The sequence below is a fragment of the Mauremys reevesii genome, linkage group 8, assembly GCF_016161935.1.
Source record: "Mauremys reevesii isolate NIE-2019 linkage group 8, ASM1616193v1, whole genome shotgun sequence".
NCBI lineage: Eukaryota > Metazoa > Chordata > Testudines > Geoemydidae > Mauremys > Mauremys reevesii.
The window spans coordinates 57,016,731-57,593,446 of NC_052630.1; the positions used below are offsets into that span (position 1 = coordinate 57,016,731).

The following is a 576,716-nucleotide window of genomic DNA, read 5'->3' on the forward strand; positions in this document are numbered from 1 at the left end:
ATATCCCTTTCAAAATCCCTGTTTTTAAAATCCTTGCTACACCAAAACTGGATGTTTCTGTTATCCATATAAGTGTCCACTCGTTTTTGGAATCCTGCTATGCTCTTGGCCTATATGACAGCAAATTTGACTCCACAGTGAGGACTGTTGTTTCAGCTGTGTCTGAGGTACCCTGAGATGGTACAGTCATGTAAAATAATAGAATGTCAGGTGACGAGTGCTGGTGGGAAGGTTGTATTGGTATGAGGGTGATCCTTTCATTTAAATGTCAAAACCATTAGTTACACAGTTAATTCCAAACAAGTACCACTAACGCCTCCCAAATAAGTGCCAATTAGTACCACCATTCATCATTAGAGCTGATTGCAAAAAAACATTTTAAAGGAAAATTTTCAATATAAAAAGCATTTCAACTAAATGGAAAATTTCTGGGTTTTGTAAACTTTAGGTGTTTAGTTTGTTTTATTTTTTTAACAAACCCGGTTACAGCAACACTGAATACAACAATGAAGGTAATGAATTTTGCCAGCTAAATGGAACTCCAAAGGAGGAAGAAAAGAAGCAAAATTTAATGGCAGCATCTACTTCCTGAGCAAATGCAAGAAACAAAATATCATCCTCACAGGTCTCACTATCTATAACGTTCTGACCACTACAAATGTGATGAACAGATTTGCAGAAGGACTTTAGAAAAACTGAGGAACCCACTTACTGCACCTCACATACTCAAGAAGAGACCAGCTCAAACAAGAAATCATCACATGTTCCCACACACTGGAAGAGAAAGATTAGGCAACTTATCTGGAAATCATGCAAGATACCCAAAACAACTATCAAAAAATATCTGATGACAGCCCTCCAACACAAAAACAAAAAGTGGAACCACTACAACAGTTCCACAATGCACAGAACACCACCTTTGAGAGAAACCATGGCACCACGACCCATCACTTGGACTTTACATGACACCCCAACATCATAAATTTATCAAGACCACCCTAACCAGAGGTGAATTATTTATACTCCTCAAGGGATTGAACTTCTGCCCCAACCTAAAACCACAAAGAATTCTTTCACAACAATGATGACACCACCCACAATTACCACATCCTTACTGACAATCATAAGAAAAAAGAATCATCTGTCTGGACGCCCTAGAGCAGATGAAACCACACTCTTCATCATTATATTGATTGCTTCAGAAAAAGATTGACTGTGAAATCCTTAACAAACATCACATCTACCACGATCTCTCCACTGCCCTGACATGCAACTACCAGATAGTGATCAAACAAGCAGACAAATGGAGTGCCATCATAGGCTTCAACCATGATGATTATGTTAACAAGGTCAACTGACAATTCTCTGACACCACTTACTATAAAGAACTCAGAGAAGACCCCACACCACAAATTACCCAGGAATTTAACAATAGGAGCAAATCCTTCCCCAAGAACTTCAAGAGAAACTCTACAACCTCATCCCCTCACGAACTCACCCCAGGGACCTTCCACATGCTTCCCAGGATACACAAACAAAGGAACCCAAGCAGACCTATCATATCTGGCCACTGCACATGACATCGTGACCACCACACATGAGTATCAGGACTCATAGAAAACATCTCAAATCACTCACCACACAATGTGCCAACTTCCTCCAGAAACTCAACAACATTAACAATGTCCCTTAGAACACCTTCTTGCCACCATGGATGTCACCTCCCTACACATTAACATTCTTTCCAATGATGGCATTGCCTGTCTTAATTATCTACAAGACAATGTACAACACTCAGATATCCACCCAAAACTCATCACTCAACTCATGCATTTCATCCTCACACATAACAATTTTACATCCAACAACAAATACTTTGTCCAAACCATTGGATCAGCCTTGGCTACTAGGATGATTCCCCAATATGCCAATCTCTTCCTGGGCTGCCTTGAGAAAGAATTTCTTGACAAACACACCAGAAAATCAATGATATACATTGATGATGTTTTTGTCGTCTGGACAGATGACCTAAACTCCCTTTCAGATTTCCACTGCAACTTCAACAACTTACCACTCATCCACTAAACTCTGTCTAGAACACTCCCACACTAGCATCAACTTCCTGGACACCACAATCAACTTCAGCAATGGAACCCTACAGGCAAGAATGTACAAGAAACCCACGGATCACCACACCTACCTTCACAGATCCAGTAACCACCCCAAACTCACCAAGAAATCTGATATCTACAGCCAGGCACTCAGATACCAAAGAATATGCTCCAAGGAGAAAGTCCATGGTTATACACCTTAACACACTTAGAACAGCCTTCACCAAACAAGGACACTTCACCAGAGAAGTAGATCACACCACGGAATAGGCCACCTAAATACCTGAAAGAATCTGCTTCAATACAGAAATAAAACTCCCTCTGACTACACACCCCTTGTTGTCACATACCACCCCATACTGGAATCCATACTGGGTATCATTATACAATTACAACCCATACTCAAAGGGGACCACATCCTGAAATAAATCTTTCCTGAACCCCCTCTTCTGGCCTTCAAACAACCCCCCCAAACCTCTCCAAGCTCATCATCAGAAGCAAACTTCCCACAGTCCAGGACACATCAACTCAAAGTGACACAGGACCCTGCCAGAACAACAGATGCAAAACCTGCAGATATATCTCCACTGCTATGATGATCAGCTCTCCCACAGCCCACCTTTCAAGGTCTAGAGGTCCTACACATGCCTATCACAACGTATGGTGTACCTCATCCAGGGTACTAAATGACCCAAAAACAACTGCGTGGGTGGATGCTGTGGGGACAGGGAGGAGAAATCCTCCCCACAGGCCATGGAGCAGCAGCAGAAACAGTACATGATCACTGCTTCAGCACTGAGGTTGGATCTACTGCAATGGCCCTTACACCTCTCCTCTGCATGGAACAGTGGCTATTGCTTCTGTCACCAGTGGTCAACCATCCCCTATCTTCAGGGCCATCCCTAGGGAGATGTGGGGCCTGGGGCAGAAGTGACGAATCCATCACTTCCGGGACCGACCTGTCACTTCCGGGACTGATCGTGCTGGCCAATCACACTGGCCTGCAGGGCCCCCCAAAGCGCAGGGCCTGGAGCGGTCACCCTGATTCGCCATACCCAAGGGATGGCTCTGCCTATCTTGCCCCCCAAGGGGTCCCAATGAAGAGACCTAGCATAGACCTAAATTCCAAAGGGTATTATGCACCCAGTGTGTGGACAACTAAAATCTGATTTTCTCCTCCCCTCCCAATACAGCAGAACCACTAGATTACTCTGTGTCTGAGACCTTTTGCACCCAATGACAAAATAGGAGGGAGGATACACTTCTTAGTGCTGCCATTAGTATCATAACTTCCAGTGGGCCTGCTCCAAAACCTATTGATGTCATGGGAGCTTTTCCATTGAATTCTATGGGCTTTGGATTAGACTCATCTACAAGGTGCTGAGCAAGCTTACGTGCTTAAAGCTGAGATGTGCTTGAATGCTTTGCTGACTCATGGAGAGAGTGCTCAGCCCATACAGGATCCATCCTGTAGTTACTACCATGACAACTATGACAACTTACAGGGGGCTGTTAACTCATTATTTTACTTGCTGTAGTGGCTAGTAAAACTTCAAGCTTTTTAGCAAGAGACCAATGACAAAATAAATAAATACATATTATATGACTCAAAACCACATGAGCCATATTTTCAAATAGGGACGCTCCAAGTCAGTACTGAATTGCACATGCATTTCCTATTGTGCATGCATGTATTATTATCATAATTACATATGCAAATAGTATTTAGTAAGGTAAGGTTAACAATTTCGGACCTGGGTGACTAATGATCTACTCCTACCTGTGTGATATTCCAAGGTACAGACCACCTGCAGCTTCCATCGACTTCAGTGACAATCAGACCACTTATATTTAGGAGCCTAAATATGCATTTAGTAGCCTAACTTCAGGAACTCAGGTTTGGAAACATTGCCCTAAATACTCATTTCTGTATTAACTACAAGTGAAATGCATTCATGTGAGGCATGAAATTGCATGTGCTTTTTTTGTACACACAAATAGCCCAAACTATAATCATGTTCATACAGAATGTAGTCTGCAGACCACCACATCTAAAAAATGTTGCAAAATGCAGTGGCGCAGGAGTTTTTGCCAGATTAAAGAAATGGTCATGTCGCAGGAAGAAAATAAATAAACCTGGATGGGCTGACGTAGAAAGCTGTCATCTTCACTACAGATCACTGGGGTGATGAGAGGGTTAGTGGATTATTCAGTCTATCCGGTTTAGAAGAGTTATGTAATTCCTCATATGGTGAGATGGAAACATTTTAAATAGATGCAGTTCAAAGTTTCACTGATCCTTAAAGCTTTGTCAAGTCAATTTAAGCACTTTGTTGAGTGACAATGTTAGACTTCCAGGGATTCTACTAGGTAAAAAAATCAGATAATTAAAAAAAAAATCTTTATCTGTGGTACTCTTACACCTTTAGGACCAAACTTTCAAAACTTGGCCTATAATTATGCACACAAAATTGTGTGTGCATTGTCATGTGCATATACATATTTGATCATTTGCCTGTGCAGTATAAAGTCTAATTCGGTCTTCACTATTTATGTATGTGTACTTTCTGCATTTCGCTCAGTTTGAAAAGTTAAACTAGCTGGAGATTTTATCAGTCAGTTTAACTTTCTGGAAATCATGTCCTGGAACAATGCTGTTGTTTGGGTTGTGCACCTAGAACAGAATGTTGATGTTTAAAAATACTTGTTTTATCTCCGAGAAACATTTTGGTTAATAGGGATGTTTTTAATCTTGATTTAATAAAACCACATGCTGTGCATTAAACGGTGTCTGTTGAAATTAAAGGAGTTACATTTTGGAGACCAGGGCTCCAATATAATGTTTGTTACCATGGTGGTGATATATTAATTTATTCTGATCCATTATTCTTTCAGGAAATCTAGTTTTTATTTATCAGCTCCTTACTCTGAACTGATTTTATTTGCATTTTTTTAAAAAGCTGTGGCTGTACTGGGAGAACATATGGTTGGAGGTCAGAAACTATTTGTTGCAAAAGGAGAATGCCCAAAAGTTTCAAATTTAGGTGTTTAAAGACAGGAACCAAAATCCATATTTAACCTAAATACCTGGCTTGATTTTCAGATGTGTTGAGGCACTTGCCACTTCAGGGAAGTGCTCTGAAAATCAGGCCAAACTTTTCTGTAGATGACTAAATATGAGTTTATTTGCTTAACTTTAGGCAGTCAAGTTGGAAAAATATGTTCAGAACTCTTAACTTACCCTCTCCAGAGCACTGTCTGCTTTCCTCTGTTCAGGTTGTCCAGCAGAGTGTTGGCGAGGGCATCAGGAAAGGAATATCCCCCTGCACTTGCTGGGAATGACCAATCCAGCAGAAATCAATCATCTTTAAAATATATAGTTTTTAAAGAAGATGACTGATTTCTGCAATGGACTGTTTGTGCAACAGTTGTATATTTTGTGTTTGAGTCAAGAGACACAGCTAGCCATTGCTAACTAGGCTTAAGTAGTCCTGGAATCAATCAGCATATACAACAAGAACAAGGGGGAAAAGGGGAATCTCCTTTGTTGACCTTTCAAGCTGCCAACAGCTGCCATCTGCATGTCCTTATAACAAAACATTTCTAGTAACTTTTTGCTGCATTAGAGCAACATGGCACAGAAATAAATGATCAAATTACAGACATGTAAGTTACATTCTGTGCTACAACAGCCCCTCAAGCTTCCTCCCTGGTGTCTGCTACATGGAGTGGCTTCTTCCCTCTCTTTGCATTGGTTGGGTCCTGGCTTGGGTTCCTTTGTGTGATGCCTGCTGCTGCCACCCAAGGTAACTCCTCACTGTGCCTGGGACACATGGGGTGCTGTCCCTTTGGAAAATGAATAATGCTACCCAGGCTGAAAAGGATTATAAAACTCAGTACACAAGAAATAATAAAGTACATCAACACAAACTGCAGCAACAAAATTACACATCCCAAAATAACAATTTGACAAAGGTGGGGTTTATTGGGAGCAAGAAAATAAGATCTGGGGAATTAAAGGGTTAGGTTTAACTAATAGGCATTAAATATTAACAAATCAACAAACTTCCCACCTCCCAACACTCACAACTCATCCTCATCAGACCATTTGCCTGGCAGAGAGCTGGGAGTTAGGAAGAGTTTAGAGATGAATGCTCCAGCACTGTGAATGTTAGCTGGCTTAAACAAAAGAAAGGGGTCCTCTTACTAAGTCTTTGACCCTGACTGGGGGAGGTTCCTCTCCTGGCTCCCTGGTCTGGAGTCTCTGCCATTTTGGTTGCTGCTTTCCTCAGGGTTGGAACTACCTGATCCATGCACTAGATCCCACAGCAATTCAAAGACTCCCTTTGTGGGGAGAGTGAGTTAATCAAAGACTCCCTGACCTGTTCCAGTTCTCTCTCAACTCCCAAACTCAATGCTTAAAACTGAACCTAGTGTTTTTGTTTCTGGGTGAGGCTGTGCCCTCCCACTGAAGGTATGTCTAAACAGTATCTTGGAGCAAGCCTCTCAGTACATGTCGACAGACATAGGCTAGCAAGACATGCACTAGCACTTTAAAAATAGCTGTATAGACAGTGCTTTGAGGTTAAGTATCAGAGGGGTAGCCGTGTTAGTCTGGATCTGTAAAAAGCAACAAAGAGTCCTGTGGCACCTTAAAGACTAACAGATGTATTGGAGCATGAGCTTTTGTGGGTGAATGCCCACTTCGTCAGACGCATGTGTCTGATGAAGTGGGCATTCACCCACGAAAGCTTATGCTCCAATACATCTGTTAGTCTTTAAGGTGCCACAGGACTCTTTGTTGCTTTGAAGTTGTGACTTGGGCTCTGAAGCTTAGGAAGGAGTGCAGGCTTCAGAGCCTGAGCTTCATTCTGACTCATCATTGGCCCAGCAAACTACTTGTCCAGATCATCCCATGCAAAAGCCTCCCTATTGGCCTCCACAGGAGTTTCAAGTCCATTCTTTTCCACCCTTGATTCCAAGCATACTGGGAAATGGTGTCAGAGGTATCTGGTAGCTATTCTTGTTATAGTCATAGGGTAGGATCTGCTAGAGGCTCAGTTCAGAGTTCCAGGAGCTGACAGACTTCAAGTAGGGGTTACCGTACCTTCACAACATTCCTTTATCAGGGGTCTCAGGGTGTGGGCCACATCTGAGTACACCTCCCACATGCAATAGGAGAAATCACCTTCTTTTCCATTTATGATCACTTGACATCCCTGTGGCCACCACAACAACTGCTTACAAGGAAATGTAACATTGGGAAGGTATTTAATATATTTCTAGCTTCTTATAATGTGACTTTGAAGCTGGAAACATAGAAGAGAGTCAGTACCATGTGATTGGCCAGCTCGCTGCAGACCACCAACAAATGATACATGGACTACCAACAAAACATGAGTTTGGAACCATTGGCCTATCTCACAGGTAATAATTCTAGGCTTTCTACCCCTTTTGGGTGGTCAAGATTTTCAAAAATAGGTGCCTAAACATTAAGCTCCTAAATCCATAGTCAAACATCTAAATAAGTGGCCAGATTTTCAAAAGTATAGCTGCTCATCCAAAAGCCCATTGCAGCAAATGGGTGTCCTTCTATTGACTTCAATGGGCTTTGGATCAGATCTGGCCCTTAATGAACAAAAGATAATAGTCATGACAAAGAATTCAGTCTCTTGAAATCCCACAGTCACATCCTAGGGAGGATGCTGAACTCACTATGAGGAAAACCTCAGGTGCTTCTGAATCAATTCTTCTGTATTATAGAGTTCGTGAAGCTGCTCCATTGTTAAGGTTGCAACTGAATTTCTATCGTAAGCATGTTGCTCCATTTAAAGCTCCACCCCAAAAAAACCCAGAAACCCTCAATATTAAAGTTGCACCTCAGCTCCACTTCTGTCTGTTCAATTTTGTTGATTAAAATTAATGCAAAACATTGTCAACTGGAAATGGCCCCTGATCTCCCTCTCTGCAGATGCAGTTATCACCGATTCTCATCTGCCTCCTTCTGTGGACCTCCTGTTTTCAGCAGTGGGATTTCTCCTTGATGAGCCACAGGCAGTTCATTGCACAGAGTAAGCAGTGGCTTTCCCTGGTTTCTCCTGCTGTACTTCAGAGCGGTTCTTGAGTGCCTCATCCTAAATGGGTTCCATCTATCACTGATAGCCCCTCATATCCCCAGTAAAGTCTGTCTGCTTTTGCCCCTCCAACTACCACTCTCCAGTGACCGGTCTTCCCCATGACTCCCCCTCTAGAGGCTCAATTATTTTGGAGAGCTGAAGAACAGCTGTGCTAGAGCACAGGTGCAAGAGAAGAAGGCAGAAAAGAAACACTAGTGCTTCTCTCCCTTCTTTATCCAGCAAACCCCACTTTTGAAACTTTCAATGACTCTATGTAGTTCCTAGTACAGAGGAGCAGCTAAAATGTTAGTTTTCTAGTGAGTGTTAAAAGTTCTCATGAACTCTGCTCTTAAGGAAGGAAAAAACTATAGATACTAATTTTGAGTTTGCTTCCCTTTAAGTAAGAGAAAAAGGCAGTGGCGTGAATAAGTGCCTTCCCACCGTGCTACAAAACTCACCCCATTCCTGCAACTGGACTTTGTTTACAAAGAAACCATTCACAAGAGAACACCAATTCCAGGCAAGTCTTTTCCCCAGGATTGTCTCTTTTTAGATCTCCTCCTAGAGGACTGTTCAGTCCAGAGCCTTTCAAGCTGGTGAACCATTTCTAACACCCTTATATCCTGGTGGGAGTCAATAAATAATATACCTCTTAATGGGCCACTCCTGCTACAGTGAATTAGCAGGAATCCATCAGTATCCTCCCCCCACTCTGTGAACAGGAGGGAGGTCAAGAGAAGGGGCTTGACACCTTGTTATGGAATGCTAGCAGGTGAAGACTGTTTACCCTATTCTTTCTTAAGCTAAGTGAGGAGGAAAAGAAAGGAACACAGGAAAGGGGTGGGGTGGGGAAAGAGAAGGTCTCTACATTCTTACTGTGAGTGTCTGTGGGGATGGGTCATTTCATTCTCTCCGATGTGGCACACCAATACAATAGACACTAGTACTTAGATGTGAATTTCCTTTTAGTCACTGATTTTTGAACAAACCTCAAAGTAGATTATTAGTGTAATCAGCACAATGTAAGGATAAACAATATAACTACATTGCAGGAACAACCCTGGGCAACATCCCAAGGCCTCTTGATTCCTGAGGCACTGACCTCTGAGATCAACTAAAAAATTTCATGGCATTATAAGATTTAGTGAGGCACACTCATGTTTCTAGTGAACATACTAAATGAATGAAACTTCCGGATAAAATGTCATCCACTGGGAACTTCTGATTTGGAACATTTACCCAGGCATCTTATGCTACCTCAGAAAATTAAATTCCCATCAGAATGTAGTATTGCTGCAATAGAGACATCACAGGATCTTGCTCCAGAATTTGGCTCCCTTCTCTTGGGTGCTAGGATTGGAAAAAGGCAGTTTTGTCTCCTCCTCTTATTGGCTGATCTGGCGGGAGTGCGGAGCACTACTTTCTGCTGGTTACAGGGGCATGTCTGTTTCCTCCCTTCTCTCCTTTGCTCTCTCCCAAACCATGTGTTCCAGAGGCAACAGAGATGTTTTCAGAGGCAGCAGAGCTGGTTTCAGTGACTTTTCTGCCCTCCACTAGTCGATAAGAGGGGTTGGCAGATAATATCACTGAGCCATGCAGCAGAGAGTAGTGCACTGTGTTGGTCCAGCACTCACCATAGTCCATTGTTACACCTGGCCATGTGAGAGTTCAGGGGAGATTTCAGCAGCTGAGTTTGAGCCATTGATATTGCAGTAAGTTTTGCAGCTGTAGAATTGTGGCAGTCATGGGACCTGATTATAGAATGTATCAGTGTGTTGTATTTATCAAGAAAAACGTTATTGATAGAAACAGGGACAAAGGGCCCAATCCTGCAGCATGAGAAGCACCTTGAAGCTCCCACTTAAGTTAATGGTAACTGTGGGTGCTGACTTTCTCTCAGGATTAGAATAGTGTAGGTAGTTTTCACATCAGGGTAAAGTTCACTCCAGTGCTGAGGGCCAGCATGAGGTCTATGTGCCACTTAAATGCGACCTAAATGGTGTACAGTCGTGTGCTGGCCCTCTGCCCAGGAGTGATTTTTACCCATCATTGTGTGACAGAAGTACATGACTAATGTAATTAATAGAACTGGTTGAAATTTTTTTGTAGAAACTTTTGTTTGATGGAAAATTGGGTTTTTGATTAAACATAATTTTAAAGGTTTGTGTGTTTCTTGAAAGGTTTTTATTTGTAATTGAAAAACAACAAAAACTTGAACACCGAAACTTGGTTTTTTTGATGAAAAGTTGAAGATTTTGTGGAGTAGGAAAAAAATTCCAACTAACGTTACTATTTAATATGTCTGATTTATTGAATTTTTATTGACCAGCTCTAGTATTCAGTATGCCTGAATTATAAAGATAATACATATAGCAATGCTAAGATCAAAAGATAGCCACAAGTAATTATTCAGTCACAAGCTAAACTTCTGGACACAGGGCTTTTTGGATATATATTTTGTCACAGAGTCAAATGGAAACACCAAACATGCAACTACAGTATAATTATAGGTTTCAGAGTAGCAGCCGTGTTAGTCTGTCTCTAAGGTGCCACAAGTACTCCTGTTCTTTTTGAGTATAATTACAGTGTACCTGCACTCTGAAATATGTTCAGATTCTGATTTCAGTTACATACATACAGTAGGCATATATCCAGAGTAACCAACTGCATGTTTAAATCTCTGTTAAATTCAATACATGGTTAATCATCATCAACAAAAAAGCATCAGACTTACTTGTTCAATAGGAAGAAAATTGAAAGTTAAGACTAACCATATTTGATATTTATATACCATCTTTTATGGTCCTCACTAGGATTTCTTGACTAAAAAGCTGAGGAGTACTGGGTAGTGAAGAAAGGATCAATATCTTTCAGTGCTCAGATCTCAGATTAATTTTATAATATGTGCACATCCAGTGGAACCTATTTAGAGTGAAACTGTTTTCTGGTGAAGTAGAATGAAAGTCACAAATTATTTCAATGCATACGTAATGTGAAAATGGTGCTACCTCTTTGCTTAGAATAAAGTTCAGTGAGAACAGACTCTACTATAAGAGGTCTCCATGGGAAACCAAGCACGTACTAGATCATTCAATTCTCTGTATGGACCATTTAAGTGGAACAATGAGGAGAACAAAATTGAGCCCTGGCAGGTTAATCTATGAAGAAGAATCCTTTAATAAATCCACTTGGAAGGATTGTCCAGCACTAGAGGTCAGTCCTTGTTAATAGCATCTATTAAGACATTTATTGTACAGGTTATAATTTATACATATGTATGCGTGTAATATATATATTATGTATGTATTTTAAATAGACAAGGTGGGTGAGGTAATATCTTTTATTGGACCAACTTCTGTTGGTGAGAGAGACCAGCTCTTGAGCTAAGCTCTGTGTAAGCTCAAAAGTTTGTCTTTCTCACCAACAGAAGTTGGTCCAATAAAAGATATTACCTCACCCACCTTTTCTCTCTAATACCCTGGGACCAACATGGCTACAACAACACTCAGTTTATAAAAGACAACCAAACTGCATCAACCCAAATGTAAAAACAAGAACAATAAATTTCCAAAGACTTTATATTTTCCACTTATTCATATTTTCATATATTGTAGAATAAAAGTGTATCTGATTCACAGTATTTTCATATTTTGCAGACATTTTTAATCATTATCACTTCAATCATTCAATTTTACTTGGTCATATGAACTACTCTATTGGGAAGGTTAACATTCTGGACAATCAAACATGGAGCTAATATGTAACAGTTTAATTGTGTGTTTGTTTAAATAAGACCCTTAAAAGGTATCAAGTGTGACGTCATGTAACAGTTTAAATAATACACAAATCACTGGGAATGAGACTTGGAACTGGTAAGGATGAGGTTAATCTACAGATTAGTAACTTTAAATTGACCACACACTTAAGCATTGTATTGCAGGATAGTTCTTAAATGATAGACATCTGCTTTCGTACCACATCAGATGATTTAATGAGGAATATTGTTATTAAAAGGAAATACAAAATAAAGTTATTAGTGACTAATGGTCAGTTAATTTATTTTAAATCATTATCCTAATTTTTATTTTTAGAATGACCTATATTTTGATTTTTATATATGAGTTTCAAGGAAAAGCCTATTACTGTCTAATACAGATTATGTCCAAAGGCTGAAGTTCATGGACATTTCTGACTACACAACTGTTTGTAGTCACTGGCTCTTCGAAATTATGACCTGAGGCCCTGGAAAAAAATATACAGGGTTGTATGGCACTATGATCCTGTGCACCAGCTTTTAATGCTGGGTAAGTGTAGGGTGGACTCACTCTCCAGCCCACCACCAATGACCCTTTGCCTTTCTGTTGCAAAATTATGCTCCACCGCTGGAGCCACTGAAGAACTACTACCAACTACAGCTGAAAATCATGAACATATCAACAAAATCCTGTGATCAATTATATCAAAATTTGTTCAAAGATTTAAAATATTATAACAGGCATTTTATCATTGTGCATAGCTTGTAAAAGAGCAAACACCACATCAAGTGTGTGACCTACAACTGATTTATTTGAAGTCAAGAAAATATGAGAACTCTGTAAACTGCTACAACCTTCCCCGTGAAGGACACATTAGCTAATCTCAACTACTGGTAGGCCTAGTCTTCTCTACTGACCTTCACCAGACAGGAAGGACAGGGATCCAACTGATAACTTGTGGTTAGAAGCACTCATGCCTCCAGGACCTCAATGAATGACACTTTCTGAAAGTCAAGCAGTGAGGACTTGGTACTATCTTGAAAGGACAAATACTATGTCTCATCGGAGGCAGGAAGTTGACTAGATAAAAAGAAAAGTAATGAAAATTCTTCACAAGAAGACTAAATCTACTCTGTGACCAAGTGTAGGGAACCTGTATTAAACATGCTATTGACCACCCCGAACAACTCCACCCAACCTAGTGCAAGATTTATTAGGAACAGATCTTGCATTTAGCATCATGAAGTGAAGAGACGGATCTTTGTGTGTCCTCCATTCCTGGAACAAAATATACATTTTCTAACTTTGCTGAGCTCTCATCTCCCCAGCACACTACATGCCAAACCAGCTGTCATCCAACATCAAAACAATCTGGACCCACAGAATATCATGATTTCAAGTCCTACCCAATTTTCAAGTGGGACAAAATAAAAAGAGGCAGGAGAAAAAGGGATATAGACAAGTAATTCACGTTGCTACTCAGATTGCACTAAAAAACATAGTTACAGTTGTCTGTTCATAGAAGCTAACTTGATTGTTATAAAAATCTGAGGGTGGTTTGAGGATTTTTTTTATGCCTTCTCAATACCACTGACCATCTGTAAATAGTCTGAGCGGACCATTTGCCTAAAAGACAGGGAGGAAAGTGAAAAACCATTTTTTTTCATGCAGTATTCCTCTGTCTTCCAGGTCTTGAGGTGGACACCATCTTGAGATCTGACAGTAAATCCAGCAGTGTCCTTCGGACAAATGAATCACAATCTTCTATAATGTTAGTTATATGGACAAGCAAATGGACCTGTCTGTGTAGTTGTTGGCACAATTGGTATTGAAAACTACCCTACTACAGAGATGGGCCATGCAGGTAACGACTAACTTTTTTTCTTAACAGGATGTCAATTTTTTTTAATAGTGCAGTTCAGCCTTCAGGACAGGAAAACCCTTATGGCACAGATGAAGATAAAAATAAACCAGGATTTCTAAGATGTGACGCGCTGTCAGCACTCTGTAAATATATATATATATATATATATATATATATATATATAAAATAAATGTATTCAGTCCTGTACCAGTGATAAAAACAATATTGTCAGGCAGAGGAAACAGTGATGATTTCAAGATCCATTGCAGCTAGAGATGAATGCTGTATATGACTGGAAACCAGGGAATGACATATGCTGCTATACAGCAATCATCTTTAGTCATAGCAATTTACCTTTAAACCACATCATTCATTTACCACTCCATTCTTTCATTCAGCACTCTATTTCAGAATATTAGCAGTGGATTTATAGAAGTGGAAATTAATACTTTATAACATATGAAATCAGCGTAACATCCCAGTTTTGAAATGGAAGGAAGGATTAATCTATAACTCTAGCAGGGTGTGAGCAATTAGCTGCTAATAGTTGACAATTGAAGTGGGTGGAAAAAATTCAAGATGGTAACTGACGTGATTTTAAGTTCTGATCTTGTTCAACCTGTCCAACTAGAAAACTCTGCACAAATACTTTTAGGAGCAGTAAACATTTCAAAGCACTTGATTGCAAGGTTCTTGATAAGAAAGATTACTATCGCTGTTGCTGATGCATGAAAGAGAATAAACTGAGCATAACGAAGCAAATATTCTAACAGGTACATTTACCTCCAAATTTCCTGGCTCATAGGAGTATTTGGAATAATCTGATTATTCTTTCATGGAATGGAATTCATAGTCTAGGGAATTATACTATGTAGAAAACTCTATTGCAAAGGAATCTTTATATAGTCTAATTTTCTTTGATTGCTTTCTGACATAATAACTAATATTTTTACTTGGGGTTAACATTTTTATGCACATTTTCTGTTTATGTTTTTACTTTATGTCCATCACCATCACTTTCCTTACCAAGTTTATCAATACTAATGAGTTGTGTATCGAGAAATATAAATTTTCTTTCCATTGGCAAGACAAAACTTTGAATGCATCACTGATCTTGTAACTTCATTCAAATTCTCTTACTCTTTTCCCACCAAACTTCAGCAGGCAGAGGAATTACATTTCAAATTGTGCTTTGGGAATGCTACGGCAAAGCAGTAAGTTCCATAATGTGTGCTGAATGCAAGGATTGTGGTTATCCAAAGCTCTTGTGGAAAGAAGTTCCATTGACCTGCAATTGTGCTTCTGCTTAGAACAAGAGCTTTGGGTTTTACATGTCAGTTCTGTGTGAGAAGATTCCTTTTCTCTCTGTTCACACCCCACACCTGACTCAAGAATGGATTTGACTGTACTGATTTAAAGGGGCTGTGTATGTCCTTTGTATGCAGACTCAATAGATACTGCTTGATATCTAAGTTATTTTGATTGTGGGTAGAAATTCCCACAGTGGTCTACATAAATTAAAAAACTTGTGAAGTTTGTATATTTTATGTGGATACTGCATTGTCAAAAGTTGCACATTAAGGAGAAAAACAACAATGCTATATCGGATTACATCTTTGTGAAACAACAGTACACAATGTTAATAATTAGTTACACGTCAATTAGAAAAGGCAGATTTGTACTTTACATACATCTAGAGAGACATTAGAAAATGATGAATTGTACAGCAATGGAGCCATACAATATATGGGCCAGATGCTGTTCTCACAGGAGTCAATGGCAAAACTCCCATTGACATGTGCAGGAGCATGTACTTAATCTGAGACATGTTCTTTATCATTATGTACAATGGCTTATATGCTTTAGTTACACTCTCATAGCCCCATTAATGTTAATGGCGTAGCAGGGGGTGTGCTTGAGAGCAAAATTTAGCCCCATGTGTTTTGTCTGTCATGAGTTTACAGCAAAATAAAACAAGAATAATTAATGTTACTAAATTGCGAGCACAGGACCCACACTTTCAAACCTGGATGCCTAAAGTTAAATGCCTAAATTTGTATTTAGGCACCTAAATAGAAATGACCTAATTTGCAGTCATGTGAGCTGCAGGTGCTCAGACCTAAGACAAGGATTTAGGAGCCTAACTTTCAGACCCAGGTTTGAAAATTTTGGTCTGAAAACATTCTGGGGGCAAAAACAAAGAGCTCCCCCCCCAAACAGAAGAGCCCCTAAAGGATCATGGCGTTATATATACATGCGGGTAAAAGAATGACATGTATTCACTCTTCTGTAGCTCATTTTAAAGTAGTGTGGAGTTAAGGTCAGTCAAATACAATGGGTGGAATCCTAGTCATACAGAAGTCAGTGTCAAAACTCCCATTGACTTCAATAGGGCCAGGATTTCACTCCGGGAATATAAAAGCTATTAAAAAACAGGGAGACATAGGAGTCAATCCTGCTCCCACTGATAGATGCACAGCTATTCCCAGGACATAGCTGGCACCTCACAGAGTCAGGCGTCTAATAGATGTATTCCTTGCTAAAACTGTTCCATCTAGAACTTATCCTGAACAATTTGTCACAGACCATGCTGTAAGCAAGGCCAATGCTTGTTCACTGCACAACTTGTGACAGTCTATACTATACAACAAGCTTGTATACTGTACATTCAGTGAATGAAAAAAACCTGGTAATTGAATAAGTAAAAGGCTAGTATTACTTTTGATATCAGTAGCTTTACCTTCCTCTGATACCTAATAAACTTTTTCTGAGTAACCAAGTTCTATAGCAATTATCTTTTGCAAAATGTTTAGCATAATGTTAATACACCACTACAGCTACTGCAAAGTATTGTAAAATCATATTTTGCTCCCCTGTTAACATTATCTCTAAAAAATATCAACACGTAAAAGACTTCACCTGATAAGATCAGCTGCTCAGCTTCACTTTTCCAATGTGACCAGTGTCCTTGATAGCTTGTAGCGAAGAAGAATATGACTTACTGGTGGGATTGCACTTGAGGATAGATAGATCTGGAGTCAGATTTAGGCTTCTGGATAATGATGACCCTTGTAGAAATAGCTCTTGACAGGTAATAGGATTACCATAAGGGAATTAGCAAATTCTGCTCATTAGACCGGGCCAATGAAATTGCAGGCTTGAGATGGATTTAAAGGTTTTAGTATATAGATATAATTGGGAAGGAAAAAACAACCCAGGCTAAAGAAGAGCTACAGATGGCAGTTTGATACTGCCATGATAGGTATATTATAAAGGTCTAATGCAGACATATTGATGATAGACACTGTATGGGGTACAATACCAACAGCTTCTATCACAACAATGATTAGGTTTCAAATAAGTTTGAATTATTATCTGAACCCTGTTCATAAATAAGATAAAACCATCTGCAGAAGTCATGCTATAGTAATACAGACGTAGATGTTAATTTTTAAAAAACAGAGAACTCCAAGTCTGAAAGAGACATTTTACATTATGCAAAATGAAGTAGCATCTCTTATGTGGTATAAATGAAAAGTGAAGTGTAAGAATAACTTTCACTGAAAATCTAGACTGTGGTACTTATTAAAGAGCAGGGACCTTACTTGGTGCGTGGGGGTGGATAGGAGGTATCCCAAAAAGACCCTCTTCCCACATGTGACCCATGTAAGGGTCAGCCACAATTGCAGACTTTGTGCTTAGGGGCTGTCTCTGTGTAACCTAAAGGGAGGAGGCAGGGCCATAGCTTATTCTCCGCTTCATACAGGCCACTGGGAGCTCAGTCCCCGCACAAGGTCCCTTGTGGTTCTGACCCCAATACAGGGCTGTGCCTTAACAACATGGGCCACCAGTGGGGTTTTTTGTGGCCATGACAGCCTCCAAAGCATGGGCAGATATTGGGGTGGGGAGAAAGCAGCGGCTTCTCCCTGAAGCATCCAGCTGTTGCGCCTGAATAAATGTTACCAAAGGCAGCAAGATGTGCTGCCTCCATGTTTGCACTGGTGCCGCTAGCAGGGATTGGCACCCTGCACCGTGCAGCCTCCTCGGGAGCTCTGGGCAGCACCTCTGGAGATACGTGGGGCTGGTGTGCATGCCGCTGCAGGCGGTTCTTATCAGTGGAGGCGGTTGCAGCGTTTGGTCTCTGGGGCACTCCACTAAGCAGCTCCCATGCTCCCACCTGGCCAGGGCACGGAGAGCCTGGGACTCTGCATGCATCTAGTGAGTTCCCAACCCACTTTCCCTGGGGCAGGCTCTCACTGAAGGGGAGCAGGGAGAGAGACAGATTTGTCAGAGCTGCCACCAGCAAGAGTTGTGAAGGCCACCAAAAATCTGTTGTGAAAACCCATTCCCTCATCTCATTTTTTATTGTGTAGTTCAGGAGATGGCATATTTAAAAACACTCTGGAGAAATCTAGATAGGTTTCTATTTAGCCAGAAAAAATGGTTTCTTGAGGGCAAGTCACTACCATGTGTGCAGGGGCGGCTCTAGGCACCAGCAAAGCAAGCAGCTACTTGGGGCAGCCCATTTGCAAGGGCGGCAGCTAGCAGGGCTCGAGCCTGGGAGCTGAGAACCAACAGGGGGCCCTGGAAGCTGTAGTTCCTTGGTTAGCTCCCTGCCTATAGAACCAGCCCTGAAGCAGGGAAAGAACTACATTTCCCAGCATTCCCTTGGCCACTACCAACAGGAAACGGGGGGAGGGAGTATGGTAAGTGAAACCTCATGCCACGGCCGCCCAGAGGGGGGGGAAAGAGGGACAATTTGCCCCAGGCCCCGCGCCCCACGGGAGCCCCCACCAGAGTTTTTCGGGGCCCCTGAAGCAGGGTCCCTCACTCGCTCCAGGGTGCCCGGCAAACTCTTGCGGGGCCGGGCGCAGGAGCTTCTTCGCTCCCGGTCTTCGCCGGCGGGGGATCCTTCCGCTCTGGGGCGGAAGGACCCCCCGCTGGCGAATTACTGCCGAAGACGGAGCGGGACCCGCCGCCGAAGTTCAGCTCGGTCTTCGGCGGTAATTCGGCGGCGGGGGGCCCTTCCCTTCCGGGACCCGCCGCCGAAGTGCCCCGAAGACCCGCGGCGGGGCCCCCCTCCACCGAATTACCGCCGAAGACCGGGCTGCGCTTCGGCGGCGGGTCCTGCTCCGGCGGTAATTCGGCGGCGGGGGGGCCCCCGCCGCGGGTCTTCGGGGCACTTCGGCGGCGGGTCCCGGAACGGAAGGGCCCCCCGCCGCCGAAGACCCCGGGCCCCCGGAATCCTCTGGGCGGCCCTGCCTCATGCTGCTGCTTGAGCTCATTGCTAGAGCGGGGTGGCACTGTGAATGGGGAACAAGTGTGCCCAAGGAGTAGAAGGCTTTGCCCCAGATATCCCCTTCAGAAGACATCCCCAGACTGGCTTAGGGATACTGGTGTGACCTCACCTTGCAGCCCCCAAAGAAGGAATAGGGTGGACTAAATGGACAGAGCCCTTCTCTATCTGAAGCCTAGCAAGGGAGGTACGTGGATCCCACTAGAATTTAAAATGAAAAGTAAGGGAAGGGAGGCTGTATTGGACCTGAGCAGCTTTAGATACAGTACCAGGCACTTAGGAGGATTTCCACTTCTGAGCCATGGAAGCAGAAATTGACTTTTCCTTTCCAGATTTAGTTAATATTCAGAAAGGGAATCTAGCACCTGCCTTCCAGATTTGAACACCTCAAAATTCAGGAGTGCTCAGGGTCAATTTGGGCAGCTGTTACTTCATTTCTCCCAAATCAAATATACTGATCCACTGTAACTTGCTTTAGAAAAAGTAGATAAAATTGAGCAAGAAATGCTTAACAGTGGTTATTAGGACTGGAATTGCTATTTTCAACAGCCATTGCCTTTTTTTTATTATTAAGTTGTTTAAAAGGAAGACAGTGATATTGCACTGGCAATTTACCCATAGAAACAAAGAGTGGAACAAAAGAATAATAAAGGCACCTTGACTTTTCCTCATTTATGGAGGACAGTCTTATAATATGCATCCAGATATCCTCCAATCACACAAGCTGAAAATTGTTCCACTTTACTCAGTTCTGTAACCATATGGGAACCAATCCTGTCTGTGTTCTGGGCACATCCAAAATTCCTGCTGAATGACCCGCCCTGGGAGCAAGTCACCAGTGACCCAGGGCTGGAGCAGAAGGAGGGTGCAGGTGGGGGTGGGGGAGGAAGAGCCCAGGGCTGGGGCAGCAGGGGTGGGGAAGAGGGGTGTCCAGAGCTGGTGCAGCACGGGGTGTGTGTGAGCCCAGGCCTGGGGTGCCAGGGGTGTGGGTTGGGGGAGAGCCCAGGGCTGGGGTGGCAGGGGTGTGTGGGAAGGGGGAGGCCCAGAGCTGGGGGTGCAGGTGCGGGGAGGGAGAGCCCAGGGCTGGGTCAGCAAGGGGGTTCGGGGGGGGGAGCCCAGGGCTGGGGTGGGGGCAGCCAAATTTTATTTTGCTTGGGGCAGCAAAAAACCTAGAGCTGGCCCTGCATGTGTGAAATTAATTCATGGGCTGTCTCTTTTACAAAACATATTGTGGTATCCTGCTTTAAAAGTCCAAAACACTGGGACTAGATTTTAATGGGACTGGTACCTGGGTAAGGACTGCAATACCATGCCTTTTAGAAACACTATTGTAAGATGCAGCATTTTGAAGCATTACTGTAAAAGACTTAACAGCTCTTTGTTTGTATGGGATTGCCTAAGGTGCACATATGAGTAGGGCAGGACCTAAAACTCTGCCTGTTTGGCTGTATGGTACTTCTGAGTGTCACTTGCAGGGCATAAAGATGGTCCAACACAGTTTACCATGTTTGCTGATGTCCATATCCACTGAGAACAGGGGGAGCTGTTCGGTGCTGAGCTTTTTGGAAAATCTGGTTGGTGTCTTATTTAGAGAATGCTTATGGAGTGCTTTGTAAATGTTGGTTGCTCCCTTTCTTCTCTTCTGTTCTCTCTATGTGTACTTCACAAAACTGGGCAACAAAATGGTGGATGAAATTCAGCATTGCTAAGTGCAAAGTAATGCAGATTGGAAAAAATAATCCCAACTATAATATACAATGAAGGGTTCTAAATTAGTTGTTACCACCCAAGATAGAGATCTTGGAGTCACCATGGATAGTTCTCTGAAATGTGCAGCAGAGGTCAAAAAGGCTAACAGTACGTGAGGAACTATTAGGAAAGGAATAGAAAATAAGAAAGAAAACATCATAATGCCACTATATAAATTCATGGTGTGCCCAAACCTTGAATACTGTGTCCAGTTCTGGTTCATCTTAGAAAAGAGACAACTCAGAGGGAATATGCTAGAGGTCTATAAAATCATGAATGGCGTGGAATAAGTGAATGGAGAAGAGTTATTTACCACTTCACATGATACAAACACTAGGGGTCACTTGAGGAAATCGATAGGCAGCGGATTTACCACAAATAGGAGGAAGTACTTTTTCACACAATGCGCAACTAATGTATGGAATTCATTGCTCTGAGATGTCGTGATGGCCAAAAATAGAACTGGGTTCAAAAAAAGATCTGGATAAATTCATGGAGGACTAGTCCATCAATGACTACTAGCCAAGCTGCTCAGGGATGCAACCCTATGCTTAGGGCAACCCCAAACTTCTGATTACCAGAAGCCTGGAGTGGAAGACGGGTCTGGATTGCTTCATAATTGCTTTGTTCTGTACACTCCCCCTGAAACTCTGATATGGGCCACTGTCAGAAGACAGGATACTGGGCAAGATGGACCATGGTCTGACCTAGGCCTGGTCTACACTAAGCGTTTAAACCGGTTTTAGGAGCGTAAAACCGATTTAACGCCACACCCGTCCACACTGAGAGGCCCTTTATATCGATATAAAGGGCTCTTTAAATCGATTTCTGTACTCCTCCCTAACGAGAGGAGTAGCGCTAGTATCGGAATTACCATATCGGATTAGGGTTAGTGTGGCCGCAGATCGACGGTATTGGCCTCCGGGTGGTATCCCACAGTGCACCACTGACCGCTCTGGACAGCAATCTGAACTCAGATGCAGTGGCCAGGTAGACAGGAAAAGCCCCGCGAACTTTTGAATATTTCCTGTTTGCCCAGCGTGGAGCTCCGATCAGCATGTGTGGCGATGCAGTTAAAAATCAAAATAAAGAAAGCGCTCCAGCATGGACCATGCGGATGTGATTGCTGTAAGGGCAGGCAAATCTGTTCTATCAGCGCTCCGTTACAGAGGACGAAATTCAAAATCATTTTTTAAAAATCTTCAGACAGACGCCATAGCAGGGACTCAGCGCACTGCTGCGTGACAAACGTAACGGAAAGCCAAAGAATCAAATGGATGCTCATGGACTGGAGGACTCAAGCTATCCCACAGTTCCTGTAGTCTCCGAAAAGCATTTGCATTCTTGGCTGAGCTCCATTATCTTCTAGGGTCAAACACAGTGTCCGTGGTGGGTCAGGGCATAGCTAGGCAATTTACGCAGCCCCCCACCCACCCCCAGAAGTGAAAGGGAAAACAATCCTCTCTTGACTCTTTTACATGTCACCCTATCTTTACTGAATGCTGCAGATAGACGCGATGCTGCAGCACTCAACACCAACATCCTTGCTCCCCCCCCCCCGCCATGGGTGGCTGATGGTACAATATGGCTGATATCCATCGTCATCATCAGCCTATTGGCACATGGGGCAGTGCAAAAGGACTGGTAACCATGCCGACTAGCATCAGTGAGGTCGATCAAGGGCGCCTGCTCCTAATTTTTCCTGGTAGATGGTGCAGTATGGCTGGTAACCGTCTTCATCATAGCAACAGGGGGCTGAGCTCCATCAGCCCCCACCCTTCATGTGTAAAGAAAAGATTCAATTGCCCCTGGACTAGCAGCGGGATGCTGGGCTCCTCTCCTCCACACTGCTTAATGTCCTGTCTGGACTATCATAGCAGCTGGAGGCTGCCTTCCACTCATTTCTCACTAACAAGTCACTGTGTCTTATTCCTGCATTCTTTATTACTTCATCACACAAGTGGGGGGACAATGCTACGGTAGCCCAGGAAGGCTGGGGGAAGAATGGAATCAACAGGTGGGGTTGTTGCAGGAGCACCCCCTGTGAATAGCATACAGCTCATAATTTCTGCAGGATCTGACACAGAGCAGCTGTGCTCTCTGGTTCTATGATACAGTGGTTCTCTAGTACACTTGCCCATATTCTAGGCAGGACTGATTCTATTTTTAGATACCAAAAAGGAGGGAGTCATTCCCAATTTTGGCTTTTGCGCCCCTGGCTGATCTCAGCCAGGGGCACTTATGACAGCAGCAAATGGTGCAGTGCAAAAGGACTGGTAACCATGACCATCTTATTACCAATTTATGGTATGGTAGATGGTACAGTATGGCTGGTAACCATCTCTGCTGTCATGCAAAAGCAAAAGCATGCTGCTGTGTAGCGCTGCTGAATCGCCTCTGTCAGCGGCATCTAGTACACATACGGTGACAGTCACAAAAGGCAAAACAGGCTCCATGATTGCCATGCTATGGCATCTGCCAGGGCAATCCAGGGAAAAAAGGCGCGAAATGCTTGTCTGCCGTTGCTTTCCCAGAGGAAGGAGTGACTGACAACATTTACCCAGAACCACCCGCGACAATGATTTTTGCCCCATCAGGCACTGGGATCTCAACCCGGAAATTCCAAGGGGCGGGGGAGGCTGCGGGAACTATGGGATAGCTACGGGATAGCTACCCACAGTGCAACGCTCCAGAAATTGACGCTAGCCTCGGACCGTGGACGCAGACCACCGATTTAGTGTTTAGTGTGGCTGCGCGCACTCGATTTTATACAATCTGTTTTGCTAAACTGGTTTATGTAAATTCGGAATAATCCCGTAGTGTAGACGTACCCCTAGTATGGCTATTCTTATGTTCTTACCCTGACATAGAGGGGTGTCACTATGTAAAATCACTATGTAATTTTACTAATGTCTGCCCAGATTAAAGTGACCGAAATAATTAATGCAAACTGAATTAGTTTTACAGTAAGATCAGTTTAATTCTATTGTTCCAGGTTAAATCTTTAGGCGTAGCACACCCAAACTACTACTTTGCACTGTCAGAATCTTTCTCTGACATTTGCAATTTCAGCCCCAGTCACTCCTGTGCTTTCCCTCACTGCTCTTCTTTCTCCTTCCTCTCTCTCTATTCCCAGTCTGTCCTCTTTTTCTTTAAAGGCACAGAGTCATAAATTATCACTCTGTGGCACTAACAACTATGTGTAGGCCCCAGCACAAACAACTGGTTTCCTCATCTCCTGCAGCAGTGGCTTCTGGTGACCCCAACATGCCACTCCACACTTATAACTTATAAGTTTGAGGGGCCCCCAAGAATCATCCCACAGTCTGTGCTCTATATCTTGAAGTTGGTCCTGTGTGATAATGATGGACAGGAATCAGTTAAAATTGGGGAAGTCCTGTACAGTTGTTCCACAGGCTAACCCCAGAGTACCAACGTTGAGTTAGTGGGACAAACTGGTTTAAACATTTAAGCCCTCTGCCCACATGGTGGTAAAATAATCCCCTAGAGAATGTTAATGTGTCTGGGGTTACAAGGAATTGCATGCTTTGTTAGCTAGTAGGGGTTAGGCTCAGTCTTAATGTACTTATTCCTCCTAGAGATATCATTGTAATTATTTTAGCATTGCATTACTTTCTTTGTGTGGGCTGTAGCATTGCATTATTTTCTTTGTATGGGTTGTAGTGTGGAAAATATCACCTGCTCTGGTTTCTCTATAATTCTGTGTTTTCAGGAAAATTCAGAAGTGCTGCAACCATGTCCTGTTGTTCCTTCCCAGATGCCCAGAAAGACTCCAGATGCTTCATTTATTCTACTTTTTTGGTGAGAGATTTTACTTCTGTGGGACAGTTATTGAACTTAAATGGAAGATCATTTTAGAAAGCAGAGGAACAGAAACATTACTAGACCAGTTCCAAAGGCAAAAGCAAGACAAACAACACAGTAAATAAAGAGGCAGTTCTTCTACCTGATGAACTACTTTCAGCCTCTGTTCAATGCAACATACATATAGACACTTAATTTGGAGGACAAACACTTAATATTACTGAAGAATATGACTTCTCCCTTATTCCATAACATAAAAAAAAAATCACCCATATATTCATTCTGTTGTTGTTCCAAAATTATTACTGAATAGAAAGCCAGGCAATTTCTGGGCTGCTTAATAACCTTAATGTTGCAACTTTTTTTGAGCTCTGTCAGGCAGTCAGGTCTTAATCCATTTAATATGTTCTTTATTAATATGAGACAGCATGTTATTTTTTCAATCAAAATTAGAGCTGGGCAATTTTTTTCAGATGAATAGTTTATTTGCCAAAAAATGCAATTTCAGTCATTCTGAAATGATTTGCAAATTTTACCTGATTAGTTTCAGCCAGGGAAAATTTTCAGGTCCAGATTTAGAAAATGGCGTGCTTTAGTATAGGGCCTTTGCTTGAGGGACCGAAGGTGGAATCCCCATTGTGGAGGAGGAACTGGAACTCAGCACTTCCCCACTACAAGGGGAGGGCCTTAACCCTCATGCTACAAGTTATTTTCAGTCATGGCTGTTGAAACTGTTTCACATTGTATAAATTCTTAAATAGTCATTGGAGCATGACCTTGAACTCAGGTCTCCTGCCACATGCAGACAAGCCTCTTGGCCAGGAGGTTATAAGCTATTCTGTTCTTATGGTCTGCTCTTGAAGTTGCTGCACTTTGTATCAGTACTTAGTTATTCACTAGGCCGAAGAAAGCATCCAAGCACAAGAATGACTCTATAGCCTGACAATTAAGGCCCTTACAATCCTTTTGCTGACTCACAGAGATGCCACCCTGTGGTTTTCTGAAGCAGACCTGAAATTGATTTTTCCCATTTGTTGACAAATTATAAACATTTTCCGAACTGAACCAAATATTTTCCCTGATTTTCTGTTTTGCTGGCCAAACAGACAAACAAAAATTTCCAGCACTAATCAAAAAGTTGTGTGGCATTAAGTCAAGTGCCTTACACAAACTTAACTATACGACATCTACACTGTTACCTTTATCAACCACATCAGTAACCTCATCAAAAAACGAAATCAGGTTGGTAAAACCATATGTTGTTTGCTATTAATTTTAATCCTCCCCAGGAATTCATTACCAATTGAATCCCAAAGCACCATTACACTTATCCAAATACATTTCTGCCTACAAAAGGAAATTGAAAGGAAAACTTTAGCAGAGTAGAAATGTAGTTTCAAGGTGGCACACAGTAGATATGAGTTGATTTTTTATTTACCTGGGTTGTTTTTAACTGTCAAGGCTAAGCACATCTTCACTGCAATCACAGAGTGCAATTGCAGCTAGACATATCTGAGCTAGCTCAGGTACTAGCAGAGTGATGTTGTGACAACACAGGCTTCAGCATGGCGTAGCTGTCCTAGCAATTACCTTCCGTTCTGGGCCTGTTTGTACAGCTCATGCTGCTGCATCTCACCTTCTAGAGCAGACCTGGAAATGAAAGAGGTGGAGAAGACAGCGTAAAGAGAGGGTAGCCTGGGATTTTGGGAAGCAAGAAGCTGGTCCAGAACCTTGCCCTCTTCTTTCCCATTAGAGAGATCAGGACTGGGCAGGACCTTTCCTCTCCCCCAAGAAAAACTAGGACCTCTACCCCCCTCCCCTCTACTCCCACTAGAGAGACTTAGACTGTGAATTTGTAGTAACATCAGTCTATGGCTAAGTGGGGTGGGGCTGGACCCTCTGAGAACATCCCCCGCCCCCCTTTGTTGCACCTCTGGTGTAGGGATCTGCCCACCCAGTTTGAGGATCAAGGCCTAACTAGGTTTTCAATGGCAGTAAAACCAAGATTAGCTCAACCTGTGGTTAATTATTTTGGTCAAAACCAAAAGGGATTTGTGTACAACATCAGAAAACAACAAAATAAAACTTCAGGCTGGTTTTGTCAAGCAGAAGTTTGGGGGAAGGTAGTTGCAACCCTTCTGAGTTTTATAGCACAGCGGTACATGGAGATTTAAACAGATACTTCCCAATTTAAAACCATACTTTTAAAAAAGCAATTGTCTTCACTAGTATTACTAAAACACTTGAAGCTGGACACATTTTTAATATAAAATGTACTTGTGTTAATTTATTTTTTGATTTTTACTTATCTTGGGCAAGGGAAATAAGCTAGTTACTTTTACTTTGTGGTGTAATAATTAGTGCTGGTAACTAACTGAAAACTGCAGCCACAAAATGAGAAACTGGGCTAAGACCCTTTTAACACAGAAGCCATACACAACAGGAGCACCTTCTTTAGTAATTACTTACTTCATACTAACTCTCCTTAGGGAAGGATTGGCATCTTATAAGAACTTTTTTTCCCTGCATGCTTTTCTGTGGCTGGTGCTTTAAATTTGGCATAATGAAGCAGCTGTAGCCCTAAAGAGGCTATTTTGTAGGCTACAGCTCACTACCTCTTTGCTAGCTGGTAAGTACTCTTAATTCCTCAAGTGTTTTATCTAGTTTGACCTTTCTTATTACTGAGGAGACTGCAATATTTCTGATAAAGGACAGTCTTAATATCAATCAGTCTATTAATGTGTATGGCTAGCAATGTGGAGTATGTTTGGCACACTCACAGATAAATGCTTATTACAAGAACTGATCTCAGGCTGTGCTTTTTAATGGATGTTTTCCTTCTTATGATGAGATAGTCACTACTTGTAAGAACACTTTGAAAACTGTAGCTGTCTATCTTTAGCCCAGATAGTCCTTTGTTTCAATAAGGGTGGATTGAAGCTTGTCAGAGAAGCTGACATTGAGCCAACCAGGAAAGTTCAGTCTGTTCTGGTCTTTGTCATTTGGATAAAAATGAGGAACAAACAGAACAAAGTTGCTTACATGTCTGATTTCATCACAGTGTTGCACCACAGCACAGTGCTGCCTCAGATGGACAACTAGCTTTAGAAGTTTTGGTGGGTCTCTGAAGCAATTTCACTCAAGTTGATAGACTTCCCACAGTGGTGATGGTGGTACTGTAAACATCACCTGCCCTTCTGAGGAGTTCAGTATCTCCTGTGGTAAAGAGGGGTGCAATTTACTGGCACAAGCAAATCAAATGCACTAGTTTTTTTTTTAACATCACTGCCTCTGAGTACTGCCAGTTCTTTTCAGACTGAAATACCTCTGATTGTAATCAAACCCATTGCAGTGAGATACACTTCTGCTGCTGCTAAAGTTTCCAAAATGCTGCTGAGCATGTTTGATTTTGATGGCTCTTGTCTTCAGATTTGAACAGATGATTATACAAAGTATATTTTTGTCTCCTAGGATGTGTATTAGCCATTATATGCTGTAATTTTACACATATAAACCTATTGTCTACAGAGGTCAGTGTTTGTCTTTAAAATGGACAATTCAGGAACACTGTAGTCATGTGACTCCCAGGGAGTGTAATGTACATTTCAGAATATTTTATTTGTTTTCATATCCCCTTCTGCTGACTTCTTATTTAAATTATGTTGATCAAATTTTCAAAGTTCTACAAAAGTGACTCCACAAAAAATGTGGGACTTTGTTGTTGACAAATGATTTGGTTCTGATTTTTATGATCTTTAAAATATCAAACCTACCTTTTTAATTTTGGAAAAAAAGACTCTAAAATTGAAATGCAATGCATGGAATTCTTCTTGATCACCATACTTTTCTAAAGAGGAATGCAAAGTATTACATTGTATAAGTAGTATAAATACCTATAGTATAAGTGCTTATAATACTATAGTGGATACAGCATTGGATTGGGACTCAGGGGGAGACCTATATTCTAGTCCCAGCTCTGCCACTGGATTGCTGGTCATGTCACTCTCTGTGCCTCAGTTTCCCCATTTGTAAAACTGGGAGGGAATGATACTTGCTTCCGTTGTAAAGTTCTTTGATATCTACTGATGACAGTGCTCTACAAGAGCTCGCTACTATAAGTAGCGTAAATACTTGTCAGTGATTTTCGAAGATGCTTTAAGAAAATAAAATTCTTATACACTTGGCATTTGTTTTGACAATGTGCTTGATTTGATTGTCCCGGAAGTGGTATTAGCAATCACTCCAGGCTGTTAAGAAAAGAGAATATAAACTATATATATTCTAAGAGTCCCTCTCAAGTGTCTTTTAAATGATGTTTGAAATGAACGATGGCTGGCCTGACCTGAACACAGTTTTAGTACTAAGAAATAAGTTTTTTTTATTAAGGTTATTTCCAGTTATTCTTCTGCAGTAAGTGACATCAGAACCTTGTGGATTCCCGTCCTTCAAACCTCACCCAAATGGGTTTTTAAATCATCAGTCACTGATGCCTATAGCAGTTCAGCTAATCATCTAAAATGATTTTAAACTGAAATTTGAAGTGCATATAGCACTCGGATGAAGCGCTACATTCAGGGGTGAAAGTAACTTACAGGACTTACCGCTACTGCTGGAGTCCTCAGGGGGCATGGCCTCATTCAGAAGGGGCGTGGTCTCATCTGGAAGGGGCGTGGCCTCTCAAGATTTAAAGGCCTTTAAATCAACCAGGGGCTCCTAGCTGAAGAGGTGGCTGGGAGCCCACCATGGCTCAGGGGCAAATTAAAGGGCCTGGGGCTCCGGCCGCCGGGGGGAACCCCGAGCTTTGCGGGGCTGGGGCAGGGATTTAAAGGGCCCAGAGCTCCTGCCACTGAGGGGAGCCCAGAGCCCTTTAAATCATGGCCCCAGCCCAGCCGCCAGAGCCACGGCCGGGATTTAAAAGGCTCTGGGCTGCCTGCAGCCGTGGGGAGCTCTGAGCCCTTTAAATCCCAGCTGCCGCCGGGATTCAAAGGGCTCTGGGCTGCCCACAGCCGCGGGGAGCTTTGAGCCCTTTAAATCCCGGCCCCTGTCCAGCTGCCGGAGACGCGGCCGGGATTCAAAGGGCTCTGGGCTGCCGGCAGTGGCGGGGAGCTCTGAGCCCTTTAAATCTCAGCCGCAGCTGGGATTTAAAGGGCTCTGGGCTGCCCGCAGCGGTGGGAGCTCTAAGCCTTTTAAATCCCGGCCCCAGTCCGGCCGCCGGAGCCGTGGCCAGGATTTAAAGGGCTCTGGGCTGCCTGCAGCCGCGGGGAGCTTTGAGCCCATTAAATCCCGGCCCCTGCCCAGCCACCGGAGCCGCTGCGGGCAGCCCAGAGCCCTTTCAATCCCCACCACGGAAGCCGGTGCGGTTCAGCACGGCGTACTGGCTCTTGCCGGTACGCCAGACCGGACTGGACTGGCTTACTTTCACCTCTGGCTACATTATCACCTCTGGCTATATTATCAGTTCTGAAGCCATCTGGTTAACACAACGGCAATAGCTCACTCAAACATGGTGTTTGACATCATTCTATGCAGCATAGCTGGTTACAGTGTAGTGTGAGATGTCATGCTGAAGGGTTAAACCCCTGAAAATAGGGTATGTCAATACTGCAATTAAACATACGTAGCTGGCCCATGCCCGCTGAAATGGTGTCATAGGGCTCAGGCTGTGGGGCTGTAAAATTTGGTGTAGAGTCTACACTGTAGACAATTGAGCTCAGATTGGAGCCTGGGCTCAGATTGGAGCCTAAGCTCTGGGACCCTGGGCTCCAGCCCAAGCTTGAATGTCTACATTGCAATTTTATGGCCCTGTAGCCCAAGCTCTGAAAGCCTGAGTCCGCTGACATGGGCCAGTTGCGGGTGTTTAATTGCAGTGTAGACATACTCCATAACGGTTGGCTTCTGCCCTGGGACAATTCTGAAGTCATTGGCCCAAGGTCTGTTGATAAAATGAAAACTTTTCCAGTAATATCTGAATGGGCATTGGGAGTTGGCTGAATCCCACCCAAAAATATTCATGAAAATTTTAAAATAAAAGCTGTGAACTTGCTTTGAAGATATTTTCATTAATTTCCTCTGAATTTTCTATGAATGACCATTTGTTCCATAAGAATGTTTGCAGAAAGCAGAGTGCACTAAATGCTTTTGGAGAAGTATTAGTGGGAAAGTTCACATCAGAAGTGCTTGTGCAGCCATCTCTATATCTTTTATTTCCCTCCTTTATTTATAGATGTTTCAGCATTCCAATCAGATAACAGGAACAAAATATGATTTAAGTGACCAGTCACACAGCACTAAATGAATAGTTAATAGGCAAAGAAATAGTGGACATGAAAGATCGCAAACCATCCATAGGATGAAATCTGTTCACATAAAATAGTCAAATGATTTAAAATAATAAATAAATCAATGAAAAACAAAGTCTACTAAACATTTTCACAAACAGAAAAAGTATTAAAAACATTTTTTTCCTGTGAATAGTTGACCCTTGTAAACCTTTTGCACATATACAAAATATGTGCACAGGGGAGATTTAGATAAGTTTTGATGTCTGGACATATGGCACCTCGTTCACTTCAATTTTTTTTTTCATTCAGCTTTATTAGTTGTAAGGGGGCAGTCTTACTAAGATGTATTGACTTTTTCTTAATTTGTTACATAGTCTTCTACTGACCTCTGTAATTGGTAGCAAATCTATGGTTCACTTTGGTCCTCATAAACTGGCACCAGGTTATTTCCTGACAGTGGGCAAGAGTGAAGCCCTGTAACCTTTATGACACAATCATAGTCTCTCTACAATGTCCAAGTATTAAAAATCACTGCCCTTCACATGAACAATGAGGGAGTGTTGTCTAGGAGTTAGAGCAGGGAACTAGGAATTAGATTCCTAAGTCTACTCTGACCTCTGCTAGTGATTTACTGTATCCACTTAGCCAAATCAGTCATCATCTCTGTCCCTAACTTTATTCATCCTCAGATGGCAGGTACTTAGATATTATGGTGATGGATGCATCATAAACAGGTTAGATAGGTGTATTATGAGGCTTAATATCTGTAAAATGCTTTGAGATCCTTGAATAAATAATGCTATATAAGTACAAGGGACAGTATTATTGTTGGACCAAAGATGCTGGCAATGCAGCTAGATCGATACAATTTTCATTAATCTCCCAAGTGCTATCAGCCTAGCATTTACAGTATATGCACCATAAACTAGATTTAAACAATGAATTACCAAAGCCAGCTGTGCAATTGTGGGTGAGAAAAAACACTTTCTTTTAGAGATATTCCTAGACAAAGGAAAAAGGTTCTTTTTAAAACTGAGTTAGCTCAATAACTAGCTTCACTGTATCATGATTCAGAAGCCTGCTGGTAACTATTTACACCTTTTTTCATCATGTATACAGAGACTAGGTGGCATTTCAAGCAGGGCTGGGTGAAGAGTTCAGAAGCAAATCTGAACCAATTCTTTCTGAACCTTCTCAGCAGAACTCAAACAATGCAGGGAGTTTTCAGTAGACTTTAAAATCATGATGTACACATAGATTTATTACATTGATTGTTATAATTGTAGGTGCTGAATGGATGAATGAGCACAGGATGATATCGTCCCCGGCCCAAAGATCTTACAAAGAAAGAATAATTATATTAAGGAAAGAACAATTAAATCAAAGGTGGTAACTTGTAAAGGGGATGTAATGCAACATGGGTTTACCAAAGGTAGTTCATGCCAGTCTAACCTGTGCATTAGATCTAATATACTTGGACTTCAGTAAAGCATTTGACACCATGCCATAGTTCAGTTAAGGAAGATGAGGATCAGTACAAGAATTGTAAGGTGGATAAGAAACTAGCTAAAGGGGAGAAGGCAAAGGGTTGTGCTGAAAGGTGAATTATCAGACTGGAGGGAGGTTACCAGTGGAGTTACTCCAACGTCGGTCTTGGGACCAATCTTATTCAGTGTTTTTATTAATGACCTTGGCCCAAAAAGTAGGAATGTGTGCTAATGAAATTTGCTGATAATGCAAAGTTGGGAGGCATCGTCAATTCAGAGAAAGATCAGAACATTATACAGAAAGATCTGGACCATCTTGAAGACTGGGATGACAGAAATGAGATGAAATTCAATAGCACACAGTGCAAGGTCTTGCACTTAGGGTCTAGTTATACACATTTCTGCTACAATCTGGAGGCTCATCAGTTGGAAGTGACAGATGAGGAGAGAGATCTGAGGGTGTGGGTTGATCACAGGATGACCAAGCCACCAAAGCCGTGTGGTGGTTAAAAAGGCAAATGTGACCAGAGGATATATCAGGAGAGGCATTTCCAGTAGATATAGAGAAATATTAACACCATTGTACAAGGCACTGGGAATATTATGTACAATTCTGGTCACCAATGTTCAAAAAGATGAATTCAACTCGAACAGGTGAAGAGAAGAGCCACTAGGATGATCAGGGGAATAGTGGGCTCATCTTATGAGAGGAGATAGGAAGAACTTGGCTTGTTTAGTCTAACAAAAAGGTGGAGAGGGGATATGGTTGCTTTAAATACATTTTTGGGGGGAATAAACACCAGGGAGGGTGATGAGCTATTTAAATTAAAGGATAATGTTGACACAACAACAAATATTACGTACACTGGCCACGAACAAATTCAGGTTAGAAATTAAAAGAAGGTTTCTATCCATCAGAGGGCTGAGGTTCTGGAACAGCTTCCCAATAAGAGTCGTTGAGGCAAACAACTTAATTAGTTTTAAGAGAGATCTGGAAAAATGTATGAGTGCAGTTGTATGATGGGGCTGCTTGTGATGGCAAAGGGCAGGGCTCAACAGCCCTGGGCTCACTTCTGGTTTATGTTATATGTTCCTAAAAGCTCGTGCTTCAGGGTTTCAGCCGACCACCTGCAGGGGTCAGGACAGGATGTTTCCTTCCCAATATATTCTGTTTGTTCGTTTTGTTTTTTTTCCCTCCTTCCTCTGAAGCATCACGGATGGCCCTGGCTAGAGATGGGATATTGGATGGGAAGGGCCAGGGCTCTGAGGTGACTCCGAGCATTCTCTTTCTCAGGTGTTGGTTCTTGCTCACATGCTCACGGTTTAACTGACTAGCCTATGTGGGGTCGGGAAGGAACTATGCCTCAGGTCAGATTGGCAGCGGCTTTGGAGGATTTTTGCCTTCATCTGCAGCAGGTCATTTGCCAGGATTATCTAGGTGTATCTTGCTTAATCATTCCCCTGCCACTGGGGTGAGCGGGGAGGGGGAGAAGGAGGATGGGACTCAGGCACTGGTGCACTTCAGTCCTTCTGTGGTCCATACTATCTAGTCTCCTGTGAGCTGTAATGTTTTGGTCTAGTTTCAGTTGTTGGGTTTAGTGTGTGAGAGTTGGATGATGTTGGCAGCCGGTGATATGCAGGAGATCAGACTAGATGACCTGGGAGTCTCTTTTTGCCTTAAACTCTATGACAAGTAACTGGAAACAAGACAGCAGTGAGTGTAGCAAAAAATAGGTAGGAAGGGATGATGAGAATAATACGATTATGTGGTTGCACAGGTTGGTTGTGTGCACAACTTGGTTTCAGATCATTTGAGAACTTTTTTTCTTTTGCAAATAATGAATAAAATTAACTACCTGTGATTGCTGCACCACATAGCTTTCACTGGGTTGGCTGATGTCTCTAAGGTGTCACAACAGAAATGGATCTTACAGATTGATTCAGGGAGAGTCATGTCTGTTGTAATAATTGTCCAATTTTTAAGTATTGTCTTCAGTTACCAGACATCTTTGAGATTTTCTTATCTGCTGTATTTTCTAATCAGCTCATTCGTGCTGATTCTTGGATTTTGCATGAATGATGCTCTTTACAGATTGATTTTTAATGATTGGGCATTATAGACAGTGGAAAAAAAGTGGCTGAGGAAAAAAAGTATAAATGACTGAGGTTTAGATACGGACATTAAAGGAATAGTTATGCATAGCTTATGATTTGGTGGTGTATGTCATAATGTGATTCAGATCCAAGTCTGCTAGGAGGATTTTGAACGCAAATGGGAAAAAACTGGCAATACACACAGATATCTTTAAATATATAATCACAGACTCATTTCCATAGGAAGGAAATCCTAACGGGTCAACAAGTCTATCCCCTTGTATCATGGAATGTTTTCATATCCTTAAGTTGCTGCTTTTCAAAACACAAAATACCATGAGGTTCTCCCACCCCGAAAACACAGGAGAAGTAGCACACAGAGGAAGTAGCAAACTCTTTGGAGCTGGGACAATTTCTTCATACCTAACCTTAAAATATAGCTGCTTTTTAAAAGAAAATTCAAGGACTTCTTTTAGTTTTTTCTCAAACTTTTTCAGTTTGGGGATTTCTGTTTCTTTTCAACAAAGTCTTGGGCACATCACAATCTGTGTTTCAGGGCTTGCCTATGCTTTGCATCAATATGCACGAGGTGGGGTGTAAATTCTAGTGCACACCAGCATGTCACGCACTAACTGGCTATGGGGACTCTGCTGTACACACTAAAAGTTCCCTAGGGTCCTTTGATGTCAATGTTCACTAACAAAATTTAGTGTGTGCCAGTGGGGGCCATGTGACCACTTAGTGCATGACATGCTTGTGCACTAGAATTTACACCCTACTTGGTGCGCACTAATGCACTGTGTACAGAAGCCCTCTCTTTCCCCATCTGTACAATGGGAATGACAGTATAGTATTTACCTATCTCACTGGTGTTGAAGCTAAAATTCATTGTTTAAGATGAGCCATGGGGTCTTTGGATGGAAGTTGTTGTATAAATGCAAAATGTGTGTGTCCTGTACAAGACTCAAGAGGGACAGTCAGGATCCACAGACAAGCATGCTGCTGTCTGAGCCAAAAAGGTGCAATAGCTGAGATAAACCCGTCATAGAAGTGGGTTCCTTTCTTCATGTTGTATGTGTCTTGCAAAGGATACAGTCCATTTTTGTCAGCAAAGCAGATTAAAAAAAATAGGGCAAGAAGTACTTTATGTTATCGACAAAATATATATGAAAATAAAGGACAAGACTCCCAGCTAGTGTAAATTGGTGTAGCTCGCCAACTTAGACCAGCTGAGAATGTGGCTGTAATGACATGGCCAGCCCCTTTTAAAGGCCAGGTGGCCTGGGGGGCAATCAGCCCTGTTCTGCTACACCCGTGCTAAGTAGTGGTAGTGGACTTGAGAAGAGGTAAGCCCAGCAGTTAAAGGTTGACTGAGGAGGACAGTGGACAGAATGCTCCTACCTGGTTGAGGGCCAGGAGCTGTCTGAGGACTATGGCTGGCCAGGGCCGTTTATAAAAGGGTGGGCATGGACTGGACTGTTGGGTAGACCTAAGCCCAGGTGCCTGTTGGTGGGTGTTGACGCAGGCTGTTGCAGCTGGGGCCAGCATATAAGGAAGGGGGCTGGATGCTAAGACAGGCTGGGATGAAGATTAATTTGTTTTGTGGTTTTTGGTTATCCACGTACTCTGTTGCCATGGAAGAAGCTGAACTCTTTAAAGTGGGTTGGCCAGAAAGCTGAGTCATAGGTATGGTTGGAGTAGGTCAAAGAGCTTGGTGGGGAAGCTGAGGTAGAATGGCTGCAATGCCACAGTATACCCTGATGGGGGTGCTCTAGGATGGTGAGTTTTGTACAGTGGCCTAATGTTTTTCACTGAAAAGTTATTTCTGAGCCCTATTCTGGTGGCAGCCATCTAAAAAGTGACTTTGCTTGTGACTCCTTCAGTATGAGAACTCAGTCTCTAAGACTGTGTAAACTCTTTCCCGTGTTGTTTTTAGGATGGTTTTAATATGAGGAGAAAGAATTTTGTTGTGTAAACACTAAGCATAGCAGAACAGGAATCTTTCTATATAAATGATTAAACCTGAAGCCACATGAGAAAGGGATAAAAGCTTTCGCTGCAGCATTAGATTGAATTTCTCATCAATTCAGTTCACAACTGAATTTCAAGTCGTCTGACTTTGAATCAAAAACATTGCTTATGAAATAGCAGTGTTGTATTGTATAATAGGATCCTAACAGCCATACAATGTTCTAAATTATCACTAGGATTACATGAGTCAATCATTTTAATCTTAGCAATTAGTTAAATTACTGAGTAATATTATCAATGCCAATACTAATCCCTTGGTCATAATTATAGGGTGGTATTAAAATAAGACTTTTTCCCAGAGGAAGAACATTCTATATTTAGACTTTGATTCTGCAGTCAATCTACTAGCATAGACACCCCTGAACCTAGAATGAAGCCCATTGTTTCAAATGAGTCTTTATGCAGATGCAAGGGGCCAGTGCTACTAGATTCTACTGCAGGTCTGGGGACCTAAAAACTAGATGTGGCTCAACAGGTGATGTTAGCAAACAATAGGGAGGGGTGGAAATAGGAGAAAGGAAGGACCAGTGAACAATAAAAGATAGTACGGTTACTCTAGGTTTGTCAGGTGAATGTCATCTGAACGTTCACAGTATAAACACAAGCTTTACATAATTCTCTCATTTCTTTATATTCCTTTTTTCTCCTCCTACTAGCTCATTTGTATCTAAATTCCCATCCTTCCCCAGCCACTGACCACCTCCTATTTTTATGTTTATATAATTTTGTTACATTTTAATATTTCATTTTTTTGAAAAAATTGTTTCAGCAAATGATTTTCTTTGTAGTTAAATGCCCTAAATTTCTTCTTCTGTTTTCCCTCCAACTCACTTTTCCTCTCCACCTATGGTGGCAGCCAGACAATATTCTAGGGTTCTTATTTTCCTTCCCAAGTCTACATCTGTGCAGCTCATGGTAGAGTGACATGAAAGCATGAAGACATGATAGCGCATCTCTGGCAGCAGACCTGAGTGTCTCTGCTTAACCATGGCTCAGGCTTTACCTCTGGAGTTATGGCTCCTGGGCTGGGACTTGGGATGGTGGGGCTACATACAACTCTCCCTGCACTCCTCACAGTACTAGTTAGTCGTTAGTCCAGGGACTGGCATGTGGGGGTGTGTGGGGAGGAGGAGAGGTGGAAGATAGTCCTCAGGCTAACCTACTTCCTCTCTAGTATTGCTGTTTCTCCAGCAGAGGCCTCTTGCATTCTTCTAAGGCTCAGGCTGGGGGTGATGGCTGGGCTGCGGTGGTTCCTGTCTATCTGGATTTGGGGCCCTGGAAACATTCTCTGCTGTGCAATTGGGGCCCAGGAAAATGGGGTGGTGAGCCTAGCACAACCCTCTGCTACTGCAGCAGCATCTCCAGCCTATAAAACGCATTTTCTCTCTTGAGAAAGACCTTTCATTTTAGTCATTGCAGTATAAATCAATTTCTTTCTTAGAGCAAAAGTGCTTGTGCTCTTTTCTAATGTGGATCACATCTTATTTTTGCACTTTTCAGTTTGTCCTGTATCATTACTTATAACTAAGGCTAAGATTTTGTCATGGTTATTTTTAGTAAAGTCATGGACAGGTCACAGGCAATAAGCAAAAATTCAGGGAAGCCGTGACCTGTCTGTGACTTTTGCTGCTGTGGCTCCGTGGTTTCTCCCACCACCGTGGTGGCTGGGAGCTGTGGGGTTCCCACTCTGCCCGCGGCAGCTGGAAGCTGGGGGTGGAGCGCTCTCCATCCATGATGTCTGGGAACTGGAGGCTCACTGTATTTCCCAAAGAGAGAACAGGACACCCACAGATGATCGCCCAAGGTGCCCCTGACCCCATCCTTCCTGAACCCTGAGGAGGCCCCCTGAGGAGGCTGTCGCCTGTTGCTGGAACCTTGCAGGGGACTCCATGAGGAGGCTGTTGCCTGTCGCTGGAACCATGATGGGACCCTGCTGGCTGCCAGCCCCAGTTCCTCGGCCCCTGAGGCTGAAGCAGAGAATGTCACCGAGGTCTCTGGAAGTCATGGATTCCGTGAGTTCCATGACCTCTGTGACATAAACGTAACCTTGCTTATAATAAAATGGCATAAGGGTGTCCGGTTCTTAGCAAGCATTCTCTGAGTCATCTGACCCCACTGAAGATATTTCAGGACTTCTTCCAAAACAAAAACTATGATAAACCACCATCTGGTATTGGAATAAATGAACCATTACCATGTTCCAATGTTTTAATTGTGAACCCTCTCCAGCAGTGTGTTTTGGTTTCTACTTGTTTTCTTGCTGTGGTAGGGAGAGATTAAAGAAGTGGAATTGGTTATCATCTCCAGTTGCAAGGTTTTTAGTGTATACACTTACATTTCAGCAGGTTATTTCAATATAAATATTTAAAGGATAAGAAAAACTTCCCAAACTGATTGTATGGCTATTTTCAAAGAAGCCACTTCACAACTCGCGGAACTTCTGTGTAATGAAAACTCCCAGCTGTGAAGCGTTGGAGTACAGCATGCTATCAAAAGATAATTGCTAGGCAAAATAATCAAATGGACTAGTGCCATGTCTTCTGTTCTGTCTTTGTTAGATTGCTGCATGGCTCGGCAGAAATCTTCTAAACCATTCTCTCCCTTCCCTGCTCCCCAAAATGTCAAATGTTGGACATACTTTTCTTTGGGATTTTCTTGTGCTGCATGCACTGACCTTTATTTTAAAGAGTGAGTGCAGAGAGCACCTCATTGTACAGTCATGTCTATGTGGCTTGTCTGTCTCCAAATGATGTATCATTCTGCAGTTACTAATTGAAGATGTGTGGACTAACAAAAGAGCAGGCCACGTCGGCACAATATTCCTCCTTGCAGCTTTTGTGTCTAGCAGGGATTTTAACTTGTTTAACTATTGCAAACCCTGTGCAGACAGTAAGACTTCCAGTTTTAGAAAGAAGCCCCTTCTAATTGTTCTATAATGCTTATGTATGAATGTTGAACAACCAGGGGCGGCTCTAGACATTTCACCGCCCCAAGCATGGCGTCAGGCCGCGGGGGGCGCTCTGCCGCTTGCTGGTCCCGCGGCTTCGGTGGACCTCCTGCAGGCATGCCCGCGGCTTCGGTGGACCTCCTGCAGGATGCCTGCGGAGGGTCCTCTGGTCCATGGCTCCGGTGAACCTCCCGCAGGCGTGCCTGCAGAGGATCCTCTGGTCCCGCGGCTTCGCTGGAGCCACGGGACCAGTGGACCCTCCGCAGGCATGCAGCCCGGCAGAGCGCCCTCCGCAGCATGCAGCCCCAAGCACGTGCTTGGCGTGCTGAGGCCTGGAGCTGTCCCTGTGAACAACACAAAGAAGCACCATGTAATATATTGAGTAAAATTCTTTGATGTGACTCTCTAGTTGTAAATGGGGTCACCTCCAATAAAGACACTCTTCTCTCTGCTAGTTAAGAAAAGTGGCGTCATTATATTAGCTTTGAAATTCAATATATGGAAAATAACAATGTCTATTTCTACGTTTGTCTGTACTTGCTAGCCTACTATGACTTTGGTCTGTGAAATAAGAGAAACATTTAAATGCTTTGAAAACCTAACGGTTACACCTTTTTTCTTTTTGCCTAGCATGAGTACTCTTCTAGCTCTATTCTTTAGTTAGCTTTTTAGACTGGGAGTCAGATTCTCAGATTTGTAAATTAACATAGCTTCAATGAAGTCAAGACAGCTATGACAATTTATCCCAGCTGAGAATCTAGCCCTGAATAGCTAAATGATTTCTTGAATAAATACTATGAACATTTGAGCACTTAGTTTAAGAAGACAACTTTTCCCTCTTATAATCGGACATCTTGAGCTCTTGTATATTAAAATCAGAGAGTTGCAATTGTTTTTGGAGGAAAAATGTGTGCTGATCCTTGACCCCTGTTTTAATTTGCTCCAGGACTTGCTTGTTCGATATGTGAACTGTGCAGGATCGTTCTGTATTGACTTTTTTTTTTTAATTGTCTGGTTTATTGCCTGTGGCTTGTTTGATTTTTTTTTTTTTTTTGGCAAAGAAGCATTTGATTGTTTGGGATTAAGGGCTTCCGCCTTCTTTGTTGTACTGTTACACAAGCAACGGTAAGAGCAGGCAAAGAGAGGCTTAGGGGTAGACATAGGGCTTAGGGATCCTGCAGGGTAGAATTTCATTATAGTGTGCCAGCCATGTACACTATGTCTTCAAAGGTTGTGATGTATGGTTTAAATGGAGCATCTGGCCCTCTAAACTGTTAGTGTGCATGTTAACATATGCAACACGTAGCCAGAAACTGCAGAAGCAGGGAAAACTCCATCTGGCAGCATGTCCCATGTTCTGGTTTCATTGCTGTGTATCTGCTACTTTCACCCTCCAGGCAGTGCTGGATTGGACCCTAGACCTCCACAGCAAGTTAACAATTGAAACCATCCATTGGTTACACAGAAGAATCAACTTCTGCTGTTCATATGTGCTTCATGATCTGGCAATTGAAAGAGAACAGAACAACATGTCAGGATATGAATGTCACTTCATCTTTGTCCGTTCAGCACAATCTGTTTAATTGAAGTGACATCTGGTCAGATTCAATCTTTTAGGTGCATTTCACTATGGACATTTCATCTTGTCCTATCCCAATTATTATACCCGGGCCTTGAGTTTGTGAGATTGTATCGTCAGACACCTATGTAAAATATTAATGGGCTTATTGGCAATATGTATCTTTAAAAAATCTACTTTTATCATACAAAGCCATTTTGGGGAATTATAACAGCGGGGGAGATGTTAAATTGCCATTTAGTTTAGTTTTTGATAACTTTAACAGCCAAGCTGATTTTTTTTAGCACAATTATAAATCCTGACTTCTTTTTTAATGGAAAAAACCAGTCCTAGTGCTCAAATTTCAATGTGGACCATGCATCTGACGAAACGGGTATTCGCCCACGAAAGCTTATGCTCCAATACTTCTGTTAGTCTATAAGGTGCCACAGGATTCTTTGTCGCTTTTTACAGATCCAGACTAACACGGCTACCCCTCTGAATGTGGACCATTGTTTGTCTAGTGGTTAGAACAGGGGAATGCATTTCCAGGTACACAGATTGTTTCTGGCTCTGTCATTGCCTTATGGTGTCACTCATCCTTGCTGCACTTCTGTTTTAACTATCAGTAAAATGGGGATAATACTTACTTCCCTCATACTTTGTGTGAGGCTTAATTAACTTTAATTTTAAATGCAACCTTTTGTATACCCAGTGGTCATGGTTATATTGTGGTTATATAGATAGTTTGATTACTTTTTTTTTTTAAAAAAGGTATCAAATATCTTACATTTGTACACTTTTAGTGACGAAAATTGAAATAAATTTGGAAGTTCGTCATAAATTTACAGTTTTCTGAATGTAAAGATTAGCTTCTGCTACTTGTAATATATGATTTAGGGTTTTTTTTATCTTAAAGTAGATTGGATCTTTGTGTTCTACTAGAGTTTACTGATAGACACAGTTCATTTAAGGGTATAAGCAACTGAAAAAGGCAACATCCTACACTTTTCAATTAACACCTGAAGAACTCCAGAGTATATAGGTACGTTGGACTGCATGACATTTTGTTGTTGTTATGTAGAGGTAAAAATCCTAAGGCCATCCTGGATCCTTTAAAGGACAAGTCCCCTCCTCATTCTGAATTTGGCGCCTTTTTATGTTTAGGCGGGAAAAGATGGTTACAGTCATCAGCTAATCTGCCCAGCAACCCTGTGCCTATATAAGGGTGCTGCTCAGATTAGATCAGCACTCCCCGCCAGAATGGCAGAGTCTTGTTGCTGTCTGAGGCAGAGCAAGTGGCTGAGGGTTAATAGGGTAGGCCATTCACCCCACAAGGGACATCTTAAAGAGGGAATATACTTACCTACATGCACCTAATCCATCTCTTATAGTGATCACTTGTCCCACGCACGATGACGCAGGTAAAGGGAGGGGGAGGGACTTAATTACCTGAATACTCTCATGTTACCTATGAAGGTGCTCATCTGGTTCTGTCTTGAGATCCTGTCTCCATCTGAGGGATCTGGCCATCCTATCGTGCTGCATCTATCTTGAAGAGGAGAAGACACCATCAAATCAAACTGCCAGGGATGGTAGTGTCATTGTTGTTTTGATCCCCATGTATAGATCCCTATTGATATAGCCTCCCTTGTTTTAGTATCTGTCTCACCTTGTTACCTGGGGAGTCCTTGCCACCCCATTAATAAATGTTGTTGTACCTTTATCCTTTCTGAGTCATATCTGGGAGCACAAACCCCTGGTGATAGATATGGGAAGGGAGGCGAACCAGAGACCGAAACTCCTGACCTCTTGTTTCGGTTAACAGTTACAATTACATGTTTTTCCTAGCTAAGATATAGTAATGTTGCATCTTGCTTTCAAGAGCCCTGGAATATCTGTGGAGCAAATATTATAGACTCAATTCACTTTTTAAGGGTGCATCTGTTGAGGATAGCTAAAAAATTCACAGCTAGCCTAGGCTTATAGCATGAAAAGCTTGTCTAGATAGTTATAATGCTAGACAATGTTCTGAGGTACAGGTCAAATTCAGACCTATTGTAAGCAAGTATAATTTTGGTGAGTTCAGTGGAGTTGTCCCTATTTACATCACAACTGACTTGGGCACAGACACTCAAATGAAGGCCTTCCCTGCTACAGCCCAATACTTAAAATGGGTCCTTCGGGTCATAAAAATACCCCCACCAGCAACCCTGAAGATATTTACTGAACACACATTGAATGATGAGTACTGTGGGTAGCTCAGCCATTTTTGCAAGAATTCACAGCAGACCATGACTACTTTGTTCCTAATACGGTAATGGTGGAATCCTTGTCCACCATTACTGTCCTTTCATCATAAAAATATTCATCCAGATTCCACAGATGTACAAGCAGACACTGAATTTACCTTGATGATGGCAAACTTGGGTGCTTGGTAAACTCAGAAATGGTGAAGCCATTGCATGTTAGCAGGGATTTGTTGTTGCTGATGGTATAAATGATTTTTTGTACAGTAGCACTTTTCTTTATGTTCCCTATCTATTCGCTGCCCCAGGGACAGCTCCACACCAGAGGTAGCAATGGCATGAGTGCTAGTGTAGCCTGGAAGAGCAGCCCTTTCATTTCAGGGATGGGTCTCCTCAGGTGGCTATGCAATTCCTCCATCCGGCGCATCTCTTTATGTCCCATGACAAGTCAGTGCATAGCTGCAGCTCCCCTTTTAGGCTAAGCTGTCCATTTACCTGGGTGTTCCAAATGGCACCCCACAAAATCTCTATGCCCAATACCTGGGTTTAATGGTTAATGTGATCCTGAAGGGAGAAGACTAGGTGTCTGAATTTCTAGAAAAAAGATTTGTGGCCAAGAGGTGACTTCTCCAGCAACTATTTCTATTACATTATCCTTTTCTTCTTCAAGTTTTCCTACCACACTCATTGCCCTGGTGTCTGAGCACTTCTGTGGAATAATGGAACTCAGAGCCTCGATGGATGTGTCACAGTCTCTCATTGCAACAAATGTTTTTGACATAAAACTAACATAAACCTTCACAGCTCATTTTAGTGAGCTAAAACATACCAAATGATGAATTTTATGAGTCTCTTATTCTGACTGGGCAATACTCTTCATCATACTGTGCACTTTATAATGGCTTTAAATAAACAGTGCCACTTAGTAACGTAAGCTGTGAATCACAACCTATTGTAGTATATTTTCAGACTTATTGGTCATTTTCCATAAAACTGATTAATTCCTCCAGGATACATTTCCTGTTGAAATTCAAGGTGTAAAAACTTCCATACCGAGAACTTCGTGTTTGACTATCTTGGCTGACGTGATTTCCTTTCTAAAATATTTTGACTGGAAACAATTTTAGTGGGTTTAATGTTAAGACGACTTGTTTCCATGGATTGTGTAAAGGAGGTTTTATTTCAAATTACTGTACTGGTGGTCTGATGTGATAAAGTAATATTGGCAATGGTTTTATATAAGCAAACCGGAGGGTGGTCACATCCTTATGAAAAGGTGTGGAACAGAAGAGCCTTGAACTTTGTTACTTCAGGGTAATAGTGTGGCCAGAGTCTGGAGACCCCATACTAAGTGAATGGATCTTCACTTGGTGGTAACTAATAACATAAAATAAGAGTAGAGCTGAGTGAAACTGTTTGACCAAAACATTTTTCAGTACAAAATGCAGATTTGGTGACACTGAAATATTTTGTGAATTTGTATTGCTTTTGGAAAATTGTTTCCGCTAACCCCCAAAACCACAACAAAATCAGAAAAAAAATTGAAATGTTTTCTTTCAACATTTTTGAAACAGTGTTCTGATTTATTTATTTATTTTTGGTTCAAAACAATTTTTTGTTTAGAAATTTCTGTCAGTTTTATTTAAAATTTCAAAAATGTTTAAAAAATGTTTGAAAACAAAACATTTAGAGGAGGCTTGAATGGAACTTTTGCTTCAATCCAAAATGAATTTTTTGTACTTTGATTTTCCAAAATTAAAAAAAAAATTGGTTTGTGATTTGTCCCAAAGCAATTTTCTTCCCATTTTCTGGGATTGACAGTGAACTGAAAAATTCATTCTTCACACAGCTGTAGTTAAGAGCTCATGCAACTGTGGACGTTTACATGCAGACCATTCTCTCTAATTTGTATTCCTTTGCTCCTCTCCTCACTTTGTGGTACAAAAGAGCATTTGGTTTTTGTTGGGGGATTGCCTCAGAAAATCAATAAAATGCTGACCTGGCTTCTGTAAATCATTCACTCCTATTTAAGATTATAGGACACCTTTCAAAGGGTCTCTTTTAAAGCAAGAGGAAAGTTGATAAGGTGGCAGGGTCTTTCTGGGCACAAACCCCAATTTTAAAAGTTGTTTTAACAAGTTGTTTGAAGTGATTCAATTTAACTCAATGGCCACCCTTAGATTTTTACTTCTACTCTTTGAACAGCCTTAATTAAGACTTCAGTAGTTTAAATCGTTATCCAATATCAAGTCCTTGCTGGCTAAACTGTTAGTCAGAAAGGTTGGGAACCACCAATATAGAAAATAGCTGTCTCTTTAGTCATTCCTTTTATGCAGCCTAATGGGTGTTTGACTCTTGGCACAGGACTATTAATTATAAGCCTTAATTGATAGTAAAACAGCCAATTAATGCATGTAGGGGGTGGAAGATGGAAATTCCCATATCTTCCTCAGACTTCATTATTACAAAATCCATAATTAAACATCGTGTTCTTAAACTACTTTTTTATTAGCAATTCAGTACTTCCATTTCAATAATTGCATTGAAGGCACTTTTAGTTTATTAACTCATTCAACCCCCGTCCCACCCACCCATTTATCAAATACAACTACCTGTTTCCTTTGACCAAACATTTTTCTGTTTATCTCATAACTAGGTAACAACAAGGAGTTTTCGCTTGCCCTGACAACCACTTTCCCCCTGACAAGACACTCCTTTGCATTTTTTAATCTTTGCGTAAATTTATTTTATGCATTCCAAGTTTGGGGTACGGCTTCCTGAAATGAGTCATATCAAGATTGTCAGATGTATCCAAACACAAAATACTAGTCAGACTGCACACCATCTCCACGTTATCACCGATTACTTAAGGATAACCCCTGCAAAACACAATTCAATGATAATTGAGCATCATTGTCAGCTTGTAAGTTTCTGACTTGCGTAGCATTCTATACAGGGAGAAGTGACCTGAAAACCTCTCCTGTTAGACTTTATTTCCTGAGCCCTGAACCAACCAAACTGAACTCTGCCCTGTGAGGGTCATCCGAACCCCATTTTCCAGCCTACTTATTTACTTATGCCCACGACTGTCTATAACCTGTACGTATGAGTGATGTACCCTCACTGCTTACTGACTGTACCCTGAACTCACCCACCGTATACTCCGCATTGGGGACATTACAGACTGTATATGTTATATGCCGTCCAATTCCAAAATACTAAAATCGCCCTATACTATGTATGTCACCCCCAATGACCAAATATCTGACGATACACTATAACAGGCAACGGTTCTCAGAGAACCTCAGGGGAGTCACTAAAGCCAGCAAGCACCAGCATTCACGTTTTGGGAGTTTGGAATCCACAAACTGGCAGCGCTTTCATTTCATCCACCCGACTCTTGTGAATCTGGAAGGCAGGAGTTACCCAGCGGCCACACGAACACTGTTCACCACGCCAACTGAAGGAGCCCAACTTCGAAGTGCATTTGGGGCACAGAAGCTGTCCTTCCATCACTCCTAACAATACTGGCTCCATCCACTGTACAGGCTCAATGAAATAAGAGGTACATTTAACTTGACTGTCGTTACGAAGCTGAGCAGGATCTGTAATCCTCTTGTGAGCAAAGGCTGCTGGTCCACTTCCTTCAGCATGGGATAAAATGCTCGAACTACGAAATAGGGAACGTCTGCATTTTCTACACCTGTAGAGAACTTCACTGTTCAGAGTTTGACAAATGCTGGTTGGGTCAACTGCAAAGACTTCTTGTGGCAAGTCTTGCAGCTCAGGATATTTCTCTAACTTTTTGCAAGCGATACTGTTTGTAAATGGCACTGCTCACATCAACTTTACAGCCCATTGCTTCATAGAGTTTCAGCTGGCACTCAAAGCCTTCGTTCATTTTGGCATCTGATTTGATGGCTTTGATAGTGGCATAAGCCTCTTCGAAGGTGAGATTGTTGGTTTTCATTAAATACGCCGTCACTACAGCAACACTTCGACTGACTCCAGCATGGCATCGCACCAGGGCGGCGCCGCCCCCGGCCCGGGCTGCGCTGAGGAAGGCGGCGCAGGAGTCGAGGTGGCTCAGCAGTTCGGTGCCGGGCTCGTCCCGCGCTGGGACATGCAGGGTCCGGATCCCCGCCACTGGGGGTGGCTCCTCCGCCTCCACCGAGAGCAGCGCCACCACCCCCGCCACCTGCAGGGTCCCGGCCGCCGCCCCAGCCGCCGCGCCGCCCACGAACAGGCCAGGCCAGGCAGCACTGGCACCATCCGGCCCCGCTGCCAGGCATGAGTCTTTGCTACTTGAGCTAGAGAATCAGTTTAACTGTATCAGACTCCTAAACCTCTGTGTGACTTAGCTACTAGAAGGGGAGAGAGCCACACAGCTAGTATGGGTTGACATGTCCAGTAATGACAACTCAAAAGGTATGTCTATGCTTTGAGCTGGAGGTGTAATTTCCAACTTGATTAGACACATGCGCTAGCTTTGATTGAGCTAGTGCGCTAAAAATAGAAGTGTAGCTCTGGTCGAATGGGCTAGCTGCTCTGAGAATATGCCTAGGGTCCCAGGCAGGATTATACCTGGGGTCTAGCTCATCCTGCTGCTTGTGCTGCTACAGCCTACGCTTCTAATTCCAGTGTGCTAGCTTGATCAAAGTTAGTGTAGGTATGTCCACCTGAGCTGGAAATTATGCCTCCAGCTCAAAGTGCAGACATACCCTTAGTTGTGTAGTGTAAAGGACAATCAAGGCAATGCCACATTTGTGAAACTTGGATTTTGACTCAGTGCAATTTTTACATTTCATCCTCTGCCTGAGAGTGCTAGCCTGGGTATACTCAGGCTGGTCCTGGGGGCGGGCGAGCAGGACACTAACTTCCAGATGGCATTGGGGCTGAAAATGTTTTCCAGCATGGCTGGCAAAATTACCAGGGCTGTTCCTGGAACTCGCCAGTCTGTGTTTCATTAAATTCAGAATTTTGTTCCTCATTGTCACTCTTATGTGTCAAATGAACAATACTAGGGTTTGGGGAAACAGTATCTTCCTACTAGGCATTCTGCTGGTGGAAATGGCTTGTCATAGGGTTCTATTGGGTTAGGTCTTTCCCAACAGCTCTTGGATCTTCTGTGTGCCTAAGCACCCCAATAAATTATCAAGTTTTAATTTTTAGAATGAGAGTTTTCAAGAGAACCAAGTCTATTTACCATTGCTTTGTTAGCCCATCTAAAACCTTGTCTACACTGTTTTTGTTTTTGTTAGCCACTCATGTAGCTACCCGAGATGTAGCTGTACACTGGTCTAAACTGACTTGGTGCATTGCTTTTCCTTCCAGTTTGAAATTGGGGAAACTGCACTGGTACTGGTCATAGGTACTACAGATAGAGAAGGCCTATATCCAGAAAGTGAACTTTTTAGATCATTTTATGCCTTTTGATTTTTCTTAGCACCCCTTGTAGTGCCTGGGTTGATTGTGCAGCATGTTAAACTCTGAGTGGCCACTGGCATGAAATGTGTAAACTGCTACTCAGTCTGTCTAAGGAGGAAATTGGCTCCCATTAGTCTTTGTTTCTCAGTGTGCATGTTTTAAATGCCCTCAGAGGCCTTTGATTTGTCCTTCCTTGAGTGTCTGCCAGAGGCATTTCCCTTTTTTCTGTCCCAGTCTGAAATAATTCCTCCTCAAACTTTCCGTTTTCCTTAACTTCAGTCTACAATCTCCTTTTAGACCTAACTGCAAAGCTTGGCTCTTGATCCAAATTCAAGAGTGCTTGAGTTTGGGGTTTTGGTTCAAAATCCTTTTTAAATCTTAGCACAGTCTTTGGCAAATAGGGATATGGGAGTTTCTCCAGGAGACTGCAGCAAAGCAATTATGAATAATACCTGTGAAGGAGGAAATGGACTAGTCAGAACAAGAAAACTTCAGTTGAATAGTAATAAAGAAAAAAATTCAAGATCACATGAACTTTAATTGCATGGGTGGAGTCAACTCAGACTCTCTGAATAACACTTTTCTCATTTTGAATGTTTGTTTAAAGTATAGAACGTGTCATGTCAAACAACACTTAGATTCTTTTGATGAAAGTGTCACAATTGCAGTTATTTGTACTTGAATTAAAAATGGGTGGGGGAAAAATCTTCTGAATTAAAATATTCAGTAACTTCTAAGTTACCTAAACAAAATATAAGCATATACATATACATTCTGTTTCGACTACTGCAGTCTGTATTCGCACGAACTTCCCCTTCATGTAGACATCTTACTTAACACAGTGACACTTTTCATTAAGTAAGGACTGAATTTAAAATTGTTCCTCTCATTAGGTTTATGAGAATGTTACATTATAGCAATCTTATCAGTGACAGTTCTCTTCTAATATATTCATGAATTCTGCTACAGCTACTGTTTACATCAAGTAGGAAGTTATGTATATTTATTTACCCTCCCCCCCAAAAAAGGCAAAGGAAAAGCTGTAATTCTATGACATACAAAGTGATGACTGCAGTTTTTTAATTATGCAGAGTATCTAGTACACAAACCTAGTCTAGTATCAGAGGGGTAGTCGTGTTAGTCTGGTTCTGTAGAAGCAGCAAAGAATCCTATGGCACCTTATAGACTAACAGATGTTTTGCAGCATGAGCTTTTGTGGGTGAATACCCTATTCACCCACGAAAGCTCATGCTGCAAAACATCTGTTAGTCTATAAGGTGCCACAGGATTCTTTGCTGCTTCTACAAACCTAGTCTACTGGAATTTAGGAGACCTAGTTTCTGTTCCTGAATCTGCTATAGACTTTCTGTGTGACCTCAGGCAAATCTCTTCTCATCCCTGTACCTCATTTCCCCATTTGTAAAATGGGGATCATGTTTAAACATCTTTGTGCAGTATGAGTTTCTGATGAAAAGCAAAGCTGCAGAGATTATATAGGAACAAGTTTAGAAACCCCTTCTCAAGAACAGTGAGGTTAACTAGAAATTCTCAATAACTTCACAAAGGGTTTTGACATAAATGCCTTCATGTCAATCTGTTTTTTAAATGGGAATTCAGACAATTTCTTAATAATTATTGCAAAAATCTACATTTTTTTCAAACCCTTTTATTCTGACCTGTTTCAGTTCCCCAGAACCAGCAAAGGCATAGAGAAGGTCTTGTATCAGCTAGAATTGGCCAGAAGTGAAAGTAGCTGACAAAAGGATTAGACAAATTACAGGAATACCATTTCTCCGACTAGAACAGAATGTATGGAATTTAAAGGGGCAATAGCAAGGTTAACAGCTAAAATGTCTTTCCTGATACTGAAACATATGCCAGATCTTCAGGACAAGGCTACATTGCCGTTAAAGTCATAGTTTATCAGCAAGGTGAACCACCAAAAGCAAGTACAGGGATTTCACATGTGTCTATGAACATCAAGCCATTCTTGCTGTCTCTCGCCCTGCCTGCCCCACAGTTGCTAAAGGTCCCCAGGCCTGAAAATAACGCACACCCTGATTATTTTTTTTAAGTAGTTATTGAATAGACACGGGCCCAGGGAAATTACACACTCATCAGTTTTTGACCCCTCTTTCCTAAATGAGCTATATAAGTAACTCTGCATATGAATGAACACTTGCCAATACATGAAGGATGCACTTCTTAGAGTGAATATGAATATAATACAGCCCAGTTTATAGAAAAGTGGTGTTTTCTGATGAAAAACACCACTTCTGTTAAAACCAAAATGTTTTAGAAAATATAGCTATTTTGATGAACATTCCCACAGAAAAAATAATAAACAAAGCAAACAAAAACTTTGAAATGAAAAAAACGGTTTCATTACAACACACTGGAGATACTTTGATCTAGAAAAAAAATTTGTTGATCTAGAAAAGATGTTAAAAACAGTTAATTTTTTTCAACTGAAATTTTTTTTACTGTTTTTTTTTGACCAGCTCAATTTTTTTGTAACATTTCTGTCAGAGCTATAACATATCAGTGGAAAACTAAATTTTATAGCTTTGTTGCTGACAGGTTAAGTGAAGTTAGGGTGACCAGACAGCAAATGTGAAAAATTGGGTTGGGGTGGGGGGTTTAATAGGAACCTATATAAGAAAAAGACCCCAAAATTGGGACTGTCCCTATAAAATCGGGACATGTGGTCACCCTAAGTGAAGTTATCAGATGTGTTTATTTTAAAACCCTTTCCACTTGCAGATTTGTAGTAAATGGAAGTTTTCCATTGACTTTGGAAGCAGAGTTGAGCACTTTGGAAAATCTCACCTTACATTCTGCCATATATTTCATGTTATAGCCATCTCAGATGATGACCCAGCACATGTTGTTCATTTTAAGAACACTTTCACTGCAGATTTGACAAAATGCAAAGAAGGTACCAATGTGAAATTTCTAAAGATAGCTATAGCACTCGACCCAAGGTTTAAGAATCTGAAGTACCTTCCAAAATTTGAGAGGGATGAAGTGCGGAGCATGCTTTCAGAAGTCTTAAAAGCACAACACTTTGATGCGGAAACTACAGAATCTGAACCACCAAAAAGGAAAATAAACCCTTTGCTGGTGGCATCTGACTATGATGATGAAAATGAACCTGCGTTGGTCTGCACTACTTTGGATCATTATCTAGCAGAACCCGTCATCAGCATGGACGCATGTTCTCTGGAATGGCAGTTGAAGCATGAAGGGACATATGAATCTTTAGCATATCTGGCATGTAAATATCTTGCAGCACCGGCTATAATAGTAATTGTAATTGAAACCAAAATATTTGAAAATGTAGAAAGCATCCAAAATTTGTAAATAGTTTTCTATTATTGCTTAACAGTGTGATTAATCATGATCTACAACCTATCCTAAAGGACGATCCATCACTTTCACAGATTTTGGGAGACAGGCTAGTCCTTGCTTACAGACAACCCCCAAACCTGAAGCAAATACTCACCAGCAACCACACAACAAAAACACTAACTCAGGAACCTCTCCTTGCAACAAAGCTTGTTGCCAACTCTGTCCACATATCTATTCATAGGACCTAATCACATCAGCCACGCCCTCAGGGGCTCGTTCACCTGCACGTCTACCAATGTGACATATGCCATCATGTGCCAGCAATGCCCCTCTGCCATGTACATTGGCCAGACCGGACACAAATCAAACGTCAAGAATTATAACATTCACAAACCAGTTGGAGAACACTTCAATTACAGACCTAAAAGTCGCAATATTAAAACAAAAAACTTCAAAAACAGACTCCAACGAGAGACTTCTGAATTGGAATTAATTTGCAAATTTTACACCATCAAACTAGGCTTGAATAAAGACTGGGAGTGGATGGGCCATTACACAAAGTAAATCTATTTCCCTATGCTTATTTCTCCCTCCCCCAGTTCCTTACATCTCCTTGTCAACTGCTGGAAATGGGCCATTTTCATTACCACTACAAACAGTTCTTTTTCTCTCCTGTTGATAATAGCGCACCTTAACTGATCACTCTCCTTACAGTGTGTATGGTAACACCCATTGTTTCATGTTCTCTGTGTGTGTGTGTGTGTGTGTGTGTGTGTATGTATATATCTCTTCCTACTGTATTTTCCACTACATGCATCTGATAAAGTGGGCTGGTAGCCCACGAAAGCTTATGCTCTAATAAATTCATTAGTCTCTAAGGTGTCACAAGTACTCCTGTTCTTTCTGCGGATACAGACTAACACAGCTGCTACTCTGAAAGATGAGAATTGTTTTTATTCATATATGAAAATGGAGCCCATACAAAAAAAATTCCTGGGAAGATTTCATAATTTCTTTCAGATTATTTTGCATCTAAATGGTTTCATAATAAGGACTCCACATAAAAAAAAAATTACATGATTTGGTCTCATTTTATTTTAATGCATCTTTTACAGTTGTGTAGAGAAAACTTTAAAAATATGCCAATCTCCTATAGAAACATCTTTGTTTATTTTTTCTGAATTTTTACAAAAGAAATTTCAAATTTTAAAATAAAATTATGTAATAGTCACAAAGCAATATCACTCTCTCTGACAGTGATAACTACATATGAACTCACAACAGGAGCTCTAGCTCTGTACAAATGAAAACAGAGAGTAAAGAAGATTAAAATTATATTCCATATGTTAAGGTTAAGAGTACGTAGCAGTATTATGGGATAAAATACATTACAGATATATTATCTCCAAAACAAACATTATAGACTCAGAGTTAAGATTAACTTTAAAAGAATCCTAACATTTTAAGGTATAGAAACACAAAGTTTAGGCATCCAAACAACTTTAATTCTGCCCTAAAATAACCATTCAATCATGATTGAAGCATAAAAGTGTGTGTTTTAGATCCAGATTAGATTAAATTAATTTATAAAGACAATTATATTTTCCACATTTTTCCCTTTGTGGTATTATTGCAGGGCAGAGTTAAGGTTGTTTTGCCAACTTGGCTTCATGCCCATTAGGAACAATAGGAGATGATGACTATTGTGACAAAGGAAAATCTCTTCATTGAACTGTCTGTGAAATAACATTAGCTCTCCTTCTTCAGCAGATGTTACACTTCCAGTTATTAAGCATAATATTTAAAAGGATCATTAAGCAAAAACAAAAAATGTTTTCATGTGTAGCCAATGCCAAAGATAGCTATGAATTTTATCTCAAAAGAAAATTTGAAGTGTTGTTTTGTAATTTGGGCAAAAAAATAGTCTAACATAGAGTGCTAGATTTCTTAAATAACCCATATTTTAAATTAATTTAACTCAAAGTAATTCATGGATTTTCTTTACATTTGCAGGAAATACATTTGGTACTCAAAAAGTGCTGTACATTGTTTCATGTTCTGTGTGTATGTGTATGTGTATGTATGTATGTATATATATATATATATATATATAATATGTATATGTGTGTATTTATATCTATATCTATATCTTCCTACTGTATTTTTCACTACATGCATCCGATGAAGTGGGCTGTAGCCCACAAAAACTTATGCTCTAATGAATTTGTTAGTCTCTAAGGTGCCACAATTCTTATCTGACTGATAATATAGGAATATGGCAGGAAGAGTTATGTGCCAGAACAGTAATTATGAGAGATGCTGAGTAAGAATGCTTTAAAGTTGGTTTCCTGGGGTTCACAGAACTAAAGAAATGATAATGTTGATGAATAACTAAACTACATGAATTAAAAGGACTTTAATTATGAATCTTTGACTTCTGGTTCCTTGACCACTGTATCTATTGGGTTTCCGGGAAACGGGGCGGGCAAAGCCCGCCCCATGCTAACGGATCCCCCCCAGCCTAAGGGGAGGTTCCACAGGGCCTCAGAAACCCACTAATTGCGGGGGACAACTAATAAAAGAACAGGGACAGGAGTGCGGTCAAAGGGTCATAAGAAGGGAGCCTGACGGGGACACCAAGCAGAGAACCCCGGACAGCGCCCACTGCTCCTTGAAGGCGTCAAGGGAGCCAGCGGACGCCGCCCAGAGGAACTCCGCCCGGAGACGCGAACGGACTAAGGATCGGAAACAAGCCCCACAGTCGCAGGAGTCTCCATTGGCCAACCGCCTATCCCTGGTCACGTAGATGGCCATTTTTGCCAGGGCGAGGAGGAGGTTGACCAGGAGGTCTCGCAACTTCGTGGGGCCACGGATAGGGAGTGCATGGAGAAGGAGGTGGGGGGAAAAGTGCAGCCAGAAACGCAATAGGAGATTGGTGAGGAGCCGGCATAGGGGCTGCAACCTGGCGCACTCTACGTAAACGTGTGCCAGGGTCTCCCTCACGCCGCAGAAAAGGCAGGTGTCTGGGACGGGTGAACCGCGCCAGTACACGCCCGTGCTCATGGCCCCGTGAAGGAGCCGCCAGCTGATATCCCTGGCGGGCCTCGGGACCAGGGTGGAGTACAGGCTGGCCCACCGGGGCTCCTCACCCGCCACAGGTGGCAAGAGGTCCCTCCACTTGGTGTCGGGGCAGGACACGAGGGTGAGGAAGTGAACGGTATGGAGCACGAGCGCGTAGAGTTGTTTCCTTGGCGCGGTTTGAAAACGGACCGGCTGCAGATCGTGCAGCTGGCTTGCGGAGAAGGGGCGGGGGGGCCGGTCGGGTCCACGGGGCAGGGGCCCGATGAAGAGGTCCAGAGGGCTCGGGGTGTGGGCTGGGCGGAGCGTGCCCTCACACAGGACTCGATCGAGGTAAGCCCGAGCAGCGGGCGGCAAAGCGGCCTTCAAAGCGGCAAAGCGGCATGTCAGCTGAGCCCCATACGCTGAGCGAGCGTCAGGGGATCCAGCCAGTCTCCTCGGTCGTAGTCCAGGAGGTCTCCAACCCTGGTGGCTTCCACCAGGACCAACCTCTGGCGCACCGCGGGGGACTCCGCCACCTGCACACGGAGCTGGGGGTTGTGTAGCAGGGGCTCCGCGAGGAGGTCCGCCCCCTCGGTGGCCGCTCCTTGACCACTGTATCTATTGGGTTTCCAGGAAACGGGGCGGGCTAAGCCCGCCCCATGCTAACGGAACCCCCCCCAGCCTAAGGGGAGGTACCACAGGGCCTCAGAAACCCACTAATTGTGGGGGACAACTAATAAAAGAACAGGGACAGGAGTGTGGTCAAAGGGTCATAAGAAGGGATCCTGACGGGGACACCGAGCAGAGAACCCAGGACAGCGCCCACTGCTCCTCGAAGGCGTCAAGGGAGCCAGCGGACGCCGCCCAGAGGAACTCCGCCCGGAGACGTGAGCGGACGAGGGACCGGAAACAAGCCCCACAGTCGCAGGAGTCTCCGTCGGCCAACCTCCTCTCCTGGTCGCGTGGATGGCCTTTTAGCCAGGGCGAGGAGGAGGTTGACCAGGAGGTCCCGCGACTTTGTGGGGCCACGGATAGGGAGTGCATGGATAAGGAGGTGAGGGGAAAAGTGCAGCCAGAAACGTAACAGAATGTCGGTGAGGAGCCGGTATAGGGGCTGCAACCTGGAGCACTCTAGGTAAACATGCGCCAGGGTCTACCTCACGCCGCAGAAGGGGCAGGTGTCCGGGACAGGGGTGAACCGCGCCAAGTACACGCCCGTGCTCACGGCCCCGTGAAGGAGCCGCCAGCTGATATCCCCGGCGGGCCTCGGGACCAGGGTGGAGTACAGGCTGGCCCACCGGGGCTCCTCACCCTCCACAGGTGGCAAGAGGTCCCGCCACTTGGTGTCGGGCGGGACACGAGGTGAGGAAGTGAACGGTATGGCGCACGAGCGCGTAGAGAGGTTGCCTGGGCGCGGTTTGGAAATGGACCGGCTGCAGATCGTGCAGCCGGCTGGCGGAGAAGGGGCGGGGGGGCCGGTCGGGTCCACGGGGCAGGGGCCCGATGAAGAGGTCCGCAGGGCTCGGGGTGGGGGGTGGGCGGGGCGTGCCCTCACGCAGGACCCGGTCGAGGTAAGCCCGAGCAGCGGGCAGCAAAGCGGCCTTCACCTCCTGTAGTACGCGCCGGGGAGTACAAGGTCTGGAGAGCCCCATCCGCCGAGCGAGCGTCAGGGGATCCAGCCAGTCTCCCCGGTCGTAGTCCAGGAGGTCTCCGACCCTGGTGGCTTCTGCCAGGACCAACCTCTGGCGCACCGCGGGGGACTCCGCCACCTGCACACGGAGCTGAGGGTTGTGTAGCAGGGGCTCCGCGAGGAGGTCTGCCCCCTCGGTGGCCGCTCCTTGACCACTGTACTATTGGGTTATCTGGGAGAGGGGGCGGGCGGAAGCCAGCCCCATGCTAACGGATCCCCCCCCAGCCTAAGGGGAGGATCCACAGGGCCACGGAAACCCACTAAGTGCGGGGGACAACTAATAAAAGAACAGGGACAGGAGTGAGGTCAAAGGGTCATAAGGAGGGAGCCTGATGGGGACACCGAGCAGAGAACCCCGGACAGCGCCCACTGCTCCTCGAAGGCGTCAAGGGAGCCAGCGGACGCCGCCCAGAGGAACTCTGCCCGGAGACGGGAACGGACTAAGGACCGGAAACAAGCCCCACAGTCGCAGGAGTCTCCGTCGGCCAACCTCCTCTCCCTAGTCGCGTGGATGGCCTTTTTGGCCAAAGCGAGGAGGAGGTTGACCAGGAGGTCCCGCGACTTTGTGGGGCCACGGATAGGGAGTGCATGGATAAGGAGGTGAGGGGAAAAGTGCAGCCAGAAACGTAACAGAATGTCGGTGAGGAGCCGGTATAGGGGCTGCAACCTGGCGCACTCTAGGTAAACATGCGCCAGGGTCTCCCTCACGCCGCAGAAGGGGCAGGTGTCTGGGACAGGGGTGAAGCACGCCAAGTACACGCCCGTGCTCACGGCCCCGTGAAGGAGCCGCCAGCTGATATCCCCGGCGGGCCTCGGGACCAGGGTGGAGTACAGGCTGGCCCACCGGGGCTCCTCACCCTCCACAGGTGGCAAGAGGTCCCGCCACTTGGTGTCGGGGCGGGACACGAGGTGAGGAAGTGAACGGTATGGAGCACGGCGCGTAGAGTTGTTTCCGTGGCGCGGGGTGGAGACGGACCGGCTGCGGAGCGTGCAGCCGGCTGGCGGAGGGGGGGCGGGGGGGCCGGTCGGGTCGACGGGGCCGGGGCCCGATGAAGAGGTCCGGAGGGCTCGGGGTGGGGGGTGGGCGGGGCGTGCCTTCACGCAGGACCCGGTCGAGGTAAGCCCGAGCAGCGGGCGGCAAAGCGGCCTTCACCTCCTGTAGTACGCGCCGGGGAGTACACGGTCTGGAGAGCCCCATCCGCCGAGCGCGGCGTCAGGGGATCCAGCCAGTCTCCCCGGTCGTAGTCCAGGAGGTCTCCGACCCTGGTGGCTTCTGCCAGGACCAACCTCTGGCGCACCGCGGGGGACTCCGCCACCTGCACACGGAGCTGAGGGTTGTGTAGCAGGGGCTCCGCGAGGAGGTCTGCCCCCTCGGTGGCCGCTCCTTGACCACTGTACTATTGGGTTATCCGGGAGAGGGGGCAGGCGGAAGCCCGCCCCATGCTAACGGATCCCCCCCCGAACCTAAGGGGAGGATCCACAGGGCCACGGAAACTCACTAAGTGCGGGGGACAACTAATAAAAGAACAGGGACAGGAGTGAGGTTAAAGGGTCATAAGGAGGGAGCCTGATGGGGACACCGAGCAGAGAACCCCGGACAGCGCCCACTGCTCCTCGAAGGCGTCAAGGGAGCCAGCGGACGCCGCCCAGAGGAACTCTGCCCGGAGACGGGAACGGACTAAGGACCGGAAACAAGCCCCACAGTCGCAGGAGTCTCCGTCGGCCAACCTCCTCTCCCTGGTCGCGTGGATGGCCTTTTTAGCCAGGGCGAGGAGGAGGTTGACCAGGAGGTCCCGCGACTTTGTGGGGCCACGGATAGGGAGTGCATGGATAAGGAGGTGAGGGGAAAAGTGCAGCCAGAAACGTAACAGAATGTCGGTGAGGAGTCGGTATAGGGGCTGCAACCTGGCGCACTCTAGGTAAGCATGCGCCAGGGTCTCCCTCACGCCGCAGAAGGGGCAGGTGTCCGGGACAGGGGTGAACCGCGCCAAGTACACGCCCGTGCTCACGGCCCCGTGAAGGAGCCGCCAGCTGATATCCCCGGCGGGCCTCGGGACCAGGGTGGAGTACAGGCTGGCCCACCGGGGCTCCTCACCCTCCACAGGTGGCAAGAGGTCCCGCCACTTGGTGTCGGGGCGGGACACGAGGGTGAGGAAGTGAACGGTATGGAGCACGAGCGCGTAGAGTTGTTTCCTTGGTGCGGTTTGTAAACGGACCGGCTGCAGATCGTGCAGCCGGCTGGCGGAGAAGGAGCGGGGGGGCCGGTCGGGTCCACGGGGCAGGGGCCCGATGAAGAGGTCCGGAGGGCTCGGGGTGGGGTGGGCGGGCGTGCCCTCACGCAGGACCCGGTCGAGGTAGGCCCGAGCAGCGGCGCAAAGCGGCCTTCACCTCCTGTAGTACGCGCCGGGGAGTACAAGGTCTGGAGAGCCCCATCCGCCGAGCGAGCGTCAGGGGATCCAGCCAGTCTCCCCGGTCGTAGTCCAGGAGGTCTCCGACCCAGGTGGCTTCTGCCAGGACCAACCTCTGACGCACCGCGGGGGACTCCGCCACCTGCACACGGAGCTGAGGGTTGTGTAGCAGGGGCTCCGCGAGGAGGTCTGCCCCCTCGGTGGCCGCTCCTTGACCACTGTACTATTGGGTTATCCGGGAGAGGGGGCGGGCGGAAGCCCGCCCCATGCTAACGGACCCCCCCCAGCCTAAGGGGAGGATCCACAGGGCCACGGAAACCCACTAAGTGCGGGGGACAACTAATAAAAGAACAGGGACAGGAGTGAGGTCAAAGGGTCATAAGGAGGGAGCCTGATGGGGACACCGAGCAGAGAACCCCGGACAGCGCCCACTGCTCCTCGAAGGCGTCAAGGGAGCCAGCGGACGCCGCCCAGAGGAACTCCGCCCGGAGACGTGAGCGGACGAGGGACCGGAAACAAGCCCACAGTCGCAGGAGTCTCCGTCGGCCAACCTCCTCTCCCTGGTCGCGTGGATGGCCTTTTTGGCCAGAGCGAGGAGGAGGTTGACCAGGAGGTCCCGCGACTTTGTGGGGCCACGGATAGGGAGTGCATGGATAAGGAGGTGAGGGGAAAAGTGCAGCCAGAAACGTAACAGGATGTCGGTGAGGAGCCGGTGTAGGGGCTGCAACCTGGCGCACTCTAGGTAAACATGCGCCAGGGTCTCCCTCACGCCGCAGAAGGGGCAGGTGTCCGGGACAGGGGTGAACCGCGCCAAGTACACGCCCGTGCTCACGGCCCCGTGAAGGAGCCGCCAGCTGATATCCCCGGCGGGCCTCGGGACCAGGGTGGAGTACAGGCTGGCCCACCGGGGCTCCTCACCCTCCACAGGTGGCAAGAGGTCCCGCCACTTGGTGTCGGGGCGGGACACGAGGGTGAGGAAGTGAACGGTATGGAGCACGAGCGCGTAGAGTTGTTTCCTTGGCGCGGTTTGGAAACGGACCGGCTGCAGATCGTGCAGCCGGCTGGCGGAGAAGGGGCGGGGGGGCCGGTCGGGTCCACGGGGCAGGGGCCCGATGAAGAGGTCCGGAGGGCTCGGGGTGGGGGGTGGGCGGGGCGTGCCCTCACGCAGGACCCGGTCGAGGTAAGCCCGAGCAGCGGGCGGCAAAGCGGCCTTCACCTCCTGTAGTACGCGCTGGGGAGTACAAGGTCTGGAGAGCCCCATCCGCCGAGCGAGCGTCAGGGGATCCAGCCAGTCTCCCCGGTCGTAGTCCAGGAGGTCTCCGACCCTGGTGGCTTCTGCCAGGACCAACCTCTGGCGCACCGCGGGGGACTCCGCCACCTGCACACGGAGCTGAGGGTTGTGTAGCAGGGGCTCCGCGAGGAGGTCTGCCCCCTCGGTGGCCGCTCCTTGACCACTGTACTATTGGGTTATCCGGGAGAGGGGGCGGGCGGAAGCCCGCCCCATGCTAACGGATCCCCCCCCAGCCTAAGGGGAGGATCCACAGGGCCATGGAAACCCACTAAGTGCGGGGGACAACTAATAAAAGAACAGGGACAGGAGTGAGGTCAAAGGGTCATAAGGAGGGAGCCTGATGGGGACACCGAGCAGAGAACCCCGGACAGTGCCCACTGCTCCTCGAAGGCGTCAAGGGAGCCAGCGGACGCCGCCCAGAGGAACTCCGCCCGGAGACGTGAGCGGACGAGGGACCGGAAACAAGCCCCACAGTCGCAGGAGTCTCCGTCGGCCAACCTCCTCTCCCTGGTCGCGTGGATGGCCTTTTTAGCCAGGGCGAGGAGGAGGTTGACCAGGAGGTCCCGCGACTTTGTGGGGCCACGGATAGGGAGTGCATGGATAAGGAGGTGAGGGGAAAAGTGCAGCCAGAAACGTAACAGGATGTCGGTGAGGAGCCGGTGTAGGGGCTGCAACCTGGCGCACTCTAGGTAAACATGCGCCAGGGTCTCCCTCACGCCGCAGAAGGGGCAGGTGTCCGGGACAGGGGTTAACCGCGCCAAGTACACGCCCGTGCTCACGGCCCCGTGAAGGAGCCGCCAGCTGATATCCCGGCGGGCCTCGGGACCAGGGTGGAGTACAGGCTGGCCCACGGGCTCCTCACCCTCCACAGGTGGCAAGAGGTCCCGCCACTTGGTGTCGGGCGGGACACGAGGGTGTGGTAGTGAACGGTATGGTGCACGGGCGCGTAGTGTTGGTTGCTTGGCGCGTTTGAAACGGACCGGCTGCAGATCGTGCAGCCGACTGGCGAAGAAGGGGCGGGGGGTCCGGTCGGGTCCACGGGGCAGGGGCCCGATGAAGAGGTCCGGAGGGCTCGGGGTGGGGTGGGCGGGCGTGCCTCACGCAGGACCCGGTCGAGGTAAGCCCGAGCAGCGGCGGCAAGCGGCCTTCACCTCCTGTAGTACGCGCCGGGGAGTACAAGGTCTGGAGAGCCCCATCCGCCGAGCGAGCGTCAGGGGATCCAGCCAGTCTCCCCGGTCGTAGTCCAGGAGGTCTCCGACCCTGGTGGCTTCTGCCAGGACCAACCTCTGGCGCACCGCGGGGGACTCCGCCACCTGCACACGGAGCTGAGGGTTGTGTAGCAGGGGCTCCGCGAGGAGGTCTGCCCCCTCGGTGGCCGCCTCTTGACCACTGTACTATTGGGTTATCCGGGAGAGGGGGCGGGCGGAAGCCCGCCCCATGCTAACGGATCCCCCCCCCAGCCTAAGGGGAGGATCCACAGGGCCACGGAAACCCACTAAGTGCGGGGGACAACTAATAAAAGAACAGGGACAGGAGTGAGGTCAAAGGGTCATAAGGAGGGAGCCTGATGGGGACACCGAGCAGAGAACCCCGGACAGCGCCCACTGCTCCTCGAAGGCGTCAAGGGAGCCAGCGGACGCCGCCCAGAGGAACTCCGCCCGGAGACGTGAGCGGACGAGGGATCGGAACAAGCCCCACAGTCGCAGGAGTCTCTGTCGGCCAACCTCCTCTCCCTGGTCGCGTGGATGGCCTTTTTAGCCAGGGCGAGGAGGAGGTTGACCAGGAGGTCCCGCGACTTTGTGGGGCCACGGATAGGGAGTGCATGGATAAGGAGGTGAGGGGAAAAGTGCAGCCAGAAACGTAACAGAATGTCGGTGAGGAGCCGGTATAGGGGCTGCAACCTGGCGCACTCTAGGTAAACATGCGCCAGGGTCTCCTCACGCCGCAGAAGGGGCAGGTGTCCGGGACAGGGGTGAACCGCGCCAAGTACACGCCCGTGCTCACGGCCCCGGGCAGGAGCCGCCAGATGATATCCCCGGCGGGCCGCCGGACCCGGGAGGAGAACAGGCTGGCCCACCGCGCTCGTCACCCTCCTCCGGGGGCCAGAGGTCCCGCCACTTGGTGTCGGGCGGGACACGAGGTGAGGAAGTGAACGGTATGGAGCACGAGCGCGTAGAGTTGTTTCCTTGGCGCGTTTGGAAACGGACCGCTGCAGATCGTGCAGCCGGCTGGCGGAGAAGGGGCGGGGGCGGTCGGGTCCACGGGCAGAGGCCCGATGAAGAGGTCCGGAGGGCTCGGGTGGGGGGGGCGGGCCCTCACGCAGGACCCGGTCGAGGTAAGCCCGAGCAGCGGGCGGCAAAGCGGCCTTCACCTCCTGTAGTACGCGCCGGGGAGTACAAGGTCTGAGAGCCCCATCCGCCGAGCGAAGGCCAGGATCCAGCCAGTCTCCCGGTCGTAGTCCAGGAGGTCTCCGACCCTGGTGGCTTCTGCCAGGACCAACCTCTGGCGCACCGTGGGGGACTCCGCCACCTGCACACGGAGCTGAGGGTTGTGTAGCAGGGGCTCCGCGAGGAGGTCTGCCCCCTCGGTGGCCGCCTCTTGACCACTGTACTATTGGGTAATCCGGGAGAGGGGGCGGGCGGAAGCCCGCCCCATGCTAACGGATCCCCCCCCCAGCCTAAGGGGAGGATCCACAGGGCCACGGAAACCCACTAAGTGCGGGGGACAACTAATAAAAGAACAGGGACAGGAGTGAGGTCAAAGGGTCAGAAGGAGGGAGCCTGATGGGGACACCGAGCAGAGAACCCGGACAGCGCCCACTGCTCCTCGGGCGTCAAGGGAGCCAGCGGACGCCGCCAGAGGAACTCCGCCCGAGACGTGAGCGGACGAGGGACCGAAACAAGCCCCACAGTCGCAGGAGTCTCCGTCGGCCAACCTCCTCTCCTGGTCGCGTGGATGGCCTTTTTAGCCAGGGCGAGGAGGAGGTTGACCAGGAGGTCCCGCGACTTTGTGGGGCCACGGATAGGGAGTGCATGGATAAGGAGGTGGGGGGAAAAGTGCAACCAGAAACGCAAGAGGATATTAGTGAGGAGCCGGTATAGGGGCTGCAACCTGGGGCACTCTAGGTAAACATGCGCCAGGGTCTCCTCACGCCGCAGAAGGGCAGGCGTCCGGGACAGGGGTGAACCGCGCCAAGTACACGCCCGTGCTCACGGCCCCATGAAGGAGCCGCCAGCTGATGTCCCCGGCGGGCCTCGGGACCAGGGTGGAGTACAGGCTGGCCCACCGGGGCTCCTCACCCTCTACAGGTGGCAAGAGGTCCCGCCACTTGGTGTCGGGGCGGGACACGAGGTGAGGAAGTGAACGGTATGGAGCACGAGCGTAGAGTTGTTTCCTTGGCGCGGTTTGAAACGGACCGGCTGCAGATCGTGCAGCCGGCTGGCGGAGAAGGGGCGGGGGCCAGTCGGGTCCACGGGGCAGAGGCCCGATGAAGAGGTCCGGAGGGCTCGGGTGGGGGTGGGCGGGCGTGCCTCACGCAGGACCCGGTCGAGGTAAGCCCGAGCAGCGGGCGGCAAAGCGGCCTTCACCTCCTGTAGTACGCGCCGGGGAGTACAAGGTCTGAGAGCCCCATCCGCCGAGCGGCGTCAGGATCCAGCCAGTCTCCCGGTCGTAGTCCAGGAGGTCTCCGACCCTGGTGGCTTCTGCCAGGACCAACCTCTGGCGCACGTGGGGACTCCGCCACCTGCACACGGAGCTGAGGGTTGTAGCAGGGGCTCCGCGAGGAGGTCTGCCCCTCGGTGGCCGCCTCTTGACCACTGTACTATTGGGTAATCCGGGAGAGGGGGCGGGAAGCCCGCCCATGCTAACGGATCCCCCCCCCAGCCTAAGGGGAGGATCCACAGGGCCACGGAAACCCACTAAGTGCGGGGGACAACTAATAAAAGAACAGGGGCAGGAGTGAGGTCAAAGGGTCAGAAGGAGGGAGCCTGATGGGGACACCGAGCAGAGAACCCCGGACAGCGCCCACTGCTCCTCGAAGGCGTCAAGGGAGCCAGCGGACGCCGCCCAGAGGAACTCCGCCCGGAGACGTGAGCGGACAAGGGACCGGAAACAAGCCCCACAGTCGCAGGAGTCTCCGTCGGCCAACCTCCTCTCCTGGTCGCGTGGATGGCCTTTTAGCCAGGGCGAGGAGGAGGTTGACCAGGAGGTCCCGCGACTTTGTGGGGCCACGGATAGGAGTGCATGGATAAGGAGGTGGGGGGAAAAGTGCAACCAGAAACGCAAGAGGATATTAGTGAGGAGCCGGTATAGGGGCTGCAACCTGGCGCACTCTAGGTAAACATGCGCCAGGGTCTCCCTCACGCCGCAGAAGGGGCAGGCGTCCGGGACAGGGGTGAACCGCGCCAAGTACACGCCCGTGCTCACGGCCCCATGAAGGAGCCGCCAGCTGATGTCCCCGGCGGGCCTCGGGACCAGGGTGGAGTACAGGCTGGCCCACCGGGGCTCCTCACCCTCCACAGGTGGCAAGAGGTCCCGCCACTTGGTGTCGGGGCGGGACACGAGGGTGAGGAAGTGAACGGTATGGAGCACGAGCGCGTAGAGTTGTTTCCTTGGCGCGGTTTGGAAACGGACCGGCTGCAGATCGTGCAGCCGGCTGGCGGAGAAGGGGCGGGGGGGCCGGTCGGGTCCACGGGGCAGAGGCCCGATGAAGAGGTCCGGAGGGCTCGGGTGGGGTGGGCGGGCGTGCCTCACGCAGGACCCGGTCGAGTTAGGCTCGCGCATCGGGCGGCAAAGCGGCCTTCACCTCCTGTAGTACGCGCCGGGGAGTACAAGGTCTGAGAGCCCCATCCGCCGAGCGAGCGTCAGGGGATCCAGCCAGTCTCCCCGGTCGTAGTCCAGGAGGTCTCCGACCCTGGTGGCTTCTGCCAGGACCAACCTCTGGCGCACCGCGGGGGACTCCGCCACCTGCACACGGAGCTGAGGGTTGTGTAGCAGGGGCTCCGCGAGGAGGTCTGCCCCCTCGGTGGCCGCCTCTTGACCACTGTACTATTGGGTTATCCGGGAGAGGGGGCGGGCGGAAGCCCGCCCCATGCTAACGGATCCCCCCCCAGCCTAAGGGGAGGATCCACAGGGCCACGGAAACCCACTAAGTGCGGGGGACAACTAATAAAAGAACAGGGACAGGAGTGAGGTCAAAGGGTCATAAGGAGGGAGCCTGATGGGGACACCGAGCAGAGAACCCCGGACAGCGCCCACTGCTCCTCGAAGGCGTCAAGGGAGCCAGCAGACGCCGCCCAGAGGAACTCCGCCCGGAGACATGAGTGGACGAGGGATCGGAAACAAGCCCCACAGTCGCAGGAGTCTCCGTCGGCCAACCTCCTCTCCCTGGTCGCGTGGATGGCCTTTTTAGCCAGGGCGAGGAGGAGATTGACCAGGAGGTCCCGCGACTTTGTGGGGCCACGGATAGGGAGTGCATGGATAAGGAGGTGAGGGGAAAAGTGCAGCCAGAAACGTAACAGAATGTCGGTGAGGAGCCGGTAGAGGGGCTGCAACCTGGCGCACTCTAGGTAAACATGCGCCAGGGTCTCCCTCACGCCGCAGAAGGGGCAGGTGTCCGGGACAGGGGTGAACCGCGCCAAGTACACGCCCGTGCTCACGGCCCCGTGAAGGAGCCGCCAGCTGATATCCCCGGCGGGCCTCGGGACCAGGGTGGAGTACAGGCTGGCCCACCGGGGCTCCTCACCCTCCACAGGTGGCAAGAGGTCCCGCCACTTGGTGTCGGGCGGGACACGAGGTGAGGAAGTGAACGGTATGGAGCACGAGCGCCAGAGTTGTTTCCTTGGCGCGGTTTGAAGCGGACCGGCTGCAAATCGTGCAGCTGGCTGGCGGAGAAGGGGCGGGGGCCGGTCGGGTCCACGGGCAGGGGCCCGATGAAGAGGTCCGGAGGGCTCGGGTGGGGTGGGCGGGCGTGCCTCACGCAGGACCCGGTCGAGGTAAGCCCGAGCAGCGGGCGGCAAAGCGGCCTTCACCTCCTGTAGTACGCGCCGGGGAGTACAAGGTCTGGAGAGCCCCATCCGCCGAGCGAGCGTCAGGGGATCCAGCCAGTCTCCCCGGTCGTAGTCCAGGAGGTCTCCGACCCTGGTGGCTTCTGCCAGGACCAACCTCTGGCGCACCGCGGGGGACTCCGCCACCTGCACACGGAGCTGAGGGTTGTGTAGCAGGGGCTCCGCGAGGAGGTCTGCCCCCTCGGTGGCCGCCTCTTGACCACTGTACTATTGGGTTATCCGGGAGAGGGGGCGGGCGGAAGCCCGCCCCATGCTAACGGATCTCCCCCCAGCCTAAGGGGAGGATCCACAGGGCCACGGAAACCCACTAATTGCGGGGGACAACTAATAAAAGAACAGGGACAGGAGTGAGGTCAAAGGGTCATAAGGAGGGAGCCTGATGGGGACACCGAGCAGAGAACCCCGGACAGCGCCCACTGCTCCTCGAAGGCGTCAAGGGAGCCAGCGGACGCCGCCCAGAGGAACTCCGCCCGGAGACGTGAGCGGACGAGGGATCGGAAACAAGCCCCACAGTCGCAGGAGTCTCCGTCGGCCAACCTCCTCTCCCTGGTCGCGTGGATGGCCTTTTTAGCCAGGGCGAGGAGGAGGTTGACCAGGAGGTCCCGCGACTTTGTGGGGCCACGGATAGGGAGTGCATGGATAAGGAGGTGAGGGGAAAAGTGCAGCCAGAAACGTAACAGAATGTCGGTGAGGAGCCGGTATAGGGGCTGCAACCTGGCGCACTCTAGGTAAACATGCGCCAGGGTCTCCCTCACGCCGCAGAAGGGGCAGGCGTCCGGGACAGGGGTGAACCGCGCCAAGTACACGCCCGTGCTCACGGCCCCATGAAGGAGCCGCCAGCTGATGTCCCCGGCGGGCCTCGGGACCAGGGTGGAGTACAGGCTGGCCCACCGGGGCTCCTCACCCTCCACAGGTGGCAAGAGGTCCCGCCACTTGGTGTCGGGGCGGGACACGAGGGTGAGGAAGTGAACGGTATGGAGCACGAGCGCGTAGAGTTGTTTCCTTGGCGCGGTTGAAAGCGGACCGCTGCAGATCGTGCAGCCGGCTGGCGGAGAAGGGGCGGGGGCCGGTCGGGTCCACGGGCAGAGGCCCGATGAAGAGGTCCGGAGGGCTCGGGTGGGGTGGGCGGGCGGGCCCTCACGCAGGACCCGGTCGAGGTAAGCCCGAGCAGCGGGCGGCAAAGCGGCCTTCACCTTCTGTAGTACGCGCCGGGGAGTACAAGGTCTGGAGAGCCCCATCCGCCGGCGGCGTCAGGATCCAGCCAGTCTCCCGGTCGTAGTCCAGGAGGTCTCCGACCCTGGTGGCTTCTGCCAGGACCAACCTCTGGCGCACCGCGGGGGACTCCGCCAGCTGCACACGGAGCTGAGGGTTGTGTAGCAGGGGCTCCGCGAGGAGGTCTGCCCCCTCGGTGGCCGCCTCTTGACCACTGTACTATTGGGTAATCCGGGAGAGGGGCGGGCGAAGCCCGCCCATGCTAACGGATCCCCAGCCTAAGGAGGATCCACAGGGCCATGGAAACCCACTAAGTGCGGGGGACAACTAATAAAAGAACAGGGGCAGGAGTGAGGTCAAAGGGTCAGAAGGAGGGAGCCTGATGGGGACACCGGACAGCGCCCACTGCTCCTCGAAGGCGTCAAGGGAGCCAGCGGACGCCGCCCAGAGGAACTCCGCCCGGAGACGTGAGCGGACAAGGGACCGGAAACAAGCCCCACAGTCGCAGGAGTCTCCGTCGGCCAACCTCCTCTCCCTGGTCGCGTGGATGGCCTTTTTAGCCAGGGCGAGGAGGAGGTTGACCAGGAGGTCCCGCGACTTTGTGGGGCCACGGATAGGAGTGCATGGATAAGGAGGTGGGGAAAAGTGCAGCCAGAAACGCAAGAGGATATTAGTGAGGAGCCGGTATAGGGGCTGCAACCTGGCGCACTCTAGGTAAACATGCGCCAGGGTCTCCCTCACGCCGCAGAAGGGGCAGGTGTCCGGGACAGGGGTGAACCGCGCCAAGTACACGCCCGTGCTCAGGGCCCCGTGAAGGAGCCGCCAGCTGATATCCCCGGCGGGCCTCGGGATCAGGGTGGAGTACAGGCTGGCCCACCGGGGCTCCTCACCCTCCACAGGTGGCAAGAGGTCCCGCCACTTGGTGTCGGGGCGACACGAGGTGAGGAAGTGAACGGTATGGAGCACGAGCGTAGAGTTGTTTCCTTGGCGCGGTTTGAAACGGACCGGCTGCAGATTGTGCAGCCGGCTGGCGGAGAAGGGGCGGGGGCCGGTCGGGTCCACGGGCAGGGGCCCGATGAAGAGGTCCGGAGGGCTCGGGTGGGGTGGGCGGGCGTGCCTCACGCAGGACCCGGTCGAGGTAAGCCCGAGCAGCGGGCGGCAAAGCGGCCTTCACCTCCTGTAGTACGCGCCGGGGAGTACAAGGTCTGGAGAGCCCCATCCGCCGAGCGAGCGTCAGGGGATCCAGCCAGTCTCCCCGGTCGTAGTCCAGGAGGTCTCCGACCCTGGTGGCTTCTGCCAGGACCAACCTCTGGCGCACCGCGGGGGACTCCGCCACCTGCACACGGAGCTGAGGGTTGTGTAGCAGGGGCTCCGCGAGGAGGTCTGCCCCCTCGGTGGCCGCCTCTTGACCACTGTACTATTGGGTTATCCGGGAGAGGGGGCGGGCGGAAGCCCGCCCCATGCTAACGGATCCCCCCCCCCAGCCTAAGGGGAGGATCCACAGGGCCACGGAAACCCACTAAGTGCGGGGGACAACTAATAAAAGAACAGGGGCAGGAGTGAGGTCAAAGGGTCAGAAGGAGGGAGCCTGATGGGGACACCGAGCAGAGAACCCCGGACAGCGCCCACTGCTCCTCGAAGGCGTTAAGGGAGCCAGCGGACGCCGCCCAGAGGAACTCCGCCAGGAGACGTGAGCGGACAAGGGACCGGAAACAAGCCCCACAGTCGCAGGAGTCTCCGTCGGCCAACCTCCTCTCCCTGGTCGCGTGGATGGCCTTTTTAGCCAGGGCGAGGAGGAGGTTGACCAGGAGGTCCCGCGACTTTGTGGGGCCACGGATAGGGAGTGCATGGATAAGGAGGTGGGGGGAAAAGTGCAACCAGAAACGCAAGAGGATATTAGTGAGGAGCCGGTATAGGGGCTGCAACCTGGCGCACTCTAGGTAAACATGCGCCAGGGTCTCCCTCACGCCGCAGAAGGGGCAGGTGTCCGGGACAGGGGTGAACCGCGCCAAGTACACGCCCGTGCTCAGGGCCCCGTGAAGGAGCCGCCAGCTGATATCCCCGGCGGGCCTCGGGATCAGGGTGGAGTACAGGCTGGCCCACCGGGGCTCCTCACCCTCCACAGGTGGCAAGAGGTCCCGCCACTTGGTGTCGGGGCGGGACACGAGGGTGAGGAAGTGAACGGTATGGAGCACGAGCGCGTAGAGTTGTTTCCTTGGCGCGGTTTGGAAACGGACCGGCTGCAGATTGTGCAGCCGGCTGGCGGAGAAGGGGCGGGGGGGTCGGGTCCACGGGCAGGGGCCCGATGAAGAGGTCCGGAGGGCTCGGGGTGGGGTGGGCGGGCGTGCCCTCACGCAGGACCCGGTCGAGGTAAGCCCGAGCAGCGGGCGGCAAAGCGGCCTTCACCTCCTGTAGTACGCGCCGGGGAGTACAAGGTCTGGAGAGCCCCATCCGCCGAGCGAGCGTCAGGGGATCCAGCCAGTCTCCCCGGTCGTAGTCCAGGAGGTCTCCGACCCTGGTGGCTTCTGCCAGGACCAACCTCTGGCGCACCGCGGGGGACTCCGCCACCTGCACACGGAGCTGAGGGTTGTGTAGCAGGGGCTCCGCGAGGAGGTCTGCCCCCTCGGTGGCCGCTCCTTGACCACTGTACTATTGGGTTATCCGGGAGAGGGGGCGGGCGGAAGCCCGCCCCATGCGAACGGATCCCCAGCCTAAGGGAGGATCCACAGGGCCACGGAAACCCACTAAGTGCGGGGGACAACTAATAAAAGAACAGGGGCAGGAGTGAGGTCAAAGGGTCAGAAGGAGGGAGCCTGATGGGGACACCGAGCAGAGAACCCCGGACAGCGCCCACTGCTCCTCGAAGGCGTCAAGGGAGCCAGCGGACGCCGCCCAGAGGAACTCCGCCCGGAGACGTGAGCGGACGAGGGACCGGAAACAAGCCCACAGTCGCAGGAGTCTCCGTCGGCCAACCTCCTCTCCCTGGTCGCGTGGATGGCCTTTTTGGCCAGAGCGAGGAGGAGGTTGACCAGGAGGTCCCGCGACTTTGTGGGGCCACGGATAGGGAGTGCATGGATAAGGAGGTGGGGAAAAGTGCAGCCAGAAACGCAAGAGGATAGTAGTGAGGAGCGGTATAGGGGCTGCAACCTGGCGCACTCTAGGTAAACATGCGCCAGGGTCTCCTCACGCCGCAGAAGGGCAGGTGTCCGGGACAGGGGTGAACCGCGCCAAGTACACGCCCGTGCTCAGGGCCCCGTGAAGGAGCCGCCAGCTGATATCCCGGCGGGCCTCGGGATCAGGGTGGAGTACAGGCTGGCCCACGGGGGCTCCTCGCCCTCCCCAGGTGGCTCGAGGTCCCGCCACTTGGGGTCGGGGCGGGACACGAGGTGAGGAAGTGAACGGTATGGAGCACGCAGCGCCAGAGTTGTTTCCTTGGCGCGTTTGAAACGGACCGGCTGCCGAATGAGCAGCCGGCTGGCGGAGAAGGGGCGGGGGGGCCGGTCGGGTCCACGGGGCAGGGGCCCGATGAAGAGGTCCGGAGGGCTCGGGGTGGGGGGTGGGCGGGGCGTGCCCTCACGCAGGACCCGGTCGAGGTAAGCCCGAGCAGCGGGCGGCAAAGCGGCCTTCACCTCCTGTAGTACGCGCCGGGGAGTACAAGGTCTGGAGAGCCCCATCCGCCGAGCGAGCGTCAGGGGATCCAGCCAGTCTCCCCGGTCGTAGTCCAGGAGGTCTCCGACCCTGGTGGCTTCTGCCAGGACCAACCTCTGGCGCACCGCGGGGGACTCCGCCACCTGCACACGGAGCTGAGGGTTGTGTAGCAGGGGCTCCGCGAGGAGGTCTGCCCCCTCGGTGGCCGCCTCTTGACCACTGTACTATTGGGTTATCCGGGAGAGGGGGCGGGCGGAAGCCCGCCCCATGCTAACGGATCCCCCCCCCAGCCTAAGGGGAGGATCCACAGGGCCACGGAAACCCACTAAGTGCGGGGGACAACTAATAAAAGAACAGGGGCAGGAGTGAGGTCAAAGGGTCAGAAGGAGGGAGCCTGATGGGGACACCGAGCAGAGAACCCCGGACAGCGCCCACTGCTCCTCGAAGGCGTCAAGGGAGCCAGCGGACGCCGCCCAGAGGAACTCCGCCCGGAGACGTGAGCGGACAAGGGACCGGAAACAAGCCCCACAGTCGCAGGAGTCTCCGTCGGCCAACCTCCTCTCCCTGGTCGCGTGGATGGCCTTTTTAGCCAGGGCGAGGAGGAGGTTGACCAGGAGGTCCCGCGACTTTGTGGGGCCACGGATAGGGAGTGCATGGATAAGGAGGTGGGGGGAAAAGTGCAACCAGAAACGCAAGAGGATAGTAGTGAGGAGCCGGTATAGGGGCTGCAACCTGGCGCACTCTAGGTAAACATGCGCCAGGGTCTCCCTCACGCCGCAGAAGGGGCAGGTGTCCGGGACAGGGGTGAACCGCGCAAGTACACGCCCGTGCTCAGGCCCCGTGAAGGAGCCGCCAGCTGATATCCCGGCGGGCCTCGGGATCAGGGTGGAGTACAGGCTGGCCCACCGGGGCTCCTCACCCTCCACAGGTGGCAAGAGGCCCCGCCACTTGGTGTCGGGGCGGGACACGAGGGTGAGGAAGTGAACGGTATGGAGCACGAGCGCGTAGAGTTGTTTCCTTGGCGCGGTTTGGAAACGGACCGGCTGCAGATTGTGCAGCCGGCTGGCGGAGAAGGGGCGGGGGGGCCGGTCGGGTCCACGGGCAGGGGCCCGATGAAGAGGTCCGGAGGGCTCGGGTGGGGTGGGCGGGGCGTGCCTCACGCAGGACCCGGTCGAGGTAAGCCCGAGCAGCGGGCGGCAAGCGGCCTTCACCTCCTGTAGTACGCCGGGAGTACAAGGTCTGAGAGCCCCATCCGCCGAGCGAAGGCCAGGGGATCCAGCCAGTCTCCCGGTCGTAGTCCAGGAGGTCTCCGACCCTGGTGGCTTCTGCCAGGACCAACCTCTGGCGCACCGCGGGGGACTCCGCCACCTGCACACGGAGCTGAGGGTTGTGTAGCAGGGGCTCCGCGAGGAGGTCTGCCCCTCGGTGGCCGCCTCTGACCACTGTACTATTGGGTTATCCGGGAGAGGGGGCGGGCGGAAGCCCGCCCCATGCTAACGGATCCCCCCCCCAGCCTAAGGGGAGGATCCACAGGGCCACGGAAACCCACTAAGTGCGGGGGACAACTAATAAAAGAACAGGGACAGGAGTGAGGTCAAAGGGTCAGAAGGAGGAGCCTGATGGGGACACTGAGCAGAGAACCCCGGACAGCGCCCACTGCTCCTCGGGCGTCAAGGAGCCAGCGGACGCCGCCCAGAGGAACTCCGCCGGAGACGTGAGCGGACAAGGGACCGAAACAAGCCCCACAGTCGCAGGAGTCTCCGTCGGCCAACCTCCTCTCCTGGTCGCGTGGATGGCCTTTTTAGCCAGGGCGAGGAGGAGGTTGACCAGGAGGTCCCGCGACTTTGTGGGGCCACGGATAGGGAGTGCATGGATAAGGAGGTGAGGGGAAAAGTGCAGCCAGAAACGCGAGAGGATATTAGTGAGGAGCCGGTATAGGGGCTGCAACCTGGCGCACTCTAGGTAAACATGCGCCAGGGTCTCCCTCACGCCGCAGCAGGGGCAGGTGGCCGGGCCGGGGGTGACCCGCGCCAAGTACACGCGCGGGCTCACGGCCCCGTGGAGGAGCCGCCGGCTGAGGTCCCGGGCGGGCCGCGGAACCAGGGTGGAGTTCGGGCAGGGCCACCGGGGCTCCTCACGCTCCGCAGGTGGCAAGAGGTCCCGCCCCGTGGTGTCGGGGCGGGACCCGAGGGGGAGGAAGTGACCGGTATGGGGCCCGAGCGCCAGAGCTGTTTCCTTGGCGCGGTTTGAAACGGACCGCTGCAGATCGTGCCGCCGGCGGGCGGAGGAGGGGCGGGGGGGCCGGTCGGGGCCACGGGGCGGGGGCCCGGGGCGGCGGTCCGGAGGGCGCGGGGTGGGGTGGGCGGGGCGTGCCCTCACGCAGGACCCGGTCGAGGTAAGCCCGAGCAGCGGGCGGCAAAGCGGCCTTCACCTCCTGTAGTACGCGCCGGGGAGTACAAGGTCTGGAGAGCCCCATCCGCCGAGCGAGCGTCAGGGGATCCAGCCAGTCTCCCCGGTCGTAGTCCAGGAGGTCTCCGACCCTGGTGGCATCTGCCAGGACCAACCTCTGGCGCACCGCGGGGGACTCCGCCACCTGCACACGGAGCTGAGGGTTGTGTAGCAGGGGCTCCGCGAGGAGGTCTGCCCCCTCGGTGGCCGCTCCTTGACCACTGTACTATTGGGTTATCCGGGAGAGGGGGCGGGCGGAAGCCCGCCCCATGCTAACGGATCCCCCCCCCAGCCTAAGGGGAGGATCCACAGGGCCACGGAAACCCACTAAGTGCGGGGGACAACTAATAAAAGAACAGGGGCAGGAGTGAGGTCAAAGGGTCAGAAGGAGGGAGCCTGATGGGGACACCGAGCAGAGAACCCCGGACAGCGCCCACTGCTCCTCGAAGGCGTCAAGGGAGCCAGCGGACGCCGCCCAGAGGAACTCCGCCCGGAGACGTGAGCGGACGAGGGACCGGAAACAAGCCCCACAGTCGCAGGAGTCTCCGTCGGCCAACCTCCTCTCCCTGGTCGCGTGGATGGCCTTTATAGCCAGGGTGAGGAGGGAGGTTGACCAGGAGGTCCCGCGACTTTGTGGGGCCACAGATAGGGAGTGCATGGATAAGGAGGTGGGGGGAAAAGTGCAACCAGAAACGCAAGAGGATATTAGTGAGGAGCCGGTATAGGGGCTGCAACCTGGCGCACTCTAGGTAAACATGCGCCAGGGTCTCCCTCACGCCGCAGAAGGGGCAGGTGTCCGGGACAGGGGTGAACCGCGCCAAGTACACGCCCGTGCTCACGGCCCCGTGAAGGAGCCGCCAGCTGATATCCCCGGCGGGCCTCGGGACCAGGGTGGAGTACAGGCTGGCTCACCGGGCCTCACCCTCCACAGGTGGCAAGAGGTCCCGCCACTTGGTGTCGGGCGGGACACGAGGGTGAGGAAGTGAACGGTATGGAGCACGAGCGCAGAGTTGTTTCCTTGGCGCGTTTGAAACGGACCGGCTGCAGATCGTGCAGCCGGCTGGCGGAGAAGGGGCGGGGGGTCGGGTCCACGGGCAGGGGCCCGATGAAGAGGTCCGGAGGGCTCGGGGTGGGGTGGGCGGGCGTGCCTCACGCAGGACCCGGTCGAGGTAAGCCCGAGCAGCGGGCGGCAAAGCGGCCTTCACCTCCTGTAGTACGCACCGGGGAGTACAAGGTCTGGAGAGCCCCATCTGCCGAGCGAGCGTCAGGGGATCCAGCCAGTCTCCCCGGTCGTAGTCCAGGAGGTCTCCGACCCTGGTGGCTTCTGCCAGGACCAACCTCTGGCGCATCTGGGGACTCCGCCACCTGCACACGGAGCTGAGGGTTGTGTAGCAGGGGCTCGCGAGGAGGTCTGCCCCTCGGTGGCCGCCTCTGACCACTGTACTATTGGGTTATCCGGGAGAGGGGCGGGCGGAAGCCCGCCCATGCTAACGGATCCCCAGCCTAAGGGAGGATCCACAGGGCCACGGAAACCCACTAAGCGGGGGACAACTAATAAAAGAACAGGGGCAGGAGTGAGGTCAAAGGGTCAGAAGGAGGGAGCCTGATGGGGACACCGAGCAGAGAACCCCGGACAGCGCCCACTGCTCCTCGAAGGCGTCAAGGGAGCCAGCGGACGCCGCCCAGAGGAACTCCGCCCGGAGACGTGAGCGGACAAGGGACCGGAAACAAGCCCCACAGTCGCAGGAGTCTCCGTCGGCCAACCTCCTCTCCCTGGTCGCGTGGATGGCCTTTTTAGCCAGGGCGAGGAGGAGGTTGACCAGGAGGTCCCGCGACTTTGTGGGGCCACGGATAGGGAGTGCATGGATAAGGAGGTGGGGGGAAAAGTGCAACCAGAAACGCAAGAGGATATTAGTGAGGAGCCGGTATAGGGGCTGCAACCTGGCGCACTCTAGGTAAACATGCGCCAGGGTCTCCCTCACGCCGCAGAAGGGGCAGGTGTCCGGGACAGGGGTGAACCGCGCCAAGTACACGCCCGTGCTCACGGCCCCGTGAAGGAGCCGCCAGCTGATATCCCCGGCGGGCCTCGGGACCAGGGTGGAGTACAGGCTGGCCCACCGGGGCTCCTCACCCTCCACAGGTGGCAAGAGGTCCCGCCACTTGGTGTCGGGGCGGGACACGAGGGTGAGGAAGTGAACGGTATGGAGCACGATAGCGTAGAGTTTTTTCCTTGGCGCGGTTTGAAATGGACCGCTGCAGATCGTGCAGCCGGCTGGCGGAGAAGGGGCGGGGGCCGGTCGGGTCCACGGGCAGGGGCCCGGCGAAGAGGTCCGGAGGGCTCGGGGTGGGGTGGGCGGGCGTGCCTCACGCAGGACCCGGTCGAGGTAAGCCCGAGCAGCGGGCGGCAAAGCGGCCTTCACCTCCTGTAGTACGCGCCGGGGAGTACAAGGTCTGGAGAGCCCCATCCGCCGAGCGAGCGTCAGGGGATCCAGCCAGTCTCCCCGGTCGTAGTCCAGGAGGTCTCCGACCCTGGTGGCTTCTGCCAGGACCAACCTCTGGCGCACCGCGGGGGACTCCGCCACCTGCACACGGAGCTGAGGGTTGTGTAGCAGGGGCTCCGCGAGGAGGTCTGCCCCCTCGGTGGCCGCCTCTTGACCACTGTAGCAGGGCAGTTGCCCAGCTCCCTGGCTAAGAAGGGTTAAAAACAGCCCTGGAGAGGGCTGCAGCTGAGAAAGGTAGGCTGATTGGGGAAACAGCCACACCTGGGGCCATGCCCCAATCAGGCCACAGCTGGCCCTATAAAAGCGCTGTGAGGCAGTAGCTTAGACTCTCTCTCCAGCCTTGGAGGGAGAAGGACCAGGCTATCTGGGAGCTCAGGACACAGGGAATGAAGCAGAGCTGGGGAACTCCAGCCTGGCAACTCCCCAGGCTGCAGGCCTTGTGCAAGGCCAAAACTGGTACAGGGGGTTGCGGAGGTGCAGCCCGGGCTTAGGCAAAGGCAGCAGTCCAAACTCCCCTTGCCAATGATGAGTGGCTTTTACAGACTGCAGTCTGCCCCAGTGAGTGGGGGCTAGATGGTGACTGGCAGTAGCCACTGAGGTGAGGTGGGGATAGAGGGTTGGAGGTTCCCCTGGGTGGGGAGACCCAGAGAGTGAGAGTACTGCCAGGGGGAAGCACCCAAGGTAAAGGGGCACTGGGTTCTGGGAGGTACATGGGGGCCAGCGGCAAGCAGGACATCGGTCAGCAGAGGGTGATCTGGAGGTGTCCTAATTCCCAGGACACAGCAGGAGGCGTTGCACCGGTGAGTCATTGCTTTGCTACACCACAAAAGAAGAGGTTTCGTAGAAAAGAAATCTTGCGTGCTGAAGAAATATCTTAAGCTGCTTATAGTATAAATGCAATACCTGCCCCAAAGCACACAAGTGTTTCACGTTGCTGTTTTTAGATGTTGGTTTAACCAAGCTCAGGTGAATATATCAGTAGTGATATAACAGAAGATGCACACTGCTTTAAAGAAAGTGTTCCCTTCTTATCTCCTACTTAAGGTGTGGTTTGGGCTAACAGCAAATATAGCAATATTATTTGTGTTTTTTCTCATTAAATCCAAATAATTGAAATAGACATAAAATATCTTGGGCAGATCACTTTGCAAAATGAAAGGTTATTCTCATTGGATTTTCCTGATGAAGTAAAGGTTTCATCAGTATTAATTTGTATTTTAAAAACACAAAATAGCCTATATATTTTTTTTATAATGTTCTGGTCATGGCATTGATTTATTCCTCTGCTGATCAGTTCTAAGTCTATCTCATTCTCAACATAAATCAGCATGTAAAAACAATAGGTAGCTCAGAGTGTTGATAGTGAATTATGGTATAATTATTTTAATTAGCCAGTTCAAATGTAGCTCACATGTATAGTGATGAAAAATCATTACCCTTGTTGGCATTTTTCTGGCCTATGTGAAATAAATTCACAGTCCATTTACTAAAGGATAAAGGTCCACAGTACGAAATCTACCACCAAAAGATGCTGCTTGCTGGTCACGGAGGACCAAGGATTGAATGGAGATGGAGAATGAGCTGAAAAGGAGTGGTCTGCTTAGGTCAGTGTGTGGGTTGTTTGAACTATTCTCACTCTGTAGAAGTTCATAGGATAAACAAAACTTTGGGGTGGGATTAACAAGGGGTGACAAATTGATGTGAAAGTCAGTAGGAGTTGGGTGTCTAACTCCTTTGCCTCTCTGAAGATCCCAGCCTTAATTTTCAGTACAGTAACTCCTCGCTTAACATTGTAGTTATGTTCTTGGAAAAATGCTACTTTAAGTGAAATGATGTTAAGTGAATCCAATTTCCCCAGGAGAATTAATTAATGTAAATGGGAGGGGGAGATTAGGTTCCAGGGAATTTTTTTCACCAGACAAAATACTAATTAATAGATATATAGATATTTTGTAAATAGACATACACATAGATATTTGTGAGTGACTCTCTGTCTGTATACGATGACCCCTATCTTGCATTTTGTACCACTGACGTGATTAGGACTCTGCACAGATGCTAGAGTCCACCCACATATTGTAAATTACAGGATCAGGACTCGTATGTATATGTTGTTTTTTTTCTCATGCTCCTATCCTGTCTTTGTAATAACATCCTCATGTGGTTCAAATGTGGTATCTTCAGTACTGCAGTCTGATTCATGAGCTAAAGGAGTGGCTCCATTACCGGGTACCTCTAGTGGACCAGCCAGTTAGATAGAGGCAAGGGAGATGCAACAGCAAGGGCACAGAGCATTGTTGGGTGGATCATCCTGAACGCTCCCTAGATGGGGCCAGCAGGAAGAAGCACGCTCCCTGGCAGATTCTTCTCCATGGGAAGAACAGGGGTCTCAGTGCTGCAGGCCTGAGAGTAGGGGCCAAAGGGAGATGGACCAGGGAGAGGAGGCAGAACTCTGGCTATATGTGATCCCAACTTGCCCTCTTGGGAATGGGAACCATGGGTTCTCAAATGAGCCCCTTCTTTCTCCCAGCTAATTCTTTCTCCTCAGTCTCCCCCTTCTCAACTAGTCCTCACCTCTTTCTCCATACTGTGCCTTCTCCTCAGCCCATATCCTTCTCTTCCCCCGCTAATCACTAGAGAGCAATGTGACACACTTTACAGTGTGTTGCCATCTTCTCTCATCAGTAGAAAAGGGTCTGCATGAACATTTCAGGCAAAAGTGAGGCTATTTGTGTGGTATTACATCATAAAATATTTGCAAAGATTTCCTGGCAATGCAAAACACTACAAAAATATGAAAAGAACAGCAAATTATTGTGGGTAAAACTTCATTCTCCTCCCGCCACACACAAAAATCCTTAATTGTGTTTTAATGACCAAATTCTGCCTTGACTTGTATCCTATGCAGGTACGTTTGAAGTTAATGACATTTCAAGGAATGTAAGTCTAGGAAGAATTTGCTCCTGTATTTTAAGATAAAATTTAGTTAAGGATCCAACTTTAGACATTTTCAGATAATGGAGTTTCTAATTAATGTCATCTTATTAACACTGATTGTCTAAGAACTATACATGTTTTTGTTACCCCACATCACCCCAGCCCACTTGTCTTGCCTTGTACAGTGTTTGTAAGTTTCTTGAGGGCAGGGAATGTCATTTTCTATTTTTATACATATAACACGTTTATAAGTCGGCAATATATATACCAATACTACTGAGGTACCAAACTGTTTCCTTTCATGTGAATTCTCTCACACTTTAGTGACTTCTTTCATAACACCTATCAGTATGGTGTATGCAAGTAAACACCCGCATCTGGTTCATGTCAGCTGACTTGGGCTCAGGCTATGGGGCTATAAAATTGCGGTGTAGATGTTTTGGCTCAAACGGGAGCCCACGCTCTGGGACCCTGTTTAATTGCAGTGTAGATATACCCTCAGAGTTCTTAAATGTGATGATTATTCCTCTCTTACACCAACAGATGGTGCTGACTGCCCATTGCATTTTACTCAGTCAAATACTGGATGTATCTACCCAGACTTCTATGCAAAATGTGTGGAATATCCTTTATATTCTATTCCATGAGGCCATTAAATAATTACCGATGGTAGAAACTAGGACAAAATGCCAGAGAAATTATTGATAGTTTATTCAGTGCTAATGGATCCCACAGACAGAAGACAGTCTCATAATATTGATTCCTTTTTGAATGTAGTGATTGAATATGAGAATCTGGATCCTACTGTAGAGTCCAGTCTAGAATCCAGAGTAAATGGATCTGGGAGCCAAGAATGGAGAAGGCATGCTGCTGTTCTTCCAGGTCGTGGCTTAAAGTACTGTGATTCAGGCAACATTTTATTGTACTATGTACAATCTGAATTGCTTTGTTTCATTACTTGTGCTTTGGCATGTATCAATTCTAGTGAAAACAAGAATTCATATGTGGCTTATCAAGTAGGGATAAGTTATGCCAGAGTGGAAGAGGATGCAAGAATTTTCTCTTTTCTCCACAACTTGGAGCCTCTGCACAATGTTGCTGGCTCCTTTAAGTGATGGCACTATGCCCTAGGAAAGGAGGTAGGTGGGCCTATGGTACCTTCCTCTCATTCTGCTTCAGCCAGCAATGTTGGCTAGGTAAGGATGGGAGTGCAACTGCTCTGGTAGTATGCCCTCCCATAGAGCTCCAAAGAGGATTCTAGCTGAGTCAGCCAAAATTCCTGAGAGGGGCTCCCACTTCAGTACAGCCTCTTCTAACTCATTCCCCACAAGCAAGTGTATAATAATTCATACCAGGCATGCAGCAATCCCTAATCTTGGATTGGGCAGTCATTAAAAACCAAATTCTGAACGTCATTTTATGTGAAGCTTCAGCATGTTGGCTCCTTTCCGGTAGTTGCTTTGTCTCAATCAGCTTGTGTGCAAAAATGATCATCCATATATACTATAGTAAAGATAGGTCACTAAAATGCTTAGAACTATTTTTCACCATATCAATCAATCCTTCCAAATTCTCTCCTTGGATGCATGCATATACAAGCCCCATCGATTTCAATTGGAGTCCTGAATGCAAATTCAGACAGTCTAGTGTTCAGTGTTACAGTAATAATTTTATCTAAGTGGGGGAAAAGAGCATTTCCGTTACAAGAACTATGTGTACTGTACGAAGAGGAGTACAATTTTGCTGGGGGACTACTGTACAGTTATTTCTGTTTCACTTCAATCAATTCAACTACTAGAACTTTCTGATTGTGTTTGAGTTAGAGGGGAGACCTATTCCTTCTGTTTGTTTAAATTATATAGTTGGAGGAGTACAAGACTGGCAAGCATGGAATTCAGTCCTCCGTTTATATGAAGAACAGATGAAACATGGAGAGTAGCCCTGTAAGTTTCCCAACTTGCGCTTGCCAATATGCTTTACCCCTGATTTGGAGTAGATTCATCTCCCAAGGCCAGTCAATCCTTGACCTTTCTACTGAGAGTGTTAATAAGCATGCTGATTGTGATGGCATTTTTGGTAATGTGCATATACTAGTCTGAGATCACCAGTTCATTCAATGTAGATCACCAAATGAACGGTAGATAACTTTTGGTTACTTCCAACTTGGGCTAAGTCAGAGGAAAAGTATTTAGAAGAGAAAAGGTTGGAAAAAAATGGAGGTTTTGGAGAAAATATTGTCCCTTTTTCTTAAATAATGAAAATCAATTTTTGAACAGTTCTAAAATAAAAGATTCATGCTTCAGTAGCCCACAACTTGAGTCACCCAGTCTTTCTCCCCTAGTCATTTCAATTCATCATATACATTTCTTTAATAGGTAAATTATATGGGAAGTCTTTCTCTTATTGCTGAAGCTGCAAAGCAAAGGCAGCAATGGACATGTTGACTCACTTATCCCAAAAGGCTGTTTCTTCAAATGCCATTGAGTTTGAAGTAAAGCTTTGCTAAACTGCCAGGTTTAGTCCAGTTGATTGTGAAGTTAGAACAGTTTCCTAAAATGTAGTTCATTTTGACAGAATAAAAGAACATGAGCTCCTAGAGAGATGCTGTAGCTAAGAGGGTGAATGTGATCCTTAGATGTATTAGCAGCGGAATATCAAACAGGAGTTAGGGAAGTGGGTATTAACTCTGTATACAGCATTAGTGAAGCAGTTACTGTAATACTGTCCAGTTCTGGTGTTCATTGTTCTAAAAGGGTGTTAACAAATTGGAAAGCATTCAGAAAAGAAGTACAAGAATTATTCAAGGTCTGGAAAAACATGCCTTTACAATGAAACACTTAATCTCAGTCTCTGTAGTTTATCCATGAGAAGGTCAGAGGAGACTTGAACATGCTCTACACATCTGTAAGGGAAAGAGTTATCTGATTGTTTTCTTCTGCTAAGAGTCATCTAAGAGATTCAGTGGCTGGAAGCTGAGGCTAGACAAATTTAGACTAGAAATATTTTTGGTCAGTGAGGTTAATTATCCACTGGAACAGTTTACTTGGGGATGTGGTGGATCCTCCATTGCTTGAAGTCTTTAAATCAAGGTTGGATATCTTTCTAAAAGGCCTGTTACAGGTCATACAGCAGTCATGAGCTTCAGGCAGAGTTACTGTGTGAGGTTCTTTGGCCTGCAGGAGACCACACTAGATGATCAAAACAGTGGATCTTTCTGCCTTAAAATCTATGAATCTCAGGCTCCCCAAAACTTCACACAATTTTCCAGCAAAAAGTTCAAAAATTATCATTTCAGGGATGAAGAGGGAAAAATGCAATTGCAGAGAAGATGGTTGGCTTCAAGTGTATTATTCTTGAACAGTGGGTCTCAAACTTTGAGATGGAAAGCAACAAAATAATGGTACCATTAAGCTGTCTATATATAAAGTAACTATTCTTTTCTTCATGTATCGGTGGAAAGTTGCAAGTAGAGCTGGTCAAGAGTATTTCAGCAAAACGTTTTATTGGAAAATACATGTTCATTGAAACCAAAACTTTTTGAATAAGTGTATCAGTTTAGCTGAAACTTTTTTTCATCTGGAAGGTTGCTCAGGTCCAGGATGGAATTTCTTGTCAAAACACAAGACAGAGACAGACACCCAATCCAGAATAGCCAATTGGGTAGAGCAGGAATGAACTCGGTTCTCCCACATCTCAGGTGAGTGCCTGAACCACCAGGCGATTGGCTATACTGGAGTAGGTGTCTGTCAAATTTTTGTGTGTGTTTGTGGTAAATTTCGAAAGGTTATGATTTTGTGCCATGTCGAAATGAAAACAAATTTGGAAACCTCAAAATCTTTCACAAAATGGAAATGATGTTTTCTAATCAGCCATTCTTGCAACATCATGGTGTTGCAAAACCGAGTCAAACTGGGATTTTTATATTGTCTCAGAATGGGTGCAGAGACTATTTGGGTTTGCTGCTTCTTGACTTCCTGTGATCTGCTGCCCAGTTGAGCAATCCCCAAAGCAGTGATATTAAGCTAACTGAAATCTTTCTTAGCCCCAAATTCAGCCAGATATTTAGAAAGCACAGTGGCTTCCAGGAGTCCAGGCAGCTATTTGTATACACAGGAGGAAATTTACAAAGCAGAAAGGTTGCAGAAACAATTTTTCCTCCTTATACATAAAAGATGCGTGATCTCCTGTTGTCTCTCACTCCTACAGAGACCTCCATGGAATAACTGTGTCCTGTGTCAGTGACACTTTCCTCTTCCTTGAGAAGCTGACACACTGATTGCTGAAGGGTAGAATACTTGATGCACCCAAGGCACTGAGCTAGTTCTGCCAGAGTATAGACATTAAATGATGCAAAGAAAATATTTGGGGTTGAGTTTATGCAATGAAGCATTTTCACTAATGAATGGATAACAGAAGGGTGAAGATCATGGCACTTCAGCCAAAAATAATGCCAAAGTGTGTGTGTGTGTGTGAGAGAGAGAGAGATGTGACATTTGGGAGGCAGTAGCTGTCACTAGGTGCAATTGCACTTCCATTGTTGTTTGCTGGGTCCATATACCTAGTTAGAGAGGTCGAAACAGTATGTGGTGAATGAATGTGCCTTATAAAAACAGCAAGTTGAGCATAACACAGCTTAATAAAGACCAGTGAGGAGCAAGACCACATTTTATGGAATTAAAGCATTTAGGATTGGGGAAAAGGGAGGCTGGTAGGAGGAAGTTGTCAGTGGGGCTTTTGCAAATATGATACCAGGCTGAGTGAAGTCAGTATTAAAACAAAAAATTAATTCCCAAAATCCATAGCATAAAAACCCTGTAAACATATATTGTTGGGGAAGGGCACTTCAAAAGGGGAGAGAGAAACCACAGCTGGGACACATTTCAAACACATATCTAAAACTTGGCAACAAGCTCCCTTTGCTGGGATATGAAGAATTAAAATTAGTGTGGTTTATCAAGCTGATCTTTCAGAGGTTTGATTTCTACCCCCTAATCCAGCTCCCATTAAAGTCCATGGGAGCTGCAGGTGCTCAGCACCTTTGAAAATCAGCTCCACACGGGTGAAGCAAAATTAAAATCCCATGTGAAGAATTGTTACTACACTGTCATCCATGAAATAAATGGATTCTATTATAAGGGATGAAAAGTTTTGCTCAGGTAGTATCTAAGCCTGGGATTCCCACTGTTGACATATTAGTCTGCTTGCCTAGTATTCATGTTTTTCTTCTGAGTGTTTTGGCAGTCCATTTCCTGTTTTATACAGGATGCTTCTATGATGCTGCTAGTGACAACACTGGTGATGGGGCGGGGGTGGGGGAGACTGAAGAATGTCTATGAATTTAAAAAAAAGCCCTGACCTAAGCCTCTCTTTCCTACGTAATTGTCTCTAAGCCAGTAGACAAGATGTTAGCCAGCTTGAATGACAATGCAGTCTTAGATTTGGCTTCCAGTGCTAGGTGAGATTGCTACACTTAACAATTTGACTGCCGGTTCTCCAAGTTACATGCTCTGCTACTTGTCTCCCCTGAATATTCCACTGACACCCAGTGAGAGCTGGGAGTCTGGGACATACCTGGTAAAGGGGGTTCAAAGTCAGCCAAATGCATTTTCAAAGTCATAAGGTTAAAGTGGATGCAACCCTGCCCCTCTCCACTTTTTTTTTTTTAAGGAAACAAAACACCTTTGGAGTTTTATATGCTTTTCATGATTGTGAAATTGCTCTATAGCAGATGATACCAGAAAAAGGAGTTGCAAGAGGAAATATTCTCTTAAAAAAAATATTGCATTTGAGAAAAGTGATTGTGTGCTGGGATATGAAGGAAGCAGTGAAGAGACAAAATAAATTTTGAGTTGATGTACTGTGGGTGCATTGGCCCTTTTACTGCAGGTGTAAAGGGAATGAAGAATTCCTAAAAGCTCTGAATCCAGCTGGAGGAGGATTTCCACAGTGGAAGACAGCCTTAGGCTGACCCTCTGAGGCCTCCTCACAAGTCCCTGTGTAGGGGGCAGGAGAGGCACCTCAGGGACAGGGCCTCAGCACCCAGGGCTGTGGCATTTCCAGGCAGTGCTGCAGCCTGGGAGGATGTAGTAACATAGATAGGCCAAGTTATGGTAAGAGCCAGAGCAGCCCAGGACTGAGAGGTTGTGAGGGGAGCTCAAAGGCATGTTAGTTCTCCCCTTCCCCAGGGCTGCAAGTTCTGTGCTCTTAGGATATGTCTGCACTGTGCTCTATGGCCGGGCTCTGACTCAGGCTTGGGACCAAGCCTCCTTTCCATCCACACACAAGTCATTCCAGCCCAGGTCAGCAAGCACTCAGGACATGGGTCGGAGTCCAAGTCCTGCTGAGACTCTGTTCCAAGCCCTGTCATTGTGCAGTGTGGATGCAGGTCAAGCCACAGACTTGAGTCCGAAGTTCCGTGCAGTGTGGACAGCTGTGGATGCACTGATATGGATGCATAGTATGGATGCATTGGCATGGCTGAAAGACTCAGGGCTGGTCTACACTTGGGGGGGGAATCGATCTAAGGCCTGGTCTACACTACGGGGGTGTGTGTCAAACTAAGGTACGTGAATAGCGTAGCTGAAGTCGAACTACCTTAGTTCGACTGACTTACCCGTCCAGACGCGGCGGGGTTGAACTCCGCGGCTCCAAGGTCGACTCCGCCACCGCCGTTCACGGTGGTGGAGTTCCGGAGTTGACCGGAGCGCGTGGGGAGTTCGAACTATCGCGTCTTGATTAGACGCGATAGTTCGAACTCCGAGAAGTTGAACTCACCGCGTCGACCCGCGCGGTAAGTATAGACCTACCCTAAGATACTTCAACTTTGGCTACGCTATTCACGTAGCTGAAGTTGCGTATCTCAGATTGATTTACCTTGGGTCCTCACGGCATGGGATCGACGTCCGCAGTTCCCCCGTCGACTCTGCTACCGCCGTTCGTGCTGGTGGAGTTCCGGAGTCGACGGGAGCGCATTAGGGGATCAATATATCGTGTCTAGATGAATTGCGATATATTGATCCCCAAGAAATCGATCACTACCCGCAGATAAGGCGGGTAATCTGGACGTACCCTCAGATTTACAATGCACAGGGCCGGCTCCAGACCACAGCGCGCCAAGCGCGCGCTTGGGGCGGCATTTTGCCTGCAGGGCGGCAGGCGGCTCCGGCGGACCTCCCGCAGGCATGACTGCGGAGGGTCCGCTGGTCCCGCAGCCCTGGTGGACCATCCGCAGACACGTCTGCAAGAGGTCCCCCGGAGCCGCGGGACCGGCGACCGGCAGCGCGCACCCCGCGGCGTGCTGCCCTGCTTGGGGCGGCGGAATTGCTAGAGCCGCCCCTGACAATGCACTGTGGACACTCAAGCATGGACTTGGAAACACCAAGTCCACAAGTTCAGGTCCCAGAGATCCTTAGGATAAACCTATGCCAATAGCCGTGTCGGCACTTGTAGTGCACGTGTAGTCTCAGTGAAAAGCAAGCGGTGTACAGATTGCAGTGTGTAGCTACACCTACACGTGTCTGTGAAAGACTCCAGCAGAGGGAAAGGTTCAGCAGTTTCCTGCTGCTGCAGTCTTTTGTTGCCATGAGGAAAGGCTCTGGCAGGGGGACACAGCAGGGAATAACCTGTACCAGCACTTTCCCCATTGCTGAAGTCTTTCTTTGCTATGGGGAAGTGCTCCAGCATTGGGAAGCTGGCAGAACCTTGCCCCGCTGCCTTCCCTTTCCCCACACTGCTGGAGTCTTTTCCTGTGGAGGGGAGAAGCTCCAGAGGCAGGGAGGCAATGGAACACTAAACTGCTAAAAATAGAGGTGCGGCTTGGGCAAGTAGAGAGCCTCTAAGGTATGTATTTGTGTATGTACCCATGCCCTTCAGGCGTGTCCTTAATCACCTCCCCAGCTACGCTGCTATTTATACCTGTGCTGGGGGGCCACGTGGGTGTGTACACTACATGTTGCTGAAAGACGCGTACCCTTAGGGTACGTCTGCACAGTGAGTGGCAGCCTGCAGTAGAGAGTCTTGGGAGCATGGGTTGGCAGACTCAGTCTTGTGAGGTTTGGGCTATTGCACTAATAGCTGTGCAGACATTGCGGCTCAGGCTCTGAAGTCTAGGGAAGGGGATAATTCATTCCAGTGACTCAGGCCAAAGCTCGTATGAGGAAAAACTGATGGAGTTAGCCAGACCACTAAATTTGTTCAGTTTTTGAAAGTCCATTTTCTCCATTGCTAATAAACAATAGGTATAAACGCCTTCACGTTCCTTTTTTCAGTGTCAGGTCATAAGATAAGACAAGGTGTGGAAGTATACACACATACAAATTCTACCTAATGCTCTGGTTGCTTTGTGTTGCTCTCCAGTAGTGCAAAGCAGCTGTCAATACAACTTAGCTAGCTGCCTGAGGATTCAGCCTGTGGCTGGGAAACTTTGAGTAGTGTAGACCTGATGTAGCAGGTCCTGTCACCTGCTTCCCAGCTGGTATATGAATGCTGAGTCAGAGCAGGAGGGGAAGGTCTTGTGACCAGAGCACAGGACTGGGAGACATGTCATCTGGGTTCTCTGCCACAGACTTCTGTTATAACCTCATCAAGTTGCTTAAGATCTTTGTGTTCCAACTTCCTCTTCTGTCAAAGAGGGAACATGTACCTCACAGCAGAGTTCAGACATTGCTTGTCACTGACAATCCATTATGAGCTGGGTGAAACCTTCTTATGGGCTGAGTTAAAACCTCATTCAAACTGATGTATAAGTTTGAATTTACCCCCATTTAAGACAGTTGTAAGAGAAGTTAAGGAACCTCACCTAAAACAAAGCCTAATAGTCTGTCCAGAAACTCACACCAGGTTGGTGGAGGTTTTGACTGGGTATTGCGACTTGGGGTGCTTGTTTGTGTTTTGGATGGAGTGGGGTGAGAGAGAAGACACAGAAACTGAAAATATACAAAAGCAGCAAAGAGTCTTGTGGCACCTTATAGACTAACAGACGTTTTGGAGCATGAGCTCCAAAGAATGATGCATCTGACGAAGTGGGTATTCACCCACGAAAGCTCATGCTCCAAAACGTCTGTTAGTCTATAAGGTGCCACAAGACTCTTTGCTGCTTTTACAGATCCAGACTAACACGGCTACCCCTCTGATACTTGAAAATATACAGAGACAGCCAGTACCAGGTTTGCCATGGCGCTGGGCCCAGAGTCAGAAGGGTCCACAGGCAGCCCGATCCCTGGCCGGCCTGCCCCTGCTCTGCCCCTGCCCCACCTCTTCCCACCCCTGCTGTGCCCCAGACTGCCCTCATTCTACCCCTTCCCCTCCCTAAAGTCCCTCCCCTGAGCTACGTGTCCTGGGGAACTGCAGCAGGGGTTGGGCCTGCCCTACGCTCACTGGGCAGCGGGAAGTGGAGTGAGCCAGCCCCAGCCTGCTCTGTGCCACCGGTGAGTGCTGGGGGGAGGTTCCCTCCCTCCCCCAAAGTCTGGGAGCCAGGGGAGCAGAGCAGAGCAGGCTGGGGCTGGCTCACTCCACTTCCCGTCGCCCCCTTAGTGCGGGGTTGGACGTGCCTTGCAATCACCGGGCGGCAGGAAGTGGAGTGACCTGGCCCCAACCCGCTTCACCGACTCGTGCTGGGGGCCGGTTTCCACCCTGCTTCCCAAGCCTAGGGAGGAGATGGAGCAGTGGGGAAGAGGCATGGGATGGGGAGGAGAAGGGGGAAAGAGGCAGTGAGGAAGGAAGGGGTGGGATGGGGAGGAGATGAAGCGGTGGGGAAGGGGCATGGGATGGGGATAGGGAAAGCGGGGGCAGGGGCTGGAGCCCAGCATGCACCATCCCTTTGGGAGAAACTGGGGCTCCCCTGTTAAGCAGGCCTATTGACCCCTCACACTGACAAGCCCTACCTCTCCTGCATCTGTACCACCCCGATGAGCCCCCCCAGACACCCTCCCCACTGATCCCCAACCATCTGGACCCCCACCCAAATGAACCCCACCTCCCCTGCACCTAGACCCCTCCACTGAGCCCCAAACGCCTTCACCTGGATTCCCTGCAGAGTCCCATTGCCCCTGCACCTGGAACCCTGCAATGAGCTTCTGTGCATCCAGATCTCCCACTGAGCCACCCGCAGCCAGATTGCCCCACAGTGAACTTTTACCCCCACCTGGATCCCCCCACACTAAGTCCCTCTGCACTTGGATCCTGCTGCTGGGCTGAGCCTGCTCATCCACACTTGGTGCGCCTGGCACAGGCGGGCAGGGCCCCAGGGTGTTTCTGGGGCAGGCCTGGCCCTTGTACTGTGTCAGGGTTGGGTGCAGCCTCACTGCTGAGTCCCTGTCCTGGGGTGGGAATGGGCGAGGCTGCAGGGTGATCGCCTACCTCCATGCAACCAGTGGCCTGTGCTCCCACTGCCATGCTGGAGCCTCCACATTTATTTGTTGACAAATACCATTTGCAAAATTTTAAAATATTGTGCACAGAATTTTTAATGTTTTGGTGCAGAATCCCCTCAGGAATATGGGGTGCTGTGCAGCTGTGATGGTGGGACTGTGAGAGAGATGATGGGCAGTGGGGAGGTCTATGGGCAGGGGGCACTGGGCGAGTGGTGTGGTGTGCAGGGTGCTGTGCAGTTGTGGTGGGAGGCCAGCGGGGGAGATCTCTGGGAGGGGTGGGGGTTTGGGCATAGCGATCTGTGGTGGAGGTCTCTGGGCGAGGGCGCACTGGGCATAAGGGTGGGGCACTGGGAAAGGGGGGCGGTGTGGTGAGGGCTCACTCTCAAGGGGAAGGGGCATGCTGGCAGCACAGGGCTGGGCAGGCCAGTGTGCATCTGGCAGCTGCAGGTTTGTAAACAGTGCCCTCCTGCTGGGCTGCGTGGAGTGGGGCTGTTCCCACCACGCTGTGCCTCATTGCCCCCAGCCAGCCTTTCACTCTGGAGACTGACCATCCCGCCCCCCTGCACCTTGCTCCATGGGGGCCCACAAATGTGTTTGGCCCCGGGCCCACAAAAAGTTAATCTGGCCCGGGCCAGACAGCCTGAAGGAGCAGCTGAAAGCAGTTTGGCTGACTCTGGAAGAAACCTGGGAGGAGGTTTTTAGATTGGGGGTACAGGCTGAAAAGGGTGCTCCTGGTGTGATCAGTAGAGGTTGTTTCCTGCTATTTGATTTCTTCTGCATTCAGAGAGCCTGGGCTTTGTATGTTCTTTGTTTAAAAAATAAAAAAAAAATAAAAAATGCATCAAAGAGTACTTGACTATCACCAATTTCTACTCCTAACAGGGCCCCAAACTTTGACTAGCTGCTCGGGTCAAAAAGGGGCAGCAGTACTTTGAGATCTTTAGGACAAGGCACTACCTATGTGCCAAGTGTTATTACTGATACACACTCTTTGTTCAATGATAATCTTCTCTTGGGGGAAAACATATCAAAAAATTCTTGTAGTCAGTATTAGAGCTAATTGAAATTTTCTGATATTGAAATTCTGACAATTTTTTTGAATTTTTATGTAAAGCTAATTTTTCACATGTTCAGTTTTTTATTCACATTCTCCAACCAGCTCCTGTACATATGCATACCCTCTGCAGTCTATGGGGTCCAGGTATGGGTAGCGCTGACATTGCCACTTTAAAGTATTGAGGAAGGTGGCTGCCTATGATTAGAGCTTGCTGGAAATTTTTTTGATGAAATGCAAATGTGCTGAACCTGAAATGTTGCTTGGAAATCTCTGGTTGATAAACTTTTGGTGAAACCAAGGCAGGGTTCCAGTGGATCCCCGCCAGCTTGCTGGGCTGCTAGGGAGCCTGGTGTTCCAGGGTCCATGGGTCTGGGGTAGCTCTGCTGTGCGGGCTGGCTTGAGACCAGGACCCCAGAATACCAGGCTCTGTGGCTTTAGGGCAGCCCTACCATGCCAGGGCTTCCAGGCTCCCTGCCATGGAGAGAGAGCCTGGGAGCTCTGGCTCTAATGGGGCTCAGCTCCTGACTCCACAGCAGGTAGCCTGGAAGTGCTGGGAAGCTAAATGGTTGGTTTATGAGGTGTAGAGTAAAATTCATCAGTGTAAGGAAGGTCCTGTGCATAATTATGCTCCATTAAGGACTGAAATGGGACTGAAATGATGCAAAGGACTTTGTGCTGGGCTTCTGCTCTGGACAGACCCTTTAGTGAGTGTTCCTCACATTTCCTTGCACACACACAGTATCACACACTGCATGGTATAAAATACTGTGCTGTAAAATGTCCTGTGACTTTTTGTGAAGAACACTATAAATATAGGCCTAGATGTTAGACAGTGGTGCAAGTAGACATTGTTAGGTAAAAAGCAAGTCCTTACTCACCTCTCCAGCACCCGAGTTTGTGCGGAGTTGGTATGGGGCTCACAAATCTGTCAGAGACCAGACAACAATTCGTTGATCAACGGGCTCACACTATCCTTAGCTTAAAGGCTTCGGAGTAAGTGTGGCAAGTTTATTAGGGTTGAGCATCAATATTTATACACAGAAGTAAACAAAGTGATTAACAGATCATAATGGTCATGCATAATCAATCAAGATTCTACAGGATAAAACAGGTTAAAATGTAAATTAGAAAAGACAAAGGAGGAGATGGCTACTTATTGGGAGGGGGGGTGTCATGAGTAGTTCGCAGGTCAGAGCTTTGATTAAAAGTTTCAGATAGAGACATCAAGTCTGGGTTAAGTTTAAACTCATGAAAAGTTCAGACTCAACATTCCTCCATTTGTAGCTTTGGGATAACTATTTACCAAAAGCTACACCCCATTTTAAGGAGCCAAGGGCCGCTTGGCAATTTCAGCCTGGGCCAACTCGAAGAGAGTAAGGCCTTTGGCTGAAGTAGGAAAAGAATAAACTGACCCACATGAGTTTATGAGGGAGGGGACACACTGAATACAGCAACACAGTATTATAAGGATTACTATGGCCCCAACAATACCCACCAAGAGTTTTTTAACCCACCCAAATCCAGGCAGCCAATTCCATAAGGCTCCCCACCAATCATAAGGTGGCTGGCCAGAGGAGTAGTTCTTAGCCATTTCCCTTAGATGTTTGGTACGTTGAAAACTGTCAGGGTAGGTGTCGTTTACAAAAACACAGCATTCTTCATTTATGAGGGCGCAAGTTCCTCCTTGGGCTGCTAACATTATGTCTAAAGCCATTTGGTTTTGCAAAGCTAACTGGCGCAGCTGGGACATTTTCCCGGCCTGATTCTCAAATAGGGTCGCAGTTTCATTGGTTAAAGATTCTAGTAGTCCCTGTAGACGGATGACACCACCCCTCAAGCTAATAAGACCAGCCCACCGCTGCCACGACAAACCATCACGGATATTAATATCTCTGAAGGTTTCACGGATGTTACGAACGTGGGGAAAATGGGGGGGGGTGAGGGAGATGCGAGAAGGCGGTGTGAGCCACACTAAATAACATGACCCTGCCCAATCAGGGGAGAGAAAGTAATAAGCTTTGGGCCCGCACACCAAGTATGTTCCATACATTGCGTTTTGGGTATTCCAACTCTCAAAGTAGGAGGTAACCCACCACCCGTTGAACCACTGTTCCCCTGGTAACGCAGAGGGGTCGTTGTGCGAACCGCAGAGGCACAATTTGGTAGTGGTGTTTTCAAAGTGCAGTGTAGTACTGCTTGAGCAGTTGTAGAAGGCAATCGTATATCCCTTAACAATTAGTTGGACACCCTCGTGATCTGAGCAGGGTTTCTTAAAAGCTGACTCTGAAGGCTTGTGAGGGATCCACATATGGGATAAGTGGGATGCGCAAGGTTTGAAGCCAAGATTTTTACTAAAGGCGGTGCCATTAAAATACATGTTGCATTTACTTGTTCCCACAAAAGTTGACCCCTTTTCTTTAACAAAACACAGTGATCCTGTCTGATTGGTTACCCTGAGATATCTGTTAATTGGCACTCCTGTTTTGTCCCATGTAAGATTGTGTTGGACTGGATCTTTTACTCTAGCCGGTGGCATCCAAGTCATATTAGCAGTGGTCAGGGGAATGGGTGTGAAGGGGAGTCCCTGTTCTGCATTTACTGGAAATTGAGTACATACCCAGCAATTACTTCTATTTCCTAAAATACGAGTTTTAACCTCGTGGGAATATCTAATAAAAGCATTATCTTCATAAGCAGAAAATAAACTAAAAAGGCATGATAAAAAACATACAGTTGTCAGAATAAAAGGTCCTCTCATTTTTTTCAAGTCAATTTAAGTCTGATGTCTGAAAGAGGTAAGCTGGTCCACTGGTCAGAGGCAGTGTCCTCAGTGGTGGCAAGAGCTGCTGGTCTGTCACTGTGGTCCACTACGGCTGGCTTGACGTGGGAGTGGTGGATCCAGGATTTGCGTCCTTCCAGGAACACTGCAGTCTGGGTTGTTAAAAGAACCTGGTGGGGTCCAGTAAACCTCGGCTGGAGGGCGTCGCCACGAACGAACGTTTTGGCCCAGACGAAGTCCCCTGGTTGGAACGGGTGGATCTGTTCTTCTAGTGGCACGGTCTGGGAAAACTGCGAGGCTTTCCAAAGGGTACGGAGGCGAGCCTGTAGGGAGAGAAACTGGCACGCGGTCATATGATCCCCTCCCAATAGTGAAACATCAGCACGTGGTAGCGCCCCGCCTTTGAAAGGGGGGTGTCCATAGAGCAGTTCAAAGGGGGATAATCCCAATACACGGGTTGGGCGAGTACGAAGGTGAAACAGGACCAAGGGAAGTACCTGAGGCCACTTTCACCCTGTTTCCTGACAGTATTTAGCCAATGTAAGCTTAAGCTCCCTATTCATACGCTCAACTTTCCCGCTAGACTGGGGGTGGTAGGGTGTATGAAAGGAGTGTGAAATGCCCAGTCCTTGTTCTAAACGGCCAAGGACATTACCAGTAAAGTGGGGTCCGCGATCTGAATCAAGTATGAGAGGGATGCCAAAACGGGGTACAATGTCTCTAAGGAGGATCTTCGCCACTGTGGCAGCAGTACAATTAGCAGTAGGAAAAGCTTCGACCCATGAAGTCAGAGGGCAAACCAAAACAAGGAGGTGCTTTTTCCCAAAAGCCTTTGGCATATCTGCAAAGTCAATTTGAAGATGTTGAAATGGAGCAGCAGGCGGAGGTCTTCCACCCTTAATTTTGCTAAGGGGCGGAGTAGGTCCATTACGCTGACATGTGCTGCATGCTTTCACTATTGACAGGCAGTAGGGTTGAATGCCTGGAGCATACCAAAAGCGAGCGATGGTGTCCACAAGGGCGTGCGTGCCGTAGTGACCCCCCTTATCATGGTGCCAGCGAACTGCCACGGGGTATGTGGAGCGAGGGAGGCAGGCTCGGCCATCCGGCATAAGCCAGGTCCCTTTGACCAGAGTGGCTCCGAGGCTCTCCCACGACTGTAGTTCAGCAGCGGGTACCGGTACGGGGTGCGGTGGAGTAAAGGGGGAGGTTACAATAGCCAACGTGGGCATGGCTAAGGGTAAGACGGCAGCCGCCTTGGCGGAGGCGTCAGCCAGGGCATTCCCACGGGTGATGGGGCTATCATCTTTAGTATGGGCCCGGCAGTGAACTACAGCCAGGACCGAGGGTTCTTGGAGGGCATCCAAAAGCTTGTGGATGAGGGGGAGGTGCTGAATGGGTTTACCGGCAACTGTCTGGAAACCTCGAAACTTCCAGAGGTGGATGTGACAATGCACAAGTCCAAAAGCATACTTGCTATCAGTAAAAATGGTAACGGTCTTACCAGCGGCCAACTGGCAAGCTCGGGCCAGGGCATAGAGTTCGGCGGCTTGGGCTCCCCAGTTGCCTGGCAGTGAGGCGGCCTCTTGAATGTCCCATTCAGAGTTGACTGCATAACCGGTGAAACGCTTGCCATCAACATAGAAGGAGCTTCCGTCCGAGAAGAGGATGCAATCAGGGTTGTCCAGTGGCACGTCAAACAGGTTGTTCCTTATCTGTAAGATGCTATGAACTACTTCCACACAGTCGTGCTGATCCTGGAGGACTGGCAGGTCAGGAAGCAAGGTAGCTGGATTAAGGGGACCACACCTTTCAAAAATTAGGTTAGTGTCTTCTAAGAGTTCGGCCTCTAGCTGCTGCTGACGATGGGCCGAAAAGACTTGGGTCGTGCCCTTACGCAAAAGGGCTGACAAGGCATGAGAGGTCCAGACCGTGGTAAAATGACCCAGGGTCAGGCTCTTTGCCTTTGTGATCAGCAGGGCAGCTGCTGCCAGAGTCCGGGTGCAGGATGGGGTTCCCTGAGCGACAGGGTTGATCTGCTGGGAGTAAAAAGCAAGCGGGAAATGGTGGGGCCCACTCAGCTGGGTAAGGACGCCACTAGCAATTCCGCCCCTCTCGTGGACAAAAAGGTGAAAGGGTTTGCTGTAATTGGGGGGGGGGGCGGAGAGACATGGAGGAGGCCACACTGTCCTTGAGTAACTGAAAGGCTTGGATCATGTCTGGGGACCACTGCAAAGGGTCAGGAGCAAGGTTAGCAGTGAGTCGGTGGAGCGGTTCGCTTAACTCCCCGCAGGACGTCAACCAGGGGCGACAGAAGCCAATTAATCCTAAGAAACCTCGAAGTTGTTTCTTGGTATTTGGCAGAGGGCAGTTTTGGATAGTCTTTATGCGGACCGGGTCCATTTGTCTCCCCTCTGGGGTTAACAGGAAGCCCAGATATCTGACCTTCTGTGAGACCCACTGAATCTTGTTAGGGTCTACCTTGTGGCCTCTGGTGTGTAGGTATAATAAAAGTGCCTTACCATCGATGCGGAGGGCGGCTTCTTCGCGGTTACCTAGTAGGATGTCATCTACGTATAGGACTAACGTGGATCCCTGCGGACTGGTGAAGCCTTCCAAGTCGTGGCGGAGGCATTGGCTGAAAATCGTGGGGCTGTCTCTGTAGCCTTGAGGAAGTTGTTGCCAGACATAACTTTGTCCCTCCCAGGTGAAACCAAAGAGATATTGAGAGTCTGGGTGCACAGGAATGCTGAAAAAGGCTGATTTTAAGTCAATAACAGTGAACCACTCAGCATCCCAGGGGATTTGGCTGATCGCTGATGATAGTAGCTGGATCAGGAACTACTGCATGAAGAGGGACCACATACTGATTAATAACCCGTAGATCCTGTACAAAGCGCCAACGAATAGGGTCTCCGTCCTTTTTAGGAGGCTTTTTGACAGGCAGTATAGGGGTATTACAGGGAGTGCGCTGAGGGCGGACTAGCTTTTGTGCAATGAATCCCTCGACAATGGGGCGGATGCCCTCCCGGGCTTCCAGCGACAGGGGGTATTGGGAGACTGACGGGGGGGCTAAGGAGGGCTTCACTTGAATCCTTACTGGCTCTGCTGAAAGGAGCAGGCCAACATCAGTGTCAGAAATTCCCCAGAGGGTTGAAGGCAAGTCAGTGAGGTCAGGGGAGAGAGAGAGGGGGGGTTCCCAATTACCCTGAGTTGGGGCCGAATCTCCTAACACTGTCATCAATAATCCTACCCCTTCAGGAGTGCAGGTTAAAGTAGCCTCAAGCTTACAGAGTAAATCCCGGCCCATCAAAGGGATTGGACAAGCTGGGGAAAAAAGAAAACGGTGAGAAAAACATTTATCAGCATAAATAACATTTAGAGGCAAAGTGAGTCCCAGAGACTGTCGGTTGCCTTTCACCCCAGTTGCAGTTTTAACCTCAGAGGATAGCCAGGGAGAGGGGGCATGATTTAAAAGCGAGAAAGTAGCTCCAGTATCAATGAGGAAAGAGACAGGCAGTCCTTGGACTGAAAGGGTTAGACGAGGCTCTTTGCTGGGAGGGGAGAAAGTGAGGAAGGAGCCGGCTAAAGACATTAAGGAAATAAGACCATCACATTGTTTGCCTTTGCCCCCGGGGTACCTTCATTGAGAAGGCTGAGTTTGCTGCAGCTGCTGCTGTTGCCCATAGTTGATCCAGGCCTGAGGAACGGGCTGGGCTGGTGGTGCAGGGGTGTATTCGTCCCTGGTGTAAGTATCTGCGGATGCGACCGGACCCTCTGGGCGTCCCCAGGGGCATTCACGTTTAAAGTGACCGGGCTGTCCGCACTGAAAACAATTTCCTGGTGGCTGGGGTTGCCAGGACCCTCTTCCCCGAGCACCCTGAAATCCCCTGCCACGGCCACGGCTTCTGCCTCGAATACCACCGCGAAAAGCTTCCTTTTTCTCTTTCTTTTTACTACTTTCCCTTTCTTTCTCCCATGCAAAATCAGCTACGTCCAACACTGACGTGACTGACTCACCTCCCCAACCAGGGCGAAACCTTAAGAAATAATCCCTTACAGGGGGTACTGACTGATTCACAAAAAACGAAATAAGAGTAGTATGCATCCTGCTGCATCTGCTTGATCTTTTGCCTAGTAATTACTCCTCCCGAGGTGTGCCCTTCCATTTCCTCCTTATCCCTCTGCAGAGATTCCGATCTGGAGTCCTGCAGATTCCCCTCTGCGCTCTGGAGAGAGCCCCCCTGCGGAGGAATAGGGGCAGGTGCAGTGGGGACCAACTGACGAGTCAAAACACGCCGTGGTTTACACCCTTCATCGAAATAACATGGAAGGGGTTCACTCTCGGGAGAATACCCGACTGCCATAATTTTTAAAGATTTCCACAGCTCTGCTGCTGTGTCCCAACAAAACCAGTAACATAACTGTCCCGGATGGTCTTTTTCGATCTGGCTCCTTACTCCTCTTAAGGCAGCCTGTTCGAAAGAGCCATACGAAGGCCACCTCATCTCCAGGTCGGCCAATACCGCGGTATACCCAGTCCAATTCCTTACACACAGTGTGTACAACTTCCTCCTAGACATTCCTGTCTGTACTGGGAGTTTCCCTTCATTCCATAACTTATTTACAATCCCCAGCGGACTCTCAAGAGGCACGCTAGTCCCTTGACCCATGGTGTCTGACAAGAGCCCTCCAACTGGCGTTTATCCTGCTGTCCAGTACACGACCCCTCAATATTGAATTGGCTGGGAGAAATCTCCCGTGGCACCTGCCAATTCGTATATGAGTGGTCTGGCCACTGGACAGAGGCACCGCACCAGAAGGAATCCCGGACGAGCCCCCAAATTGTTAGGTAAAAAGCAAGTCCTTACTCACCTCTCCAGCACCCGAGTTTGTGCGGAGTTGGTATGGGGCTCACAAATCTGTCAGAGACCAGACAACAATTCGTTGATCAACGGGCTCACACTATCCTTAGCTTAAAGGCTTCGGAGTAAGTGTGGCAAGTTTATTAGGGTTGAGCATCAATATTTATACACAGAAGTAAACAAAGTGATTAACAGATCATAATGGTCATGCATAATCAATCAAGATTCTACAGGATAAAACAGGTTAAAATGTAAATTAGAAAAGACAAAGGAGGAGATGGCTACTTATTGGGAGGGGGGGTGTCATGAGTAGTTCGCAGGTCAGAGCTTTGATTAAAAGTTTCAGATAGAGACATCAAGTCTGGGTTAAGTTTAAACTCATGAAAAGTTCAGACTCAACAACATCATTTCTTGCTGGTACTGCACTCATGGGAGGGACACAAGGGAGGACATGTGATGTGATGACCCTCCATGTGACTCTGACCTGCCCCCAGCCTGGGCCCCCCATGCTCTCCTCATCCCCTCCGACGCTCCCCTTACCTGTCTAAAATTTAAACAGACGCAATTGCAAAATGATGCTTTGGGCCCCTGGTGCCACCTGTACTTCCAGGTGTCACTGAGGATCCAGCAGCACCCCAAATTGTCCTTCCTATCTTTCCTCCATTTGAGAAGTTTTCAATCACCCCACTTTCCCTTCACACACTATCAGTGTATACCTTATGTCCAAACTAAGCTTCGGCCAGCTTGCCTTTATCTAAGTATTGCTCTCCACCAGGCACTAGGAAAGCAAAGATGCTGCGCCATCTGGGTTTGATGGAAAAGAGGCATAGAACTGTGTGGGCCATGTATGTCTTGATAGAACTACAGCCCAAATTGTTTTATTATTTTTCCTCAGCATGACATACAGGAGGGGCAATCAAAATCAGCCTGGCAGAACATGCATGAGAACTGTCTCTGGGCAGATAAGCAGTTGATCAGAATCACATTCTCTGATCTCTTGGGGCTACATGCTGTTCCCATTGAAATCAAAAGGAGTTTTGCTATTGAGTTCAATGGGAACAGGCTTTGACATTTGGGGAGGAAAGAACAAAACCACTCAAGCAAGGGCTTATACCATAGGTATCAAAGGCTGCTGACTCATGTGAGAAAGTCAGCAGACATCTGATCTTTGTCCATTGCAAGGGAGAAATCAGCAATCAATGAGGCTAGAACAGTGTCTGTACCATATCCAACTCATAAGTCCACATGCAAAGGATCAAAGAAATATGAAGGCTCCAGATTACCTTAAAGTCCCCAGTCCCTTGATTAGAATGCTCCCATTAGTATATGTTCATAGTTCAGAGACTGGAGCAGGAAAGAGGCAAAATGGAGATGTTTCCAGGCCAGGGCCTTTTAGCTTCTGCCAAGTAAAGGGAAATCTTTCTCCCTGTGAAAGATGGTGTTTGGAGTCACATGGGCAAGTTATATGTCCATCACCCCCACCCATATTCTAGTTAGAATGTTCACAAAAAATCCATTATGTGTAGACAGGCATTTTACAGGGTCCATTGTGAGTGAATGGGCTATACCTGGAACCAGCTAGAGCGAATGGCCCAGGATAGAAGACTATGGAGATCTGTTGTTGGCGGCCCATACCCCGGTTGGGGTGACGGGCATGAATGAATGAATGAATGAATTGTGAGTGAAGTGTTCCTTAATGGGCCATTCAGCTTGACTTGTCTCTTCACGTGCTGGCTAAATACCTTGTGGGCGTTACCACAGGAGCAAACATGTAGTAAGCATAGCTAATATTTATAACTTCAGATACCAAGATGAATATACATGCATAAAAATAGCTTAATTATAAGTACCAGCTATTTTACCTCATGACTATTCCCAAAAGAGATTCTGAAAAATCACACCATCTACCTGAGACCCTATGTGTTAGCACCATGCCCCACTGGAGTTTTGTTATCTGTTATGTAACAACAGAGATGGAGCCAGTGACATGACTCTGTTTAGCCTAAAAGGGCAAGGTTAATTTTTAGCTGTTCAGGTGTTACTGCACCTTTTAGTCAGTGAGGGTATAATGACCAGCACACATTCAGGTTAATGGGCTTCAGCGTTCCTTTGCAGTTAACTTTTTAATGTTCATAAACCTCATATGTGCTGAGGTGGTTTAAAGCATAACACAGGTTTTTAGGTTGTGAACCTCTGCCTCTTTGAGATGAATGTCATAGATAATTCAGACCAATGGGGAGAAACAGAATCAAAAACACTGTTTAAACACCTTCCTTCCTCCCCCCCAACCCCTCCCCTCTTGAGGACTCCTGACCAGCTTAACAGCACAATACAGATGCTAACAAACTTTAAAAAGGCCTTTGTTTAAGTTTGTTAGCATATGTATTGTGCTGTTAAAGCCATATAAAGAATGAATGCCCTCCCTATTAGTGTTCTGCTCCTTTAAGAAGCAGAGTGCATTTCCCCCCCTTCCCCCCCAGATGGGGGTGCTAGCCCCAAGTCTTTCTGGTACCCTGTACCAGCTAAAAATCTCTTGCTGGTACTGTGTACTGGAGAGTACCACCCTACTTGCACTAGTGATGTTAGAGTACACGGTATCCAATGAATACACCAATATACTAGTCCTGTTTAGAAAATCTGATACATTTAAAATTATTTAAAAACAAAATTAGAACTTTCACTCAGTTAACTTAATCGGGTGATTAAGTGTAAACAGAGTGATTTTTTTTTCTAACAGCTTGCAGAGTAATATGTCACCTTTGAAAAGGGCTGGGTCTTTATCTGAAAGCTATTTATTTCCTCTGGCGTGAGAGAGCCTCAAGTAGTATGAGTAACTGGTAGTATGAGGTGCAAGTAGTATGATTAGTGAATGGATGGCTTACACTGTCATACGTGATCAGACACTACACTACACTACATGCTGTAGAAAATGTTCCATAATAGAAACTGAATCTAACATTCGGATTCCCTGTTGTGTCACTGTGCCAAGTGAATTCAGTTGCTGTAAATGCACTCTAGCACATTAGCAGAATGACACAGAGAACTGTTAGTTAAGTATTCAACAGGAAATAAGGTCATATGGAGTCTTAGACATCTGTTCTCTATTTCTTAGCTTTCCTTAATTGAAAAAAAATGTTTGGTCAAGGAGGGTTCAGTTATATAAACAGAAGGTTACTTACTACTCACACTGGCTTTCCCTTGGACTTTTTAATTTTATGTAAGATTCTGTTTATTTTGTCTCAACTTGAATGATTCAGGACATGTCTGTTTTTTTTTTTTTTTTTTTTGGGATTGTTAGAATGTTGAAATGAATCCAGGGAGCAGGCTGTATGAATAGTGTCTGATACTTCCTACAAAAAGGATAATAGATTCCACATTTTAATGTCCAACTGAATGTGCTTTAATTGAGCTTTCTCCTCTTAGTACAGCACCAAATTAGGACTGTGAGCTCTCTGTTCTGAACTCTTTTAGACAACGGTGGTCTCGAGAGCTAGCTGTAATACCAGTACGCAGAATAACATAAAACAGAAGTGGGGTGGGGGGAGGTAGATAAAGAGCCTCAAATCTCTGAAACAGGAGTGGGGGGAAAGGAATTTATCTATTGGTTCTAAATTATCAAATCTCCATATATAAATATCACTACATTATGCCTTCTTTTATACAAACAATAATTTTGGGACATGAAAGTATAGGTCTCGGGAGGATTAGATTCTCACCTGAGACACTGAGGCTGGGTTGCAAGGTTCTCTGCCACAGTGAATCCAGTGGCCTGCATAGAGCTCATTGCAGGAACAGGACCATAGTGTGGTACTACTATATATTTCTGAAGAACTCCTCTAAAATCCTCTAAGGCTGTCGCTGATGTTCAAAAATAGGTAGGGATGAATACCTGATTGTATCAGGTTAGGATCCAGTTCATTCTCTTCCTAGGGACTTATAAAAAGCCATCACTACTCGGAAGGTCCATCTGTTGACTATTTCCTGAAGTATGAAGACTTTGCAGTCTACTGACAACTTTCAGCTGGACTGGATGAGCTGCTTTAATAATCTCTGATAATATGCAATTTATGTTGGGTTCTAAAATGTTTTTGGTATAATTCTTTATTGAGATGGTGGGACCAGAACTGAAGAGAGCACTTGAAGTGAGAGCAACCATTGGTCTATATAACAAATTGTAATATTTTCATTAATACTTCCCCCCCCCATTCTCTATACATCTGAATAACATTTTGGTTTGCATTTTTTGACGGCTGCTGCATGTTGACTAGAAGTTTTAATTAACTGTCTACAGTAAAGGCCAGATCCTTTTCCTGAGTGGTTTCAGTTAATTTAGAACTCAGAAATGTGGTTCCATAGACTAGTTACCTGCCCAACTGAGTTAAAGTTTTCTAATAAAGTACGTATCAGCAATCCCCACTGGCCAGCTACCTTCTCATAGTGTATTAGCCATATAATTAGCCTTAGTATGTTTATCACTTTAATGCAGAAAGTTACACAAAGCTGGACTAAATAATTGGAGCTTCAGTCATGTGACGTATAAGAGCTTTGCAGGACTGAACTACCACCCCCTCCCCCCCCTCCCATATATTGATTCTATGGGGCTGCTAACCTACAGAAAGCTAGAGCTTCAATTATACAGAACACAGGAGTTTCACAAAACCAAATCTCCAGCCCTATGGAGTTTTAAACCACCACAGGAGGGAAATTCTAGCTGTCTAGTTCTTAGAAGCTCTTTGGAGTCAGAATTACAGAGGCAAATAGCCTTTGGGTAGCTGATTGGCACTGAGATGTATGCTCAGAATCATTTAAACTTGTACACACTTAAAAGTCTGAGGAGAATCACCTAATAATCGGAATCTTCTGAGATCTTCAGACAAGCAAGGTTGTACTACATTAATTTTTTCAGTCTATAAAACAGCTTCCACCACAGATTTTTCTCTAACTTATCTCTTGGGTGCCTTTCTTAACAGTCCACTCAAGTTCATTCTTGTATTAGTAAGCAAGTCTTTCTTTTACTAGTCTTTCATTTAGGATTAGAGATTTCCACATTCAGTTGGACAAAAACAATTAAATAGGAATAGGTGAATCTGTTTGGATAAATTTAAAAACCAACCAAAACCGGATCTGAAACCAAATAGAATCTTTTCAGCCATTTAGACAAATGTGTTTACTTCTGTTTTTAAATGGGAGTTACATTTCCATTTTTCACACACCTCTGTACTTCCTGATTGTTGCCAGGATTGCAAGTGGAAGTAACAAAATAATATGAGAAATGTTATTCTTTTGATATTTTCTGTCTGTCAGAAAATGGAAAATGCCAGGATATCTCTCAAGGAAAGTCTTTTCCTGCTAGATTTCTTGGTTGAGTAAAGCCAAGTAACTTAATAGTTTTATCTGTTTATTTTTTCACAAGCCTTCCCCCCCCCCCCCACCCTTAAGGGAGCCATTTGAATAACACTTGAAATAACACTACCCTGTTCCAGGGTTTCTGGTTGAGCTACTTGTGGGAGAGGGAATGTGGTCGGCTGAGGGAGAGGAAGTGGTCTCAGAGGCCAGTGAGAGTTTGGGGGGGAAAACAGAGACTGCTCTGGGCCTGAGTCTAGATTTCCAAGATCCAGGGTGGTCTGGAACTCTCTTCTCCCCTCAGTGACTGCACTTCCACCCCCATGCTGGTTCTCTCAGGGTGAGATGCCAGTGCTCAACAGAACCCTGATCCCTGAAGCCACAATAGGGGAAAAGACTTGCTAAAAATACAAACAGTAGACTTGATGAGAACTTCACAGCATGCTTCTTATAGGCCTGATTCTGTAACCCTTACTCAAGTGTAGTACTTACTCTCAAACACAGTGGGGCTGCTTGTCTGGGTAAGGTTTGCAGAAACAGGCCCTGAGTAATTGAAAATAATTGCTTGTCTGTGTCTCTGCTCTCTTTCCTGGCTGCTGGCTCTGACTCTTTGCTTTCTGGTTTCCTAATCTCCTGGCACCACTGCTGACTATGTTATGACATCTTCCAAGTTTTAGCTGCAGGCAGGAGGGATATGTGTGTGAGGCTAGTTGAAGATGAGGACTTCTTATGAGTGTATCAATTATGCAAAGCTATTGGTCAGTATGTTGATGTCCGCATGCTGAATGTCATCAGTTGGAAAGTATAGAGTCATAGAACTGGAAGGGACCCCAAGAGGTCATCTAGTTCAGTCCCCTGCCCTCTTGGAAGGACTAATTATCTAGACCATTCCTGTCTAACCTGCTTTTAAAAGTCTCCAAGGATGGAGATTCCACAACCTCCCTAGGCAATTTATTCCAGTGCTTAACCACTGTGACACTCTACTTTGGGGAACACCCTACACTCTATCTTCATCTTTATAAAATTATTGTGTGATATCCAATGGAAAGTCTCTCATGTTGGGTGTCTTCGGAAGGCTCACGATGCACTGAGCATTGTTATAGTGATGTCATAGTAATTGTTACAATAATGTTATAGTAAGTTTATAGGTTATAATTTCATGTATATAGTTATAAAGCTGAAATTGAATCCTAATGGCTTAAAGCAAACCCAAGCAAAAACTATCCAAGAGCAGAGAGGCAGTTCACACCTCATCAGGGCAGGTATGGGACAAACCCAGCCCAGCCTCACAGGAACAAAGGACGCTGGCCTAGGCAGCAACAAAAGAATCTGTTAGACTCTCAAGGGAATCACCCCCCTTCCTTTGGTCAGTTTGGAACAGCGATGAGGTAATGCTCACCTGACTCTGAAGGAGGGGCCAAAGCCAAGAGGGAAGAAAGGACATGATAAAAGGAAGAGACGTTTGCCATGCTCTTCCTCTCTCTTACACCTACATCTACAGACACCATGACTGAAGCGCTGATCAAAGGGGAGAGCCTGGTTTAAGGGCAGCCAGCCAGCCTGTGGTGAGAAGCATCTAAGTTTGTAAGGGCATTGAAAGTGTTAAGATCAGCTTAGAATGTGTTTTTGCTTTTATTTCATTTGAGTAAATCTGACTTGTTATGCTTTGACTTATAATCACCTAGAATCTATCTTTCATAGTTAATAAATTTGTTTGTTTATTCTACCTGAAGCAGTGAGTTTGGTTTGAAGTGTGTCAGAGGCTCCCCTGGGGATAACAAGCCTGGTGCATATACATTTCTTCATTAAATTGATGAACTCCTATAAACTTGCAGCGTCCAGCAGGCATAACTTGAGACTGCAAGACAGAGGTTGTGTCTGGGACTTGAGATACTGGCTAGTGTCATTAGGTCGCACAATCCAAGGAGCAGCTTACATGCCAGAGGCTGTACATGAACAGCCCAGGAGTGGGGGTTCTCACAGAAGAGCAGGTAAGGCTGGCTCCCAAAGTCAAGGATTGGAGTGACTTAGCAGATCACCAGTCCAGATAACACCAGAGGGGAATGTCACAACCACCCTGATGGGAAGTTTTTCCTAATGTCCAACCTAAACCTCCTTTGCTGCAATTTAAGCCCATTGCCTCTTGTCCTATCCTCAGAGGTTGAGAAATATTTTTTCTTCCTCCTCTTTTTTGCATACTTGAAAATTATCATGTCCCCTCTCAGTTGTCTCTTTTGCAGACTAAACAAAACCACATTTTCAATCTTCTCTCATAGGTCATGTTTTCTAGATCTTTAATCGTGTTTGCTGCTTGTTACTGGACTCTCTCTAATTTGTCCACATCCTTCCTGAAATGTGGCATCCAGCACTGGACACAATACTCCAGTTGAGGCCTAATCAGAATAGAGATGAAGAATTACTTCTCGTGTCTTGCTTACAACACTCCTGCTAATACATCCCAGAATGATGTCTGCTTTTTTTGCCACAGCGTTACACTGTTGACTCTCATTTGAGCTTGTGGTCCACAATGACCCCCAGATCCCTTTCTGCAGTGCTCCTTCCTAGGCAGTCATTTCCCATTTTGTATGTGATGATTAGGGGGCTGGAGCACATGACTTATGAGGAGAGGCTGAGGGAACTGGGATTATTTAGCCTGCAGAAGAGAAGAATGATGAGGGATTTGATAGCTGCTTTCAACTACCTGAAAGGGGGTTCCAAAGAGGATGGATTTAGACTGTTCTCAGTGGTAGAAGATGACAGAACAAGGAGTAATGGTCTCAAGTTGCAGAGGGGGAGGTTTAGGTTGTACATTAGGAAAAACTTTTTCACTAGTAGGGTGGTGAAGAACTGGAATGGGTTACCTAGGGCGGTGGTGGAATCTCCTTCCTTAGAGGTTTTTAAGGTCAGGCTTGACAAAGCCCTGGCTGGGATGATTTAGTTGGGTTTGGTCCTGCTTTGAGCAGGGGGTTGGACTAGATGACCTCCTGAGGTCCCTTCCAACCCTGGGATTCTATGATTCTATGTGTGCAACTGATTGTTCCTTCCTAAGTGGAGTACTTTGCATTTGTCTTTATTGAATTTCATCCTATTTACTTCAAATAGGAAACTTAAGTTTCTTGTTTTTTATGTACATCAACGTTTCTAAAATTTGAAATTTTGTTGGTGCGAATGTTAGCAAAATCCAGTAGATGGCTCACTAACTGAGGTTAGTTTAATAAAAAAAACTAAATTTTGTTTTGGAATGAAAGAAAACTTGCTTTTGGCAGAAGTGGAAATAAGTTTATAAAGATTAGATCATCAGATCAGGGAACAGAAACAAATGACATATAACTAGTGTAAAAGAAAAGACTAGAAAAACATATTCCAAGTATTGAATGTTTGAGGGAATATGCAATATAAGCAGTTCACAAATAATATATGGCCCAAATGCTATTGACTGTTGAACAAATTTGATAAATAACAAGTTAAATAAGGTATTTGTATAGATACTTCACGAACAGAAAAAGGGTAAATTTCATCTAATGTGTTGTTGTTGCAGGCCAGTAAGCCTCACTTCAGTACTGGGCAAATTGGTTGAAACTATTGTAAAGAACAAAATTGTCAGATGAACATAATTTGGGAAATAGTCAACATGGTTTTTGTAAAGGGAAATCCTGCCTCACCAATCTAATAGAATTCTTTGGGGTCAACAAGCACGCGGACAAAGGAGATCCAGTGGATATAGTGTATTTAGATTTTCAGAAAGCCTTTGACAAGATCCCTCACCAAAGGCTCTTTAGCAAAATAAGCAGTCATGGGATAAGAGAGAAGGTTCTCTCATCGATTGGTTACTGGTTAAAAGAGAGGAAACAAAGGGTAGGAATAAATGGTCAGTTTTCAGAATGGAGAGAGGTAAATAGTGCTGGGCCCAGTCCTATTTAACATATTCATAAATGATCTGGAAAAAGGGGTAAACAGTGAGGTGGCAAAATTTGCAGATGTTACAAAACTACTCAAGATAGTTAAGTCCTAGGCAGATTGCAAAACACTATAAAAGGATCTCTCAAAACTGGGTGACTGGGCAACAAAATAGCAGATGGAATTTAATGTTGATAAATGCAAAGTAATGCACATTTGAAAACATAATCCTAGCTATACATATACAATGATGGGGTCTAAATTAGCTGTTACCACTCAAGAAAGAGATCTTGGAGTCATTGTGGATAGTTCTCCAAAATCATCCACTCAATGTGCAGCGGCAGTCAAAAAAGCAAACAATGTTGGGAATCATCAAGAAAGGGATAGATAATAAGATAGAAAATATCATATTGCCTCTATATAAATCCATGGTATGCCCACACCTTGAATACTGAGTGCAGATGTTGTTGCCCCATCTCAAAAAGATGTATTGGACTTGGAAAAGGTTCAGAAAAGGGCAACAAAAATGATTAGGGGTATAGAACAGCTTCCGTGTGAGGAGAGATTAATAAGACTGGGACTTTTCAGCTATTAGCCAGGATGGGCAGGAATGGTGTCTCTAGCCTCTGTTTGCCAGAAGCTGGGATTGGGTTACAGGGCATTGATCACTTGATGATAACCTGTCTGTTCATTCCCTTTGGGGCACAAACCAGACCCCCAGAGATAAAAGGCTATCAACACCTCAGCTAGGTGTCAACAAAATCAAATGGACTATCACCTGGTTGAGTGGCCAGTCTTTGGCAGGAAAAAAGATATGAGTGAAGATTTACAATTTGACAAAGAAACAGCTGGGGATTTCCATCCACACAGACTTTGTCTCCTGAACCTCAGCTGGAGATGATTCTCAAAAAAGGAAAAATATAAGATGGAAAGCGCAAAGGCTCCAAATTATGTTGCCTTCCCTTTTTCTCTATCCATGGCATCCACAACACCAGAAGAACAAAGAAAATAGCTTTGGACTGGGGGAGGGATCCTGACTGAAAGAATGAGCCACTAAGACTGCTAAAATGTGGTGAGAGAGACCTTTGCTTTGAATTCACTCTAGCTTGTTAAATTAGGCATTACGTTTTGTAACCAATTCTGATTTTTATGCTTTATTACTTGTAATTGCTTAAAATCTATCTTTTGTAGTTAATAAACTTGTTTTTTGTTTAATCTAATCCAGTATGTTTGGATTGAAGTGTTTGGGGAGCTCCATTTGGGATAACAGAATCTGTGCATATCATTTTCTATTAATAAAATGACAGACTTCATATGAGCTTATATTGATCAGGAGAGAGCTGGGCAGTACAAAATGTACATTTCTGGGGGACTGTCTGGGACTAGGAATTTGTTGGTGTTGCTCTGAAGTGTAATTCAAAGGTGCTGGCTGTAGCACTCTTGCAGTATATTTGGGAGTCATTTAAGTGCTGGGGGCTGTGTGTGAACAGAGCAGGAGGGGTTACTTTCTCAGAAAAGCAGTGTAAAAAGCATCCCAGGTTGGAGAATTGAGGGGGAACAGCTGTGAATTGGTCCAGACTGTACCCTGGGTAATGTCTCATCCGCATTTAGTGCTGAGTGGTAAATCCAATCCTTGGTTTTCCACAACAAGCAGGCCCATTAGTGCTTGTTGTGATGATGTTCTGGTGACATTGGCACCATACCACTAAGAACTGAACTGAGATTGCCAATTTGCTTCACTTAGATTAGTGGTTCTCAACCAGGGGTACATATACCTGTAGGATTACGCCAAGGTCTTCCATGAGGTACTCAACTCCTCTAGATCAGTGGTTCTCAACCTCGCATTATGGGACAGGTTTTATGGGGATCACAAATGCAGGCCTGGCATTATGGGGTGGAAAGCAGGGCAGTTGCCTCTTACCCAAAGCCACAGGGGTCTCCATGAAGCCAAGTTACGTGCTTCAGCCCTGCTGCTTGGGACTTGGGCTTCAGACGAGGCTCACAAGTGAAAAATAGGCTCAAGTATCACACTGAAATGTAAATACAATATTTATATTTTGATCAATTTATTTTATAATTACATGGTAAAAATAAGAAAGTAAGCAATTTTTCAGTAATAGCGTGCTATGACACTCCTGTATTTTTATGTCTGATTTTGTAAGCAAGTAGATTTTTAGTGAGGTGAAACTTAATGTATGCAAGACAAATCAGACTCCTGAGAGCGGGAGGGGTATAGTAGTCCGGAAAGATTGAGAATCACTGACCTAGGGCCTTGAACACCTGACAGATGGTAAATGACTTTCTGTCAAAATTGAACTAACGACCTTCCATATTGGTGGAAGGCTCCATATTTCCTGTATGTTTATGGAGAGATGTTTGTTCCAAAATCTCTCCTAAACTTGAGGGCGGTTGCAGTCATCTCCATTTAGTGAAATTAAGTACCACTATCTGGACTCTGGAAGTTGCCAGTGCAGCCTTTGGCTGGGCAAATGGTTTTGTTAGATGTCATAGCATCCTATGCCGACGAACTCATCAGGGGCAGCTCTAGGTATTTTGCCGCCCCAAGCACGGCAGGCAGGCTGCCTTCGGCGGCTTGCCTGCGGGAGGTCCCCGGTCCCGCGGATTCAGCGGCACGCCTGCGGGAGGTCTGCCGAATCCGCGGGACCAGCGGACCCTCCGCAGGCATGCCGCCGAAGGCAACCTGCCTGCCGCCCTCACGGCGACTGGCAGAGCGCCCCCCATGGCTTGCCGCCCCAGGCACGCACTTGGCGTGCTGGTGCCTGGAGCCGCCCCTGGACCTCACCCTTCTACGTAACTATATTTCTGCATAATATGGTTCAGGCAATGTGGCAAGCTAAACTTGTAGTTTAAACTAGTTAAAAATATACTTCACTTCCTCAGAACTCCTGCCAGTTTTTATTTAAGCAGTCCTTTGTGGGCAAATCTGTCATTTGTTGTCATAAAGTGTGTTTTAATATAGCTTAGACTGCAGCCAAGTGCCCTGGGATGATACTCCATTTCTCAGTACTGCTGCCAGTACTTTCTCTAAAAGGGGTCATGAGTTCTTTCTGAGGCTAGTTTAAGTGTTCAGGAATCTTTTCTGGCTCTGATTATATAGTTTTATGATTACTCAAGGGATGTTGGCATCTTGGAAGCATTAATCAAGGAACTGAAAGAAAAAGTATTCTGTGTAAAGAAAAAATTAGACCCATGAAAATGTGAGAGAGGGGTGAAAAAACTGGAAAGCCACAATAATGGTGAACTTGATGGTTATTAAAATATTTCCTATGCATGCATCTCCATATACTTCATAAATAAGATTACAAACATACTATAGCTACAGTTCAGTAAAGACTTTTTTGGGCAAACTTCAGGTGCCTCTGTACACAGCGACTGGCCATCAGGCCCGTGAGTTAGGGTATCTTACAACCCAGTCACTTTACGTTATATCCATTTTATAGATAGGGAACCTGAGTGACAGAGAAGGGGAGTGACTTACCTGAATAGAGATCAAGTTTCCTGTGTTGTAGTTCAGTGCTCAGTCAACTTGACCCGTACTTATAGATGAAGTGAACCTGGATGTCTCTTTCAAACTGCTGAAGATAGGTAGCAAGAAGTCTTTTCAGTGCTTGGTGCTGCTTGAACCAAGGCAGAGGACCTCTCACAGACGATTAGGATGAATGTGATATGGAGACCTCGGCCCCACAACTGAATAACTTTTACTGTACCCAGTATTGGATGAGCTTCAGAATGTTCAGATAATACCAGAAAGCTTGGCTGCCCTTCAAATTTATTATAACCTCTTCTGGAGTACAACACTTGACCAGAAATCTTTCCAAGACAGGCTGGAAGTTTTTCCAAGGCAAGCTTTTTCCATGAGATTTCTCTTTTTCAGCTTTATGAATGGGCAAATGGATTTGGAAACTAACTTCCACTACCACATCACTAACCACCACTCCATATTCACACCAGCTGCATGGGTTCCACTTTCTCTTTCTGCATTGTTTCCTGTGGGCTTAGCAATTTTCAGATGTAAACTTAACTTTACACTGTTTTTGTGTCCCCAGTTCTGAATCTGGCCGAATTTAAATGGGAAGTTGTATTATGCTCCACCAGTCAGTCATAATGTCAAATTTCTCAACCACCCTGAATGTCTGCAAGTGACTAGCTTCCTCTTTTTCTCTAACACTCAGATCATTTTAGTGAGGATTGACTTGTAGAGCTTCCGTGATGTTTGCTTTGTTATACTTCACTATAGCTAATGCCTCTCTCTTTAGGAAACAACAGAGATAATGTTCTTCAAGGGCTTGTTTAGTTTATCTCATGGTAAAGAAGGCTTTTTGTTACTTGGTATATCAAAGCAATACCAGAATTTAAGATTAGTGGTTAAGAATTTTTTTAAACATTGAGAATGTGCCCATTTTTGCTACTTAAGGATATATAAAGAGGACCTGATTTTTATTTTCCCTCCATTTTTTTTTGTTAGAAATATCACACAAATTCTGGTTTTCCTTGGTTTTGCTGGAGGGATCTACTGGATTTCTTGGATCATCTATGTTGTGATTCCTCAGACTTTTAATTGTAGAGGTGTGTGTGATGCATCTTTAAGACAGACTTCATTTCTCCACAATATTAATTAGTAACTGAAGTTCATTAAGTGTTTACACAAACAAACTAAAACCCAAGGGCTTTTAAAAGTAAGAATTAAGAATCTCCAGGTTTGATTCTCTTTAATTATGATGTCATTGATTTATTAGTTCTCCATTCAGCAGTATCTTCCATGGTAGACCGGTACCTGAATTTCTAATATAAAAATAAGCAAGGGAACAAATCCTCTATAATATTTTAAAAACAAACCAACCATCCCTCCTTGTCTTTTTATATTCACAAATAGCTAAAACTGTCAGATGCAAATGCTGCTACATTTATCCATACCTTCATCATTTCAAAATTAGGAATGCAGGGATGCATGCTAGCTTTTTCTTTTTCACTATTTAATTTTTATTTGCATTATTTGATTATGTTGGAGACTATCCCATTTTAACACTGTAATGGTGTTCAGAGTATAAGATGGGTGCCTGTTGTTTGTACTGTGGTAGCACTTAGTGGTCCCAGTCAGGGATCAGGGCCACATTGTCTGAGGCATTGTGAAAAAGTCAAATGTGGTGGTGGGTTAGGGATAGGGAAGCATTAGTGCCACAATGGCAAGACATCATTTGGAATATGATGTATGATTCTGGTCACCCATGCTTCAGAAAGATGAATTCAAACTGGAGCAGATGCAGAGAACGGTGGCTAGGATGATCAGTGGACTGGAGAGGCTATTTTGTGAGAGGAGACTAGAGAGCTTGGCTAGACAAGCCTAGCAGAAAGAAGGCTGAGAAGGGATCTTATTGCCCTCTATAAATACATCAGAGGCTAAGCACCAGCTTGTCTGAAGAGCTATTTTAAATTAAAAGAAAATGTTGGCACAAGAACAAATAAGTATAAAATGGCCATGAATAAATTTAGGCTGGAAATTAGAAAATGGTTTCGAACCATCAGAGGAGAAAGTAGCAGCTGTGGGAACAAATAACCTAATTATCTTTAAGATAGAGCTTGATAAATTTATGAGTGGGATTGTATGACATGACTGCCTCCTATGGAAGTGAGCTGGGATCAGTGGCCCAAAGGGTCCATTTTGGTCCTATGTTTTATGTTCTAAATGTCATGCTTCAGCTGGTATCCCACGGGGGTTAGGAAGGAACCCCCTCCCCTCAACATATTTCCTTTATTTTCTCTTCCACTGAAGCATCAGCGATGGTTACAGCTGGAGCAGGGACACTGAATGGGGTTGGCCAGTGCTCTGAGGTGGTACTGAGAATTCTTTCTCAGCTGCTCAAATGCCCAGGGTCTATCACCAGATTCAAGGTTGGGAAGGAATTTCCCCCCCAGGTCAGATTGGCAGGGACTTTTCACCTTCCTTTGCAGCCTGGGGCATGGGTCACTTGCTAGGATCATCTGGGTGAATATCTCACAAAATAAATTCTCTGCCATGGCAGGGGCCTCTGCCATTGGTATACTTAACTGATGCCTATTCTCTGTTTGTGGCACACAATAGTTGACTTTTTAGAGGACTGAAATTCTTTAGATTAATCAGGGTTATTGGGCTCAATGCAGTGGTAACTAGGAGGGTTTAGTGGCTTGTAATTTACAGGAGGTCAAACTAGATGTTCTGGTGATCTCTTCTGGCCTTAAGCTCTAGTATTACTGCCCAAACAAACTTGTGGCAGCACAAAGGATGCTGTAACATAATCCTTAGCACCATAATGCTTTACTATGAAACATTACAGATTTGTCCCAGAAAAATTCCATTAATGGTGGAATTTACCTAGAGGCATGAAAAGACAATTGAGAGTGGGGAGGATGACACATGTTGTTAACAAAATATTTTGCTGTTACCCTGGAATAAATTCTGCCTTTAGTATTGAAGCTGCTCAAACTACAGAGATCCTTTGAAATATCTTTTGCAGTAGATGTTGTGCAGTTAAGGATGAAAAATTCTATCGGACATTCTTGAATCTTGTGGTGTGGGAAGGGGGCTGGATGAAACAATTTCTAATTAACATGTGAAAGGGTGCTTTGGAGGAAAATTCCCCATATTACAGGTTTCCTTGTTGCATCACCCACACTTGTAATATAAGATTGGCACACCCACTGAGTGTGCATGATCTAGCTATGTATAATTCAAAGCAAGCTGGGAGCTTCTACGTGCTCTCTATCCTGCTTCATAACCTTCTGACATCAACAGAACTAGTCCCATGAGTAGAGCACGCAGGATCTAGCCAGTCTTACAACAAGCTGACGCTGGGTTTATTTGTTTATTTGAAGGAGGGAGTTGATAAATGGGGGTTTCTCTCCTCTCATATTTCTTAAACAGGGGCATGTAGCCCATTATGTTCATTTCAGTCTAGACAATGTGAGAATGAGGCAGAGAAAACCCTTGTGACGTTTCAGAGATAACCGGCAATATCCAGTCCAGTAACGGCAGCTCTGAACTCTACGCCACCTATTTGAAATGCCTGCCAGTAAATATTGTTTTCAGCAAAACACTTTATTTAAAAAAGAGAGAGAGAAAAGAGCAGAATGTACCCATAATCAGGGGTGGGGAGAAGGAAATGGCCTGGGGAGGAGAGTCGCTGAAGAAGATATTTTGAAAAGAAAACAAAAAAATGGTCAAACATCAGTGTGAATGTTTGTTTGTGGAAACTTTTTTTAAAGAAAAACAGAGTCGTTGTTTGAGCAAACACTGGGATAAAGTGGTGATAAAGTTGAGAGAGTCTGAATAACTGAATATTTCAGAGCTACAGCACCACAGTTGGCCTAAAATTAGTTTTCTTCAAATTAGTTCCAGAGCCAAGTTATTCCCTGTGTCAGGCTATTTTCCTTGTCATTTCATTAGTAATTCAAATCATGCTTCACTTTTCTCTTTTTGGGGGGGAGGAGAAAATGACAAAGGGGTGGAAAACTAGTAAATATTGCTCACAGCTCAGAATATTGTTGATTGTCACCTGGATAGGGTTGCCAACTCTCTAACAACACAAAACCAAACACCTTTGCCCCGCCCCATGCCCCACCCCTTCCCAGAGGCCGCACCCATGCCCAGCCCCTTCTCTGAGGCCCTGCCCCTGCTCGCACCATTCCCCCCCCTCCATTGCTCGCTCTCCCCCGCCCTCACTCACTTTCACTGGGCTGGGGCAGAGGGTTGGGATGTTGGGGGGTGCAAGGGCTCCAGATGAGGGTGCAGGCTCTGGTGTGGGGCTGGGGATGAGGGGTGTTGGGTGCGGGAGAGGGCTCTGTGCTGGGGTAGGGGGTTGGGGTGTGTGTGTGTGTGTGTGTGACTCCCAGGAAGTGGTTGCCAGGTCCTTGCTGCCCCTATTCGCATGGGCAGCCAGGGAGGCTCCTGGTGCCACGTGCTGCCCTCAGGCACTGCCCCCAAAGCTCCTATTGGTCATGGTTCCCAGCCAATGGGAGCTGTGGACCCGGCACTCGGGAGGAGCAGCCCATGGAGCCTCCCTGCACCTAGGGGCCACCGGGATCTGGCGGCCACTTCCAGGATCCATGTGGAACCAAGGCATGTAGGAAGCTTGCCTTAGCCCCAGACCCTCTCTGTGCCATTGACCAGGGCCGCCCAGAGGATTCAGGGGGCCTGGGGCAAAGCAATTTTGGGGGCCCCTTCCATAAAAAAAGTTGCAATACTATAGAATACTGTATTCTCGTGGGGGCCCCTGTGGGGCCCGGGGAAAATTGCCCCACTTGCCCTCCCCCGCCCCGAGGTGGCCCTTGGAAAAATAAACATTTAAAAATAAACATTGAAATTTCTTTTCAAGCCACCTTTACAAGGTATCACTGGTTCTCAGCATCAGCTAGTGCTAAAAGGCACTAAAGCTCATTAAAAAGGTTGGACAAATATTTTCCGTCAAAACTTTTTTGGATCGAAAACTAGGGGTTTTTAAAAAGCAGAAAAAATCAAGGACAATGTCTGCTTTCCTTCAAAATTTGTTGTGGTTTTTTTTAATTGAAAAGCTGAAATAAGTCTGCCAAAACTTGAACACGATTTGGGGTTTCAGAAGTGTGTGGCCAAATATTTACTGCTTGCTGTGTTTGATTGTTTGTTTAAAGAAACAATAAAAAAATTCTGCTTAAAAAAAATCCAAAACTTTTGAATTGTAATGGAGTTAGATGGCTTGCTTCTTTGATCTGCTCTGGCAAAAGCACACACAACAACAGACAAAGATTTTCCTCCCTCCCAGATTTGAAAGTATCTTGTCTCCTTATTGGTCCTGTTGGTCAGGTGTCAGCTAGGTTATGTGATCTTCTTAACCCTTTACAGGCAAAAGAGGAATTAGCCCTTAACTGTATGTTTATGACACTCTAAAAGCCCATCAGATGTCACTGCTCAATCTGACGGGGGCCCTAGTAAGCCAAAGTTCTTCCAGCCCTTCTGGCAGGGTTGCGTCTTTGGCCAGAAGGACTTGTCTGCTTGCTGAATCAAAAGAAGGTCCTGAGTCAGTTTAAATGTAGACTTTTTATGCCAAACATCCTTTCTTAGTCAGTTGGTCTCTGGAAAACCTAGTTTGAACCGGTTTATGCAAGCGTCCCCAGGCATGGTACCTCTCTGGAGGTCTTTACAACCTGAGTGATTCATCTTAAATCACCATCCACTGCTTTTAGTTCCTGGAGGAGCTGTGGTATCATTCCCCCTCACTCTCCTCCACTGCCCCAAGTTGCATACAGTCCCTGGCCCACAGTGATACATAAACCATTTATAAGCTTAATACAGTATGTATCCCCAGAGATACTGCACAAGGTTGCAACATATGTCATAACAACCTAGTATATTAGTCTCTTTTGTAGCTGCATCATATTGTTGACTCATTCACTTTGTGATCCCCAGATCCTTTCCAGCAGTACTATTGCCTAGCTAGTTATTCCCCATTTTGTAGTTATGCATTTGATTTTTCATTCCTAAGTGTAGTACTTTGCACTTGTTTTTATTGAATTTCATCTGCTGATTTCAGACCAATCCTCCAATTTATCAAGGGCATTTCAAATTCTAATCCTGTCCTTCAAAGTGCTTTCAACCCCTCCCAGCCTGGTGAGATCTGCAAATTGCATAAGTGAACTTTTGACTCCATTATCCAATTGATTTATGAAAATATTGAATAGTACTGGACCCCTGTGGGACCTGCTGGCCACATTTACCCAGTTTGAAAGTGCATCATTGATAACCATTCCTTGATTACTGTCCTTCAACCAGTTTTTCACCCACTGTTTCACCTACCTGCACATGACTGAGCCATAGAAGGCAGGCCAAGCACATACTCGGCTAAAATAATGTAGAACTATCTTGTGCTTAATCTGAAGAGCAGAAATACACTATTTTTTTTCTTTGCCCAAGGAATTACTCAGTTATAGGTCAGGAGGAGGAATGTGCTCATGCCATCCAGCAAAAGTAACAGTTTCAGCCAGATATCTAGGCACTGAGACAGAGGCTGGGTGAGAAGCTGAGAGTTAAGGTAAGCAAGCCATATTTAGCAGGTGCCCCCTATGAGACTGAACTCAGGCCAGTGGGCCATTCAGGATAGGCATAAGGAGCATACAGAAGCCTGTGCGGTTACAACTAAAGAGGGGTGATTTTTTTGTTCAATCAAAACAACATTTAAGAAAAAATGTGTAGAAAAATGTTTCATTCAACTTTTGTTTTCCACTTAAATTTAAGTCTTTAAAAATGGCTTTCATTGAGCTTTTCCTCTCTTGGGCTTTCCTTCTCCTCGCCTCCTTTTCCCTCTTGGGGCGGGGAGAGAAAAAGGTAAAGAGGGAGAAAAAGGAGGCAGGGTAGAGGGGTAACAACAAATTGAAAACCTTGGAGGCTTTTGTGGTTCTTGTTTCACCAAGAAGCAGAAAAAACAAACAAACAAATAAAAACCCTGCTAAACATTTCAAATGAAATGAGAATTTTTCAGAATCCCTGACCCATCCTGCTCCTTGTCCTCTGACGCCCCCCGAGACCCCCCTAATCCAACTCCCCCTTCCCTGTCCCCTGACTTGCCCCCCCAGAACCTCTGCCCCATCCAACCCCCGCTCCCTGTCCCCTGACTGTCCCTGGGACTCCCTGCCCCTTATCTAACCTCCCCAGCCCCGGCTGCTTACCCGCTCCTCCCAGCGCCTCAGCGCGCGTGTCGAGAAGTGGCCCTGAACAGTGCTGCAGCCACGTGGCTGGGGGGGGCCTGAGCCCCTCACCGCTCAGAGCCGCGTGGTAAGGGGAGGAACCACTCGGCCTGGAGCTCACAGCCCCGCCCCCTTACCACGCGGCTCTGAGCAGGGTGGAGCTCAGGCCCCCACCCCCCGTAGCTACGTGGCTGAGGCGCCAGGGGATGGCGGGGGCAAGCCTCAGCCATTCTCGTGGGGGTCCCTGCGGGGCCCGGGGCAAATTGCCCCACTTGCCCCTCCCTCTGGGCGGCCCTGCCACTGGCTGGAGCCACCAGGATCTGTTTTCGACCGGGCGTTCTGGCTGAAAACCAGACACCTGGCAACCCTACTGATGCAAACCCCAGTTACTGGTTTTCACACAAATGGGCCATTTCCTTGTGTGGACTAAAAATAGGTGTTTATTCCAAGTTTTTTAGTGAGTTAATTGAAACAGTTCCCACGTATAGACCATATTCCGCTACCTTACTCTGTATGTTACTCTGTGAATTGTCCCCAGGAGGCAGAGTCTGACCCATGGATTTTAGAGGTCAAAATCAGTGGGCACCTATGAAATATGGTTGCTATAAAGAGAGATAAATCTGTATCAAAAGGGATTGGATCAATCCAAGTTGTTGGGAGTACATTTGTCCCAACTCAATAATATTCAGACCTAAGACCTTGGATTTGAACAGTCCTGCAGACTGGGATGTTTCAAATCTAGAGCCCAACTCTGTAAGGAGTCAAACTAAACTCCTGGATCGAAACATAACTGGACACTTGGAAAAATTTGGATCTCGATCCAACTCTTGACTATGCAACACAAGCTCATTGCTAGTGATAATCAGGTTTAATATAATTGTCCACATCACAAGCTGCCATTTATAAGATGGCATGCAGCAGACGGTCTGCCCCTTTAAGGATATGTGGTGCCAGGAGCAGCAAGTCCTGGCCAAAGGAGAAACCCAGCAGGTAGATGTTGGGAATCAGCAAATCCAACTAAGCAGCAGCTAATGATTGGCTCTGATTCCCAGATGAAAGATAGAAATGAGGACCCAGTCTGTAAGAGGAGGAGGTACAGGAGAGACAAACACTTCCCTAAGCAGCAGCAGGCTGAAACAGGACAGGGAGGACCTTGAGCTCCTGGGGAGCAGAGGACCCTGCAGTAGCAGTCCAGTTCAGGACTATCATTTTTGTTACTTTTCCATACTTTTTGTTTTTGGGCTATGGCTACACTTGCAAATTTGCAGCGCTGCAGCAGGGTGTGAAAAAACACCCTCTGCAGCGCTGCAAATTGCGGCGCTACAAAGCGCCAGTGTAGTCAAAGCCCCAGCGCTGGGAGCGCGGCTCCCATCGCTGTACGTTATTCCCCACAGGGAGGTGGAGTACGGACAGCGCTGGGAGAGTTTTCTCCCAGCGCTGGGGCTTTGACTACACTTAGCGCTTCAAAGCGCTGCCGCGGCAGCGCTTTGAAGCGCTAATGTAGCCATAGCCTAAGAGAAGAATAAAAGATCCTTCCTTGAATGCTAAAATGGAGTTGGGTGTGGTTGATTGTGTTGTCCCCAAGCTGGTGGACAGACCCACCAAACTATGTGGAGTTCGCTGGCAGTTGTGCAAGGAGTCTCAGGAGAGATGTAAAGAGAATGAATGACCCCTCATTTGGAGAAGTGGTCATTTTGGAGCAGGGTGAAGTTATACTGGTAGGGCAGAGAGTGAGGAAGCTTGCCCTGTCATACCCAAGTTGTCCTGCATTTAGCTATAAAACATGTACATCAGATAGTGCTCTCATTGTGGAAGAGAGTTTGTTTTTTGGTGGGGAAGGATTCACCTGTTTATTCTCTAGGAATCCTCCATTTTTAAAGGTAGCAGCCATTCCTGTTGACCGCTGCATTAATAGAATTATCAGCAGCTTTTGATACTATTGGTCTCAAGCTTCTACTGACTTGCCTGCAGGATTTTGGAGGAGTGGATGGGACAGAGGTGAAATGGTTTAATTTAGGGCTGTCAAGCGATTAAAAACATTAATCATGTGATTAATTGTGCTGCTAAACAATAATAGAATACAATTTATTTAAATATTTTTGGATGTTTTCTCCATTTTCAAATATATTGATTTCAATTACAACACAGAATACAAAGTGTACAGTACTCAGTTTATATTTATTTATTACAAATATTTGCACTGTAAACAACAAAAGAAATAGTTTTTTCAATTCACCTAATACAAATATTGTAGTGCAATCTTTTTCATTAAAGTTGAACATACAAATGTAGAATTATGTACAAAAAAACCTCTGCATTCAAAAATAAAACAATGTTAAACTTTAGAGCCTACAAGTCCACTCAGTCCTACTTCTTATTCAGACAATTGCCTAGACAAACAAGTTTGTTTACATTTGCAGAAGATAATGCTGCCTGCTTCTTGTTTACAATGTCACCTGAAAGTGAGAACAGGTGTTGTAGTTTGTGTTGCAAGATATTGACCTGCCAGATGCGCTAAAGATTCATATGTCCTTTGATGCTTCAACCAACATTCCAGAGGTTGTGTGTTCATGCTGATGATGGGTTCTGCGTGGTAACGATCCAAAGCCGTGCAGACCAACACATGTTCATTTTCATCATCTGAGTCAGATGTCACCAGCAAAAGGTTGATTTTCTTTTATGGTGGTTTGGGTTCTGTAGTTTCTGCATCAGAGTCTTGCTCTTTTAAGATTTCTGAAAGCATGCTCCACACCTCGTCCCTCTCAGATTTTGGAAGGCACTTCAGATTCTTAAACCTTGGGTAGGGGGTTGTAGCTATCTTAAACATTTCACATTAGTATCTTTGCATTTTGTCAAATTTGCAGTGAAAGTGTTCTTAAAACGAACATGTGCTGAGTCATCATTCGAGACTGCTATAACATTAAATATATGGCAGAATGCAGGTAAAACAGCAGGGGACATGCAATTCTCCCCCAAGGAGTTCAGTCACATTTAATTAACACATTTTTTTTTAATGAGCATCATCAGCATGGAAGTATGTCCTCTGGAACAATGGCTGAAGCATGAAGGGACATATGAATCTTTAGCACATGTGGCACGTAAATATCTTGCGACGCCAGCTACAACATTGCCATGCGAACACCTGTTCTCACTTTCAGGTGATATTGTAATTAAGAAGTGGGCAGCATTATCTTCTGCAAATGTAAACAAACTTGTTCCACCACTTGTGCAAGGAAAGACCCTGGCGGACCGGGCCAGTTTGTTTACCTGCTGCATCAACAGGTTCAGCTGATCGCGGCTCCCAGTGGTCACGGTTTGCTGCTCCAGGCCAATAGGAGTTGCTGGAAGCAGTGTCCAGTACGTCCCTCAGTCCGCGCCGCTTCCAGCAGCTCCCATTGCCCTGGAGCAGCGAACTGCCGAACCTGCAGATGCAGCAGGTAAACAAACTGGCCCAGCCCACCAGGCAGCAGCAGAACAAGTTTGGGAACCACTGATCTAAGTGATTGGCTGAACAAGAAGTAGGACTGAGTGGACTTGTAGGCTCTAAAGTTTCACATTGTTTTATTTTTTAATGCAGGGGGGTTTTGTACATAATTCTACATTTGTATGTTCAACTTTCATGAAAAAGAGCTTGCACTACAGTACTTGTATTAGGTGAATTGAAAAATGATTTCTTTTGTTTATGATTTTACAGTGCAAATATTTGTAATAAAAATAAACATAAAGTGAGCACTGTACACTTTGTATTCTGTGTTGTAATTGAAATCAATATGTTTGAAAATGTAGAAAACATCCAAAAATTTAATAAATTTCACCTGGTATTCTATTGCTTAACAGTGCAATTAATCACGATTAATTTTTTAATCTCAATTTTTTTGAGTTAATCGCATGAGTTAACTGTGATTAATCAACAGCCCTAGTTTATTTCCTTTCTCACTGTGACTCCAAAGGAGGGCTATTTACCGTTTAGCCCTAAAACTGCTTTTAACCCATGGTTCCTTCATGGTCCCCTCCCCACTTCTGCTCAGTGTATTCAAATTCAATGCTCTGGCAGAGGAGAGTGTGTGTAAAATTATAAATTTCATGTGTGTGCCCGTGTACATGGTTCTCCATCTTAGAGGACCTATTAGATAGCTCTTACAAAAACAAACTCTTTAATGAAGCAAAATGCTTGGGGAAGTCCCTACCTGGTGCACAAGAAGTGTAGGGAGGGAATAGTAAATGGCTGGGTAAATGTAAAAGAAGAAGACATCAGCTGTTTTGACTGTACAGATAATAGTAAACATATTACTGTATTTACCTGTAATAGCTGTGAGAACATTGTACCTTTTCTCATTGGTGGTGGGGCCAGAGGTTTGGACCACTTATCTGATGTTGATATCACTGTAGTAATTGGCACTTCTGTAACCACAAGCCAAATTACTACTCTGCTTGACCCTTTTGATGGAAAAAAAATCTGGGTGCTGCAGAATGCAGGGGCTTGAGTGGGATGGACGATCATGACCATGGAATACAAGTGGTCCATGCTCTGCGATGGCTACTTCTTTCCTTCCATAGAAACTTAAGAATTACCATTCTGGATCATTCCATCTAGGCAAATACCCTTTCTCCAACAGTGCTCTGTACCAGATGCTGCACAGGAAGGTGCAAGAATCTCGATAATGGGCAATGACCGAGTAACTGGCACCCAGGAGAGATTCCTTCTTAATCCCGGATACTCTGCACAGATTTACATCTATTTGTTCAGGAGTCCAACTTGACCTGACAGGCACTTTCATGGGAACATATGCAGATTTGTGTAAGTCTCTGTGAACCTATATTTTTATTCACTTTTAAATTAAATGTCCTTTACCACAGTTCTATTACTACTACATTACATGGGTAACCCAACTCATTCATATATGGTTATAAATGGGTATTTACTATGGACTAATTACTGTATCCTAATTAAATTATATTATAAGAATGATGATTTAAAGGGCTACTAAAAATAATCAACCTGTTTTGGAGAATCAAAATTCAAACTGTCTGAAACGAAATGTATTGTAGCTTAGCAAATAATAGAAGGGAAATTTGGTACATCCTTCAGAAACCAGTAGGAAAAGCTACTTCACTGGAATAAAGAATACACTGTCTAAATGGAAGGGAGATTTGTTAATACACAGTAATAATGATGAAAAGCTTATCTAAGTCTGTAAATGTGTTGCACAGTATTTGCATAGGAGAGGCAGGCACACGATAGTAAACACGTACCCTAGTTTAAAAAAAAACAAAACAACCTAACAAGTATTCTACATATATATGGCTTACCAATGCAAATCTAACCACCTGGGGGATGCCTGCTACACTTTCTGTTCACATTTAATGTGTTGTCATTGTGTTCAGGCTGTGTTACAAAATGTGTTACAAAATAAGGCCCCAGTCCTGCAAGTTGTTCTGTGTAGGTGGATCCCTACACCTGTGAGAAGCCCCTTTGACTTACAGTAGGTTCTGCCCATGGAAAACAACTTGTAGGATGAGGACCTGAATTTCAAAAGTCTGATTCTCATTTCCATTAAGGCTACTTTTCATAGCTTGTCAGGGTAGTGGGGTAAATGTCCAGGTCTTTTAAAGAAAAACCAACTCTGAAATATGCTTGATTTACCTTGTTCCATGAGCCAGAGTTGGCAGGGTAGACCCATAGAGGTGTATGATTGGCACAACTTTTACAAACTGGCTAGCTAGGTTTGATGTTCTTGGTTTGAAATCAGAATTTTCCATCTCCTCGGTGGACTGTCTGCCATGGCTGACTAGTCCCACTTGCTTGATAGAAGCACAAAGAAGTGAAATGACTTGCCCAAGGTCATCCTGCACATCAGTAGTAGAGCCAGGACAAAACCTAGGTCTCCTGAGTCACAGTCCCCTCCCTCCCTCCACTGCATTACACTGCCTCCCCTAATCAAAAACTAAATCTTTAAAATAAAAAAAGATTAGTGCATTATCAAGTAACACTGTAGTTACGCAAAGTGGAAGTGTGGCGGTGTCATGGAGTGTGGGGGAATCATGGCCCGGCCCCCCGCCCCCACTTCCTGCGATTCACCGTGACTGTCAGCCAGCCAGTAAAACAGAAGGTTTCTGAGACGACAGGAACACAGTCCAAAGCAGAGCTTGTAGGTACAGACAACAGGACCCCCTCAGTCAGGTCCATCTTGGGGGCAGGGAGCTTAGACCCCAGACTTGGGGTTCCTTCCGTTTTCCCCAGCCAGCTCCAAACTGAAACTCTCTAGTCCCTCCTCTGGCCTTTGTCTCTTTCCCGGGCCAGGAGGCCACCTGATCTCTTTGTTCTCCAACACCTTCAGTTGGCACCTTTGCAGGGGAGGGGCCCAGGCCATCAGTTGCCAGGAGACAGGGCGACGGCCATTCACTGTGTAGACACCATCACACTGGCCCTCTAGGGCTTTGCTACAGCCACACACCCTTAGCCTGCCTCCTAGATACTTAAGAAATGCATAGGGGAAACTGAGGCACTCACACAGTATTCAGAGAAAACATTAAGAACATTCCCACTTTGTCACAGGAGATAACAGTTTATTAATGCTTTCACAAGAATGCAAACAAATAGAAAAAATTGACAACTGTTCTTTACAAAGAAGTGTGTACATATGCCCTTCCCCTATACATGCTACATTTAATCCTTTATCCTCAGACTACGAGGTGACTCACAGGAAACAAAACATATAATTAGCATGGCATAAGTAGAGGATTTGACTGAAAAAATAAATTCTTCCCCTTCAAAGACACTCCCTTCCTTCTGAGTGAGGACTTGGAGCCTGGCTCAAAAATACATGCAAGTTAATGAAAAATTCCCATTGACTTAATAGATCAGGTCTTGAGTTCCTCTGCATTTGGTGACCATCAGTGCTATTCCTGGGTCAGTCAGAGGCAATGTTTGAGTGTGACGTGCCATTCTTCCCATGGCTTTCTTAGATTATGTCAACACTACAGAGCCTATACTAGCATAGCAGTGCCAGCATAACCCTTTGCATAGATGAAATGTACACAGCCAGAAGGAGCTTTTCTGGCAGTGCAGGAACACCATCTTGCTGAGTGCCGTTAGCTAAGTTGACACAAGACCTCTTCTGTTGCCATAGCTGTGTTTACATTGGGGTTTTGTTAGCATAGCTAAGCCACTTGTGGGTGGCGGGTTGGGGAGTGGCAGTCACACCCCTGACTGATATAACTATACTGGTATAAGTTTTAAGTTCAGACCAAGACTCAGTAGTACCCTCATCTAGAACTGTGTGTGTGCCTGATCCATTTTATTCATGTGAACCTACTTTAGGGACTCTTTACACTGCCAGTGCAACATAAAGAAACTTAAAGGTAAATGAGAATAAGGGCCTAGTTGTCCAGAGAGTATACCAACTGGTTAAAGCCAATTTCTGTTTTGAAGTTGGCCATTTGTGCACCATATGCCATTTTGCTCCACTGGGTTAGTGGTGCTTGTTAAAGTTTTAGGTCTAGAAAAATGATACACTTTATTATCTAAATAATTGGTTTCAACCACTTTTGGCATGCAAATCTATGTGAGCTTTAAGTATTAGAGGTATACAGAAGAGACATTTTAAGGTATTATATGTTTAATTGAAAAGGGGAGAGGAAAAGACAGGGACTCAATGAGAATGAAGTTGATAATGTTTTATATTTCTTCCTACAGATGAAGAAAGTTTGACCTAATATTATCAAATAATATAGTCAGTATCTGTAATATTCTTTCCCTTTTATCTTGATTCAAAATGTACAGGAAAAACTGAAAAAATGGAACAGAAATGTACTTTTCTTATAACTTTGCAGGTGCAGCGTTTCTTGACCCTGTTAGCTAATGTTTTAGCTTAATCATCTGTGAGTCAGACATAGTCAGGCATTGATCTGATGGAGTGTTGCAACTTGGGGTTTGACTACACTTGCAGCTGTACAGTGCTGGGAGTTAAAGCTGTCTACAGCTGTGTAGGGAAAGCGCTGCAGTGTGGCCACACTGACAGCTACCAGCACTGCAGTGTGGCCACATTTGCAGCGGTGTTGGGAGTGGTGCATTATGGGCAGCTATCCCACAGAGCACCTCTTCTCATTTTGGCGCCGTTTGTTGTGGGAAGGGGGCGGAGGGGGCGGGTCATTCTGGTTCCTGTCCCAACGCCCCGTGATGCATTGCTTCACATCCCAGCAATCCCTGTGTTTCCGTCCACATTTGGTGCCATCTTTACACGGTTTCTGTGCAGCGCGATTCTGTGTTCCGTTTTGGTCTGTGGGAAATGGAGCCCGAACTGCTGAGGAGTATGCTGACGAGTCTCGCCAGCACATCACGTTTGGCAGTTGAGCTATTCCTTAAGATCCAAAGTGACAGTGAGGAGTCCGACAATGATAGCGAGTCGCGTAATGCGTATGACACAAAATTGCTTGTGGCATTCACAGACATGTTCAGCACCATGGAACGCCGCTTTTGAGCTCAGGAAACGAGCACTGAGTGGTGGGATCACATCGTCATGGAAGTCTGGGATGACGAGCAGTGGCTGCAGAACTTTCGGATGAGAAAAGCCACTTTCATGGTAATGTGTGAGGAGCTCGCCCCCACCCTGTGGCGCAAGGACATGCGATTGAGAGCTGCCCTGCCGGTGGAGAAGCCGGTGGCTATTGCAATCTGGAAGCTGGCAACTCCAGACAGCTACCGATCGGTCGGGAACCAGTTTGGAGTGGGAAAGTCGACCGTTGGAATCGTGTTGATGCAAGTTTGCAGGGCCATTAATCACATCCTGCTAAGAAGAACCGTGACTCTGGGGAACGTGCAGGACATTGTGGATGGCTTTGCACAAATGGGTTTCCCTAACTGTGGAGGGGCAATAGATGGGATGCATATTCCTATTCTGGCACCACCCCACCTAGCATCCGAGTACGTTAATCGGAAGGGGTATTTCTCTATGGTTCTCCAGGCGCTTGTGGATCACCGTGGGCGTTTCATTGACATTAACACAGGCTGGCCCGGAAAGGTGCATGACGCACGCATCTTTCGGAACAGTGGCCTGTTCAGGAAGCTGCAGGCAGGGACTTTTTTCCCAGACCGGAAGATCACATTAGGGGACATCGAAATGCCCATTGTGATCCTTGGAGACCCCGCTTATCCGTTAATGCCATGGCTCATGAAACCGTACACAGGGAGCCTTGACAGCAGCAAGGAACGGTTCAACTACAGGCTGAGCCGGTGCCGAATGACTGTGGAGTGTGCTTTTAGCCGTTTAAAGGGGCGCTGGCGATCTCTATATGGGAAGCAGGACTTGGGGGAAAGCAGCATCCCCGCGGTTATATCCGCGTGCTGTACCCTCCATAATATTTGTGAAGGGAAGGGTGAAAGATTCAGTCAGGCATGGACCTCCGAAGTTCAACGCCTGGAGGCTGAATTTGCACAGCCAGAGAGCAGGGCTACTAGAGAGGCCCAGTACAGGGCTGCAAGGATTAGGGATGCCTTGAGGGAGGAATTTGAGGCTGAAAACCAACAGTAATGTTTGTTGCCTTGCATGGGTGTGAAGTGCAGTGGTTACAATGTTAGTAGGAATCTGTGTTTGCTAAGCTGATTTGCAGTGCCTGTTTCTTTCCTGGGCTAAGGTATCTTTAACTTTATGCAATAATAAAGACTGTTTTCAAAGCCAAAAATTCATTTATTGAAAAGAAAATTACTTTATTGAAAGACACAACTTTTTTTGAATCTGAAAGGGCAAGGGGGTGGGGTGGGGAACTGTACAATCACAGATTTGCATATGTCCTGTCTGGAGTGCTGTGCAATGAGTGCTGCACTTCAGAATGGCTATACTGCATGGTGATGGGGATTGAGTGCAGAGGGTAAGGGTCATAGTTCTCAGGACTGGTTGGTGAACGTACAGGTGTTGGAGGCAGCTGGGGTGGTAAGAACCCGGATGCTGGGGACAGGGGTGTGGAGCTAACATGGGGGCACAAAGGAAAGAGCTTTGGGACAAGGGCGGCAGGGCGGGGGCGGTAGTGCTCTGTCTGCATGGCTACTAGCGCCTGGAAAGAGTCCGCTTGGCGCTCCAGGATGCTTATCAGCCGCTCCGTGCATTGCTTCCTTTGTGCTGCATTTTCCTTGCGGATCCTGCTTTCCCTCTCCCTCCACTCCTGCGCTTTTTGATTCTCTGTGACAGATTGGTGCATCACTTCTTGCAGCATGTCTTCTTTGCTTTTTCGCGGCCTCTTCCGGAGGTTTTGTAGTCTCTCAGCTGGTGATAACATGGACAGCCGAGATCTCAAGGTTGCATCTGTAAAGGCAAAATGCAACACTTAACAGAGGCAGCATTGTTTATACCAGACAGAGTAATTCCCCCGCAGTTAAGGAGGGCACATTAACAGTCTTCACAATAGCATAATTTTCCCATCCCAAAGAGAGCGCACATAACCCACGGGAGCCCCGAAATGGTGAGTAAGGGGGACTGATTGTTTCAGGGCTGTACTGTCCTCTGGGTTTCTGTGTGTTGGGGAAAGCAAACACCTGCAGGGAACCCTGCACTGCAGCGCATCCCGGTCATGGCCCCTTTCCAGCATGGCCTTTGATACCTGGCCAAAGGTATCATAATTCCTACGGCTGGAGCGCAGCTGGGACTGCACAGCTTCCTCCCCCCAAACACTGATGAGGTCCAGCAACTCGCCATTGCTCCATGCTGGGGCTCGTTTGCCACATGGAGGCATGGTCACCTGGAAAGATTCACTGATTGCAGTCCACACCTGGCTGAGCAAACAGGAAGGGGATTTTTAAGATTCCCGGGGCATTTAAAGGGCGGGTCTGACGGTTGGTCACCTGAGGCCACGGCAGTAGAGGTCGAACTGATGAGCAGAGTGGCTAGAACAGGCATTCTGAGATTCCTCTGAATACTTCTGGAGGCCAATAACAGCGCTTTTGGTGGCCACACTGGCTGGGCAGCGCTGCATCAGCAGCGCTATAGTCTTTATTCCCCTTGTCAAGGTGGAGTACAACCAGCGCTGTAGCCAGGGAGATACAGCACTGTATGTGCCTTGCAAGTGTGGACGGTGATTCAGTTGCAGCGCTGTAAAGCCACCGCCAGCGCTGCAACTCTCCAGTGTAGCCAAGCCCTTGCAAACCAGAGCTGTTTAAAAAAGGCAAGAAAAAAGTCGATTGGTTTTGCTGCTTTTTAAAAGAAAAGAAATAGAATAGCTTTTCAAGAGAGCTGCATGTTACTTTCTCAGCAATGGTGAAAACAATTTGCATTTGTGCTCTGATAGTGAAAATGAAAATTGCTTTTTTTTGCGAAGTAAAATCTTCAGTTTTTCACTCAGCAATGGGCCTTGTATCCTCTGCTTGTATGCTTAAGTCTCTGTTGTGACTTATACAACCAGAGCCAGCTGGGGCAAGGGTTCAGAGTATGTTCCTTCCTGAAATGTGACAGTTCCCAGGGGCGTTCTAGTTGGCACAGTGGGAATGAGTCCAGGAGTATGTGGGGGAGGGCATGCCACAGTGGAGCTGTGACATTCTTTGAAAGTGTATGCTCCCTCAGATCTTGGCCATGCTCTGCTGGTGGTGTTACACACTTGTAGCCTAAGGTTGGAAATTTTTTTATCAAAACTTTTTATCAACAGAAATTTGGGGTTTTGATTAAATGATTTTTTATTTCTTTTTGCTTCCGTTCCCTCTTTTTCTGCTTCCATGTGGAAGGTATCTGCTTTCCTTGACATTTTTTATCTTAAATGTTCAGGGTTGGTGGTGGGGTTTTTTTTTTGTTTTTTGTTTTTAGTTTTTAATGGTGTTCAACTACTGTGTTTTCAGTTTTTAACTGAAAAGGACAGTGGTAATAGGTAGCCCACTTTCTGGCCACTTCTTTCCTCAACCTTATCTGCTAGAGATGCAACCTGGGCTAGTTCAGGCACCTCTGGGATCCTCTGCAAAGACAATCAGTTGAGTCTTCTGACTGCAAAGTGCAATACTGAGCATACAGCTTTCTCCCTACTATCTTCAACTCTTATTCCAGGCCATCAGGGTCTGGGGGATACCAGTCTCATTGGAGGGGGTAGGGGAGTTTTTTGGGAACTGGAGTGTGCATTTGTGGAGGACGTTAGAGAAATAGTGGATGGTGGCTCTTTGTTGAACAGAATAGGCAGAAATCTGTGATGTGTCCCAATCCATAGACCTGCTAAAGGGGGTTGTGGAGGTGTCTTGATTCCCCTGAGGGCTTGAGAACTGTCAGGCATCCTCCCATCATATGCCATATCGTGCTTGAATGCACGCAGCAAATATCCCACTATAATTTCAATCTGTGCTGGGTGGGGTGAGCAGACAAGATATGAGAAGGAAAAGGTGGGCTGCATTGGCAGAACTGCAGATTTTGAGATCTCCACATAAGAGACACATAATTTTCTTTGTCTCTAATGTTTCTCTTCTCTCTCAGGTTATGTGATCTTCATAGTGAGGCATTAGACAGAAATGACTGGTGGCAGCAGCCACTTGCACAGAATCCCAAGAAGGAGAGGCATGAGAGGGAGGGTTTCTTGTGTTCTTTCTTTACATGCCCGCATGGGCTAATCCCAATCTACACTCTGGAGCTGTGAAATCAGCAATAAAGACTTGTTTGCTGAAATTTACCATTCTGTCTCATTTAATTAAATCTGTGTAAGCAGAGTCAGGATGAGATCTACCCTGACATCTGGTGGTACATTATGAGGAGTGGGCAAAGGAATTTTAGGAATGTGTATTTGCATTGGTAAACCCACTCCACTTAGCATAACACACAGCAGCATGGGATGGTTATTTTCACACGGTGGAATCCCCAATTTCTTTGTTATTGGGGCAGGAAAGAGAAAAAAGTGCTGTCACCTTAATTATGTGAATGAGGAACTATGAGACTGCTTTATGACAGAAATGACTCAACCTACATTAAATAGTACTTGCTAGACAAGGGACATGGGTTCCAAAACCCAGTGAAGGGAGAGAGGCTGGGGACTGGTGTGTGTACCTGATGGTATGGGCCCCTTTTGAGGGCCTGGAACACCAATTGCACATCCTCCTCTCTCCACTGTTAAAGAGCAGAGCTAATTTTGAATCCTTTAGGAGTCCATCTGGAGACTGCTGACCTGAATTCATGTTGGGCCAAGGTGGCACTGGGGCTCAAGTTGAAACCACTAAGAGCTGAAATCACTAAAAGAGCTAAGTTTACTGAGCTGAGATCACTGAGTGGGGGAGCCTGAAGATTGATCGCTAAGCAGCTGGCAGAGCAGAGCAGTCTGCAGCACGTTGGTGCAGCCTGTGGAACAGTGAGCAGTGTGGAGCGGTTCGCGGGGACGGCTGATGCGGTTCACAGGTTGGCTGGAGGAGCAGCACAGCTGATGGAGTGGAGCCAGTCGTGGTGAAGGCTGCAGCAGAACTCCACGGAGAAGCGGGGCAGTCGGCCCTGGCCCACGTAAGGTGTCCTTTAACACCCTGTGTGTGTCCCCCCCCATTTCCACCCAGGCTGGGGGGGTAAAACTCTGCATATAAACTTTTGAACTCTGGGGTGGCACTGGCCAGAGACAGAGACTCTTGGGTTTTTGGACTTTGGGGTGATTGGACTTAAGACCCTAAGGGGGAAAGGACAGTGCCAAATGTACTTGGAGGTGGGGGTTTTTTTGCTTATGGTTTGTGTATAGTCCTGTTTGTGGTGTCTCTCCAACGTGATGCCGCATTGTTTCCCTCCTTTATTAAAAGGAGTTTGCTACACTCGGACTCTGTGCTTGTGAGTGGGGAAGTATTGCCTCCTAGAGGCTCCCGGGGGGGTGGTAGGTAATTGTCCCAGGTCACTGGGTGGGGGCTCGAGCCGGTTTTGCATTGTGTTATTGAAACTGAACCCCTGGATACTGAACCCGGCCCTTGTTGCTGCCAACTCAGAGGGGCAGAAGGGTTACATCTGTCTGATATCTCACTATGGAGATCACATGATGGGAGAGAGGGGATATAAGAGGAGAGAGTAGGAAAACTTCAGAGACTTAGGGAAAATAATTACTCAACTTCTTATATGGAGAGCTCCCAGAAAACTAGAAACCCTGGAACAATGCTATAGACTACATAGCTGGCAGTATCCATGGAAGAGAATGAGCAAGACTGTTAGTAGGAGTTCTATTGCATACTACTGGGAAGATGCCACTGGGGCATTCCATACATTTTATTTGCACTGGTGTTGATCGTGAAATCCCTGAGGATATAAGTAAAGTGATTACAAAATGTTAATAGATGCTACAACTCAATATGGTGTTTCTGGGCTATAGGGTTGCTGTCCTCAGAGATTATGTAGGCTTCAAAGGAATTAGGTGGTTTACACAGATAACCAGTTAGTACTTAGGCAGATGATCTGTTCTTTGTTTCCCACCATTTCCTTTCCAAACCGTGTTTGTTAAAGCTACTCTGGAGATTTGTTCTTTGTCAGGTTATAAAATCAAGTTGTCTCCCTATCCAAGGAGGGTAGTACTGAAATGAAGGACAAGCTGACATATCTGATCCCTTCCCAATGGACAGATCTTTCTATCAGCCTGAAAAGTTAATATCTTGAGTTATTGCTCAAGTAAATGCAGTCTGAGTAAGAGCTGTCTGTGTAAATTGGCATTGCTGCTTAAACTAATATTGTTGGACGCCTCCAATGAATATGGAAGCTTCCCCCCAGCACGCAGGCATAGAGTATTACTAAGACAGGGTCACAATGAGTTTGAGTGGGGAAGAAGGAATTGCACTATGAAGAAAATTGTTAGGGGATTGGGGAACATTTCCTGATTTATGCTGTATTATCTGACAGCAATTAAGAAATGTCATTATTTGCATGTAAGAACTACTCTTGTAATGAAGGTTTTCAGGATCTACTATCACATTGGTACATGATCCCTAAATGTCTGAATGCTTTAGTCCAAAGACATTCAGATCTTAGCGTAGGAATTCATTTAAAGGATTTCAGATGCACAGTCTTGTATCCTGCAAGCCTGTACCCTGGAAGATGACTAACCATTGAGGACTCCACCTAAGCTAATACATTATCTGGGCTTCTTCTGTCTGGCAGTATTAGTGTTGCTGTACATTTTGTTCTTCCAGAGTTTTATAGTCACCAAGGACAGTGATTTCAAAGTTGAGTTGCCTTGAGGCTTTTTTGATAAAGGATTGAACTTAAAAGCCTGGTATAACCAGATACGTACTGGCCAAGATTCTGCCTGCACATGTAAGTGTGGGGGTGTAAGAGCCCCCATCTCCACATGTGGGCTACCTCCATTGCTCGTTTGTGCACAGGGTGCACCGTAGGTTCTGCAGGTTACTTTTATTCCTCTTGCCCATGCAGGTTAGGGGGCGTGAGGGAGAAGGATGGCAATGGGTGGAACCATGACTCCACCTGATAATGTACCTCCAGCAGAGCTGGCCTGGTTTGGAAGGGGGAAGTAAATGGCTTTTGGATGGGCCAATAGCAGATGACTTCTGCCCAACCCTGCAACAAGTGGGTTGCACCAGGGCGTGCCTTTGCTCCTGTCTTTGTGCTCCAAAGAGCTGCACAGACTCCAATGACTGCACATTCACAGGGCTATGTATTTAAATTCCATACACTGACACCACTATGATCCCTGTGCACCAGTCTATTTACTATATCACTTATGCTTCAGGCCCTCTCCTCAGGACCTGAGAGGTGCAGAGGTCACCCACCTGTGAGGCCTCTTTAAGATTGGGCTCAGCTAGTCCTGAACCTCTCCCTGCATTTCTTTCTTGTGCTCCTTTTTCTATACTTGCAGTTAACAGGCTAATTGGCTCCTTAGCTCTCCTTCATCCAGGACGATCTAATAATTAGCCTGTCCTTCCCTCAACTAATTGTAAATCCAATGCCCAGCGTGTTGGTTCAGCTGTTGGTTCTCAGCACTCTATAACCAGGGAACCAGTCGTAACTCTGGGAGCCAATTTCTTCTCTGATCTGCTACGGAGGTCATGAAGCTGGAGCTAGGAGCAATCTCTCAATCCAGACGTCTCTTCTAGCAGAGTTCTTGAGTGCTATGGGGTGGCACGCTTAGTAGCTTGTGTAGGCTGAGCTCATAGCACACGTCAGGGACTCCTTGCATCCTTCCATTCCACTTCACAAGCTCTCTGAGTGCCACCCTCCAATTCCCTTTATTTCAGGGACTCCCCCACCTTCCCTGCCAAGGGTCCTATGTGCCTCCCATACCTCCTTCTGTCCATACCAGGGTCTTCTATTCTCCCCCCATGTCAGCAGCTCTGTATGCTCCTCTTCCCGTTGGCAGGGTTCTTCAATTTTCCTCCTTCAAGGGTTCTTTGTGCCTACCTCTTTCCATTATTTGTCTGGGGGCTAAATCATTCAGGGTGTAAAATGTAGTGGGAAGATGAGCAGGGGTGTTGTTATGCTGGAAGGTGTTATGGGTGCTATCAGTTGCTCAATCCATGCACAATTGCAGAGGTGCTTGAGGCTGTGCTAAACAAATGGCAGGGGTTCCATGTGTCCCTCAGTGCCTCCTTTTGTTTGTCTGATTTCCTTCCCCGCCCCCCCAAAAAAAGGGAGTCTAGCCATTGATGTCTAGAACATTTTTTGAAATCTTGGCGTTGATCAGATGTGGCATTTAGAAGTTATGTTACAGACACACTGTCAAGTTGAGTGTTAGGCGTTTGCAAGCCCGGCCAATTATATGGTTGATAAATTTATTACCTATGTTGAGTCCCCTGAAAAATTAATGTGGTACAGCTTTTTGTTTTTATTGCTTCAGCATCTATAATTTATGCTATGAAGTATTCTAGGATATCGCAGAGGACAGAGTTACCAGGATAAGAACAAGAACTTCCCTAAATTTAAAAAAACCCTTTCTTTTGTGCCTAAACTTGCTACTTCTGTCAGCAACGAACTAGTTGAAACTGACTGAGATCAACTGTTACCATCCAAGCAAAACATTTCCCTTAATACACTTTGTGTTGCTAACTATCAGCCTCTTTTTGCATGTGTGTCCTAAGCTTGGATTTGATCAAACAATTCCACAAACTAGAACAATTCACAAACATGAGCAAACATCTTCTCTATAATAACAATATGCAGTGAGGCAAAACTTCCTTTTCACTAGAGAATTGATTTTGATGCTACATTACCTAAGAAACGCACACTAATTGCTTATAAACAAGCACACCTTCCTTTAGTACTGTGATCTCCTTTAAAAGCTCCCTCTTTCTTTTCTCTCCTCCAAACGTAAATTATAAAACAAATCTTCCCCCATTACCAGCTATATCTTTATAAAACATGCAAAAAGTGTATCTTCAAAATGGCAGAGTTTTAGCCTTGTGGCAAAAGAATATTTTTCTGTTACACTTGGAGATGCAGGTTTTCCATGAACTGTGATTAGAAAAAGATTGAATACAAATTCTTTGGCTCCTGGCCCGTGTTCCCTCTAATTTTTCTCACACATGTGCGGAATGAATTTTATGTGCACCAATATGGAGGTGATGTGTAACACATCACCTCCATGCACATACATTACCATAATTCCTCCACCTCTTCCCCCAGAGTCTGCCACGTTCCTACTCCTCCCCCGTGCCCGGAGCATGCTGTTTGGTGGTGGCTGGGTGGGAAACCCTGGGAGGTAGGCAGAGGAGTGGGGATGCGGTGCGCTGGCTCAGGGGTGGAGGGAGCAGGTAGGGTGAGGGGAGCTTGTCTGCCAGTGGGTGCAGAGCACCCATTAATTTTTCCCCATGGGTGCTCCAGCCCTGGAACACCCATGGAGTCGGTGCCTATGCTTAGTCCATTCTGAAATCTGATCCTCTTTCTCCAGTTCCAGTCTTTATGCCAGGAGCCATACCTTGCTTTTATCTTTGCTTTCCATTGCAGTAGTAAAATGCAATAGACCAGGGGTTCTCACACTTCATTGCACCGCGACCCCCTTCTGACAACAAAAATTACTACAGGATCCCAGGAGGGGGGACCGAAGCCTGAGCCTGTCCAAGCCCCACCACCCCGTGGGGAGGGGGTGGGGAGATGAAGGGGGCTGCAAAGCCAAAGCCTAAGGGCTTCAGCCTGAGGCAGGGGGCCTGTAACCTGAGCCCTGCCATGGAGAGCTGAAGCCCTCGGGCTTGGGCTTTGGCACTGGACCCCAGAAAGTTTAAGCTAGTCCTAACGACCATTAAAATGGGGGTAATGACCCACTTGGGGTCCTGACCCACAGTTTGAGAACCACTGCAATAGACCCTCGCTATAATGCCCTTTGCAATAGTGACCCTATAGTGAACGCGGTCCCTGGATCCCACCTCCAGCCCCATCTGATGTGATGGGAGAGCTGAGAGCTCATCTGGCCCTGGGGAGCCGAGAGCTCCTCTGGCCCCACTGTGGCCAGGGCAGAGGGCTCCTCTGCAGCACTGGGGCTGTTGCGGCTGGGGCAGAGGCCTCCTCTGCAGAGGAGCACTGTCTGCGGCGGCCCCGGGGATGTGGAGGAGCACTCTGCCCCAGCCATGGCCTGGGGCTGGAGGATCTGCCCCCTGCCTCTGCTGTAACAAACACCTGGCTATACTGAACCAAATGGCTTGGATCCTCAGGGGTTTGTTATAGCGAGGGTATACTGGAATGTTCAACTGTATTATACTGCTCAGGTACTAGGTGGCACGGTATGTAAAATACCTCATTGAAAATAATCTCAGCCATACTTGGCAGAACATTAAAGGGCCTTATGATGAACACATCTGGTGTGTAACTTGCTGAGAAGGAAGCTCTGTAGTCAATCCATATCTGGTACAGGAACATGACATGGTGTGAGAAGTAAACTAAGAACAAAAGCAGAACGCGCAAAAACACAAAGGATGCAGACAGAAGGAACAAAGCAACAAAGGCTGTAAAATCTCATCACTATGGTACTCTTCAGTGCTCCAGAGAACTTCAGCTTTGACGCACCTTCAGAATGGACAGACTAGAAGCAGCATTTTGCAAAATTTTGCATTGCAAGCAAGCGCCACAAAGAAACAGGAAAATACAGAAATCTTCTTTAATTTATGCTGTGGGGAAGCAAACAGAGCATATCTTTAAATACTCTGCCTTTACTGAAAGTCACAAAGACAACTATGAAAGGGTTCTGGCTATGTTTGATGAATACTTTATACCTCATAGAAATGTGGTTTATGAAAGTGCATGTTGTCACCAGAGAATTCAAGAACCAGGGGAAAATACTGACTGTTTTGTAGGAGCTCTGCATGCATTGGCTGAAAACAGTGTTTTTTGGGGGGGAATGCAAAACCTGAAAATATCAGAGAGAGGCTCATTATTGAGTTAACAGGTAAAAACATCTCACAGCTACAGGATAATGCACATAACTAATGTATGTTAGCTAGCCCACTGGAAAAACGTAGTGGAGACAAGGAATGTGAGTTTTACAGTGAGGTCAACTAGGTGAGATCAACCATGGATGGGAGGGAGTGCTGACCTCGTCTCACCAAATGCCCTGTCTCCACTTAGGATTTGACAGCGAGGTAACTATCATGTGTTATCTCACTCGTGTGAGAGGGAAACCCAACAAAAAACAATCAACTGATACCACCTTTAGGTTAGTGATGACAAAGCTGCAGACTTGGGTACATTGTGGTAGGGGCGATGAAAGCTAGAGCAACAGCAGTTGCTTCTAAAGGCCACTGTCCCAATAAAACAAGGCAAAGTGAGCGAGATGGCTTGCCTGCCTCAGTTTGTAGGCATATTGGGCAGAAAGAACCCCCCGGCCATGATTAAAAATGTCAGGGGACTGAGGAAGAGCACCCACAGCCCTTGTCCCTCCCAGGGATCTGAACCTGTCTGGGAATGGATGGAGAAAATATAGGATAAACCATTCGGGGGTAGAGCTCACTGGAAAATGGATTTTTGAACCCTTGAGAATTGTTGAGGTTTTTTTAAAAATAAAAGGGTCTCTAATAGGGATGAAAGCCAATATTTCAAAAGTTTTTGTGCAATGAAATTCTGAAAAAAAGTCTTTGTGGGTCAATGAAAATGGTTCCTTTTCATTTCAACCATATTTTATATACAATTTCAAAATAGTCATTTTGAAAGGAAAAACCAAACTTTCCATTTTGAAAGTCTCCTCCCCCCACAACTCCCAGAGGAGGTGCATTTTTGACCCTCCATCCACTCCCAATGGGAATCTGAGTTCTGCCCAGGGCTGCCCATGGACCCCCATTGAAGTCAGTGAGTGCTGTGTGATTTGGTGGACAGACCTTAATATTGATGGCAAAAATAATAATAAAATTATTAACTTTTAAAAAAATACTAAATCATTACAAACTTTTTTCCTCTTTACTGAATATTAATATATAGCTACAAGGAAGCTATAGCCAGGATCCCTGAAAATACGATGCATATATTTAGCTAGTTATAATACAAAATATTAAAGCTAATCGAAGAAATTCCAGGAGGTTTCTGTTTCTATTTTCCAAGGACAAGCAAATATCAAGAAGATAACCTCCTTGGCCATAAAACCATGTAAAACATTCATGTTTTGGGAAGTCAAGTATCAGAGGGGTAGCCGTGTTAGTCTGGATCTGTAAAAGCAGCAAAGAGTCCTGTGGCACCTTATAGACTAACAGATGAATTGGAGCATGAGCTTTCGTGGATGAATACCCACTTCGTCAGATGCATCAGTACATAAGCAAACCTTCACCCAAATCAGGAACACAAGAATGTTATCATTCCAAAAATTGTCATGTAGAATAAACACTTTCAGCTAGATGCTTTCTAAGAGCTATTTAATTTTAAGACTATTTTGAGAGCTAAAAACTGATATAGAAAACAGGACCGTTTGGGGCTTTTGAAAACAGAATTTCATTTTCTGTTGAACTTTGATAAAAATTAAAGGAATATCCCAGAGAATGGACTGAATAAAAAGAAAAAGTTAACCACTAATTTTAGAAACGCTAACTGGGATTTTTCCATCAAGGAAGAACAAAGGCAATTAAAATGTTGCATATTCATTAAACAGACTACATATTCAAAAGCAGAAGGTGTCACCTAAGCCAGTCTCCAATGGAGCCAACAAATAGATGCCAGCAACTAACCCAAATATAAAAAAGTCTGAAGGAGGTTTATGTATCATTTGCATTCTGTCATTTGTGTTGTGGTATTTGATGTTGTCTTTTCCTCTCTCTTTAATACATTGGCCATGGTTAATAATTTTGATTAATTAGCTTGGTCATAATCAGGGTGTCCCCTAAGGTATGTAAAAGAACCTCTGTGACTAAAATAGTAGGAGTCACACGCCTGAGTTGGCAAGAAGAGAAACAATAAGAGCTGTCCTCCCATTTCTTGTTTCTCTAAACTCAATATTTTTAGTAATTTTTAAAATAAAATTTCTTGGTGTCCAACAATTGAAATGACCCCTTTCTACCTCACAGTGATGACTGGCTAGGTAAAAGGGCCAGTATGCTTTAGCCCAGAAACTGGAGAAAATAGCCCAGAAAGTGTAGGAAACCTGCTTCAAAGACTACTTTTAAGAACTGCAGAGTGCCAGCTTCCTGATACTACAGTTTGTACTGTACTTATTGACTGTTTGGTTCTGTGATGTAACATAACTCTTGAGATACTCAGTGGCAGCAGGTGTATCACAACTTGGAGGCAAGCATTAAAGGGTGCTTCAATTGTTAGGCCTTGTAAGTGCTAGCCTTGGTGAGTCCCAGTAGCCCAGGGTTTCTCAAACAGGGGTCGCCGCTTCTGTAGGGAAAGCCCCCGGCGGGCCAGGCCAGTGTGTTTATCTGCCCCGTCCACAGGTCTGGCCGATCGCGGCTCCCACTGGCCGCGGATCGCTGCTCCGGGCCAATGGGAGCTTCTGGAAGCAGGGCGGGCCAAGGGACTTACTGGCCACCACTTCCAGCAACTCTCAACACTAGGATTTCTTGTGTTTTTGATTTCATGAACTAAGTAAGTTTAAAAAGCTGATCGTTGTATGTAATACAAAGAGGCAATAAAAATCTTTGTAGTAGGCAGGACTGCTGTATTTATTGGATCATGTAGTAAATAGAAACACAGTTGCCATGATAGTCATTGATGCATTTGATACAACATTAAATGAGCTCTGAATGGGCGTACTTTTATAAATTGGAAGAAATCATCTAGTCTACCATCTACACTGTCCACTCCAGAGTTTAAATAGCCCCAGGTAAGCAAAGAGAGAGGGCCAAATTGAAATCTAGTGGAAATTAGTCAGAATTCAGGTCTAGGATATTTTTCAGCAATATTTCTATTTTAATCTGTCTCCCCCTATATATGACCCTTCCCAATCCTTTTTTAATGTTGCCACAATAATTGATTTTTATCTTTAATATTGTTTGACTAATTATATTGGGCTCCACCTTCCTATTAGTACCGGTATAACACCACTGATTTCAAAGGAGTTACTCTTGATTTACAACTCTAGAGGTGAATGGAGGATAAAGACCATTGTATTTTAAATTGTCCTGCTGCAATTAATTGGGTGTATATGGATGCCTCATGATCAAAGTTATTTATATGAAAATAAATATTATGGAAGGATCTCCCTGCATCTTGAAGTTTAGGAATGAATCCTTCCACTAATTTTACTGAAGAGCACTATCTAAAGTTGCTGTGAAGGACTAACTGAATAATGTAGTGTGATTTATGAAACACTTCCATTGTATCTTATCAAAGATTCTGACATGAAAACATGTCCAATGGTAGTTTTTGGAACAGTGTGTTCATAAGAGAGAAAATACTTATAATTTTTCACTAAAACAATATGAAAGGAAGTACAGCATCAGCGTTATGATTCAAACTAGAATAATTTGTAGCTGTTGTAGCTGTGTTCATCCCAGGACATTAGACAGACAAGGTGGATGGGGTTACATCTTTTAGTGGACCAGTTTCTGTTGGTGAGAGAGACAAGCTTTTGAGCTTATACCTAAATAACTCTGTGTAAGCCCAAAAGCTTGTCTCTCACCAACAGAAGTGGGTCCAAAGTTAGACATTTAAATAAAGATTAGACACTGATTGTTCAAAGATTCTGAGCTTCTGGTGCCCCCATTGACTTCAGAGTACAGAGATTTCAGTGGGAGCTCTGGGTTGTCCACACCTCTGAAAGACAGGCCACTTATTTAGGTGCCTAAATATAGATTTAGTGTGCTGGATGGAAGTATTCTACCTTTACTATATATAATATATATATAAAGTGGCAAATTGCCAGCACTACTATGATGGTCTCACACATTCTCTTCTTGGGGGGCGCGGGTTCAAGGTGCCACTTCTTGCCCCTGAACTTGGATATTAACTGCCCCACTAGTGTCCTAGAGGAGGGGAGTGGAGAGGGAGGGACCCAGGCCCACCCTCTACTCCAGGTCCCAGCCCAGGGGCCCTAGGGATAGCGATAAACCACTTGAACTAGCAGTTCCTTCCCCTGGGCTACTTCCCTCTCCTGCCCTTCAGCTTGTGCGGGCTGTCTGCCCTCCCTCTGCACAAGCCAGGTGTCCCTTTACCTAGGGTCTTGGTCATCTTGGCCCACTGCAGCACTTCTCCAAACTTTCCTCTGCTTCCCTTCAAACTGTTCTCTGCTCCAACACCAATACACTCTGCTCCAACTGCTCCCCATGTCTGATTGATAAACCCCCTCTGCTTCTCAGGTGACTGGCTTCAGGTGCTCTAATTGGCTTCAGATGCTTTAATTAATCTGTAGCGAACTTTCTTCCCTCTACAGGGAACAAGGCTCCCTTCTAACCCTCTCCTGCTGCCCTCTGGCCATGCTGTATCACAATATATATACATAGGCGGCAGGTTATATATTTGTGCGGTGCCCGGGCTCCAGGAATATTCAGGGCCGGGTGCCCTGCTCCAGCAATAGTTGGAGCTGGGTCTCTCCCACGGCCCTGCCTGGATCGGGCCCCGGGCCCCGCAGGTCTCCCCCCGCCGCCGCGACCCTGCCTGGAGCAGGTCTCAGCCCCTGCCTGCCACCCCCTCGCGTGTCCCCCCACCCACCTCCGCCGCGTCGCGTCGCGTCCCTGCCTGCTCTGTGCTGCCGGAGGGCTCCCAGCAGAACTGCTGTCTGCTGCTGCAGGGTCCTAGTGCCTGCCCTCCACTAATGGCAAGGCAGGCTGCCCTTACCCTGAGCCTCTCCAACGCCCCCAGGGCCGGCTCCAGACCCCAGCATGCCAAGTGCGCGCGTGGGGCAGCATTTTAACGGGAGGGCGGCAGGCGGGTCCGGTGGACCTTCCGCAGTCATGCCTGTGGGAGGTCCAATGGAGCCGCGGGACGACCAGACCTCCCACAGGCATGCCTGCAGAAGCTCCACCGTAGGCGCGGGACCAGCGGCACGTCTGCGGGCGGTCCCGTGGAGGCGCGGGACCGGCGCCCGGCAGCGTGAGCGGCACAGCGCGCCGCCCTGCTTGGGGTGGCGGAATTCGTAGAGCCGCCCCTGAACGCCCCAAACCCTCAGCCCCAGCCAGAGCCCTCAGCCCCCCCGCACCCTAATCCTCAGCCCCAGCCCTGAGTGTCCCCGCATCATGAACCTCTCATCCCCCTGCACCCTAATCCTCAGCCCCAGCCAGAGCCCTCAGCCCCCCGAACTCTAATCCTCTGCCCCAGTCCTGAACCTCCCCCCACAGCATGAACCCCTCATCCCCAGCCAGAACCCTCATCCCCCTGCACCCTAATCCTCAGCCCCAGCCCTGAGCACCCCCGCATCATGAAACCCTCATCCCCCTGCACCCTAATCCTCAGCCCCAGCCAGAGCCCTCATCCCCCCACACCCTAATCCTCAACCCCAGCCCTGAGCCCCCCCACAGCATGAACCCCTCATCCTCAGCCCCAACCCTCATCCCTCTGCACCCTAATCCTCTGCCCCAGCCCTGAGCCCCCCGCAGCATGAACCCCACATCCCCAGCCAGAACCCTCATCCCCTCACACCCTAATCCTCTGCCCCAGCCCTGAGCCACCACATCATGAACCCCTCATCCTCAGCCTCACCCCACACCCCAAACCTCTGCCCTAGCCCTGAGCCCCTCCTGCATCATGAACCCCTCAGCCCCAGCCAGAGGCCTCATCCCCCCACACCCTAATCCTCTGCCCAGCCCTGAGCCCCCCCGCAGCATGAACCCCCCACCCCCAGCCCCACAGCCCTCACCCCACAGCCCCACCCACCTCCCTAGCCCTGAGTCCCCCCGCATCATGAACCCCTCATCCACAGCCCTCACCCCACAGCCCAACCCTCTTCCCTAGCCCTTAGCCCCCTCCTGCATCATGAACCCCTCATCCTCAGCCCCACAGCCCTCACCCTGCACTCCCTCCTATCCCCAAACTCCCTCCCCCTTCCCACACACCCCTTCCCAACCCCAAACTCCATCCCAAAGCCTGCACCCTTCACCCCCTCCTGCACACCCACCCCCTGCCCCAGCCCAGAGCCTGCACCCAGCACCCAAACTCCATCCCAAAGCTTGCACCCTGCACCTCTCCTGCACCCTAATCCCCAGCCCAGGATCTGCACCCCAGACCTCCCCCGTTGAGTCCCCTCCCAGAGCCTTAGGCAGGTGGGGGCGGAGTTTGGGGGGGCGGGTTCTGGGCACCACCAAAATTTTTACAAACTTGCCACCCATGTATATTATTCTTCTCTTATGCTGATAATGGTGAAAACAGATGAATGATTAATGTAATACTAAGCACTGTGAGATCAAAAATAAAGCATTTAGCATTGTAATGTAGGATTAATGAATGCAAACAATGATCAATATTTTGTAGTGGGAAAGCACAATACATGTAGTAATGGTAGCATTTCATTCCTGAAAAATAACTGTTTATAGTGACTAAGTGTGCAATATTAAACCATGGATTGTGTAACTATGACAAATTTTTGTGTGTGGTTTATTAGATAGAACAGAGTTCCTGGATTATGTCTTAGGAACAATGACTTCTGATCAAGTGATTATTTTTGTCATGATAAAGAATAGTGGAAAAAACCTTGTAGATTGTGCACAGGGTCATTGACACAATATCATAGCAAAAGTGTGCCACCCCTGCAACATTATTAGCAGGCTGGAACTTTCAAAGGGAATTAAGGTGAATTCAGTGGGATTTGTGTGTCTAACTCCTTGAGGCGCCTTCGAAAATCCTTGCCTTAAGTACTGCAACACACTAAAAATATGTGGATGCCAATCTCTGCTCACCCTTCTCACATGAATAGTCCCACTGAGTTCAATGAGACAAATTATGGAAGGTGGATACATGGCATTATTTTATCATCAGTTTCTAAGCTGCTGTCTTAATTGATGTCAATAGGGCCCTGTGTTCAAAATGTATAGTGTGACTTGGCCCAAGATTTGGCTTCCAGTCCACTGTCTTCTGTCTGCTAGCCACTTGTGCTAGATTCTTCAGAGAGGCATAAAACTTTATAATGTATCTAAATGTTCAATAATACACAATTAGGGAGAATGACTTCCTGAACCCAGCTGCGGATCAGTTTTGTTCTGAATCCAGGGCAATTGATAAAACGTAAGTGCGACTCTAGATGCTATTCTTCTTCATATCCATGTCTAGTAGTTATTTGCATTATGATGGCTACAGCTCTGATTACACAGTTCTTGCTCCAAAGAGCTTACCATATAAATAGACAAGAAAGAAAGTGTGGGTAAAAAGAAAGCATTATCCACATTTTACAGGTGGGAAACTGAGGCACAATAATTACTTGACATGCCCAAGGCCACACAGGGAGTATGTGGCAGAGCGCAGAGCTGAACCTAGGTATCCTAGGTTTCAGTCCAGTGCCTTGGCAACAAGATCACCCTCTTCTTTCTTTGGATCTTTGATGGTTCCTACAAGGACATTCAAAAATAGAAGGTCTGTGGAGAAAGATAGGTGTTTGGGGGAATTGCAAAAAAGAAGGGAATTTAGCGAAGTCAGTGGGGCTATATGTGAGTGCAAGGATCTGAATTCAGGACTGAGGCCTAAGAAATCAGCTGCATATGAAGGTATTTCACAACAAGCTTCTGGTATAAAATATTGCATGGTAGCATGTATATTCAGAAATTGCCATTTTATGTCTTTTTTGTGATGAAAAATATTCAATAATCTTTCTCCAATTTTACCTTGTTTTTATCTTTTTTAAAAACTTTTTATTAAAGCAAAGTTACACTAAAATGTTAACATACTACGTCATACAGTACTTATTACTTATTTAGGCTCAGGTCAATATTCAAAGAACCTGGCTAAAGATTCTGCCTTGCTGGCTAGGGAGTTGTCCTCCACTGAGTATAGTAAAAAGAATGACCAAATTTCTAAGTGCCTATTCTCCTTTTGGCACTTTTCTTGTGTAAATATTGGGTATGAAAGCTTGTCTGTTACAAGAACAGTCCATATTTTACTAAACCACGGTTTCATAGGAGGAGGAATCTCATTATTCTACTAATGTGTTGTACAAAGTCTAGCTGCTAAAACAATAAAAAATAAATTAATTCGTTTCTCTGCTTAAAATGCAGATCTTTCACTGGATCATTAAGTAAAAAGCAGTCTGGATGAAAACATAGGAGAGGAATTTGGACAAAGAAATTGATCTGGGTGAGTGGGGTCTCTATATAGGAAAGGAAATACACATACTGGAGATGTGTAACTCATAAAGGGAATTTTTTAAAAATTACTGTATAGTAAGTCAAGAGCCATTGCATTTTTGTTACTAGGAAGGTGAGCTGCTTAAGGAATTGCAGGGAAAGGGGGAAACATATTTACTTCTCTTTTTAATAGTGTAGTTATATAATAGATGTATTAAACACTTGAAATCATACATAAACTATTCATAAATTTAATACAGTGGCCCCAAAAGATACTGCATGGGATTGTAATATCTATCACACTTACAACTTGTGATCATTAAGATACCATGGCACGTCTTGCAAGAGTAGTGCTGTTCAGCCAGGTTTGATCTCAGAGCAACCAAGATATGCCTCTTGTCATATCTACCAGAATAATAATAGCAATTTAGGTTAAAACGCTTTAGCCCATGGCAATGTTTTGCTTCTGGATCCATGTGTCTGCACACTTTCTTCTCCCATTTCAGTGTGAGAGGGGGAAATAAAGAAACTACATGTGAAAATCTTGGAAGTGTCTTCTGAGTTCAAGGAAGCCATTAGTCAGGACAGAAGTATTTGTGGTCCTGGTACATAAAAGTTCTAAGTTAAATGTGTGCTTCTGAATGAATTCAGAATTCAAACTAGAGTGGTAAATTGGAGAAGCTCTCAAAAGGAGAAAAGGATAATTCAATTTACTTAAATACAACTGGGAGGACTGATGACCCCCATTAAGAACCATTCCCTGTATCTGTGGTCCCCAGAAGGTCTTTGGATATTATGGGTGAGATTTTCAAAAGCACTCAGTATTGGCCAAACTTTGCTCCCATTGAAGGAAACAACTGATGTCCAATTGACTTATTTAATAGATGTAGGCCTACTCTGAGTGCTCTTGAAATCATACCTTGTATAAAGGAATCCAGCCAGAAGTTAATATTATCATTATTTGTGTGTGTGTGTGTGTGTGCACGCGCGCACATGCGTGTCCTCACATATATGTATCTATACAATGGTAGTACTCAAAGACCCTAATTGGAATGTGGCCCTATTGTGCTGGGTGTTGTACAAATGGAAAAAGAGAGATCCTTGCCCTGAGAGAGTTGCAATCTAAGGTAATTAGTGGTAGAACCAGTGGTAAGGGGGCCAAAGGGAAGTACTTTTTTATACACTGCATAAATTTTTGCCAAGATTAGGCTGATGTTGGTTAGATCCAAAGGGGTCAGGTAGAAGTAAAATTGAGATCTTGTTGATAAGACCATGTTGGAGACAGAATTTTATTTGAGGTAGCCTGTTGTGAGTAACTGGTGAAAAGACAACTTTTGCCTTAAATGACTTTGAAAATAAAGTGACTACATGAAAAGGGCTATGAGTAAAGTCCCATCCATTTTGTTCCACTTTATTGTTGAACTCCATAGAGCTAAATGAGGTTAAGTAGCTCTGTGTGAGTAGGGGAGATTTCTGCTGTTGCGTATTGTTGTTGTGTTTGTAATGTAATAAGCACATGTTGCAAAATGTACCTGTGATGCTGGTAGGCCAGATGTCAGTTCTTGCCCAGGCTGCAGGTATAAGCTAAGAACTGACAAACTCATAGCTGGAGACCAGACCAGTTCACCTGCATGTTAGTTTTGCTCAAAATAAATGTTGGTTTCTTATAAGAATATACTTAGTGTTTCGACTCCATGAAGTGCTCATGAGTTGCTGCATGCATTAATCTCACTTGCAATGTCTGTGATCCACGCTATAAGAAAATATGTGAACTCAGGCATGGGAATTGTCCCCTCTCTCTGCCCATCCAGAAGGACTATCAAAATCAGATTGGGCCATCAGGGAACATCTCAATACAAAGAATTGGTTAATGGCGCTATCAGACCTGTGAAATGCTACATTGCAAGGAAGCTCATCCTATAGACTTGGAAGCTGAATGAAGAAAATAAAAACAGTCACAGGAAGATTTTCCATCTCTCTCTTTGCTGTTTTGAACTCTGCCAGGGCCAGAGACTAAACTGCGACAAAGATCCTCAGGTGTTACCCCTGGGTCTGCCCTGAAAGACACTTTGAGTTGACAGATCACTACAACTGTGTCACTCTTTGGATTTAGATGGTAAGTTTGCTTGCTGTCTTATTCCTTTTTTCCTGGTTAATAAGCCTTTAGATAGTTTGTTACAGGATTGGCTACAGGTGTTGTCTTTGGTGTAAGATCTAGAGTACCAATTGACCTGAGGTAATTGACCGGTCTCTTGGGACTGGAAATAACCTGAATGTTATGTGATTTTTGGTGTAAGTGACCATTTATCACTAAGTCAATTTTGTTTGGGTGGCAAGCTAGAATTTGGAGAGTCGAAGGGGACAGTCTGTGACTCCATGGTAAGACTGGTACAGTGGCTTGATGAAATCTAATTATACAACACTCCACCAGTTTGGGTGTCTGCCTTGTTTTTGACAGTCTGCCCTGATGTAGGCATTCATGGTCATGAGCCATTCCAGACTGCGTGACAGTACCTATTTAAGAAATATGTATATTTCCATGCTGAATATCATTGCATGGTTTTGTTTCATGTTGACTGCTCCATAAGTATTTTTACAACATTAAAATCATTTCCCTGAGTTTAAGAATCCCATTGACAGTTGTGAAATGATTATGTTGTATACATACCATGAGACACTCACATCTTTAGAAAAATAGTCATGAAGAGTAGGCAAGAAAGAAAGAAAAATACCATCTCTCAAGAGGCTGATTAGTGAAGAACCTAAAATAATTGTCATTAACCAAAATAATTACATTGCCAAGAGAGATCCTTGCCCTGAGAGAGTTGCAATCTAAGGGTTATGGTTGTATAGTGCATGCCTTATATCAGCTTTGTCCAGTCATTGGCTTTTCCTTCCTCCAATAGAATATTTCACTATTACTGTTGCATAGAATTATACAGGCTAGTGGTAGAAGTCCTGTTATATGATCTAATTCCTTCCCCTGACCCAGCCCGGTAGTCCCCACCCTGTAGCCTCTATTGTTTTATTGATTTAGTCAGAAATTCTCTGTGGCTTAACCGTTAATCACCCATTTTCTACTCTAACTTGTCTTGGTCCTAGAGTAAAATTTTCCAAAGGCCCTAAATGACGTTGGAGCGTAAAGGCTTGCCTACGTGTCAGTGTAATGCACTTTGTGTGTGTTTGTCTGTGTGTGTGATTTCTCAAGTGCACGAATAAGTTTTACATTTTATTACTCCATGTAGACTCTGCTGGTGCACACTAAAGGTTCCCTAATGTGCTTTAACATAGAGCTGTTTGAAACAGTATGATGTTAAAGTGCACTAGGGAACCTTAAGTGTGCACCCACAGGTCTACACAGACCAATTAACGTATAACATAGTAGTGTGCTTTAGAAATCGTACCTCCATAGAGTTCAGTACTCCTCTGTGTAGACAAGTCCAAAGTCCCATATTCAAAAGTGATTTAGGTGCTTAGTTTTAGCCCTAGAAAGTTGTTGAGATTTAGGCTCCTAAGTGCCAAGTCACTTTGGAGGGAGAGAGGCTCCTATGTCTCTTGGGTGCTTATGAAAATGTAACCCTTTGCTTTTTTTGTTGAGTACTTTACCTGTAGAGGATTATGTGGTTTGGGATATGGTTGTCTGAGACAAACTATCTGTTCATATGACATCTCCACAATTGTCATCAGCAGAGTTGCTACAACATCCCAGTTTAATTCACAGTGGGCTGCTGGCAGGGCATTTCCCAAGAGATTCTTGAACTCGTACTCTTGGTCCATCAAATTGGTATTTGTTGACCTTTGAAGCATGCTGCAAGACTCATCTGTTTTGTTTGACTTTGTTTGAATGTGTGGGTTGAAGGATGTGATCATTGTTTTAAGGATCTTTATCCCTGAGTTTTGCATATTTTTATGTTTGTAAACTAGATTACAACCTTGAGTAGGATTTTCTGATATAAACTAGAATAATTTGGTACCATCAGACATTTCAGACTCAGTCTAAATAGAACTGAATGTAATGATGGAAAGCATTGTTATGGCAGGCTTTACCTGTGACACTGTTACATGCAGTCTTCCAAAATCTTTTTCCTACCATGCAAGCAAGATTTGATTACTGGGAAGACATGCTGGGTTGTGTCAGGAATCAGGGCCTGCAGCACAGCTAGTCTTGAGGCAGCCACATAAGTATAGCTGGCCTGCAGCAGGTAACCTGACTGGCTGCAGAGGCCAGCAGACTGGCTTTTCAGCCAGCCATCAGCAGCAGCAGCTTGTTGGCTCCACAGTGCTCATGCCCACCACTGTGCCTGCTCCTCTGTTACCTTGTTCATGATGCTCCAGCCTTGCATCCAGCCTCACCCCTGTCCTGCCCCTGTCTTGAACCCCCTCCTTGCTCTCTACCCTGTTTGCTCCAGTTCCTCACCTCTGGTTTGACCTTTGGCTCTGGCTCCTGACTATGGACCCCAGGTCAACCCTAGCCTCTGGTAGCCAGTTTCTGCCTTCTGGTTTTACCTTTGGCTTAGGCTCTCGATGACTGACTATGGCACCGACCCCAGCTACTAGGCCTGCTGTTGGTTGGTTTTAGGTTATGCAAGGCTTTTATGTGGAGGCAGTTTCGGGTGAGAGGGAGCTGTGTGAGCAGCAGGAGAGTCTTGGGCTCTGATTAGAGTAAATTCTTGAGGTAAATTCCCTTGGAAACACTCATGGGTTGAGATTCCTGAAAGAAGGATTGTCCTGGATGCCATTTGACCATCTCATTTCAGGACTGCTATATATGTATAGGTAAAGCGTGTTACAATTAAAGTATACTCAGTCACTTCTTTGCTCTGAAGTCAACCTAAAAGGACCTGGACAGCTACTACTGCTTGGCAGCAGGGCCACAGTGGTATTCAGAATGAGACTCTGGTGTCAGAAGAATGGGTAACAATATTAACCAGATTGGAAAAGGAAACACGCTCCAGTCTGTGACAACGGGAAGGAAAGCCTGTGCCAATGGAAAGAGGAATACCATTTTGTGTGTATGTGTAATGCTGACAGACCCCGGTTGTTGGCGGGTGGGCTCGAACCTGGGACCTCTGAAGCTTAGTGCATGAGCTAAAAGCCACATGGCTCTTAGCTAAGGCTGTAGCAGACTCATTAATCTCTAAGTGGTCTCAGTGCCACAAGAGGGGGACAGAACACACCCACAAGGTATGTGGGTTACATATGCTTCCCACTTCTTCCCAGCCCATGTAAGCCCAACCCTGGGAGCAAAGTAAGATTCCAATTACATAAAGGTGGGAAGCGATGGGTAGGGAGAGAAGGCTAGGCTCATCTGGATTCTTTCCTTCTTCCTACTACCCAAACGAATGAGGGAAAGCAATGCATGTGATTGCAATCAGGCTGTATTAGCCTGTGTTGCTTCTCCTTCCATATTATGAAACCACTGCTTTAAAAGCTGGGGGCGGGGGGAGGGAATTGTGGTGGCAGGATCCCTGGAAATACTACTCCTCTGCTTGCATGAAGATGCTAGTATCCTGCAGATCTTCTGAGAACCTTAAATCTCAGAGGAGCCTCATATTAAATAGGCCAGACCCCCAGCTTCTTCCCTCTTAGAGCAAACCAGGCTTATTCTCCCGATGAAAGGATTCAAAGAAAACTCCTTGAGTTTCAGACTGGTGGAGTTTCCCTCCCCTTTGTGGGTTATTTACCTGTAGGGGAGAATGGAACCCTAAGATTATGAAAACAAGACAAGTTGTAGTACTTAATTTTTTTTTGTTACAGACTAATTGTTACATTGCATAGTGTTTTCAATAAACATCCAGCAAATTAAAAAAAAATCAGTGTATGTATGTTTGTTTGCATGGAAAATTTAGATTAGTCTTTTTATATAATTGTATAATTTTGCTGTAAAAATAAAGCAATTTGTAGTAGCTACTGTTAAGAGGAAGTAATTAAGTATATAGAGAACCATGTTGCAAAGATATGGAATGCAAAAGTAAAATTTCTTCTCAGCTATTGCAGCATTTTGTTGATGATGTATTGCTCAAGCAGATTGTGAAAGAGCTGTTTAATGAAGTTCCCAGTAACGCTGATGATCCAGTGATAATTCACTGAAACTATTAAAATTCTACAATGCGGAATAAGATCTTATTTTCTGAAGAGAAGTGTATTTAAATTGGTGCAACCTTTTAAAATAGCCAGAAAGGAGTGTGGGACAGTTTTGCCAACTTCCTTTCTCTCCTACAAAAAAGTTCTTTTCAGTATTTTAAAATGTTTCACATGCTTTTTAGAACAAGATGTTTCCACTGAATGTGTGATTATTAGCCTCTTAATAGCCATCTGACCCTCCATTCCCTCCCCTGCCCCACAGAATTAGAGTTATTTGAGAATGTGGGCCCAGATCCATAGCTGGTGAAAAGCAGATGACCTGGCCTGTAATCTAATGCTGAGAGAAGGAAACTGAATCGGAAATTCATTGTTCTATATGGAACTCTGCTACATAATCACCATTGCCTTAAGTAACTCCACCAACATCTGTCCCTAAGTCTGCTAGTCTATAAATAGAACTTACCTACCTGCCAAGACTGCGAGAATGGATGTTTTGGAAAGCACTTTAAGCAGGGATGCTGGAACAATTTATATAGTGGGGGTGCTGCCGTTAACCCAAACTGTAAACCTTGCATATGATGGAAACCACTTCAAGCTGGGGGTACAGCAGAACCCCCAACACCCTAGTTCCAGCACCTATGCTTTTAAGATCATTAGATGAGGTACAGTATAATGATTTGTTTGCAGGTTTAACATTTTGTTCACAAGCTGTCTTCATTCTATGGTACATCCAGATTGATTTGAAGTCTAATAATAAAAATATTTAGCTATACTGAAGCTCAGTTTTGTTTCCCAAGGCACTGCTGAACTTTTGGAATTCCAAATTCAGAGTGCACTGAAGGATCATCATCCATTTTTTCCCCTACAACTGCATGGCTATAGAGGATGTTGCTAACTTGTATTGAGGGAGAGGGTATAGTTCAGGTTTCCACCCTAACTATATTTCAGATTGAAAGGGTGTTAACAATCACTACACTTAGCACATAGCTACATAGTTTTAAATTCCTTATTATATTATACATATTCTAATAAAACAGGCTACGATTTTCAAAGGTGACCTTAGGTGGCTTGATTTTCAGAAAGTGTCGAGTGCTAACTACTGCCCAAAGTACTGTGGGGATGGGTGGGTGTGTGTCTTCTTTACTGTTCATATAAACCTGGTTGGTTTATCATGCATGTGTTTTCCCAAATTAATGCCATGTTCCTTTTCCCCTTAACAGAATTTTCTTTGTTATACACACAGATTCAAGGCTTGTGAGAGGGGAACTGTTGCCCATGGTGGGTGCCCAGGGAAGGTATTTAGTTTTTCCCAGGCATCTGGGTTGGGACTTGAGCTGGTAGTTGTTAATTTTAAAAGGAACCACTAGACATTGGAAACAGGTCTTTTGGGCTGTCAACAGCACCTGGCAGAAATCAGGCTCTTCAAAGTGACTCAAGTTGGGTCCTCAAGTTGAAGCTCCTCAAATCACTAGTTGCTTCTGAAAATCTTGGTCAAATTCTGGTAATCTGCAGTTAAGGCTTCTAATTTTAGGTTTTAACTGATAAAACACTGATGAAAATACCTCGAATTCAAAAAAATCACTGTTTATCCAATAAGTGCTGGAAATAGCTGCTTGTATCTCAGGGCTTGTTTATACGGAGCAGTAATGTGGACTACAGGGCTACATTTTCTAAAGCGCATAAACATATTGGGCATTAATTGGTTCATGTAGACTCTGTTGGTATGCCCTAAAGGTTCCCTAGTGTGATATCTGTAGTGCTGTTTGAAACAATGCTATGTTAAAATGCACAAGAGAACATTACAACATGATTACTCATTACAGTATATACAAAGAGAGCCCTGAAAAACTTCAGTTTTTGGATAGTGACATCAAAATTGCTAAAAAATTGCTTAAAATAAATTCTGAAAACAGAAGCCCTATCTTTAGTTAAGAGATCCACCAATTCCACACTGCCCAGCTGATTTTGTTTGATTTTATTCAGCTGAGATCTTGCATAGCTGTGAATAAATATGCTGTTCAAGAAGCAGGAGAGGAGACACCTGGTAAATGGCTGTGGTTCGTGTAGTGCGGAGGTGGGTTCAGGGCATAGAAATGTGGGAGGCTGGCTGTGTTTCTGTGAGCTGGACATTTCCCTGTGTAGCTAATCAGTATGGTGGAAGAGGGTGTTGATGTACGGTGAGATCTCACCGTGCATTGAGTGATCTCCAGGAAAGTTTCCAGGAGGTACTCAGTAATCCTTTGCCGAAGGTTCCTTGGCAGAGCAGCTCTGTTCCTTCCCCCATTGTAGGAAACTTTCCCATGCCGTTTGGTACTCACTTGCGCAGGGACCAAAGTGGAACATAGGCAAGCAGCATAGGGAGCTGGGTGGAAGCCACAAGCATGTATTAGACATACCCTTGTTTCCCTGCTTAACCTTAGCAGTGAGATATCTGCTAGCATGACTCTCTGCCTGTGGAAAAGTGTGGGCGAGTTTTAGAATTTTTTCCCTAGGTGACTGTGTAGTAGGAAGAGAACCTGAGACATAAGCCCTTATATTAGAGGCCTTGTATTAGAGGCAAGACTTGCTCACACAATCTGTTAAGAACGGGGCTGATATTGCAGAAATACACATTCCAAAGAAGTGCTAAGCACAGAGTACTCACGCAAACACATCCCGATATCAAGTGGTACCAGAACATCCCGATATCAAGGATGGTACAAAAACATTCCCCAAAGATAACAGGAACACAATGACACCTCCTAAAAGATAAGGTCAGGATGACAGTACATAATAGGAATGTTTTAATCAAACCAACATGTACAAGACAACTAGCCATGTCAGGGGGCAGTAACTAACTATGTCAGAGGCAGTGCTAACTTGTTTGTATCACGGTATAAAGATGTATCTCAGAGGGAGTATCTTTGTCCAGCTGAGGAGGGAATGGAAAGTCCTACTATTCACTGAGCTGCGTCGATTGTCATGGGCTTAGTATCCTTGTAGAGTCTGCCAGGTGCGATTACCCTGCTTTGTCAACAATAAACCTGGTCTGGTGCCTTCGTACCTTAATGGATCTTGCCTGGAGGTACTGAGCTCCTCCAATGCAGAGAAAAGAGAACGCGAGGATTGGTGCAAAGCCGAAAGGCAGGGCAGAATAGAAAATCAGGAGTTTGTTAAGGATGCTACTGAGCAGATGATAAAAGTAATGGAGGAGCAAATGCAGATGTTGAAGTCCTTAATAATGCTGCAGACTGAGCAGATCCATGCCCGCCCCCCCTGCAGCACAGTCAGAACTCTTCTCCATGAACTCTTCTCACCCCAACTCTGCCCACACAGTCCTTTCCACTTTCCAGGACTTCTCGGTTTCCCCTCCACTCCACCCCCTTGGATAACTTTCATAATGATAGCTGGACCTGGGAAATGTGCATGAAATAGTGGACAGCTTTGCAGAAATGGGTTTCCCTAACTGTGGAGGGGCTGAGTTGGTGCCATCTCACCCATACCCTTATGTTCTCAGGGAGGCCATGTAAAAACCGTATTAGGATGAGTGTGTCTATGATCTCCCCCACTGTCTGGGAGTCAGGTCTCAGCCATTGGGTGGTCCAGTCCATTAACTTCTGGGCAAACGAGCAGGGCTGCAAACCCCCTGTCTACCTTGCCGCCCGGAACCTCTGGCGGTACTTCTCGGCAGACAGCCCCATCCAATCTAAGATGGCTGCCTTTATTATCTCATAGCTCCTGGCCTGTTGCTCACTCAGAGCCATATAGGTTGCTTGGGCTTCGCCGACCAGATAGGGAGCCAGCTGCAGGGGCTAGGTTGTCCTATCTCATTATGCCCCCATGGCTACCCTCTCAAAAATGCCTAAGAAGGCATTGGGGTCATAGAATCATAGAATATCAGGATTGGAAGGGACCTCAGGAGGTCATCTAGTCCAACTCCCTGCTTAAAGCAGGACCAATCCCCAACTAAATCATCCCAGCCAGGGCTTTGTCAAGCGTGACCTTAAAAACCTCTAAGGAAGGGGATTCCACCACCTCCCTAGATAACCCATTCCAGTGCTTAACCACCCTCCTAGATTCATCCTTGTGAAAAAGTTTTTCCTAATATCCAACCTAAACCTCCCCCACTGCAACTTGAGACCATTACTCCTTGTTCTGTCCTCTGGTACCACTGAGAACAGTCTAGATCAATCCTCCTTGGAACCCCCTTTCAGGTAGTTGAAAACAGCTATCATATCCCCCCTCATTCTTCTCTTCTGCAGACTAAATAATCCCAGTTCCCTCAGACTCTCCTCATAAATCATGTGCTCCAGCCCCCTAATCATTTTTGTTGCCTTCCGCTGGACTCTTTCCAATTTTTCCACATCCTTCTTGCAGTGTGGGGCCCAAAACTGGACACAGTACTCCTGATGAGGCCTCACCAATGTCGAATAGAGGGGAATGATCACGTCCCTCGATCTTCTGGCAGTGCCCCTACTTATACAGCCCAAAATGCCGTTAGCCTTCTTGGCAAGAAGGGCACATTGTTGGCTAATATTGAGCTTCTCATCCACTGTAACTCTTAGATCCTTTTCTACAGAATTGCTGCCTAGCCGCTCCGTCCCTAGTCTGTAGCAGTGCATGGGATTCTTCCGTCCTAAGTGCAGGACTCTGCACTTGGCCTTGTTGAACTTCATCAGATTTCTTTTGGCCCAATCCTCTAATTTGTCTAGGTACCTCTGTATCCTATCCCTACCCTCCAGCATATCTACCACTCCTCCCAGTTTAGTGTCATCTGCAAACTTGCTGAGGGTGCAATCGACGCCATCCTCCAGATCATTAATGAAGATATTGAACAAAACCAGCCCTTGGGACACTCTGCTTGATACCAGCTGCCAACTAGACATGGAGCCATTGATCCCTACCCGATGAGCCCAATGGTCTAGCCAGCTTTCTATCCACTGGGTAGTCCATTCATCCGGTCCATACTTCTTTAACTTGCTGGCAAGAATACTGTGGGAGACCGTATCAAAAGCTTTGCTAAAGTCAAGTAATAACATGTCCACTGCTTTCCCCTCATCCACAGAGCCAGTTGTCTCCTCACAGAAGGCAATTAGGTTAGTCAGGCATGACTTGCCCATGGTGAATCCATGCTGACTTTTCCTGATCACTTTCCTCTCCTCTAAGTGCTTCAAAATTGATTCCTTGAGGATCTGCTCCATAATTTTTCCAGGGATTCAGGTGAGGCTGAATGGCCCATAGCTTCCCAGATCCTCCTTCTTCCCTTTTTTTAAAGATGGGCACTACATTAGCCTTTTTCCAGTCATCCAGGACCTCCCCTCATTGACATGAGTTTTCAAAGATAATGGCCAATGGCTCTGCAATCACATCCGCCAACTCCTTTAGCACCCTCAGATGCAGTGCATCTGGCCTCATGGACTTGTGCTCATCCATCTTTTCTAAATAGTCCTGAACCACTTCTTTCTCCACATACTGTGTTGCCCAGTGCAGCAGTCTGGGAGCTGACCTTGTTCACAAAGACAGAAGCAAAAAAAGCATTGAGTACGTTAGCTTTTTCCACATCCTCTGTCCACTAGTTTGCCTCCCCCATTCATTAAGGGGCCCACACTTTCCCTGACCACCTTCTTGTTGCTAACATACCTGTAGAAGCCCTTCTTGTTACTCTTAACATCTCTGGCTAGCTGCAACTCCAAGTGTGATTTGGCCTTCCTGATTTCACTCCTGCATGCCTGAGCAATATTTGTATACTCCTCCCTGGTCATTTGTCCAATCTTCCACTTCATGTAAGCTTCTTTTTTGTGTTTAAGATCAGCAAGGATTTCACTGTTAAGCCAAGCTGGTCACCTGCCACATTTACTATTCTCTCTACACATTGGAATAGCTTGTTCCTGCAACCTAAATAAGGATTCTTGAAAATACAGCCAGGTCTCCTGGACTCCTTTCCCCCTCATGTTATTCTCCCAGGGGATCCTGCCCATCAGTTCCCTGAGGGAGTCAAAGTCTGCTTTTCTGAAGTTCTGGGTCTTCTGCTGCTCACTTGCCAGCTAAGCAAGGCCTGCCTCTCCAGCTGGTGGGACTGCTGAAAGGTTTGCATAGCTTTTTGTACCTCTTCCTGCTGCTTTACCAGCCACTGCAGGGTCTCCATCTCCAGGCTGCCAAACTCTTGCTCTGGCACAAGATCCCAGAGGAGCCCCAAGGTGTAGCAGGGTGCTGCAAGGCCCTCTTGGATCCTGCCCCTGCTATGCTGAGAAAGTCACTTGGAGACTCTGGGGTTCAGTAACCACTGATGCCGTTTATTTACAGGTTGTGCTCCCACCACCTTTTTAACATACACAGCTTGAGTTTAAGTGTCTGCAGCCAGGAGGGAAGAGCTATTGGTCAGCTTCTACTCCCTCGCTCCCTCCCTTCAATTCCTTACTCCAGCCTTTTATATAGCCCTGGGCTAATTGGGCGGGCAGCTGTCTCTCTTTCCCCAGTTAGGCACAGGATTTCTCTAGCTAGCTCCAATTTCCTTCCCTTAATGGGAGCTGGCGTGACAGAGGGCCAAGTCAGCAGTTCTTGCCCAGCACACTGTCACAAGAACATAGAAGAGCAGTGCTGGATCTGTCCTTTCTCACAAAGATGCTGGGGTGCACAGCAAAAAAGGGCCATTGAAAAATGCCACGAAAGGAAGCTGGAAGCCCGTGGAGTGCTGGGACAGAAAGCAATTCAACATGGGACATTGAGTCTGGTTCCAAGATGCATCACCATCCGCTTCGCCTTCCCACAACACCTACTGACAGAAGGTGTTGAGCTGGACTGTCATAGGTACCCACAGTGCATTGCTCACACTGTCGATGATAGTGCCCCAACTGTGGACGCACTCTACCGACAGAGGGAGCAAGTGTGAACATGACCTTCTGATTTTTATTATGCTGATTTTTGAGTGTTGACAAAACTTTGTAGTGTAAACAAGGGCTTAGTTCTGGCCTTCTCAACTGGTTTTGTACCATACATGGAATTTGTGCTGCAGCAGAATTTCAGTGGTGTTTTAGAGACAGTCCACTATGTCAGTGTGGGCAGCCACAAACCATGACACAAATGTTGAGGACTGTAAAATGACTCCACTTCCTAGAGGCCTTCATGCCTTGAAAATTGTTGATAAGAATGCTGTTGGCTTGGCTTGACCGGATTGCATATGGGAAATAAATATAGTTCTTGAAGGTTTATATGGACAAAGTTAAGGATGAAGAGGTGACAGAAACAGATTCATAGTGAATGGTCATTTATTACCCGGTGGTGGGAAATTAGCTGGATCCCTTAATTATGATTGGAAAGTTTAAAAATGTTTTGGGTGAAATCCTATCCCTACTGAAATCAATAGCAAAACTCTCATTGACTTCAAGAGGGCCAGGATTTCACCTTTGCTTGGGTTAAGCTGTGTAAGTGCCCTTCAGCCTTCACGGAAGTGTGCCTGCCTGTCTGCATGTCTGTCCATAATAGATTGAACTATGGAACATCCTGGAACTCTTTCAAACTTTGAAGCTTAGATTCATCCCTTTAAATCACCATAGCTGCGGAAGCTTTTTCCAGGCAGTGACAGAAGTGCAATTGTGAGAAAGAACTAAATTGTCAATGGCTGAGTGGAAGGAAATCTAAACTTAAAAGCAATTGAAAAATCTATAAATCCTCCTTACTTATAACACTGGAAGTGCCTAAAGCTTTTAAATTGAGATTCTCCCTTGGATATTAGCCCAATATATCCAAAAGAACATTAGGACACTTGATAATCTGAAAGCAGGAACTGCACAGAGTTTATTCCAGGCACTGATGTTTACAAAAATGAAGAGTCAGAGGAAACTCAACCTAACATATGAACAAAACTGAAAATGTTTAAAAATTAAGTGCATGTTTACTGCAAAAGACCCACAACATCCTCTCATGTGACTGCATGATGATCATATTCATCAGGCCTAGGTAGATCTGTGGATATTTTCTTCATGGTCACAATGACCTTCGACTACTGTGGTCAGTGGCAAATTAGAGCAAAAAACTAGTATTTGCATTTACTTTTGGTGGGTTGGGATTAATCCGTGTTTACATGTCTGGGTCATTCGAGTTACAATTTTTCACTGGATAAGTGCTGAAATCCCCAAAGGACAGGATGTTGCCAGACGCCTTATAATGGTTGTTAATAATTGTATTGATTGCCAATTGATCAGAAGGTAATAAGGTTCTTTTCCCAGAATCAGGTTTGCAGGGACCAGCAAGGTATGTGCAGGGGTGCCATTTCAGATCTTGGGGGGAGGGGCAACTTTAACCGTGATTCCAAAGGCTACTTGGGCACCTGTAAACTTCCTTGGTTTTTTTGCAGATAACTTAGGTACAGTGCTCCTGTCAGATAATAATTTCTAATTCCTATATAAAAAATAAAATAAACTAAATATTAGACCCACTCAGCTCTAATACTTGTTCTGACATCTTGTGTCAATTCACTTAAGGGACACTGGTTAGTTTTAAAAAATGAATGTATATTCTTACTTTGTTACTAATGCTTGAATACAGCAACTGAAACAATTATAGAAAAACCTAGATTACTTTCTATCACTCCCCCCACCCCCCCAGTTCATCAAGCTTGGAATAGATCATTTAACTTTTGGAAACACCCTATTAGGGCAAGGCCCCGTGGTTTATACTGTACCTGCCTGGGGTTCTAGGGGTCTTACCCCACTACAAATAATAGACTAGAAAATAACTTTAAACAGGAGTGAAACTGACACTTTCAAGTCACTTTCATAGTATTGCCAAACCCAAATGTTCAAAAATCAAGAATCTGGGTCACAAAAATCAGGAGATGGACTTTAAAATAATGAGATTATGTAAAAATAATAGATTTGGTGTTATTTTTATTTACATTCTGCTTTTTGAACCTTGAGGGTGCACTGGGGTCACATTTTGAAGCTTTCTCCACAGCCTGAAGGGCTAAAACCTTTTTTTTTTTTTAAGAATGAAGGTTGAAATAATCACATATCACTTGACTCCAGGAGCTGGGGCTTAAGGAAAACAATGATTATTATGAGACTCATGACAAAATCATGAGTTGGCAACACTGCACTTCTGTTTAAAGGCTAGTTACTTTCCAGAAGGCTCTTAAACACAACACTGCAGTGACTGAGTTCCAGTTTTCACAGGAGAATATTTTAAATCCAACACCAAAAACATTCAATGTTTTAAAGTTGGGGAAAAAATTGAGACTTCTGAGGTATATCAGGGCCACTGCAGACAGGAAAGTCAAATAAACAAGTACAGGAGCCTGGGCAGCTGTTCCTCTTGAATGAAAGCTGGAGGGTCAAATCTTCTAGTCCTTAATCAAGTAAAACATCTATTGACATCAGTGCCTCCACTCAAAGATATAAACATCACAGTGAACATGTGATAACGTGTGGTCAATATGTTATACCAATATAATAAAAACCAGCAGGATCTTATTAAGAGGGATAAGGCAAAGATGCCACATTTATTGTAAATACCATAACAAAACAAAAAACAATGTTTTTCTATTTGTTTCTATTACTACTTATTCCTTATACACACACACACATATTTATTCACACAATCATTCATTTAGGTTCTGTATAGATGTTATAGTTACCAGCCTAGATGTTGCTCATGCCAAGTTACTGGCCAGGTATCTTGGTCATGAGGATGGAGCCGAGTCTGTGTCAGATGCATCTGATGCTCCTGGAGGTTGGTATCAGAACCATAGACTCAAAGTCCTCAGTCTTTAGAGTCCAGTTTTATAGGAATTTATTCCTATGTCAGTTCATGAGAGTTGCTTCATTTTGCTGTTGCTAAATCAATCAGCAGATGGCTGGCTCCATGTTAATAGGTGTTTTGTTTTTCCTTCCTTTGAGGTGTGGTGGGTGGATTCCAGTTTGCCCTCCGGGGGTCATCTGGTTGATCCCACTTGACACCTTCTTCAGCCGACACTGAATTCTTCAGGCTGGTGACTCCCTAACCATTCAGTCACATACATTTTCTATCTTAATCACATCTATTTCACTGTCTCTTTACTTTTTGGGGTGTTACCAATTTATGTGAGACTCCCTGTCTTTTAACAAGCAAAGATAAAGTGAGATGAAAACTTACAGAGGGTGGGGGTCTCTATCTATACACTATAACAGCTACTGTTTTGGCTTACTTAGAGATAATTAATGTTTAACAAGTTTTATACAAAGTATTTCTTTGAGCTTAACAAGTTTTATACCAAGTATCTCTTTGAGCAGGCTTCACACAGACACAGCTGGTGGCTTGCAGGTTAGAGGCTAAATGCTGGGAATCACAAATTTACTTCTAACATAAATCTTAAGTTATAAAGTATCAATTAACAATAAATTATTTCTAACAATAAATCATTTTTCATATAAACCATGTTCATTTTTCATATAAACCATGCTCAATATAAACCTTCTTTAATATCCCTACAAATAGCTATACACTCCATACATAAATATCTGAGCCAGATATTTATCCAGAGTTACACATCTTATATGCATTGGCTCAGGGACTACATTTTCTGGCATATTCTGAACAGTGCTGAGCACACACATCATGCCCAGTGAATAACACAAATCATGACAATAATGGTCAACTTTATGGACTCTGTGGATGCAATTTCTATTCTTTGTTCTGGAATTTGCCTGAATACAGCTGAAACCCTAATAATTTGATATATAATCACATCTGATACTAATACAACACTTTCTCATTCCTTCCTCTTCTCAAACTCAGAACAAAAAAATAACAAAACAAAATGGTTTTCAGTTAAAATCTAAAATCGCACAGCAGGCATTGCTCTGCAACCCAGCCTGGGGCAGAACCTGCCACCCATTGGGGGTTAAGTGCTCTCCTCTCATCTGACTCTCATTCTTTTTCTTTCTTCATCTTTCCTGACCTATGTGCTGCTTTTCTTGGTTTTGCTCCCATCCATCAGAGGCCTCTCTTTTACAACATGCAGCAGAGAGAAAGGCTGGTCCAGTGATTAGGGAGCTAGCCCTGAGAGACCTGGGTTCTATTCCCCCCCCCCCCCCCGGACTTCCTGAATGACCTCAGGTCAGTGCCTTAAGGACAGAGTTTCTAAGGTTTTTATGCACCCGAAGATGTAGCTAGGCATCTAGTGGGGTTTACAAAACACCTAACCTTCTGGGCATTTTTGAAAATCCCACTAGGTACCTAAATACCTTTGAAAATCTGGCTGTTACTCTCTCTGTGCCCCTGTGCCCCATCTGTACAGTGGGGATAACAGATACTACAGTGATGAGGCCACATAAGTACCACAGGTAGAGTGGGAACTTTTCTATACCACTGCTATCCCTTCCCTGGGTTTTGGCCCCTTCTTTTCACTTGTGCTGCTCACATCTTCCACTTTTCTGAATGTAACCTTGGCTCAGAAGGCTTGGCTGTATTTCTTCTGAGTTCCCTGTGTTCTCTCTTTAACACCCCTCTCTGCCCCCACATAGAGATTCCTGTTTTACAGGTTCATCTAAGTACTTCCAGATCCTTGATTTAATTACCAGCCTTTTCTCATTTTAATCACCCTGCCTCTGTTTGTAAACAAAACACCGACTCCCTGCCCCAGGGACACACTGGGAGAAGCACCTTTCTGCAGAACTCACATTCCACACTCATGCTGAGCAGTTAAGAGCTCCACCTGGGAGCACACCTCATGTATGAAACTTGGCGGGGGGGGGGCAGTCCCCCTCTGCCCTAATTGGCACCCTTGGGTGTGTGGCAAGGACACTCACACTGAGGACAAAGTACAGCTTTAGAGATTTTTATTAAAACAAAGAATAAAGTAAAAATAAAAAAATAAAGCTCCGAGCTACATAAAAAGACAGGAGTAGTACAGTATTGGGGATATCTGTGGTATCATCCTTTGCATAAGCTCTTAAATCTGCATACTTACACCCTTCCTTGAGGACCTGGTGGTAAGAGACAAAGGGCCAGCCCTGGCTCTGGCTTGCCAAATGGGTCTGACGGTCCAGGTTCTTCAAAGCCCAAGATTTGATGGCAGAGCTGAAAGGTCAAATGATGGAAAAACTAACAATGATGGAAAGCAGCTCTAAGCTAAAACTAAAAATTAACTCTCCACATGGTGATTTGCCCTATCATAGGGCCTGAGCACCATCATGAATATTAATGCAAATACTCAGCCTTCCGTGCCCAAATCTAACTTCCTCACCCACATAATATTGAGATGTACTTATTCTATAGGTTAACATATTAATAAATATGAATACCACTTAGGTCATTCATATCCATCAGTTCTTGCTTAAACCAGTTTACAGTTATTCCATGTTCCTGCAGTTGCTGTTTACTGCTAAGTTCCGACTCCTGCCACTGAGCAAGCTACTTTGAATTCCCCAAAACTAAGGGTAACTGTCAGATTATCTATCTAGGCCAAAGGTTACAAGCCTATTATACTTGACTATAGTCATGCTAACTTGCTTAAGCTAATGTCTTACAGGATACAGGCCTATAGGCTCCTTGAATTACAGCTGAATATAATAAAAGTTAAGCTAGTCCTTTGGGCTACAAGGAAGATGCTCTGCTAATGGTACATGACTTTAGAATTTCCCACCACTCAAGGTGAAACTGTGTAAATCTCTGGTTTATTTCCAGTCGGCATGACACATTTTTATTTCTATTGTAGATGGGGGTTTGCGTGCGTGTGTGTGTGTGTGTGTGTGTGTGTGTGAGAGAGAGAGAGAAGTGTTCTAGGTTTATACAGATTCAAGAATGTTCTGTGCTCTACTACCTTAATTTTTGTATCTATCTTGGGGGCGGGAGGGTTATATTTTGTTCAGTCCTTCGAGATCTTTGTGATCTATGGGTGCCCATATATTAAAACTTAATAATACATTTTCTTGTAGAACTTTAATATTCCTCTAAGATCTTAAGCCATTTCTGCTGGCCTTTGATACATCTACATCATACCTAATTTCTGAACTGCATGTACATAGCAGTGTATGAAGTCCTCCAAGTAAATTAGATCTTTTAGCTAGTTTAGCTATCTCTTATGAAGATCTGTCAACCGTTAATCTGAACCTATGCAAGAGGAAGATTCTAAACTGAAGCTGTATAGTGAGAAATGAGAGTGAGCGAGCATATAGCTAAAAGATAAAGTTCTTTGATCAGTGTGAGAAGATTCTTTCCCACTGTCATGTTAATGTCTCTGAACTGATGACTATTTCCATGTGACTTACAGCCTCCCCTAACCGGCCCTCCATACAATTTTGGAAACCAGATGTGGCTCTCAGGCCAAAAAGTTTGCCTGCCCCTGCTGTACACTGAAATGTAAGCACAATATTTATATCCCAATATTTATATTGTAAAAATGAGAAAGTAAGACAGCAATAGTGTGCTTCTCACAGTTTTGTATTTTTGTCTGATTTTGTAGGCAAGTTGTTTTTAGTGAGGTGAAACTTGGGATACACAAGACAAATCAGAATCCTGGAAGAGGTACAGTAGTCTGGAGAGGTTGAGAGCCACTCCTCACCCATAGCAAATAATATTCAAATAATATTTATATTAATCTTAAACAATTTAGGCATAAGCTTCTCCTAAAATTCTACATCATCTGGATTTTCCATTCCTGTTGGAATCTCACACCCCAAATACATATCTCCTAGGAGAGTTATTGTTTTATTTTTTTAAAGAAACACTTCTCTGCAGTGTATTGCATTTAATCAGGTCTCTATTCTGAGTAGAACTATGTAACATTTTTTGAACAAAAGTTTTTCAGCAAAAAAATAGAAATTCAGCAGCACTGAAACATTTCACAAATTTCTGTAAATTTTGCTGAAATGGTTGGAACCCTGCACTTCCCCCTCCCCCCAAAAAATCCCTAACAATGAAAATGTTTCATTTTGAAGTTTTGAAAGGAAATGTTTTGATTTTTTTTAATTTGAAACTTTTTGAAATTTCCTTCACCTATACCTGGCTTTCAGAACAGCCATCCACGGTTACTCATCAAATCTGGGCAGCACACATACTGCTCTAACCTATGCTGGGTAAGGAATGAGCTCCTCCTCAGCCCAATACAGAAGAGACACAAAACTGGTAAAATACTAACTTTGCCCTGTCCTTCTCTCCCTTCCCTGATTCTTGAGTCTCAAGCTAGGTTCCCTGTAAACTGTGTGACCACGTGACTACGCAGGTCCCCTGGCCTGACTGAGTCCAGCCCCTCCAGATCTGCCAGAGACAGGAGCCCGTCGCTCAGCCCAGCCCAGGCCAGCCAGAACTGCTGCGGCCAGGGAGAGGCGCCCCTCCCACCCAGCCCAGGTGCAGCTTGCGGAGAGAAAACTGGGAGTAATCATCTCTCCCTGTTGTAGCCCCGGGTCAGCCTGCACCTCCAAACCCCTCATCCTTTGCCCTACCCCAGAGCCCGCACCCCCAGCCAGAGCCCTCACCCCCAACACACCCCAACTCTCTTCCCTGCCCCTGAGCCCCCTCCTGCACCCCAAACCCCTCCTCCATGGCCCCACCACAGAGTCTGAGCTCCCTCCCACACCCCCATCCCCTCATCCCTGACTTCACCCCAGAGCCCACACCCACATCCAGAGCTCTCACCCCCCACATACCCCAACCCTTTGCCCTAGCCCTGAGCCCCCTTCCACACTTCCTGCACTCCAACCCTCTGCCCCCCTGAGCCCCCTCCTGCACCCCAATCCCCTCATCTCTGACCCCATCCCATAGCCCTCACCCCCAACCAGGGCCCTCATCCCCCTGCACCCCAACTCTCTGCCCCATCCCGAGCCCCTCATCCCCAGCCCCACCCCAGAGCCTGCACCCCCAGCTGGAGCCCTCACCCACCAGCCCTGAGCCCCCTCCCATACTCCAAACCCCTCGGCCCCATCCTACCACATGAATTGTGTTATGTGCATCAATATGGAGGTGATGTGTGACACATCACAAAATTAATTCCACACATGGGTAGGAAAAATTAGAGGGAACACTGGTCAAGTCAAGCTCAGCTTTGGCACAGAGATGAACTAGGTCCTGAAAGCTTAGCATTCACAGGAAGCAGATGTGATGCAACCTTATTGAGTGTGGGTTGAAGGAGACCAGTGGCTTCCCCAGGAATTGAAATTAGTGGGGGTGTTCGAATTTACAGGGTGTGTGTGTCAGGGCCGATGAGGGGTGAGACTGTGAGGGTGAAGGTGGGCTGTATGGCACCATAATAAAAACTGAAAAATGTTTCATGACCATTTTATTAGATTTAACTCATGTTTTTAAATCATCACACAAATTAAAGTTGGCTACTCAAGCCTTCTATGAAGCACTACGTCTACATCCTTCTTGGTTTCTTGTTATAATTTTGCACAACTCTGTTAATGAACTTCTTGAATGCAATGCGTTCATCTTTGGTGGCTTCTTGTGTGTCCGGTACTTCCATTCCTTCAATTGATATGCTCGTTAGTTCATTCACATGATCAGGCAGAAGGTGACGTCTTTCAGAACATAAAATTTTATTCAATGAGGCAAAAGAACGCTCAACTGTAGCTGTTGTGACTGGGAGTAGCAAGAGATTAATTCCTACTTCTTTCATCCCAGGAACAGAACACAAAGATCGGGTTGAGCCACTAATGATGATAAAAAAGAAGTTGAAGTCAAATCTTCATTCATTCGTCGTATGATATTCCACTCTGTGCTCAAATTCTCTATTCTGTCCTGAGCACATGGCAGCCCCACTGCTGGTAGTGCCTCACTCCACTCCACTGTTGGTGTTATATAGGACAGGCATCTGTAAAAGCTACGTAGAGGTTGAGTAGAATCTAGAAGTCGCTGTTGTAGATTTTTAAGAATCAAGTCTGTGTACTTTTTCAGTTGTCTTAAACACTTCTTGTCTTCTTCACTTAAGGATTCAATACAAATACCTTCATTAGTCAACTTCTGGACTGAAATCTTTGCTTCTTCCAGTACTTTGTCAATGGATAGCTCTCTAATTGATCCAAATGTAGCTTCTATTGCCGGACAAAGATCTACTACTGTTGTAGCAGATGCCTGGATGGCATTGTTTAATGACCCAAGTGGTTTCAACAGTAGACTTATGAGAGAGAGAATGGCAATCGTCTTCTCTGAACGTAGTAGTAGTAGTAAAAGTAATCCACCAGCCTCACTACCTAGATCTATCCCATCTTGGTAGATACTTTCCAAAGCCAGTAATAATGGCTGGAGTAATTTTAAGACAACAGCCAAGGATCGCTCATGAGAAAGCCAGTGGGTTTTCCCAAGTTGGACTAATTTGAACTTCAGTCTGAGTGTATCTTCTATATTTTCCAAGATATTCAGTCTTTTTGGACTCTTGCTGAAAAAAAGAATATAATGAAGACATTAAATTTATAGCTTTTTTAATGTCTCTTGAAGATTCTGCAGCTTGTACTAGTGCTAGTTGGAGTAGATAGCCTCCGCAGTGTGTATAGGAGAAATTAGGGTTACACTTTTCTCTGAGCAAAGTTTGTACTCCACCATGTCTTCCAGAAAAGTTTGCAGCTTCATCAGATGCACAAGCAGCCATCTGTCTGGGGTCAATTGACAAGCCTTTAACTCTTCTAAGATGTGGGTTGTCACAGATGCAGCCGATGTGTCTTCTATAATTTGAACATTTAGAAATGCATTTACTGGCCTACCCCTGACATCAGGATAATGTACACAATGACTTAATACTTGATGCCCATTTGCATCGGTGCATTTATACAATTTTTTTGAATGTGGTGAGAGAGTTCTTCACTTTTTCAACTGTTGAGTCTTTCACCGTTGCGCCACATGTTTCTAGCCAGTCAGCTGAGTTTCTTGCAAAAAGATAGTGAGCATTTGCTGGTCTTGTTCAGAAGCAGTGTTCAACTTGAGGATGAACAAGTGACAATGCATTTAACATTGGCCTCCAGTTTGTAGTGGTATCTCTTGCTTAAATAGAAAGTAAATGTAGTGGTATTTCATGCTTAAATAGAAAGTAGGATGCCACAGCCATATTGGTTCACATGAACTGTGTTGTCTCCAGCATTCTTAACAGCCTCATTAAGTATTTCTAAAATTGGCTTTGAAAGTGGGCTTATAAGGCTTTCTGTATGTTGATGCACTCCAGAGGCCTGGTGTTTTGCAGCCTTTTCACGTACACCTCTACCTCGATATAACGCTGTCCTTTGGAGCCAAAAAATCTTACTGCGTTATAGGTGAAACCGTGTTGTATTGAACTTGCTTTGATCCACCGGAGTTCGCAGCCCCGCCCCCCTGAGCACTGCTTTACTGCATTATATCCAAATTCATGTTATATCGGGTGGCGTTATATCGAGGTAGCGGTGTAGTTTGTCAGCATTGGCTTTGCTGATTGGTTTGACAAACTAAGCTCCTCCACTTTTACCAATTATAGCATTGGGAAGCTTTCCTTCTTCATAAGCTTTTTTGCAAGAAGTGCACCAGTAGCCATCTTTTGTAACTTCAATAAATGGGAACACTGTGACCGACAAACATCGGGAACTGCCTTTAGGTTTTGGAGACACTGTTTCTTCAGTAGCTAGCTGTATTTGTGCTTTGGGCTGGTCGGATGTAGATATACCACTCGAACCTTCAGATGACATGTTGATATAGTCTTGGTTCTTGATGTGTTCTTCACCTTGGTTAGTTTTTGAGGCCTTTGAGTGGAAAAATTGTTGTATTGTTTTTGGTCTTTTCATTTTCACTTTGACCTGCAACATATAAAAGAGATATGAATAAAGTAAATGTTTTGTTAGGATATTGCAAATTTAACATAAGGATAATGCAAGTTACACCAAAACACATAACAGGTCTAGATTTCTAAAAAATATATAATCTTTTTTAAAAAATGTGTTTAATTTAAATTGACTTTTGAAAAGTAAGCCATCATGGGATAAGAGGGAAGTCCTCTCATGGATCAATAACTGGTTAAAAGATGGGAAACAAAGGGTAGGAATAAATTATCAGTTTTCAGAATGGAGAGAGATAAATAGTGGTATTCCTGAGGGGTCAGTACTGGGACCATTACTGTTCAACATATTCATAAATGATCTGGAAAAATGGGTAAACAGTGAGGTGGCAAAATTTGCAGATGATACAAAACTATTCAGGATAGTTAAGTCCCAGGCAGATTGCGAAGAGTTACAAAGAGCTCTCACAAAACTGGGTGACTGGGCAACAAAATGACAGATGAAATTCAGTGTTGATAAATGCAAAGTAATGCACATTAGAAAACAATCTCAACTATACATACAAAATGATGGAGTCTGAATTAGCTGTTACCACTCAAGAAAGAGATCTTGGAGTCATTGTGGATAGTTCTCTGAAAACATCCACTCAATGTGCAGCGGCAGTCAAAAAAGCAAACGGAATGTTGGGAATCATTAAGAAAGGGATAGATAATAAGACATAAAATATCATATTGCATCTATATAGATCCATGGTACATGCACACATTGAATACTGTGTGAAGATCTAGTCACCCCATCCCAAAAAAGATATATTGGAATTGGAAAAGGTACAGAGATGGGCAACTAAAATGATTAGGGGTATGAAACAGGAGGAGAGATTAAAATGACTGGAAATTTTCACCTTAGAAAAGAGACGACTAAGGGGGGGGATATAATAGAGGTCTATAAAATCTTGACTGGTGTGAAGAAAGTGAATAAGGAAATGTTATTTAATCCTTCACATAACACAAGAACTAGCAGTCACCCAATAAAATTAATAGGCAGCAGGTTTTAAAAAAACAAAAGGAAGTACAGTAACTCCTCACTTAACGTTGCAGTTATGTTCCTGAAAAATGTAGGAGAGGGGCAAGTCAAATAGTTACTTGTGACTCAGGCAGACGATCAAGCAAAACACCTCCACCAGTCTATGTTCATACTTCTCAAATCTATTATGCTTTTTCAGATACACATATTTTATCATACACTGTATATGCTTTTAAAGTGTGTATTAATGTTTCAATTTCAATTCAAATTTCCAAACAGTCACTAAATTGGCTTGTAACTAGTTCTAGTTCACAAAACTGGGGGAGGGGGGAATTCAGGGAGGGGTGTAGGGAAATCACTGAAGGAGACTCATGCTTATCTTCAGTGATAGGGGCAGGCTCCTTAGAAATGTGGGGCTTCTGATTCTGTCACTACTTGGAAAATCATTGCTAACTTGTCTGGCAAAGGCCTTCACATTCAATCTCTCCTATTTAAGTCTAAATTGGCACATTGGTCGCTCATGGAAGGAGAAACTTCTTTAATAAAAAGACCAGGCTGTTCTGTTATGCTGAAAAGAATGAGTGAAACGGGGGATGGAGTCCGGGTGGGGAGGAAGAAAAGTGTGGAATGGAAATTGAGAGAAACAAGGGAAAGGGAAGAGAAAAAAAGAAAGCGATTCAAAACCAGACAAGAATAGGGATGAAATAGATGTGAAAACAAAGTGAATGGGGTAAGAAGAAGAGTAGGTGAATAATGATATTTAAAGGGGGGAGGCAGCAGATATCAAGGGTAACGGTTCCCAAAACCACTGTAATTTTAGCACACAAATATCTCAAGTGAACCAATGTGTTCCAATCATCATCTTTCATGACAACATAGAGAGAGGCCTCTGCCCTCTTCCCCTCAAACACACACAACCCTTCAGAGCCCTTAGACATGTGTTAAACAATTTGAATTTCACAGTTTGAAAGCTGGACTTTTTCTGTCTACTGATTGCTTAGTTGTTTGCGCCTGGCTTCTTCTCCCTACTGTTCACTCTACTCTTCCTCCTTTGTTTATCCCCACCTCCTTCACAGTCCTTCCATAGCAGGCCTCACTCTCCCACTTCTTTCCTTTTCCCATCTTCCCTTTTCTTCCTCCCTTCTTAATGTCTCTCTTTATCATACTCCCTCCCAGTCCCTGCCTCCTCTTTACTCCTATCTCCTGCCATTCCCCCTCATTCTATCCCTGGCCCTGTAATAGAAAAAAGAAATTGATAAATAAAAGAGAAGTGAAACTAGCCAGACCATGACTCGCTCCCAACATTGCCCTGCCCTTCATGCTTGGAAACTTCACCCCTTCTCCACCTTGTCTTTTTAGAGGGTAAGCTGTTCAGGGCAGGGATGGTCTTTCACCCTGTGCTTGTACAGCATGCTATGCTAGGAGATCTTGTTCCTGCCTCAGGCCTCTGGGCACTATGATACTATCAATAATAATTAATGAAGCGCTACACGTACGGAAGAGGCAGGCGGGTTGACGACTGGACTGACATTTGGGAACATATATGGCCGTTAATAAAAGGCTGTTACAGAGATTTCTACTGTTATTGCGTAAGGCATTAGCTGCTTAAGACTGCCATTAAATTCCATGAGTTACACATTAACATATGAGAAATGATCAGAGCTGCATGTATTTGACTGTTGGAGAATTCTACGCGTAAGTGAGTTTAATGAATGGTAGCTGTAGATTGAAGTAAACACCTTGGGCCAGATCCTCAGAGAGTGTAAATTGCTACAGCTCTGATGTTAGTGGAGCTATGCCAATTTACATGAGCTGAGGAGTTTGCTCATAGTACAGTGTGGTACCTCCTAGAAATTCTTATACAAAAATGTCAAGGCTGGAGTACAGGGGTATTTTGGGGTCTCCTCAGTGTTTTAAAATGTCACGTTTAGCCATCATTATTAAATGGTGCTTTTTAAAAAAGAACAAGTTGTATAGGAGAGCGATAACTAACAGAAACAAGGGGTGAAGACTGACACCAGTGTATACTTCCATAGCTTTTGTAGGGGAAACCTTTTCTATTTTCCACAGCCATGGAGAACTTCAGACACACCACAATGGGCTGAGGAGAGATTTGGGAGACACAGTATTGTGGGGTTTCTCTCGGCATCCTTGAAGAATGGGGTTTGGGTAGGAAAGCCAGAGAAGTGAGGGCAGAGCTAGTGGATCTGTCATACAATAGAATATTTGTGTTCCACACCTTGCTGTGACAGGAGGAGGTTGAGTGAGCTCACTTGGCTCACTCCCACACTGCAGAAACTTGCCAAAGAGCCCTCCAGCTATGGCTAATTAGGAACAGGAAATAAAAGGAAGTGACAAGGTTAGCTACAGATCTGTCTTAGGAACACCTAAGTAGCCACATGGCTTCACTGCTATTGTTGTTCAAGCTAGCAAGATCAAAGCTAGTTGGGGTATGCCTACATGTACTGCATTCAGACCTTTGATTGCAGTGTATACATACCCTATGAGGAAGTGAAGACACTCATTCACACTGAGAGTAATGAAACAGAGACAGACAGATGCAAAATGGCTACCAGCTGAAGGCAGCTGTGACTTCCATCTCATTGAGAACAATGAGAGTTAGCATCCATTTTGAAAGAGGCATTTTTTGTGTGGAATTCTTTGTAGTAAACCATTGTATCTAATGCAAAAACATCTTTCAGTTATGAAGCATAATTGGAAAGAATTACCATTAATTCTTTAAAAAAAAAAAGTGTATCCTACCTACAAGACTTCAGTGAGTTTTAACTGTATGGGAACTTTGAAGAAAATGTTGTTCTGTTACTGAGATCATTAAAGGCAGAAAAAGTTGGGCAGTAAGTTTCTTAAATGACCCATTTGTAATTAATTGTAATTATTAAATTAACAAATTTAAATTTTTCAAAGAGTAAATGCTGGGATTTTGGGGAGGATATGCTGGATTTTTTCATACATAACAGAGGTTGGAATCCCTGCTCTGAGTGCAAAACTCAACACCACCTTAACTGTAGAGGTGTTATTGCTACCTCCATAATGTTTATCATCTTAGAATCATAGAATATCAGGGTTGGAAGGGACCTCAGGAGGTCATCTAGTCCAACCCCCTGCTCAAAGCAAGACCAATTCCCAACCAAATCATCCCAGACAGGGCTTTGTCAAGCGTGATCTTAAAAATCTCTAAGGAAGGAGATTCCACCACCTCCCTAGGTAACCCATTCCAGTTCTTCACCACCCTCCTAGTGAAAAAGTTTTTCCTAATATCCAACTTAAACCTCCCCCACTGCAACTTGAGACCATTACTCCTTGTTCTGTCATCTGGTACCCACTGAGAACAGTCTAGATCCATCCTCTTTGGAACCCCCTTTCAGGTAGTTGAAAGCAGCTATCAAATCTCCCCTCATTCTTCTCTTCTGCAGACTAAACAATCCCAGTTCCCTCAGCCTCTCCTCATAAGTCATGTGCTCCAGCCCCCTAATCATTTTTGTTGCCCTCCGCTGGACTCTTTCCAATTTTTCCACATCCTTCTTGTAGTGTAGGGCCCAAAACTGGACACAGTACTCCAGATGAGGCCTCACCAATGTTGAATAGAGGGGAATGATCACGTCCTTCGATCTGCTTTTCTCCTTTCCTCTTTTAATCTTAAAAACTGTATTTGAAAGTTGAGATTTTGAGTTAATTGGCCTGAGTCATACCTGGTCACCAGATAGCTTGGCACACCATCCCAAATAGTTTTGAGACAGCAGCAATCTCTCACCATATATGGCATAGACAATATCTTTGTAACATTGCTAGTGCTTGTTCAGAATTTCATGTTTCATAATGCAACTTTAAAATGATACCATTCTGGTTAATCACTGCCAAAAAAGTACCTGTAAACCACAAAAATGCTATGGCAAGTGTTTGCACTTACAGTAAAATATTAACAGGTATCCTGTAAAACAACAGCAACAAAACACTTTAAAAAAGTATTGGATTTTCTGTCATGCTAAATTTGTTTATTTCTTTGAATAATAAAAATATGCCTATACAATGTTCTAGGTACCCTAGAACTACTAATATTACAACAAAACTTGAGTGGCATTCTTCTTATTCTTTGATTTCCTGTCATTCAGCTCAACAGTGACAATGAGGCTGAATGAAGTCTTTCCACCACATTTTATCTTGTTCCAGCTTTGTGACTTTGTTCTTCTTTTAATGTTCTTCACTGCATCTATCCTATGCATCCTTGGTCTTCCTCTGTTTCTAGTTTCTTTAGTATCGCCATGTATGGTATCCTTCCTGGGTCTATTCTTGACACGTGACCAATCCATCTCAGTCATTTTTCAGCACATTTGCTGCATTTGCAGCGCTGTTGGGAGTGGTGCATTATGGACAGCTATCCCAGCGTTCAAGTGGCAGCAACGTGCTTTTCAAAAGAGGGGGGTGGGGTGGAGTGTGACAGGGAGTGGGGGAGAGAGAGAGAGAGTGGATTTTTGGAGCCGACACTGTGTGTCAGCTCCCTGCCTTGCAAAATCTGAACATTTCCTCGACCCCTCATTCACTGTTAACTGCAAACAGCCTGCAGACCAGATAAGCAGCTGCTCCAATGGACTCCCTTTCTCCCACCCTCCCCCCTCCCGTTTCTCTCCTCAAGCAAACACTAAGCTGTAGACATTCATCCCCCTGCCTGCCTCATTCACAGCAAGGTAGTGGGTTATCTCAATTGATTGTTCACAGTCAGTTACAGATTGATCACAGCAAACAAGAGCTGTGTTTGTTTTTTAGATAAGCAGCTCCCGGAGCCCCGAGTTCACAACAAAACAAAGAGAGGCATCATAACAAAACAAAGAGAGAGTTAGTTAAAAGCATTCTGGGATATCTCCTAATACCCTGGAGGCCAGTAACAGCACTGGTGTGTGGCCACACTTGACGAGCAGCGCTGCATCACCAGCGCTGCACCTTTTATACCCCAAGCAGACCAGGTGTACAGCCAGCGCTGCAGCCAGGGACTTGCAGCGCTGGATGTGCCTTGCAGGTGTGGACAGTTACTAAGTTGCAGCGCTGCAACTCTCCAGTGTAGCCAAGCCCTCAATATTCCTCTCAGCCAGTTCATTTATTCAGTCAGATCTTTCATTCATCAGCTTTCCTCTACCTCAGCATTCCGACCCATATAGCAGTATCGGCATGACAGTTGTCTCATATTTGCTGATTTTTGTTTTTATCAAACTGACTTTAGTCTTTTAGTCATTTAGCAGCATTAAAATCTTCAAAAAGAACTCTGCCAGCCTGTTCCTTTTCACCCCTTTCTCACTGTGCAGAAGCCCTCTCCCAAACCCCTGTCTTTTGAAATGTGCTCAGAAGGCCCCCTCTTTGGTCTCATTGAGACTGGGGAGAAGGTAGGGAAGGGGAAGAAGTTTCAGAATCTGAACCCTCACAGATAATTGTCTGCCAGCCATTCCCCTCTTTTAGATGAAGGGGAAATCCAGCTCAAAGGCCTTTGCTGACTACAGCTGTGGCAGTGTGGCATGGGAAGAGAGGTGATCTCTGGGGTAGGCCATGTATAGGTGATAACCGACATGTTAAACTCCACCAATGGGCAGTCAGTGCAGATCTCAGCGCACTGGTGTTAGACGTTCCCAGGGAGGTGCTCCGGTGAGTAACAAAGCCACTGAATTCTGTACTAGCTTCAGTTTCTGTTTTAAGATGTAGCCCCATGCAGAGTGCATGAAAACAATCTGATCTGGTGGTAACAAAGGCATGGATAACCGTGGCAAGGACCACATCTGAAAGGAAAAGGTAGCATGTTCCTAGCCAATTAGTAGATCCTGGGTGGGATTTTCTAAAAAGGAAAGTGTTTATAAAATACGTGTTTTTTACAATTTACTTTTCAATTGTATATGCATTTCAATAACACTCATCATGTTAGTATCTGAGTTCTCAGGGTCATATTTACAGAGAATTGGGAGTAAGAGCTCTGGGAGGACGGATGCGTTCTTATTAAAGCACGGAGAACTTGTATTTAACAATTAAATTATTTGTATTTAAACATTAGAAAACACAGCAACGAGAGTCTGACCAATGGCTAGAAGGTACAATCCATAGCAACAGTAGACTCTTCTATTTACATGTTATAACTGGCTTTGTGCCTTATCTAACAAATCTAGACTAGCTTAAACTCCTGATGATAGATTGCTCTCTCAAAGAATTATTCAAGTGGATACTGTTATGACAATCTAATTTGAAATGCAAATATCTTATTTATAATCTCACATTCCACCTATCTCATTCATGCTACTGAATTATAGTAATTATCTAAGGGAATATGCTACCGTTGTAGCCTGAACTAGAAATAAACAAGTGAGCAATTGTATTAGTTACTGATTTCTTATGCAAAAAATGCAACCCTCTCTTTTATTTCCCAGATCTCTTCCCAATAAACTTTGTAATTCCAACATTATGCACATTGGAAAACTTAATCCTAACTATACATACAAAATGATGGTGTCTAAATTAGCTGTTTTTATCAAACTGACTTTAGTCTTTTAGTCATTTAGCAGCATTAAAGTTGTCAAAAAGAACTCTGCCAGCCTGTTCCTTTTCACCCCTTTCTTGCTGTGAGGGAGCCCTCTCCAAAACCCCTGTCTTTTGAAGTTAGGGTGACCAGATGTCCTGATTTTATAGGGACAGTCCCAATTTTTGGGTCTTTTTCTTATATAGGCTCCTATTACACCCCACCCCCTGTCCTGATTTTTCACACTTGCTGTCTGGTCACCCTATTTGAAGTGATCTTGTAATCATCATGGATAGATCTCTGAAAACATCTGCTCAATGTGCAGCAGCAGCCAAAAAAGCTAAATATGTTAGGAACTATTAGGAAAGGGATAGTTAATAAGATAGAAAATATCATAATGCCACTATAGAAATCCATGGTACACCCACACCTTAAGTACTATGTGCAGTTCTGGTCACTTCATCTAAAAAAAAAAATATAGAATTAGAAAAGGTATAGAGAAGGGCAACAGAGATGCGTAGGGGGTTTGGAACAGCTTCCATATGAGGAGAGATTAAAAGACTGGGACTGTTCATCTTGGAAAAATTACGACTAAGAGGGGATATGATAGAGGTCTATAAAATCATGAATTGTGTGGAGAAAGTGAATAGGGAAGTGTTATTTACTCCTTCATGTAACATATGAATCAAGGGTCACACAATGAAATTAGTTTTAAACCTGCTGTCTATTAACAATGGGAAAGTACTTCTTCACACAATGGATGGTCAACCTGTGGAACTTCTGTGGCTAAGGGATATTGTGAAGGCCAAAAGTATAACTGGGTTGAAAAAGAAATTAGATAAATTTGTGGATTATAGGTTTATCAATGGCAATTAGCCAAGATGGTCAGTGATGGAACCCCATGCTCTGGGTGTCCCTAAACTTCTGATTACCAGAAGCTGGCACTGGATGACAGAGGAGGGATCACTTGATAATTGCCCTGATCTGTTCATTCCCTAGTAAGCATCTGGCAGTGGCCCCTATTGAAAGACAGGATACTGGTTAGATGGACCATTGGTCTGATCCACTATGGCCTGTCTTATGTTCTTATTTAGGTGGTTAGGGATGGGCCAATGAGATTGGGGTGAGAGATAAACACATTCTATATCTTTCTCTCAAAACTTGGCCTATTTCTTCAACTGTTGGAGACATATGCACATCCTTTTTCTGAATTCTGGTTTCCATTCTCAGAGTGAAGCTGAAGCATCAAAACTCAGGGAGGCTATTTTTGTGGTGTTTCTGGTTTGTGACGGTAAGCAGAAGTGCCAGAAATCTTATGTGAGCATTTTCTTGTGAGTATTTCAGCCCACGTGTGCAGAGTTCAAATAAGCTTTGACTAAGCATCTAACCCTTTTGATATGCAATGATATAAAATAATTTGAAACTGTTGAGACCCCAATAAGGCTAAATGGTGATTGGTGCTTAATGATGCCTGTTGATTTTTATGTCCCTTAACAACTCATGTAAGGAAATGGCTTTCTCCCATTTTCCATTCTGCTCCACTGCACTTTGAGCCTGGAATGCGCTGTGTGGTATATGCTCGGAGTTTCTAGGAAGGGACATGGAACTTTACAAATGGTGGTGTTTTCAGTTGAGCAACTCCAGTTTAAAAAAAAAAATAGTAGCAATTTCAAAGACTTAACGTGGACACAATAGAACTGCAGACCTTATTGTATGAACAAGCATTTTCCAAGAAGACACTGGTAAAGGTTCTTACTATGCACAATAATATTTATAGCAGGGTTAAATTAAACTATGGAAAATATCTACATGCATCTACATAAATATCTACAAATAAGTATGTTCAGTCCCTAATTCTTAAGAGGAAATTGTCTTACTTCCTAGAAAAAGGAAGCTGGGGGATGTTATCAGTTTATTCATAAGGTTTTTTTTCGGAGAACTGAGTAGCTTGATTACTTTTTGTTTTGTTTTAATGCTTTTCCATAAGACTCCAGTTCTCCTGTGTCTCCATATGTCTTCATTGGCTGCCCCTATTTTTACATATCTTATTTAAGGTGCTGTTCTAATCTGAAAAGTGACATTGTAACAATGGCACCAGCTGACTTGAGTTATACCCACTGCATGTGGGTGCACAATCCAATCTGTTGACTTTAATGACAAATACGATATGTGGGGTGATATTTTCAAAAGTGCCTAACACTTAGGAACACAAGATGCGTTGACTTGTGCTCTTAAGTACTTAGGCACTTTTGAAAATCCCACCTTATCACCATTTCTTCTATTAGCTTTGCAGATATGGGAAAGAGTATCTTCAAATTTCACAGGGGCCCTCTGCTTTTGGGTGAATTTGACCCATAATAAGGCCAATGTGCTTTATGCAAAATGGAAAAGATTAATGAAGAATATAAATTAAAGCTGCAATAAGGCACTCTGGTAGAGTGTTTAAAAAATAAACTTTTTACGTCCAAGTGACTCATCACAAATACAGGTTCCTGACATGCAGGACAATTACCTTCAAAGTCCAATTCCATCATTCACTCTCTTAGCTAGCAGAAACTGGCTACATCATTAAAAGTGAGGTCAGGCAGGGAAGACAGTGTCTGGTCCATGAGCAGTTTATGGAGAATCTGCTGTGTCAGATGCATGCCTTATCCCCTCCAGGCACAGTGAAGGAGTGGAGAGAGAGGGAGACAAATAGGTGGAGGAGAAAATACAGATTAAAATAAAAATGTGTATAAAGTTTATGATAAGATAAATACTTGCGGTCTCTCTGGTCATTCACAGTTTTATTGAAAAAAGAACAGGAGTACTTGTGGCACCTTAGAGACTAACAAATTTATTTGAGCATAAGCTTTCGTGGGCTACAGCTCACTTCTTCGGATGCAAGTTACTAAACCAAATGCTTCATGCAATAGGCCATTAAGGTCAGGTACACACACAAGCCTATTTGTGATATTTTGGTGGAAAACAGCTGTTCTTGTGTGAAAGTTATTCGCAGCCAGTGGCTAATTGCAACAAAACTCACTACCATATTTGGTTCTTCTACTGGGAATTTTGGGCATAGTTTATGGGATGTAAGGACAGGAAAGAAGACCTATCTTCTCATCCACACTGATGGCATGATATGACCTAATCCTTGTACAAAGGCCAGAGAGCAACATGGCTTAATATACTTTGTCTGAGGACACTGATTACAAACTCCTACTCCCTCTGGGCTTCTCAGTGTTCTTGCTTAGGTGAGGTTAAAAGGTTGTTTTGTTCTGGAGATATTGTAATTGTTATGACATGTCCCCATAGCTGTTTAGCATTCTTCTGCTTACATTTTTTTTTTAGTATAATTAAACAGCTTTTGTTTTCTGTCTGTTTTGTCTCCTGAAGGTTTTTGGGATAACCCATTTCTGCATTGGACAGGTTAGCATGACAGTGTCAGCCTACAGTATATTCCCAAGGAATTCACTAGAAGCAAAAGTCTTTTTCTCCCTTTGCCTCCCAGTGACAATATCTTCTCTTGAGGGAGTGTTAGTCTGTTTTACAGTAGCAATGAAGGAGGTTCATTGTCCTGCCCTTCTAAACATTGCTAATGGATTGAAGGGTAGGGCACTGCTGCTTCATGCCTGCAGGTGGGGAACATTGGAGGGGAGTGATATCATTTGAAACACACTTTAATAAGTTTTAGAATAATCATTTTTTTTAGACTGTAGTGCCAAAATCCACATCTCACATGTTACAACCAACTGCATTTTGGAAACGTGTACAAGTTTAATCAGCAAACAAAGTACAAACAGTGAATATGCTGAGAATGTTGTTCCCCTGGAGGGGGTTCAGAAGGGGAGGGATGTGGAATGAGTTTATTAAATGAAGGAAGCATTGAAGCTGTTGTTAGGAAGGAATTTAGAAAGTAAACAAAGTATCTTCCCCTCCCCAAGCATTCAGCGGTTTTGAGCAATCAAGTTAAAATTGGCTTTGAGATTAAAACTCTGGGCATTGATAGTGGGCTATTGGCATCCCTGGGAACTGATAGTGAAGAACTAAATTTGTATGGCTTGTCTAAATGACCTCAGAACCCTCAACAACTAGTAAAAAGGTGTAAATGCCAAGTAGGGGGAGAGTTAGTTTAGAGTTTGCACAAAGATACATAATTAGGAGCAATGAGATAAAGAAAAGAGAAATTTAGGGTGAACAGTAAGTCACAGGCCTAATGGTGAGATCTGTTAGGCCGCAGAAGTATCTCCTAATAGAAATGGTGGAAGTCCCAGACCTTCTGTCATTCTGTCCATTTGAGTTATAAGCACTATGAATACATGAGAGAACAATCCTGCATTGACAAGAGGATGGACTAAATGACATAATATGTTTTTTCCTTTCCTTGATTCTACAGTTTCTTGTAAGCAACTTAATAGTAAGGAAAGGAAATAAAATCAAACGCTAACAGAGGATATTGTGGGTGTTAAAAAAAGAAAAGAGGTCATGGTGTGTAACGCATGTAGGCGTTGTTAATGCATAGTTGCACAAATGGTTTACTTTCTGTTGTTTTTGAAGTTCAAGTTTTCTGAAAGCAAACTCAGATTGTTCTTCTTCTTCTGAAAGCATATTCAAACCAAAATCTGTGCTTTCAGGATACGCTGTACATTAAAAGATAACTATTATACCACCAGTCTTGGTAATGAAGACATAAATTCAGGCTAGGGGCCATAAGAACATAAGACTAGCCAGAATGGGTCAGACCAATGGACCATCTAGCCTCATATCCTGTCTTTCAACAATGGCTGGTGCCAGATGCTCCTAAGAAAATGAACAAAACAGAGCAATTATGGAGCAGTCCATCCCCTATCATCCAGTCCCTCCTTTTGGTAGTCAGATACTTATAGACACCCAAAACATGGGGTTGCTTCCCTGCCCATGTTGGCTAACATCCATTGATGGACCTATTCTCCATGAACTTAATTCTTTTTTGAACCCAGTTATACTGTTGTCCTAGAATATATTATATGATTTGTGATATTTTTCCTCTAGGGAAGAAAAATGTATAGCCCAAATTTTCAAACATGGGTGCTTAAAGTTGAATAAGTACTTCTAAATCTATATTTAAGCCCTGAAATAAGTGGCCTTATTTTCAAAGATATTGAGTGACTTAGAATTCCCTTTGACTTCCATGGGAACTACAGATTCCTTCCACCTACTGCAGTCCTGAGGAATCCCCCTGCACCAGAGCCTGCTGATCTTACTTGGTTTTGCCCTTCAGCCCTGATCCAGTAAAGCATTTAAGCATGTGCATAACTTTAAGCACATGGATTGTCCCATTGCCTTAGCAAGTATTGTGAAAGATGTTACATAGGCTGTTTGGGGATTATTGAGAATTTCAGGGAATTTTAAGACTGTTGGACCCAAATGACACTTATTTTGTTTAAAAGTTTGCCTAGATGCAAGTGAATTAGTTTGCCATGAACTTTGAGGGAAGCAAAACAAACTACTTTCCTTAAAACAGATAGACTCCTCTAGGCTCTCTTAAAAAAAACAAGAAAAAGAAAAAAGAAAAAAAGAAAAGTGATATTATGCTTGTAAGTGTTTTGGATGGATGCAATCAATACAAGTGAATATTCTGGTTCTTCTATAAATCAGGTAGTCAGGAAATTGCAATTAAATTGGAGCAGAATGTACATTTGGATGTGAAATTCATAGCAGATAGGGACAGGAGATTATTTTAAATATCTACACATTTGCTTTGAAATCTCAACCCAGTCTAGGGGATTTACATATGCTTCCATTAGTTTCACAGTGGCAAATATGCATTTAAATCCTCTAGACTGCTTTGAACATCTGAGTCATGATTTACAGAGGACAAACTTATGTTTCCAAGTGAATTAATACTTTGGTTAATAGCTGTAAGTAAAATCTGGTCAGATGGTCTAAGTTACACCGTCTTATGGAAGAGCTAGCATTTCAGAGCTGAACAAGCTGTACATAATTTTTTCTAATTATTACCTTTGATAGACACATAGCAACTCTCATTTTGTTTGTTAAACAGAATTCATGGATGTTGTCCAGGTAACAGAAGCACAGTTGTGTTTACATGCTAGAACTGGAAGCTTACTGAATTGTGTAAATTCTCATCATGGGGATTTTGAAGACCAAACACCCAAAGAAGCCTATTTTGGAATTAATGCCAGCACTTTTGACCATTTCTGATGTTGCATTACTATTCACTGAAAATTCTGCAGCCCTTAAGCCACATAGATAATTTGATGCCTTTGCAATCCTATAGTGTTTGTTTATTTATTTATTTTTTACATCAAAGTGTATTCCATCTCAAAACTTCAATCACCCGCCATTTGAAGTCAGGGGCTCCCACCAGCATACCTTTTCGATGTATTCTTATCAGCAATTAGGCTTCATAGTTTTACCCTGAGGCAAAAAGGGAAGGCTTGCAGAACAGCTTCTAGGTGAGTACTTCTGAAAATGTTTTCCTTGGGTGGATCTTCACACTACATTGGGAAATAAGATGACTGAGACATAAACTGATATATAATGAAAATCCAATCCCTCTTGGTGTTGCTTCCTACAGTGGTTAGTGTGGTGTATCTTTCCTCTATTTTTTAGCTTCGTTGTCCCAATTTGTCCTAGGTAGCTGCTATGAAAGTGTGCTCCCCCAGGTAGAGCAAAAGGGTGCATGCTCAGAGAAAAGGCAGCCACAAATACTATAAAAATGCAAAAAATGAATGGATGTTAAAATTGTCAGCAGGGCAGGTCTGAACAAGGAGGCAGTACACACCTATATTCACAAGGGTATAAGAGTAAAATAACGAGATACGCCTCGTTACCAGTGGAAAAAATATACTTAAACAACAGAACAGGAAAATGAATGAATGTTAGCCAAAGTGCTAACAGAAGACTTTTTCCTTTCCAGTTTAAATGCATTTTTTGTACTGATCCTTCTCCTCTCCCTCCCCTCCCCCAGCTTATAGTCCATTTATGCTTGCAAGGAAATATGAGCTAATAACTTGCTGCTATGTACAATAAAGATGTCAGGCCCACTTCTAGGATGCTCTTGGTTATGCTACTGCCTGTATTCTACCATTGTGTCACTGGGAACAGGTACTGAATAACAGCAAAAGAATGTTACAGTAAGGCTAGTTAATTGGAAAATGTCAAAAACAAAAATTTTTTTGTTTCTTTGAAATTTTCAGTGGAAATTTTTGAATTTTGCCCAACCTTTCCCATGGAAGCAAAACAAACCAACCAACGACAACAACACCAACAACAAAACCCCCAAACATTTTGGCCAAAAAACAAAACTGACATGTTTTGGGTTTTTGGTTTTGTGGGGGAAAAAATGAAAAATTTCAAGGAAAGCTGATACTTTCTGCAAAAAAAATTAATATAGTCAAAATAGCAATAGTCTCTTTCTCTCTCTCTCTCTCTCTCTCTCTCTCTCTTTTTCTCTCTCTCACTCAAAAAAAAATTGGTTGACAGCAAAATGTGACCATCCCTAATTATGATACACTGTTACAGCAGTGTAATTCTATGAGGTCAGTAGAGTTTCAGTTGTGTAACAGAGAGCTGAATTTGATCTTATATACTTTAACTGACATAAAGACATACAGTAGAAGAGGACTGAAACATTAACAGTATATTTGACTTCTCAAATTTTAGCCTCACGAAAGCTTTGGATAAATAAAGCAAGCTCCACTTCTATGTAGCACTGCCCTTAATATGAACTAGGCAGTCAGCTCTCATGGAATAGGGTAGTTCCGTTGACTTCCATGGAGCTATGTCAGTTTACACCAGCTGAGGTTCTGACCCAGGACTTTTGAAGGAGAAGAGAAAAGAGGTTTGGTTGTTAATGTTTAAAGTACTTCTGTTCATAGCAGGAAAAGAAGTACCACCTTCAAAGAAGCAGTAGGTACCTGGCACCATGAAAGGATGCTAAGAAGCAATATAGCCAAAAGAAGTGGAGCATTGAACCAGTGTTCTAAAAGAAGCAATATGCATAAGTATCTTTGCTGATGTTTAGACAGAAAAGGTTATATTATCCATTGTTTGAAATTCCCTCGCTCTGGAGAGAAATAGTTTGATTATATGGATGATTGTCTAGCCCTCTTGTTTAAATATCATTTCATGCTAAATGGTGTTTGACGGCTCTGTTTTAGTCACCACGGAGCACAATGGAAATATAAGCATGAGATTTGTCATTTCACAGTTAGGCTGCCAGACAGATCATATGAAACATGACTGTATAAAGTATACTGCTAATCCACAATTTATTGTAAGATGCACAAAATTCAAGTATGGTGATTGGGGATTCAGATGTACAGTAGTATCACGATGATCTAAACTACTTGGCTGATACCACGTGTGTGTATGAAAGGGAGTCTACAGAACTGGAACACAGACCATTAATGTGCTACAGAAAGGAGGCTTAGTTAGGGGAAGAGGTTGGATAATTGGAGATCTAATCAATTTAGTTTTAAAGAAATAGAAAAAAATATTAATTTCACTTCACTGGAAGCCCTGCCATGTTCTTATAAAATGCTGTCATCTCCTTTCCCATTCTGTCCAACCATCTTCTCTTCTGTTCTATTCGCTAGCATATATGATTTTGAGATAGACAACATATATTATTTTTAAAACAGTTGACCTATATTAAAGACTATTAATGTATTCAGGAAGCTCCATGTTGGCTGCGGGTTTGAGAAAACTCACAAAGCAAAAGTCTCAAAGTCGGTTGCCTTCCTACTCTCACCATCTTTCCCCAGTCTTTTGGATTCATTGATTTGTTTTCTGTCTAGTCAATCTCTTTTCTGCGCTGGATTAAATTGATCTGATATGTTCAAATAACTTATTAGCAGGTGGGATCATCTTGGCTCAGGCCTGGGTTTTTATTTTGCTTTTTTGTACATTGATAAGGTCTTTCAGGTTTTATTATAATTTCCGTGTTGATGGTGTTCAGCTTTTTCATTTCTTAGTTTACCTTTTGATATTCCTACTGTTTCTCTAAGATGGGCAGATAGCATGTGTTGGATGCACCAGAGCTTCCCCATGTTGAATGAACATGGCTATAAACAAAAGTTGAGATTTGCACATCAATCAAGCAAATTTAGACACATCTTGCAGCCTGTGTGTGTCTAAATTCTTTAGATTGATTTGAAAATCTCAAATCTTTTTGTCTTTTATTGATTTTTTTACACTATCTCCTCCCCTCTTTTTCTTGAGATCCAGCTAATTTCTCACACTTGAATTGCAGATGGGGAACCTGGGAGTCCTTTTTGATTGTGACACGTCTTTAACAGTCCATAGCAATAGGGTGACCATATTTCCCAAAGGGAAAATGGGACATGCTGTGGGGCTCGCCCGAGTCCCCCTCCCTGCGTGAGGCTGGCCAAAGCAGCTCACCTGATCTCCCCTCCCTGTGTGGGGCTGGCCTGAGCCACTCGCCCAAGCCCCCTCCTTTCACAGAGCTGGTGTCCCCGCTCACCGGAGCTCTGCCTGCACCCCGCATGAGGCTGGGGCTGGCGTTGCCGCTCAGTCAAGCCCCGCCTGCTCCCCGCCCAAGCTCTGCCTCCTCCCTGGCACAGGGCTGGCATTGCCACTCGCCTGCCTGCACATTCCTCTGCACCACACTTTTTTGAAGAAGATGGACGTTTATCCTGTTTGCTCTTTGCAACTGATCGAGTTGGCAAGAGCAAACAGGTCAAAGGCCCACTCTTGCCAAAGGAATCAGGATGGCCGCAACAGGGCTTTAAAAAGGGACTGACCTGGCCAAAACTGGAGGTAAGGTCACCCTACATATCAATCCAATCTTGCGGAGTCCATCTTTTTAAGCACAGGAAGTAGCTGGTGTCCACTAACCATTTCCATTTGTATAACACAAAAGTTATATCAAGGAAGAAAAAAAAGATGTAACTTAACTACTTGAACAGCAGGCTCCTGCATCAAAATCTTGGGATGGTTCCAACTAAATCTCTGGACCTATGAGGAGAGTTAAGCCCCTTTCCCAGGACAACTTTCTTTATATTGATCATGCACTACTGAAACAATGCCTTGTGGGGGTTCACCCTCTAATAGACATAGTTAGCAATATCCTTTTCTGGTATCTGGCTCTTAAAATTTTGAAAAGAGAAGTAGCTAGTTACATCCCTAAAATATCTGGCTGCCGCTTACTGCTCTCACTTCCTCAGGAAGAAGAAAAAGGGAAAAACATAGAGAGAGCTAAGAATATTTACCAGTCAGAAAGGAAGTGGCACAACTGCAGAATAAACTCTTACAAAGATCTACACCTACATAAGTATTATGTTGTAAAATCAGGGTTTATGCCCCATCCCACCACACCTAGGGTGAAACAGTTACCTTGCTGACTGCAAATATTCCACAGTGCAGGTCACACCGGGGAACATTCTTGCCCTTTGTGTCATCCCAAGACTTGCCTGTGCTCAAAGGCAAGGTGTATCCCTTCTGCTTTTGAGCTACCATAGATATGCCTCATTCAGAGAATCCACCCTGCACATCCCTACCCTAATTAGGGAGATAGGAACCCTCCTTTTCTCTGTAACTGCCCTGTGAAGCCGTGGGAAGCAGCCAGAATCACCTTCTGCACATGACCTTACCCTGCTATCACCCCTCCTCCACCCACAAGAAGTCACCTGACTGGGGTCATAAGCCTTTCAGAAAAAGCATAGGTCTCTCTTCTGTACCCCATGAGCAGTGCAGTGTTCTTGGTTGCTTTCTCCTTCCTCTCTCTCTCTGCCTGGCATCAAAGGCAAATGCAGTAAGGTTGGGTCTAGGTGCTCCTCCCTCCTCTCCAGCCACATTCTAAAAGCTGGATGACTGTTCTAGATGCCTCTTCTGTGGCTATATGGACAGAGGCAGTAGGCAATCTCTGTCCTTCCCCTGCTGTCCCACTCCCACGCAGACCAAAGGAAGGGCAGTTGAAATCCATGCCATTCTCCTTTAGAGATACCCAGAAAAGGCAGTGCCAGGCTTTGTGCATGGCAAGCCCAGCACTGTAAGGCCAAGAGTGTGCTGCATCTCCATCTCGTCCTGAGGGGAGCCCCTTGCAGTGCTTTATGGGAGAATGCACTACAATCACATGGTGTATTTACTGCCCCTATGGATCTGTTAATGATACAGCTCACATGGTTCTGATAGCTATCCTGGCAGCAGGGTCCTATGATATTGCACAGGAAAGCAGTGATGGCAGAGCCTTCCATTCAGGGAATGGTTGTGACAGGTGGTGGGGCCAATCTACTTTAGAGATGTAGTGGTCTGATATTGATGGGTGACCTTGCTGCTTCAACAAGATTAGTTGGCCAAGTGCAATATGAAGTCCACATTTTACCTACTCCTTGATACCCCCTCTCTCATCCCCACAAAAAGGATTGTTTCACAGTTGATGGAACTTGCTAGGTTGACAGAGGAATGCCCATGGGTAGCTCTTACTTGTGAAGCTGTTAGCATGTCCTTGGAATAGGAGAGCGCAAGGTAAGTGGGCTTAGATGTCCTTGGGACATTGGTCCCATGAAAATGGAATAACAACCTCCCAGGAATCTAGATGAGGGTGAGGCATATCTGGAATCTTTCCTTTGGTGGGCAAAATGAACATTGGGTGACTTCAAGCATTTCAGCTTCTGGAGTTCTTCTCCACATTTGATTGCAGAATGAGATGTGAACAGGAAGTTAGTACTATGGACTGTTGAAATTGTCTGTAATGTGTAGTGGATGTTGTGATCTCAGAGTTACGGGTACCATGTGGGTTTGTGTTCTGAATCACATTCAGCAAAATGTGAGTTTTCAAACACAGTAGAAGTAAATAACACTATTGCAGAGTCTGTGTCTCACTTTCTGGCAGCCACATTTCAGCAACTAGCTCCAGAGGGAGAGGATGAACCAGCCAAGATGGATACCGCCTCTTGTGTCTTGTTGCCTGACATGGTGGATAGTATGGTCTCCTGATTATTGCTTGTTCCAGGGGTCAGCCTATGGTTGGGAGATCAGCTGTGATGACCTCTTGTTTAAAGAACTATTCTTTGTTCATTATATTGATGGCTAATTATATTTGATAAAATTGCCCCCCATCCTGACTCGCTTTCCCTTTTGCTCATGCCCAGACCCTTTACCTTCTTTCTACTACACCCCCCAAATCTTCTCTTAAAGAAAGCTGTAGTCCAGCGTGTTTTGCTGCCTTCCCCGCCTCGTATTTCCCCCTCCCCCCATGTATTGGCTGGGAAGTTTTCATTTACATTTTTGTTCCCCCTCCCTCCCCAAAATAAAAAAATCAGGAACACTTTTCTGACACAAGTTTTGCTAATTTTTAAACACATCCTTGCATTAGGACTTGCCAAAAGTTACAAATTCTAGATCTTGATTTACCCTAACCTTGCATCATTAGTAAACTTAATGCATTTTGTAAGATGAACTCTTGGGTAGGAGGGGAGAAATAAAATTATATGGGGGGTTTGCTTGTGATACTATTGTGAATCAACTAAAATGTTCTGTTGCAATCAAGTATCAAATACCAGTACTCACAGATAATGTCTGCACATTTTTTATTTTAACAGTAGTATTTTAAACATGTCCTTTTTGTAAAAAAAATAAAGGTGAAAAAATCATTCAAACATATTTATTATAAAACATTTCATATAAATACTCTCATGCTGTCATAGCCATGTATGGTAATCATCCCAATCCTATCAGATGGGATTACATATTATTACTTAATAACTTAATAGAGTGCTGACATTGTGCTTGCATTGTACAAAATAGAGGAAGACCTGCTTTCTTTCCCATGTAGTGTATGATCTACATTCAAACTGGCTGTATCCGGAACTCTCATTTTGAATTTCATACAAAGGAACAGAAGGACTGGGCCCTAATTCTGAAAACTAACTCAGTTGTGATAGAGTGGGCAATAAGATGGTGCAGATTTTAAAACCAATATATTTTTTTCCCCCTAGAGTGGATTAATGTTGAAAGTTTTTGGGTAAGTGTATTCTTGAGGAGGAGGTGAATGAATCTGAATCACATGTTCTGATCCATTTCACATTTCATATGACCTCCTGAATAATCTTCCATTTATGAACATTTACAGTTCCGAATATAAGAAACCTCAACATTTTTTAATGTGCATTGTGCTTTCTCCATTTTGTGCATTGCATAGAAAAAATAAATAAATAAAAATATCCCCAAACACATCTGTAAAAAGCCTTCCAACCTCATACACTTCGGTGTACAATAGACTGTGTTCCTCTTTCAGTTATCAGTCTTGAAAGTTACAAATGAACATCTCTTAAAATAAGCAGCCTAAATAAAATAATAAAAGTGTAAAAACAAGTAACTAGTAATTTAGGGAAAGTCACAGTCAAATTGTAACAGGGCCATATTCATGCTAACATTTCCTATCCTATATTAAGGATGCAGTATATACAGTGCTGGGAAGACTGTATCTTTCACATGTGATATAAAATGGAAGCCTTGTCCACAAGTGGTCAATAAAGCTCCCTGGCCATTTTTTCTCCCAGAATTGTTTTCTAACCAATTCCAGCCTGTATAATTGCATTCTTTCTACTTAAATCCCCCCAGCAGTTTTAATAAAAAATGCCATTCTACACCCCCTCCTAAAAATAATGAAATGATCCTTGCATGTAAAAATCTGAACTGCTATTATAAAATCATTTTTTGTATTTTCTTGCTCTGATTTCTTGCAATATACAACACAGCTATCAAAATATAAATGCCCTGTTATCCCAGCCTGGCAAATAACTACTTCTAGCTAAATAGCAGCAAATCTTTCCCTCCACCCTATTATGTTGTGCAAACTCCAAAACCTAATTGGGATTTAAACACAGGTTATATATTTTTATAAAGTAAATTTTAATTTTAAAAAGAGTATTACTGGAACATTAGAGCATAGGTTTCAAAGTCCAAAGTCAGAAAATAAAAGTTAAGGCTCTTCATTAAATGTTAATATAAAATATGTGCATGATAGTGAGGTAGTGTTTGTGAGAAACTTAACTTTTTCATTTGCTGACTTTATACAAACATTTAAAGTTGCATAATTTGTTTTACATTAATTTACTATTATGGTACTGTAATTAGTAATTATTACAGTTTTCATTAATCCAATCTTCTTGGTTTTTTGAGAGCTCATTTTCAAATTAAAATATATGTTGACAAAATAACTTATTCCTGTAGCATTATGTTGCCTATCAAGTGACAAAACAAAACATTTACTGTCAAGTTTTATAGCAAAACACCAACAACAACAAAAAAGGACCATTTTCCATTAACTTTGGAATACTTCTTTCTGTTGCAGAATTTGTAATTATGGATCCAGTGATGCAAACTTTAAAAACAGTGGTCTGTCTTGATCAGTGGAACCCTTGTCTTAGTAAGACAAAGTCTGGATTTCATTATTTAAATATAAAGATATAAATATAATAATTTATATAATTACTTAAATAAATAAATAAATTGATGTATTACAATTCAGCAGATCTCTCTTTCATTAGTAACGTCGGGTTGATATCCTCCATTGAGGAGCTTGAGGAGCTGACGTTAATGGTGGCCGTTTCTGTGGCATCAGAGTTTAGGACATGGAAGGCGGTGATGGGACAGCCCTTCACGTTATTGCAGATGAGATTTTGTAGGGAGGCAGTATTGATTATTTCAAAGCCCACTTTTCCGCCAAAGGTGCTTGGTTTCCAGTACTCCGGAGAACAGATAGCATTTCCCATCAGCCCTTTCAAAGAGAATGGTGCTCCAAGTTCCACCATGGTCTCACCAAAGATGGCACCAGGACGAGGCCTTTCTACTAGAAGGCCAGGGTACAGCTCCATAGCATCAATGTCTCCATAAAGCTCTTCTAATTCAGCTGCCATTTCTTTTTCTCCTGTAACAATTAATAATAAATAAGAGTAGTAAATGAAAAATCCCACCTTTTGGCACTCTTATTTTGGTATTTAATCCTACTTCCCACCACAACCCCAGTTTATATAATCCTGGAAACAAACAGTGACCCATCTACTGTATTAACCATTTGTAAGAAAAGGCCCCATTAGAAAGAATATCTCTTACCTGTAAGTTCCTCAAATGACTTAAAAGGTTTCATTAGGAAGCGTTTTCGGTACTCATTCAAGGACTGGTATCTCATCTGTCTGCTTTGATCAATTGAAGCCTTAGCTACTTTCTGTACTGCAGAAGGAACGTTCTTACCCCCAGCAACCTATTGCAAAAAAAAGATACAAAGAATAATAACAACTCTAGGCAAACTCCTCACAACTTTTATCATGTGTATAAACTTTGGGTGGAATCCTGCTTGCCTTCCTCAGGCAACATTTCCATTGATATGATTGGGGGTTCTTCTGAGTAAGGAAGTATCCCTTGAATGGCTTTTAGCCTTACAATTTCCATTAACACTGGGAAGTACTACAACCATGGCGCAGCCCAGTGAGAATATTCAGCTATTGTACTGCACTTCTCTGAGAGTGCAACCTGCTACAGTAGATACACTTGTTTAGGCCCAGAATTGCTAGGATTTTAACTTTACAACTGAAAATCACTAGAAAATTAGTGCTATTTTCAAGTAAATGATATTTTTTGCAAGATTATATCAAGCTTTGAAAGAGTTTCCTTTTCCTTTTTTAAATTAAAAGGCCATTTTGACCTGACCTTGAAGCCTTCCTACAAATAAAACTCCCATTGAAATCAGTGAGAGTTCTGTAAGTACTAAGAGTGAAGAATCTGGGCTCATGGACAATAACATTTAAAGTGCATTTGCTTTGGTAACTCCAGTACTGGGAAGAATTAGATTTTACTATTTGAACTAGCAGGTATCTTTCTTTTTCACAGAAGAAATTCCAAGTAAACTTTTCCCCAAGTTTCTGGCTTATGTTAATTGGCATAAAAAATTTCTAGACTCTGTCCAAAAGCTAAAAATCTTAGTAAGAATATTTACCCTGCCGGCAATTTGCTTGGAGAAGGATTTCACCATGTGGGAAAGGCCATGTTCCACCATGATAGAGTTGTTGTAGAGAAATTGCTGGAAAGTGTACTCCTGGTCATGGATCTGAAAACTGTCAGGCAGAAGTGGGTGCCAGTGGTACAGAGTGTTGAATTCGGCTGCAATTCTATTCTGATATTGAAATTGCTGGTTAAACAGCAGCTCGGGATCAAACTTCAGCTTGAAGTAATAGCCACTCAACTGCTGCACGTAGTCTTCAACGACAATCTTGATGGTCTCTCCTGTTAGTTCAATGAAACAGGAAAAATGTGTATCAGTTTTGTTTGCTTGAACAATTCTGAATGTTCAGCCAGCTGTGTGAGAAAGGATGTAAATGGTGAGGTAAAATGGCCAAGGATTGTTCTAAAATAAATATATTTTGGGAGGAGATTCAGAAGATGTTAAAGATTTCTTAATGCTTTGTAAACTCTTACAAACTCTTATAGAAGTGAATAGGGATGAAAATGATAGTTCTAAAATGTAATAAACATTTCGAATTTAGTAGCAAAGTATGTCCTTTCTATAATTTCCTTTAACAATTCTATAGCAAGGACATAATTTGCTATTACATTCTATAGGATTTTTCTGTAGGGAAAACATTGCCAATTTTATCCAGAAAAAGATATAGATATCTCAAAGCAATTCTGAGTTGCTGTTTCTGTCAAATACAACTATCTCCTTTTAGTATACTGTTGCAGTGTTCATCTGGGGACAACCAATTAGTTGTCTTGCCCAAATGGAGTGTGCATAAACTAACGTGAAAATAAATGTCACTGGATAGAGACTAATATATAACAACCATCATTTTGGGTTAGCTTTCCAGTAACTTCCTAAATTCTAAACTGAATAAAAGCTTTTCTCTTAACCTGTAACAAAGAGCAGCAATTGCACTGAAGATAAGACACTTTAGCAGCAGCTGAAGGTCATCCAGCTGCACATGCCTGACGTTTGAGAATTAGGCCATGTCTACACTTACAAGCTTATAGCATCACAGCTGTGCCGCTGTGAGAGCGCTTGTGTAGCTGTCTTATGCCAACAGGAGAGAACTCTCCTGTCTACATAATAAAACCAGCTCAACAAGTGGCGGTATCTATGTCAGTGGGAGACATAGCACTGTGCACACAAGCGCTTATACTGGCAAAACTTATGTTGCTCAGGAAGGTGTTTTTTTTTACATCCCTGAGTGACAGAAGTTTTGCTGACATAAGTGCTAATGTAGACATGGCCTTAAACTCACCTTCCTGCACCTCACAGTTCTATTTCCCTTAGTTAACGAAACAGAATGCAACTTGATTTAGGAATTCTCCACAGTTTGATATTCAAGATACTGGTTACAATGGACTGTTTTTTTCATGAACCGTCAAATACTGAACATAGGTCATGAAAACTTTTTAAAAAATTCCTTGCGATTTGATTTAATAAACTAAGTAAAAATTGTTCTATTATTAAACCTGTTGAAGTTGCCTAGGGGAGGAAAAACCTCCCAGATCATTGTAACGTGGATAACTTTTTAGCGTACTGTATAATTAATAGCTGTTTTAAAAAAAACAAAAAAACAAGGCCTCCACTTTCATAAGTGGACTAGTGATTGTGTCCCTCTGTTTTTGGGTGCCTAGCTTGAGACATCTTAAAGGGACCTATTTTCAGAACTTTCTGATCTCCCTAGCCTCTGAAAATACCTTTAAGGTATTTTAAGCTGGCCCCTCAAAATAAGGAGGCACACAAAATCACTTTTGAGAATGCAGCCCCCTGAAGCTATGCTCTATATCTGTGTAAAATAGTTTAACATGGAAAGTCTCATTTTCATGTTTACTCACCTATCAATATGAGCCTGGTAGTTTGGAACAGCTGCTCATCATTCCATTCTGGATGCACCTGCTTAAGGATGTCACAGACCCGATTGTGCTCCCTGAGCCAGATTGTGGCATACATCATTAAACCTGGGACCAAACCAAACACCTCATTGCCTACAGAAAATTGCAGGTGCTCAGGAACATGAGGTGGGTAGATCATTTCTGCCTGAGTGTCCTTCACTGTGGGAGGGTACATTTCTCCATCAATCATCTGCAGTTAAAAAGGAGAGAGAGACTAAGAATCGCTGATGATACATAGACATTCTCCAGTATTTTATTTTTCCCATTCTAAAAATACAGCCTGTGGACCAAATTCTGCCCTTGTATTTGTGTGTGCAGCTACTACTGACGTAGATGGGACCTGCTAACACCATGGCTGAATTTGGCCCACTGTGTTTTAACAAGACTTCATACTATTAACAAATGTTAATTATAAAATTCCATTGTTCTCCTATTAGACAGTAGGAATTTTAAAGTGAAACACACCTGATACTTCAGCTTTCCATCCTTAAGTAGCCTCAACTTAAGTTGTCTATTCAAAGTCTCTCCATAGACATGGTTCAAGTCAACCTATAAAATAAAAGTATTTGAAACATGAAGTCAAACTACATTTCTGATTATTTTAGGATGGATCCAACTCCTGTTTAAGTCAATGGGAGTTGGACTGGGGCTTAAATGTTTGCATATTAAGTATACTATGAAGATTGGCACCCCATGAATACCTTACATAAAGATTTAAAAATAAAGTCAGCTTTTTTGTTAGAACTGGATTAAACAATGCATAACAATGAGTTTTTAAATTCTCAGTCAGTTCAAAAAGACTGCTTCAAACATGTCTAAAAGAATGGACAGCCTGGAAACTATATAATATAATACTGTAAAATTCTTGTGGACTTTTAAACTGGAATTGGTTTACAGAAATAATAGATACTCATGTGAAATAGTTACTTTTCAATAGCAAAGTCTCTTTTAAAAGTGTAGCACATGACAATTATGTTACAGTACTGTATATGCCTTTTTCTGCATGACGGAAACAGTCCAACAGAAAAACTTTTGCGGTCTCAGTAGATATAGATGGCTTTGTGGGAAAACAGTAACACCACATTTGGAAAATTAAGACTGCGTAGATAAGGAGAATTAAATCATTTGGTATTTTCGATAGAATTATTTAGGCTCCTATAGTCTGGACTGAAAAAGCCTCCATCTTGTTGAACAACAGTTTTGTCAGCCTTAGGACTGCAGTGTAAGGCTCTCAGTAATACAAAGAATGCTGTGTAGTATGTGCGTGTTTATGTATGCTCCTAACACTCTGAAGGATGTTGTTCTTGCCATCAAGGCTGATAAACTTTGCTGCTCTTTTCAGTAAGAGTCACAACTTTATGATCTTACCCCATGGCCGAGAGCTTTGGTGAAGGCTGGCCCTTTGTGGTGATCTGTCTTAAAGAACTGGTGGGTGAAATGTTGAGCAAAGAACGTGAACATCATATTTGTGCCTTGAGGATCAGGAATAAATTTTTTCCTCAGCAGAAATTTCTCCACAACTACTGCAGAATCTGGGAGCTCCTTCTTACCTGTAATTTAAAATCATATCAGTTTATTTTCTCTTACATTTGGAGGAAATAAGACTTATTTTATTATTCAATCCAGCTATGTCATTTTCTCCTTAGAACAAGTATCTATCAAATATGAAACCTATGACCTAGATCCTCAGCTGGTGTAAACTGGCATTACTCATATAAATCAGTGGAGCTACTTGGTTTATACCTGCTGACAATTTAGCTGTAACTTTTACAAACCTTACTCACTTGATTTAAAACACAAGTTGATTGCTAAAAAATCTTCATTTCTCCTATATTGAATCTGCAGCTCAATTCTTTCTTTTCTTTCTAGCATTTAGCTCAATAACTACGGTTGGAGTCTGTAAATCGTTACTTAGTTTTTAGCTTTGCACAATATATCCAATACACTATTTTACAGTATACTGTTGCAGATTTCAGAGTGTAGCTCTGTAAAAAATAGTCTCTTAAATGAGAGGGCAAAATAAATTGACTCTCCCACACTCCACAATCAAACATTGGAAATCTCTTTTATTCCTTACCTTTAACACCCATGGGTGTAGGGCAGTCCGGTGCCACTGGTGGGAGAGCTCTAGTATAGAGGGAAAGGTTGGAATAGGCTTCCCAGTTTTTGTAACCATACTGGCTGTTGTATGTTGGTGGACTGTCAATCAAATGTGACCTTGCTAAAAAAAAAAATTTAAAAAAAAATTAACGTTGGCCTTAAAACAGTAAATTTAATTTAATTAAGCTACAAGGGCAAATCTTTTCCACCTTTCTCTTGTAAATAGTTCCATTGATTTCAATATGATTACTCAAATTAGTGAGGTGATAGTATTTTGGTTATTTTACAGTAGAAGTGGGGCCAGACTTACCGAGTTTGCATCCAGATATAAACTTTGCCAAAATTTGCTGGTGTGGGACATAGGGTTTTGTTTCACCCTATTACAGTGATAAGAGGCAAGCTATGATGTTTCAATTTGAGTCTGAACCTCTTCCCAATTTGAAGTATAGTGAGATCCAGGCTTTTTGCTTGGAGCTGTCCTTATTTAAGAGCAAATTTACAGTGTGGTACTTTCTAGTATTAAAACCATATTCAGTGGAACACTTCAGTGTATAATATAATGTTTGAATCACTGCATTCAATTACAGAGATAAATTATTTGCGTTATAGATGTGTCATAATTTTTGTTTTACAAAAATTACAGAATAATTTTGATCAATGGTGGATCCCATTTAAAAAAATCCCTTTCATCCGTTCTCCCACTCTTCGTGGTTACCTCTTGATTATGAGATGAAATGTATGCCATGCTTCTGCTTTCTACATCTTCTGTCCCATATATCTAAAGTATGTATGTATGTATGTATATAAAATCACTAAGCAACACAATATTTCCTTAAACTCTTGTGGCCGATGTCTATAACTGAAGGGTAATAGCACAAAGAGGATACTTACATGTCAATACATATCTCATGATGGAATCACGGAAGAAGGGAATGCTGTTTATTATATTCCAGACACCTTTGAAGTGAGTGAGAATGTAGTGGACAGTGTTTGGAGTAGGTTTCAATGTCCGTTTCAGCCAGGTCAAGAATTCCGCTGTGAGCATTGAGGGGAAAGATTAAGACTATTGTAAATTACTTATAGGACTAAATAATATGCAAATCTGGAAGTAAAATACTGGAATATTTTGCAGCTTTCAAGATTCATTATTGTTAGCTATAAAAACATAACTTTCAGACTTACGTGTAGTACAGTTTTCCCCATAAAATCCTGTCCTTGTACAGTCACATTCATATCGGTCAAAACCTGTCGTCATACACACTCCTCTGTTCTGGCATGGGTTTGAGCAGCAAGGATTAGCTGCAATGAAAATTAGAGTAATGTTAATAAAAGCGTATTCGGAATGAATACATTGATGTTTTCATCTCCCTAAGTGAAGTTTTAAGAGCTATGTAAGCAATTTCCTGAGGAATATGGCAGAAAATAATCAAAGTGTAGGTAGGTCCAGTTCAGACTAAACCCTGCACCGATATACTTAAAAGCTATTAATATAAAAAGAAAAAATATTGACAGTTGTTTATGGGTTATTCATTTTCAGTTGGTATTGTATGTAGGAGGCATTGCTAGAGAATTGATGACCCTCCCCTCAGAATGTTCAGTATCTCTCAATATCATCTCTCAATATCCCATTTAAAACTTGTAGTTTAACTACAAGTTTTCAAGGTGGCAAGAGAGAATGGGGAAAATGAAAAGTCGTAATTTCTCTAGGCCTAATTCTGTTCTGAGAATTCAATGAAAGTTGGGTTCATTAATAAATGGGCATAACTAGGTACTATGCAAGCTATTTATAATTCCTTTAGCTCCAAATCGTAGATTTACCTGTTTCTTAGCCCTAAACCAGCTACAGTGTTTTGTGTGTCACTTCCCAATCTCTTGACTCCCATCACTGGAGAAATTTGGGTGCTGGCTGAAAATTTGCAGCTGGTGCCCATCTCTACTAAGAATCTCAGGAGCAACTTTTATACCAAAGCATGGTAAATCAGAGAGATTGGGATGTGACGTCAACATGATATTTTTAATAATATAATACCAACAACAACGACGTAAGAATGGCATACTAGGTCAGACCAATGGTCCTTCTACCCTGTGGTATCCTGTCTTCTGACAGTGGCCGATGCCAAGTGCTTCTGAGGGAATGAACAGAACAGGCAATCATTGAGTGATCCATCCCCTGTCATCCATTCCCAGAGGCTAGGGACAACCCAGAGCATGGGGTTGTATCCCTGACCATCTTGGCAGCTCCTGGATTACAACTCATGAGTTCTGCACTGGCTCCTATGTCACTATAGCACATTCTTAAACCTGAGGCTCCATTTCTTAAAAGTGTGGGGTGTCATCAGTGCTATTCCAAAGGCAGTGGCACTCGTTAGAAAATTAATTCTGCATCTCGCTCTCACTGTAGCCCCCTCAAGGCTGTGCTAGCAAAACTGCCTCCAACCGAGACTCAGAACAAAGAAAACACAAAACGCACCACCCCAGCCTCAACTGTGGGGAAAGGACATCGCAAAGCACCGCAAACAAATGCAGCTCAGCCGCGGCTCTGAGACAGAGAAGGGTTGAGTACTAACCTGCTTGGCTGAAAGCCAGGAGACCGATGATTAAAGTGCAGGGCACAATCATATCCCAGTGGTTCTTCACGGGAGGAAACTTGCTGCTGCGTAGTCCTGTCAGGTTCTGTACAGGCAGCTACTTCTGCTTTCTTGCTGCTTTCCCGGTGTGTTGTAGATTGCGTCCACGATTAATGCATCCTACTTATGGACCAATAAGTGAGTGACGTAAAAGTTCGTCCGGAAATAACTCTCACATCCAATAAATCATCTGAATGAAACGGGAATTTCCTGGAGTGTGTAAAGGTGACCCCCTCCCCCACATCCTCCCCAGCTCATGGGATCGGGGGAATCCCCAACCTCTCCGCACCCGAGACTGTTTCCCATGCGCCCCCCAGACATGTGGGTCGGGGTGTGTCTCTCTCTCACACGCTGTTCCCAGCTGATCTCTAGATTTAGCAAAAATCTCGACCGCCAAGTTTGAGCTCCGTTGTCCCTTGGAAGCTCCATCGCCCGTCCAGACTCTTCTGCCAGGAATCGGCCGGGCAGCTGCCCCGCTCTCCCTGCTGGCTCCCCGCGCTGCTGGGAATGGAGAGTCCGCGCTTCCCTAGCACGGGGCGTTCGTGCGTGGCTCCCATCACACGTGTAGCAGCCAAAGAGGAACCGAGAGACTCGACAGCACCCTTGCTTTGTTTTCTCATCGGGCTCTCCCTGCGCTTCAGCTGCCTTCCAGATTTCTTGAGCGTCCCGGATTGAAATTTGGCCTCAATACCCCCCCCCCCACCCCCGGAAAAAGAACCACCTCCTTCCTCAGCACCTTAAGAGGAGCCAAAATAAAATCTACTTTTACATTTTGTAATTCCGTTGGGAAGTCTCCATTCTACGAGCTCCACTCAAAATAGACCACAATATGCTCTACTTCAGCGGCTCTCAACCCTTCCAGACTACTGTGCCCCTTCCAGGAGTCTGATTTGTGGTGCATACCCCCACATTTCACCTCACTTTAAAACTCCTTGCTTATACAATCAGACAGAAAAATAGAAAGGTGTTACTGAAACCGTGTGTACTTTACCATATAATTATAAATTAGAGATGGAAAAGAAAATTGTATTGTTTGCCTTTTAGGTTCCCACCTTTACCTGGAGCGCTGTTTTTCCAGGTTACTGCTGAAAAAAGACTCACCATATATATATTTTTAGGTGGAGTATTCCTTTTATTTTCCTCAACCACTGAACAGTCAGCCAGGTCAGATACTAGGGTTGGTATAATTTGAGCTTATACACAGCTCTGTCTTTTAACCACTTCAAAGTTGGGTTTCATGTGAAAGTTTGAGAGTCTCCCTATTGCCAACCTTCCAGTATATTTGTTGTAGGCATTGGTTCAAATCCTACTGCCCTTAAGCCTGTGAATAAGGCAAGCAAAGTTTGGCCCAAGGTGTCTATTTAAAAATAGGCATGAGATGGACAAATGGTTCCTTGGCATAAATTGAATCTGCTTTTCTGACTGCAAACAATATTTTCCCAAATGACTTTTTCAGAATGATCACTTCTGTCAAACATTTAAATTCGTGTAGTATCCAAAAGCTCCAGTCAGGACTGGGTTCTGTTGTGCTGGTCAATACAGATAGACAGAGGCAATTCCTTCCAGGAAAGATTTATTACCTTAAAACAAAACAAAACAACAACAACAAAAATAGCACATCCCACCTAAAGTTGGGAACAGGGATTATGACAATTATCAGATCCTCCTCTCACACCCCCAAAAAATCTGTTAGCCAAGGTAGTCTTGATTGCCCTTATAAAGTGTTCTTTATTAAGATTTTAATCAAATTATTATACTATATCACTATTATTAATTGTTTAAAACAATTCATTTAAATATTAGGAGAAGGATTTCATTTAAATGTTTTAAATGGGTCCAGTGGTCTTTATGATTTTTTTAAATGAAAAAAAATTAGGTGAAAATTCAGACAACATCTCATTTTACTTCTGCATAGGCATTATCTGTTAGGATAAAAACAACAAGGAGTCCAGTGGCACCTTAAAGACTAACAGATTTATTTGGGCATAAGCTTTCATGGGTAAAAAACCCATTTCGATCCATGCATCTGAAGAAGTGGCTTTTTTACCCATGAAAGCTTATGCCCAAATAAATCTGTTAGTCTTTAAGGTGCCACCGGACTCCTCATTGTTTTTATGGATACAGACTAACATGGCTACCCCTCTGATATCTGTTAGGATAGCAGTTCAATCACATGTTTCGGTCAGAAATGATGATGTAACCTCTTCCTTGCAAGCAGTGGTTTAATCCCCCACCAGCAAACTTTGATACATACAGTGAATGTAACTACATTTCTACTTAGTTCTTTCTCTTATGGAATAATATAGGTCCTTAGTGATGGTTTAGCTTTATTTTATATATGTTAACTATCTTAGAAAGGATGCATAGGAATAGCAATATTCTCAAACAGATGGTTCATTTAGTCAATTAGAGGACAGTACTTGATGCTTCAGAGGAAAGTGTAAGAAACCCCTTAAGGTTTGTCTTAGGCTGACCAGATAGCATGTGTGAAAAATTGGGACACTTTTTTGGGGAGGTTGGGGGTATAGTTGTGTATATAAGACAAAGCCCATAATATCAAGCCACCCTAATATGTCTACACAGCAAAAACACCAAAATATCCAAAACCAAAAAATCCATGACAGTGAGTCTCAGAACCAGGATCAGCTGACTTGGCCTCATGCTGTGGGAGGCTAAAAATAGCAGTGTAAACTTTGGGGCTCAGGCTGGAGCTGGTCTCTGAAACCCAGTGAGAGGGAAAAGTCTTGGCACTGACCTTGAATATCTGCACTGCTATTTAGCCCTGTAGCATGGCCATAGGGTGACCAGAAGCAAGTGTGAAAAATCGGGACAGGGGTGTGTGTGTGGGGGGGTAATAGGAGCCTATATAAGAAAAAGACCCCAAAATCGGGACTATCCCTATAAAATCAGGACATCTGGTCACCCTACATGGCCACAAGAGGTTGAGTCACTTGACCCAAGCTCTGAAACTTGCTGCCACAGGATTTTTGCTTGTTTATTTTTCACAGTGTAGGAATATGCGCAGTGGACAATTCTAACCTGCCTCTGGAGATGTTTTCCTCCCAAACTCCATCAGTTTGTGCAGAGGTTCTCAAACGTCATTGCACTCTGAGCCCCTTCTGACAACAGAAATTACTACATGACCCCAGGAGGGGGGACTGAAGTCTTAGCCCACTCAAGCCCCAGTAAGTCTAAGCCAGCCCTGGTGACCCACTTTGAGAACTGCTGAGCTAGTGGTTTGAACCCTAGCACAGATGGTTACCTAGTCTTCAAAAGCTTGATGTGCTGATTTTGGTTTTCTCATGAAATCAAAAGATAGTGTCAGGAGGTCTGTTTGAGTTCACTGTGAACCACACATTTTCCATGTGACCTTCAGCAAGTCACGTAACCTCTTTTCTTCAATGCCTTCAACCATAAAATGAGGTTATGTCCCTACTTAACTGGGAGTTTGTGAGCTAAATTAATTAGTGTTTGTGAAATGCATTAAGATCCTCAGGTGGAAGCTATACAAATGGTAAGCCTTTTTTAGTAGTCTGCAACCAGTGCTGATTTGGAGGCCTTCTTGATAGACTTTTATGCATCTGTTTTCTCAGAAGTATGACCACGATTTTATAGATTTGAAAAACCACTACATTTGAAGTATTTTTTAAAATAATCATAGCAAAAATGTAAAACTAGGAAATACTGCAGGGTTTCTAACTAAGGCAGAAACAACGAGAGGTACCTGTGGCACCTTAGAGACTAACAAACTACAAAAACTAAAAACTAATTTCCCCATTCTAATTTCCCCCTACTGTTACTCACACCTTCTTGTCAACTGTTTGAAATGGGCTACCCTGATTACTACTACCAATTTTTCCTCCTGTTGATAATTGCCCTCTTCGACTTTAATTGAATTTTCTCGTTAGAACTGACTCCCAACTTGGTAAGGCAACACCGGTCTTTTTGTACTGTGTATATATATCTGCCTACTGTATTTTCCACTCCATACATCTGGGTGAAGTGGGTTTTAGCCCACAAAAGCTTATACGCAAATAAATTTGTTAGTCTTTAAGGTGCCACAAGTACTCCACATTGTTTTTGCTGATACAGACTAACACAGCTACCACTCTGAAACCTGTAACTAAGGCAGGAGAATCAGAGCTGGCAATGTAGGGATATTATTGAAAAAGACAAATAGTTTTGCTGTAGCTGGAGACTTATCTCTTAGTTACACATTGTTATATCATTCTTCAATAGAATCTCACGTCACCTGTGGTTCTGGAGTATGCTAGGGATGTAGCCAATTTTTCATCCATTTTTTAAAATTTAATGATTGTAAATATATAAAGTGTGAATGCAAGAAACAATGGGTAGAGTTCTCCAGTTTGCTATTGTCAGAGGTAGCCAAAGGAAAATTCCCCTTGTGTAGCGGGACCCTTTGCGGTGCAAAACTGGCGGAGACTTCTTTGCCAGTCAACATAAACACCTCTGAATTAGTGTAGGAGGGGGACTTACTGGGGTGAGGCAGAGCAGAAGTCCCTTATGCATATCCTCCATTGGTGTAAGGTCGCTTTGGGACCTACATTAGTGGTGTAAGTTAAGCAGCTGCTCAATTGCTCTAACTTACATGGGGGCAGGATCTGATTTCCTGATGGGCCTCCTCTTCCCTCCACCATGCATAGACATAGAAATTACAACTAGTAATAACAAGTATAGTGTTGTCATGACATTGTACGTGTTGTTTTACAAGTTTTCTTTGCATGCGAGCAAGTTTTTAGTCTTTGAAGAAATGCTGTGTTATTGTTAGTTGATGTGGCAGTCCTTTGAGAGAAGCTCTGGTAGATAGTTGGTGACAGTTCTTGGGTTAGTATAGCTTCCTACAACCCAGCATTGGTATGTGGGCTGAAATTTCTCAAAGAGGGAATTGCCTGAGTGCTGCTTGATTGCCGTGATTCCAGAACTGGTGTAGCTGTGTGAATAAAATACATTACACTTTAAATATACCCAGACTCCTCCACTGGGAAGCCAACCAAGACATCTGCTATCAAATGACAAAGGGTGACATTGGTGTTAGAAGTGGAACGTTGCTGTTGGAATGACTGTGTATAGCAGTTGCACCTTGGTCCTGGAGGGCTCTTGAAGAGGGTCCTGGGAAATTCTTGTTACAATTGTGCCACTAAATTGGTGGGAGGTTTGGACTCATTTCCCTGACTATCAGGGAATTGCTCCTCTCTGGATACTACTAACTCATCCTTCCCAGAGAGTTTTGACATTTCTGTGGGGCAGGATCTGTCTTTTTTCTTCTGTGTTTGCACAGCACCTAGCACAGTGGAGTTCTGGTCCATGACTGGGGCTTCCAGGTGGCTTGCCCCTGGGAGTCATAAAAATACATTTGAAGAGTGATTTTTTTTTGTGGCCAAATGTCATATATTTTGTACATGGTGTGTATAGTGTGTTGTACTAAGTATAGTTTGAAGCAGTAGAAACTGACTGAATCATGCAACTAACACGGGGAAGGATTTATTGAGCGTTACTGCCCTCTTCTGCTAGATGTTTGCTTTGTACGGTGTAACCTGATGAAGATAAGTGATGGTAGGGGCAGAGAATTTGCTATTTTATTTTAGATTTTGTCTGCATTTTAATGAAAATCCCTGATTTTCACAGGTTTATAGTCCATGGCACAAAACATCTGTTCAAGGGTAAAACTTTACAAGTTCAAGCCCTATTTAAAAACACACAATCAACATGTCCCCTCCCCCCCAAATAAAAAGGAAGGAATCTGGCTGCTCTAAGTGACATGAACCTTAACAAATAAACAATGCTTTCAGATGCTTTTTGTGCTACCCAAATACCAAACTGCAGCCGTTAAAAATTGATTTTTGGCAAACAGTTATTCTAGCGTGATCTTATTATTTCTTGGTGTTTTGAAAAAAAAATCAGTGAAAAAGCTGATTCAGTCCTCAGATAGATGCAAACAGTTTCTTCAATGACAGTTGTATAGAGATAAGTCAGGGTAATGTGTCCTGCATGGCTAAAATATTTACTGCTGAATAGTATTCTACATATGGTGAACTATAGAATGGTTTGGTATATATAATTCAGTGAAAAAAAATCAAACAGTAACCACTAGCAAACAACATTCAAAAATCACAAGCCAAGCCACGCGCAGTCATGAGAAGGGCTTAAAAATAATGAGATAAAAACATAAATTTTATATCCTTTTTTTATTTGCCTTCCATTTTTTGAGCTATGAAGTTTCAGGCTTTCAAGCTTTCCTTAAATTGAAAGCTAAGATTCTCATTTTTTCATGTAACTATAGGAGAGGGAAATATTGTAAAATGATAATCCAGAGACTCCAGAGAAAATCATGAGCATTGGCAGCAATGCATTTATTTTGCCAGAGTGGCAATGAGTGGGCAGTGGGAATGGCCAAGTTTCCAAACTGAGATGGAGTCATCATCTCCTAGATTTCACTACTGGAGTGAAGCTAACAGCCATGTTTTCTCCATTCTGTGGGCTTATTTTATTCTCTGCTTATGTTGTACACCAATGATCTTGGAAAACGTATACTTTTGGAATCAATGATATGTTTGGGCCTTTTAAAAACATATTTTATCAGCCAAGTGATATTTTTATACTTCTGCACTGAAACCCAACAGATCATAGTAAACTACTCTCAAACCATCTAATGAATAAATCTGAGGGATCATGAAATGTTTGTGGACAATTCATAAACACAAAAAGGCAACTTTCATCAAATTTTTCATAACAAAGGGTTTGCCCATATCTGGTTCCTAATAAGATCGAATGTGGTCAGTTCAGTAAATCCCTTACTGAATACTGTGTTCAGTTAACAAATATCTCATAGAGCTAGAAGGTCATCAAGTCCAGTCTCCTGCCTTCACTAGCAGGACCAAGACTGATTTTGCCCCAGATCCCTAAGTGGCCCCCCCTCAAGGAGGAAACTCTCAACCCTGGGTTTAGCAGGCCAATGCTCAAGCCACTGAGCTAGCTACTTACCCATACTTGAAAATGATGAATTCAAACTTGCACAGGTGCAGAGATGGGCTACTAGAATGATCAGAGCCTGAGGCATGAAGAGTCTATCTTATGAAAGGAGACTAAGGGTATGCCTACACTTTGAGCTAGTCACCCACTATTTCTCATTAAGCTAGTTTACTAAAATAGAATACAGCTACAGCAGTGTGAATGATGGGAGGGGCTAACTACTCCGAGTACATGTCCATCAGAGACCATTGGCGTGTACTCAGGGCAACTAGCCTGTCCTATGCATGTGCTGCCATGGTTACATTCTATTTTTAGCATGCTAGTTCTATGAGAGCTAACATGAATGTCACCTTAAGCTGGGAATCCCATCCCCAGCTTGAAGTGTAGACATGCAAAAGAAGGCTGCAAAGGGATATGATGGCGCTGTATAAACACATCCAAGGGTAAACACCAGGGAGGGAGAAGAACTTTTTAAGCTAAAGGACAATGTTGGCACAAGAACAAACATGTAGACATGGAACATGAACAAATTTAGGCTGGAAATGAGAAGGTTTCTAATCGTTAAAGAGGTGAGATTCTGGAACGGCCTTCCACTAGGAGTAGTGGGGGCAAACAACTTAACTAGTTTTAGGATGGAGTTTTTTATACCTATTGATCATGAAATTATATGATGGGGTTACCTAAATAGCAGGGAACTGGACTCAGTGAATCAGAAGGTCCTGGCTAGTCCCATGTTCATGTTTTCTGTGATTCACACCAAAATGACCTTATACTAGGGTGACCAGACATCCCGTTTTTAAAGGGACAGTCCCATATTTAAGTCCTCCTGCAGGTCTCCCAACTTTTTCTTAAAAACTGGAAAATTGTTCTGTATTTTCTGCCTCCCCCCACATCAGGACTGGCAGGTCCTGCTGCTGTCTGGATCCCTGCTTGCCAGCTGCTCATCCACCAGTGGTGAATGTGTGTGTGGGGGGGGTTCCAGTGGTCGGTGATGCGGGTGGGTATGCAAGGCTGGTGGCGGGGCAAAGCTGCTGTGCTTGGGGCTGGCTGCTCCCCCTGCTGGTCTGTCAGTGCAGCCCCAGATGCGTGCCAGCTCTTGCTCACCAGGATCCCGTCCTGTCTGCGTCCAGCTCTGGCTACGTGGGTGCACAGCAGAGGCTGGAGAGTGCAAGCAGGCACCAGGCGGTGGCCGGTTATGTGTCACCTCTGCTACCCACCCATCGGCCCTTTATGTGCTCCCCCTTTCACTGTCCTCTCCCTACTTTGCCCCTTAGCCCCTCCCAGCCCTGCTGCTCCTCCATATCCCTGCCATTTGAGAACCAGCCCCTGGTCGGAGTGCTCAGCTCACTAACAACCTGGCCGGCAGGGTCCTTCCTTCCCCCACTGCTTCTGGCTGAGCTGGCACCCCAGGAAAGCCCATGACCATCCAGCCTGGGGCACTGGCCAGGAGGAGCTGAGCCCTGCATGTGCCAAAGCCCTGCAGAGCACTGGCACGAGGAAGCCTCTCCGCCCCTCAGCAAAGCTCTGTAGTGGTGGGGGAAGCGATTTCCAGCCTGTTTGCACCCTGACCCTGCAGGCTCCACAGTAGCCCCCCCAGGCAGGAGCTCAGTACCCTCTTCACCACCCTCGCCCTGGGTCCTGCCCTCAGGGAGTGTGGGGCTGCTCCGTCACCTAGGCACCCTTCCACACTGAGCCATCTCTCTGGCCAGGTTCACTGAAGCCCCTGCAGTCAGGTTCCCTGGGCCCTGGTGCACAATGCAGCCTTAGGCTTAACCCCTTTCTGCCCGCGCTGGAGCCAGGGGACAGGAGGCGGCTGGGTTATGTCGGTGGCCAGCTGCAGCCTGGAGGTGTTAGCTGCCTTTCGACACTGTGCGGGCAAGAAGGGACAAGCTGCTTCCAGCCACAGGGGTGGGTGGGGGAAGATGAGCTCTGCAAAGATACGGGCCAGGTCATCCCTCCCGTTCCTTCCCACCCACACAGTGCTGAATGGCTGTTGCTGGCCATATTCTGGTGTGAACCCTGGCAGGAATCTGGGGAGGCATGTGGCCCTGCGTTTCCCCCCCACATCCACACAAGTTTTGCCTCGGGAAGATGCGATACCAGATACCAGGAGAGGCTGGTCTGTCCCTGGGGCACAGCCAGGCCTGGGTGGAGAGCGCTGGGCAGGGAGGGTCGGGTTGGTTGGTCACCCCCTTCCCCCGGTGTGAGAGAAGTGTACGGGAGTGCATGTGTGTCACCTTTCCCCATGTGAACCCTAAAGCCTTAAAGATAAGAATATAAATAAAAAAAATCCAGCCACATAAGTATTTCTTTTTAACAGGGGCTCAGTCAACTTGATGCTATTTGAACATTTGTACTGCATAGTACTGACTGATTGCTGTTGAACTCACCTGAATATCAGTAATTTTACCACGTGTCCCATATTCAGCATAGGGAAATATGGTCACCCTACCTTACACAATCAAAGGGCCAAATTCTCTGCTGGTTCATATGGGTGGAAACGCCACAGAAGTCAGTGGAGCTATTTACACTTACACCAGAGAATTGGTTACAAAACTTTTAATGGTTTTCAAATGTTTCCTTTTCCCTTGCTATTCTGGGAAAAACACCATCCTGTTTAATGATAAGTAACTTTCTGGCATGGTAAACCAGTTTTATTTCTTCAATCTGTACTTTTCCACTCTTTCATTGAAGAATACTTCCTGCTTTTCAAAGCTTGTATGTGTCCATAACAAAGATACATTCTTGAAAGAATCATGAGCAGCTTGGCCAGTACCCAAAATGTAATAGTGACTCAGCCATAATTTAGAAAAAAACATTATTGAAACACTTCAAATTTAGAGTAAGACGTGAGTCTTGGGCTTTCTCATGTTGTCATATTCTATCACTAATAAGCTTAATAGTAGGACTGGCAAGCAATTAAAATTAATTGTGATTAATCAGGAAATAATCACGCTGTTAATAATAGAATATCATTTATTTAAATATTTTTGGATGTTTTCTACATTTTCAAATATGATTTCAATTACAACACAGAATACAAAGTGTACAGTGCTCACTTTATATTTATTTTTATTACAAATATTTGCACTATAAAAAAAAAGAAATAGTATTTTTTCAATTCACCTAATACAAGTACTGTAGTGCAATCTCTTCATCATGAAAGTTGAACTTGCAAATGTAGAATTATATATAAAAATAACTGCATTAAAAAACAAAACCAGGGAAAACTTTAGAGCCTATGAGACCCCTCAGTCCCACTTCTTGTTCAGCCAGTTGCTCAGACAAACAAGTTTGTTTACATTTACGGGAGATAATGCTGCCCATGTCTTCTTTACAATGTCACTTGAGAGTGAGAACAGGTGTTCGTGTGGCACCATTGTAGCCAGTGTCACCAGATATTTATGTGCCAGATATGCTAAAGAATCATATGTCCCATCATGCTTCAACCACCATTCCAGAGGACATGTGTCCATGCTGATGACAGGTTCTGCTTGGTAATGATCCAAAGCAGTGCAGACTGATGCATGTTCATTTTCATCATCTGAGTCAGATGCCACTAGCAGAAGGTTGATTTTCTTTTTGGTGGTTCGAGTTCTATAGTTTTCACATTAGAGTGTTGCTCTTTTAAGACTTCTGCAAGCATGCTCCACACCTCATCTCTCTCAGATTTTGGAAGGCACTTCAGATTCTTAAATCTTGGGTCAAGTGCTGTAGCTATCTTTAGAAATCTCACATTGGTACCTTCTTTGTGTTTGTCAAATCTGTGGTGAAAGTTTTCTTAAAACAAATATCATGTGCTGGGTCATCATTCAAGACTGCTGTATCATGAAATATATGGCAGAATGTGACTGAAACAGAGCAGGAGACATACCGTTCTCCCCCAAGGAGTTCAGTCACAAATTTAATTAATGCATTATTTTTTTAATGAGCGTCATCAGCATGGAAACATGTTCTCTGGAATCGTGGCTGAAACATGAAGGGGCATAGGAATGTTTAGCATATCTGGCACATAAATACCTTGCAATGCCTTACAAAGGTGCCAGGCGAACGCCTGTTCTCACTTTCAGGTGACATTATAAATAAGAAGTGGGCAGTATTATCTCCTGAAAATGTAAAGAAATGTGTTTGTCTTAGCAATTGGCTGAGTAAGAAGTAGGACTGAGTGGACTTGTAGGTGCTAAAAGTTTTACGTTGTTTTGTTTTGGATTGGAGTTATGTAATAAAAAAAATCTATATTTGTAAATTGCACTTTCATAATAACAAGATTGCACTACGGTACTTGTATGAGGTGAATTGAAAAGTACTATTTCTTTGGTTTATCATTTATTTATCAAATAATAATAATATATATTGAGCACTGTACACTTTGTATTCTATGTTGTAACTGAAATGAATATATTTGAAAATGTAGAAAAACATCAAAAATATTTAATAAATTTCAATAGGTATTCTATTGTTTAACAGTGCGATTAAAACTGTGATTAATCGCAATTAATTTTTTTGTGTTAATTGCATGAGTTAACTGTGATTAATTGACAGCCCTACTTAATTTAAATGTTCAATAATAGATTTAGTTTAAAAATGTCAAGATAATCATCCATTAGTTTGCCTGCCTGGACTATTTAGTCTATAAACTCTTTGACTCTATTAATGTGTGGTTGAATAATGTTGAGCACAGTGGGACCCCATTCTTGGCTGGGATACAAATAAATAATAAGCGACAAGGCAAAGGCAGAGAAGCAGAAAAGTTGATCAGCTAGGGATGAATTAAGCAAGGTATGAGTGAGCAGTTCACAGAAAGGGTGTGTGATTTTCTGTTTGGTCAAAGAAATGGTCTATAAAAACTTAGTTTGCACTTCCAAATTCATAGTGAAAAAATGTTAACTTTCCTTTATTTCTGATCTTTGATATGGCTTCCAGAATACACTAGAATCCACTTCTAGTGAATTTGCATGATGAAATTCCATTTGACATCTGTGAAGTTATAAGAGATAACATTCGTCTAGAGCCAGAGTCTTGGGCCTGGTCTACACTAGGAGTTTATGTCAAATTTAGCAGTGTTAATTCGATTTAACCGTGCAACCGTCCACACCAGGATGCTAATTAGTTTGACCTAGAGGGCTCTTTAGTTCGAATTCGGTACTCCACCCCGACGAGGGGAGTAGAGCTAAATTCGACATGGCTATGTCGAATTAGGCTAGGTGTGGATGCAAATCGAACTTAGTAGCTCCGGGAGCTATCCCACACTGTACCACTCTGTTGACGCTCTGGACAGCAGTCCGAGCTCAGATGTTCTGATCAGCCATACAGGAAAAGCCCCGGGAAAATTTGAATTCCTTTTCCTGTCTGGCCAGTTCGAATCTCATTTCCTGTGTGGACGTCGTGGCGAGCTCAGCAGCACTGGCAACGATGCAGAGCTCTCCAGCAGAGGAGTCCAGGGAATCTCAGAGTAGAAAGAGGGCCCCAGCATGGACTGACTGGGAAGTCTTGGATCTGATCGCTGTGTGGGGCGATGAGTCTGTGCTTTAGGAGCTGCGCTCCAAAAAACGGAATGCAAAGACCTACGAGAAGGTCTCCAAAGCCATGGCACTCAGAGGATACAGCCGGGATGCAACGCAGTGCCGCGTGAAAATCAAGGACCTGAGACAAGGCTACCAAAAAATCAAAGCAGCAAACGGACACTCCGGAGCCCAGCCCCAGACATGCCGCTTCTACAAGGCACTGCATGCCATTCTCGGTGGGTCTGCCACCACTGCCCCACCAGTGACTGTGGACTCTGAGGATGGGATAGTGTCGATGGGCAGTTCTTCTTCGAGTGATTGCTCCTATGCATTCCAGTTAGGTGTGCGCGCTGCGCGTGCACGGCTCTCCGGAACTTTTTTACCCTAGCAACTCCGGCGGGCCGGCTGGGCGCCCCCTGGAGTGGCGCCGCTATGGCGCTGAATATATACCCCAGCCGGCCCGTCCGCTCCTCAGTTCCTTCTTACCGCCCATGACGGCCAGTTGGAACTGTGGAGTGCTCTCTGTCCTCCACAACCCTAGCTCTCGCTACTTGTTTTTGTATATAGTTCGTTTAGTGATTAGTTTACATAGTTCTGTTAGTTAGATAGTTAGCGTTTTAGATAAGGTTAAGGGGGGTTTCCCCCCCTTGCCTCCCCCGGTGCGGGCTCATGCCCAAGGCACCGGGCTTTAAGCCCTGCGCATCGTGCCAGAGGCCTATGCCAGTAGGGGACCCGCACGACGCCTGCCTCCGTTGCCTGGGCGAAGGACACCAGACAGATAAGTGTTCTTTCTGTTCCGCCTTCAAGCCACGAACTCGGAAGGAGCGGGACATTCGCCTGAAACAACTCCTAATGGAGGCGTCTCTCCAGCCCCCGGCACCTTCCGTGCCGGCACCGAGAGCTTCATCGGTGCAGAGCGCACCGGCAGCACCAAGCCGCTCCGGCACCGCGGCCCCACAGCCTCAGCCAGCGGCTCCGAAGACCCGGCACCGCTCGCTCTCACCTTCAAAAAGACACAAGCTGGCGAAGGCACTTGCTAAGGCCCGCGCTGAGGACTCAGCGAAGACGATTGCGCCACCTGCGGCCCCCGCGGTGGCCGTGCACAAGATGTGCACTGGGCCATTGACTCCGGCGCCGCAAGGGCCGTCGAGTCCGGCGCCGCCACGCTCCCTGGTACCGACCGTGGTCGAGCCCCGGCTGCCATCTACGCCGGAGACATTCTCCTCCGCGCGTGAGCTTATACAGCTCATAGAGGCACCGAGCCTCCGGCCCCTGGCACCGCCGGTGCGGGCTGTCGTGTCGGCAGGAAAGCCGGCCAGGATGACCCGGCCGCCCTCTCTGGACAGACGGCACGGACGACGCTCCCGATCCCGGTCACGTTCCCGGTCCCATCGCAGGTCCCCGTCCCGTCGCTCGCGATCTCGGCACCGCTCGCCATCGCGGTACCGGTCGCCGTCTCGACGTCGGTCGCAGTCCCGGTACCGCTCATCATCGCGGTACCGGTCGCACTCCCGGCGTCGCACCAGGTCCAGATCGCCGTCGCGTCGGCACCAACGGAGGTCTCCGTCCCGGCACCGTTCCCGGCACCGCGACTCGCGCAGCCGCTCCCGGCACTGCAGATCCGGATCCAGGTCGAGCTCCCGGCACCGGTCGAGCTCCCGGCACCGGTTGAGCTCCCAGCACCGCGGCGGACGTTGCTCTCGGTCGCCATCCCGGTACCGAGAAGACCGGCACCGATCCTCGCTACCGTCCGGGGACAGACTGCCTTATTCGACGGCGCACTCCGTCAGCGCCTCGGCACCTCCATGGCCATCCCGCCCCGCGTCGGTCGCTTCCGGGGCGGACGGCTACGGGCACCTGCCACCTACCCCACAGGACCAACCTCAGGGGGCACAGCAGTGGGGATTCTGGGTTCCCTGGGCCCAGTATGAGACTCAGGGGGTGCCATTCCCCCCCGAGAGCCCCGGCCTCCGAGCGCAGGGTACCAGAGACGACTGTCAGCCGACCGGCCCCTTCATCACCAGGTGCGGGTTCCATACTGCCTGAACCCCAGGGGCACACACAGCCTGACCCTCCCGACGAGCAGTCAGCAGATCCATCGTTGGAGGCTGTTGTCCAGGGCTTATCCTCCTCGTCCTCACTTGACGAGGCGGTGGCCGGAGCGTCGGCCAAGGAGCCTCCGCCGATAGACTTGAAGGCGCACCAGGACCTGCTTCGCTGCGTGGCGATGGCTATGGCTCTCCCAGTGGCGGAGGTCCAGGAGGACGAGGACCCCATAACGAATGTCGTTGGGGCAGAGGCTCCAGTGCGCGTGGCATTGCCATTCGTGCGGACGATTCAAAAGAATGCCACCACACTCTGGCAAACGCCTGCGTCCATTCCTCCTACGGCCCGTGGGATTGAGCACAAGTACTCTGTCCCTCCCACAGGCTACGAGTATCTATATACTCACCCGACCCCGGACTCGTTGGTCGTCCAGTCGGTCAACGACAGGGAGAGGCACGGTCAACCTGCCCCTGCGCCCAAGTCGAAGGACGCGCGGCGCATGGACCTGTTAGGCCGCAAAATCTACTCGGCGGGCGGCCTACAAATGCGCATCGCCAACCAGATGGTCCTCCTCGCCAGGTACGTCTTTGACATCATGACGTCCCTGGCGAAGTTTACAGAGCTCCTGCCAACAGCCTCCTGCCAGGAGTTCTCGGCGATGTTGGACAAGGGAAAGAAATCGTCCAGGTCCTCCATCACGGCTGCCCTCGACGCTGCGGACTCGGGAGCTCGGACCTTAGCCTCTGGCGTGACGATGCGGCGCATCGCCTGGCTGCAGTCCTCCACCGTACCGCCGGAGGTGCAATATACACTGCAGGACCTGCCGTTTGACACGCAGGGTCTCTTCTCCGAGAAGACTGATTCCCGGATCCAGACCCTGAAAGACGGTCGTGTTGCCATCCGCACCCTAGGGATGCACACGCCGGCGACACAGCGCAGGTCCTTCCGGCAGCAACCCCCCCGATCCTTCTACCAACAACGCTACCGCCCGTATAATAGCCGGCGACCGGCTCCAAATCGCTGTCGTCCTCCCGGCAATAGGCGTAGCCAGGGCCAGGCCTCTTCCAAGGCCCCTCAGGGGGCCAAGCAGGCCTTTTGATGGGACGCACGAGGACGGCCCATCACTCTCCCTACCGGATCCTACCCCTTTATTTTACAACCACCTTTCCCATTTCTTTTCGGCGTGGTCCCAATTAACAACGGACAACTGGGTGCTTCAAACAGTCCAGTCGGGATACCGCCTTCAATTTGTTTCGCCCCCACCTTCCCACCCACCCTCCCTGTCCCTCTTCAGGGACCCCTCTCACGAGCAAGTCCTCTTACAAGAGGTCCAGACTCTGTTGAGCATGGGTGCCATAGAAGCAGTGCCTCAAGACAGGCGGGGCAGGGGATTCTACTCCCGTTATTTTCTCATCCCCAAAGCGAAAGGGGGGCTACGTCCTATCCTGGACCTTCGCGAGCTGAACAAGTACCTGCTCAAGCCCAAGTTTCGCATGGTCACCTTGGGGACCCTCATTCCCTCTCTGGATCCGGGAGACTGGTTTGCCGCCCTCGACATGAAGGACGCCTACTTCCATGTCGTGATCTATCCTCCCCATCGACGTTACCTCCGGTTTGTGGTCAACAACGCCCACTACCAGTTCGCCGTGTTGCCGTTCGGGCTCTCCACCACACTGAGGGTATTTACCAAATGCATGGCGGTGGTTGCCGCAGCCCTCCGCCGTTGTCGGATACATGTCTACCCGTATCTCGACGACTGGCTGGTTCGTGGACAGTCTCGACAGCTGGTGATGGGCCAGTTGACAGACATACTGTCCCTCTTCTGACGACTCGGTCTTCTCATCAACACCGAGAAGTCCACCTTGATCCCGTCGCAGCGGGTAGAGTTCATTGGAGCGGTCCTCGACTCCTCGTTGGCCCGGGCTTGCCTACCGCAATCTCGACATCAGATGATGGTCTCCCTCATCCGGGACCTCGTCTCCTTCCCAACCACGACGGTGCGCTCCTGCCTCCGCCTCCTGGGCCACATGGCATCATGCACGTACGTCACCGCGTACGCGCGGCTTCACCTCCGCCCATTCCAGGCTTGACTCGCGTCGGTGTACCGGCCGCATCGAGATCCCATCGATATGGTGGTCACAGTCTCCAGGCCAACCCTCGAGTCCCTCAACTGGTGGCTAGACCCGGAGATTGTCTGTGCGGGAGTCCCGTTCCATCCTCCTCGCCCATCCGCCACTCTGACCACGGATGCCTCAGCGCTCGGTTGGGGAGCTCACCTGGGCGATCTTCACACCCAAGGCCTGTGGTCGCCCCAGGAGCTCGCTCTGCACATCAATGTCCGTGAGCTGCGAGCGATCCGTCTGGCCTGTCGCACCTTCTGCACCCACCTGCAAGGCCGCTGTGTGACAGTGTTCACGGACAATACATCAGCAATGTTCTACGTGAACAAACAGGGCGGAGCCCGCTCCTCCCTCCTCTGCAAGGAGGCGATGCTCCTGTGGGACTTCTGTGTGACCCACTCCATTCACCTAGAAGCGTCCTTTCTTCCGGGAGTACAGAACACGCTGGCCAACCATCTCAGCAGGTCTTTCTTCTCCCACGAGTGGTCTCTCTGTCCTGACGTCGTGCACACAATCTTCCGCAGGTGGGGGTTTCCCCGGATAGACCTATTCGCCTCCAAGGCGAACAGGAAGTGCCACCTGTTCTGCTCGTTCCGGGGTCACGCGCCGGGCTCCCTGTCGGACGCCTTCCTGTATTCCTGGAAGGATCACCTCCTCTATGCCTTCCCTCAGTTCCCGCTCGTCCATCGAGTGTTACAGAAGCTTCGGAGGGACAGAGCCACCGTCATTCTCGTAGCTCCGGCCTGGCCGAGGCAACATTGGTACTCCCTGCTGCTCGAGCTCTCCGTTCGGGATCCCATCCCCTTTCCGTTTTGGCCGGACCTCATCACTCAGGACTTCGGCAGACTCCGCCATCTGAGCCTACAGTCCCTCCATCTTACAGCTTGGTACCTGAGTGGTTGACCCACGCAGAGAGGGACTGTTCGGCGGCATTGCAGCAAGTCCTGCTAGAGAGCAGAAAGCCTTCCACTCGCTCCACCTAATGGAAATGGAAGCGGTTCGCGCTCTGGTGCGACCAACGAGGCCTCAATCCCTTCGTAGTCCCTGTCCCTACCATCCTGGACTACCTCTGGTACCTTAAGGAGCAAGGTCTTGCGGTCTCCTCCTTAAGAGTTCACCTGGCAGCAGTGTCCGCCTTTCGTCCATCTGTGGAATGTCGGTCCATCTTCTCTAACCAGATGGTTTCCCGCTTCCTTAAAGGCCTGGACCACTTGTACCCGCCGGTGCGGCGTCCTACCCCGACCTGGGATTTGAACCTCGTGCTGGCCAAGCTGATGGGTCCCCCCTTCGAGCCCTTGGCCACGTGCTCCCTGCTCTACCTCTGCTGGAAGACGGCCTTCCTCGTCGCCATTACATCAGCAAGGTGAGTCTCTGAGCTCCGCGCTCTGACGGTTAGTCCGCCATACACCGTCTTCCACAGGGACAAGGTGCAGCTTCGACCACATCCGGCCTTCCTCCCAAAGGTGGTGTCGGCCTTCCACCTCAACCAGGAGATCTTCCTCCCGGTATTCTTCCCGAAGCCGCATGCCTCGCCTCGGGAGCAACAGCTGCACACCCTCGACGTCCGCAGGGCGCTCGCTTTCTACATCGAGCGGACTAAGCCCTTCCGGCGTTCGCCCCAGCTGTTCGTAGCGGTTGCTGACCGCATGAAAGGCGAGCCGATCTCCTCCCAACGGATTTCCTCCTGGGTCACTGCGTGTATCCGGACCTGCTACGAGCTTGCTCGCGTGCCACCATGCCGTCTCACTGCACACTCGACGAGGGCGCACGCCTCGTCGGCCGCCTTCCTGGCCCACGTTCCCATCCAGGACATCTGTCGAGCAGCCACCTGGTCTTCGGTCCATACCTTCGCCTCCCACTACGCGTTGGTGCAACAGTCTCGAGACGACGCAGCCTTCGGCTCCGCGGTATTACACTCCGCCACGTCTCACTCCGACCCCACCGCCTAGGTAAGGCTTGGGAATCACCTAACTGGAATGCATAGGAGCAATCACTCGAAGAAGAAAAGATGGTTACTCACCGTAGTAACTGTTGTTCTTCGAGATGTGTTGCTCCTATCCATTCCAGACCCACCCTCCTTCCCCACTGTCGGAGTAGCCGGCAAGAAGGAACTGAGGAGCGGACGGGCCGGCTGGGGTATATATTCAGCGCCATAGCGGCACCACTTCAGGGGGCGCCCAGCCGGCCCGCCGGAGTTGCTAGGGTAAAAAAGTTCCGGAGAGCCGTGCACGCGCGGCGCGCACACCTAACTGGAATGGATAGGAGCAACACATCTCAAAGAACAACAGTTACTACGGTGAGTAACCGTCTTTTTCTCGGCGATGTTCGCGGATGGGGAAGATGAGGAAGGGTTTGTGGAGGACGAGGCAGGCGACAGCGCTTACAATACTGCTTTCCCCGACAGCCAGGATCTCTTCATCAGCCTCACAGAGATCCCCTACCAACCCTCCCCGGCCGTTAACCCGGACTCTGAATCAGGGGAAGGATCAGTCGGTAAGTGCTATAAACATGTAAACATTTATTTTTTAAAAAACAGGAATAAAAACTATATGAAAAGAAGGTCAATACATATAGGGACCGAACAGAAATCCTCTTGGGACAGTTCCACGAAGCTCTCGTAGAGGTACTCGAAAAGTCTCCACAGGAGGTTCCTGGGGAGAGGTGCCTTATTGGGTGCTCCGTGGAAGCACACTCTTCCACGCCAGGCCATCCTGAGGTACAGTGGGAGCATTGCCTCGACCAGTATGGAAGCATAGGGCCCTGGTCTGTGCAGGGATTCACGTAGCATGCGCTCTCTGTCTCTCCTAGTGACCCGCCTCAGGGTGATCTCGCTCGGCAACTGCTGCATCTAATTAGGGGAATTACTGTAATGTTACTATTGTGAATGCTTGACTTTTCCTTTGCATAACAATGACCGTCGTTTAACAGCCACGTGGTGGAGGCTGCAGAGGAAAAGCATACAGGGATCTTTCCCGGGGACAGCCACGAGGGGCTGGAACAGGGTCAGACTTTATGCTTTCCAGATTGCCTGCAGCAGGAGGGCACTGCTATCCATTAACTGTTAAGCAGCCTAAAGTTTACGGCTTACCAGGCCTGGCTGCTACACGGATTCTGCTGTCCTGCCCCGCTTGTCTGATCTCCAGTGCAAGACCCCAGGCAATGAAAGCAAATGCCGAAAATTCGAACTTGTCCTGAGAGCACATGAGATAGGTGCCCTGTATGGTCTTGTTCACAGAAACTGAGTAGACTGTGTTCACTGTTCGCAAACATGTATCTTTGCAAGGAAATCACTTCCTTTTTCCCATGGGTGACGTTCTATGGCTGCGGCTCTTTCCCGAACTGCCCCCGCATCCCCTTCACAGAGGCTGGCGCACATTAGGCGGCGAAAGAAAAAGACTCGGGACGAGATGTTCGCTGAACTGATGGCCTGCTCCAGAGCCGAGGCTGCCCAGCAGAGCCAGTGGAGGGAGACCCTCTCTCAGCAGCAGCGCTCACACAGCGAATGGGAGGACAGGTGGCGGCAGGAAGACAAGCAGGCAACTCAAACGCTGCTTGGACTAATGAGGGAGCAAACGGACATGCTCCGGCGCCTTGTGGATGTTCTGCAGGACCGCAGGCAGGAGCAGAGAGCCCCCCTGAACTGTATCTGCAACCGCCCTCCCCCGCCACAAAGTCCTGTCCCCCCCTCACCCAAAATCACAAGAAGGAGGGGCGCTAGGGGCCGTGAAAACTGTCACTCCACCCCAGCAGAGCGCTCATGTACCAAACAGCTCTCATTCCCTAGAGTATGAGAATTGCTTCCCTTCCTGGCTCACCCAATCCAAAATCCCAGTTTCATCCCCCAACTGTGTAGTTGAGTATTAAAAATAGTTTGCTGTTCATTACTGTTTCCATCATGTTTCTTTGCAGAAGACTTTGTGTGAAGGGGAGATAGGGGTTTGTTAATTGCATAGGACAACCACCATTACCAGGGTACAGACATGGGGGCAGGATCAACAGCAGATCACACACAGAGTGCAGTCACTAGGCACCCGGGTCACTCTGGGAGGTGTCTGCTGCCCCAGGTCAGTCTGGGAGGTGTATGCTGCCCCAGGGTCCGAGCGCCTGGCATCCACAAATGGCAAGGCAGGCTGCCCTTACCATGCCCTTCCACCCTAGCCATGAACCTCTCCGATGCCCTGAGTCCCAGCCAGAGCCATCATCCCCCTACACCTACTCACCCTTCCCACACACCCCTCACCCCTTCCTGCAAACCCACCCCTTCCTGCACACCCTCCTGTAATCGTCCTCCCCCCAGAGACCGCTGTAGGAGCAGGAGCCTGTCAGTCCTCGAGTGTAGAAGCGGTCTGTACATCACTGCACACCGTACCCACCACAGTCTGCGTCCCTGTTTGAACCCTTTAACGCGAATTCGTTAGTAAAGAAAACTTTGTTAATTAAAAATGTTCCAATAACTTTATTTTTAAACATCTGTTGGAAGGGGGGAAACCTGGTGAATGGGGTATGTAACCACTGAAAAAAGTCAATAGTAACTGAAACAGGGGCAGGTTCAGCTTCTCTGTAAAGAGACTGGACAGTCATAGGTTACCCTGCTCTCTGAGGAACCTAGCTTTCAAAGCCTCCCGGATGCACAGCGCTTCCCGCTGGGCTCTTCTAATCGCACGGGTGTCTGGCTGAGCGTAATCAGCAGCCAGGCGATTTGCCTCAACCTCCCATCCCGCCAAAAAGGTCTCCCCCTTGCTCTCACAGAGATTGTGGAGCACACAGCAAGCTGCAATAACAATGGGGATATTGGTTTCGCTGAGATCCGAGCGAGTCAGTAAGCTCTTCCATCTCCCCTTGAGACGTCCGAAAGCACACTCCACCACCATTCTGCACTTGCTCAGCCGGTAGTTGAAGAGCTCCTTGTCACTGTCCAGGGCACCTGTATAGGGCTTCATGAGCCAGGGCATTAGCGGGTAGGCTGGGTCCCCAAGGATCACTGTAGGCATCTCCACATCCCCAACACTTATTTTGTGGTCCGGGAAGAAATTACCTTCCTGCAGGTGTCTAAACAGACCAGAGTTCCTGAAAACACGCGCGTCATGAACCTTGCCCGGCCACCCGACGTAGATGTTGGTAAAACGTCCCCTATGGTCCACCAGTGCTTGCAGCACCATTGAAAAGTAGCCCTTTTGGTTAATATACTGGTTGGCCTGGTGGGCCGGTCCCAGGATAGGGATGTGAGTGTCATCTATAGCCCCACCGCAGTTTGGGAATCCCATCGCGGCGAAGCCATCTATGACGACCTGGATGTTTCCCAGGGTCACTACCTTTGAGAGCAGTAGGTCAACGATTGCGTGGGCTACTTGCATCACAGCAACCCCCACTGTAGATTTGCCCACGCCAAAGTGGTTCGCTACTGACCGGTAGCTGACTGGCGTGGCAAGTTTCCAGAGGGCTATGGCCACTCGCTTCTGCACAGTCAGGGCTGCTCGCATCCGGGTGTCCTGGCGCTTCAGGGCAGGGGCCAGCAAGTCACACAGTTCAAGGAAAGTGCCCTTATGCATCCTGAAGTTTTGCAGCCACTGTGATTCATTCCAGACCTGCAGCACTATGCGGTCCCACCAGTCCATGCTTGTTTCCCGGGCCCAGAATCGCCGTTCCAGAGCATGAACGTGACCCATTGCCACCATGATCTCCGCGGTGTGGGATCCCGTGCTTTGTGAGAGGTCTGTGCCACTCTGACACTTCATGTCCTCACCGCGCTGCTGGAGTCTCCTCGCCTGATTTCTCAGCAGCTGACTGTGGAAGAGGTGGATGATAAGGTGCGAGGAGTTGACAACGGCCATAAGTGCAGCTATGATCGCAGCGGGCTCCATGCTCGCAGTGCTGTGGCATCCGCGCTGTCACTGACCAGAAAAGTGCGCAAATAGATTTCCCGCCAGCACTTTCAGGGAGGGAGGGCGGGAGTGATGGTTGAATGACGACAGTTACCCAAAACCACCCTCGACACATTTTTCCCCCAGCAGGCATTGGGGGCTCTACCCAGCATTCCAATGGGAAGCGGGGACTGCGGGAACTGTGGGATAGCTGCCCAGAATGCACCACTTCCAATGTTGACGCTTGCCCTGTTAGTGTGGACTCACAAATTCGAATTAGTGTCCTTAGTGTGGATACACAAATTCGAATTCATAAGGTCGAATCCACAAATTCGACCTAAGTTAAATTGAACTACTCTTGTAGTGTAGACATACCCTTGGAGAGGCCCTGGCTGTTGATTAGCCTGCTCTCTGCACCTGAGACAAGAGGTGGTACTTAAATAGCTGACTCTTATAATAGAAGGCAGGAGGAATGCGGGGGGGGGGGGGCACCGCAACATCCTTATGGAAGTGGAGAAGCCCTGTGGTGGTGCTCACTTTGGACTGCCACTGAAGTTATTGCTGAGGGGAACTGCTCCAGAAAACCAAACAGGCAATGGAGAGACTGTTTGGGGAGCTGTTGGAGGGCTGATGCTCTGAGGTAAAAGTCAAGAAATCTTAATATGTGAATTACTGAGACGAAGGACTGATTTGGGGGAAGGGACTGCCGTGCTTGCGCAGACTTTGAAGTAAGAGTCTGCAAGAGGAGGGATTCTGTTTTGCTTAGAAGGCTCAATTAAAGAAGTTACCCCATCTGAAGGATCTTGGCAACCGTGAAAGCATTCTGATCTTTGGTGAGATAAGCTGGGCATAACGAGTAAAATGGTCAATGACCATCAAAGATATTTGCAGTACCCCGATGGTCAGGCTCTAATGACAGAAAGTTCATAAAGAGAAGCTCCATGGATGCTGAACTTGTGATGCTGACAAGAGGAGCTGCCTGCTTAGGCAGAGTCTTTCGTCAGATGCATTTGGTGCAGGTGTAAACATGGTGGGCAATATCATCCCTCATTCAGAGTTAATAGAATCTTGCCTTAACTAAGGCCTCCAATCGCCCTACTCTCAGATGCCCCATTCGATAGTGGCAGGCCTCTAATGCCTTGCTGGTACTTCTGCGAAAGCACCAATTGCTTTGGGTGAGGCCTTTCGGGATGCTTCTGTCCTCAATAAAGTCATCCATCCCAAACCAATAGGTCAGGGGTCCCCAATGCGGTGCATGTGGGTGCCATGGCGCCCGCAGGGGCATCTAAATGCGCCTGTGTCCTGGCCGGCGGTGGAGCATCCGCCAAAATGCTGCCGAATTTCTGCGGCATTTTGGCAGCGACGCCTCTCGATGATGCCACCTGCTGCCAACAAGTGACGCCATCGAGAGGCGTCGCCGTTGAAATGCCGCAGAAATTCGATGGCATTTTGGCGGATGCTCCACCGCCGCCATGGTCCTTCGTCTGGCGCCTGCCAGACAAAAAGGTTGGGGACCACTGCAATAGGTGGTCCCATTCCTTTAGCAAAAGGGCCTCCTCTGGGTGACTTGGTAAGATAGCCTTGGGATCCTTTCCCCTTTCCAACACATAAAGGATATCCTTCATCGGTGGATCAGAGCTCTGGGCATGCTCCACCTCTTGATCCTTTAGTCTGGGCAGCTGAGGGTCCTATACTCTAGTAAAACTTGAGTAGACTATGGGTGTGGCTTCTGGTGGTGCTCCCAGATAGTCAATTGCACGTTCTCCATTGGCTGTGGATTTTAACTCCACAATGGATACTCCCATTGGCATAAAGCTCTCATTTCAGATCATTGGGTGATAACTCCTTAAAGTGAGGCTGCTGAGACAAGGCATCCACATCCATGTTTGTTCAACCGGATTGGTACTGCAGGGTGAAATCATAGGCAGAGATTGTCGCTAACCACTGGTGTCCTGCTGCAGATGATTTTGCTGTTGTCTTGATGTATGTAAAAAGGATTATTATCAGTCTTTAAAGTGAACTTGGCCTCATAGAAGTAGTCATGGAACCTCTTTGTCATGGCCCACTTCAATGCCAGGAACTCTATTTGATGAGCAGGATAGTTTCTCTCCCTGGTGTAAGGCCTTTACTTGCAAAAGCTACTGATTGGAGTTTGCCCTCACACTCTTGATAAAGGACAGCTCCTAACCCAGTGTAGCTTTCATTGACATGACGTTCATATGGCTGGGTGAGATCAGCGTACACCAAAACAGGTGCTTCAGTGAGTTGTTGAATGATTTTATGGAAAGCCTTCTCACACTCAGCGGTCCACCATTTTCTGAAAGGTGCACCCACATAAAAGTATTGATGCTGGGATGGGTTCCCCTTCTTCTTATTTGTGTGAGGGTATCCCTTGGTGAGCTCTGTGAGTGCATGCACAATGTGCGAAAAATTCTTTGTCCCTGCGGTAATAGCAGCAGAATCCCAGAAACAACAAATTCCTTGAGAGTTGTGGGCCTCGGCCAGGTTATTGCCTTCACCTTCTCTGGGTCCATAACTATACCATCTGCAGACATTGTGTCCCACATACCACACGGATGTCTGGCAGAAGATGCACTTGTCTAAGGTTAAATTGAGTCCAGCCTGTTCCAAACGATACAGGACTTTGCACAGCCAAGTCTTATGTTCTTCTAAAGTGCACCCAAACACCAATATGTTATTCAGTACACCAGACACTCTAACAGGTGCATGTCCCCTACGGTGGCTGCATGAGTTGCTGAAACGTGGCTGGAGCCCCCGACACTCCCTGAAGCATGCGATTAAATTGGTAAAACCCCAAGGAGCAAATGAATGCTATTTTCTCCCTGTGACCATTTTCTCTGAGACCATTTTTTCAGACTATTTTCTCTGGTACCATGGGTACTTGATAGTATCTATTGTGGAGATCAAGGACAGAGAACCAGCAGCTGCCATTCAGGCTATCCAAGGCATCATCCACCCAGGCATTGTATATTGTTCGCTGGTTCAGAGTGTGATAGTCCATGCACGTGCACACCTTGCCACTTCTCTTTCGTACTACAACGATCAGCGATGCGTAGGGCTCCTGGATTCCTCAATGATACCTGCTTGAGCCGGTTCCTGTAGGTGCTGCCTCACATCTTTGATATCAGTGGGGACTAATCGTCTTGACTTCTTGCATTTGGATGTGCTGCTCCACATCGTGAACACACCCAACATCACACTCGTGCGTAGAGAAAACAGCCTTCCTCTTGACTAACTTCTCACGCAGCAGTCCTTCCACTCGGCAGGAATGGGGGAATCCCCAAACTGGAAACTATCCTTCCCAAAAGATTAGCCTTGGTCTCCTCTTGGTATGTGGGGGTGGGGGGGGCATCACTTGCTGGTATGCAACTTTACATAAAGCATGCATTGGCAGCTCCTGCTGATAGTAGTTCCCTGCCATCTTATGGCACTTCCGCACCAATCTCTGGAACAGGAATGCATTTGTCCTAGGATTTCCCTTTGGATACGGGCAGACTAGCACCGATGTTTCTATTTCCTGGGTTACCCTTGCAATGTTCTTTGGAAACTGGACATTTAAGAGGATATATACCCCCGATAAAGGCAGGCAGAGCCAATTCCTCAGACAGTTAGGCTGGACAGGGGACGCAAGAGTAAATGCCGCAGGTGTTCTCAGTAGTAAAATTCATAAAGTATGGTGACCTGTGATCTGCTGTCCAGCAACGCCTCACACAAATTTCTGAAAATATTCAGTCTGCGGCAGACACCTATCATGGAAAATTTCAGCCCAAATGATTAGTGTTTAGCAAAGTTATAAGCAACTGAAAACAGGGTCTTATAATGGAAAGTGTAAGGAAATCTTAACCAAAGGCAGTGCTACCAGCACCAACTATCTTAATTAAGTGGTGGGACTTTTTCTTTCCTTTTACAAGTGAATTTATAGAAGGAAGAAAACAAGCATAAAAATGTAGCATTTTGGATCCAGGATTTTGGTTTGGCTTTTCAGGATAATACCCTGATTCAAAATACAATAGTAAGGCCTTGATCATAATATTTCATCAAATAGGAATTTTCTTCCTATTTGAAATCATAGATTATTAGGGTTGGAAGGGACCTCAGAAGATCATCTAGTCCAACCCCTTGCTCAAAGCAGGACCAATCCCCAAATGGCCCCCTCAAGGATTGAACTCACAACCCTGGGTTTAGCAGGCCAATGCTCAAACCACTGAGCTATCCCAAAATGCATCTGTAAGAATAAATGTTGTTTGCATTACAACTAAATATTATTGTACTATCAATCAGCTAAAATAGCACTGAGCTGAGTATTCTGAAATTCTCTGGTATTGTGGTTTGGACTTTTATACTTCTCTCATTTCATTGCCTTCTCCACATTTTCCAGATGTTGCTCTTTTGGGTGTCTTATTTCCGATGTTGTCATTTGATCAGCATTTGTTGTGAAAAATGCGTCATAAGGTTTTGTAACCTCTTTGTATAAAGTGTCTGACGTGTATTTGCTTTCTGCCATTTTACTTAAGAAAGAGATGTTTATTGTTTACATTAGGTTAACTATATCTTTGTGGTGTCTCTTGCAGCACACATTTTTAAATAATAACTAACATATCAGCTATTATTTGGTCAAGTACTTTGGCTTATAAGGAAATGGCAGGTGTGAGAACACTGATCCGGAAAGAATGCCACTCAAACATTCTCTTTCTAAGTTCAATTACTTCAAATCCCTTTATAAGTACTTCTGTTTAATTGTGAGTGAATTCTTTTATCCATTCTCAGACTTCCTCCAGACTTCTGTTGTTTAGCTGAATATCAGAGTCTGTAACTTTCCATCACTTAAAAAAAACACTGTCATAACTCTGAATAAATTTAAGTACAATAATTTATATTGAATAGAAGAACATTTCAGCTTAATGCCTTCTTCAGCTTTCACCTAAAACCTCTGTTTAAAGAATGAGGAATTTTTAACTTTTATTAATATATCATTTTTCTCAATCATTTTTCAGAGAATGAACAGTATGCTCCTCTTCTAAAAGAGTAAACGCTATCTGATTAATTTATAACAGTGCAAAAACTACTGCATTCTCTATCTTTCACACAAGTTTAGGAAGCTTTTCTAAGACTTGTCCCTTGGTTTCATGGGCTGAAACTGCATCTAAGCATCAGATGAATCCCACAAATCCTCTAAAAATAATATTAAACAGATCGTGATGAAGGATAAGATTTTCCTATGATGCTTAAGTCTCAAAGTCAAAGCTTGGATGGAAGACTGGTGCATAAATCTAGCTCCAGTTGAAGGACTTAAGACATTTATCTGTACTAAATACAAAATCCCCATATACATGCAATATTAAGGGAAAACACTCAAAATCAGAAAATACAAAAGTTGTATGTGCAACCTTAACTCTGTCTGTTTGTGTGTATGTATCATGCTTGAGGCTCTGTGTTTGTCATGGAGGTTGTGGAAGTCACAGATTCCACGACTTACTGCGACCTTCGTGACTTTCGCAGTGGCTGGTGTGGCAGACTCCAGGGCTGCTGAGCAGCAGTCCTGGGGGCGGCAGGAGCAGCCACAGCTCAGCCATCTTGGGGCAGTCGGAGCAGCGGCTGGCCCTGCAGTTTCCCCTCCTCGGTAATGGCTGGAGCAGCCGCTGGCCACCTGGGGCTTCCCCCCAGTGGTGGTCAGAGTGGTAGCAGACTCCCTGGGCTCCCCCCTGGCAGTGGTGGGAGCAGACGTGGGCCCCCAGACCTTCCCCCCTGCCAGTGACTCCCCCTCACAGCACCTCTCCCCACCCAAGAGTCAATCAGGGATATTTATGGTATAAGTCATAGACAGGTCATGGGCTGTGATTTTTTGTTTCTTGCTCGTAACCCGTCCATGACTTTTCCTAAAAATACCTGTGATTAAATTGTAGCCTTAATCATGCTAAAGTCTTTCGTTTCATGATCACGTGCCATTCTCTTTCTGAATTAATGCAATATGAAGCCATTATGTAGGGTAGGTTATACGTAGTCCTATTGTGACTGTGCAGAGAAGTAAGTGTGTGTATGAGAGAGGGAGGGTATTATTATACCTTTGGGAAGCTGCATGAAGACTACCTACCTTGCAGCTTGTGGATGCTTGAATATTGGATGCTTCCCCAGGGGAGTGGGCAGGTAGGGGCAGGACATAGGTGTAGCCATGGCTCTGCCTTCTCTCCCATGACACTCCGTTCATGGAGCTCCCACTGAGTACTACATTACTTTTCAAGTCACCTCGCTCAGGGAACTCACTCTGAGGCTTGGTCTACACTAGGGGGTGGGGTCGATGTAAGATACGCAACTTCAGCTACGTGAATAGCATAGCTGAAGTCGAAGTATCTTATTTCGACTTACCTCCTGTCCTTACGGCGCAGGATTGACAGCCGTCACTCCCCCTGTCGACTCCGCTACTGCCGCTCACTTTGGTGGAGTTCCGGAGTCGACGGGAGTACATTCGGGGATCGATATATCGCGTCTAGATGAGACGCGATATATCGATCCCTGATAAACCGATTGCTACCTGCCGATCCGGCGGGTAGTGTAGACATACCCTGAGTAAGGGTAGGATCATCTGGCCATAAAGACATTATGCAGTACATTAAAGAAACTATATCCAGGACTTTGGGAAAGAGATATTTGAACTCTGGAACAGCTTGTGAAGTAAGGTGCTATTCAGGAAGAAGGTACTTCTTAGGGCTACTTGTTAAGTAAGGTGCTACAAAGGCTACGTTTACACCATAAGTGAAAGGTGTGATTCCCCTGCTTACGTACACATACTCACGCTAGCTCGGGTATGTACTCAGCACAGCTAAGCTGTGTCTTCACTGCTGCTATTTATATTGCTGTTTATACTAATTTGATGAGCGCTGACATGAGTATGTGTGTGTGAGATGGGGAACTGGACCCCTAGCTCGTAGAGTCGATGTAGCCTAATGTGACCAAAGGTGACAGAATCTGGCCCTTAGAAAGTGAGAATTGATAAGAAATGGGTGCAGTCAGAGTGAAAAGTTTTCTGGGGAAAATATTCCAAAGAGTTGCTGCAAACTGTAGTGGACTGGGACTTCAAGAGACTTGGTAGTACTGGCCCACACCAGAAAGTGAAACTAACTGGATCATATTGTGGTGTATGCAGAGTGGTCACTGGCCAAGCTAAAATAAAGACCTGTTTGTTTGAACCCCCTGAGTTAGGTCTCTGTGTTAGCTGCCTTCAGCTTCATTGTCAAACCAGAAACATTGCACAAACCAAAAGTTATGGTTTGCTGACTTTTTCCATTTTCTCTTTGATGTTTCACTTCACCTCCAATGGAAGCTCTGGCTGAAAGATTTTCTTTTTAAAATCTTTTTGTTAAGAGGTACAAGTCCAAACTATGTGCTTCACTAGTATTAGAGACTGCTGAACAGTCCTCAAAGAACTGGGGAACTAGAGACAGTGCTTCAAATGGCCCTTTTTCTAAAAATGGACTTGAAGGAGCTCATGCAAACGAGAGAACTACTGTGATTGCTACTAATCTCCAGCAAGGAGGTGAAGACCCTGTGGCAAATACTGTGATGAAACAACTCATGTTGAAGCAAGAATTTTAATGCTGGAGAACACTGCAAACACAAAGAGGACCCGAGGCAGAAGATTTGCAAAAAGACATTATAAAAAACAGAGGCAGACATCACGTATCAGAATATCTGTGTTGCCAGAAGTCATAAAAAGAAGCAAATAGTTTTGAGTTTGTGCAAACACTTCCTTTATGCTGTCATGGGTCTGTTAAGATGTCTCATTTTGTAATGGAATGGGTACACCAAGAGCTGGTTTACAAACAAGGCTAAAAGCATGCCTTGAGGAAAAACAGAGACACTGCTGAGATTTTTCTCATGAGTTTGCTTATTGAAGGCACATATTTTTGTTTCTCCAGACTTTTCAGCTTAGGGGAAAAGCAAATAAATAACTCTTCATTGTTATCGGAAAATTGCTTACAAGTGAAATAATTAGCTATGATCTCAAAGAAACATAGGAACTGCCAGACTGGATCAGACCCAGGGTCTGTTTAGTCCAGAATCTCATCTCAATAGTAGCCAGTACCGGATGCTTCAGAGGAAGGGTAAGAACCCCACAGTAGGCGGAGGTGAGATAATCTGCCTCCCACATTAGGTTTTATCATGATCTCCTTCAGAGATTGACTTAAATCCTGAAGAGTGAGGTTTGATGTCCTATATCTCTTGTTATCATAACAATTCAGGATTTTCTTGTTATCCATATAAATGTCCAATCCATTTTTCTATCTTGCTAAGTGCCTGGCCTTAATATCTCCTATGCACAGCACATCTGAAGATTCCCAATTAAGCTCACATGCTTATCTGTCAGACTTAATGAGAGACCTAGAATTTCATCTGAATGCTTTCTGGAAGAAAGTTCTGTGAAGCAGATCTAGAGATTCTCTTTTACTTCCCCTTTTCCCTGCTCTTCAATCAATCTTCTTCTACAAGTACTGAATATTTTTTTTGTTACACGTGTAGAAAGAGGGGCTAGAGGCAGGAAGTTATAGTGCTCCATTGTACAACACATAGACAGGATGATTGGCACCTCTTACACCATAACATATATGATAAAAATACTAAACCATTGCAACTTTCCTTCCCAAGTTCAAGGTGCACATATTTGACTTATCCTGAAATAATAATAAGCATACTTTTACGTGATGGCTGGGTCATGGGAAGCCAGATCTAGTGGCCAGAGCCACAGTCCACACTCATGAGACAGGAGTCAAGAAGTCAGCTGGGTCAGGATACTGGTTGATGACAACCATGAGTTGGAAATCAGAGTCAGGCCAGGTCAAGATACCAGGGGGTCAGAGGCAGGAGACAAACTGGAGATCAAAACCATGAATCAGATGCCAGGAGTCATGCTGGGTCAGGATGACAGGAAATAAATCTGGGGAAGCAGGAAGTGCAAGGCACACAATCCAAAACAGGGAGGAGCTAACTTGTTCAGACAGCTTACTGTTTCTGCTGCTGGCTTAAGTGGGGCCAGTGGGCCAATCAGCCGCTCGGGGACTCCTTCAATAGGACCTCAGGGTCAGAGCCTCAAACTGGGGCTAGGCTTCATAGGTCCTAGGTAAGCAGTTGTCAGCAATCTACCACATGGAAGGTTGTAATATGGCTGCTCCTGCGGACCTGAGTTCAAGACTCATAGGTAATGCCACATACAGCACAGCAGATGTTAAATATTGTTTTCTTAAATACAAAAAAACTGTTCTCATGTAACTTTCCCACTGGGGAGAGGAAGTGAAGAAAAAGAGACCCACATATGACTTGTGATAGTCATGTCACTTAGTGCACCTCAGGAAGGTGTGGAAATACCATGGTGATGGGCACAGTATAAGAATCTGAATAGAACTGGAAAGGTGAATTAAGGAAAAGATTGAGCATAGCAAGTTTGGTAGAGAACCCTATTGCTGATAACACTTTTTTGTCAGTGTTTGTTGTCTCATAGGGTTTAAGGCCAGAATGGACCATTATGATCCTCTAGTCTGACCTCCTGCATGCTGCAGGCCACTCCTTTAGTAGGCCTATAATGTCTGAGTGAGTTACTGAAGCTCGTAAATCTTGATATAAATCTTGAGATCAGATAAATTTTATAAACAGGACATTTTTCTTTTACAAAAAATATCAGGACATACTTTATAAAGGGTGCTTTATCAGAAAACTTTTTTAAAAAAAATTGTCAGTTTCAAAATATCCAAGATGACAGCATCCAACTTAAAATGTCTCAGGTTTTAGCTAAAAAAACATTAAAATTAATAGGAGGTTACACAGCTGAAACCAAGCAAAACTGAATATTTACCTCTGATTTTAATTCTTTATCCCTGTATTCCATTGGCTTATCTCTTGGTTTTGTCCATATGACTAAACCGATCTTTAACTTGGTATAGCTCTGTCTTCATATTTTTCCCCTTGTCCAAATGTGTATGTTAGTAGAACATTAGAGTATATTCATTCTTCAATCTCTCTCAGCCTCTTAGTTGAAAGAAAATAAATGGTCATACAAATCTAAACAGTTTCAGTTTGTACCTATTGTTATTTAGAAATGCCTTTGGCTGAATATTCATCAACCTATGAAATGCTATTTCATGTAGGTTACGCTGCTGAGGTCTAAGGAGTGCCACTTATCTCTACTCTTTATAGATTAATCAGTTAAATGTTAGCATCACACCATACCTTTCTATAGGCATCTAAAGGGAAGGGGGAGCATGTTGTATTATATAGCACGAACTGAGGGTAAAAATATTGGATACACTATATGGTACAACGAATACAAAGGAGATATTGTCCTCAGCCAATGAATAATTCCTTCCGTGTACAAAGTGCTTTGCATAGGTTTTGTTTTTTCCATTCAGGAGAACTCATAGTTCAATGGTAAATTATGGCTTCACACAGGGCTGGCTTTCTGTTATTTACATTCATTATTTGTCATTCATTACCCAAGGGACAATGAGCCTTGGGTAACATGGCTAATTGTCCCCACCAACCAAGTGAAGTGACAAAATGTTATACACATACATTTTTCTGCTTTTTCCTTCCTAATGGGAAGCCTATAAACATTTAGAATACCCAAGAGCTAAGTTAAAACCCTTATTAAGAGCTACTTAGCTATGACAATATAGCATACTTCATTCATATGGACAGAAACATAATTTCAAGTGTGTTCACTGGAAGGAAACTGAAATGTTCCTATCCTGATTTTTCTTAAACCACATGTTGTTGAACTCTTAGCATTGTAACTTTGGTTAAATAGTGACAAATTTTCCAGCGTGAGTAGAAAGTCAAGAAAAGAATCATTATGGCTGATTAAATCTCATCAAATAATCCAACTATCCTTTACAAGCATTATCTAATATTTGGAAAGGCAGTAGTCTTGTTTAGCTATCTGCCAAATATTAGGGCATTTTAAATCTCAATGCAAATAGCTATATTTTTGTTCCAGCCAAATAGCTGATACAAAAAATGCCAAATCAATGCCAGGCTACAGCTCTGATCTCAGCTAAGGCAAATTGCCCAAATTATTTGATAGTTAGGGAACAATCTCTTTCCTTAACCAATGGTAACATGAAACATTCCAGTACAATTCAAGATGACTCAGCATGTTATATTTAATATTTAAAAGAAAACAAAGTGAAAATAACATGGATTTTTTCTTTCATGTTTAAACATACAACTCCTAACCCATGAAATATGTACAAAGAGAACCTCCTGAAAGTGAGGTTATTTAATCTAGAGCTCTTTTAGCTATGCTATAGATGCCCTTTTCAGATAAACTCAGTGGGCTCTAGTCTAGCTCTGCCCCCTCACCTTCCCACCCCCAATTGCCATCTGCTGGATTTAAAACCAAAACAGTGCAGAATGACCAAATAGAGGGGTCCCTCTACTAATAAAAAAATGGAAAAAACCAAACCAAACCATTAAGATTTCTACTTACGCAGGATGGTTATTGCAATGCTTGTGGTTTCGCACATATCAGCTTCCTGCTACATGTTGAAAAGATTAGTTGTTTGTTTTCTCAGATATTTAACTTCCTTTTATATTTTGGTACTCAGTGGTTCAACTTTGAACAACATTTTAGACACAAAAGTTGGATGAAATGTTAGACTTTAACCCTGTCAAAAAGTCTCTTACTCTTTTGAGGGTCATTTTTCATACCCAAGACTGTCTGTCTTCAGACCACATTGTTTCAGGGTGGGTCATATCTAAAAGCCTTCAAAGGAGTGCATGGCTCCCTTGCAGAGTCTCCCTAAACTTGGCTGCTAAATCTTGTGGAAAAATGCAGATAAATTTATGCTGACTTATCTTGGCAGGTGGATGTTGTTAGCTCGAGCTGAGATATTAAAGGGGTTGGAGTGTCACTGTGGCAGAGTAAGGTAAGAGCTAATGCAGTTGAGATCATACAGGGAAAGCGCCAGGAAGAGCCAAGCTTGGGAGAAAGTTAAGTCTGAAGTTTTTGTTTTCATTACTATTAAAGTCAAACCCAAGGAAGGGATAAGTTTGGACTGTATGTGGCAAGCCATGTCCTCAGGGTGTTGTGACAGATGTGAGATCTGGGGATTGTAAGGTGTTCAAACAATTATATTGAAATATGCCAGGGAGGCATGGATTTTCAAGCCAGTAAGTGTTAAGTGGCTTTCCTAGGGAGTCTCTGGGGAGTGGTTAATGCAAATGCCACAACCTGGTTATGCAAAAAGCTAGCCTTTTGAAGTTATGCCCTGAGGAGAAAGTGATTAAAAGGTTACAAAGTGCTGGAGATCAAAGGCCTGAGCTGTATAAAGAAACAGTGGAACTGTCCAGTTTGAGCCTAGTTCCTGATCTAAAACCTGACATGAACTTGTAACCAACGGGGCAAACCCAGCCAAACTCCTATGTTGGGTTGGGGTGATCTCTGGTAAGCTTTTAGCATGTGTGTAGATTCTTTAATATGTTTTCTCAGTAATGCTTTTTCTCTAAGAATAAATGCACTTTGCTTTGTGAAAGTTGGTTGGTAACTGGTGTACACTGTGATAGCTCCTGGAGAAAGAGTTAACCACAGGTGCTGGACCCCAGTCAGATCTTCTGGGATATTGCAGTGAAGTGCAGAAAAATTGCAAGTCTAAACTTCCGGTCTGAACACAGGTGATCTCTGGGAAGCCTAAAACCTTAAGTGGGTGCCCTCAAGGAAGACAGGAAGTGAGTAAAAATGCAGTTAATCCTGAAATTCTGACAGGTGTTTCTTTATGTGTGTATTCTGGTCAGAGCTAGGTAAGAACTTCACCTACTTGCATATATATTTGCACTCAGGCTGGGAATTTGCTGTGTGTGTACAGGATCAAGTTTGGTTACTTAAGAGCAAAATTATTCTGAGCCTCTATATTAATAGAATAGGAGCACATGGGCCAAATTTATCTCTTTGAGCTTTGCAGAATTTTATGTGTGCTGATCTGACTGTAGGTGGAGTTTCCAGGCAAAGCTAAACCCTCTCTAATGATACCTTTATTAGAATAAAGCTAGGGACAATTTAGTAAAACAGTATAATAACAGCAGAAGATACAGTAAATTGCCAACTTTTTTACCTGTGTTTTTTCTCTTCCTGATTTGTATACTAGCTTTCATATGTGAGCTATTGTTTTATTTAGTTTAGCCTTATTAAAAGATGTGCCTGGAGAAATGTAATCTACGGAATGACTCCAATAGTGACTAAGAACTAAAGAAGAGGGGTGGCCTTTTGGTTAAGGCACTGAACTGAGATTCAGGATGTCGGGGTTAAATTCATGTCTCTGCAACAGAATTCCAGTGTGATACTGTGCAAAGCATTTAATCTCTCTGTGCCTTAGGTGAAGTCTATACTACCTGCCCGGGTCAGCGGGTAGCGTTCGACTTCTCGGAGTTCGATATATCGCGTCTCATCTAGACGCGATATATCGAACTCCGAATGTGCTCCCGTCGACTCCGGAACGCCACCACCGCGAACGGCGGTGGCGGAGTCGACGGGGGAGCCGCGGACTTCGATCCCGCGGCGTCTGGACGGGTGAGTAGTTCGAACTAAGGTCGTTCGAGTTCAGCTACGCTATTCGCGTAGCTGAACTTGCGTACCTTAGTTCGACCCCCCCCCCAGTGTAGACCAGGCCTTAGTTCCCTATTTGTAAAATGGGCATTATAGTTGTTTTGCCCACCCTTTGTCTGTCTTGTGTAGCAGGATGGTCACCTACTCCTGGCCTGAAAGGGGTTAAAAGCCAGCCCTTGGAGAGGGCTGGGGCTGGGAGCCTTAGGCTGAGCTGATTGGGAGGCAGCCACTGCTGTGCCCACACCCCAGACAGACTCAGCTGGCTCTATAAAAGCCAGGGAAGCCAGGGGCAGACACACAGTCTCCTCTAGCTGTAGAGGGAGATGGGCCTGGCTGCTGGGGAGCTAGAGAAGGTACCTGGAGTGGAGCAGGGCTGGGAGAAAGCCAAGGGAGCTGGAGAGCTCTAGTCTGGAAACCCTCCAGGCTGTGGCCTAGTATAAGACCAAACAGGTACTGGGGTTGTACGGGACAGCCCAAGGCTAGGAAGAGGCAGCAGGTCCAAACCCAACCTTGCCTGTGATGAGTGGCTTATACTGCAGTCTGCCTCAGGGAGCGGGGGCTTGTTGGTGACTGGCCGTAGCCTATGACTGAGGCGAGATGGGAATAGTGGGTGGGGGTTCCCCAGGGAGGGCTGACCCAGTGAGACTGTGGGGCACTGCAGGGGGCAGCACCCCGGTCTAAAAGAGTCACAGGGGTCCAAAAGGGACTCGGGGCCCAGCGGGAAGGGGGACACCGGCCTGCAGAGGGCGCTCCTGGGTCGAAGAACTAATTCCCGGGACGACCGACAGGAGTCGCCGCAGGGGTGAGTCGCCTCCCCATTACATTAGTGGTGGAGAATGCGGGCATGGATGGTCTGCCCCGATACAAGTGGCAGGGCAAAGGACTGTGGGACTATTGCCCAGACACTGCATCTGTAAGGAGGGTTGATGGATCCTGGGTTCTCTGGGGTATTTTATGCCGAGACCTCCGGTGCCATCCCTGGCTGGGCCCTGGTGTCAGCACCCTAGTGGAAGGGGGCTGACAACCTGCAGGGAATCCGGGAGGCCCAGGAGGATTGTGGGAGGTGAAAGAGGCCCTCTGGGAACAGTTGGGCCAGCTGGTATGGGAACAGCGGGCCCTGGTAAACCTCCTCAAGAAGGAGTTCCAGAGGAGTGGTGGAGACGGCTGGGAGAGGCAGAGAGCTGGGACCAGGAGGCCCGTGGACAAGCGCTGGACATATTATGCCTGTTTAAGTCAAGGACGTATAAAAAGGGATTGTCCCCACTGGGGCAAGGGCTGGGCGCCTCACCCAGGAGAAAGACAGGGGCAAGTCCCAGGGACAGTTCACCGGGTGAGGGAACCTGGGTAGCTGCCAATATGTTGGGCCTGTGGGCAAAATGGCCATATGTGGTGGGCATGCCCAGGCCCAAGTCTGAGGGTCCAGGTCCACCCTGGTGGAAGGGTGGGGCCTGAGAGGGACCGAGAAGGAGCCAAGGCCAGGAGACCCCCCTACTCCCTGGAGTGGTGATCTTGAGTGGGGGGGGTGTAACGGGGTGGTCACCCACTTCTGGTCTGAAAGGAGTTAAAAGCCAGCCCGTGGAGAGGACTGGGGCTGGGAGCCTTAGGCTGGGCTGATTGGGAGGCAGCCGCAACTGTGGCCACGCCCCAGACAGACTCAGCTGGCCTTATAAAAGACAGGGAAGCCAGGGGCAGACACACAGTCTCCTCTAGCTGTAGAGGGAGACGGGTCTGGCTGCTGGGGAGCTAGAGAAGGTACCTGGAGTGGAGCAGGGCTGGGGGAAGGCCAAGGGAGCTGGGGAACTCTGGCCTGGAAACCCCCCAGGCTGTGGCAACTGCATCACCTTGTTGACTCGTATTCAATTTATGATCTACTATAACTCCCAGATTCTTTTCAGCAGTACTAACACCTAGCCAGTTGTTCCCCATTTTATATTTGTGCATTTGATTTTTCCTCCCTACGTGTGGTAATGTGCACTTGTCTTTACTGAATATCATCTTGTTGATTTCAGACCAATTCTCCAATTTGCCAAGATCTTTTTGAATTCCAGTCCTGTCCTCCAAAATGCTAGCAACAACCTCCCAGCTTGGTGTCATCTACACATTTTATAAGCATACTCTCCATTCCATTATCCAAGTCATTAATGAAAACATTGAATGGTACCGGACCCAGGGCAGACCCCAGCAGGACTCCACTAGATAACTCCTCTCAATTTGACTGTGAAACATTGATAACTACTCTGACCACAATTTTTCAACCAGTTGTGCACCCAGTTTATAGTAATTTCATCTAGACCACATTTCTTTAGACCTTAATCTCAGACAAAATCATGCGAAAGCAGTGACAAGCAAGTTCTGGAGTCATTTTGAGTCTGTTGACATCCTGTATGCTTTGCAATTAGGCTTCAGACCAGGGCCATGCATAGAGACAGTTCTGGTATCACCACCTTCTGGCCATGGATGGAGGCTATATCTCAGCATTCATGCTACTTGATCTCTTCACAACTTTCGATAAAATCAACCACAAGATGCTGCTGAACTGCCTACGTGATTTAGGAAGGGTCTATACTTAAAACACTGCATTGGCACAGCTGCACCAGTGCAGCTGCCTTGCTATATAGCTTTAATGAAGATGCTGTAAGCCAACAGGAGAGAACTGTCTCGTGGGTGTAATTAATTCACCTCACTGAGAGGCAGTAACTGTGTCAATGGGAGAAGCTCTCCAGCCAATATAAAGCTGTCTAACTGGGGCTCAGGTTGCCCCTGAGAGACATAGTTATACTGATGTAAGTCTGTAGTTTAGACCAGACCATAGTTGGAGCAGATAGTGCAGCATTACAACAGCCCAATCATTCTGCAATTCCAGGACTTGGAGAGTGATGGAGCTAAAGTGAGTGACACAGAGAGAATTCTACATTGGGCAGATACAACTATATCAGGAGAACTGACTATAACATGGTTGTCTCCTGTAATACATGCATCACCTCCCAAGCGCCCCCTCATGGCAAGAGGTGGCTCTGTGGCACCATGCCTCAGTTTCCCCCTCTGCTCAGGTTCCCAGAAATAGTCCACAAAGGTTAGGGGTATGGACTTATTAACAAAAATATCAAAACAATCCTTAAAATGAAGTCCCAAAATAAGTCACTCTCACCAGGGCCACCGAGAGCGGGTTCAGGCCCCGGAGAAAAAAAATTTTCGGGCCCCCCAGCAAGGGTGGACCAGGTAAACAGGGCCGACAAAGCCAGGCAAGTGGGGCCCCAGGTCCCCTTCCGGACCACTGGACCCCAGTAATTTGTACCAGCCAGGGCCGCCCAGAGGATTCCGGGGGCCCGGGGTCTTCGGCAGCGGGGGGCCCTTCCGTTCCGGGACCCGCCGCCGAAGTGCCCCGAAGACCCGCGGCGGGGCCCCCCTCCGCCGAATTACCGCCGAAGCGGGATCCGCCGCCGAAGCGCAGCCCGGACTTCGGCGGTAATTCGGCAGTGGGGGGGGGGCCGCCGCGGGTCTTCGGGGGCGGGTCCCGGAATGGAAGGGCCCCCCGCCGCCGAAGACCGGGCTGCACTTCGGCGGCGGGTCCCGCTCCGTCTTCGGCGGTAATTCGCCAGCGGGGGGTCCTTCCGCCCCGGAGCGGAAGGACCCCCCGCCGGCGAAGACCGGGAGCGGCAGAAGCTCCTGCGCCCGGCCGCACAAGAGTTTGCCGGGCACCCTGGAGCGAGTGAGGGACCCCGCTCCAGGGGCCCCGAAAAATTCTGGGGGGGCCCCCGTGGGGCTCGGGGCCTCGGCCAAATTGCCCCTCTTGCTCCCCCCTCTGGGCGGCCCTGGTACCAGCTTCCCCCCGGCTCTTGTCGGCCCTGACTCTCACTTGTCTCCAGACGAGTCCTTTCAGAGGCCTCTGCCTACCATGTCCAACTCTCTGGCTCCAGCAGCTCCAACCCCCTTTACCGCTCTCCAGGCCCTCCCCTGGCTTCCGAGGGTAGGAGCCTCCTGCATGCTGTAGCTGTCATCTGCAGCTGCTTTCTCAGGCCAGCTGCACCTTTCTAGCCCTGCCCTGTGTTGTGTTGTACTCCTAGCCCTGCCTAGCTGGAATGTTAGGCTCGGGTTCAAACTCCTTCCCCCAGGAATCTGTCCCTTCCTCCTTTATATCCACAGGCCTGGCCTCATGCATTATTGAGTTAATCACATGACCTCATGCATTACTCCCCATCCAGGGAGGTGAGCTGATCCTCGTCACAGGTGGGGCTGAGATCCCATTTCCCCTCAAAGAAGCCAGCAGTGCTGTGACATCTCCTGGCAAAGATACTTAGTGTAAAAATAAAAATTGATTTTTTTTAAACCTACTATTATAAACATCTAAGATTAATATACGTGAAAAAGATTAGAGAAAAATGTACCTTTTCTCCCAATTTTTTTATTGTTTACTTTGTGGTTTTGGCAGCACTTTGTCCTTAGTTGAACTTGACAAAAATGGTGGAAATTTTTCACCACAAATGTTTAAAATTTCACCATCATGCAGCAAAACAGGAGAGAAAAATATTTAAACTAGGGAAATTGATTGCAAAACTGCAAAAATTGTAGGGGGACTGAGTTGAGGGTCTCCTGTATGATTATTTTGTATGCTAACTTTATTTTAACAATTGACTGGATTAAAAGTTAATTGTGTCCCTTTAAAGCATGCTTCCATTTTGCAGCATAAATGGGATCAAAGTGTGTTTTAACAGTGTCTGAAGCCTTGGACATCTCCGGGCCTTACAAGCGATGTGTAACTTTCCTGGGTATGTACAGCTCTGGATTGTTCCCTTGCAGGAGCTCCTCATGGGGAAGAAAAATACCTAATGTATGTCAATAACAGATATTCATATAAATTCAATACATAGATGTAATACAAAAGTGGTTCCTTTCATATATGAAAGTACACACACATGCAACCTCAATTAAAACATGCATACTATTACACACATGAAACACAAATCCTTTTTACTTTCCTGCATGCAAGACTGTCACCAACTGACCACTCACAAAACTTGAAATTGTTCTGGGCAATTGTGAAAATGACCAATCTGGAGGTGCTAAATTTGCAGCCTCACCTCTGCTATTCTGCTGGTGATCACTGATGCTCATGCTGACTTATACAATGCTTATAGCTAAAAATAAGTGGCAAAGGTCTATGGGAACTACTACATTTTATGAAAACACAATGTGAAAACTTCTCTGCCATGATTAAAGTTTAAATTTAAGAGCCACTGGAAATTAGGGAGGAAATTAGTGGTGTACAACTTCACTGACTAGTACGTTTTAAACCTGTGTCTTTTTTTAATAGTTGATTAGATTCAGATCTTCTCACACTACATGTAGGCTAATGTAGCAAGCAATTCATATCCATGCATAGTCTTCCTATTGTGCATTCTGCATCACATTAAAGTGTCTCATGTTTAATGTGGAACAATAGAATGACCATACTAGATCAGACAAATGATCTGTCTATCCCACTATCTTGTTTTCCGACAGTGACCCGTGCCAGATGCTTCAGAGGGAAAGAACAGAACAGGGCAATTTACGAGTGATCCATACCCTGTCATCCAGTCCCAGCTTCTGGCAGTCAGAGGTTTAGGGACACCCCAGAGCATGGGAAGACATCCCTGACCATATTGGCTAATAGCCATTGATGGATCTACCCTCCATGAACTTATCTAATGCCTTTTTGAATCCAGTTATGCTCTTGGCCTTCACAACATCCCCTGGCAATGAGTTCCACAGGTAGACTCTGCATTATATGAAGAAGTACTTCCTTACATTAGTTTTAAACCTTCTGTGTATTTATTTAATTGGGTGACCTCTGGTTCTTGTGTTATGTGAAGGGGCAAATAATACTCTTTTATTCACTTTCTCCACACCATTTATGATTCTATATGTCACACTGCCAGGAGTCTTACCATGAAGTCACAGACAGTCCCCTTAGACTCTCCAATCTATCTTGCCACCCATACAAACTGGACTTAGTGATACAAGGTCACTTACACTAAAAATAACACCACATTCAGATTGGTTCCAGTACCAAGAGACTTACCCAGCTCAACTGGGACCCTAGATTTTACACCAAAGCAGGGGTGAAAGTAACTTAGAGGATTTACCGGAACTGCTGGAGTCCTGAGGGGGGCATGGCCTCATCTGGAAGAGGCATGGCCTCATCTGGAAGAGGCGTGGCCTCAACCTGAAGGGGTGGGGTTTAAAGATTTAAAGGCCCTGCGGCACTGGCTGTGACTGGGAGCCCCAGGGCCTTTAAATCAACCTGGGGCTCCCAGTTGCAGAGGTGGCTGGGAGCCCCCAGGGCTCAGGAGCAAATTAAAGGGTCTGGGGCTCTGGCCGCCGGGGAGCTCCGGGCCCTTTAAATCCTGGCCCTAGCCCAGCCACTGGAGCCGCGGGCAGGATTTAAAGGGCTCTGGGCTGCCCGCAGCCGCGGGAGCCCAGAGTCCTTTAAATCCCTGCTGTGGAAGCCAGTGCGGTCCAGCACGGTGTACTGGCTCTTGCCGGTACTCCGTACTGGACCATACTGGCTTACTTTCACCTCTGCACCAAAGACAATGCCTGTAGCTAATCCTGTAATGAATTATCTAAAGGTTTATTAACTGGGAAAAAGAAATGAAAGTTATTTGCAGGTTAAAGCAAGCAAACATGAGTTATCATCTAAATCTGATGAGTGGTATACAATCGAGGTGGTCTGTCATCTTGTAGACCTATCACATGCCAGCAACACCTTAAGACCTCGATCATATGCTACCTTAGTCATCTCTTTTCTAAGCTCAACTATCCCAGTCTTTTAATCTCTTCTCATATGTTGGTTGTCCTTCTATGTATATCTTTTTTGATATAACTTAATATATCTTTTTTTGAGATGGAGTGACTAGAACTGCATGCAGTATTGAAGGTGTGTGCATACAATGGATTTGTATAGTGGCATTATGATATATTCTGTGTTCTCTCTCCCTTTCCTAATGGTTCCTAACAGTCTGTTAGCTTTTATTGACTGCTGCTGTACATTGAAAACTATCCACAATGACTCCAAGATCTCTCTTGAGTGGTAACAGCTAATTTAGACCCCATCATTTTATATGTATAGTTAAGATTGTTTTCCAATGTTCACTACTTTTCATTTATAAACACTGAATTTCATCTGGCATTTTGTTGCTAAGTCACCTGGTTTTAGGAGATGCATTTGTAACTCTTTGCAGGCAGCTTTCGATGTAACTTTCCTGAGTAATTTTGTATCCTCTGCAAATTTTACCACGGCACTGTTTTATCTGTTTTTCCAGATCATTTATGAATATGACTTGAATCTCTTATCTCAGTTATTTTGGGTTCATAGAATCATAGAATCATAGAATTCAACATCAGAAGGGACCATTATGATCATCTAGTCTGACCTCCTGCAAGATGCAGGCCACATAAGCCGATCCACCCACTCCTGAAATAATTCTCTCCCTTGACTCTGCTGTTGAATGCTCCAAATCATGATTTAAAGACTTCTAGTAGCAGATAATCCACCAGCAAGCGACCCCTGCCCCATGCTTCGGAGGAAGGTGAAAAACCTCCAGGGCCACTGCCAATCTACCCTGGAGGAAAATTCCTTCTCGACCCCAAATATGGCGATCAGCTGAACCCCGAGCATGCGGGCAAGACTCTCCAGCCAGACCCTCTAGAAAAAGGCTAACAATATCCTATCATTGACCCTTTGTACTAATTACCATTGTGGCACGTTATTGACCTATTGACTAAACCCGTTATCCTATCATATCATCTCCTCCATAAACTTATCTAGCTTAATCTTAAAGTCATGGAGGTCCTTCGCCCCCACTGTTTCCCTCGGTAGGCTGTTCCAGAATTTCACTCCCCTGATGGTTAGAAACCTTCGTCTAATTTCAAGCCTAAATTTCCTGACTGACAATTTATATCTGTTTGTCCTTGTGTCCACATTAGCACTGAGCTGAAATAATTCCTCTCCTTCCCTGGTATTTATCCCTCTGATATATTTAAAGAGTGCAATCATATCTCCTCTTATCCTTCTTTTGGTTAAGGAAAACAAACCGAGCTCCTCAAGTCTCCTTTCATACGACAGGCTTTCCATTCCTCGGATCATTCTAGTGGCCCTTCTTTGTACCCGTTCCAGTTTGAATTCATCCTTCTTAAACATGGGAGACCAAAACTGCACACAATACTCCAAATGAGGTCTCACCAACGCCTTATATAACAAGATTAGCACCTCCTTATCTCTACTAGAAATACCTCGCCTAATGCATCCCAAGACCGCATTAGCTTTTTTAGCGGCCACATCACATTGCCTACTCATAGTCATCCTACAATCAACCAGGACTCCTAGGTCCTTCTCCTCCGTTACTTCCAACTGGTGCGTCCCCAGCTTATAACTAAAATTCTTGTTAGTCATCCCTAAATGCATAACCTTACACTTCTCACTATTGTATTTCATCCTGTTACTAATACTCCAGTTTACAAGGTCATCCAAATCTCCCTGGAGGATATCCCGATCCTTTTCCGAATTGGCAATACCTCCCAACTTTGTGTCATCCGCAAACTTTATCAGCCCATTCCTACTTTTGGTTCTGAGGTCAGCGATAAATAGATTGAATAAAATCAGACCCAAAACCGAACCTTGAGGAACTCCACTGGTAACCCCCCTCCAACCCGACAGATCACCCTTCAATATGACCCTCTGCAGTCTCCCCTTTAACCAGCTCCTTATCCACCTCTGGATTTTCATTTCGATCCCCATCTTTTCCAATTTAACCAGTAATTCCTCATGCGGTACCGTATCAAACGCCTTACTGAAATCCAGATATATTAGATCCACCGCATTTCCCTTGTCTAAAAAATCTGTTACTTTCTCAAAGAAGGAGATCAGGTTGGTTTGGCACGATCTACCTTTCGTAAAACCATGCTGTAATTTGTCCCAGTTGCCATCGGCCTCAAGGTCCGTAACCACTCTCTCCTTTAAAATTTTTTCCATGACTTTGCATACTACAGATGTTAAACTAACAGGCCTGTAGTTACCCGGGTCACTTTTTTCCCCCTTCTTGAATATAGGAACTATATTAGCTAATCTCCAGTCAAACGGTACAACCCCCGAGTTTAGAGATTTATTAAAAATCATCGCTAACGGGCTTGCAATTTCACTTGCCAATTCCCTTAATATTCTAGGATGAAGATTATCCGGGCCCCCCGATTTACTTCCGTTAAGCTGTTCAAGTTTGGCTTCCACCTCAGATACCGTAATGTCTACCCCCATATCTTCATTCCCATCAGTCCCTCTATCACTATTCCTTAGCCCTTCATTAGCCTCATTAAAGACCAAGGCAAAATATTCGTTCAGATATTGTGCCATGCCAAGATTATCCCTAATCTCCACTCCGTTTAAAGTTTTAAGCGGTCCCACTTCTTCCTTCTTGGTTTTCTTCCTATTTATATGGCTAAAAAACCTTTTGCTATTGGTTTTAATCCCCTTCGCTAGGTCCATCTCCACCCGGCTCTTTGCCTTTCTCACTGCTTCCCTACACCCTCTGACCTCAATAAGGTTGATTTCTTTGCTGATCCCTCCCATTTTCCATTCCTTGTACGCTTTCTGTTTTTTCTTAATCACTCCTCTAAGATGCTTGCTCATCCAGCTCGGTCTAAAACTGCTACCTACGAACCGTTTTCCCTTTCTCGGGATACATGCCTCTGACAGCTCCTGCAACTTCAACCTGAAATAACCCCAGGCGTCATCCGCCTTTAGATCCCTAAATATGTTAGTCCAATCCACTTCCCTAACTAGTCGCCTCAATTTAGTAAAGTTAGCCCTTTTGAAATCGTAAACCTTAGTCTCAGATGCAATTTTGTTTATCCTTCCATTTATTTTTAAACGAATTAGCTCATGATCACTCGAGCCAAGGTTGTCCCCTACAACTATTTCCTCAACAAGGTCCTCGTTACTTACCAAAATCAGATCTAAAATGGCATCCCTCCTCGTCGGTTCAGCAACTACTTGATGAAGGAATTCATCAGCTATCACGTCTAGGAAAAGCTGAGCCCTATTATTATTACTAGCATTTGTTTCCCAATCTATATCCGGGAAGTTAAAATCTCCCATGATCATACAGGTCCTATTAGTATTTACCTCCTTAAAAACATTAAAGAGCTCTCTATCCATATCCAGGCTAGATCCCGGCGGTCTATAGCACACCCCAATCACTATCCCAGGGGACGCTCTAGTAGTTTTCTTCCCCAATGTGACCATTGCCCAAACAGACTCCATATTATCCATTGCATTGCTAGTTATTTCATTACTTTTCACCTCATTATTGACATACAATGCTACTCCCCCACCTTTACCTTTGTGTCGGTCTTTCCTAAACAGCACATACCCTTCCATACCTGTACTCCAGTCATGGCTACTGTTCCACCATGTTTCGGTTATTCCTACGATATCCGGTTTCAATTCTCGGACCAGGAGCTGTAGTTCCTCCATTTTGTTACCTAAGCTTCTCGCATTGGTGAACAAACATCCTAATTTTTGCTGTTTGGCTCCTCTCACCCTTTTCACCCAACTTGGTAGGGACACAGTACTACCAGTATGACCTGTCGGTCTAGTATCCATCCCCCCCCCCTTCCTTATACCTAACCGTCCCCCTCTGGCTATATCTGTTGTTATACTATTGTTCTCACTCTCAACATATAAATTTGGCGTGGAGAGTACCTGGACCTCTCCCAACCGTCTCCCCGCAATGTCTAGTTTAAAGCTCTTTTAATCAGATGAGCCAGCCTCCCTCCTAGAATTCTACTTCCTTCCCTACTTAGGTGGAGCCCATCCCGTGAGAACAGTTGTCTGTCCCCAAAAGCCTCCCAGTGCCCATACATCCCAAAGCCCTCCTTGTAACACCACTCCCTCAGCCAACTATTTATCGCCACGATCCTGTCACCCCTTTGGCGCCCTTCCCTAGGGACAGGTAGAATCCCACTGAAGATCACCTGAGCCTCAATTTCCTTGAGTGTCTTACCCAACCTGGCATAGTCTTCACTCAACCCTATTTAAAACACACATTCCATATGAATGACAACAACTGGAGAGTTGTCAGAACTGAAGTTAAGTTTTTGTTTTGGTGGTGGACTGGTGGCAGAGCAGCAGTACAGTTCACTGCCTTTAGAAGGAACCTGAGTTCAAGGATGGACTAAAGACCTAAGACCAAAACTCTGAAGGGTGAGGAATTAACTTAAATTTGTCAAAACCAGAGATGTCTGTTACCCCTTGCAACACCGCTAACAAGTGGTGTTCTCAGATGTGATAATATTCCAGCTAGACTCATTGAAGTGTAAGGTGATGAGTAGCTAATGGACCATGAGAAGGAAAATCTGAAGATTGGAAAGGTGCACTATGTATGGGAAAAGATCAAGCAGTAAAGCTTACTGTAGACTTCTTGGCTTCGCAAACTTTTACTTGCTGGTGGTATCATAATAAATTCTGAGGAAATATAGTTAGGAAATTGATTGTCTGAAACAATGTTCTGAGCAAACAGTTTCTAGCCTGAGGCAAAGCTTAGGACCAAAAGACGTACTAAACTAATTATTAACTGGGAATAACTGGTTTTCAGAAGCCTATTATAAGAAAACTGATGTTTTAATAGCATATCTGCAACCTAGTGCACAAACGTCAGAAAAGTCCTTCCATCTTCTTAAGATGATTTCTACAGAGTGGAGAAACTATTTTAAAATCACAATAGTATTAACTCCATCAGTTTGCCTACAATCAATTCAGATGTAAGACCCAAAATGACTTCTAAATAATAAAGAAAGAGCTCACCTGTGTCCCAATTAGAACAATACTTGAGCATGTGCTTGACTTCAATGGTATTTAAGCTTAAAGTGAAGTATGTTTGTAAGTGCCATCCTGAGTAGAGATGCTTTCCTAATCAGAATCTTAATACTCCTGCTGAATTTGTTAGCTAAAGTGCATGCTCCTAAAGTATATGTGTTCTTTCACATGATATAAGAGGCTGCCTTGGAAAACAATTGTCCTATGGGGTGAAATAGTATGAATGCTGACAAATTCTATTCAGAACCAGGGATGGTCAGATTGGTTGCAAATACACTATTTTGTGTTAGTTCACAAAAAGCTTGGTTCTGAGGCACATACTAGAGTGATTTCTTTTGTGGGAAACACATTTTTTTCCCTCAAGCCACTCAAATACCTTTTCTCCTACCATATAGTGAGGGAGAGAAGAGTCAGCCAACACGGAAACAGAGTTGCTTTTTGATAAGCACAACTCTGGAGTAGGCTGTGTTCTTGGCATCAAATAAGAGAATACTGATTTTTTTTTAAAACTTGCTGATGTTGTTGAGCTCAAATTGTTATCTAGCATGAAGGGTTCTGCTTGTTAATGTTTACATATTGGTTAAGCTTCCAGATGATTTATAGGATGTTTGTAGTTTTAAAAACCTTTGATCAAGGGTTGTGGTGATGCAGAGGTGAGTTGTCTTCACTATCATCCTTTTCTGGTGGTCAAAATCAACCATTTATTGCTACTGTTTTTTGCCTCTTAACTGGTTTCTAATATGTCAAACTTCATCTCTCCCCCATGGCATCTTTGTTTCCTTAATAGCCTCTAACTGGGGCCTTGTATGAAAGTTTAAATTAATCTACCAGTTCACTCTTATACACTGTTCTGTTGACTTCTGTCTCTCTTGAACCTATTAGAATGGTTAATGTTCCTCTACAGATGTGGTGATAGTTTGTCCTTAGCATGGTTTGTCCCATGCTCAACTGGGGGGTTTTGCTCTCTGTATGCGTGTGTGTGTGTATGTGTATATATATATATATATATATATATATATATATAAAATGTGGGGTTAGTTTCTCTTAAGGAGGTGAGACAAAGTAGTCTGCCTTGGAGGAAAATGTCACCTAGTGGTCCACCCCGACATGGCCCTTTAAGGGTTCGGAGGGGAGAGAAAAGGATGAGGAGAGGGGGAGAGAGAGAGCACGAGCGCTAAGAGTTGTGAAAATTAATGGTTTCAGAGTAGCAGCTGTGTTAGTCTGTATCTGCAAAAAGAACAGGAGTATTTGTGGCACCTTAGAGACTAACAAGTTTCCTGTTCTTTTTGTGAAAATGAATGGTGCTTCGAATACATTTTAAGGGCCCAAAATTTTACAGAAAGGGCAAGACTTCGTCTCACTCCTTCAACTGGGAAGGAGTTGGGGCCCAGCAAAAACGCTGCCTCCTCCTCCCTCAGAGCAGGCAGACTTGCCAGGAGATGACTGACTTGCTGAACCCTCCAGAATGGAAGCCTAGTTGGAGAGGGGGTTTAGCTGAAGGAATCTGGTAAAAGTCTTGCAGCTGACTATTCCAAGGCAAGAGGCCTTATACACAACCCCCAGCTCCAGAGAGAGGCCTGAGGGGGAATGCCTGTCAGGAGGAGGGAGATATTGACTGCTCAAAAGGTGAGACAGAAAGGGACTCTGCAGCAGCTGGGCTGTATTGCAAGTGAAAGGCTGGGAGCAGTCATTGAGAAAGTACCTTCATAGCTAGCTAAGGAGAAGCTGTGAGGAACCATAGATTCAGCTGGGGACTGCAGAGTCCAGAGACTTGGTGAAGATGTTGAGAAGCAGGGAAATGGCAGAGGGATTTAAAAAAACAACAGTCCTTATCCACCTAAAACAGGGTCCCAGGGTGGTAAGCCAGAGGAGAAGGCTGGCTTGGGTTCCCCTACCCTTCCCCAGACTAAGAGGGAAGGTACAGGCATCAGGGGAAGAAAATGACAAGTATTGCGGGCCTCAGACAAAGTTTGAGAACTAGTATAAAAAACCATTAGACTTTGTGGTTTCCTATCTGAGACTTTTCTGCTAAACCAGGAAGGGGGACTGGACTGAGCATTGACCAGGTCAGAGGGCTACGTCATGTACAACAATAGACTGTTGTGGCATCAGAATAACGAAAGAGGCAGTTGAACAGTAAGAACCCCTGCAATGCTGCTGCTGGACACGGGGAGGCACTCTGCAGGTGAGAGATGTCATTACAGGTGACTAACACAGGAACATGCAGAGCTGTAAAGAAGGCTCACAAGCCTTGCTGTTTGAAGACTTAGCAAGCTGCTTAACTGCTGGCTGTACTCATTAATCACTTTTAATAATCATTTTTTGGTTTAGTACCCATCCAGTACTAAATATCGTCCTCTGGGTATGTTGGCTCAAGAAAGTCTCACTTTATTGGGAAAGCTTATTGTCAAGTCTCTTCTCGGTGAATGGTGGTTCACTAGGAACAGCTGCAAGGCTGAAGAGTGTTTCCAAAGAATCAGTAGTACCCTCGTGTGGGAAGTTACTATCAGATTTAGGATGTATTTACAGGAATGTAAGCTTGCAATATTTGTCTTCCTGTCTTCCAGACAGGAAACTTCTGCTTTGATTTCATAAGAATTGATAAACTGTTCCCTGAAAGTCTTATCACTAGCTGGCCCACCCATGAGAATAAGTATGACTTGTGGGGAGGGAGAGGAACTCAAAGGGAGAAATCAGCAAGTCAAACTAACATCAGACAAATGCAAGGACAAACAAGTAACATCAATATGATTAGTGATACAGCTTGTAGACTCATTATTACAATGCCTAGCACTAGAACTTACTCAATTATAAGGCTGGTATCTTTTTCTTTTTTTTTAAATCCTGTGCCCAATAAATAAAAATGATATTTATTAACATAGTTCTAGGGCTAAACTGTGCCTTCACTTACTCCTGTGTTATCTAGCACTTACTGGAGAAGATGATGTGTATATTAAACACAATTTAAAATAAATCCAGTAAGAACAGAGGTGAACACAAACCAGAAATTCAGATATGGATCTCAAACCCTCCCAAACACGGGGGGGTTCTCAATCCAGATATAATTTTGTGACCTAAGACTATCTGAGTATAAAACAGTACAATAGTGCAAAAGATGAGGAGTGACAAACAGAAGGGCTTTTTGTAATCTTTATCCAGGCCTTATCCACTACAGCAATGGCTCTCATCCTTGTTTTGGTCTGTGATCAGGGCCGGCTCTACATATTCCACCGCCCCAAGCAGTCATGCGCGGGAGGCGCCCCGGAGCCCCGGGAGCAGCGGACCTCCCGCGGGCTTCACTGGTGAGGGTCCGCTAGTCGCGCGGCTCGGCTGGACCTCCCGCAGCTGCGGGCGGTTCGCTGGTCCGGCGGCTGCGGTTGAGCTGCCGCAGTCACGCCTGCGGGAGGTCCAGCCGACCCGCGCAACCAGCGAACCGTCCGCAGTCATGCCTGCGGCAGGTCCGGTCGTCCCGGGGCTCCGCTGGACCTCCCGCAGGCGTGACTGCGGCAGGTCCGCCGGCCCAATCTGCCGCCCCTGCCAGCAAGTGCCGCCCCACGCGCGTGCTTGTCATGCTGGGGTCTGGAGCCGGCCCTGTCTGTGATACACTAAATGGCTGAAAATCATCTTGTGACCCACCACATTCCATACTCCTTTGGAATTGTAGGATTGGATCTGGGGGCAAACATAATTTTCTTGCCTATTGTAGTCTTTACCACTATTGGTTAGGGTGCCACCCTGGAAGTCAGGAGACCTGGGTTCTGTTCCTGGCTTTGCCACTAACCTACTATGTGACTGTAGGTGAGTCACTTTGCCAGTCTGTGCCTCTGTTTTTCCTCCCATCTTTTGCTTGTCATGTCTACTTGGATTGTAATTATTTGGGGCAGGGGAGATTTCTCTTACTACATGTTTTGTATAGTGCTGGTCACAGTGGGTCTTCTAGGTGCTATTTTAATTCAAATAATAACTGAAGACACCAGCTATTAATCAAATCAATAGCAAAATGGCAACACAAAGGGAAAAATGTTTATTTCCATGGAATATTAGAAAAATTCCATCACCACAGAATCAGCCTTCATTAAATGAAATGAGTAAAGCCATTGTGATAGACTGCCTGAAGATTTCGACAGACATCACTTTATCGACTCATGGGTTTGAGGTTATTCCTGCAAGTATACAGCTTAGAAATTTTTTTAAATGAATGTGTAAAAGGGTGAGGGAGAGTGACTGCAACTCACCGAAAACTTGTTTGTGATTCTAGGTTGTTCACCCAGGAAAATCACACACTAGACTGTTGTATGCTCAGCTGAATCCTTTGGTGGTCTTGAACCTCAGTTTCTGAATCTGTAAGCTGGTTATAATACTTACTTTCCTATGTTACCTACATGTGTTTCCAGAATCTTAAAATCTGTAGATTTCTGTGTTAATCACTTGCCCTAGATGTTTCTCTTCTACTGCTCGCAAAGTGACTGTCTATCAGCTCTTCTGAGTGGCAAATTGTCAGTGTTTGTCAGGCCTGGTCTACACTAGGCGTTTAAATCGGTTTTAGGAGCGTAAAACCGATTTAACGCCAAAACCGTCCACACTAGGAGGCACCTTATATCGATTTTAATGGCTCTTTAAACCGGTTTCTGTACTCCTCCCTAACGAGAGGAGTAACGCTAGTATCGGTATTAACATATCGGATTAGGGTTAGTGTGGACGCTGATCGACGGTATTGGCCTCCGGAAGCTATCCCACAGTGCACCAGTGACCGCTCTGGACCGCAATCTGAACTCGGATGCAGTGGTCAGGTAAACAGGAAAAGCCCCGCGAACTTTTGAATATTTCCTGTTTGCCCAGCATGGAGCTCCGATCAGCACGGGTGGCGATGCAGTCCGAAATCAAAATAAAAAAAGAGCTCCCGCATGGACCATGCGGATGTGATCGCTGTAAGGGCAGGCAAATCCGTTCTATCAGCGCTCCGTTACAGAAGATGAAATTCAGAATCCTTTTTTTAAAATCTCCAGACAGACGCCATAGCAGGGACTCAGCGCACTGCAGCGTGACAAGCGTAACGGAAAGCCAAAGAATCAAATGGACGCTCATGGACTGGAGGACTGAAGCTATCCCACAGTTCCTGCAGCCTCCGAAAAGTATTTGCATTCTTGGCTGAGCTCCAAATGCTTCTAGGGTCAAACACAGTGTCCGCGGTCAGGGCATAGCTTGGCAATCTACTCACCCACCCCCCACCCACCCCCAGAAGCGAAAGGTAAAACAATCCTCTGACTTTTTTACATGTCACCCTATCTTTACTGAATGCTGCAGATAGACACGATGCTGCAGCCATCAACACCAACATCCTTGCTCCCCCCCCCGCCATGGGCGGCTGATGGTACAATACGATGGCAATCCATCCTCGTCATCAGCATCAGCTGATCGTACAAAAAGATGGAAATCCATCCTCATCATCAGCCTCAGCTGATGGTACAAAAGGACTGGTAACCGTCCTTGTCATCAGCCTATTGGCCCTAATTTTTTCTGGTGGATGGATGGTTCAATATGGCTGGTAACCATCCTCATCATAGCAACAGGGGGCTGAGCTCCATCAGCCCCCACCCTTCATGTGTAAAGAAAAGATTCAGTTGCTCCTGGACTAGCAGTGGGATGCTGGGCTTCTCTCCTACACACTGCTTTATGTCCTGTCTGGACTATCATAGCAGCTGGAGGCTGCCTTCCACTCATTTCTCACTAACAAGTCAGTGTGTCTTATTCCTGCATTCTTTATTAATTCATCACACAAGTGGGGGGACAATGCTACGGTAGCCAAGAAAGGCTGGGGGAAGAACGGAATCAACAGATGGGGTTGTTACAGGAGCACCCCCTGTGAATAGCATACAGATAATAATTTCTGCAGGCTCTGACACAGAGCAGCTGTGCTCTCTGGTTCTATGATACGGTGGTTCTCTAGCACACTTGCCTATATTAGGCAGCACTGATTCTATTTTTAGATACCAAAAAGGAGGGATTGACTCAGGGAGTCATTCCCAATTTTGCTTTGCGCCCTGGCTGATCGGCCAGGGGCACTTATGACAGCAGCTAATGGTACAAAACGATGGAAGGTGCAATATGGCTAGTAACCAATCTTGGCTTTTGCGCCTGGCTGATTGGCCAGGGCACTAGCAGCAAATGGTACAAAAGGACTGGTAGCCATGATCATCCTCAGTTCCAATTTATGGAAGGGTTTGGATGGTGCAATATGGCTAGTAACCATCTCTGCTGTCATGCAAAAGCAAAAGCATGCTTCTGTGTAGCGCTGCTGAATCGCCTCTGTGAGCGGCATCTAGTACACATACGGTGAGAGTCACAAACGGCAAAACAAGCTCCATGATTGCCATGCTATGGCATCTGCCAGGGCAATCCAGGGGAAAAAGTCGCGAAATGCTTGTCTGCCGTTGCTTTCCCAGACGAAGGAGTGACTGACGACATTTACCCAGAACCACCCACGACAATGATTTTTGCCCCATCAGGCACTGGGATCTCAACCCGGAAGTTCCAAGGGGCGGGGGAGGCTGCGGGAACTATGGGATAGCTAGGGAATAGCTACCCACAGTGCAACGCTCCAGAAATCGACGCTAGCCACGGACCATGGACGCACACCACCGATTTAATGTGTTTAGTGTGGCCGCGCGCACTCGATTTTATAAAATCTGTTTTACAAAACCGGTTTATGCAAATTCGGAATAGTCCCGTAGTGTAGACGTACCCTCATTGTTAATATAATGTCAGTAAGGTTTTTGTAGGTCTTTATCTTTGTTTTCTTAAGATTGCTGTGAGACCAAGATTCACAAAAGGACTTAGGTGCCCAACTGCCACTTTAGATGCCTAAATCCTAGAATCAGACCCAGTGGGGATTCACAAAACATGTGCTCAGCTGCTGCTGAACCCTGTAGGTGCTTAAACTCTCTTGGTGCCTAAATTTTTGCAGCAGAAGTTCCTAGGTGACGGTGTCTGTGTTTCTGCTTCTGAACATGCATAGTACAGCCCAGTGCCTGGATGTCAGAGCCCCAGAGATTAGAGCTTGCCTAGGGGATCAGGCTTACACAAAATGGCAGAGGGAGCGAGGGACAAAGACCTCTCTTGGAACTTTTAGCTCAGTGTTTAGGGTTCATATATGGGATGTGGGAGACCCCCCTGGTTCAAGTCCCCCGCTATCTGAGGGGGAAAAGAGATTTGAACTGAGGCTCTGCTGCCTCTCAGGGAGTGTTCTTGACCCTAGGCTATGGGATATTCTGATGTGGGCTCCTCAGACTCTCCTTCTGAAGCTGTTCCAATGAGTTTTTAAAATATTATTTGTAGCAGGGTATCCCTGGAGGTGGGAGACCATGGATCTTGGGGTATTCCACTTACTAGACGAGAGCTCTAATCCCCAGGTTAGAGTCATTATCAGGTGTTCTCTCTCTCTCTCTCTCTCACACACACTCACACACACACACACACACACACAGTCAGCCCAATTATCCATTTAGTTCAGTATCCTGTCTTCCGACAGATGCTTCAGAGGGAATGAACAGAAACAGGGCAATTTATTGAATGACCAGTGCCCTGTCATCCAGTCCCAGCTTCTGGCAATCAGAAGTTTATTGACAATCTCAGCATGGGGTTGCATCCTAGGTGAATACCTTAACTATTTGGCTAAAAATTGAGGGCACTGCTATTGCTGTGGTGGTAGCTAACTCCAAGAGAGGGTTTGTAGCTGAGAATCCCAAGAGGAGGTATTTCCCTGCAGCCTGGACTTAGGTGCCAATCTCCCTGAGAGAGGGAGAGTTGAGCACAAACCCCTTGTCTTGGCATCTTACATTGCTTAGCTTAGGCAAGGAGCCACCTAGCATTCTGGCTTTTGTGACTCCAATTCTGAGGTACCTATCTCTTTCCATTCATTGTATAGAGAACCTTTGTGTGTAACCCAGGCTTTGTGAATCCCATGACTTTTTCTAGGTTCCTAAAACTTAAGCATGGCAACCCTGAGTATCACCATACCAAAGTCCCTTTTTGACTCAGCCAAGATGTCAGAAATCATCAAAATATTCTCTTTCAGAAATGAGTAATGTAAGTAATCCTGAGAGTCGAGACACACAAGTAACCACTAGAGACCATTTCATGACTAGTAGTAGCAATTCTATGGTTTAGTTTGCAAGTACAAAGAAGTCTGCATATCATTTATTTCTTGAGTATCCTCAGCTGTTTAAGAGAGAATGGAGTTAATCCTGTGCTTTTGCCTGAAGGAATGCTTAGATTTAAAAAATCCCCACAGTGGAGCTGTCTCATCATTCTCTTTATTTTATTTCCTTTATAAAATAAATTGTTGGCAAAGTTTTCTCAAGGGTAGAAAAGGTTATTGGATGGTTATGTCTCACTTCTAAATGTTACATACCATACAGTGCCAAAAACAGGAGCAGGGCAATTATCTCACTTTCCAATTAAATGTGAAGAGTGAACAGTTCTGGTTCAGTTGCAAGCATGTCCACAGATTGGCTTGATCTTGTTTCTTCCCAGATTTTGAAGGGTGAAGTTTGAGAAACCATCCAATGTGTGGTTCACCTACAATGTCAAACTGTGATTGGGAAAGGCTGGGGAATAGGTTGGTATGTGACTTCAGATAATGTTTTATTTGGAGGTCCAGTTATTTTGGAAATATTTGGAAAATTCCAATTAGGAAAAAATCTTATGGGCAGGAACTGAGGGAGGCAGCATCATTATGAGCAGCTCAGAAGGAAACGGAGATGATTAAAAAAAATCGGTTATTTAAATGTCTCCTCTCTCCCCTGCATGTCTCTAAACCTTCACAGTTCTTCGTGGGCCTGCAGGAAATATGTTTAAAGCAAAGAATGGCATTTAGGTTTAATTTGTTTTAGAGAAGTGTTTCTCTGTGGCCCATGTAGCATTTCCGTGTAGTCTTCCAAGCTGCTTCCGTCATAATAGTGAAAGTATATGTTAGACTCCAAAAAATAATACTTCCTGCTGCTTATAGCCCAGTTCAAGGCTTCTTTAGGATTTCTAGAGGCTTTCTTGAACTACATGGTGAAACAAGCACTTCCGTGTACCTAATGTGGCTTCTTAATATTTCTCTTGGAGGGGTTTTTCTTAGGTGCAATTTCAACCAGGATCAAATTTATGAATGCCAACCACCATTACTGGAGAGATAGCAAACATTTAGGAAGACAGACAAAGAGAACTGGATACATTATTATAGTGGGGTTTATCATTGCATTTTCTGATGATTGGAGAACACTAAACTACAGAATTGTTCCACTGTTACTCCTTCATCTTATGCCTGCCACCATTCCAAGCTTCCTCAGATAGTGGGAAGTCTAGCAGGGATTGTTTAATAGAATGATTCCTTTTCAGAATGCCCAGTAGAGTAGTATCAGCAGGCCTCATTCCAAAGGATACTGCTGGCTGTAATAGGCAGCCTGGAATGGTGAAAAACACAGATTTTTTGGTACTTCGAGACTTCTAATATTGTTTCTGATATGTGTCCCAAACTTACTGCCATTGAAGTGAATGGTCAAAACTCCCATGGAATTCAGTGGAAGTAGAAGCAGAAAGAGAAATAAGATTCCAGATTCTCAGAAATCTGGGTTAAAATAGCATAGGAAGATGAAGTACTCACTGAAGAGAATACAGCTGAAAAGTTGTATGCATTTTCATTTCTTCTTTGAACAAATCATGCTGATATAGACAGATGTAACAATCAAACTTCTTTTAAAACAGTGAGTATTCTAAATGCTTCAGTGAAATATACTTTTAAATATATTTTTCTTAAAGTGAAGATGCTTAAAAACGGACTTAAAAATAAAACTGAGCCAAAGTGAGACTTTGCATGTCTGTACATAGTATACTTTGTACTAGTGAAAAGAGAGTTAAATTCTGAGTTAAGCAATATTGTGAAAATGCTTTCCGTCCATTAAAAAGACATGGTAATTGAAATGCACCCCTTCCGGGGAGAGGGGAAGGGAATATGCACTTTGTTACTCTTTAACTGTGATACAAGCTTTGAAAGAGCTGAATGGAGTATTCAGAAAACTAATGATCTGTGATGCAAATAATAAGGTGTCAAGAGAAGGTTTATTATGCAATAATTTTCCAAAGGGCAAACAAGGTTGTCCACACAATACAATCATTTTTTGACACTTTTTTATTTCCTAAATGTAATGCCTGCCCACTCCCCAAAATACCACAGTCTCACTTTAGTTCACAAACTGTTGTGAACTCAGTGCAGACAGCTACTATAATCATGTACAGGTCATTTCTATTGAGTTGAACTGTGAAAAATCTACAGGAATGTAGAGTCACACACTGATGGTGTTAGAGGAACTCCATGTCCTTTAATGTTAAAGGCTCACTTCTGCAAAATGGATCCAAATGTGTTTTTCTGGGACCATGCAAAGTTTTTCCACAGATCTTTCAGGATATAAGATTCTCAAATATGGAGTCAGCCTTTCAAACACTTACTTGCATGTGTAGTTCCATTGACCGGGAATAAGGATTTGTCAGATCAGACCCTACATTATCTGTTAGTACAAGAGGATGGGAGATGGGGAAAGAAGTCTTCCTATTCCCTACATTCAGACACTTGCTATTGCTGTTATAACAGATTACAGTCCCTACTCCTCATGTACTTGCAGGTGCCTTGTCCTCTTGGGGGTGTCTTGCCTTGAGTTTCAAGGGTTTGGATTTTCAGTTGTTCAGCAGGTGGGCTGTGCAATTCCACACAGTCTCCATTACAGGGCAGTGCTTAGAAGGCAAAAGCATGCCCTCAATATTATGATTTTTATTTAAATATCAAATATATATGATTTGATTTTAGTTTTGCTGGTTAGTTTACCTTTCTGTTACTTAACAAAGAGTGTGTTGTTCTTGTATGAAATGCATCATGTTTAAAATTTGCATACAATATGCACAAAAATAGGGAGGATTGCATATTAACATTAGGAAGAATAAACTCCAGGATACTTGCTGGTACCCTTTAAAACTAGCATTCAAATGTTGACCAAAGATACACAGCATTTGTTCCATCTATAACTCTTCTTTGTGGGACACTTTTGCACCATTCTAGCAGTGTAAAAGGGCTTGAATGTGGGTGTAAATATAATTTACTCTCACATTAAGGCCCCTTTACACTGACTGAGTTATGTAAAGTGGCCTTAGTGTAAAATGAGATTTGGGTTTATTGTATTTAATATTCTCATTATAAAATCACTGAATTTTTCTCAATCAATCATAATGAACCATCAAGTAATGAACAGAAATGCAAGTCTGTACTGGAACTGCATATCAGTGGAATGGAAATTCTTGGAGTGAAATTAGCTTAATTCTACAAAAACTGACCATTAGGGGAGATAATCCAGCTCAGCAACCTTCCCCCTCTTCTGCTAACCAAAGCATTATATTTAACTTTGTTTTGTTGGCCAAGTACCAATTTACCAAATTAGTCACACCATGAAAATAAAGACTTAAATACAATATACTGCTAACATATACAGGGGTTTTTGCAAAGGAAAATATTTTGTTTTGGTCATTTTAAACATAGGTTAAGATTACAGAAAAATCCTCAGATTTTAGTCACGCTGTGGCCCCAATCCTTGGGGTTCAGCTGAATTGGTTGCTTGAGTGGGGATGGGATGGACTGTACCTTCTTGCTCAAGTGATCCAGGGGGCTGCCATGGGCTAGTTCAGCCACAGTTGTAAGTTGAGGCTGCTCTAACGTAGGGCCGCTTGCAACAGTCCCCTGTCCCTGGAGTGATGTAGAACCAGCTACCCTGACTTTCCACAATAGGAAAATCCCGAGCTGGCCACTTGGGCCATCTTTAAGGTTGGTTTCTACTGCCAGAGTAGAGCAAAAAAGAAATACAGGGGTTAACTCATGTTCCTTTCAAGATAGGACAGGTCATACTGGGTCTGGGATGTTAGCCAGAAATGAGTTTAGTCACCCAGTGTACTGAAAGTCTTTTTCACATGAAAATGCTTTTTTACATTATTTTGAAACCACAAGACGCTTGAAAGAGTATAGTAATGAACTACTTGTAAAGGGGTGGAGGGTCAGCTCATTTCATAGACTGAGGAGAAAGGAAGGTTTGCAAAAGCACTTCTAGGTGAGAGACTGAGGGCCTGATTTTCCAAGCACATACATAAGTGAGCAACTTCCCTTATTCAAATCTCTCATGTGCCAGTTGTGTTTTCACTATATCTTTGGCTTCTTACACACTCCAGGCCCAATCCACGCAAAGAACTAAGGAAACTGTCAGGACTGTCTCTTGTACTTTTAAGTGTCTCCCATGATACATCAGTTAACAGTGGCTACAAATCTTGTAAATAAACATAAGAAGCTATGCTGAGGGAGGTTTATGTCCTTTGTAGATCTATAGCATCTTTCATTCAAATATAGGGCTCTCAGAATGTGCAAGCATAAATGCATAGATGGAAGCTGGGGGTGACTATTGGAAATATGGTCTATAGTCTATCCATCTGCCTATTATCATAGTGCTTTATGTCCACAGAGGACAGGCAGTATCTAGCATCAAAACCATGAAATACCAGGCTGACCACATATTACAGACATTCAATTTCAATTCCAAGAGCCTCAACATTTCTTAACTGCTTGCTTGCCTCTTCTAACTCCATTTCTGGTCTGAATTATATGAGTTATACATAACTATAACAGCTAGAGCCAGGAACGTATTAGCTGTACTAAATTTAGCTGTCTCAGACAATGGGCACCGCTGGCAGTTTGTTTATGGGTCACTGAATCATTTCTCACTTTAAGTAAATAGAAAGAGACTAAAGAGGATGGTATTGTTTGTTGGGAATTCCAAAGTAGGCAAGCTGGCAACTGAGAATCTCAGCGGCTAAACTGCCCTTTCAATAATCAGTGTTTTTCTTATATTTTGATTTATATCTACAAAGTGGTAGGTTGGAGTGGCCCAATGCTTCTATTCTTGTTCTGTTTCTAGCTGCATTGCAAATATGGCACTGGGGGATAAGAGAGGGAGACAATGGAGTAGGGATATCTCATGAAATTACTATTGTTCAGGAGTTTCCGTTGACTTTAGTAGCTGCAGCAGTATTAGTGTTTGCTGCCAAGTGTATAAACTAGGGGCAAATTATGTATTTTTACCTATGGTTGGAAATCATAGTGAGAGTCTCTGAGGTGGAAAGAGGTAGGAATCCAGGCCCACTGCTGCAGAGAGAGGATATATCACATCCCTGCCTACCATGAGCGCCTCTCATTGGTTGGACAGATGGTTGCTGTTCGTCAGAGTCCATGGTGCTCAAAGGAAGCAGTGCACAGAGAAGTGCTCTGATAGTACCCATATGTGGTCATGTCCCTGGCCTATGGCCGTGATCTTGTTATTTTGTAGTACAGTAGTAATCTGAGGCACCACTCAAGATCAGGGCCCTATTGTGTGAAGTAAAAGACAGTCCATTCCCAAAAGTGTTATATCCTTGGGGGCAACAGTTTTAGGAAGAAATCACTGGAGACACAGAGAGCTGTAAACCTTGAAGCAGCCATTTATTGCCACACACAGAACTAACCAACAGCCAGCCAAAACTGGCTGGGCTATCCCCTAATAATCTAACTCAGTTGCCTTAGCAACACAAGATTCTATTACCACAATAACCAAATACACAACAAAAAGCTCTTACAATCTAGCTAAAGACAACACCAAATGTGGGTGTAGCACACAATAGAAGGGATTGAAGGAGGGAGTCAAATGTAACAGCACTAGGAACATGTGGTTGTGTAAGACTAGCTCCATTCTTCATTTGAAGGTTTCACCAGACCTGCTGCACCTCAGGCTCTTCTGTTTGTGATTTTTCTGGCTCTCAGGGCTGCATCCATAATCTCATGCCATTCAGTGTGTCTATGTCTGTCAGTTCATCAAGTGCCATGGCTGACATGGCCACAATCATGAAAAAGCCATCAAACAGATGGGAGGAAGAATAGAAAAAGATGGGTTTTTCCAAGACAGACTGCTAGGAAAAGGGCAGTTTTTGAATACTGGAGTCCCACTTCTCCCAGAATTCAGAAAAATCCTAATGGGTTCTGCAGGAAGCAGCGGCCAGCACATCCCTCGGCTCATACTGCTTCTCGCAGCCCCCATTGTCTTGGAATGGTGAACCGTGGCCAGTGGGAGCTGCGATCAGCTGAACCTGCGGATGCTGCAGGTAAACAAGCCGTCCCAGCCCAACTGCACTAGATCATGTCCTTCATTCAAAACAAAACCCCTAAATGATAGATGTCTATTTTTTAAATGGTGAGAAAAGCCATATGTATGCGAGAGAGAGATTGGGAAAGGGGGAAGTAGCCAACAGGAAATGTCAGGCTTTTCAATTTTCCTTTGTTGGAGGAGGTGACTGACACACTGGCTGAGAGGAACAAGCTGGAAACTAGAACTCTGAGGCACAAGCAAGAAGCAAAATTTAGGCCCTGAAGGTAGTACTGTAAATTAAGCACATATGTAACTTTGAGCATGAGAGTCAATTCCTTATATACTTGCTAAGGCTGTTCTGGGCCTCCCTTGGTAGATACAGCCTCCTTCAGGGATGATACCCCTCCTTCAGGGCCCCTGGCATGAGGGATGTTGCCAGGGAGCAAGGGGTCTCTTGGTTTGGCAACACGTGCAACTTGTTCAAACCAGAGAATCTGGGCCACATTAAAAATCAAACAAACAAAAAACACCCCCAAAACAAACACAAAATCCAGGGCTCCTAAGGAAGAAGGCAATGCCTATAGATGATAAAGAGATAAAGAACCTCCTGAGACCTCTGCACACCCCCAAACTTTTTATCCCATTCCAGCCTCCCATCTCCCACTTTAATCTTCCCATCATCAAACCCAGCAATCCACCCCACCCTTGGAAAGCCGAGGAAAAGAGAAAAAGCATGTCATGAAATTGAGTTCTGGGCTGCCACACTCAGGAGAGAAAAAAAGTTCCAAACCAAAGTGGGGCTGGAAGCTGGTGCTCCTCAGATGACCGTCAATGAGTTGGTAATACATAAAGAGACCCAATCTTTCACATAACCAGCAATACAAATCATTTAGGGCTTTACAGGTCAAAACAAAACACTCAGAAATCAACCTGTAACCAGCATCCCCCTTTCTGTAAGAAATGGTACTTAACAAACAGTCTGACTCATTATGAATCCGCTGCATCTTCTGATGGATCTGAAGGTTTGATACCAAGAAGAGTAATTGCAGGCGATTAAGATAGGGATAACCCTGGTGATGTCTGCATCCCAAAGTAAGAAATGCAACGTGTTCTGCCAAGTGCAGATGATAAGAGGTGCTTTTGACAACTGCTGCTACTTGGGAATGTGGCTGGAGGTGGGGATTTAACTGGACCGCTGTAGGCTATGCAATTTATATCCAAATAGTGTGTGGGCCTCAGTAGAGGTGATTCTAAAGAGGTGCAGTGTTGGGTTTGTGTCTGTTTTTTATTCTGTATGATCTATAAAAAGGACTGAAAGGGTTTGGTTTTTTTGTTCTGATGCTTTTTTCCTGGAAAAAGAGCTGTATTTTTACCTTGGGAATATCAGGTCTGTCAAGTCTTGTTTCCTCATGGAGACCAGAGATTTAGATTAGGAGCTTGGTCAACCCTTAACTGAATGGCTCTGTGTGTGCGTGTGTTAAAGATTGAAACACAAAGAGTGCTCTTCTCTCCCATCTCTTTGTTAGACATTTGTGTTAAAGAAGAGAAACCAAACCCAAAGGCCTCTAAACAATCTGAAATGTATCCCTTCCTCACACAATCAGGTTCCTTTCCTTGGATAAGCAGTTAGATGTCCTGACTTTTCCAGTGGTCCATTCCGGATATTTGGAGCCTTAAAGTGAGACATTTAAGTGACCTGTGTTATGTTTAGCAGCTCCTCATAGTCCTCCCCACTAGCAGGACTGCTGCTGCAGGCTCTGGGAGGCCATTCTTCTCAGCTCTCAGAGAGAGCAACTACAATAGTACAGCCAGTATCATCACCAAAGTTTGTGCCTGCTGGGACAATTTCCATCTTTGTCAATACTGTCACCTCACCTCCATGGCTAAAAGCATGAGTCTCTATGGCTTGAACTAAAAGAGCTAAGCTCCCAAACCAGGAGCTGTAACAGCCCCATATCCTCTATGTGGATTGGGCACAAAACAGGACACACAGCATATACCGTCCATTGGGTTATACTGGCACCACCAGTTAACCTACAGGAAGTAGCACCCAGCCATCAGCACTGGCATCACTAGGTGGCAGTAGTGGGGATCAGCTGGTGGCAGCATGAGCTTAGGAGGCAAGGAGTGTGGGGAATGAGCTCTGTACTGGGGTATGGGGGTATAATGGGCGTCCTTTGTCATTTTGATAGTCTGGTCACTTTAGCTTGCTGTTTATCCTGACCTAAATCTATTGGCTCTTCAGTCTTGTAGGAGAAGTAAGGCAGAAAAGACCTGACATTTCGAATACATTAAAAAGAAAAAACATTAATAACAGAAATAAAACCCTCTCAGACTTTTCGTGCATCACAAATCAGCAAAGACAGGTGACAACTGATATTTCCCCCCTACTTAGATGCAGCACTTTAGAGAAGGGCTGGGTTATTCCTGTGGGGGGACCAAGATCTGGGCATTGTGGCTGAAAACCAGGACAGGCAGCACTGGTGAATCCTAAGAACTACCTTGTTTATTGATTTATAACTTTGTTTTGGGGTTTACTGACTATAAAGCTGCATGGAAGAAATATAGCCAGAAATGGTACTAAGTTTGTGTTCTGAGTAAATCTGAATCCCCAGACAGGGTGTTGTGTGTAGACTGCTGAGTTCTCTGTTTCTGTCTCTGCCTGGCTCTTAGCTCTGCCATGTCAATCTTAGGCCAGGTCTACATTACAGGCCTATATCAGTATAACAACATCACCCAGAGGTATGAAAAATCCATAGTGACATATTTATACTCACCTAACCCCTTGTGTAGACAGTGCTATGCTGCCGGCATAGCAGCATCTTCACTAAAGAGCTGCAGCACTGTCCATGAAGACAAGCTTTTAGGCACAGATCGGGGGGGGGGGGAGTAGACCCACTCAAGAGCAACCCCATCAAACACCATCTCCCCTGTGTTATTGAAGGAGCTCACCAGCCAAAACCACCATCACCTGCAGCCAAAAATTACATAGAAGGAGGCAAAGGGACCCAAACCATACCTGGTGCTGGAGCTGTCCTGCTGCAATTTTCTTTATAATATCCCTCAAGGATGGGAAGATAGGACATGGGGCAATGAACAGAGAGGCCATCCATGTCAAGTGACTGTTTCTGAGTGAAGGCCTAAGATGTGTTCTTTAAAGAGAAGCTATTATACCTTTCCCTTCTTCAAGGAGCACGAACAATCATTTAATCCTACAGGCTGTCACCCTCCAGGAGGGACATAAAGCTAATTCAAAGGTAGCTGCCCAAGTTCCCTTGCACCGCTATCATATCACAGACACCTGGGGATATGCGAGACTGGGGAAAACTTGGTTGTGACAGGGAGGTGGTGGCTAATTTACTGCATGTTGTTTAATAATGTTGTTGCTAATTTTGTACGTTTCTGTGCACCTCAGATGGAGACTGTGGGTGCATTTTTTTATTTTTGGCTTATGAAAATGTACCCTTCAGTTTCCTGTGCTTAGTGGGGTCATATTTTTTATTCACCAATACTAAGACCCTCTTTTTGTTATCCTCACCCCTTTGGGACCAGGTTTTCAAAGGAGTTCAGCTCTTATTTAGGCATCTAAATAAGGGCCAGCAGCTCCCATATCAAAGTCTTGGCTCGATTTTTGAAAAAGCTCAACATCCACCAGGGTGAACACTCTTAAAAGCCTGGCTCTTTGTTTTGGTGCCTAAATAGGAGCTGAGCTCTTGAGAATCTGGCCTCAGTTGTGGGTGTTTAGCCCATCTGAAAACTCTGAGGGCTAGAAATGATGCCTGTAGAGGCACTACTATACCACCTGGGAGTGCTCCAGACAATACGAGGTTTTGAGGGCCGTGATACTGCAAAAATAAAAATATTTTTAACACCTCCTTAAAGATATAACTATGACCTGAATTATAAACCAAGTAGGGAGCCAGTGGAGTTATAGGAGATTGGGTGCTGTGGTTTACTTAATAAGACCCCATTGTAATGCATACATGCCAAGGGAAAGCTGACAATGGGAAACTGACTGTGTAAAACAGTAATAATTTTCATATGTAAATAAGCATAGGAGCTTTGTGTTTGCTTCGAAACTCGAGCTTTAAGCAAATACTCCTTTTTGAAAGTAATAAATGCTCTAGTGTAGTATCTCAAAAAATCCAGAGACTTTCCTGTTATCTGATCACATCTCCTTATTTGTCTCTCTTTAATTTGGCCACATGGATAAAAGACATCACATAAATGTCACTTCATTTAATGTGACTGATTTCAAGAGCTGTCTTTTCCAATTGTGTTGCCGGTAGCCATGAGAGTCTGGAGGCAGTCCTCAAAGTCTGAGAAATCTTGTGAGTGCTTGATCCAAGGCCAAAGCCTGTGGCTAGGCTGTGGGCCAGAAAATTTAGGTCCCTGCATGAACACTGGCAAACAGTGAAATACTTAAGGATGCTGTGTGAATTTGGAGAAACTTATACTGAAAATTGAAGGGACATTGCCCATAGGTGCTTATGTTGCTTACCTGTTCTTGAAAACTATACTGTAAATTACTAAAAATTTCACTCTTTGGGGGCAAGGGCCATTTTTGTTTTGTTTGTACAGTGCCTAGCACAATGGGGTCCTGGTCCATGACTAGGGCTGATAGGTGCTACGGTAATACAAATAATAATAAAAATAGGATACTTATTTTGAAATGTGTCCCCACACAGACTTGCCACAAAGTAACAAAAGGTCTGATTTAAAACAAATTAGTTATTTTAATGCAAGTTTATGTGTAAATAAGATCCCTGTGCTATGCAATTCCAATCTATTGTAGTCCTAGGGTAGCTGTCATTGTGGTATCTTAGCAGTTACTAAATTCTCACCCTAACATTACATCCTCTTGTGGAAAAGTCATACTAATATTTGATAGACAATTGTGTCCCTGATAAAGAATTCCATAGGTCAGCTTTAAAACAAACAACCACCAAAACAAAAAACCAAACAAACCTTCAACAAGCCTGCAGAGAAATTGTTTTCTAGTAAATTCTCTAAGGTTTTAAAAATAACATTTGCACAGAAACTCTTGTTTTCCTTGAGTTCTACAGAATAATTATTTAATATAGATCAGGGGTGGGCAAACTTTTTGGGCCGAGGGCCATATCTGGGTGGGGAAATTGTGTGCAGGGTAGGAAGTTGGGGTGTGGGAGGGAGTGCAGGGTGTGTGTGGGGGTGTGGTGTGCAGGAAGGGGCTCAGGGCAAGGGATTGGGGCAGAGGAGGGGTGCTGGGTGTATGAGGGGCTCAGGGCAGGGAGTTGGGGTGCAGGAGGGGGCTCAGGGCAGGGGTGCGGGAGAGGTGTGGACTGTGGGAGGGGGCTCAGGACAGCGGGTTGGAGTGCAGGAGGGGTGTGGGGTGTGGCAGGGGGCTCAGGGCAGGGGGTTGGAGTGCAGGAGGGGTGTGGGGTGTGGCAGGGGGCTCAGGGCAGGGGGTTGGGGTGCAGGGTGCAGCAGGGAGCTCAGGGCAGGGGTTGGGGTGCAGGAGGGTGTGGGGTGTACGAGGTGGATCAGGGCAGGGAGTTGGGGTGCAGGAGGGGTTCGGGCTCTGGCCTGGCGCTGCTTACCTAAAGCGGCTCTGGGGTGGCAGCGGCGCGCACCGGGGCCAGGGCAGGCTCCCTCCCTGTCTGGCCTGGCCCCACGCCACACTGCTCCAGGAAGCGCTGCGGCCCTGGGGGTGAGGGCAGGTTCTGCATGCGCTATTCTTGCCACGCCTCCAGGTACCTCCCCAAAAGCTCCCATTGGCCACGGTTCCCCATTCCCGGCCAATGGGAGTTGTGGGTGGCGGTGCCTGGAGGCAAGGGCAATGCACGGAGCCCTTTGCCCCTCAACCCGGAGAACACAGGGACTCCGTGCTGGCCGCTTCTGTGTGGTGCAGGGCCCACAGTGCCACAGGGGGCAAGTCCTGCGGGCCAGATCCAAAGCCCTGATGGGCCGGATCCAGCCCACGGGCCGTAGTTTGCCCACCCATGATGTAGATGATCTATAAAGATGAACAGTGTTGTGAATGAGTATCTGCAAATTATCACTTGCAAATACTCTTTCCATAAGAAATGAGGCAATATCACCAGAGTTTGAGGCACTCCTTTTGTATTTGACATCATTTCCTTAAGACTGTCTCACCTCAGATCATGCCCATCAATCACCAAAGGTTTTTTTAGCTGTTTACATATGTATATTAAGAAATTAACACTTGATAATTGTTAAATGTGATAACTCTAATGTCATACTGTTGATCACTAAAATTTGTCCTGGTGCTGAGATATGTCTATGACTCTCTGTGCTTTCACCCCTTGCATTTTTTCTCCATGCAAAGTATCAAACAATGTTCATCAATATTACTCCAAAGTGCTCTTTGCTTACTTACACCTCAGTACCACCTTAAGACAGAGACAGCTGTAATAGATCAGCTGACACTTCAGCTCCACCCATTTATTACGAATGAAAACTTCTCTATCCAAGCAATGAAAAAAAGGATCCTGCCTAGAAAGCAAGAGGGATGTACAAGCCCAGAGGGGTCTGACGGTAGCATTGCAACTGTAAGCAATACAACTAATTCTTGGTCTGTTTTTTTTTTAATTTTGTTTTAAACTGCTACTTATTTTGTCAGCTTAGCCAGAGGGGGGAGTTAACAGATGTGATGGATCGTTTTTATATAGTTTTAAAGTGTACTTGTTACAACTTGAAACGAGGAAGCAGTACAAGCGATTTTTAATACTAAAAATACTTGTTTTGGCATATTAAAACAAAACTGAACCCAGAAAGGAGTGTGTCAGATCATGAGCATGAAGGAAAATTTTTAAAACATGGGGATACTTTAATGTGTTGCCACGTGATCATGTAATCCAGTGGGTTGCTGATCCCACAATTCCTAATCCTTCAGGCTAGGAATAGTCACCTTATCAGAGAAATTTTCTTTCCTATAGTTTGTAGCAGGATGGCTTTATTTTCTTTCTCCTTGCAAATCTTTTATAGGGACCAATTCCAAGAGCAACTACACTATCAGAGAAGGAAACCTAAACTGTGAAAGTTACTGCCGTGCTTTTGAGCCAGGGTGAAAGGTTAAATGTGTATTGATGGAGGAGGCACTAACAATTATTTGTAAATATAGATTTATTTATGTTCATAAAATCTCATCCTATATGTACAGCCTGTGGGGTATCAGTCCCTAAATTGACATGTCTAACACTAACAAGTGCTGGAAAACAAATCACAATGTCTAAACTTTGTGCATGGGGCTGAGTGATTGCTTTGTGGACCTGGGAAAGATGGCAAAAAAAAATAAATCAAAATATATAGAGTGATTTGGGAGCATTTAGAATTGTTCATAGTTGCAGACATTTAGGAACACCCTCTCCACACCTACTTCCCTCCCCATTTTTTCTGTGCGTTCCATTCTGCACTGTTTATCTGTGACCCTGACATATTGTGTACCAAACTTGGTTTATTGCTGCTTCTACCTCTCGATAAAACTACTGGTGACCTACAAAAAATGTATATTCTAGGCCAGGCGTTCTCAAACTGGGAGTCATGACCATTCAGGGGGTCACAAGGTTATTATGTGGGGGGTTGCGAGCCATCAGCCTCCACCCTCAAACCCCACTTCTCCTCCATCATTTATGATAGTGTTTAATATTAAGAATGTGTTTTTAATTTATAAGGGGAGGTTGCACTCAGAGACTTGCTGTGTGAAAGGGGTCACCAATGCAAAAGTTTGAGAACCACTATTTTAGGCCATTGTAATGGACCTTTTGATCTCTTACACTGCTATGGATAAAATACTTTAATATTTTACTTTAATCAGAAAAAGAGAGGCATTACTACTTAAGTAAAATTGAGTTTTAACAATGGGAAGGAAAAGGTGAATAATTCTGGAAGGACATTTACTGTTCTCTTTGGTTTTATCTACAGGGGGAGTTTATTCCAAAATAGCTATTCTTGATCAACTCCCTGTTTGGATGCTCTTATTCTGGAATCAGAGTGCCTTATTCTGAAATATCTTAATTTGGAATAAATTTGGAATAAAGCACTTTTATTCCAGAATAAGAGTGTCCACACAGGGCACTGATCAGGAATATTTAATGCACTTTAAATTCACACCCTATCTTAATCTAGATTAATTTCTCTGTGTAGACAAATCCTTATACTCTAGAGTGGTAATCTGTTTTGAGATAGAGAGCGCTTATACAATAAATTTAAATGAAAATGGCATAAATACACAACAATCCTATCAGCAAATCAAAGCAGAAAGCTCTAAGAATGTTAAATAAACTCTCCTGTCCACCATAAAATGTCAAGCCCCGGGGACACAGACTTGTCTGTCAAGGTTGGCCTTGTAGGTCAAAGATGGCTAGATCCGCTCTATCAGAGAATTATGACTTCACCATTTCTGTGTTCTCTTTTAGGTTTGCTGTAAATTGTTCCCTCCAGCTTACTAACAGTTAAATAATGATTAATGAAACAACCCATTGTGAAATATATAGAGACGTAATGTGCTAAATGGTTAAGCAATAGTTTTCAAACTTCCTGTGGTGGACCTGTTTTCTCTGTGTGCACGTATGTATGTATATGTGTGTGTGTACACATACACACAGATATAAAAATCTACTAATGTTACTATTGCTGTTGATTTATAATGGTCATCTGTTGATGCACATTAGAGCAGAGGGCACAAAACTGTATCCATTTTGCTTCCCTATTTTTCAGATGGTTGTATATTCCTCAATATTTCACTTGTTAGGGGTGCATGGTTATAAATGTCAAAAGTTGCCTTATATGTCTGAAAAGTTTTGAGTGAAATCCCTTCAGCTGTTTGAGCTCTGAGAGTGTGAACCCCTTCCTGCACACTTTTTCTATTTACTAGTAATTAATAATTCTAACCATAGACTGGGCTAGTGCATTAAAAAACAACAACAAAAGACTGGGATCTGAAACTTGCTATGGGCTTAGTCCTCACTGAGGACCAGGCTATTTCAGACAAGGCTTCCATCTCTGCAATGGCAGGGGCCCCCCTAGAATATTTTTGGGGCAGTGGGGTTTGCTTCACCAAGGACAGAGAGGCTGTTCATCAGTGTCGATGATCCAGTGTTGATTGGTGTGAGGAGTCAACCTCTTTGTACTGATGAAGGAATCTATGGAGAATAAGCTGGGCCCATTAGGGGCTTGTGTGCGCCTAGTTTCTTTCCCCCAATTTTAGGCTTAATCTTTATTCTCCCCATGTGGGATTTAGAGAGGAGATTTTCAGACAAAAATGATAGTTTGGTGTGCAACTGTCATTTTTGTTTCTAAAAATCTCCCTACCACAACCTCTTTCATCTGGCATGGTATAGCTATTTGAGGTAGGTTGAAGGGAGAAGGACCTACACTGGCTGTTGGCCCTTACAAACTGGCCCCCAATTGAATAGCTTCATAGGAGCCCCATACTTTTTTGAACAAGCCCCGAGTGAGGTTTAGGTCCTATGTTTGGTTTTGTGAGGTGGGAGTGGAAGGTTTTAATTAGTCAGGAAAACTTTAAAATTGTGCTGTTTTCTTATTAAGTTCATACATACTTGTTGAAAGATACTGACAGCACATGCTTTTGTGTCAATGATTCCTGATCAAATGTGCAGAGTTTGCAAGTGGAAAGTGTCTTTTCTAACAGCCAACACTGCAGACTCAACCTGGAATCTGAAAGTCAATGCTAGTTTTTCTTTTCTTGAGCATGCTTGGCACTCTATTGTATCATTGGCTATTCTGTAATAACTCCCCCTGCAGGCATTCTGTTCTGAAATACAAGCAATTTTATTCTTGAATAATTACTTGTCTTCAAAAGTGGAGTAAATATTCCAGGATAAAGTCTATTTTTGTTCAGGATATTTTGACCACGTGGGGAGTTATTCTGGAATAGCTATAGTTGAAGAGTTATTCTGCTGCAGCTATGCTGGTCAATTGTCCTGTGTAGACAAACTCTCAAAAAGACACACTACTGTCTGCCTGTGGCAGGTGCGTACATTGGGGGCTGGGTATGAGGTGGCATAGGGCCTGTCTACCAGCCCTGAAGCTTCTGGGGAACACCCCTGTACAGTCCCCAAAGGCCAATGAGCAGGCTTTGTCGAACCTTCATGGAGAGTATGTCCCCTGTGCTACCTCCCCAGCAGTGCTGGAGTGTGAAAGATCTGTTACAATGTGGTGGTGAGTTTCCAGCTGTATATAATTTTGGGGAAAGTCTAAATGCCCTGGCCTGAGTAAATCTGAATTGACTTCACTATGTTCAGGCTGTGTGGCAACCGTTCACATATACATTCACATTGGAAAAGGAGAGGGACAAACAGAAGGAGAAGGAGGTGTGTGTGGTAACAGTATCAAGGGAGCCAAGACAAACTTCCACATCAGACAGACAGGAAGGTCCATATTCCAATGGTACCTCCAAAAGATAATTGAATTGCAAAAATATAGGTGCTTACCAGTCCACATATGATTTAAGCACTAAAATAATTGCAGTTTTTGGGGTCCCCTGTATTATTTATTCCCCATGAATTTATTTATTTCCAGTGCCACAGTTCAGTGAGGCACATAAGCACATGCCTAACTTCAAGCTCGTGAGCAGTGCCATTGAAGCCAATGGGGCTACTCATGTATTTAAAGTTAGACATGGCCTTATGTGTCTTGCTGAATTGGACCCCAGTTGTTTTACTCTGTAACATCTCCTTTCAGGGTGACTAGGGGTCTAGTTTGAAAGCCCTTTGAAGTCAATGGAAAGACTCCCATTGATTTCAATAGGCGTTGAATGACACCTTGCCTTTATAGGTGTTTATAGCTGTGGCCTGCTAAGTTCTAGTCCCTTTCCTGCTTGTAGGTATTACAGCTGGTAACTAAATTGTCTATTCTGTATGAAATGATGTAGCCTCTGTTTTGTTGCATAGATTCCATTTACTACTTCAAATACATATAATAAATTCTACACTGAAATACACGTTAACTGTAATGGAGACGACAGAGTTGTATGTCAGCCAGCAATCTGATTCAGTGTTTTAAGTGATGGCGAGTGCTAACTAGTTCAGAAACCCCCACCCCCCATTTTCTAGTGGAAACACAGTAATTCCCTAAGTTCCCAAACTGGAAAGGTTTGCTAATTTCTTGGAGGCAAAACATGAAATGTGTTGTGTAGTTTTTAACGAGACCCATTCGTTTATTTCCAGTTACATGTCAGTGTTGGACTTATTTCCACATTTTTGTACTTAAAATAGAATTCTTCCAAAATAGAGATGCCTCAAAGGATGGGCTTGTTTTGTCTGGAAGAATCATTTTTAATAAACATAAAGGCTCAGAGGTCCCCAAAATCTGAAACAATTGTTTTGCAGGCAAGTATGTAATCTTACCTGATATTTGTTGCATTTCTCAGCATTTTTCTTACAACTGTTTCTGATTACCAAAAATATTAATCTGGTAGCAATATAAAGATGAAGAATGTGACACCACATTAATCTCCATGACAACAGACAGTGATGTCACAAACACACTGTGAATTCCCCACAAAGTCAAACAGAAGGATAAACAGGGACCATAACCAAACAAAGTAAGTGGAATCAGAGAACACACACAAAAGACAGGCCCACTGAACTAAATTATGTACAAAGGATCCCTCTTGTCACATTTGTTTTACATACAAGTAGCCATTTCCATTAGGGTACTTTGCACTTATAGAATCTTTCAAATTAGGATCTCAAAGCACTTTATAAACAAGCCTCATAACACCTACTAGTAGTCAAGTATTACTATAGCCACCAATAAATCAGGTAAACCAAGGCACAGAGAGGTGAATTAACTTGAGGTCATTGATTGGTTTGGGAATGGAACCCAGGGACTCACTTAATTCTTGCTAACTATTAGACAAAGGATCTCTGTTATCTAGTAAGGGGTAAAAAGACAAGGTACCTCAATGTAATCAGTTGCTTGTGGGTAGAATATCGCAGATAAGTGTTCTGTGGACTGTGAAAGTCAATATAATTAGTACAATTAACATAAAAGTTTGGGGCATGTGACATACCAGGTTGAAAACCATTGAGTTTGAAGTCCTCTATTTATCAAAAGAATGGATGTAGCAAAGGTCCAATGGTTTCTTCCATGGTGCCTCATCAATTACCCATACTTGAAGGAACTATTGCTGTGTATTAAATGGTTGGTCAGGCTCCATAGCCTATCCCTAATCTACACAGAATTTTGTCTTTCTGCTGAGACTACTAAACTATTGGCACTTATGGTGATGACTTTGGACCCTTTTGGCATTTTCACCAGGAAATGGGTGGAGAGCTCAGAGTTAATTTAACATAGGCTTCTGACCAAAGGTCTCTGAAAATGTGTCTATTGATGTGCATTCTCTTCTCTAGCAGAGGCTAGCGCTGATAGTGGCAAATGACAAGGAGAGAACAATGAAGTAAAATACATCTTTCTACCTGCCTGTTACACTTCTGCAGTGTTATTTTGTGAATAGTCTATTTATTAAAATGTTTGCCTTACAATTCTAAAAGCACAACGTTTAGCAAAAGAAAAAAATACATGTTGCATGGTAACATCCCCAGCCATGGCATACATCAGCTCCTTGTTAGCATAAAACTTGCTACGTAATATATTTGCAAAGTGCAGCCTCCATTTAACTTTTTTTTATGTCCTCTACCACCTAACATTAACCTAATGTAAATCTGTCTATATGAAGTATGTATGCAGCTGGTCCCAGGATATTAGAGGGACAAGGTGGGGGCAATAGAAGAATTGTCCACATGGCTTCATCCAAAGCCCACTGAAGTCAGAGAGTCTTTCCACTGATTTCAGTGAGCTTGGGATCAGGCTCATGGGCAGCTGTTACACAGAGACATAAAAACATTGTATGGCTTATGGCACTGATTTACATAGGATATCGATGAAACCAGGACTTTGAACCTGATTTGCAATTGTTTGGATCCCTATGTAAAATCAGTTGCTGTTGCTTAGCAATTTACTTCTATGTGGTCCTAGTAGAACTGAGAATATTTTGTTGGAAAGGATGGCTTCTTATCTGAAACCTTTTTAATTTAACTATCTCATTCTGCCCTGGTGTTTTAACCCTGCATGTTTCCTGGCAGCATATCTGAAATGGGGTTGTAGACAAGAGTTAAGCCATGTCTACACTAGAGACCTTATAGCGGCATGACTATACTGATGCAGTTACGCTGCTGTAAGACCTCCTGCATTGCTGCTCTGCACCAATGGGAGAGTTCTCTCCCATTGGCACAATTAAACCACCCGCAACAAGTGGCGGTAGCTATGTTGGCAGGAGAGCATCTCCTGCCAACATAGTCCTGTCCACACTGGTGCTTCTGTCAGTGTAACTTATGTTGCTCTGAGGGGTGTGTTTTCACAAATTATACTGACAAAAGGGCTAGTGTAGACACAGCCTTAGTTATGAACCATTTATGGCTTTTGAGGCGTTTGCCGTGTTAGAGTTCTATAAATTGTCGGCATCTGCATAAATGAATATTTGGAGTAACGTTCATACTTTACATAGAGAGACAAGGAGGGTGAGGTAATATCTTTTATTGGACCAATTTCTATGGGTGTGAGAGACAAGCTTTCAAGCCACATAGAATTCTTCTATTGCCCCCACCTTGTGCCTCTAATATCCTGGAACCAACACAGTTACTACACTGCATACATACTTTATGTAGACAGCGGGTATAAAACATGAATCCAGTTTGTGGGGCTGTTTTAGGATTTTATTCCATTCACTATATATCATTCTTATATTGCTGGATAATTCAAATATCCTCTCTTCTCCTCCTCTTTGTTGGCACTAAAATGAATTTTAACAAGTGAATGTAAAGTGGAAATTAGAAACAGGCTTAAACCATGCCTGAATTTTGCATCTTGATCCCTCCTCTACTGGAAATTGGAACTTTCACATAGGTCCACTTACGACAGATGATGATGCTATGTGAATGTGGGATGAGAGAAGGCCACAGAGATGCAAAATACTGACGGCCATTCAGTTCTAATTAACTTATAATTTATTTTCCCATTTCTTTTTCAAGGCTGAGTTGAAAAACTAACCAATGTTTCATATACAAAAAGCTAGTTTGAATTGGAAACTAGATAAGCCATTGATGTCCTAAGGGACAGTTAGATTGAGAACATAGAAAATTATGTAAGAGAATGGTCCAGTGGTTGTCTAATCTACTGACCTGTCTGACAGTGACCAGTGCTGGATGCGTCAGAAGACAGCACGGAAATCCCAATAAACTCCGTAATTGTGAAATGCTGTTCCAAGGGGAAAGTGAGAGATTTTGGTTTTTTTTTACTGACCCTAGATGATTATTAGTTGATGCTATGAGTCATCAACTGTGGCTGGTGATCAAGTAAGACTGGTTGTATTGCATTCCTAAATGTCAGTTAGGGCTGCCTTTAAGATATTGATGTCTTTTGTTGTTCCCTGTGATGTAGTTTGGGTCTCTTCTTCTATACAAGGTCTCTTGGTATTCATTGCATCTGGTTAAAACAGAGCTTGAAAAATCCTCTCACTCAGGATGAGCAGAAATCATTACTGGTGAATACAATCAATTGCTGTCAAATCCAAATTTTAATAGGGGGCGGGGAAGAAGGCCAGATCCTCAGCAGGTATAAATCAGTGTCAGTCAGTGGAGATATGCTTATTTACACCGCTGAGGATCTGACTGTGTTGCTAATTTTCTGGCTGTGAAGATAATCTTTCAAACATGAATGAAAGTGTGAATTGATGCAGTGCTGTTTTCCTAAATCTGAAGAGAGACCACACTAGTGCCATTGCTGCAGTTCAGAGTTTTCACTGCTGCTGTTCAGAATTCTAAGGGCAGCCGCATAACAGAGAAAATTAATTTAAATGCCACCACCTGGAGAGGCTTTGAGCAATAACAGATTCAGTCTCTGGAACTATTCACTGGGTAGAGGACTCAGAAGCAGAGGTTGTGGGAGGCATAGAGGAGCAGCTAGAAAGCAGTCACATGCTATTATCTCAGCAATTAGCAGAACACCTCCACACCTGCCCCGGTAGCAGATATGAGGACAGGTGTTCCTTCTCCCTGCTGATAAGGAGAGAAGATTTTGGGGAGATGGGAGCCTTCAGATTTGGCTTTCTGTCTGTCAAGCACAGCAGAGTCTCCTTTACTTCTTATTTAAATTGAATAGAGACAGAATATCAAAACTGATTAATATATGCTGTACTATACTGATGTGACCCTGGGCTTCCAGAACAATCAAATAGTGCAAAAAGCTGTTTTGTAAAGGTTCACATTTTGGATTGAAAGGGGTTCTGCTCTGTTGCTCAGCTGGTCATTTGGCTGGTGTGAAATGAGGTTGAGTTCCATGCAAGTGAACGTTTGTGCCCATCTGAGGTAGAGTGAAGGATCAGGACCTTAGACCTCAGTAGACAGGTGTCCATTATCAAGCTGTTTGGAGTGGCCAAACTTGGGTGCCAATCTCAAGGCAGACTGTTACAAACCAGGACACAAACCCCAAATGGCTGGGTATTCTATAATTAGATTTCACCAACCAAGTATTAAATGTGAATTCCTCAAGCAGTATAACACCCTTAACATGGAGTCACAGACAGTTGCCTTGGGCTCTCCAGTCTATCTTGCACCCACGCAGTCTTGCCTTTGTGATAGATGGTTTCTTACAACAAAAATCACAACTATATTCAGGTTACTCCCAGTCCGAAAGGACCAGTCACCTACCCCAGGTCAATTGTTCCTTAGATCGCTCACCAAAGACCATGCTTGTAGCCAATCCTGTAATAAACCAGTTAAAGATTTATTAAGTAGGAAGAAGAAATAAGTTATTTACAAGGTTAAAGCAGGTAAATATACACACAGAAATTAGATACAATCTTAGGTTTCAAAAGGTAATAGATGCTGCTGTAATATGCAAGTTCTATATGTCCATTAAACTAAGCAACTTGGGGATCCCTTGTTTAAGCTTAGAAATATTTCCCTCTCCAAACTCCAAGCAGCATAGTGCTACAATTATTTCTGGTAGGGATTTACATTTCCTTCTCCCAGAGTTCAAACTGTGATGGGATGAGGGATTGTGCACATCCCTCTTCATGGGCGTGGGGGAGCAATCAACACAATCTTGTGGAACATTAGTGAACAAAATAGTTTGTCGGGTGTCTATAGGCCTTCTTTTGTTGGGCAGGAGATGACACCTCTTGTGGTAAACTAGTATTTTACATTCGGTAATGCTTCTCTCCTGGCTATGGGGGTTTAGAGTGTTATAGTAAACTCTTTTAAAGTTACAAAGCAAACACTTGAATATTGCCTTATAATATGGTACACAGATTTTATAAGTGAAATTCATGCATGCAGCAACTTACCAGCATTTCATAAAGTCCAAACACTCAACACATTCTTATAAACTTAACATCCATTTTAATAGTTCTAGCACAGATGAGTCAGACTGGTTTCCAGCTATTCATTTGTCAGTGTTCACTGAGGGCTATGGGGGCCTTGGTATATGCTGGCTCCTGGTCTGCCAGTGTCACACAACTCCCTTTGCCCCTTGCAGAACCAACTCAACAGAGAAGCCAATGATTAAATGGATATGGAGAAGGAACTATCTTTTTGTGTCTAGAGGTTGCATATCTATCAGCACACTGATGGTGCAGGGTAGAGAAATTTCTGTGTATAAATAGAATGCTTCTGTGACTTGGTCTGTGAATGAGAAATCTTTCCTAAGTATTAAATGCACCATTTTCCATCTTGCCCCCCAAAATCTATTTTTTATAAATATTGTAGGGGAAATAATCAAATGTGCATTATTTAACAGCTTGCCATGAATTAGATGTATATAATAAAATATTGCAATAGTACTTTATTAGTTTTGTTTAAATAGGATGCTAAAAATGTCAGCAATACTTTAGTATCAGAGGGGTAGCCGTGTTAGTCTGGATCTGTAAAAGCAACAAAGAATCCTGTGGCACCTTATAGACTAACAGACGTTTTGCAGCATGAGCTTTCGTGGGTGAATACCCACTTCTTCAGTTGCATCTGAAGAAGTGGGTATTCACCCACGAAAGCTCATGCTGCAAAACGTCTGTTAGTCTATAAGGTGCCACAGGATTCTTTGTAGCAATACTTTAATTAACACTTATTTTACTAGAAAGTTGTAACGAATTACTTTTGAGGGTTTACTTTCACACACACACATCTCAAAAGAATTTGTCATGATTTAATGTTATTAAACTGAAGGCCAAAGGAAGTAGCATAGATATACCCTTTATCACCAATTGTGTCTAAAAGCTCAAATAAACCCAAACTACAACAATAGTCATGCTAATACTGAGTCATGTTCAGCTAAAGTTCTGAGTGAAAGATGACATACCCTGTGACCACAGTTGTTAGTCCAACGTGGCTGTGGTGAAAACGTGACAGAACACATGCTATAGGATCTTTTGATGCATCCTTACATGTGCCCACAAATCTGAAAAGCTCTAGAGTTTGTGTAACTTGTTCTAGAGCCTAATTCATTGAACTGAAGGTGTTTAACTAAAACATTTGCATGTTTGGTTTAAATGGGTGGTAAGTCTTGACTCACCAAGTTTTTAATTGTACAGAACCCACTAATATTAGTCCTTAGCATTTAAATAGCACTTATTTATTTTTTACAGTAGTGCTGAAAGACTGCACCTGAGAATGAAGCCCATTGCGCTAGATACTATTCAGACATATAGTAGGAGACAGTCACTGCCTCGAAGAGCTTATAACCTAAATAGACAAGAAAAAGGGTGGGGGATGGTAAGTATTCCTCCATTTTACAGATGGGGAACTGAGGTATAGAGAGCTGGAGTGACTTGCATGTGGTCACACAGGAAACCTGTGGCAGACCCAGGAACTAAAGCTAGATGTCCTGAGTCCAAGACCATCCTATAAAGTGCTGTACAAATTACTTCTAAGGCGTTTTAAATGAGTTGCCTGGAGATTTCAGTCTCCTGCACTGCAATAGCCATAACAGCTTTAGTGGTTATATGCATTCTCTCTGAAATGCATCCCCTTGCAGGGAAGAAGGCAGCCACCAGAACACTGCACACAGTACCTGAAGTAGAATATCTGGCCAGAGACCCAGGGGCAAACTCTTATTGTATGTTTTCCATTAACATTTTTTAAAGGGATATGCAACTGCCCTCCCCAAACAAATGTATCCTACTTGTTCATATGGGGAACCTAGAGCTATATATTGTTTCATAATCTTTTATATGTTGCATGTATTGATTTGGTATTTGTCACTGCAGTCAAAATTTTCAAAATGAGCCTTTGGCTTTAAGTGCCTTTGTTTTGGAGTGCCCAGTCTGAGACACTTAGGGCTCAGTTTTCAGAGGGGCTGTGTGTCTGCAGTACCCTGGGTCTTAAAATGGATTGAGGGTTCTCTATCCAAGCTGAGCTCCCCAAAATGAAAACCTCACAAGTGCCACCCCCCACATCAATGGGGGGAGGGGAACTTGAGGGGGCCATCAGTGAAAGGGGAACAGTCACAGTAGCAAGGGAGGGAGACACTTGCCAAGGGACAATAGGTAGCTCTTCTCCCTGGGAGTCTTTGGCACCCATTGGCCCACTGAGGGAGAGAGATGCTGATTGGCCAGCATTCCCCAGCTCCCAGGATTTAGCCCTGTGCTGGGGCCTTGTGGAAGCTCTATCAGCTCCGTTTCAACAGCCCACCCTACCCACCCAAACCAGGAATGGGAACCTGGTCTGATAGATGCAGCTGGTCTAGCCAATCACCTGTCTAGAGGATCAGGAAGGATTTTTTCTCCCACAAGCCAATTGGCAGAGGAGCATGGAGTTTTTTGCCATCCTTGCAGCACGGTCAAGCCACAGTGGGTTGAGTAGGAACATGCTTAGTACCTAACTGAGGTACTGGGTGAAGGTGTTTATTCATTGCAACTTGTGTCTGGTGTTCAGTGCAATTGAGACAATAGAATTAACAGTTCCCAGAGGTAAAAGGCTTTGGGCTCAGGTGAAAGAGTGAGATCTTGTGGCCTTTACAGGCTGAGGTCAGACCATGTGGCAATAGGGAGCTGAGCCCAACCTGAGCACCCTCTGTCTTCCTCTTGGGGGAGGAGGAGGGTGCTAGGACTCAGAGAGAGCTGAGTCCTGGGTAATGGGCTGAGGAACACCTAGCCCACATTATATGAGTTATATGGTAAGAAGCTCTGCACTGGAACCAATTAAATGCCTGATGTAGGGAAGTAAAGGTGATGCACGGGTAATCCCCCTCCCCTGTATTAACATTTAATAAAAGTTGTGGCCTGCCCCCTAATTCCATGCTTATGCCTGTCCTCATTTTGCCACTGTTTCCTCATCAAAATAATTAGTTTTTTTTTTTTAAAAAAGAGGCTGTGTTTATTGCTGGAATTACTGATTGGGCTTCCAGCTAACACAACTGCTGCACCGTTTTTCTTACCTTTATCCCGATTGTAGTGCAAAAATACTTACACTGCAAAGAGCCCATCTCACTCTTTGCTTGAAATAAAATTATCTAGTAAAAATGTGGATAACAATTGTTGTGCTATAATTGTCATTGCTGGGGCGATCCCCAAATGCTTCCTTTTTTCCATTGACTCTGTTTTAGGTTTTTCATGTTCTTCTTTTTTATTTTTGTGGCGGGCTTTTATTGATGGCAAAAATAAATGATTGTGTAGCTCATGTAAGCCTTTGGGGAGTCTCACACTACACTGTGGAGACTACTTTTCTTTGGGTTTCCCCCTTGGATGTTTTCAGAATCTCTGCCAGCTAAATATCATTCCACTGGTCCAGATTCCATTGTAGTTAGACAATGATCTTCTCCACTTTTAAATACTTTTGGAATCTTTCATTTTAACATTTTGCCTTGGAGCTAGTTTTGTTATTTCTGTTGATTTAGAAATTGAATAAATGTAAAAAATACAACATTGAAAAAAAAGTAACTTGTATGTGGGAATTTCCTGAAATCTTCCTTCTTCGGAAACACTTACTTGTTCTGTTGGCATCATGGGTCTCTGAATGTATTCTTTATATTATATATAAATGCTCAGTGCAATAATAATATATCAGTGATTATTGCAATCCATTTGTCTAACTTCCCCCAAATTTGGCATGCAGCATAATTATGTATTATAATGTGCTTTTGTCACAGGCCTTCACAGGACCTTTGCAATGTCACACCCCATATGATGAACATTTCCTCTTGATAAAACTATTTTCATAAGCACTGGAATTATAAGATAAAACATGATGAGATGTGCCAATTAACTTATTTCAAGCCTGTACTTATGATGTCCAGTCACCGGGACAAACACAATACTTGTCTGAAAAAGGGGAAAGTTATGCAGACAAACCTATAGTAACTTTAACCTCATGCTTCAGGGTATAAATTAATTCCTTGCAGAGGTTGGGAAGAAATATTTTCCCTCTATATTCAGCACTGCACAACTGATTAGGTAGTTTATAGGATTATTGACTTCCTCTGACTCATCAAGTATTGTCTACTGTTTCATCGGAGAGTACTGTAAAGTAGGGTTTTATAAAAGATACCAGAGAGCTGTCTATGGATCATTGGTCTGATTACCTCCCCCTACACACTTTGGCTTTTATACACAATTGATGTGTGCCCCAACCCTGGCCATCCCTTCATTCTCAGTCCCAGAACCTGTCCTCATCACTAGCTCTGCCCCGATTAAAACCTCCCCTTCGAACCTTATACCTGCCCTTTTTTCTCCACTTCCCTTTGCCTGCTTCATCTGCCAAAAATATCACTGGCATCCATGATTTTATCTCTCACTATCGCCAGGCTGTGGCACTCACTGACGCCTACTTCCCTGACCACAAAACTTCCTCCGCAGCTACTCTCGCTGCATCATTTTCTCTCACATACTCCACCCTAAGTCATCTCCCAAGAAATGGGGCACAAGCACCGGGCTTCTCCTCTACGATTCCCAACTCATTCTTCCCACTCCTCCTCCTTTGTCGGCAAGATATCCCTTTTTGTAATGATGGAAAGAACAAAGGAGGAAACATTATGTATGAATGATAAGGCTTAGAGGTCCCATTGTGCTAGGTGCAGTGCATATACACAGTCCCTGCTCCAAAGAACTAAATTAAGATATAACACTTCAGTGTTTTTCCCCTGAGCTCTTAGAAAATTCACTCTGAAACTAATTATTTATTATACAATTACATTAATATGCTGTGAGGAAAATAAAATCCTGCAATCTGATATGATAAAAGTAGATACAGCCCTTTTGATGACATTCACACCAGAAGTCTCAGTCAATATCAAACTTACTCAGTATCTTTCCTATTATTATCTTGGACATGTTTTTCATAGATTCCTTATTCATTTTCTTTCAATTTTCAAGTGTTTCTCTTCCCAAACCTTGATGTCTTTGAAAAACAAAAACAAGTTGGCACAGACCTGGGATGAAAGAGGACTGATTTTACAATTTTCTTATAAACTTAAGGCTGGATTCTGCCAGCCACACTCACACCGAGTTGCACCTTATTCATTTTCTGAGATCTTTTTTGTCAGTGGGGCTAACTGCAGATTAAGCTACATCTCAATATGAATAAGGGTAGCATGGTGTCCTTGGACGTCATGAATGAAGCTGGACTTAGCCACTGACCTTGAAAGTCCTCACTTTTTCCATAGAAGTAATATAGGGTGGGGCATTGGTAACTAGATGCAATTTGTTGTGCAGACACTGTGAGCTGGACTGAGACCACAAAATGCTTTTCACATAAATCCCCATACAGTCATCAGATAATTTTTTACCTACCACTGACCTCATCTGAATTTGAACTGGGAACCTAATGTTAAGAAGCCCATGCCGTGGCAACAGTATATTTGATATGCAAATGAATATAGTGTTGATCAGAAAACTGTTTCTCTGCATTAAATTATCAAACTAACTTATGATCCTTCAAGACAATATTCAATGTGACTAATAAAATAGGATCTACTTTATTAATACCAATAAAACAGCAAAGAGTGAACACTAGGATGAAATTCAATACGGACAAATGCAAAGTACTCCACTTAGGAAGGAACAATCAGTTGCACACATACAAAATGGGAAATGACTGCCTAGGAAGGAGTACTGCGGAAAGGGATCTGGGAGTCATGGTGGACCACAAGCTAAATATGTGTCAACAGTGTGATGCTGTTGCAAAAAAAGAAAACATCATTCTGGGATGTATTAGCAGGAGTGTTTTAATCAAGACACAAGAAGTAATTCTTCCATTCTACTCCAGGCTGATTTTAGGCCTCAACTGGAATATTGTGTTCAGTTCTGGGTGCCACATTTCAGGAAAGATGTGGACAAATTGGAGAAAGTACAGAGAAGAGCAACAAAAATAATGAAAGGTCTAGAAAACATGACCTATGAGGGAAGATTGAAACAATTGGGTTTGTGTAGTCTGGAAAAGAGAAGACTGAGAGGGAACATGATAACAGTTTTCAAGTACATAAAAAGTTGTTACAAGGAGGAGGGAGAAAAATTGTTGTTCTTAACCTCTGAGGGTAGGACAAGAAGCAGTGGGCTTAAATTCCAGCAAGGGTGGTTTAGGTTGGACATTAGAAAAAACTTCCTATCAGTGTGGGTAAGCGCTGGAATAAAAAGGCCTAGGGAGGTTGTGGAATCTCAATCACTGGAGATTTTTAAGAGCAGGTTAGACAAACACCCGTCAGGGATTGTTTTAGATAATACTTAATCCTGCCATGAGAGCAGGGGACTGGACTAGATGACCTCTCAAGGTCCCTTCCAGTCCTATGATTCTGTGATTAATCAGTTTGCTAAACTTAATTTAATTTCAAATCTAAGCACATATCCCTTCATGTAGTGTGTCATACAGATGAATATAATAGCAATTTTAATGATCATTCAAATACAGGAATTCACAGATTCAGTGTAGGTGAACTTAAAATTACTTTTATCTAAAGTAGACTGTGCTGTCATAACAACTTTAGATCATGATTGTATTACATCTGCTGTTTCTTTGGCAGCAGTCTGTCAAAAACAGAGGTTGACTGAAATTTTGAGTCAGTGCTGTGTACTGAGGCAGGAATCTTGTGGGGAAAAATAGTATGTGATCATGTAATTAAAGTCTGAATCATAATGCATAGCACAGCACCGCTCAATTAAAGCTGCACAGGAAACCTTAATTCTGGCATTTCTTAACTTTTGAGTGCTCGACTTTGGAACCTTAATTTATTTTTAGCTTTTCCTCTCTCTGTGTAGTTTGTATAAAACATATTAGTGAGGTCTTAGTAAGAGTGAATGTCTTCGGCTATCCCTCGATGTGAGGCTGATGTCTGCCAAGGGGGTTCATTGGTGGATTTTTAAGCGGCTGAGGAGCCCAATTTCTGCCCTGCAGATTTTCCCACAGAAATGACAAGTGTAATCTTGGAGGAGACATAGTTGTTGGCTGACTGTTGTGCCCTTTCTTTCCTCCTTTGTTGCTTCTCTGTCTCATGAGCACGTCTGTTCTCCTCAAAGTGAGTTGTGGCTTGGTGTATGGTGTGGCTCCACTGTGTTCTGTTCTGCATCAAGTCCTTCCACTTTGTTGGGTTGATGCCTCCCTTTTTAAGGTGTACTTTCAGTATGTCTTTGAAGCACTTCCACTGCCCTCTGTGAGCCCTTCTCCCCTGACTTAACTGAAAGAAGAGTACTTGCGTCAGGAAGAGCAGGAAGGGAGTGTCAGGCATACGTAAACACTGACCAGCCCAGCGGAGTTGATGTTTCATGACCTGCACTTCTACACTGCTAATATTGGCTGCAGAGAGAACGCTGATGTTAGTGCGTCAGTCTTCCCAGCGGATCCTGAGAATCCTCCTGAGACAGCGCTGCTGGAACCACTACAGCCGCTTGAGATGTCGTCTATAGGTTACCCAGGTCTCATGCCCATAGAGAAGGGTGGGGATGACAACTGCCTTGTAAACTAAGATCTTGGTACCTATTTGTAGATCCCTATCATTGAAGACTCATTTGAGTAGTCTTCCAAAGGATGTGCTGGCATAGCAGATCCTGTATTCAATTTCTGTGTCAGTGCTGGCTGTTTAGGAGAGGTGGCTGCCACGGTATGGAAAATGGTCCATATTTTCCAGAGGTTCTCCACTGATGGTGATTTGTGGAGTATGAAGAGTAGTTTGTGCAGGTGAGGGCTGGTAGAGTACCTTGGTTTTCCCAATGTTGAGAGAGAGACAGAAGCTGTGAGAATGATGCAATCATCTGCATACTGAAGGTCTGTGATGACAATTCTCGTGATCTTAGATTTTGTTTGGAGACGTCGGAGATTGAGGAGTTTGCCATCCATACAATACTCAATCCCAATTCCATCAGAGGAGGCAGTCACAGATGAGAATCAGGATCACAGCACGGTAAATGGAGAAGAGTATTGGAGCAGTGATATAGCCCTGCTTTACGCCAATGCGAATGATGAATGGTTCGGTCTCTGAGCTGTTGCACAGAATGGTGGCAGTCATCCCATCATGGAGTAGTCTGATGATGGAAATGAATTTCTGAGGACAGCCAAACCTACACAGCATCTCCCATAAGGCATCACGATTGATAGAGTCAAAGGCCTTGATTAGGTTGATGAATGCCATGAACAGTTCCTGGTATTGCTCTCTGCCCTTCTCCTGAATCTGTCATGCCACAAAGATTACGTCTGTTGTGCCTCGGGATGGTCTGAAGCCACATTGTGATTCAGTGTGATTCTGCAAGGGGGAGAAGGCGGTTGGGTAGGATCTGGGCAAGGATCTTCCCTGTGGTGGAGAGGAGAGCAATACCTCTGTAGTTCCTGCACAAAGATTTGCCCCCTTTCTTGAATATTGTAACAATGTTCGTGATCTAAAAGTCAGGTGGAATTTCTTCACAGGTCCAGATTCTGTTGAGAAGTTGGTAAAGTTTATTCTGGAGCAGTGTTCCTCTAGCTTTAAAAACTTCAGCTGGGATGCCATCTGGGACTGATGCCTTGTGATTTTTTGTCTGGGTGATGACAAGCCGGACTTCCTGGGAAGATGGGGGATCAGCAAGGTGTTTCAATGCCATGCCTTGTGAAATAGACTTGTTGATGTCTTCAAAGACTGTGGGCGATTTAATAGGCTCTCAAACTGTTCCTTCCAGCATTGTTTAATGGCTGCATTGTCCTTGAGAAGGGTGGAGCCATCCTGGGAACATAAAGGGGTTGGGCCTTCAGAGCTTGGCCCAAATATAGCTTTTGTTGCTTGAAAGAAGCTTCTTATGTCATCCTGGTCTATGAAATTCTGGATCTCAGAGGCCTTCTCTTGACACCACTTATTTTTGATGTCACGTAGTCTCCTTTGGACTTCAGCTTTGAGCTGGTGATAAGCTTCATGTTTTCGTTGCTTTGAGGAATCATTTTCCCAGTTTTGCCAGTTACAGAATTCAGTTCTTTTCTGCTGAATTAATGCTAGGATTTCCTCATTGTTTTCCTCAAACTGGTCTTGGTGCTGATGAGTGGAATATCCTATAGTTTCAGCACATGCCCTGTGAATGGTGTTTTTAAGTTGATCCCAGTGCTCTTGAATGTCAATGACATTAACATGCAAGTTAGAGAGTTTCTCAGACAGGTATTGCTGGAACATCTCACAGCTGGCTTGGTCCTGAAGTGCTTTGATGTCATACCGATTTCTCATAGTCTTTGAGTGTTTGCGGTGTGGTGGAGTGAGCTGCAGATACATGATTGATCTTACTAATCAATGTTCTGTCCAACAGTGATCTATACCTCTCATAGCTCTTGTTATATAGACATTGGTGTAATCTTGAACTCTGACTATAACATAGTCAAGAAGGTGCCAGTGTTTGGACAGAGGATGTTGCCAGGTGGTCTTAAATTTGTTACTCTGCCTAACGATGGTATTTGTCATGAGCAAGTCATGCTCCACACATTTGCTGAGGAGAAGAATACCATTGAGGTTTACATTATCTACCCCTTTTTTGCCTATTTTGCCGCTCCAGAGTTGGGAGTCCCATCCGACTCTGGCATTGAAATCTCCCAGGAAGATAAGTTTATCTACCTTAAGTGTGGCTGTGAGGACTTCATCAAGAGTGCTATAAAACTGTTCCTTGTCTTCCTCGTCATCAAGTGTTGGGGTGTATATGCTGATGGCCATGGCATATTGGTTGTTGCTGAGCATGAGTCGAAGAGTTATGAGACGCTCATTGATCCCCATGAGAAGCTCCAAAAGCTGACTGATGATTTTATTTTTGATGGCAAAGCCAATCCCGTGAATGCGTCTCTTTTCAGGTGGCTTTCCTTTCGAAAAGAAGATATAGCCACCTCCGTCCTCTTTTAATTGGCCCTCATCAGCCCAGTTTGTCTCACTAAGAGCTTCAATGTCAATGTTGAGTCTTGCCAGCTTGCTGGCAATTATGGCAGTTCTTCTTTCTGGACATTCACTGTGCCGAGAGCCCATAAGGGTTGGGACATTCCAGGTGGCAAAATTCATTGTCTTATATCTCATGTTTCAGCCACGGAGTTGAGGGATCCCACTGGATACGGCCATCCAATTGGAAGAGTGTGAGACAGCCTATGTTTACAGCACCTTTTCTAGCCCCTTCCCCATTTGGGGTGAGCAGAGGGGATCCTAAAAAGGCCTGCTCAGTCACAGTCACTGTTGCGGAAATGCACTTCTGTCTCATTCAAGCAGAAGATGACTGTCACACGGCTGCTGCCTGCATGCAGAGATGTGACTAAAAACTCCCAGAGATCACTGCTCTTGTCTTCATCGCCACTTGTCCATCACCGCCGGGCTTTGTGAGGATGTGAGCCCTTTGGCACAGGCCTGCATGTGAAATCTTTTAATGTGGGGAAACCGGTGTGCAGGCGGTGACCACACAAGACTTGACAGGAGGAAAACCTTGACCCAGTGGCAAGGAGATTCAAGACAACTGGGATCTCCCTCCTGCTATAGCCCTCATTTGCCTTCACAGCTGCAGAGTACTAATAGGTCTTCTATATACGCCTGATCCACCATTGGATCTTGTGAAATTTGGATCGTGGTTAATCAGGAGCTTTGCCTCAGACCTGCTCACCAAGGGGAACCTTACCAGGCACATGAAAGTTCCAATGATGTAGCTCTGAGGGTCTTTAGCCCACACAAGCCTCTCCACCACAACAAGGTTGCAGTCCATCAGAGAGGAAGATTGGATGTATTGAGCATGTGAAAACAGCAGTTTTTCAAAGGCTTACATCAGCCAAATTTGAGTGGATTTTCATGGGGACAGCAAAATGCACATCCCTGGGATAAAGGTGATCCCCTTCCAACCTTCAAAGTCCTGCTCCAAAGCATGAGGGCACTAGAGATTTTCAAGGAAAAGGTTGCCACAAGTTTTGACCACGGGCAAAACTATATATTGTTTCCTAGCGTCGTTCTCGGAAATGACTGAACAGTTTTGGCAGACGTTTTCTAAAACAAGTCAGCCTGGAGCAGACACTCAGCACGGAAAATTTCACCCCAAACAGTTAAAGTTTGGCCAAATTATAAATAATTGAAAACAGGGTCTTATAATGGGAAGTGTAAGCCAACCCCAATAATAGATGGCGCTACCAGCTCCACCTTTAATATAGGTTTTCCTGTAGGCAAATGGGACTAGCTATACCAGTATAAGATACCTTTATACCATTACAACTGTGCCCATACTAAAGTTGGTACTGGAATGATTGTATTGGTAAAAAATTACACTCTGAATCAACTTAGTAACTCCAGTATAACTTTCAAATGTAGACCAGGCTTTTGACTGAATTGTTATGGGGAGATTTTCAAAGGCATAAAAGACAGGTGCCTGGCTTTCATTGAAAGTTAATGGGAGATGGGTGCCTGTGCCTTTGAAAATCTCCTCTTAAGTTTCAAACTTATAGCAGCTTCCTGATTCCAATTTCCTCACTTTACTACAGTCTTTTTTGCTGACCCATCTTAACTCGTTGGTAGTTGGCTGTTGTCTCAGGAGGCCGCAAGTTCCCTGTTTTATAGCTCCTAAACTTCCTTTTGGTTACAGTTATTGAATACCCTTTATTTTATGCTCTTCCTGAGTTCCTTTGAAATTCACAACATTTCCTTAATAACTAATTTAGTGAGGCTTAATTTTAAAAGATAGCGGAGTGTTTTACTGCTCCTTTTCGGTAGGACCCAAGGGAAAAATAAACAAATTCATAGACAGAAACACTGGGCCACACGTGTTGCTGATGTAGGTGGGTGCTACTTCAGTTAAATTTTGCCTGCTTGTGTGACAGCGACAAATTTGACTGATCTGAATGAAAAAATGAATTGAATGATCTTTCTATTACAGTTAATTTAGTCTATATTAAAATAAGGATATGAAAAGATGTATTTGTGCATTGGAGGGGGTCTTAGAATTAAACTAAGTATGAATAGATATTTCCTCTCAGTTATAGAGAGATTATTATTTCCTCTCTCCCAGGGATTGAGCTGCCTCAGCATTAAAAAATATGAATGAAATTACATTAACTCCTGCCTTTCTGATTCTGATGGCCTTAATTTTTCACACAATGCATTGCAGAACGTGTTGCAACAAGTTATTGAGTTTAACAGGAATAAAGAAGGGATTTAACGTTTATATAAACAACAAAAATGTCCAAAATTCTCACAGTAAGTATTAAAGTATGTACCAAGAGTTTTGAAAGGGATATAAACTCTTATTCTTCAGGGCTTTTGGCAATCTCTAACTATGGCAATTCCTAAATTAATATTACTGTGGCTTCTTTTTGTTTGGCTTAGTGCTTGTGTATAAAGAATTTTTTTTTGGGGGGGGAGGGTTCCATGGCCCCAATTGACATCCTGTTGACTTGAATAGAGCTCTGCACTAATTGCAATTAAAACAGTTGCTGCTAGTTCATAGTTGCAATGGAAATCTTGAAAGGAGCAATATTGTGCCACCCAAGGCAGCTGCTGAATAGTTGCAGTGATCCATTAATTTTTGGTTATTTCTTCTTTCTTCTTAGATGTTATATAAGACCTTGGGAATGTGTGATTTGAGCTGAAGCTTGCCAGAAGCAAAGGTGGTGGTAGAGGCATTAAAATGCCTTGATGGGAACCACTTAATAAATCCAAAGAATTTATACTGCAAACATCCAATTGTCCTGCTGGCTACCTCCTAAGCTAGCTCTTCAGCTCCTCCCCACTGCCTGGCTTTTCTGCCACTGCCTCCTCAGGAGGCACAATGCCTCACGGAGTATCCAGAACCACCAGGGGAGTGTGCATGCTTCACCATCTCATTGATTGGCCAGCTTTGCTCTGCCCTTTTTGGGGCAACTTGTACCTTCTAGTCTGCATGCAGGACACAGCCTGGTATTTCTCCTTGTGCAGAGGAAAGGCCTGCATATGTCCTCTTTCAACACACTCTCGTGCACCTGCCTAAGGCAAAAACTGGCCTCTAACAAGGAACCAAATGTACACACAGTAGCTACTGAGAATTTGCATTAGAACATTAAGAAAACTGTTAGATAAATGATTGAACTCTATCTTAAATAATATTTATACTTAGTATATGTATCTGAACGTACATAACTGATATTTCTAATTGTACTGTACTGTTTCATTAATCTGTAAGGCTGCAAGGACATGAGAAACACTTTGATACATGATGTTCTGGATAATCGCAGCTGAGCAAAGCATTCACTTGCATTGAGGTGGTTGGAATCAAATGAGAAACGTGGCTAATCAAGGTTATACTGGGTTGAAATCTTTATCTCCTCAGCTTATCTCAAAATTCAGGTCGTCATTAAAAGTCTGAATTTTGGGAACCCTTTTCAACCGAGGTGGTTACTCTGCTATATTAGAAAATATGTTTTAGAAGGAAAATTTTATTTTTAACCATAGGTCTTTGTTCATTATGCAGTGATGAAAAGAGCTGTGGTATTACAGTCCACTTTGGAAACACGTTGAAGTCTGTCCATTGTGAAATTGGACCCATAAAGAACAAGATTTTGATTGTGATACCTGCATATAAGATCTGAACCAAAAATGTCTTGTATAGATCCATTTCAACACATTACAGTGAGTACATTTGACTTTCCTGTGCATGTTGTATTGTGCATCATCTGTTGCAAGCAGTTACTATCAATAACCGTATAATATTAGTATCATCATGAAACTTGAAAGACTCTCAGTATAAGTTTGGGTGAATTAAGACTAGATTTAGGAGAATTTTATTTAAAATGAAATTTGATAGATATTATTGATGCTTTTGTAAAATTTTCAAAAGTTCCCAAGCGTATGTCAACACTGCAGCTGGAGGTGAGCCTCACAGCCTGGGTAGACAGACTAGCACTAGCTTGGCTCGAGCTAGCATGCTAAAAATAGCAGCATGGACATTGCAACACCAGTGAAGGCTCAGGCTAGCTACCTGAGCTCAGGGGTTGGGTGGGTCCAAGCTCAGGTGGCTAGCTGGAGCCTTTGCACCTAACTCACCTTTGAAAATAGAACTTACGCTCCTACGTCACATATGCACTTTTCAAATATTACCTTAGATACTAATTGTAAATTATCATAATTTCAATGGCTTTTGGATTCAAGACTCATAAACAGTTCGGTGATATGGTGCTTTGATAATTTGACAGTTATATTTCCTCCCATTAATATTCTCATTAATTGATTGTCAGATAGAACTGAGAGCAGAAGAGTTCACCAATTTTCTACAAATGCAACATCAAATGTGTTTAACTTTCTCTTAAAAGTGATTTTTCTCGCAATCTTGACTGGCATGATAAATTGAAAATAATTTAACACCTGAACCAAAGTCTATTGAAGTTAAGGGAAGGCCCTTACCGAATCCTCCAACTTCGCCTACAAACTTAGTCTATAAATAACTAAAACTTTGCACATTGAACAATGGAATCACAAATCCCATATGAACTGGAATCACTAACATAAGCAGGATGTGTTCAGAATATCACATATTGTTCGTAACTCCGTTTGGGAAACCTATTACAGCAGGAAAAGCAGTGTGTGTTCAGAGGTAGTTACCAGTATACTTGTTATAATGTTGAACTTCTGAGTTGCTAAAATACAGTACATGTTTCCTTGAAATGATCGCTTATCAACTATGTGGTTTCTCCTCTTATAGTCACATCCTTTAAATGAGTCTGCAGCCAACGGATGTCAAGCACGTGTTTTATTCACGCTGAAGCTTTGTGAAGGCTGTTGTGATGCCAGTCTCAGGTTGGCAGGCAGCATTATTTATAGAGTTTAAAATGGCCTGCCAACTCTGAAGATCGCTGTTTGTAATCGGATGGCTAGTATGTATGTGTATCGCTGTCCTCTCCTGTATGGAATGTCAGACCTGCTCAAATATCTGTGATGCAGCTGTTTGAGATATTCGCAACAAAACAAAACATGCCCAATTTAAAGTATCTGAGTAGCTCCTTGAGGTCAGTGGCATTACTCATGTGCTTAAAATTAAGCACATGCTTTAGAACTTCATTGAATCAGGACATTAGATTATATTTCATTTAGCTGCTCAGAGAAGTTTGGTAGGACTGCTGTCATGGGACAGAAATATAATGGGAAAGTACAGTTTTTAAAACAAAGTGTGGTTACATTTCTCCTCTCCTGTTGAACCATAGTTCATTGTCAATAAAAAAGTTAAAATGAGACATAATTTTCATGACTTTTTGGTTGAAAAGTGAAATTTCACAGAAAAGCATAATCAAAATCTTGAGCTTTGGGAGTAATCTTTTCCTAGTTTTTAAATGTTGTCCCTTTTCTTTTTCATGAAAGCCTCACATAAACAGAAGGGGAAATTGACCAAGTGAGTTATTGAGATTAAAGGAAGTTAGTGAAACTCACTGCTCTGTTAGAAGCACAGAAATTAGAGAAATAATTTTCCTCCCTGTAACCTTTCTTCAGTTATATTGATGTTTAGGTGTTGATTGAAAGAATAATAGGTAAAATATGTACAGCCTCGAGTGTGGACTTTTTTTAAAGTTTACAGTGTCCCTTTAAAAGAAGGAAATGTACTTTATAAAAGTTGTTTAAACGAAACAATCCCTTTCCTCCCTAGCCCAATTATCTGCTTAAATTTTCTATTTGCTACCAAGGAAGTAAAAATGTTAATACAATTGATGCAAGTCAGAACGGTTTGATGTATGTTTTGTGCACGGTTACATCTTGTCTTCAGATTAAATTATGTGACTCAGCATCCCACGCGTGAATGGTATTAGGCACCTTTAAAAAAATATGAAACCTTCTGAATTTCTCAACAGGCACAGAAGATTCTTATTCAAAACCAGTTCACTTTACAGAAAAGTTTGAATGAAACTTGAGTGCACTGTTCTGATTCCCAGGATAATGGTAGTAAAGTGATATGTAATCAAACTAGTTTTTTAAAAAAGGGAATAGTGAATAATTGTCGCTTACTTGCCTCATATGTAAGAGAGAGGAAGTAAGTTAACTAGAGAGTTTTTATTGAGGACAGGAAGACAGTAAGATGAGAGACAGGAAAGGGTAAGCTAGGGGTTGCAAGAAAGGGAGAGGAGTGTGTGCGTGTGTGTGTGTGTCGGGGGGGAATGAGGTACAAAGAGATGGCTGTGAGTGTACTCGTGACAATTCTATGCTTGTATGTACACAGTGTTACCCACACAAAATTCTCTTACTCACACACTCAAGGGCACCCACCTTTACCCAGTTCCTAGGGCTCAAGGCGTAACCCTCTTAATTTAGGAACCCCCCCCGCCCCTTTCCCAGTTCCTAGGGCTCCAGGTGAAAAGCACCTAACTTTATCCCTCTGGGCTCTGGGCTCTACTACTCCGTGGGCTCCGGGCAATCACCTTTCCCTGTGGACTTAAGCTTAATCTTTTGCCGGTTTATGGGGTCTTTTTCCAGTGAAAGAGCCTTGCATAGTAATATACTACATAACCTCTATTAATTAACAATCACCAAAAAAAATAATTCACACACTACACATACAGTGCTCACCACTCCCAATAAGACAGATGAACTTTTCTTGATGGCCAATCAGGACCAGGTCCATCCGGGGGACTCCAGTTTCTGCATGGTGTCATTAGCAGAGTATTGAGGTCTGGCAGCTTTGATCTTTGGGGCTGTGTCCTGGAGTTGGTTCCCACCAAACTTCCTTTTGGACTCCAGTGAAGTTTGAGTCAAACTAAGTTTTCTTTAGCCACCTTAAGATCTGTTTCTTTGTCTGGTGATAGCGGGTGCCATTTGGACAGGGTCTCCTTCTTAACAACCTGATATTACATTGTTTAAATGTAATTTAGATAGAATGTGAGGATGTGACTTCCTGCTTTTAGCTTACGGCTGCTGTCTCTCCTAATATGGCTGCTACTGCTTAGCCAAAGAACAAGGCCTCAGACCTTACAACAGAGTGGACTGAGCCATTAGAAGGAGAATATTCCTGGCAGAAATTCCTGTGACTCATATAATCCATCCAGGTGGCCTGTATGGTTGAGTGATTTCCTCCCTGCTTTTCCACTGGAGAGGTTTAGTTAGATTTGCAGGAGAAAGAGGAATTGAGATGTAAGTGTCAACCCCTCCCTAAGTAATTTAAGAGACTAAATCCCATCTTCAAAAATGTCACTTTTGAACATGGGAATCAGGCTCCTAAATTACTTAATGGCTTTTGATAACTTTATCCTCAGTGTCTAAGGCCCAGGATTTTAGAGGTATTTAGAAGTTGCTTTGCTCAGTGTTGCAAGGCCTAAGTGACTTATATAGTTAAGTTCCATTTTCAAAAATGACTTAAGCACGCTGGAGACAAAGTCCCATTGACTTTCAATGTCCATCCTTCCTCTCTGCTCCTGGGTGTTTGGCTCTCTAGAGTAATGGCCTCCAAAAAGACAAATGTCTCTAGCAGCGGAGATCTGTGGGTGGGTTTATCTATTGTGGGCTGCTGCTTTTAATTATAACCCTATCTTTAAAAGAGCATCCATAAAGAAACACCACATTGTAAAACAGATGTTGTTCAGCAGACCTGAGTCCTGTGGAGGTAAAGTAATTAACTGTGTTGTAAAGTATCATCAAGAAGCAACAAAAACTGAGAGGCAGCAATGAAAGACGTTTTCCCTGCCCTTCTCCAACTATCTTGTAAAACTGCTCGATAAGCTGTACATTTCAAAATGACAAGGAGAAGTTACGTTTTTTTTTCTTTTAAGCCTTGGTGCCTGGGAGGCAAAAAGCACTGGGCATGCTAAAACTTCTAGGGTATGTCTTCACCACAGAGTTAGCCTAAGCTCTTACGTGGGTGTTGCACCAACCCTCTTTGCTTTTCCCCTCCCCCAATCATCTGAGTTTGGCATTACTTTCAATCTGGGCTCGCTGGCACGGCGAGAGGTGTGGGTTAGAACCTGGGTTTTGCTTTCACTCGGGCTGGTAACCTCACTTTGCAGTGAGGGCATTGGTTAAATCATTCAAGTGCTGCTGGTCCTTCAATGCCCTCCCACAATTCCCTGTGTGCCCAGAAGGACAGACAGGTTTTTCCACAGTCCATTGTCAAGGAATCATAGGGCAGCTCAGCTTTCTGTTGCAAAAGAACTATGGGTTATGCCTCAGAAGCCCTAGTGAGATACATGGAGGAGTGCAGCACTGGTGAGAACACAGTAATTTGGGGATGGCTTTGTGGTGTGGCTTCTCGCACCCAGGCTAGGCTAACTTGGCTGCTGAAACCTGGGTGCTGATCCCCTGGGCTAACTGTGTAGTGAAGAAGACATACTCCTGGAGTCCCTCTGAATGCTCTCTCATTTTGTTTTGTCATTACGGTGTGGCAATACGCTGTGCAAAGCTTCATACTGCTGACTGCTAGGGGGAGCATGTGTTGAGATTGGCTAGTGAGTTTTTGTCTGTTCTCCCTGACTCACAGTTACCTAGTTGCTTGCTAATCAGCTTTGCTGTCTGAAAGTCACTGTCTTGAGAAATCAATGCAGGGGATTAATGATAGCGCTTACAGGGACTGTCATTTATCGTACGTTTGTATAGTGCCTAGTACAGTGGGGCCCAACCTTATTGTGGTCTTTAAACACTACTACCATATAAATGTAAAATAATAATGCAGTATACAGTGTTTCATCAGTAGCACTCAATGAACCTCACAAAGGTGGCTACATATCATTATTCCTGTTTTACAGAGGGAAAGCTAAATCACAGGCATATGTAAGTGATTTATATGAGCTTACACTGGAGTCCGTGACAGAGCCAGGAACAGAACTTAGGTCTCCCAACTCCCAGACCTGTGCTTTGTTGCCCATATGTCATGTGTATGGGCCATAAATTACTTAGGTCAGGGGCCATGCATTCTATGTTCTGTACATTGTCATACAAAGTGACAATCTCATAAAATATGGAACGAGCTTTGAGTGCCACAATATAACAGTGCTGGGCAAATTGGAGGGCTAGATGGATGAAATAAGAATAGACCTGAACCAGATTTTGAGGTTCAGCAAAATTAAGGCTGTTGCTTTTTTCCTCCTATTTTCATTTCTCTAGACTTTCTGGTTCCATTCAGGCACTATGACATTGGGAGTGCTGACATACCATGAGTGAGATTTCTCTTGAAGTTTCAGAGTCTGATAGAAAACAGGAAGTCCCTGAGATTGCATGAGATTCTAATTCTGGGAGCATAACTGAATTGGTGAACTTTTGTGTTCGCTCTTCACTGTTACTCTACTAGGGTCTCTTTACGCTCTGAATTTTGATGCATACTGGACATATACACTCTGTATGCATAACTATACGCATACAGTATATGCACAATATACATATATATTCAGCAACATTATTTAGGTATAATTGTATCATTTTTATTGTTGAAAGGCAGTTAAAACACAAACTAAAATAATGCATCTTGCAAAATAGCTTTTCACTTCTTGGTAAACTGTCATTGACTAATTAAATGCCTCATAGCAGGTACCAAGCTTGGAGAGAAGGAATGTTATTCATTGAAACTAAAATTAAAAAAAAAGTGTGGGAGGGAAAACCTGTTGTGTAGGAGTGGCTGAAGGAACATCAGGCTACATGTAATGCATTGTCTTAACTTTCAGTAAAGCTACAAGAAATTAAAGGGTGCAGCTCAGCTGTAAGATGTTCTTTCCTGTATGCATTTCTCTTACATTTTGAATAGGGGATTTTTCTTTTTGCTGCTCCTTGGACAAATGAAAGCTATTTTTTGACAATTTATTTCTGTTTTTGGAGTTTTATTTCCTGTTTAACCACATGCCATTTGATTTCCAGGTGGAACACCAGTATTCGCACAAATTAACTGTGACGGTATTGAAAGCCACAAATGTTACAAAAGGGGCTTTTGGTGATATGCGTGAGTATCACTGTTATTGATTCACCAATCTTCATTGCTCACCTATTCAGTTGTTTCTTCTCACAGTGTGGGAGCGTTCTAAGCTTGTCATGTATTAGCAGTACCATTGGTGCTTTCTCTCTAGTTTTGCTAATACCCAGGAATTGCTGTTTAAACATATTTGCTTTGTCATTGTTCACTCATATTAGTTCACATGGCACTTTTGCCACTTCTCCCACATTTGACCCAAAAAAAGATGAATGAATGAATTGTATGCTGCTAGCAGCACCTAGAATAAGTCAGAGGTTAAGTCGGAAGTAAGTTTTCAGTGTAAGGAAACTGGGGGTGGTTGTGTCTTCAAAAGGTTGCGGTTTGGTGAAAGACCTAAAAAAAAACAGAGAGAGAGAGAAAAACCCCAAACCCTGCTGATTCAGCACAGAGCTATAAAGCAGCTTTCACTATGAAGAATATATGTGGCAACAACATTATTGCTGCTTACTCTGTGCCTGTGTTTCTACATGGACAGTTGCAGAACAGGAAGCCACTAGGAAGGATGACCTATAAAAAACATCAGCAGTTTTAAGAAAATATCAGCTTATTCCAAAAAAGGGTGTCAGCTTCTCATGTTTTGCTTCTTTGGCTATGACTGTGCTATTATCAGGTCATCTCTCCCTTCACTTGCTGTCCCCTGAAGATCACCACAGGGGTCACTGCTTGGACTGATACTGCAGCCTTCAGACTACAGCAGGGGCAGGCAAACTTTTTGGCCCGAGGGCTGCATTGGGTTTCGTAAATTGTATGGAGGGCCGGTTAGGGGAGGGGGTCGTGGTCTGGCCCCCAGCTCCTATCTGTCCCCCACCCCAGAATCCTGCCCCATCCAACCCCCTCCGTTCCCTGACGGGCCCTCTGGGACCCCTGCCCCATCCACACTCACCCGCTCCCTGTCCCCTGACTGCCCTCGGACCCCTGCCGCCCCATCCAACCCCTCCTCTCATTCCTGAGCGCCCCCTGCCCCATCCAACCACCCCTTTTCCCTGTCCCCTGACTGCCTTCAGACCCCTGCCCCTGACTGCCCCCTCCCACCCCATCCAAACCCCCTCCTTCCTGACTGCCCCCGCCCAGGACCCCAGCCCCCATTCAACCCCCTGTTCCCCCCACAACCACCCCAACCCCTATCCACACCCCCACCTCCTGACCACCACCCCGAATTCCCCTGACCTCTATCCAACTCGCCCTGCTCCCTGCCCCTTTACTGCGTTGTCTGGAGCACCGGTGGCTGGCGGTGCTACAGCCGTGCCACCCGGCTGTAGCCAGCCACGCCGTCGCCACCACCACCACGCAGCCAGAGCACTGGGTCAGGCTGGGCTCTGCAGCTGCGCTTCCCCAGGAACTCACAGCCCTGCTGCCCAGAGCATTGCAACAGCAGTGGAGCGAGTGAGGTGAGGCTGCGGGGGAGGAGAGACACTAGGGGAGGGGCTGGGGGCTAGCCTCCTGGGCCCAGGCAGGAGGGTCCCCCAGGCCGGATGTGGCCCGCGGGCTGTAGTTTTCCCACCTCTGGACTACAGGAATGACGGTGGCCCCTGGGTTGCTCCTCTGCAGGGGGTTTTTGTTATAGCAGCTGTCCCTTCCCCCGCACACGCCAGTAAATCCCCGTCATGTTATATTGGAGCTAGTGCAAGGCTTCTCTGCAGTCTGTCTCCTTGTGCAGTGGAACCTTGGCAGTCCCTCTGCATTTGGAGTCTTCCTGACAATGTTTTATGCACTGTTGTTATAAGTGACACTTAAGATCACAATAACTGAAAGGAATTAGAGAGTAAATATCTGCCACCATTTCTCATTTACTTTTACTTTTTTCACCTCCCTCCCTCCAGTCAACAGCATTTTGTTTCACTGTTTTCCCTGTCAGTCTCTCCAGTATGTGTGGGTCTTTCACACTATAACAAGGGACAGTTGCAAAACAGTAGGGAAAAGTGATTGATAAACCACTCAGGTTCCAGTGTAGTACCTACAACTTATTAATATTTAGTATTTGTTCTGTGGCAGCAGCACCACATGAGGATTTGGGCCCCTGGTGCTAGGCCCCAAACACATCTAACTGTTTGAAGATGACTACATTTCAGGTTGATTGGGCTCCTTAAAATGGCTGACCTTGTCGGGCCTTGCATTCCACTCAACAGTATTTCTCTGTTTGGATATTTGTCTCTACTGCCAACTTTTGAATGCTCCATCTGATCAATCCCCAATTTTCAGGGAATTTGCTAGGCATCAGTGAGCAGAATCCTATTGATGTTGGAGAAAAAAGGGGGAAATACCTGGGACATCTGACATCTGGTTAGCAAACCAAGCATCTTCAGCCACCTCTGTAATTGTCTATAGATGAAAGGACAGGATGATAGAGGCCATTAAGAGATTCCAGTGTAAGACCACTTCCCATCTCCTCTGTGGCAATTCTGCCAATACAGTTTAAAACTGCTGACACCCTGAAATAGGGGGAAAAAAAAGAACAAAGAAATAAGAGAATAAGAATGGTGGGGGGATGGGGAATGATGGGGGTACACCCTAAGCCCCTGGTATGGAGGAGAAAATAGGGGACCCAGACATAGGGAGGAATAGAGGGGTTCACAAAGTCCTGGGCTTGGAGGGGTGAATGGGTGACCTCTGGCATGGGAGGGAAGAGGGAATGGGAAGGCACATAGATTCCCTGGCATGGGGAGGAATGGGGGGCACACAAAGTCTCTGGCAGGTGGGAGAGTGGGGTATCTTGGTAAGAGGGGATAAAGGGGGGATAGGAGGGCCATGGAGGGGAATGTGGGAAATGGAGGTGCACACAGCCCCTGGAATGGGGGGAGAATGTGGGATCCTGGTGTGGGGTGGGAGAGGGGCAATAGAGGGTGTGATAGGATCCCCCTGGGGTGAAGCCTGGGACTGTGGGCCCGCTGAGCCCCCTGAACTCTCTCCAGCCTGGGCTGTCTATCACAATGCTTTGCTAGTGACCAGCAGCAAACGCCTCCAGGTGCTTTTATCACTCAGCACAACAGCATGTGGAGCCCCATACCCATCTAGATGCATGAATGCTCCCAGAGCCACTCATGAATCACACAGAGAAAGGCACCAGAGTCAAATCCCCCCAGCTCCCAGAACTGTACCTCAGGAATATACCGTCTTGCACTGCTCAAGACGAGCAATGTAGATTTATTAATCAGTTCATTAAATGGACATAAACCAGCCTTTGTCAAACTTGAGCAGATTTGTCCCACACTTCATACAAACTCACTGGTAAAGATAAACAGTAAAACAAATTTATTGACTATAAAAGGTAGATTTTAAGTCAGTGGTGGGCAACCTGCGGCCCGTGGGCAGCACACGGCCCGTCAGGATAATCTGCTGGTGGGCCCCGAGACTGTTTACATTGACAGTCTGCAGGCATGGCTGTCCGCAGCTCCTAGTGGCCGCGGTTTGCCGTTCCCGGCTAATGGGAGCTGGGGGAAGTGGCGACCAGCACGTCCCTGTGGCCCGCGCCATTTCCTGCAGCTCCCATTGGTCAGGAACGGCGAACCACAGCCACTGGGAGCTGCGGGTGGCTGTGCCTGTGGACAGTCAATGTAAACAAACTGTCCTGTGCCCCGCCAGTGAATTACCCTGATGGCCCGCAGGTTGCCCACCACTGTTTTAAGTGATATTAAATGATAGGCAAGAAGTCAGAGTTAGTTACCAAAAGAAATAAAATATAAGCATGCAGTCTAAACTCTCAACACTATTAGATTGGGCAACAACTAGATTAAGCAGTTATTCTCACCCCACTGGATATTGCAGTCCTTATTATACATATTTCACCCTTGAAATCTGGGCCAATCTCCTCTGTTGGAGTCTTGTCTTCTTCTCAGTGTCTTAGTTGCTTGCAGCATAGGTGGGGACAGGAGAAGGGGGCAGCCATATGGCTACTCTGTTTTATACCCTCAGTCCATGTGCTTGGAAAACACAAGTCCAGGCATGTCTGGGGGCAATGCTGAGTCTCCCGGCAAGGTTGAGCAATTCCCCTGGTGTGGACTCATGCAGGTGAGTCATTGCATTGGAGCTACCTTGCTGGACAATGGTTGCTGATGGATTGATTGATATCCCACCCAGGTGTTGGTTTACTTTCCTTGCTATTGCCTCTGGGGAGCTAATATCTGGTTGATTCCCTAACTTACAGCATGTTTTAGTGACCACCATACAACACAATTCTCATAACTTCATATGCATTCATTATATATATAATACGGATAGAGAAATGACTTTCAGCACATCATAAACTTTCCCCTGATACATTACAAGGCACGCTTTATATGTAAGATCAGGATTATATAAAAATTGAGGAATATGGGATTCCAGGACGCTCCCCCAAGCTATAGAATGTCACAGGCATTAAAGGGTGTTGCACACACGGAGCTTATGGGTGTGTGTGTGAATGGAGGTTGCAAAGAGCCTCTGGTGTCTGCTGTGAGCTCAGCCTACAGAAACAATTAAGTGTGCAGTATACTTTCCTATTCCTCCTCCACAGTAATGTGCCCTGGGGTATAGGGAAGTTCATACACACTGACGCGGTTTTTTAAAAGTTGATTAGGAAGGCTTTGAGCAAGTGTTCATCTGATCATTCTTGCAATAAAGTATGGGATAACTGTTCTGAAAACCTAGGTGTAAGAGCTGAAAGAAGCCCTTGAAGATGTTTCTGAATTTTTCTTCAGTATTATTATTATTGGTGGCAATATTAAGCCTGCAGTCAGATTTATGGTTGAAGCAATGTTTCAAGTAGAAAGCTTTTGTTTCTGTTGTTTGTCATAGACTAAAGTACAGTGTTTCCTGTCAGTTTTTGTTAGATTTGTGTAAGCATAGTGTACAGTTGGAGTTAGTTTAACCATTTTATAGAGCTCCATTTTTTTTCACAAGGAGTTTTCTGTCTACTTTGATGAACAGATGGACCAGGATACGGGCTGGTCTGCCTGGCATCATGCAGAAGTGTCAGTGCAGAAGATTAGAAATGCACCATTTTCTCTGCTTGAACTTTGGCTCTGTTTTTTGTATGAACTCAGATGAATTTATGGAGCTGTGCTTGAGTATTTGAGATTTGGATCTTTGCCTCTCATGACTGATATAGATATGGGGCGGTCTCATGCCTGTTATTAAAAAGAAGTGTTAACACTTCCTATGTGAAGGAATGATGGAAGCCACACTTAAATACACCTCAGCTCAAGGAACTAACACTTGGTGTCAACTTCAACAGTTGGCGTAGGTTGTTAAGAAGAGGCTGTTTGAGCAATACCAGGCACATCTTTACTTCATGAACATCCTTCATCCTTGCTAGCCTGGTTCAGGCATGGGTGTAGTGTGGAGACAATATTGTTGCCATGCCACAATCTCCTTGTGATGGTAGAGGAAGGCAAAATGTGTCTGCTGGTTTTGTTGGATCTTTTGGCATCTATTGATGCCATTACATTGGGGCTCTGTTGAATCACCTACAGGATGTCCCGTCGTGGTGTGTTCCTTCCTCTTCGAGAGGTCCCAAAGTGTGGTAATGAGTATTTACTCAGCTTCCCAAGGACTGTTGCATGCTGGGTTCTTCAGAGCTTCAGCTTGTTCTCCCAGCTGCCCAAAATGTATGGGTGGCTGACATGTTTAGGTCACTAGTGTCACCAATGTGTGCATAACACTTAGATCTCATTTTACAGTGGTATCTGTGCTTTCCAAGGAACTGACCGAAGTTAGGGAATAGTTCTGACAGCTCTGGTTAGATCTCAGACCATATAAGACTGGGAAGATGCTCATAGTATGATTATGCATCTACAGGAATTGACAGGGGCTGTGATATGTCTGACCTTTGCCAGGTCAAGTCTCAGTCTTGGGGTCGTAAACAGAACTACCCCTGGATTATCAGGTGAGAACTGTGGCACCTGGTGCCTTTTTCCACCTACAGTTGGCTTGGAGGTAGTGACCTATTTTCCCAATGGATATTTTGCCACAGTGATCCACACTTTTGTGATCTCCAAACTAGCTTAATGAAATGTGCTGGGCTTGGGGCTATATTTAAGATTACTTCACCTAGTGCAGAATATAGCAGCTCATTTCTTGAAAGGCATTGGCTCTTATTATGTATATAATAAGTGTGCACTCTGTCCTGCACCGAGTTGTTCCCTTCTGTTCACACAGAATGATTCTCAACAGAGAGATTATCCCTCCGTCCTAGGTCTTGTTATAAGAATTAGTATCTCATGAGCCATGTTTGCGTAGTGTATGTCCTATCCAGCCCCACCTTCTCCTTGTAATTTCTTCCTCTGCTGGGAGTTGACGGGTCCTCTCCAAGAGGTGGATGTTACTGATGGTGTCTGGCCAGCAAGCAGCCAACCAACATCACCAGACAGGCACTGCGGTGGAACCCCCAAGGCAAGCGGAAAAGAGGCCGCCCAAGAAATACCTGGCGACGCGACCTTCAGGTTGATAGCAAAAAAAAGGGCTATACCTGGAACCAGCTAGAGCGAATGGCCCAGGATAGAAGACTCTGGAGATCTGTGGTTGGCGGCCCATACCCCGGTTGGGGTGACGGGCATGAATGATGAATGAATGAATGAGCCATGTTTGCTTTCAGTTTTGGGTTTACAGAGCCAGGAGGGACTTTTTAGCAGTTATTTGTGCACTAACTAGCGCATCCTGCAGCTTTGAATTGGTGTTTTCTGTAGGCATCTTTACTGAACAAACATTTATCAGTGGTCCCCACACACTGAACTGTCTGACTGGTGGCATATAGTGAACTTATAGAATCATTGAAGTATATGGCTGGAAGGGACCACGAGAAGTCAAAAGTCCAGTCCCCTGCGCTGAGACAGAACCAAGTGAAACTAGACCATCCCTGACAGATGCTTGTCCAACTTGTTCTTAAAAATCTCTAATGATGGGGATTCCACAACCTCCATTGGAAGCCTATACCAGTGCTTAGCTATCCTTATAGTTAGAAAGCTTTCCCACTATCTAACCTAAATGTCCCTTGCTACGGATTAAGCCCATTGCTACTTGTCCTACCTTCAGTGGACATGGAGAACAAGTGATCACTGTCCTCTTTATAACAGCCCTTAATATATTTGAAGACTGCTATCAGGTCTCCTCTCAGTCTTCTTTTCTCAAGAATGCTCAGGTTTTTTTAACCTGTCTTCATAGGTCACATTTTCTAAACCTTTTAAAATTTGTGTTGCTCTTCTCTGGACTCTTTCCAATTTGTCCACATCTCTGCTAAAGTGTGGCACTCAGACTAGACACACTACAACAGTTGAGGCCTCACGAGTGCCAAGCAGAATGGGCCAGTTGCCTCCTGTGTCTTACATATGACACACCTGTTAATAGACTCCAGAATGATATTAGCCTTTTTCACAACTGCATCACATAATTGACCTGTAGCAACACATAAGCTCTTAGGCTATACCTATAGTGTGTCAAGGAGAAAAAAATTCAGAAAATAAGCAGGAAAATGTGCAAGAGGTGTGGAAGAGGAAACGTGGCTACCTCTACTCCTTTTCCATGTGTCGGTTGCTGGGATGTCCCCTGTGTCCACAACACCATTCTGCATGAAGAGGTGTGTTGCCATTAGTGGAAGTCAGGATGCAACCAATCTACACAGCCAAACTATGAGTGCCCTCAGAGTCAAATTACTGGACAGGCTGACAGACATGTGGAGGGGCAGCTTTCTGCACAGAATATCTCAGCATCTGCAGTGCTTGGTTAGGATTTTAAATTTTTCAGCTCCTAAGCTTTCTGTAGGTCATATAGTTTGCAACGTCTTCTGGCCTTCCTACAAAAGGGGAGCCTGCAGTGTTTATTTCTGTTCCTTCAGGCTGTGATTCTTTTCCAGTAAGATTTTCCCTTTCCAGATTTTGACATGGCAGAAGTGGAAGGTAGAAATTATGTTCCTTACATTTATCTGGCATTAAAAATTATGTATTGAGGTAGCAAAGTAAATTAGCTGGATGATTTCTCTTTTAATAATCAGTAATCTTGCTTAAGCTGAGAGTGAATTTATTTGCAACTTTTATTTGCAATCAAATTTTCATCTTACATTGATGACTTATCAGAAGGATCACAAGCTGTTTCACAAACTACTTTGCCTTTCTAAGGAAATGTGCGGGTTTGTTTTTTTTTTTAAATTAAAATAATCAGCAAGTGGTTTAGAAAGAGAACATGCTCTTACTGTATTGACCTGAAGCAGAACCTGAATTTTGAAGAGGTATTTGGGTCTGGATGTAATGGAAATCCCATGGAAATGGTCCAATAGTTTGCCTCAGGCAGCACTATAATATAATTAATGAATAATATGATTGAGAACAACTCATGAGATTTCAGTTCTGTCAACTCCAAACCTATCCATGATTTGGTTACAAAGCCAAACTCCAGCCTATCCCTCATCAGGATCCAATTCTGATCACCACTTTCTTGGCCCATCACTTGTTGCAAGAGTAGCTGGGAAGCTACTCTTGTTGAATTGAAAAGGGCATGTTGCATTGAAAAGGGTATGAAAAAGATGCAGAAAAAAATTGCCATTTCCCTTGACAAACATCTTTTGATAGCAAAATTGCTGTTTTCTGCCTTTACATTTAGACAAAGAAGAAAAATGGAGGCAAGAGTGATTATTTAAAATAAATGTTGGTGAAAAGTTGATTTTTTTCACCCCAGTTGAAGCCTCTTGTGTATCTCTCTATCAGTGGTTTGCAGCATGTCATATTTGGCAGAAGGGAGACCAATTCAGGTCAGAGAGCAGCTTCTGAAAATAAATAGGATGTGTGCTACATTATCCCTCTGTCTGCTGGTTTCATTCTGATGGGGAAAAAACTCAGTTAACCCACAGCAACATCTCTACAGGGAGAAATAATTGTACAAAGTGTATTAGTAAAAAGCAATACTCTGGCAAAAGTATCCTAAAGATAGAGGGCTGACAACTCTAACTGACTTCAGCTGGTGTTGTGTGTACGAGAGTAATGAGAGCTAGGGAGTCTGTTTCCTTCAGGCTAGACTGTGCAACACTTATTCAGACTACTTAGTGTTTACTCATATGAGTAGTCCCATTGACCTTTATGGAACTATTTGTGTGAGTAATCCTTCACCAATCTGAGTAAAGATGGTACAATGCCTGCACTAATCACATGTAGCACCCCCTCTCCACCCGGTCACCTTCTTTAATGCCAGTCTGCTTACAGGTTTTGATGGACAGGTCTGGGTTCTTCTGGATCCCGCCACCCACTCAGCAGGGTGAATCTTCTTTCTTTTTTTCTATTAATTTATTTGGCGGTGCCTCCACCCCCCCCTTGCTCCTTCCTGGCAGGGTCACCAGGGCAGCTTGGGCAGAAAATTCTAAGCACAGGGTAATACCCACTTACTTGTCAAATAGTTGGAGACTTCCAAGAAATAACACAAACAAATACAATATATTCAACGCAATAATTATATTAAACAGGAGATAAATATAACATAACAGGGTAAAACGCTATTGTTAGCTTCACCGGTGCCCATGCTGCTAATGCCTGTGACTTTTCCCAGTCACGTGACTTGATGTAGCAAATGTAAGATTAGTGTCCCGTTGGTACGCGAACTTTGTTGGGGCCCTTGATGACCTATGACCACAAAATTATTCTCTGCGGTGGTTTAGCAGTGTGGCTGACTGGGTTCAGTACAGCCCAAATGACTCATGAGTGGGAGAAGGTGGTGAATCCCTCCACAGGTTTAATATGCAGCAAGTTATAAAATCCCCAAACCCTTACTCTCTGGCTTGAGGACACAATTCAGGGAGTAGGGGGTCCCCAAAACAAATTCCCTGACTGACTAACTAAAAGATGGTGCACTCACAAACTCCATGAATGATCCTCAGGTTCAGAGATGACTCGGGACTCCTCAGTCACAGCAGCGGGCTGATCTCTGCTGGCAGGGATCCTCTTCAGGCAGGAATCAGGCTGCTTCAGTCTCAGGATTTCCCCTCACCACAAAGGGATGCACGGCTCAAGGTGCAGATTACACAACTATACTAAAATCCAAACTGTAGTCTCCTAGCCCAACGTCCAGACACACTCACAGTAGGCAGCAGCCCTGGACTAGCAGCCAGAGCAGAGCTCTGTTTGGTGACTGGTCTCGCCTAGGGAGCTGGAGGGCTAACTCAGTCTGGTTGGGGAAGTTTCCCAGCAAAACTCTACAAACTGGGAATCATCAGTGGAGAAGGAAAAGCCCAGTTGAGGGATCTTGCTTTCAGGTCCCTAGAGGCCAGTTCTCAGGGGGAACCCTGCATGCAGGCTTGGGACTCACCAGCTCCCCACACAGCCAGTCCTGCCCTGCCTGGCTCCAGACTGACTCAAAAATGGCTTCTCCCCTTTCCTGAACTCCCTGGGAGGGGCATCTCACTCCCTGTTGGTTGCCGGGCAGACTCTGAGTTTCCCTTGGCTCCCCCTCCAATTTTGTGGTCATAGGTCATCAAGGGCCCCAACAAAGTTCGCGTACCAACGGGACACTAATCTTACATTTGCTACATCAAGTCACGTACCAGGGACAGAGCCCCAGGAATCTAAGTAATCTTCTTGAGGGTTACACATGTTAACGGATGAGTTAATACAGAAAGAATTCAAGAGTGACACTTTATTTCTATTTACCACAGCAAGATTCTGGGTTGAGCAGGATATTTTCATAATCTGTTTATCCCCATCCTTTTTGTGCATACATCATCAGTGAAATCTTTATCACTGAAGGTGTCATAATTCAACTTCAATGTTGAGATGAACTGGGGAAGTTTATATGTTTCAGCTCTTGTTTCAGGTTATCTGCATATTCAAGCAGACACCATTATATCAGCTCACCCTCTGTTTACATTTTTTGCTTATTTTTGCATAAGAACTAGAGACTTAATTTTTTTAATGAAAGCTGAGATTCTGGTACATGAGAGGGCAGCCCCCAGAAAAAATGTATCGGTTCAGTGAACCATTGAAAGCTAGATAATATAATCACTTCTTACTGGTGTCTGATCTGGAATGGCGTTGAACTCCCTCAGTCCTTAATATGGTTCTGTCATAGACCTGTTGTCATGCCTTGGGTAAGTCACTTAAGCTTTCCTTGGTTCCATTTTTTTCTATATGTAAATTAGAAATATAGTAATACCTACCTTACAGGAGTCATGTGATTCATGAATGTTAGTTTTTAAACTGCTTTCAGATGAAAGGTAGTACAAAAATGAAAAGAATCAATAAAGTCCCCGGTTAGTTAACTATTAATTTAGATTGTTTCACAGACAGGAAATCAACTCATCTCTGCATTGCACAACCAAAATGTGCCTTGGGGCCTGTCTCATGTAGTTGAGTGATGTAACCATCAGATTTGGTAATCAGCTGATCCTTGTGATATGTAGTATTCTGCTCAGATCTAGAATTGTGCCATCCATACTTTCACAGCTTCGGTTCTCTAGCATGCAGAGACTGGATCCATGAATGAGGCTAAAATGGTTTAAGGCCAGTTGTGGAGTTCAGAGCCAGGAATGTGCCTTTAGGGTGGTTAGTGGTACAACTGTTAGACTTGCTCCACTAAAGTGGCATTTGGCCTTGAGGACATCCAGTGCCCAATGGGAGATATAAAAAATAGGTGTATATTGACCAAAAGCACTGTGCATGAATGTCCACAGAGTCATTTAGACTATCACTGTTCACTGAGTGCTGGCAGGGCTTTTGGCAGTGTACAGAGCATGCTGAAAGACATTGGCCTGACCCCAGGAGTTGACATTTTGAAATAATATATAGGCTCCATGTCTTTTTAATTAAAAGAAAATGGAAATTAATAGACTTGCATCAAAACAAGTCTTGAATATAAAGTTTTGTTTTTGTATTTAATTACATGTGTAAACAAACATCTTTGCCGTAAGAGCCAAGTTGTCATAGCAGTTAAGCTGGACTCAGCAAGACTGTTGATAAACTCCCTTCTCCCTGGTATGACACCAGCTAGTAATCTTTATAGATTCCTCATATCCCATGTGTCCCTCAGGACTCCCTTCACTCTGGCATCCAAGTTCCCACCTGACTAGAGAAAAGCTGCACACCCCCATCCCCACCCCCGAATTGAGTTAGCTGAAACAAGCTAGCTTAACTCAATCTACCCCACATAACTGTAATGCCCAGGAGTCAGGTATGTCAAAGGGCAGTTCTGATCAGTAGGCAGAATTCATGCATGACATCTGCCTGCCAGGAATTCAATCCAAGGGGAAGGTACAGCTGGGTGGCTGATGGGTCAGGTGAGGTGACAGGACAGGTCAGGTGGGATGACAAGGCAGCAAGGCAAGATGATGTGAGGCCAAGTAGACATAACATGATCGTGATCTATGCTGAATTGTGGATCAAATCAGGTTTCCATTGTATTGTAGAGTGTGGTGTGTTCTGGGCCAATCAGTACAGATAAACACAGATGGAAACTGCTTCCAACAGAGAGACAGGTTCAGAGGGTATGCCTGTGTTGCAATAAAACACCCGTGGCTGGCCCACGTCTGCTGACTTATGCTTGAGGGGCTCGAGCTGCAAGGCTATAAAATGGTAGCGTAGACATTCAGGCTCGAACTGAAGTCTGGGTTCTGGGATCTTCCCTTCCTGGGATCCCAGAGCAAATGTCTACACTGCAATTTTATAGGCCCAGAGCCCAAGCCCCAAAGAGCCAGAGTCAGCTGACACGGGCCAGGTGCGGGTGTTTTATTGCAGTGTAGACATACCCAATGTTGCCAACACAGGGGGAGCCTACTAGCACTGTCTAGCCACTGTGGCTCAGGACAATTAACCTCTATGTGAATTCCCTTACATGATCTCCCTTAGAGTTTTTATTGGGAAAAGTTGGCTTTAATATCCACCAGGGGCTCCATAGGAGCCCTGTCAACAGATTGCAGTGGGAACGTGTTGAATTGGCATAATTTTTGTGCCCTTGCTATTTTCCCTTCGCTGACCAGAGCCACACACTTGTGAGGCCATGCTGGTGACTTGGGGTTTCTTTGGTGGCAGAGAGCTTGTGGGTGTCTTCCATGGCAACAACTTCCACCCACATTGGTCCCCATGACTGGGGTCAGACTGTTGAATCCTGGCCTCTGTCAAATCACTTGGTTCCAGATGACAATATCTTCATATCATTATATTTAAAGTCAAAAGAATACCCATAGGTGTATTGGCGGATTTCTGCCCCAACTCTTAGTGTCTTGGGAAAAATAAACATTCTAAATAGGAGTATGTATTGAATGTATCTTCATGTGGGGAGACAGCAGGAATGTATATAAATTTGGTGTTATAGCCTCGATACAGCTTTGATGTCTCCTCTCAAAAAATACCACACCCAAAATGTATTGGGGGAAAATCATAAATAAAGCCTCTTGATCAACTTTATTTCCCAAACCTGGAAAACTTCTTGTCCTTCAGCAGATAGCTAATTTGTTTATATTTGTTTTGATTTATCACATGTTGGTTTTAACTCTTTAGACTGATGGCCATTAACGTTTCACACTTCAACATGTTTAACAATCGTTAATGAGTTAAGCTCTAGTAGGTATAGTTAGCCTCATGTTATAAATGTCATCAATTAACTACAGAGAGATTAAATCACTTGCCTAAAGTAACATAAGAAGCCTGTGGCAAAGTTAAGAATAGTCTGATGCCTTATTCACAAGAGGAACCTTCCTACAGAACAAAGATAACTATTTCAAAAAAGTAACCCTGCAGGAAAAATATGAATGAACTGTTCTACATTGTTTCTCTTGAAAATCATTTGGTTGCTCTTTCAGACAGGCTGGTTAATATATTGTGTAAAAGAGACTCAGAACAATTCCAAGACAATACTGCATCTTTAATATGTTATGCACTTATTGCTCCTGCAGTGATGAAGCTATTTTAGATTAACAGTATTTGACCCTTGAACCATTTCCTAATAATGTTTCTCTTTTAAACTGTACTTTCAAATTGAAATCTTCAGATCATTATTACTTTTCCACTGGATTAAAGTTTTTTTTATTGTCTATGAAACTGGCAACTTTAACATTTTGAAATACAAACAAAATCAAATATTACTGTGATATATGTGAAATAGCTTGTAATAAGTCTTTGGTCTCTGTTTCCCCAAGAAATAACAGATCTAGGCTTTTGATTGCTATTGCATAATTTACATCAGTATTTTCTTCTTCCAGTAGTGTCCCTATGGGTGCTCCACTGTAGGTATATTTGTGTCCCTGTGCTTCTGATTGGAGATCTTTGGTAGCAGTATCTGTTCATCCTGCACATGCGCTCTCCCCTCCTTGTGCTCAGCACTGCGGGGCAGACTACCCCTTCTCAATTGCCCCAGGCTAGAGATGGAGCCATTAGCAGTCCATTCACGGATACTTTACTCTCTAGACAGTCATTCTTAGCTAGTTTTAGGGTATGGCTACACTTGCAGGTGTGCAGCGCTGGGAGTTACAGCTGTCTTCGTACAGCTGTGTAGGGAAAGCACTGGTGTGTGGCCACACTCACAGCTACCAGCGCTGCAGTGTGGCCACATTTGCAGCATTTACAGCGCTGTTGGGAGTGGTGTATTATGGACAGCTATCCCAGCGTTCAAGTGGCAGCAACATGCTTTTCAAAAGAGGGGGGTGGGGTGGAGTGTGACAGGGAGCGGGGGAGAGAGAGAGAGAGTGGATTTTTGGAGCCGACACTGTATCAGCTCCCTGCCTTGCAAAATCTGAAAATTTCCCCGACCCCTCATTCACTCTTAACTGCAAACAGCCTGCAGACCAGATAAGCAGCTGCTCCAATGGACTCCCTTTCTCCCCCCTCACCTCCGCTGTTTCTCTCCTCAAGCAAACACTCATCCCCTGCCTGCCTCATTCACAGCAAGGTAGTGGGTTATCTCAATTGATTGTTCACAGTCAGTTACAGATTGATCACAGCAAACAGGAGCTGTGTTTGTTTTTTAGATAAGCAGCTCCCGGAGCCCCGAGTTCACAACAAAACAAAGAGAGGCATCACAACAAAACAAAGAGAGTAATTTAGTTAAAAGCATTCTGGGATATCTCCTAATACCCTGGAGGTCAATAACAGCACTGGTGTGTGGCCACACTTTACGAGCAGCGCTGCAGCACCAGCGCTGCAATCGTTATACCCCAAGCAGACCCAGGTGTACAGCCAGTGCTGCAGCCAGGGAGTTGCAGCGCTGGATGTGCCCTGCAGGTGTGGACAGTTACTAATTGCAGCGCTGGAAAGCCTCCACCAGCGCTGCAACTCTCAAGTGTAGCCATACCCTTAGTGTTTTCTTCTTAGTTCTCAGAGTTTCCTTTAGTTTTTTTTCTTCCCTGTTAAAAACAAACATACATTTTTTTGTTTTACCCTCCCCCCTACTGGGAAATATCCCCAGTAAGGGGAATTTCCAGGTCACCTGGGTTTAAGAGGTGTCTCTCCTGCAAGGAATCCATTCTGGTAACGGATGGGCATTCCTGCTGTGTCTGTTACCAGATCCCCCCAAAAACAGGAACTGAAGCTAAAGCTGCTCCTTATGGAGGGTGCTCTCCAGCCTGTATCTGACCCGTGCCCAGAGTCTTACAGGTAACACAAATCTTCTCCATAGCCTTCCAGTGAGCCAAGGAAGAAATCCTCAGATGCCCCATGCAAGACCTCCAAAAAGAGATCCTCAAGCCTTTGTAGTGAGCCCTGAACCAGTGAGAGGAGGTCCCTGGCACATTCGATCTCTTTGGTACTGACAGCACTGAAGACATCTAAACATGATACCCACAGGTTGTGTGGGTCCAGTGTGACAGGTACCCCTGGTATGCCTAAGGACCCCCTGGGCACAGGCACCAAATCAATGGTACCACCGGTCACGGACAAGTGTGGAGATTGTGCCACCTCTGGGAAGACTGCATCGGTACAGATGCCATTGGAACCGATGACTGCGAGGCAACCATCATTAGAGTGCTCGATGCAGCCAAGGTTGCGAGCTCCCTCAGTACCACCAACTCAATAACAGCAACCGCTAAGGGTACCAAATACTGTGGCACAATAGGAATTTAGGTTCTCTAAGGACCTCAGAGTATCTAAGGTATCAGTCTCATCTAATTTGTACCAGGGCCTCAGTACTGGGCACATCTTGAACTCCATAATGACCACCAGCACTGATCCATGCACCTCTGTATCGGCTCCACCACTTTCTAGTGGAGAGTTGGATAATGGCCATCACTCTCACTATGCTTCCTCCAACTACCAACCTGGGCCTTCCCAGTCATACCCTGAGTCTCGAGCTCAACCCCTGTGGTATGACTAACCATGGGGTCAGCCAGCCATGCCTTTTTCACTGCCCCTATGGGATACGTGGGCAGCATTATATACTGTGGAGCCTCAGAACCTCCTGAGGAGATCCTGGAGGAGTAGGAGATTGGACTAGAGGAAGTGGTTATTCACAAACCTGGACCTGCAAATTAATGTCCAAAAGTCGACCTTAGCTCCAGTGCAATGTTTGGAGTTCATAGGGGTCGACCTCGACTCATTGCAAGTGAGGACGCTCCTTCCACAACACAGATTTCACAGCCTGTCCACACTTAGACAGTTCAAGCTAGCCCTCAAACATTGGCCAGATGTTCCTCCAGCTTCTGCAGCACATGGTGGCTGGTATGTTTGTAATATTTCATGCCAAACTAGAGATGAGGTGTCTGCAGACATGGTTCAGCTCGGTTTATAGGCCAAAAAGAGACAGGTTAGACAACCCTCTCTTGATGCCTTCCAGGGTCAAAGACCCGGTAAATGTTTGCACAGGGGTCCAGTTCGCTCAGCCCTCCTTTGACATTTCTGCTCACTACAGACACATCCCTCATGGGTTGTGCTGCACACCTCAACAACCTCATGAATCAGGGAAAATAGTGACTCTCCACATCAACGTTGTTGAACTCAGGGTGGACAGAGAAGATTGTGTGCTACATAAATCAAAAGGGAGGCTCTGGAACTGAAGCATTTGCCACAATGTTCTAATATCAGTACCGAACACAACAACAGGCAGTTTTCACATGACCATGAGTGGGAAGTGAACCCCACAGTACTTTGCAGCATATTTTGTCAGTGGAGGACACCAACAATAAACTTGTTTGCTACTTATTTGAAGAGGAAATGCCCACATTATTGATCCAGGGCTGGCGTCGGACAGCACTCATTAGGGGACGGTCTCCTTCTTCCATGGGACAAGGGCCTTCTTTATGCCATTCCCCATTCCCTCTCTTGTTGAAGGTCCTATTGAAAATAAAGAGAAAAAGCATATGTCATACTGATTGCTTCCACCTGAGTGAGACAGATGACGATGTGTCCACCAATCCCTCTTCAACCCACTCCTTACCTCCTCTTGCAGAAAGAACACTCTCTCCATCTCAACCTGCAGATACTCCAGCTCAAGGCTTGGCTGCTTTGTAGTTCCAACGCACAGAGTACTCCTCCTCCCAGGAGGTACAGGAAGTGTTACTACACAGTAGGAAATTGGTTACCCGTCATACTTAACTACAAAAGTGGATGAGGTTTAAGGTTTGGTGCAATTCCAGGCACATTATCCCTACATCTGCTATTCTCCTAGTGGTGTTAGATTACATATTGGCTCTCAAGAAGACAGGGCTATCCCTCAGTTCGCTCAAGCTACACCTGGTGGCCATAGTGGTAGTGGTACCATCAACAGGTAGAGGGTTACTCAGTTTTCTCACATTCAACTACAAAGAGATTCCTTAAGGGAATAACAAACCTCGTTCCCCACCCAGATCCCTACTTCAACATGGGACCTAAAACTAGTTTTAAAGAGCCAGACTAGATCACCCTTTGAACCAATGGCTACTTGTTTGCTTACGCAGCTGTCAATGAAGGTAACATTTCTGGTGGCCATCATCTCGGTGAGGAGAATAGGGGAAATAGCAGCACTTATGGCACACTCTGCTTTATAGTATTCTTTCACAACAAGGTTACTATCTGGCTACACCCAAAGTTTTTTCCTAAAGTGGCCTCATCTTTTCACATGAACCAACCAAATCCCCTCCCAACTAAGCCTCACCATGGTAACAAAGAGGCCATACTGCACATGCTAGATGTTAGGAGAGCCCTGGCCTTCTACTTGGACAGGACAAAGACTTCTAGGAAATCTCCTAAGCTCTTCCTTTTCATTGCCGAAAGGTCTAAAGACACAGCAATATCAGCCCAGAGACTCTCCAAATAGGTCTTGAACTGTATTAAGCACTGTTTTCATGTTCGCTATATAGTACCTTTACCTGGAATTTGCACACTCCACAAGGTCAGTTTCTTCCTTTGTCACCTTCCTCAGGAATGTCTCTGTCTTGGAAATCTGCAGAGCAGCCATCTTGGGCAATTGTACATACTCTCACAGAACCCTATGCCATCACTGGAGACTCTGCTTCCAATGCTAGTTTCAACTCTGCGGTATCATCATCCATAATAGACTTGACTCCAAAGCCCCAACCTCCCATTAGGGATACTGCTCGGGAGTCACCTATAGTGGAGCACCCATGGGAATACTGCTCAAAGAAGAAGAGGAAGTTACTCACCTCGTGTAGTAATGATGGTTCCTTGAGATAGTATCCGTATGGGTGCTCCATAACCCACCCTCCCTTCTGTTTCAAAGTTATTGATAGGGACTCTGTGGTAGAGAAGGATCTGAAGGTGGTTCGCTTGCGCAGCACTAATTAGCCTCAAGGCAGAGCACGAGAAAGGGAGAGTGAATGTGCAGGCTGAACAGACACTGCTACCAAAGATCTCTGATCAGAAGTAGAGGAATGCACATGCATCTACAGTGGAGCACCCATTGGGACACTCATCTCGAAGAACCATTGTTACTGCACAGTGTGAGTAACTTCCTCTTAATCAACACATAAAAGCTCCCTGTATTTTTGCTTTCCATCTGCAGAGGAAATTCTTAAAGGAATAGATTTTCATTTTCTCAGTTGAAAAGACTGCAAAGTAAACTTTCAAACATGAAAGGGCAGTTCAGAAACTCTTGGCCTGAGGTATTTTTGTTACACAGTGGGAAGAAAGTTTTGTTTGTTGTTGAGATTTTGAGCTAGTTAAATATTTTTCCTCTCAGTCATTCATACAGTAACTGCTTTTAAGTTTAGCTGCAAAATGCATTAGTTTCTGCTTCAGCAGACTGACTTGGTGTGGCAAAAGTAGCTTGGTTCAAAACCAAGCTGATGTGTAGAAGTTCAGTCCTTTGGCACCAGGAGGTCTGCAGTAGTTAGTGACCGTGTTGTCAGGATATTCAGAATCCAGCATTTCAATTTCCAGAGGTCGGGAAGGAGGTCTGCATAGCATTAAAGCAGATTTACTTTTTATCCAAGGAGCTAAAATACACAGTCAAAGTTGGCCAGTAGTCATGTTAATCTTTTTTTTTTTTTAAAGTTGGAGTAGATAGGAATTTGACTGTCTTGGCTCAGGCTTGGATCCTCCTCCACCGAGGGGCCTAGGATTCTGGATCCAAGCCAGAGGTGAGCATGATTTGCTTGTAGACAAAAGGGGGCGGGTAGGCTGGAGTCTGAGTTCAAACTGAGGGTATTGCTTTGCAGTGTGGATGCATCCCCACTGAACTCATGCTCCTTGAGTCTGCCAAAAGTAATCCCACACACTGACTTTTTGTACTCTGGACAGTCAAGTTTTCCCACACTGCACCATGAACCACGTTGTGGGAGGCCATTAGGAAGTCTGGGATATGAGGGTTAGATTTGGGCCCACATAATGCAGTATAGATGCTGGAGACCCAGGCTGGGACCCAGGCTTCAACAATTCATGGCCTGGGGTTACTAATGAGGGTAGGCACTCAAGCTCTAGGTTATCAAACGCAGGGTCTGCTAAATTGAGTTCTGCTAATCCTGGACATACATTGCAGTATAGACATACCTTAAAGGAATGCCCAGGCTTTCCTTGGTCTTTAAGTAGTTCTATAAATATTGTGTGGAGTGGAATGTAGGCTGCCAAATCCTACAAATTTGTTCATTTTCTCTCTCTCTCTCTCTCTCTCTCTCTCTCTATTGCAAAACCCTCCTCTTATTTTCCAAGCAGTAAAAAGTTCTTCTGGTTTATCATAGTTTGCCATGAAAAATCTGACACAGTAAGTAAGATCTGTTCACCATAAAATAAACAGGAAGCTAAAAGTGCTTTTTCTATGTGAATTTTGCAATTAATAAAAAAAATGCATAGAAGGAATTGGATTTCTGGTACAGTCCCTCAAGTCCCACCAATCAGAAAAAAAACATTATTAATATTTAACTTATCTTATTGTACATGCATATTATTTCACATCTCCAATGGGCAAAGGATATTTTTGACAATATTTCAGAATCTATAGCTATTCTGTCACTCCCCAATTATTTGTCTTTGAATAGTATACTGAGAGGCTGAGTTGAAGTTTGGCTTGGGTCTGCATCAGAGGTGGCTCGAGGACAAAAATTCCATTCCATGACAACTTGTGTGGTTTTGAAATTTGTTTTTGTTCCACATTGGAACAAAATCAAAACTGTTCAAATGTTTTTGTAGAACAGAATTGTGTTGAAATGTCCATTTTCTGTTTGAAAGATCAAGTTTTCAATTCAGGTCTCTTTTTTTCTGGTCAGAAGTGACCAGAGATGCCTGGACCTCAGAAACATTCCTGGCAAAAGCATTGTTGAAATCAACATGTCTACCTGACATGTTTTGGCTTTGATGAAACAGTGTATTCTCATGAAAACACATGTAGCTAAAATGCAGTGTAATTGTTTTGACCAAGAGAGATCCTTAAGAAAATGGTCATTGTTTGTGATGGGTGCACATTTTTAACTCCATAAAATAGGCTGTTGGGCAAAAGCAGAAAACAACCTCTGAAGACATGATCCTCTGAAGATGTGCATCAGTTTTCTGACATCAGACCAAATGACTCTTAACTTCTGATAAGCCAAGAAGATATGGAGAGAATTCCTTGTACCAGCATACACATGTATTTCAGCAGTATTACCCTGATCCTGCAGTGGTATGTCCCCGCACAGATCCAAATTCCCATGAAGACTCCCACTGAAATCAAAGGGATTGGTGAACATAAAGGTCTGCGCTAGTAGATCCCTTTTCAGGATTACAGAACTATTGCTGCAAAACCAAATATATCTGGTAAAAATGTGGTTGTTAAGAATAAAGTTAAGATAAATGGAACAAATTACTGACTGTATTAGATAACTATTTGAAGAAAAATGGACTGAATAGGTTGAACTAAATAAAAAAACTGATCAACCACTGGTACAACTTTTCTACCAATAATATGTATACTTACTGTAGTCCATTACCTACTATGCATCAGATCTGCTGTCTTCACTTATCTTGTATATCTGACATCCTCTCCTTTAAAGCTGATATAAGAAAATATCTATCATCAAAATGCTATTTTATCTTTTAAAAATGCAATGTCATGGCAATTTTATCCCAGTTACAAAATTTACCTATCTATGCATCCGAGCAGATGATGATGATGATGGTTAAAAACTAGTTATTTACTTCTCCTGTCAAAAACAAACAAACAAAAAACCCACTATTTGTCTTCAAAGGATGGGTAAGTGGGATTTAGCAAGGCTGCTTACAGCATAGCATTTGATTTTAGTAATAAAATGGTAATAGTTAAAGCAACTTAATTAAGACTCTTCAGGCCACATTTTCCCCATCACTCATACTCTGCGCTGGGTACAAATGGAATAGTTAGAATTTCAGCTATTCCTCTACACATCCACGATTTAAATGGAATATGTAAATAAGGCCCAAGTCGTACAGCAGGGGTTCTCAAATTGGGGGTCAGGACCCCTCAGGGGGTCGCGAGGTTATTACATGGGGAGTCGCAAGCTGTCACCTCCACCCCAAACCCCGCTTTGCCTCCAGCATTTATAATGGTGTTAAATATATAAAAAAGTGTTTTAATGTATAAGGGGGGGTCGCACTCAGAGGCTTGCTGTGTGAAGGGAGTCACCAGTACAAAAGTCTGAGAACCCCTGTCCTACAGTGATATTCATAAGGGTGTGCCAGGACAGAGCCCCAGTGCTTTCATTGGCTCCACCCAGGGATGTGCCCATGTGGATATCATTACAGGATCGGGAAGTACATAAATGGCTCATTACAGTATTCCTTAGTTCTGCAAAACTTTTGGTAGACTCTCCTGAATCCAAAATATCTTTCTTTAATTTGTAATTGAAGACCATTTCATTGGGTAGCTATCCTTGCTGCTACTGTGATACCAAGCACTATTGCTATTGTGTGGGTATGTGTGATCGGGGATGCTTCTTTAAATAACTACAACAACATTGGAGCATTTTTTTCAATAAATATGTATCTTTACTCACAGTATCATTCTCTCAGTCACGGCCTACTCCCATTAACATCATTGGCATCACTACTTTGATCTTTAGGGGAGCAAGATCAAGCCATGTACCTTTCATTTACTACTGTGTATAATGAGAGGACTTACAATGCACTTGTCCTTTCCTAAATTTGTTTTGGTTAATCCCATCCAAACACAAGTTCTAACTAATGTTACCTTCTGTTTGGTACTCTACAGTTGACACTCCAGATCCATACGTGGAGCTGTTCATCCCCTCAGCCCCTGACTGCAGAAAGAGAACAAAACACTTCAACAATAATGTGAACCCTGTGTGGAATGAGACCTTTGATTTTATTTTGGATCCGAACCAGGAGAATGTTCTGGAGGTAAATCATTTACTGAGGTACAGCTAGAAATGGAAGTTGAGCAGTGTCAGGAGGGTTAAAACAGCAACACTTTGCACTTACACAACGTCTGTTATCTGAGCATGTCAACGTTTTCTAAACATTAAGGTTTTGCCTTTTATACACAGCCCTGAGCAAGGGGTTGGTACATAAGTTGCACCATCCCAGGAGCAGCCTGGGGTGGCATTGTGACACTGATACACTTCTGAGTCACAATTTCTTACCTGTTTGCTACTGAGATTAGTAATTTACTGTTCTCTACAGTAGCAGCAAGTATTTTCTCCCTTCATTGGCTCAGCTACTTTGGCCAGCAAGTTGGTGGGAGTGGAACCAAGTATCTGCCTATTCCCCTCTCCTCTCTGCCAACTAGAGGTGGGAGTAAATGGGAGATTAGCTCCACTTACTTCTGTATGCCTGGACCCAAGATCTGAGGCCATGTCTGCACTTACCGTGGATTGATGCTGCTGCGATTAATGCAGCGGGGGTCGATTTGGCGGGTCTAGAGAAGACCTGCTAAATTGACTGCAGAGCACTCTCAGGTCCACTTTGGTACTCCATCGGAACAAGAAGACTAAGGTACGCCAATGGGAGAACGTCTTCCTTCGACACAGCATGGTATAGACACCACAGTAAGTTGACCTACGCTACGTCGACTCCAGCTACATTATTTACATAGCTGGAGTAGCTTAACTTAGGTTGACTTAGCCCCGTAGTGTAGACAAGGTCTGAGTAACCACTCCTAAGGAGCATAAGGGAGCTGTCACTCCTTTGTACAGGCATCTAGTCCAAATCACCATCAATCCCTAATTAATTAAGCCTTTTGTACACACAGTGTTATAATATTGTGTTAGTCTATTTTAGTGTGTCAAGAGTTTACGGGTATATTTTCATTGCAGAGTTTACTCTGGCTCTTGTTTGGTAACCTGTCCACTTTGCAGAGAGGACACAGGCTAAACCAGTGGTTCTCAACCTGGGGTACACATACCCCTGTGGGTACTCAGAGGCCTCCCAGGGTTTACATCAACTCATCTAGATATATGCCTAGTTTTACAAAAGGCTATACTAAAAAGCACAAGCAAAGTCAGTATAAACTATAATTTCATACAGACAAGGACTAGTTTATATTGCTCTATATACTACATGCTGAAATGTAAGTGCAATATTTTTATTCCCATTAATTTATTTTATAATTATATGGTAAAAATGTGAAAGTAAACAATTTTCAATAATAGTGTGCTACGACTCTCTTTTGTATTTTTAGTCTGATTTTGTAAGCAAGTAGTTTTTAAGTGAGATGAAAGTCAGATCAGACTCTTGAAAGGGATTCAGTAATCTGGAAAGGTTGAGAGCCATTGGGCTCAACCAATCAAGTGCTGATAGTCTTCAATGTCTTCCTACAGTTTGTCCCCATGTGCTCTGAAACCAGAGTCTCTGCCCCCTGAAGTCTTAGCAACACACATGAGTGAGGGCAGCATCAGTAAGAGAACACAGTAACTCATGTGTGGCTTTGTATTGTGGCTGCTCACACCTGGCCTAGGCTAGTCCAGCTGCTCACACCTGGGTGCTCATCACCTTAGTTATATGTGTAGCAAAGAGGTACCCTAAGTGATTTGCCTGGGACACACAACGTGGAAGTAGGAAATCTGAGAATAGAACTCAAAGTTTTAACTCCTAGTCCCCTGTTCTAGTCACCAGCTAGATATCAGCACAAAGAATGGAATGAGTCATTTTTCTTCACAGGAAAGTATTTGTAGAAACGGCAAAGAAGAAAAAAAGCAGAAGTTAGGTCCACCAGTGCTTCCCTCTCCTGCAATTACTGGAAATTGACTGTGATACACCCACGCTACCAATGTGATATATGCCATCATGTGCCAGCAATGCCCCTCTGCCATGTACATTGGCCAAACCGGACAGTCGCTGTGCAAAAGAATAAATGGACACAAATCAGACATCAAGAATTATAACATTCAAAAACCAATAGGAGAACATATCAATCTCCCTGGACACTCAATAACAGACTTAAACGTGGCAATTCTTCAACAAAAAACTTCAAAAACAGACTCCAGTGAGAAACTGGAATTAATTTGCAAACTGGACACCATCAAATTAGGCCTGAATAAAGACTGGGAATGGTTGGGTCACTACAAAAACTAATTTCCCCCTGCTGATAATCTGACCTTCTTGTCAACTATTTGAAATGGGCCACCTTGATTACATTGCCCTAATTAGCACTACAAAAGTGATTTTTTTTCTCCCTTGATATTCACTCCTTCTTGTCAACTGTTGAAAATAGCTTACTTCCACCTTAATTGAATTGGCTCGTTAGCACTGAGCCACCACTTGGTAGGGCAACTCCCATCTTTTCATATGCTATATATTCATACCTACCTATTGTATTTTCCACTCCATGCATCTGATGAAGTGGGTTTTAGCCCACGAAAGCTTATGCCCAAATACATTTGTTAGTCTCTAAGGTGCCACAAGGACTACTCGTTGTTTTTGATGATACAGACTAACATGGCTACCACTCTGAAACCCACCTGATGCTACTTCATGATCCCTCCTCAACCCTCTTGTTGTAAAGAGGAAGTAAATAATAATAAAGAACCCCAAAACATCCTTGCCAATGTGACCTATCCCATGACATCAAGCTTGACAATCAGTTTCACCCCTTGTATGGGAGTAACACTATCATTTTAGTTCAAACTATCACTATAACTGGGAATACAGTGAGAGACCACCTCATTGGTGGTGATGAAACTATCCACATTTTCCACCTTTGCAAGGTAGATTATGACAGTTATCTGCCGGGGAAGAATTTCACGTGTCTCCAAGCAGTTATCCTACACGTTGTTTTTATAATGTGCAGAATGTCCATATTGGCTCATGTTTCTGGATAATTCAAATAATATAGGAGTTAGGATACATATTCTCATTTTACTCTTGCATTATGTGTACAGGGGCGGCTCCAGGCATCAGCATGCCAAGCGCGTGCTTGGGATGGCAAGCCACTGGGGGCGCTCTGCCGGTCGCTGCGAGGGCGGCAGGCAGACTGCCTTCCGCAGCATGCCTGCGGAGGGTCCGCTGGTCCTGTGGCTTCAGCAGACCTCCCGCAGGCGTGCCTGTGGAGGGTCCGCTGGTCCCGCGGCTTTGGCGGACCTCCCACAGGCACGTCTGTGGGAGGTCTGCCGAAGCCGCGGGACCAGCGGACCCTCCACAGGCAAGCCGCTGAAGGCAGCCTGCCTGCCGTGCTTGGGGCGGCAAAATGCCTAGAGCTACCCCTGTATGTGTACAAAGGCCAAGGCTACCACAGCAGAAAGGAGAATCTATAATATCATACATCTTACCAAGTAGCTGCTGAAGGAGCATAGAAAGAAAGATGGGAAGCTAGTGTCACAACAAGGGCAGAGTTAAGATTCTTTGAATGCCTTCAATGTGCATTTCACATACCGGTATTTGGTTTCTTTTAAGTTTAACCTCATTTGTTTTGTTTTGTATTTATCCCATAAATTACTGACTCATTCTTTAACTCCATCTTAACAAGGTTTTTGTTTTGAATCTCCTTTGGTTCCTCCCACCTCCATCTCAATTTTAAAAAATTTAAGATGCATTGGAAGCAGGGAACAGGATATCATGCAGAGCTACACATTTTAAGGCACTGGGAATTGGGAAGTGATAGAGCAGTGCTTTTTTCAGGAGAATCTGTCACAAGGGATCCTGGCAGAGTTCAGGGGCTCTGCATAGTCTCTAGCCTCTGTCAGTCCCCACTACTTACCTGACTCCATACTTTGATTTGGCTCTCTTTATTAGCTTTCCTTGTTTGTGGCTCATCTAAGATTCTCACAACCTGCTATAGGCTTTAGAAGGTGAACAGGAGCCATGGGCCTGATTCTCTGCATAAGGTCTACGATAGCTACTGCAGTCTTTAAAAACCAGCTGAGCGAGAAACTGGGAATGGGGGAAACAGGAGACTGGAGCTAGTCTATTTGGTAATAGTGACATAATAGACAGAATCCTCTTAGACAGCATGGGTCAAATTCTGCTAACAGACTCACAAACTTCACTGTGGTTACATGAATGTGCTGAATATGGAATTTGCTCAATAAGATACAAAAAGATAGACTATTAAAATAACTAACTGTAATGGCAAATGGCTTATCCAAACTGCCTTCCTCAAAGCAATAACACATCTTTCTGTTCTATGTTTGTATGTATTATAATGTCAGGAAGAAATTGGGTAGGTAGCAAGCTATTTAATTCAGTGTAGTCTCAGTCATTTCTTAATGTGGTATGTCTGAATTACTCACTTTTCACTATTGTATGGTCTGACTAAGATTTCCTGCTATGGTAAGAATTCAGACAGTTCCTAAAACATAACTTGTAAATCATCTTTGATTTTGAGGTGTTTCTCACTCTTTTCTTCCATCATGGTTTTATATAGTCATTAAAAAGCATAATATTTTATGAGCTGGCACCTAGAGCAATATGGTCTGAGTCGATTTCCAGTATAATGCATCAGCAACTTATTTCCAAGATTATATAAGTATCCTTTTCCTGTAGCAGACCTACCAAGATATGTTATAAACAAGAATTCAGTGTGATTACTTAAACTAATTAAAGATTTTAGCTGGTTCCTGAGTCATATGATATATAAGGCCCTGAAAATTAGCACAACAGAGTCAGTGATACTACATCATAATGGTAAGTTGCATATTAGTTAGCAAAATATATAGTGGCCATGGTAAAGATTTACTGTAATATACATTCTCTAGACTACTAGAAATTGTGGCAAAGCTATGACCTTGTCTCAGTGGGTGCTGCGCTTCCAGGCAGATTACGCTAGTCTCAAAGGCTCACTGTGGCCCTCCACGTAGCCCTTCTCTCTCTGCAGGCAAGGGTCACAGCCTATTGGGCCATTTTCATCATAAGCCAGGAAGGGAGGTGGGAAGTAGCAACCCTCCTCACACATTCTGTGTTGTCTCACAGTCTCTGTGATTAATCAAGGAGAGGGGGGAGCCCAGGCCCATCATCTACTACAGGCTCCAGCCCACGGACACTAGTAGTAGCAGCTTTTGGTAGCTGACTTTTTGAAACTGGACGAGTGCAATTCCCTGAGCAACTTCCTCACAGCAGCCCCCACTTCCTCAAAAGACAATTCACCCTTACCTCAGGGCCTCCTTCCTTGTGCCTGATAGGGTTCATACTGCCTAGTGTCTCCAGCAGCACGGCTTCCTCCTACAGCTCCTGGCATGCACACCTAACTGACCAACTGGGGGGCTTTTAACTAGTTCCAGCCAGCCCTTGATTGGCTTCAGGTGTCCCAATCAACCTAGCTATCTCCACTGCTTTCTAGAAGGATCTTAATGAGCCCCAGATGTCTTGATTAACCTGGAGCAACTGCCATTTGGTTACCATGGTAACAAGGATTTGTTTAGTCTGGGGTTAACACACCTGTTCCTTACTACTTTCCTATATCCATCTGGCTTTGCCCCATCACAAAATATAAACTTTATGTCTAGTTTAAAACTGTCTGTAGCATGGTATTGTTATACACACATGCAAATCTGAGTAAAGTCTCTGTATTCTGCATAAAATTAAATGGCAGAATTTGACAATCTGTGTAGGAAGACACACTGAAAAATGCCTTTCCACCATAAGAAAGACACTTCACACTCAAAGGGCATGGCTACACTTGCAGATGTAGAGCACTTTGAGTTAAACCAGCCTTCGGAGAGCATAGTAGGAAAAACGCTGTACTCTGTCCACACTGACAGCTTCAAGTGCACTGGCTTGGCCACATTTGAGGCACTTGCAGTGGCATTGGGAGTGGTGCATTATGGGCAGCTATCCCAGCATACAAGTGACTGCAACGTTCTTTTCAAATGGGGGGTGGGGTGGAGTGTGACAGACAGTGTGGTGTGTGTATGTGGGGGGGGGGGCGAGAGAGTGGGTTTTTGGGGGGCTGAGAACCTGTCAGCATGCTGTCTTGTAAGTTCAGACAGCAGCAGACCCCCTTTCTCTCACACACAGCATTCCACAATAATGGTTGATTTGTCTCGGAGCAGATAAGCAGCCAGATGTCAGAAATGGAGCTTTCAAAGGGCACTTACACATTCCTGCAGCGATTCAAAACAATGACAAGTGTAGCCACTTGACTGAAGGGGATTATGGGACGTTTCTGGAGGCCGATCAGAGCGCAGTAATGCAACACCTCAATCACACTGGTGCTGCAGCACTCCAGTGGGGGCACAGCAAACGTTATTCCTCTCGCCGAGGTGGAGTACCAGGAGCGCTCTAGCCGCGGAGTCAGAGCGCTCTATGTGCCTTGCCAGTGTGGACGGGGAGTGAGCTAGTGCACATGGGGCTTCTTTATTGCATACTAACTCACAAGTGTAGCCAAGCCTAAAAACAAAACAAACACCCCAACCAAGAGGAGTTTTTAATTCCATAGAGAGAGAAGTACCAGAGATGCTATGAAAGTCTCCTAGGAACTTTGCTATTCTTGTGGATTTTATGTGAATGGCACTCATGTCCCATGGTGATTGGAGGCAGTATAAAACCCTAAGATAGATACTAAAAATACAACTGCCATTATTAAAATAATGACTGCCATGCATCTGATGAAGTGGGTATTCACCCATGAAAGCTTATGCTCCAGTACTTCTGTTAGTCTATAAGGTGCCACAGGACTCTGTCACTTTTTACAGATCCAGACTAACACAGCTACCCCTCTGATACTTTACATTACAACAGTAACTCTGGAGAATGTTAAACCATGACTATTAAAGTTAGGCATTTTCAGCAGGTTTGGATAATCTGCATACAAGAATTTTAAATAAACCAGCCAAGGAGCTCCTGGGACAGTTAATGTGGATTTTCAATAAGTCTTTGAGCAGTGGAGAAGTTACAGAGGACTGGAAGAAAGCTAATATTATGTGAATATTTAATAAGGGTAAATGGGATGACTCAGGTAATTGTAAATCAATCTGATGTTGAACCCAGGCAAAATAATGAAATGGCTGATATGGGACTTGATGAATTGAAGGAAGTTAATATAATTAATATCAGTCAACATTGGTTAATGAAAAATTGATCTTGTTAACCTAACTTGATATCTTTTTTATATACATTTGCTTGATAAAGGTAATAGTGTTAATGTAATATACTTAGGCTTCTAGAAGGTGTTTGACTTGGTACTACATAATATTTTGATTTAAGAAACTAGAACTGGCTCATAGGTCTCAGTGTGATTGTAAATGGGGAATCATTGAGTGGGTTTGCTTCTAGAAGGGTCCTGCAGGGATCAGTTCTTCAGCTGATGCTATTTAACATTTTTGTCAATGTTCTGGAAGTAAATATAAAATCATCACTGATCAAGTTTGCAGCTGACACAAAGATTGGTGAAGTGGTAAATAATGAAGAGGACAGGTCATTGATACATAGCAATCCAGATAGCTTGGTAAACTGGGTGCAATCAAACAGTATGCGTTTCAGTACTGCCAAATGTAAAGTCATTGTAAATATCTGGGAAGAAAGAATGCAAGCCATACAGGATGGGGGACTCTATCCCAGGAAGCCATGACTTGGGGGTCATGGTGGAAAATCAGCTGAGCATGAGCTCCCAGAGCAGCACTGTGGCCAAAGGGGCTAATGTGATCCTTGCATGTATAAACAGCTGAATCTTGAGTAGAAGTAGAAAGGTAGAAAATATTACTTCTGCATTTTCCACTGGTGTGGCGTCTCCTGGAATATTATTTCCAGTTCTAGTATTCACACTTCAAGAAGTATGTTGGAAAAAAATGGAGTGGGTTTAGAGAAGAGCCACAGAGAATGCAAATGATTAAAGAATTAGAAAACCTGCCTTATAGTGAAAGGCTCAAGGAGTTCAGTCTATTTACCTTATCAAAGAGAAGGTTAAGGTATGACTTGATCACAGTTTAGAAGTACGTAGATCGGGAACAAATACTTGATAATAGAGGACTTTTCAGTTTAGCAGACAAAGGTATAACAAGATGAAGTGGCGGGAAGTTAAAGCTAGACAAATTTAGAGTAGAAATAAGGGCTACTTTTTAAAACAGTGAGGATAATATAACCATTGGAGCAATTTACCAAGGGTACTAGTGGATTCTCCACTATTCAAAAATTTTTAATCAAGAATTACAAACATAAGGAAGTACTTCAGAACACAAGTGCACAGTCAACTTGTGAACTTGTTGCCAGCAGATGTTGTGAAGGTCAAAAGTCCACTTGGGTTAAAAAAATAATTAGATAAGTTCATGAAGGATAGGTTCATAGATAGCTATTAGCCAAGATGGTCAGGGATGCAATCATATGCTTTGCGTGTACCTAAACATATGACTGTCAGAAGCTGAGACTGGACGGCAGGGGATAATTTATTTGATAATTGGCCTGTTTTCTTCATTCCCTCTGAAGTGTCTGGCACTGGCCACTTTTGGAATTCAGGAAACTGGGCTAGATGAATCATTGCTCTTACCCAGTATGGCCATTCTTATGATATTGGATGTTTTTCCAAAACAGGTGCTCTAGTTCAAACATGTCTAACTCTGCTCCCATTAAAGTCAATGATAAAAAACCCATTCCTGATATCTACAGGTTTCTTTCAACCTTCAAAGGTTTACTGAATGATAGGAGAACATTTATTATTTTAATAATTGCAGCTATGTTCTTCGGTACGTCTACGTGTGTGTGTGTATGTGTATGTAAGTATGTCCTTGATGAAGAACATGATGATGTTACCCTAAGAAGGCTCTATCTGATGCACTGTCCTTTGCTTCTTTCTCTCCAGAAATATGACTTGTTATGCTTTCTTCCAAACACTGGTATGACAATAGGAATGGGAAATTGTGTTCCAGAGTCTCAGTTGTTTACTTATGCAGCTCACATTCCAAAAGGTGTGGTCCTCGCTGAGATGGAGAATATGCCAATGGATTTTTGTATTTGATTGGACATAGAGTACAGGTTTACAAGTTTGGAATTTTTGTGCATTATGCCAAGTAATTATTGCTGTACTGTGATCTAGTAATTAAAAAGAGTAGGGAACTGAAAGTTATATAGTAAATACTAAGTGGGTATTCACCCACGAAAGCTCATGCTCCAATACGTCTGTTAGTCTATAAGGTGCCACAGGATTCTTTGCTGCTTTCATAGTAAATACTAATATACTAAATAGTAAGATGGGTGAACTTGAGTGCCTGGTATTAAATGAGGATATTGATATAATAGGCATCACATAAACTTGGTGGAACGGGGGTAACCAATGGGACTCAGTCATATCAGGGTACAAAATATGTATAGAAATTCCATGCTTGAATAATAGGAGTATAGCAGTAGGAATATACTACAAACCTCCTGACCAGGATGGTGATAGTGATTATGCAATGCTGAGGTAGATTAGGGAGGCTACAAAAACAGAAAACCCATTTCAATGATCCCCATATTGACTGGGCACATGTTACCTCAGGTGGGATGCTGAGATAAAATTTCTAGACACTATTAATGACTGTTTCTTGGAGCTGCTAATCCTGGAACCCACAAGGAGAGAGGCAATTCTTGATTTTGTCCTAAATGGTGCACAGGATCAGTCCAAGAAGTAAATATAGCTGAACCACTTGGTAATAACAACCATAATGTAATTAAATTTAACATCCTTGTGTGAGGAGAAACACCAAAGAAGCCCCCTACAGTAGCATTTAACTTAAAAAGGGGGAACTATAAAAAAAATGAGGAAGCTAGTTAAACAGAAATTAAAAGGAACAGTTGCAAGATTGAAATGCCTGCAAGCAGCATGGAAACTTTTCCAAAACACCATAATAGAGGGTCATATTAAATGTATACCCCAAACAAAAAAAATAGTAAGAGCGCTAAAAAAAAAAGCCACTATCAACAAAGCAAAAGAGACATTTAGATGCAAAAAGGGATCTTTTAAAAATTGGACATCTCTCCTCCTTTGTGTTTTCTTCAATAGGATTTAATTCTGGCAAGTCAAGTGCAGAAATATAATTAGACAGGCCAAAAAAGAATTGAAGAACAACTAATAAAAGAAACACAAAAACTAACAGCATTTTTTTTTAAAATTACATCAGAATCAGGAAGCCTGCCAAACAATCAGTGGGGCCACTGGATAGCTGAGGTGCTAAAGGAGCACTCAAGGAAGACAAGGCTGTTGCAGAGAAGCTAAATGATTTTTTTGCATCAGTCTCCATTGCAGAGGAATTGAGGGAGATTCCCACACACAAGTCATTCTTTTTAGGTGCAAAGCTGAGGCAGTGCTCCAGACTGAGGTGCCGATAGAGGAGGTTTTGGAACAAATTGATAAATTTTACTGTAGTAAGAAACCAGGACCAGATGGTATTCACCCGAGAGTTCTGAAGGAACTCAAATGTGAAATTGCAGAATTGCTATATGTGGTATATAATCTGTCGCTTAAATCGGCCTCTGTACCAGATGACTGGAGGATAGCTAATGTAATGCCAATTTTTAAAAAGGCTCCAGAGGCGATCCTGGCAATTAGAGGCTGGTAAACCTAACTTCAGTACCAGGAAAATTGATTGGAACAATAGTAAAGAGCAGAATTATCAGAGACACAAAGGGACATGATTTGTTGGGGAAGAGTTAACATGACTTTTGTAATGTGAAGTCATGCCTTGCCAATCTATTAGAATTCTTTGAGGGAGTCAACAAATGTGGACAAGGGTGATCCAGTGGATATAATGTACTTGAATTTCCAGAAAGCCTTTGACAAGGTCCCTCACCAAAGGCTCTTAACAGGCCCTCTCAGAGGTACAGAAAGGCCCGGGCCACTTCCAGGTTTTGAGGCCCCTAATCATAATACAAATAAAAAAAGACAACACATGAAAACAAAATAATGCACCAAAGAAAGAGTGAGAAATAATTTCAATTTTTTGTATTTAACAAATGCTTTTCTAGCCTTTTTCTGTGCAAATGCACTAATTATTGAGGAAAAATCTAGCTTTTGTGCAATGTCACAGTTGATATTAAGCATGGCAAGCCCAAATGCTCTTGTCTCTTAGTTGAATGGTGATAGTTCTTTACCTGCTTCAACACGTTGCTTCAACACCTGAAGCCACTGATGCAGGCAAACTGACAAAAATACGCAATGCAATTGTGATATTAGGAAACACCCCAGAGAATCCAACTTTGAGTATTTCTTGAAGCAATTCCTTTGGCTTGCAATCCAATTTTAAGGTCATGGAATAAATTCTTTTGAGGAAGATGACCTCGTCACTGAGATCTTTTGAGATTTCTTTGTTGTACTGTTGCTGAAATTGTTCAGCTGCAGAGAGCAGATCTTCATTACTCAGTCTATTGAACTGCCAAAGAAACCCCAAAAGGGTACAAATTAGTCGCAGTGACTCAAATCAACTTGTAAGATCTGATTGAATAGAGTCAATGATGAAAAGGAAGACATTGACCCTATAATGCTACTCAGCATCAGATTCAGGAGGTAAGTTGTGATTGGGGGAGAATTCAGATGAAATGCCAATATTCTATGTTACTAATTTGGACTCAGTCAGGATTGCATCCCATTGTTTGCAAATCTGTTGAATGTAATTGATAAGACTTTTGTAGTAAGATGAGGCCCTGAAATATAAACTCTTGTGTCAGAGGCCTAGTCTGAGGCCTGAAGCCTGAACCAAAGTACTTCCAGGCACTGCTAAGCAAAAGCTGGGCTGTGAGCCAGAGGTAGGCCTCACTCACAGAAGTAGCAAGAAGAGGAACTTGTGCCAAGATGACATCAGGACACTCCATAGACATAACAAGGAACAGGAAAGTGCATCTTAAAGACAGGACAGCATGATGGATAGATCTGTTTGTGTGGAACATGATCAAAGGGGAGACAGCACCCTAATGAGCCAAGGGGATGTACCGCAATACATCAGTAGGGATGAGTAATCTGTCCTGTAACTGTATAAAAGTAGGTCCCGGAGTGCACATCTTTGTCCATCCTAGGGGGCAGTGGAAAGTCCCGCCACTGACTGAGCTGTGTCCATTGCCAGGGGGCACATATTCGTAGTATGTCCTGTAGAGTCTGTAGGAAACTATTATTGTGCTTCGTTTGACAATAAACCTGGCTCGGGTTCCTTCATACCTTACTAGAGACTGTAGTCTTTGGATCCGAAGAAGTGGGTATTCACCCACAAAAGCTCATGCTGCAAAACGTCTGTTAGTCTATAAGGTGCCACAGGATTCTTTGCTGCTTTTACAGAACCAGACTAACACGGCTACCCCTCTGATACTAGTCTTTGGGGGTTCTCTCGGGGTTTGCTGTGTCAGCTATCTGCGCAGAGCCGGGGCAGCACACAGAGGGAACACGCACGCAGCCGACTGTTATCATCATTGAACAAGAGCAGATCACACCGGTAGCTACTGACAACAACTTTCAGTGTTATCCCTCTCAACATCAAGTGTAGCATTGTGTGCTTCAATTACCAGATTAGTTTGGTAGATCATTGTAAGTAGCTTCATCCACAAAGATGACGACAGAATGCATTCAAATTTGGACATGTGCTTCTGAATAGACTGAAGTCTAGTTCGAGCCTGTGCAGTGAGACTGAGAGATTCAAGCTCAATTAAAGTCTTTCTCACTGAATTCAAATGCTGTGCAACTGATTGAACACCATCAATCCGTGCAGACCATCTAGTTTTGGACACCTCATGCAGTGAGACAGGAAGATATTGCTTCAGAATTTCCCACCTTTGTGGACTGCTACTGAAGAGATTGCACATTTGCTGAATAGTTCCAAAGTAAGTAATTGGCTCCTTGCATGATTCAGCACAGTCCACACCTACAAGGTTTAGTGTGTGGTTTCCACAGCTGGAGAAAATACAGTTTGAATTATGCTGAAGCAGAACTGCTTGTGCACCTTTGTACTTCCCAGCCATGTTAGATCCATTGTCATAGGCTTGACCAATGCAGACTTGAAAGTCTAACTTAAAACCTTCTAGAATTGCTAGTACTTGAGCAGCAATTTCTTTTCCAGATTTTCTCATGAAATTATCAAACAAAATAAACCTTTCTTCAATTGAAAATTTTGAGCTGTCTACAATCTTAATATATCAAATAACCATAGTAGTCTGTTCCTTGTGAGAACAATCTGGAGTGGCATCAACAATGATTGATAACTACCTGGCATTTTGAATCTCATCAAGAATTATTGTTTGTACGAATGACCCACATAGCTCAATAAACTTGTTTTGTATGCGTGTGGAGAGATAATGGACTTGCAATTCTCAAACACATTTAACATGCTCTGATAAAAGTGGGTCATATTTGCTGAGGAGCTCAACTATGCCTAGAAAGTTTCCATTTGCACAATCACCAATATGTTGACTGGAACCAAAGAAAGCCAATCCCTGCTCAGAAAGAAAAAGGATGACATTCAGGATGCACTCAAGAAATTTTTTCCAGTTAATAGTTTCTGTAGCAAGTTCACTAAAGACTAAATTCTCAACTGAACTTTCAGCTGATGCTGCCGTACTGTCTGATTTCCATGCAACATAGTTTTCTTTGTGTGACGTTGAACTCTCATGGGATGGTATTCAGTCTTTCAACTTTCTCCAACCTCTGATGCTCCATCCTGATTGATCAGGGAGAATTGATGCATTTGCAGAACTTTTGTTCAAAATGAAGCAAGGTGCACAGTACAGAGATTGTTTTTCCATACTCCGGCATAACCAGTCTCTTGTGCAGGTCTCACCATTTGGAAGAGTTTTTGCCAGCAGACAAGTAGGGAAAGCACGATTATCAGCATCTCATGGAATGTTACTTGGAATTTGAAAACAACTAATTTGAAGAAAAGATTGCATTTGGGCTGCATTGCTCTTGTCAGTAATTCCAATATCAGTCACATTCAAACCTATAGTACTCATGAATTGCTCTTGCTGCGTAAGATCTACAGCTTCCTGTTGCTGTTGAGTTTCTTGATCGTACACAGGCTCTTCTGCTGCATCTATTACTGTTGGCACATCTCCTTCTTGACTATTGTCCTCATGTTCAGATATTGACATTGAAATATCACCTGTTGTAGTTTCGGAGTTTTCATTATCTGTAGCATTGTTTGTTGGGTAAGGTGAGTTTTCCAGTGGTTTGAGAAATGAAGTTATTGACTTTGAGCTTTTAGCTGCTGCTTCACTCAGTTGTTTTCAACATCTCTTGCTTGCACCACTTTCAAATCTCCTCTTCATAGTGATCTATCTGGTCAATATGTAGCCTATCCACACTTGAAATATTCTGCTGTAAATAAGTAGCTTATCTACAATTGAAGTCTTCTACTGTAAACATGTACACAAATGCTGAAAAGACTTAAAACGAAGGCATACTAATTAAGAACACAGAATGAAACAGTCAGACAGGTTATTATCCTTATCACTGAATCAAAACTCAAGCATGCAAGGTATAATATAACAGGCTGAGCTGAAGACAAAGGTATGACATATATATAGTAAACACAGACACGGATACAGACAGAGGGATAATATCCAAAAAATTTCAAATGCGTGTCCTCATGAAACTCACTGTATAAGATTGTCCTCACAAATTTTCACCTTGAATCTGGGCCTATAGACTACAAAAGCCTATGATGCTGGCTAGGCTACCAAGCTAAGGCTTAACCAACCAACCAGTCACCTCTTTTAGCTACCATCTGAAGATAATAATGAGGAATTCTCACACATAAATAATTCCTTAATCAACTAGACGTAAAACTATAAAGACACTGAAATGTAACAATTCTCTCAACACACACTTGATCCAGCACCAGCCACTAGTGGTGGTTTGTTTATATAATCAGCTGATCTGAGAGGACACATTCATCGCGGTCTAATCTTGTGCTATCAGAACTGATATATTTTTATTAATATTTATGAATATTTTAAACTCTTTAATATGAAAAAATCTATATCATGTGATACAGGAGGGCAGTGGGAGAGTCGGAGAGAGGAAGTATATAAGCTCTAGGCTAACTAAGGCATGGTTCCCTGTAGACTAGGGAGGGTTGCTACAGGTTAATTGGAGCACCTGTAGTCAATTAATGCCCTGTTAACAACATAGTAAAACCCCTTGCTTCAAGCAGTCAGGGGAGAAGGAGGAAGGAGAGAGGACTGGAGCTTGGAGGTGTGCTGTGAGACTTGGAAGATCAGAAAACCAGAGTAAGGGAGACCCTGCCCCAGCAGGGGAGGGAAACTTCCTCTCCCAGCGTTTAAGGACCGAAGGTACCCCACCCAAGGGGGAAAGAACCCACAGGGGTTGAGTGGGGCTGGGGCTCAGATTAAGGAGCAAACCCAGACCCCTCCCATGCTTCCCTCCTTTACCACCTTCCCGGGCCACTAGTGGGGCCCTCAGTGCCCCAAGAGCAGGGGCAAGGGGTGGCATCTTAGCCCCCCACCAAGAAAAGCCCAGGACCCACTATACTACATTGGCCATCTTGTCACAATCAGTTAACAAAAAAAAATGTCTTTTACCAAATCACGTCTCTTATTTGCTTAAATTTGCAGCTCTAAGCTGAGAGAGAGTGTCACATTTTGGTCCAATATGGATGTGCATAAAAACAAGTTGTTAATTTTTTGGCATTTGATAAGTTTCACAAGTATCTAAATTTGACACCCCTTTAAGCTTGAGGCCGAGGCTAAATGGCCCTCCTGGCTCCTCCTCTGATTGGCCTTGGATCTTAAACAAAATAAACAGTCATGGGATAGGAGGAATTAGGGAAGGTCCTCTCATGTTCAGTAACTGGTTAAGACAGGAAACAAAGGGCAGGAATAAATGGTCAGTTTTCAGTGGAGAGAAGTAAATAACAGGGTTCCCCACGGATCTGTATTGGGACCTGTGTTCAACATTCATAAATGATCTGTAAAAAGGCTGAAGTGACAGTTTTTCAGATGATACAAAATTACTCAAGATAGTTAAGTCCAAAGCAGACTGCAAAGCATTGCAAATGGATCCTGGAAAACTGAATGACTGGACAACAAAATGGCAGATGATATTTAATGTTGATAAATGCAAAGTAATGCATATTGGAAAACATAATCCCAAATATACCTCCAAAATGATGGGGTCTAAATTAGCTGTTACCACTCAAGAAAGAGTTCTTGGAGTCACTGTGGATAGTTCTTTGGAAACATCCACTCAATATGCAGTGCAGTCAAAAAGGCTAACAGAATGTTCATCACCATTAGGAAAGGGATAGATATTAAGACAGAAAATATTATAATGCCACTATAGAAAGCGATGGTACACCCACACCTTGAATATTGCATGCAGTTCTGGTGATCCCATCTCAAGAAAGGTATATTAGAATTGGAAAAGGTATATGGAACAACTTCCATGTAGAATATCAGGGTTGGAAAGGACCTCAGGAGGTCATCTAGTCCAACTGCCTGCTCTAAGCAGGACCAATCCCCAGACAGATTTTTTGCCCCAGATCCCTAAATGGCTCCCTTAAGGATTGAACTCATAAGCCTGGGTTTAGCAGGCTAATGCTCTAAACCACTGAGCTATCTCTCCCCCTATTAAAAAGGCTAAAAAGACTGGTACTGTTCAGCTTGGAAAAGAGACCACTAAAGGGGGATATGATAGAGGTCTATAAAATCATGAATGGTGTGGAGAACGTGATTAAGGAAGTGTTATTTACCCCTTCACATAACACAAGAACCAGGGGTCACCTAATAAAATTAAGTCAGCAGGTTTAATACAAACAAAAGAAAGTACTTCTTCATAAAACGTGCAGTCAACCTGTGGAACTCATTGCCAAAGGATGTTTTGAAGGCCAAAAGTATAATTGGGTTAAAAAAAAGAGAATTATGTAAATTCATGGAAGATAGGTCTATTAATGTTTAATGGTCAGGGCTGGATCACTCAATAATTACCGTGTTCTATTCATTCCCTCTGAAGTGTCTGACATTGGTCACTGTGAGAAGCCAGGATACTAGATGGACCATTGGTCTGACCCACTATGGCCATTCTTATGTTCTAATAATATGAGTTAGGACACTTTTTGAGTTCTGCTCCCACTGCTACCACTGACTTGCTGTATGATCTTTGGCATATAGCTTTTAAATTGTGTACATCATCAGTTTCACCACCTATAAAATTTTACCCTGCCTGGCAAGGGGAACCCAGCTATACTTTTGGCCTTCTAACTATCCCTGTCAAGGGTGGTGCTAGATTTGATAAGTTTGTAAAGCACTGTGACAGTCTCAGATGAAAGGTGCTACGTAAGTGGTTCATATCTGTGTAGTGCAAACCCTCAAAAGCTTCTACTAAGTCATAAACCAAACCTATTAAGTGCCAAAGGAATATTGTTGCTTGTGTCTGGTCATTGAGTACAGAGTGAATGGCTTAGACATGTTCCTATCTATAGTCTATATTTTTGTTTTTAAAGCTCTCTTTTTATATCTTTTGTAGATCACATTAATGGATGCCAACTATGTCATGGATGAGACTCTTGGCACATCAACATTTATTATATCCTCCCTGAAACTGGGGGAGAAGAAAGAAGTTCCATTTACTTTTAATGAAGTAAGTTGCAAATCTCAATAGCTTGGCCTGTTTTGCTAAAGTCTCAAACATGATGATGAATGTTAATGCAGTAGCCAGCTGACTTGAAATCTGGTATTTGGAAAGTCAGAGCACACAATGTAAGTCTTTTTTCAGGTTTCTTATCTTTAGCTACACAGTATTCTGGCTGGGTAACAGCCTGGGAGTTTTGCTTGTTCCTAGATTACATAGCAGCTATTGCTTTTGTAGTAGATTACATGCTACCCATGTATGCACTATCATTCCCTGACAGCTTTTCCAAAAGCTTTCTCTTCACTTTCTCCTCACTGATGCTGATTTCAAGCAAGTAACTGGTTAAGGCCTTTTTGGTAAATCAGTTAAGAAATGTATATAAGGTATAATTTACTACAGCCTGAGAGTTGATGTAATTCTAACACCATCTCTTTTGGAAGTTATTGCTTACCTGAGCACTTGTGTCTTATGAATGCTCTGGTTAATACCTAGTCTTTTACACTTTTTGGTTGACTGTTCTGTATTGGTGTCTCGGTCTGCCATGTTACAGAAATGAGACTTAAATCATCATTTAGTTAGGAAAGAGGAGAGAGAGAGGGAAAGGGGTTGATGTATCTGAAATTAATTGAGAACAATATGCTTTATATATTTTGTGTTAATATTAAGTTGTTGTCAAATTGCAAATACTTTTTTTCTATGGATGGAGTCATTTAGTTCACTAATTTTCCTTTACATTAGACAATGAGTAGGGGAAAGCCTTTTTTAAAGAAATCAAACTATGATGAGCCTTACGAGTAGAGCTGTGCAAATAACTGATTTTTCAAGTTCAATGGTGGTTCGGAAAATCAGAAAGGAAAAAAAAAATCAGTTCGGGTCAAACCAAATCTGAAATGTTTCAAAAATTTGAATCAATTGAAAAGATCAGTTTCAGATCTGATCCAGGTCTGTTCAAACCAAAGTCTTCCATATTCTAGCAGGGAGGACAGTGGGAGTGGCAGCAGTACCTCCTCCTCCTCTGGCCATTTTCTGTCAACTTCACAGATTGTTTTGGGTCAACCAAAACTGCATTTTTTATTAAATGAACTATTCATTAGAAATTCTTTACACAGCTCTACTTATGAGAGAATGGTGAGGAATTCCAAATCAGATTGAATTCAACATGCACAACAAATATATACCAGCCATGCCTAATATTTGTATTTGTCATAGAGAATGGAGTGCTGTTAACTCTGGCATTTCACTTTTGGAGTCTGTTTAATATTCACTGTATACATTCTTAAAGCCAGTGCATCACTGCATGTTTTCAGTGTGCCCTGCTAAAGGCCTTACTGGTACTCCACCTTCTAGGGGCAGGTGCTATGTGGGAGAGTTTGTTACTCATAAAAGAGTACAATAGCAGACATATTTCCCTTGTGCGTCAGAGAGTTCAGGGAGGTAGAATTGCTCCTAGTGCTCTCCTGGTTCCAGCTGCTTCTTACACTGAGCCATGCCTAACAGACATGATCTATCCTTAAGATCAGGCATTGACATTTTTTCAATTTTTTGCTTTCAAACCCCACTAGAAATACTGTCTGATCAAAGAATATTTGTATTGGTCCTCTTAGCTTTGAATACATAGTGAGATTTTGTTGGACTGTTTATTCAAAACAAGCAGAAAACATCTTATTCTTTCTCTTTGACACTCAGTCAGCTGTGATAAATTCTTCTCTTATCTTTTAGTCTTTATGCATGCCTAAAGAAGTTAATTAAAATTATGTATAATAATAATGATGATTTTAATTGCATGTGCAAGGGCTGCAGGCTTGGACACTTTATCTTTTAAATCACATTGTAAACATATTTGTTTGTGATGGTAGACTTGGCGTCTCAGACCATACAGTAAAATCATTTACCTGTGTGTCATTGCTTCAAATCCAGATCAGGATGTAGTACCTACTGGTGCTGCATGTGGAGCAAATAACAGATAGTACTGCTATTGGCAGTAGAGGCCAATGTTTTTAATTATGTGGAGACTGAGCAAAAATTACATCCTGATCAAGGGTGACACTCACGCACAAAACAATGTATGGGGGAAGACAATGCTTATTGACAATGCCAATGGGGGGGAGTGATAGCTCAGTGGTTTGAGCATTGTCCTGCTAAACCCAGCATTATGAGCTCAATCCTTAAGGGGGCCATTTAGGGAACTGGGGTAAAAGTCTGCTTGGGGATCAGTACTGCTTTGAGCAGGGAGTTGGACTAAATGACCTCCTGGGGTCCCTTCTAACTCCAATATTCTATGATTCTAATGGGACTTGACTAAGTCAAGGTTTAATACCACATGCTCTCCATGTTAACTGAGAACTGTAGTCTCTGTACTGTGTGACCTCCTTTGAAAGCACTCTGTTCATTCTTCCTAAGGAAACCCATTTACATATCTGGTCAATTGTTTCCTCTTTATAAAGTGGGTTTATAGCTTATAAGGAGGAGGATGAGTGTATATTCAAAGTGCATGTGTTTTCTTTCCTCTATAAATGAGATAATCAGCTTGAAATGTTTCTTGTTTAGGTCACAGAAATTATTTTGGAATTGTTTCTTGAAGTCTGGTAAGTATCTCACTTAACCAAACACATCCATAGAGAATGACTGTATGAGCAGCCTATTTATGTGTTTTCTATTCCTTGTAATTTTTTTTCAAAAGCATATAAAATTAAATTCAAAATTAACTAGTAGTAAGGTTGAAATATCAAGCATTGAAAACTCAGGACAATCCAAAAGTGAAGGTTACACCCACAAAATAAGTCTGCTGTTGACTTAAATGTAACCATTCATGTGAGTAAAATTATGCACTTGTTTAAGTGTTTGCAGGAGCAAGGCAAGATTCTTGCTCCTGGGCCTCCACTAAGTGCTCTCCTTTCCAATGGTCCTCTCCTATGCAAAACTTTAGAAGCTCAGTAGGCAGCCAGCCTCAGCAGTTATCCTTATTGCAGTCATCTTCCACTCTGATCTCAACTTTTAGCTATCTAGCTGCGGATGCATGCTCATCAGATCAATCTTTAAGATTTTAATCCTGCAAAGACTTATGCTTATACTTAACTTTGCACATGGAGGATATTCCCATTGAAGTAACTGAAACTGACTTTAATGGAACTATGCACTATCAATAAAACTATGGCCCCACTGAAGTGAATGGCAAGGCTGGCATTGACTTCACTGGCGCCAGGATTTAGCCCCATGAAAGGTAAGCACATGCATAAGTCTTTGCAGGGTAAGGAAATAATGAAATGCTCTAGTGCGCACCTTCAAATTTTCATGTCAAAATCTTTATTTTAAATCCATTCCTCATCCCCACACATAACAAAGTAAGAAATAATTCTTCAATGAAGGCTATTTACAGACCTGGTTTTATAGATCAACTATTTTTTTTGAATGATCCCTCTCAAGAAAAATGTGGTCATAATATTTTTTGAAAGTGAGGAAAAATTATTTGTATGACTGTAGCACCTAGGAGCCCTAATCATGGTCCAGGGCCCTATTGTACTAGGTACTGTACCAATGCAGAAAAAGAAAGATGGTTCCTGCCCCAAATTCACTTCTCATTTTTCAAGAATGTCTGAAGTTATTTAGTCAAATTAATATATTTGGGAGAGGAGCGAATTCTATTTAATCCTAATCTATTTAAATTCTTATACCATCCTCATCACTGTAGTATCCAAACACCACCCACCAGTGCATTAAGTGATATGACTAATTTTTATCATGTGTGGTTTTTCCTCTCTTCAAAGAAACAACATATCTTGAGGAATAGGTCAGGCATCAAAATTTTCAATCTAAAAGTTATGAGCAACTGAAAACAGAGAACTTAAAAATTGACTAATTTTCTTCTGTAACTATAGTAGTTATTTCAGGCACCATCACTATATTAAATATAACTCCTTATGGCTAAGGGGCTGTGGAAAACAGCCCCCAAGGTTTGTTTCATCTTATTCTTTATGCCAGCAGATGGCCATCTGTGTGTGGTCCACTGGGCCACCCCTAAAACTCCTGTGGCTTCTACATTTAGACACAACAAGGTGTGATTAATTCATGCTTATGATGTTAACTCAATACAAGCCTCATAGCCATGTCATGGTGTAATTATAGAATATATTAGAATGTCTTAACAAAATGGCACAAGGGACCAAATTATGCTCCCAGCTACACTCTGGAAACCCCACTGGTTGTAGAGAGACTGCAGAGATGTAAATGACAGCAACATTCAGTCCACTGCATTCCTAAATCCATGACCAGGGCATTGCAATTAGCCAGTCTGGTTGCTGTATTTTTTATGTCTGTAATTTTCATCGAACGCATATGAAATATGCTGTTTAATTTAACTACTGAAACTCAGAAATCTGGAATTCCTTTCAGTTGTGCTGTACAGTACAACAGTCACTGCTCTCTGAATTATACCATTGTATGCATTTTGGTGGTGCCTTGATTCTAGGCAATCTTTTTGCTTCTTTACTCATTCTGTTCATCTGACTGCATAATAGTTTGATTCAATGTCTTTTGATGTATATTACCACTTTATATAAAATGTTACATGTTCACAGGTCTGTATGTTTGTCAAAAAGGAACCTTGGAAGTGCTGTCTAGTAACTAAGTTGTCAAAATACCCCGAAGAGTTGTTTAGCTCATCTTTCATAATGGCTCACTTTCTGTGAGGTATATGCGAGCAACCATTTTTGCCAGGTTCCCCCAACACCTCTTTCCCAACATACAGCCTGTATTCCTGATGCATCAAAACACTGAAGTATGTGCTTAACTGTCAATGAGTGGTCTCATTGAATTCAGCGGCACTACTCACAGAGTCAGAGTTAAGGGCATGATAAAGTGATAAACAGTCATGCAATAAAAAGTACAGCGGGAGTATCGGGGATCACACCCTCAGAGTGGTGTACAAGATGAGTGAGACTTAACCATCCCTGGTCAAATGGCAGATGAAACTTCTTACCCTACTTACACTATGTGTAGTGGAAAATAGGAGCCCAGTCTGTGGAATCCCAAGAAAATCCCAATACAAAAATTAGGCCCTGCTGGATACATTGGGGATCCACTTCTGGCCTAAACTACATGGGTGGAAGTCCTACTGAGTTTGCTACCACATTTGTCACTTAATGACAATCTCAGGACAGAGGCCAAGGACTGAGTGTCCATGGAGACTGAATTATCATCTCACTACTTGACACAGCACCTCTAAGTCAACATTAACGTGTTCTGGTGGGGTTATGCAAAGAAGCATTCACTGCAGTTGTTCATACTGTCTTTGATCTGTGGATAAGCAGAAGATTCAAGTTCCTGGGCTGTGAATCTAGAACCTTTTTATAAGTGTTAACTTTACTTTTTTTAAAAAAAGGTCACAGAATACATTACTAACAGCTGAATATTTTATGTCTTCTCTTTCATGTGTTCACTAGTCTGTGAGCTGCAGTCTTGCCAGATAAAATGAGTTGAATACTGGGAGGATTCATATTGCTAAAGAGACACTGTGAACATTCTTCCCCCTTAGAATGACTTCATAGAATGTGGTACATTATAGTATGATTATACAATTTATCTAGTACTTTGTATTTTATTGTTTATAATGTAAACCATTAGCACCTGTTGCTGTTTCCATTAAAGTCTATGGGATCGTAGGTGAAATTTTGTTTATCTGTTTTGGGGTTCACAGTCTGTCTGTTTTGCAAAACAGTTCTTCAACTGACCTCCGGTTCAGCATGGCTCTGTGTGATCAGGAGAAGACGTTTCGACAGCAGCGGAGGGAGAATATCATGCACAAAATGAAAACTCTTCTAGGAGCAGAAAACAGCAAGAACTTGGCTACTTCCCGTGATGTAGGTTTGAAATGCTTCTGTAAATAATTACAACCTGAGCAGCCAGATCAGTATTACCTTTGCAACCCTATTCCTGTCTTTCTGAAAGACATGAAAATAAAGAATAGGATGAAGGGTACAATTCAAAGTTTAATATAAGTACAAATAAACATCTTTTAGTCTCAGCAGATTCATGATATGGGATGAGGCTGATTTTGCCATCTCTCAAAGTTGTAAGTTAAATGTTTAGGTTTATCCTGGAATGAGTTTCATGCTCATGGAGCCCCATTGAAGTCAGTAGTACTCTACATTGGCACAGGGATCTACCTGGATGGAGCACATTTCAGGATCAAAACCTTGGCTTTTAATCTTTATTGACACTTTCATTAAACAGCCTGTAACATAGTTTTTGGTTCTTTTCTTTCTGAATCCTTAACAAAACACACCTAAAAGAAAGTTACTACTTCTGTTAGATCAGAGATCCATCAGCTCCTTCTCTGTTGGTATTATTGTATCTTTCATGACAGGAACCATGGGGATGAGTTCCCTCTCAGCTGAGCCTGGGTTAGTCAGTTCAGCATTGCTTCTTCTCCAGTCTGCCCCAGCTCTGGTCTCTTGCCTGACTCCTGATGCTGGCTCTGAGCCTTGGCTCTGGTTAGTGCAGTGATTCTCAAACTTTTGTACTGATGACCCCTTTCAAATAGCAAGCGTCTGAGTGCGACCCCCCCTTATACATTAAAAACACTTTTTTTTATATTTAACACCATTATAAATGCTGGATACAAAGTGGGGTTTGGGGTGGAGGCTGACAGCTCGTGACTTCCCAACCCCCAGCTTGAGGACCCCTTGGTTAGTGGCTTCTGACCCCAGCTCTGACCCTTGACTTGACTCCTGTCTCTTGCTCTCACCACTAGGCTGGGCTCTGGCTCTAACCACAAGACTGCCCACATTCTGGTTCTGACACTTAGGGCTTTATACTGCAAAGTGCTGGGCACCTCCTACAAGGTGCTTGCACTCTGCTGAGTACACTTGCAGGACTGGGTCTTTGCAGTCTGATTTTTGTCAGAGGAGATAAGCACCTACAAGTCCCATTGACTACAGCTGGTGCTGTGGGTGCTCAGCATTTCTGAAAACCAAGTCATAAGGTATTTTAGGTGTCTAAAGATACAGATTGCACACAGTGAGCTTTACAAAACTGTCTAAATGGACTAGGGCCTACTTCCAATGGCTTTCAGTGGGAATTAGACACCTAACCTGTTTAGGCATATGTGTAAATCCCACCAGGCACCTATCTGCATTTTTAGGGACCTAAATTCCTTTGTAAATCTGTCCATTAGTGTCTAAGGATCATTTTTTGTTACCACCAATTAAACATAGAGTACGTCCACACTACCCGCCGGATTGTCGGGCAGCGATCAATCTATTGGGGATTGATTTATCATGTCTTGTCTAGACGATTGATCTCCGAATGCGCTCCCGTTGACTCCGGAACTCCACCAGGGCGAGAGGTGGAAGCGGAGTCGACGGGGGAGCCGCGGCCGTTGATCTTGCGCCATGAGGATGGGAGGGAAGTCGAAATAAGATACGTCGACTTCAGCTACGCTATTCTCATAGCTGAAGTTGCGTATCTTACATCGACCCCACACCAGTGTAGACCAGGCCATAATGACAATTATTTGGTCTCTGCAACTTGGCTGGCTGATAATACTGAAATGAAGACTGTCCTTACAGCATATGTATGGGTTTAGGTTATGGAGCTGTCTTTTTCTTTTAGCATTAGCAGAATGTCATAGACTTTTGCAGGGAATGTGAAATCTCACAATTTCCAGTGGCACACAAATTCTAGTGTTTGGTCAGCTTTGTGTACAGTGCGCAGAAGCATAGCAACTACCATCTGACAGATAGGGAAATGAGGACAATTTTGATTGGTTGTTCTGTATTCTCTCATTGCTGGCAAGTTTGTTTCCCAATTGCTGCTCTCCCTTTGCTCTCCACAATATTGCAGAGGCTTTTTCCCCTCCACCCCCAAGTCCTGCATCTCCTTCTCTGTTTCTCTTCCCTCAGGTCCCGTTGATCTAGGTAGGTGAAAACCTGTAACTTGGGCATGTCTGCTTTTCACAGTGTATGTTCCTTGAATATTTCCATATAAGCCTTTATGAAAATTGTATTGCACAAAAGCAGTTGTAGCAAAACCTTACAAGTGGGGCAGTTACATATTTAGAATTGCACTTCACCTTTCCTTGAGAAGCGATAAAGCCTCTTATATTCCTCTCTCCCTCTCTCCTTTTCTGGTTTTGAGGAGTTGGGGGTGGGGAAAGACTGGCAATAAACTCGTCCTCTACTATGTCTATAGTACAAATATGCAAGGCTGCACTCGACAGATATGTTACACTGGTTGAGTGAACTGAAACCAAATGCATGGAGCCGAGCTGCTCCTCTCATAGCAACAGCTACTTCTTTGCACAGCCGTAGGCCACCCAGTTATTTTTCAAAGTGGGCAGGGTGGTTAATAAGGGTGTGGTTGGGACGTGCTATATGTGTTACCCGCTTCCTTTCTACACAGGCCCATGCTATAGCTCTGTTCTAGATTTGTGTTGCTGGAAATGAGGAGGTGATCATACAGGCAGTAGGCATTTATGCAGCAGCAGGAGTCCTCTCTCCTGTGGCAATGATTATTTTTCTCTGCCACTGACATGGTCTTTAATTACATCAACTAACTAGCCAAAATAGGAGGGAGAGTAGTTATAGATCAGGAGAATCCCTTCTAAACCAATTCTCCACAAGGGAAGAGGTACCACAATCAGGCATTACTCTGAACTCTATACTCTCTTTGATACATTGGGGTATAGGCTATTAAAATTAGTGGGAGTTTTCTGCATGCAGCAATGGGTCACTTCCCATAAGCTCTATATCATGAATTCTGTAATTCCCATGATGGCTGTGTATTTAAATACAGAGGGAATGTAAGTGATGACCACTCTTTTCTTTGTTGAACACTTCAAAGAGCAGCCTTTTAGAGTTTGCTCTTCCTGAAGGAGATTCAGCCTTTCTCTCTTGCTCCTGCCATTACACTGGTTAATAGACTTGCTGACCAGTGATGGTTTGGGAGCATCCTTAAATACTTTTGCTCTTTTGGGGTTGCACCTGGAACTCCCCTCTGCTCAGCCTGCTGAGATTTGCCTTTATAGATTAATTAGCTAATGTTTGCAAGGAGCTTTCAAAGTTTAAAGCACACTGTAAGTGCTGAGTAATATACTAATATAGCTCTACTGTTCAAAGCAACTGCTCTATCAGTGGGGTGTTGGTTTAGTAAAACAGGTGTGTCCTAATTCTTCACTTTATTTTTGTTGTTCTTTGACAGAAACCTATGCCTTGTACAGAATGACAAAGAATGATAATGCCAATAAATACCTGTGGTTGGAATTATTAATACCTAGAATTTATACAGTGCTTTACATCTGAAAAGTGGTGTACAAATACTAATCAGTTAATCTTCTTTTACTGAATTAAAATCCAATCTTTTGTATAGAGCAGAAGGTCAAAGGTGACATCCAACGTTTTGCAATTATTGGGTGCAGCCATTTCCACTGGCTATGTGTTTTAGATCTAAGAAGTAAAAGTGGGGTTCATTGCTGATTTATTTCAATGTTGACTTAAAACTTGCAGAGTGTGTTAAAATTCCTATGTAAAGTATAAATAAGTAAACTATAAAATTTGTTTTCCCTGCATCCTTAAAATCTTCCTAACCACTGTAAATATCAAAATGTCTCAGTGCATGTACAGGAAGCAAACACTGAAATTAATAAAATCCAAATTAAAACAATTTTTTGCTGTCATCAAAAGAATCACACACTGTTATAAAATGCAGTAGAACCAGATTCTTCCATCCTTATTTGCAGTACCTTACTCTGCAAGTAGTGTCATTTAAATGAAGAGAAAGGCACTAGTCCCTGTGAGTAATAATTGCACAACCTTGCCCTGGTTGATTTAATATTTCTTAAGTAAACTATGATTGGCATGTTGGATAGCATGTTGAAATCATACTGCAGATAATGTACAGCACTTTCCTGTCATGGGTATAAGAAGTGTCATCAGTGAGCTGTATAAATTGATCAATGATTTTGGTTACTGCTGCTGTTTTATTCACGCAGCTCATGAAATGGACTGGGGCTGAGATAACTACTAGAGGGATTCGACCAGAGATTAGATAGTGGGATTAATTTACCACTCTGTGGGCCAAACTTGCTTTCCTGGGATTTGCAGACTAAGAAAAAGAGGGATATGAAATCGTGGACTCATTTAAATCAATGAGAGGTTTGCCATTGACTTCAAGGGAACAAGGATTTCACCCTATTAGTGAAATTCCATCCCCCTTTCCTTTTTCCTTCACTGGTTTGAGGATTCGTCCCCCCGCCCCTGTTTCTGATGTGTGTTCGCTTTGGCCAGCCAATAGCAGTTTCTGTTTTTTGTATATCCGTATACAGCTCCACCTTGGAAATGTATAACTTGGTATTTGTCCTTGAGTCAAGAATAGCATCAGTTAAATTCTTAAGCTGAGGACAGTATCCAGTGTTAATGGAGGGAATGGACTCTGGTTATCCTCCTCCCTAATCCCTAACTACTTTGAGTCCATAAAAGATTGAGTAGGAGCATGTGAAGGCACAAAGTGCAATAAAAGTCAATGAGAGATGGGTGCCTATCTGCCATTTGTGCCTTTGAAAACCTTCTCTTTATTATTGTGGAAGAGGATAGTTAGGGAGTCAGCTAAGCAGTTATGAATTGTTATAATTGGTGATCTTCATTGAATTCCATAGCTGCTTATAAACAATGTACACAGCCTACTATTTAGAATAGATTGGACAAATAAATGACATGAAACAGATACACAATTGTCTTAAATGTTGGGTACTCAACCTTGTGAGAAAAATCTGTTTTCAATTTTTTGTTGGAAATTATTTTGTCTAACTCTTTTTTCTGTGGTGGGGTATGGTGCAAGGCTAGGATAATAGATACACCAGAACCTCTAGATCCTTTGGGTCCAAAATCTTCCTAAAGTTAGTGGGAGTTTGGGGTGTGTATAATGTGTGAGATTGGGCACTTTAAAATTATTCTGCATGGCATTTTTTTTCATGGTAGTGGAGCTTTAGTTATGGCTGTGTTAGGATTTCCATCCATCTTCTCTTCCTATTTGCCTGAAATATCTCATATCTATTCAAACTTGAACTGAAGTAAAACTTGATAGTAAAGGACTGAAATTTTTTCAACACAAAATAAGTTTGTCAACCATAGGACCCCTTTAAAGGTGTGTGAGATCATTAAATTATAAATAAGGATGTGCAATGAGCCAACTTAAAGACCCCCTAAAGAATAATCATGGGTGCCTGAGACCTATATGTGGATGAGCATCCACTCCAATAGCCATCAGTAAGTGAGATGACTAGTCCACCTTCCAAAGAGAGAGCGAAGTCTCTCTGATAAAGGCTGTAGGGTTGAAATTTCACCGCTTTTGGCTCCTTCACTGAGACGTTACTTAGATGTGTTTCCTTTTTTAAAAAAACATTTCTGTGGATTTATTATTTTTAGATCATTAGGCTTAATGTCTTTTCTTTTCTTAATATCCCGGGCTGTTGGTGGAGTGGTGTTGAGGGGAGCAGGGCAGTGTAGAGAAATTTATAAATAACTGTTTAGAAAGCTGGGTGCAAATACAAATTTCTTCAAATAAATTGTACTCATTCTTTTTCCGGGAGAGTGCTAAGCAGCATGATATATAGAAACAGCAGCTACATTGACACAGAGTCATAACGTTCTCACTGAGCTCACTTGATCTATTCAGCCACATTCTGATTTCATGTTCACCAGTGTGAATCTAGGGTAACTCCACTGAAACCAGTGGAAGTACCCCAGATTTGCCGCAGTGGGACTGAGATCAGAATCTGGTGTATTGTGTTGGTGATCTGTGGATCAAGGAGGATTCCTTTACAGTCACAAGATATTACATTTCTCTAGTGCCTTTTTTCCTTGGGGATTCAAAAGCAGGGCCTTTGTTTTGTTCTATCTTCATACAGTGCCTAGCACAATGGGGTCTTGGTCCATGATTAGAATTCCTTGGTGCTACAGTAATATAATAAATAATAATGCCGCACCACTGAAATACAACTATCTTTGGGAGGATGGTAGCAATCAAATTACACACACTACACTGCATATCATGGGTAGGGAGGGTAGGTTTGGGCAGGAGATTCATTCCTCATGAATAGTGTCATGGCATCTTTCATATCCTTTGTTTTTAAGGTCTCGTTTCACAGATTTTTCCTGGACTATTTGTCACTCTTCTACAATATGCATTTTAAAAAGAACAGTTCTAATGTTAAGAGGAACCATTTTAGTTCTCTTGTTAGATCTGCAGCCTAGAGATGTTAAGGATTCAGCTTTGAGTCTCTGCTGTGGGGACTGTTGAATGGTGACTATTAATTGCACAAGTCTGATGTCTTTGGTTACTGACTGGTGGACACAAAATATATTTAGCTCTTTAAAATGCATCCTAGAAGCCAACCTTACTGTGTGCTGTCTTTTTCATTTGCCCAGGTACCAGTGATAGCGGTATTGGGTTCAGGTGGTGGATTTCGTGCCATGGTAGGGTTTTCTGGAGTTATGAAAGCGCTCTATGAATCAGGAATTTTAGACTGTGCAACATATATTGCTGGTCTATCTGGATCTACGTGGTAAGTTTTCCCTCCCCCAGCCCTGCTTTGTTTTGGTGCAGTGGGAACTTTCCACTAATAACTGGGAGAATGAATTTTATGATGTAGGTTACAGTCACCATGGGTTACAATTCTCCATCCAGTGCAGTAGAATGGCAGTGGAGTTGATCTTCGGTTGCTAGTATTTTGGAGTACCTGCCAGGATGTAGGCAACTTCAACTCCAAGAGGGTTGCATGGGAGCTTGATCAGTGAGGATCTGAATTAACACCGTTCCCATCTCCAATAGCCATGTGACTATACAACCAATGTCCTCACTTTTCATGCTGGTGGGCCACCTTGTAGATAGGAGAGGTTTTAACAGTTTGGCACCACTGTAGCCTTGTGGACTTTCTGCCATAGGAGCCCTTGACCAGGAACTCTAGCCCCTTAAGAACAAATTCACACAAAAAAGGTTGATGATTTTTCCTTGCTCAAGAAAACAAAAATCAGATTTTTTGTGAAGAGACATGGGTGTGCGCATGTTGGATTTGCTGCAGAAATGAAAGGTCTTGTTGAACTTGGGTCAAGGCCATTAGAATTTCACAACAGGGTGAAGATACAGTGGTTGCTATAAATGCATTAGTATATGTGCCAAGTTCTAAGTAGACATCTCACATGTGGACATAAGAAGATGGGAACACACAGTGCCAGAATGAAGCCCATGTCACCAACTATTGGCTTTTGAGATATAGTCCCATTTTCTCTGGAGGAATTAACAGTGGATGTTCCCATATGAAGTTCCTTACTATTGGTAAGAGCAGGGTAGAATGGAATATGGCTTGCAGAAAAGTGGGCATGTTGTGATTTGTTCATGCTAACCCCAAGATGTGGCAGAAACTCTGTGCTGGTGGTGCTTTGCTTCTTTTCTATATAGCTAAAGGGTGCCTTTGCTATTACTAGCTTTTGCTCACTTTGAGACCATAAAAGAAGCCAGCATCGGACTGGTGCCAAACCTATATCTCCCCTTTATGCCAGCCCTGGTAAACTGTGTTGAGAGGAATGACAGCTGTCCTTCCTGCCTCAGTTGAGTCTGCAAGTTCATTGAATTAGCTACTTACTAGTCAGAACATGAGCCGATTGTGCCTGAGGTCTGGATCTCACTGAACTACATTTTAAACAAATACAGCGCTGGTGAGAGTTCAACCCTGTATGTCGATGTACTGTAAAGATAATAGAATTTGAATCAAAATAGTAAAATTCTTTACACCAATCAGGGCAGAAAAATAAGTTTAAAAATAGCTGAGGTTTAATCGAATAAGTCCGCACAGTCTGGGTGATAACACCTGTTCAGAATTGTCCTGTGTAATATAAAGAAATTCTATTTTTGACACTTAGCCAGTACCTCCTTGTTTTTTCTTTTCCATACCATTTATCCCCCAAGAACAGGGTTATGCCTTCCATCTGAAGGATGTAGTATTCCCTGTTTCTTCCCTGGAGGGAAAGGGCAGATTTGTGCCTGTTCCCCAAGATGTGTGCTTGACCTTGGAAGAGGGTGTCTACCTCATTAATTGTATCAGTCACCTTGCCTGACCATAGACTGATCTTCCGCATCACGTTTTCCTTTTTTCACACACACTGTAGTTTGCTGGTGCACTTATTTCACCTGTGATTTGATACAAATGTTAATACTTTGCACTACCATAAACTCTCAAAGCACTTTGAAAACACTAGTTAAATCTTGCATCGGACATGTGGCATAGGTTTCATTATACTGAAGCACAGTGAGAATAAATGACTGATCTAAAATCTCCCAGCTATGCAGTGACAGAACCCAGAGGCTTCCTGCTCACTTGGTCTACTTTAAATTCTAAAACACACTAAACCACTGCATAAAATGTGACTCCTTTACTATCCCTTAATTGTGGAAATATCTGGCTCTTGCTAACTCATAACCCACACTTCTCTTAATTTTCAAATGGCTTTAATAAAAAGTGAAAGATTAAATGACATCAATAAAAGAGAGGGCTGGAGAAAGATATAAAGAGTACATGTTACTGCATGAGGACTCTGTGTACTTTTTACATGATCTCCAATCATCAAACCTTCATTTCCTGTGAGTATTTAAAAGCTTTTATATTAGCTTGGTTGTTTCTGTTCTTCACCTCTTAAAAAGATGAGTTACAAACAGCTGGATGCTGCTATAAACTCTTTCAATTACTTTGTAAATGATTATGGAGTATCTGGCTGCTAAATTTTTAAAAATATATTTCCAATCAACTTCTTAAATTTCTCCATTTCAGTCCTAATTTAGGAGATGACTGCTAAGTTGTGTAATTGCTGGCCAAATCAATTTGGTTTTAATCATCAGCATATGTGCTTTTAATTACTTTCCAGCTCTCCATTTTATTGTTTTAAAGAATTTCCTGGAATTATGGTAATTTTTATTACTTCAGTAATGCTTTGCTGGATTGGAGCCTTATGGACATGCCTTTTCTTAAGTATGTGAATACTGATTGATGGCAGTGGGATTGCTTGGGTCTTTAAGATTAGGTATGAGTGTAAGTGCATTGTTGAGTAATGGCTTAAATGTGTAAAATACCATTCATTTGGACTGAGAGTTGTTTCCAGTTTGTACATTTGATTTTAGCAGTTATTTAAATTGGTTTTTAAATGTAAAGAACAAAAGATGTTCATTTCCTTATTTGCTTTATTTATTAGTACAGTAGACTTAAGCCAACATATACTGCTAAGGACTATCTAGGCTCTATTTTCATATATACTACTGCATACATTACAGTGTGAATCTTTCCCTCCTAAATTATGCAAAAAGCTATTTGTATTTACATCCATATGAAGATGTAAAGTAGACAAACCCGTTTAAATTATAGTGGGCTAAAAATAAACTTCAGTAACATTGATGGCTTTTAAGAGTTGTAACATGTATGGACAATGCAGTTGTCCATTAAACTGTATACACACTACATGGGGAAAAATTCCCCAAACACAGGCTTCTGCTAATTTGATATAGTGAAGAATCTCCATTTCTTGACAGTAGTAATATATCCCTTTTGGCCACTAGAGGGTGACATAATTACCAAATTGGGTTAGGTGCCTAACCTGCTTAGACTTTTTTTTTTTTTTTAAATCCCACTAAGCACCTGTCTCAATGCTTAATTTGTGCCAGGGCTTGCCAGGGCTGGGCCCCAGCACCTCCAGGCTTTGCAGTTCAGAGCCCTGGCACCTTTGGGTTTGCCACATCATTTATGAAAATAAAAAAATTGCTTGAGCCCCAGCACCTAATTTCTAGAGCCATCGTACCTTTTTCTTTACAAATTAAGCACTGACCTATCCATATCTTTAAGTGTCTAAATACCTTTGTAAATCTGGCCCAAATGCCTCTACGTAATAGATGACAGTGGTTCATATACATACCAGTCAGTACCCCATTAGATGAAAGGAAGTCAGAGTTGATAATATGGCACTGAGAAATGTGTTTGGTCATTCTCTGAGTAAGACTGAATTGCCACTGTTAGCTTGTTGCAATAATTTCTCCTCTAATTTTGTAATCCTTAAGCATATATATCAATAAGCAAGGTTTATCTAATTGAAATGCAGTGCATTTGGGAGCCCTATTCTGAAGCCCTTAGTCAATCAACCCCCCATTTATTTCCAGAGAGGTTTTGTCCAAATAAGGAGTTGTTTAGTACTTCAGTTTTTGACTCTTGTGACTGGATAAAGACTTGCTGCTGAAAGATAATTGTCAAGACCATAATGCAGTTGGCACGTACAGTTTTATTAACATGATTATATTTAATTGAACAATTTAAACAATTATTTGGAGCTTTCACATATAGTCACATTTACATTTGGAGAGCTGACTCATCAAATAATGTAAAATAATGTATTTGGAGCATGAAAAGAGCTAAATAAGCATGACTGTGTGTGTGTTTGTATGTATGCATGCACAAACCCTTTAAAAACAAGAATATACCATGAGTAAAACTTTTCATACTCTATTCTGTGTGTGTGCATGTGTGTTATATATGTTTAACCTTATCTTATGCCTTCCTATCTTTCTAAAATTTACCTTATGGGTTATATTTGTATGTGTGGCTTTTTAAAATAAAACATTCTCCTGTATTTTTTCCACTTGAGTTATTTGTAGTTCTTCATTCTTAACTTCAGCTTAATTTTTTTTTAATGTGATGTACATATCCTCAAAACCAGGGATATGCCTGACTATATAAATGATATAAAAAGAAATTATATAATTTTTTTTAAGGCTCTCGATAAATCACAGTTAACTTGCATGATTAACTTAAAAATTAACCACGATTAATCTCTCTGTTAAACAATAGAATACCAATTGAAATTTAGTAAATATTTTTGGATGTCTTTCTACATTTTCAAATGTATTGATTTCTATTACAACACAGAATACAAAGTGTACAGTGCTCACTTTATATTATCTTTGATTAAAAATATTTGCACTGCAAAATGATAAACAAAAGAAATAGTATTTTTCAATTAATCTCATACATGTACTGTAATGCAATCTCTTTATCATGAAAGTGCAACTTATAGATGTAGGTTTTTTATACATAACTGGACTCAAAAACAAAACAATGTAAAACTTTAGAGCTTAAAAGTCTATTCATTCCTACTTCTTGTTCAGCCAATCGCTAAGAGAAATGTTTGTTTACACTTATGGGAGATAATGCTGCCCACTTCTTAATTACAGTGTCACCTGAAAGTGAGAACAGGCATTCACATGGCACTGTTATAGCTGGAGTCGCAAGATATTTACATGCCAGATGCACTAAAGATTCATATGCCTCTTCATGCTTCAGCCATCATTCCAGAGGACATGCTTCCATGCTGATGACACTCGTTAAAAAAATAATGCATTAATTAAATTTGTGACTGAACTCCTTGGGGGAGAATTCTATGTCTCCTGCTCTGTTTTACTCACATTCTGCCATATATTTCATGTTATACCAGTCTCAGATGATGACCCAGCACATGTTGTTCGTTTTAAGAACACTTTCACTGCAAATTTGACAAAATGCAAAGAAGATACCAATGTGAAATGTGTAAAGATAGCTACGGCACGCGACCCAAGATTTAAGAATCAGAAGTGTCTTCCAAAATCTGAGAGGGATGGGGTATAGAACATGCTTCAGAAGTCTTAAAAGAGCAACATTCTAATTGGGAACTACAGAATACAAACCACCAAAAAAGAAAATCAACCTTTTGCTGGTGGCATCTGACTCAGATGATGAAAATGAACATGCGTCGGACCACACTGCTTTGGATTGTTATCGAGCAGAACCTGTCATCAGCATGAACACGTCCTCTGGAATGGTGGTTGAAGCATCGAGGGACATATGAATCTTTAGCGCATCTGGCATGTAAATTTCTTGCAATGCCGGCTACAATGGTGCCATGTAAACGCCTGTTCTCACTTTCAGATGACATTGTAAGCAAGAAGCAGGCAGCACTATCTTTTGCAAATGTAAAGAAACTTGTTTGAGTGATTGGCTGAACAAGAAGTAGAACTGATTGGACTTATAGGCTCTAAAGTTTTCCTTGGTTTTGTTTTTTAATGCAGTTATTTTTATATATAATTCTACATTTGCAAGTTCAACTTTCATGATAAAGAGATTGCACTACAGTACTTGTATTAGGTGTATTGAAAAATACTATTTGTTTTTTACAGTGCAAGTATTTGTAATAAAAAATAAAGTGAGCACTGTATACTTTGTATTCTGTGTTGTAATTGAAATAAACCTCTACCCCGATATAACGCTGTCCTCGGGAGCCATAATATATTACCGCATTATAGGTGAAACCACATTATATCAAACTTGCTTTGATCCACTGGAGTGCACAGCCCCGCCCCCGTGGAGCACTGCTTCACCGTGTTATATCTGAATTAATGTTATATCGGGCCGTGTTATATCGGAGTAGAGGTGTAATTATATTTGAAAATGTAGAAAACATCAAAAAATATTTAAATAAATGGTCTTTTATTATTAACAAGACAATTAATTGTGATTAATTTTTTTAATCACTTGACAGCCCTAACAATTTTCAAAAGCACCTAGGTCCCATTTTCAAAAGTGAGCACACTTGAAAATTTTACTTATTTACTCCCTATAAAACAGGAATATACCATAAGACATGAAGGTCAAATCGTGAACTCCCCATCCATGGGAGCTTTTCCTGCATAAAAACTCCAGGGTTTTGCATAAAATGAATAATCACATAGGAAATCTGTTAAACTGAGTGAAACATAAAGCTTAGATAGTCCATCTGTTGTAAATTTAGCTCATTTGGGCCTTTATCCTGCAAACTGCAAAATCAAGACTGAGTGTCTTGTGTATTTATTGACAGAGCTATTGATCACTGTATTTTCATTACAGGTACATGTCAACTTTGTATTCTCACCCAGATTTCCCAAGGAAAGGACCAAAGGAGATTAATGAAGAATTGATGAACTGTGTCAGTCATAACCCACTTCTGCTGCTCACTCCACAGAAAGTCAAACGCTACATTGAAGCATTATGGAATAAGAAACGTTCTGGGCAGCCTGTAACATTCACTGATATCTTTGGAATGTTGATAGGGGAAACACTTATCCAAAATGTAAGTGTGTTTTTATGGTTATTCGAGCTGCGAGAATACTGGAAAATAACATCTGCATTTATTTGAATTGACCTTTTTGTGTCCTCACTAACATTTTATCAAAAACTAAATCATTCAAGAAAATTGCAATCTGTCCATGCACATTTAGTGAATAAGAAAAGAGGCAGCATTTATCTATCATGTCTGTTATGAAGTAATAGCTCAGATCCAGTTTGTCTATTTATTTATTTATTTTACAAATCTCCTATCGCCAACTGTGACGGGGCGGCGACTCACCGATGTGGCGCCTCCTGCTGGTCATCCAGGGAATTAGCTCTTCCCAGCCCGGAGCACCCTCTGGAGGCTAGTGTCTCACCTGCCACTGGGTCTGTGTCCTTCCCAGACCCCGGTGCCCTTTACCCAGGGGTTCTGCCCCAAGCAGCACCCTACAGTCTGGGTCTCCCCACCCAGGGGAACCCTCAACCCCCTATCCCCACCTTGCCTCAGTGGCTACTGCCAGTCATCATCTAGCCCCCGCTCCCTGGGGCAGACTGTAGTCTATAAACAGCTCATCATCAGAAGGGGGGTTGGACCAGCTGCTTCTGCCTGTCTCTGGGCTGCTCCTCTGCAGCCTCAGTACCCTTTGTGGGCCCTTAACTCGGCCTGCAGGCTGGAGTTTTGCTAGGCTGGAGCTTCCTAGCTCCCTCTGCCCCTTCCCCCAGTGCTGTTCCACCTCAGGTACCCTGCTCTGCTTCCCAGGCAGCGAGGTCCTTCTCTCTCTAGAGCCAGAGAGAGACCCTTGTGTCTTTTTCAGCCTCTGGCCCTCAGCCCTTTTATAGGGCCAGCTGTGGCCTGTTTGGGGTGCGGTCCCCCCTGTGGCTGCTTCCCTCAATCAGCCTAGCTTTTCCCCCACCGCAGCCCTCTCCCAGGGCTGTTTTAAGCTACACCAACCTTCTGAAAGTGAAAGAGATGCCATAGGATAGTACTGTTGTGCAGTATTAAAGGCACTCTTGCTCAGGGGCGGCTCTAGGCCCCAGCACGCCAAGCGCATGCTTGGGGCGGCAAGCCACTGGGGGCACTCTGCCGGTCGCCGCGAAAGCGGCAGGCAGGCTGCCTTTGGCGGCTTGAGGACCCTCCGCAGGCACACCTGCGGGCGGTCTGTCGAAGCCACGGGACCAGCGGACCCTCCGCAGGCAAGCTGCCGAAGGCAGCCTGCCTGCCGTGCTTGGGGCAGCAAAATGCCTAGAGCCGCCCCTGCTCCTGTTTGACCAACTCATGTAATAGACTTGTTGAAGTCCAGTGAATCATGTGAGCAGGATTTGCCTTTAATCATGTACTGTAAGCAAAGAGTACTTAGATAATGAAATATACTAATAGACTATTATGGATTGGTCTGATACTCTATAGTGTGCATATGTACAAATAAACTATACAGATATTGACTTATTCCAAGGTTAATAGCAGTAAAATATTGACAGAGAGGACGGCAAAACAGCTCTTGGGGTGAGGTTGGTTAGAATTACTATTCCTGTTATACAGAGGAACAAACACTAGCCCAGAGAATTTATCTGAATATGCAAATTGAAGCAATAAGTCATTGATAGAGCTGGAAATAGAACCCAGGATTCTTGGCTCCCAGGATTCTGTCCTATGCAGTAGATCACATTTCTTATATCTATCACATTTTACTAAATGGTGGTTCAGCCTAAGAGAAAGCATTAAGGTTTTGATGATCTTCCTAGCCTTCTGATATATTTTTCTTGATGCTTATTCTTAGGGCTTGTCTACACGTGAAAATTAATCTGGAATAAGGCCAGGTATGCATTTAAAGCAGATTAACTATTCCCAATTAACTTCATGTGTTGATGCTCTTATTATGGACTAAGAGTAGTGTATTCTGAATTTTCTTAATCCAGATTGATATAATTCAGAATAAATCAGTCTCATTCTGGAATAAGAGTATCCACACAAGGAATTAATCAGAAATAGCTATTCTGGAATAGCATGTAGACAAGCCCAGTTATAACAACAGAAGATAAGAATCTTCAGTGTCCACCAATACTGCTACCCCAGCAGTCACAGGAAACAGAGTGTATGGGAGACACTGACTTCATCCTGCATATCTCTGCCAAATTTTCAAAACACCCCCAATGAGGTCCCCAAAGTCTCCCTCTGCTCTCAGATATGGTAAATAGTTCAGTGAGAATGGGAGCTGCTTTAAGCATTTACTATCTTGATTCCTGTACATTAACATGTGTTGTACAGATAGTGACATTCATAGAGATTAGTTCCTTTGATGGTGATGCATTCTGATTTTTCAGGATGTCCTTCTTCTCTTTTAATGATTTCAATGAAACTAGAAGTCTTCCCAACTAGCAGCAGGTCATCCATTTCCAGGCTGTCTTGTACCAATAGTTTTTATGTAACTTCTCTCCTCTTTTTTATGTATTTATTTATCTATTTTGCAGAGGATGAATACCACATTGAGCAAGATGAAAGAGAAAGTCAATGAAGCACAGTGTGCTCTGCCACTCTTTACTTGTCTCCATGTCAAACCTGATGTGTCAGAACTTATGTTTGCAGGTATGTTTTCAATCTCTTTATTTAGTTGTCATTTGTGAGGTTCCCCTCCCCCCCACACACACTTTTAAAAAAGTCCTACTTATTCTTAATTCTTTTTTGGACTAAGTATATCCCATGGCTTGGATAAATCTTGAATCATTGGTTCCACTCAGGGTCGGATTAACTTTTTGTGGGCCCGTCGCCAAACATACTTGTGGGCCCCCCGGAGAATGATTGTAAGAGGGGCCAGGGGCAAAAGCACAGTGGGGCAGGAGCTAGGGTTGGTCCCTGGAGCAAGGGAGGGGCCTTGCAAGCACAACAGGGCTGGGGAGGGGGTGAACAGGATCCCTCACCCCTGCCCACATAGAGCGGGTACCTACCTGATTCTAGCCCATTCTCTTCATCTCTCTCTGCACTGAGCTGCCCCTCCTCCTGCAGCAGCAGGACAGGTTCTCTTCCAGCCCTCTGGGGTGGGTGTTGGGAGTGGGAGGAGCAGAGGCTAATGTGGTTAGTCCTGTAACCGGACTTTTAGTTTCCAGTCAGCACTACTAACTGGACACTCAGCTCCCATTTTCTACTGGAGTTACTAGATACCTGGCAACAGGGCTGCCAGAAAAGCCGGGGGGGGGGGGGTAGAGAGGAGGTAGCAAGTGGTGGGTGGGCTAGGGAGTGGAGAGGACCTAGTGGGCAGGGCCATGTCTGCTGTACTGCCAAGGTAGGTTGGAGACTGTGCGGAACAGCTGACACAGTATCCCCAGCCCAGGTGACATGACAGCCAGTGGTGGATTTAGAGTTAGTGGGGCCCCCTGTCCCTGTGCTTAGCTTCATTTTCAGGGCCCTTTCTTGGGACCCAGCCAAGAAAAAGAACATTCTTTCTTATCCCCCCTGCCTCCGTTTTTCATTCTTTTTTTCTTCATCCTCCTTCTATAAGTAATAGCAAGTAAATGAAAATAAAGGGAGGTATATGATTGTTCTGGAGTCTACCTTATTTTTTCACAAACCACTTGAAAATCATGGAGGGTCTTGACGGACCACTTAATGATCTTTCCAAATATTGCTTGTACTGTAAGCTAACTATTGTAAAGCACTTTGGATAGGAGTGCTTTATAAAAAAAATGTAAAAAAACATTAGGGTATGGGGTCTGGCCAGGAATTAGAGTACAAATGGGGACTCGGGGTTGGGGCAGGAGGTTGGGGTGTGGAGCGCTTACCTGGGGCAGCTCCTATTTGCTGTGAGGGGTGCAGATGGGAATGGGGTGGGGTTCAGGAGCTCCTGTTTGGTGCTCAGGGTGGGGGTGGGGATGTGAATTAGTCAAGGTATGGGGTGTGGGGGGCTGGGTATATGTAAGGGGTGCAGGAGTCAGGGCAAGGGGCTGGAGAGGTGTGAGGGGGTGCAGGAGCCAGGGTGGGGAACGGTGGGCATGAGAGGGGATACAGGAGTCAGGGAAGGGGGCTGGGTGTGTGCGAGGAGGTTCAGGGGTCAGGGTGGGCAGAGGGCTGGGGGTGTGGGCTTGGGTCGTAGGGATGCTCATGGCAGGAGGCTGGAGGGGGTATGCCCCAAGGCCCCGCCCCTTCCTCTTTTCCTTTTCCTCCTCCCCCCAGAGTGGTGAGTGTGCTGAGGCTTCACTCTTCCCCCTCCTTCCTGCCGGCAAACTGCTGATCGGTGGCAGGGAGTGGGAGGGGAGGGAATGCAGCACCCTCCCGAGAAGAGGCAGGGGTGGAGCGTGGCTGCCGTCAGAGCCTGCCCTGCTGCAGTAGGAGCCCCAGGAGTCAGCAGCATCAAGCTTCTGCCCCCATGGAGGGTGAGAGGGGGCGGAGAAGAGCGGGCCGGACTGAGTCCCCTTTGGACTGTGGGCCCAGCGCCATGGTAAATCTGGTACTGGTCCCACTGTGAGAATTACAAAAGAGGTTGGGTTCATTTTAAGCAATGATTAAAGTTTGTTAAAGTTCATAAGTATTTGGAAATTGAACCAGATTTTTTAGGTTTTTGACCAAATGAAAATGTTTGTGCAAAGTGTCTGCTTTCCTCAAAAATATCCTACTTCACAATGGAAAACTGAAACGTTTTCAGCTGAAAACTGAAGATGCTCTCAGTATTTTTTTTATTTTTTTTTATTTTATTTTTTATTTTTTGAGGAAAAGTTTAAATTTTCCACTGGATGGAGGTGATGGAGGTGTCCACTAACTCTACTAGGTGGAGGGATAGGTCAGTGGTTTGAGCATGGGCCTGCTAAACCCAGGGTTGTGAGTTCAATCTTTGCAGGGGCCACTTAGGGATCTGGGGCAAAAATCAGGACTTGGTCTTGCTAGTGAAGGCAGGGGGCTGGACTCAATGACTTTTCAGGGTCCCTTTCAGCTCTATGAGATAGGTATATCTCCATATATATATACTCATGAGTCTAACTCTAATGTCTGAAACACAAGACCACATTTCCTTCTAAATATTTCTTTTAACTTAATAGTGTTATTGTAAGACTTTCATCCTTATCAGTGTATTTAGTGTACCATGCTCTTGACGTTTTCCATCCAGTATAATTTTCTAAACCATTCCCTCCCTATATAATTGCATAACTTGTCTTGACTTGAGATACAGTAGGTTTTGAACAAAAATACTTCCACTTTCTTACTTATTAGGTTATGGATGTAAGATAAATCCTGTCTTGTTCCTTCTTGTTGAGGTGCATTAATTGTATAAGATAACATTCCTCAGAAAGGTGATGGCAGCTGCATGAAATCTTGCACCATCTGCTTTTATGCTCAAGGCTCTTAGTGTTCATTCTATTCATAATATTTCTGACCCTAGTGGCGCCGGTCATGCCCAGAATGGTAATAATTACTAACTAAACATAATTAATATGATTTATTTCAGGAAAGTTTTTATTGAGATAACGTTAGTAAAAATAGCTGGATAGGTTTTTTTAAAAGTAAAGTCAGACAGTGACCCTTGTAAGAACTGACAGATTCACAGCACCAGCATATATAGCTGTAGTTAGTCAGATTTACCTGTGGTGAGAAATCTGAGTTCGCAAAACATGTACTGGCTCCACTGTGGATTTCCCAAATTTCTTTACATATAAAAGACAAATTGCAACAGAAAGAAAAGTTAGCTAAAGCCAGGTCAATCCAAGTTTAGTTTTTGAGCTGCTGCACCTGAAATTGAGTATAGCAAACCCATGATTGTTACCAACATTTCAGAGAGAGTAAGGTGCATGAATGCACCACTTCAAATTAATGTGTAAGTTGTATGGTTCAAGTTGGAAACACTTTCTTATGGTGCACTTACTTTCTCAATATTGCCACATACAAGAAGCTAAATTTTGCATCCCTTACAGAGGTCCCATTGAAGCCAATGGGACTCCTCACTGTCTGCCTCCTCGTATCAGAATAGGTCAAAATTACCATCTACTCAGCTAGTGTAAATCCATATAATTCCACAATGGAGTTACACTGATTTACATCAGGGGAGAGATGCAAGCAACACTGAAGTCAATTGGTGGTACTCCTTTGACTTCAATAATGTTTTGATCAGGCCTCAGATGAGGAATTTACATAACTTATTTTGATATAAGTGCCTTTAAAAAGGGCATTGCCACAAGTGCTCAAAACCAAACCACCACAACTCCTTATGGGGGGCAAATGACTATTCCATTTCCAGACATAGTATTATCAAACAAGATTTAAGTGCAATAAGAAAAACAAAATATAAGGGGTTTTGACAGTAATTACATATTAAGATTTTTCTAGGTTCATTGCCTTACCAGGGTATTGATACAACTACAAAGAGTACTGAACATAGATATATAATTATTTACACTATGATAGCTTCTTCCCTTCAGGTCAAAGCTTGTGTCTCAGGACAGTTTGAGTCCTGTCCTACCACTGAGACACCATCCATCTCCAATGAGATGAGTGACTAAAAGTGAGATCAGTTAATTATAGGAAAAAAGATCCCTTGAGTTCCCTATGCTCTGGGTCTGAATAGAAAAATCATTGTCCTCTATGCAAATTCCAAGGCTTGGCTATGACAGATGCATTTAATTTGTTGGTTTTCTGGCTATGCTGTTCCTAAATTTAGTTACACTATTAAGATCAAAGTGCTAAAGTGCATTAACCTCCAGATTACTATCTTTGGCTCTCTACGTTTCCTGCCATGCCTGTACCTGTATGTGTGAAACACTTGAAGTGTTTTTGCTTGGGCATGAATGGTATATTTTGATGAGATAACAACCTTGCCAGGCTGAGAAGTTTGAATGACACAGTAGTCCTGGTCAAATATTTCCTCTTCAGACAGATATGGTTTCCTTTTTATTTTATTTTTAACAAGATCTCTGAATTTCACCAGCATCTGAGAATAAGCTTAACATCTTGCATTTTGCTGGAATCTCTCTAAGCAGTTTCTTTCACAAGCAAGAATTAATTGTCTCAAAGGAGTTAAAAAAAAACAACACCTGCAGACAAAACATTGTTAGCCAAACACTGTGTTCTAACATTAGGCAGCTACTTATACTGGTACATCACCGGTCACATTGATTTCATTAAACTCTATACAGGAAAACGTTCCTTCAAATTAAAAAGCTTTCTTGTAGGTGGCATTTTCATGTATTCAGAAGTTTTGTTGACATTAGGAATCGAATGCTAGTGTCTTCTCTCTTCTTTGAGTCTTTGGTATGTTTATAATATGTTTTAAAGTCACCTTAAGTCAATGATCCAAAGTTACTATCAGGGTGGATTTGATTTAAATCAAATTGATTGAAATCATGATTTAAATCACTAGTCAAGAAGACTTGATTTAATCATGGATTTCTACATAAAAGTGCATTCTTCTTGGTTGTTATAACCTTAATACATATTCTTCACAACTCAGGGATAGATGTAGGTTTCATTTTTAGAAGATACACACTATGCATTTTTAAAGTGATTTATTTTTAAAACTTTTCAGATTAGTTTTACATCTATATAGAAAATGAATGATTGTTTGGTTATTTCATTAACCAAAGGTAATTGAAGTAGATAGTTCACCTCCCAATGACTTCATAAATATCTCCAATTCAGCAGGTTAATCATTAATATTTGGAAGATTTTCTTGCCATGCTGTATTAGGAGGAGAACATCACCAGACAGACATTTAAATTGTTTTATTTAACTAAAACAACGTAATGTATTCTGGATTTTTTCTTCAACAGCAAACATATAATATTTTAACAAAACAAGCATATGAATTTTTGAATTTAGTTAAACATTCAAGTTTTTTAAAATCAGGTTTGTTTTTGTTAAAATTTAACTATAATAGTTAAATGAAATATTTAAAAAAAAACAAATTAAATTGACTATGTCAGCCAAGTCAACATGAGAAACTTGAAATATTGGCTTCTGCAGCTAACTCAGTCATCTTCAACTTCATTTTCCGGTTTGTTCATATCTGGAAAAGAAAAACAAGCTTTCTTGCTTTTTCAGGTCCCAAACAATTTCTCAATTTTTCAGTCCAAAGGAAGAAAATATTCTTTCTACACTGGCAGAAAAAGCTACTGCTGTTAAAAGTGAGATTATCCCTAATCCATGAACTATTGGAATTCATTTACAAAACTTTTCTTAAACATTACATGAATATATTCTCATACTATAGAATTCGAATTTATAATCTCTATTCCATTGTGAGATATCTTTGAGCTGTAATGTATCTTAATTAAAACTATCTTTAGATAGGTTTTTTCCTCAAAAAGCATTTTATCAAAAAAATCTGATTTAAATCAAAGAAATCCAAATTTTTTTATTTTTTTTTTAAAAATAATAATTGATTTTTATCCACCCTGGTTGTTATGTTTTGGAAATTTATATGAACAAGAAGTCATATCATAAATGATATTTCACTTCCTTCAGTATTGATGATTGATTTATAAGGGCACTCAAATAGGTTAGTGTTGTTGAAAAGAATTGATTCAATTATAAGTCAAAGTGAATGAAGACCAGATATGTTAGGTTGTATTTTTGTCTACCACCATTTTCTTTTATTAATTCATGATTTAGAGCTGAATCCTGCAATGTGAGTGCATTTCACTGGTTTTGGGGTAAAATTTTCAAAAACATCTAAATTCCATTTTCAAAAGATATTTAGAGCCCATCTCCTACTGCAAGTCAACGGGATTTAGATGTTGAAGAGTGTAGGTCACTTTTGGAAATGGAACTTAAGCTCCTAAGTCACTCACGTGCTTTTGAAATTTTTACCCCATGCATTTATTAAGTGTTGTACAAGCCACAAAATGTACAACATGTATTCCTTGTATATGTAAACTTTATTTAAAAAAAAGAAATAGTATTATAGTTACAATGTTTTTGCATCCTCTGTTGTTAGTAAACTTTTTAACTGGCTCCCAATCCTGTCTGTTCTAATTGTATTTCACTATAAGTCTTAGTCTTTGGTGAAATACAGATTTCACTTCTGGAGTCTCTTTAAAGCTCTGTGCAATTTAAAACAATTTCGTCTGCTCTACACGTCACCATACTTCACATTTTCAGTAAACTCATAATAAAAGAGAGAGAAACCTATAATTTTGTATACCCAGTGATCTCTGAGGATCACTGCCATTGTTGGAATTTGTATTGGTGATTCACATTGATGCATGAGATGGAACCCAGATGTTGTATAGCCTGTTTCACTATCTATCCCCCGAAACTGCCTGCCTAATTTTTTCAACAAATTTGGTTATGGTAAGAATGGGAGAGGTTTCCAAATTAACTTCAGGATCAAAACACCAATTGAAGTCCAAGGGAGTTTTGACTTCTGCATAACTTGGAAGACATTTCCAGGGGTTTTTGACCTAGTGGCATACCCAGATTACATGTATCCTGGAGAAACACTTTCAATTTAATTATATCTCTGGTATTTTATATCAGATGAACAGGGAACAATTTACCAGCAAGTATATTTCCTTGTATGCTTTTCTTTCCTCTTGGAGAAAGGTGCCAGCCATTTGTGTATGTTACAGATGAATTGTTTTTGTTCATGCTGCATTTATGTCTAGAGGGAAAATGTGAGCTAATTTCTTTATGTAATGCATGCAGATTGGGTGGAATTCAGTCCATATGAGATTGGTATGGCGAAGTATGGCACATTTATGCCTCCTGATTTGTTTGGAAGTAAATTTTTTATGGGAACAGTGGTTAAAAAACATGAAGAAAACCCCCTGCACTTCTTCATGGGTAAGTGAATGATTAAAATAAATAAATAAAACCAAACTGACATTTCAATTCTCTTCTCTCCAGTGCTTTTAAATTTGTCTTTCTGTAATCAGAAACAGTCTAACACAAGAATATTGTGTTAAGATATGACTTATATACGAAAAGTCATATCTTAATAGTCTGGTGGGAACCCATAAGAATGGTTCCATATTCAGTGATGGGAATTTCATGATGTGGTGCACATCTGAGTTTAGGATCTAATCTGTCCCAAAATCTCATTGTTTGTGTTATTCCAATGCATTGTCAAAGTATAATTAGCTATTTCAATAATTTCATATATGTTTTGTTCTGCAAGTTTCCATTGATTTAGTCATTTTCTTCTCATTTCAGGTGTCTGGGGCAGTGCATTTTCTATATTATTTAACAGAGTACTTGGAGTTTCCAATTCTCATAATAAAGGTCCCACCATGGAGGAAGAATTAGGTAATGTAACAAAAACAAATCTATTAGCCAGCAACTGGTATTAACATTTTAGTGAATTAATAACTCAAACATCACTATCACTCTAGATTTGTGTGTGGGTGTATGACACTATGTTAACCTTTTCTTGCATGTCAAAAGCCAGGGAAATTTCCTTTCACCAGTTTACATTGATAGACACCAGCAAAGGACTTGGCGGGCTGGGGAAGAGAATTAGTATTGGCTTACTTTTTCAATACTTTCCCCCCTTTTATTTATTTGTAGTCTGAATAGGCACTATACTTGACCTGTGTCAGGGCTATTGGAAGAGGAAAGGTCTTGCACATAAATATTCTTTAAACAGATTTAAAAAAAAAACATGATGGTTTAAATATATATACACCAAAGTGCTTTTTCTGATTGATGTGGTCAGCTTCAGGAGCCAATAGGCTGAAACCTGCCCTCATGGCTACCTGCAATTATAATGTCTTTTGAGGATGGGACTACTCATGTAATTGATAAAGGGATAATGCAGCTTTTCACCTTTTGGTTGCCAGTTCCATTCCATTCCAGGGTGCCCTGAATTCTTTCCATCTGATGATAGTTTAGTTTCTGTGAAACTAGTTTAGAGGTCTCCGTTCACTTTCTACTGGACAACTGTCCACATCATTGTAGGGAGGGGAATGTTGGAGCTTGATGGTTTGTGGTAAGGTACATCTTTCAAAAATGCTAGTTTGGGGTTTTCTAAAAGCTTTTGATATTGGAATGATTTTTACTCCTGTACTGTGTCCAGAGACTGTGGATAAGTGCTCATGAAATGCATTTAAAGCACTAAATAAACCAGAATAGTCAGCACCCGTGTCCATAGCCTGACTTGAGTGGATGAGGGTTGGCTGTGCATAAAAACTCCACTATCCCTTCTGTCTAGTAGTTGAGACTATTGCTGGGACAATATGGAGAAGCTAGCTTTGTCATGCTGCTCCTGTTTTGTGTCAAATAGAAAAATTCAGCTTACAGGGCTTTCTGTCTGGTATAGTTCATGAGCAACAAAACTCACTGCATAAAGAAAAAATAATCTGGTTAATATAATAATCTGTCTATTTTAGTTAATTTTTGAGGTACTGAAACATAGAAATTTAGGCATTAGTGAGCATAATACTTCAGCAGATACTTAAGTTTAAGCACGAGTAGCCCTATAAAAATCACTAAGTTTACTTATGTGTTTAAAGTTATGCCTGTTCTTAATTGCTTTACTAGAACAGGGCATCACTCTGAATTTTTAAAGAGATCTTTTCTCTGGAAAAAAATCCTTAAAAATAATATCTATTTTTTACACTTCAAAAAATATTTTTCAACTTTTTTCATTACAACAATCCTTGCTCTTGGTTTGAGATGTTTCCTGTTTGTGAGAATTTTTACAGACAAATACAAAATACCTCAAAGTAAGAGTTTACCATGGGAAGGGTGATGAAACCTGAACTATATTATAGTGGCAAAACTATAAAACTTATGTGATGGAATCCTGGCCAATTAAAGTCAATGACAAAACTTCAGCTGAGTTCAGTGGAACCAGGACTTTATCCAAAACCTATAAGCCACACTGAACATAAGAATTAAATAGGCTATTTCTCATATCATTTTCTTTAAAAAATACATCTTTGACATTCAAAATCTATATTTGTGGCTTTTAATAGTTTTTTTTTTTGGTTGTTAATTTTTGTCTTATCAGATATTCCTTGTCATCATCCAAGAATTTGTAATGTTTGTCTTTGTTGCATACTATTAGCATTGACAATAGTTTAGGTAGTGTCTGAGTAGCTATTTAGTTTTCAAGAGTGAAAATATCTAAGGAGAAAATCTGTAATGACAGAAACTCTTCTGTGACTGTATAGATTTCTACAGTGTAATATCTAATCCTACAAGGACTAGTCCTCATAAACAATCAACATAGATACAGCGTTATATATGTATAGCACATTTAAATTTAATTTCCACATGCCTTTTGATAACCTCAATCTCTCTCAATCAAGCTTTCTGTCTTGAGCTAGCAGAAGTATTGGAAATGCATGTTGCTACTTGCCTAATATTTTAGTTGATCTTATCCTTGATTGGATAATATACTTGATATAAATGACAATCCCAAAACAAAGAATTTTCTACCCAAGACAAACTCTGTCCTGCCATGACAAAAATTTGGTTTATGTCATAAATAACATGGGTGGTTTTCTTTAGCAAGAGGCAATTGGTTTACGATATCTATTCAAAACAATTATGAGAAGACAGTCCTCTTTCGGCTTCATTACTTGTTTCCAGTATAGACTATTTACATCAAAATTATCTTGGGGAGGAAGGCTGGAATTTTTAAAGGACCCTAAAGGAGTTAGGCACCAAAATCCCATAGCTTCAATAGCAATTGTGTGCCTACTTTGAAAATCCCAATTTAAATCTTTACACCCAAACAGAAGAAGTCAGAATATTGGGAGCTTGGTGAGCTTGTTTCTTCCAACACACACTGCCCACAGTATCAGCTGAAGATGATTTTCCAACTCTAGGCTGTTTATAAAATGATTTTCTTATAATTCAGCTGAAGTCAAATAACTAAAGACAACGACAATTGAAAATCCATTTGTTTCAAGAAAGGCTTTCCTTGATTATTTTAAAAATAGTTTTTTACTTTAAATAATATAGTAGCATAAATAATTAAAGAAAACAGAGTTTGCTGACTAGAAAATAGTTTTCACGTAAATTAATCTCCTTTATGAGCTATTTGATCTGACAGTGGAATGTATTGCTGCTTTAATTGCACAGCTCTCAAAAATCCTTTACCTTTTTTAATATTCTTTTGTGGTTTTGGAAAAACACCAAGTAATTTACAGTTTCAGGTTGAGTTTGATTATTTTAGATACAATGATCTTATCCTGATGGAAAATAGATTTTTGCCAAATAGGTACCTTGTGTTCATTCTGTCGATTAATGGTGTGAAATGTAAAATGCCTGTTCCTCCACTGAAGTTAATTGCTTTGGCCTAACTGCTGGGTTTTTGTTTTTCGTTTTTCCCTCTGAAATAGATTTGTGTTAAAGTTATGTAATTGTCTTGGTTTTTTTTATTTCCCAGAATTTAGAGGGGTACTTGATATGCACATGGCATTCCCATTACCACAAATTAAAGGCATGCTTTCGGAGGAGAATATATGGCTTTGTTGTCAGGCTTATTTTCTATTAAAGTCGTTTTATTTTATGGGCTTGCAAAACAGTAGTTAGTTTTGTTATTTTGCTTACAATCTTGGGGAAATCAACCCTGGCATAAGTAGTTGTAATTCACAATGGATGTTAGTGTGCATTGCCCTTGCTTATGTCTGGACTGCACCTTAAAATTCCACCTGTTCTTGAGAGGATTTTCTGCCTTGAAAGGAGAATTCCGCTGGATAATGCTGAATTCCTGTGAAAAAGGGCAAACCCATCCTGAACTTTGCAACAATTCCAAACCAAGATCACACACAATAGATTCTTCATAGTTATGTCCAAATGTAATTTGAGTCCCTACAGCTGTCTTGCTTAGTTTTCATTTCCTATCTATCACAAGTACTATACAATGATACGTCTTGACACTTTTTTAATATCCTTAGAGATCAAACAATTTAGCTTAGATCTAACAATTTAAGATATTGTATATTTTTTTTCAACAGAAAATATTAGGCTAAAGCATCTTGTGAGCAATGATAGTTCAGACAGTGAAGATGAATCACAGGGACCAAAAGGTAAGGAAAACCCCATGGTCTAGGGCATGTTTTACTTACTATGCCTGCTCCACTTTTTCTATATATACTGTTGATTTGTCTAGCTAAAGCAAGGTGATTGTGATGGAAAAAGACTATTTAGGGACCTTTGTTGCTATCAGTCATGTACATACCCCCAAAATGGGCCAAATCCTGTTTGACTTATCCATGTATGTCAGGGGTCCCCAACCCCCGGTCCGCGGCCCGGTACCGGTCCGCGGCCTCTTAGAAAGTGGGCCGCGAACCGACCCAGTGGAGCTTCCGCAGGCGTGCCTGCAGGAGGTCTACCCGAGCCACGGGACGAGTGCTTCCTCCGCAGGCGTGCCTGCGGGAGGTCCGCTGCTCCCGGGGCTCCGGTGGCGTGCCTGCGGAGGCTCCACTGCTCCCGGGGCTCCGGTGGACCTCCCGCAGGCATGACTGCAGGCGGTTCGCTGGTCGCGCGGCTCAGCTGGACCGCCCGCAGGCATGACTGCGGAGGGTCAGGACGAAACCGGTCCCTGGTCCTAAAAAGGTTGGGGACCCCTGATGTATGTTGTCCTTTGTAGGTCCCATTGATGCCAATGGTAAAATTCCACTGCTTGAGCCAGCAGCCTTAAAAAAGTATATGCCTTGGCTTTAGCTTAGTAAGGCCAAGAGACCTGAGCAAGAGACCTGACAGAGGCCTTTTTCTTCATATCAGCCCAGGCTGTTCAAGCTGGTAAACAAATGAGCACTCAGAGACTTGTGCCTTAACATCAGCTCAGAAAGCCAGCAGGGCTGCTCTAATGAGCCTCACAGAAGCCCACATCTTGACATAAGCCTAGAACATGAGAGTTGTTGAGCCAGTAACCTCATCAAGCCGTATTTCCCAGCAAACTGAAGTAGATGAGTCTGTGGCTTGGTCATCAGCCCAGTAAGCTAGAGATGCCTGTTGATTTCAGAGGGCCCTTAATCTAAAGTTCAGCTGAGTGTGGCTCAGTCTGAGTCCACTGTCTTTGATTAGCATTTCCGGTGCTTCCAGATACCTGTGTGAGTGACATCAGTATTGCCATTCTGGACCTAAGGCCACCATACTGGGTAAAATATAGAAATTGAACTTTGGTGTTTTGGAAAAAGTGACTTAGAGACTTAGGAGCATAATTCTAATTGCAAGGCAGTGGGGCTCAGGCTCCTAAGTGCCTATGTCACTTTTGGAAATGGGATTTAGGATCCTAAGTCACTTAAGCACTTTTGAAATTTTAACCATTATCTCCATCTTGCCCAAATAGTTTATCTTGATTTCTATATATGAAAATGTTTTCAACTGGGAATGGGGGAGAGGGGTTGGATCACTTGATGATTACTTGTTCTGTTCATTCCCTCTGAAGCACCTGTCATTGACCACTGTCGGAAAACAAGATACTGGGCCAGGTGGACCTTTGGTCTGACCCAGTATGGCCGTTCTTATGTTAAAATCCCCTATTCTTTCATGCACCTACCACATCATAGTTTTGGGTGTTTATTTCTTCTACAAGAGTCAACATCGCCACTAACAACTACAGCAATGAGGGGATGCAGCTCCAGGCACTATTTTAGGTTTTAATGATGGTGCCAGCACTGGCAGGAGGAAAACAAAACCTTTGAAAATGAGGTCTAGTCAAATAAGAAGCTCATCACTTCTCCTGTGACTTGAAATAATGGGGAGGGAGAGATATCAATTTCAGTGTTTATTTGCAGATATCCTGTGTCAGTCTCATAGTAACCAACATAAAGAAAATAATCATTATTTATGGCTTTGTATGTCTGTATGTGGTTTACACCGCTTGATTTGTGACAGTAAGCACTGGGGCTTGCCATAATTCTCACACTTCCACAGGATAAGTCTGCAGTAGGACCTGCAGATCAGACTTCCTACTCTTTTGACACTTGCTCTGCCCCTATTTAAATGAAAAATAGCTCATTATGAACCGTGGATTAAAGAGAAAAATTAGAATACTACACTTGGAACATCAGGCCTGATCTAAATTCTTTGAACACTCAAAACACCTACAGAAGTTGGTGGAAGTTCGGAGAGCTCAGGGTCATGCCCCACAGGCAGTAAGATCCTTTGCAGGTTTGAATGGAAGCTATGGATGCTCATCACTTTTGGAAATCGTTATTTTAATGTAGGTGCTATGCTTTTGATTGCATTTTTCGTTTACTTGGGTGATGTTATCAGAACAATTTTGACCCAAAATTTAGATTTTCAATAATTATTTTTTTTAATAAAGCAAGATCCATAGAAAAAACTTTTGTAACTTAATTATTAAATGCTCAGCTTTCTCTGTTATGCAGATTTGTAGAATTTAAGATTTAGCTCAATATCTACATCCTTGTGTATATCTTTTTATTCCTTCTGGCTGTGAAGATACAGCTCTGAGTGTGAACTGATATGGCCCTGAGTTTTCACATGGGTGAAATGCTGCTGATCCCCCTTCACCAGCACATGGGGTCCTAAATGTAGCACTACCACTGTGGTTCCACCTAGCAGGGCCTAGGTCATACAGCAGGAATCTTCCTGGAACACAGGGGCATGGCATGGTGGGGGAGGGGTGCACTGGAGAGGCCAGTGAATGTGCTATTACATGGATCCACACCCATCCCACAGTGGCAGGTACTCTGTCATCTCCACAGCCATGCTATTATAGAAGCAGCAAAGAAGTTAGATGAATGCCGTACAGTTGAGGAGTGAGAATTCCTCCAGCTCCTCTTAAATGCTCTGCGCAAACTCCATTTACTTGAGCTGTGCATGAGAACAAGACATGGTTTGGTCTTGGGAGAGATGTGAAGGCTCCCTTTCGCTTCAGTAGGATGTTGAAGCTGAACCCTCATTTTGACACTTTTCATGTTGACTGTTTCACTGCTGGTCATTTTTTTACACACAGGTTCTGAAAACCTTGAGGCTGAAAAAGAACTTCAAAGTAGCAGTCAAGAAAGCTGGGTCCAGCGCATGCTGATGGCTTTGGTGGGAGATAGTTCCCTTTTCAACACCAGAGAAGGGCGTGCTGGGAAAGTACACAACTTTATGCTGGGCTTGAACCTCAACACATGGTACCCACTCTCCCCTCTAGCAGGCCTGGGTACTCAGGAATCTGTGGAGGAGGATGAAATGGACACGGCAGTCGCAGGTTAGTTCACAAAATATCTGTGCACTGCATTTCCGTCGGTGAAAGAATAAACTGAGAGCTACAATTGTGGGAACATGTCATTAGACTGGAATGCTTACAACTGAACGCTTCTGAAAGCTAGAGCACATTTGCACAGGGGCAGTCTTGAATATTTACAAGCACGCTAAGATGACTGGTGATGTAAAGTGCAATGTGTTATTCCTATATGAGGCAAGTCGAGGCCTTGTGGCAGAATCAGGACTGACTCCATAGAAGTGCAATGCGTAGGTTCTGTATGATGCCCACCCTAAGGCTTCCTGTCAGAACTGGTAGAACAACATACTTGTAGGGTGGGGAGGAGTTGCTCTTTCCTTGGTAGAGTTGACTAAGGTACTTTTTGTACATGGCCACTTCCTGGCTTTCTTGAAATACCCACAAAAGACTATGTGGAATGTCCCATCATGCTCTTTTCATCTTCTCTTATTAGCATAGGGCAGACATGAGTCTTGCCAATCAACATCATTTTCTTCCCTTAATGCTCCCGCTTCAATCCCGTCTACAAATACTGTCCCTTCCCTACTCATTGAATTTTTCATAGTAGATCAGCAACAATAACAGTTAGTTCTTATATAGCATTTTTCATCTGTAGATCTCAAAGTATCAGCCTCTGCCTCCAGTCTTGCTGCTCTGTTTTTCTGCTTCTCTCCCAGCTATCTGGGTGTTTCCTCCACACTGTCCCCAGTGTGGAACACCCTTACTCTGCTAGTCCACTAACACACACCTTTCTCCTCATTAAAATCCCTACCTCAGCATGATTGATCCATTGGGCACATCCACATGTCTTCATATCTAGTCCATGTGTGTGCAGGAGGGGGAAGTTTGAATTTGTCATTATGGAATTGTAAATACCAGATGTCATTTAAAAGCTCAAGTAACAAAATGACTCTCTAATGTGTATTTGTTAATGTAACTATCCTTTTGAACAGCTCTATAGTAATTTCTGTCTGTTCTCCACTTTCTAAATATTATTTTTCAGCTCAGAGGTGTTTACAACTGGGTAATCTTAATATTTATAGTGGTATTTATAGTGCCTAAAACAGGCAGGAAAGTGCTTAGTAGATCTGTGGAAAAAATAACTTTTGATTAAATGTAGTATATTTAAGGCACATCAAACCCTCAACCTCTAGGGTTTTCATTTGGATTGAAATTGAACCTCAGATAGACAAAGATCCGCCTCCGCTTGAGAGAAATATTTGACTACGGGTCATATGGAGTTTCCCTAGCCATGTTCTAATAGTTTTTTTGCTGTTGACATTTTTTATTTTGCATTTCTAAGTATTTGCTCAAATTAAGATTAGAATCCAGTCCTGCAAGCTACCAAGTATAGTGCTTATGATTATGAGTAACCCCTACACTTTGCTCAACAGTAACTATCAATAGAACTGGGCCCTCAGTGGTTAGGAACTAAGATGAATTATTCAGTAGTGTACTTTTGATACTACTGATGGATTTATCTATATTTGTACAAGAGCCTGGGAGTCTAAAGAAGTGACTTCAAAGGAACCTTTGAAATAAATTCAAAATATTACATGATTTTTCATGTCCTTTATCCATGTTGTTATTATCCATGGTTTTAAAAATAATATAATTTGACCAGAATTAGCAATATGTTTTCTTTTTGTTTATTAATAGGAACATTAAACAGACCTGAAATAAAGGCAACTTAAAAAACAGAGCTGACATTTGTATAGTGCTTTTCATTTTGATCACTTCACAGACTTATAAAGTCATAGTATATGTAAAAAACCAGAGCTGCACTTAGGCATACTTGACAGTCATCAGTGGGCATTGAACTCAGGACCTGCACCATTGAAAGTACAGGCATCTAATGCTTCAGCTAAAAGTAGCAGCTGGCAGAAGGAAATACAGTAGATGGGACCATCTACTAGAAGGAGACATGACCACATGCATGAGTCCAGGCCAGTGTATTATACATACACAATTATCATAAAATACATATTAACATGAATAAAAGCCCTATACATTATAAGACACCATAATCACATTAGATCACAAGGTGTGTTAGAAATTTTCAAGAGAGGATCATATGATTCTCTGCCTCCCTCCCCTCCCTTGTATGGCATGCAGGGGTTATGTTGTTAAATACCAGCCAAATCAGCCTGATAAGCCCAGAAGAGTGGTGGGGTTGGGAGAACAGCCAGGCAACATACTTTAGCATCCCATTTGCAGGATTGCAAATGCTACGTTGTGCAGTTGTTTCTAGGTAAGCTTTAGTGGGGAGTGACTGGCAAGACAGGAGAGTAAGCAGAGCTGGGGACGGGTGCTGTATGTGGTATTGTGCTCAATCAAATCATCAAATTTAACCGGGAAGAGAGCTCCACTCTTTGGGACACTTTTCCCAGGCAGGCCAAAAGTCCACTCAACTTGATGAACTGGAGAGACAGAGGAGCAAGAACAACTTTGGGCCTGAGGAGCCCTGCCTCAGCCCTGGTTGGAGAAGGGGCTTAAAAAGGAGTCTCCTCAGCACAGCAGGGTGGTGGGTAGAGAAAGACAGATCTCCCTAGGGAAAGTGAACCAAATTGTGGAGTTCTTTTCCCAGTTAAATTGGGTAGTTTTGTTACAGAGGGGCTATGCCAGGAGAGCATCCCCAGGAGGAGGACTGCTGCACGGAGCTGAGACTCCTCAGCCTGCAGAGGCCCATGGGTCGGGTTGCGAGGGACAACCACAAGCCACAACGTACCCTAAGGAAGGGCAGAGCAGTAGGAAGAGACCCAGGAGAGTGTGTTAGCTGGGCCACAAGTAGCAGAAGCCTTCTTTATGAGGGTCTTAGGGTTGGAACCCAGTGATGTGGTTGGGCTCAGGTTCCCTGATCCCCTACCACTAGGTAAGACCTTCACCACAAACTCTAACTGCTAGGTGGGGACGCACCTCTGCTCACACCTGTTCATGGAACTGTTATCTGTTCAGAACAAACAGTTTTCGCAGCTCTAGATCCTAGTCTTATTGCAGGCAATCCCTGGGACTATTGCCACTGACTTCAAACAGGCCAATGTTTGGCTCTAATCCTTTGGAGCAGGAACTCCTCACACTGACACTTTTTATTTTTCCATTAAGAATTTCAGCTGTTGAAAATCTTTGAGCTTTGATTCAATTAAAACTCCAGACATGCTTCTGCATCCAATCTGTAATATTGTATAAACATATGCTTCCTCAGCTGCATGGAGTTTTGTTGAATCCAGTCCTTCAGTGTGGCCCGAGCTGTCTACTTTTATTTTAAGTAGAATTCCTATCTAACTTTTGCCCACAATTTTTTTTGTTTTTACGAAATAACTTCAAATTTACTTGAAAACTCCCGAATAATTTATATATAGACTCACTGTTGATCTATTTCTGGGCCTTTCTATTTCCAACACCCTTTAAAACACTCTTGAGAAAATGCCTACTGAATAACAATGGGGAAAAATTATCTCATAGGCTTTGCTTCCTTATTTCAATATTTATGGAAACTATTTTATGGTAGATGCATGTCAGTTGTGAATGCCCTTTTCAACTCCCTCACTTTCCTTTAAATTGCTTGCCATGACAAGGAGCATCTGGAAATAAAAAATGAGAACATGTTTTATAAGCTATACTTGAAACATTCTTTCTTCTAAATCAAATTCTTGTATATCGGATAGTCACTCTGTGCTGGTCCCACACAGATTCTATTAATTTATGACTGTTCTTTATGTTTTACTGTTAAAAAAGATTTCATGTGATAAGAAAGTCTCTTAGGAGAGGTGCATCTTTCTTTGATGAATTCACATGTAATAAATCCTTCCATTTTTATCCTCCATCTCACAGAGAATAGGTTGCAGAATTCCTAGGAATATAAGCTAGTATCTTTTTAAAAAAAGAAAACCTGGACCAGCCATAACTGATCTCTCTCCCCTGGCACCCTGTCTGCAACAGTGGCCAATGCTGATGCTTTAGAGAGAGAGGCAAAAATTCCATATAACATACTGTAATTGACTCCAATTCATGGAGTCACTGTGAGTGCTGTGCTACATAAATCCCCTAGTTTGGGTTCAGTACAGGGGTAGCTTGGTGAAATTTAATGGCCTATGGTATATAGGAGGTCAGACTAGGTGATCTGATGGTCCCTTCTGAACTTAAACTCTCCAAATCTGTTTGGTAGCATGCTGACTATGCCACACATTTGGGGGCAAGTGCTTTAGGTGTTCCAAGCTTTAGACCCTTCAGGTGCTAACCTTTGGGGAGTTCCCATAAATATTCAGAGTCTGATGAAAAACACGGGATACCTTACAAGGGCTACCAGAAATGCACAGAGCAGTTACCCTGGGCACCCTTGCTTTAACCTACAAACCCAAGATGAACCAACAGTTCCTAACCCAGCCCCTAGGGGGAGTGCAGTACTAGGGTACAAAGGGAAGCTCCTCCTGCCTGGCACCAGAGATCATATTCTTTCCTTCTTCTTTCCCTGTATTGTTGATGCAGATTAGGAAGCAATTTTAACATTGTCAGCTGTTACTTTTGCTGATATAGATGGAGATATAAAGAATAGCACCATCAATACAATATAGAACAAGTGTTAGTACAAGTGGTGTCACCACTGATTTATTCTCATCCTGGAGATGGGAGACCCTAGTAGCATCTGTGAAATCAAATGTGTTGTTCTGCTTAGCATTTTGGAGCAGTGATAAATTGAAAAAGAAGACTGTACTAAGTAAAACCATTTTGGAGGAAGAGCCATTATTGCACCTCTCAACAAGAACTTTATTTTGGCCCCATATTAAAATTTCATAAATTTAAATAAAGAAAGATTTTATAAATTGATGAAGTGATTTTTTTTTTGTAATTCTAGTGAAAGCAAATGGTTCATAAACAAACAAACACAAATGAAACACAATCATCGTATCAGTAAGAACTGGAAAGGTAAATTGGCTGCAGAATAAACAAAAGAAAAACAGATACAATTGACTTTTATTTTCCAGGCTGAGAGAAATGTAAATACATACAAAGTAAATCTGTGTGTTTTTACACTTCCAGTAATGTAAGGTGTCATTAACATATAATGTACCAAATTTATTTGCCTGTGACTTAAGTTAAGAGTAGCTTTTTAATAAGGCCTAGAGAAATATTGTTCTGATGTCCGGTTAGATCTCAACAGAAGTTCTGCATCTCAGTCACATATTGCTCTGAGGGAGTTTTCCCTTGAGAAATTCAGGTACAAAATAGAAAATTGGTGCATAATTTGATGAATCTGTTCTTGGGTAAAGAGAAAACAATCAAAGTACTTGATTTGAGGTTTAATGGGCAAAATTTTCTTCATGGAACCTGAAGTGCAAGGGGCAATCTAGTTTTTAGGAACTAGAGTAAGAATCAATTTCCATTCATTTTTCCACTCCTGTGCAAGGGTGACTATTTACTCTGGCATCTGTGTCAGGCATGCATGATTGTTTAACTCAGACATCATAGAGTTTAAGGCCAGAAGGGACTACTAGATCATCTAGTCTGCCTTCCTGTATAGTACAGGTCATCCGCACCTGGACGCTACCCTGGATTGGTAGGTATTAGAGGGAGAGACAACAGAAACAAATAATGTGAGCGCTCAGGTGCCATAGTGTTCATTCCTTGGACTACAGTGCCCTCTGCAGACATCGCTGTTTAAATCAAAATTTCAAGCATCTTTAACTTAACTTTGGGAGCAAACCACGGTTTATGATTAAAAGTCCTGTTACATGGTACAATCAGGTGCATTATGAAGGAAAAATCATTCTTCAGAAATATCTTTAAGACCTAGGAGAAAATATTCAACCTCTATAGGGATTGTTTAGCAGTATCCAGAGACTGGGATGGTGCAAATGGACATGGAGAAATCTCCCTCTCCCCTCCTTCCCCCCTGATCTCCTCCCACACACAGATTGAGCTTTGGGATCAGGGAGGGACACTGCATGCTTTTGGGCCTGTGGACTCTAACTTGACAACTTTTTCTGTAAATAATATTATGGTTCTGGCCAATGTGACAAGCAACATGGTAGTGTGTTAATTCATGCCTAAGGTCTATTTTCAGACACTGGAGCCTTGAAAGGATGTCGACACAGTGTTTGGTTGTGCAGATTGGCACCGAAGGACATACAGTGAGCATTTATGATTTTGCAGTCAGATATCGGATTTGGATAACCATTTGCTTTGGGTTCCTAGGGGGGCTAATTCCTGTCACTTTGGAAGTCATCTTATTGTGATTATTTTTAATACACATACACAATTTTTGTTAAGACTTCGTACTTTACAGTAGATCACATTAGGCTTACATTTAGTTAAGTTACTTAATGCAATTGTCATCCATAGCTCTGAGGGAGTCTACAGTCCATTAGAAGGGTACTTTACCAATTCAATTACTAACTGTTGGGGATTTTTGGATTTGTTTTTGTTTTGTTTTGCCTAGATCCTGATGAGTTTGAGAGGATATATGAGCCACTAGATGTGAAGAGTAAAAAGATTCATGTAGTGGATAGTGGGCTCACCTTTAACCTGCCATATCCCCTTATCTTAAGACCTCAGCGAGGTGTTGATCTCATAATCTCCTTTGATTTCTCTGCAAGGCCAAGTGACTCCAGTCCTCCTTTCAAAGTAAGTAAACCAGACCATTCCTTCAGTTTGTGTTATCATTTTGAAGGTGATTAGGCCCAGATTCTCAAAGATATTTAGGCATCTAACTCCAGTTCATTTCAATGGAAATTATGCACTTACATATCTTTGAGAAGCTAGGCCATACTTTTTATCCTCCCATCATGCTGGTGGAAAACTCCATTCTTGTGTGGCTTCCAGACCCTGCCATTCACAGGGCTTTTTAAAAAAAAGTCTGACTTTGGTCCCATCATGGCTCCAGCTCTGAAGTAATTGACTTTCACGTCAACAATTTTCTACTCAGCCTCCAATTCTGCTCGCTTTACTCAGGAGATTAGTTCTACTGAAATAGAAGAGACTACTACCATGAGGAAGGCAGTGGGATTTGACCCTCAAGAAAATGTCACTTAAAAGAATTCCTCACCTGATTTTATTGGAAACCCTGCTTGCACAATGACATGCAGCGTTTGTCCCTTAAATCTTTTTTTGAAACTACATGCTATGTTCTGTTGTCTCCTCTTGTAAAAAAAAAGTTTATAATCCATATTAAGCAAATAAGTTACTTACATTTAATAATAATAAAAATAAAACAATACAACACAACTATAGAAGAAAATACCATATGCAAGTTCCATAATACAGTAGAATTACAATAAGCAAACACCCAGAAAACTGCTACTTCAGTCTTCTTTTGATGTCATGTGTATCTCATGTTAAACAAAATACAAAAAGATAAATTCTTAATGTAAGAAATGAAAAATCATCTTCTTTGTTATCTGTCATAAGCTACTCATTGGATCGTCTATGGAACGTGTATTAGTACACTTAGGGTTTGTGTACACTGAGCCATAGTGCGGGCTATGGGGATGTGAACTGCAGAGCACACCAAAGTGTTGCAATCTTACTGCCCTGTATGGATGCAGTTGGTGCAAACAAAAAGATTCCTAGTTCACATTAACGCAGTCTCTTTCAAGCAGGAGGGTGCTAACGTGAACTAGATACCTTTTAGTTCATGATAGTGTAACCCTTCTGCCGGGCCGAAACGATAGCAGCAAGGGCCGGGTTCAATACATAGGGGTCCCTTCCCCACAACATAATGCAAAACCAGCTCGAGCCCCCACCCAGTGACCTGGGAAAATCTTACACTCACCCCTGGGCGCCTCGAAGAGGCAATACTTCCCCTCTTGCAAGCACAGAGTCTTGGTGTAGCAGAAAAGGTTTAATTACATGACAAACAACAAGCATTAAATTGGGAAAATACCTCAGCTAGAGTTCATAGGTCAAACCGTGAGCAAAGACCCATCCCAGCAAATTGGGCCATGTCCTTCTCTCGGGGCCCTTGAGTCCAGCAACCCCCAAATCACCCACAGTCCCCAAAGTCCCACAATCCAAAAGTCTCTGTCCCGGGTCAGTGCAGCCCCAGAGCTCAAGAGTCTCTCTGCAGAGGTCCCCCTCCCCAGCCTGGGTAGAAAGGGGCACCTTACGTGGTTTCAGGGCCAACTGCCCTGCCTCTTCGTGGGGTTCTGCTTCCACTAGTCATCTCCGCAAACAGCTCAGCTCTGCTTGCTCTGTGGGCTGCTCCGCTCTGCCAGCTGCTCTGGTCCACCAGCTGTCCTGTGAGCCACTCCAGCCGTCCTCGTGAGCTGCTTGGCTCCACTCACCCAGTGGCTGCACAAACTGCTCCACTCTGCTCTGCCAGCTGCTCTGCTCCACAGTATGGCTTCAGGCTCCCCCACTCATTAGCACAGTACTCAGTGCTCTCAGCTCAGCAAGTCCAGCTCTTCAGTGATTTCAGCTCTTAGTGATTCCAGCTCTTAGTAGGGGAGCCCCAGTACCAGTGAATTCAGCTCAGTAACCTGCATTTAGATTCTTAAGGGAATCAAAAATTAACTCTGACATGCCACAGTGGAGAGAGGCACAGGTGGAACTGGTGCTTCTGGCTCACACAAAGAGCCTGCACCACCAAGTACAGATCTCTGTCCCCAGCCTTTCTCTCTTGACTGGGTTTTGGAACCCATGTCCCTTGTCTAGCAAGTGCTATTTAGTTGACAATGAAACCCTCTATCATAAGACAGTTTTGTAGTTCCTCATTTACTTAATCAGGATGACAACATTTTATTGCTCCTGCCCCAATAACAACAAAATTGGGGCTCCCATAGCTGTGAAAATAACCATCCCAGGCTGCTTTGTGGTATGCTAAGTGGGGTGGGAGTGCCCATGCAAATAACTGAAATGCTAATGCGAATATTTGAAACTTCTTTCCGCACTTCCCATAATCTACCAGCAGATGTCAGGGTAGAGCTCATCCTGACTCTGCTTACAATAGCAATGTCTACACAGGACAGTTAGATCGCAGTACTTTGGTGTATGCTGCACAGTTCACACTCCTATAGTCCGCACTGTGGTGCAGTGTAAACATAACTTAACCTTAGTTTAAATATTACTAGGTTGTTGTTGTAAATAAATAGTTAATAGGAGTAATGTTTTCAGAAGTACCTGTCTTATTTTCAGATGTGACTGACATACTTAGGGCTGGATGCACCGATATTTTTTGGTTCCGATATTTATGTGACATTGAGATCCTCAAAATTTCCACTCAGCTACCACCTAAATTCCCTAGCCTCCTAAGGGCTTGTCTACACTTGAAATGCTGTAGTAGCACAGCTGTAGCGCTTCAGTTTAGACACTACCAATGCTGACAGGAGAGGTTTTCCTATCTGCAAAGGTAATCTACTTTCCCAAGAGGCAGTAGACAGGTTGACAGATGAACTCTTCTGTTGATCAAGTGATGTCTACAGCGGGGATTAAGTCCAGTTGCCCTGTTCAGAGTACACCTACTTGATCAGACTTTGAACAAAAGAAAGCCAAGGCGGACTGATCAGGAAGCTGGTGGGAGGGGCGACTGGTTGAGGAGGTTGGAGGGTAGTGTGCGTGTGCACATATGTACGTAGGTACCAGCTTAGTTGCCCAGTGGTCGGGGCTCTCACCTGGGATGTGGGAGACTTCAAATCTCCACTCTGCTTGATTTGGAGCAGGGACTTGAACCCAGATCTCCCACATCCCAGGATGTGTGCCCAGGCCGTTGGCTGTCCCTCTCTTGTTTTTTTGTGAGAGAGGGTTTAGGTGCCTTGCTCTAGGAGAAGGTTCACAGCTGTGAAGGCCGAGTGGAGATAGGCATCTTCATCCAGCCTGGAGTTAGTTGCTTAATTACCTCCAAGGGGTAGGGCTTAGGCCACTCCCCTGTCCTCAGCATTTCCCATGGGCTACCTTATATGGCTCCCCCTTTCAACATGCTGACTACTGTGAATCCCTCTCTGAGAATGTAAAAGTGCCTAACTTGGGGTTGAGGATTCCACTGGATTGCCACACCTAAACCCTGCTATGATTTCAATGAGATTTAGACTCTGACAGTGCCTGAGTCACTTTTGAAATTGAGTCTTAGGCTCTGAAGTCACTTAAGTGCTTTTGAACATTTTACCCTAAATGTAAAAGTATGATTACAGATCAGTAACTGGCCATAAAGGCTTTAAATGAAGAAATGGCTAGACATTTTAGGAGTCCAATTGTCGTGGCTTGGAGATTTTTCATCAGAGCAGTTCTGGTTGTTGGTTTTTAAAGTATCCAGTGGCATGTGATAGAGATTTAGAACACTCTTTCCCTTTGCCATTCTGACTTCTTTCCAGACAAGAGATTTTCAAACCAAATGAATTTCTCTGTCATTAGTTTAGACATGGAGGACCTGGTCTGACTCTCAGTGCATTCAATGGAAAGGCTGAGAAATGGATCAGACATTATGACTTCAGAAACTCCCTGCCAGAAAGCAGGTTTTCTTTATAATCCGAAAGCTAATAATTTCTCCAGCTCTAAGAGGAAGTAATTTCCATTTATTATGTTATTAATTAATCATTAATATAATATTATATATTGAACACCAAGCATATGCTTGACACTGCACCAACATGGGTCCCTGTCCCTTGTAATGTAAAATCTAGTGCACTGATGTGAATTCAGTAGCATTGAATGGGTTTAACTGAGATGAAAATTTGGCACTGTGCCTGCAGGATTAATGGGGCTATTCTTCAAAAATAGATGATGATCATTGTCACAGTTCAGGGCAACTGCACCAATATCCCCCTCTGTGGTCTAGCAGGAGCACCTGCTCTAGCAGCTTCTGGCTCCCCGCTGTCACCTCTCTTGGGCATAAGAGTGGCCACATTGGGTCAGACCAATAGTCCATCCAGCCCAGTATCCTGTCTTCCGACAGCAGCCAGTGCCAAATGCTTTAGAGGAAATGAACAGAACAGGAACAGGCAATCATTGAATGATCCATCCCCAGTTGTCCACTCCCAGCTTATGGCAAACTAAGGCTAGGGACACTCAGAGCATAGGGTTGCATCCCTGACCATCTTGATGGAAAGCTGCTCCTTTCTCCCTCTTGACCGGGGTATTTCTAGGCTGCACAGTTCCCTGCTTGCACTGTGAATTCCCTAGCAAGTCAGACTGCCTCAGCAGGCTGCTTTACCTTCTTCTCAGAAGCTATAAGCAGCATAAATGCCCACCATTTTAAGTTACCACACAATTTTTTTCTAAGCAAGCACATTTATTCTTGCGGTAAAGGCATTACAGAGAAAACTTATTATAAACAATAAAAGAGCCTACATGTATGCTAACAAGCAAACTAGAGGTCACCTTCTATCTCCACAAGCACTTTGGCCAGTGTCAGTGCTTCCAGCTCTTCCCAATAGATTGGGACCACTCTTGAACAGAAGGTCCTCTCTATTTGCTGGGCCAGAAAGAAGGTCCTGTTGTGATTCAGTTTAAACGCACACTATTTGTCCAAAAACCTTTGTCTGTGGTACCTCTCTGGAGGTATTACAACCTAAGTAAATTTGCCTAATCCCCCCCCCCCCACACACACACACAAGTTCTTAGCTCCAGGGAAGGGGCTGTCATTACTCTCCCCTATGGGATTACATATAATCCCTGACCCACAATGATACATAGATTTAATACAGTAAGATTTTCCAAAGAGTTTGGAGGAAATTGCTATATCTGTTACAATAATGATGATTAGGTAAGAGGAAGTCTGCAACATGGATTGCATGGTGTCATTCAAAAGTGAATCAGATATTCTGTTAGAAAGTACTTTCAAGAAAGTGACCCAGCCTGATAGATGGGGTTGCAGAGTGAAAATTATGGCAGTTTGAGAACTGTTGGGCCCTGATCTTCCTTTACATTGCTACATGCATTTTCACGCCCTTTTACTCTGCCAGAGTGATGTAAAGTGGCTGTAGTATACATGAGAGTCAGGTCCTTTGTATTCAAGTAGGAGTTAGGTGAAGTCTACAGTTTGTTTGGGAAAAGGGAGGTGGAAGTGTACGCCAATCTTACTGTACCACAAGAGTCTCAATCGTACTAGAAATAGCATGAGAAAGGTCCAAGTTTATAACTATTGCATGTTGTAACTACTTAAGAAGGTGGTTGCTGTGTAGCTGACGTAAGAATTCTTAAGATTAAACACATACACATTAGCAGCTGGAAAGAATGTAATAGCTGGAATAGGAACCAGAATTCCTATGCTCTAGCTTCATAGAGCAACTCCATTATATGACATAGGGAATGTCTCTGTATCGTCTTGTAGAGATTTATCTTTGTTCAGTCATTGCAGTACAGTTGATCATACAATATGCTGGAAGTGAAACAGACTTTTTAGTTGTGCCATTGCTAAAATTAGCCCCGTGTTTCATCTAGGATTTTCTAAGAATAGTCCCATCCAACCTAAACTAAAGTACTCACTGCAAAATAAAGGTTAAATGACATTATTTCTTAATTGGCAAGAGTGGAATGCCTGATCCACTGCCTTTACAATCTAAACAGACAGACAAAACATGCAGACAGTTCTAAATGACCAGAGAAAGGTTTATGTTTCCCAGGAATATTAAAGCCAACAGAAAAACAATAACAACAAGGAAATTTTCATGGGATACTTAAAGGGACACCATCAATTTGAAATCCTAGTCAGTTGTTAAGAGTGAGCTTAAAGTAGTGTCAGGGAATACACCTGTTTTGGAGACCCACTGAAAATTGTTGTGTTTTTATAACCACATTGTCAATTAAAAAAGAAAGTTTTCTCTCTCCTCTGCTGCCATGTGTAAGAGCCACTCAAACAACACTGACCATTGACTATGTTGGGGAACAGTAATATGAGCTATAGACAATTGCGAAGAGTAAACAAACTGAAAAAATAGAGAACTTCGCTCTAATCTCTTTCAACTACAGTAATCAGGTACTATTTCTAACAATAGTAGGTTAAAAAAACTCAGACTGTCCTTGCACTTGTCATGCTGCTTAGATCTTCCCTGCATAAACACCCCACCTCGACTTAATTGACTGAATCCTGAAGTCTAATGCTTAATTAGGCAAAATTCACTTGCAAATTTGGCCCATTTTTTGTCATTAAGGGAGCATAGGGTCCATTGTCCTGATTAGCTAGTATCATTGACTTCGTAAAGTCATTGCCACTGAGACATCTTTTCTTTTCTCTCATTTTTATGTTTTCCCAATAGTGTTGTCTGTGCAAGGTTTTAAATGCCTACTTCTGTACTGCTTTTTGTGCATTGAGCTTTCTGTCTGTTGGTAGGTATTTTGCATGCAGATTGGAAGGTAGCATTGGCAACATTAAGATATTTATTAAAAATAGCAAGAGGGTTTCATGCACTTTTAGACCTTCATATAAATTCCATCAAAAAACTCTAAAAGCCATTTAGGAGCTTGGCAAAGAACAAAAATGAAAGGCATCAAGTTTTGTCTCAAAGTGATCTCTTAAAAGACTGAGCTATTAATTCTAAACACTGAAGTGTATGACAGAAATACTGACACACCTCCACCTAGCAAACAGCTATAATCTGTAGACGGTAGTTTTCTGCTAGCCACTTTCACTCTACCAAAAAGGACCTGAGCCAAATTCTGCTCTGATGTGTACACTTTGTGCAGCTCCCATTGACTTGCTTTTCACAGAGCACACATCAGTGCAGAATTTGCCCTTTGTTTGCAATAGATTTGAAATGTCTTATCTCTCCAAAACATAGTGAAATCTGCCAGCTGAAGACAATGACTATATTCACCCATTATTATTTCATACCCACTTCCTTTTAGTCTCTTGAGTGTTCAAAATGCTTTTCCAAAAGAAAATCCTATTTTGTTCTGATTATATTTAGATAACACATGGTTAAATATAGACTGGTCTTCCCTACTGTCCCACAGTTCGCCCACATTATGTGCTTTTGAGTCATTGTCTGCAAATGATTTTGTTTACTTCTCTGTTGTGAGAAAACAACATACTATTTTCCAGGTTTCCATCCTGGCTGTAGCATGATTTTAAAATGCAGTTCTGCGTAGAGAAGTAATTCTGTAAACATAGCGTTCTGTGGATCAGTGTTGATTAAATCTCTTTGGTTTCCATAGCAGTGGTGGCCAATTTAAAAATAAAATTATGGGTGGGGTTTTTTTTAGCTGTCAGCAAAGCAAACTCATCATGAAATCTGAGAGTCAAGATGTGCTCTCCCCTTTTTGTGAATTATCACTAATAATAAAGGTTGTGCGGGCCAAATTAGGCCCTGAATTACAGCTGTGCAACCCCATTGTCTTCAAATAATGTCCTTAATGGTAGTTGTGCAACCCCACTATTTTCACTGGGTTCACACAGATGTAACTGGCTTTTTAAACGATTCTGATAATGATAATGAAGGTGAAATTCAATTTCGCTCCTTCTTGGTTGGCCCTGCAAGAGTTACGGGGGGTAAAATCATTTTTAAAATGTATTTTTGTCAATAAAGTCATCAGATATGAGTCTCTGGGGAGCAGAGTTTCATAAGAAAATTAATTTAGGCCTGGTTTACACTAAGGGGTGGGGGTCGAACCTTAGTTCGAAGTACTCACCCGTCCAGACGCCGCGGGATCGAAGTCCGCGGCTCCCCCGTCGACTCCGCCACCGCCATTCGCGGTGGTGGAGTTCTGGAGTCGACGGGAGCGTGTTCGGAGTTCGATATATCGCGTCTAGATTAGACGCGATATATCGAACTCCAAGAAGTCGAACGCTAGCCGCCGACCCGGACGGTAAGTATAGACATACCCTTAGAGACCTGCCTTTAAGAGTGGAACTTCACTTTAATGATTTGGGATTGAGCAGTCTTCAAAGGAAAGCCTACACCTCAAACCAAAAATTGTTTGTGTTTAGATATCAAGCCCAATTTGGCAATGTCTCAATCATGCCAATACTACTGCTGCAGTCAGAAAGCAATGGTTTGTAAGATTGTTCCTATTATTGGTTATCTTTGTTTATCTCTGTGACCCTCAATAGAAAGTCCCCAACTGTGATGGCTGTTCGTAAACTTTTGAAACTTTACTTCCTTTTTTAGGAAATTTTGCTTGCTGAAAAATGGGCCAAAATGAACAACCTTCCTTTTCCAAAAATAGATCCGCATGTGTTTGATCGAGAGGGCCTGAAGGAGTGCTATGTTTTCAAACCCAAGAATACTGATACAGAGAAAGACTGTCCAACCATCATCCATTTTGTTCTGGCAAACATCAACTTCCGGGAATACAAAGCTCCAGGTGTGTTCGTAATAGGCACTAAAAGATACTAAATCTTGGTGTTCCTGGAAACAAGAAATTAATACATCAGTTGTTACATTGTGAATACTTTTTATCAGAAATACCTAGAAATCTTTCCATAATTGCCATGAATTTCCAGAGTCCCATATAAAAGCAAGTTATTGTTATGTAATTTATACTTCATCTCTTAAAACTTTCCCTTTTATTTTTTCAAAATGATAAAATATCGTCTCTGTTTTTCGTTGTCTCTATAGGTGTTCCAAGAGAAACTCAGAGAGAGAAGGACTTTGCTGACTTCGATATTTTTGATGATCCTAATACGCCATTCTCTACCTTCAACTTCCAATATTCCAATGAAGCTTTCAAAAGGCTTCATGATCTAATGGAATTTAACACTCTGAATAACTTAGATGTAAGTACAGTGTAAAAATATCTGATTTACACCAGTTCAGAGGTGCTTTAAGGAGTCCACATAGTGATGGGATTAACTAGAGATGAGAATAACCCCCTACATTTACTGGCTAAAAATCTTTGATTTTTTTTTCTGCCGGTGTGTTGAAAAGTGCAAACTTGCACAAAAACGTATTTTTATAAGCAGTTAGCTATGCTGTTTTGCATTAATCTTTTTTACACAATTCACAAAGGAAGCACAGCCCAACTAGTAAGATGGAAAAGTTCACTTTCAAAAAACAAAGTCAGTTAACCTTTAAGGATCCTATACTGCCCTTGATTTGTGTGCAGAATCCCATTGATCTCAATGGAAACTCTACAGACCAATTTGAGTGTAGAGCACTACCTGTAACAGGAAACATAAATAGCACCATCTCCCAGCTTTCTCAGTGACTGGCAAAATCAACACCTTGATAAAGGCAACTGACAAGACCAAGTGACATTGGTAGGGAGAGGGAGAGGACAGCTTGCCTTCTCCATTATGGCTCCCATTATTAATGGCATCTTGGTTCTGGAAAGAGACTGAATGGCCCTGATGACAAAAAATGCCAATTTTCATGTGCGGCTATTTGTACCCATTATTACCAGACACAAACCTGTCCATGGCCTTGGTGATCCATTTATTTTTACTTCCAAGCTTGTTTATTGCAATACCTTATATTTGTGACAAGCCACACACTGAAAAAGCTCCAGTGAGTAAACAACTAGCATCTCATCTTGCCTAGCAACTCTGGACTCACTGTAACACTTCAGTCAGTGCTCCCTTCTGTACTGGCTCTCCAGTGACTATAGACTGGTATCTCTGAATTGATATTCAAAGCACCTGCATGGGATTTGGTCCTAGTCCACTGAGAGATCACCTTGACCTTTCACAACCAGGATGCTTCATTTCACTTGAAGGCTGAAGCAGCTGGACCAAGACTAGGGAATTGACCTCAACACTTTCAAATTTTAAGGGCTGGCTCACAGCCCATTAAAGTCAATGGAAAGACTGACATTGATCGTATTGGGAGTTGGGTAAGGCCCTAAATGAAAAATGTTCAATTAAGCTTTCCCTGGATAAGTTCTTTGTGAACTTATGCTTCCATGCAATGCACACAGAAACACAAAAACTGTGAACTGGTGGAGTTATTTCCCCTGCAGACTGGGAAGGGAGGGAGAAAAGAAGTACACCTCTACCCCGATATAACACTGTCCTTGGGAACCAAAAAATCGTACCGCATTATAAGTGAAACCGTGTTATATTGAACTTGCTTTGATCCTCTGAAGTGCGCAGTCCACCCCCCCGCCCTCCGGGATGCTGCTTTACCGCATTATATCCGAATTCATGTTATATCGGGTCGCGTTATATTGGGGTAGAGGTGTAGTTCTTTCTATTTTAACTGCTCAGATACTACACTGATAGGGTCCTGTATAAAGCGAGGAAAGAGATGGATGAGATGCACAGTGAGATTTAGAGAGGAGAATTTTGCCCTTTCTTTTGGCATCTGGTCTTAAAGTGTGGAATTCCAGAGCTGCAGTAAATACAGTCATGCATGATGATCTCTTCTTGTAACTGTGTAAGCTCCGAGGTAATCATCCTGCTGAAATAACAGAGATATTTTCCATTAAAAAAAACAGCTAAAGAATGTCTCAGGAGCTATAGAACCATAGAAATGAAGGGTTGGAAAGGATCTTGAGAGGGTATCAAGTCCCTCCACTGACAGGGATTCCACAGCCTCTCTTGGAAACCTATTCCAGAGTTTATAATCCCCAGATCCTTTTAAGCAGCATTACTTCCTAGCCAGTTATTCCCTGTTTTGTAGTTCTGCATTTCATTTTATATGTGTATGAAGATTATTTTAATGTACTGATAGTTTCCTGCCATAACAGAAGAACTGGATAGAATGTAACGAAATCTATAATGCTTTTCATGTCTGAGTTCCTGTGCTTGTTCAGGGTTTATTCCAATTTGGGTTAATATTCTAATCTAATCTGTTTTTTGTTTTTACTGTTCCATTATTGCAGTATCTGAGCTCCTCCCAGGTAACTGGGTGGAGCCATTTGGTTCAGTGGCCTAGGAGAATAGGAGTGAAGTTCTGGAACAGCCTTCCAAGGGAGCAGTGAGGGCAAAAAAACCAATTGGCTTCAAGACCGAGCTTGATAAATTTATGGAGGGGTTGGTATGATGAGACTGCCTGCAATGGCATGTAGCCGATTTGTCACTGCTAGCACCAAATATCTCCAACGGCCAGTAATGGGACACTAGATGGGGAGGGCTCTGAGCTACAACAGAGAATTCTATAGGTGTATGACTGTTGGGTCTTGCCGAAATGCTCAGGATCCAACTGACTGCCATGTTTGGGGTCTGGAAGGAATTTCCCCCCTGGTCAGATTGGCAGAGGCCCTGAGGGTTTTTTGCCTTCCCTTGCTGGTTTAAACCAAAGTAAATGGTGATTTCTCTAAAAGCAGCAAAGAATCCTGTGGCACCTTATAGACTAACAGACGTTTTGCAGCATGAGCTTTCGTGGGTCTGTTAGTCTATAAGGTGCCCAGGATTCTTTGCTGCTTTTACAGATCCAGACTAACACGGCTACCCCTCTGATACTTGACACCATGCAAGGTGATTTCTCTGTAATTTGAAGTCTTTAAATCATGATTTGGGGACTTCAGTAACTCAGCCAGAGGTTATGGGTGTATTAAAGGAGTGTGTGGGCGAGGTTCTGTGGCCTGCAATGTGCAGGAGGTCAGACTAGATGATCATGATGGTCCCTTCTAGCCTTAATCTATGAGATGTATTCTGAGCTCTGCTACTTACTTTTCGGTGTGACTTTGAACAAGTGATTTCACCACTCTGTGGTTCTGTTTCCTCATCTGAAAATGGGGATAATGACATTTGCCATCTTTGTAAAGTGGTCTGAGTTCTATGGATGAAAGTTGCTATATAAGATACATAATTCTTAAATAATGCTTTGGTAAATAATGAGCTCAGAATCAGTCTGCTAGAGACTGATTTGTTCTGCTGAAACTCTAATCACTAAATGCTTTTAAGTTTGAGCTAGGGAAATAAAAGTAAAATTTAAAACAGTTAGAAATCATATTAATGATTTAATGTTACTATTAAATCTGAATATTCTTGTAGTGTTTGATTTACACCCCAAAATCAGATATGGACCAAATTCTGATTTCATATACTGCAGTGTAACTCCATTTACTTCAGTCATTACACCTGATTTACATTACTTTAAACAAGATCAGAATCAGGGCCCAAGTATATTTTTGTTCTAGTGATTTCACTCAACAGTTGTAATTTTTTTCTGCTGCAAGTTTCAGATCTTTGTAATAAGTACATGATCAAAATATGCCACCTAGTGGCTATATTGCCTTCTCCTTTCAACATCAAAGAATTAGGATTTTTAACATAGACATTTTTTAAAGACAGTCTTCCTCTTTTGTGCTGTTCAATTTTCTATAGAAGGCACCGAACATTATTTCATAACAAGATTGTCCACATAGCAGAATTGAAACAGCGGATGAGAAATGTTTACATGACTAATTCATGAGGTTCTTCAACTAATTCAGGTAGCAGTGCAGACATTCTCTTTAGATGATCCATGGAGTATGAAATCAAGCCAAAGTAGATGAATTTAGCTTTCTCTCTTTTTTTTAACTACTGCTGCTGCTGCTGCTCTTGTGCTCTTCCCTTTTTGGCAGAGTGAATATTTGAGTTTGCAGTGATTTATAGAGGCAAAAAACACCCTGACCTTTTTGCCTCCCCAGACTCTTGTATATCCTGGCAAAATACCTCTTTAAATGGACATGCATTTGCTTTTTAAATTTAGATGGGCAATCTGCCAGCACTTTATGGTTCTTTCCTGACAATCCTGGCTATTCCTCTGTTGACTAGTGGGCCCTGTTAAGTCCTCACAGCCATTAAGTTTATTGTTGTATTTTTAATCAAAGGGTAGAGACATTGCATGGACCAAAGGCTTATGGGACTTTTAGTGTAACCAAAATGAGGGTAAAGGCGGGATGACCTAGGAATTAAACTGTGGCAAAATAGTTCCTCACTTTATACTCAGGACACACTAACTTCTTTCATTGTCAGTTATCAGGATAGAGCCCCAAAATAAGACACTTCCTCGGTGTTTATTTATCAGGTCTTTTAGTGCACATTGTTGATGCTATCATGATAAAAGGACTGTATTAGGACAAATCGTAATTCATAATAAGCTACCATATTATACAGCCTTCTAATTTCAAAATTCTCCAGTCTTCCAGATGTCACTTATATTTTATCAGAGATTACTAGTTAAAAAACCCAACAAACTAGTGATTTACCATAAGAGACTGAGAAGTAGTTAAGATTTCTTCTTGGGGGAGGTGTGTGTGTGGGGAGGAAGAACGATGTTCTTTTTTTCAAAAATTTCAGCATACAGTCTGTTTATTTGTTGTTAAAGACCCTTCTTCTAAGCAATACTGGCTTGCTTCTGGTATTAAGAGCAACAGTTGTACAAGCTGATATGGCTTTTTGCCATCAGTTAAAGAACCACCTCCAGTGTCAATTCTTTGCCCTGAACTTTGACTCTGTTTTACAGGTGATCAAGCAAGCAATGGTGGAAAGCATTGAATACAGAAGACAGAATCCATCCCGCTGCTCTGTGTCCCTCAGCAATGTTGAGGCAAGAAAATACTTCAACAAGAACTCTCCAAGCACTAACCATACATAGGATATGTACTGCAGGTGCCACTCCTTCAAGAAATTTGCTAAATCTATGTAACTGGATTTGGACATGAGTTACAACACACCATTGCTCAGGTGAAGGGGCCATGCGAAACTGAGAAAAGCATTTTTTGTGAAATTTCATGTTTCACTGTACTTTGTACTTTTTTACATTTTTATTTTGCATCTACAAACATTTACAAAATTCCAGCAGAAATGGCCATTTTTTTTTATTTTAAAAAATACAGACTTCTGCATGCTTTGGATGCAAAGTAATTTGGTTCAAAATGCTCCTATTTTTGTAAAACATCTGCCAATGTCATGAATATTTTCTCTCAATATTTTCGATGTTAAATGTTTGTTAAAGTGGCGACTGTGTCCAGGTTCCTGGAAAGGCCACACTGAAAATGCCACATGCAGGGCAGAGTGCAAGGAACAGGAGCAGACAATCCCCCAAACTGGTGGCTTATCCTATAATTAGATTCATCAAACCAGTAACAAAACAGCTTTTGTAACACCACACTGGTTAACCAGAAGCCAAACACAATCCCCTGTAAACATTCCAGCCCTTGGCTCCCATCCAGACAACCAAGTCTAATACAGTGAGGGGTTAATGAAAACCCATTTCATGATATGTGAGAGCAGCAAAGAATCCTGTGGCACCTTATAGACTAACAGACGTTTTGCAGCATGAGCTTTCGTGGGTGAATACCCACTTGCATCCGAAGAAGTGGGTATTCACCCACGAAAGCTCATGTTGCAAAACGTCTGTTAGTCTATAAGGTGCCACGGGATTCTTTGCTGCTTTTACAGAACCAGACTAACACGGCTACCCCTCTGATACTTGACATTATATGTGAGGTTCTTTCTAATCCCAAAGGATCAGACACATACTTCCAGGTCAATCTCACCCAAATACTACGCTGTCAGCCAATCTTTAGTAAACAAACTAAAGATGTAATAATAAAAGAAGAGAGTTATAAATGGTTAATAGATCACATACATACAAATCATTCCAAGTCCTTATATCAAGTTTGTAGCAATGATGGAATAGATCAGGGTGGCCAACCTGTGGCTCCGGAGCCACATGCAGCTCTTCAGAAGTTAAATGTGCAGCTCCTTGTATAGGCACTGACTCTGCGGCTGGAGCTACAGGTGCCAAATTTCCAATGTGCCAGGAGCTGCTCACTGCTCAACCCCTGGTTCTGCCACAGGCCCTGCACCCACTCCAGCCCTTCCCCTGAGCCTGACGTGCCCTCATTCCTCCCCCGCTCCCCCGAGCCTCCTGCATGCCACGAAACAGCTGATTGGGAGGTGATAGGGAGGGGAAGGTGCTGGGAGATGGGGATGGGAGAGGAGGGGCGGGACATATTACGGTGGCTCTTTGGCAATGTACATTGGTAAATTCTGGCTCCTTCTCAGGCTCAGATTGGCCACCCCTGGAATAAATTGATGGCTTGTAGCGTCTCTCTGGTAACTTCCAAAAAATTGGAAGGTCCTCAGTTCAGAGTTCACAATGCTCCTTTTAGTTGTAAACCCACAATCCAGAGAATTAGAGCAGAAAATAGGTAAAATGGAGATATCTCAGGGTCCTTTATATCCTCTGCCATGTGCTTGGAATTTTACTGCCCCAAACAAAGCCCACAGTCCCTGTTTGTGGAAAGTTACTGGCCCAAGATGGAGTCCAGGGTCACATAAGCATATCATGTGCCTCTACATGTTTTGCTGAATCACATGGAACGGCCATTGGATCCTTGCTGGATGAGACATCTTCAGGAAGAGCTATCTGGATGGGATGAGTTTCTTAAATGGCCCTTTGTGATAGCTGAGTTACCTCGATGGGCCATCAATACATAGCTGTCTGGCCCTAATGTAAGTCCTATCTGGAGGAAGTCACACAAGAGAATAACACAGGTTTAAGATAACAGCACATAGCCAATAGTCATAACTTCAGATACAAAGATGATACATGCATACAAACAGGATAATCATACTTAGCAAATCATAACTTTTCCATTGGCACCCTACATGATTCACTGTGTATAAAATTTAAGAAAATTGTGTTAGTGTGGTAAGAACAGTGATATGAATTGTCACCTTTCTTATAAACAGCATCACAGTGCCATTTTCAAATATGTGACAAAATATAAAAAAAACTTGGAATGCAGACTCTTGTGAGATAAATTTTACACACCTGTACAATTCAGGATGACTTATTTTACAACATGAAGGCAGTGACTTTCTTCAACACAATAAAACATTAAGGGCATGGATTTCATGAAGCTAAGGCCCAGATCCCATTTCACTTTATATCAATGGTAAAATTGTCATTGACTTCAGTGTAAACAGGGTTGACTCCTTACTCAGTATCAACTTCCTAATGAATAACATTTCTCAGCAGTTGCTAATTATTAGGGATAGTAATTTTGATTCTTCTTATAGATTTATTTTATAGATAACCCTTCCCTGATCACTGCTCTCCTTTGGCCAGACTGACCATGCCAAAAATCCAGTATACAAAATCCCTAAGGGAGCTGTATTTTGCACTTTGTTTTTTCTTGCACAAAGAACATAGTGATATCTCTTTTATTTTTAAAGAGAGATTCTTATAACTAGTGGGAGAAAGTTATTTTTAATTACCTTTACTAAAGATTATTGGTCCCATTTTCAGTTAGTGTAACTTACCACTGACTTCAATGGAGCAATGACAATTCGCTCTAGCTGAAGATCTGTCCCCAAAACATTTTGAATTTTAAACGTGAGTATTTTCACAAAAATTAATAGCAGTTTTCCAGAACTATTCAGTAAGGCAGCCTTCCACGTCCTCAGTTATTCATGTCAGTAAGTGTTAGCACCTGATGATAATTTTTCAATGATTCACGTACTTATTCAGCAGCAGAAAACAACTTTAGCACTTCGGAGAACATGGATTTTCACAGCAAAGATGATTTAAGGAAAAGGATTAAAATTTCTAGGTGACAATGAAAAATTCATCACTCCTTAACTAATGTAATGTTTGAAATGTAACTTTATGTTTGTCAATGATGTGTGTGTCTGTGTATGCGCCCATGCACACGTTTCTAAATTTCTCCTCGGGAGCTGATATTTTCTGACATATACCACTTAAGCTGCAGCAATGGGGGACTAAGATAGTGGTTAATTTGGAAAAGCACCAAACCCCGTAGTTATGGGAATAAGAAATGCTTATTCTCTGAGGTCAATTTCTGCTAGTACTTCTTTTTTTTCAAAAACTGGCTGCATTTGGTGTGCAGATTTTATATGCTTTCTAAAATGAAATACAGACATAGGGCAATGAGACGTTTGTCACAGAAAATCTCCATGTGGTTAGCACTTGAGAACTGACATTTCAACACCAGGTGCAGCAACAAAATTCCAAGATAAAGTGACTTGAGTTCACATCCATAGACAAATTCTGATCAGATTTTCTTTCCCCGCGATAGAACCCAAGCCATGGGCATGGGCTGTGAGGCAGCACAGAATCTGTGTCACATTTTTGACCCATCCTTTGCACTTAATTAACTTGTCTGTTACCCTCAACAGCCCTTGCCCAATCTCTAAAAAGTACTAGGACAAAATTATACCCTCTGGTGTGCATAGGCACAGTTCGCTACACTTGCAAATTTGCAGCGCTGCAGCAGGGTGTGAAAACACACCCTCTCCAGCACTGCAAATTGCGGCGCTGCAAAGCGCCAGTGTGGTCAAAGCCCCAGCGCTGGGAGCACAGCTCCCAGCGCTGTACGTTATTCCCCACAGGGAGGTGGAGTACGGACAGCACTGGGAGAGCTCTGGGAGAGCTCTCTCCCAGCGCTGGCGCTTTGACTACACTTAGCGCTTCAAAGTGCTGCCGCGGCAGCGCTTTGAAGTGCAAGTGTAGCCATAGCCTAGCTACTGAAGTAGGGCTGTCAGAAGGATAGACAAGTTACCAGTAGGCTTAAAAGCTTTTGTGAGGATGATGGTATCTCAAGGCTCCTGCTGTGAGAACTGTGTGAACAAGGCCCTTGTTGTTAGTGAGGGGGGAAGGTTTTCTGAGTGAATTTATTAGTTTTATTTGGATAGCACTCAAAGAGCCCCATTGGGATCAGGGTCTCATTGTGCTGGGCACTGTGCAAGTGCACATGAAGATGTGATCACTGTCCTAAAAAGCTTACAGTCTGATTTAAAACAATGCAACGAGAGGGTGTAACAATCACTACAGGGAGGAGGGAAGGAACATGATGAGGATGATGAGATCTCATGGTGACATAGGTTACCTGTGTGCACGGCTTGATGGTTGTGAATTAGATGAAAGGTGTCTGGTTTACTTCTAAAAAAAAATTATCATGGAATCATAGAATATCAGGGTTGGAAGGGACCTCAGGAGGTCATCTAGTCCAACCCCCTGCTCAAAGCAGGACCAATCCCCTCTCTCTTGAGCTCTCACTTAATTGCCACTCAGCCCAGAAGTCATTAGCTGGCTGATTTCACATAGGTGACACAGCAGAAGTGGCATTTGAAGTGAAAGAGGGTAGTGGATTTACAGCTTTGTTCAAGGAGGGTTTGCTATGTGTGGTGGGCAGTGCAGTAGGGAACACAGACACTTATGGGAGAACCAGAGGTAAGCATTCCAGGCTGGAACTCAAGAACTTTATCAGACCTTTGTCCTGAGAGGTTGTGGCCGGACTATGAGCAGAATTAAGCACATGCACAAGTCTTGGCAGGATCAGGGCCTTAGATTGTAAACTCTTCAATGCAAGGTCCTTGACTGAAATCTAAAGTCACTGACAAAACTATTGACTTCAGTGGAGCCAGGAATTCCCCCCTTTATCTTTTGACTTGTCCATTAGGTTCCCACCAAGCTTGGCACTGTATAAATAATAAAAATCACAATTAGCAACACTGCTTCTTGCAAACCCTACTGAAAGCTAATCTGAATTTTTTTATCTGATAATTCTCACAATAAACAATTTTTACAGCAACTGCTCTTTTATCCAAGAGATTACTGTTAATCCAGGGGTGGTTCCTTTTATTGTGAGTTATAGCACCATTTTTAATCGTCTAAGATCTTCATACCCATGAGGAAGTAAGCAATTATAATGACATTTTCTTAATAGTTACTGCATCATCCCTCCTTAAATTTATATGTAATCCTAGCTAATTAATAAACACTTCCCTTATTGAGGAGTAGGTTTTATTTGTGTTTGAATTAGTACTTTGTTTAAAATCAAGAGAGAAAATAAAGATAATTTATTTTACCGATGCATAATTTAAATGTTTGCAGCAAATGATTGAAAACAGGAAGACGCTGGTACCACCTTTATATTGTAATATTTTTCTTTTCTAAATATATTGTTTTTTCTTTTGGTTAACGTGATAATATTTTTATTTCATATATATATTTTCTGTGATGCTCACAAAGTGTAAGATTTACATTATCACATTATTATGTTATCCGATGGCAAAATATAAATAAAACTTGGTTTGTGGCATTCGTTGTTTCAGGAGGCATACACTAATTCTCAGACAGTGCACTGTACTTTACATTTCATTGTGATACAGGCTCAGATGTTCCGAACTAGTGAGAGTGGAAACCAATGAGACCAGGGGGATGAGGTGGACGAGGCTTTCTTCCAGCAACTAACAGAAGTTGCTAGATCACAGGCCCTGGTTCTCATGGGTGACTTCAATGACCCTGATATCTGCTGGGAGAGCAATACAGCGGTGCACAGACAATCCAGGAAGTTTCTGGAAAGTGTAGGGGACAATTTCCTGGTGCAAGTGCTGGAGGAACCAACTAGGGGAAAAGCTCTTCTTGACCTGCTGCTCACAAACAGGGAAGAAATAGTAGAGGAAGCAATAGTGGATGGGAACCTGGGAGGCAGTGACCATGAGATGGTCGAGTTCAGGATCCTGACACAAGGAAAAAAGGAAAGCAGTAGAACAGAGACCCTGGACTTCAGAAAAGCAGATTTTGACTCCCTCAGGGAACTGATGGGCAAGGTCCCCTGGGAGAATAACATGACGGGGAAAGGAGTCAAGGAAAGCTGGCTGTATTTTAAAGAAACCTTATTGAGGTTGCAGGAACAAACCATCCCGATGTGTAGGAAGAAAAGTAAATATGGCAGGCGACCAGCTTGGCTTAACAGTGAAATCCTTGCTCATCTTAAACACAAAAAAACAGCTTACAAGAAGTGGAAGATTGGACAAATAACCAGGGAGGAGTATAAAAGTATTGCTCAGGCATGCAGGTGTGAAATTAGGAAGGCCAAATCACACTTGGAGTTGCAGCTAGCCGGAGATGTTAGGAGTAACAAGAAGGGTTTCTTTAGGTATGTTAGCAACAGGAAGAAAGTCAAGGAAAGTGTGGGCCCCTTGCTGAATGAGGGAGGGAACCTAGTGACGGAGGATGTGGAGAAAGCTAGTGTACTCAATGCTTTTTTTGCCTCTGTCTTCACAGACAAGGTCAGCTCCCAGACAGCTGCACTCTGCAGCACGGTATGGGGAGGTGGTGACCAGCTCTCTGTGGAGAAAGAAGTAGTTTGGGACTATTTAGGAAAGCTGGACAAGCACAAGTCCATGGGGCCGGATGCGCTGCATCCGAGGGTGCTAAAGGAGTTGGCCGATGAGATTGCAGAGCCATTGGCCATTATCTTTGAAAAATCATGGCGATCGGGGGAGGTCCCGGACGACTGGAAAAAAGCTACTGTAGTGCCCATCTTTAAAAAAGGGAAGGAGGAAGATCCAGGGAACTACAGGCCAGTCAGTCTCACCTCAGTCCCTGGAAAAATCATGGAACAGATCCTCAAGGAATCAATCCTGAACCACTTAAAGGAGGGGAAAGTGATCAGGAACAGTCAGCATGGATTCACCAAGGGCAAGTCATGCCTGACTAACCTAATTGCCTTCTATGATGAGATAACCGGCTCCGTGGATGAGGGGAAAGCAGTGGATGTGCTATTTCTGGACTTTAGCAAAGCTTTTGATACAGTCTCTCACAGTATTCTTGCCAGCAAGTTAAAGAAGTATGGGCTGGATGAATGGACGGTAAGGTGGATAGAAAACTGGCTAGATGGTCGGGCTTAACGGGTGGTGATCAATGGTTCCATGTCTAGTTGGCAGCCGGTATCAAGTGGAGTGCCCCAAGGGTCGGTGCTGGGGCCGGTTTTATTCAATATCTTCATTAACGATCTGGAGGATGGTGTGGACTGCACCCTTAGCAAGCTTGCAGATGACACTAAACTGGGAGGAGTGGTTGATACGCCGGAGGGTAGGGATAGGATACAGAGGGACCTAGACAAATTAGAGGATTGGGCCAAAAGAAATATGATGAGGTTCAACAAGGACAAGTGCAGAGTCCTGCACTTAGGACGGAAGAATCCCATGCACTGTTACAGACTAGGGACCGAATGGCTGGGCAGCAGTTCTGCAGAAAAGGACCTAGGGGTTACGGTGGACAAAAAGCTGAATATGAGTCAACAGTGTGCCCTTGTTGCCAAGAAGGCTAATGGCATTTTGGGTTGTATAAGTAGGGGCATTTCCAGCAGATCGAGGAATGTGATCATTCTCCTCTACTCAGCACTGGTGAAGCCTCATTTGGAGTACTGTGTCCAGTTTTGGGCCCCACACTACAAGAAGGATGTGGATAAATTGGAGAGAGTCCAGCGGAGGGCAACAAAAATGATTAGGGGGCTGGAGCACATGACTTATGAGGAGAGGCTGAGGGAACTGGGATTGTTTAGTCTGCAGAAGAGAAGAATGAGGGGGGATTTGATAGCTGCTTTCAACTATCTGAAAGGGGGTTCCAAAGAGGATGGATCTAGACTGTTCTCAGTGGTAGAAGATGACAGAACAAGGAGTAATGGTCTCAAGTTGCAGAGGGGGAGGTTTAGGTTGGACATTAGGAAAAACTTTTTCACTAGTAGGGTGGTGAAGAACTGGAATGGGTTACCTAGGGAGGTAGTGGAATCTCCTTCCTTAGAGGTTTTTAAGGTCAGGCTTGACAAAGCCCTGGCTGGGATGATTTAGTTGGGTTTGGTCCTGCTTTGAGCAGGGGGTTGGACTAAATGACCTCCTGAGGTCCCTTCCAACCCTGAGATTCTATGATTCTATGATTCTATATGAGCAAGGCATGCCAGTACAGCTGGTCTACAACAAGATGTCACTTCTGGGAAAATTTTAACTAAAATGTCTTTCTAGTTGAAATTCTACTTTTATTTAAAGAATTGAATTTGGGAAAATTTCAACCACCTCTGAGAACAGATCTGGCCCATGTTTATCCTTGTCAGAGGGGTGTTAAAACATCACTCTGGGAGCGAATCTGTGCTGTATCTAAGGCTCATGCCATTGTTGGGGTTCTAGAAAAGGTCAGCCCTGGTCTTGGGGAATGAAGGCAGGTGGGCTGAAGGGCTCCCTTTCCATGACTGAAAGTCAGGTCCCAGGAAATGTGGTAGAGAGGCCCAGGGAGGAAACAGTGCTGCATCCTGCTGAGACCCAGGAAAGCTTAACGTGCATGGGGGATTCAGTGTCTATATCCCCGCACAGAAGTCTGGTGAGCTGGCAGCACAGGGGGTCTAGATCTATGACAACTCACTTTTCTGATAGGAAGGGAACACTTGTGTGTTGTAAATCTTTTCATGAGGGACTATTTTATTACCATATGGCAACCAAGGCTGTCAGTCTGACACTGGCCATCACCACTAGGCAGGGGCGGCTCTAGCCATTTTGCTGCCCCAAGCACGGTGGCACACCGCAGGGGGCGCTCTGTTGGTCGACGGTCCTGCGGACGTGCCTGCGGAGGGTCCGCTGGTCCCGCGGCTCCGGTGGACCTTCCGCAGGCATCCCTGCGGAAGCTCCACCGGAGCCGCGGGACCAGCGGACCCTCTGCAGGCATGCCTGCGGGAGGTCCACCGGAGCTGCCTGCCGCCCGGCAGAGCACCCCCCGCGGCATGCCGCCCCAAGCACGCACTTGGCGTGCTGGGGTCTGGAGCTGCCCCTGCCACTAGGGCAGCAAAATATTAGACAAATCAAAACTCTCATTAATATTTTAACATGAATGAGTGCAGGACAGACCTTTCCAATATGCTTACACCAGCAAATTTTCTTGAGTCCACTTGGATAGCAACCTGGTGTTACTTTGGATTTAAAACTAAAAGGACTTACCATTCAGAACCAGAATAGCTGCTAATGCTTTCCCTTTTAGGAAAGTCTGCTGTTCATCTGCAAGCACTTGAATGGAATTTGTTTATTTGGCAAGAGAAACATCTGAGATGACATGATCTCCCCAACTAATTTATCGATGAGTCTGTTTTTGTTTATTCCAGTTGTTGGCAGATATCAAATGAAAATCTTTCATAATCCAACATTCCTAATATAAAAGAGGAAGTCTATCTGCGTGCAGTAGAAAGTGATGCATTCAAACCTAATTCAGCTTAGCTGTAGCGTAGGAAGCTTAGCCAGTTGTCATGCAGTCTATTAGAAGTTATATAAAATGTGAATAGTAGCCCAGAAAAAGTAAACATCTTCCTACCTCCTCACAAATGACATGAAACCAATGAAATTGTTTTCTGCTTAAACCAAGTATTCGGTCCTGTGATTCATAATTAGAGCTGGGTGACATTTTTTGACAGAAACTTGCAGATTTGGAGCAGCTTGAAACATTTTGTGAATTTGTGTAGATTTCATTCAGTTGTTTTGGGTGGGGAAAAATAATCCAAAAACCTGATATGTTTTGTTTTGAAATGAAACACCAGTTTTTCAATTGAAAATGATTTTTTGCTTTTAAATTTCCTTGAATTTCAGTTTGAACGAAATGAATCTTTTCACCCAATTTTTTCTACTTTTTGATTCTCCAAAACTCGATGGGAAAAAATTTCAGATCAACCCAAAACAATTTTTTTCTTCAATTTGTCATATTTGCCAGAAAATCAAAACATTTGTTGTTCAAGCAGCAATATTTACACTCTTTTTTTTCAAGACTTTAGCTGTTTTATTGGTTGTGATACTTTTTCCTACAAGCTAGTTTGTTAGTTTAACAAAATAATAGTTGCATTTGGAGCTTGTTGAAATACATTTCAAAATGTGGACAAAATTTTAAAATAAAAAAAAGTTTGACTACATTTTCAAGCGCCCATCCCTTCTCTCACATGTGCACATGACCTTTTTTTTCCAGCCAACTACAGAGCTGGTTGCTATCCTTCAAATGTTGGAAAAACAAAACAAAACCCAAACAGGAAAACATTTTGAAAAAAAAAAAGTGTTTTCTTCCTGTTTTCTGCAACAAGCTCCACGTTGGGGTATGACTAGGTTTGGGGGGAGGGAAGAAACATTGTGCTTTAATTTTCTAAGATTACTGGCAATTGTCTGGTCTTATTTGGACTGTTCATAAAAACTCATGGCCCATTCCTGCTCTGATTGAAGTCAAGGACAAAATTCCTGTTTTCAGGATTGGGCCTAGAACAGAAACTTTAAATATTGAAGTGTAGCTCTACCCTAAAATGTGTGTTATGAAAATGGCACCATAGAGAGCCATATTCATGTATCTCACTGATTTCCAGATTAAATTTCCTCAATTTCTAAGTAAAAAGCTGTCCCATCCCCACAAATGCATTCCAGGGTCCAAGAGTCAAACTCTTTTCTTTCCATCTCACCCATCATTGTCATCATGGAGGCTCTCTGGGCCAAATCAAGGCCCCAGCCTCTTAAATGGTTTGTATAAGTGTCGTTAATGACATCTATGGGTTGGCACAGCCGTGTCGCCTTTCCTGAACACCCTCCACAGTGAACAGAGGTGGAATAAGGAGCCACTGCGACAGCTCAGTGCTACTTTAGGATCCCCATGGATGGAGAGAATCCCCCAGTGTAACACTACTTCAAGGCAGCTTTATGCCCCAAAGCTGTACTGTTTTTTTTTGGGGGGGGGGTTGGCCAAGAGCAAATTTGTGGGCTGAACTCTGACTAACCTGGGAAGCACAAGAAATGAATCCATATAAATGTTGATGTCAAGATTTGAATGTATGCAGCAGAGAAAGAAAATTGCGTCAGTATCAAATCTCTGTTTTGACCCAAAGTTTTGTCGTCGGGATGAAATTTGAGAAAGAATAGGAAAGGAATTAGAAACCACTAAAGTCTTTTCTTTAACGCACTCTATGTTGGCAAGGGATCTGTCTGCTTTCAGGCCACCGGAAGGATTCTTTCTGAGGACATTGTTCAAAGCAGTCTGTAACAGCAAATGGATTTGATGTTAGTAACACAGGTTATACAACCAAACAAATTTACATGACACATGCTTTCCCTGCTGCTCACTCAAGTTGAAAGCATGTCGACATTTCCTGAAGCTGTAAATTCACCTATCACTCTTACTTCTTTTACTTACATAAGGGTTAGATTTGTGTACTAATCTTCTGAGTCATCAAATTGTTATACATGTAAACTTGCCCTTCTCACGCGAGGGGAAAAAATAAAGATCATAGTGGTTCAGCAAAAAAGACTATAAATCATGAGAGTTAAACAGTAAGCTACATTCCATGCAAAAAAAGCCATGTTGATGAGCAATGATTAGGTTTATAAATTGATCTGTGAAAAGTTTGACCTTAATTCTGCTCCCTTGTGTTTATAAAGACCGTATTTTAAAAGTATAACGCATGTGGCTGTTAATACAACATTTTGTATAATAGAAATTCGAATTTCTCATGTGACCTTACAGTCAGTTACAATTTAGTATATACAGATCAGAGCTTGGCTTGATTTTTAAATCTTACTGAGCTCCCCCAAACAAGCCAAGTTTGTGGAAAATCAGTCGTGTGACGGTTTGAAATGCTTAAAGTTGAATGGCCCAAAGTCTGAGATGATCCGGAGTTTGAGAAGATATTGAATTCTAGGTGATCTCTAATTTGAGGGAATCTTCTGTGTGACATTCTCTAGGAACTAATCAGATCCCAAAGAGGGGGAATGACCCAGGGTTCTAACAACACTAGAGTTGAATCATTTTAGAAAACTGAATGACAGTGTTGCTGCTTTAACTTAAAAATATTGAACTGGTTTTATTCAAAGCTGGTTCGTGCTAAGTGGGATGACTTTAATGCTGAAGTGCCTTTACCACTGACACAGTTTTGTAATTTTGCACTTAATTGTAACAATACGTGACACTTCAATAACACTTTCAATCTGAGGATCTCAAGTGCTTTGTAGACAATAGTGAATAAGGCCATACAACATCTATATGAGGAAGGTATTATTGTTTCTATTGCATAGCAAGGGAAACCAAGCCATAGATGTTATGAGACAGACCAAGGGCTACAGAGTACATCTGTGGCAGATCCAGGACAAGAATTTATGTCTTTTTTTATTTAGGTTTTTGTTTAATTCATTAGCCTCTCAGCCAAGCCATTAGGTCAATATTTTCAAATCTGGATGACTAAAATTAGGCACCTAAATCCAGATTTGGGTGCTTAAATAAAGCCATCTCTTTTTCAGAGGTGCTAAGCACCCAGCAACTCCAATTAATCCCAATTACTTCGTTGCAGGTACAGACACACTTTCTGCAACACTCTCTAATTTAAGTGCTTCTATCTTTTGAGCAGCCAAATTGTGACACTGAGGGCCAGATTGTCACAAGTACTGAGTCCCTCTTCCTGCACCCCACAGCTCCTATTGACTTGCCCTGGGAAGTAAAAGGGAGCTGTGGGTGCTCAACACCTCTGTAAGGAAGGCTAGAAGTATCTCAATATGGATTTATATGTTAGTTAATCGGAGGTTTTTTCACTGCATTCAGTAGGAACACGATGTAAGATTGAAGTTGATCATCTAGATATGCTAAATGTGTGTTTTGCCAAGATGTTTTGTAGGATGGATTATAGGGAGCAGGGAAAGGGAATAATGAAACAGCACTAAGTGAAATTGAGGCAAATATTTTGCTTGAATAGCTATAAAACACAGACTGATTTTTTGCAGCTGTAGATCTCAAACAAATATTTGCTTTTGTTTCCAATTTCTTTTAATCCAGAGGATTAACGAAAGGAAATTTTATTTGCTAGGTTTGCCAAATGCTGTTATGATGCTGTTATGGAAGTTGGGAGTCTGTTCATCTGTGCTGGGTGGGGGGTGGGGGGGGAATGTGGCTTGTCAGAGTTCACATCTACAGTTTTGAGGTGGTAGCTTATTGAAAATGACAGCTCAGAAATCTGCTATATGAATCAATATGGACGTGTCGGTCTCAGAATAAGAATACACAACTTCTATTTAAAATATTAGTGCTAAGCTCAGACTCATAACAGACAATGTAAACAGACACACCACTGACGGCTGGAAAGGCTGAGTCTGGCCATTGTTCTGAATGTTATGTATATTCTTATGTTTGTTTAAGAAATTCTAGACAAGCAAATTAAGGCACCGTGAAAACAATGTGAACCCGTTACCTGTTTGTGATGACATGCACCTTTATATGTGCCAGTAAACGCAAGTGGAGATTACCCAGTGCAACTTCTTCAACAAATATCAGAGGGGTAGCCGTGTTAGTCTGGATCTGTAAAAGCGGCAATGAGTTCTGTGGCACCTTATAGACTAACAAACGTATTGGAGCGTGAGCTTTTGAAATTTGTTGAAGAAACGGCAACGAATTCTGTGGCACCTTATAGACTAACAAACGTATTGGAGCATGAACTTTTGAAAGCTCATGCTCCAATACGTTTGTTAGTCTATAAGGTGCCACAGAATTCGTTGCCGTTTCTTCAACAAATTTACTCTCTGGCTTCTTTTTCTTCAAAGCATGATATGCTGTTACCTACTGATGAACATTGATCAGTGGGATAAGAGCCCCACTAAGCAAGCATGGGTATGTCTACACATACAGGTCTAAATTAACTGTTACTACTCAAGAAAGAGATCTTTGCGTCATTGTGGATAATTCTCTGAAAACATACACTTCAATGTGCAGCGGCAGTTAAAAAAGCAAACAGAATGTTGGGAATCATTAGGAAATGGATAGATAATAAGACTGAAAATATCACATTGCCTCTATATAAATGCATGATATGCACACATCTTGACTACTGTGTGCAGATGTGGTCACTCCACCTAAAAAAAGATATATTAGAAATGGTACAGAAAATGGCAACAGAAATTATTAGGGGTATGGAAAGGCTTCCATGTGAGGAAAGCTTAATAAGACGGGGACTTTTCAGCTTGGAAAACAGATGACTAAGGGGAGATATGATAGATGTCTATAAAATCATGACTGGTGTGGAGAAAGTAAAATAAGGAAGTGTTTTTTATCCCTTCTCATAACACAAGAACTAAGGGTCAAATGAAATTAATAGGCAGCAGGTTTAAAACAAATAAAAGGAAGTATTTTTTCATACAACTCACAGTCAGTCTGTGGAACTCTTTGCCAGAGGATGTTGTGAAGGCCAAGACTATAAGAGGGTTCAAAAAGGAACTAGATAAGTTCATGAAGAATAGGTCCATCAAAGACTATTAGCCAGGGATGCAAAACCATGCTCTGAAGTACCCCTAGCCTCTGGTTTGCTGGAAGTTGGGAATGGGTGACTGGATGGATAACTTGATGATTATATGTTCTGTTCATTCCCTCTGGGGCATCTGGCATTGGCCACTATCAGAGGACAGGACACAGGGCCGGATGGACCATTGGTTCAACCTAGTATGGCTGTTCTTTTGTTCTTACACAGCAAAGAAAAACCCCTACCTGGCCTGTTCCAGCCAACTCAGGCTCCTGGGGTTTGGGCTGTTTCATTGCTTGAGCCTGAGCTCTGGGACCCTCTCACCCTGATACTGCTTCAAGTGCAGTAACTCAGTCCCATCTACTTCTGGGTTCCCACTCAGCTTCAAGGCTTCCATGTAGTTTTCTCCTAGGCCTCTTTCCTCTCTCTCAGTACTCTTTAGAACACTCACTTCATTCTGATCCAGAAGCTCCCTTGGCTTCAAACTGCTTCTTGTCTCTCTCTCTCTCTTCAGGTAGAGAACAACTGTTTTGTTGTAGCTCTGCCTGCCAGGAAATGAGGAGGTAAAGTATTTGTGTTGTAAAGCACACTATATAAACCTCACTCCGATCCTTTCCACTTCAATTCTTTTGCCACCCTCGCCATTGAAGGACAGAGTCCTTGCCTCAGTCTTCCTGTTCTCTCCCTTCCCTCCCTATTTCCACTGTGCTTTTCCCCGCTCCTGTTTCTTCCAAACCCCTGAAGAAAGAAAAGGGACGAATTGGAGAAGGCTTTGCAGAGGGAGGATGTGGATAGCAGGGGTTTAATCGGTCAAAATTCCTGCTAAAATGGATTCCTGCTAAAATGCAAAGGTGCTCCTCTGCAGGAGAGATTTTTAGAGCCAGCTTTCTCAGTCACTCAGAAGAACTGTTACTGGGGATCCCCAGAAGTGTTCCCATGTCTGAAAAGGGAAATGGGTTTCCTGGCTTGATCAGGACCCCTCTCACCACTTAATGATTTTAGCACTGCCTGCCTGTGCATGCCAACTGCTACACCCTTGCTTTCAAACTCTGCTTCCATCTTCACTCAAAGGATGGGCAAACCGCAATACGTGTGGAGGTTTGGTTCACAAAAAGTATCAAATAGTCTGTCTGCTTATCATTTGCCTCATCAGAACAGAACACAGTGTTAGAGGCTGGAAATCTTTCAGAGGCTTATGTTCTGAGAGATTTTCCATGTCCTTAGCTTCTGGGTAGGCTAGAAATATCATCATTTTCTAAGGTAGACCCATCCTCTGCATATCCCAGGGTATTTTGTGGTTGATCTACGTATTAAGCTCTACAGGGCATAGGCTGTTTCTTCCTTTGTGTCTTATTCAGAGTCAAGCAAATGGTCATTGCTTAACAAAAATATAAATAAGAGGCCCAAAAAGGTGACTGGATTACAGGAGGCCTGGATAGTTTAGGGGTTTGGCAGTGAGATATCGAGTCTTTCTCATCTACATCGCCTGTTCATGACCAAACATTGATAACCTCTAGATGTATGTGAAGTCAGTTGCTGGGTTCAGTTCATTTCTAAGCTGGTTAGTGGGCACATCACAAGTCACACTTCTAGACACTCTTGATGACAGTCTCTCCAGAAGGACCAAACAATGAATGGGGATGGGAGGCTGACCTAGTTGCCCTAGCAGGTGAAAGCTGAAGCATTCGGGTTGGAGGTGCGTGCATAGTATGGATGGGTAAAGGGATTCCTTTGGTTTAGAGGTTTCTCAGTTTGTACCTTTCATAAGCATTGAATATGCTAATTTTAATGCTTTTCAAGAAAGGTAATTTTCTGTATTAATTCTTTTCTCCATGTGCATTTTTATGTGCTATGGGGAATATGGCTAACTAGTAGACTTCACTGATTGGCAAGTAATGAGAATGCTTACATCCAACAATGAAGATTTAATTGAAACTGTGGCTCTTGCAAGCAAATCTGATTAACATAAAGAGGAGGAGGGCACAGCATAATTTTTCCCACAAGAAACCCTCAAGGTACATCAGGCATATCTGCTCATCCCAAAATTAAAAGATTCATGTTTTTGCTGCAATTATCTGGTAAGCCATTCTGAATGATATCAAAGAACCTCTTAAAGTGTCTGTCTAGACACAACACTTGGTAGCAGGGCCAGATGTGATTTTTTATTATTGAGTTAATTACATGAAGCTTTTGATATATCTTTTAAGACTGGGGCAATAAAATAATCTCAAATAACAAATCGCTGAGCAGTATGTTATGCTGGTCTGAGTCAGACAGTCTGATGTTGAGATTAATTTATAAGGATGCTTTAGAATTTGTGGGCAATATTAGAGCCTTCAGGTAATGCATGGTTACTAGCAGAGGGACATATTCTAAGGCTCTGTCTCCCTACTGGGTCAATTGAAGATTAGAGCCCTGTTTCAGCAAAGCACTTGACCATATGTTTAATTCCAACCTTATTCAGTGAAGCCCCGTGCAGATGTCCTCTAGAGCTGAAGGGACTGCATCCCCTCAACCCTACCCTTCCTCCTCCAGGTAGTGTTGCCTACTTTAAATTCTCCAAACGAAACTAGAACATGTCCCCTGTGCGTCTCTAAGCATACCACAGTATTAGCAACCCTATACCCCATCATGGCTGTCTCTTACAAGGAAGCCCAGAGGAGGAAGGCAGCCATAATTTGTACCCTAGGTACTAAACTGTCTGTCTGCAAGAACAGATAATAAAGAAGAAAAGTTTGAAAACTTGGTTGTTTGGGATTATCTTTCAATCCCCTGCTTCCCACCTGTTTGATGAACACCATTTACCAGCTGAATAATGAGTGTGTATTTTGTTTCACATTTTTGCCCAATTTATTGAACTCATTATTTAGAGGCAAATGAACCATGCTCCAGCTCATTCAGTTGGAAAACACAGCGTGCTAGATGTCAGCGTAACACTGCAGAATGCAAAACCTGTTTCCACATGAGCGCTTGTGCAAGATGAAACTAGACATCATCAGGTGAGAGGAAAGTTCCAATTCAGAAACCCAGTTCTTTGACTGAAGAAGGTATTAGACACAAACATGAGCACTTCAGCGCTGTTTTGTTAGGGTCTCAAAAAATGTATAATAGAACAGCAGGACCAAGATTTTCAAAAATTACCTGAGTGCGCTTCTGAGCTGCCCACCCTTTTGAAAATCAGCCCATTTATTTAGTTTAACTGTAGGCTCCTGTTTTTGAAAACCTTGATCTGGAAAACTGATTAAATAGTTTTGACCAAATTGTGGCATTTAGCCAATGATGTAAATCAGGGCAGGTGAGGAATCTCCACTCATACCATGAGAACCTCATGAAGGGACTATGCTTTATGGAAGCATGGTTCAGCCCTGGGCAGCCCAATATACAGTAGGACTGAGCAGGCTTTTTGTTCTGTGTTGTACAGCACCTAGCACAAGGGAGTTTTGATCCATGACTGAGGCTAGTAGGTGGTGCTGAAAACAAATAATAATAATGTACCATCTTTTATGACCCACTCTTCTCATTTCATCCCCACCATCTGGGGCCCACCCTGGAAACATGGCTGAATCCTTGCATTCTCCCCATACCCTTGTGAGCCAATCATTATGAGGTGTTACGTTAGTATTGTTCGTAAGGTCACCCACGTTCATGGTTTTGTGAGGGTTATTTAATTACTATCTTTGTTAAACCGCCAGGCTGCAGAATGTTAAACAAAGAAAATAATTGGTACTTACGAGATAAAGCTAGACTGTGGACCACATCCTCAGCTGGTGTCAATCAGCATAACTTTATTGACTTCAGTGGAACTGCAGCTAATTGCACAGGCTGAGGAACTGGTGCTATAAGCTAAATGGCTCACTGAAGCCATTTGAATTTCATGGAGTGTAAATTAGTGCCAGGTTGGCTCATTGCTATTAAGTAGAGAAATACTAATCAGTAAAAAGAGCAAATGTTAACTAAAGATGCTTACAGAAAATTATAATGTTTAGCTTTCATGCTCTATAGAATGTCTGGGACAGCTGAGACATAGACATTTTGATCTGTTTTATGCCAGGTTAAATCCAAAGTAACTCCACTGAGTCTGGTCTATTACACCAGATTTACGAACTGTAACTGAGGTCAGAAGCTGGCCCTGCATCTCTAGCTCTGCAATGTCAGGCATATTATACAGCATAAAAGCTAACACCTCTAATTTCCTATAAGCAGCAATAATTTGCTTCTGCTAATAATATCAAAGGGCAAAATCTGCACCAATATACAGCCCACACAATCTCAGTGTCTTCAGTGGGGTTATATGGGGTAAGGTTTTAGTACAAAATGTATCTTACATTTTTCCTTTATCCCCTTAAAACTAATTTATTTTTGTGTTGTTAGTTACATAATGTTGTGTAATTTGATATATGGACTAATTCAGTACTGACACATCATTACTTACTCTATTATCAAACTGGTGAAGTTCTGAACATTCTTTAGCACGACATTCCTAGGATACCAACAATTCTGCACTGACATGTTAAATCAGTTTTCATTTTTCTAGCCTTTTTTTTTAAAATAATACTTCTTGTAGGGTCCCAACTGAATATCAAAGTGATCATTTTCCGTTATAATATTAGGAATTTAAAAATATTTCCCTGCATATTGACCCCAGTGGATTTGCTGCAGATTCACATCCAGTGTAAGTGAGAATAGAATCTGTCCCACAGAGAAAACATGACCCATATACACAGTAGGAAACAGTAAGGAACGTTAATGTGAAAGGAACTCGTATTATAAAATCCAGTCAACACTGTAAACCCATGTCCTATAGAAAGATTAACCCAGTGCTTTCCCTATGGAGGCACTTGTGTCCTAGGAGAGATTATTTTATACTCTGTAAATAATTCATATTTCACATAAGTGTGGAAACACTAGCAAAAGCAAATTATAGGGCCAATGTATTTCCTGTCTCTTTAAAAGACAGACAGAAAGTTAGCATTAGTTGTCAGGGAAAATCCTCATGAGAAAGAGGAGATCAAAGTGTGATGGTTAGCAACAGATGCAAGAGGAGGTGAGTTTGTGAAGGGGACAGGATATCTCCAGCTGGGAGGTTTTACCTTGAAAAAATATGTTAGGGTGTCATATTATTGATTTGAACTGGGACCATATAGATCATTGTTGCAACCAAGGTCCTGTAGCGGCACCAAATCTTGTATAAAGGGGCTCAAATGAGGTGTCTAAGACAAGGTTTTGGTTTGCTGGTTATGATTATGCTGTCTGTATGCATGTATCAATTTTGTAGCTGAAGTTATGAATATTGGCTCTATACTGTCTGTATTTCAAACTTATGCTATGCTTCTGGGTGACATCCCAGACAAGTTGGTGTTAGCTCTGCCTTGTAGTGAGGCAGCCTGGCTCCCAGCCGCTCCTGAGAGGGATGAGCCAGAGCAGCCGCCACAGTGGGCGGAGCCACTGCCGCCTGTCCCCGCCCCCCGGAAGTCAAGGGGCGGGACAGGAAGTATAAAGGCCCGGCCCCAGTGCTCAGTTGCAGCCCGGCGGCCGGAGAGGACAGACTCTCCTGACCGAGCTCCTGCTGGACCGAGCCTTCCCCGAGCCCGGTACCCTGAGGAGGACTGTCCGAGCCTTCCCCGAGCCCGGTACCCTGAGGAGGACTGGCCAAGCATGCCCCAAGCCCGGTACCCTGAGGAGCTGCTCGAGTGTCCCCCCCCCGACCTGACGCCTGAGCAGCAGCCTGAGCTAGCCAGCCCTCAGCACGCCGAGGAGCCCATGGTGTGGGACCCAGCGCCGGACACCAGAGATGAGCAGGTACCCATGGAGGGGGAGATAGAAAGTAGCCCGGGGGTAGCTGACCCCAGTCTGGCTACAGCAGACTTTGAGCCGATGTCGGTGTGTTGCGGTCAGGACCCCACTGACACAGCAGCAGACTAACTGCCGCTGTTAGGGCCCCGGGCTGGGACACAGTGGAGTGGGTGGGCCTGTGTCCCCCCTGCCACCCCACTCACGGGTGGCAGTCTCCCCCTCCTACCAGCGCTAAGGCATAGAAGTCTGGACTTACCTGAACTATTGTTGCTCAGCTCCTGCCCAAGGACCCGAGCCCCTGAACTATTGTTGCTGCTCAGCTCCTGCCCAAGGACCTGAGCCCCTGAACTATTGTGGTTGCTCAGCTCCTGACTGAGGACCTGAGTCCCTGACTGTTGTTGTTTGCTCAGCCCTTGCCTGAGGGTCTGAGCCTGTGAACTACTGTGTGGTGGCTCAGCCCCTGCCTGAGGGTCTGAGCCTAGAACTGCTGTCTCTTGCCCCGCCCTGACTGAGGGCTTGGGCATAAATTACTGTTTGTTTTGCTCAGCCCCTGCCTGAGGGTCTGAGCCCCTTGAACTACTGGTTGTTGCCCCGCCCTGACTGAGGGCTTGGGCTTCACTGACTGTTTATTTTGCTCAGCCCCTGCCTGAGGGTCTGAGCCCTTAGACTATTGTTTGTTGCCCGCCCTGACCTAGGGCTTGGACCTTCGGAGACTGAACTGATTTAGGCCGTGTAGTGAGGCGGCCTGGCTCCCAGCCGCTCCTGAGAGGGCCGAGCCCCCACACCGGACCCTTACACGTGGTGCCTTCTCTGAGGATCCTTGCCCAGGATGTGGGCGCGAGCTCTTGACGCCGGTGAAAAGGGGGCCGTGGGAGAGAGGCCTCCTGCCAGAGAGATGGATCTGTCCCAGCTCCTGGCCCTCATGACGGAGAGCCAGGAACGACAGCAGGCGGCCCAGTCGCGACAGCAACAGGAGCAGCAGGCCGCCCACCAACAACAGCAGCAGCAGCTCGTCGAGCAGCTAGGATCCCAACATCGGCAGCTCATTCAAGACCTGGTTACCCAGCACCAGGACTTTCAGCAGCAATGTGTCCAGCAGCTCGCAGCGGCACTGACTCAACCGGGGGAACCCCAGCCAGGAGGTGCCGCAGGGGCCCCGCGGCCCAGCCCCCCAATTCGGCTGACGAAGATGGGGCCTGGCGACGACCTCGAAGCCTTTCTCATCACATTCGAGCGGATGGCCATCGTCGCGGGCTGGGCCCAGGACCAATGGGCCACCATCCTGGCCCCATACTTAACTGGGACTGCTCAGACGGTCTATCGAGGCTTGTGTGTGGAGGCAGCCCAGGACTACAGCCAGGTGAAAGCCGCTATTCTGGACGCCCTGGATGTGAGTCCGGAGACCTACCGACAGCGGTTTAGAAGCCTGGCTTATCCTCCAGGGGCCCGGCCTCGGATGGTGGCCCAGGAGCTTTGAGAGACCTGCAAAAAGTGGTTGCAGCCTGAACGCCGGACGTCAGAGGAGCTGATAGAGCAGGTAGTACTGGAGCAGTTCGCCCATGTACTCCCGCCGCGAGGAAGAGCCTGGGTCCTCCGCCATAGGCCGGCGACAGTGGCCGCAGCCGTTACGTTAATGGAGGACTTCCTCGCGGCTGAAGCCCCACTAGGCTCGGCTGGTTGGACAGCCCCAACCCAGATGGAGCGCCCCAACCCAGAGAAGAAGGGGGCGCCCACCCTAACGGACGTACGAGTTTCCTCCCGTGGAGTGGAGGCCCGTACCCGTACCGCAGTGTCCTCCGGGAGACCCGCTCGGACCCCGGTTTCTGCGGCAAGAGGGGACTACCAGAACCCGCCTGGAGGTAACCCCGGGACCCGGTCACGGATGGGACGAGCAGACCTGGGGCCCTGTTTCTCCTGTGGAGAGCATGGCCATTTACAGCGGGACTGCCCAGGACTGGAGTGTACCTTTGGCCAGGTTTACTCAGGGGAAGGCCGTGCCCGGCGTTCGCAAGCGGCCAAGATCACCGTGCCCGTGGTCGTTGAGGGGCACCCGACGGTGGCCCTCCTCGACTCAGGCTGCGGCCAGACACTGATCTGCCAAAACGTGGGCCTGCAGGCTGACAACCGCCTGGGGAAGATTCAGCTGCAGTGTATACACGGGGATGTACGGCCCTACCCAAATACCAGGCCCCAACTGACTATTGATGGGGTCACCCGGCTGATGATAGTGGGACTCGCTCCACAGCTGGTGTACCTGGTGATCCTGGGTCGGGACTGGCCCGGGTTTCCTGCAATCCTATGCCGCCATGCCAAGGGCAGCCCGCAGGTCATGCCAGCCTTGGAAGGAGAGGCCCCAGAGACCGAGGAGGACGAGGCAGAAGCCCCCGACCACGCCGACCCGACGGGAGGACCTGAAGAGGGTTCCCCAGGACTGGGGAAGGATCCCGCGGCGCCTACGGACTTCTGCCGGGATCAATGGGCCGACCCCACACTCAAACGGACATACGACCAGCTGGCCTCCGTGGATGGGACTGTCCTCGACCCCCGTCGAGCAGCGCAGTGGCCGCACTTTGAGTTGTGGCAGGAGCGCCTGTAATGCGTCGAGAGGGACCCCCGCACGGGGGATACCCGGACACAACTCCTCATGCCTCGATGTCACTGCTGGGCGGTCATGAAACTGGCCCACGACATCCCAGCGGCCGGGCTCCTCGGTCACGAGAAGACCCTGGCTCGGATCCTGGGGCGCTTCTTCTGACCAGGGGTACACCAGGAGGTAAAGAATTATTGCAACTCTTGCCCAGAATGCCAGTTGGCTGCCCCAGCATGAACTCCCAAGGCACCGCTGGTCCCGATGCCTCTGATTGAGACCCCCTTTGAACGCGTGGCCATGGACCTGGTGGGGCCTCTCCCGAAGAGCAGTGCGGGGTTTCAATATATTTTAGTTATAATGGACTATGCTACCAGGTTTCCTGAAGCAATCCCTCTCTGGAACATCACAGCCCGCACCATCGCAGCTGAGCTGGTGAAGGGCTTCGCCCGCATCAGCCTGCCCCGGGAGATCCTCACGGACCAAGGGACTAACTTTACTTCATGGCTGCTCCAGCAGGTGTGCGAACTCCTGGGGATAAAGCAACTGCGGACGTCCATCTATCACCCCAGACCGATGGACTGGTTGAAAGATTCAACCGGACTCTGAAGGAGATGTTGCGTAGGTTTCCCCAGGAGGACCTTCGCCGGTGGGACCAGCTACTTCCACCCCTGCTCCTGGCGGTACAAGAAGTCCCCCAGTCGTCAACCAAGTTCTCCCCCTTTGAATTGCTGTACGGCTGGCAACCCCGGGGCCTGTTGGATCTCATGAGGGAAACTTGGGAGCAAGCCCTCTCACCAGCCCAGGGCCTCCTACAGTACGTACTCCAGCTCCAGGAGCGCCTTAAGCAGGCGGGGGCTCTGGCACGGGAGAATTTGAAAGCCGCCCAAGAGACGCAGGCCCAGACTTATAACCGGGATGCACAGACTCGGGACTTTCAACCAGGAGACCGGGTGTTACTTCTCCTTCCCTCCAGCGAGTCAAAGATCCTGGCCCGGTGGCAAGGGCCATATGAGGTGGTCCGGAAGGTGGGCCCGGTTACGTATGAAATTAATCAGCCAGACCGGAAAAAGAAGATCCAGCGGTACCACGTCAACCTCCTCAAGCCCTGGCGTGAACGCGAAGGCCTTCTGATTAACCCCTACCCGCCAGAACCAGAGCTAGGACCCCAGGTCACCCATACCGATGACCCCGGGGAACCCCAGCTTGGGGAGACCTTAACAGAGGACCAACTCAAACAGACCCGGTGCCTCTTGCGAGCCTTCTCCCGCACCTTCACGGCTCAACCGGGATTCACTACCCTGGTATATCATCGGATCCAGACGGAGCCTGGGGTGGTGATCCGGGGCACGACCAGGCCCTTGCCGTATCACCGGAGGCAGGTCGTTGAGGAGGAGGTATGGGCTATGCTGGACTTGGGGGTGATTGAACCTTCACAAAGCGAGTGGCGGAACCCGGTAGTGCTGGTACCGAAGCCCAACGGCTCACAACGGTTCTGCATTGACTTCAGGCGTGTCAATGCCATCTCCAAGTTTGATGCGTATCCCATGCCTCGGATAGATGAGCTGTTGGCCCAGTTAGGAGAGGCCCGCTATATTACCACCCTTGACCTAAGTAAGGGTACTGGCAGATCCCCCTGGAACCAGCCTCCAGGGAGAAGACCGCGTTTGCCACCCCCACGGGCCTGTACCAATTTACCCGGATGCCTTTTGGCCTCCATGGGGCCCCGGCCACGTTTCAGCGCCTGATGGACCGCCTCCTCCAGCCACATCAGGACTACACGGCCGCCTATCTAGATGACGTGGTCATTTACAGTCCTCGGTGGGAGAACCACCTAGAAAGGGTCGCAGCTCTCCTGAGGTCCCTGCGGACAGCCGGACTAACAGCCAACCCAAAAAAATGCCACATTGGCTGGCAAGAGACTACGTACCTGGGGTACACTATAGGGCATGGGCAGGTAAAACCTTTAGTAGGCAAGGTCCAGGCCATCGCAAGCTGCCCCCCGCCAGCCATGAAATGCCAGGTACATCAGTTTCTGGGGTTGGCAGGATGTTATCGACGATTTATTCCCCAATTCACAGCGATTGCTGCCCCCTTAACGGGGCTCCTGACGAAGGACAGCCCGCGGCAGGTGAAATGGACCCACGGGTGCGATGAGGCCTTTCAGACACTCAAGACGAGCCTCTGCAGCGAGCCGGTCTTGTACAGTCCTGATTTCCACCGGACATTTGTTTTACAGACGGATGCCTCGGAAGTGGGACTCGGGGCCGTCCTTTCCCAAGAAGTAGAGGGGCAAGAGCATCCGGTCCTTTACATCAGCTGGAAGCTGTTCCCCCGAGAGAAAAACTATGCGGTGGTCGAAAAAGAAGCCCTTGCTGTGAAGTGGGCCTGTAAAGCCCTGAGATACTACATCCTGGGAGCTCCCTTCACCTTGGTCACCGACCACTCCACCCTCCAGTGGTTGGCCCGCATGAAGGACCACAATATGCGGCTGCAGCGATGATACTTAGCACTGCAGCCATATGCCTTCACCGTTCGCCATCAGGCCGGGAAAGACCATGCAAATGCGGACTTCCTCTCCCGCCTGGGGAGTATGGAAGCGGCTGGCCCCGCTGCACGGGATCCAGCCTTGAGGGGGGGGCCGTGTAGTGAGGCGGCCTGGCTCCCAGCCGCTCCTGAGAGGGATGAGCCAGAGCAGCCGCCACAGTGGGCGGAGCCACCGTCACCTCTCCCCGCCCCCCGGAAGTCCAGGGGTGGGACAGGAAGTATAAAGGCCCGGCCCCATCGCTCAGTTGCAGCCCGGCGGCCAGAGAGGACAGACGCTCCTGACCGAGCTCCTGCTGTACCGAGCCTTCCCCGAGCCCGGTACCCTGAGGAGGACTGGCCGAGCCTTCCCCGAGCCCGGTACCCTGAGGAGGACTGGCCGAGCCTGCCCCAAGCCCGGTACCCCGAGGAGTTGCTCGACCGTCCCCCCCCCGACCCAACGCCTGAGCAGCAGCCTGAGCTAGCCAGCCCTCAGCACGCCGAGGAGCCCATGGTGTGGGACCCAGCGCCGGACACCAGAGATGAGCAGGTACCCATGGAGGGGGAGATAGAAAGTAGCCCGGGGGTAGCTGACCCCAGTCTGGCTACAGCAGACTTTGAGCTGATGTCGGTGTGTTGCGGTCAGGACCCCACTGACACAGCAGCAGACTAACTGCCGCTGTTAGGGCCCCGGGCTGGGACACAGTGGAGTGGGTGGGCCTGTGTCCCCCCTGCCACCCCACTCACGGGTGGCAGTCTCCTCCTCCTACCAGCGCTAAGGCATAGAAGTCTGGACTTACCTGAACTATTGTTGCTCAGCTCCTGCCCAAGGACCCGAGCCCCTGAACTATTGTGGTTGCTCAGCTCCTGACTGAGGACCTGAGCCCCTGACTGTTGTTGTTTGCTCAGCCCTTGCCTGAGGGTCTGAGCCTGTGAACTACTGTGTGGTGGCTCAGCTCCTGCCTGAGGACCTGAGCCTTGAACTACTGCTTGTTGCCCCGCCCTGACTAGGCTAGGGCTCTACTGACTCTGTTTGCTCAGCCCCTGCCTGAGGGTCTGAGCCTAGAACTGCTGTCTCTTGCCCCGCCCTGACTGAGCGCTTGGGCATAAATTACTGTTTGTTTTGCTCAGCCCCTGCCTGAGGGTCTGAGCCCCTTCAACTGCTGTCTGTTGCCCCGCCGTGACTGAGCGCTTGGGCATAAATTACTGTTTATTTTGCTCAGCCCCTGCCTGAGGGTCTGAGCCCTTAGACTATTGTTTGTTGCCCGCCCTGACCTAGGGCTTGGACCTTCGGAGACTGAACTGATTTAGGCCGTGTAGTGAGGCGGCCTGGCTCTCAGCCGCTCCTGAGAGGGCCGAGCCCCACACCCGACCCTTACATGCCTAGCCTGCTTGATGGCCCATTAAGGACCATCAGCTATACAATTGACCCATTGAGAGAAGGCAGGAGTACTTGTGGCACCTTAGAGACTAGCACATTTATTGTAGCATAAGCTTTCGTGGGCTACAGCTCATTTCATCGGATGCATGTAGTGGAAAATACAGAAGGAGGATATATATGTACACAGGGAACATGAAACAATGGGTGTTACCATACACATTATAAGGAGAGTGATCAGTTAAAGTGAGCTGTTGTCAGCAGGGGAGAAAAATAACTGTTTGTAGTGGTAATGAAAATGGCCCATTTCCAGCACTTGACAAGGAGATATAAGACACTTGGCAGGGGGGAGTGGAAAGATAAGCATGGGGAAATAGTTTTACTTTGTGTAATGGCCCATCCACTCCCACACAGCTACTACTCTGAAACCAGATACACATTGTAACTCAGCAAAGTATGCAGGAACTTGCCCACGTAGGGTGATCAGACAGCAAATGTGAAAAATCAAGACGGGGGTGGTGGTGGTGGGGTAATAGGTGCATACATAAGACAAAGCCCCAAATATCCGGATTGTCCCTATAAAATCAGGACATCTGGTCACCCTATGCCCATGTGACTTGACTCCATTTTGCTGTAATTTTCCAAAGTAAGAACAAAGAGGTGTTCTTACACCTGGAAAAGATTATAAAAGGCTGATGCCTCATCTCCATCTTGTCTTCAATCCTGCTTCTTACCTCTGGAGGGACTTTGCTACAAACTGAAGCTCTGAACAAAGGACTGAGGACCCATCCCAGCTGTGGATGTACTCCAGAGAATTGATTTGAACCTGCAGTTTATTCTATCACTGCTACAAGCTTGAACAAAGCCTTTGCCATTACTGTATGTAATTGATTCCATTTAACTAATTCTAGCTCTCATCTAAATCTTTTCCTTTTATGAATAAACCTTTAGATTTTAGATTCTAAAGGACTGGCAACAGCGTGATTTGTGAGTAAGATCTGATTTGTATATTGACTTGGGTCTGGGGCTTGGTCCTTTGGGATCAGGAGAACCTTTTTTCTTTTACTGAGGTATTTTTTCATAACCATTCATCCCCATAACAAGTGGCACTGGTGGTGATACTGGGGAACTGGAGTGGCTAAGGGAATTGCTTGTGTGACTTGTGGTTAGCCAGTGGGGTGAAACCAAAGTCCTCTTGGTCTGGCTGGTTTGGTTTGCCTTAGAGGTGGAAAAACCCCAGCCTTGGGCTGTGACTGCCCTGTTTTAAGCAATTTGTCCTGAATTGGCACTCTCAGTTGGGTCCCGCCAGAACCAGCATCGTTACATAGGGTGATAAGCAAGGGCGGAACAGGCAAACAGAAACTGTATGTAGTACTGGGGGATAGTTGGTATGATAGTCAGAACAACTGTGTAATTACTTAGGTGTGTCACTCTCAGGACTGTGGTTAGACAGGTGCATGGGAAACACATAAGACTGCAGGGGACAACTGTTTAAGGGAGTGAAGATGGCATATATCCTCTTTCCTTTGTATAACCACATAGGAGCTGACCTCAATTTGACCCTTATTGATCACTTTAACTGTCTGTACAATGATTGAATGTGAATTGCCACTGTGCTGTCAAAAATAGATTTTAAAGGGAATGCTAATTTTGGTGACCCAAAACCCAGCAGTAAGTGGGGGAATGTAGATAGTGAAAAAAAACCCAAACACTATTCTTTTGAATTGAGTCATCGTGGATAGTTCTCTGAAGATGTCCACGCAGTGTGCAGAGGCGGTCAAAAAAGCAAACAGGATGTTAGGAATCATTAAAAAGGGGATAGAGAATAAGACTGAGAATATATTATTGCCCTTATATAAATCCATGGTACGCCCACATCTCGAATACTGTGTACAGATGTGGTATTTCTAGTGCTAGAATATCAAAAAAGATATTCTAGCACTAGAAAAGGTTCAGAAAAGGGCAACTAAAATGATTAGGGGTTTAGAGAGGGTCCCATACGAGGAAAGATTAAAGAGGCTAGGACTCTTCAGCTTGGAAAAGAGAAGACTAAGGGGGGATATGATAGAAGTATATAAAATCATGAGTGATGTTGAGAAAGTGGATAAGGAAAAGTTATTTACTTATTCCCATAATACAAGAACTAGGGGTCACCAAATTAAATTAATAGGCAGCAGGTTTAAAACAAATAAAAGAAAGTTCTTCTTCACGCAGCGCACAGTCAACTTGTGGAACTCCTTACCTGAGGAGGTTGTGAAGGCTAGGACTATAACAATGTTTAAAAGGAGACTGGATAAATTCATGGTGGCTAAGTCCATAAATGGCTATTAACTAGGATGAGTAAGAATGGTGTCCCTAGCCTCTGTTCGTCAGAGGATGGAGATGGATGGCAGGAGAGAGATCACTTGATCATTGCCTGTTAGGTTCACTCCCTCTGGGGCACCTGGCATTGTCCACTGTCAGTAGACAGATACTGGGCTAGATGGACCTTTGGTCTGACCTGGTACGGCCGTTCTTATGTTCTTATGAGGACTGGCTGGTACCCTCAAGCCTTGGCATTCTCAATGGTTTGTCTCATCTGTAATTTTCATGTTATAGAAATGGTGGAGTATAATGGACTCTGACACTAAAGCGTAGTGAAAGCACGGTAGCAAAATTTATGAATATTGTACATAAAATAATTCTCTATCTCTTGGAAAAAAAGCAATAGAAACTTGCTAATTGGAGCTGGATAAAAAACAGAATATAAATCCTGCAAGAAGTTCTGAAAGTTCAAAATTTGGTTTGTTTCAACTTGGAAGGAAAAGTCACAATCTTGGAATTTGCTTAGAAAAATAAAATATTCCCAAATATTTTATCTGACCTCACCAAACACTGGTTTTGATAAAGTTGAAGCATTTCATTTTGACTTTAACATTTTGACTTTTATATTATATTATAAATAATAATATAATGTGCAAGTCAAGTTTTATATTATATTACATAATGTATCACAAAAGTAAAACCAAAATGTTAAACCTTTGTTAACTAAAATGTTAAATAAAACCAAAACTTTTTGATAATTTCCCATCAAAACTTTAAATGAAATTGATATATTCCCCCAAATGTTCCAATGTTCTCAAACCATCATTTTCAGATGGAAAACTGTTCTATCAGAACATTGACCAGCTTTATTGCTAATAGTCCTTCTAATTTGCAAGGGTGTTAAAGAAAGCTGTTGTGAAATAGAAAACTTTCATTCCTAAACACACACACATATAATATTCAAGTAAATGAGTGTTGGCCAGAGAAATGAACACAGAGGATTAGGAACACAGAATCTAGTCTTCAACCCACAACTTAGGTGGGGGTATCTTAGAAGTCCCTCCATAGCCTCTACTTCAGTCCTTGGTTTGGATGTGGGACCGTTCTCATTACTCATTCCCAAGTGGTGGATCTAGTGGGTTTTCCACACCAGCATATTTGGTGATAGGGTGATGCCAACCACTCTAGGTTGCAATATCCCCTTTGGGTGGCCAATATTCACCATATTGAGCGTCCATGGGGGGCTAGTGATCCTTTCCCCTATGTGAGGAGACTCAGTAGGAAAGCAAAGCACCAGATACGATGTGTTCATTTAGTTTAACAAATGTAGTTTTAATGATTGATGTGATTACTACACAATGTAGCAACAAATTCATTGCAGTGTATTTTGTAGACGTGATGGAGTCTTAGCTATATGACCATCAGCATAGTGCACAGGACCTCACATATAGGACTCTATTAAATCTTTCTCAATGTTTTGTCCATGTCACACTATAAAATGTGTAGGTCAACATCCTGCTGATCAGGGAGGCCTATATTGGTTTATAAATCTTTTAGACTCTACACTCTTAGGGGCAAGACCTGTCCAATTGTTATGTGATTGTACAGGAGTTAGCACAGTGGAGCCCCCACCTTTTTGTGATCATTAGGAGCTACCAACTTATAAATGTTTAATAAATAATACAAATATTAATAGGTAAAATGAGATGAATCATTGAAACATGCTAGATGCATAGATTATCATAAGAGAATTCTTGCATGAGTTTAGAGTTTTTTCTGTTTCAGTGAATTGTATTAGAGGAATATGGACAGGTACCAGTGTCACTGTATTGTGCATAATATGTGCTATGCATGGAATTCTGCCTTAATATTTTCTCTTCAGTAAAAGTCATGCTTACATGTGGTAGCAGAGGTAGATTTTAGGACATGATGAATTATTGAACTTCTCGTGGAGTCCACAGGTCTACCTATGAAAAACATTACAAATGCAGCAAAGAATCCTGTGGCACCTTATAGACTAACAGACGTTTTGCAGCATGAGCTTTCGTGGGTGAATACCCACTTCTTCGGATGCAAGAAGTGGGTATTCACCCACAAAGCTCATGCTGCAAAACGTCTGTTAGTCTATAAGGTGCCACAGGATTCTTTGCTGCTTCTACAGAACCAGACTAACACGGCTACCCCTCTGATACATTACAAATGCAGTGGCTACCAATGCCTCTGTGTGTTCTATCTTTTCCCACATCTCACAGAGGTCACGTAGAGTTCCTCGAAGTGGTAGGCTACTGCTCAAGAGGGTCTTGGAGATGATATGTGGTTCTTTGCAAAGCAATGCAAAAATATTTACATTTCAAGCTGCCTGCTTGGTAGTGGCCTGTAGGCAGTTAATAGAAAATTTGCCATCCCTTAACTTTTATGAGCAAGGATAGCCAGGTGAAAAAATTGCTTTCAAGGGCAGGCACTTTCCAGTTTCTGACAGTTTTATAGTAGTGGGGAAAAAAAAACACAGAGCTGGCAGCACCATCTTTCACATGGAATCAATTACAGTGAAATCAATATTTGCATGGGCCAATGGCCTTGACTGTGCTTATCATAGATAACTCACATTTTGTGCTGATATATACCTTATTTAGACCATTGTGATGCCTGAACCAAAAATGCACATATCTTGGGTGTCTTCCATGTCCATGTGTAGCTTGTTGAAGGACAATCTTATCTTGTGCTTTTGATGGGTTAGTATTTGCTTCAGGACTAATGAACTCTCCCAGACCAACCTCTAAAGTTAACAATGGATTGATAGTCATTTGAGGTGAAACTGACCCACATTCAGAGGACCAACGCAAAGCCTATGCATCAAGAAATTACACTTGACCTTGAATAGTACAAAAAACCTTTGTGTCAGCCCTCCCCGAATGGGTAAATTTTGTCTGTAGCCTTTATACATAGTTAACATGAAGTTCTAAAATATGGTTAAAACCCATTAAACTATTCCCCGTTAAACTGAGGGGTTTTGTTGGCTGCTGAGTATTCTTTTTTTATTTACTATTGTGTGTCTGTGATGACTAAAGGCTGGCTCCTCTAAAACAGTTGTAGTTCCATTGGCTGGTGGAAGTCAATATGTCTCCAATTTCTTCAATGGAGCTATCATTTTCAATTGTAAAGAGCAAAATAATACACTGCTAATGTGTTGTTGTTATTTATTATTTTTGTCTGAACATGTAAGGATGAAAACAGCACAGACTATAATTTTTTGTTTAATAATTTGTACAGATGAGATTTTTGCTTTTTTATTTGAAAGTAATTAGAGTGACATTGATTTGGGTTGGGGGGATAATTTGGCAGATTTTTCCTTCTAAAGGATGAAAAACCCAAATAACTTTCATAATTACCATCAGGTTTAGGATCCTAGAGCTAACGACCTCCACTGACTTCAGTGAGCTTAGGGTCAGGCCCTCCTGATCCTTAGGATATGTGCTGTGTAGAGTCTTGTCTGGGCCCTTAATTTTTAGTATTAAAGTACTTAATGGAGACCAGTTGCATTTCATTGTTCACTATCAGAGGGGTAGCCGTGTTAGTCTGGTTCTGTAAAAGCAGCAAAGAATCCTGTGGCACCTTATAGACTAACAGACGTTTTGCAGCATGAGCTTTCGTGGGTGAATACCCACGTCTTTGGATGCAACATTGTTCACTAGCACTCTTTGTATTTCAGTGACATCAGGAGACACGTCGCTCCTTCATCATTCACATCATTTCACACAGCGATGTGGGCTGAGAATGGAGGCACCGAAGAAGTTCTTGGAGGCAAGTTATCAAAGGTAAATAAAGCAAGAAAAAAATAGGATTGTGGGGGATTGTTAGACTTGAGACATCTTGTGGTTCAGATTCTGCATGGCTTAGAATCTTCAAGGAATAAGGTGGCTGCTGGTACACTAGCTTGAAGCCCAGCAGGAGTGATATTTCTCTACACTGAAATTCTGTGCATCAGTGTAAAAGGTATGTAAAAGTTCATAATATGCGACAATAACTTTAAAAGAGTAGTTCTCAAACTGGAGTCCATGGATCCCTGGGGGTCCACGAGGGTACAGGATGTCTGCGAACCATGTCCAGGACTACCAGCCCCACTGATCAACTCCTCCCTCCCCCTCCCAGTGCCTCCTGCATGCCACAGAAAAGCTGTTCGGCGGCATGCAGGAGACACTGAGAGGGAGGGGGAGGAGCGGAGATGAAAAATCTTATCTTTGAAAAATCATGGCGATCGGGGAAGGTCCCGGATGACTGGAAAAAGGCTAATGTAGTGCCCATCTTTAAAAAAGGGAAGAAGGAAGATCCAGGGAACTACAGGCCAGTCAGTCTCACCTCAGTCCGTGGAAAAATCATGGAACAGGTCCTCAAGGAATCAATTCTGAACCACTTAAAGGAGGGGAAAGTGATCAGGAACAGTCAGCATGGATTCACCAAGGGCAAGTCATGCCTGACTAACCTAATTGCCTTCTATGATGAGATAACTGGCTCTGTGGATGAGGGGAAAGCAATGGATGTGCTATTTCTGGACTTTAGCAAAGCTTTTGATACAGTCTCCCACAGTATTCTTGCCAGCAAGTTAAAGAAGTATGGGCTGGATGAATGGACGGTAAGATGGATAGAAAACTGGCTAGATGGTCGGGCTCAACGGGTAGTGATCAATGGTTCCATGTCTAGTTGGCAGCCGGTATCAAGTGGGGTGCCCCAAGGGTCAGTGCTGGGGCCGGTTTTATTCAATATCTTCATTAACAATCTGGAGGATGGTGTGGACTGCACCCTTAGCAAGATTGCAGATGACACTAAACTGGGAGGAGTGGTTGATACGCTGGAGGGTAGGGATAGGATACAGAGGGACCTAGACAAATTAGAAGATTGGGCCAAAAGAAATATGATGAGGTTCAACAAGGACAAGTGCAGAGTCCTGCACTTAGGACGGAAGAATCCCATGCACTGCTACAGACTAGGGACCGAATGGCTGGGCAGCAGTTCTGCAGAAAAGGACCTAGGGGTTACGGTGGACGAAAAGCTGAATATGAGTCAACAGTGTGCCCTTGTTGCCAAGAAGGCTAATGGCATTTTGGGTTATATAAGTAGGGGGCATTTCCAGCAGATCGAGGGAAGTGATCATTCCCCTCTATTCAGCACTGGTGAGGCCTCATCTGGAGTACTGTGTCCAGTTTTGGGCCCCACACTACAAGAAGGATGTGGATAAATTGGAGAGAGTCCAGCGGAGGGCAACAAAAATGATTAGGGGGCTGGAACACATGACTTATGAGGAGAGGCTGAGGGAACTGGGATTGTTTAGCCTGCAGAAGAGAAGAATGAGGGGGGATTTGATAGCTGCTTTCAACTACCTGAAAGGGGGTTCCAAAGAGGATGGATCTAGACTGTTCTCAGTGGTAGAAGATGAAAGAACAAGGAGTAATGGTCTCAAGTTGCAGAGGGGGAGGTTTAGGTTGGATATTAGGAAAAACTTTTTCACTAGTAGGGTGGTGAAGAACTGGAATGGGTTACCTAGGGAGGTAGTGGAATCTCCTTCCTTAGAGGTTTTTAAGGTCAGGCTTGACAAAGCCCTGGCTGGGATAATTTAGTTGGGTTTGGTCCTGCTTTGAGCAGGGGGTTGGACTAGATGACCTCCTGAGGTCCCTTCCAACCCTGAGATTCTATGATTCTATGATGGGGCGCACTTGAAGGAGGAAAGAGGAAGGGCAGGGGTGGAGCGGGGTGGGAAGAGATGGGGCAGGGGTGGGGCCTTGGGGGAAGGGATGGAGTGGGGGGGGACCTGGGGCTGAGCGGGGGTTGAGCACCCCTGTGGAAAATTAGAAGCCGGCTTGGGGGTCCACGAAAAATTGTAAATCAAAATGGGGATCCTTGGGTTGCTAAAGTTTGAGAATCGCTGACTTATAACAACAAAAGTTGATGGGAAATTTTTTGAAAGGGAAACAAAATTACTGAATTAGTCTAAACGAAAAGGCCAAGTTGATAGAATTCTAGGACTGTGTTAAAGATATGCTTGTTAAAAACAGGAGATGTAAAGCCAGATGTTAAAAAGCCAAAATTGTTATGTCCGATATTAGGCCTAATTATAATAGAATCATAGAATCATAGAACTTAAGATCAGAAGGGACCATTATGATCATCTAGTCTGACCTCCCGCAAGATGCAGGTGACAAAATAACCAGGGAGTGGACTAGTCCACCCAACACTCCCTTTTTGAGTCCTGACAAGAAAGAGAGTTTATGGGAAAACAGGAAAAGAAGAACAGATGGAAAGAACAGACAAAGGATACTAGACCAAGTGTCACCATCTCATTTCCTGTGACCTTGGATCTTCACTGTCCTGATCCTGAGAGGTTTCCTTACCAGAACAGGTGGTGATGTCATCTGGGTTCCTATCTGCTCCTGTTGAATCCCAAATGCCACCTGAGATGACAGTTGTTACCATCTTTGATACCAGCTAAGAGATTGTCAAACAAGGGGGCTTTTCCTTCTATAGTTGGGCTTTAACAACACTGCAGTAGCAACAAGAGCTCCAACCCATCTCAGGTAATGTCTCTTTTCTGCAAAAGGACAATTATTGCTGTGTGCTACCATCTTAGAGACTGTCAAACAACAGGATTTTTTTCCTTTTAAAAACTATCTCCAGCAAAAAGGAAAGCGAACAAAGGAAGTTGTTAAAATGAAAGCCTTATTTAATACTTTACATTTCAACTGCTTTACCTGCTTCTCCTCCTTTTCTGTATCTTTAATAAAAGGTTAACATATTTATAATGATGTGTTTGCCCAGGAGATAAGCAGGCTGGGGTCTCTGAATACCAAGCCCCAGACCTTGCTTAACACTGTTTTATGTTACACAGTCACTGAGTTATAGTAACACCTTTAGCCCATATACGCCATCTAAATGAATACAGCAGACACAACCTTTTTTTTTGTCCCCCTAGCCCAGCTAACAGTGTTAAGGCTCGCTTTGCTTAATAAGCCCTTTGGGGAAAAATACAGTACTTCCTAAAAATTGGTCTACAAATGGAAAACCAGTAATTTTATGTAGGTAGGTTGATATTATCTTTAAATTCAAATGTCACAATCTGTAAGTCTTTTGAAGAAATCTTATTATCTGTTAGATTATATAAATAAATATGTAATACTCTTTGTGGGCTTGAAGGTTAATTTTTACATGTTTAGAAGTCCCATGGTAGAGATGGGAAGTGTCCTATAAAGTAATGTATGGTTATTAAAAAGATTGCATAGAACAAAAAGTCACAGGGATTTCAACAGATTGCTTACAAGTCAGAAGATCAAGTAAAATGTAACAGCTTGAGGTTACTCTAGACATCAGTTCCAAAAAGCACATAGTCAGGAATGGAGTAACATAATAAGCATTTGCTATAATAATCTACGCATGAAAAGTTCTGTTTTTAAGATAAATAATTCAATTCAATTGTGAAGCTTCACGGGGAGGATGAATTTATTCTTCTGTTTGCAGAATTTCAAATTAAATTAGACACTTGCTGACAAAAACATCAATCTACTCTCTAAAGTTCTAGCCCAGCTATTTGGACCAGTGTAATAATGTTGAAAAGAGCGTAGCTGTTTATAACTTATTCACATGAAGATTTCCTCCTGTGAGAATTTCTTTCAAGTTCATTGTTGTCCCACTGTTAGAGTTCAGTGAAAAATGTCGCTGGTGTCTTCTTTATACACTGAGAATAAGCCCACACCCCTCAGGAAGGAGGCATCTATTAATCTGTTTCTGGAGACAACAGGAAAGATATTTGACCTCTCTAGTTTTATTTTACTGCCTGTATCACAGAATGGTCTTAATGAGTTAAGAGTCAATTATTACACAAAAGATAGTAAGGCTGATTCTCTTTTAAACTGAGGCCCTTTTAAGCTACTCTGGCAACATGATAAGGCCTTAAAGAAGTTAATTTACACCCCTTAATGTCCCTTTATATTATTTCTGTGGTGTAAATGGCCTTAGTGTAGATGAGAATCTGACCCAGCAGAGACACTGTGATGTGTACATGCTGAGATGCTACTTCTTATGGTAAAGTTTAGGATTGAAATATTTATGGCTCACATTTATGTGGTGAGAAACAGCTTATTTGAATCATCACAGTGAGTCTCTGCAGATGGAAAAGTACGTTTAAATAGTGTGATACAAATTCAACCTTAAGGACCATGCTTCACCTGTGACTCATTCCATTGTCAAAACCGGAACAGCATGCATGGGGATAGGATGCTACTCACAACTTCAATTCCTTTAGTGCTATCTTAATACCATGTGTGTCCCTCAAACGGGGCCTGATCCTGAAAGCATCCACAGCTCCAAATGAAGTCACTTGTGGTTCAGTTATGAGGGAATCAGTAGGAGTGACCAATCTACCTCCTCTGACCTGATCAGCTTGCTTACCCTGTTATTCATCTCTTTTCTATATGTCTTTTCCATTCCCAGTCTTTTCAATCTGTCTTCATCTCTCCAAGATGCTAATCAACTATGTTGCCTTCTCTTTCTCCTACATCTTTCATGAGATGAAGTGACCAGAACTATAGTGTTCCTGGTGAGGACACCTCATTGATTTATATAATAATTAATAAACTCATCAGTAGATCTCAGAATACTTACAAAGGAGGTAAATAGCATTACCCTCAACTGAAGTGATACGATTTGCTCAAGACTACCCAGCCAGCTAGTGGCAGAGTGAGGAATGGAACCCAGATTTTCTGAGTCCTATCTCTATATGCTGTTTTCAGTGTTGTTTCTATTCCATTCCTGAAGCACTCTGACATGTTGTGGTCTTTTCCCCCCCACTGCCACTGTAAACACAATATAGCCCTAATATATATTTGTAGGGAATTAATTTACACAACATATTTTTTGCATATACTCATGGTTTTCCCTAGGAGTCAGACCAAAATACATATAAATTGCTTCCTCAAACCTTTGCTCCACTGTTAACTTGCTCTTTGCCCCTGCATTGTGATGTTACCCATGCAAATCTCCCTTTACCTTCACAACCAAATCTAATGGCAATAACACATTATAGGAACATAGTAATCAAAATGGAAGAATTAAAAAGTACCTTAAACTACATGATGAATAATTGATGACATAATTGGTTTCATGCTATTTACATTCAGGGTGGTTTACATTTGTTATATGAATACAGCATATTCGTTTTAATTTGGGATCTAAGAAATTTAAGCCATGACTATGGCAAGTCAAACAGAAAATCTGAGTGGGGCAGAAAGTCTACAATTATTGTTTTTATTACTGAATTTATTTTGTATTCTGTTCAAAGCTTAATCTAGGTGGGAACATAAAATTGAAGCCAGGAGAAACATACACCCTGTTCTGAATAAACCAATAAATGAATTGCTGGCAAATGGTGTAAATTATTAAAGCCTTGGATACTCTGGGTGGACTCCAAATAAATAAAGAGGGAGATTAGGAGCTATAAAGCGATGTCCTGCCTGTTGGTCTCCTGTTCCATCCAAGCTGGCTAAGCAGCAACTGAGGATTCCCCTTCTTCAGGAGAATCCATCACATAGGAGAGTTGTTGCTGGTATAAGCTATCACTGCTGGCTTCATCTTATATGCAGGGAGCAGACTGCTATGTGACTTTACTGGCTAACCAAGAGCTCCTTTGAAATCATCAGTAACCAGGTATAGTTTAGAGTAGTTCTCAGGCCTAGTAGCCCAAGATTGAACGTGGAGAGAAGCAGAAAGGTGGCACAGCTATGCTGGTGAAAAGGCGCTTTGGCAAACAGCAAAAGCATGCAATCGTTCAATATTATGTAGTCTACCAAAGATTTACCCAGCTACTGGATATCCATCTGGTATTTGCTGTACAGACTTCATTGCTAGTAATACACATCTGGTCAGTTTCACAGTTCCTGAAGTAAAGGTCTGAATTACAAGCCTTCCAAAATATCCACTGGTTTCCTAGCGCCATCTTTTGGACAGCAATACTAAATGAAACCCAGATTGCACTGTTTATACGCTTACTGTACTCATTCTCACTATGATTTTATATGTTGTCTTGGCCAGAGCACATGACATTAAACAAAAACAAAATGAGAAAATCCAGTCTGGTGATCTTGCATGAAGCAGAAACAGTAACGTAAACAATATTGTACAGCAGAATCTGCAAATCTACCTACTTTATTGTTCTCTTTAAGGTATTGGAGAACAGTTGAATATCCTGAAATAAAATAAATAAAAGCATTCTTAAAATGCAACCGGCAAAATTAATGAGACGGTATAATCTAAACAGCAAAAGTTGGCTAAATTGAAACTTATGCATGTGTAGTACATAATACACAAAGCTTAGTGCTGATTGAAGAAAAGCTAATGAATATATAATGGAAAATATAAGAGTATAGGAAACCAGGGAATGAGGGCCCAAATTGGAGAAATACTAGTCCAGAAGCTTAAGATATGAGATTGAAGGACCAAACCAGGGATCAGAGGCTAAGATGATCATCGTGAAGTGGAGGAGGGCTTCCCACTACCCTGAAATTTGGTAACTTGGGCTCCAATTGTTCCATCTTATCTGTTTATTGTCTGGCCTAAATATCTGTCCAGACTCTATAAGTGACAGTAATTCTGTCTGTAAATGTATAAAGAAAGGTGAAAATTGACTTGTGACTCGGTTTCTCAGCTTACCCTCCCAACAAAAGCCTGCACCTGCTCTGATTTAAATCAGTGGCAAAACTCGCACTGACTTCAGTGAGAACAGGACCAGTGCTTTATGGGTGCATTGTTTTCAAATATGTGCTGTACAGTATTTATTTATTTATTGATTGCACTGTGGTAATGCCTAGAGACTCTTATCAGGGTTCAGAACCCCATTTTGTTAGGCACTGTAAAATAAGTAACTAAAAGATTGTCCCTGTCCCCAAAAGTTCACAATCCAGCATATGCTAATCATAGAATATACGAGTTGTTAACATGAGCTGCAGTAGTTCAATAGAAATGTCATTTAGCACAGTGTGTGTGTGTGTGTGTGTGTGTGTTCCATAACGATATAATACTGAAGCAGGAAGAAGGTGTTCTGATTAATGAAAGGGATTCACGTAACTGAGTAAAACCAAATCCAGAGATTCTTCATATTTGCTAGTAACTGGATCATAGGAATTGCCATATTAGATTAGATCAGTGGTCCATGTAGTCCAGAAACCTGTTTCCAACCGTAGCCAGTATCAGCTGTTTCAGAAGAACATAGTATAATCTCATCATAGATATTTATCTAATACCTGACTGTAGAGAAAGTTTCTTCCTAGTCCCCGTTATTTAGTGATTAGATTACATCTTGAAATATGAGGGTTTATATGTCCCCTGTATTTTTTATGCAACTGGATGTAGTTATAACTCTAATTGTTTAATCCCTTTTATAATCCTGCTATTCTCTTAGGGCTTGGCTACACATACAAATTTGCAGCGCTGCAGCAGGGTGTGAAAACACATCCTCTCCAGCGCTGCAAATTGCGGCGCTGCAAAGCGCCAGTGTGGTCAAAGCTCCCAGCGCTGTCCGTTATTCCCCACAGGGAGGTGGAGTACGGACAGCGCTGGGAGAGCTCTCTCCCAACGCTGGTGCTTTGACTACACTTAGCGCTTCAAAGCGCTGCCGCGGCAGCGCTTTGAAGTGCTAAGTGTAGCCACAGCCTTAGTCTCTATGACATATTGTGGCAGTGAGTTCCACAGGATAATTCCATGCTGTGTTCTAAAGAAAAATATTTTCTTTTACCAGTTTAAATGTAATGAATTCCAGTTTCATTGTGTTACCTTGTTTTTGTAATGTGAAAAATATGTCCCCAGTTCACCTGGTGTGCAGCAGGTTGACCATGGACCACTGGTGGGCTGCAGAGAGCTGGCTGGTCACAGGGTGATGATGCTCTTGGTTTCCAATGGTGACATTTCATCAACAAACAGCTAAAACTCTCACTAAACATTTCCCTCATATGACTTTTCCATGTAAGCAATTGCAGTAGCAACCACTGGGATGATATATGGTGTGTGGAAGGGAAGGAGGCCTGCACAACCAGGAAGTGGACCATAAAATCACTTCTATTTAAAAGGCACTCCACACTATGAAAAAGTTAGTGAACCCTGGCTTTATAACATTCATAATTTCATCCGTTCTTCTTCATCTCATTTGTACCACCATTAATCATCCTCATCTCTCCTCATGGGGAATTCTTTCCCTATCTCTGATCCTCTTTACTGCCTGGCCCTTTCTGTTTCTGCTTGGAGATGGGATAATCACAACTGAACACAGTATCCCTAGGTGAGAATGTACCATTGACTTGTATTATAATGTGTTCCATAAAATTATCTGTTTCATTCACTATACATCATAACATTCATTTGCATTTTCACCACAGCTGTGCAATAAGCAAATGTTTCCACTGTTTCATTTTCCATTGTTCTCATCCGTCTACCTTTCGTTTTACCAAATCATCTACAGTATCTAAGGCATTTATGCCACATTCCTTACTGAGCAAACACCTTTCAAATGCTAACAGTAAGCACATTAAAAGATTCCTGAGTCTTTCATTCCATTTCATCCCTGTAAGGAAGAGCTACAGGAAACCCAGGTTTCCATTTTTAGGGGTCATTACAGTGACACTAGTTAATTTAATAACTGTTTTTGACTCTGCATGAAATCGCTGAATGGAGAAGTGGAAAAAGAAAAGGTTAAGTATTTTTGCTTTTTAGAAGGTGGATTGATGAAACCTTTTAAATAAACTAAAAAAGCACTTGCTGTTTATTGCTATAAAGCCCTAAAAATGGCTCACTGACTTATAGCTTGGCTCTGTTTGTGATGTTTATGATGCCATGCAGGATTAACTGATTTTGCCACTAAAGGGAAAGAAGATAAAACCAAAAAGCAGTCTGTAAATTCCAGCAACCAGGGGTGCCAACCTCTGCATCTCATAACAGATGAGACATTGACATTTTTATGTTCTCCAGTTTGTTTCTAGCTAGAGGCGACAAAGTTAATTGCTAGAAGCTGAAAAAGAACAGACTTAACAATGGCAACATGAGCTTTTTTGGGGGAAATGAGTGTTTGATTCCTCATGTTTTCTGTTTTTGTCAAGAATTAAAGAATCATTAAGGAAAGTAATAGGCAAAGCTGAACACGGCAGGAAAGTGAGAGTATTGATTGAGGGGACTGAAGGGAGGCATAAATGTCTACAAATTGATAGAGGAATGCTTTAGGGAGGATAGAGGTCCATTATTCTTACTAGACAATGAGGACAGAGCAAGAAATAATGGGCTAAAGTTGCAGCAGGTAAAATCTAGGTTAAATGTTGGGGAAACCTTCATATTTACACAGTCTTAGTTCTTGTGAAAGATATGGACTGACAGTCCTGCAGATCTGAAATCCTATATCTATCCACAGAACAGGCACCACATCATCTGACAAACATTTAGATACATTAACTTTAACCATGTGCATAGTCCCATTGAAGTCAAAGGGCTTAAGCAGCGTTCATTATACTGACTGAAAAAGTTTTTGATGGGTAGTAAATTGTAGCATTTTGCATACTGAACTGAACAGCTGACCCCTTTGTGAGTCCATGTGTGGTAATGAATAAGCCGTGTTATGTATGAGGAGCAGGCCATTATTTGTGTACACCAGAGCAGATTGGATAAATATGTGCATTCATCTTGGTATATTCCTAATGGACAACATTGCTTGCAGAGGTGTTTTCCATTAAGAACATGTTATCAAAATTCTGTTCCAAATAGCTATAGTTCTCAACATAAATATTGAGGGGGGAGCCATCAGAACTTTATACACCCTTCCGAAAATTATTTATTTTTCTCCCTACAATCTAATTTAACTTGAATAATAATACCAGTCACGGCAAGAGCAAAACTTTGGGGAATAATAACAAAAATGTATGATATTAAATGGAAAGAAGGAAAAACCAAAGTGGAGTTATATGTTTTAAATGTTTAATGATGACAGATTACGGTTAACTGTAAAAAGCAGACTCAAATTCAATATTCTGCTTTGCTCAGTCATAACTCAAGGGACCGCATTCTTTCTAATGTAAAAAAAGCAAAATCCTTCTGGATTAATAAAAATAAATCCTTGTGGACATCAATTTCAGCTGAGTTTTCCTTAGCAGAGATTAGAAATGTGAAGGGACCATCGATCATTTTGCATAGTCTCATTTATTTATCGTTCTATTTTAAGCAAAGTACTGAACATAGAAAAGATTCAAGTCTTATATAAATTAGGTCAGAATATTGATGGGGAAAACAAGCTATGGTCCAGATTGAACCACTCAAGCACAGACCCATATTGGGGGCTGTTCACAGTCACCTCACCCCAAGGAGAGCTCCAGGAGACATAGTGCCACAAGCTATGGAACACATTTTGGGCACCACCCTCTCTTCCCCTGCTGGCTGAAAAGGTCCTAAGGTTGGAGGCATATTCAATCTGTCTATCCAAGTATTCATTTGGCTTCTATCATTGTAACAACAGAATATTTAGAGATTTATCCTCCTGTGAGAAAGGGAATAGAGTAGGTGGGAATTATTTCAATGAAACACTTATTTTTCAAAGAAAAATGGTTGTTTATTTTGGGCCACTAGGTGCTACTGCAGTACAAATAATAAAGAAACCGGTTACTCAATAGTGCTGAATCAGGTAATCCTTGGTCATGCCAAGAAGTAAGCCTTATATTGGAACTTTTTATAAGAGCTTCTTTCATCAACCAACAACCCTTCAAAAAGCAGATATTTTCTTGCTCAGAACTGTCTTTTTTTTCAGTGTGAGTATGTAGCTAATCTCTAGTTTTATAGGATAGCAAACCTGAACTGAACACTGTGTTTTGATTTAGATTCCTCAGGCCAAGATCCCTTTACATCAGAAGAGGCCTTTGTGTAAATGACCCTTGTGCATATCACGAGTTTTCTGAAAGCGGAAGGAGAACAATATATCACATTCTCATGTCTCAGGACAGATACATTTTATTTTAAGAGCCTTGAACATCAGGATGAATGAACCAACAATGGGATATTTTGTGCTATGCTTTCAAAGCCATGCTACTATTTAAGCTCAAGTGCCTACCAAGCAAGGGAGGTTCCCATCAAGATAATATAAAAACTTGTTGCTTTCCTAATGGATGGAAAAGGAGAGAGATTTTCTCTACCAAAATGTTTGTTTGAAAGAAGCTGGGTCAGTACCTTGTAGCATGCTAAGACTTAGTATGCAGGAAATGAAGGATTGATGCTTTACAGTCTTCACAGCCTCTCCCATTCAATATAGTTTTCGACTTTTTAACTTTAGCATTGTTATTGACCTGCTTCTTTAGGTAACTCAGTCCTCATGTGTTCTAGAGGCCATGCACATTCATTCTGTTTATTCCCAGATATCTATGGTAAACAAGGACATTATATCAAAATGACAGTAGACTGTCTCCTGGGCCCAACTTGCAGATTCCTATTTCTGAAAGCTATTTCTAGTTTGTTCCCCACGGTAAAATCTTTGCAGCAAATTTAATGAGGTTGTTCTTATCTTTAGAAAAAGGTTGGGGTTTTCCTTTTAATTAGTTATCACTTATTCATAGTTAAAGTTGTTACATTTTCAATGACAATGGAAAAAAACATTGAATTAAATGTTTCAATAGAAGGAAAAAATATACTTATTGCGATATTTCTTACTTGGAAATAAAATGCCTGTACTCTGGCTTGCTTATACCAGGAGACACTTTAAAGACACCTCAGCAGTGGAATGAACTACCTGAAATATTGGTAAATATTGGTATTGGCATCACAGTCATAGGTGTAAAGATGGAAAAGTTGTGAATTAAACTGAAAAAAGAAATTTCAGTTTGAAAGTGTGTTATGCCTGAGGATGGGTGGCTACCAGGGAATGTATCTTTGATCTATGGACAGTCACAAACCTTGTTGAAGTTGGTGGGCATGATAACCACCTTCAGTCAAGGCTAAATGAGGGAGCAGTTAAATGCGGCTTTGTTTATTGATAGCTGAAACAAGTGAAACCACCACCCAAATCACAGACTAACATGGCAAGGCTGAAGCCTGGAGCTGAGTTCATGCAGTCTGAGGGATTTTCTCCTAGGGATTGAATGCAAAAGCATGGACTGGGTATTGTTTGGTGCAGCTGTGTGTATGAGTCAGAAGCAGTGGTAAAGCCAGCAAAGAAAAATAAAAAAGCAAGCAGAAAGCTCTGAGACATCCGGGGCGGCTCTAGGATTTGCGCCGCCCCAAGCACGGTGGCACGCCGCGGGGGGCGCTCTGGCGGTCGCCGGTCCAGCGGCTCCAGTGGGCCTCCTGCAGATGTGCCTGCGGAGGGTCTGCTGGTCCCGCGGCTCCAGTGGACCTCCCACAGGCACGCCTGCGGATGCTCCACCGGAGGCACGGGACCAGCGGACCCTCCACAGGCACACCTGCGGGAGGTCCACTGGAGCCGCCTGCCGCCCTCCCGCGGGATGCCGCCCCAAGTGCGCGCTTGGCACGCTAGGGTCTGGAGCCAGCCCTGGAGACTTCAGATGAAATATTTGGTAATGTGGCCCTGAGAGAATGTCAAGAGAGAGAGCTTTTGGGGCAGATTGCAAGCTCAAATTACCTTGAAATTGTGAGCAAGGAAACTGCCTTGTTTTTTTATTCTTAGTCTGTTCAGGGAAACAGGACAGGTTGTCCATTCTTTGTAAATAAACAGGATTGCATCAAGGAAATACTTGATGGAAACAGCCCATTTTAGTAAAAATAAATGGACAATAGGCAATTTTGCCTATAGGCAAATATCTTTTATGTGCTAGAAATCTCTGGAGCCATTTCACCCTTGTTCTGAGTTCTATATGTTTTGGTCTCTAGTAACACTCTCAAGACAAAAGAGGGAGAAGATATATCTCAGCAGCCTCAAGTTGGCAGAATTAGGCTATCCAGTACATAGGAACACTGGAATTGCCATACTTGATCAGACTTGAGGTCCATGTAGTTCAGTATCCTGTCTCTGACAGTGGCCACATGCTTCACAGTAGGCAGATGTAGGTTAAATTGTACCCCGCATAGGCATCAGCTGGAGATTGGGATGACACCTATTTCCAAAGGGGCCACTCAACACCCCCCCTTTTCATCTCATCAACAATTTCTGTGATTTTGTGTTTGTTTTTAACCTCAGGCAATTCTGTAACTCTTTCTTCCATCTTTTCCCTGTCAGTGTACTTTTCAGACACCACAGAACCACGTGGGCTGTAAGTATCTGACTGGAATGGAAGTCCATTCTGCAACTGACATGGGACACAAGGATGAGCAAGGAACCGAAAAGAGAAAAGCGGAATCACTGGAATCATGGGCATCCGGATTCATTGTGTTTTCTCCCAGTCTCTAACCTAGGACAACTGGGAGTGCTGTGTGGTGAGTAATTCAGGTATTCAGATTATTTTGGAAACTCAGGGATATTCTGTTGTGTTACCTCATAAATTAGACCGTGGTTAAACTTTCCTTGTGCTTTTGAATTGCATCATTTTCATGTCACCAGAGATGGCCTCAAGCCTTCAAACTTATCAGGTGGTTTGTAACTAGCTCCAAAAACAAACTTTTGCAATGCACAGGGCTGTTTGGATCCAGGGCTCATTTCCAGCCTCATCTCTGCATTTGACTTTTAATATATTAGTTATTTTCTTTTTACGTATTGTGAACGTAGAAGCCACACTCTGTTCAATATTATCAACAAACATGTGGACAATGGGGATCCAGTGGACATAGTGTACTTAGATTTCCAGAAAGCTTTTGACCAAGTCCCTCACCAAAGACTCTTATGTAAATTAAGTTGTCATGGGTTAAGAGGGAAGGTCCTTTCATGGATTGAGAACTGGTTAAAAGACAGGGAACAAAGGGTAGGAATAAATGATAAATTCTCAAAATGGAGAGGGGTAACTAGTGGTGTTCCCCAAGGGTCAGTCCTAGGACCAATCCTATTCACTTATTCATAAATGATCTGGAGAAAGGGGTAAACAGTGAGGTGGCAAAGTTTGCAGAAGATACTAAACTGCTCAAGATAGTTAAGACCAAAGCAGACTGTGAAGAACTTCAAAAAGATCTCACAAAACTAAGTGATTGGGCAACAAAATGGCAAATGAAATTTAATGTAGATAAATGTAAAGTAATGCACACTGGAAAAAATAACCCCAACTATACATACAATATGATGGGGGCTAATTTAGCTACAGCTAATCAGGAAAGAGATCTTGGAGTCATCGTGAATAGTTCTCTGAAGATGTTCATGCAGTGTGCAGCAGCAGTCAAAAAAGCAAACAGGATGTTAGGAATCATTAAGAATGGGATAGAGAATAAGACAGAGAATATCTTATTTCCCTTATATAAATCCATGGTATGCCCACATCTTGAAAACTGCATACAGATGTGGTCTCCTCATCTCAAAAAAGATATACTGACATTAGAAAAAGTTAAGAAAAGGGCAACTAAAATGAGTAGAGGTTTGGAACGGATCCCATATGAGGAGCGATTAAAGAGGCTAGGACTTTTCAGCTTGGAAAAGAAGAGACTAAGAGGGGATATGATAGTGGTATAGAAAATCATGTCTTTGTGGTTAAGGCACTTGCCTGGGACACAAACGATCTAGGATCAATTCCCAGCTCTGCTGTGGGCTTCCTCTGTGACCTTTGGCAAGTCCTATCCATGCCTCCATTCATTTTCTCCTCCTTCTTGTCTACTTAGACCACAAACTTTTCAGTGTGGGGGCCTGTGTCTGCCCCACACAGGCAGTGAAAGGGTTAATGTTGGCCTAAACAGCCAATTAACCCACCTGGCTTTACCTGGAGGGTGGGCCAGCCCCAATTAAAGATAAAACCCAGCTGGGGATGAGCTGGCTAATGGCTCAAAAGAGATGAAATTTGAAGCATAAAGGGGCTGCAGGGAACACTCAGCAGCTGCTCTCTTTTTATTAGAGGGCATAAAGACAGGCAGAAGCTGGGAGAGAAGGTTGTGATGTACTCGCCAGAGCTGGGGACCCCTGCTGGGTAGAAGGCTGCTGGGGGAGCTGTGATGGGGTAGAGCGGCCCTGCACTGGTACAACAGGGGTTAACCCTTCCTTCCTAGCAGAGGAAGCCATGCCTCGGAAGCTCTGCTGGGCATGCTCCAACTGGAGAACAGATATAAAAGCCTGCAGATCAGCTCAGTCTGGGTGGACCGCCAGAGGGGAAGGATGCACATTGCTAGCTCCTGAGGAGAGAGAGCCTGCGCGTCAGGATCCAGAAGTTAGCCAAGCCGAGGGACTACCTGGGACCCTGATGGGGGACGTCACAGAGGAGAAACAGACCGGAGGACCCCCTGCCCCAGATGAACTGGTATTCACAGTAGGAAGTGACCCAGGGGAACTCTAGAGACAAACAGTATTAGGGCTGTGGTAATGCTGGGTTTGTTGCAGGCGGATCCTCGCCGAGTGAGGGGCAAGGAGAGCTTGCCACTACCAGGGCTCTGGTTCGGGGCTCGGTGGAGAGGGCGGGCCCGAGTCCCCCTACCCCCTCACCTCCGAACCGTGAGGGATCTTATATGGACTCCGGCCGCTAGGCCGCACTACCCGGCTCATAAGGGAGGTTACATGGACTCTGGCTGCTAGGCCATGCTACCTAGCTTGTAAGGGAGGTTATATGGATTCTGGCCGCTAGGTCGCGCTACCGCGCCAGACGAGTGATAGTAGGGAGGAAGGCCAAGAGGCCATCACTGACCACCCGCAGAGAAGTGAACGTAAGGACTTGAGAGTGATGAGGCACCGGCACCCCATCGTACCCCTGCCACAAAGGGGCACCGGGGTGCCTGTTCCACCACAGGAGCCCTGAGGTAAATGGGAAGAAGCAGACCAACTGCTCAACCCAAGAGCAGCAGCGTGGTCCCGGAGGAGGTCAGCAGGGGTCCTCAGAAGCAGGGAGGCCCGGGGAGTGGAACGCTGCAGGATGGCAGCTTGCAGGAACCCTAATGTGAAAGTTGTGGTGGATTGGGAACACAGCCAGGGTCAGGACCAGATCTCCAGGGTGAAGTCCTGGGATGCACTGTTTGTTACAAGAGCTTGGAAAGGTGCTGGGGAGAAGGCCTGAAGAAAGGCTACAGCAGGAAGAAGTCTAGGGAAATTGCAGCAAGGAACTGGATGGAGCAGTGTTTGGTGCTAGGAATAGGGTGCCTGGGCTGGAACCTGGTGTAGAGGGAGATGCTAGGTTCCCTTTCGCCACTGAATAAGGTGGTGTGAAGCAACCTCCCTCCCCCCCCGCCTTTCAATGTAAGGGGATAAGGACAATTCAGAGCCATGGGACAAGGTTGTAAGGACCACTGAGGCCAGAATCAGGGGACAGAGACCTGATAAGGTTTTGGAATTATTACTTGGACTTCTGTTTGTTGGACTATTGGAAGTGGTGGACTTCAATGTGACCTGGCTGGAGGGCTGAGTCATGAGAAGAGGTGGATCACTGCGGTGCTGGATTTACCATTGGCAGGGGGCACTGGGGAGGAGAGCCAGCTAAGCCATACCCAGCCAGAGGAGAGTGCTGGCAGTTACCTAGCACAATGGGGTCTCAAGGCACTCCTAGTAGTGTACACGTCATAGTCTCATTTTTATTGTAAATTTCTTGCATCAGAATCTGCTATAAAAGTGTAGAACTGAAGTAACAGAAAACATTAGTTATGCTTAAGTAATTAATCTCACCTCTGACGTTTTCTGAATGAGTAATCTTTTGTATATGTTCCTCATTCAGGATCTTTGTAATGTTTGCTTCCTGACTTTGGGCAGTGGTAGATTGAGGAATATGCTGCCCAGATCTCAAAAAGGGCAGGTGAGGCACTCCTCATTGAAACTGTGTACTACGTTGTAGTGAGGTGGCCTGGCTCCCAGCTGCACCTGAGAGGGCCGAGCCAGAACAGCCGCCGCAGTGGGCGGAGCCACCGCCGCCTGTCCCCGCCCCCCCGGAAGTCAAGGGGTGGGACAGGAAGTATAAAGGCCCGGCCCCAGCACTCAGTTGCTGCCTGGCCGCTGGAGAGGACAGACGCTGGTGCCCGAGCTCCTGTTAGGCCGAGCCTTCCCCAAGCCCGGTACCCTGAGGAGCTGCCTGAGCGTCCCCTCGCCCCGCATCCTGAGGAGCAGCCCGACCTACACAGCGCTCAGCCCCACGAGGAGCCCATGGTGTGGGACATGGCGGAGGACTCCAGAGATGAGCAGGTACCCATGGAGGGGGAGCTGGGAAGTAGCCTGGGGGTAGCCGACCCCAGTCTGGCTACAGCAGACTTCGAGCCAATGTTGGTGTGTTGCGGTCAGGACCCCACCGACACAGCAGCAGACTAACTGCTGCTGTTAGGGCCCCGGGCTGGGACACAGTAGAGTGGGTGGACCTGTGTCCCCACTGCCACCCCCACTCACGGGTGGCAGTCTCCCCCTCACACCCACACTCAGGCCTAGAAGCCTGGACTTACCAGTGTTGCTCAGCTCCTGCCTGAGGGCCTGAGCCCCTGAACTGTTGCTGTTTTCTCAGCTCCTGCCCGAGGACCTGAGCCCTTGAACTGCTGTGTGTGTGCTCAGCTATTTGTTGCCCCGCCCTGACTGATGGCTTGGGCTTCAATTACTGTTTATTTTACTCAGCCCTGTCTGAGGGTCTGAGCCTTGAACTACTGCTTGTTGCCCCGCCCTGATCTAGGGCCTGGGCTTCACTGACTGTTTATTTTGCTCAGCCCCTGCCTGAGGGTCTGACCCTGTGAACTATTGTTTGTTGTCACGCCCTGACCTAGGGCTTGGGCTTTCCTAAATACTGTTTGTTGTGCTCAGCCCCTGCCTGAGGGTCTGAGCCCTTGAATTACTGTTTGTTGCCCTGCCCTGACCTAGGGCTCGGACTCTGGAGACTGAGCTGCTTACTTAGCCCCACATAGTGAAGCGGCCTGGCTCCCAGCCGCACCTGAGAGGGCCGAGCCCCACACCGGACCGTCTACATACGTACATAAGGAAATGTGTCATATCAGTGGTATATTGATTTGGAATTTAATACCCCACTCCTCCCCACTCTACTACCTGAGTAGTTATTAACTGATTCATCTCATTTGCCAGCAGGAAGTGACAAGCATCCCAATTAGTTTTGGTAGCGAGACAATAAGATTTGATTACATGCATCATAAATAGATGTAGATTTTTCAACAGATCAGGGATGAGCAGAAGCATAGATTCCAATTTAATCCAGAACCCCATCTTTAAAAATGAGTCTGGACCTGCAATATTCCAGACTGAAAGGGAAATTTCCAAAATATCCACTAGATGTCAGTATGGTTCTATAAAAATGCATTGAACATGAGCTGCTGATAGGGATCAACTCACTAACTTTATGTGAAGATGGTTCTTTCCTATATTAAGCCCTTCCAGCCTCCACACCATCGACAAAACTCCCTTATTTACTTGTCAATTCTTACTATCATATCTAGAATTTATAAAACTGTGGTGTAGCAGAAAGTGTCAATTTCTCTCAAAACTGTATATTCATAGAAATCTCATGTGCCTCTTCCTAAGAAAATTAAATATAGCCAAAGTCTTCCAACATCTCAAGGGCCAAAATACCGTGGGGAATAAGGATATCCCTTTCCAGGTTTTGTTTGAACTTATGGGCATTGGTCTGTTAATAAGCCCTGACCTGCCAAGACTTATACATGTGTTTAACTTTGTGATCTATGAGTAGTGACCAGACTAAGACAATACTCACAGAGTGAAATCCTGACCCCATTGAAGTCATGTGATGTTTTATGAAGTTAATGCTAACTTATTCTTATTAGATTACATTCAGCATCACTTAGTGGGGAAAAATATCTTTAGGAGCTCTGCTATTTCTGCTCTTTTTCTCTCTTTCCCTCATCTGTTTCTGTCCCTTTCCCCCTTCTCTGCATTTCATTCCTTTCAGCAACTTCTGATTCCCACCCCCTGGGGTTCACCTGGGATCCCGTTCCCTGCTCTATCTGGTTAAATGGTCAACAATGAAGTAGTTAATGATAACTCTAAAGCTTAGTCATGACCCTTTATGTGTTAACACCTCAGCAAAATTAGTAGAGTAAGAGGGGAATTGACACCTCCCAGAAACATTGTTTCAGGTTGTCTGAAAACTCAGGAAAACAATACTGCATTGGCTATGCTTGGTTCACGTTTGGAAGACTGTTTGCCAATGTGAGGGCTAGAGACTCTTTTTAAATGGAACATTGGCTTCTACAATATCTTAATAAGCCGTGCAGACACATCAAGAGGGCTAGGTGCTTGACTCACTGTGGTTTTAAAGGCCCAAAAGTTAAACATTTTAATTTTTTGCCATGTGTTGTAGCCGTGTTGGTCCCAATATATGAGAGAGACAAGCTACATATGAATGCCCATACTGGGTCAGACCAATGGTCCATCTAGCCCAGTATCTTGTCTTCTGAGAGTGGCTGGTGCCAGATGCTTCAGCAGGAATGAACAGAACAGGGCAATCATCAAGTGATCCATCCCCTGTCATCCACTCCCAGCTTCTGGCAGTCAGAGGCTAGGGATACCCAGAGCATGGGATTGTATCCCTGACCATCTTGGCTAATAGCCATTGATGGACCTATCCTCCATGAACTTATTTAATTCTTTTTTGAGCACAGTTATAGTTTTGGCCTTCACAACATCCCCTGGCAACGAGTTCCACAGGCTGACTGTGCGTTGTGTGAAGAAATACTTCCTTATGTTTGTTTTAAACCTGCTGCCTATTAATTTCATGAGGTGACCTCTATTTCTTGTGTTATGAGATGGAGTAAATAACACTTCCCTATTCCCTTTCTCCACACCATTCATGACTTATAGACCTCTGTCATATTCTGCCCCCTGCTTAGTTGTTTCTTTTCCAAGCTGAATAGTCCTAATTTTTAATCTCTCCTAATATGGAAGCTGTTCCATACCCTTAGTCATTTTCATTGCCCTTCTCTGTACCTCTTCCAATTCTAATATACCCTTTTTTTTTTTTTAGAAGAGGTGACCAGAACTGCATGCAGTATTTAAGGAATGGGTGTACCATGGATTTAGATAGTGCCTTTCCTAACGCTTCCCAACACTATTACCTTTTTTTCTGTTGCTGCACATTGAGTGGATGTTTTTAGAGAACTATCCACAATGAATCAGTAACAAGCTAATTTGGACCCCATCATTTTGTATGTGAAGTTGGGATTATATTTTCCAATGTGCATTACTTTGCTTTTATCAACATTGAATTTCATCTGCCCTTTTTTTTGCATAGTCACCCAGTTTTGTTAGAACTCCTTTCAGTCTTCTTTGTACTTAACTGTATCAACTGAAAATTTTGCCACCTCACCATTTACACCTTTGTCCAGATCACACAGGTTCCAGTAAAAATCCCTGCGGGAGTCGTCTATTTACCTTCCTCCACTGTGAAAACTGACCATTTATTCCTACCCTTTGTCTCCTGTCTTTTAACCATTACTGATCCTTGAGAGGACCTTCCCCCTTATTCCATGACTGCTTATTTTGCATAAGAGCCTTTGCTGAGGGACCTTGTCAAAGGCTTGCTGAAAGTCCAAGTATATATCCACTAGATCACCCTTGTCCATGTTTGTTTGATTCCCTCAAGGAATTCTAATAGAGTGGTGAGGAATGATTTCCCTTTACAAAAGCCGAAAAGAAACAAGTCTTTGAGCTACACGGGCTCGGTGTAAGATCAAAAGCTTGTCTTTCACGAACAGAAGCTGATTGAATAACTGACATTACCTCACCTACCTTATGTCTCAAACATTTTAATGGCATGTGTTTTACTTTTCATTGGCTGGAGACGAAAAGACAGAAAAGTGAAGTGTAGGTGAGGTAAATATGTGTTCAGAGGGTTTTTTTAATGCATAATTGATACTTTTTTTAAGGATTGTGTTTATGGTTTAGGCTATAAAGCAGAGGACTGGGAGTCAGAATTATCTCTGCCATTAACTCTCTATATGATTTTGAGGAAGTCATTTAACTTTTTTCCATGCTTCACTTTATCCTGGTGCAAGGCAGGTGCCTGATTTACCTTCCTCAGCAGGCTGATGCAGCATAATGAAATCTTGTCAACTTTGTTGAAATGCATTTGTTGAAATGAAAGATAATATATAAATGCAAAGTTTTAGAGGGACACAGTCAACTTAAATCACATTTATCTCTGAAATTGTGCTGCTACTTTTGTTACAAGTGACACCTGAAAGAGCAAAGAAACGTTTTTCCTTTTCAGTTTGTTTAATTTGTGTGTTTGGCGGCACTTCATGTAAATCAGTATCATTGTATCTCTTGTATAATGGTCACTTCCCCCTGCAAGGATCTTTCCCACAGTAACATGTTTTAAAATAGGAAAGTGAGATTGAAGTCACAAAATTTGGCAATGGAACTGTAACATGGAATGATACTTGAAGCTCACTTTTTAAAAAGTGACTAGATTTTCCAGGTGAAAGTGTCTCCTTAAAATAAATATTACACTCTGTAATTGACATCTATGTTTGGCTACATACTATCCTGCCCTCTACTAAAAGCCCCTATTAAAATTGCTTCAGGGGATGTCAGTGATGCCTGAAGCAGAAACCAATGGGTTAAAGTCAAGTAGCTCTGCCCAAACTATATCTATGAGTATTATTCATTTTCAGGCTCAGGGGAAGGAGGAGGGAAAAAAAGATAAACATCTAATACAGAGTAAAATCTCTGATACAAATGAACAAGCACAATTAAATGGAAGGGGGAGACAGCACCAGACAAGGAGAGAAGCATATAGGGGGAAGTGCTGAAGATTCCCTACACTTGAGATACATGTGATTCACGTTGCACAGGAGGTCTGGTAGGAACACACAGAGCAGCACTGTACCTCAGTAGATGTGGTCTTAGTCTAGACTTTGCCACTGACTTTCCTGTGATCTTGAGCAGGTTTCCTCCAATGAAGTGTGCCTCTGTTTCCCCTTTATCTGTCATGTCTATTTAGATTTTAAGTGCTCTGAGAAAGATGGTCTCTTACTATGCACCCAGGAAAATGGGGCTTCAAACTTGCTTTAGGCCCCTAGGCATGACTGTAATACAAATAATAATATAACAGCAGAATCCAACACACACTGTTCTGAATGTTCTTTTTAAAAAGACCCGACTAAGCAATGCTGCTAGGAGTCATATAGTGCTATTCTTTAAAGAATGATTGTTTCAAAACTATCCAGCAGCTTTAAATAAACCCCACAAAAATAGGACGCTGGAAGCAATCATTACATTTACATGGTTAAGGACATACATTTGCAGAAGAAAATTGCAAATCACCGAAACAAGTCCTTGTGGTTTTCAATGCTTGTTCTCCATTATTTTTCTTTCTATCTATTTTTGAGCATTGTTATAAAATCAGATCTTGTAAATTCAAACTGGTTCTACTTTTCCATTGAGATGATGTAACCAGTTCAGATTAAGAACTGTGCCTTTTAAGAAAGCCATTTAATGATTGGCACTGTTTGGTGTCACATTCTGGGGTGCAGTGTAGACCAATGCAAGGTTGTGTCACTGCCTGCCTTGTAATCCTGAGTGCCTCTAATGCCCTGATGCTGCATCTTGCAGCCCGGACACCAACAGCCAGCAGAAAAGCATGCAGTTCCTCAAGTGTCTGTGTACTGTGCAGGCCAGGTTCAGCACTCTGACTCCAGCAGCCAGCCTACAACGCAACAGCCCCATCCTGGGTCTCCGCCAGCTTTCGTTACTACTTGCAGGGTGACCCAAATGTATCCCAGTCCCAAATGTCACCGAAACCATGTGCCCTGATAGGTCCAGCCCTCTCCTGGAACACTCAGAGAAGTAATAAGTTCTGTTGCTCCTTTAAAGAGACAAAATCCCTGTTTATTTAACTGGAAATAACAATCACTTCAGTGCAAACATGGCACTAGACTGGTTTAGATTAAAAGTACAACACGTTTACTTAATCAAAAAGAGGTTTTAAGTGAGTGCAAGTGCAAGGAATAAAGACAAAATGGTTACAAGCAAATAAAAGTAAAATATGTTTTCTAGTGGTTAAGACTTAACAAGCTACAGTCTTGGTTCAAGGTAGATTTCTTACCAGTCTATTTCTTTCCAGCCACGGCTGGCTGTCTCCCTCTGTCAGGACCTTCCACAGAAGAACAAGGGGCTGGTTTTTTTTCCTTTTTTCCTGTCTTTGGATGAAAGGTTTTCACTTTTTTTCAGTTTTCAGTTCCTTCCCATTTCAACCCTTTCCCTGAAGGACCCTCCTTTCTCAAGAGTTCTTGATGCTGGTGATGATGGCCATGATGGCCTCTTCTTCTCTCTTCTCTTCTCTTCTTTTCACTATTCTGTCCCCCACCCACACTCTGATCATTTCTTTTCTTTTTTCTTTTTCTGGACCACCCCCCGCTACTGATTTGTATGTAATGGGGCTGTTGTTTTTTTTTTTCACACCACCTTTTAATTTTTCATTGGAGATTGGTACAGAGGATGTAAGGTAGCTATCTGGAGAAAACATGTTTCTCCCTCTGTTTGGACAGAGCCATTAAAGCATAATATCAGTGAGTATCCATAATTCATCTTAGTGTTAATACATACATTTCACAATGCTATCAGTCACCAGTGTGATGTTAGCTTTCCTAAAAGACCTTACTTGATACACTTTTATATTACTACATACAATAAGCTGATTCAATTACTTATGATTTGAGATTCAGCCCTCCTGTCTTTCTAGTTAAGAGGCTATCTCCCCCACTGGCAAGGTTGATGGCTTTGTTTACCTTTTATGCAAATATGCCTTCATTGTCTCCACCTGATGATCAAGCTGCTCAGACAAAAAGTACACATTCCATTCTCTAGGGCAGTTTGGGCTTATGCACTGCTTGCCAAACACATTGTAAGAATATAATTCCAGCACATCTCCATAACTTCACTGCATCCATACATCACACAAGAATATTAATGATCAGTGTTAATTTTCCAATGAGATATTATATGCCATCTTTTCGCGGATATATCATGACAACAATACGTTAGGTGTAATATGTACTTCCGGTCTGACCAGAGCTGTTGACATAGAGTGGTGAACCTCCAGTGGGCTTCTGTGTCTCAGTGGGCAGTCTCAGCAGAGCAGCCAAGGACTGCTTTGACATCAGCTGACTCAATCCTCACCTCAGCGGTCATGGCTGAGGCACATTGAAAGGGAAGAGCAGAGCGGGAAAGACTGCACTGTTTCAGCCAATGCTGTACCGGCTTTATGGAGAGGCACAAAACCCCTTTAATTTTATGAGCTACCAACTTGACACCTTCCATGAGCAACTATGCATAATCCTTACACTTTGTGTGAACCATCTGTCATTACTTGTATTGAACTGGTGCCCAGAGATTCCAACCATGATCAGATCCCCATTGTGCTAGGTGATGTACAAACACATTCAGAGACGGTGCCCGTCCTGAAGACAGACAGGAGAAAGGAAGGATTACTAGCCCCCATTTTACAGAGTGGGAACTGAGCTATGGAGAGCTGAAGTGATTTGCTCAAGGTGACACAGGGATTCTATGGCAGAGCTGGGAATTGAACCCATCCATGTCTTCCACTCCAGTACCTTACCACAAAATCCATCCTTCCTCCCTACCAAAAGTCATCAGGGAAATGAGCAAAATCCTTTGAGCTGTGGAAATGTGCTGTTAGCCATTTTTCTTTCTTCGTTTTCATGTTCAACCTTTCCTGATTCCAGCTGGAACTTTGAGCAGAAATGTTGAAAACCTGCACCAGAGGCTGCTCTTAGATTTTTGAGGGAGGTTTAGACAAGAAACAGTGACACTTCTGAATTTTCAGGTGCATAATTTGAACCAGACCTTGGGGTCTTTTAAATTCAACCATCACTAATTTTAATCAGATAATAAAAAATAGACCACTCAGAGATGCACATTTATAAAACGCCCACCATATTATTCAATAATCAGTCAAACATGGTTTGAGTGTCTGACTGCACAGCACACGTGCACATTCATGTGTGCTGAAAATAGCATGTCAGTGGTGGTTCACTTAACCCCTACAGACCAAATTGCCCATATAAATAAAAGCTCAGGCATTTTGGAGACAATGATTTGAAAATGCAGTCCAGCGGGGCTTACTCAGATCATTGTTCTTTTGCTTTTACTGAGGCTTATGCTGCAAATCACTGTGGCAAATCATCCCAGTGGGTATTTTATTGGGGAAAATAATAGGTTCTGCAAAGTTAATGTTCTTCTACTTGACTATTAGAGAGGGTTTTGATATTTTGGAGTAGTGCACTTCTGTCTGACTCTCTTACAGATGTAATTTTCCTTTTTTGTTTCTTTGTGTTGGAAATTGGAAGGGGGAGAGAGACTCTTTGAAAAGATTTATGATAGAAGTTTGCTTTGTAGGAAACTTCACTGTAGAATAAGATGAGGTAAAATTTCAGATTGTGACCAAAGGCCAAAAAAGAGAGAGAGCCCAAATCAATAACACAGTAGGTGCCAGCCATTTGTAAACTCTATTTTCTCATTCAGGTACCATCTAGCATCCTATTAGTTTTGTGCTTTGCACAGGGTTTGACTCTGATAGATGAATGGCAGAGATTTCAGTACTTTTATCAGCAGAGCTTTGTATCTAATGCTATATATAAATCAAATCTGAATGTGAACCCAATATGGATTAGTCAACATTTCCTTAGCCATCCCCCAATCTCTAGTGGCTTTCCACCTGACTGATAACAGACTTAATTACCTTAATTTTTTAAGCTCATCCTAATAAAGAATGTTGGTTTGGGATTTCCAGATCTTAGGCCTATCTACATGGGGAGTTTAATCTGGTTTGAAAACACCTGTGTCCACATGACACAATTCATTGTTGCATACTGACTTCGCATTTATTGTGAATTCTAGAGTCCTCTTTCAAAATGAACCACCTTGACTGTGAATTGAGATAGTATGGTCTGCTGCAGACAGTGCTGCTGCAAAACACTTTGGCACTCTTCCAGTGACTATCCCACACTGCTTAGCAGTCACACACAACTCACTTGTCACTTTACATGTGTGGCTTCCCCTGCTCTGGGGTCAAGTTGCCCAAGATGTCCCCTCCCTGCCTATAAACTGTCACACGGCCAAATTTTGTCCATTTGCTCCTGGATTCCAGTTATCACCGTACCTTAATACCCCAGAATCCCTACAACATGCCTCAAGCAGCTGCTTGGTGCTGGGCTTGGACCTGGGTCTCATCACCACCTGGGGAGAAGTGTCAGCGGTGGAAGCTATTGTGGCCAGCCATCAGTATAAAGTCCTTTTTGTGGATGCTGGTCAGCAAATGTCCATGAGGGGCCAGGACCGGGACACTGAGCAGTGCTGGATAAAGAGCAAACAGCTTAGGACCACCTACATTAAAACTAGGCTTAACAGGAAAATATCCAGCAGGGGACCTGTAACCTGGCCATTTTTTTATGAGCTCTGGACAGGAGTTTACATATCTCCATGATCACCAAACCCAGGAAGCTTATGAAGCCTGCTGCTCACTCCACCTCCACTGCCCACCCCAAGGGATGACCAGCAAATTTCAGAGGATGAGCCCCAGGAGCCAGTGTAGAGACCTCCCTGGAAAGCCAGGATTCCTGATTCTGGCTAGGTAGAAAGGAAGTCTGATTCCTGCCCTGCAGAAACCAGCCCTGATTCCCAGTCAGCAACACAGACCGGGACTGAGGAGTTTGATTCTACGGAGGGGAACCTTTATAATTTTTTTAAATTAATATTTGTTTTAATGTATTATTATTGCAACACCCCATCCTAGCTGGGTACCCATGGCTGCAAACATTGCAGGCACATCTGTGCTAAAGCCTTTCTGAGTCCTTTGTCCATGTCTCTCTCACCCTATTGGCTCACTCCGTCTGTTTGAACACTTCACTCTCCAAATACATCTTTCCCAAATGGCAGCTACTCTGGCTGGGCAGTCAGCCTCTGTCTCCTACTAAAGCCCTGACTACTGACCATTTTCAGGCCTACACTGTGCCCATGCAACTATTTTTCCTTTCCTCTTCCCTCAGCTGTCCTGCCTGGCAAATACCATCCCTGCCCCCTTCCCCAACTCCATTCAAAATGGCAGGTGGGCGCATGGCATAGCTGCAGCCTCTACTCCACACCACTCCTGCAGCAGATTTGAATAAGGGAAACATTATTTTGTATGAAATGCAAAAGTTTATTAAGACAGTGGTTACAGGAAAATAAGTTTGGATAGTGTTCTCACTTTACATGAGGTAGACAGGGTCACTGCATGTCAGTAACGCTACAAAGAGTAAATACCCTGTAATATCCATTCTTACAGATTGGAACCAGTGAATGCTTCTGCCAATCAGTACAGATCCCATCTATTTTCCTCTACCCTTTTCCCAACAAGTCTGCAGGTGAGAGAAAACAAAATCTAAGGCTAAGAAATTGCAAAATTTGTGTTCTGAGATTGAGGAATAACTGCATGGCCTTGACCCTTCTGTCCTCTCCCCCAGAATAGCTTGTGACTCCCTTTCACTCCTGCAACACTTCTGGGAGGTGACTGTCTTGGTGAATAACTTCACAATGTATCTCGCTCATCTGCCCTTTGCCTGTTTGAATAGAACCATTCTTTGCCTCCTAGTCCCCAACCTCAGCGTAATGTCATCCAGAGCGAGGATAGCCTAAAGGGAATGTGTGTAGGGGGGGGTTTCTATCCAGCTCACCCACAGATGCCCCCATTAACCTCTCCAACACCATATAAGTACCCCCAAGGCACAGCAAAACTGCAAAGCCAGACTGGGAATGTAATTCCCACCCGCAGACGAAGACATATCTCCTTACACATCTCGTCTCCCTCCACTCCTTCCAAGCTCCAACTACAATGCACAGCTGCAAAACCATCCAGCCCAATGCACTACCACTTACCATCTCTGAGGGTCCCCCCAGATTGGGAATAATCTCAGGGAGGGAAAGCCAGAAATGCATTTCAAAGAAAGAAAAAAGATTATGAACAATAACCAATTTTTAATACCCCCACAACTACTGGCAAGACTCTCAAGGATAGGGCCTTTATCAGTGGCCGAGGGGGAGGAAACAGAAAACTTGTGATGAAAAGATGGGAAGATGCAGAGGCAGGTGCTGGAGGCAATACAAAGCCAAAATGCAACACACAAATTTTAAGGCAGCAGGGAAAGCAGTACTGCAAATGAGCACCCAGCCATGTTATATAGCCCTTGGCCAGTATAGGCTAATGAAAAGCCCCACCATACCCCTGCAGCATTGTTTCCAAAGGCCATTCCCCTCTCAGACCCCAGCTCAGGACACTGGGAAAAGTGGTACCTGGGATTCCCGTTCTTTTGAGCTCTCTGTCACCCCTGGTATCTTCAAGCCACAGCACTCCACACCAGAATCCCCCATGAACCAGAAGAGGCAGATCCAAGATGTAGACTCATCTGTGACTTTCAGCCCTCCTCCCCTTGCACTGTGCCCTGTGCTGCACTCTTGCACATCGCTGTTTTGTTTCACTGCTGTTTTAATGAAAGGGTTCTGTGTAGTTAGATGTCTGTATGGCACACATGTATTGATGGTTAAAGTAATTAATGCAACCATTCGACAACCAAAAGTAGCAACTGATTTTTCAAAAAAATTAAACAAACCAACTCCCCCACCCCTAAAATTGATTAACAAAATCCACTTCTGCTTTAATAACATTGTATATGAGAAGGATTTATTTTTGAGACTTTTATTCAATGAACTTTCCTTGCAAGTGAAGGAGACCATTCAGGTAGTTGGTATTAGCACTTTAACAAGAAATTATTTAATATTTGAAAATATTGTACTATTGTACAATAGAGTGTGCATGTAGCAAGAAATAGACTTTTCTCTCACATCTCAACAATTGAGACTCTGTACTGCAGCAGTTCTCAAACTGTGGGTGGGGACCCCATTTTAATGGGGTTGCCAGGGCTGGTGTTAGACTTGCTGGGGCCTGGTGTCCTGGATCAAAGCCAAAGCCTGAGACCCACCACTTGGGGTTGAAGCCGAAGCCCGAGCCTCACCATCTGGGGCCAAAGCTCGAGCTTCACCACAACCCAAAGGCTTTAGCCCCGGGCAGTAGGGCTTTGGTTTCAGCCCTGGGTTGCGGGGCTCAGGCTACAGGCTCCCTGCTGAGTGCTGAAGTCCTTTGCCTCCCCCGCACCTGGGCTCAGGCTTCAGTTCTCCCTCCTTGGGTCATGTAGTAATTTGTTATCAGAAGGGGGTCGTGGTGCAATGAAGTTTGAGAAACTTTGCTCTACTGTATTCTACCTAGTCGAAGCAAATTATTTTGGCCACTCAGTGAAAGTAGAGGATATCTAATCTTGAAAGCTGGTGTTTGTAGAGATAACGTATAGTTTGGAAAAAATACATTGATCAGAACCATTTATTGTACAGAAAAAGATGCTTTGTTAAACGTTTGATGTGCCATTGTGAAATGAATGCTAGGTTCAGTCCCAATCCTAATTGAGCAGCTTTTCACATCACAAAAACCACCACCGTGATTGTCACAAATTATCAATCTTCATGTCAGCTTTGGTAGAGAGGTCAAAATTGAATGGAATAGATTCTTGCCAGTACAAATTATCCCTGTAGGCCATTGCTGCGCCACATGGGCAAGCATCGATTTGGGTAAACTGACACCGTTGTCAGCATCGTTTCAGTTCCATGGACAAATTAAGAATAATAGTTTCCAATACTGTCAATCAAGCTTCATTCAAATGCCTTAAATTCACTTCAACAAAGGCCCTGTCTAAATTCAGATGCAGCACTAATTTAAATAAATTGGTTTCTAATGTGTTGTCTAAACACACAAGTTGTACTTTACCAATATAGTTAGTGTGGTACAACCCTCTTAGGCCTTGTCTATACTGGCAAGTTTCTGCGCAGTAAAGCAGCTTTCTGTACACACTGCCCAAGCCACTGCCAAGGTGTACACACTGCCAAGCCACTTAGTGTGCAGAAACTGCGGAGTTGCAGTGCTGTAAAAAAAACACCCCGACGAGAGGTGTACAGCTTTCTTCACTGGGGCTACAGCATCGCAGTGCCGGTGTAGATGACCTGGTTGATTACAGCGCTGCAATTGGCCTCCAGGAGGTGTCCTGCATACCTGTTCTCGCCTCTCTGGTCATTGGTTTGAACTCTACTGCCCTACCCTCAGGTGACCAACTGTGAGCCTCACCCCTTGGGAATTTTGAAAGTCCTCTTCCTGTTTGCTCAGTGACACATGCAGTGGTCTCAGTGCATCTTTCCAGGTGACCATGCCTGTTCCATGCACCAGGCGATCCCCCGCTTGGAGCAATGCCGAACTGCTGGACCTCATCAGCATTTGGGGAGAGGATGCTGTCCATTCCCAGCTGCGCTCCAGCCATAGGACTTATGATACCTATGGACAGATTTCATGATGCATGACAGAAAGGGGCCATGACCGGGACACACTGCAGTGCAGGGTCAAAGTGAAGGAGCTGCGGAACGCCTACCACAAGGCACAGGAGGCAAGCTGCTGCTCTGGTGCTGCGCCCACGAGCTGCCAGTTCTACAAAGAACTCCAGGAAACTCTCATGGAGATACTGGGCAATCCGCTGCTGCAGGTTCTTTGGCAGAACTGCTTTGTTTCTTGCCCCATTAATGGTAACTTTCTTGCTTCACTCTGCCATCATGGGAAGGGGAGGGAGAGGAGACCATTGATGTACACAGGTGAGCTGCCTAAAGGCCAGGGCAGAAGCTGCAGTCTTGGAGAAGACCCTCCCTTGATTCCTTGCTTACCCTCAGCAGTGAGATATCTTTCATAGTGAGCACAGCCTGTGGAAAATGTGGGGACAGTAATGATTATAAGCTCCCCCGCCCCCTACAGTGCTGGCTCTCCTGAAGAGCCATGTGCCCAGTGTACAGTACGGTCCTGGAACACTGATTTCCCCTGCCCCTGTGGCTACTCACCATTTTGGGGGTCTTGTGGCTAATGAGTGCTTGCCTGGGGTCAGCTAGTTAGTGACAGGTATGTGAATAGTGGCTGTGTTTTAAATCACCGAATCAGTGGCCTGTGTGTTGCAAACAATACTGCTTTGCGAACAGGGGCTGCTAACAGGGAGTTTTGCAAGGGAGTTTAGAAGGGGAGTGGGAAGGGAGTGGGAACCCCTCGCCAGCCCTAACCCCGTCCCCGTGGCCCCCCCCCTAAAACCTATAAACCGTACCACAGTCCAAAACTACTTTCTGTAAACCACCCTTTCACTAACTAGGAGACAATGCAGGCAGAAGCCCAGCAGCAGAGTGGGGGCTATCCAGTTTATTGCACTGACTGTCACATGTATGATTACCTGCCCTGTGGGCGGGTTGCGTATGTGTGCAGTCGGTGCAAGGAGCTCCTGGCCCTCAGAGACCATGTACGGGCTTTGGAGGCCAGGGTGGCGGAACTGGAAGAGCTGAGAGAGGCAGAGAGGTATGTTGATGAGGCTTTCCGGGACACTGTAGAATTGTCCCACCTCTGCTTAGACAGCTCCTGTGCTGTTGAGGAGGAAGAAGGGCCCAGGGAAGTAGAGCAGTCGATGGGAGCAGAGGGAAACCTTCCCGTAGTTGGGACCCTCCTTCCAGATGGTGCTGGGGTTGCCTCTCGCACTGAGGTTGCCTCTCCGGGGGAGGGAACTCCAGTTTCTAGGAAAAGGCAGGTGTTAGTAATGGGAGATTCGATTATTAGAAATGTAGATAGCTGGGTCTGTGATGACCGGGAGAACCGTATGGTGACTTGCCTGCCTGGTGCGAAGGTTGCGGATCTCTCAAGGCATCTAGATAGACTTATGTGTAGTGCTGGGGAGGAGCCGGTGGTCGTGGTACATGTAGGTACCAATGACATAGGGAAGGGTAGGAGAGATGTCCTGGAAGCCAAATTTAGGCTGCTAGGGAAGAGACTGAAATCCAGGACCTCTATGGTGGCATTTTCAGAAATGCTCCCAGTTCCACGCGCAGGGCCAGGTAGGCAGGCAGAGCTTCAGAGTCTCAATGCGTGGATGAGACGATGGTGTAGAGAGGAGGGGTTCACGTTCATTAGGAACTGGGGAAACTTCTGGGATGGGAGGGGCCTATACAGGAGAGATGGGCTCCACCTAAATCAAAGTGGAACCAGACTGCTGGCACTAAACATTAAAAAGGTTGTAGAGCAGATCTTAAACTAGGAGATGGGGGAAAGCCGACTGCTGCAGAGGAGCGTGTGGATCGGACACAGACTTCTCTTAGGGGAGAGTCTGATGATAGAGAATCTCCAGGTTATAGTCAGAAGCAGAGGAATGAGAAGTATAATGTAAGGGCTGGATCAGATGATAAACAGTCACATAAAAAAGAATCTGGCACATCAGAAAAAGGCAGGCGAAAAAACAGGGACAAGTTTTTAAAGTGCTTGTACACAAATGCCAGAAGTCTAAATAATAAGATGGGTGAACTAGAGTGCCTTGTGATAAAGGAGGATATAGATATAATAGGCATCACAGAAACCTGGTGGACTGAGAGCAATCAATGGGACACAATCATTCCGGGGTACAAAATATATCGGAAGGACAGGACAGGCCATGCAGGGGGAGGAGTGGCACTATATGTTAAAGAAAGTGTAGATTCAAATGAAGTAAAAATCTTAAGTGAATCCACAGGTTCCATAGTGTCTCTATGGATAGAAATTTCATGCTCTAGTAAAAATATAACATTAGGGATCTATTATCGACCACCTGACCAGGACAGTAATAGTGATGATGAAATGCTAAGGGAAATTAGAGAGGCTATCAAAATTAAGAACCCAATAATAGTGGGGGATTTCAATTATCCCCATATTGACTGGGAACATTTCACTTCAGGAAGAAATGCAGAGATAAAATTTCTCGATACTTTAAATGACTGCTTCATGGAGCAGCTGGTACGGGAACCCACAAGGGGAGAGGCGACTCTAGATTTAATCCTGAGTGGAGCGCAGGAGCTGGTCCAAGAGGTAACTATAGCAGGACCGCTTGGAAATAGTGACCATAATACAATAGCATTCAACATCCCTGTAGTGGGAAGAACATCTCAACTGCCCAATACTGTGGCCTTTAATTTCAAAAGGGGGAACTATACAAAAATGAGGGGGTTAGTTAGACAAAAGTTACAAGGTACAGTGACTAAAGTGAAATCCCTGCAAGTTGAATGGGCCCTTTTTAAAGACACCATAATAGAGGCCCAACTTCAATGTATACCCCAAATTAAGAAAAACAGTAAAAGAACTAAAAAAGAGCCACCGTGGCTTAACAACCATGTAAAAGAAGCAGTGAGAGATAAAAAGACTTCCTTTAAAAAGTGGAAGTCAAATCCTAGTGAGGCAAATAGAAAGGAGCACAAACACTGCCAACTTAAGTGCAAGAGTGTAATAAGAAAAGCCAAAGAGAAGTTTGAAGAACGGCTAGCCAAAAACTCCACAGGTAATAACAAAATGTTTCCTAAGTACATCAGAAGCAGGAAGCCTGCTAAACAACCAGTGGGGCCCCTTGACGATCAAAATACAAAAGGAGCGCTTAAAGATGATAAAGTCATTGCGGAGAAACTAAATGGATTCTTTGCTTCAGTCTTCATGGCTGAGGATGTTAGGGAGATTCCCAAACCTGAGCTGGCTTTTGCAGGTGACAAATCTGAGGAACTGTCACAGATTGAAGTGTCACTAGAGGAGGTTTTGGAATTAATTGATAAACTCAACATTAACAAGTCACCGGGACCAGATGGCATTCACCCAAGAGTTCTGAAAGAACTCAAATGTGAAGTTGCGGAACTATTAACTAAGGTTTGTAACCTGTCCTTTAAATCGGCTTCGGTACCCAATGACTGGAAGTAAGCTAATGTAACGCCAATATTTAAAAAGGGCTCTAGGGGTGATCCCGGCAATTACAGACCGGTAAGTCTAACGTCGGTACTGGGCAAATTAGTTGAAACAATAGTAAAGAATAAAATTGTCAGACACATAGAAAAACATAAACTCTTGAGCAATAGTCAACATGGTTTCTGTAAAGGGAAATCGTGTCTTACTAATCTATTAGAGTTCTTTGAAGGGGTCAACAAACATGTGGACAGGGGGGATCCGGTGGATATAGTGTACTTAGATTTCCAGAAAGCCTTTGACAAGGTCCCTCACCAAAGGCTCTTACGTAAATTAAGCTGTCATGGGATAAAAGGAAAGGTCCTTTCATGGATTGAGAACTGGTTAAAGGACAGGGAACAAAGGGTAGGAATTAATGGTAAATTCTCAGAATGGAGAGGGGTAACTAGTGGTGTTCCCCAAGGGTCAGTCCTGGGACCAATCCTATTCAATTTATTCATAAATGATCTGGAGCAAGGGGTAAACAGTGAGGTGGCAAAGTTTGCAGATGATACTAAACTACTCAAGATAGTTAAGACCAAAGCAGATTGTGAAGAACTTCAAAAAGATCTCACAAAACTAAGTGATTGGGAACAAAATGGCAAATGAAATTTAATGTGGATAAATGTAAAGTAATGCACATTGGAAAAAATAACCCCAACTATACATACAACATGATGGGGGCTAATTTAGCTACAACAAGTCAGGAAAAAGATCTTGGAGTTATCGTGGATAGTTCTCTGAAGATGTCACGCAGTGTGCAGAGGCGGTCAAAAAGCAAACAGGATGTTGGGAATCATTAAAAAGGGGATAGAGAATAAGACTGAGAATATATTATTGCCCTTATATAAATCCATGGTACACCCACATCTCGAATACTGTGTACAGATGTGGTCTCCTCACCTCAAAAAAGATATTCTAGCACTAGAAAAGGTTCAGAAAAGAGCAACTAAAATGATTAGGGGTTTAGAGAGGGTCCCATATGAGGAAAGATTAAAGAGGCTAGGACTCTTCAGTTTGGAAAAGAGAAGACTAAGGGGGGACATGATAGAGGTATATAAAATCATGAGTGATGTTGAGAAAGTGGATAAGGAAAAGTTATTTACTTATTCCCATAATACAAGAACTAGGGGTCACCAAATGAAATTAATAGGCAGCAGGTTTAAAACAAATAAAAGGAAGTTCTTCTTCACGCAGCGCACAGTCAACTTGTGGAACTCCTTACTTGAGGAGGTTGTGAAGGCTAGGACTATAACAATGTTTAAAAGGGGACTGGATAAATTCATGGTGGCTAAGTCCATAAATGGCTATTAGCCAGGATGGGTAAGAATGGTGTCCCTAGCCTTTGTTCGTCAGAGGATGGAGATGGATGGCTTGAGAGAGATCACTTGATCATTGCCTGTTAGGTTCACTCCCTCAGGGGCACCTGGCATTGGCCACTGTCGGTAGACAGATACTGGGCTAGATGGACCTTTGGTCTGACCCGGTACGGCCTTTCTTATGTTCTTACTGTAAAATGTTGCATTCTGGCTTCACAGAGATGAACTTGGGAGCCCAGCTTCCCTCTTTGTTATCGGCGGCTGAACGGCTGTGCAGAATTAGAAAGTGGCCACGAAGAACTAAAGAGGACTTTCTCCGTGATGTCATGATGCACTATGCGGCTGAAAACCAAAAATTGAAGGAGTGGCAGGACAATGAGAAGAGGGATTGAAAGAGAACACAGAGCACCAGAAAGAAGCCACAGAGCGGCTCTTAAAAGTTATGGAGTGCCAAGTGGACATGCTCCAGGCGCTACTAGCACTGCAAACGGAGCAGCTCCATGCCCACCCTCCCCTGCAGCCGCTGTCGCAAAACTCTTTCCCATGCGTCCCACAGACACCGTCAACACACTCTTATCAACCTCCTGGCTCCAGTCTGTACCTGCTGCATTCCACTCCTGCCCCATCACAGTCCAGCGCTGCAGACTCCCAGTAACCACTGCACTCAACACCGTCCCTCGGCAGTTTAGCCCTGCTGAAGTACAGTATCCACTGCACTGTACTCCAAGGGACAAGGTTGCATACGACACCTGGACATACACCAATCTTTAACCATCTTGGGACCATACCTCCTCCTTGGACTCTCCCTTCCCTCATCCCCCACAGTGCTGATGTGTTTTTTTTGTCCCTCTTCTCCAGTTGTTGCTTTTTAATAAGAGAATTGTTTTGGTTTGAAAGCAATCTTTACTCCATTAATTGAAAGCAAACAGAGCCCTGCAAAGCAGATTCTTAAACCTTCATAGTACATTGTCTGCACCAATCACAATCACCTCTTAGCATTAAAAGCACTGCACTCCTGAGTATAGCAACAAATATTAAAGGACTTCGGCTTCGAATTGCTGCCTCAAGGCATGCCTGATCCTTATGGCCCTGCGCTGTGCCCCTGTAATAGCCCTGGTCTCTGGGTGTTCAAATTCAGCTTCCAGGAGCTGAGCCTCAGCGGTCTAGCCCTGAGTGAAGCTTTCACCCTTCCCTTCACAAATATTATGGAGCGTACAGCACCTAGCTATAAGCATAGGAATATTGTCATCCACCAGATCCAGCTTCCCATAGAGGCAGCACCAGTGGGCTTTTAAATGGCCAAAAGCACACGCAACAGTCATTCTGCACTTGCTCAGCCTGTTGTTGAACTGCTCCTTGCTGCTGTCAAGGTGACCTGTGTATGGCTTCATTAAGGGGTAGGCAGGGTCTCCCAGGATCACAATGGGTATTTTGACATCCCCTACAGTGATCTTCTAGTCCGGGAAGAAAGTCGCTGCTTGCAGCTTCCTGAACAGGCCAGTGTTCTGAAAGCAATCTCGTGTCGTAGCTACCATGCATAGCGAGATCAGTGTTGAACTCCTCTTGCCTTTGTAGTTTAAGGAATAACTCCACTGCCACTCATGTTGTGTTAATGAGAGCGAGCAGCAGATTGGTTAACAGTGTGGGATCCGTTCCTGCAGCCCGAAGAGGCAGAGCACACAGTACACAAACTGTTGAAAGATGGCGTCAAATGTGGACGGAAGCACAGGGATTGCTGGGATGCGAAATAATGCATCACAGGGCATTGGGACAGGACCTAGGATGCCCTGCCTTCCTCTCCGCCTTCCCACAACTCTTAGCAGCAGCAGAAGAAGAGATGCTCTGTGGGATAGCTGCCCAGAGTGCACTGCTTCGAATACCACTGCAAGTGCCACAAGTGTGAACACGCAATTGCATAGGCAGCTGATAGTGGGAACACACAACACAGGTTTCCCTTCAGCGCTCTGAGTGGCACTGTAACTGCCAGTGATGTAACTCTGCTAGTGTAGACATACCCTTAGTGAGAGCACAGTAATACAAGTATAAAGGTGCTTAGATCAGTATAGCTTATTCCCGTGCTGGAAAGGAAAAACTCTACTAATATAAAGCCCCTTTTATATAACTACATCTCTACCCAGATATAACGCGGTCCTCAGAGCCAAAGAATCACACTGCCTTATAGGTGAGACCACGTTATATCGGGTACGGTTCTGGTACACCATGCCAGACTGGACTGGCTTCCCCAGTGGTGATTTAAAGGGCCCAGTGCTCCAGCTGCTGTGGGGAGCCCTGGGCCCTTTAAATCACTGCCGGAGCTCCGGCAGCGGGGCTCGGGTGGTTCTTTAAAGGGCCCAGGGCTCCCTGCAGCGGCCAGAGCCTCTGGTCCTTTAAATCCCCACCCGAGTCCGGCTGCCAGAGCGGATTTAAAGGGCGCAGGGCTCCCCCGCTGCTTTACCTCGTTATATCTGAATTTGTGTTATATCGGGTCATGTTATATTGGGGTAGAGGTGTACATCTACTCTTGGGTATGAACTGTAGTCATCAAAATCACACCCCTAACTGGCATTGTTATAGAAGTCTCGAAACTATGCAAGACTAAATCAACTTAATTAAATTAGTGAGGCAATGTCTGTTCTATACTGTTAGCATAGACATGCCAGCAGAGCCACCTAATAGAGATACAGTGTATCTGACAGAAGGAGTTCCTCTGCCAGTCTAGTAATACCACCTCCCTAAAGGACATTAGCAATGCCAACAGAAGTCCTCTTCACTAAGAGTTTTGCTTGCATAACTGTGTTGCTTAGGGGGTAAACTTCTTGTTTGTTTTTTGATGCTCCTATCCACATTGCCAGCTACCATAACTTTGTAGTTTAGACCAGGCCTGAAACTTCTTTGCATGGACATTTTTAGACTGTAATGAAATAAGCTAAATCGATCTTAGTCACTCAAACCAATTTCTCAAAACTGATTTAGTTAGATCAATGCAATTTCTGTGTACAAACCAGTCCCAAATGTAGGTTACTAAATCATACCTCATTATGCATCATCAAGGTGCATTTCATTGGAAAATCAAGTACTGACTTGTCAACAGCTACTCCACCTCTAGGGTCATAAGCTATGCGAGCATTTAAACCAACAATAAGATCCCTTTGATTATTCCTAAATATCCCAGGCTGTGAGAGTTAGAATTCTCCTGAAAAGACAGGAGAGTGCTCTGCAGACAGACACTAGGAAGGTGCCTGCCCAAATCGATTGTTCAGTCAGTTCCTGATGTGAATGACGAAAGGGAGAGAAAAAACAGCTGCCTTAGATATCTCTGACTGTAGGTAGGCTGAGAAGCAGTTTAGATAAGCTGGGATAAAGAGCCTTTAATCAACTAGAATGTTATTTTTGATTTCTTGATGTTTTAAGATGAAACCTTTTCTTTCCCCTGTTGTTGTTAATGCTAGGTTGCCTAGGTAACAAAGAACCGGATAGCTTTAGTGATGCATTTAGAGGGAGTAGCTTGATTCTTTGGCAAACAAATACAGTCCAAGGAAAAGCAGCCTTTCATTATGTGGTTATATTTATTTTGCTGAGTGTTAAGTCTACAGAGCTGTAAGGAAAAAGTGAATTGCGATATATACCTTCTTCCTAGCTGCCAGCCTTGCTTTTATCTTACTCTAAGCATGACCATCTTAGCAACCCCATCTTCCTTTTTATCATGTTTTCCTTTATAGTCTGTTTCCAATTTCTTAGTTGATTAACTTTCTTTTTCTCATGCTGAGGGGGACAATCAGGGTAAAATAGAATAGCAGGAATGCAATCTTAATAAAAAAACTCTCTAAAATTCATAATAAAGACTCTAAGCTGTGCTCTACCTGGCATGGACCCCACAGTGTCTGCACAGCACTGCATTTCCTTGATTCCTGGAATTGCCAGGGCCAGCCTGGCCCTCAGCCCAAATTAGAGCAGCCCCTAAATCTGCTCTAACTTGTGTCAGCTACAAGACTCCCAAGGGCAATAATACCAGCCAGGGTTGACAGTACACAAAGTCAATCCAGCCACTCCCCCTTCACTGGCCACAACCCTAGCTCAGGTGCTACAAGGACAGGGGTAATATACAGCTTTGCTGGCTCTGTGCCACCTGGGGATTCCTCCGTATTGGGGTATCCTTAGCTGCCAGGAAGGGCAGCTTTATGGTCCCTGTGAACTGCAAGTGTGGAGCAAAGAGGCCATATTAAAGCACAGAAACTATTTCTGCCAACTAACTCAGTGTTATTATTAGTCAGAGACTTGTTTCAAAGAGGGAATCCTCTCCCCCACTCCCAAGCCCAGACCTTGTTTTGCACTGAGCTGTTGATTACTCCTTTCACTTGTCTAAAGCTGTAACTTCAGAGTTTAATTAACCAGGGCTGAAAGATTCATTTCACCCTAACACACACCACAAAATTGGTTCTAAGGAGAGGGATCCTAATGAGCCAGGCATTTTGAAAATTTAAATATTCTGTGACTTTACCTCTGTTACACTTTTTCCCCCCAATTAACATAAAATGTAAAGATATGCATCTGATCAAAGGAAGCCATCCGATGTTTTATGCAATATGCCTTTCTTTGACTACAAAAGAAAAAAAAAGATCAAAAGTACTTTAAATTCTAATCTATTGAAAGCAGAACTGTACTCATTTAGCAGATTTCACATTTGTGATGTGACAGAGATTTTTCTCATCTGGGTTTACATTGTTTTATTCCTTTGTTAGTGTATTAAACACACATACACAACAATACTCCTTCCCCCACCAATAATAATTTTAAGGGAATGTAAAAATAACATTCATGACCAACACTAAAATTTCCAATGCAGCTAGTCTGTACATTTTATGGAAGCTTCTTTGATTATTTTTTAATGTGCTCCATGGTGAGCTAATCCATACTTGCTTGTTTAATTTTTTCTTTTACATGATCTGCATAACTAGATAAGAAGGGATAGTTCATAATGTTACATAGTTAGAAAGCCAGAAAGTGCCTTACAATCAGGGATTGGGTGAACCTCAAGAACTTCGGCCAAACACAGCAAAATGACCTGAAACTTCATTTTATCCATTGGCTCAGAAATCAGTAACAGAGTCAGTGTATTTCCTTGTGCCATGTGTTTATTTACAAATGCACAAGAGTTCGGCTTCCTGGAGAAGGGGTGGTAACAAATGGCACACTGGCAACCCCATTTGGTAGAAACCTTGGGCTCGGTATCTCTGTGCTGTCTTTGTCGGCCATGTCTCTCACAGGGACCCATATTGACCCACAAGCCAAAATTGTCTGCTTCTGTTTCCCTCCAGCTGCTGAAACAGACAGGAGAGCAGCTCTAGTAGCCCCTGCTCTTGCTGCATGGGTAGCTGGGAGAGCTTGGCTCATTGGCACCACAATAGCCCCTAATGCCTCTGGAGAGTTAACTTGCTTGTAACCATCCTTTTGAAAGAGAGTTCCTCCTACCTCAATGACCCTTAAGGGCAGGCTCTTATACTATCTATAACTGTAAGGAGCAACAGATAGTGTCCAGCAGGGACACCAGAGCACATTCAATTATAGAGGGTATCAAGAAGTGTGTTTCCTTTTCAAACAGGGACCATTCACATTTTGAGTTGACATTGCCATTAAGAGTGACCCTGCAACCCCTCTAAGCTGAAAGCAGGGGGGAAGTCTCCCTTTCTCCCTCTGGTTTAGGTACACAGCACTACATTCCCCATATCCCTCCTCTTGGATTGGTGTGGTGACAGCTTCCCTTCTCGTTTTGATCTACTTTAGCTATTGAATGGGCCTTTCAAGCTGGGAAGGGTTCCACCCAGGAAGTAATTATAATCTCTGATTAAAAAAAACCTTTAAATGGACTGACAACCACAATTTTATTTTTTATTTGCAAATGTGCTCCCCCCAACCTTGCTGAGTTCCGAAAGATGTCACTGTGTCACCTTCAATCACACAAAGGAATTTGCCATGATCTTTCTCTCTAATGGAAATGCTGATACACTTTATATCTTTCAAGAGCCCAGTGAATTGTTTTTAAAGACTGACTGGTGGAATACCTATGTGCTCAAAGTCATGTTATACAAATTACTGAATGGTTGGATCCTTTGTCCATGTTCACTGTGATTTAAAAAAGCAGAGGGAGAACTCGGGTCTCCCAGAGCTCCATCATCAACCTCCCTCTTCACGGGTTGGTGACAGAAGGATTTATTGGGTGGGAGAATTTGAATTTGGAGAAGGAGAGAGAATCTAGTTGGGGAATTCAAAGGGATCTCCCCACCGGTAGGGAGAGTAGAACTACCCATAGGTAGCTCCAAGCTTGGACAATCAATTTTCTCCTATCTGTCTCCATCTTCCAAAGGAAGATCTCCCTCCTGCTGGTTCTCTCTCTCTTTCACTGGGGGGAAAAGAAGTGAAGAGACTGATCCTGCTATGGCCAGGTCTCCCTCCCCACTTCAGGAACAGGGAAATCCTGACACTGGAATCCTTCTATCCAGAATCAACTGGGGGAATCAGAATCTCTCTATCAGTCCCTTCTTCCCTTCTGGCTCTACTTAGTGGGGTGTGTGGATAAGAAGGAGGATATTTCCCTATGCAGTTCTACACTCTGTGCACACATCCTCACTCTGGGCCTGCTTCGAGACATGGACGCCTTTCAAATACATTTAATGCCTTGTTCCTATTATTTTCCTATGCCAAGTCCCATTACATTAAGATGATGCAATTTGAAGTCTCTATATGATGTCAACACCCACAATAATGACAATCAATCTCTTGAGTGGACCAACTTCCCAAAGGATACTCAAAGTTGGATGTGACACAGCATTCAAGTGTTTGGCAGCTGCTAATGTAATGCTGCTTTAATAATGTAATCTGGTACACTATTAATTGGTTACAATGGTACCTAATCAAACATTATCACCATAATATAGCTACTACTATTTCAAATCTAATGGCAGCAAACTGTTTGCTGAAAGTGACTTTTGAATAAATAAAATATTCACAATGATAATGGCACAGCAGACAAGTGCTGTGACAAATGCCTATTGAAAATCATTTGTAGTTGGCACATCAAATTTGCTATTAGGCAGTTGAGTAACAATGCTACTTTTAACCAGATGCACCCACAGAATTTGGATTGGTTGGATTCTGTTCAAATTCATGTTTCCATAGCCAATGGAGAATATCAGGCTTGAGCTGGTAACGTGGCCCAAATTCCAAATAATCAGAACATTTTAATTTTTAATAAGACACAAACATAGAGTTAGAAGCCTTATCTAATTTACATAAAAATGGTTACTAAGGGCTTGTCTACATGAAGAAGTAGTGTAGTACTGGTTTAATTTAAATTGCTTTTTGTTAACCAATGCAAATCCCTATGGGGACAGACTTATTTGGGTTTATGAATGGCTTATTTCAATTTAGCTTAAGTCTGTTCCTAATCAACTTAAACTAAACACTAATAAGCATGGCCTAAACTGAAATAAGTGAATACAAAGCCTTTGGCACCACTTTAATTATGTCAGTTGAAAAATCTCACTTTTAATTTATGCTTTCTTGTGTAGACAAGCCCTTACTTTATACATCTCTGATCCCCTTCACATCTATCTTGGGCCAACCCTCTCAACTTTTAAGCACCTTACACCTTTCTATCTCACAAAGGAATTTTTAGAGCTAGTCAAAAATGAATGAAAAATATTCACAAAAATGTCTTGTAAAATTTTTTAAAATTCAGTAATTTTAAAACAGATTGCATGGATTTTCGCCTGACCACTTTTGGCAACATGGTAATAATCCTTTCCCCATCTCCTTTTCTTTTCTTCCTAGTTCTCCTCTGTCATTCCTTCTTATATGATGTTTGGTGAAGTGGCCCTTATTATTTCTGTAACTCTTTTGTCAAGTGTTGGTAGCAACAAGGGCTGAATTAAAAAAGCTAGGAGGATCCCTCTTAAAAGTAACAAACACAAGAAGTTCAAGCCCCCATCCAGAATGTCTGGGCTCACTATATACCTTCCCTAGATGCTTTTAACAGGCAATACTTCCCCATATGCATGTATGAAATTAGATTTTTTTTAAGGGAAACAGAATATGGTCACAACATATTTATATGGCAGATAAACAAAACACTCCCCCATTGTCCCTTTGGCAGTAGTCCATTAACTTGGCCCTCCATTAGGGTGACCAAACAGCAAATGTGAAAAATTGGGACAGGGTAGGGGGTAATAGGAGCTTATATAAGAAAAAGACCTAAAAATCAGGACTGTCCCTATAAAATCGGGACATCTGGTCACTCTACCCTCCATTGTGACAGATGTGATATGTAATAATATTATGAATACTGAGGTGTAAGAATTTTCTGAACAGTGTATGTGATCTTCTCAGTGAGGGGAGTTACGGTACAGTGGACTACTAGAATTTCCTTTGTGACTGTACTGATCTAGCTTAACAGTGGGATATGGGAAGAGCAAACAGAAAGGTAACACAATACATCTATGTAAGGAGACCTTTGGACAGACAGCTAACTGCAGGGCAAGCAGTTAGCTTTAAGAATACTGTCTTCAGTATCTAAAAAGTTGCAAGCTTTATTTTGCCAAAACTGGAAGCTGGAGATCAAAAGAACATTAAAGAGTTTACAGGTGCTCCCTAGAGGGAGAAAGAGAGGGTTAGTAGTCAGAAGCTGTCTAGAAAGACAGGCTGACACAGATGGAGAGACTCTGGAGAGGGAGTTTAAGACATTGGGTCTTCTCAGCACCAGGGAATGGTAAGCCTAGGGAAAAGCTAGATATGCGTATTGTGACGGGTTGAATCACAGAAACCCCCTTGGGGCTGCCACCTGATGTGCCAAGACTACTTCTGCCCCTGCTTTCTCTGCCAGCTCAGGACCCTAGCACCCTGTCTTGCTGAGCCAGACATGCCCATCTGCTCCAACACAGACCCAGGGTCTGAATTACTTGCCCCAAAGCTGCAGAGTTAACTGAAAGCAGCTTACAGAAGTGTTCTCATCTTTAACACTCAGATGTCTAACTCCCAATGGGGTCTAAAACCCAAATAAATCTGTTTCACCCCGTATAAAGCGTATACAGGGTAAACTTATAAATAGTTTTCCCTCTATAACACTGATAGAGAGATATGCACAGCTATTTGCCCTCCCACCTCCAGGTATTAATACATACTCTGGGTTAATTAATAAGTAAAAAGTTATTTTATACTTTTATACAAAAAGTAGGATTTAAGTGGTTCCAAGTAGTAACAGACAGAACAAAGTGAATTACCAAGCAAAATAAAATAAAACATGCAAATCTAAGCCTAATACAGTAATACAATTGAGTACAGATAAAATCTAACCCTGAAAGATGTTTCAATAAGTCTCTTTCACAGACTGGATGCCTTCCTAGTCTGGGCACAATCCTTTGCTCTGGTACAGCCCTTGTTCCAGCTCAGGTGGTAGCTAGAGGATTCCTCATGATGGCTCTCCCTTCCCTCTGTTCCACCCATTTATATATCTTTTGCACAAGGTGGTAATCCTTTGTCCCTCTGGGTTCCCCGCTCCATCCTTCTCAATAGAAAAGCACCAGGTTAAAGATGGAGTCCAGTTCAGGTAACATGATCACATGTCACTGTAAGACTTCATTACCCACTTGCCAGCACACACATATACAGGAAGACTTACAGGTAAAACACAGCCATCTGCAGTCAATTGTCCTGGTTAATGGAAGTCATCAAGATTCCAAACCACCATTAATGGCCCACACTTTGCATAATTACAATAGGCCCTCATAGTTATATTTAATATTTCTTGTTTCAGATACAAGCATGGTACATTTATACAAAGAGGATGACCACACTTACCTTACAAAAGACCTTTTGCATGAAGCATATTCCAGTTACATTAGCATATTTTCATAAAATCATATAGAGTGCAATGTCACACGTACAGATTAGGTTATTGTTTTTAAGATAGGCTTTCTCTGAAGTGCTTTTGTTCTCAATAAATAACACTTTGCTTTAAGGATGGTGTTGGGTCACTGATTAACAGTATCTAGGGTTGCCAACTTCTAATCACGCAAAACCGAACACCCCTGCCCTGCTTGCCCCTTCTCAGAGGCCCCACCCATGCCCCTCCCTTCTCTGAGGCCCCGCCCATGCTCACTCCATCCCCCCTCCCTCTGTTGCTCACTCTTCCCCACCCTCACTCACTTTCACCAGGCTGGGACAGGGGGCTGGGGTACAGGTGAGGGTATGGGCTCTGGGTTGGCGCCGGGGATGAGGGGTTTGGGGTGCAAGAGGGGGCTCCTGATTGGGGCAGGGGGTTGGGGTGTGTGAGGGGTGAGGGCTCTGACTGTGGGTGGGGCCGGGGATGAGGAGTTTGGTGTGCAGGAGTGCGTGCGGGGTCCCAGTGGCACTTACCGCCGCTCCAAGGAAGCAGCAGCCAAGTCCCTGCGGCCTCTAGGTGCACAGGCTGCAGCTCTGCGCTGTGCCTCCATGCCCCCAGGCGTCGCCCCCACAGCTTCTGTTGCTCGTGTTTCTTGGCCAATGGGAACTGCAGAGTTGGCGTTCGGGGTGGGGGCAGCACACAGAGCCTCCCAGTCCCTCTCTGCCCCAGCGCCTAGGGGCCGCAGGGACCTGGCATCTGCTTCCAGGAACAGTGCGCAGCCAGAGTAGGTAGGCAACCTGTCTTAGCTCCAGATCCCTGCTGTGCCACCAACCAGACTTTTAGCAGCCTGGTCGGCAGTGCCAACCAGAGCCGCCAGGATCCCTTTTCAATCAGGTGTTCTGGTTGAAAACTGGATGCCTGGCAATCCTACCAATATCATTGCCATGGACAGAACAGAATTGCAGGTTCTGGACATAAGTCAGGTAAATCACAGTTGATACACAGGAGACCTCAACCTAGAACCTAGTCTGAGAATGGGAGAATCCTGTGATTCCACTCAAGACAGGTCATGGCTTGAGGGGCTGCACTTGGAGAGACTGGGAGCGGTCAGAGATGTAGTTAGCCTGGAAACTGTGACACCATCTGCTAGTGTGAACATCCAATAGGTGAATGTGCTTTGTTTACTTTTTCCCCATCTGCTAAACGTCTCTCACAGTCTGATGTCAGTGGGAGCATAGGCCCCGAACCCTGAAGTGCACTCAGGCAGGCTCATTTCCAGTCCCTGCAGAAGTGATACCTTGTGCTGTGTTGATGCTCCACCCTGTTATAATGACTTCAGCTTTATTTAGTGGCTGGGTAGGAGGAGTTCACTCAGCTCTGCTGCTGTTCTCTGCAGTGTAAGCAAAGAGCCCACTCTGGTTTGCACCATATCAAAGAGTTGCGTCTGCATTGTCTTATATTGAGGAGTCCTCTGAGGATGCTCAGTGTGGGGGAACCAATAGCATGCCAAACCTTTGTACAGAATCCTCACCACAGCAAATACACTGCTGGCTGACATGTTTGGGGGCAGAGCTAAGACTCAGCAATCGCTGTCCCTTCACACCCATCCCTGCCCACCTTGGGAACAGGGGTATGGCAGCTGTGCAGAGGCTACATCTCCCACAATATAAATTGACCTGACTGCTCTCCATGGCTGTGCACTTTGGCCACAATTTGGCCCATTATTATTTATTTTGATTATTATAGTATTACTATATACCTCCAGAGGGAGAGCTCAAACCTGACAAAGAGATTGAAGACACCTTAAATTTCCTAGGCGCCAGGTGTTGCCAGCCTTAGCTGCACTGAATGTAACCTTGCTCTACATTGAAATCAGTAATACTACTCACAGACGGACAGACTGCAACACCTTTACTCACAATGAATAGTACCTTATCCCCTGCCCTCCAACAGTTCTAGTGGAGTCAGTGGAAGTACTTGTGGGGCAAGGTGCTCTTCAGCACGACTAAGAGTTTCATTCTCTGGCTCAGAGTATGGCGCTAAAAAAAAAAAAAAAAGTGTAGCTGGCAGAATCTGGCCCTAAATGTATTGTCTATTACTCCAGTAATTGTCACAATGAAGTAAATATACCTAATATCTTCATATTACCATATGTAGAGCACATATTTCTCTGCAAGTGTTATTGCTTCTCTTTTATATTAAGTTTTACTTTGGTATTGCTGCTGTTACTTAATAAATTATTTCCCTACTGTAGATTAACAGAGCTATAACATTCTATGCCGCAGGCAAATCCTGATACACCTACCTTCGTTGAGTAGGATGGCAATGAATGATGATGGCTCTTTTATGCAAAACAGAGTCCCAAACTGATTATATATTTCAGTAACTGAAATCTAAAGTATTACACTAAACAGAGATAATGCTGCATATTGTTTTACCCTAGGAAAGTTACCTTTTGCATGAAAGTTAAAAAGGATACTAATAGGATTAATAGCATCACAGTTGATACAGACCTAGCAACAGAGTGAGACAAATTCTGGTCACCTGCAGATATTTTTGGAGGTTGTTACTGTGTCTTCTGCTAATATGACATGTCCCTTTGGTAGAAAAGACAGTGCGTCTGTCTGGACACTGTTTTGTGATTTCTTACTGCAATTCGTAATGACTCCTTTGGCCCAGGTAGGGATGAAGAGACAAAATTCTGTTGATCCAAATGAGGCTAAACTATATTTCTAGGGCCTGCATGTGGTCTTATTTAAATCAATCACAAAACTCTCACAGATTTCATTAGAAGTAGAACTTGACCTCAAATGACTTGGATGACACCAAAATTGGACTAGTACATTACTCTGCAGTCAGGGCAACAAGGTCGTTTCTGGGTTCCCCAATCATCTGCGTGTTTTGTGCCTTATTACTTCAGCCAACCTTAATTTTGAAACTAATAAATTTAATTAGGATTACTAATAGACGACCACCACATTCAATTTATTCCAAACCCATTAATGTATTCTTTTTAGAGAGAGCAAGAGAAAGAAAATGTTTATATGGTGCTCATTCATGTTCTACTTCTTAGGCCTTTCTGTGAAAAGTTCAAGAGTCTTTTAATCTTAAAATCTTTTAAAGTTCTGCCATCCCCTTGGCATAGATCCTCTCTGTCCCTGTGCAGGTCACACCATGGGAAGCAGTCTTTGGCCTCATCCGCAAACGTTAGTTTTCCTCTGGTTGGACTTCTCCTGCTGAGAAATCTTTGGCAAGATCTAACAAATGCAAGTCCTTTTGATGACTTGTGCTGTCATTTGGCCCAAGAATTATGCCAGTGGAGTGGAGTTGACTTTGTACCAAAGAAGCAATTTATTCTTTCTTTTTTTTTACATGATTCCAGAGGAGAAAACACTTTTTTTAAAATCTAGAATGCTGGAGAAATATAGTAGTAGAAAAATACTTTTAGTAGCTTGTTCATGGCCTGGATATAGAAGTAGTCAGTATAAAAGACATAAACAGAAAATGTTATAAAGAATCACATAAAACAAATACATGAATATAAAAATGTCTAGGCTAAGCTAACATATTATAATTGTCATAGAAAAATTATTTGTGAGCATCTATGGTCAATTAAGAAACAATAGGTCTGAATCTTATTTTCATGAAGTCCCTTTTACATTACTCTGGTAGGATTAGAGACTTAAAGTAAATTACATTTAAAGGCTAGAGCAGTAATAGAGAGGCTTTAGTGCAAATGAGAATCAAGCCCAATGTGTAAACACCTACCTCCTGGATGAATTGTGAGCAGGGGATGAACCCAGAAGCCATAGCTTCAAAGCACAGGTCTCTACCACTTGAGTTGAAAAACTAAGTCCATCAACTAGGAGCAGAGACAAAGGAAGCTATGCTGCAAGGATCCACCACTCAGGGGTGGGGGCAGGGGGAAGACACACACGCTCTCCTGTCTTCTACTCTGGGGAATCTCTAATGAATAACTGGATTTCTCATTTGTTATAATGTGACAGTAGATAAAGAATCATTTCCAACAATATTTCTGAATACGTACCTTTACAAGCTCTCAACAATAAATGCCAAAACTCATGCATTTCCCCATATCTTTGGAAACCACGGTCAACTGACTGGGTCTTTACATTGACTCCTTGCTTATATCAACATGGTTCATCCAGGAGGTAAACTAGCCTAGGCTCATTGACTGCTGCTGCTCTCAAAAATCCTTTTCCGGGGAGGGGAGAAGCATTTTCTTACAATGAAAATCTGCATGATTTCTTAGGAGATGGTGCCGATACCACAAAGAGTAGCCACTCCCTCCCAGTCCGTTCGTCCAACCATTTGGCTCCTCCTCACCCTAGAAGCCAGTCCCTATATGTCTACAATGCAGCTGGGAGTGAATCTCCCAGCATGGGTAGGCAGAACTGAGCTCAGGGCTTGAGCTAGTGTGCTAAAAATAGCAATGTGTATGTTGCGCATCTGACGGAGACTCGGGCTATCCCCCTGAGCTCAGACCCAGGGGGTCGAGTGGGCTAAAGATCTTGAGCTGTTGCCTGAGCTGCAATGCTCACACTGCTATTTTTAGCGTGCTAGCTCGAGCCTGAGTCTGTCTACCCAGGCTGGGTAGCTGGCTCCCAGCTGCAGTGTAGAAATACCTCAAGGAGCTGCCAGACAGAGGCTTGTGTGCGTCTTGAGGAAGCATGCCACAGAGCAGAGCTGGCTTTTGCTGTTCCTGCACCATCCCACAGCATGGATCTTCTGATTCTACCCCTCTCAGGAACAGATGGTGAGTTACTGAACAACCCTTTATTTTCAAAGTTTTTGATTGGTCTCATTGTTCTGGCTATGGGCAACAATACAAACTGTTGCATGACTGTTTTGTTGCCATCCCCATAAAAGAGTCTTGGCTGAAAAGGGCTGTAATGAAATAAAAAAAAGTCGGTCAGGATACAGTTTAACCAAAAGATGGTGCTGATGTATCTGCAGAAGCCCTTTAGCCATGTATGAAAGGAGAAGAACATTATCTTCACAAGGAGGTAAATGTAGTGCAGAGAGACATACATTTTAAAATAATGAGTATTTATATTTACTACATAGCATTGTAAATGTAAACAATTTAATTTTAACAGATAAGCACAGCTTCTATAAGTGGATTATTCAATATTAGCAGCTCAGTGGTATCTCTCAGAATTAAATATGATAAATGAAACACATTTTCCTAGAGTAGCCGAGCCTTCAAATTTAGCAATTACATTAACTCTCCTTGCTAATCTCTCCACAGAAGATGACTCTAGAATAGCAGAAAATAGGAGGAATGATTAAGTAGGAGAAAAAAGGGCAAATTTTACATGCTACATGCTTGTGTTAATATGGATTTGAATTAGGTTGGAATTATCCCTTATACTCATGACATTTTCCAAATTCTCAGTCAAATGATTGCATGCATGTCCAGAGTTTCCAAAGGATTAAATGCTAATGAACATATTATGCTGATGATAGCTCTGAAAATATGGCTAAATATTCAATAATATGTGTACAAAACAACAGGTAATGGAAAGTAAAGATTTCTCTCTTATACTAAAAAGTCTGGAACCGCAAAATGCAAAGGACTGAACCTGTTCCACTGAGGTTCATGGGAGTTCTTCCAACCTTTGCCTGAAATAAAATCACCAGGTATCTTCTCCCATGCATCTACAGTCTTGCTGCAGTCAGCCCGCAGAAGAGCATGATACAGCTTCTAAGCCAGACCTCAAACTCATGGCATTTTGTGTCAGGTCAACAGCAGTCTGCCATTCCTTGCCTCATAGCAAATGAGACTCCCCACCTTGGCATGTATTATTGATTCAGCAGGGCCAGCATTGGCTCACCTCAAACTGCACATACCATATTCCCTGAATGCACATACAAACAATGAGGAAGGTGATGGTGGTGGGATGAGGGGAAACAGCAGCTATTCTACATGAGTCCAACCTCAAACACAGAAGGAGCTTCAACGGGAAAACATCTGAGAGTAGCCACTTCATATGTGAGTCAATAGACAAAAGCCAATTGAGAAATCCTACTAATCTACAGCCCCCCCTCTCCAGACAATGAAGGTTTTCCAGAAGATCTCATGAAGATGATGATTGACAGTAGTAGAGTCCCCCAAAATCATTGGTGGAGACTTCATTATCCATGTGGACATAACTTTCCCCTCCACGGGTTTCATATAGATGATCCCCGGAACCACATAAATGGCTGCTCACACCCTAGATGAGGGGTAAGCCAGAAGAGACAATGGGGAACCTAGGCAGAACTGCTGCAATATTACTTCTGGCCATGAAGGGACATGCTGAGATGGCACCTCTATGATGGAGCTTATGGACCCAGCCAAATTCCAGAGCATCCTCAACACAAACATTACTCAGCCCATAGGTCAAGGAATGGAACATCTGATGAGATATTATGATGGTACATTAGCTCACAGATGAGCTGTGTCAGATGAAATAGAAAGGAAATACAAATATAGTGGTCAGGAAAACTCATTGGGATGAACTGCAACTGAAGGCTTTCTTAAATTGTGTGCTGTAGCCATGGGAATGGCTACGAAATCTTTATTTTCTGGCAAAGATCCACAAAATGAGTAAGAGCCAGGGCCATCCCCTCAATTATATCCACACTTACACCAAATGCACTGCTCCATTTCTACCCTGATAAAGAACTCAGCCCCTTTGAAAATAAGGTATTTCTCTTAATGAAACAATGGACAGTGACAGCTTTAGACATGTGTGTAAATTTGATCACTTTCTCCTTCCTAACAAATCCTGCCCACCCAATCTTTAAGCTTAAGGCTAAGAGTTGGGATTCCTAAACACAGTGATAAGTATCCATGGATCACAGATGGCTAGTAGTGACTGGAAACCTCCTCTAGACACATGTGGATCTAAACACATGAGTTTCGGACCTAAAAATTTTCTTCCTAAAATTCTGCTGTCAAGACTGAAGAGAATGTTGGAATGATTTCTCTGCCTCTGATGGAGTTTAGCTCCTTTCTGGATACGGTTTAATCATTCCTGCCAAAGACAACATCCCTGGAGCTCCACATCAAATATTTTGCCTTGGAATGTTCTGGGATGCATCAAATCTCAAGTATTTAAAAATAAAAAAAGAGAAATCCTAGGGAAAATAACAATCTTGGGACCTTCCACCACCACCACAACACAAAGCTTCTTGTCTCTCATCCACATCTCTAATTACATAGGTTGGAAACTCTTCTATACTGTCAGCTTGAAGTGGTGGGGGTTAAAAATGGGAAAAAGCACTTTGTGATCCAACTATATTTCCCCCCTCTAATTCTTTCATCCACCTGCTTTTCTGGAGGCAAATCAGTGCAATTCAGTGGCTGCTTACTAAGTGGTGTTTTAGTAGACAGAAGGTGATTTGCACTAGATGCCATCTGACGTCCAGGTAAAAATCTGTTTTTGTGAGGCTGACCTTTAATTTTGGTAATGTGTCTAGGGAATTCAAAAGGTAAGACTAAAAACACCTAACTGGATGGATGAGTAATTGATATGACTGCTTTTCAAATGGTGTTGCCAGCTTTCTTGGTCAGGGATATTACTAAGCTCTTTTTATATGAAAAGGAAAACCAATTAATAAATTCATAAGTCCATAATTTTTCCTCTCTGCGGGCACATATACATATGGAGATTGTCACAAGCTAAAGGGAACAAAAAAATGGGACCCACTTGTTAAAAGATTGGCAGCACAATGCTGTGTTGTACTGACTTTCAGCAAAGGTTTCACTCTGTTTATTCCACTCACAAGGATGTAATTAGTGGTTGAATTTTTTGAAAGGCAAACCAAATAGTTTTGCTTCCTTTTAACTTTTTCAGATACAGAGAACACCTTACCTGTTGGTAAAATGATATAGATTAAGCCACCTTCTGATAACAGTTCAAACCTCTTTCAGATTACTGGTGTCACCCTAGTGTGACAGCAAGGGTCACTGTATTTAGTATTCTAAATTCAAATGTATATCATGTGCCTATAATATCGTGCAAATCTTTGTTTTAAATGAAGCTGACAGCATGCTTTTCATTCTGGTTCACAAGCAATCATTTTATGCATTGCTCTTCACTTTCTTTATGCCACACAATTGTTATTTCTGTTTTGTCTACTGTGCAAACATGCTGATCTATAAACATAATATTTGTGGAGAAAGTTCAGCAACAATGTCTTTGCAATTCCATATCAGCTTGCTGTTGAATGCATAGAAATTGTCTTCATCACCTGTAATTATGTCAACATTATTGCTGAAGGAAATAATTTAAGTGAGGAGGGTTTACTTTTCCTTGTCATCATGCAAGGGAACAGAATTAGGAAATACAAAATATACTAACCATTTGAAAAGGAAAAATTAATTGAATATGGGTCTGATCCCGCTAAGTGCTGAGGTTAAAGTACTTTCATTGACATCAGTGAGAATTAAAGGTATTTGGTGCTCTACAAAAGGCACTTCTGCAGGATTGGGCTCTAATGGTCTGAAGAACCTACCATGACAATTGATAGCAGGGATGCTTCTGTTTGCAAATAAAACAGCTCATTAAAGACCATACATGTCAATTATAAACCGGTTCCATTGCTTTCGGTGATTTGTCTTAGGGGTTTAAAACTTGCATGTTACAAGATCTAAATATACTCCAGGAGCAGGTATTTTCCTGCCTTAAAGGATAAAGAGTTTCTCTCAGACTTCATAGATCAAGGGAATTGCATATAATCGAAAATGAATATAAATTCCAAAACAGTTCAGAAATTGAACGAATGATTTTTTAAAACCACATAGAAGTACATAATGCAATTCTGGGAGATGCTAAGCCATAAACAAATCTTGCACTACTGGATATAGCATGTAATATTTTCTTTTGATAGTACTTCTAGCAGCTGTAAAGTAAAAACAGACTATGTAAAATATGGAACAAAATACTGTCAATACATTTTTCATTCAAATTACTGCAGCATACTAACGTTCCTATAGTTCACCTAAATATTTTAATAAATGCTGTTGATTAAATACACTTAGACAATTTAAAAAAGATTCCTGCTGCATATTCTGATCACTTTTAGATTATTCATATGCACCTGAAAAATTGCTAACTGATTTCCTTAGGTCCTTTTTGATCAGAAATTGGAGAGGTTCTGTGAGTGTATGTTCCTTTACACCAGCAAGGCTTCATCATGATTCATGACATGGAAGAGAGTTGTTTTTTTGTAATGGTGAAGCTCTCTACCGCATTCCACTCCACCACAGACTGCTATAGAACAAAAAGCCATGCTTTCTTCTCTCTCTCTCTGTCACAGAGTGACACTATCCCTTTAAGAAGAAAGAGGCCAATCCACCTGTGACTGGATACCTGACCCCCAGTTGGGCTTAAAACAGGGTGTCTGGACTCTTGAACAGGGAGAGAGACCTGGTAAGTCAGTCAGGAAAAAAAGCAAGTGAGAGCTGCCTGAGAACAAAGTAGAGATAGAAGGAAATGCAGAGAATTGACTGAGGCTGAGGAGAAGAACTGTAGGGAACCAAAAGGAGACCAGAAACTGTGGGCTGCTGGTGAGAAACTGAAGGACTGGCTAGACCTGGGGAACCCCGTCAACTTGCAAGCTTGGACAGTGGGCCCTTGGTAGAAGGAAAGAACAAGTGTGGCCTATCTGAGCTGGACCCAGAAGCAAGGGTTTGACCCTGGAGGGAGTTCTTGAAGAGCAGGGAAAGGATTCACAGGGATAGAGGCCTGGTGGAGTGTAACCCTGAAGGGAGCTTTCTGGCAGAAGACCCAATTGGCAGTCTGTGGGAGAAGCTGAAGAACAAGGGGCTGATTCTGGAGGATAGGACTGGCAGGCAGTGAGGCCTTTCTGAGTGGAATCCTGCAGGGAGCCCTCTAGTTGAATCCTGGCTTGCAACTATGGGAGAAGACTTGTGGCAGAGAAGTGGGTCTTGGAACAGTCAGACAGAAGGCCTGGAGAACAGGCTCTGAAACACGGACGAAAGGATCTAGGACAGAGTGGTTACTGTGGTTATTGACCAGAGCCTTGTGTGGATACAAAAAATGTGTATCTGCATCCAATCCACAAAAATTATCTGCAGATATCCGTGGATTTGCAGTGCTCTACAGCGGGGGCTGGCCTGACACTCCAAAGTACCCCACCCCTCTGCCGGAACCCGGTCAGGGAGAGCCGCAGGCAGCTGTGGGGAACCGTCCCAGAGTTGGGCAGAGAGCCTGGGGAACAGGGACATGGCTGGGGGCTGCTCTCAGCCCCCACCCAGTGTGCACCACAGGAAGGTGGAGGGTCTGCCATGGCTCCCCACGGCTCCCCGGCTGGGCTCCATGCTGGCCTGGCTGGAAGGGAGGAGGAGTGACTTATGGAGCTGCCTGAGGGCTTCTCAGGCTCCGACCCAGGGCAGGTGGAGGATCCACCATGGCTCCTCACAGCTGCCCACCCAGCTTTTACCATGGCCGGGCTGCAGCGCCGAGCCACCCACCTTCCCGGCTGGAGCCGGGCCAGGGAGAGCCATGCTGGCAGCTGTGAGGAGTACACCTGTGCCTCCACCTGCCCAGGGTGCGGGGCCTGAGCAGCACCCGCCCAGTGTCCCTGCTCCCCAGCCCAGGGCAGGTGGAGGGACCCAGGCTCCCCACAGTTGGTCATGTGGCTCTCCCTGACTGGACTCCAGTGATGGGGGAGAGTGCCTCAGAGTTGCAGCCTAGCCACGGTAAGAGCTAGGCAGGCAGCTGTGGCAGACCCTCCACCTGCTGTGGGCGGGGGACCCGAGCAACCTCCACCCAGTGTCCCTGCCCCCTAGATCGCCTGTCCAGGGCAGGTGGAGGGACCTAGGCTCCCCACAGCTGCCAACATGGCTCTTACCCCGACCAGGTTCTGTCCAGGGAGGGGGACGGCTCAGAGCTGCAGCCCGGCCATGATAAGAGCTGGCGGGCAGCTGTGGGGAGCTGTGGCGGACCCTCCCTGCCCCCCTATATCCCCCACCCAGGGCAGGTGGAAAGTCTGTGCCATGGTGCCTCACAGCTGCCCACCTAGCTCTTACCATCAGAACTCTGCACGAATACAACATTTGTATCTGCATCTGCACTGCTATCCGCAGAAATGGTCCATGGATATTTGCATCTGCAGATGCAGATATCCACAGATATAATGTGGATACCTGTGGATTTGCAGGGCTTTATTAATGATTCTTGCATGGGTGAACTGGGAACCTTTTGATTGGGAATGAAGAGCTGCTGCATTATAACCTTGTTTTATTTTTGGGTTCTGAGAGGAACTGTTCTTACTATGATAGGTCTGTGAATTATGGCACTTCATATAAATAAAAGGGGTTGAATTTGTTCCTAAGAGAGACAGTATTCATTGCACAGGTGAATTTCAAGGGGAAACTGTGCTTCTGGCATGACATGGCCAGCTGCTGGATGGTGCTCAGGCAAGGCCATCCTGTGACATTATTCATGAAAGGTAGGTCACAAAGTTGGTGCAAGATTTTTTTTTTAAATGAGCATGCACTGAGAAAATGGTATACATACAAAGAACTGCTCACATAGCCTTCAAGAATGCATCACACCCTGCATATGAAGTCATATTTGTATTGTCTTTGAAAACTGGTATTGATAAGGCTTGTATCAATGGATTCTCATCCAGAAGTAATTGAAATCCTAGAGCTAGTTTAAAATCTCTCTCTACTCCACTCTCCTCACATGGACACACACAATTTACAAATGTTTTTGTTCATTTTGTGTATGGGAGGGAATAAAGTTATTATTAAAAAAAGTAATTAAATTGAATTTTGGAAATTTAACTAGCTCTAAAAATTTAAATGTGACTCCTATACAGACTCCACATTAACATTTTATGTCATGGACATGTGCCACCATTATGTCTTTTGATGCTGTATATTGAAGAAAACTAACTATTAGCAATGACAGAAAACTATTTCCTCATATTGCTTTACACTCCTGGTCCTCAGTGAACAGATTCATATAAGCTTCTGTCTACCTACATATAACAGACTGCAATTTTTTTGTCTCTGGCAGGTTTAAATTTTTGTGCAATCCATAAAGGCAAGGGCAGAAATAATATGGGTATCACTGATAATTGGGATAGTACCAGAAGCTGTATAAAAGAAAGGTAGAGCAGCAAAATAAGCAGTAGAAGTGTCAGTCTCAACAAGATATAGAAAATTCTGCATATCCAATTGAAGAATGTTCCCCAAGAGCTGTTATGAGAAATTATAAGTCACAAGAACAGCACTGCCCAAGCAGGGAAAGTAGACAAGAGCATGAATTTGTACTTTCAGAAGGAACCCAATGACTTTTTTTAAAGAATGGCATAACAGAATGTATGGTTGCTGATGGGTATGCTGTATTATACATAAAAATACAACGAACATCAGACAAAGGAAATAAAAGTTAGAGTGGCCAAGCCAGCCAACACTTCAAAGTAGATGTGATGCTCTTGCTGTTCTTGAAGTATTTTTCCATATCCCCTTCTGTGCTTAATTTTTTATAGCAACAAAGCACTGAGGAGTGCTATCATGGGAGACTGATATGTAGTATCTTCTGTCCAGGGCTGGCTCCAGGCATCAGCTAAAGAAGCAGGTGCTTGGGGTGGCCAATACCATTGGGGCAGCACGTCTGGGTCTTCGGCGGCAATTCGGCGGCGAGTCCCTCAGTCCCTCTCGGAGCGAAGGACCCGCCGTTGAATTGCTGTCGAAGAGTGCTGCTTGGGGCGGCAGAAAACCTGGAGCCGGCCCTGCTTCTGTCTCATTGAGATTACCACTGCTACTGGTTGTTTGGCTTCTCCATCACTCTTTCCATCAGCCTTTAATTTCCTAAGTGAAATGTACATAATTATTACCTTTGGTTTCAATGGCAGAAACCTGTAAGGAAAAAATAGAATTCCGGACACCTTTGATAGGTTTGGTTGTCATACTTAGAACCTACACAATGACACCTATGTTCAGTTCAGAGGGGCATAGCAGTCCTGGTGAGTGGACACAATCATACTATACAGATGTTTGTGAAAAATAATGTACAAATAAAGACACACCATGTTAGAATGTTGCATAGGTCACTATCCTACAATATCCCCGCAGTTCCTCCTGAAGACTTGCTTCATATTTGAGGATAAGCTTTAGCTAGTCCAGCACCAAGTTCGAAAATAGCTTCTTTAGTGTGGGAAGTGAATTTCTAAGTCTTGTGAATCAGGAGCTGACTTCCATGAAAAGGAGAGGAGTACTAGCATGAAGTCTCCACTCACCCACATCTGTCTAATGGCCCCATATTCTGTATTTCTTGCCTAATGGCAAGTGAAAAGCAGAATGACTCACTCTGGAAGCCTGCATATAGCTTCTGCTAAATATGGGGCTTATGATTTTGGTTCATAATCTGGAATAAAGTACAATAACACTACCTATACTCAAATTCCATGATGCAATGTATAGAACTGTATTACATATCTATTGGCCATACAGGTAAGGTCAAAATAGTCAGAAAATGAAGTACAAACTCAGATTTCTGGAAAAAAATCTTTTATCAAAAAACATATTAAAAGGGGGCAACAACAACAGAAAAAATAACTTGAAGAAAAACAACCACTTAGTGCTGTGACACTTGATAATTTAGCTGCAGGTAAAATAATTGTGGTTGGACTAGAGATATAAAATTGTAACATTTGCTATACTTTTACTGAATTCCACAAATGAATGTTTCTGCATGCCTGACTTTTGTAATCAGAGGCTGTCAGGCTGCTGTTTGTAGGTAGCTTCATTTGCAAATGCAGACACACATTTGGTACATCAAAGCTGATAATGCAGGATTAAAAAACTTACTGCCCTACTCAAATTTTCTTATTTGAGTGAAATACTGATGAATTTATTTGTGCTTTTCCATTGTTAAGTTAGTACATGCACGATTGGGCAACTTTCAATTACAGAACACTTGAAGCTTTGAAAATCTTGAATCCTTGCACAGGACTAGTTATTAACATTGGTATCATGCTGTGATAAAACCACATTTGTAATCTTACAGTATTTAAGATACATAAAGCACCACTGCTGTTAGAGATTTACTGATCTCCCACTGTTCAAGTTAATGTTGTCAGCAATAGTGAAAATTCAGCTTTTAGCTCATAGGCACAGAATGGAAAACAATGGAAGGACCTTTCTTCTGCTAAAAAAACCTGTTTACTCTCCAAAAGTTTGCTACTTTACTTACAAACGATTTTGTTACAAATGTATCACAGGGGAAATACGTTGACATTCATAGTATCTGTATAGCTCTTAATGGTCATCACCTTTGAAAAACCAGGCTTTTCCCTTTTAGAGAAAAGTTGTAGGAGCTTAATTGTAGATGCCCACAAATCTTGGTCAGTAAATGGAGTAGGAATGTTCAAGGCCAAGGACCCTGACAATGTTTCACAGAAAGAATGGAAATGGTAGAGATGAAATAAGAAATGGGAAGGAGGGGGGCTTGAAGCGGCTTCATGTGAATTAGCTCAGGAGCCTGAACAATCTCATGTTGTGTTACCTAAATTATTCGCAAGCAGTTTGATCTATCTGTTCTTTTTCCAGCTGCAGGTCTTTCTATCAACAAATTCCTCTCACAGCACCCTTTGCTAATCTTTTTGGAGCATTACAGTGTAGAACACACGATCTTGAACCTTCACAGTGAATTAGAACATTGTCATCCCCTGGAAGCAGCCGATAATTTAACATTTTGATATGAGCTAAGAGAACATTTCATCACACTGAATGTGCTGCTTCCATTGCATAATTTGGCATCTGTGAGCAAAGAGGTTAATATACCCATGAATAATTGGATATTTCTGCACCAGCACATCACTATTTAATTGCTTTTTATAAAATTACATGATTTCACCATTGCCTTCTTCCCTGTGAACTACCCGCCTCAGATTTTCTGAGCCAGATCCTCAGATGGTGTAAGATGGCATAGCCCCATTGCAGCCATTGGAGCTACTCTGATTTATACCTGCTGAGGATCTGGTGCTTTGACTTTTGCAGCTTCTCTTGAGTAGAGAATGCTGATATATAATTACATTTACACTAGTGGCAATATAGTTATGGGTCATGTGATACTATGGGGAGAGTGATTCATTTTCAAAATATGCCCCTAAGACTTCTAGCTCTGTAGATATTTATAATTGACTATTAAGCTGAGAGCTCTGACACCTCTCATTGTCTGCTTCAATAGAATGGTTACATTCCTGGAATCTTGAAATCTACTCCTGTCTATAGTGCTTGCCTGCCCTGCAGGGAGAGTTCTATTGAATAAAATGAAGATGCAGTTGGAAAAAAAATTACTAGTTGCAAGGTAGGTAGGACTTCAAGGCTTCAAGACTACAGGTGATTTGGCTTTCAAGCACAATGCCCAGATTATTTTCTCTATGATAATGATTAAATTTACACATTGCTTTATGACCAAAAATGTAAATTGCCCTCCTCTTCATAGCAATTTATGACCTGTTGACATTTCCAGATCTCTCGTGAGCTGCTATTACTGCCAGCAAATGAGCAGCATTTTATTGGAAGTCTTATGATCAGATATAGGATTCTGAGTTGAGGCTTTTGAAATGCTCTTGGGGATTTAGATGCTGTCATAGGATTGCTGCCCCTTTTAAAGCAAGTTAGATCTCAGCCCTCTTGTGACACAGCTGATCTGCCTTCCCCAGTGGAGAGAATGACTTAAGACACATGACCGAGGGTTATGTGATTAAACCAGGTCTCTGCAGGGTAGAAAAACAGACCTGTGGACAGCCAAGTGAGGTTTGCAGGGTGAAGCTGGAGGAAGAGGGAGTCTCCTGCAGTGGACCGTAGAAAGCACCGGCTGGAAATTTTGTTTTCCTTTTGGGAAGAAGGCAGGTCAGGTCTGGCATCTTCTCAGAGAATACCTCAAGGAGGATAGGCTGTGCCCAGCTTAATGCTTGAGTGGAAGACTTTTTTGTCTTTATTTTGAACTTCATGTTAATAAACCAAACCCCAAGGACAGCCATTCTTGGGCTCAAGAAAGTCTCTGGTGAGTATTTGAGGAAAAAGAGGGATGGTGCTGCAGAGCCATCCCTTACTATGTGAGGGCGATGAGGAGACTCCTGACCCTGTTACAGACACATCTTCCATTGAAATTAATGGAAGATATGTTTAAATTTCCCAGATTACTTTGGAAATCTAAATTCTGGGTCTTATTTTAGCCCTGTAATAAGAATCTCATACATTTTGTTTTGTTTATTTTGATCTAGTGCTTCCTCATCAAGCGTTTGGAGTTTGTTGATAATGAGCTTAGCTTCCCTGTGGAGTACGACCCTTTGTTTTGGTTTTGGAAGGTGCATGGGTGGGCAGCCATGCCCTTTCTCATAGCCAAGTACCATGACTTCCAGTATGTCACCACGTGACACATTAGCACTGAATTCCTCATGGGTAATTGGCAATTCTCAGGAATGGCACAGCGTACATTTATGGGATCATTTATCTGGCAGCACATTTCTAACAACATAGCTAGTAGGCTAGAAATGTCATTCTTGCCTCTTTATGATAAAATTTAGATTAACAAAAACACTGAAACAGGGAAAGGGACTGACAGAGAGAAGACAGGCTGCTTGAAACTTTTTAAAATACAAAGTAATGTTGGAACATAAAACTGATTTATTTATGGAAAGTATATATTATCATCCCCATTTTACAGAATGGGAACTTCAGCATAAAGAAATGAAGTGACTTGCCCAAGATCATACAGGAAGCCTATGGCAGACCAGGGAACTGAATCTCAGTCCAATGCTTTAAGCACAAAAATATGCTTCCACATAAACAGTATGGGGAACACCAGAGTATAAATAACTACTTAAAAGAATCTGTAAAGATGTTAATGACCACATAAGAACAGCCATACTGGGTGAGACCAAAGGTCCATCAAGCGCAGTATCTTGTCCTCTGACAGTGGCCAGTGCCACTAGGTGCCCCAAAGGGAATGAACAGACAGGTTATCATCAAGTGATCCATGCCCTGTCACCCAATCCCAGCTTCTGGCAAACAGAGGCTAGGGACACCATTCCTGCCCATCCTGGCCAATAGCCATTGATGGACCTATCTTCCATGAATCTATCTAGCTCCCTTTGAACCCCATTATAGTATTGGCATTCATAACATCCTCTGGCAAGGAGTTCCAGAGATTGACAGTGCATTGTGTGAAAAAATACTTTCTTGTGTTTGTTTTAAACCTGCTACCTATTAACTTCATTTGGTGACCCCTTTTTCTTGTATAATGAGAAGGAGTAAATATCACTTCCTTATTTACTTTCTCTATACCACTCATGATTTTATAGACCTATATCATATCCTCCCTTAGTTGCCTCTTTTCCAAGCTGAAAAGACCCAGTCTTATTAATCTCTCCTCATACGGAAGCCGTTCTATACCCCTAATCATTTTTGTTGCCCTTTTCTGAACCTTTTCCAATTCCAATATATCTTTTTTTTAGATGGGGTGACCACATCTGCATGCAGTATTCAAGGTGTGGGCATACCATGGATTTATATAGAGACAATATGATATTTTATGTCTTATTATCTATCCCTTTCTTGATGATTCCCAACATTCTGTTCACTTTTTTGACTGCTGCTGCACATTGAGTGGATGATTTCAGAGAACTATCCACAATGACTCCAAGATCTCTTTCTTGAGTGGTAACAGCTAATTTAGACCCCATCATTGTGTATATATATAGCTAGGATTATGTTTTCCAATGTGCATTGCTTTGCATTTATCAACATTAAATTTCATCTGCCATTTTGTTGTCCAGTCACCCAGTTTTGTGAGATCCTTTTGTAGCGCTTCGCAATCTGCCTGGGACTTAACTATCTTGAGTAGTTTTGTATCATCTGTAGATTTTGCCACCATCACTCTACTGCATGTGATATACATGACATATAACATATAGACAGGTTGATGAGCTCAATAATAATTGCTTTACATGTACTAACCCGTTTTCAGATTTAAGTAGCTGTGAGATAAAACAATTCTAAGTACAGGACCATAGATAAAATATGCATACACACGCTATAAGGCACTTACTTGGCATGCGTCATACTTTCAAAGGGCTCTTCAATGGGAGTTGAGAGGGCTCACCCCTCTTACAATGAGTTTTTCTATAGCAGTCTTAGGCCTTGGGCTTTTTAGGGCTAGATCCTCAAAGGGACTTAGACATTGCAACACTTGCCTAATTTGTAGGCAACCTAATTAAATATTCATTGGAGCAGGGACTGGAACCCAAGTCTCCAGGGTGAGTGCCCTAACCACTGGGCTGCAGAGCCATTCTCACTCTCCCTGCCCTCTGCCTATTTAATTTATACAATGTGGAAGAACTTCAACAGGTGGGATTGAGCAAGACTCACCCCAGAATACCCAGTAACTTGGTGTCTAGGGAAGTCTCCTGGGAAGTGGAGACCTGGGTGCAAATTGGGCAGAGTGCTGTTTCAGCCCTAAGTCTTCCACCTCCTCGGAGAATACACTAACCATTGAGTATATTGGGGACACACATGCCCACCCTGAAATTTTCTCTCAACTTGCCCCTGGCTGCCTTTTGTTGGGGGGCCTCAACATACCTACTGGAATGGACTTCTGCAGGCAAGGCCTAGTTTGTAAATCCTACTGGGCTTGAGCTAGGGTGTGAAGCCTTGATGCCCCTGAACTGCTCAGGCGGCTTTGCATATGCCCATCAGCAGAAACTTACATGCCTAGGGAACTTTGCCAGTGGGAATATAGGTGCCTATAGGATTAGGTGGCAGCTACATGGGGTTTTGAGGATCTCAGTGACATCTAAATGTTAGACATTGCCACCTAAAGTAGCAGTTAGGTGCTTGGTTTCAGAGTAGCAGCCATGTTAGTCTGTATCAGCAAAAAGAATGAGGAGTACTTGTGGCACCTTAGAGACTAACACATTTATTTGAGCATAAGCTTTTGTGGGCTAAAGCCCACTTCATTAGGTGCATGCAGTGGAAAATACAGTAGTGATAATCAGTTTTTTTTCCCTCCTGCTGCTAATAGCCCACCTTAATCAATTAGTCTCATTAGAGTTGGTAGGCAACCACCATTTTTTCATGTTCTCTGTATATTTTCCTACTGTATTTTCCACTGCATACATCTGATGAAATGGGCTTTAGCCCATGAAAGCTTATGCTCAAATAAATTTGTTAGTCTCTAAGGTGCCACAAGTACTCCTCATTCTTTTAGTTAGGTGCTTACATCCCTTTATGGAGCTACCCCTTAGCTGCTGGTGTAGCTACATCAATGTAGCTGCACTAGTGCAAACCCCTCCTATTGATATGCTGCAGTGGTGTAAGGTATGAGTTGCAATCTCAATGAAGGTAAGAGGCACTGTTGCACTAGGAGTTTGCTTCCAAGCAGCTACATGGGTGTAGCTACATGCTGGCTAAAGCCCTAATATAGACAAGTCACTAACAGCATTTTTCCTTGCTCCCCATAATATCCTACACATCTGATACTCCTGAAAGCATTCAGCTAGTGTTGAAAATAAGAGCTAGTCTGAATAGGAGGTGCTAATCGCAGCTGGTGATGATAATCTCAGTTTTTCCAGCTTCCATGCACTATTGGCACTAACCGTCAACAGCCCCGCAAGACTTGATAATAGCTGGAATTGAGTATGAACTTATTAAATAAAAAAAGATACTTAACAGAGTATTCAGTAGACAAGCATCTTCTACACTGTGATTATTGTGAGACAATGGCTACAGCCAAACAGCTATTTCCCTTCTGTCTGATGAGGAAGATGCAGTAATAAAAATAAAGTGGTCCTCAAGTACCATGCTCCAATTTTCTTATGTTTTTATCTTTTGTTCATAGTGGTACATAATGGGTGCAGTTTCAGTCTGATACTAGTGAACCTTAAGAAGAACAGCATGTCATGTCAGTTCCCTTTCCTCAGTTCTATCCAAAATAATAGTGATGATAAATAAAAAGTACACATGCAGTTTTATTTATTTTATTAAAAAGTTTCTTCTATTTTATTGACACTGTCCATCTTTTATCAGTGCTCAGGGCAGGAAGCAATGATGTCAGTAAAAGGTAACATTTCAGAGGAAAAAGTTATACAGGAGACTGAAATTCACACTACCCACCGCCAGCCCCTAATTGGAACCTTAGCTCTTGAATATCTCTGCACTGCATAGAGGAACTTCAACCACAGTCTTGCCTTTGGGGAGTTTAAAAGTGATCTCCCTCAGCATCCATCCTGCAAAATGTTTAATAAACATCAAAGGATACACTCTGAATGTACATTTTTTCCACTCACTCATCAGAGAAAGATTCTTAAGAATCAAACAAATGGGCATAAAAATCAACCATCACTTACAGGCAGCTTTATCTAAATGTCTTCCATTGCTGTGGCTGTGGAACTATGAGACAGCACACCTAGATCCTATCAAGGGACTGGAAGAAAAAGGGCTAACAGGCCCTTTCTGTCTCTGACAAACCACAGCTGTCTCCCTGAAGTGGGGGATTGTCAAGGTGTAGCAGGTATGAGCTAGGTTCATGGAACTAAGTGCATGTTCTGAACACATGGTAAGAGGAATGGGCTGTGGAAAGATAAAATTGGCAGTGTTGGAAGCTAGGATCTCCTAGAGAGTGAGGGTACTGTTGGTGGCAGAGCCCCTTATCCAGTCTTGGTTACACAACGCCTGTTTGACCTCTGACTATGGAAGAGTTTGCTTGTTTGACAAGGGCTCTGAATCCAGGCAGGAAGAAAGTGTTTGTCCTTATTTCTTAGTTTAAGCCCCACCTCTGGGGAGCAGTTTGGGGGTTATGTTGACTGGGCTCATTTGTCCCTATTGCTTGGAGTTTAGTCACTGAGCTTTTGGTCCCCACTAGGACTATGGCTCATCTGACTTAGTGCAACTTCCCCTTCACATTTCATGTCTCTACCTTTGACAGCCAGCACCTGTGAAAATTTAACACAGTTGTAGAGTATTGAGTTGATTAGGTTTTAGTCTTATGGTGAGGCTAAGCTATTACAGTTGTGTAAGCTAGGAAAGAGTTTAACTGGTCATTTTCAACAAACTGCTCTTACTTCCCACTCTGTAACAGTTTTCTGTGCTTGTGAAATACTTTAAATTATGTCTAAAGAAGAAAGAATAGATGAAAAGGTAACATGTCTCAGGTCTAAGAAAATCCTATTTATACTTAGTAGATTGGGGAAACTTGTAGGCATGTGCCATAGGTTTATTCCCTACTTGGAACTTTAGCGTCCACAAGATGGAGACCTGCATGGGCTCCTCTAAACTAAATCCTAGTTTAGATCTGGTAATGCTGCCACCAGCTAGAAATTCCAGTGTCTAGCACACTCCCTGTTCCCCCAAAACTTTCCCAGGGAGCACCGATCCAAACACCTTGGATCTTAACACAAAGGGAAATAGCCCATTCCCCCACTTCCCCCACCCTTAGCCGTCGGGAGAGATCACCTTGATTCAAACTCCTTGAATCAAAACAAAGAGGGATTCACCTTCCCCCCTCCTCTTCCCCTGAGGTTCCAAACAAGGGAAGAAATCAATCAGGTTCTTAAAAGGAAAGATTTTATTAAAAGAAAGAAAGAAACACTATCTCTGTAACACCAAGATGAAAAATGTTACAGGGTCTAGCTTATAAACCTAGAGGGACTCCCCCCGCCTTCCTCAGAATAATCAAAAGTAACAGCAAACAGAAATAAAGATATTTCTCCAGCAAACACACATTTGCAAATTCAGAAATTAATCACAAAACTAATCCACCTTGCTAATACTCACTATACTGAATAGAAGGAAATATTTCAGGAAGCTTGGAGAGCCTGGATTACGTCTGGCCTCTCGTAATCCCAAGAGAGAACAGCCCCCAAAACAAAGAACACAAAGACTTCCCTCCACAGAGATTTGAAATTATCTTGTCCCTTGATTGGTCCTCTGGTCAGGTGTCCATCAGGTTCACTGAGCTTGTTAACCCTTTACAGGTAAAAGAGACATTAACCCTTAACTATGTGTTTATGACAGCATGTCAACTGTATGAATTCTAATCTTAGCAAAGACAATAATATTCTGTGTGTCAAAGTTCCACCAATGCCACTTTAGCTTATATGTTGTGTGCAGCCTAATATCCAACTTTCCAACTCTTTTCTAAACTTGAAAAAATGAATTTAGTGTGTGTGTGAAAGATACTAGGCGAGCTTGACAGAAATCCTTTTTATACACAGCTCAAGTCATGCATGGGCAAATACCTTGGACCTGAAGAGGCAATTGATAAAAAGAAGTCCCAAAGAATGGTCTTGTGCCTAACATTATAGACTGAAGGGAGGACTGGGTTATATTCATAGCTCCTATCATGAACTTTGGTAAGATGCTGAACTTCCTTTTGCTTTATTCCACTTCTCCCTTCCCCCATCCTCTTTAAAACAGGCAAAATACATTCAGCAGCATCTATGTCAAAAAGATGCTGTGAAGTTACATTACATGAAGTTACATGAATGTTTGTAAAATGCTTTGAAGTCCTCCGAAGAGGCCTTTATTTATTTATTTATTTATTTATTTTTGCTAGGATCAGCCTCACTTCTACCTGAAAAGGCTGTAGATTAATGTTAAGCTGAGGGGTGGCTTCAGCCCTACTGAAAGTAGTGGGAAACAGTGGCCATGTTGAATGAAGATAAATGTTTGTGAAATGCTGTAGCATGGCAGGAAATCATGAATTACTTTGCAAGAATCATGATATTATAAATTGATATTATAATGAAAGTTAGCAGCTCAGAAGGCCATTCCCCAAAAGACAGTGCAGAGACTAAAATGAACGGCTAATTAGCTGCCTAATTGAGTTAGTGGAAGATAGAAGGTTAGTGTTAGTAATAGGCTAAGATGCTTTACCCAAGATCCTTATCCTGAATTTGAACTGAGTTGATAGTGATGTCAAATCCTGTATTTTCCCTTATAACTGTTTAGTCACCTTGTTAAAATAACTGGTGGTTTCAGTCTAGTTCCTCTGGTCAGATACCCACAGGACAAACTTGGCAACTGACAATTTCCTCTCACCTTCTCACACACACTTTGTCACTGATCAACAGCTATCATCTATCCTAGTAACAACACTTACAAAGTCTACATCAGCCTCATTCACCCTTCCTGTAATTTTCTTTCATAACAGTGCATGAAACTTTACCTGAAGTTGCTTGAAAACAGAATAATAATGATACATTGCACTTATATGGAAATAGCTAAACTTGTATAGCTTGGCTAAGTGATGACATAACTGTCTACAGATACAAGAAAGATGTCAACATTGAGGAATTGAGTCAGGTGTCACAAGAGTATAGCGAGGAGTGACAGTATGATATTATGTAAAGGAATACTATGAACACTTTCCATATAAAACAGCGAGCTAGCCTTCTAAGGGAAGTGATGGAAGCTACATTGCTTGGGCCCTTGCAGCTAGACTCAGTGAATCATTAATAAATGTACTATTTAGAACAGCTCTTCACTGGTCTTTTCCCCTTCTAATTTTCCAGTATGCCAATATTGAATAATTTAGGCAAGGAAATATTATATCACTTTTTCATAATCTGCAGCCATACCATCTTGGGTTGTGATTCAATTGTATCTCATACCCAAGTTCCACAGTATGGAGCTGCTGACTTACTAGGTGATACTTTTCTCCCAGCATTGAACCAATGCTCCAACATGGTAAAGGTGGAAGGCATAGTGTGACTAGAGATCTTAGTCTGAGACATAAATCAGAGGCCATCAATATTAGCGACCATTGCAGATCCCATAACACTTTTTAATAAAGTAAGGATTGTGCCCTCACTGTCTTTGTGAAATCCTAACACATTATTCACACCACCCTTGCCAAACATCTCCTGTATTTTCAAAAGTTATTCTTCATTTTCCTATCTTTAAAAACAATAAGAACAGACAAATTGGGTTGAGGCTGTGTTGTCCTTGTCATGCCAAATCCCCTTTCAGTATCGGCTTTCAATACTACGCACCGCGTAAGCAACACTTCAAATCAGTTCAGAAGCTGAAGCTAGTGCAGAATAGGGCATCTTGTTTATTAAGTGGAGTATTCAACATGAACACGCTCTCAATCTGCAGTCGTTGTCTACTGTCTTCTGGGTGGAATTTAAAGTGTTGGTTTTGACCTATAAATAGCCTCGGATCATCCTAACTCAAAGGCCACCTCTCTTTGTGTCATATGTTTGCAATTGAGATTAGCAGAGGTACTTACTCTAGAGTTCTTTAGTATAGAAGAGAGGGGGTTACTCTCAACTTTATTATTCCCTCTACCAACAGATCTCAAAATGCTTTTCAGTGATTAATTATCTCACAAGAGTCTTATGAGAGATGTCAATGATACTATTCCTATTTTATATCTAGGACACAGAAAGGAGTTAAGGTACCTGCCCAATGCCACGAATTGAGTAGGGTGGAGCAGCTGCAAATAGAATCCTGGAGTCTTTGACATCCAGACTAACGCTGTGGTCACTCTCCTGCTCAATTAAACACTACAGTGAATAACATCTATTATATGTTACCAGCAGCTGGAATAAATGAGCAGCTAATACAATACATTTTAACCTTACAGACCAAGTTAAGCTGACAGGTGATTGTTCTATATTTGAGTTCAAGACTTTAAACATACTTAATACATCTAGGCTTATTTTAGGAATAATGGATATGTGGGATTTATGCAAATCTATGTCCCTTTAACCTTCAACAGTTAGTGGTGGGGAATGGGCCCATCCATTGTAGCTTTATAGTGGAGATAATTCCTGTGTCAGTGAATCTTTTCCTCATGATGTATGAAAAGTATTTAAAATGGCTATGGGCCCTATCATGGTTGCAAGGTGAGCTTTGCTTCAGCCCCCTTTCCAATCCCTCTTTAGTGCACCCATCATGTGACAGGTTTCACTACTTTTCCCCCATCTCTGGGTGGAATCACATGATCCTGCCCTGTAAGACTGGGTCTCAGGACTGCAGTCTCGCTGCTTGCTAATCATGTTAATGTAACATGCTCACCTGCCATTGATTCCTGTAATCCCTTTTCCTCCAGAGCCTATGACTGTTGGCCAGTTAAAGCGACTCAACTGTAGCGTCTGAAAAACAAAGCATTATTTATTTTCCCAGGGGGACATAGCACACAGAGCAAAGGGAAAGAATAACTCTAACTATCTGGGTCTTACTAACCTTTATTTTTCCCTTGCAAGTTTTGGGTAAGTTCCATTTGGCCCTAACCCCCTGATTGTGGGCTGGGAGAGACAGTCAGCCCCTATGGTATTCTCTGTGGCTCTCTGTCAGAGACTCACCTGCACCCACTGCTCCCCAGTCACCCCCTTCCTCCCTAGGCTGGCATCTTTAATGATTTAATGCCCCTTTGAACCTAGGCTTGGGCTTGGGAATAATAAACCTGGCTAGCCTTGTTGGAACCAGGCATGTGGGAATTTCCCAGTTAATAGCTCCCCATTGTCTCCTCAGTATTCTACATGGCACTACTTTCTCACTGTTTTGATGGCTGACTGTTTCTCACTAACAGCCTCCTTTGATTTAACTCTGTGCAGTCAGGTTAGATGATACCAAGTGGGTAACCTGAGGTCATAATACAGATATCTCCCTCATTCTCACTGGTCCACAAAATGTAAGATTACTTTGTCTTAGATTCTTTTATTGAAGAGCCAATTAATTTTATTTTCTCTTTATAACTTTGTAATTTCTTTTCAGAAAGTCAACAATTTGTCTAACAAGTCAAAATAGTGTCCTTTAAAGGTCAGGCCAATTTTTAGATTGGCTTGACTGTTGATTGCACCTGAATTAGTAGCTTGAATTTACATTAACTCCATTTGTTTTTAATTAAATAGATTATCTTAAACAAAGATGGTCCATCATTACTGTCAATGAATAAATTTTACTGATTGTTGTATTTTACTTTAACTGTGATTACTCTTTTGAGGGTGATTTACTCAACAATATAGATTTTTTTTTTAAACAGGAATGCAAATCAAATTGTCTCACAATTTGTAGTGGCCCAGTTCAGCTTAATAGACTTTGAATCAAATTATAAAGAAAAGCAGCTGAGCCTGCCATGTATCTAGCTACATCCCAATATATTTGGCCTCTATCTCAAGTGAAAACTAGACAACATTGCTATGTTTGTGCTTATTAATAGCTAACACGGATCCTGTCAATCATTGGCATGCTCATCATCAACTTGCAGACTGTGTGCGCTTCTTTTTATTTCTTTTTTCATGCTGACAGAAGATAGCTTTGGGGGGTCACTATAAAATATAGATCCTGGTCTGATTAGTCAGATAACCGTGCCTTTTGCATAAGTCCATGTTTTCTATGAAGCTTGTAGACTTCAGAGCAAAATTGATGGTTCTTTTCATCAAGTAATCTCATACCATGGGATAACAAATCCAAACAGAACACATACACGTAGCGTCCTATCGTAGTTTGACTGTAGCAAAGAGCAGGGTGTTTTACAGGAAAAAAAAGAAAATGAGAGGTCCTTACCCCAGAGTTTACCATCAAAATTACTTTGAACTACAGTGATAAGTGTCAGATAGAGGGGATATAAGACGATGAGGATGAAAATCTATGAAATATACTTAATTACTTGTTTGGATTTTCCTTGTACGTTTTAGGTTTGCAGGAGGTGTCTAGAGTGGAAGCTACAGTAGGGGGATCTATGATGGAAAGTCACCAAAGAAGTGAGACATTAGGAAGGATCAGAAGAAGGAGAATGATGAAGGATCTTGAACAGACATACGTGAATTAAAGGAGAAGGTAGGTACCATTCATAGAAGAAAGAAATGAGGGGAGCATCAAAGTAAATGTCATTAGCAGTACATAGGTCTTGAGCAAGGGAATGGAAGGAGGCAGATGAAGGGTTCTGAAAATGACAAGTTTGAATGTGATACAGAAGGGGATCGAAAGCCAATACAAGGAATCAAGTACAAAGCAACTTCAGCTGGAGAAATCTCGTGTGATGATCTTGCCTATCATATTTTGTACAAACTAGAGCTTTGTTGTAACCTGATTGTGCAAGTGAGAAATAGTGCTGTAGGAAAGGTTTCACAAGTAAAGAAAATCTGTCCAGTACTGACATTTCTCGAAAGGTTTAGTGGTAGGAATGGGAACCCCCTAACTTATTACTGGTACAACATGCATGTTATGTACTAGCTATAGGAAATCATGATTCACCAAAGATAGGTAGGAACACTTCCAGTTTTGATGAACATTCTGAATCTTTTGTGGGAAAATCTCTGAAAACTTTTCAAGAAAGTTTTCATTTTAAAGAAAAGCCCTTTTTTATGAGAGAAATTTTGAACAAAAATGTTCAACCAGCTCTAACTATAATAAAATGGGTCAAATTGTGCCCGATAGGCACTAACACTTGTTGGAGGTAATGTGGAGCCAAGTTTCTATGTGGGTGAATGTACTTCAAGAAACAATACATCTCAGTGCTCATGGGTGCACAGGGGGCTGTACCATTACTTAGGCTGGTGCACTCTTTCCATGGTGACAAAGACATTGCAAATAAATAACTATGGAAAGGTAATATTGCAACTGCAGGTGGTCGGTTCCAATGTTCTATTTTACATTCAAAGATACAATTTCTCCTGCTTTCCAAAAAGACCACAGATTCCCAGGAAGTCACTGCCAAATGCTGTTGTTCAGCAGTTAACAGAGGGGAAAATAGCAGGGCTGTCAATTAATTGCAGTTAACTCATGAGATTAACTCAAAAAAATTAACTGGGATTAAAAAAATTAATCGTGATTAATCACATGGTTAAAGAATAGAATACCAATTGAAATGTATTAAATATTTTGGATTTTTTCTACATTTTCAAATATATTGATTTCTGTTACAACACAGAATACAAAGTGTACAGTGCTCACTTTATATTATTTTTATTACAAATATTTGCACTGTAAAAATTATAAACAAAAGAAATAGTTCTGATGGGTTAGGTCACAGAAACCCACTTGGGTCTACCATCTTAGACTACCTCTGAGACTGTTTTTCCTAGTAGCTTGGGACTTCAGTAACCTGTCTTGTTAAGCCAGACATGCTACCCTGCTATAATCATAGCCCCAGGTCTGAACCATGTCCCCCACAAGCTGCAGACTTAACTGAAAATACCTTAAGAAGTGCTCCTGTCTCCAGCTCCCAATGAGGTCCAAACCCCAAATAAATCTGTTTTACTCTGTATAAAGCTTATACATGGTAAACTCATAAATTGTCCACCCTCTATAACACTGATAGAGAGAGATGCACAGCTGTTTGCTCCCCCAGGAATTAATTAATTGCTCTGGGTTAATTAATAAGCAAAAATTGATTTTATTAAGTACAAAAAGTAGGATTTAAGTGATTCCAAGTAATAATAGACAGAATAAAGTATATTACCAAGCAAAATAAAACAAAAACAGGCAAATCTAACCCTAATACAGTAGGAAACTAAATGCAGGTAAATCTCACTCTCAGAGATGTTCCAATAAGCTTATTTTACAGACTAGACTCATTCCTAGTCTGGGTCCAGCAATAACTCATACCCCTGTACTTACTGTCCTTTGTTCCAGTTTCTTTCAGGCATCTCTTTGGGGTGGAGAGGCTATCTTTTGAGCCAGCTGAAGGCAAAATGGAGGGGTTTCCAGGGCCTTATATAGTCTTTCTCTTGTGGGTGGAAACCCCTTTGTTCTTCTGTGTAAAATACCTTCAATAAGATGGAGTTTGCAGTCACCTGGGCAAATCACATCTATGAATGATTCAGCTTTTTGCAGGCCAACACCATTGTTTATATGTTAGTTTGAATGTTCCCAGGAAAGCTCAGATGTGGATTGGCATCTCCCAAAGTCCATTGTCAGTTAAGTGTTTCTTGATAGAACTGTTCTCAGTAAGTGCCCATTCTCAAGAAGCTGACCAAATGCTTCCCTGAGGCTACTTAGAATCAAACAAGTACATAGCCAATATTCTTAACTTCAAATACAAAAATGATACACACATACAGACAGCATAATCATAACCAGCAAACTACAACCTTCCTATAGACACCACACTTGGCCTTCTCTGTATAAGAACTGGTGCAATCATAGGACCCTGGTTGCAACAATGATCTATACGGTCACAGTTTATGTCAATAACATCACACTCTCCTCCTGAACTTACTGCCAGAGTCTTGGACGCTGTCCATGGTGGAGGCAGTACATGTAAAATCGCTGTTTGTCTTTGGTCACACACCCTCCCAGTACCTTTAAACCCTATGATGTTGTTCATAGGTGTCCTAGCAAAGTTATGTGTTCCTGGTCTCTGGGTGCCTGAAAACATGTCGGGGTGCAGTATTGCTAACAGCATGCAGATAGCAACATCGGTTAAAGTGTAGGAGTCTTGGCATTTAGCCACCAATGTCATGAGGTGGTGAACCTCAGTTTCCCCTGCCACATAGCAGCGTAAGCCTGTTATGTTTTTGCTGCTGTGCCAAGCTTCCAGTTTAAGCTGAAAAGCAACATTCTTGTGGGACTGTCTTGTCACCATCCCTAGCATGTACAAAAGTTTTTCCCACAAATCAGGTATATCCCACATCTTTAAAGAGTTTACCACAGGTATTAACTCCCTTGTCTTGACCCATAGTAGCAAAAGACACAACATTAACAGCAAATCTACAGTGGACAGGCTTTGTTTCATGTCAATTTAGCTTGTTTAGTGTCTATTGCATTTCCCAATTCCTTTGTGTACCATGGTAGGCGTTTTGATACAGATTCTTCTGACTCTTTGGAGAAGGCTTTCAATTCAGGCATGTGTTTGAGGCTTTGGCAGGGAAAGGGTGCACTGCAACCATGCCTGCCCTTGGCACCTCCCTCTTTGCGTTGGACCCACCCCCTTGTGAAGCTTCTCAAATGCAAAGTTTTTCTCCCCCCAGCCTTGGAGAGACCGTGTTATCTTTAACAAGGGTAGCAGGAATAACGTTTTTTGATGGAGTGCTTTGGATTGGTAAGATTCCCTCAGTTACCCCCATTCTCTGCTCCCAACAGGCAAGCTGGGTGGATTCTCCCCTCCAGGAAATCTGACTCTCGGTCTTCCCATAAAACCTGATCCACAGGAGAAGGGTCTGGCATTTTAGATGCAGATTTTTCACCCTTCTCCTTAGGAAAAGCTTTCCTACAAAAGGTGCGCAAACCTTCAAGTCCCCTCTCACCTTCCGTCTGGACTTCACTCTCTGGGCTCCCCTGTGGGTCAGACACTCCTGTGTCCCCCAAAAGGGAAGGTGATCCTGGTCCAGCTGTGGGCTCACAGCTACCAACTATGAAAGACCCTTCCCTGGCCAGCAAAATTCCCCCACCCCCTCCAAGGTTGGACTTGCTTCCAGCAAGAGTCCTTGGGGGCTGTTCCCACCACAGCAGTCATCAGGGCCCCAACTTCCATCTCCCGAGTACATGTCTCTGTGCACCCCAGGGCAGGACCTGTCCCCTGCTGACTTGCAACTTCCTGGCAGTCAGCATCTGGGACAGCCTCCCTGTTACAAGGTGGAACATTCCCCTCCCCCAGGGAGATGATAACAGGACAGGAGCTGGCTCTATCCAGCCTCTCCTGCAGGGACTTGCCTTGAGCCTCAGGGCTATAGGAACTGGTTATGACCATTCCTTCCCCCAAAGCTGCATTCTTCACTGTTATGGAGGAATTTAAGAGACACTCTCCTATTTCCCCAGCAGCCGATGTGACTCCACCCTTGCCTCCAGGGCTTTCATCACAAGATTCCTTCTTGCCGCTAATCGACCCTGGGACAGATTCTGCCACATCAAAGAAATGGTGCAAAATTGTGTGCCACTGTTGCAACAGTCAGCTCAGCCTGCAAATCACCAGTTTTCATGTGTACTTTAGCTAAAGGTGCAAGGACTTTGTAACCTCCCACTAGTTCTAATTCTGCCATTTTCGCTGGCAAGTTGCAACAAATCCTTCTTTATGGATCAGGTCCCTCCTGACCACTGAAATCTCTGCACCAGTGTCCCTCCTTGGAGTACTTTCCCATTAAGTTTAACAGCATGCATATGCTTACTGCTTGGTTGTGTAAAAGCAACCTTTACAAATCCTGTATGGAAAAAGGCTGCAGCCTGGGTTACCCCTGTGCTCTGAGAAAGAGCAGCTTTATATGTTACCTGTTGCCTGTTTCCACTCAGCCAAGGACATTTATTCCTCAGGTGCTCAATTGACTTACAATTGTAGCACCTCTTGGGCTCCTCTGCTTGTATAGGAGATATGGGATGAGTAACAGGGGAATGGGAAGGTGAACGCCCAGCCTCCTTTTTCCCAGAGGTAAAATGGTGATTCTGCTGTCCACCCACCCTCTACCCCTCTGCCAGTGGTTTATGTTTAATTGCAGCTTGTGACTGCTTGGAAGAGTCTGCAGACTCAGCCAATCCACCCACTGCATCCATCTTTTTGTCCCACAAATACTGTTTTACATCATCACTGCACATATTCAGGAATTCTTCCCAAGTAACCAAATCACACATTCCTTCAAAGCTTGTAATGCCTTTTCCTCTCAACCACTTGACTAACAAATCTCTCATTTCATTTATATAAGCCACATTACTCAATTCAGATCCCCTCTTAAAACTCCTGAATTTAACCCTGTAGGTTTCAGGTGTAATCTGAAACTGTTTCCAAACCAGTTCCTTAAATTTACCATAGTTTGAAGCATCATCAATAGACATCTTGTTGAATATGTCCAGCGCTCTTCCAGTCAATTTTGCCAATAACATAGTCATTTTTTGATCGTCAGGAGTTGCATGGAGGGTGCACAGTCTCTCAATAGTGATGAAATATTCGGCAATATCACTGGATTCATCATACAGTGGACATAGTTGCTCCTATTTGTGGATTTTTGGGGAAGTGGAGCCAGCTGCTGAAGGGTTTTGTCTCTTCCACTCTATAACAGTCATTTCATGCTTGTGGGCCTCAATCTAGGCCTATATTTCTCTGTCTTTTAACTCCAGGGCTATCCACCTATCTCTTTCCTTCTCCTGCTGAACATCCTGCTGTGCTAGCCTCTGCGCTTCAATCTCTTTGTCTTTTAACTCCAGGGCTAACCTCTGGGTTTCCATGGCTCTTTGTGAGCAGCTTCCTTCCTGGCTTCCTCTGCTTCCATAGCCCTTCTGTGTGCAGTCTCCTGGGCAAGTCACATGTCTACGAATGAGTCAGCTTTTTGCAGGCCGACACCATTGTTTACATGTTAGTTTGAATGTTCCCAGGAAAGATCAGCTGTGGATTGGCATCTCCCAAAATCCATTGTAAGTTAAGTGTTTCTTGATTGGGCACTTACTGAGAATAGTCCTTTCTCAAGAAGCTGATCAAATGGTTCACTGAGGCTACTTAGAATCAAACAAGTACATAGCCAATATTCATGACTTTGAATACAAAAATGATACACACATGCAGACAGCATAATCATAACCAGCAAACTACAATCTTCCCATAGACACCCCGCTTGGCTTCCTCTGTATAAGAACTGGTGCAACCATAGGACCCTGGTTGCAACAATCATCTATACCTGGGTCAGGCAAACTTTTTGGCCTGAGGGCCCCATCAGGTTTTGGAAATTGTATGGAGGGCCGGTTAGGGGAGGGGGTCATGGCCTGGCCCCACCCCCATCCATACCCCTCCAGGGACCCCTGCCCCATCCATCCCCCTTCTCCCTGTCCCCTGACTACCACTGGAACTCCTCTCCCTGACTGCCCCCCACTGCCCCATGCAACCCCTCCTCACATTCCTGATGGCCCCACTGGAGCCCCTGCCCCATCCAACCACCCCTTCTCCCTGTCCCCTGACCGCCCCCAGAACCCTTACCCCTGACTGCCCCCCGCTGCCCCATCCAACCCCTTCTCTCATTCCTGACTTCCCTCCTGGGACCTCTGCCCCATTCAACCTCCCTGTTCCCCACCCTCTGACACCCCCAACCCCTGTCCACACCCTTGCCCCCTGACCACCACCACCAACTCCCCTGCCCTCTATCCAACTCCCCTGCTCTCTGCCCACTTACCACTCTGCCTGGAGCACCAGTGGCTGGCGGCACTACAGCCGCACCACCCAGCTGGAGCCAGTCGTGTGTTGCCACCATGCAGCTCAGAGCACCGGGTCAAGTCGGGCTCTGCATCTGCGCTGCCCCAGAAGCTTGCAGCAGGGGAAGGGGAACAGCAGGGAAGGGACCAGGGATAGCCTCCTGGGCCTGGAGGTCAGGGACTGGGCAGGAGGGTCCCGCAGGCCAGCTGTGGCCCGCGGGCCGTAGTTTGCCCACCTCTGATCTATATGGTCACAGTTTATGTCAATAACATCACAATAGTATTTTTCAATTCACATCATACAAGTACTGAAGTGCAACCTCTTTATTGTGAAAGTGTAACTTCCTAATGTAGATTTTTTTGTTACATAACTGCATTCAAAAACAAAGCAATGTAAAACTTTAGTGCCTACAAGTCTATTCAGTCCTACTTCTTGTTCAATCAATTGCGAAGACAAACAAGTTTGTTTACATTTACAGGAGATACTGCCGACTGCTTCTTATTTACAATGTCACCTGAAAGTGAAAACGCATGTATTCTGGAATGGTGGTTGAAGGATGAAGGGACATAGAAATCTTTAGCACAGCTGGCACGTAAATATCTTGTGATGCCGGCTACAGCAGTGCCATGCGAACGCCTGTTCTCACTCTCAGGTGACATTGTAAACAAGATGTGGGCAGCATTATCTCCCGCAAATTGTACTCAAACTTGTTTGTCTGAGTGATTGGTTGAGGTAGGACTCAGTGGACTTGTAGGTGCTAAAGCTTTACATTGTTTTATTTTTGAATGCAGTTACTTTTTGTACATAAGTCTACATTTGTAAGTTCAACTTTCATATAAAGAGATTGCACTACAGTACTTGTATTAGGTGAATTGCAATATACTATTTCTTTTGTTTTTTACAGTGCAAGTATTTGTAATAAAAATAAATATAAAGTGAGCACAATATACTTTGTATTCTGTGTTGTAACTGAAATCAATATATTTGAAAATGTAGACAAACATCCAAAAATATTAAAATAAATGGTATTCTATTATTGTTTAACAGTGCGATTAATCACAATTTTTTTAATTGCTTGACAGCCCTAGAAAATAGTGTTTGACTATGAGATAATATTAATAAATATTAGTTTATATTTACAGCACCTCCAAAGAGCAAATTGACTCATAGGCAATCTTGAGCCTGAACTGCTCAGAATAAAGTCAAAGGCAAAACTATGAGGATTAGGATCAGGTTTCATAGCAGTGTGTCCTGACCTCTTTTAGATTCAGTCTGTATCTCTCATAAACTTGCAGAAACTTCTGATTGCATTTTTTGTAGTTTCTTTCATATGATATCCATTCATATGGTCTAGTGAAAATGTGATTAATTAGAATCTTTGATATTACTACTATTAATCTACCTCAGATGGCCTTTATGTGCTGTTTATATGGCGCTTATATCATGCCACTGTTAATAAATGCTGCTTATCTATATTAAGCATACAGGAATGATTATCTGGAATTACAATAGGGTACAAAGCTTCCACATAAAAATCCACTAACAAAATATAAGTTTGTCTATAAAACTTGCAAGTGAAATGACCTCAGTGACTCCTACAATATATTAAAACCTGCATGACAGTACTCAACAGTGAAAGGCAGGTGAAATCTTATATCTTTCTGAATTAGGCCTACAAAGATTAGTCAGTAGTGCAATCATGCATTTATAAGTTAGGCATTTTTTTTAAAGTCTTCTCTGTCTCCTGACATAATATGTAAATTGTGACAACTGTGCTTGGAATTTTAATGGCTGAATTAATCCAGTATTTTTAGTCAGTTCATTAGATTTCTTTGATTTGCCCTGGTTTTAATAATATTCAGTGAGTATCTATAAGACTGATTTGTGCTGCTTTTAACTAAGTGAACCTTTTCATATATATTCTCTTTTTTTATCACTTTGCTTGCTTGTTTGCTTGTTTCATATTTCTAGGTAATGGAGCAAGATTTGCTTGCATATGAAAGTGCTTTTCATTTTAAGCAGGAGAAAGGGATGTCTGCTTCACAGACTTGAACTTTTTCTTATTGCACTTATTCAGTTTCTTCTCTCTGTCTCTGAACCTTCAGATAATTGGTTCTTAGGCCATGCTGTTGCTCCTCCAGGGAAGTTGCCTCTATTGAAAAACATAATAAGAAAGCAATATTGGTAATCAAATTGAATTATTTAGCAAACCTGATGATATTTTTTTCAGCTGGCAATTGCTACAGAAAATGGACCCAATTCATTATACAGCGTGTGCACATGTAATTGAAGTCTCATACCTTTTCTGCATGAAAATGATCACTAAATAATGTGTGCTGCTCTCCTTAATTATGGAAAAAAGCTTGACTCTCAACTCAGCTAATTACTGGAATTTCTATCAGACTGAAAATAGTCACATGAGAAGCAGATGTGGACCAAGAAATGCACACTTGCAATAGGTGTGTAAATTTTCACATTAGAATGATTGCTCCTATCTAGATGATATTTTTAATACTAATAGTAAACCAATCATAATTAAATAATATCTTTGATAGAACTGTTTAAATTAAATGGAGAAGAAAGAAAGTGGATAAAAATCCAGCTATATTTCTGGTAAAACTATAAGTTACAAGATGCAGCATCTTGTTATCACTTTTGACCTAAGAATTTAACCTGCCAGACCCTGCATATTGGCTGTTTCCATTAGGAGGAGAGATGTTGTTGGAGGAGATGTTGATGGAGTCAGGCATTTCTTTGATACAATCCTGTTTATTTACAGCATGTACCAAGTCCTGTTTCCCTGAGCACCTTAGGAATCAAACAGCAGGAGACAGTTTCTTTACTCATGGTTCCAAGCCTCTTTCCAGCCAGCACTCTACTCAAAAATCTCCCTCTCTTTGCTTTCTCTCAGGGCCACAGTTCCAGTGCTTCTCTTGCTGTCTCCTTGCTAATTGTGTTCTCAGATTGGTATTCAGGATAATTTGTGGGTTTTTCGTGGTGATATGAAAGGCTGAATCTGCTATGAATTGGTTAACTTATTGTACAAATATTTATGATTTTAATTAATAATGCCTCTGTAATTATGGTTCTTAAGATAGGAGAGAGAAATCTGCATTAGGCTTCCGGCAAAAGGCCTACCTCTATTTGCATGGTAATGAAATAATACCAAATGTGTTAAAAGTGGGATGAATGGGCTAATGAGATTCTATGCAAACCATCTAAAGCAACACCTTGGTCTGACCCCTTAGATCAAAGGATGTGTTTGAAGTGAGGAAAGTCTTTTTATTATTATTATTATGTAAGATGCATCCAGGTATCAATGTAAAATTAAAACATGAAAAGATATGAGGACTTTTAGATTAAGCCAATACAAGGAAATAAATTAATTTGTCCATATAGAGCAGTAAATAATAACCTCAGAAAACTGGTTGTAGCAAGATGATGAGAAATGTATTATTGTGATACTGGGTCTCTCATTTCTAATCTGTCTACCACTAGAGAATCTTGATACTAATATAGAGCCTCAAAAATGAAGTCATGCAGCTGTGGTATATTGAGCTGAATAAAACCCATACTCTCCACACCAAAAGAGAAGACACTATCTCTATGGGTTCCCTAGTTGCGCTTATATACCCTATGTCATACAGAAAGAAGGCAACTTTGCCAGACTGCTAGACACTGAAGAGAATTGTAAAAGGTTCGGATTAAAGTAAACACCCTGCAATATGTTGTAAGTATAGTGACACTCTAGAGTTGCTTTCTTCAGGTACATGTTGGCAAGTTTGTCTTTATCAACAATATCTAATTTTATGTCCTTTAAAAAAATATTCCTCTAAAATTTTCACTTAATGCAGTCTCTTTGATTTGGAGCCTTTTTCCAGCAACTGCTTTACTATTCATGTGGAAATAATTAAATTCTATGGCCTCTGATGGGAGATAGAAAAAGTAGTAGGCACCCACTACAGACAGAAAGAAAGATGTGGTCTTCCTTCCTAAACAGTGTCTCAGAAGCATTAGGGAGGGCCATTGCAGACATAGGGAAGCCAAATGACTGGTAAGGCTCTGTTTCAATGGAGTGTTCACCTGGCATCACTGGGCAAAAGTGATATAGTAACTTGGGTTTGGTATGCAGGGAAAGCATCTGTGGAGCTGGGGGTCAGGGGCCACTACTATACCTATCTTACTTGAGATGTTGCTTTTGTTAATGTGGACAAAACTCATCTGTCACAGGCTAATAACCATTTCAGGGATAGGAGTACTTGTGGCACCTTAAAGACTAACAAATTTATTTTAGCATGAGCTTTCGTGAGCTACAGCTCACTTCTTCGGATGCACAGAATGGAACACACAGACAGGAGATATTTATACATACAGAGAACATGAAAAGGTGGAAGTATGCATACCAACAGTATGTATGTTATACATTCTTCGGATGCATAGAATGGAACACACAGACAGGAGATATTTATACATACAGAGAACATGAAAAGGTGGAAGTATGCATAACAACAGTATGTATGTTTATACATTCTTCGGATGCATAGAATGGAACACACAGACAGGAGATATTTATACATACAGAGAACATGAAAGTATGCATACTTCCACCTTTTCATGTTCTCTATATGTATAAATATCTCCTGTCTGTGTGTTCCATTCTATGCATCCGAAGAAGTGAGCTGTAATATCAGGCAAGCCTACTAAAGAACCAGAGAGGAAAACAGCTGGAATATCAGGCAAGTGAGCTGGAATATCAGGCAAGCCTACTAAAGAACCAGAGAGGCAAACAGCCGCTCTGGGTCAGAGCCTTAAACATCCCGCAGAAATGATGAGCTGCATGCCATTCTAGGGGGTGCCCCTGCAACAACCCCACCCATTGCTTCCCTCCTTCCCACCCCTCCTGGGCTACCATGGCAGTTATCCTCCCCTTTGTGTGATGAAGTAATAAAGAATGCATGAATAAGAAACAACACTGACTTTATCACCTCTGCAAGCAGAGATCAAAGTGGGGAGGGGAGGGCGGTTGGCTTACAGCAAAGTAGAGTGAACCACCATTCTGCACTTGCTCAGCCTATAGCTGAAAATGGGAATCTGTGATAAGCACTAAGATAGAAGCACGGGCAGGACTGAATCTCCATTTGTGTGTGGGCCTTTGGTTGACACTGTTAAAATACAAAATGTCCCAGGATATGTATGTTGGGAGACAGTTCTAAACCGAAGCTTAATTTTTTATTTGCAGCAAAATGTAGAAGTCTAAGTATCTGATTGTGAGCCCTGGTAGCAAGGGGTAGGCTGGGGTAGGTGTGACCGCGTGGTGCTGCTGACTGGGAGAGCAGCCTAAGGCAGAAGCCTCCAGCTGCCATGTTATTCCAGGCAGGACTGAATCTCCATTAGACAAAACTTAAAGAAGAGAATGACCTGGAGTCATTCCCATTTTTGCCCAGGCGCCCCCGGCCGACCTCACAGAGGCCAGCCAGGAGCACCCACGGTATGACAATGACGACGGATACCAGTCCTACTGTACCGTCTGCCGTCCATAAGGCAAGGCAAGGGGATCCTGCTGTGTAGCGCTGCAACACCGCATCTGCCAGCAGCATCCAGTAGACATATGGTGACACTGAAAAAAGGCGAGAAATGATTTTTTCCCCTTTGCTTTCACGGGGGGCGGGCTGACGACATATACCCTGAACCACCCGTGACAATGTTTTTGACCCTTCAGGCTTTGGGAGCTCAGCCCAGAATTGAAATGGTTTTCGGAGAGTGCGGGAACTGTGGGATAGCTACTGTCATCAGTCACCCCTCCCTCTGTGAGCGTCCATTTGATTCTTTGGCTTTCTGGTATGCTTGTCTCAGCTTCTTAAGTTTCATGCAGCACTGTGTTGAGTCCCTGCTGTGGCCTCTGTCCATCATGGCCTTGGAGATTTTTTCAAATGTTTTGGCATTTCGTCTTTTGGAACGGAGTTCTGATAGAACAGATTCATCTCCCCATACAGAGATCAGATTCAGTATCTCCCGTAAGGTCCATGCTGGAGATCTTTTTTGATTCTGGGACTGCATGGTCACCTGTGCTGATCAGTGTTCCATGCTGGGTAAACAGGAAATGAAATTCAAAAGTTCGTGGGGCTTTTCCTGTCTACCTGGCCAGTGCATCTGAGTTCAGATTGCTGTCCAGAGTGGTCACAATGGTGCACTGTGGGATAGCTCCCAGAGGCCAATGCCGTCGAATTGCGGCCACACTAACCCTAATTCCAAATGGCAATGCCGATTTCAGGGCTACTCCCCTCATTGGGGAGGAGTACAGAAATTGATTGTAAGAGTCCTTTATATCAAAGTAAAGGGCTTCGTTGTGTGGACGGGTGCAGGGTTAATTCGATTTAACGCTGCTAAATTCGAGATAAACTCGTAGTGTAGACCAGGCCTTAGAGACTAACAAATTTATTTGAGCATAAGCTTTCGTGGGCTACAGCCCACTTCATTGGATGCATAGAAAAGCTTATGCTCAAATAAATTTGTGAGTCTCTAAGGTGCCACAAGTATTCCTGTTCTTTTTGCGGATACAGACTAACACGGCTGCTACTCTGAAACCTGGAATCTATCTGCATGTATTTCAAAGGGTGTATGCTTATGCATGTAGAAATAATAAAATGTTTGTACATCAAAATTAATATTAATCTATCTAGTCTCTATCTGCAGGAATGCTAATTAATATTTGATTGCATAAGAGGAATAATAAAGTTTATAATTCTTACCTTAGTTTATGTATGGAGAGTTAATGAAGGACAAAATAAAATTTATCAGTATAAAAACATATTTGAACAATGTTGGGGGTAGAAAATACTTTTAGAACCTGCATAACTCCTCAAGTTGCTGGCCATGTACCAGTTGGCTGAATCGCCAATCAGTCAACAAAGCCAGGTACAAAATGAAATATTTTACTTTGTTATGCTGATGAGATGTGTTGTTATAAAACTTTGAACAGGTATAGATCTTTCTGGACCCCAAAGTGCTCTTCATATTTACAGGTTCTTGTATGGAATGCAGATATTTGCAAAACACTGAATAGTTTTAATGAGAAAATCTCAGGCTCTAATGATTGCACATAATTTGTTGAAAGAGACAAGTGGTAATACTACTTGCAAAGATCTGCCCCCATAGAAAAGGACAGAGAGTTGAGGTGGAGGTGAGTTACACTTAAGTTCTGATTCCTGCTCTGCCACTGACTTGGTACATGGTGTTAGGAAAATCAATCTAACTCTGTGTCTAAGTTTTCCATCAATACGTAGGGCTAATACTCACTTACCTTACCCCAGAATTGTGAGCTGTCTTATGTTAAAGTCTGAAAGCACTGAGACTCTCATATGGAAATGTCATAGAAGGAAGGAACAATGAGGAATAATTATTTAATGCATAACACTTTGGTTATCTAAAACACTGCATAAGTGGTATTAACAGTCAGAGTAACTAATGGTGTGTGGTTCAAGGGCTGAGACACTCCATAAGAAGAGATAAAAGTGTTACTATATATTTAACCCAGTGGGTTAGTAATTGAGGACAAATACGTACAACATCACACCACTGCAAATTCAACACCCCCAGAAAAAAGAAACAACCCCCCCAGCAATTTTGATTCCTTGATTTTCTTTTGATTCTCATATTTTACCAATCCTGGTGGTATCAGACCTCCTTCCAGAGCTTAAAAACAGACTTAGATTAGCAAAGTTAACGATGGGAGTAAGTTACATCATTGGTTTTTGTACCTGTAAATATATAAGTTATTTTATGGAAAGCACAACTAAAGCAGTGTTTTGCATTTGGATCTGAAAGTATGGTAAGATTTGTGATCTTTCGTCATTCTTCCAGGAATGAATTCCATGGCTGAAGGCCAGCTGTGATGAACAGTGTACGGGGCTGAACAAGATGACCTCTTGATGTCCCTTCCAGCCCTACATTTCCATGGGTCTATGGAAATAACACTGCATGGGCTTGAGCTCCCTGTAACTCTCCCACAGTGAGCTGTTTCCTCTTTGAATTTGCTTATGATACTTAGAGTGTATTTGATTAGATGATATCTTGGTCTGTAAGTGAAACAATAGCTCTTTGCACTGAGTGGTGCTGTATTACTTTACAGACTGCAGGCTGGATTGAAGAGATGGTTCAGCAACTATAATAGCTCTTCGCAAAGAATTTTTGCCACAGAAGAGAAGAAAAATGTTGTCTTAGCCTGAAACACAGCCTCAGCATAGACTTGTAAGAATTCTTTGCATTTAAATCTGTCTCAGCCCAAGGTTTCTGCCATTGACTCTTCATTTTCCACTCTCTTCTCTTCATCTGCCTCAAGTCCTCCAAGAGCCATGCAGATGTATGAGGGATAGGTAGAGAAAAGGGCCATTCCATAACTATTGTGTTGAGGTGATGGCAAGTGTGTGGTCATAGCGACTCACTAGCTCTGCAGCAACTTGTTTTGTTGGTAATCTGTCATCATTATGGAGTGAACTTTGGAATTTGGTGGGATCCATGAGCTTTCAGGACTTGACATGATAGAATGACTTTGCTGTTGCCTAGAGGCATAAAGAGAATTCTGGACACTGCTTTTCTCAGATGGTGTTCTACACAAGTTAGGGGCAGGCTAGTGTTGTTCACTACATCCATATGTAATCTAAAGATCCACTCCAAAGTGGATACATGTGGATCTTAGTGTGGACCAAATTCTGTTAGTGAAAAAGACAAGCTTTTGAGTTTACACAGAGCTCTTCTTCAGATCTGGGAAAGGTAGTAACTCTGGTCAAATGAAAGATATTACCTCACCTACCTTGTCTCATTAGTTAGATAAGGCTTTCTTCTTATTTTCAACAGCTCTATCCAAGAGTTTACATTGTATTCTACCACCATTTATGAGTCAATTTGTCTCTTTGATATACATCTTTTTTTAATCTTCTCACAAGGTCCTTTCGTTTCCTTTTTCCCAAGGGAACTATAATATTAAAAATGTGAAACTGTGATCAGAATGAATTAAAGTTTTACTGTTTCCCATATGAAGAATTAATTTCTTACATTTCTTGTTCTTGTTACAACCTTTGTCATGAGCATGAATTAACACAAAATTTCTTTGCTTAATAGTCTATCTAAATTATGGCAGAAGAATGAAAGTTTGACCTTTTGTGGTATATTGTCTTCTGGTTGGATTGCCCCCACTCTTATTTTCATAAAATTATACCAAAAAGAAAACTGCAAGAAGGCGGTTTAACAGCAGAGCTGTGTAAATGTCAGGGGCTTGTGCTCTCAAGATTTTGTGAGGCCCACATTTTGAGGGAGGGAGATTTGGTTCACACTGGATTTTCACCTCCAGTGTCTTAATTGATATTCTGTTTTGGGTTATGTGGGTGGGTTTTTTTGCCTTCCTCTGAAGCATCAAAGATTGACCACAGCTGGAGATGGGACACTGGACCAGTGATGTGAGGTGGTACACAGAATAGCTTGCTTAGATACCTGGTTGTCCCAGGTCAGATTGGCAGGAACCTTGGAAGGGTTTCACCTTGTTCCGCAGCATGGGGTGTGGATTGCCTTCTGGGATCATTTGGACATATCTCACCTAATCAATTCCCTACCATTGCAGGAAACTTGGAACTGGTGGCACCTTGATCTCTCAAATTGGAACTGAACTGAAATCATTGTGTTCATCATGGATTTAGGTAAAGATTGTAAATCACTTCTTGGCATCCTCAAGCAAAGCTCAGTCCAGCTTTACCCAAATGAATTATCAACCTTTTAGCAAATCTGAGATGAGTTTGGGGTTGAAAACTAAATCCAAACTATGAAATCCAGAAAAAAACACTTGATTTCTATTTCCGTTTCATACATTTTTCACATCCAATATTTTTTTTTCAGTGAGTAACATTTGAGACTGATTCACTCTGGACATAACTTCACTGCAGAGCGCTTATACAATGGCATCCATTCTTCTTGGACTCCCACAAGGAGGATTTATGCCCCAATCTTGCGAACATTTATGCACATGAGTAGTGCCATTGACTTCAATAGAACTACTCACCTGAGTACAGTTAAGCATGTGCCTAAGTTTCTACAGAACTGGGGCTCAAATCAGTCGAGTCATACCAACATAATTCTGGAGAACTGCAGTCCAGAATCACTCCATTAATATTAACAGCAGCAAAAAAGAATCCAAAGAGATGGAAATCAACCCTGGTGTGGAAGGCTTGCTACCCAGGGTTTTCAGAACCCAAAGCAGTGGTAACTTAACTGTTTCTCTCCAGGAAGTGTCAGGAATAAATCAATGGGGACACAGCTCAATCTGTGTGATAAATAATTGATACAAACCAGGAATGCTTTAATCTAAAGCTACTTTTTTATTAGATCTCAAGTGCGCAAGTGTGCTCGCATGCACACACACACATAAACACTTATGCTGCTGCAGTAGGGTTCAGAGCATTTCAAAACAAGTATATTTACCTATAGTTAAGAAATGGTTCTGAGGGATCAGTGGTCAGCCTTCCAGGGGGCCCTGCATTCTGGCTAGCTGCTGGGGAATTTAGCTGTCAGATCCTTGCCCACAGAAAGCTTCCTTGGACTGCTCCAAAGCATATTCCTTCACCTAATCTTTTATAACTAAACAAAGCACTTAACCTATAGTGACTCCTAGTGTGTCACCAATTCTCCGAATTTCAGCAAAATGACTCATCTCTTATCATCAAAACATTTCTAGTCATAACAAGAATGTGTTGGGGGCATTTAAAACCCAGGTTGCTTTACTCTCTTCCATACTTGTTAACTTTCTATCTCATCCTCCCGTTCTGATTAACAAACTGCAAGCATGCAGCTGTCTGACCTTGCCTCACAAAGGCCTAAGATTTTCCTAGCTATGTGATGTTTGGTTTTCTGCCAGCAGTGGCTGAACATACAAAATAGCTTACTGCTGTATTGTCAAGTTCTGGGGTGTATGCAGGAATGTCAAATTCTGGGGTAACAGGCTTGCCATTACATGACCCTCCATGCTAGTTAAGTTCTTAGTGTGTGTGTGTGTGTGTGTGTGTGTGTGTTTTAAATATAAAACATATGTACTTTTATAAGCCTTCTTCCTGGAACTGATTTCAGTGGTGTTACACGGGTGTAAACCTGGAGTAATGGCATTGTAAATCAGGTCCATGTATTCTATTTACCATGTGCCAATATCGCTCAACTGGCCACAGTTCCTTACTGTTCCTTAAGTAAATATAATATATCCTACCTTTAAAAAAAATTAGGATTTAATTATAGGATTTCTTTTTTGAGCCCCCTCTGCAGCATTGTTTGGTATTAACTTTCCAAATGTTAATAAACTTCAGTCTGTTTCTTACTTTACTAACTAATGCTGGAATTTTTCCACTTTCTTTATTAGCTTTTACCTGTACTCCTATTTTTTCAACTGTGTATGCCAAACTGTATGGCTTCCAAAAAGCATAGCCAATGTTATGGCTTCAACCAAGCAACATCAGTTTTGGTTAATTACATGTAAGTAGGGAGATATTAATGAATAATAAACTTTCACATGTTCCTTCCTACAACTTGTGATGCAGAAAAACAGGCAGTTTCTGGGCATTAGTCACAAAGAATGAAACCATTAAAACTACATGTACAGGGGGCTTCTCTATCCATTTCTAGAGAGCCATGCAACTATCGCCTTTCTATGCCTTTATAGGGATTGGATTGGATTCTGGTCCAGGCTCCAGTCCTCATACACTGCTTTGATGGTATAAAGGGGCCTCAAGAGGCCAGGGAAGAATTCCCCTTGTGTAGGGCTGACACAAATGTCCCTAAGCTACCCTCATGCGGTCCCCTATGTAAATGGAACCCTGGAGGCTGGGTAAGAAGAAGCCTGCTTATTGCACTCAGCACTTTGGGAATTCAAGGCTGTAAATCAGTTTGCAAAGTCATAAAATAGAGCAACAGCATGGGCTGCTCTATTTTATGCCAGGTGCTGCTGCAGGAGCCCAGAATCTGGTTCGCATAAAGACATCTTTACCTCCCCTCTCCATGGGCTGAACCTTCTATGCTGTGCCTCTCAGGAGGCCAGGACAGATTCCAGCCCCCCCTTCTTCAGGGAAGGTAAGAGTGTTTAATGGGCACTAGAAAATAATAATGGGAAGCTATTGAATTTTTAATCACCATTGGGGACAAGTAAATAATACTCCCACTAGACATAGCCCTACTGTCTTATTAAAAAATGGCATGTCATTTATGATGGAAATTGAAATGCTCAGTGTACTACACTGAGTTGAAAATCAATTCCACCACTTAATGAGGATGTGATTTTTAGTAGAAACTTACATTACTTCTTGTTTTGTCTCTTCCATTAAGATGTTTATGTTAGCAAAGAATGCTGTCAATAAAATATTCCCAAATATTGGTACAGTGACTCTAGTAGGGCAGGTCCTTTATGTGAGAAGCTATTTTGGAAGGTGTAGTGTGCTATTTCCTAAATCCTTTCTATACTGTATAAATACTGTATTTTTACACAGTGCTTTTGTTGGTCAGAATAACAGGAGTTGATGGTAAATGAAGAACACTTACAAAATAAGGAAACTAGATGGTAATGGGAACATAAATCTTTTCATTTCTAAGTTACTGGTTCAAATCTGATCTAGTCACTGAGCACCATCCATCATCTGATCTAGCAAAGCAAATGAATATTCCCATAGACTTCACTGAGGCTATTCACATGCTTAAAATTAGGTGGATTATTAAGTGCATTTCTGGATGGGGGTCTGAACAAAGCAGGGTCCTTTGAAAAAATATAGTATGTGATCATGTAATTAAAGACTGTATCATAACACATACTCAAACAGATCTGGATTAAGGTTACACAAGCAATCCATCAGATCAGTGAGAGTCCTGCTATAAATTAGTATGTCTACACTACACTATCGGGGATTGATGTATCGTGTCTCTTCTAGACACGATACATCGATCCCTGAATGCGCTCCCCGTCGACTCTGGAACTCCACCAGGGCGAGAGGCGGAAGCAGAGTCGACGGGGGAGCGGCAGCCGTTGATCCTGTGCCACGAGGATGCGAAGTAAGTCAATCTAAGTCAATCTAAGACATGTTGACTTCAGCTACGCTATTCTCATAGCTGAAGTTGCATGTCTTAGATCGATCCCCCTCCTCCCCCCACCAGTGTAGACTGGGCTTAAAAGCAAAAACATTGGTTCATCTGTTGCTTTATTTTTCAAATACAGTGAGAGTTAGTGCCTGTGGCTTGATAATATTTGAGACCTAAAAAGTGGATTGCAACATTTTTGTGACAACATTTGGGATGTTGTGAGGTCTTTTAACAAAACCAGTGTTCAGCGGTGAGAGCCTGCTGCAACATTGTGTGAAACTCCTCCACAACTAATGAAATCCTGCAAAAAATGTCAAATTCCCCTAAAAATATACTTATTTTTCTCTTTAAAAACTGATAATTATCTTTTCTATTTTAATTATGAGAGTAAAGGTAGGAGAATGGGGGATCCCAGGGGAGATGCTTTTTTTTTTTTTTTTTGCAATATATCAGAACATAAAGAGCAAATAAAATTCTAAAGCAGAGAGGAGGTCAGGCTCAGCTGTCATTTCCTCAGGAATGTATGAAAGAAACACCCACAGAGATCCATCGTGCCTGGAAGGGTGCCTGGAATCCTGGTGTTGGTGCTCTTATCATTATCTTGTAACATGACAAAAAAAGGTGACATGAAGGTGAATGCATCCAAGTACAAAGCAGACACAGACCACTGAAGGACACCAAGTGCTGTAGTTTCACTAATCATGGTATAGCATATTAAGGAACAAAAAAAGTCTCCTAGGGAAAGGACAGCAGAAAAACAGCAGCTACTCTCTGAATATTACTCTTATGGAAGCATTGGTTCTTTCTTTCTTCTACATCTTTAATTTATTCCTCTCTCATTTTCTACAAACTGGTGTTGAGGAGTAGAATTGGACAAACTCATTATGACTATTTATGAGTCCACATGAAAATCATGGTTTCAAAAGTCTGACATAACTTGAACATTACTAGATGAGAGTTCTGTTTAGTATGGACTCTGAAACAGGAGCACAAACCAAGGGAGAGAGGGAGAGGAAAAATAAGTTTTATACCTTTGTAGGGCACCCACATGAGCCAAGCAAGTTTTTAAGGGGTTCTTCTGTCCTAACTGCAAAATGCAGGTGTCTCTTTATCTTGAAAATCATAGATTGTTTTGTTTTTCAAATTTAATCATCTTCAATTCATTATGGCTTTAAATGAGAGGAAATAAAGGATTTGCAAGATCAGGCTAAGGTCCTGATCCTGAAATGAGCCCCGCACAAGTGGACCTTCATTGATTTGAAGTCAATAGGGCTCCACATTGGACTCAGGGGGATCTGGGACACTCACATGAAGGTCATTGAAAACCCAAAAGTTAGTCAGAGGTTTGCAAAGGCTTGAGCTCCTCAAGGGAGGAAAACCATCTCTTATGAAAGCAAATTTAGCAGCCACCTACCAACATTCTCTCCCCAAAACTACAGAGCGAGTGAGAGAGAGAAAAGGAATTACAGCTGCTCTTGTTTTTATTTTTCAGTGGATGATGTACTGCAGAAGCATAAACTTGAAATAGTGAACTAGCAAACAACAAGGTCAGCATAATTTTCTCCATCAGTACTACTATAAGGCATATTTATTGCTGGTATTTTCCTTTGATTTCCTTTCGGAGGCATACCTGAATTCTTTCAAGTACAAGGTCTTCTCTTCGGGACACAATAAGTGCACGGTAGTAAGATATTCCTTGGACAGTGACATAATTAACTATGAACTCTGACCTATTGTGCCTGCTCCTTAATTCTGCAGTGCATTAAATTAAACCTTAGATCTGGACGTGCCTAGAATTTGAGAAGTTCAGAAATGGCTCAAACTGGACCTGTCACAAGAATAAAGTTGCATTTTGAGTGGGATTTACACCAGGACTGTTGACTTCAGCCATTCTTATTTAAACAGAAAAGTGCATACTCTTTAATGCAGGCACAGAACCAATACTTACTTGCTAGCTCAAAATCTTAATGTTTCCTACTTCCTCCTAGCCCCCTGCCTTACGTCTTATTCCAATACACTGTAACAGAATTTCCTGAAGTGTTTTATCTTTCTACCCTGTGCTAATGATATATCTGTACACATATGCCTGCAATATTAAGGTTAGCTCATTTATCCTACTAGGCATGGTTATTATAAAGCTACAGTTTTTTTAATGGTAAAACTATGCATACATTATGGTTAGTATGCTAAAATTATAACTCCTATTCAGCTGTGAAGATAAAACTGCAGCACAGCGTAGCTCATGCATAATATCATCCTGCTTGCTCTTTGAATATAGCTTTCAGTTTACATAAAACTACGGGTGAAATCCTGATTTTCCCCAATCGAAGTTCATGAGACTTTTATAACTGACTGGGGACAGAATTTCACACGAGGCTTCCTAACAAGAATACAAAAGTTTAGACTCACCATGATTTGGGAGTAAATTAATCCCTAAAGTCTGGCCTAACAAACAGATGGGAGCTGTGAAGATCATGCAAAGAGCAATGACACTTCTTTTATATGATCAGAGAGTGAATTCCAGCAGCCAGCCCCAGTACTGTCACCTTCATTAGGTTCTCTCTAGTGAAGGTTCTGCATAACAAAAGTGGAGAGACCTCTCACGTTCTGGGGTTTAGTACAGACCAGTGAGGGATTGTGTCTCGGCCTGCCCTGTAATTCAGAGTGTCTCAAAATGCCCTGCTGTAGCTCTCTTGACTGAGTGCTTTCAGCCAGCATACAAGCATGAATTGAGTGTCTGTGCATTAAGCAGCCATGGTTCAGCGCTCTGACTCCAGCTGCCTGCTTGTTACGCCACAGACACACTTTTGCCTACATCAGTCTTGGTTTCACCTGGCAAGATAGCCCCAACATCCCCAGTCTCACTTTTTTCTTAAAACCATGTGCTCTGCAATGTCCAACCCTCTCCTGGACCATTCAGAGAGATATTAAGGTTCATTTGTTCCTTTAAAGATGCTTGCCACATTAACCAGAGTTAACATTCATTTTAAATCAAAGACAGTACTGGGTTGGAGATGGGATTTTAAGTGAGTTCAAGTATAAACGATAGAGTTAGAAATGGCTACAAGCAAATACAAGTGAAAAACACGTTCCAGAGCCTAAGACAACAAAACAAGCTGCAGTCTTTGTTTAAGGTAGTTTTCCTACCAATCTAGCTTCCACCAAGATGGTTGACCAACCCCTCTGGTCAGGATCTCCCACAGAGTCCAAAGTGCTTGCTTCTTTTGTTGTCTTAAGTCAAAGATAACTAGGGGTTCTTTGCCCCTCTCTCTTATAGTTCAGTGAACCTTTGAAATGGATTGTTCTGCATGTTATTTTCTCCCTCCCCTCCGCCCCCAATTAAAGCTCATTCAAGCCACGAGGAAGGCAACATGGAGTCTCCTGGTGAAGGAAGTTTCTTGCTGGTTTCTTCCCTTGCTGGTATTTGCTAAAATACAAACTGATCTGTTTTCTACAATCTCCTCCCCCTGCTATGATGCTGAATGGCAATCTCCTTCCCTTGTTAGCTTGATGGTTTTGTTTACCTTCTATTAAATTGCATTCCCATTGTCTGTTAATGTACCTTGGAAATACCTTCAAGGGGCATAACCGCATTCCTTTGTCTAGGGTGGGGTAACTTGAGCCCTGCCAGGCAGACACACTTTGATAACCTAATTTTCAGGATGTATGTAATTTTGAATTTCTCCTCTGTGCATACACCACACAATAATATTAATGATCAATATGTTATTAGCTTTCTATTGATATATTACATGACACCTAGCTACAGGTTATGACATGGCACATTCAGCTGGTCAGGCCAGCTGAAATTCACTACCAGATACCAATGAGACCTTTGCACTATTGCACTGAGAGGCTGTTAGGGTCACAAGAACCCATTGTGATGTATATACACAAACAAGTAGAGTTTGGATCCTTCATTGATGTAGAATCCTTCATTCCAAACATCATGCCTTTGGAAGATTTCAAATATCAGATTTCTCTGTTACGGGTGAAAATCACCTCTGTGTGGAGGGCTAGCATACATCAGTTAAGTCAGGGTTTCTCAAACAGGGATCGCCGCTTCTGTAGGGAAAGCCCCTGGCGGGCCGGTGTGTTTACCTGCCCCGTCCGCAGGTCCGGCCGATCGCAGCTCCCACTGGCCGCGGATCGCTGCTCCGGGCCAATGGGAGCTGCTAGAAAAGGGGTTGTATTTAAAACAGAAACAGTAAATATTTAGGTAGTGAACATTCAGCTGTAATGAATAGGACTTTTTGTTTTCCTTTTGATGTCAGAACATTTCATCGGGCTATCATTTTATGTCATCCAAAAGACATATTTTTTGATTGGCTGTTATACCGTTGAAGGTTATAATAGCAACACTGACGGACAGACACATTTGTTCATTCACGCCCTGTAATAAAATAGAGTTGGGTCTAATCCAGAGCCCTGCATCAGAACACCTGCAAACTTTGGTGAAGCTCAGATCTTCATCCAAACTTCGTAACTCATGCCTGTCACTATAACAGGGAGAACCATATAAAGATATGTCCCTTTAAAGCTACTGAAGTATTGTTATCTGAGAGAATGCAAAAGCTACTGGAATCTAGTCTAATGCATAGGGTGTCAGACTCGGGAATAGACTCTGGGCTATTTTGTGTTCTTGAATTTACTTCTACAAGACACGACAAACTGGAACACCAAATTTAAGCATGTTCCCACCTCCTGACTCTACTACCTAAACCACTGAGGAAAAAATCATAGTTTGGGCATGTTTTTAGTAGTAATGGTAACTGAGATGATCAAGTGTGTCTCCGGCAGTGTGTAAAATGGTTCCAGTAGGACTGTAATTAGAGCCGTGGAAAATATTTTCCTAGAAAATCCAAAGCTGCATGTAATGTACTTGGTTTGGGGTTTGAATTCAATCTCAAATTTTTAAAGATTCACCCATGATGGAGCTCTTGAACATATCAGGTGAACCTGAGTCCTGATTCAAACACATGAGCACAGTTAGAGAGAACATGCTCAATTTATAATTACGCATCAGATCCTTGCAAAATGTTCAGTTGCTATGGCAGTGGCTCTCTATCTTGTGTATTATGACCCCTTTTTACATACCAGGCACTTCTGCTGAATCCATTTTCCACCTAGCTGGGATCTAGTATGGACCATTCTCCAACCTATCAATATGGGAAGGGCAGAGTGGACCTCTTGGCACCTGTTTGTGGCCTCCATGTTGAGATTTAATACTGTTTGGTTTTATCTAGAGAGAGCAACCTGAACCAAAACACTTCATAGAAACAAACCCAAACTTTGGGTCACTTTACATCCAGATTTCAATTTAGGGACTGGATTCTCCCTCTCTGTTGGATGAAACTGAAATATCAGCACTGATCATTCTCAAACTGTGGGGATTTCTGGCTTGGAAACTTATAGCTTGAAACATCGCTAGTTTTGAGTTGGTGATTTTGGCTGAGGTTTTCTCTCAGATTTGCAGATAGCTTGGAACACCAGCTCAAAGGGAAACTAAAGAAGGAAACACGTCCACATGAATCAGAAGCAAAGAAAATGTTTGCATAAACCCCTATAAAGTGAAACAACCTTGTTTTTCGCAGCTCTGTGAGGTTGGTTTGCAAACGGAATAGAACTGGAATGATTTTCTGTTCTCTGAAGTTCAGCAGCTGGCTTGCCAAAGATAATCATCTCTCCCAAAGTCACTGGTTGCCAAATAATTTGCAGAGAATGGAGGAAGAGATAAGAAATTGGCTCAGATTAGCAGAAACTGAAGGACATCTTCAAGCTGCTAAAGGTCTAGAATGCAAACATCATTTGGAAGCTACTATTAGCCTAACACATCACAGGATGGTAGGAGTGTGACCTTCTTGAATCACTTCCAGTGGACATTCAACTGCCCATTTGAGAGAATACTCTAGATAAATCAGCTCATCAAGAACTAGGTGACATGATATGAGAACTTGACTGATGTGATTAAAATATGCACTCCAAACAAATTTCCAAGGTGAGAGTGAAATCACCTCTCATTTCCTGGCTGGCCTTATATAACTCTCTACAACCTGTCATACTGGTAACCATCTAACAAGAAGCCTTTGGATATCTTTATTTTTGTTTGTTTTTTTTGCAATCAGAAATTCAGAATTAAGAGACTGGGCTGCTGACTTTTTTCTCTTTTTTAACAAAGAATAACATACTCAGAAGGAGCAGTGGCTGTCATGTTGGAGCAGAAACCACCAAAGAAGCATATGCCCATCTGCCCAGGGGCCACATGAAAGAAGGAAATCTGAATCCATAGAAAAGGAAGATGTCAGGACTCGGGAGTTGCTTCACCTGGTGGACATCAAGGACAAGGGCTCCACATATTTGTTACTTGGCAACATCACATCAACCAAAGCGATTTTTGTGTTTTTTTTTAATTTACATAAGAACATAAGAATGGCCATACTGAGTCAGACCAATGACCTATCTAGCCCAGCATCCTGTCTTCCAACAGTGGCTGGGGCCAGATCCTTCAGATGAACAGAGCAGGGCAATTTTTTGAGTGATCTATTTCCTGTTTTCTAGTCCCAGCTTCTGGTAATCAGAGGTTTAGGGACACTTAGAGCATGGGGCTACATCCCTGACCATCTTGCCTAATAAGCATTAGTGGCCCTACCCTTCACTAACTTATCTAATCTTTTTTGAACTCAGTATGAAGACATTATTTTTGTTTTTTTCCAGTAAGATGATGTGCAGGAGCCGTGTTAAGGGCATACAGCTTACCCATGTTGTGCACCACAGCAGAGGAAAAAAGAGTCATTTTTGCCTACGTGCAGGATGCAAGCTATGTAGGAGAGGCCTGTTACGGAATCTGTGCCCATTCATAGTGAGATGGCTTGTGACTGATACTACTTTGCAGAACTGTTTTTAATGCAGCATCAGAAGGTTTCAGATATTCTAAACTGAGTTAAAGCAAATATAAATAATGGAAATACAGGAATGGAAATTGATACAGGCTTTGCAGTATCTGTAATTTCTGAAGAGATGTTCAATTTGAGAGACATAATACTATGGGAAATATCAGGCCTGCTGGTGTCACAAATGCACATCTTGCTCTCAGATAGGTAGTTAATACAGTGACTCATAAGGGCTGGTGAAAGTATGCTGCATTCTGCATGTGAAATAGAGAAGAGACTGAGTAATTCATAATCTAGCAGAAAACCATCCTTTATTTTTGACATAGCAGCAACTGAGTGCAAAAAGATCTATCCTGTGTCTCCTAGGTATAGCCCTGCCTAGAGTGATGCTCTGTTGTTTGAAATGGGAATACATGAATGCACAGTAGGGAACTTTTTAGTACACACCAGCAGGGTCCACACGGGCCGGTTAGTGCACAACATACTAGTGAGCACTGGGATTTAGACCCCTGTAATGCGCCATGTAGACAAGCCCTGAAAGTAACTGTAAGTATTGAGAACCTTATATGAGGTCACTCAACCCCCACATAAGCAGTCAGATACCTCCAAGCAGCACAATTACATTTAATGTTCCTTTTCCTCAGTAATGTTGTTGCCTGGGGTTGTTTACCCATTGCTCCTGGTAACTTTACTCTTTGCAAGGTGGTGGAAGGAAATAAATCAATAGGGACACAGCACGTCGGGCTGATAGTTGATGCAAGCAGGCAAACAAAAGTGCTTTCACTTAAATCTTCTACTTTATTTAGTCTCTAGTACCTACACATGTCCACAACAGGTTAGTAGAGCAACCCAATTTAACCCCATGTTAATATTTACCCAAGGTCTTGAGATCTGTAGACATCCAGTGGCCACCCTTCTGTTTGCAGGGGAATTTGAGAGGTGTCCAAGAAAAGTCTGAGGTGTTCCAAGTGTCCACCGTGTCTTCCTCTTTTTACACCCAATTTGTTAGTATTACATAGCTTGGTCATTAAACACAAACAAACAAACAAACAAACAAAAATTCTGAGCAGAAGATAAGTGTGGAGTTTTCCAGTCTGTCAGGCATAGAATTTTCCATTAGTTATCGAGCTGTATTTCACATAGCAATAGTTAACTATAGTTGACTATAACAGGATTAAAAAAAGAACTAGATAAGTTCATGGAGGATAGGTTCATCAATGGTTATTAGCCAGGATGGGCACAGATGCAAAACAATGCTCTGAAGTGTCCCTATTTGCCAGAAGTTGGGAATGGGGAACAGGGGTTGGATCACTTGATGATTACTTGTTCTGTTCATTCCCTCTGAAGCACTCGGTATTGGCTACTGTTGGCAGACAGGATACTGGGCTAGATGGACCATTGGTCTGACCCAGTATGGCCGTTCTTATGTACTTATTGTCAGACTTCCTATCTTGTACAACTGCATGCTTCAGCAAAAAAGCTCAAGTTAGGAGGGCAGAGGGTCATGTTTACTCGTCATGGTCATTCAGAGCTCCTGGTCTGTTAGTTGTGCTAAGGTTTCAAAAAGGCCTCCATTTAGCTGCTTCCAGCAATAAGCGTAACAATTGGTATTACAGATGCAGACAGGGGTCCAGGCTCTGGGCTCCCAGTATCAAAAATCTCCCCCTCCAACAGTGGTGTTGTTCGGGGTTTGAAAACTCTAGGACCATGGTTTTGGTAGGTAATCGTCTGTAAATCTGTTCATGCCTTTGATTTTTTTTTGTCCTTTCTTTGTGTGTTAAAGGTGAATTTGAAATTATATTTTATTAAATTAAAAACTATTTAACAGTTCATGAATACACTTAAATAATACATTTTAAAACAAAGAAAAATCATAATTTCTTTTGAAGTTCTGAAGTCTTAAAAGGATCCTCATCAAAGCAAATCTTCATGAGTTGAGATCTCCTTATCTTTCCATTTATTGTGTTCAAATTGTCTCCCAACCAAGTCTAACATTTGAGTTAAACTGAGCAAGAATGTGTCTGGTGGGTTAGTTAAAATATTTGAGGTTAACTTTGATCACAGTCCCTTTCACAATGAATTCTCCTTCTAGTTCTGTGATGAAGGCTGCAGTGCAGGCTTTGTATGAAACAATATTTCATAATGGAATTTCAGTTGACCAGACTTGGTGATACAGCATGGCTTCTTTTATCTTACAAGCATAATATGGTGATTTTCTTAAGAACTCTGGAGACTAAAAGGTTAATTCTTATGCTGTGGAAAGTCTTGTCTTTCCTTGAAATAAATCACTGGAGGTAACTAGAAAAAGATAAGTAAATCAATTGTGTTTTTAAGGTCACTATTTTGTCCCCAAAACTGGGCAGGAGCAGAAAGCCCAGGTATTGTATTGCGTGGGAGGAAGGTTTGGAGGGTAAGACTCCTCTTCCTCCCTCCCCCAGTTTTTTTGTCAAAAAACCAAAACAAATAAAAACAACCCCCACACTTACACTCACAAAACTGAACAATTTCAGCCAAAACACCAAATATTTTAGTTTTGGGGTAACATTTTTCAGGCTTCAATTGCCAAAAGCAAAACCAAATAAGTTTTTTTTTTGTATGAAAGCCCAAATTGTTTTAATCAAAAATTTTCATTGGAACAAAACACATTTCCAATGTGATCACACATTTCCATGTGATCACAATAATTGTGATCTCAGACACTGATGTGATTACACTTGGGAGGAAGCTGAGTTCTTCATAATACTCACTGCATATGTAATTCACTAAGTGAGGAATGCTTACTATGCTATTCTGGGTTTATTGCTATTACTATTGGTTATATTTTGACCTTAACATTTAAAATGTATATGTATGTAGCCTATTCTGATTGTCTAGGGTAGTCTCCCTGACAGACATGTGATTCACATTAGCTATGAGAATAGCAGATGTCCTTTTATGTGTTGTGCATCCTGTTTTGTATATTGTCTTAGTCTGTGTGATGTTTAATAGATGTTTGTTTGTTTATTATGGACTTAAATTTGTTTGAATCACCATCTCTGTATGTTTGCTGGTGTGAGCATAGGAATAAATTAACATTGTTAAAAAAGGTGTTGAAAAAGTTTTCTCCTTTGCTGAAATGCAAGATGTGCTGTCGGATCCAGTTTCTCCCTGTATCAGCTTGAATTCACTAGCACTTAAATCTATTTAAATAATGACATCTCTCACAGGGAACAGTAAGAGCTCTACTCTGTTGGTCTGTTAAATGCCTTTCAGTCTACCTATAGAATCAATTTTTTTCTATTTATTTTTTCTTTGATCAGTCTTCCATCTGGGCCTGATTCAATTTCCATGGAAGTCAATGGAACGATTCCCATTTACTTTAATGGGAGTTGCATCAGGTTCTACATGGGGCCACATTCTCCTGTAATCATAACTGTGAAAGCCCGCTGAACTTTTTGGGTTGTATGGATGTCAATGAGAGTGGTATTAGGCTCACTAATCCCATCCTAATATAGCTAGGGGCTCTTTTTGAAAGCAGGGATGTTGCCCAAGTTTGGAAGTTAAGGATATTTGGGGCCTGATCTAATGCCCATTCAATTCATCTGGGCATTAATATTTGAGTTAACAGTTACAAGTGCATTTGATGGCTGCCACTCTTCACATCATAGGCTAACAAACTGCACAGGTAACTAAATGTTGAGATTTTGTGTATCCATGGGCTAACTTTATTAAGTGCCTGATACACTGCAGCTGGATGTAAATGGTTTGACATTACTAGAGCCCTTTGTGGTCAGGCTCCAGTGATGTCTTGGAGGTGTGTGTTCTGCAGCACTTTGCAATGATAAAAGAGGAACCGAAGTGGTGTGTAAAGAGGTCTGTAGTGTTGGAGAGGGCAGTGCAAGCTGACCTTGTTGGGGAGGCAGCCACACTTCATACTAGCACCTGACCTTTCTCTTCCCCTCTTGGTAGGAAACTTTACACTGGAGCATTTTAATTGGAGGTGCTGCTGAAGCCTGCTTTTTAAACTGAACATGCATAGAAAAATGGCAGAAGCTCAGTTTGAAAACATCTCTCAGGCTGTGCAAAAATAGACACTCCAGGATGCTGTTATGTCTGGGACATCAGAGAGGATAAGAGCTACAGTATGGATCCTTTAGCACAAGAACCCAGCCAACTAGAGAAAAAGCAGAACAAATAGGACCACTTCATGTTTCTTTCCAAAACGTGACCATGTCCCCCACTTCCAGCTGACTCAGGGAAGTGATGACTTACCATTATCTTTGCTGCTAACTGTTCAGACAGGTTATGTATTTGTATAACAATACTAAATTCTATAGCAACTTCAATCTCAAACTAATTTGCAAACAAACCACAGACAAAAAGCAGTGCAGCATCTCTGTAGTGGAATATGGCATCCGTTTTTAACATATTTCAACAACAATTCACAACAGTTTGACTGAAAGTGAATGGAAATCCTGTATGCAAGCTGAACTTAAAGAGGCAGACTACAATTACCCAAGGTGCAATTTGGCTAGAGTTAACCAAAGTTGTGGCTTAACACCCACAATTCAAAAGGGCTTTGAAATCCAAATTCAAGGAGATTGGAAGTAACATCCTAGCTCCAAGATCTCTAAAGATCCAATAGATTTATTGTCTATTCTGTTTAAAAAGTGAGCAGTGCCTAGTAAATAGGTGACTTTTATACCTTTTATGAAGACTGCTTAGGATAACAGTGTTTTTTCTGTCCTGAGTTCCACAGAGCTCACACCCCACAGGAGTACCAGTGTAAATCATTGAATGTGAGATCCCTAGCTGATTTAGTTAAGAATAGAATGGTCTGATTTTCAAAGGTGCTATGAACCCACTAATCCCATCAACATCAGTGGGAGACACATGAGCTCCATACTTTTGGGAAATCAGGTGATTTATTTTGGTCTCTAAATATGGATTTAGGAGCCTAACTCTAAGTATTCGAGTTTGAAAGTTTTGGGCTTTAGCTATAGAGAAGATTTCTTATCTTTTTTTTTGTTTGTTTATGCGTCTTTAAGGGAATATGAACATGCTAAAATAAGCTTAGAAAGAGTGACTTTGGAACTTTGTAATAAGCTCCCGTTAGCCTTTGCAGACAAAAGAGGGTTTTATGATCTGCTGGGTCTGCAGTGCAGTACAGAGTACATCTGAACAGAGTAATGCACAAAGTCCTTTCAGGTTCAGCGAGTTAGATTTTTTTTCTTTTGAATGCTCTGTCTTTGGCATATCCTCATGAAAACAATACATTGCCTTCAAATCCCTTAACTTTTAGTAGAGCTGTACTTTGAGATTGCCTCTCTTGGGATCTGTGTTACCCAGGGAAGCAGAGAATTAATACAAAATAAACAGCCTTAGTTTAGCCTGGTACAATAGAATAGAAAGGACATTTTAGAGTTGGTTTAGTGTAGTTTGGGGATAAAATAGTCAATAAAATATATAGCATCTGAACCATCTTTAACTTTTGGTAGTTCAGATAACAGAGTGTTTCTCCTGCTATTGTTTTGGCATCCGTTTTTATTCTGTCCTCTTTGTTTTTTCTTTCTGGCAATCTATATCTCCTACTCTGTCACTTGCTCTTTGTTTTTGGTTTCATCCATCCTCTGAATTTAAGTTATTTCAATCTATTTTGTCATTTGATGAAGGGGATGCGGTAGTTTGTTTTAGAGGATAAAGATGTTTAAGGGGGTATGGTCATAAGGTGAGATCCAAAGCCTGGTAGAGTCTTTGTATTGACTTTGATGCACCTTGGATCAGTCCCACAGCCTACAGGGTTCTAATGGTGGTAAGGATGTATAATCTGGCTTCTAGGGGCTTTGCAGGAAATGATGGCCTTTTCCTCCTGGTCCTTATGGCAATGATGCTTCTGTTTTGCAAACCCTGTTTCTAGACATCTCTAGATAATTAGCTCTTTCTAATTGTTACAAGGCTTGAGGTAAAGCAGAATTATCAGCAGAAGAAGCAGATATCACTTCCAGTCAATTCTCCCACCATAACCGGTTTTGTTTTGTTTTTGTTTTTCTAATGGTGCATGCTTTAAATTGGACTGAAGCAATCTGGATTTATCTGCTCTGTAGGGGCAATAAGATGACAAGGATTTGTTGTAACTGAGGACAGATTACTTTAGATCTCAAAATCATTATTCCCCTTTATGAATATAGTGAGCCATTGAATCCAAGAAGGCATATTTTCATTTTAATTAATTGTGTGAATATGGCATTAACTTTTCTTTTAACCTCTTTTCCCTAATTAAAGATTGTGCCTTTATGTAGAGAGGATAGATGAAGAAATGCAAACAGTGTGCAATAAAGTTCAGCAAAGAAAAAATACTGTAATTGCTGCAAAAGAGCATTTCTCTTTCAGGTTTCTTATTCATTTGGATTTTGAGATTATTATATGCTCTAGAAGAGATTACGCATTTCATTTATTTTGTAAAGGATTCTCTGTCACTGGCAGTTTTTAAATCACGATTAGATGTGTTTCTAAAATTCAAAAAGGAATTGTTTGGGGGAAGTTCTATGGTCTCTGTCATGCAAGAGGTTAGACTAGATGAACACAGGTGTCCTTTCTGGCCTAAGAATCTGTGAATCATTTTAAGTCCTGGTGCTGAAGCAAAATTGTTCTGCTTCCATCCTAATGTATTAAACTATTAATTTATACTTGTGTATATTTTACATCATTAATTAGTTTAGATAATTGCAGAGAACAAAGGTGAGTATTGTCATTTGTATATAGTATGAGTTTACCTGCAAACCAAAAAGCATGTTACTGTACCTGTAGAATGTTTGGTACCTTGTAGTGTTTGGCTTGCTTGCTTGGATATAACCCATAAACTACTAACCCGAAGAAAACTATTTTTGGTCTCAGAGATAGACAAGGGCAGAACAGATATTACTGGATATTAGCTCAGCATCTAAAAAGAATTGTATTTCACAGAGTAGTAATAATTTCTGTAGGTTCTAACTCGAATACATTCAAATACATTTATTTCTAATAGCTCTGTAGTAACTTCCAAAAATGGTGCAAATGGCATTAAAAAAAAACTAGAGTATATCTTAAAATGAATGGTCCAGTTCCTCATTTGGTGAAAACTGGTGTAGTCTGAATGCTGATTTATGCCATTTGGGAATCTGGCCCCGTACATGCACACCCTCATGCTTTAGCTGGTTCTAGCCAATATGTAGCAGAGGTGAAATCCTGGCTCCATTTAAGTCAGTGGGAATGCTTTCAGCACCCAACCCTTATAGAGGTCCTGCTCATGTGGATATCTCATGCAGGGGAGTAAGGGGTTGCTCATGAATCCTTACACTCCAGTTTAGGCTCTGTGCCAACAGCATTGTGCAGATAATCAGATTAATTTATTTTGGATTCTCATTTTAAAACCATTTTTATAACCTTGTGGACAGTTTGCAAGTGAGTTAATATAATATCATTGGTAATTTACTTCATATTGTAATTATTCATTCTAAGACATATGACTACTTGGCAGGACATACTGTTGTGGTTAAGAAATTTTACTTTTGATGAATAATCCACAAATATAATTTTCTTCCCAAGGTCAAGGTAGAAAATGATTAATGTCTCTCTGGACATTATTCAAAGAATTTTCCCATATCACTGTAACAGTACAATAGAATTTAAAGGGACAGATCCTGAGCTGGTGTAAGTAGGTACAGCTCCTTTGAAGTTAGTCAAGCTCTGAGTTACTGCAAATGAATGTGTAAATAAACATTAATATGTGTGTTAGCCAGCTGTGAGTGCAAACACCCAGTTGAGGTGTGCATTTGGGATAAAGATGTATTCAAATTAGATGTGTGATCTATATATATGTATCTTGCTTTTTATAAATCATTCCATTACAAGAAGGTTGTGGGTGGAATCTTGGCCCCGCTGAAACTGATGACAGGAATCCCACTGAATTCAATGAGGGCAGCATTCTATTGAAGACACTTTTACAATTTCACCCTCTCTTTAATAATTTGCTTCTTGGCCACAAATACTTTCTTATATTTCCCCTTTTCTTATTTTCCCCTACTACACTGAGTTTTCCCGTTCTCTGTGCAGATTATAGCTGAAAGTCCAATGTTAACCATTTTCCTCCTTCCTCTGGTTATTGTCATGTCAGGGAGTGCAAATAGCATAGCAGCTGTATTTTCACTCAATGGAAAGTGACATGCCATTGATTAGGATTTATTGCTAATGTGCTTTGATGAATGTTTGGAAGGCTGATATTGTTTTACTTTTTCATTTTTGGACACTTTCTATTTTGGTTTCATCATTGCCATTTCCCTTACTGCCTGGACTCAATGTGTGCTGTTAATAATGTGTCAGTCTCAGAAATTCAGAGGAAAAACTATACTTTTCCTGAAAACCAGTTAGGAAAAAAATGATTTATAACACTTTTTAGAATATGCAATTATATTTTTATTGAATTGTTCGTTACCTATGGAAAAATAAGGTAAGGTGTTCAAATTTCTCTTGTTTCAAATTGTTTAACGTGGAATCATAAGTTAGAGAGGGAAGAAAGCCCAATTAGGTTATCCAGCCTATCTCCCTGTAAAAGTAGAAATGTTCCTGGTTGTGTTGTTTCTAGTACTTTTTCTAATCTAGTTTTAAGTTTCCCAAGTGATTGGGTTTTGGAAAATTGTCACAGCCTAATGCATTTCACTGTCTAGAATATTATCTAGCTATTCAACCTAAATTATTCTTTAATTAATTTCATCCCATCACTCGTATCAAGTTTTATCGCTGTGCATCACATAATTCATCATCCTTCTTGGGGCTCAATTCATCCTTGTCTTGCACCTGGTGTAGTTATTTACATCAATCAAAACAAGGTGATTTGGAAGTGCTTTACACTTACTTTGCACTGATGTGTAAATGACTATGCAAGGTGTAGTGCAATGATTAATTGAACCAGTGGGGCGTATGCCCTTCAAATATATGTAGACTGAGGTGATGTCTCTTCTTGGCTTAGGGCTTGTCTACACTTGAGAGTTGCAGCGCTGGGAGTTACAGCTGTGTTCGTACAGCTGTGTAGGGACAGCGCTGGTGTGTGGCCACACTGACAGCTAACAGTGCTGCAGTGTGGCCACACTTGCAGCATTTGCAGCGCTGTATTGAGAGGTGCATTGTGGGCAGCTATCCCACAGAGCACCTCGTCCCATTTTGGCGCTGTGGGTTGTGGGAAGGGGACGGAAGGGTGCGGGTCATTCCGCTTCCTGTCCCAATGCCCCGTGGTGCATCGCTTCACATCCCAGCAGTCACAGTTTTTCCGGCCACGTTTGGCACCATTGTGAGTCTCTTGCTGTGTTTTACTCTCTCTCTGTGAAGCCCGATTTCTGTGGGAAATGGAGCCTGAGCTGCTGAGGACTGTGCTGATGAGTGTCACCAGCACAACACGTTTGGCAGTTGAACTCTTCCTTCAGCTCCAAAGTGACAGTGAGGAGTCCAACGATGATATCGAGTCGCCTGCCGCGTGTGACACTAAATTGCTTGTGGCATTCACGGAAATGCTCAGCACCGTGGAACGCCGCTTTTGGGCTCGGGAAACAAGCACTGAGTGGTGGGATCACATCGTCATGGAAGTCTGGGATGATGAGCAGTGGCTGCAGAACTTTTGGATGAGAAAAGCCACTTTCATGGGACTGTGTGCTGAGCTCGCCCCCACCCTGCGGCGCAAGGACACAAGATTGAGAGCTGCTCTGACGGTGGAAAAGCGGGTGGCTATTGCAATCTGGACATTGTGGATGGCTTTGCACAAATGGGTTTCCCTAACTGTGGAGGGGCAATAGATGGGACGCATATTCCTATTCTGGCACCCCCCCACCTAGCATCCGAGTACGTTAATCGGAAGGGGTATTTCTCTGTGGTTCTCCAGGCGCTTGTGGATCACTGTGGGCATTTCATTGACATTTACACAGGCTGGCCCGGAAAGGTGCATGATGCACGCATCCTTCGGAACAGTGGCCTGTTCAGGAAGATGCAGGCAGGGACTTTTTTCCCAGACAGGAAGATCACAGTAGGGGATGTCGAAATGCCCATTGTGATCCTTGGAGACCCCGCTTACCCGTTACTGCCTTGGATCATGAAACCCTATACAGGGAAGCTTGACAGGAGCAAGGACCGGTTCAACTACAGGCTGAGCTGGTGCTGAATGACTGTGGAGTGTGCTTTTGGCCGTTTAAAAGCTCGCTGGAGATCTCTGTATGGGAAGCTAGACTTGGGGGAAAGCAGCATCCCCGCGGTTATATCCGCATGCTGTACCCTCCATAATATTTGTAAAGGGAAGGGTGAAACATTCAGTCAGGCACGGACCACCGAGGTTCAAGTCCTGGAGGCTGAATTTGCACAGCCAGAGAGCAGGGCTACTAGAGAGGCCCAGCACAGGGCTACAAGGATTAGGGATGCCTTGAGGGAGGAATTTGAGGCTGAAAGCCAACAGTAATGTTTGCTGCCTTGCACGGGAGTGAAGTGCAGTGGTTACACTGTTAGTAGGATTCTATGTTCCCTAAAATGATTTGCAGTGCCTGTTTCTTTACTGGGCTAAGGTATCTTTCAGTTTCTGCAATAATAAAGACTGTTTTCAAAGCCAAGAATTCTTTTATTGAAAAGAAAATAACTTCCTTGACAGACACACAACATTTTGGGAACCTAAAAGGGCAGGGGGGTGGGCTGGTGAACTGTACAGTCACAGGTTTGCATATGTCCTGTCTGGAGTGCTGTGCAATGACTGCTGCACTTCAGGGTGCATATACTGCATGGTGATGGGGGTTGAGTGCATAGGGTAAGGGTCATAGTTCTCAGGGTTGGTGAACGTACAGGTGTTGGAGGCAGCTGGTGGAGGTAAGAACCTGGATGCTGGGGAAGGGGGTTTGGAGCTGACCTTGGGACACAAGGGAAAAAGCTTTGGGACGGGGGGGCAGCACGGTAGTGCTCTGCCTGCATGGCTACAAGTGACTGGATAGAGTCGCTTGGCGCGCCAGGATGCTTAGCAGCTGCTTTGTGCATTTCCTCTTGGCCACTGCATTTCTCTGGCGGATCCTGCTTTCCTTTTCTCTCCAGTCCTGCAGGTTTTTACTCTCTCTAGCAGAGTGATCCATAACTGCTTTCAGCATGTCCTCCTTAGTTTTTTGCGGCTTCTTCCTTAGGTTTTGTAGTCTCTGTGCAGTCGAGGAGGCGGGCAGTCCAGCAGTCAAGGTCGCTTTTGGAAAGGCAAAAATGGCAACAGTTAACAGGGATAGCATTGTTCATAATCTCATCCAGACAGTAATTCCCACACACTGAAGGAGTTTACAGTCATCACTTTAGCATATTTCCCCCATACCAAACAGAGCACACATAACCCAACAGGAGCCATGAAATGGTGAGTAAGGGGGACTGATTGCTTCAGGGCTGTGCAGGGGTTTCTGTGCGTTGGGGACAGCAAACAGCTACAGGGGGCATCTGCACTGAACAGTCTCCCAACATTTTCCACAGGAGTTAATCCTGGAAGATATCTCGCTGCTGCGGGTCACCAGGGAAGAGCGGGAAGGTCTTCTACAGCAATGCGGATTCCGCCCTGGCCCCTATGCAGCTTGCCTGTGTGCAGCAATGGTCCCCCCACCCCTCGCGGCACAGTGGCGCGGATGCGTTAGCCTGACTGGGACAAGGACCACAATGGCTCTCCCTATAAACTTGCGCAGGTGCATTGCCCATGCTCTGGCTGAAACTTTTGAGGAGATTACCGCAGCTGATTACCGCGACGTGATAGACCACATCAATGGGCTATTCCACATCTCGGCATGCATGCATGCAGCCTTAACCCCCCCCCCTGAAACATTTCCATCCTGAAAATAAAAGCCACTTATTGGTAACCCGCTCCTCTGCTTGTCCTTCACCAAGTACCAGCTGCTGCGATTGGCTACCTTCCTCCTGGCTTGAGAAGAGCTCCTGGCTGCATGCCTCCTGGGACTCTGGGGTGTCTCCCCCCACCCCAGTACCTTCACTCTCAGTTTCCTCCCCCCCTCCTCCTCCTCCTGTCCCCTACCCCGCTCAGAAGTGTCCATCGTGGTTGTCGGATTGGCAGTGGGGTCACCCCCAAGTATCGCGTCCATCTCCCTGTAAAAACGACAGGTCGTGGAGGCAGCGCCGGAGCGGCGGTTTCCCTCGCGGGCTTTGTAATAGGCACTCCTCAGCTCCTTTACTTTAACCCTGCATTGCAGTGCATCCTGGTCATGGCCCCTTTCCAGCATGGCCTTTGATACCTGGCCAAAGGTATCATAATTCCTACGGCTGGAGCGCAGCTGGGACTGCACAGCTTCCTCCCCACAAACACTAATGAGGTCCAGCAACTCACCATTGCTCCATGCTGGGGCTCATTTGGCGTGTGGAGGCATGGCCACCTGGAAAGATTCACTGATTGGACTCCACACCTGGCTGAGCAAACAGGAAGGGGATTTTTAAAATTCCCGGGGCATTTAAAGGGCGGGTCACCTGAGGCCAGGGCAGTAGAGTGCAAACTGATGAGCAGAGTGGCTGAACAGGAATTCTGGGATATCTCCTAATACCCTGGAGGCCAATAACAGCGCTGGTGTGTGGCCACACCTGACGAGCAGCTCTGCATCACCAGCGCTGCACTCGTTATACCAAGCAGACCAGGTGTACAGCCAGCGCTGCAGCCAGGGAGTTGCAGCGCTGGATGTGCCTTGCAGGTGTGGACAGTTACTAAGTTGCAGCGCTGGAAAGCCTCCACCAGCGCTGCAACTCTCAAGTGTAGCCAAGCCCTTAGCTGAGCTATACCTGCTTTTCTCTTTTAGGCCCCAATTTAGCAAAACACTTAAGCAGATGCTTAAATCTGAATGTGTGAGTAGTCTGATTCACTATTGATTTCAATGGGCCTTAGTTTTCCCTCCATAAGTAAGTCCTTCCAACCTTCCACCAATTTTTAATCTTCTCTTTATTCCTTCCAATTGTTCAGTCTCTCTTTGGTAACATGGTGCTTAGAACGAAATGTAGTATTCCAGGCACTGTCCTTTGTATATGTTGCCCAAACTGCTGCTAGCCTTTTGCAGCTAAATCACATCGTAGGCTAATATCTAACTGATTGTCTATTATCACTGGCTGGTCTCTTTCCATATTACTTCTTCTCAGGTTTCTCCTTTGTGTTGAGGATGCATGTTCAGAATTAGTTTTCACCATCTGCATTAGCTTGCATATGTCCAAATTGGATCTCATTTTGCTATTTTCTGCCCATGATTCTAATCTCTGTTTTCATGGTGTTAACAATGCATCCAAATCTAGCATCATTTGCCAGTTTCATTAATGTGCTGTTACTCCTCCTTCCAGATCATAAAGGAAGATGTTAAAAAAAAGACTATTACTAACTTTGATCTGTGTGATACCCCACCAGGTGCTCCATCTGTCAACACAGTACATTGATATTCAAAACAACTCTTTGTTTACATTCTTTTAGACAATGTTTAGTCCATATGTTCTTGCTTCTGTCCAAGACAATTTGAATTAACTTTTCAATTAAGCTTTCATGAAACACTGTAAATCCTTCATTAAATTATATGCTTTATTAAAATAATCATCTGTGGATACAAAGAAACTTTTCAGGAAACCATTACAGTATATAAATCAGTTATTTTTATACAAGATATCACTTGCAAATTTATAATGCATATTACTAGAGGTGAGCTTGAATCAAAACCTGAGATCCAAATGTCTCTGAACTTGTTAGAGCTACAGTGATCTAGGAGCTAAATTTTTCTGCTCAAGCCCATCTTTTCATAGTGGTAAGGTTAATAGAATATTTTAGTCACATTGTAATGTGGATAAAACTCTCTTTTCAGAGACGGTCCGATCATTTGCAAAGTCTGCAATCAAAAATCTTGACCAGTCAAATATTATCAAAATATCTCTCTGAATTTGGCTTCATGGTGTAAATCCAGTTTCTTCTTCGAGTGATTGCTCATATCCATTCCATGTAGGTGTGTGCGCGCCGCGTGCACGTTTGTCGGAAGACTTTTACCCTAGCAACTCAGTGGGTCGGCTGGGCGCCCCCTGGAGTGGCGCCACCATGGCGCCGGATATATACACCAACCGACCCACCCACTCCTCAGTTCCTTCTTACCGCCCGTGTCGGTCGTTGGAACAGTGGAGCGCGGCTTAGCTGACCTCCACTTCCCTAGCTACTCTTAGTTTCTCTCGTTAAGTATATAGTTCAGATGTTTATAGTTGTAGTTAACCTTATTTGTTTGTAGTATAGTATTTATTTCACAGGGGTTTGGGGTTTATCCCCTTCCCCTCACCCGGTGCCAGGTCCGATGCCCGGTCCACAGGGTTTTATAATGCTCAGCCGGCCACAAGCCGATGCCAACAAGAGATCCTCTCCTAAGTGCCTCGAGGAATCTCACCTCATAGATAAGTGCCGCATTTGTGAGGCCTTTAATCCGAGATCAAAGGAGAGCGGGACTTTCGTCTCAAACAGCTCCTGAGGGAGGCAGCTCTTGCTCCTCCGCTCTCGGCACCGAGCGCTGGTTAATCTTCAAGGAGCGCTCCCTCGGCACCAGATCGCCGGTACCGCCAAGGCCTCTCGGCGCCAACCGTCGCTGGCTCCGACGTCCACTCAGCCTGGAGGATGAAGAGGCACAATATCCTTGCTGCATCCAAGCTGCCTGCTCCGCAGCCGAGCGCTATGCTCAGTCGGATCGCCCGGCACCGATGTCTGCCGCGGCACCGACAATATCCGCACCATTAACTCCGGCCAGGCAAGAGCCGTCGAGTCCGGTGCTGGAAAGCTCCCAGGTACGGTCCGTGGTCGAGCTCGCTATGAGGCTGCGTCCGAGCCGCCTGCTCCGCAGCCGAGCGCTATGCTCAGTCGGATCGCCCGGCACTGATGTCTGCCACGGCACCGACAATATCCGCACCATTAACTCTGGCCAGGCAAGAGCCCTCGAGTCCGGTGCTGGAAAGCTCCCCGGTACGGACCGTGGTCGAGCTCGCTATAAAGCTGTGTCCGAGCCTCCTGCTCCGCAGCCGAGCGCAATGCTCAGTCGGATCACCCGGCACCGATGTCTGCCGTGGCACCGACGATATCCACACCGTTAACTCCGGCCAGGCAAGAGCCGTCGAGTCCGGTGCTGGAAAGCTCCCCGGTACGAACCGTGGTTGAGCTTGCGATTAAGCTGCGTCTGAGCCGCCTGATCCGCAGCCCGAGCGCTCTACTACGTCGCACTGCCCGGCGCCGGTACCTGCTGTGGCACCGACAGTATCAGCACCGTACACTCCAGCCACGCAGGAGCCGTCGAGTCCACCACCTGAACGCTCCCTGATGCGAGCTGTGGTTGTCCTCACTATTCCCTCCAGGCAGGAAACATTTCCACAGCGAGGGTGTTAATGGCAAGAGCAGAACCTGTGCTGCTTTAACCCCCGGTACCGCCGGTGCGGGTTATATTGTCTATCGGTAGCCTGTCTTGCTCACGCCACCCGGCGTCGGCACCACAGAGCGGCACCGTTCACGATCGCAGTCCCGCAGATGTTCTCGGTCCAGTCATCAAGCCCGGTGCCGGCACCGTTCACGGTCCTGGCACCGTTTCCCCATATCGGTACCGGTCGTACCCGCGGAACCGATCAGCGGCCCATTTCCCGACCTGGTACACTTGGTGCAGATCCAGCTCCTGGCACTGCTCCAGGCACTGGACTCACGTAGCCACTCCCGGCGTCGAGCCTCGAGATCTCGGCCAGCCTCCCGGCATCGCTCCGGTCGCAGGTCTTTAACTTCTCCATGGCCATCCATTCGGATGTGGACACCAGAGTCTTCCGGGTGCTCCAGGACAGGACCCTGACCTCCATCAGTGGCTGCCCTGTACATCTTGGGTGCTCTACCTGTGCTCCCATCGCGCTCTGTTCCGTCAGAGCAATGGGTACCAGGGGTGACAGTTAGTCGTCCCCCTCCGACCGGTACGGAGGGAGTCCAGTTCTGCCACCGGATTCCCACATCCCACCAGATCAGCAGGTCGTCCAGCAGCGTGAGCCCGCACAAGACTCACTTGCCCCGGCTTTTCATCTCCCTCCTCCCCAGATGAGGCGATGGCAGAAGCGTGCTCCTTAGGCCCTCCCCTAATCGGCCTGGGGGCCCATCAGGACCTCCCGAGATGGGTGGCATTCACTATGAATCTCCAGGTGGCCACTATCCCGCCCGTAGGCACGGGAGTCGAATGCATGTGCATGGTATCCTCCAGGGGCGACAGGCACCTATATGTACGTCTTTCCCCCTGCTCCCTTGTCATCTAGTGGGAGACTTTATGGAGTCAGGTTCTCAGATCTCCCGTCAAGAGTTTGATGCCCTCCTGGAAAAAGGGTTCAGAGTGGCGAGAGCTTCCCTCCACATCTTGTTGGAGGTAGCGGACTCCACAGCCACGGCTCTGGCCTCGGGTGTTGCCCCGAGGTGCATTTCATGGCTCCAGTTATCAATGGAGCCATGCTGCTACACACTATACAGGACTTGTCCTTCAATGACAAAGGCCTGTTCTCAAAACTGGCCCTAGGCTGCAAGGCCCAAAGGTCAGCGAGGTCACTATGCACTCCCTCTCGGCATGTACATGCCGATGTCTCACCGCCGACCTTTCCGCCCAGCCTCGCCGCCCTTACCCTGTGCCTAGCCAAAGACAAGGCTTTGCCAGCAGGCGACGCTGAGGCAGTCGTAGGCGTTGGTCGGGACCCCTAAGGGGCCAAAATCAGGGTCCTCCCAACCACCAATCGGGCAAAAGCCTATCCCCCCTCGTCCCTCTTAGGGACCCCTCTCACGAGCAATTCCTCTTGCAAGAGGTGCGGGTACTCCTCACCATCGGAGCTATAGAGGAGGTTCCACGGTCGAAAGGGACAAAAGGTTCTAGCCCCACTTGTTCCTAATCCCCAAGGTGAAGGGAGGTCTCAGACCTATCCTAGACCTGCGGGAGCTCAACAAGTTATGATATACCTGGAGTTCCGCATGGTATCCATGGGGACCGTCATCCCATCCTTGGATCCCGGAGACTGGTATGCCGCCCTCGATATGAAGGGCGCGTATTTTCACGTCACCATTTATCCTCCGCACAGCAGGTACCTCCGGTTTGTGGCCAACCGTCATTTCCACTTTACGGTCCTCCTGGCTGACCTATCCAGCCCCCTGTGTATTCACAGTCTCTGGCTGTAGTCGCTGCCCTCTCCGCCACTGTCAGATACACGTTCTCCGTATCTGGATGATTGGCTCATTCTAGGGGCCACCGGGGCCCAAGTTACCACTCATGGGCATCGACGAGGTCCTATTCCTACGTTTAGGCCTGAGGATCCATATAGCGAAATCCACCCGGATTCCCGCTCAGGGAATACACTTAACTGAGGCCACTCTGGACTTCAGTATCGCACAGCCTGCTTACCTACGCCTTGCTTTCACGCGTTGGTAACCATTGTACAAGGTCTACGGACCTTCCCGGCAACTTTGGCTTGAACTTGCCTAGATTTTCTGGGCCACATGGCTGCCTGCACGTGCGTAACCGAATATGCCAGGCTTCGCCTCCGTACACTTTAATCGTGACTCACCTCAGTGTACCACCCGGCCAGAGACAGCATGGTCATGGTCGCCTCGATCCCCCCGAGCGTCCTAGGCTCCCTCGACTGGGGGTCGACGCCCTTCCTGACGTGTGCAGGGGTGCTGTTCCATCCACCTCACCCTCGGTGTCTCTCATGATGGATGCCCCATCACTTGACTGGGGTGCTCACTTGGGTCAGTTTCCCACTCCAGACCTTTGGTTGGCTCAACAGCTGCCCTTGCACATCAATGTCCGGGAGTTGAAAGCAGTCTGCCTTGTGTACCAGGCGCTTCAGCAGCACCTACAAGGCTTTTGTGTCTCCGTGTTCACAGATAACACAACGGACACCCGTTGCATAAACAAGCACGGAGGAGCACGGTCCTCCTCTTTTTGGCAGGGAGCTATCCAGCTCTGGGTCTCCTGCACAGCTCAATTGATGGACCTGGTAGCGTCCTTTCTCTTGGGGACCGGAACACTCTGGCGGATTGCCTCAGCAGTTCCTTCCGGTCTCTCAAGTGGTGGATTCCTCCGGATGTTAGCCATTACATTTCCGGAACTTCGCTCTCGCGGAAACAGAACGAGAGAGAAGTTCTGCTCATGCCAAGGCCTCCCCCAGGACTTGATCTTGGCTGTTTTTCTGATGCCATGGACAAGCCGTCTGCCGTCCATTTTTCCCACCGCTCCCGCTGGTTCGCAAGGTCCTGCTAACACTCCGCAGGGACAGAGCGCATCTGATCATGATCGCTCCAGCACTGGTACACCATGTCGCTAGACCTGTCGGTAGCCAACCGATTCCCCTGCCTCTTTGCCCAGACCTCATAACGCTGGGTCACGACAAACTTTACCACCTAGACCTGCGATCCCTGCACATCTCCGCATGCCTGCTGCGGGCCTAAACCGATCCGTGTTACATTGTTCTGCCTCGGTTCTACAGGATTCTCCTGGGTGGTAGGAAGCCTTCCACTCGGTTAACATTTCTGCCCAACTGGCAGTCTTTCTCTTGCTGCTACGAAACACAATGTTTCCCCCACAGAGGTTCCATTCTATTTCCTCTGGGATTCCCTATGATCTTCAAACAGCAGCGCCTGGCACAGTTCATCATTAAGGGTGCACTTGGCAGCCATCTCTACCTTCCTCCCAAGGGAGAGTGGACACTTCATATTCTCACACGCTGTGGTTTCTAGGTTCCTCAAGGCCTTGGGGCATTTATGCCCCCAGGTTCACCGCCCCACCAACACCTGGGTCTTCAACCTGGTTATAAGCAGACTTATGCCTGCTCCATTCGAACCATTGACAACATGCTCGCTGAGATACCTGTCCTGGGGGACAGCTTTTTCCTTGTCGCCTTGCATCGGCTGGACAAGTCTCCGAGCTTCGGGCTCTCCCATGGTACACTATGTTGCGTAAGGACAAGGGGCGGTTGTGACCACGTCCGGCCTTCCTCCCTAAGGTGCTGTTCACCTTTTATATCATCCGGGATATCTTCCTTCCGGTCTTCTTCCGAAGCCCCATTCATTGCGACGGGAGCACATTTGCCCTCCCTAGAGGTCTGTAGGGCGCTCGCTTTTTATGTCGAGCGGACAAGCCTTTTTGTACGCCCCCAACTCTTCGTTGTATTGGCAGACCGGATGAAGGGCCTACCTGTCTCCTCCCAGAGCTTTCCATCTTGGGTGACGTCATGCATTTGCTCCTCCTGTGACTGGCCCATGTTCCGTCGGGCCACCTTACTGCTTGTTTCACCAGGGCTCAGGCTTCTTCTCCTGCCTTTCCGACTCACATACCCTTCCAGGGGCTATGTCATGCTACTACATGGTCCTCTATCCGGACCTTTGCCTCTTTGGTCTGTCTGTCCAGAGACGATGCAGCCTTTGGCTCAGCAGTTTGCATTCTGCAACATCTCACTCCGACCCCACCGCCTATGTAAGGCTTGGGAATCACCTACATGGAATGGATATGAGCAATCACTCGAAGAAGAAAAAATGGTTACTTACCTTTGTAACTGTTGTTCTTCGAGATGTGTTGCTCATATCCATTCCAAACCCACCCTCCTTCCCCACTGTCGGAGTAGCCGGCAAGAAGGAACTGAGGAGTGGGTGGGTCGGCTGGTGTATATATCCGGCGCCATGGTGGCACTACTCCAGGGGGCGCCCAGCCGACCCACTGAGTTGCTAGGGTAAAAGTCTTCCGATGAACATGCACGCGGCGCACACACACCTACATGGAATGGATATGAGCAACACATCTCGAAGAACAACAGTTACAAAGGTAAGTAACCGTTTTTTCTAATTCCAGCAGTTGTTCATACTTGTTTCCAGTATTGTTCCTCAGCGTAGGGGTCATTTGTGGAGTTCTCATGTATGGTGACCTCATTCAAATGACATTCCATTCTTATAATGACTGCAAGCTTATCTTCAAACTCTAAACCAAAAGCTCTATAGAGATGGATAAATCTAAATAAGGTGAGATTGACTGCATCACAATTACTATTGCTAGTAAAAGAAATTACTGGGAAGTCCATTCTATTATTGTAAGTCAAACTATGACACATGGATACAAAAGTGTGAAAATAAAGAATAGTATGGTACACGTGCAAACATATCACTTGTCAGGTAATGTATTTTATCTGGATAGCAAATTGTGCAGAGAGAGAGCCCAGCCAGAGTCATGTGCCAACATGACTCTTCAGAAGAGTTGAACAACACACAACTGGTTATGGGAAGAAATATCTTTTCTACCGCTGTGGTGCAAAATCATCTAAAAAATGTCACACTTGAAGAGTGACATGCCAAAGGGAAGAATCACATTGACAATAACTATATGGTATTGAACACAAGATATAAAATATACACTTTATAGTCAGGGTTGGTTGAAAATTCTGTCACTGTGTTGCAATTATTTTGTTTTGTTTTGTTTTTATTGCAAAACCTGAGATATCTTGATTCTGAAATACCACCATAGCACCTCATGAGAGCTCTAGTTCAAATGCATGGGAAACCATAACTAGTTTTCAGAAGCTTGAGTCAAGTCAGTGCTCTTCAATGGGATGGCATACCACGAAGCAACCTTAACTCTCTATTAACATAATTTTTTGCCATTAAATTTCCTAGTTTTTTTTTAAACAGGAAAATATATATTGTTGGTAGGAGACAGTAGTCATTTAGGCAGTTGTACATATCCTGTCCCACAATTTGCATACTGAGCTGAATCAGTCTGTAGCCAGCAATGCTCATGTCATGGTGTTCTTCTTGCTCACCAGCAAACTTCTGCAACCTTGTTATCCAGAATTGCCGAGAATCCACACTTTGGCAACCCTGGCAGTACACATACTTCTTTTTTCCTCGGCAGTCAAAGTACCTGTTCTGTCAGTGCCAAACCTCTGCACTAAGTGTTTTTGGAAATACCACATTAATTTGCCCTGAGATCAGGAAGTGACCACTTGCCTCCACTCCCCGCTCCCTGGAGATAGTAAAATATGCATTTTCTCCAACCACCAGTCCAAGGCTTGTCTGTCACCCATTCTCATTACCCAACTTCTCTGCAGCAGCATCCCCTCTTCCCATTCTTGTTCCCCATCACCCTCCCACACACACAGTCCTGTGTCTCTGGCTCTTGTCTACCTGATATAACGAATTTTTTGGTGAAACCGGCTGCTGACTATTCTGCTGTGTTCACAGTAAATCTCTCCATAAAATAAAAACATCTTCTATTATAGCAGACACAACTTGTAGGAAGCAACACAAGTTATTAAATCTTTATTATACAGGTGTACAAGGATTCAGACCGGAAACATCAGTGTTGGCATGTTCACCATAAGCATTGGTGTTGGCACATTCCCTCAAACTACCCACACAAGCATAATGTGGCTGCATAGATACCTTCTGAGAGGTTTTTTTCCATTTGGTGCATACATACTATGATCATTCCAGAATGTACATCTATGTAAGCAAAGAAGTGAACATGTTCTTAAATACCATTCACAACTTGGATCCCCCAAAATTTAGTGGGAATCGTGGGCTTCCTGGGGTAAAAAATGACCAACTGAGACCATTTTGACCCACATCATAGCAGTAGTTTGAGCTCTAGTTCTGTGGAAAAACAAAACATTAAAGAAAACAAACAAGCAAACAAAAAAAAACCCATCTAGAAACTTGCAGGAAAAAAGGCTATTTTTTTCAGGGTTTATATCTCCAGAACCCCTGGCTCAAATGGTCTGCAGCCCCAAACCCCTCAGCTCTTATTATCCCACTTCGTTGGCCCCTAATCCCGCTCATTTCACAGCAAAGAAATTCACATGTCTAATCCCCCCTCCAGACTTTGATTATATTCCCTCCACAATACAATTGCCCCCCCGGCCCACCCCGTGACTCTCAAATTGTAGCAACCTCCATTCACTCAGTCCAAAACTCCTGTTGTCTTAGGTGGGGAGCTTGTGACTAATTTATCCCTAGGGTATGGCTACACTTGCGAGTTGCAGCGCTGGTGGAGGCTTTCCAGCGCTGCAATTAGTAAGTGGCCACACCTGAAGGGCACTTCCAGCGCTGCAACTCCCTGGCTGCAGCGCTGGCCGTACACCTCACTCAGCATGGGGAATAAGGATTGCAGCGCTGGTGCTGCAGCGCTGGTCATCAAGTGTGGCCACACACCAGCGCTGTTATTGGCCTCCAGGGTATAAGGGTGTATCCCAGAATGCTTTTAACTAAATTACTCCCTTTGTTTTGTTATGCAGCCTCTCTTTGTTTTGTTGTGAACCTCCGGAGCTCCGTTGCTACCGGAGCTGCTCTACCGGAGCTGCTTATCAGCTCCTGTTTGCTGTGATCAATCTGTGAACAATCAAATGAGATCCTCCTCCCTGCGTGATTCACAGGGGTTGAGTGTTTGCATTTTGCTTGACCAGCAGCGAGAAAAGGAGTCATTCACAGGGGTTGAGTGTTTGCTTTGCTTGAGAGAAACGGGGGGAGGGGGCAGAGGGGGGAAAGAGAGTATGTTGGATGCAGGCTGTTTGCAGTTAACAGTAAGGGGGTGGGAAAATTTTCTGATTTTGCACAGTGTCAGTTCCAAAAATCCACTCTCTCTTTCCCCCCCCTTCCGGTCCCTGTCACACTGCCCCACACCCCCCTCTTTTGAAAAGCACGTTGCTGCCACTTGAATGCTGGGATAGCTGCCCATAATTCATCACTCCCAACAGCGCTGCAAATGCTGCAAATGTGGCCACACTGCAGCGCTGGTAGCTGTGAGTGTGGACACACACCAGCGCTGGCCCTGCACAGCTGGACGACCAGCGCTGCAACTACCAGCGCTGCAGATTTGTAAGTGTAGCCATACCCTTAGTTAGTTAGTTAGTTGAAGGGTGAGTTCAGAGACATCAATCTCATGAGGTCTGTGACTTATCCAGTCATTAGTATCCCCTTAATTTAACAGTATACGGCAGCAGAAGGAACCATTTTGGGGAGGCTGGTAACTTGAGAACCCCTCAGTCAAATGTCCCCAAATTTGTATCACTAATGCTACCTTGCACCCCCTTGAGGCATGTCAAACTTCAAAGCAATCCAAGTAACTGTTTGGGTTTTAGAGCACTTACAAGAGTTGGGCTTTAAAGCATATAAAATGGAGGGAAAGGAAATCCTCTAGCGGTTTTTCTGTATTGTCACATGCACACTGTAAAAATGTGCATTTTCTTAAATACTATTCTCAGTTTGGGTCTCCCAAAGATTTAGGGATGCTGTTCACTATCTTGTGTAAAACTCCACAAATTGAGGCCATTTTGATCTGCATCACATCAATAGTTTGATCTCTAGCTCTGTGCAAAAAAAATACTACCTAGAAACTTTTGAAAAAAGTCTCTTTTTTTAGGGTGTATATCTCCCCAAACCCTAGAATAAATTCTTCCAAATTTGGATCACTAATGCCACACTTCAGCCTCCTAAGGCGCACCAAATTTGGAAGGTCTCCAACAAAACATATCAATATTTCTAAGTCCTCTAAAATTGATATTTTAAATAGAAGTCATGATGCAACCTTAATTATAGTGGCACTGTTGCACCACTATAATGTATAAATAGGGCAAACTTCTGATCTTGTTTACACTGGTGCAATTTCACTGAAATGAATGATAGGGCACCAATGTAGCTGACAGCACCTATGTGTATAAATACTGTAAGATGTACATTTTGTTGTATTAAAACAGGTCTAACTATTTACTAAAGAATACCCCAAGACTCACTACAGTATAACAATAGAGTCATTGCATAGCAGATGATTTTATCAAATAGTTTATGTTTTTCAGAATTGTTGAGTCTGATTCCACAGCCCTTACCCAGTGGGTCCCTGATCCAACAAAAGCATTTAAGCATGTGCTTACCTTTAAGTATATGCTTAAATCTATTCCTATTCAGCAAAGCACTCAAGCCTGTGTTTCACTTTAAGCATATAAATGAATCCCATTGACTTCATTTTCCCCAAATGTTTTAATTTAATTAAACATGTATTTTTCCTAGACTACTTGTTTTTGGGCAGTCGGAACAACAGAACAGAAAGGATTGCTCAATGTCAGTAGCTCTAACTGAGAGCATAACAATAGCTTGGTTTTGTCTGTTGCACAGCAGAGCCAATAACGATCATAAACATTTTATAGAACCAAAATGTGAAAAGATCCTTTTTTTTATTGGCTGTTAACATGCTTGCCATATTTAATATTACACCGGAGAGTTTGCTTTCAGTCACAGTTCAGTCGTATATGTCTACCTTTCAACCTTGATGCAAGACTAATGGCTTCTTATAAAGCTCAGTCATGGATGAGTCTTGAAAAGACATAAGGGACCATTTTTATCTTGCTGGAATCTACATCTAGGTGGATAAATTAACTGAAAACCTAATGCATCAGTGCTATAGCTCTTGATGGTCTGAAACAATCTGTAAGATGTTAAAAATCACATTGGAAACTTTAAAAAAATAGAATACCTTTAAATCCAATTTATAACCTTGGTTGTGGGTCACTAAGGTACCTTTGCTCTTGAAAATAGTTTTAAAAACATATATTATTCTCTTCTAAATAGCCAGTTTTACTTCATAATGTCAGCAACGTAATTTGACCTCTAAATTTAACAGGCATTTCTTATTATATTTCTAAATCACACAGTTGTCTCTCTTCACTTATTGTCACTGAAATGCCATTTGTGGAAGGAGAAAAACCCACTTGCAACTGAAATTCATGAGCTTTATAAATCTGTTTTTTATGTTTCAGAGCTTGAAAATACAAGGAATTTATTTCTGTATGAGTTACAAAAGCCTCCAAAGGCCTGATCCAGTTCCCATTAAGGAGAGTGAAAAGTCTCCTACAGACTTCAGTGGGAGTTAGATCAAGCTCTAAAAGAGAAGGGGCTATCTAGAGAGTCAGGACCTTGCAGTTCCATTTGTGGCTCTGCCACTAAGCCATGATGTGGTCTTGGGCAATTCATGTAGGGTTGGATTCTATCACCCTTCATTAATGCTGAGTTGCAACTTATTCCTTAATTAGTCTCTCTGACCAAAGACGTGACCCTTGATCTTTCAGTTTAACATTTTGAAAATGGGTATAACACTGAACTACAATACCATACAGCCCTAGTCCGAGATTTCCTTAATGCTGGTAAAACACTTGGAGAGCCTTAGGTGAAAGGTGCTATATAAAAGCCAACTCATGTCCCCTTTTTATCAGTCACAACAGAAGGCCAGAGAGTGAATGAGCCATGGTCCACATTAGCTGCTCCTTTTTGAGTATGATTGAAAGACATTGGTGGGACAGCATGGAGAGGTGGCAGTGCAGTTGCCTGTTCTCTCTCTATTCTATAGCTATGTAGGGAATGTCAGTCTCTATTGCTGTCAGCTCTAACATTTTTCTTAAGCACTTGAAAGAGAATTTTAAAGTCTTTATTACAAATACTGTTAACCAAATACCTGTTGACAAAAATATGAAGATGAAGAGTGTGTAAATTGCTCCCATGAGCAACTGCCCTAAATTCATCAGTACAGAGGTGCTAGGAGGTAAGGTCAAGTACATATGGGCTTGTTCAGACTCTGTCGGTTTTTGTGCTTGCTAATCATTATATTCTTCTGGGTAAATCTCACCTTATTAGTGTCTACTTGAGCCCCAAAAGGATTTTAAAATAGCTTGAGTGAAAGGAGATAACAGGTAGTAATGTAGGGATGGAAATCAAACCACGACATGATAAATTTAGTGGTTTGGCATGTCTATTTTAGACTCTTTATTGTTTTCACTTTCTTTTTAAAGAAATGACCTGCTATCTATTATGCAAGGATGTTTCCATGTACCTCGGTGTGGGGGACATAATTATCTAGAAGAATTAAACTGAATTGCTGATTTACAGACTAGACTGCAATCAGAATTTGATTTCATATACCACCGTTTTTAAAGAACAAATGTGTGTCTAAACTTCAGAAATTGCAATACAATGCGTCCTTGGATCAAGGAGACTTATGCTTTGTGAAGTAAGGGACAAGTTCTGCCCTCGTTTACATGCATGAAACTTTCATTGACTATGATTGCCTATTTTCTTATACCCCAACTTCTATAGAATAGATAAGCAAGGGCATAATTTGGCTCTGAAACAACAGCTATTAAAAGTGCTTAGTTATTTGTACTTGTGGTCTGATTTAGATATTTTCAATACCGATAAGGAAATGTTGTAAAGGGGTGAAGGTTGTTTATTAGAAGATTAAAAGAACTATGTGAACACAGACCTGTGAGGGTGGGGTAGGGAGTAGAATCCCGTGCAAAGATACAGAGCTGTTTCCCTGACTCTCACGGGCAGCCCTGTTTGGGTGGGTCTCATTAGTTCCAATTAACAGGATCAAAAGGCTTGTTGTCTCTTTGTGGTAAGATATATAGAGAGAGGGACAGGAAATCCTTTAGACCGGAGTCCTGAGAATAACCTTCCTGGCAAAATATTTAGGTACGGTCTGTAATGACCTGTTTAGAAGTATAATTCCCACCTCAGGGTTTTGTGGGTTATGATCCAAATAAAGGCAAAGCCCAGGAACGGATGAGCTTGGGCAAGTGTCTGTTATGTATATGGGATAGCAATGTCAAAAGTGTTCAGGATAGGCCTAACTTTGCTCCAATTAAAGTGAATGGCAGAAGATTTAGGTCAAAACTTTTGAAAATCCCACTGATGAGGTTTACAAACACCTCACTAAGGCCTAGGTAGGGGAAAGACTGGGTCAGTAGTAGGTCAGGAACGTGCCACCCCTCAGGCACCGCTGAGCATGCTCCTGGGGAAAGGAGTAGTATAAAAACAGCTCCAGTAGACCAGGCAGGGTGGCGAGAGAGAAGCCATTTCCAGGAGAAATGCTGCCTGGAGACAGGAGGAGAAGCTGAAGACATTGTTCCAGAGGCAAGGAGAGCCATGTGAGGGGAACCAGACAGTACGCATCGGCACTCACACCTTGGGGGTTTGGAGCAAAGGACTATAATCAAACAGCAGCCATGCCTCAAACTGAGACATTGGGTGGGGTAGGAAGTGGCCCAGGGAAAGGTGAACAGGAAATGGGCCAAGCGTAAGCCAGCCCACATTGTCACACTTTGAGGACCCTGGTGAAGCAAGAGGGCCTAAGTCTCCCTATCCTCCTCAGATTCCCTTATGCCTAGCGCCGTGGGCAGGATCAGGGGTTTATCAACCAGGAATCTGATCAAGTTGAACTCCATCCATGGGTCCTGGACATACTGCATGAAAAGAGAGATTGGGGCAGCAGGCCCTGACTAGTAGGCCTGCTGACTGAACCAGCATCCCCGCTCCACCTTCCATTCATTTTTTAAAAACACTCATATGGATTCAGTCTCTTCTGGAGAGGGCTTCTGGTGGTGCAAAATCCACAAAGATTAGGGATTGTCTGGGTCAGTAACCTTCCCTTCACTGGGACTTTCAAGGCAAACTTGGCTACAGCAACAAGGAGATGCAATGATTCAGGGCATTCTCTGAGCTCCCTCTATAGGTGAGTGTTATTGTGACCATGTGTGGAGCTGGCAAAACAGCCTTTACGAGGAAGGCTGTAATGGACAGTGGCACCTATGTCTACCTAAGTCAGGGTGTCAGATTTGGCCTGACATAAACCGCTCTACCAGCAGCCACCCAAATCTGACTAACAGAACTTCTCTCTTCCCTGTAGTCCAATCTTTTCTTTGTGTTTGGGGAACATTGATTTAACAAAACCACAGCTTTGTAAGTGGGCTGAAAACATTTTGTTTGCACTAGTGATGGCTGGAAAACAGAAATCTGTTCCCCTGGAAAAAATCCTCACATTTTTGAAAACCCTGAGGAAAAATCCTAACTATATCACTTGCCATGGGGTTCAAGTTAACATCTGAAATAATTCCATAATCATGGCAGTCTCCTATAGATCCTCTATCTGAAATTAGCTGGCCTCAATCTCTGGAAATTCCCAAGTGTCAGCTGTTTTGCCCTTGGGGATATCTCCCTGGAGTTCATGGAATTTGCACCTTTCTGTTTCTGGGGGCAAGACTTTATCTTAATGAGCTGTTTTTTGTTAAATGACTTTAGTGCATGTGAAAGGTGCCAGTCTCTTTGACATCTCTGGAGACTGAAGTCCTCCATTTAGCCATGGGACAGGAAGATCATGGGAATTAACAGTGAAGGACATGCCTGCTTGTGGCTCAGAAATGGGATATTTGCCTAATAACTTTACAGCTATTCTCCTCTGAAACTAAGTAATAGTCTAAACCTGATGGTGCAATCCCTGAAGAACCAGTCTGTGGGGAAGACTTTTTCTGTACTATCACCTTACACATGAACTCCTTTGACAGTATTATAGGAGTAAATGTTCACACTAGGGAAATCCAAGGACATATCTACCCTAGCATTTATGTTGGCAAAACTTTTGTTGTTCAGGGTGTGGGGGAAAAACACACACACCCTTGATTGACATAAAACTTGCTGGCATAAGCGCTAGTGTGCACAGCGCTATATGGTGGGAGACACTTTCCCACTAACATAGCTACTGCCGTTTGTTGAGCTGGTTTTATTATGTTGACAGGAGAGCTCTCTCCTGTTGGCATAATGCAGCTACATGAGTGCTCTGACACCAGCACAGCTGTATTGGTACGGCTGTGCTGCTGTAAGCTTGTAAGTGTAGACATGGCCTAAGATTGTCTGCAAATAGGTGGCTTAATTCTGCATGTACTATTATTCATATCTCTTAATACCTAATTGGAGATCACTGTCCTGTATCTAGGCATGACTATAATTGTGTCAATAAATAATGGTAGGCACAAAATTGTGCTTGCAATTTTGTGGATGCAAGAGGAAGTTAAACTGAGGCTGCTCTCAAAATTCAGCTTTATGTGTATGCAAGTTAAGTTCAGCATAGTACTCTATTACATATGTATTATTGACTAGCCAGAGATATTCAAAGATCCCAAGATTACCCATCATTACTTTGTAATCTAATTTAATTCTGATTTCCAGTAATATTCTGGAGATATCCATCTTCTAACAGATCACCTTTCAAATGATTTTTTCTATTCTTAATTACAGACAGCATAGTCTGCCCAACTAGGAAATTGGCCAAATGAAGCTTAAACATTTGACTTTCTGGAATATTTAATGCCAAATATATAAATGACCTCTGAATGAACCAAAGACAAGCTTGCAAACAAGATGTTTTATCAGGTAAAACCATTGATTTTAACCTTGAGCAAATAATAAAGCAAGGACAGTTCCTTTTATCAGCAAAAGTGGAAGTCTCATCTATCAGCTCTGGGTTTATGATGCTTATAAGTGAAGTGTGACAGTGATAATGTACAAGACTTTCTGCTGTAAATCGCCTGATCTCTTAGGTATAGGGATCTTGTAGAGCACTACAGGCAGTTTTGATGGATTTCTCTGGCTAGCTACATTCTCCAGTAAGCACTAGGGAGCTTCTCCAGCTGTTACTGCTTGACAGCTCCACACTTTGTCGAGTTCTTCCTTGTGTGCAGTTAACAAAGAGATTTTGTGCAATCCCTCCAGAAACACAAGAGCTGTAGTCTGACATTAGCAGATGAAACTGTCAAGCAATAAAAAAGAGAGCACCCTTCATTTCAAGGAGATTTTACTGTTTATAAAGCTGACTTGACACCTGCCTTGATATGGTTTATAGGGTTGATTTTATAACTCACCAAGGTCTGGTTCCCTCTCCTCACTCAAAAAACCCAGCTCAGATTTTTTTGTACGTAATCAAAATACAATACTTAAATCCAACAATGAAATACATGGTGATTCCTGCTCCCTCGTCCACTGCTGAATTATACTTCTGGGAATCTGTTAAGACTTTACAATTGTGTTAGATACTTAAAGCTAGATCCGCAACTGGTATAAATCAGCATAGCTCCATGACTTCAGGATTAGACCCTATCAAGCTGGGCACTGTACAAATACAGGAAAGACAATTCCTGTACTAAAAAACTTAGTGAAAAAGACAGAAGAACAGACAAAGGGTTGAGAGGAAAGACTGTTCATCACTTAGTGCGCTAGCTTAGAACTTGGGAGACCTGTGTTTGTTCCCCTGCTCTGCCACTGACTTCCTTTGTGACTTAGGCAAGTCATTTAATCTTTCTGGATCTCAGTTTCTCATCTATGAAATGGGCATAATAGCATTTCCCTGTCTCACAGGGGTATATAGTGAAGATAAGTTCATTAAAGTTGGTGCAGTGGTTCGATACTATGGTAATAGGGACCATATAAGTACCTAAAATAGAATACAAAATAAGTTTACTGCATTGATGACTGGCACAGACTTGTTATTTTTTTTGTTGTAAAAATTATGCAATTGGGAATCAATAGCACTACACTAATTTACATCAGCCAAGACACTAACCCAGGGTTAGTGGGATGGCGAGAATTGGGAAGCTAGTAAAAATAAGGGACTAGAAAAAGAAGAGAGGGGGAAAGTGCACAATTACAGCTTGCCACACGCCTAACCAGGATTAGCTGCGATAAGATTTTTGTTGGCCTTATGGCAGACATGAGTCTTAAGGGGATTTGAAGGAGGTGTCCTGGTATTTAATTGTGCCTTGCTGTTATACAATGCTCACTGCCATTAATGTTATGGGAAATAGCTACAGTGCTCGTAAGTAGAGTAAAGAATGCAACATGTGTTTATGCAAGAGTTAGAGCAAAAATTAGATTGTTTTTAAACTTACTTTTTAATCTTAGGCCTGGTCTACACTAGGACTTTAATTCGAATTTATCAGCCCACCCGGCAGGTGGAGTAAGGCTTGGTGTGGATGCTAATCGAACTTAGCAGCCGGGAGCTATCCCACAGTGCACCACTCTGTTGACGCTCTGGACAGCAGTCCGAGCTTGGATTCTCTGGCCAGCCACACAGGAAATGACCTTTGAATTCATTTTCCTGTCTGGGCGGTTTGAATCTGACGCTCTGGTTGCACATCGGCACCTGCAACGATGCAGAGCTCTCCAGCAGAGGAGTCCGGGCAATCCCAGAATAGAAAGAGGTCCCCAGCATGGACTGACCGGGAAGTCCAGGATCTGATCGCTGTGTGGGGCGAGAAAGCCATGAAAGACAAAGGATACAGCCGGGATGCGATGCAGTGCCGCGTGAAAGTGAAGGACCTAAGACAAGGGTATCAAAAAGTCAGAGCGTACGGACGCCCCGAGCCCAGCCCCAGACATGCCGCAGGCACTGCATGCCATTCTAGGTGGGTCTGCCACCAGTGCCCCACCAGTGACGGTGGACTCGAGGACGGAATAGTGTACAGAGTTTCCCTCCTCCTGTTCGCGATGGGGAAGATGAGGAAGGGTCTTTAGAGGACGGCGCAGGCGACATCGAACCCACTCCCGCTTTCCTGACAGCCAGGATCTCTTCATCACCCTCACAGAGATCCAACCAGGACTCGGAATCAGGGGAAGGATCAGGCGGTAAGTGCTACAAACAGGGAAACATTTATTTTTTAAGAAACAGGGATTTATATAAAAATAGAAATACTATATAAACATTTTTAAATATGAAACTAAACAAACAGCAGGTCTACACAAACAGCAATGGAGCAATAGTCCTCTGGGGATATTTCAAAAAGCTCTCAGAGAGCAGCTGGAAAAGCCTCAGCAAGAGGTTTCTTGGGAGAGGTGCTAGGTGCTCCGTTGAAGCACACTCTTCCGCGCCATGCCATCCTCAGGTAGAGGGGGAGCATGGCAGCGTAGGGTCCTGGTCTGTGCAGGGCTTCTATTAACATCCGCTCTCTCTGTGTGCGCCTGACACGCCTCAGGGTGATGTCGTGGAAGTGCTGCATCTAATTAGTGGAATTAGTGTACTGTTACTATTGTGCATGGTAGACTTTTACTTTGCATAAGAATGACCTCGCTTAACAGAGTTTTACTTTGCATAAGAATGACCTCGCTTAACAGAGTTTTACTTTGCATAAGAATGACCCTCACTTAACAGCCACGTGTTGCAGGCCTCAGAGGAAAAGCATACAGGGTCTTTCACTGGCGGGAGATGATAACGCTCATCTTTTCTGCTTTGCACATTGCCTCCAGCAGGAGAGCACAGCTAAGCACTATCTGATAAGCAGTCTGTACTGTAAGGCTTACCAGGACTTTGTGCAAGAGGGATGCAGCTGTCTCTCCTCGCAGCGCTATCCAGTGCAATAATGAGAGCGTATTCAAATCTCGGACTAGTTCCGAGATCTCCTGAGACTTGGTTCCTGTTTGGTCTTCTTAACTGAAAATGACTAGACTGTGTTTACTGTTGGCAAACATGTATTTGTTCAAGGAAATCACCTACTTTTTCGCATCACACAGCAAAGAAAAGACAGGGACGACATGTTCCAGGAACTGATGGCCAGCTCCAGAGCGGAGGCGGCAGAGCAGAGACAGTCGAGGAGAGCCTGTGTCAGCAGCATCGCACACACCTGAACGGGAGGATAGGTGGCGGCAGGAAGACCAGCAGGCGACTCAAACGCTGCTTGGTCTAATGAGGAGCAAAGATGTTCTGCAAGACCACAGGCAGGAGTGCAGTGCATCTGCAACCGCCTCCAACGCTAAGAAGTCCTGTCCCCTCACCCAAAGTGACAAGAAGGAGGGAGAACTGTCACTGCACCGCAGCAGAGCGCTAATGTACAAGACACCTCTCGCGCTGTAAATTTGTAGAAGTTCTTCCCTTACAGGATCACCCAGTCCCAAATCCAAGTTTCAACCCCCCACTGTGTATAACCTTATTAAAAGCGGTTTAAGACTTTGTGTGTGTGTGGGGGATTTTTAATTGCAGTGCATAGCCCACATTACCAGGGTACAGACTTGGGGCAGGGTCAACTGCAGGGCACACACAGACTGCAGTCACTAGGCACCAGGGACAGTCTGTGTGGTGTATGCTGCCCCGGTCTTTCCTTGATGTGTAGGGTCCTGGTGCCTGACATCCCGAATGTAAAGGCAGGCTTCCTTCACATGCATTTGGACCGTAGTCACGATCCTCCTGTGCCCCGAGCCCCAAAAAGAGACCTCATCCAGGGGCAGATACTCACCCTTCCCCACACCCTCACCCTTCCAACGCCCAAACCCACAGCCATGGGTAACCCCTATCCAAGGACGGCACCCTCCCCTTCCTGCAAACCCACCCATCAGTGCACACTTAACCAGCACAGAATGCTTCCATGATTCAACGAAGAAACAGAAATGCAAAGTCACCGAAAGATTTATTATGAATTACTAAAACATGTCCTTAGTTTTAAAACGTCCTTGGGAAGTGGGGAAAACTTGGTTTATGATCAGGCTCTCTTAAAATCAAGTGGACAGTCACAGGTTACCCTGCTCTGCGAGGAAACTCGCTTTCAAAGCCTCCTGATGCATATCGCTTCCCGCTGGGATATTCTCTCAGCACGGGTGTCTGGCTGATCGTAAACAGCAGCCAGGCGATTTGCCTCAACCTCACAGAGATTGTGGAGCACACAGCAAGCAGCAAACTACGGGATATTCTTTCGCTGATGTCGGTCCGCCATCTCCTCCACCACCATTCTGCACTTGCTCAGCCGGTAGTTGAAGAGTTCCTTTTCAGTGTCCAAGGCGCCTGTATAGGGCTTCATGAGCCAGGCCGCGGTAGGCCGGGTCCCCGAGGATCACTGTAGGCATCTGCACATCCCCAACCGTTATTTTGTGGTCCGGGAAGAAAGTGCCTGCCTGGAGGCGTCTAAACAGACCAGAGTTCCTGAACACATGAACCTTGCCCGCCCACCCGACGTTGATGTTGGTAAACGTCCCCTATGGTCCACCACAGCTTGCAGCACCATTGAAAAGTAGCCCTTTCGGTTAATGTACTCGCTGGCCTGGTGGGCTGGTGCCAGGATAGGGATGTGAGTCCCATCTATAGCCCCACCGCAGTTTGGGAATCCTATCGCGGTGAAGCCATCTATGATGACCTGGACATTTCCGACAGTCACTACCTTTGAGAGCAGTTGCCTACTTGAATGACAGCAATCCCACGGTAGATTTGCCCACGCCAAAGTGGTTCGCCACTGACCGGTAGCTGTCTGGCGTGGCAAGTTTCAGAGGGCTATGGCCACTCGCTTCTGCACAGTCAGGGCTGCTCGCATCCTTGTGTCCTGGCGCTTCAGGGCAGGGGACAGCAAGTCACACGCATCCTGAAGTTTCGCAGCCACTCTGTGTCATCCCAGACCTGCAGCACTATGCGGTCCCACCAGTCTGTGCTTGTTTCCGGCCCAGAATCACCGTTCCACACCATGAACTTGACCCATTGCCACCATGATCTCCACTGCCCGCAGCATCTGACTGTGGAAGAGGTGGAGGAGTTGACACAACGCCATAAGTGCAGCGATGATCGAGCGGGCTCCATGCACCAGAGAAGGGCGCTAGATTTTTTCCGGCGCTTTCAAGGAAGAGAGGGCGGGATTGACGGTTCAATGACGACACATTTTTCCCAGCATGCATTGGGGTGAAATCCCACCCAATGGGCAGCGGGAGTGCGGAACTGTGGATAGCTTCACAGTGCACGTGAATGTGAATTTGTGTATTTAGTATGGATACAGAATCCACAAATTCGACTTAAGTAGATTCGAAATAGTCCTGTAGTGTAGACAAGCCCTTAGTCTTAACCTTGTCGTCCCTAGATGCAACATTTTATATTAGCCAAAATCAACTGCTTCTACAAGATACTATATTTTATTAAAAATCAGGAGATATTTTCCTATATTTGTTAGCGTTAACCTTAAAATTCATATTAGAAATAGCACACAAATGAGTTCCTTATCCATAAAACCATTGAAACATAACATGACATTTATTACCTGTGGTTCATAATTAGACTCTCATGCTCTTGTATACCCATTTATTTCAGTCACTCCATGTGATTATTTTGAGACAAGCTGGCTCTCTACTTACAGACTGAGGTTTTAAAATTAAATTCTTCCTCTCTCCACTCCACTACTTTTCAAAAGGTGTCATTTCAGATAGAATATTTCATCTAAAACCCTGGTTTTGCAAAGATATTCTATTTGGGGAGAGCGTCACTGTCTATTGATTTGGATTTCAGTTTTTATCTCATTTACAGTTGGAGTAAATTTATAGAATCCATCATTATCGCTCCCTTACAGAGTTTTAATTACTGAAGCATTTATCTGTAAATCCATTTGTGCACTTTCACTCTTCTAAATAAATGTGATGAAGATCAGAATAGTATTTACTTTAAAAAAATAAACTTCAGATTTAAAAGTGACTAAGTCACAAAAATCAGCTCCAGATATGACCTGCCCCAGGTCTGGGGTTAATCAATCGCTAATCATTATTATTTGTTTGAATCCAAGATTTTGCCTTGAAACCTGCACCCATCTAAGGACAAATTGCACAATTTGGGATTCAGATCTGAACACCCCAAAATTTGGTGGTACATTCTTCTCTGATTAGTAATGTGTGTGTCAAAATGCTTTCCCCTCCAAAGACACAAAAACATAAGACTTAGGCTTTTCCTTCATTTTTTGCATTGGCTTCAATTTTTGGCAAGCCTTGTGCTCAACTGTGTTATTTAAAGCAAGCAAGACATGGTTAATTTTGCAGCTGCATCATAGTTGCACTTCTATGGGTAGCTGCTGCTGCTGTACAACATGGCTTTATCTTTGAGTTAATTCCCATTTCTTTGACTGAATCAAGTGGCAGATGGTCTTATCCCTATAAACACCAGGAAGTAGTTTGGAAAGTACAAGTAGAAAGTCTTGGAGCCCCATAACTCCCCACCTAAGCACCAGTTCCATTTACCACTCCCTGTCAATCTCCTTTCCAACGAATCCTCAAATTCACCAGTCACTGAAGAGGTAGGAAAAGGCAGAAGCTGTTGGAAAGATGGGCTCCCCCAAACCATGGTCAGGGAGAGAAGTGGGACACTCTCCCTCTACTTTTAATGGAGGAAGGAGAGCTGTGCTCTCTATGAGTTTAATACCTGTTGGGCAGATTTTATGTGTGAAACGGAGAGCACAATTTTGCCCATTAAAAGCAAGCCAGTAGCAGTGGGTAGGATTGAAATAATCCAGCACAATATGATCACCCGCTGCAATATGATCACCCTTTACAATGCAATAGCACTCACCAGCACTGCTTCTTAACAGTAAAGAATGTGATCTCTTTTATAGTTGTGTTTTAATCTTGTTTCTGATGCTGCACAAAGAAGGAAACCTGCACGATATATGAAGAGAAGGATTTGTCTGCGAAGTCTGTCAGTTTCATTTCAATTTTATCTGTCACACTGATTCAGCTGCATCTAAGTAAAAGCTCTCTATATACAGAATGAGCATCAGCTAGCATAGGTGACTATCTCTGGAAGACAGAATTGAAAGGATCCAAATGTAGCTTCAAAAATAGGGAATCATATTAAAGTCTAGGATCTTGAAGTAACAAGCATGACACCAGCAGCAAAGAGAAGTTAGAAGTATAGTTTTATTGATAGTGGTGGTTCACCAGCACCATTTTGCTGTTTACAGATAGTTACAGTATATAAATGATAGGCCTGCATGACTGCTCCTATCAGAAATCAAGTACCTGCCTGATGATGATTTTGGACCTCAGACTAACCTGACCAAACGTATGGGCCATTGTTTTACTTGTATACTGTATTCTAATTTTCTTCTGCCACTCAGAGATTCATTTGACATATTAAGACCTAATATTTGTCAAAACACTAATAAAATGCCTATTTCTTATATAGCACTTTTCATCAATAGGTCTCAAAGCATTTCACAGTCTTTAATGTATTTATTCCCACAACACCCCTGTGAAGTAGGGAAACATTATTATCCCCGTTTTACTGATGGGGAACTGAGGCACAGAGAGGCTAAGTTACGTGCCCAAGGTCACACAGGAAGTCCATGGCAGAGCAGAAAATTGAACCAGGTCTCCCATGTTGTAGGCCAGTGACCTAACCATGGAACCCTACTTCCTGTTCTCTTAGGTCTGGATATTAGACATTTTAACCTTAATTTGTAAAACTTCAATCCAAAAAATGCTGTCAGTTTAAGTTGCAACCTTGTTGTCCTTTAAACAAAAATAATGCACCCTACATTTATATAGTACCTTTCAACTTAAACTGCTTTACAAATTATATAAAGGATAAAACTTTATACGCTTCTGAGTGAATTAGGTTCTTAAATCCCATTTTCAAAAGTACTTAAGGGCCAGATTTCAAAAGGTTAGATGCATTTGAAAATCTCACGTGGCACAGTTTGCATCTTTAGGTGTCTAGATACTTTTAAAAATCTGGCACTTAGGCTCCTAAATGCTTACATCATATTTTAAAATGGAATTTAGGAGCTTTTGCAAATTTTACCTCAAATCTATATTCTAAATGGAATAATGTTATCTGTTGTTGAACTGCAGACACAATGAGGTGACAACTCTTTAGCAGAGTTAAACAAAACTAAGCAATAGTTTGGGACAGGAAGGGAAGAATAATTTTGTATTCCACTGAAATGGCAGAGGAAAGCAGAGCTGCCCAGAGGGGGGGGCAAATGGGGCAATTTTCCCCAGGCCCTGTGCTCCGCAGGGGCCCCCAAGAGAACGGCGGAGGCTCCCTCCCCGGCCTCAGCCCGACCCTGTCTTCGCCCCTCTCCTGGAGCCTCAGCGCATCCAGCAGCATCCATGAACAGCGGCAACGTGGCTCCGGCAGGGCCCCTCAGCTCCGCCCCGCTCAGAGCCGCGTGGTCAGGGCAGAGAGGGGGCAGAAGTTGGGGGGTGCGATCAGGGGACAGGGAACGGGGTGGAGGGTTGGATTGTGGGCATTCCGGGGGTCTGTCAGGACTCAGCAGGGGAATGGATAGGGGTCGGGGCAATCAGGGGACAGGGAGGGGGCAGAGGTTGGGGAGGGGGCGGACAGGGAATGGGGGAGGTTGGATTGTGGGCATTCCGGGGGTCTGTCAGGACTCAGCAAGGGGGTGGATAGGGGTCAGGGAAGTCAGGGGACAGGGAGCAGGGGTGGGGTCCTGGGGTGGTGGTGGGGGGTGGGGTCTCTGAGGGACGGTGAGGGGACAAGGAGCAGGGTGGGTCGGGGATTCTGAGGGGGGGTGGGCAGGCAGGGGGCAGGAAGTGGATGGGGATCGGATAGGGGGCAGGGCCAGGCTGTTTGGGAGGCACAGCCTTCCCTACCCTAAAGCTCATTCTGCAGTTTGAGGCTTGCAGAAGAGCCAAGCTGTTAGCTTTTCCATTAGGACCATCCCTTTCACTTCTCAAACGCCAAATTATAGTCTATATGTAATTTCAGTGCCATAGGGAGATTCATGTCAGGGGAGGGCAGCTTCATTTAAAATTAGCCACTGGGGGAGGGATCACATGAGAAGAGCAATATCCTTCCCAACCCTACCAAGAGACACCCTCCCTCTCCTACATTCCCTGAGGCTCCAGAGGGGTTAATTCAGTGGTTCTCAAACTTTTATACTGGTGACCCCTTTCACATAGCAAACCTCTGAGTGTGACTCCCCCCCCTTATAAATTAAAAACACTTTTTTATATATTTAACACTATTATAAATGCTGGAGGCAAAGTGGGGTTTGAGGTGGAGGCTGACAGCTGGTGACCCCCCCAGTAATAACCTCGTGACCCCCTGAGGGGTCCTGACCCCCAGTTTGAGAACCCCTGGGTTAATTTAATTTTAGCACCTTGTGTCCATTCACATGCATGTGCTATTTTGAGCATTTCAGTTTTCACAACATAGGCTCATCCCAGATTCTGGAACAAGCTCAAATGCTGAGTTTGTGGAGTATGTACATAAGTTATAAGACAAACCCACAGTAACAGTCTCCAGTTTGTGAGGGACCCCATGGAGCCAGTCTCTAAGAAACAGATAAATGCATGGAGGTTAAGTCCATTAATGGCTATTAGCCAGTATGGGTAAGGAATGGTGTCCCTAGTCTCTGTTTGTCAGAGGGTGGAGATGGATGGCAGGAAAGAGATCATTTGATCATTACCTGTTAGGTTTACTCCCTCTGGGGCACTTAGCATTGGCCATTGTTGGTAGACAGCATACTGGGCAGGATGGACCTTTGGTTTGACCTTGTATGGCTGTTCTTATGTTCTAACCTAAATGAACCCAAAGTTATGGAGACAGATATGAGTCAAGGAAGCCAGCAGAGTATCAGAAACCTCGAAAAATCTCTGACTGGATGGGCTCAGGCATTTGGTCACAAGCTGAGGTGGTTCAAAAGTTTTGGATTCTTTTTAAGCAGAATTTTTTTATTGTTTCTTTAAACAATCAAACACAGCAAGCAGCAAATATTTGGCCACACACTTCTGAAACCGCAAACCATATTCAGGTTTTGGCAGACTAATTTCAGCTTTTCAATTAAAAAAACAACAAATTTTGAAGGAAAGCAGACATTGTCCGTGATTTTTTTCTGCTTTTTAAAAACCCCTAGTTTTCGATCCAGAAAAAGTTTTGACGGAAAGGAAGGGGCCCCCAAAATTGCTTTGCCCCAGGCCCCCTGAATCCTCTGGGCGGCCCTGGAGGAAAGTTTTAGTGGGTAGAGTGTAACTATAGGCATTAGATTAGGATACTGGGTATAAAACCCCTACTTTTATAAAGAGGGCCACTTTAGCTCATGACCACAGATGGATAGGAGAACTTCAGTTTGTCTAACCTAATACATGGCACCCTCACCAATATGGCAACCTCAACCAGCATTCTCGGATATGAGTTTAAACTTGACTATCAGTGTTAAGTGCCATATACTGTATTGTATCACCAGCAAGCACTTAGGTTTTTCATGGAATCTCCCATGCAAATATGCTGACCCAGCTCACCCTTCTTTAGCTGTTGATCTTTGATAAGATCACTGCTGGAGATGGTATTGCTAGATGATTATATGTAACATCTAGGTGTTATGGTTCAGATCCATATGCATCTGTAGTATGGCATTTTAAATTTGTTTGAACCCTTATACCATAAAAGCTGTATGGAAAATAAAACCGAATGAACACATTGCAGATTTCATGCAAACATCAAAAGAGGGAACTAACCTCCTCATTTAAAAAAAAAATAATTTGAAAGCAACCAAAAAACTGTGGCCAAATGATACAAAAGGCACAACTATCATTTTAAGTTGATCATGAAATGGTAGTTCAAATGCAGTAAATAACTTAAAAAATAATCACAGAAAGAGATGATTTCCCATGTGCATCTCTATTGTGCCTTCCAGTCAAACAATTCCATACATACATTAATCCAGCTAAACTGAGACTATTAATTATGTGGGTCTAATCCAAAACTCATCAAAAGTCTCCCATTTATTTCACTGGGCTTTGGATCAGACTCTCTTAATGAAGATTTAAAAAATAAGTTTTGAAATATTTAGGGGAAAAAAAGCTTTGACTTTATTATATCAATTCTGAATTTATGTTATTATTTGCCTTTCAACTGGGCTCTGTTAAGTGGAATCATCCGAGATCTCTAATGGAGCGCTTAATGTAGACTAAATATTATCAGGCAGTATTTGCAAAGAACTTTTTGATTAAAGCAAATGAAATAAAGATCTTTTGTTGCTGCTCAGTAATATGGAATGGAGGTTAAAGGATAGGGTATAGTAAAATTATAGTTGAGATAAATGAGGCTGCCAGGACATTTGAGCTCATTGTGAGGTCTTTATGAGTCCCTTAGAAAGTGTAAGGATGTTTTTACCATCTCAGATGTAACGATTCTCTCTGCTAAATGAAATCGTCTGACCCAAGATCCTTGAGTTAGATACTCTGACAGAAACAGCTTAGTATCGTATAGTACTTCCATCTGCGACTGCATTGGAGGAAACTTTTTTTCACTGATTAAAGGCTTGTTTACTGTCAGCTCCCCATTAAATGTTTTCATTGTTATTCTTCTTATTTGTTCCCCTGGAAGGACAGTGAACTAAAAAAAGATACCTGCTACTTACCAATACTTAGGAGTAATCTGAGTAAATACTAGGTAATTTAACTGGGAGCTGTATTACTCTACTTAGTTTTGTAAACAGTGAGATCTTTTGGCTGCAGCATTAGAGAAGACCAGGAATACCCTCAGAAACCAGATCTGGAGATAAGAACAGTGCAAAAACAAGAACTTATTATTAATGTAAGCGATGTAAACTTTGAATACCAAAAATAAAATCTGCCATAGTGCCCTCAATTCAGTAAGCTTTCCTAATATAAAAACAAACTAGCCAAACATTTGCTGGCCACAGATCTTAGAGTAAGAACTTTCTACAACTGCCATTTATTTCTAATACCTAAGAGGGTTGAAAGCCCTGTACTTAAAGGCCCCAATCCTCACTCATTTTAGGTCACTTCCAGGCAGGGGAATTCTATGTCAATCACCCTGGATCCTCCCCTCTTCTGTGTATTTGAGATGAGCACCAAACTTCAGAGCCAGCAAACTCCATTAGGAACAAGGAGTCTGTTCTTCCCCCTTACAGAAGAACAGTAACAAACTACAGCATTATATCCCAAGTGATGGTTGACTGCTTGTTTCCTCTGGCTGAAGCCCGTGCCGCTTCCCACAGCTCCTGTTGGCCTGGAACGGTGAGTCGCAGCCACTGGGAGCTGCAGGAGGCCGTGCAAATGTAAACAAACTGTCTGGTGGCCCACCAGTGGCTTACCCTGACACGCCGCAGGTTGCCCATCACTAGCCTAACTGCAGCTATGCAATGGGAACTCTATAAATCAAAGACATAGCCTGAGAAATTCATAAAATTCCAAATGCCACAAGGTTCATGGATACTTTGAATGACATTTGAGGCTCATTGATATCCACCACTTCTTTATAAAACAGACTAATAGTTCTAATTATACTTTTGTTTAATAAGTTGTTTTTGCTAAAGGCCCTCTAGCCTGGTCATCTCCATCTTTGCTACAGTCATGTGTCACTTTCATCTCTGAAGAAAGTATCTCTTGTCTGTAAACACTGTTCAAAGAATTGGTTGATTGTGCCAAATGAATAGTTTGTGTTCATTTTATAGCTAAAGCTGGTGGCAATGCCTGTAGTTAAGGTTGCCTAACACTTTCCATTATCAGTATACAGAGCAATGGTCAAAATAGTCAGATCCCACAGGTTTTATTGTCCTGTGTTTGGGGAGGAGGAACCTCTCCTAGAAGATAGGGCGAAAATAGGAAAAATGCATGTTTGCTGGAGTTTGATGACTTACAAGCTTGAGATAATGTATTGCAGCAATTTATTTTATTTTAATGGTGCAGAATGGGAAAGTGCTAAACATGTAATTTTTCAGTCATTTCACACATGCCATCAGCAGAATAATTTGAAAGGATAATGATGTAAAAAACACCTGCTATCTGGCAGCTGCTTAAGTATCTACATGTGAATAGAATATGGAACAAATCGGAAGATTTTAATTGCCCACTGATGTAATAGTGCCTGTTCTTTTGGAGAATGCTTACTGTACAGTTCAATGAAGTATGGTTGCTTTTCTTTTGAAATAGTCCTAGAGAGACTTTTTTTTTGATAGGCAACAAACGAGGGGAATCTCCATAGGTATTTACAATTCTTGTCAGTGATTTGGCACCAACTTGACTATTAAAAGGTGGGAAAATATGTTTGACGAGTAAAAAGTGGAGAGCTTTGGAAAGTGTCAGAACAGAGAGAGGCTAATAGCATGTCTTCATACGTCAAAGACAACAATAGTTTCTTTTAAGGGAAGTAAGTTAAACCACCTCAGACATATGGTCTGATCAAGACTTCATTTTACTAAATAGCAAAACTCCCATTAACTTCACTGGAAGCAGGATTTGGACCACAACTGTACAAAGTGACAAGTGAGTTTCTTATCATCTGTAACATTTAGACAGCTGAAAATGTGACTACAGGATGATTTCTTTTTATCCAAAATCCATTTATACACATGTACATCTATTATACATTTAATAGAGAGGGTCAGAAACCAAAAGTTGATACTTGACACTCCAGGACTTTGGGAGAATTGTTCTTGGGATCTGGATCAAAACACACTAGCTGTCCTGTATCTCTGTAGTGGACTAAAAGCCTGGATCTGAATGCCCCAAAAGAAAGTTTGAGATGATCTGAATTCACATATAATATGTGTAAGGTATTTGTTTCTTACTGTTATGTTTAGTTTTGTCTAGGTAGATGACCAACTATACCTGAAAGACTACAATGCAGGAAAAGTTGACAAAGGACATTCCCAGAACAAATAAATCTGGTTACCATCATAGGAGACTTCTTAAAAGTTTAGCATAGTCCTTATTTTGTACCTCTAATTTCTAATGACTTAAAAATGTAAATTCCTACCAATGGGATTCTTTTGGTAGGTATTACTGATGGGTCCCAAAAAGCTTATTCACAATTTTTTAGATACAATGGGCCAGAGTCACAAAAGGACTTAGGCCCCTAATTACCACTTTAGGTGCCTAAATCCCAGAGTCAGGTCCTAGTGGGAGTCACAAAGCCCTTGCTCAGCTGCTGGTGAATCCTATTAGCCCTACACTTGCTTGGCACCTAGATTTTTGAAGTAAAAATTCCTTAAGACACCGATGTTTTTCCCTTTGTGCATACACACTGCAGCTCTAGGCCAGGCACCTGAGCACCTGAGCCCCAGAGTGAGTCATGAACTGGGGGAAGATAGGCAAGTGAGGGGAGGAATGCCTGTGGGGGCCCAATCTTGCAAGTGTGCTCAGATCTCATCTGCCAGACTGGGCTCCTATAGGTTACACAGAATGGGAGAAGATGAAGACCACTCCCTCATACCCTAGCCACTGGGCTAAAAGTTATTGACCTGGGATGTGAAAGACCCCTGCTTCCAGTCTCTTCCTCTGTCTGAGGGAGCATAGGTGCATAATTAGCATTGTGATTCCCAATGATTTCCTAGGTACCTAGAAGTTAGATGTCATGATGCTCAATGTCACCATGGCTAAGATACTTTTTGACTCGAGCTCATTGAGACTTGGTATACAAGCCAGTGGTCAAGCTAGTATCCATGAAAATTGAAGTGGGTTGGATATTAAATTAGTATTATTATTTGTATGATGTTAGAATTGAATTGGGGTCCAATTCTATTAACAGCTGTACAAATCTATAAAGGAAAAGATTGTCCCTATTCCACAGAATTTACAATTTAGTTGACAGTGCCAAAAAATGAGTATACCGAAAACTGGAAGGAATGAGGGAGGGAGGATGAGGGCAACAGGAAAAAAGAATACAAGTTTACATAGGCCAGCTAGATGGTTTGAAGTTGATTAATTTAAAAAAACAAAATTGAATTGCCTGAGGGGTGTGAATGTTGTGGCCCTCTTGAGACATCTAGACAGACATATGTGCAGTGCTGAGGAGGAGCCTGTGGTCATGGTAAATGTTGATACCAGTGACGTAGGGAAATGTAAGAAGTCCTGGAGGCCAAATTTAGGCTGCTAGATACGAGATTAAAATCCAGGACCTCCATTCTCTGAAATGCTTCCAGTTCCATACGCAAGACCAGTTAGTCAGAACTGTGGGATCTCAATGTGTGGACGAGACAATGGTATTAGGAGGAGAGATTTAGGTTTATTTGGAGCTGGGGAACTTTTGGGAAAAGGAGGAAGAATTGGCTCCATATATAGGAAGAATCGGCTCCATCTAAACCACAATGGAACCAGAGTACAATCCATTTAGTTTTACATGCCAGCAGAGGAGTTTTTAAACTAAGGGCTGGGGGAAAGCTGACAGGTGCTGAGGAGCACATGGTTCAGACAGAGATATCCCATAGAGGAGAATTTATTAAAGGGGATACTGTGTATTCTAGTAAAAAGGAGAGGATAGAAGTTGATAAAATACAGACAGGAACTGAACAGAAACAGTCAAATGAAAAAAAGAATCCCATTCAGTTACATCATGAGAAGGCAGGTAACTAACACTGCTCTACAGGCAAAATGCTTCTGAAATAAATGTAGTCCAACTTTACTAATTCTGGGCGTCTGAGAACGAAAATTATGCTTAAAATTGTTGATTGGCTCTAGTTTTCAAGATATGCTATTGGGTCAGTATATACGACCCTTGACTTGGGAATAGCGGAGGATAAGTGAGTTATAAAGGGAAGGGATCTCAATTTAAACCAGAAAATGACTGAAATACATCTTTGACTGGATCTATGAATAAATCTATGACTGGGTTTGGACAGTACTTGCTTTTTAGGCAAAACAATGAATGATGCAATCTGAATCTGGTATTGCGTCATACATGATATGAATTGCATCATGTTATTCCTAGAAGTCATGGATGATGCAATCATAACGAAGCTTACATCACTCTGCTGAACAAATTGCCCTATATCAGCTCCAGAAATCATACAGTGTCGTGCTCTCTTATTAGTCAGTGTTTGATTTTGCAAAGGGACACATTTCTGTTTAGCCAAAGTGAGCAGAGATGCCTCGTACTTGTGTGAACAGTGCAGATAACTTCTGCTATGTTTGTGGTGAAGTGACTTTTGCATCACAAAAGTGCAGTATAACCACTATGGTTAAGAAAGCCTATCACCTTTATTTTGGCTGCAAAATTGGAGATCAGGACAAGAGGTGGGCCCCACACATATGCTGCAATACTTGTGCAACAAATCTTCGCCAGTGGTTGAACAGGAAAAGGAAATCTATGCCTTTTGCAGTGCCAATGGTTTGGAGAGAGCCAACAGATCATACTTCTTAATTACATAATTGTTACTTCTGCATGGTGCCTCCAGTTGGGAAAGGTGTGTCAAAGAAGAAAAAGTGGACTGTGCATTATCCAAACATTCCATCAGCTATACGCCCAGTACCCCATGGAGAAGGACTGCCAGTTCCTGATGCACCAGAATAATTTTCACTTGAGTCAGACGAGGAAGAGGAAGAGGATGAAGCAGACGACTTCTAAAAAATTGTAGACCAGTTAATTATTGATATTTTATAAGTGATTGTGTGCAAATGCAAGACGTCTAAATATTAAGATGTGTGAACTTAAGAATCTGGTATTACATGAAGATATTGATATAACAGATATCACTAAAAGTTGGTGGAATTATGACACTCAATAGAACATGGTAATACAAGAGTACAAAATATACAAGAAAGACAGAGTAGATTGCAATGGTGGGGGAATGACACTATATGTGAATGAAAGCAAAGAGTCAAATAGAATAAAAATCTTAAATGAATCAAACAGTACCATAGTGTCTCCATGGATAGAAATTCCATGTTTGAATAATAAGAATATAACAGTAAGAATATACTACTGACCATGTGACCAGGATGGTGATGGTGATTGCAAAATGCTCAGGTAGATTAGAGAGGCTACAAAAACAATGGGGGATTTCAACTATCCCCAGATTGACTGGAAATATATCACCTCAGGATGGGATGCAGAGAGAAAGTTTCTAGACACCATTAATAACTGCTTCTTAGAGGGGCTAGTTCAGGAATACAAAAGGGAAGATGAAATTCTTGATTTAGACCTTGGTGGTGCAGAGAATCTTGTCTAGCTGAACTGCTCAGTAGTAGTGAACACAATGTAATTCAATTCAACATCCATGGGTGGGGGGATACCAAATAAACCCACCACAGTAGCATTTAACTTCAAAAAGGTGAAACTACACAAAAAGGAGGAGGCTAGTTAAGCAGAAATTAAAGGAACAGTCACAAGAGTGAAATGCCTGCAAGCTGCATGGAAACTTTTAAAAATACCATAATCTATGCCCCTAATAATAAAAAAACTATATCTATGTCCCTAATAATAAAAAACAGCAAGAGGACAAAAAAATGCCATCAAGGCTAAACAGAGTAATAGAGGTGGTTAGAGATTAAAAAAAAATCTTTTAAAAATTAGAAGTCAAATCCTACTTAGGAAAAAAAAGGAACTTTGGAAAGTCAAATGTAAGAGTATAATCAGGCAAGCTAAGAAGGAATGTGAAGGGCAACTAGAAAAGGACACAAAAACAAATAGCATTTTTTTAAAAAGGTAAATCAGAAGCAGGAAGCCTTCCAGACAACCACTGGGACCACTGAATGATTGAGGTGCTAAAGGAGCACTCAAGGAAGACAAGGCTGTTGAGGAGAAGATAAATGCATTCTTTGCATTAGTCTTCACTGCAGAGGATGTGAGGAGATTCTCAGACCCAAGCCATTCTCTTTAGGTGAAGAATCTAAGCAACTGTCCCAGATTGAGGTGCGTCAGTAGAAGAGGTTTTGGAACAAACTGTCAAATTAAACAGTAATAGGTCACCAGGACCGGATGGTATTCACCCAAGAGTTCTGAAGAAACTCAAATATAAAATTACAGAACTACTAACTGTTGTATGTAACCTATCGCTTAAACCAGCCTCTGTAGCAGATGAGTGTAGATAGCTCCAGAAGTGATCATGTCAATTACAGGCCAATAAGTATAACTTCAGTACCAGGCAAATTGGTTTAAACTAGAGTAAAGAACAGATTTATCAGATATATAGATGAACATGATATGTTGGGGAAGAGTCAAAATGTCTTCTGCAAAGGGAAAACATGCCTCACCAATCTCTTCGAATTCTTTGAGGGGGTGGGCAGGTCAACAAACATATGGAAAGAGTGATCCAGTGGATATAGTGCACTTTCGCTTTCAAAAAACCTTTGACACGATTCCTCACCAAAGGCTCGTCCTCTCATGTATCAGTAACTAGTTCTAAGATAGGAAGCAAAGGATAGGAATAAATGGTCATTTTTTACAATAAATAGTGGGTCTCCCATGGATCTGTACTGTACTGGGACAAGTGCTGTTCACCATATTCATAAATGATCTGGAAAAAAGAGTAGAGGTAGCACAGTTTTCAATGATACACAATTACTGATGATAGTTAAGTCTAAAGCAGACTTTTAAGAATTACAAAGGGCTCTCACAAAACTGGGTGATTGACCAACAAAATGGTGGATGAAATTCAGTGTTGATAAATGCAAAGTAATGCACATTGGAAAACATAACCCAAACTATACATCCAAAATGATGGGGACTAAGTTAGCTGTCACCACTTAGGAAAAAGATCTTGGAGTTATTGTTGATTCCATTCAATGTGCAATTGCAGTAAAAAAAAAGCTAACAATGTTAGGAACCATTAGGGATAGATAATTAGACAGAACATATCATAATGCCACTATATGGATCCATGGTATGTTCACACATTGAATACTGCTTGCAGTTCTGGTCACCCCACCTCAAAAAAAAATATATTAAGGTATCAAAACAGATATACAGAGAAGGGGGAAAATGATTGGGATATGGAACAGCTTCCATACATAGAGAGGTAAAAAAGACTGAGACTGTTCAGCTTAGAGAAGAGGTGATGGGGTGGGGGTATGATAGTCTATAAAATCAAGAATGGTGTGGAGAAAGTGAAAAAGAAAGTGTCATTTACCCCTTCACATAAAGCAAGAGCCAGAGGTCACCCTCTGAAATTATTAGGCATCAGGTTTAAAACAAACACAAGGAAGTACTACTTCACACAATGTGCTGTGAACCTGTGGAACTCATTGCCAGAGGATGTTTTGAAGGCCAAGAGTATAACTGGGCCCAAAAAAGGATTAGATGAGTTCATGGATGATAGGTCCATTGGTGGTTATTAATCACAAAGGTAAGGGTTACAGCCCCATTCTCCAGGTGTCCCCAAAATTCTGACTGCCAGAAGTTGGGACTGAATGACAGGGAATGTATCACTTGACAAATTGCCCTGTTCTGCTCATTCCATTTGAAGAATCTGGTACCCGTAACTGTCAGAAGACTATATGTACGATTGGTCTGACCTAGTATGGCCACTCTCATATTTTTTTAAATATATTGGCAATGAATAATGCCAATATATGTATTATAAGACATGTATTATAGTGTCTCATTGAGCATCTACCATGTCAGCAGACTGTTTCCTGAAGACATCAAGATAGAAGTGGGCACTAAGGAAAGATCTGAAGGAGGACAGGGTACTGGTGTTAAAGTCTATCTAATTCAGGAAGGGTTCCATGAAGTATGGAAAAAAGTACCAAAGTACTTGTAAGAGAAACTGAAAACTGGGTGATGGAAACTGGCATTATTAGTGAAGCAGAGTGGATGGCTGCACAGTTGTAGGGAAAGGCAAAGTTGTGAAGGATCTTAAAAATGAAAACCATAAACTTATATGTGATGCAGTAGAGAAGGGGAGCTAGTGAAGGGGGACTGGCTGATGTGGTCAGAATGCGAGTGGAAAGATTGTCTTAGCAAACATGTGTTGAATGGAGTGAGGTGGATGTCAGAAAGGACAAAGAGGAAGAATTTGCATTAGTTAAGACTGGAAATGATGAGATCCTGGCCAAGAGTTTTAATGGTATGAATAGAGAGAAAAGGCTGCATTTTAGAGATGTTATGGAGAAAGAAACAAAAGATTTGGACACAGTCTTGATGTGTAGCTACAGGTAAAGGGCAGAGTCCAAGATAACACTTAAGCTAATTAATTCACCAGTGTAGAATGAAATACAATGATTTAGCTTTATGAAATGTGCTAAAATCTCTATTGAGATTTGATCCAAAAACAGGAATATATTTGAAAGAACGATAATTGTTCTGGATTTTTAATCTCCTGTAAATTTTGCACAATTTGGGAAACTTTTAAAAGTAAAGTAAAACATAGAGCCACATGGAAAAAGAAATCCAGATGCTCAACACCTCCTTTGTAGAAAGTTAAAAAAAAAGTTTTTAAAAAATAAAATATGAAACAGGGGGATGTTAATCTCACAGAACATTAATTGTTTTAGGCATGCATTTTAATTATATGGCAAATTATTTATGTAACTCCCAGTTGACCTCGTTCATACTTTTGTTTGAGTAAGGCTTTAAGTAAGATTAACATTTCTAAAAGTGTGCAATTCCTAGTTACCTAATAGCTAATTAGCTAGAGGAGAGTGAAATACAATGATCTGGCTTTTTAAAATGTGCTAAAATCATGGATGCTTCTGTTACTTGCTATATAAAACAGGGATATCTTGGAAGGAATGATAATGTAAACATTTGCCCATGGCGAATTAGCAGTATTTGAATCAGCAGCATGGATTTGATAGTATTAACGAATTAATGTGTTAGATTTGAGTGCATTAGCTCTGCTGAACTGTGGAAAGGTTTGATAATGTCGTTTTATGGACATGCAAATAGTGATGGCTTTCAAATTATGGTGTTACCAAAGTGCTTAACAGATTTGTCTA

General features: G+C 43.8%; 2 protein-coding genes, 2 long non-coding RNA genes and 1 pseudogene across 8 annotated transcripts; 1 reads left to right on the forward strand and 4 right to left on the reverse strand.

Annotated features, from left to right (window-relative positions):
- The first annotated feature begins 27,270 nt into the window (after positions 1–27,270).
- PLA2G4A (phospholipase A2 group IVA) lies at positions 27,271–395,930 on the forward strand. 3 transcript variants are annotated; one of them, XM_039484615.1, is made up of 18 exons: positions 27,271–27,345; positions 291,921–292,078; positions 298,265–298,346; positions 320,898–321,046; positions 338,508–338,621; positions 341,160–341,197; positions 344,326–344,467; positions 351,032–351,168; positions 357,553–357,775; positions 360,223–360,337; positions 367,376–367,513; positions 367,883–367,975; positions 371,638–371,709; positions 374,610–374,852; positions 381,301–381,485; positions 389,900–390,095; positions 390,350–390,507; positions 395,123–395,930. In XM_039484615.1, exons 2-18 carry the CDS (start codon positions 292,046–292,048, stop codon positions 395,252–395,254), a joined length of 2,250 nt encoding a protein of 749 aa, XP_039340549.1. In that variant the 5' UTR covers positions 27,271–27,345; positions 291,921–292,045; the 3' UTR covers positions 395,255–395,930. The 3 variants fall into 3 exon arrangements, with proteins under 3 accessions (XP_039340549.1, XP_039340547.1, XP_039340548.1); XM_039484613.1 differs by lacking the exon at positions 27,271–27,345 and adding an exon at positions 268,476–268,566; XM_039484614.1 differs by lacking the exon at positions 27,271–27,345 and adding an exon at positions 268,511–268,589.
- Positions 27,789–38,576, reverse strand: LOC120370235. The gene is made up of 3 exons (XR_005583667.1): positions 38,484–38,576; positions 28,490–28,563; positions 27,789–27,932 (listed from the first exon to the last, which is right to left on the reverse strand). It is a non-coding gene; the product is annotated as an uncharacterized LOC120370235 (long non-coding RNA).
- LOC120370305 lies at positions 46,615–155,787 on the reverse strand (annotated as a pseudogene).
- On the reverse strand, positions 189,798–200,075 carry PTGS2 (prostaglandin-endoperoxide synthase 2). Its single transcript, XM_039484616.1, has 10 exons — positions 199,792–200,075; positions 198,407–198,523; positions 198,116–198,259; positions 197,202–197,345; positions 196,493–196,674; positions 195,590–195,673; positions 195,068–195,314; positions 193,206–193,492; positions 192,326–192,473; positions 189,798–192,140 (listed from the first exon to the last, which is right to left on the reverse strand). The coding sequence occupies exons 1-10, from the start codon at positions 199,841–199,843 to the stop codon at positions 191,731–191,733; spliced, it is 1,815 nt and encodes a 604-aa protein (XP_039340550.1). The 5' UTR covers positions 199,844–200,075; the 3' UTR covers positions 189,798–191,730.
- Positions 313,937–326,437, reverse strand: LOC120370234. 3 transcript variants are annotated; one of them, XR_005583664.1, is made up of 6 exons: positions 326,231–326,437; positions 320,877–320,946; positions 319,795–319,854; positions 319,629–319,704; positions 315,681–315,802; positions 313,937–315,577 (listed from the first exon to the last, which is right to left on the reverse strand). It is a non-coding gene; the product is annotated as an uncharacterized LOC120370234 (long non-coding RNA). The 3 variants fall into 3 exon arrangements; XR_005583665.1 differs by lacking the exon at positions 326,231–326,437 and adding an exon at positions 324,840–325,700; XR_005583666.1 differs by lacking the exon at positions 319,795–319,854.
- Positions 395,931–576,716: the final 180,786 nt, after the last annotated feature.

Coding starts and splice junctions, on each gene's coding strand:
- PLA2G4A (XM_039484615.1), top strand. CDS start 292,046: ATGTCTTGTATAGATCCATTTCAACACATTACA. Junction 344,468..351,031: donor ACTTGGCTACTTCCCGTGAT/GTAGGTTTGAAA, acceptor TCATTTGCCCAG/GTACCAGTGATAGCGGTATT. Junction 390,508..395,122: donor ACACTCTGAATAACTTAGAT/GTAAGTACAGTG, acceptor TCTGTTTTACAG/GTGATCAAGCAAGCAATGGT.
- PTGS2 (XM_039484616.1), bottom strand. CDS start 199,843: ATGATTGTGCCCTGCACTTTAATCATCGGTCTCCTGGCTTTCAGCCAA. Junction 193,493..195,067: donor TACCAGGCTCATATTGATAG/GTGAGTAAACAT, acceptor TTGAACTAACAG/GAGAGACCATCAAGATTGTC. Junction 192,141..192,325: donor GTCATTTGAGGAACTTACAG/GTAAGAGATATT, acceptor TAATTGTTACAG/GAGAAAAAGAAATGGCAGCT.